At 43.0% G+C, this 501,585-nt stretch overlaps 10 protein-coding genes and 2 long non-coding RNA genes across 26 annotated transcripts; 1 reads left to right on the forward strand and 11 right to left on the reverse strand.

Annotated features, from left to right (window-relative positions):
- Window positions 1-6,920: 6,920 nt before the first annotated feature.
- On the reverse strand, window positions 6,921-30,841 carry EHD4 (EH domain containing 4). The gene is made up of 6 exons (XM_081890388.1): window positions 30,148-30,841; window positions 20,949-21,125; window positions 16,012-16,109; window positions 12,366-12,778; window positions 9,692-9,856; window positions 6,921-7,847 (listed from the first exon to the last, which is right to left on the reverse strand). Exons 1-6 carry the CDS (start codon window positions 30,378-30,380, stop codon window positions 7,311-7,313), a joined length of 1,623 nt encoding a protein of 540 aa, XP_081746514.1. The 5' UTR covers window positions 30,381-30,841; the 3' UTR covers window positions 6,921-7,310.
- A 7,948-nt stretch (window positions 30,842-38,789) lies between these two features.
- On the forward strand, window positions 38,790-360,844 carry LOC309358136. The gene is made up of 3 exons (XR_014163349.1): window positions 38,790-40,789; window positions 358,666-359,055; window positions 359,120-360,844. It is a non-coding gene; the product is annotated as an uncharacterized lncRNA (long non-coding RNA).
- LOC309357594 (cytosolic phospholipase A2 epsilon-like) lies at window positions 41,787-83,862 on the reverse strand. Its single transcript, XM_081889874.1, has 21 exons — window positions 83,731-83,862; window positions 81,931-82,017; window positions 80,345-80,417; window positions 67,844-67,980; window positions 67,093-67,221; window positions 64,330-64,370; window positions 62,510-62,552; window positions 60,904-60,979; window positions 59,157-59,326; window positions 58,939-59,037; window positions 56,827-56,864; window positions 55,061-55,196; window positions 54,294-54,430; window positions 51,886-52,111; window positions 49,460-49,574; window positions 49,195-49,332; window positions 47,814-47,921; window positions 45,238-45,423; window positions 44,748-44,914; window positions 43,369-43,549; window positions 41,787-42,510 (listed from the first exon to the last, which is right to left on the reverse strand). Exons 1-21 carry the CDS (start codon window positions 83,755-83,757, stop codon window positions 42,299-42,301), a joined length of 2,526 nt encoding a protein of 841 aa, XP_081746000.1. The 5' UTR covers window positions 83,758-83,862; the 3' UTR covers window positions 41,787-42,298.
- Window positions 97,475-101,549, reverse strand: LOC309365380. The gene is made up of 3 exons (XR_014166078.1): window positions 101,424-101,549; window positions 99,284-100,898; window positions 97,475-98,017 (listed from the first exon to the last, which is right to left on the reverse strand). It is a non-coding gene; the product is annotated as an uncharacterized lncRNA (long non-coding RNA).
- LOC309377918 (cytosolic phospholipase A2 epsilon-like) lies at window positions 101,596-131,881 on the reverse strand (the record flags this gene model as incomplete). Its single annotated transcript, XM_081925599.1, has 18 exons — window positions 101,596-102,526; window positions 102,999-103,182; window positions 104,184-104,353; window positions 105,646-105,837; window positions 106,227-106,334; window positions 110,884-111,021; window positions 113,749-113,863; window positions 115,032-115,254; window positions 116,739-116,875; window positions 119,947-120,082; window positions 120,600-120,637; window positions 122,759-122,845; window positions 124,002-124,144; window positions 125,047-125,104; window positions 126,889-127,002; window positions 129,028-129,180; window positions 130,329-130,465; window positions 131,803-131,881. The coding sequence occupies 18 exons, from the start codon at window positions 131,879-131,881 to the stop codon at window positions 102,309-102,311; spliced, it is 2,430 nt and encodes an 809-aa protein (XP_081781725.1). The 3' UTR covers window positions 101,596-102,308.
- On the reverse strand, window positions 154,259-193,406 carry LOC309357576 (cytosolic phospholipase A2 epsilon-like). Its single transcript, XM_081889816.1, has 21 exons — window positions 193,264-193,406; window positions 191,016-191,105; window positions 185,586-185,658; window positions 179,967-180,103; window positions 178,010-178,141; window positions 177,390-177,430; window positions 175,970-176,012; window positions 174,808-174,865; window positions 172,555-172,721; window positions 172,136-172,222; window positions 169,824-169,861; window positions 168,480-168,627; window positions 167,014-167,150; window positions 166,118-166,340; window positions 164,466-164,580; window positions 163,499-163,636; window positions 160,219-160,326; window positions 158,929-159,120; window positions 157,491-157,657; window positions 155,850-156,036; window positions 154,259-154,665 (listed from the first exon to the last, which is right to left on the reverse strand). The coding sequence occupies exons 1-21, from the start codon at window positions 193,399-193,401 to the stop codon at window positions 154,460-154,462; spliced, it is 2,625 nt and encodes an 874-aa protein (XP_081745942.1). The 5' UTR covers window positions 193,402-193,406; the 3' UTR covers window positions 154,259-154,459.
- On the reverse strand, window positions 203,666-268,159 carry LOC309357633 (cytosolic phospholipase A2 epsilon-like). Of its 7 annotated transcripts, none has more exons than XM_081889968.1 (20): window positions 268,132-268,159; window positions 251,503-251,575; window positions 241,273-241,409; window positions 239,960-240,091; window positions 239,284-239,324; window positions 238,931-238,973; window positions 235,854-235,920; window positions 233,145-233,299; window positions 232,876-232,971; window positions 230,254-230,291; window positions 229,718-229,853; window positions 222,367-222,503; window positions 218,973-219,195; window positions 217,808-217,922; window positions 216,002-216,139; window positions 214,463-214,573; window positions 210,688-210,879; window positions 209,351-209,517; window positions 205,736-205,922; window positions 203,666-205,266 (listed from the first exon to the last, which is right to left on the reverse strand). In XM_081889968.1, the coding sequence occupies exons 2-20, from the start codon at window positions 251,573-251,575 to the stop codon at window positions 205,058-205,060; spliced, it is 2,397 nt and encodes a 798-aa protein (XP_081746094.1). In that variant the 5' UTR covers window positions 268,132-268,159; the 3' UTR covers window positions 203,666-205,057. The 7 variants fall into 7 exon arrangements, with proteins under 7 accessions (XP_081746094.1, XP_081746092.1, XP_081746093.1 ...); XM_081889966.1 differs by lacking the exon at window positions 268,132-268,159 and adding an exon at window positions 264,856-264,979; XM_081889967.1 differs by lacking the exon at window positions 268,132-268,159 and adding an exon at window positions 255,363-255,604.
- LOC309357626 (cytosolic phospholipase A2 epsilon-like) lies at window positions 283,341-323,942 on the reverse strand. The gene is made up of 20 exons (XM_081889954.1): window positions 323,802-323,942; window positions 317,839-317,911; window positions 308,974-309,110; window positions 307,578-307,709; window positions 305,833-305,873; window positions 303,893-303,935; window positions 301,855-301,909; window positions 300,527-300,684; window positions 299,745-299,822; window positions 299,215-299,252; window positions 297,586-297,745; window positions 296,437-296,573; window positions 295,061-295,283; window positions 293,328-293,442; window positions 291,560-291,697; window positions 290,252-290,359; window positions 289,232-289,423; window positions 286,731-286,897; window positions 285,791-285,977; window positions 283,341-284,337 (listed from the first exon to the last, which is right to left on the reverse strand). The coding sequence occupies exons 1-20, from the start codon at window positions 323,826-323,828 to the stop codon at window positions 284,114-284,116; spliced, it is 2,433 nt and encodes an 810-aa protein (XP_081746080.1). The 5' UTR covers window positions 323,829-323,942; the 3' UTR covers window positions 283,341-284,113.
- On the reverse strand, window positions 329,382-384,454 carry LOC309357609 (cytosolic phospholipase A2 epsilon-like). Its single transcript, XM_081889920.1, has 21 exons — window positions 384,348-384,454; window positions 383,984-384,016; window positions 369,518-369,593; window positions 364,355-364,491; window positions 363,207-363,338; window positions 361,526-361,566; window positions 349,706-349,748; window positions 348,661-348,724; window positions 345,829-345,995; window positions 344,726-344,818; window positions 343,545-343,582; window positions 342,413-342,548; window positions 341,526-341,662; window positions 338,311-338,533; window positions 336,523-336,637; window positions 336,016-336,153; window positions 333,881-333,988; window positions 332,750-332,938; window positions 332,005-332,174; window positions 331,418-331,604; window positions 329,382-329,997 (listed from the first exon to the last, which is right to left on the reverse strand). Exons 1-21 carry the CDS (start codon window positions 384,372-384,374, stop codon window positions 329,789-329,791), a joined length of 2,463 nt encoding a protein of 820 aa, XP_081746046.1. The 5' UTR covers window positions 384,375-384,454; the 3' UTR covers window positions 329,382-329,788.
- An 8,637-nt stretch (window positions 384,455-393,091) lies between these two features.
- Window positions 393,092-428,606, reverse strand: LOC309377922 (cytosolic phospholipase A2 epsilon-like). The gene is made up of 22 exons (XM_081925612.1): window positions 428,514-428,606; window positions 428,048-428,149; window positions 420,706-420,795; window positions 418,258-418,330; window positions 415,862-415,998; window positions 414,040-414,171; window positions 412,472-412,509; window positions 412,170-412,212; window positions 411,205-411,268; window positions 409,942-410,105; window positions 408,960-409,040; window positions 407,839-407,876; window positions 407,094-407,229; window positions 404,762-404,898; window positions 402,795-403,017; window positions 402,028-402,142; window positions 401,023-401,160; window positions 400,028-400,135; window positions 398,283-398,480; window positions 396,440-396,606; window positions 395,612-395,798; window positions 393,092-394,426 (listed from the first exon to the last, which is right to left on the reverse strand). Exons 1-22 carry the CDS (start codon window positions 428,538-428,540, stop codon window positions 394,206-394,208), a joined length of 2,619 nt encoding a protein of 872 aa, XP_081781738.1. The 5' UTR covers window positions 428,541-428,606; the 3' UTR covers window positions 393,092-394,205.
- A 9,831-nt stretch (window positions 428,607-438,437) lies between these two features.
- Window positions 438,438-459,175, reverse strand: LOC309357782 (cytosolic phospholipase A2 delta-like). Of its 6 annotated transcripts, none has more exons than XM_081890211.1 (17): window positions 459,090-459,175; window positions 457,354-457,394; window positions 454,555-454,597; window positions 454,262-454,325; window positions 453,091-453,227; window positions 451,648-451,761; window positions 449,608-449,645; window positions 447,723-447,858; window positions 446,834-446,970; window positions 445,828-446,050; window positions 444,908-445,025; window positions 443,470-443,607; window positions 442,911-443,018; window positions 442,037-442,228; window positions 440,599-440,765; window positions 438,844-439,030; window positions 438,438-438,680 (listed from the first exon to the last, which is right to left on the reverse strand). In XM_081890211.1, exons 2-17 carry the CDS (start codon window positions 457,362-457,364, stop codon window positions 438,448-438,450), a joined length of 2,046 nt encoding a protein of 681 aa, XP_081746337.1. In that variant the 5' UTR covers window positions 457,365-457,394; window positions 459,090-459,175; the 3' UTR covers window positions 438,438-438,447. The 6 variants fall into 6 exon arrangements, with proteins under 6 accessions (XP_081746337.1, XP_081746336.1, XP_081746338.1 ...); XM_081890210.1 differs by lacking the exon at window positions 459,090-459,175 and adding an exon at window positions 458,185-458,207; XM_081890212.1 differs by lacking the exon at window positions 459,090-459,175 and adding an exon at window positions 457,033-457,069 and having other exon boundaries at window positions 454,252-454,325; window positions 457,354-457,813.
- Window positions 459,176-468,344: 9,169 nt separating this feature from the next.
- On the reverse strand, window positions 468,345-496,623 carry PLA2G4F (phospholipase A2 group IVF). 4 transcript variants are annotated; one of them, XM_081889835.1, is made up of 20 exons: window positions 496,524-496,623; window positions 495,100-495,172; window positions 491,348-491,484; window positions 489,566-489,691; window positions 489,262-489,302; window positions 487,182-487,224; window positions 486,739-486,805; window positions 484,920-485,089; window positions 484,584-484,697; window positions 482,813-482,850; window positions 482,059-482,194; window positions 479,286-479,422; window positions 478,296-478,518; window positions 477,376-477,490; window positions 474,881-475,018; window positions 473,664-473,771; window positions 471,473-471,667; window positions 471,062-471,228; window positions 470,669-470,855; window positions 468,345-469,229 (listed from the first exon to the last, which is right to left on the reverse strand). In XM_081889835.1, exons 3-20 carry the CDS (start codon window positions 491,450-491,452, stop codon window positions 469,006-469,008), a joined length of 2,334 nt encoding a protein of 777 aa, XP_081745961.1. In that variant the 5' UTR covers window positions 491,453-491,484; window positions 495,100-495,172; window positions 496,524-496,623; the 3' UTR covers window positions 468,345-469,005. The 4 variants fall into 4 exon arrangements, with proteins under 4 accessions (XP_081745961.1, XP_081745962.1, XP_081745960.1 ...); XM_081889836.1 differs by having other exon boundaries at window positions 489,566-489,713; window positions 496,524-496,542; XM_081889834.1 differs by lacking the exon at window positions 496,524-496,623 and adding an exon at window positions 496,240-496,454 and having other exon boundaries at window positions 484,920-484,978.
- Window positions 496,624-501,585: the final 4,962 nt, after the last annotated feature.

Raw genomic sequence — 501,585 nt, forward strand, 5'->3', positions numbered from 1 at the left:
ATTCCATAAAGTATAACAATAAATGCCAAGTGTTGGAATTAGAAAGTCTTCATTTCATAAATTAATTTACAATATTGAGCCATTGGCTGCAGCTAGCCTGCCAAAAGTTTATTCCATATAATATGACCCTTTGGGCTGATGTGAATAAAATAAGACATCACACACACCCACCCACACACAACCACCCTCCTTTTTCCCTGACAAAGACTCAAGGCACCTTACAGATAAATATAAGAACTGTTTTTCTATATAAAAACACAGAAAAATCAATCATATAAAAAGAACCAAAGAAATTTGAGCATTCCTTCAGGTTCATCAAACTTTGTGCTAAGGCAACTGATTTTCAGTAGTAATGGAGCACAGCAGGACCTGAGAGTAATGATCAAAAGAAAACAAGCTATCCGAATTATCCTGGGGACCCCTAATTTTCACCACATGCAACAGGCTTACGTTCTTCAAAGAAATGGCTGCCCTTCCAATTTCCAATAAGTGGAATGATGTTCTGCTCTTTTGTACCTGAACTATGTTAGGAAATCTGTTTACAGTTCCATAATTAAAGCAATAATTGTGACTCAGTACTTAAGGCAAAGGGACACGGGTGGCGCTTTGGGTTAAACCACAGAGCCTAGGAATTGCCAATCAGAAGGTCGGCGGTTTGAATCCCCGCGACGGTGTGAGCTCCCGTTGCTCGGTCCCTGCTCCTGCCAACTTAGCAGTTCAAAAGCACGTCAAAGTGCAAGTAGATAAATAGGTACCGCTCCGGCGGGAAGGTAAATAGCGTTTCCGTGCGCTGCTCTGGTTCGCCAGAAGTGGCTTAGTCATGCTGGCCACATGACCCGGAAGCTGTCTGCGGACAAACGCCGGCTCCCTCAGCCTATAAAGCAAGATGAGCGCCACAATCCCAGAGTCGGTCATAACTGGACCTAATGGTCAGGAGTCCCTTTACCTTTACCTTTACTTCAGGCAAAAGCCACAAGATTTGACACGTTTATTGCCTCCTGTGAAATACCAATTGGTAACCTTGCGTTGTGAATCAGGCAGCCATGTTTTATAGTTTCCATAATACATCTGATTTAATCATTTTCTAAATGGCTTGTTCACATAACTGATTGTCTCATTAGCTCCTTTCTGCTCTTATAAGCCAGAGAGTATACTTCTCCACCCCCACAAAGATTATACAATAAGTGAATGGCAGTGGGCCACTGGGAAGAGATAGCATTTCACTTTCCTTTCTGGTTTCTTCTTGCATGCAGCCACAAGCAAAATGTGATGATGCTAGCAAGGGCGTAGCAAGGTGGGGGGTGCAGTAGGTGTGGCTCGCCCCGGGTGTCCCCACTGAGGGGGGTGACAAAATGGCGGGCAGCGCTCCCTGCAGGGCCTGCAGCGCACCCAATCCATGTGTCTCAGGCACCCACAGGCTCCACGTTGTCCACCTGCTGCCTCCCCCCCCAGCTGTAGGGCAGCTGAGGCCTAACGGCATGCCCCGTCCCTGTGGGTGCCCCACGCCCTGCCCCGCCCCTATGGGCAGCTTGTCCTGCCCCTGGGCACACCGCCCCAGGTGCCCAAGAATCTTCCTCCACTGCTGGATGCTAGGAATAAAAGAGCTTTGCTTTTGAGACATAGCTTTGCAAACTGTATACTAAATTCTAGGTAACCCTCTGGTTCCTCAATGAGAAGTAACTATCATGGGCTGGTTGAGCTGGGACAGTGAAGATGGGTGGTTTGCTGAGGGCTTCAGAAGGATGGGGAGTCACTGCAAAAGGGTTCTTGTCCTGCTTTTCTCACTCAAGGGCAAGCAGCCTGAGCACGAGATGCTGGCCAACGGAAATGGAGCATGAGATGGCAATTGCTGGTGGAGGAGTCGCCTAGCATTTTGAATTTATGGTGCCCTTCAGGGCCACCTTGAGTGTGAGGTTGATGTTAGAGGCTGCTACCAATCCCAACTGTTGAGGTTGTGCAGTACCACTGCATGTTGATTATGCAGCTGGGAGTAAGTGGACAGAAGTAGGTTCATATCCATATGAAAATGATGTACCGTGGGTATTTGACACCTAGTAACATTTTGAAAATGTTTAGAACCAGTTCAAATGTGTGCTGGGAATGTAAAAGGAAGGAGGGTACGTTGTATCATATGTGGGGGTCATGTGGGGTGGTAAAAGCTTTCTAAGAAATGATATATAATGAGCTGGAAAAAAATGTTTAAGATAACTCTTGTTTAAAAACCAGAGGCATTTTTTGGTTAGGCATTACAGGTGCGGAACTACCAAAAGAAAATAAAAGACTGTTTATGTATGCAATGACAGCAGCAAGGATGCTTCTTGCCCAGAGATGGAAAGAAGTAGTACCGACCAGAGAAGAGTGGCAGACCAAGCTGATGGAATATGCAGAAATGGCTAGACTGACGGGAAAGATCAGAAATCAGGAAGACCAAGTATTCTTAAAAGACTGGAATAATTTTCTAACATATCTGAGAGACTACTGTAAACAGTTGAAATCATTGTTCCAGTTACAGATAGGTAGCCGTGTTGGTCTGCCATAGTCAAAACAAAAAAAATTCCTTCCAGTAGCACCTTAAAGACCAACTAAGTTAGTTCTTGGTATGAGCTTTCGTGTGCATGCACACTGTGTATCTGAAGAAGTGTGCATGCACACGAAAGGTCATACCAAGAACTAACTTAGTTGGTCTTTAAGGTGCAACTGGAAGGAATTTTTTTTGAGTTGAAATCATTGGCAGGAATACAATGACACTTGTAATGTAACATGGATTTTGGATACTTACGATTATATAATAGATTACAGGAAAAGATGCAGGGGAAAAAATAGAATTGGAACCCATGGAGGGGAGAGGAGGAGGTCTCAAGGTTTGAAAGAAGCACTTTTTTAAGGTTTGAAAATGTTATGTTTATGGTGTAAAATTTTGAAATCTTCCAATTTCCTGTCTATAATTTGGCAATAATATTTTTGAAACTTAAATCCAGAAAAGGTACAATGCAATAATACCAAATTCAGTAGTGAGTTTGTATCAGCTCTAGAACTTTTATATAGGAAGTCCAGCTCCAGCTCTAGAACTTTTATATAGGAAGTCCAGCTCCTGCAATACTTCCTTCTAACCACTGGAGAGCAGCCCTCCACAGGAATAGACAAATGAATAAACCAACCACAAGCATGCAAGTAACTTTATTAAACAGCAAATTTTATTTCCCAGAACTGTTACACACAAAAAGGAGACATCTTAAAAACATGTACAAAAATATATTACAGCGTCTGTAATGATTCGTGCAGATAATCAAAGTGCAACACCAATGAATTTAAGCTCTTGGGGAGAAAATTAATATTTCTACCAAGAGTTTTGTTATTTGAACCTTAGCAAACAAAAAGCAATAATATATATTCTCTTGATGACACTTGAAATATTTCACAGTAATATAAGGATTGGTCAATCATTGTTATTTATTTTTTAAGTGACCTGATCTTGGATCTATAAATATGTAACAATAATGGTATAGAAACTCTGATTAAATAAAGTGGTTCATATCCTTGAAGATGTTTAGAACTATTAGACTATGGAAAGAAAACTAATTACAAACAGGTTTAACGAAGATGACAATATTTGAGTGATAATGAAAAGGAGTTGAAGAAAGAAAGCACGAACGATTCTTTTCTAAATCCAGATTTTACATCTTTTCAAAACTTCCAGGCCACATATATCCTGGAAACATGCGGAAACATGTCATTTGTGAGTAGCTAGTTTCCAATTCAGTATCAAGTTTTATGTTTCTGAAATACCCCAGCACAAAGAAAAACCCCAGATGCATGTCATCATTTATTTTCAGAAAGGCGGAGTTTTGCTGGATGGGATTTCACAGAACCATTTTTCTAGGGATCAGCTCTCCCTTGCTGGGTGCAGTGGCTGGTCCACAATCAGCTGCAGATGTTCCACATCTGGATGTCCTGCACCTAGCTCTACATAGCATACAAGGCCCCTTCCAACAATTATTGTATTGTATTCCTTCTAGTGTAAGTAGAAGCGCTCTCTCTTTGAGGCTGTGGCCTCTATGGATCCAATAGCCAATTTAGCAATCCTTTACACTGAATCATAGCTCAGAAAAACACACTCACCCATAAAGGGTTCTGTTAATGGCCATGGTGTGCTGCCCAACTAGCCTAGCTTTGGAAACTAAGCATTAGGCTGCATTACATTGCAGTGTATGTTATCAATGTAGGATGCAGCTTGCCACAAGGGAGATATACATAAGGGCAACTCACAAAAGACTCTAGAAGCATGAAAAAAGATGTCCAAATCAGTCATGTTTTATATTCCACTGATTCTTACACCAAGCATGAAGCCGCATGAAGAGGCTCATAGATCAAAACTTCGGGTTCTTGAAATAATAAGGATCATAGCCAAAACAAGCAAACAAGTTTCATTACTTGTGTGCCTTTACCTAAAACCGCAACTCTACCATGTTTAAAAGTCATTCAAAAATTCTGACACTGTACTTGACAAAAAGATGGTTGTTTCGACTTAGCCGACTGAAATTGCAGCACATTTCAGTTACAAAAACCTCTAAAATCACTGCAGGATAATAAATAACAGGAAAAATGATTTCATGGTGGGGAGAAACAAAGATCTGAGGAAATTGCACAAGAAAAGCAGATGCTTAGATAAATACTAACAACTGTTCTAGAGAAAGATAGTGCAGCAAGAGAGAGACACTTTTCTCCAGAACGTGAGGTCAATTAAATAGGAGTGAAATTGGATTTCTGAGCTGCAACAGAAAAAATATATTCTGCCTACATGTGATGTGACAGATAAAATCTGATCTTGCAGTATCCTATCTGCTAGCATCCAGTGACTTCAGTTTTCTTTTGAAAAGGTAATAAAGCATTGTCAAAGAAATAAACACACAGGAGCAAGTAAAGACTCAAGGTGCAACAAGAACATGAACAAACTTCATCCTGAAGTCTGGCCTCTTCACTCATTCGTCTTCTTTCCTCCCCACCCCCCATAACCCTCCCCATTCTTTCCCCTATCCAATCACAATCCTGGCCAATAAAATAAAAGAAAATCAACTATTTTGAAAACCATAAGCCCCAGAAAGCAAGAACACTACTAAGTTAGCCTATGCTACTTATCCCGAGTGATGTCTGTGCCTGTAAACAAATACACACAAACCTAGTAACAGTAGAAACAGAGCTGTTAGTTTGCTAATCGATTTCTCACTGAACTATAGCATTAAAAGGATGCACTAAGATGATGCTGCATCAGTCTTAAGTTTCTCAGCTACTATATAGGGATAGGCTGATCTCCACACAACACATAAACTGTGAAGGGGCCTTCTGCTTTTCAAGCAGGTCCAAAGTTTAATCCTTGACAACTCAGTTTATAAAGAGCTGAAGTTACTAGTTTGGGAAAGACCCTGCCCCAGACCCTGGAGTGCCAGAATAGATAACAGTAGATAATACTAAGACAGATGGACCAGTAATATGTATAAGGCAGTTTCATATAAAGTGTGGAGATTTCTGGGTGACATCATTTGTTGCTCAGACTGAGACTTAAGTGATTAAGTCAATTAATAGTACTTTGCTGATGCAACAGGAGAAACTGACTCATTTGCTCTGTCTTTCATGAAAGGACACCTACAGGCCTTTTGGCTAGACTGCTGTAGCCCTCCCATGATGCATTCACTGTACAGGTTTCATGCCACGAGGCAGTCATAATCTAGTGGCGGTCCATAAATGAAAGAAGTGAAAATAACACTTTGTAGGTTAGAATATACAGGAAGGTTTCCTGTGGATGTTCAAAATAAAGCCTTAGAATTAGTAGATCAAACTACTTTAACCTGTGCAAACTATAATCAACTAATTTACGTCACCTCACTCTCCACTGACACAAGCATATATATATATTCTGCAAAGTAGCTCTGTCACATATGTAGGTGTGTTTTCAGCAAAGTCGTACTTTGGGATTAAGCCCTCCAAATGGACTTTTGCAAATCATCATTGCAGTGAACAGAGGTGTCAATATTTGTATATAATGCACATTATTCTTTTTCTTAAAAAAACAACCAACCAACTACCAGGGGCTTCACAGTATTACAACAAAAATAAACTTATGGAATTCACTTCCACAAGATGTGGCAAAGGCCTCTGTATTTGATAGCTTAAAAAATGCCTAAGATAAATAGAGACTAGTTCTATCTAGTAGGCATGATGCTAAAAAATAATCTCCATGTTTAGGAACAGCACACCTCCAACTAGCAGATGTGAAGGTAAACAATGCGGAGACTATTGCCTTCATGTCCTGACACTGGGTTCCACTGTTGGACCCTTGGCCTGATCCAGCAGGGCTCTTCATATATATTCTACTTATACAGAGACAACAGTGATAACCTCTACAGTAGCTAAAGAGCTGTAAGATTTTTAAAATGTCAATTTAAATATATATAACTTTCAAATATAGTAATTCGTTGATTTTCTAAATACAATTACATATTCTTATGAAAGCTCTTTCCATGCATACGTTCCCCTTTTCTCCTTCCCCAAACAAATACAACTTTGTAAAGAAGCCTAGTCCAAGACAGGCCTTTAATTTTTGGCTAAAACAAAAACAAAAAAAACCTGAACTGAAGCGCATTTTTACAATCTCTAAATGGAATTGCAGAAGGTGGATTTTCTTTTCAAGTATCATTAGTGAACAAATTCCTGCCTCCTTGGAAGTGTAAAATGTTAGATTTCCTTTTGAAGAATAAAGGTAGTTTTGCATTGTGTTATCAAAGTATTGTTTAGTATATAGTTGCAACTATTTTTACATCTGCTCAATCCCAGTTTAGTATTTTGATTGTAAACACAGTGGAAAAAAATGTCAAAAACCTTACCCACAAAAAACAGAAGGTAATTTTCAAAGGCACTTGGAAGAATCTTCAGATCTATTAACATAGGTTTATCCCTGTGCTATGTTGCTAGTTCCTGTAATGTGCACGGAATGCAGCATCTAAGTGAGGGCCACTTCAAATGACAGAAAGCATATGGAGCCGGTCATGACACATGCCATGACTATACCTGTGTTTATTTTACAAGATATACATGTCGCCCAAATGCACATACCAGAAAACTGCCACTAAGCATCGCTCCCCAGTGCATGAGGTACATGATAGCTTCTGTGCTTTTTTGTGTGCAAGTGGTACCCATATAGGACAGATTCAGTGTTTGAAGTGGCCCTAAAATGCTTGACAAGAACCCTACCTTCAAGTGTGTTATACAATCTTTAACTGTAACAGGTACTGAACTTTAATTTTAGAATGCGTTTATCACTGTGCCCCACGCAAAGGTTTTCTATGCGATGGAGGTACCAGATGGATAGGCAAGCTACTGGGGAGTTCATAACCCTCCAGTTTTATCTTGATAAGATGCTTTGCTAATGCAAATTCCTCCTCATCCAACATGCCATCGTTATCACAGTCAGCAAGCTTCCAGATTTTTCCCAGGACACTGTTGGGCAGTTTGGAGGTCAACATTTCCTTCTTTGCATTGGCCCCAGAGACTCTACCATTGACTGGCGAGAGAGTGTAAAAGATTTCATCATATATAGGTTTATCTTTGGCAACAATCCACTCCTCCTCGCCGGCTCCTTCCTTGGCACCTTCCCCATAGCCCTGGTCAAATGGTCCTACTGTGGTGCCATCAAATGCCCCACCTTGAACCTTCTGCGCAGGCGTGTTACGCTCTTCCTGGCTCACCAGAGTCATGAGGTAGGCAACTTTGTTTGCCAGCATATTATCTACAGCTTCAATCAGCTTTGGCTTTAGAGAATGGAATTTGGTGAAGTCGTATCTCTCCAACTGCTCCTGTGAAATGGAAAAACAGTGATTGCAAGAAAGAACACTGTTCAACAATTCCTTGATAAAATTCTTGGCATCTGCCAAGTGCGAATAAGGATGAGTCCAGAATGAATGCTGCATGAAAGAAGCCTTCAATTTAGGAATCTGTGTCCATGTTTATAGTTACCCAGGCTGCACCATAGAAAAACAACACAAAAATATAGTTCTGTGAAATGCTTTAGATAGAAGGAAGCCAAGGTACTTGAAGAGAAACAATGGAGTGTTGACAGTAAGACTGTGTACTTACAAACCTTTACCCTGTACCAGCAAAGACACAGCTATAACACTTCTTCACATAGTGCACAGTTAAACTATGGAATTTGCTTGTGCAAGATGTGGAGATGGCAACAAACTTGGGAAGCTTTAAAAGGGGACTAGATAAATTCACAAAGGCTCAGGTTATCAATGGCTACTAGTCATGATGGCCATCCATGGACTACTCGCAGAACCAAGACAAGATGCCTCTAAATTGTCCTGGGGATCATAAGCAGATAGTGCTATTATACTCACGCCTTCCTTGTAGGCTTCCCATAGGCAGTTGCTTGATTACTGTGAGCACAGGAAATTTGGGCTAAATGGACCTTTGGTCTGATCCAGCAGGGCTGTTCTTATATTGCACCCCTACTTATCTATTTACTTTACAAAAGTGGCTCTCTTAGGGCTGTTCTTGCATAACAAAATCACCCTAAATTGATGTTTCCAGGCAGTTCTGGCACAGTGGAATCATCTAGTGTAAGTCACAGCTTGTCATAACACACATTTCAAATGGCTTCCAGTTTGTGGCCTAATTATGGTCTAAAGAGGTGCCTGCATGTGAATCCAGAGAGAATCTTGCCACTCTGGGATAGCCTGCAAAAAAATCAGCTTACCACAATACAGCCACAACAATGGCTGTGTAGTCAGCCTTAATTACTGTATGATATTCTTAAAGATACACCTTTTTGTGCTTGTTCATGGAGTGACAGTTTCAGTTAGCAACTCATTTCTCAATTGTCTCAGCTGTTCTCTGTTTCAGAAGGGTATTGAGCAACTTGAAAAGAAACAGAGACATGACTAACTTTCTGGTGACATTCTCATAATCTACATACCTTTCAACGCCAAACTTGGAAGTTCTGCCATAAGCCCCAACACCACCAAATGCAGCTGCAGAGGCTACAATATCAAGTAGAAGACCAGTATGGGGAATGGTGCTTTTGACCTCTTACCCTTTCAGTAGCTCTCTCCCCCAAAGTCCCCCAGGGAGGGGGTACTGGTATCTGCACCTACAGGGTTTTGATTTTCCCCACTACCTCTTGAGATCCCAGGGGGGAAAAAACTGGAGATAGGAGCTTTTAAAGCCTTCCTCCTCTTCCCTCTGCACAGAACTTCTGTTTCACATAAAGATACCACCACCCCAAGATCGATTTGTAAAGTAAAAAAATCCCACTTCAAGGTAAAAAACTATATGCAATGCAGCATCATGTGTCACTTGGCTCATGTGTAGTCCAGGCTTATGAAACCTGAAACAGCCATTTTTGAGCAATGCCTTATTAGTAATCCCACTGATGTGCCTTCTACATGGTCCTAATTTCGAGCCAGATTCAACTACGAGGTTACCTATTATCTGTGAGGATTAAAAAAAGGAGTGGGGGATAACTATGCATGACACCTTGAAAGGCAGGAAATAAATGTACTGAATAAACAAATTAAGTGTCTGATTTCCTTATATAATAGATAAAGCTGTTGTTGTTTTTTGGTAGAGTTTTTCATGATAAAGCTGTGATTGAAATAATTAGAGGTAAACATACTATGCATCTGTTGAGGTACAGTACCTGCATTTTCTTGACTTCAGGGAAGTCCCCTGGTGAGATCTGGTACTGTTGCTGCAACTGAACATAAATCTCAGGTAGCTTGTTGATCAGTTCTTTCTTCTTATTTTCTTTTCCAAATACCGAAGGCATTTCCTTCTTCAGGTGACTAATGATATAAGCATGTACCTAAAACAGAACAGCAGGCGATTCAAGTTAGCAGTGATTTTCATGCCTCCTACCTCACAACAGATGTGAACAAGAAAAACCCTCAAGAGACACCAGTTTCATGTTTCTTGTATTGTACAAAATACACAAATACTAAACATTCCATATAATTGACACACTCATTTTAGCTTTGCAAAAACTGCTCCCCATCTCCAAAAGAAAAAATAAAAGGGATTATAACATTCTGTCTCTTGAAGAAAGAGAGAAAAAAGTGGTAGCCAGGAAAACTACTGAGATGTCACTTTGCAGCTTAGTGCAAATACAGGTGGCTGAGATGGCAGATAATGACTATGTTAAAGAAAGGTAGGGCCTCCTTAAGGGAAAGCATATTATTTGCTCATAAACTTTTATGAATTTAGCCTATGTGGTTGTCATCCCCCCTCCAAAAAAAATTACAAACCTATCAGTTAAAATGTCCGGTTTTGACATCAGTTTTAAACCATAGTTAAACTGTGCATGGGGCTAAAGCCACGCACCTTTCACTCCTCCCCTGCTGCTAGACTGCCAGGAAACAAACAGATTTAGTGTTACCCCCAAAGCTGGGCTTGTGATTTGTCTTTCTCCAAACAAACCACAACCAAGTGTAACCAAGGTTTGTTCTTAGTTTTCTGCTTATGGTTTGTTTGCCCAGGTTCAGCTGTACTGCTAAGCCAGACCATAGCTTACTTAAGTTTAACTATGGTTTAAAGTGGCATGTGAGCAAGGCCAATGATATGCATTGAATGTAACCAAAATAGAAGTGTGTGTTATATATTTGCTGCCTCTGTATTTAAAGACAACCACAAAGAGATGACATGAGGAAAGCAGAGCAGTTCCTGTCTATGAAAAATTAAGCTACTATTTATGTATCATACAGTAAACTGTATGAACAGTAAACTGATTGAAATGAATCACTTTAAAAGTTTATTGAATATTCACTTTAGCAAGAACAAACCCTACAACCCTTCTTCCTATCCATCACTTAATCACCCATCTAATACAATGTGAAGCAGAAACATCAAGCACTTAACTACATAGACAGACAAATACAGACATAAGGAACATAGAGAAGAACCAAGCAAAGATTAGAGAAAGCAAATAAGCAAGAGTGAGCGAGCTACTGTAACAGAATGAAGGTGAGGATTCAGTTAGGATGTATTGATCAAGTGTGTGCAAATGAGCTTAAAACATGGTATCTGTCTATTATTTTTATGCAAATTATGACACTGATCCAGCAAGTTTCTACATTCTTACTGAATGTGATCCATGACAGAATGACAAGATTTTGATGCAAGGAGTATGGGAAGTCAAATGCTGAATGCCTTCAGTCGTATTTCCCCCTGTCTCATTTAACCAATTACATTTCTTCAAAGCCCCCATTGTGCTTTTACAGATGAAGTTTTCAGCCTTCAAAGCATTTAAATATGACCTATCACACTGCACACAAGGAATACCAGAGCGGCTGATAAGACCCTGAAGTTGATAGGGAGCTGACAACTGACTTACTCAATTATTCTAACATGATAGGAATTTCAAGAGTATGCTTAGGAGGCAAAGGCAACATCAAAATGAGAACCTACATAGTGCTTTTGCTTTTCTATAAAAGAAAACAAACACCGACAAAAAGAAAGAAAGAACGTGGTGCTCTAAAAGAACCGCTGTATTGATTGGGATCCATTTAAAGTCATTTCAAACTTCCTTTTCAACTCTGTTTGTCACTTAGACAATTAACAGTTTGGCTTAGATTCTATGTTAAGCTAAGAAAGTTCAAGGAAGCAAAGTTTCACCTAGTTTCAGCTACAACACCCCCTCAAGCCCCACGAGACTGGGTGGGGAGCATTGTCCAAAACTGGACTTTGATCCTAAGATAAGGATGTTTATAAAAGGAATGTTTCCCATGCCCTCACCACCACCCCATCCCAGATAGTTCAGGATGGCCACAGACTCTCTGGATGAGCTTTTGAGGGGCTGATGGTGATTGGAGGAAGGAGGATGGGTTGAGAAACTGTCCTTTCCTTTCACAGTTGTTGCACACTAGGTCAGAAGTTTCACTGGGTGTCCTGCTAAACCACTACCAGTTCAGACTCCACATATGGTTAGGATTTTTTGCCCCAATGTGCATAACTTTATAGCTGCTTACACTGAAACGGCATTTGCCATTTTAATGTTCATTCACCCAATTTGGAGAGATCTTTTGGAGTTCCCTTTTTGAATCCCAACCGGAAAAAATTGTTGTCATCAGCAATCTTTTTCTGTCCATCCCTAACTCCAAGTCATTTATGAACAAGTTAAGGACCACAGGTCCCTCTTGGTCTGGAAAGTTTCCTTTCCTCCCATAAAAGTTAAACAATAATCACCTTGATTTAATACTGTCAGCTCAACTCACTTTACAGAGACTGTCCACTGCTGCACAGAAAGCAGAGAAGATAACAAAAAAGGCACTTCACCAAGAAGTGCTCAAGGAAAGTCAAGCTTTATCCCACAATTTTACCTTTGCAAGTCGCGATCTCTTGATAAGGTCATTCAGTTTTCTCACTGTTGCCTTTTGTGGTAGGTTTTGGATGTCCTGGAACAGATCTTGTGCTTCCACCTCAAACAGCTTTCGGTTCTCTGAGTTTTGCAGGGGCTGAGACCAAAAAGAGCCAATGTAGACACGCAACACCTCTGGAGTGTTAATCACTTTCCCCAAAGACCACATGAGTGCTCCATAGACTCTCATTAACTGCTGGGTGTCTACTTGGTCAGCCTTATTCAACACAACCCGGATCTTGTCATCCTGACCCCGGAACGCTTTGATTGCTTCTGAGAACTCGTCAGAAATATCAAGTTTGTGGGCATCAAATAAGAGGATGATACGATCAACACGCTCAGCAAACCACTGCAGAACCTGACAGAAGTCATAGCCTGGAAGAGAAAGGGGAGAAAGAGAGGGGAGAGTATAAAATCTGACATTGCTTAGAATTATTTAGAAGTAATTTTAATTTTCTAACACAGGTACTTTGAGAAGAGTCTGGACATAATTTTAAAATGCTTGGGAAAACAGCAAGTTCAGATGTTGTATTGGGGGCAAACTCAAGATACCTTAGATACATTCAGTGAGACTACTTGCAGGTTCATGCTAGCTTTGATGATGCAAAGGGCAAAGGGTATTTTAAATCACAAAATGTAGAACTTTTATCTGACAGAAATTCTGCCATCAGTTATTACAGAATTTCAAAGTAATATTTAATCATGAACCTAGTTCTATTGAATTTTTTTAAAAAAAATTGTCATTAATTTTGGCTGGGTCACTTCCAACGTACCGTATTTTTCGCTCTATAGGACGCACTTTTTCCCCTTCAAAAATGAAGGGGAAATGTGTGTGCGTCCTATGGAGCGAAGACACCATAGCCCCTCGCGACCCTCTCCCGGCTGGAGAGGCGACGCGCGGCTCTGGCAGGAGCCTCCATAGCCGCGCGTCACCTCTCCAGCCGGGAGAGCGCGCGCGGAGCTAAAGCAGCCCCCCGCGACCCTCTCCGGGCTGGAGAGGTGACGCGCGGCTATGGCAGGAGCCTCCATAGCCGCGCGTCACCTCTCCAGCCCGGAGAGCGCGCGCGGAGCTAAAGCAGCCCCTCGCGACCCTCTCCCGGCTGGAGAGGTGACGCGCGGCTATGGCAGGAGCCTCCATAACCGCGCGTCACCTCTCCAGCCCGGAGAGCGCGCGCGGAGCTAAAGCAGCCCCCCGCGACCCTCTCCCGGCTGGAGAGGCGACGCGCGGCTATGGCAGGAGCCTCCATAACCGCGCGTCACCTCTCCAGCCCGGAGAGCGCGCGCGGAGCTAAAGCAGCCCCTCGCGACCCTCTCCCGGCTGGAGAGGTGACGCGCGGCTATGGCAGGAGCCTCCATAACCGCGCGTCACCTCTCCAGCCCGGAGAGCGCGCGCGGAGCTAAAGCAGCCCCCCGCGACCCTCTCCCGGCTGGAGAGGCGACGCGCGGCTATGGCAGGAGCCTCCATAACCGCGCGTCACCTCTCCAGCCCGGAGAGCGCGCGCGGAGCTAAAGCAGCCCCCCGCGACCCTCTCCCGGCTGGAGAGGCGACGCGCGGCTATGGCAGGAGCCTCCATAACCGCGCGTCACCTCTCCAGCCCGGAGAGCGCGCGCGGAGCTAAAGCAGCCCCTCGCGACCCTCTCCCGGCTGGAGAGGTGACGCGCGGCTATGGCAGGAGCCTCCATAACCGCGCGTCACCTCTCCAGCCCGGAGAGCGCGCGCGGAGCTAAAGCAGCCCCCCGCGACCCTCTCCCGGCTGGAGAGGTGACGCGCGGCTATGGCAGGAGCCTCCATAACCGCGCGTCACCTCTCCAGCCCGGAGAGCGCGCGCGGAGCTAAAGCAGCCCCCCGCGACCCTCTCCCGGCTGGAGAGGTGACGCGCGGCTATGGCAGGAGCCTCAATAGCCGTGCGTCACCTCTCCAGCCGGGAGAGCGCGGACGGGGATAAAGAAGCCATAGCCCCGCGACCCTCTCCCAGCTGGAGAAGTGACGCGTGACTATGGCAGCAGCCTCTCCGCTGCGCCTTTCCGCTGCTCCCAGACCTGCTCTTTGGGGCTGGTGGTGGGCTTCCCCCCGCCAGCCCCAAAGAGCAGGTCGAAAGGAACCTGAAGCCAGGAGAGCGAGAGGGGTCGGTGCGCACTGACCCCTCTAGCTCTCCAGGCTTCCAAGGTAGCCACCTGAACGCACCTTAAATGGCACCTTGTTTTAGAGCGGGAAAACAAGAGGGGGGAAATTCTCCCACTCTCTGCGCAGTGCTTCCTGCCGCTTTGCTGAAGGGGCACTGGTCAGAGAGCGGAAGAATTTTTTTCCCTTGTTCTCCCCCCTCTAAAACAAGGTGCGTCCTATTGTCCGGTGCGTCCTATGGTGCGAAAAATACGGTAGTCACTGTTTTGAAGTTAAATAAGAAACAGACCTTCTAAAACACACACACACACACACACACACACACAGAGAGAGAGAGAGAACCCTAGATTAGGAGATTTCCTGACAGATGGAGATGTTATATGATATCACTGGCAAATCAGATATCAGCCAAGAAGAGGAAATGGTAGGAAGAAGATAACTATGTAATTGCTCAAGAAAGCAGCTGGGTGGTATCTGAAATAAATATTTTCATTTTGGAAAGCAAAATAAGGCTTCTCTCTCTCTCTCTCTCTTAGTGTGTGTGTGTGTGTGTGTGTGTGTGTGTGTGAGAGAGAGAGAGAGAGAGAGAGAGAGAGAGAGAGAGAGGGAGAGAGAGAAAGAGAGAGACTGATCCAACAAGTAAAATAGTGAACTTCCACACAGAGCTGACATCTGAGAGCTCCCTTGCATTTAACAATCCAACAGATTCTGCTTCAGTTTTGAAATTAATATTATCCTCCAGCCTGGCATTGGGCAAAAATGCAAGGGGAACAGAAACTTCAAGTTTTATCTTGTGCTTCTCCAAAACAGAATAAACCATGGGTGTGGTTTGTTGGGTCAGGATGATAAAAATGAACCATGAACTCACATTCAGACATCACAACAAGCCAGAGTCTGGCTTGATTCCCAGCAGCCGTAGAAGTTGGGGAAGAGTAGCACTGCACATTAAACCACAGCTTGTTTTGAACTGTGGTTTAATGTGACATGTGAACTGGATCATTGAATAAGCCTCCATGAGGAGGAACTATGATAACAGGGAGGTCAAGCATTGAAACAGACCTTTATCCTGCTACCAGTATATATTCTGTTGTCTCTTTGAAAAAATGAACTCTAGTTGTATAAAGATGAGGGCTGTGAGTTTTCACTTTATAGAAAGCAATATCAACCCATGCACAACAGAATGCAAAACATGGATTTAATAAAACCTGGTCCCTATCCATTCAGCAGGCATTAATTTAAAACAAGGCACCAGAGACTTCCAGGAATGTTACTGGACCATGCTGTCGCCAAGCTGATAGAGCAAGCACTCAAGAGATTAGCTGGATTAGCCTGTACAGCAAAACAGGTCACTAGTCCCTGCAATTATTTTTCTGCACTACTTATTTAATTAAGAACCTGATGTTGTTTTGTTTGTTGTAAGTACTCTGGGATGGGGAAAGGGTGGGACATACATTTTACTATAGATAAAACAAAGCAACAAGCTCACCTCTGCGTATTCGCTGTTTCTCTCCTGAAAGAATGCCGGGGCTGTCTATGATGCTAATGCTCTTCAGAACCTGATTGGGCAACTGAGCACACATGAACCTACAGAGAAAAACAAAAGGGCCCAGTTATTTTAATATTAGTTTTCAGACCTCTAGGAAAAGCAAGAAAATCCTTTTCTGTATCTGAACAACAAATGAGGGACCCCCTAAGTATATCAGATAATATTTCTGTTAGACTAAGTTATATACTTATATATATATATGCCTGCTTCTTGGGAGAAAAGCAATGACAAACCTAGACAGCATCTTAAAAAGCAGAGACATCACCTTGCCGACAAAGGTCCGTATAGTTAAAGCTATGGTTTTCCCAGTAGTGATGCATGGAAGTGAGAGCTTGACCATAAAGAAGATTGATCGCCGAAGAATTGATGCTTTTGAATTATGGTGCTGGAGGAGACTCTTGAGAGTCCCATGGACTGCAAGAAGATCAAACCTCTCCATTCTTAAGGAAATCAGCCCTGAGTGCTCACTGGAAGGACAGATCCTGAAGCTGAGGCTCCAATATTTTGGCCACCTCATGGGAAGAAAAGACTCCCTGGAAAAGACCCTGATGTTGGGAAAGATGGAGGGCACAAGGAGTAGGGGATGGCAGAGGACGAGATGGTTGGACAGTGTTCTTGAAGCTACCAGCATGAGTTTGACCAAACTGCGGGAGGCAGTGGAAGACAGGAGTGCCTTGCGTGCTCTGGTCCACGGGGTCACAAAGAGTTTGACACGACTAAACAACAACAAGAAGTTATATATGTTTATGGATATATGCAGAGAAAGAAACCACTATGAAAATTAAAGGAATGCAAGAGGCACCTCCCCTTCAGCTATACATGTGAGAAAGGGTTCTTTCATGTAGGGTTGCCATATTTCTAAAAGTAAAATTCCAAGAGTGAATATCCTGAGATCCCCCCTCACAAGGAAAAGCTCTACAATGCATACATTGGGAAATGCAGGGGGCACTTTTCATGCTCATTGAATGCATGGCTGGATGTAACCCTTCTTACCATCCTTGCAACATGTGAGGGGTGTTATCCTGAACTACCTTCCTGCCATACAAAAAGAAGAAAAGCCTTGCTGTATTACAGACATTGTCTTCTCTGTGATCAAGTACAAATGATCAGTTGTCAAGACGGACTTGTTTCTTTCCTGAAAACATTATCTCAATGCATACAGGGTTTCCCATCAAAGCATCCTTGTAAAAAAGCAAAACTTATTAAATTTTAGGAAGAGCCATGCCACATAGAGAATAATCATTGGTTACAGTTGTGACTTGGATATGCTGAATTAATGTTACAATAAATATGAGATGGGCTAAGGGAAAGGGGTGGGGTGGAAACGACAGATCAGTTCATGATGGAGCAGGCATCTGGACCCCAATTTCTCACATACCAACCACAGCAAGTAGTGAAGGAGAAGCAAGAGTAAGATTTCTTCCTCATTCTTGAAAGGGAAAAAAGTGACCAAAAACTATAAAACACACATGGCTATTGACAAATTCTAACCCATATCCTAGTTAAGAGAGTCTTTTCACACTGGTGCACAAGTTAAGAAAACACAGCAAGCAAAACATACCAGGTGGAGTAACGTATGCTGTTTAGTTTCATCCACTTTTAATACTGCTTTCCCTGTTTTGAAAAATAATTCCTAGGGTGCAATCCTATTGGTTGTCCTTGTGCTGTTGCTCAAACAGAGATATTTGCTAACAGAAGAGAAGAGAAGAGGCGGCAGTTTTTGCAAATCCTTCTCCTCTTTGCAGCTCTCAATGATACTCACCCCACAAATCTGTTTTGGGGGATTGGCTGACCCTTAAGAACAGATTTTGCAGCATGCTCCAGGCTGCAGCAGGAGGAAGACATGGCAAAAATCTCTCACCCTCCTGTTAGCATGCACCTCTCACTGCATCTAAAGTTGGATGCAATCACCGATGTTTTGTATGGTGTGGGCTGCAGATTTTAAAAAACCAGATTGTTTAAAAAAGAGCTTTAAAACCAGATTTAAGATTGAACTGCGAAAAAAAAATGTTTTACAACGTATTCTAGAGAATGTGATTTTCCTCCTCCTGAGCTATCATATTTTCTGCAAAATCCTTTTGACTTCAGCTGAGTATTACTGGAAGCTAAAGAAGCCAGTATTAGGAGAAGACTGAGCTCTTTTATTCCAGCTAAACAATGACACAATGTTTAAAATTTTCCGGAAGCCAAGCAATGAAGAAGTAGGAGCAAGTTTTACAAGAAAAACAAGAACTGCAGTGATATAAGGAGATAGCACTGTGCAATACAGCTAAGCTATTTATAGGAAAGGGGATAAGGGCAGCAAAAAAGTAAAAAGTGGGAAAGACATTATACAGCAGTATAAATGCAAGGTGTCTGAAGTTTTAATATAGACTTATTAAAATTAGCATTCTACAAACCTTTTGCAAGTGAGAAGCAGCCCTGTGTAACAATATGTTTAACAGCATCTATCTGATTAGAAAGAGCTAGGCAAGTTTGTTTCTATGTGCATTGGGAGAGAGGAAGAAACCCCACAGAGAATGACGGAAAACAACCAAAGCCGAAGAGGGGTGTGAGTACACTTGGAGAACAGGATGCACCCCACCCTTGTCTTCCCTTTCCCATTGCTCATGCCACAAAAGCAGAACCAGAGTTTAGAAACTGGTTCCACATATTGGGGGTGGGGGTGCAATTGCGTGGGCCTGGGGAGGGGGTGAAGCGAAGCTAACAAAACTTAGCAGCGGTGCTTTGCTCCTGCCAGGGTAGCAGAATTGGAGCTTGTAGCTCTAACTCTGTTTCCATGTCAAGAGTGAGGGAGGTATGGAAAGCATCTGCCTCACAGTAATTTGTTTAGTCGTTTAGTCGTGTCCGACTCTTCGTGACCCCATGGATCAGAGCACACCAGGCACTCCTCTGTCTTCCACTGCTTCCCGCAGTTTGGTCAAACTCATGCTGGTTGCTTTGAGAACACTGTCCAGCCATCTCGTTCTCTGTTGTCCCCTTCTCCTTGTGCTCTCAATCTTTCCCAACACCAGGGTCTTTTCCAGGGAGTCTTCTCTTCTCATGAGGTGGCCAAAGTATTGGAGCCTCAGCTTCAGGATCTGTCCTTCCAGTAATACTTCATCATAAAGCTCTCTCAGTCTCTTACTTATGCTGCCAGAAACACACACACACACACACACACACACACACACACACACACACACAATGGTGACCAATTAATCCCTTTAGGGCTCTCCTTGATCAATGGGAGGTGGTGGAAACCAGAAGAACATTATGAACCCATTGGCATGTTGTACCTGCTGATGACTACAGGCAAAACAGAGTAACATGGTACTAAAAATGTAGCTTATCAATCAAAACACCAATGCCCGCAGAGAGCAGCCAACGTTTAGCAGATTAATGGCAGTAAAGTGAGATACAGAGCTTAAATTTATGCATTTAGACATTCAAACTTCCAGGGTGTCTTATCTGGAGCAGCTCTGGAATTTGGCAAGCTAGAAAGCAAATACCTACAAACCATGCGAAGCCTGAGTCATTGCTAGGGGAGTTGGTCTAATATTTTTGCAGCTCTTTCCATAGTGTGAGGCTCACCCACAGCCAAGAGAGAAGTAGTTTATGGCTCCCAACCCCAAATAATATTCTTCTTGGCTCATTTATTCATTTTTCAAAGGCTTTCATTTACTATTTGGAAAGTTTTGAGTCATCATCCTTGAAGGTCTTCCAAACTCTTCCAGAAATCACTACTCGGAAGCTGTTTCAACCACTTAAATAGGTGCATTCAGAACGTACAAGGGGTACTGCGAATACAGCAGAGTAACAACAGAATGACAACTACTAATACGGTACAGATATAATGTGGAGCAGTCTTGCCCCAGTTACATCCGAGGAGTGCCCATTAAAGAAACCTAAGCACTAATATAGTTTGCATTTGGTCCCCCTTAAATATTGTACTTTAAAGTACTACATGGGGCTAGATAAAACTTCAATTCTTATTTACACTTAGAAGTCTCATTGTTTTCTGAAAAACCCACACATTAATTTCAGCATGCACCCAAACTTTGTGTTGGTATTTACTCAGTGCTTTAAGGCAGTGCTGGAGTACCCCCAGCCAGCAGGCCTAATCAGGTCTGAGATGGGTCCCAATCTGGCCTTGTGAAGCCTTTTGCCACAGCTATGTCTGCCTGCCCCACCCCTGACATCCTATGCTGGTCCCACCCACCTGTCAAAAGCTGGCCCATAGGTGGGCAGGAAGGCATTAGGGATTCAGACTGTCATATGGATCCAATTCTCCACCCCTGCTCCACAAGGACATTCATTTTCTGAGCTTTTGCTTTAAAAGCATTAATATTAGATGTGCATCACAGCAATTCTAATAATGCAATTTAGTCTAACAGAAATAAGTTTTATTTTTAAAACACACACAACTATTCTGATCACTTATTTTTCTACATTTCCCATGGGGATAGGAGACAAATGAAAAGAAAAATGGTGAATGAATGAATGAATGAATAAATAAATAAATATACAATATGCAGCCACATCTCCACCACTGACACACACCTGCCATTATTTTAAGCAAAACTAAGGAATGTAGACACATTCTACTCCCAAGATAGCAAACAGCAGGGACAATCTGATCAATGGAAGAGGGCTGGGTACATATTTAAGATCATGCCCAACAATTTGTAATTTCTGGATTTTCTTGTTTTTAAAAACATTGAATTCAATACTTTGAGGGAGGAGAAAGCTTCATAGCTGCAGCCAACAAGCAACTCATACAATGAATTCTTATAGTACTCCATCTTGGGAGTATTCATTGAGTGCAATTCAACCCCAAGAACAAAACAAGTCTGCACACAGCATCAAGAATTGTTCTCCCACCTACCATTACTTACCTATTCAAGAATGCATTTCCAAAACGGCTGAGTTTGCGAAACGGCTTTTTAGGGTCTACTACAAGAGCATTCCCTGGAACACTCCCTTCAGTGTCTCCATACATGACAGCAATGAAGGAATCTGTAGTTGGTTCTGGACCAATCCTCATTCCTGGAAAATCCTGCTCCAACAGATACCTGTGGAATGGGAAATAAGAATACTAAAATTGAAACAGTCAACAAACTGAGACACAAAACATGAAGGGCAACCCTTCTAACAGTAAGTAGGGAGATCAGTAGCCAACTCTCCCTGAACGGGGATTTCTACAACTGTCACCATCACTGAGTCACCCACTATATTTCTACTTCTGTCTGCTGCAAGCTTGTAAGTTCACCATTATCTGCAAATAAAATCTAAGGAAGTGTACAGAAGAAAAAAAAGATTAGGCCCTACGGCTAGATGAAAGAGATTTGGTTAGTTAGCTGTATGATCAGATTTATGTAAAAGAATGGTTATGTATAAGAACAAAAAATCAATCAGGTTTGAAAGATAGGCTGATTACAGAAACAAGTTAATTAACTATTACTGTTATGGAACTATTCATTCATTGTGTGAATGAAACTTAAAAGTAAAGGTAAAGGGACCCCTGACCATTAGGTCCAGTCGTGGCCAACTCTGGAGTTGTGGCGCTCATCTCGTTTTATTGGCCGAGGGAGCCGGCGTACAGCTTCCGGGTCATGTGGCCAGCATGACTAAGCTGCTTCTGGCGAACCAGATACAATCATGCAATAGAAATTCCTTTCCTACCCTCACATGCCATGCACACACCCCATCTGTTCTGGGGGCACCCACAACCCTCTGGAGAAGATTTGGAGTGTGGAGGGAGGAGGAGTTCCTTTGCTCAAGTAAAAGTTTGTTTTTCCTTTTATCCCAAAGTTGTTCCACCCTCCCAATAACTAAATTGGACTCAACTCTATGATATTCTTCTATCTCGTATAAATGCTATGCAATATTTCTGTAAATGTAAGCAATTTACTGAGCAAGTTCTTCTCTTGGATTTTATCCTGAAACAGCAAGAATCAGGCAATTGTGCCAAGCAGGTTGTGGATCAAATCTTCAAACACCAGCAGATTAAACTGATTTTTAACCTCCATGCAAGTCAGTCAATATACCCTTCTTCCTGTTCACCTGATTACTAGACCAAGTCTTAATCTCCTATGGTCTTTTCTAATCTTAAATTGTGCAGTATATAATAACAAACTTTTTTTAAAAAGAAGTGGAGATATTTATTTTCTATTCAGCTATGTTTGCCCTTGAGTGCTGCACAGTTAGGTGACAAACCACTCTTTCTTCTGCCTTTGCTAAGAAGTGACACTACTGTATAGTGAAATGTTTAAAGTTCGGCTGTCACCCACATAGCAACATTTTTGCCTTATGGAGCATGGCCAACTAATAGGCAGACAAATAGCAATATTGGACTAGTCAGTTGCCTAGGTTGCCAGTCCTAAAGAGAAAACATGTAAAAATCACTATGTTTGTTCAGTGTTTCCATGAATGATATAATTCACTTATTTTAGTAACATAAATGAAAAATTAACAGACTTTGACAGCCACAATAAAAGCTAGATGAATTCAATTATAACTGGCGTGCCAAGTAGCATTATTTCCAATCTGCTCTCAAATAAACCATGTGACAATTATTTTTCCACTACCCACATCCATAAACGATTACCTAGCAACATTTTATTGGGTTATCCATTTCCTGCTTTACACAGGGGGGAAATAAAGGCAGGATAGAAGATACGAGGAATTCTTTATTGTTGCAGGACAGAAATTCTGTATTTCTGATGCACACTGTCAATAAAATAAAAGCTTCAGCTCCTTGTAATTGTGCTCTATTAACTTTGTTCTTGTTTTTAAAAAGCAGCCCACCCTCCCTGCTACATTTAGGCAACCATACTGCAACCAGTTTCACATGCTATCTGTGCTAATAGGCAATTCACTAAGACGTCAGCTTTGGGTGCTATAGCAACAAGCCAAATTCAAATATTGGGAAAGGGAATGAATATTTAATTTCATGTATCATGGCGCATCGTAGTGCAGCCATATTTAAAACACTGTGAAGAGTTCTGGTCAACAAATTTCTAAGAGACATGGTAGAGAAAAAGGCAACTAAAACGATTTAGGGGTTGGAGCCTGTGTTGTGTAATGCTCAGTGTTCTATTCTACAATATGTCAGGCTAGGTAGGGCCTGGGAGACCAGGGTTCAAATCCTCATTCAGCCATGAACGTCACTGGGTGACCTTGGGTCAGTCACTGTCTCTTAGCCTACCTCACAGGTTTGCTGTGAGAATAATATGGGGTGGGAGGGAGAACTATTTATGCCATTTTGAGGTCCTGGGAAGAAATGTGGGATATAATAAATAAATAAATAAATAAATAAATAAATAAATAATAATAATAATAATAATAATAATAATAATAATAATAATATAATCTTCCCTGTGGAAGAAGACTGAGCAAGACAGGTCTTTTTTCATTTAGAAAACTATATAAATATAGATAAAATATAGATAAATATGTACATGGTTAGGAATGATATATTTGGAATGGATACAGAATATGAAACATTTCCTTCATTACACCTCATGTAAGTACTTTATGGGATTAATTAACTACCATATGGCATGATAAACATTAGTCCCCCCCCACATTTTTTAAAAATTAAAAGTTTTAGGATAAACCAAGGGATACCGAACAAAAACATCATGGACTCAAAACAGTTGATCTCTCACTCGTAATGTGTGAACAGTTCTGCCACCTGTGTACTTCCCAAGGTATATGGCTAACCAATGTTGGAGAGAGAATGCTAGACAAGATAGACCTGTGCTCTGATGCAGCATTTCAGGCTGCAATCCTAAACACATTTAATAGCATTTAACTCACCAGGACTTACTTCCAAGTAAATATGCACAGGACTAACTTGAACTAAATTGCTCCATGTCAGAGGTTTGCGAACCTAGTGCCTTATGAAGTAGACACACACACATATTACCATCTTCCTTCTCAACTTGCAAATTGCTCATAAAAAATAGAGGCAGAGTACAATAAAAGCAGACAAAAGTGAATTTTCCCCACTCCACTCTGTTATATTATTAACACAGGAAAAGCAAGGATTTATGTGGCCAGTAGGTATCAGGGGAGCAAAAGTTCAAAGGCATAGAGTGATATACAGGAAGGCTATTTTAAGATAGTCTGCAAAATGTAGAGTAGTTCACACAACAGACATCCTGAGGATATCTGAAGATTGATTCTTTGTGTTCTGGTCACATTTCATTCCCACCTCATCCTCTTTCAGCTCAATGGAGTCAATTTTTTTCCTGAAGCCCAGTTCAATTTGAGCTTCAAACCAGAGCAGTGCTAAGAGTTATCCTTGAGTCCCTGCTGTGGTAATCACAGAAGTCCTTTTCAAACTCCACTCCAGGGAATGTTGGGGTAAGTTCATCAGGGAATCCACAGTGGGAAGAATCTGTAATGCCAGACAAGCCTTCCTGCACTTGCTCAGTCGCAGCAGAGGGTATGGTGTGTTCCAGGTGGAATGTTAGTTCACACAGGACAATGATGAGGCCCAGTTAAGCCCAACCAGTGCTCCACATAAGTCAACCATGGAATGCTAGGAAGTCATAAAAGGGCAAGTGAAAGGACTGCTGTAAAAGAGGAAGGGAGGGAAGGGGGGTGGGGGAAAGATGTGGGGATGGGGGGTAACTTGGTGACAATTAGGAGGAGAAGGAGAAACTGAAGACAGAACCTTAGGAATAAAAAAGAAAGACAGCTGAAAAGGCATCAGGAAGCAGAGGAAGAGCTGATTCAAGCTATCATATTTTGTGTCATAAGCTTGTTTGAATGTGGTCAATATGGGCAAGAGAGCCAATAGACCGAAATGAACTTCTTATGGGTAGTTACAAACAACTTAATGTAACAAAAGGGCTTGAGTACTTTGGTTTATCTAATTGTTAAATTATTGTTTGTGCTAACTTTTTTAAGCTATAAGAATTATTGCTCATACCCATTACACTCTAGAGAGGTTGCTAACCAGTCATCTTCCTATTCATAATTAAAAGCTGCATAATGAAAACATTTCTAATACACAGAGGTTCCATCACAGACAGGCAGGCAGAGGTTCTCAGCCCACTATGGAAAGGTTATCCTGAAGGGAAAATATTTGAACACAACCAGTCTGAAGCATACTTGCTTCAGCAATATGGAAATGCTTCACTTGCACTGCTGGGGTTCTAGGATGAGGTGAGTTGAATCCATAAATTGTTCTGATGGGCAGTGCAGAGCAACGGGGCTGATCTCTTTCCTCTGTTATGAGCACTCCACCCTGAATTACCAGGCTAAAAACAATTTTTTACTTACAAGCAAAAAAGAAAGAAAAGAAAAGGCCAGTCCTGTGGTACTAGATTTGCTGAAGAGTAGAAATCCTGTTTGCAATAAAACACATGGCATTTGAAACCAGTAAGGAGGAATAGAAAGTGAGGAGGTTAAGGAGCGCATGAAATCTCAGCAGTACAGCGAAATATGTGCACTCTCTGTTCTGCCTCACAATCAGACTAAAAAGGTCAAAGAGAGAAAACAGTTTCATACTCATTTCTCCACATTTTATGTACATGAAATCACGGAGGAGAAATACCATAAACTGGAAAGTGCATGCAACAAACCAGAAAATATTTATGTGATTATGCCTTCTGGTAGAAGCATAGCCACAATCAACCCACACATGTACTGTCTGTTTCACAAACTAACCTTTCTCTGTACAATCAGGGAGTGAGGAGAGAAGAGGTGAGCAACTACAAGGGATATGGTATTTCTGGTGGTGGCATATCAGATTCTTAATCTCAGTTACCTGGCGCATAACCCAATGACCTTCAGGTGCCAGGTTAGAACAATTTTGTTTCTCCAGGCTTCTAATTGGCCATTAAATAGTTTGCTGCTTCTGAACAATGCTTTTTTTGTTTGTGTTTTGAAGGCTGACTGGTTATTCAATGCCCCACCTACATACAAATCATCTAAGTCATCTTCAGAAACAACAGATGTGTATCATTCCCCTGAGCTGACCATGAAAAAGTGAACAAATAAGAATGGTCAAAATTCCCCAAAAGCAGTTTTAGAAGAGAATAGAGTGGAGTGTCTAGATTTTCCAGATATTCACATATATCCTGTGGCATTTGTATAGCTTTACAATAAAGACAAATTACATTGCACTTTTGTTTGATGTGAATATCTGTCAAAAAGAAAACACTTTATGAAAGAAATGTCTACTTGTTTGCAACCTAGTAAGGAAAATTGGCATTCTATATAATTCAAAAATGTCTTACAAACAAATTGTTAATAAAAGTACCGTATTTTTTGCACCGTAACACTCACTTTTTTCCTCCTAGAAAGTAAGGGGAAATGTCTGTGCGTGTTATGGAGCGGAATGCCTGCGGGTGGCGGGGGGGGGGGATCTGCTGCAGTCGTGAGCAGAGGATGCATGGTTCCCCTTCCTTCCCTCCTCCGTGGTTACAAAGCATGGATCCACATGGATCCTCAGGATTTTTGCATTGGGCTACTCCAAACTCACTGTCAGATCACATGTCTGTGGCCACAGCATGAACCACAAAAATCATATATCCACTATTTCGTTTAGAATATTTTTTTCTTGTTTTCCTCCTCTAAAAACTACGTGTGTGTTATGGTCTGGTGCATGTTATAGAGCGAAAAATACTGTAATTGGTCAAAATCTTACTCCATTAATGCCTACAGTTACCTTTGCAATAATTTAAAGTGAACATTTCAAACAAGTTACAAGTCTGAGCAGTGTGTTGATAAATGAAAGAAGAATGCAACTAAGTAATGTATAGTATAATGCATATACAATGTAATGTGTAACATATACAAATTGTTCAGTTGTGTTTTTCCTGTACAAGGAAAAGCAAAAAGAAAGGAAGGGAATTTCTTAGAAATAAAATTATTTGTTCTACATGAATTTTAAGTTCCGTCTGTAAAATAACCTAGTTATTAGGATTTTGAATTAAAATTTGATATTTGTTTCGAAGCTGTCTAGGCAAACACTGAGGAAGAAAACACAGCTATAGTAGAAAAACACAATGGCAGAATCATCTTTGTGGTCTGAAGTCAGGAAAGCTGTTACTGCAAGTGTACTGTACAGCTTTGGAATGTAAAGAAATTAAAAAATGTGGTTTAAAGGACATTTTAAAAAAATCCCATGTTACATAATTTCAGTCATCAATATTGTACACTTTTCTGCACAGCCGTAGGCATTCCTTATTGTATCCATCACAACAGCACCTACAACCTCAAGGTCATTGTTCTGCTTAACCACCTCACTTTCCTTCAACATCTTTACATCTAATTGCCCTTTGGTGTTAAAAGCAAAATTGAAGGGTTTTGTGGTACCTTAAAGCCTAACTAATTTATAATGGCATGACTAAAGTCCATGTCATTTGTTAGTAATGCATGTGATATTGTCACAAGACAAAATACTAACACATCTTCTCCTCTAGAAGACATTTGCAAGTGGAAATTTTTTTTTTTTTTTTGCAAGTTAAGGCCTATTAAGAAAACTTCCTGGGATATTTACCTATGGGGTGTAGCACTGACTTTGTGAAGGTAAATATTAAAGCTCAGGATAACTGGACAATGAGATGTCAGAAAGGTAAAATGCTGAAAGGGCTACACTCTGACGTAACAACCAAGGGATGAGACGCCTCAAGCATGGGAACCAAATGTGACCTTCCAGGTCTCTTTCTCTGGCCTCTGAGATTCTCCCTCACTGACCCTGTTTCACACCCTTCTTGAGTGTATTTACCTGGCTAGAATATGTCATTGAACTATGACAATGTATCTTGCATTAATTAGTATACACATTGGGGCTCTTTTTCAGCCAATGGGGCACAATCCCTTCTGTGCAACCTTCCAGAGCTTGTAAGCTGTTGGTGGGCAGGGCCAGAAGCAAAGCTGGAAGAGAAAATGCATCTGAATTTTACTTTTATGCAGTAGATTAGTTTCCATGCACATGCACTGAAAAAGAGCCCTCACATGTGTACTAACCAATGAGCTATGCGGGACTAAAGAAGAGGGAATGTGTGCAGTGAATATTCACCACAGCAAGGGAGAGCACTAACAGGATTAATATCTAGGAAAATTAGAGATCACACAGCATCAGCTGTTATGGAATATTTGGTATGCAAGCATCTGTGAAGAGGGACTAGTTTGGCTCCAGAATCCCTACCTGTCATGACAAAAAGAAAGGTACACCCCTGCTATGCAAACTGAATCAAAGTAGAGATCCAGTTAAGCATAATACGGAAAAAAACACCACAATACATAATAGATGGCAAGGGAAGATGCCCAATTTGTGAGGAGGCACTGCCATTGTTTAGCAATAAGAGCTAGTACAGCGCATATACTCTCAACCTGAACTTCTAGTCTGCAGAATGGGAACATTATCTTACAGATTATTTGGGAAGATGAATAATACTTGGATTACAAAGCATTAAAAATATTAGTGTGCTGGCCTGTGCTGTTCACTCAGACAGATAGAATATGGTAGTTACCCAGCAAGACCCTAACAATAGAACAGACAGAACACTGAAGCTTATCCTAGTTCAACACACTGCCCAAAAAGAGAGGCATATCCACACAGATACAATCGTCAACACATTCACAACAAGGCAGTGATGACGGGAGCGGAATGCCTCTCAAGTTCACTTATGTGCCCAGTTATGCTGGCTGGGACAAACAAGAGAACCCATCACCATTCGCTACTACAGACCCTTCTTTTGAAATTCACCAAACCTCCACATCTTATGGCCAGTTCAAGTATTTGCTATCATAGTTAACAGCATACATAAAAGGTAAAGGTAAAGGGACCCCTGACCATTAGGTCCAGTCATGACCGACTCTGGGGTTGCGGCGCTCATCTCGCTTTACTGGCCGAGGGAGCCAGCATACAGCTTCTGGGTCATGTGGGCAGCATGACTAAGCCGCTTCTGGCAAACCAGAGAAGCACAGAAACACCGTTTACTTTCCTGCCAGAGCGGTACCTATTTATCTACTTGCACTTTGACGTGCTTTCAAACTGCTAGGTTGGCAGGAGCAGGGACCGAGCAACGGGAGCTCACCCAGTCGCGGGGATTTGAACCGCTGACCTTCTGATCGGCAAGTCCTAGGCTCTGTGGTTTAACCCACAGCGCCACCCACGTCCCTCAACAACATACATACATTGGGGCTTATAACCCCATGCCTTCCAAATCATGACTGATCCAAGGATGTTATCATTGTTTACTGAGTTTTCATCCTGCCCTTCCTTCCAAAGGAGCTCAGCAACCACTGAAGAGATTAAAAATACCGCTACAAAACAAAAACGTATTTAAACATTTCCAAAATGTGGCAATATACATACAAGCACCATTCACAGGGTGCTTACTTTATTTCTCCCCACTTTTATGACAGGGATGGATAACAGTAATCAAGTGGACCACACAGCAAAGGAACAAACAAACAAACCCCTACAACCCAAACTTGCTAATCATTTTTGGAACTAATAGGAAGGTGCAATGGTTCAACTGGGCCCAGGTTTAACTTCCCACTTGACCACGAAATCCTCTTGAGTTTCCTTGGGCAAGTCACCTCCTTTCGCCATAACCTACTTTACAGGGTTGTTGTGAGGACAGCTGGCGAAGGCCACCTTGAGCTCATTGGAGGAAAGAGAGGCTATAAATATAAAGGGCAATATAACAAACTTTGGCAGGTGTCACTTTTTCAAACGACTGTGGGGCAATGACCTGGAAGTTAGTCATATTTGAGTTACTTGCTCAGAAATGACAAGAGGGTTGCCTCACCCCTCCTGCACTTCCAAAGGCAGGTCAAGGAGACACCGAGCAGCTGAAAGATTTCCCCCTTGTGTTTGCAGGCACAGGAGCCCAGCCAAGGCATGTGGCGGACCTTATAAGAAGACCTCCATGTACATATTAGACTAATAACAAGGAGGAGGAGGAGGAGGAGGAAGAGCCTGGTGCTTCACAGAGGGAGAGATGGGCCAGTTTGGGCCAGAAGGGAGACGTGCGCGCCTGAGCTGACGCGCCCTTCGCCGCCTGGCGAGGCCGGGAGGCGTTTCCCCCAGGCGGCGAGCGCGCGCGCGCGCGCCGGACCTACCGGATGAAAGTGGTCTTGCCGGTGCTGTACTGGCCCACGAGGAGCACCATGGGCTTGTTCTCGAAGTCGGCGGGCTCCAGCGCGGGCGAGTGGAACTCGTGGAAGTGGTAGTGCTCCTCCAGCGGCAGCAGCTTCTTCGCGTAAAGCTCCTTCAGGCCGCCCGTCACCGTCTCCACCACGTCCTCGCCTTCCCCGGGCCGGTGGCGCCCGCCTTGCTTCAGCCAGCTGAACATCTCGACCGCCTCTCGCAGCAGCAGTAGTAATAATAGTAATAAGACGCAGCCGCCGTCCACCCACCTCGCTCGCCTCGCCGCTGCCCGCACTGGAAGGCCGAGCCGGCAGACGGCGAGCCCCGCCCTTCCTCCCCGCTTCCGTGCCTTCCGCCCTCGCTCTGCGCCGGCCTCTCTCGGGCGGCGGGGCGGAGGCTGGAAGCACCTCAGACTCAGTTTTCTCTCGGTCACCCAACAGAGCTGCTTTCGAGGGGCGGGGCCTGGCTCCACGTTATGGTGCGGTTACTATAGGGATCTTGCTCTCCTCCATGAGCAGTTCCCCCTTGTGCTGACTGGAAAGGAGAGGCGAGCAAGCCAAGGGGCTCCCAGTACGTTTCCGAGCACAATTCAAAGTGTTGGTGCTGACCTTTAAAGCCCTAAATGGCCTCGGTCCAGTATATCTGAAGGAGCGTATCCACCCCCATCATTCTGCCCGGAGGCTAAGGTCCAGCGCCGAGGGCCTTCTGGCGGTTCCCTCGCTTCGAGAAGCCAAGTCACAGGGAACCAGGCAGAGGGCCTTCTCGGTAGTGGCACCCGCCCTGTGGAATGCCCTCCCATCAGATGTCAAAGAGATAAACAACTACCAGACTTTTAGAAGACATTTGAAGGCAGCCCTGTTTAGGGAAGCTTTTAATGTTTCATAGGTTATTGTATTTTAATATTGTGTTGGAAGCTGCCCAGAGTGGCTGGGGAAACTGCCAGATGGGCAGGGTATAAATATTTAATAATAATAATTGTTGCTGCTACAGGGAGCAGGCTCCTCCGGCGCTCGCTTTCTGGATGGCATAGCAATCGGGGAGGGGATCAAGGTGCCGTGCATGGCTCCCCCCCTCCTTATTTAATCTCCACAACAACCCTGTGAGGTAGGTTAAGCTGAGAGGCAGGGACTGGCCCCCAAGGTCAACCAGTGAGCTTCATGATTGACTAGGGATTTGAACCTTGGTCTCTGGCAATTCTCAGTGATGGTGACAAGGGGCAACTACTACTGCTTGCCTGTCTTCTCCGTACAGTACTTTGCTGCGCTGGAAGGCTTTACTTCCTTGCTGTCTGCTTCTCAAGGTGGAGGGGACAATTGGGCTCCCTATGCTCAGCTCCCACCATTATGCCACCCAAAGGGAAGTGCACAGGTGAGTGAGAGGTGGCAGCAGCTGCAATTTGCATGAGCAGCTGTCTTTGCCCACCTGGATGCCTGTGTGCAGTGCTGGATTTACGGATAAGCTAAACAAGCTATAGCTTAGGGCCCCACTCTCTTGGGGGCTCCCCAATAAATTAAAGGGGAAAAACCGATGTACATTTCCAAAATATAAGATAAAAAAACAAATAAAACCTACATACAGCAACAGTGTTTTGTGTTGTGTAGGCTCCTGTGATGTAAGTAATGGGCCCTGCCTGCTAGCCTGCTCCCTAAAATATCATTGGTCTGTTCATTTCTATATATAGGGTGCTTACATTCTGCATGGACTGGTTGCATGTCTTTAGATACCTGTTATGTCCATAAATTACTATATAGCATATATTCAACAGACAAAAAAACAGTGACAGTTTGTTGTTGACATATAAAGGGCCCCATTAACTTCAGTAGCTTAAATCCAGCCCTGCCTGTGTGCTCCCTATAGGCTATGAAAATCAGGGGGTGGGGAGAAGTCTGTTTACAGTCCCATTAAGGAGCAGGGCCTTCTTCGTGGCTACATCTGTGGAACATATTCCGTAGTCGAAATTGGTGGTTCTCCCAGATGGACATAATTAAACATGTAATTTGTTTTACCAGGATAGGACAAATTGGACAGGAGCCTAGCAGTTTGATTTTTCATTGTGTTATGTTTTAATTATTCATAATATATTTTACTGATAGCGTAACTATTGCTTTTATCGTGTTTGTATTTTGTGGTGGTTAGCCATCCTGGGGCCCTGTGGAGGGAAGAGAGGAATACAGGAATGAACAATAAATAATTATCTCGATTGAGCTACCAAGAGAGAAAAGTAAACACAGAGGGCTACTTTCGATAAGGAGCCATTGCTGCCTCCTTGTGCTGGTCCCAGGGGGGATGAGGTATTATTACCGTAGGCCAAGATCAACAGGGAGCCGGGCAGGTCAGCAGGAACGGAGGTAGGGCAGAAGCAGGAATCCAGGCGGGGAAGCAGGAACACTGGTAAGGCAGAAGCAGGAATCCAGGCGAGGAATAGGCACACTGGGAGTGCCAAACAAGGACTGGGTAAAGCAGATACTTCACAACGACGTTGCTCCCGCAACCTGAGACCGGGCTGCCTGACCTTTATCTTCTTCTAAGGCCGGGGGCGGTCCCGGCCCCCAGAAGCCCCGCCTCTCTTGGCCTTAAGGCGAGCACTCCTCCTGGGAGACACCAGTTCCCTTCGCCTCTCTGCTCTAAGCCTCTGCAGATCAGGAGAGGCCGAAGGGTTACTGGGTCCTGGAGGAGGCTCACCTGTAGCCACTGAGTCTTCCAGCACCTCTGGGGCCTGAATGATTTCACCTGGTGCCTGCTCTTGAGTTTCCTCAGCAACTAGGCCTTGCCCCAGTTCAGCCGGCCCTGGAGGCGGGGACTCCTGTGCCGGCTGGGGTTCCTCCGGATCGCTCTCAGACTCGGAATCCCAGGCCATCACACCATCCCCCCTCCCAGGCCTCCCCCTCACTTGAGGGCCCGGACCCGGCTTGCTGGGGTACGCTGCATGAAACTCCCGGATGCAGGCAGGTGCGTGGACGTTGACCGCTGGTTCCCAGGAGCGGTCCTCTGGCCCATACCCCTTCCAGTCAATGAGATACTGCAGCCTTCCCCTGCGGTATCGGGAGTCCAGAATGCGTTCCACCTCGTACTCTGGCTCTCCCTGCACCAAAACTGGCTGCGGTCGGGGACGGTCTGGGTGGAACTCGTCGGGTGGGGCCACCGGACTCAGAAGGGACCTGTGGAATACCGGGTGAACCTTCAGGTTTGCTGGCAACTGGAGACGGAATGCCACAGGCGAGACCTGGTCCACAATAGGGAACGGGCCGGTGAACCGGGCGTCCAGCTTCCGCGAAGGTCGAGAAGGGTGGAGGTGGCGAGTGGAAAGCCATACCAAGTCACCGACGTGAAGTTCCGGCCCCACCTGGCGGTGGCGGTCGGCCTGGACCTTGTACGCCTCCTTGGCCTGGCGCAGCTGCTCCATCAACAGCTGTTGCTGGGACTGGAGCTCCTGAAGCCACTCTGTCACCGCAGGGACCGCAGATGCCGGCAGCACATCCGGAAACAACCGTGGGTGAAGGCCATAACTGGCTTGGAACGGGGTCTGCTGGGTGGACGCATTCACCGCGTTGTTATAAGCGAACTCCGCCAATGCTAGGTGGTCGACCCAGTCGTCCTGCTGGTAGCTGCAGTAACACCGGAGGTACTGTTCCAGTACCGCGTTCGCCCGTTCTGTCTGGCCATCAGTCTGTGGGTGGTAAGCAGATGAGAGACAGACCTCTGTTCCGAGGGCCTGGTGCAAAGCACGCCAAAACCGGGACGTGAACTGAACGCCGCGGTCGGATACTACACGCTCAGGTAGGCCATGCAGGTGGAAGACATGCTGAAGGTACAGCTGCGCGGTTTCCTTAGCTGAGGGTATGGATGGGCAGGGGGCACAGTGCACCATCTTCGTGAAGTGGTCGGAGAAAACTAGAAGGCAGGTGCAGCCACGAGACGGGGGTAACTCCACTACAAAGTCCAGAGAAACTGTGTGCCAAGGACGTGGTGGAACCGGCAACGGCTGAAGAAGGCCGGGGGGTCGCCCAGTAGGCCCCTTGGCCCGCCTGCAGACATCACAACCAGCGACGTAGCGAGCCACGTCAGCCTTCAAGCGGGGCCACCAAAACTCACGGCTTACCAGATGGGTGGTCCGATACCGCCCAAAGTGCCCCGCCGCTGGAGCGTCATGGGTCATCCGGAGAACCTCAGCCCGCAGCGGCCCTGGTGGGATGTACAGACGCCCGTGGTGCAGCAGAAGACCCTGATGCGAAACCAGCCCTGGATACTGAGGGCATGAACCTTCGGCCAGTTCCCGGAGTCGTTCCTGGGCCCAAGCGTCGACCCGTTGCTGTTCCCGCACCCGAGCCTGCAGTGGCTCAACCTCCTGGGTGGCCAGGAATGCAGCTGGTGGTAGGATCGTGGTGGGTGCTGCTTGCTGAACCGTGTCTGCGTTGTCTTCAGGTTTCCGGGACAGGGCATCCGCCTTCTGGTTTTGGGAGCTAGGGATGTAGCGGATCCGGAACTGGAACCGGGAAAAGAACAACGCCCACCGGATCTGCCTTTGGTTCAGCTTGCGGGTGGTCTGGAGGTATTCCAGGTTCCGGTGGTCGGTTCTCACCTCCACCGGGTGTCTTGCTCCTTCAAGATGGTGGCGCCAAACCTCAAAGGCCACCTTGATGGCCAGCAGTTCCCGCTCCCACACAGTATAGTTACGCTCCGCTGGAAGGAGCTGGCGGGAATAGAAGGCGCAGGGTAGGAGTGGCGCTTCCGGTTCGTGCTGCTGAGACAAGACGGCACCGAGAGCCGTACTGGAGGCGTCAGTCTCTACCACAAAGGGTCGAGAAGGATCCGGATGCTGCAAGATTGGCGCTCTCTGGAAACAGGCCTTCAACCCTTGAAATGCCTCCTCCGCCTCCTTGTCCCAGGAAAACGGCGTCTTGGGGCGCAGAAGCCGGGTCAGCGGGGTGGTGCGGTGAGCATAATCCGCAATGAAGGTCCGGTAATAGTTGGCGAACCCCAGGAAACGCTGTAGGTCCTTGCGGTTCCGAGGTGCCGCCCATTCTCGAACCGCTGCCACCTTCCCAGGATCCATCTGCACCCCACCTGGTGAGAGTCGATGACCCAGGAAGTCCACTGACTGCTGATGGAACTCGCACTTGCTGAGCTTTGCATACAGCCGATGCTCGCGCAAGCGCTGCAGCACGGTCCGGACATGGCCCTCGTGGCACGCCGGGTCACGAGAGTAAACCAGAATGTCATCCAAGTACACCACCACGTACTTGTCTAGCAAGTCCTGAAATACGTGGTTGATGTACCGTTGAAACACAGCAGGCGCGTTGCACAAACCAAAGGGCATAACCAGGTATTCAAACTGTCCGTACCGGGTCCCGAATGCTGTCTTCCACTCATCCCCGGCGCGGATCCGAATCAAATTGTAGGCTCCCCGGAGGTCTAGCTTGGTGAACACCTGCGCCCCTTGCACCCGCTCCAGTAACTCCGAAATAAGGGGCAAGGGGTACCGGTCCGGGATGGTAATCTTGTTCAGGGCCCGGTAATCATGGCAAAGGCGGAGCTCCCCACATTTCTTTTTAACAAAGAGCACTGGCGCAGCAGTGGGCGAGGTAGAAGGTCTAATGAACCCTCGCTCCAGGTTCTTGCGCAAGAAGTCCTGCAAAGCCTCGCGCTCTGGCTCTGTTAACGAGTATAAGCGACTCACCGGTAGAGGCGCTCCGGGCTGGAGGTCTATGCCGCAGTCAAAGGACCGATGCGGCGGCAGCTGGTCTGCCCCCCGTTCCTCGAACACGTCGTGATAGTCCCGGTACTCCGCGGGGAGCGTTGCAGCAGCCTCCTCAGTGGGCGCAGCTGCTAGCATCTCAGTCTCAGCAGACGAACTGGGGTCTGGGAAGTGTACAGTCCGTTTGACCCAATCAATCTGCACATTGTGATCCTCTAGCCAGTCCATCCCAAGCACCAGGGGGAACCGGGGCATGGAGGCAATATCCAGAGTTCGCATCTCACGGTGCTGCTGGAGGCACAGGACCAGGGGCTGGGTCTCTCGAGTGACGGCGCCCGAACGCAGTAGCCGTCCGTCGATTGCCTCCACCTGTACCGGTTCTGGCTTGTTCCGAAGTGGCACCCGATGCTGGGCAGCAAAAGCAGCGTCCATATAAGAGCGGGTTGCCCCTGAATCCACCAGGGCATGGGTAAGAATCCAAGGCCCTCCTGGAGGGTATAGATGTACCGGAACCATAAGGTGTTGTAATTCGATTGGTGCGGTCCCATTCTGTGCTGTTTGGGACCCCAGGGAGCCAGGGCCATCAGCTACTGGGGTTGGCGGTTTCTCAGGACAGGATCGTGCATAGTGTCCGCTTCCGCCACAATAGAGACATAGATTCCCCTCCCGACGCCGCGACTTCTCTGCGGAGGAGAGGCGTGGCCGCACTGCCCCAAGCTGCATGGGTTCCTCCAATGACTCAGCTGGGCCTGTGGGGCTGCTGGTGGACCCCGGGGCCGAGAACTGGAGGTGCTGGCGGCCCCGAGCCTGACGCCGGTCCTCTAGCCGATCGTCTATCTGTAGACTCCGCTGAATAAGAGCGTCTAGCGTGGTGGGGCGTTCCATTGTGGCCAGCTGGTCCAGTATCTCATCTGAAAGCCCCTCGAGATACTGGTCCCGAAGAGCAGAGTCGTTCCAGGTCAAGTCCTGTGCCAGCAGCCGGAATTCTGTGGTGTATGCGGCCACCTTGGACTTGCCCTGTCTCAACCGCCGAATCGCCCGGTTGGCTTGACTCCCCTTCAAAGGGTTGCCGAACGCGGCCTCCAACAGATTGCAAAACCCCCCGTAGTCTGCCAGCAAGGGGGAGTCTTGCCTGAGCAGCGGCAACGCCCACTTGGCCGCCTGGTCCTTTAACAAACTAATCAAAAAATGCACCTTGGTGCGGTCGTCGGGGAAGTTCCGGGCGCGCCCCTGAATATACAGCTTGGCCTGGGCAAGGAACATGGGAAAGCTGGCCGGAGCCCCATCAAACTTCTCAGGCAAGGCCACTGGGTACTTGCCAGAAGCCGGGGCGTCGGCCCCAGGAGCCGGTAGGGCGTCCAAACGCTGCTGTAGTGCCGCAACCACGTTACTGAGCTGCTGCACGGTGTGCGTCAAGGCCTGGTTCTCCTGGGCTATTGCCAACAATGTAGCCGCTTGGTCAGCCATGGCCTCTGAATCTTCCCGAACGCACCCCAACAAAGAGGGAGTGCGGGTGTGGCGGGAGCAAACTGTGCTGGTCCCAGGGGGGATGAGGTATTATTACCGTAGGCCAAGATCAACAGGGAGCCGGGCAGGTCAGCAGGAACGGAGGTAGGGCAGAAGCAGGAATCCAGGCGGGGAAGCAGGAACACTGGTAAGGCAGAAGCAGGAATCCAGGCGAGGAATAGGCACACTGGGAGTGCCAAACAAGGACTGGGTAAAGCAGATACTTCACAACGACGTTGCTCCCGCAACCTGAGACCGGGCTGCCTGACCTTTATCTTCTTCTAAGGCCGGGGGCGGTCCCGGCCCCCAGAAGCCCCGCCTCTCTTGGCCTTAAGGCGAGCACTCCTCCTGGGAGACACCAGTTCCCTTCGCCTCTCTGCTCTAAGCCTCTGCAGATCAGGAGAGGCCGAAGGGTTACTGGGTCCTGGAGGAGGCTCACCTGTAGCCACTGAGTCTTCCAGCACCTCTGGGGCCTGAATGATTTCACCTGGTGCCTGCTCTTGAGTTTCCTCAGCAACTAGGCCTTGCCCCAGTTCAGCCGGCCCTGGAGGCGGGGACTCCTGTGCCGGCTGGGGTTCCTCCGGATCGCTCTCAGACTCGGAATCCCAGGCCATCACACTCCTCTGTTTTTGCCTGTTTTTTTGGACAGGTTTACTAGTCCAAATCCAGAAGCCTTTTTCTTGTGCTCCTTTTTCTTGTGCATTCATTATTTCTCTATCTGTCACCAACCAAGACGGTAGAACAGAGTGGTTATCCTTGATCCCACTCTCAGTACTGTTTGCACCTGCAAAGATTTTGGCGCAGACCTACTGCTTCATTCTGGAGCATGCACCACAGCTTTCTGCTGAAGTCCTGTAACTTTTCATACCACAAATGCTGCTGGTTTTGTTTTCCCAGACTTTGTTGCGCCATCGAGCAAGAGTGACCTTCTGGGTAGCAATAGTGTGTCGTCATTTGGGAAGCATCACATAACTTAGTAAAGCAGAATCGTGTGGATGGTCAACTATAAATCTGCTAATGGCTTATTATTGCATCAGTAACATGTTGCAGAATACACCTGGGCGGGGGAACCCCACCAGTCTGGAGATGCCCCAGGTATCCAGAATAATATTTGTTTTTAATTTAAAACGAAACAACCTCCTGAGGACTGAGTTTTCTGGAGTGTTGAGGGTTCAGGGAGATGGGGAGTGGAGGGAGAGGGAAAAACAGCATGGGCTGGAACATAATCAGCCTGATCAAGCGAGTGACGGTTTATCGTGCCCTGGAAAAGGGTATTAGGTTAGCAAATGTATACCATAAGGTTTTCACCCCTTCTCTTAGTTCACAATAGGCATTGGCCACATTGAAGTAAAAAATAATTCTGGGTAAGAGAAATTAATTAGCATTGGAAGAAAAGCAATTCCTAGTTGCTTAATTAATACAGTGGTGCCCCGCAAGACGAATGCCTCGCAAGACGAAAAACCCGCTAGACGAAAGGGTTTTCCGTTTTGGAGGTGCTTCGCAAGACGAATTTCCCTATGGGCTTGCTTCGCAAGACGAAAATGTCTTGCGAGTTTTTCCGACCCCCCCCCTTTCCCCCTTTTTCTAAGCCGCTTATCTGCTAAGCCGCTAAAAGCCGCTAAGCCGCTAATAGCGCTAAGCCGCTAATGGGCTTGCTTCGCAAGACGAAAAAACCGCTAGACGAAGAGACTCACGGAACGGATTCTTTTCGTCTTGCGAGGCACCACTGTAACTCCTCCAAGGGTTCCAAAGACCCTAGTAGCTTCTTGAATTATCCTGGAAGGCTTGGTGAACTTACGGTAAGTTTGGGGATGCACACCAAAGCTTCCTGCTCAGTTTACCCCAAATCTCTGCAGTCAGTGCTTTACAGTAATTGGATTGCAATGCTGAGATTCTCAGGTTTGGTGTTGGGTCTATCTAGACCCTAGAACTTAGCAGAATCTCATACTATTGCACAATGGGCAACTTAAATCATGCCCTTCCCTGCAATTCCTGTTAAGTCCTCAGCTTGTCATAGTACATTCACCAACTGCAACCATTCAGTGATAGGAATTGGTGACTAAGAGACTGAGCTACACACAAGGATGTTCCTAGTTTAAATCTTCCCTCTACCCTGAATTAACTAGGTGGCCTTTTCAAGTCAATCTCAATCTCAAACCTCCCCCCTTATTTATTCATGTTATTAAAATATTTTTATATACCACTATTCATAAAAAAAACCCCATCAGGGTGATTTAAAACAGTTATAAAGAAAACCATATGAAAAATTTAAAATCAGATCTGATTATTATGGAAAGATGTGTTGTTAATTGCCTGCGTAAGCCTGACAGAATAGAAAAGTTTTCAGCAAAGTTGAAATAGAGGGCCCCTGCTGAATCCCTGTTGGCAAAGGGTTCCACAAGACACAGCTGATGGTGCTAAAGGATCTTTTAATAATGGTGTCACGTGTCAGGTTGCCTTCTGCAGCCCCGCACTGAACACCTTGCAGTAATCCAGCCTCAAGGTTTCCAGTGCATGGACTACACTGGAAAAGAACATCTGTAGCTGGTAAACCAGACAAAGCTGGTAAAAGGCACTCCTAGCCTCAGAGAGCATGGGTCTCTAATGAAATACCCAAGCTACACACCTTCAATGTGGGATAACAATAATAATTGACCTTACAGCAGGGGCAACTGTAGTTGTTGAGATGCTGGACTGTAATTTCCATTATCCCTGACCATTGATTATGCCGGCTGACCGTTGTAGTCCAATAACAGCTGGAAGGCCACTAAGTTCCCCTTCCCTGCATTTCTTGCAAGGCTTGTAGCTAGATGCATTAGGACTGAATATGAAAGTTTCCCACAACAGCTTGCAATTATGGTGGCATCTCAGAATCTGTATTCATTTTGAATACCAGTTCCTTACATCTCATAAATGTAACACTGCAGCATATCCCCAAAATTATTGATTTGGCAGGTGAAATGTTAGGCATCTTGCTCTGGTACTGAATCTAAAAATGTTAATATTAATGCTTAATAATTTGATAGTGTAAAAGAGATCCTTGTTACCTAAGATTTTTATGCCCTGCCATCCTATCTTAGATCTATTACTTGCGAGAACCCAGACATCTTCCCACAATGGAAGAGCTGATGTATCTTCCTGCAACAAAAACCATAAAAGTTTGTTGTTGGTACAGTACAATTCCCATCCCTATCCAGTATGGACTGGCAATATGAATGCTGAATAATAGTAGAAGAAGAAAAGGAGTTTGGATTTGATATCCCGCCTTTCACTCCCTTTAAGGAGTCTCAGAGAAGTGTCACTAGCCCAAAGTCACCCAGCAGCTGCATGTGGAGGAGCGGAGACGCGAACCCGGTTCCCCAGATTACGAGACTACCGCTCTTAACCACTACACCACACTGGCTCTCTGAATAGTGATTTAGTCTGTTTCTGAAGATGGGCACAAGGCATCCCATGTAGAATTAAATCTACTTTTCTTTTATTTGAAATCTTGTGCATTCTGAAAACTACTAGTGCACCAGCTGGTAAGATCTTCAGTTAATGAAATGTGCTTGCAGCTTTTGTACATGCAGAAAATGATTACCTGAAGGCGCAAAACGAAACCCTTTATGTTATAAATTTTAGCCATGCAATCTCTGCATTAAACCCGGGACTAGTTCTCTTAAATAAAAATCATTCATCTTTCTTTTTTCTCAGTCTCTGTGTGTAGATACAGACTTTTTGTGGGGGTTGTCTGTTGCGCTGGGTGCTATATAAAGAATGAGGATGGGATAGGGATGCAGGTGGTGCTGTGGTCTAAACCATTGAGACTCTTGGGCTTGCTGATCAGAAGGTTGGCAGTTCAAATCCCCGTGATGGAGTGAGCTCCAGTTGCTCTGTCCCAGTACCTACCAAGCTAGCAGTTCAAAAGCACACCAGTGCAAGTAGATAAATAGGTATCGCTGTGGCGGGAAGGTAAATGGTGTTTCCATGTGCTCTGGTTTCCATCATGGTGTCCTGTTGCACCAGAAGCGGTTTAGTCATGCTGGCCACATGACCCGGAAAGCTGTCTGCTGACAAACGCTGGCTCCCTCGGCCTGAAAGCCAGACGAGTGCTGTAACCCCATAGTCTCCTTTGACTGGACTTAACCATCCAGGGGTCCTTTACCTTTATATGAAGAAATCACCCTTATTCCAGTAGCTAGGAATCTTTGCCCCATCATCCTGTTGTGTAAACACTGATGTGTAAGGATTCACCACCACCACCCCAGCATCAAAACATGATCAGCACCATGTTCTTTGACAGTTTTGAACAGCTTTCCCTCCTTCCCTATCAAATCATAGGACCAATCAGATCCATCCAATGAAGATTCTTACATAGAACAGTATGAGTACTGCCTGTTCCTACACATGGAGACTTTTCCAGAGTGATACTGTTGCATAGGTACCAGAAACTGGTTTTTTTTGTTTTAATAAAAATCATTTAGCACTACTCATATTTCAGCAAAACAATTTTATGCAAAACACTTGTTCTTACATAATTTGTACAGAAACCATGAAACAATACATAAAACACCTCAAATGCATTGGGAAAGGGAGGGATATGTAGAGCATAAATAGCACTGTAAGAAAGAAGTTTTACAGTGTATTTCTACAATAATTTGTTCAGAGCACTTAAAAGTAGCTTCCAAGATGATAATGTAATGTACGGCCACAGAACTGTCTATGAAGAACAAAAGTAGAATGACTTACAGTATTCATTAATAATTTCTAATATCCAGTATTTCCTCCCGAAGGGGTTGAACAGCGACTTTAATATTTGTTTGATTGAGTTCTTTGTTTTTCCTTCTGGAATGAAATGCCGATTACTCCCTAGTACTGAACAATGTCAGAGGTTTGAGGCTCTCTTTCCGCTAAAAGGCTCGCCATGGATTTTGAAATTGTTAACTCTTCTTCTTCTGCTTCTTCCGTTCCACAGCTATACGCAAAGTTTTGAAAATCAAATCTATGTTATTTTGGATGTTGTACTCACAAAGTTTTACTAGCTTTTGGAAGTCCTTTTCTGAATACCGCAAAGAATATATATTATATGGGCCAAAGGAACTGGTAGGATCAATTTCACCATCTTCCATCTCCTCAGGGCTTCGTTTCACACCTAAGATTTAAAAACAATATATAAGTAGGTAGTTTTATTTCAGAGAGATAGCCTGGTTTTTGTTGCAGCAAACACCACAGAGAGTCTTGTGGTATCATAAAGACTAACAGATTTAATTCAGCATAAACTTTTGTGGGCAGGAGTCCACTTCTTCAGATATATAAATTGTTAATTCTCATGCATGAGGTATATGTACATGGGAAATAACCCGGAAAGAAATAAAGATATCATCTTGGTGAGGGAAATAGGGAAGGCTTATTATTGTCTTCAATAATTTGTACAGCAAAATGCATTACAGACTTTAAAGCGTCTCTTTTGGAAAATCATTCTGTTGGAGTGTAATTATTCTTTCCTTTATTTCAGTTTCTCCTCAGTACAGAAGCAGTGTGCCCAAATCTTCTTTCGAAATGTGTGGCTGAGACCGGACTCAATTAAAACTGGGTCTTTAGGTCTGAGTGCAATACTTCAGCCAGCTGACTGTGCTATCTCAAAAATCAATGTTTTGGTCCAAATGCTGGCATAGAAGACCTATGACATCTCCCAAGTACAACTGCAGAAAAAAAAACTCGATAGCTTTTTGGGGTGGCAGTATTTTTAGAAGAGCACATGAATCCACATGTAATCTGGGACATGCACAGCCCAGTGTCACCTCTGATGTTACAAAGAATATGACTGGTGGGGAAAGGGGGTGGTGGTATCCTGAATTGTGTACTGCTTCTGTTTAGTAGTAAGCATGTCTTACCCCTGCTTCTTCATTTTCCTTTTGAAACAACTCTCTTAGATTTTCAACTTAGTCAAAGAACAGAATTGATCATAATGTAATGAAAAGCAAAAATTATCAGACTTGTACAGACTTACCAGGCGCTTTATACTCTTTGAATGTGTCACACACTAAGGGGAAAAGAAGCACGATTGGAATTTCAGGGCCCTCTTGATCTCCCACCAAGTAGCATTCCTTCAGATCACCATCTTCCTTTGGTATAATTTGAGGGAATGGGACTCCTTGTTCTGATAAATACTTTGCGGCTTTTTCCAGAGGCTATGTAAGGGGGATAAAATTCAAGCATGATTTTAATAGTGGGGCCATTACTTGATAGACTGGAAGTGCATTCGCACACGCCTAATTCGTAGACTTTTTTTTTAAATCTCTGGTTTCCCCAATCCCAGCAACATGGAACACTGCAGAGTTTGCACTTCACCTGTGACCAGAAGGTCATCTTAAATTCTCCATTAAAGGGCTTTGAGATTCTATCTCAGCTGTGCGAAAGGCAAATTATGCTGCAGAACGAACTAATTATATTGTTAACCATCTCTTTTTAGGGAGAAGGGTGCCCTTAGTTGCCCAAACTTAACTATGTGAACAGCTTGTAGGGTGATTGGAAACCTTAAAGAACCCCACCCATTAATATCAATTTTGTTCAACCTTGCTCAACTCCCAGAACTTCCATCTCTGTTCTGAGTAAATAAGAGGAAGAGTTGGAGAAAGGAGTGCTGAGGGCAAGAGAAGAAACCCCCTCCCAAGCCCTTGAGAAAGTAAGTCTTCAAGGGGATTAATTGCTTTGGGACCTTTCATTTGGTAAAAAGTGCTATAAAAAATCTTATAACATAAATCAATCCACAGTTGTCCCAGTGATAGCAGCAGTATCAAAGCAAAAGGCCTTTTCTTTGCAACTGAAAGAAAGAAAGAATGGGAAAGAAGTTTTTCTCAGTGAGGTCTGGAAACTTGGCTGGAAACTGTTCTTGCAAACAGGACTGAGAACATACATCCTGTGCATAGGCTTTTAACAGCTCACACACAAAAGTCACCTCCTTACTAGTGTATTCAGAACTGACCTCCAAATACATGTCTTGTGTACATGCAAACAAAAAGCAGCAGAACTTGTCTAGAAGAGAAAAAACTGATTTGGTGGACCTAACTGCTTTCACAGAAGCAGTGTTGCAATGTGAATAAAGCTAGCAGAATATTTATCTTATCTCTCTTCCATCTGACAGGGAAGACGTGTGAAAGACAGCATTTGTCAGTTTCCCCTTCTCACAGCCCTGGTATTGCTGGTGGCAGAGGAGGAAACAGCTGCAAGAAGATGATTTCAACAGAAGAGAAGGCACAGAGTACAGACCATCAACTTCCTCTTTGTATGATAGGGACAGAAATGAGTAACCGACTGTCAAAAGCAAATAAGTTATGCACACTCCCATTATTTGTGTTGTGGGGGAAAGCTGTGCTCAAGATTGCTTACCATTATTTGTGATCCTTCGCTGTAATTTAAGTGTATTATGAGATCCACATTTCTTCCCTGCCTCATGAGTGGCGGGTAGCTGCTTTCAAGGGCAAATGCATTATCTACCAGATACAGGTAATCTTCAGCTCCTGTCAGCTGGTTCGGAAAGGTATCAAGATCACAGTCTGAAAGAAATGAATTTGTGGTCAGAAACGGGCAGTGCTGCTCCTACGGGGAACATAAAGAAACAGAAAATGCACTCAAAATATAGTTCTCCCCACTTATGACATTTCAAGAGACTGTCCATTTCCAGTCTCTGAACTTCTGTCTTTCAGTAACTGGGTAGAGCACACAGTTTCTGTTGCCTACCCAGGAAGTCCTTCCCCTCTGGAAGAAGAGGAAATGCTCAGTCCTTAAAGACTCCCCAGTTACCATATGAAGGCTTTAGGTATTGGCCAAGCAAGCTAACCCAAGGGAACTTTCATTTAAAAAAGAGCTCTTGCTATACCTTTCCACTTTGAAAATTTGCTCTCTAGGTATTCGTTGTGCATTGGGCAGCCTCTCAGAAAATTAGGGACCACCGAAACTGCTGGTCGCCACATAATAACATTTTGAAAAGCATTGGCAAGGCTGTCCAGAGGATACTGCATACGGGTAGGGAGTTTATCTGTTGACGGATACCAAGGACATTCCTCTGTAGAAGGAACAACATATTAAACACATTTTTTTCCATGTTAGAAAATAGTAACCATGCTATGAGATGCTTGAAATTTACAGTGCTTCATTTCCCCATACCATCTTGGCTTTCTACAAGTTTGTTTTTGTATCAAATCTACCTAAAACTCCAAATTACAGTTCCAAAGCTGGTCTGCTTATATATGGTCTGCTTCATATATGGTTTCTTAATGTGATTATGTGCAACATTTCATCTGCCTGCATCATGTAGGTAGATAGCCGTTACACCAGCTCTGTTCTGCACCAACATATGTCATAGGTGTCATCTATTGTTGATATAACCTGCACTGCTGTGTAGGGCCAGCATTTACTAGCCATTTGGACTAGCAGTGATAGTCATGAGATCCAGCCCAAACCCTATCTGATTTGCAGGAGTTAAGCTCAAAAGTGTTATCACTGCTGCAGGAAGCAAACATTGGGAAACACCTTTGTTGGTAGTATTCCACTCTAAGCTCATCCAGTCAGTATAATACCCACTTGTGCCCCCACCCTTGTGCTAATTGTCAGTGTTGGGTACCAATAGGGTAAACTGTTTTTTAAATGAGGTTTTGAGTCCTTAGGTCCTTTTACTTAGAAAATCAAAGTCATACTTTACCACTGTCATACTTTATTTTAAAAAAGAAAAGCTATTTTGTTTAAAGTGTACCTGATTAAAAAAACATGTCTTTGGTAACACAGGCACCATACAGGGTTTACACTTTGTTGCAAACTTGTGTTTTGGAACCACCACAATAAAAACAGAATAACACCACTAAAATATTTAAAATGCTATCATAACAACAAGCACCAGTGATACAAGATGCAACAAAAAGCTGTGATCCCAGGGAACAGAGTATTAATCTAAATCAAACTGAATCATAAGCAGAATGCATACAAAAAGCTAAAAAGGAGGGAGCCAGATGAGCCTTTTGAGGAAGCTCATGGCCTGCATATCTCAGATGCTGGTGGCACACAGAACAAACTTTTCACAACAGATCTTAAATCAAAAGCAGAATTCTGGGATTCCGGACCTGAAGCACTTGAACTTTTAAAGGTGGTCTGAACCAGTGGTCCGGAAACACACCAGGAGCCACTGCAGATCAAATAGCAATGGTTATATGCTTTGAATAGCAAGACTCTGGCAGCAGCATTCTGCACCAGTTTCCATTTCCTTAGTTTTCAAAAGCAACCTACTATAGAGAGCTTTGCATTACAGTAGTTGATAACCAAAATGTGCCCAGGGAAGTGAAACTGGCCAGATCTGTCTTTTCTAGAAAATGTGTAAGTAGCACTCCTGCTGAAGCTATGCACTGAAGTTCCTGGCCACAGACATCCATTGCTCCTCTAAGAGCATGGGTGGTCCGGTAGCATTTCCATGCAATGCACCTGATTGTTCACACAGTGCTATCCCATCAGATTGTGTATTACCAATCCCAGGCTAGCTCTCTTGTGGCCATTTGTATCTCCATTTTATCTGGATTAAGCCTTAGTTTCTTTGTCCAAATCCAGTCCAGAACAGATCCCAAACACTGGTTTAGAACCCCTATTACTTCTCTGGAATCTGCTAGAACAAGGAGATGGAGTTATGGGGGACAGTAAGTACTCCAAAACTCTGGATGGCTGCTCCCATTGGGTTAATGTAGGTGATGAACAGCACAAGGATAACAAGATGGACCCATGACAAGATGGAGTCCCTCAGAGGCACTTTCTGGAATCAGGCTCCAGATAGGGCTGGAATCGTCACAATACAGTGCCATCTCAGCCCCAGCCTAGCTAGCCAATCCAGAGAGATCCTGCGGTCAATGATACTGGAAAATTCCCAGAAGAACAGCAGAACAAACAGGCACACACCATCCTGTTTCTTTTCCGGTAAGGGTCACCTAGCAGGGCAACAAAGTCAGTCCCAGGGCCAAAACCAGGCCAAAGTAAGCTTGTGATTATTTTGTATATGGCACTAATAATTACTAGTGTGTTTTGTAGCATTGCTTAAAGAATTGTAAAATACATCACTGAAATACAAAAGGCCCACTGATGTGCACATGTAGGGCATAGTCATGTTCGTACTTTTTGCCCTGTCCTGACATCAGGTCTCTCTCTTCTGATAACCACAGGTTGCCTACAGTTGTCCGTGAAGTCACCCCAAAAAGCAAGCTCCTGCTTGTGTGCATGATCTGAACACCTGTAGAGGCAGAAGCCTGTGTGTTAAGAGCTGCTTTATGGGCAACTGTGATGGTTACTGAAAAGAGAGAGGCAAGGCTAAAAGCACTACTCCCAAGTAAACACAGCTATAACATACACACAAATAGCACATAAATAGGACTACAGAAGGAAAGTACATAAATGCAGAAACAAAATGGAACAGTAACTTACCAAGCTCAGTTATTCTATTTCGTGTCCACATCTGCCAAAAATCTTCCGTACTAACACTCATAAACCAGACATCCATCAAATTTATAGAAAATACACTACTCCAGATTCCTGTGATAGGGAAGAAATTGGGAAATTGGGATTTATTTGTGCAGTTTTCATGTTTGAGATGCCTATGTTACATAGTGCCTAAAAGTGGGTGAGCTGTGAGTCTATTTCTTGGTTCAAATCTCACCTCAGTCATGAACCTTTTGGAAGAGCCTCTACTCAGCCTTCTGTTTATGCTAATATATTAATACTGGTATACATTACAAGACTGATAGGGTACACTGAGATAATGTATATAAGAGACTTTGAACAAGAATTGAGCCAAAACTTCTCCGAAGATCACCCAAGACTGCTAAGGAACAAAGCTAGGCTGGGGACATTGGCCAGGCTGCCAACATAGTTGCCACTGTAAGCAGAAGCAAAAAAAAAAAAAGGATATAAATGCTGGGAGCGGAGAGAGAGAAGAAGCAATGTTGATGCCACACTTCCTAGAAACTGGATAATTTCTCATCCCTCCAGAGAATAATTGACAAAACGGCACCCATTTTTGCTGCCTATGGGTGAAAAATACGGTGAAAAAATCCAGGAAGTTGTTTTTGCTCTGTTCTAGTTATGAACACATAACATGTTTTAAGATTGCTACGTCATTATAATTTATAGTTTCTTCGTATAAGCACACAGAGCCACCTACTGGTAAATTAGAACAGAGCACATGGTGGGATTTGAAATTATTGGCTAACAAGAACATCTAAGTAAGTAGCTCATTAGTAGCAACACTCCAAACGCTGCAATTATGGAACTATCATAATTTATTTTGCGTCTTTGGTGCAATCATCAAATGCATTCCCACCCTCTTGCTAATTGCATATAGGATGTGGAAGTGCCTATTTGCCAGCAACAAGGTATAGTAAATGTTTTGTGCATGCTCTTCTAATACATATTGGTCACAGTATATGATAATTAAGCACACACTTAATTTAAATGTGCTTTATAACAAGATAGACATGTCCCAAATATGTTTAGTCTTTCAGTGTTTTATGCCAACATAGGAAAATTCTAAATAGAGTAGGTTTTATGTGCTCATAGCAGTGGCAAATAGATTGTTTATCAAAAGAACCTTACTGTACACAGAACTATTTATAATCTGCTAGAGCTCTGTGCTAAAGACTCAAATACTCCTAAAAATAAAAGTATTTTACTATTATTGGCTACAATCCTGTGCCAATTAATCTGAACTAGATGGGCCATTGGTCTGATTCAGCCAGATCTTCTTATGTTCTTAACTCAATGGGACTTACAGCTGAATAGGTGTCTATAGGACTGCCCTATTAATTACCTTCCAAGAAGCAGATCCGTGATTCTGGGATTTTCTTCATCAAATGACCCATAAAGAATTCACTGCCAAAATGTTCAGCACGAATGTAGGCTCCATATTTTTGAAATCCCACTTCATATGGGGTGAACTCCAACCATTCTAAAAAGGAAGCCACAGAAGAGTATCTTTTAGTATTCCTAAATTACATGAATCAGCCTTTCTAGTCCTCAGTTCTACTGTTTGAGAATTAAATGCAAGCATATATTTATTAAATATTTGCAATTACCTCTAAATCCCCGATTACTTAGTTTTTCCTTTACATTGATACAAAGATACACAGGCAGAGGGTTCTGGCCATTAGTCAACGCCCGCTGCTGATCTGTGAGTTTTTTCTGATCTACCTGTTTGTGAAAGGCAGAAAGAAGCAGTTAATGTAGCTGAAAAGGGTGTAAGAGGCTGTTCTAGAATTTATACTCTAGTGATGGCATCTTACTCTAAACTGAAGCCCAAACTATTGTGCTAAGTTAGTGTGTTAGCCTACTTTGATTCAGTTGTTCTTTCTAAACAAAAAGGGATAGGCGCTATTAAATTCTGCCCAACCCCATTCAAAATGAACATTAATGAAAGGTTTTTGAAAGAGCTTGAGGCTTCCTGCATTGAAAACTCTTTTCTTAATGAAAGGTACAGATACTCAAACAATGGACACAGTTGTGAAGAGCATATTGCTAAAATTTTCTGTACAAACAAATGTTTCTTTGAGAAGCCTCCCTAGGAAGCTGCCTTATAACAGGGTTGCCATACGTTCGGGATCCAAACGGGAATTTCAAAAAATTGACAAAATGTCAGGGTTTTTGCCAGAACAGAACCAGGAAGTGTGTGCTTTTTACTTCTTGCAATATGGCCACCCTACCTTATAATGAGCCAGACAACTGGTCCATTTAGCTCAGTACTGATTACACTGAGTGGCAGTGACTGTCCAGGGTTTCAGGCAGGGTTTTCTACCTGGAGATGCCAAGAATTCCCGCCCCCCCCCGGAGATGCTGTTACCACTGAGCGATATCCCTTCCGCCAATATCATTTGATGGGAGTGATTAGAGGAGGCTCATAAGCCCCCATTCACACTTCATTCCATGCAAAGGGACTCCACATAATTAAAGGGTAGCATGGCTGTCCCACAATCCTTATTCCTGAAGTTGTGCCTGGTCCAGTTTCATCCTTGGCCTCTGTACATTTAAAGTGTGAACTGGCTAGACTTGTGATTGGGAGCAGTGTGGCCCCATGACCCTTGCACCATATGGAGTTTCTTCGTGTGGGATAACATGTGAAAGCTGAGGGATTCCTATATGCATTGAATGTATGATAAACACCCAACTATTTGCAGTGCACGTATATCCTTTTCTGACTTCAGACACCAAACATCACAGTGTACAATGAGGATTGATATAGATGTTCCATCAACACCTCCACAATATGGCGCTCAGGCAAAATTTACAGTGCTCCCACCTCAGCACCTACCGGTAGGTGTCAACTCCCTGGGGCCCTGGGGGCCCAAGCACCCACAAAATTCCCCATGAAGGGGCTGGGCACCCACAAATCTTGGTGCCAGGGCCATGCATGCTGGATGGCACCCACAGCCCCAGGGCCAAGCTGACACTCCTATCTGACATTATATTTTGGTATGTTAAGAAGCATGGTTGGGATTGTGTTCAATGAAGCACTAAGCAGCTCATTCCATCAGCACAATGATCATCACAATCCTTGCAAAATGTAATGTTCCCTCCACTCCTCTGTCTGCCCACTCCCTAAATCTGTTCGTGTGTGTGTGTGTGTGTGTGTGTGTGTTCCCACAATCTCTAGAGCAGATTAAGGGATGGAGGGAAGTCCTATTCCACTACCAGTAATTCTTGCACTTCTGCGATTATTTAATTGAATACCATCCATTACCTAGCACTTTTCTGTGTGGAGAAAAAACAAAATGGATTTTACTAGTAATTTAGGATTGCTGTCTTTGGGTAATTTATTCTTATGGAATCAAGCACTTCTGTGATATACGCTACTATTTTGTAACTAAAAAAAAAATTATCCTGCCCAGATGCCTCACTTCATCTTACTGGGATGCAGTGTTAGAAACTGAGATATGAAAGCTAGCAGCTAAATGGCACCTTAAACCTTGGTTGTGGGCACAACAACAGAATGTCTAGGCATGCTTTTTTATAGCAAGATTACAAAGCTGAAAACGAATGAACTACAGCTAAAATATTATGTTCATTTTTCACATGGTCTAGTCCTTCCCCTGCCCACCCCCACCCCTCACTAATATTCTTAAGAGGGTCTCTTCTCCAGTCTTCAGGCAGTAGCTGGAAGTGGGAAAGCAGAAAAGGGTCCTCTTTTCCTTCCACTCTGCAAATCTTTTAATCTGAAATCTTAGGCGCAGTACTGAGCCCAGAGCTCAGAAATTGCTCATGCTAATGAAATTGCCTGTCACAAAATGTGCCTAGAACAATGAGAATTTTGAACACTGTTGGTATGTATTTGACTTAATCAGAGTAAAGCTGTTGAAACTATTAAGCATTTCACAACTAATTTAAGTTCATTGATTTCAGTGGGTCTACTCTGAGTATGATGGAACTTGAAATGCTTCATTTCTGCTAGATTGTACCCCTAATCAAAACTAGGCATTAGCTGGTGTTTTTAGAGTAAAGTATATAATACCGTATCGTGTAGCATGGCTTCAATGATAAGTCCCCAAAGATCTGTAAAAGAGATATGATGCCCTTCTTGATAACGCTGCCACAGCTCTTTTGAATAGTATGCTAGACGTTCTGGGGAAAAACTGGCAAGGAACTTGTTTTTTTTCAGTTGTTTTTGGACTTCAATGAGTGGCTCTTCTAAATTTTTATGTGACCAATTAGGATCATCATACAAATTTGCCATTGTCCTGGAAAGAAACACAGTAAATACAGATTTGGGTTCAGAAGGGGAAAAACATGAAATGTAGGTGTTTGACACTTTGTGGCCATGTCTTTACTTGAGTTCTAGGTTTGGGGGATCCATGTGAACTGTATTGAGAGCAGCAATTATTGGAGCATTCCCAGTAAAAGATTGGCCATTTATGCTAGCCAAAGATGATAACTCAGCTTTCACTACTTTGAGAGCCAGTGTGGTGTAGTGGTTAAGAATGGTGGACTTGTAATCTGGTGAACCAGGTTTGATTCCCTTCTCCTCCACATGCAGCTGCTGGGTGACCTTGAGCTAGTCACGCTTCTCTGAAGTCTCTCAGCCCCACTCACCTCACAGAGTGTTTGTTGTGAGGGAGGAAGGGAAAGGAGAATGTTAGCCACTTTGAGACTCCTTCGGGTAGTGATAAAACGGGATATCAAATCCAACTCTTCTTCACTAATGACCACAATCAAGATTTGGATATGGAATAATAGACAAAGCTTTACCTAATGATTTCTGCTTCTTATGCAGTTGTTAAAAGCCCAGCACTTCCATTTTAAAAAGTGGGATGGGTAACCAAAACTACATAAAAAAAGCTACAGAATTAATAGCATGAGATGATTCAAGCAACATTGACCATTCTACAGTAGGAAGGAAGGAAGTGGATTTCTGATCCCAAACTTGGTGATCAGTCAGATTTGAAAAAGAATCAAAATCCATCCACCTAGACTGCTGTAATTCACTCTACCTGGAGCTGCGTCTGAAGATAGCCCAGATGTTTCAGCTGGTTTTGGCTAGAACCAAATTAATTAGATAACATTACAGCGATCTTGTACCATGTATACTGATTGCCAATTTGTTCAAAAGCTCAATTCCAGCTGCTAGTTTTGAGCTTTAAAAGCCTACATATGGTGTGGGACACCTGTGGCCTTCCAGATATTATTGGAGCCCTTTCCACCAGCACCAGCTAGCTTAGCAAATGGATGGGGATGGTGGAAATTACAGTCCTTCAACATCTAGAGGATCTCTGGTTCTCCATCTCTGCCCTAAAATTGTTTGTAACCAGAATATCATAAGCATTGGCATCTGCTTTTTCCTCCTACCTTCAGAGCTATGCCAGTGGATACTCACAAGTACTTTTTTCAGTTGTGACCAAGATTTGGAAAAACCCTCCTGAGAAGCATCCACTTAATGCCATTCTGGCATTCTTTTAAATGAGCAGCAATAACGTGTTTGTTGTTTTTTTTTAAACCAAATCAGTGAGATTTTGCAGAATTTGCTCTCAATCTTTTTTTATGTTGCCACTGTCTTTCAAGCTGCTTTTAATCCATTGTATTGAATGGGTTTAAATTGTTCTTGTTTTTAATACTGTGTTTTATTTCTCCAGACTTAATTATACTACGGAAAGACAGGGTATTAGTTTCAAAAACAAACAAGTTTCTCCAAAGGAACCAATATTTACTGAAAGTTGACTCTAGCTACCACTTCCCCATCATGCAGAGGTTAATAATAATAATAATAATAATAATTTATTTGTATCCCGCCCTCCCCAGCCGAAGCCAGGCTCAGGGCGGCTAACAACAATAAAATAGTACAACAGTACACTCTAAAATCATTCCTTATAAAATTAATTCAAATTAAACCACTGGCAACTATTGGGCCAGAGCTCCGCGAAGCTTGCCGAGGGAGGGAGTCAGGCTGTGCCCTTGCCAAAGGCCTGGTGGAACAGCTCTGTCTTGCAGGCCCTGCAGAAGGATGTCAAGTCCCGCAGGGCCCTAGTCTCTTGTGGCAGAGTGTTCCACCAGATCGGAGCCACAGCCGAAAAAGCCCTGGCTCTAGTTGAGGCCAGCCTAACCTCTCTGTGGCCTGGGACCTTCAAGATGTTTTTATTTGAAGACCGTAAGTTTCTCTGTGGGGCATACCAGGAGAGGCGGTCCCGTAGGTACAAGGGTCCTAGGCTGTATAGGGCTTTAAAGGTTAAAACCAGCACCTTAAACCTGATCCTGTACTCCACCGGGAGCCAGTGCAGCTGGTATAGCACTGGGTGAATGTGATCTCGCAGCGAGGACCCTGTAAGGAGTCTCGCTGCAGCATAAGGAACATCTTGTTATATTAATTCATTTCATTGCATCATGGACATAAATATGGGTTACTTAACTCTTTTGCTCACATTTCCTTACCATGTTGTGCCAGATAAGCCAGTAAAATATGAAACACAGTCCAAAAGATCATACTTTTGGAGAGTCAACAGGTGGGAATATAATGCTGTAAGTGCTCTCATCCCCCCTCCTGTCGTCATAATTGCCACCACTGGCACCTGTTTTGATATAGAAAAAAGCAGAACATTCATTAGGATGGCTTATAAAGGGAAGGGGTCTTATAATTATATCAAGGATAGAAGCTGCTACAAAATATAGATACAGCTGGTACTTCAATATCTGGAGAGCTACAGCTATAACATTTCAAAAAGAACTCTGTGCAAGTCACTGCTCCCTGGAGCCATTCCCAGGTTCTTGGCAGAGCCCTTACATGCAGGCAAGCCAGTAGGGCAGGTATAGAATAGATTTGTGGAGCTTCAAACAGCGTGTCAATGGGAGCAGCAGAAAGGAATGCAAACGTAAAAGCCTTCCAGGTCTTGTTCCTGGAATCCAGGTCACAAGGAATTTAGCTGAATTGGGGAAACAGCACTAGCCCAGCTAATTTGCCCAGCAGTGACCTCAGGGGAAAGATGGGATATGAGAGTACACATTGAGGTAATATTCACTGCTGGCATAAATTGTAAACTTTGTTAGAAAAAGATTGATGACTTTTTTTTTCTCCAAAGAACCAAAGCAGGTCATGGGATGAGTCCAGATTTTTAGAGCACACAGGTAGGTATGTGTGTGCAGAACTGCTACACCTGTTTGTTTGCCAGCTAATCTGCTTGTAAAATGTGCACCCCCCTTACCTCATCTTCACACAGATCTTCCTCAAGCTGTAGCGCCCTTTTAAAGGCAGCAGCAGCAACCTTTTTCCTTTTCTGCAGGAATTCCAGTTCCTCTGGACAGAGATCAAACCCCAAGCGAACATCTAAGCCCGATGTGCTGTAACACAGGTGAAAATGTATCATACAACAGAACTTTCAGAATACACAAGAAGAGCCCTGATAGATCAGACCAAAGGTCCAACTGGTCCAGGGCATTTTGCTCTCTCAGTGGCCAATCAGATACTTGTGCGAAGCAGTATTGAAAATGGACAGGTCTGCATCCAGTGCATTGATCCTCAAAAATGTAAACCACTTTGCATAATGTGTGATGCTGGGCTGTGGCCAAACTGATGGATGATGCTATCTTAATTTAACTCCAACCAGAAAACCTCAAATCCAATTCACGACAGTGCAGAAATTTTTAAAGTACCTTTTTTAGTTGCAAAAAACTCTTCCTCCACTTCTATAATGGTGAGCAGAGCACATTGCGTGTTCAGACCCAGAGACCTCCCCCCTAAATAAACACACATTTGACTCAAATTTTAGTTTTGGTTTTGGGCAGAATTTAGGCCACAACTTTATTGGTTACAGAAGAGTGGTTGCATAGGCTCTGGTTCGACTAGCTCCCTGCACCCTTGCAGGCAGCGCTGACGCAGGGCACCGGAATAGGTCAGCCAAGGGTGAACACCTGAGGTAGGTGAAAAGCTCAGGAACAGACTATGTTCACTCCCCAGATGCTCCCCTGGACTCAGGCACAGGCACAACCCCCTCTCAGGGGTTGACCAAACCAAGTTGAGTCCCTGGATTCCTTTAATGGAATACCCTTCACATAGGGATGACGAGACCGTTCTCCCATCCCTATCACATGAACCAGAGCTTATTCGTAACCTTACAAGTTGTGACGATTTGCTACGTGGCAGGCGAAACCCAAATGGCAACAGCCAATCAGCCAAGTGGGGAAAATTCCTGCCGTGCCCCTGTCCCAACGACAGACGACACACGACAGCATAGGAAGGCCAATTGCAAAAATGCCCTAAAAGTAGGGAGAGGTGGGCGGGTGTTCCGATGCACAAGCCGAAAGAGGAAGCTCTGGGTCACGTGCATAGGTATATATAGGTCCCTTGATCTGTTTAGATGCACCCCATTGGCCAGATTAAGCCCAGCAACAAGGGACCTACCAATTGGGTGTTGTGGCTATCCAATATATCCACCCACAACCAGGAGGTCAGTCTCCAGGTCTTTTAGGGAGGACACGCTTTATTGGAAGAGGACTATAATTCTGAATGTAATGACTCTCAAACAGTAAAGATACTCTGAAGAAGTGTCCATGCACACGAAAGCTCATACCAAGAACTAACTTAGTTGGTCTTTAAGGTGCTACTGGAAGGAATTTTTTTTGTTTTGACTATGGCAGACCACCACGGCTACCTATCTGTATCTCAAACAGTAGTAAAGGGGTTTGAGAAGTACAATTTCAAAGTCATAGTGTTAGTGATAAACATATTCATTATGATCCTAAATTTACTTTTGGCATATGTTAAGATTTTCCAGTTTTCAAGTCAAAACTATATACAAATATTTGAGAGGAGATTTCTCAACTTGAAATTGAAGGCACAAAATTTGGTTCCTTGAATCAAAGCTTCACAAAGCTAAGTTGTGCAGGGGGGGGGGGAATTGGTCACATCTTTTAAAAATGGATAAAGCGGAAGAGCCAAAAACCACATTATTTTATTTCGACTGAATCTTACCAGGTCTTTGCTTTGAAGTGTAAATTAACTTCTTTGTCCTAAAAGTTAAGAATTTAAATACAATCAATTATGTCACATCATAAAAGCCTTCCCAAATTCCCAAAATAGACAAAATATATTTCCTGTTCTGTGCCAGGTTTGCATATGCTGTTGTGAATGTCAAAATTCGGAGATGGTTTCTGTGTGCTGTTTTTACACTCTTTCTAATGATTGTTGACAATCTCTAAAATTTGAAATTCACAACATCATAGAATCATAGAGTTGGAAGAGACCACAAGGGCCATCGAGTCCAACCCCCTGCCAAGCAGGAAACACCATCAGAGCACTCCTGACATATGGTTGTCAAGCCTCTGCTTAAAGACCTCCAAAGAAGGAGATTCCACCACACTCCTTGGCAGCAAATTCCACTGTTGAACAGCTCTTACTGTCAGGAAGTTCTTCCTAATGTTTAGGTGGAATCTTCTTTCTTGTAGTTTGTAATCATGTACATAATTTTGCTTTCATTCTGAAGTCGGTGATTCTAGTACCTATACTGACTTATAAAGTGACTTCGACATAGCCTGGAAAATGCAACTGCAGTTTATATATTGTGCTAATACTTAGGAAGGATGTGGGCAGGGCATCTCCCATGTATTTCAGGTTGCAGTTATTCCACAGGACCATCCATTTCTCTAACTAGTCCCACACACTATAGTGGTTTTGTTTCATGCAGCCAATGAAGACACCAGCCCCATGTCAAGCTTTCCTCCTGTTCCCATTGGGCAGTATTCAACTACTGCACCCCATCACCCAATGTTTGTGCAACCCAACTGTTTGTGCAACACTTCTCCTCCTGCATGCACCATGCTTCTCCCCAAATCTGCTCCAGAGGTTTGGGGGAACTCCTAGAATAGATTTATGGGGCACATGGGTTGTGGGGGAAAAGAGAAGGAGAAAATTCTGTGGTGCAATAATAAATCCTTGCTCTGACAGGGAAAAAAAAAAGCTAAACAGTCGTACCTTGGTTCTCAAACGGAATCCATTCTGGAAGTCCGTTCGACTTCCAAAAATGTTCAAAAACCAAAGTGCGGCTTCTGGTTGGCTGCAGGAGCTTCCTGCACTCAACAAGAAGTCACGGAAGCCACAGAAGCCATGTCGGACGTTCAGCATCCAAAAATAGTTTGCAAATCAGAACTGTCACTTCTGGGTTTGCGGCATTCGGGAGCCAAAACGTCAGAGTAACAAGGCGTTCGAGAACCAAGGTACGACTGTATTGGATTCCACCCATTATGGTACCCTTATGGTACTTTCAACGCTTGCTCCACTTGGGGGAAATGTAATGTGATGACATCACAACACTGGCCTGGGACCCAAGTATCTGAAAGAATATTTGGCCAGTGTGATATATAGCAATTCATTCAAATACAATATATCAATTAACATAAAAATCATAAAGCCAGTAAATAACATCAGCAAGGTGGTAATGCCACAGCAAAGGAAGCCTAGAAGCAATGAATGTGAGGGACAACCAGATCTCTAACAGAAGCAAGTTCTAAATGTGGGTTGCTTCAGTTCTTTTGTACGTTTTGCCTCTGGTCCTACTGGCATGTGGCTCTCAAAAAGATGTTCAGAAGGGAAATGTTTCCCATTCCTAGTCTAAATGTAATGCTATTTGAGCATGTACTTCTATAGTCAGCCTATTGTGGACCAAGAAGGGCCATAGCTGGACTAGGAATAGCCTCTCATAGCCACTGAGGCCAGCTGGGTCTCCAGTGACAATGATGGCTAAAGGTGCACCTTCAAGCTATGCCCCTGTTCTGTCAGGAGGAATGCAATTCCATCTGGAACAGGCCCTCTATATAGCTCCTGGATCCAGGAAAAGCCTCCATCTTCAGTCTCAATTTACTGGTCCTCATCCAGCTTGCTGCTACCTCTAGACAGTTCAGCATCTGCACAGATGCTCCTGCTTCAGATGGAATGGAGACAGAGCTGGGTGCCATTCACATACTGATGAACACCTGACTTCAAATAATTGGATGATGGCTCTCAGCGGCTTCCTATAGATGTCCAAAAGCATGGGAGAATGTTGAACCCTGCAGAATAAGTACAGAGTGGCCGAGGAGGAGTACTTACTTCTTTGATTATATCTTGATCAGTGGGAAGTGCATTCAGAGGCAGAGTCAGGTTCCTGTTTTTGTAAGCATTGGCTCCACATGAATTGCAACAACAACACTGAAAATAAAGAGATTGCCTCTTTAAAAACAGAATTGCTTTTTTAATACACCTCTCCCAATAAAAGGCGCGACTACCTAAAATTATCCAGGTTACTACCATGCTCAGCTATGACATACAAAGGTGGGAAGTGACCTCTTCTTTGGGAGTAGAACATCCAGTTCTGCTTGCTTAAACCTGGCATAGTGGAAAAGGGAAGGATCAGTGAAATGCAAGTTGGAGACACAGCCTAATGAAATGTTTTGAGTTCCTTCAAAGGATCCTTTCAATGTACATCTGACATCTTGTTCTAAAAAAAGAAAAGAAAAAGAGGACAATGTTGAAAAAAGAAAGCAGAGCAGTTTAAAAAAGCAAACAAAAAAACCCAAACATCAGAAATAATAAAAGGTAAGGTAAAGGACCCCTGGACGGTTAAGTCCAATCAAAGGCGACTTTGGGGTTGCGGCGCTCATCTGGCTTTCAGGCCAAGGGAGCCGGCATTTGTTCACAGACAGTTTTCCGGGTCATGTGGCCAGCAGGACTAAACCACTGCTGGTGCAATGGGACACAGTGACAGAAGCCAGAGCGCACAGAAATGCCATTTGATGTGCTTTCGAACTGCAAAGTTGGCAGGAGCTGGGACAAAACAACAGGAGCTCACTCCATTGCAGGTATTCAAACTGCCGACCTTCCAATCAGCAAGCCCAAGAGGCTCAGTGGTTTAGACCACAGCACCACTTGCAACCATATCAGAAATAATATCAACCTCCATGCCACTGAGATCTCTTCATGTGGATTGAGACATGCATTTCATGAAAGTTTTTTATCCTGTTTTGTTCTTTATAGTGAAAAATGTTACAGAGGTTTATGAATAAAGACAGTGCAAGCCTATACATATTTACTTACAAGTAAACTACACTGTGTTCAGTGGGTCTTAGCTCCAATTAACTCTGTTTAGCATTTTGTTCTACATCCTGATCCCAGAAAAGTAAATGGAATGTATCTACAGCTAAGACTTTAATCTTATGCACACTTGCCTATGGGTAAGGTCCATTTAACTCAATGGGGATTACTTTTGAGAAGACACATGAGACCGCACTGTAAGTATGCTTAGAAACATAACCTTACAAACCATTTAATGGAGCCTAACAGTTCATCTCTACATCAAAATCTGCCTTGTCCCAATCTGGGGAAATGGGCATTTCAAGAACAGGTGGCACTCTGGAGTTTAATAAATGTGACAGACTCTTACAAATGCTGCTATAGTCCAAAAAGTTTGGACTATAGCACTTTCAGAAAAATTGATCCAGGAAGTTAAAGCCGTAATAGGAAGGAGAGACAACAGTGATTTTATAGAGACATGGTACCAGAGCTGGCTCAGCCATTAAGGAGGGTGAGGCTGCTGCCTCAGGCGGCAGAAGTTCCTGAGGCACCACCGCCATGGGCTCCCCCCTGCCCTGCCACCTCAACCGCTTTCCCCATCTGGTGGCAAGTCAAGAACAAACCTTGGTTGCCACTTAATGGTTTTTGAGAGAGAAACACACCACAGGCTCAGGCTCAGATTTGTTTCATAGGTGTGCCATGGAAGCTGCTTACTCACATTAAACCATAGTTTGTTTTACACCATGGTGTAATGTGGTGTGCTCACCAGGGCAGAGGTTGATGACATTAAACTTGACTCTTTCAGTCTGGGCTGTTGACATTTCAGAGTATACTATAGTACCATCTAAGGTGGAAGCCACGTCAGCAAAATGCCTGAGTGTGTTTGCTAGCAATTTTACCCATTCCAGACTGGACCTAGCACCTGAACTCCAAACCTGAGGCCCCTATCATCTAGTCTAATGGGTGTTAGTGTGGAAAAGCATTTAATGAAGGAATAGCCCTCACGTTTAAAATACGTATTCTTTTTTTTCTTCCGTTTCCTTCGATCCGCCTGAACCTCTAAACAGCAAAGTTCACGACACTGCAACAGAAGCAACCCACAAAGTAGTGAATAACATTTTTCATCTCACAGTTTGTGCCATGAATGTTATGCAACCACAAACTTAATTTATTTGGCCAAATGCCATATATTCAGTGCTTTTTTTCTTAACAAAATGAAAAAAATGATTAGGGGTACTCTCATTTTGACTCAAGAAAATCACCATTTTTTAGTTTAAACCAGGGAAAATAAATACAGTAAATGGACAAAAGTACAAAGATTCACAAAATGTTTAGGGGTATGTGTACCCCTGCGTCCCCCCAGAAAGAAAGCACTATATATTCATGTTCTCACATGATGCTTTTAATTGATTGAATTAAACTTATGAGCTCTGGAGATTCATCAACTTAGCAACTGTTCTAGAAAATGTGAACCACGCCCCACCCCCAAGCAGATATTACTTGAAAGCAGTAGTTGCATGATGCAGGGCCTGCTTTGTGAGGAGAAAAACATGGCTTTTTCCTAAACTAAATTCTCAGATGTGTGAAGGCCCACTTTCACAATTACCTAATTATAAGTGGGCTTTTTTGTGATGCAGCCACTACGAATATTGCCCAAAACCTGAAGGCAATTTTATTGCTAGATAGTATAATGTGATACCCTCCAGATGTTACTGAACTCAACTCTCATCAGGTCCAGCTAGAATGGCTAATAATCTTCAGACATATGATGGGAATTGTTGTCTAACAACACCTAGAGGGTCCCATGTTAATTACCTCTCCATAACTTACTATATAAAGAAGAGTTAACAAATGTACACAGACAGATCCCAGAGTTCTTGTGCCTAGTCACTGACTGCTTTTCAAAGTGAGATCTCAAAGAGTACTTTTGGCATTTAGAAATGACACTTTTAAAAGTAGCTCTAAAAAACCCCTGGATATTTTTGTGTGTGTGTGTGTGTGTGTACTTCTTTGAAACCTAGTGATGGCATTGGAAGGAAAAGATGATGGGCGACATTTGCAATGACTTGTTCATCATATTTCATGTCATGAAGATTTTAGTCCATTGCAGCTACTTGGCTTTGCTGTTTCATGGTGTCCTAATACTGAGATTCATTCATTTCACTATTCCATACATCAAGGTTCTTTTGACACAGTTTGTGCATTTATCTGTATGGGCCAAAGCATACATTCCATTTCTGGTATATAACCTGATGTGAGCACTTATCACATGATTGAGTCAACTCACGTGGGAAGCCAATTCAAATATTACTGTAGCCAAGTTGAGATCTGACCACCCAAAATTTATTTTTCTGATTTGGTAACATCTGATTTGGCCCCCATGGTATGCATATCATAAGAGGGAATGAAAAAAAAAGGGGGGGAAAGCTGCAGTTTCTCCTATACACTGTGTGATGCTTGCATTTCAGTATTCAATATTCCACCATACCCATGTCTAAGATTTCTCTTTCACACTTACACTCAGTTCAGTTAATATTAAGTAGAGGTAGCTTACAGAGTTCCTGCAACCCAGAGATATTGCACAGTAAATACATGAAGAAATGGAAATTACCACTATTGTTCCATTTGTAACGATGGTTTCAGCTGGACCACATCTAGGAAATAAATATTCATATATATACATGATGTTACAACTTGAATGATTTAAGACACAATTGTTCAACATAACTTAGAACTGAACAGTCAATTTATGTCTTAGAATTTAACTTTGCCCTTTTCCTTTTGCTGTTTACCAGCCCCAGGACTAGCCAGCCCTGCTGCTTTTCCAACAGAGACATTGCTTTTGCTCACCAGAATGGTGTGGAGGTGGGAGAGCAGTGAGGTCAAGATGCATGTGAGTGCAGATGGGATTGGCTCTTCCAGTCCTGACCCCCTCCACTGCCCTGCTCCCCCCTAGTTTTGTTAAGTAGCATCAACAACACTATCAGGAGTCTGGTGGCATGGCATTACTCCTAGGTGGAATCTACACACACACAAAAAAAAATATTGTTGTGATAATGCTTTTTTAAAAAAATGTTTTGGAAAATAAATTGAATTTGCCATAGCTCGCCATTGCCATCTAGTGTCACCTTTGTATAATGCACTTTACAACACACTTAAAATGTTTCATTTGCAGCTGTATAGCTGAGTCCCTGGTCACTCCGAGAAACGAGTTCCTAAATTCTGACTGCTTAGCAGGAAAGGTTTGGTTTCAGCCAGAGGGCAAGGCTGTGCAGCAACGATGGCAATCATCATATTAAGCAGATTTTAGGCATGCTCTACTGATGAGGATTTCAAAATACAAAAGTCAAGTGACCGGGTTAATCAGGTCAGTGTTCTAATTCATAGATCCTTCAGATCATCTTACTGCCACATCACCACAATCTAGTCCGTTTTGTCATCACCACGTTTCTTTGCCTATGACTCTAGCATGACACACTACTTATTCTTGCAAAATTCCCAGGACAAGGAAATTCAGAACCTTGTAGCAATATGATCCATCCCTAACTTTTGTCTTGCATCGACAGCTTAGTTCTTGTAGGAGACAACAGGCAATTATTTCAAAATAATACTGCTCTATATTTTTTAAATTGTTTCCAGTACAATCCTATGCATGCCTACTCAGAGGTTAAGTATGGCGGCTTGAATACTCTTCTTAGTAGTAACCCAATAGTAACCCAAGGGGAAGAGTCTGATGAAATGGTACAAATCCCTGATGTCATTTTTATCCAGCAATCATAGTGCTTTTGAGCTAAAGCAATACATTATTGTATTTGTATGCCAACCACCTGCAAACTAGACATCTGAGGGAATCAGTCCTGATGGAAGAAATTCTGGCCTCTGCTACTCCAGATGCACAGGAAGGATTAGTGTAAGGAGAAGAGGAAGCATTATGTTAATCAGAGTTCTTATGAGGAAGTCGTCTTTTGCTCTCCAGTTTATGGAAATAATCACAGGCAAAGTTGACATCTGAAGGCACGCTAAGGTGCGTTTTATTTGCTACGTAGGCACATGTGTTGAAAGAAAGGAAAACCTCTCCCCATTAACAAGTTCCTCACTTATACCAAGGAAGGGAGATGGATAGCTAATTTGAATTGCATCGCCTTGAATTTTTATAAATAGCAAGTTTAAACAATTGGGCTCATTCTACGGCCATTAGCTGCTGATGGTAACTTTTAGATTTAAAACATTTCTGTCCCACTCTCCAACATACAAGATGATCCCACGCTGGGCTACAAATGATTGTCAATGAAATACCCAGCGAACATTCAAACACCAAGTAACACAAGAGACTTTATTCTTAATAAAATAAAATAAAAACAAGAGAATACAATTCATCACAGCAGACAGGCTTCTATAGTAATTGGTTTCTACAGTACTTGGGTTACTTACATATTCTCCAGTGCAAATTCAACCTCCAATTGTTCATGCGTCTGAAAATTAGAATGCAGCATAAATCGCACAAATTTTGCAAATAATTGTTCCATAGACATTGAGTTTGTAATTCCTTTAAGAATTTGCCTTTCCTGGCATGGAATGGGACGTATCAAAGATCAATCCCCCCCCCAATCTTATTGCAGAAATTAAAACTGAATATTGAAAATTGAACTTGAGAAAGAAAAAGAACTTGGTGAAAAGCACTCCTCTCTCACACACCCTTTTTTCTTTCATAGAATCATAGAACTGTAGAATTGGAAGGCACCCAAGGGTCATCTAGTCCAAGCCCTTGCGGTGCAGGAATCCTGCCCCCAGCCTCCCTGGGTGGGCTCAAACCACCAACCTTCTGGTTAATAGCTGGATGCACTGACCCATTGCGCCACACCATAGGGCAGTTGAAAAAACATGCAGAACTGCTGCTTTCAGGTCTGTTTTCACCTTTTTGTCTATGATGCCCAATCCCAATTTGCAAGGCTTAACAATCCCATGTTTGTTTAAATTCAGAACTTTAAAATCCCATGTTTGTATGTTCGGATGTGCACAATAAGGTCAGGTTTGTTGCTGCTGTTAAACTATGAGTCCTATATATTAGCTTTACGGATTCCTCTTTTCATATTTGTTTGCTGTCTAGGTCATCAGCAACAGTGAATATCCCAAATTCTTCACACTCAGAGCAGCTAACCTGTGGTCCTCCATACGTTGCTGAACTACAACTCCCATCACCCCTGGCCATTGACCATGCAGGCAAGGGATGATGGGAGTTGTAGTTCAGCAGTATCTGGTGGTCCACAGGTAACTCACCTCTGGTTTATGCAATTTTTTTTTCATAGTGTGCACATTTTCTTTTTTTAAAAGATGGAATTTTCAAATAAAGTGTTTGGATTTAAGGATTCAGATGGATTTCTTTGTCAAAGCTGAAAGGCTAAGTATATGATAAAGGTTAGAAAAGGAAGCATATGTCACTATACATCTTCTCAGCATGGGACTGTATATAGCTACATAGAACTAAATTGCGGATGATGAGAATAACAGGGTCTCCTGATGTGAATTAAGTCCATGTGGTAATCTCACATTGATATGTACTACCACTCTCAGCAGCAAAGGAAGCTGTTCAGGCACCTGGGGCGGCGTGCCCAGGGGTGGGGTGAGCCACCCATAGGGGCAGGGCGCACCATGGAGCCTCCGAAGTCTGCCTGCCTCCTCCCACTCAGCTGCCCTACAGCTGGGGTGGAGGCAGAGAGCAGACCGTTTGGGTATCATGGAGCCTGCACACGTCCAAGCCACCGCATCTCTGCAGCCTTGCAGTGAGTGCCGCCTGGCATTTTGTCACCCCCCTCAGTGGTGACATCCGTGGTGGCCCACACCTACCCCACCCCCTTCCTCTTCCTCTGCCACTGACCACTCTTCACCACTATCAGCAGACGTAGTAGGCTGAATGGCCATTGAGCAGACATGTCCCACATACTGTGATACCTTGGTATCTCTTGTTGGTTTTTGTATCTAAGAACCATATTGAGTAGGAAGCTATAATTGTTAGAGGGTGCCAATTTCATGAGGGAGGCTAATCACATATGAGGGTGTTAGGTTGCATGGCAAAGATGGTTTGGAGAAGAGAGCAGTTCTGGGAATATAGGTTCATCATCCTTGGTCTAGAAGTATCTGAAGAAGTGTGCATGCACACAAAAGCTTATACCCAGAACATACTTAGTTAGTCTCTAAGGTGCTACTGGATAATTTTTTAATTTTGACTATGTCAGACCAACACGGATACGTACCTGTACAGTGGTACCTCGGGTTAAGAACTTAATTCGTTCTGGAGGTCTGTTCTTAACCTGAAACTGTTCTTAACCTGAGGTACCACTTTAGGTAATTGGGCCTCCCACTGCCCCGCCGCCGCATGTGATTTCTGTTCTCATTCTGAAGCAAAGTTCTTAACCTGAGGTACTATTTCTGGGTTAGCAGAGTCTGTAACCTGAAGCATCTGTAAACTGAGGTACCACTGTACCGGAGTGTCTCTTATTGGCAACTTCTGCGTTCCTGTGGACTACTTTCGGCTGAAAAAACCTAATAAAAAATTTCCTGGAAACCTTGTCACTGAAGAAGCCCGATGGGCAAAACAATGGTGTATCCTGAGAATTGGTCTATCATCAGCTGCCTTGTTGTTACTAAGTACAGTGGTACCTCGGGTTACATACGCTTCAGGTTAAGAACTTTGCTTCAGGATGACAACAGAAATCGTGCTCCGGCAGTGAGGCAGCAGCAGGAGGCCCCATTAGCTAAAGTGGTGCTTCAGGTTAAGAACAGTTTCAGGTTAAGTACGGACCTCCGGAATGAATTAAGTACTTAACCCGAGGTACCACTGTAGTTCCATTTGTTACACTCTCAAGACATAGGACGATGCAGAAGGAAGATATCAGTATGAAATGGCATTGCCAACAGGAACTGTACGTTGTAATCATGGACTTGACAATCTTTGGATTTTACGACAATAATACATATAGAAGGTTAATAGTAATATGATATGTTATTGCCATCAGGAACTGTGCTTTGCATTTTTTTGATATGACGATTAAATTACAGTTTTATTACATATAATGTTATGTTACTTTACAGCCAGTTATGTGTGCTGTAGTGTTCTAAACCTACCTGTACCTGGTAGGACAATATGTGAGAAATGCAAAAAAACTCAGTTAAGGATTGATCTCTATGCATGCTCACCTGGGGATTCAATTCAAATTTCATAAAAACTGATTCTCCAAAGGGGACTTTAGCTATGTCAAATAAAATGACACGGTAGTCATCATCTCGAATAACATCTTCGTCCCATACAGTCAATTCTAAAACATTCTGTAATCAGTAATTAAAACGTATTATGAATGAATAATGGAAACACAAAGCAGAGAGAGACAGAGAGAAGGCTATTTTAGTCCAACTGTGGGCTACAAAGGAGAAACAGAAGTGTGCTACGTATACCTGTGGGAAGGCTCTATCAAACAGGAGTACTCGCTTACATGAGAAAGGGTCCCAAATTGAATCATAGGGCACCTCTAGTTAAAATAATAATAATAATAAAAATCTCAGGTACTAAAACTGAAAAGACCCCTAGAGAGTTACTTGCTGCCGGACACTGTAGGTGATATTGTGTTAGATAGGCCACTGGTCTGACTCCTGTGTAGAACAACTAATAGTGTGGAGATCTGTATTGCATTGCATTGCATTATATAATGACCGTACAGTATGTGTATCTGAATAGCAGATACTTTTCAAAATGGTGGCAGCAAAAGAAAGGAAGCTGCGATAAAGGAGAAGCCAAGATCCTAGCCTAGGTTTATTTAGAAGGGACTCTTTAGTACATAGTTTAAAATCAATGAAACAAAGAAGTGGTCACAGATACAGAAGATCAATAACTAGGGCAACATGGAGATGATTCTCCTAGAGGAACCTATGCATATACCATCTTTTATCCTACCTTAACTTGGCTCTGGATCCTGAAGTAGAATGTTTCATTCCATATTGGATCTTTGCAATTTGCCACTGTTTTGGTCCGAACTTTCTCACATGAAGCCGTAGGCAGCCACAAGGTCACATAGCAATCTGTTTCACTTACTGTAGGGGAGAATATGGAGTAATTCATAGTTTTAATTATGGCCAAAATGAGATTAGCATACTGGATTAGACTGAAGATTTAGTTCAATCTTGTGGGGGTAGCAGATTCAATGTTTTCAAGGTGTACCACGTGTCTCTTAACTATTGCAAGAGGAGAGCTTGATCTTTGGGAGCAGTGTCCCAGTTCGTAAATCATGGTTAATGACTTACAACATAGCCTCAAACATTTCTGCAATGAAAATAGGGATCTCCTATTCCATCATCATCATCATCACCATCATAATTTTACTGTTTATACCCTTCCCATCTGACTGGGTTGTCCCAGCCACCTATATAAAAACATAATAAAACATTAAACATTTCAAAACTTCCCTGTACAGGGCTGCCTTTAGATGTCTTCTAAAGGTTGTATAGTTACTTACAGTGGTGCCTCGCAAGACGAAAAGAATCCGTTCCGCGAGTCTCTTCGTCTTGCGTTTTTTTCGTCTTGCGAAGCAAGCCCATTAGCGGCTTAGCGGATCAGCGGATCAGCTGATAAGCGGCTTAGCGGCTTAGCGGATCAGCTGTTAAGCGGCTTAGCGGATCAGCTGTTAAGCGGCTTAGCGGCTTAGAGGATCAGCTGTTAAGCGGCTTAGCGGCTTGGGAAAAAGGAAAAAAAAGGGGGGAAACCCCCCGCAGGAACTCACAAGACATTTTCGTCTTGTGAAGCAAGCCCATAGGAAATTTGTTTTGCGAAGCACCTCCAAAACGGAAAACCCTTTCTTCTAGCGGGTTTTCCGTCTTGCGAGGCATTCATCTTGCGGGGCACCACTGTATTTCCTTGGCTCAGGGATTGCATAACTCCATACCCTTCAACATTTCTCTGATGAAAATAGGGCTGTCCTAAGGAAAAGCGGGACATTCCGGGACCAAAACAGAAACTGGGATGGCTTCTGTGAATACAGGACTGACTCTAGTTGCTCTTGCTTACAATGCCTAGATGCTCTTCCTTTGCTGTTTCCCAGTCATGAGCATGAGAAGCAAGCTCTGAAAACGATGCAGACACATTTTAATTCTTAAAAATGTATGGCAAATTAAAAGAGAGAAAGGCTGTGCGGGGAGCAATGTTTACTTCTACAAATCTCATTGAATAAGTCATTATTTCTATTTTGTCCAGCAGGAGACAGACAAACTCTCATTCTATACTTACATAAAAGGCAAGTGAACAACTTACCCTCTCACATCAAATATAAAATCAAACAGTACAAATACTGTAATATCCTTAGAGCAACATTCCACTGCATGTTCCCATCTAATTAAACATGAACCTCAGTTTTATTTCCACTCAAAATCCTCTCCCACTCCACAAATATATGCACAAAAAGAAGGAGATAGACTTTCTTCCATGTTAAGAGTAGGGTCTGTCTGTCTATCCCAATGGTGTAAAATTTGGAAACAAGGCTTTGGATCCAAAATTAAGAACCTAATTTCTTCAGCTGCATTTTTAAATGTATAGACAAGAGCCATACTCAAAGTGCCAGCCCTCAAATTCCCATCTCAGTGGTTCTATATTGAGGGACAGCCATGATGAAAGGCAATGTGGACAAATTAAGAAGAGGAGAGGAAGAAAGCCAGAGACACATCTATTGGAGATCCTGCTTTGAAAAAATGTATTCATTTTTCCTCATTGCTATAATTCTCTCACTTCCACAAGTCCTGCAGCCCTTGGCAAGATTTGACACTATTCTCAGCCCTCACACTGCCTTCCCAAAGCTGAGTAAGCCAGGCGCTGGGCTTTGGTAGAGGCAGGAGGGCTCTGACAAGGTCCTAGAGTCCTCCCTGCTCCTTCCCAAAGCCTAGTTAGTGCTTTCCCAACTTTGGCCAGAGCCTCGTGGCTCCTTCCCAAACCTCAGTGCCTTGCTTAGCCAGCTTTGGGAAGGCAGCGCAAGGACTGAGGGGGGTGGGCATCAAATTTTGGCCTCTCTTTCCCCCCACATGCGCAACAAGGCAGTGTGTGGCCCACAGGTTCCATGTCAAATAATAATAATAATAATAATTTATTATTTGTACCCCACCCATCTGGCTGGGTTTCCCCAGCCACTCTGGGCGGCTTCCACAGAAACCAAAAATACAGTAAAATCACACATTAAAAACTTCCCTGAACAGGGCTGCCTTAAGATGTCTTCTGAATGTCACGTAGTTGTTTATCGCTTTGACATCTGATGGGAGGGCGTTCCACAGGGCGGGCGCCACTACCGAGAAGGCCCTCTGCCTGGTTCCCTGTAGCTTTGCTTCTCGCAATGAGGGAACCGCCAGAAGGCCCTTGGTGCTAGATCTCAGCATCTGGGCAGAATGATGGGGGTGGAAACGCTCCTTCAGGTATACTGGGCCGAGGCCGTTTAGGGCTTTAAAGGTCAACACCATCACTTTGAATTGTGCTCGGAAACGTACCGGGAGCCAGTGTAGGTCTTTCAAGACCGGTGTTATGTGGTCTCGGCGGCCGCTCCCAATCACCAGTCTAGCTGCCACATTCTGGATTAGTTGTAGTTTCTGGGTCACCTTCAAAGGTAGCCCCACGTAGAGTGCATTGCAGTAGTCCAAGTGGGAGATAACTGGAGCATGCACCACTCTGGCGAGACAGTCCGCGGGCAGGTAGGGTCTCAGCCTGCGTACCAGGTGGAGTTGGTAGACAGCTGCCCTGGATACAGAATTGACCTGCGCTTCCATGGACAGCTGTGAGTCCAAAATGACTCCCAGGCTGCGCATCTGGTCCTTCAGGGGCACAGTTACCCCATTCAGGACCAGGGAGTCCTCCACACCAGCTCTCCCCCAAAAACAGTACTTCTGTCTTGTCAGGATTCAACCACAATCCATTAGCCGCCATCCATCCTCCAACCGCCTCCAGGCACTCACACAGGACCTTCACCGCCTTCACTCGTTCTGATTTGAAAGAGAGGTAGAGCTGGGTATCATCTGCATATTGATGGACACCCAGTCCAAACCCCCTGATGATCTCTCCCAGCGCTTCATATAGATGTTAAAAAGCATGTCAAAGTACACTTGCGGCCCACTTGGTATGAAGAGTTGGACCACTTTGTTCTAGGTTTACAGCCTAAGTCATTCAAATGTGCTGTAGCCCAACACTGTCTGTGTTTACTTGCTTTCAATTTTAATTTGCTCTATTTATATGCTTCTGATTAAGCGAGCCCCCAAAAACTTACGCCATAGTATGTTTTCATGTTTTTAAGGTACCACAATACTCTTGGATTGTCCTATTTTTGCCACAAGAGACAAACACAGTTACCCCACTGGAAATATAGGAGATGAGATTATCTCTTGGCTAACTAAAGAAACAGCTGTTGCTCTTTCTAAATTCCTGTGTGGGTTAAGAAGCAGCAGGTTCAATTAGGCGCTTTCCCTGCCTATTTGCATCCATCCTGCTGAGGATTCTCTCCTCCTTTGAACAAAGGATTGTGGTTGCACATTTGGCATTGTCAGACATTGCCAACCAGGAAATGTGCTCTGTTTTGTGCCTCACCTGCATCTTATCAAGATGCAGCTGCAACTTGGCTGTGGTCACTCTTTTGACCTCCTTAGTGCCTTCCTGGCCAAATAAGCTTCTGAATGAATGACCTATTTGGTGCCCATTTATGACCTTTGTGAAAAGAAGTTGGGGACCATGCAGAGCCATAGCTATGTAGGGTGGGTCTAGCCAGGAATTTTGCCCCAGGGGAAGCCGCTAGAGGGGGACCATTGAGGCTCTCAGCCTGTGTGTGTACGCAAATGTGTGTAGAGAGGGATTGCCAAATTGGGTCTTTGACCCAGGTGAAATAAAGCCAGGGCAGCTGTTTACCAGCTCCATCTGGTACGTAGGCTGAGACCCTATCTGCCTGCGGACTGTCTTGCCAGAGTGGTACATGCTCTGGTTATCTCCCGCTTGGACTACTGCAATGCGCTCTACGTGGGGCTACCTTTGAAGGTGACCCGGAAACTACAACTAATCCAGAATGCGGCAGCTAGACTGGTGACTGGGAGTGGCCGCCGAGACCATATAACACCGGTCTTGAAAGACCTACATTGGCTCCCAGTACGTTTCCGAGCACAATTCAAAGTGTTGGTGCTGACCTTTAAAGCCCTAAATGGCCTCGGTCCAGTATATCTGAAGGAGCGTCTCCTCCCCCATCGTTGTGCCCGGACACTGAGGTCCAGCTCCGAGGGCCTTCTGGCGGTTCCCTCCCTGCGAGAGGCCAAGTTGCAGGGAACCAGGCTGAGGGCCTTCTCGGTGGTGGCGCCCGCCCTGTGGAATGCCCTCCCACCGGATGTCAAGGCGATGGACAATTACCTGACATTCAGAAGACATCTGAAGGCAGCCCTGTTCAGGGAAGTTTTTAATATGTGACATTTTAGTGTATTTTTCATTTCTGTTGGAAGCCGCCCAGAGTGGCTGGGGAAACCCAGCCAGATGGGCGGGGTACAAATAATAAATTATTATTATTATTATTATTAGTTTCATCCCTGGGTTTAGGGAGGCTTCCCTCTTTCTATGTTTGTGCACTAAACACACAGATTGGCTCCTTTCCAGCACATTATTAGGTGAAAATCAGAATCAGTTTAGAGTTTAACAAAGTTATACTCTGATGTGTAACAAAGAAGAGTCTTGTGGCACCTTAAAGACTAACACATTTATCATGGCATAGGTTTTTGTGGACTATAGTCTACTTCATCAGATGAATGAAGTGTATGGTTTGGTGAGAGACCAGGGGTCAAATTCCCCACTCAGCCATGAAGGCCACAGGCTGAAATTGGGTCAATCACTGCATCTCAGCCTAACCTTTTGTGTTGTGAGGCTCAATGGACAGGGGGAGAAGTGTGAAAAACACCTTGAGTTCCTTGGAGAGAAAAAACCTGAGATACAGATATAATATAATAAGTTTGCAGACATTTTGTGTTTGCATGCATGCACATCTCCACACAAAAGAACATATATTGCATACACACACAAACATACCTCCCAATTTAGCATAACACTCCATGCATCTGATAAAAGTGGTCTCTAGTTCTGGGTCCCTCCAGATTTTTGGACCACAACTCCCATCAGCCCCACCAGCATAGCCTGGAGCTGATGGGAAATGTAGTCCAAAAACATCCGGAGGTTACCAGGTTGACGAAAGCTGGATTGTGTCCTAATAAATTTGCATTTAAGAGGCATAAAGAATCTATATTCTTTATGCTGCAACAGAATAACATGGCTATTCCTCTGGAAGTTCTGAAGCAATAACAGGGATTAGGCAAGAGGTCTGTGTTTCTGGCACTCTGGAGCAGGGTGTGTGGGATGAAGAGAGGCCTCCAAATGACAGGGCAGCAGAGGAGGGGCAGCCATGTTTCAATAAGGGCAGGCAGTTGGAAGAAGAATGTCTTCCCTGTTATTGCTTTAGAAGCTTTCAAAAGCCATTATTTAGGCCTCTACTCTCTGTTGCTGTGGGATGTTGTTCCCCATTCCTCCATTCCACCTTCTTATGTATCTTATAAACCTCAGCTTGCCTTCTTTGTTTCTAACTTGTTGACCTCAGGTGGGAGAGAGAGACAGAGAGATAGAGAAGATTCTGGGTGCACTGAAATAATGTTGCTGAGCCCAACCTGTTTCAAAAAAGCATCTTCAGGGATGCAGATGTGTTTAATAATACATTTTCCAACCCCCAACCTCTTTGCATCTGTAGGCATGATAAATTTGTGCCCTTGGCGTCTAACTTTGGCTTGCTGCTTTCTTTTGTAATTTCTACTCATTCTCTCAGGCTGCTAAATGAGGATGAAGGAAACCAAAAGGCTCACTTTACATTCATGCTGTCCTTCCTTCTCTGTCATTTATGTGGCCAAACAACATTACACCACCCTGATCCACACCCCTGCTAACAATCCTCTGGAGCCTCTTCCTTATCTTTGCTGCTCCAGTAACACCTACCTCTCCTGTGCCAGGAACTCATCACCTTAACTTATAAAACTGATACCATGTTCCACAATATTTCTACCCCTCTATTCAATGACCCTCCTCCATCTCCCTAACTTCTTTGCTATCCCCCCAGTAAAAAAGGTAAAGGTAAATGACCCTGGAAGTCAAAGGTGATTATGGGGTTGCATCACTCATCTTGCTTTTCAGGCCAAGGGAGCTGGCATTAGTCCCCAGACAACTTTCCAGGTCATGTGGCCTGCATGACTACACCACTTCTGGTGCAACGGAACACTGTGACAAGTGCCAGAGTGCATGGAAATGCCGTTTACCTTCCTGCCTTAGTGGTACCTATTTATCTACTTGCGCTGGTGTGCTTTTGAACTGCTAGGCTGGCAGAAGCTGGGATGGAGCAATGGGAGCTAACCACCATCGCACGGATTCGAACCGCCAACCTGATCAGCAAGCCCAAGAGGCTCAGTTGTTTAGACCATAGCGCCACCCACGTCCCCTTTTACCCCAGTATCTCATGATGAGAGACTCACTCTGCTGTCCTCACCTGAACTGCCACCCGATCTTTATCCTATTATCTGCTGTCTCTTCCAGAGTATCACCCACCCACATCACCCAACTGTTTCTCTTCTCTGACTCTTTCCCTACCTTGTTCATCTTTGTCACTGTTTCTTCAACACCTCTTTTCCCAAAAGCCTTACCCATCCTCATCATCTCACTGCCAGCTGAGCTTCTTTCCCATTGCATCTTAATTCACACCTGCTGTCTTGATTTTCTCTCTTCCAATCAGTCTTGAACCCACTCCAATCTGGTTTACCCTCTGCGCACTACTGAAGTTGTCCTTGCTAACCAGAGATCATCTCTTCACTGCCATTTCTAAAGGACCACTGAAATTACTACAGTTTTGGTGGCTCACTGCATGCAGTAACAACCTTACTAGCCAGCAGTGAGCTTGTGTTTATTATCTAATGCTAAAAAGAAGAGCAGTGCATCCTATACATGTCTACTAAAGATAAATCCCATTGAATTAAGTGGACCTTATTCTCAGGTAAGTGGATATATTGATTGCAGCCTGGTATTATATTTCCGTTTACCTGAGATTAAGCCACACAGAACTCAACAGGACTTAACTTGGAGTAGTCTTGCTTCAAAACTCTACAACATAACTTGAACTGTTGAGACTTTTCAATCCTATCCTGTCCCATTTAACTCAATGGGGCTCACTTCTGAGGTGACATGCATAGGATTGCACTCTTAAACTAGTAGCCTTGTCCTGATTTAGATGAAGATGCAGAAATGTGCTTGGTGGCAGTTGTTTTTATTACCTGCATATATGGAAATCCAGTTGTGCAAGATGGGAATATCTAAAGCATCTGAAAACCCATACAGTTTTAAGTAAGAGGGCACATTTTGCAATACTTGCTGCCTCACCCAGCTGGAAAGAACCATGAAACCACAAGAATATACTCTGTAAATGCAGTGGCGCTTTTATAGAGATTTTGTCTTGCCTTAAATGATTGAACTACCAAGAATTCTTTACCCTAGTTGATAGCATCCAGCTGATCTAGTCATAAGAGAAGCACTGCTTCCTTTATATTGTCAGATAGCTGTACTAGGGTGAATCTGTCATTTTGGGGTTTTCTCATTCTCTCATTTTTTCCATTCTTAAGTTCAATTCTCCACACTTCACATCAGTTTCTGGGTTGTTCTTTCTTTCTTTCTTTCTTTCTTTCTTTCTTTCTTTCTTTCTTTCTTTCTTTCTTTCATGACAATTCATCAGCATTTTTGCAAAAATGTCTCCCAATATTTGGGCAAAGCAAATTTGCCTGCTAATTTACATATTACTGCAAGTTACTTTCACTGTTATACATTTTTATGCATACTTTGCCACACAGTAAGCATTTTTTAACACATTAGTTGGCTTGCAAACTGCAGTGCAGAATTTGGAAAAGTGAAAATGCTGAAGGATGGCTGGGCTTCGATTTACATATTGTTTCAGAAAGCCTAATCTGACTTGGCTCAACATCTATTCACCCAGGCTGGGACTATTGCACAATGAAGTAGCTCAGACTGGGAGTTTATATAGGAGCCGTAGACTCCATCCCTCCCCAGTTCTCAGTCAGGCACTGATCCAGGCAGGTGTTTCTGTGCACTTCCCCCTCCTCACATACAGCTAGCCTTGCACTTTCGCAGTGGCTCTGAAACTTCTGCCTGGCTCACTGTCTTGCTCCTGTGGCCCTGGGGTGGATAAAGGAGGGCATGAGAAACAGCCAGGAATCTTAGCAGCTCATATAGGAACGTCCAGTCCTGTGGCAGGGATCACTAAAGTGCAGGAGTTCTGTTTGGCAGGGAGTCCTCCTCCTGCTCCTCCACTGAGGAGATCTCAGGTCAGAGGTCTCGGCGAGGTTGAACCCAGACAATCAAAAAGAAACTGTTCCAAATGAACTACAAGATAGTACCTTAACTGCTGAAGGACTGCCTCTTTCCATCTGAACCAACCCAGACCTTGCAATCACCATCTGAGGACCTTGTGTGCCTCCTGTGTGGAAGGTCCAGAGGATGGCAACACGAGAAGGGCCTTTTCTGTGATGGCTCCCCATTTCTGGAATGCTCTTCCCAGGGAGGCCTTCATTACATATCTCTAGGTGCCAGACGAAAATTTTTCTCTTCAGCCAGGTTGGTTAGCATTCCATGGCCTTTTAAATGTGTTTGTGGGAATGGAGTCATTGGTTTGTTTTCGTTTTGTATTCTGTGATCTCATTTTGTATTCTCATGTTGTGAGCCACCCTGTGATCTTCTGATGAAGGGTGACAAACAAATGTAATAGATAAATAAATAAATAAAAAGACCACCACTGCTTCTATGAGAGGAAATTGAAATTATGCACTGCTGTCACAATTCTGCTGCTGTGAGTGCTGGAAGGAAGACCGCTCCCTGCTATAAGGCCCATCTCTACCTGGCCTAGGAGGCGGAGCCCAGACTCACCTTAAACAGCTAAAAGAGGCTCCCGGGAGGCCGCTGGGACATTGCTGGAACAACTCTTGGGTTGGAGCAACTGGCAAAAATGTTTTTAAATGTTTTAAATGGTTCTAATTTTGTTTCCTCTAGTTTGTTTTTGTCAGGTTGGTGTTGGTTAAATGCTTAGTTGGGGTTGTCCATTATTTTAATTTGAGTATACTGTTTATTATTGTTATTGTTATTATTGGTTTCTACAGTGTTACCTTGGTTCTCGAACTTAATCCATTCTGGGAGTCATTTGAATTCTGAAACCGTTCGAAAACCAAGGTGCAACTTCTGATTGGCTGCAAGAGCTTCCATCACTCAAGTGGAAGCTGTTGTCGTACGTTCGGCTTCCGAAAAACATTCACAAACTGAAACATTTACTTCTGGGTTTGCGGCATTCAGGAGCCGATTTGTTTGGCAACTAAGCCGTTCAAGAACCAAGGGACGACTGTATTGATTTATTGCTTTGTTTGTTGCTTTTATATGATATTTCATTTTTTAATGTTTGATCTTTTGTTGTGTTTTTATATATGTTAAGAGTGGTAGTCTCATAATCTGGTGAACCGGGTTCGGGTCTCCGCTCCTCCACATGCAGCTGCTGGGTGACCTTAGGCTAGTCACACTTCTCTGAAGTCTCTCAGCCCCACTCACCTCACAGAGTGTTTGTTGTGGGGGAAAAAGGGAAAGGAGATTGTTAGCCGCTTTGAGACTCCTTAGGGTAGTGATAAAGCGGGATATCAAATCCAAACTCCTCTTCTTCTTCCCAGAGTGGCTGGGGAAACCCAGCCAGATGGATGGGATATAAATTTGTAAAAATAGTATTTTATTATGTTCTTGTATTAAAAAAAATTCTTTAAGTTGGTTCCTTTCAGAAGGGAGACCAATTCAGCAGCAACCACAATGTTGGCTCAGTTCAGACATCATGCCAGTGAAGTTTACAATAGTTCAGTATGATGTCTGAATTAGCAAATTGTCCATGAAATCAGAATTAGAAACTGAGGGGGTTTGAAAGGGTTTTCCAACCTATCGTTCGAGACAATCATAGTTTGTCAGGATTACATGTGAACTGAGAGACCATAGTTATAGCCATGGCTCTGCCTCCTAGAGAAGGGGCCGTAGCTCAGTGGTAAACATCTCTGTTGAATGCAAAAGTTCCTAGAATCAATCCCTGACACTTTCAGGTAGGGCTAGAAAGGCCTATAACTTTGCACAGCCATTCAGCCAGCTGCCAGCTAGATGGACCAATTGACTCGGTAAAGGACAATTTCCTATGTTCCTTCACAGATATCAAGACAGAATACACTGCCTCAGTGAGCACTTAGAATATGAAAGCAGACAAGTAGTTTTAAGCCATGACTATCTAAGGAAGCTCAAACCACAATTTGATGTTCTTACTTGACTAGTTAAGATAGAACTTTAGGCTATTGATAAAATAGATGCTAAACAGTAGTATTTATTTTGGGTACATCCACCACACATGAATTATAAATGCCTTTCAAAAGCTTTAGTTAGGGACACTTTTGTAGCCATGTCCCTATGTTGTCCTTTATTAGAGATGTAATTAACATTCTTTGTCTCGATTGTTGGGAAGATCAGATGCAATAATACTCCCACAGGTGAAAACTGAATTAATAGCTACATCTGATAGCTACAGCTTACTTTGTAGTTTTTCAAAGGCTATGTTCACATGTCGAAGTTTACCATAATTACTTCCCACATAGTATGTAAGCACATCACATATGCACTTCTAAGTAGAAAAACAAAATCATTTTTACCCCTGGTTCATAAAAAGTTTCCCTGAAGTTATATATCCACTTTTCCCTTTTCATGTGTACAACAATAAGGTTAATGTCAGTTGAAGAACCTATTATTCCTGAGTTAACTTTTGCAATAACAATTCTTAGAATTAATATAGTGCTTTAGTATGATCAGAGTATTACTGATATTACCCACATATTACTCAAACGAAGAAGTCAACCGTGTGATTCAGCTGGCATTATTGTCCCCATAATATAGATCAGAAATTGAGGTTGAGAGATGGTGGCTTGTAAGGCCACCTAGGACTCGGCTAGATTGGTAAAGAAAAAGTGTTTTATATGTGTTGTATATGCAATATAACACTGTGATACCAGATGGTGCTGTGGAGTCCCAACTTTCCCAACCAAATTTCCCTGCATGAGTTTACAACACGTTTAAGTGAAATGCTTCTTTGATGTGTTGGGATATGAGTACTACGCAGCTGAGAACAAGCAGTTTGATGTTTGCATCACATGATGGCCCTGACCGTGGGACAGGAAGTTCCAGGGATTTCTCAGGCATTTTTTCTTTGTGTAACATGAGACCTTCCTGTTGCTTGTGTGAAGGAAGTCTCAGTGAGTTGCTCGGAGAAGACTGAGCGAGCAGACATGTTTTTGTACAGTTGTACAGTCAGAAATAAACTAGAGATGTAATAGACTTTCTGCTGGTATGCAAGAGCAAAGGGGGTGTGCACCTTTCACGCAGGGAGGTGTCACCTATCAAGATCTTCCTGGACTGCCGGGATGCCAGCCAGGGTAGATCACCGGCAAACAAGCCCCTGGAGCCTGGGAGAGGGGCCAGCCTCTCCCAAGGGGGCTAGTTTTTCAACATGATGTGTTGAATCCAGCCCTAGTGGATTGCATAGGATGGGTGAGATTGGAAACAAGGACCCTTTAAATTTATGCTCCCCCCCCCGCTCTATATTTATTGCTGAATTGGCTTCATAAAATCTGGTATTAGCAGTCTGGAAGATATTTGAACAATATTTTGTTATCCACTATTGGTAATAATGATTCATTTCCTAAAAAATATCACCTATACACAGTGGCGGAGTTTCATGCTCCGGCACCGGAGGGTGGAGAGCAGGCGGGGCTGGGGCTGGCGCATGTCCTGGGGGTGGGGTGCGGGCGGGGGGGCGCAGCTGCAGTGGCACCCTGCCGGGATCACGCTGCCGGGGGCGGTGCGCTTCCCCGCACTCTTCTTTCTCCACCAGTGCCTATACAGTGGAACCTCGTGTTACATACCCATGCCCCTTGTGAACGCTGCGGGTTACGAGCTCCCCTAACCTGGAAGTAGATGCTCCCAGTTGCAACCTTTGCCCCGGGATATGAGCGGAAGTCGTATGCCAGCAGTGTGGCAGCAGCGGGAGGTGCCATTAGAGAAAGCATGCCTCATGTTATGAGCGGTTTTGGGTTGAGGACAGATCTCCGGGATGAATTAAGTTCATAACTGGAGGTACCAATATATAGATTATTTTTTCAGAAAACCGCATAAAAGTTCAGAAATACTAATTTCACCCATAAAATGGCATTAGCAAAGTTATGTAAAACTTTGGTTAACATTATTGCTCAAGCATGCTCAATATTTTGGAATAACAAGGAGCCATAGTAAAAGAATTAAAATACTTACAATAATCTTCTCGGCGGACATTCCACATCCGTATGATTCTTACTGTGAGCAGATAGCATGGTGATTCTGTACTCTGCAGAACAAGACAAAATATACAAATGAACCTTTCAAGTGTTGAGTGTACTTCTTGTGATTCATAAGCTTTCTGGTCATACAACGCCCATCTCAAAGAAAGTGAACGTTATGAGGTTCCAAATTTCTCTCCATTTCAGATTAAAATCCACACTAGATAAGAATTCCTAGTTTACCCTTCTATCCATGCAGCCAACAGACATACACACATTGCCCTTCCTTTTCCCATTTAAACCATACTTATTCACAGTGGTATCAACAGCAGTGGCAACAATGTCTGTGGAGAGAGGGGAAGAAGCAAGGTCTCCCTCCCAACTCTGGTCACCACATCGAAATAGTACACTGAGTAGACCTTAAGAGCCTTTTAAAACTATTTCCAAATGGATCACAGAGTGCATGTGCTGAAAATCAACAACCGCAGGTTCAATTTGTAATTTATGAGTATTTGTATAAGTATTCTATGTGTACCACTTTCTAGGCCCAAATCCTCCTGTAGCTCCTAAACAAGAATAATTGAATAAACATATAACAGAGCAGTAGAAAATCTAAATGCCAGATAAAATGAAAGACACTAAAAGGTCTGGGAAAATAAAAATAAATTCTTAACTTGGTGCCAAAAGGATATCAGACTCAGTGACTTTCCCTAGCATTCCAAAATTGGTAGTGCCACAACCAAGAAGGCCCAGTCATGGATTGTTGTGACCAACTGCCAATTGTCACCTTAAAATTGCTACATGAACTGAAAAAAAAAATCATTGTTCCTGATGTAGATTGTTATTCCCTCCTTGTTCCTGATATAAATCCTCTCTCACCCCTTTCTCCCCTGGCAAGGAGGAAGAACCATTTTGTGATTCGCTTCAGGTGCCAAAATGTCTTGGACTCGATAGATAGCAAAAGTGAAGAATGTGAAGAAAAACATTTGGAGATGGTTTGTTGTTTTTCTGCCTTAGTGTTCAATATTTGGTCAGAATTGTCACACCCCCCCCAGTACAGTTGCAGCACTCCAAGCACCATGAGGACAGAGATGGAACAGAGGAGGAAAAGACAGAAACCTCCCCCCTCTCTTCTGCTGCCACCAAAGCAGATGTCACCAGGTAAAGGAGGTGTAAGGGTTAGGAGACTTCTTCTCCTGTAATGTGCATCCTAGTATTGAAGGTGGATATTTTGTAACTGAGCTTCATATTCCAAGTCAAGGAATTACAAACATTGCTGACATCACTAATTTGTGGAAATAAGCCGGACTGATTTCCAACGAAAGATGTATAGGCTGCAATCTTAAGCAGCCAGAAACTCCAGGAAGCAAATGAAACCTGTTTCCAAACAGATGCATTATGAAACCATTTAAAAAGAAAAGAAAGTAATCAAGGTGTGAATGCTCAGGGAATTTGGCCAATAAAATTGCTCCACACTTCCAGCTGCAGAGACCTTGCAAGTAGTGTGCTCAAATACCTCAAAATAAAAGCAAACCCTCAATTAAGTCACACTCTTTTGTGTTCTTCTCCATGCAACAGTACCTGGCATTCAGCATCCTGTTGGACAGTATTCTGGTGCATCCACTGAACAGCTACAGTTCCCGAGGTTTTTGTTTTGCTACTTAGAATCTGTCCAAAAAGAAGAGAAAGAACAATGTTGGGTGGGAGGGGTGATAAAGTTTCCCTCCGTTTCTCATAATTCCCATTCTTGAAGGGTGCTTTTTTCGGGGGGTGGGGTACGCATACGCCTAAACATTTTGTGAATCCAAGTTTGGCATCATTGAGGGGCAGTATTTCAATATGAGTAGGAAAAGGAGAACACCCCGAAACATTTTTTTTTTTTAGGGAAAAAGGCACTGCAAATACCCATCTATTATGCAATGGTGTGAGGGCCCCGCTGTGCCTGCTACATTTGAACACCTTCCTTGTAAACGTCAGCTTTGTGTGGATACCTGTCTGGCATTTGGAGGACTTATATCAATTCATATGTTTAAATTAAGGTGAATGTATTGGTGGTCACTGTATTTTTAGGGTGAGCTGATGGATTCCCCCTTCCCATTCTTCTCTCTTTCTTTGTTACATTTGCAATTTTTTTTTAAAAAAAATACTTAGGGTGGCTACATATTCATCACTAAATAGATAACAAAAAAGGACACAGAGTTGCATAAAATGTAGACATATTGACGCAATTTTAGAAATTGTGGCTATAATTTAAATAGAAATACAACACTATGTGCTAGTGGTTAGTGAGCACTTTAGCTAGCCTGTTCTACCTTCTCAGGGTTATTTATCTTTTAAATGGACTTGGATTCAGCCACCCTTCAAATAGAAGACTGTCCTCTGTAAAGCAGGACAAATTGCCACCCTGTGTTTACTGAATCACAGAAGTCTCTGTGATGGAGAGTACAAGTGACTGCTTCTCCCAAGATCACATCAGTTGACTCATGAAAAACATTTGACCCCATTAGAAAACAAGCAGCCAGACATATGCCTAAAGAACCCTATTGACAAGGTTCCGCCAACTGCCATTATAAGATTCTTCAGAGACAAAGAAATAAAATAACGTATTTTTCCATCTATAAGACACCCCCATTCAAGAAAATGGGGGTAAGAGATGCATCCATGTATAAGATGCCCCCTATTTTTTTACATTATTTTTAAAGGAAAAAACCTAGTCTTATACATGGAAAAAATACAGTAATAATAATTCTGCAGTTATGCGTCAGTTGTATATACAGTAGTCTGGATGTTAAGTCTCACTGAACCCAATGAGGATTGCATTCTATATTACAATGTTTAAAATGTGGCTTCTTTCCCCATCAGATCTGAAAACAATAATTTCACTTAACATGCATGAGACAACAAAAAAATCTTAACCTGTCCCTTAAAAGCCAACAAGTTAGGTACCAGATCAACTTCCTAAGGGATGGAAACTGAATAATCAAAACACTAGTAATGAAAAGCCCGACCTTGTTGTCTCCTGCTTAATTTCAGATGCTAATGGCATTCTGAGAGGGTGACCCTGAAGATATGTGCCCTGCTTGTTTTACTCGTTTCACCTTGCTGTATAAAGAGCACAGTATTACATTTGAGTTTTGCATTTGCAAAAGCTCTCCTTTACACTCTGCCCTTTTTGTATCTCTCAGGCCACAGTTACTAATAATGTGGAAATAGCCAGTCTATTAATGAAAGGCTGCCCCCTTGCAAAGGCTTGTGTGATAAGGAAGAAGCACCGGCTTTGTATCAACAATCCAGATAAGAACAAAAGGAAATAGCATGCATACATGTAAATGCAGCACATTCAGAGCCCCTATAGCAGCCACTTGGTTTTATTATGCCTACCTGAGGGAAAACAGCAGGCGATCCCATTGTAGAAACCACTGAATTCCTGCCACATGCTATTAAGAGTACTTCTGGTATGCAGCAGTGAAAGATATTTACAGACCTCGGAATGGGTAAAAGCTGTACAGCAGGTGCTATAAACACTGAGTCAGAGCCCCACCTCTTTTGGGATTTCAGAAGCAGAAAGAATCCCCACCCACTTAGCTTGCACCCTGCACAAGTCTGTTGCAAGAAAGGAGTGTTTGTGTGTGTGTGGTGTCAGCAGACCTAGAACAAGGGAAACCCATGTTCCATAGATTCCACAACTGCAGGTCACTGGTTTTTGCTCATGAATAAGTATTTTAAGAATGGCATTCATTGGTGGCACCATGCTAAGGGCCCCCAAAGTCTGGTTGTTGTTGTTGTTGTTAATTAAATTTTATTCCACTATATACCCACAGGTCTTAGGGTGGTTACAACATAAAATCACAAACTACATAATAAAAACAAAATAACCCAATAGCTTATGCATTACCAAGGAAGAGTAAACATAGAGGACACAGATTTGCATTTTCTAATTTTTCTGCATAGCGGTAAAGGTAGAATTTGAATAGAAATAAAATACATCTCATGGACTGCAAGAAGATCAAACCTCTCAATTCTTAAGGAAATCAGCCCTGAGTGCTCAGTGGAAGGACAGATTGTGAAGCTGAGGCTCCAATACTGGAAGGCTGAGGCTCCTTCACTGGAAGGACAGATCGTGAAGCTGAGGCTCCAATACTTTGGCCACCTCATGAGAAGAGAAGACTCCCTGGAAAAGACCCTGATGTTGGGAAAGATGGAGGGCACAAGGAGAAGGGGACGACAGAGGACGAGATGGTTGGACAGTGTTCTCGAAGCTACCAGCATGAGTTTGACCAAACTGTGGGAGGCAGTGGAAGACAGAAGTGCGACTAAACAACAACAACAACTTTGTGGTGCTTGCTCTCCCTTCTTAAGGTTCTTGATCTATAAACAGGACTTGGGTAGACTAGCCTGCCAAATAGAAGACTCCTTCAAAGGAAGGGCTCTCCATTGCCAGCCTTTCAAATGGGGGAGTGTCCTCTGTAAAGTAGGACACACTCCCACCCTATCTCTTACAGTTCGGATCACACCTTCCCATAAAGATGTGCTGACCACAGGACCCACTCAGCCTCACATACCCCCAGTTGGTTTCATTTGTGATAGAATTTCTTAAAAATTGTGTTTGAATGTGCATTTGGCCTTCTTAAACCTACACAAATGATTAGGTGTGCCTATGTGGCCAGATTTTGCTTATAGTTTCACCAATTGGGTTTCTTTATAGTGGTGCAAACACAACATTATTTCCCATAATGTTATTGTGGGGTTAAAGGCGATTACAATTATCGCCTTTATTTTGTATTTATTAGAAAATAAATAATATTTATTTATATCCCACTTTTCCCCCAGATGAAGCCTCAAGGTGGCTTACATGAATTAGAACAACACAGATAAAATACAAAAAGCTAAAACCTATTAAAGAGAAAAGTTAAGAAGTAATTAAACACTGATAGAATTAAAACCATATTTTAAAACTATTAACAAACAGATAGTTAACAACAACAACAACAACAACAACAATTTTATTATTTATACCATGCCCATCTGGCTGGGTTTTCCCAGCCACTCTGGGCAGTTCCCAACAGAGCACTACAAACAGAATAAAACTTCAGACATCAAAAACTTCCCTCAACAGAGCTGCCATCAGATGTCTTCTAAAAGTCTGATAGTTGTTTATTTCCTTGACATCGTATGGGAGGGTGTTCCACAGGGCAGGCGCCACTCCTGAAAAGGCCCTCTGCCTGGTTCCCTTGTAAACTCACTTCTCGCAGTGAGGGAACCTCCAGAAGGCCCTTGGCGCTGGACCTCAGTGTCTGGGCTGAATGATGGTACAGCACTATTAAAAGCCCTTTCCTAAACAATCAGCTCTCAAATGCCTGTCAGAATAAAAATCTTTTTTTAAAAAAAATAATACTGTTTTTATTTTCATGCTACAGAAGATAAATTTCGAGAAAACAATTGTTACAACACTAAACAACTGATCTTCATCTGCTGATAGAAGGGCAACCAGAAGGGAGCCAGTTTAGATTACAAAAAATGATTTTATATGAAATATTGTGGGAATAAAGATCTTATGAGATGATAGGACTTGGGGAATTTGAGGCTTTTCAGATGCGTCAGGGTCAGAAAACATCTGAAGGGCCTTGCTATAGAATGCTTGTTGCACTGACACTGAAATCAATAAAGGTCTTTCTGATTGGCTATTTCAAAACAGTTGGTAGATGTACTCCGCTTCACTGTTTGTAATTGAACGACATCTGCCAACTCTTTTGAAACGCAATTCCGCAATTGTGTTGATGTTCATACTATTTGCTAACTTTTTCAAAGTAATAGTCATCCTGAAACCATTTTTTTCCAGGTTAATTAAATTGAGCAATTGATTTCAGTAATTCAGCTCTGTTAATTACTCACTTGCCTTTAATATTTTGCTTACAGGGCTGAAGTAATAATAGTGAGAAAGAAAGCACAGACACTTCTTTTACACTGCTTAAATGATTAGCTAATTGCTTTCAAAGGAGAAGCTCCAGTTGCTGCAATTCTCCACACCACTTCAAATGCCAGATGTGGCTGTTTACTCATAAATATGGTAACAATGCCTGGGTTAGTCACATGTAACAATCCCTTCAGGTCATAAACGGGGGAGGGGGAGATATTTTAATACTACATATTCTGAAATTACCTGGGAAGCAAAGCCCCAGCATACCTCAGCTACCACACAATTATCTGTTATATTCTGTTTATGATCTTCAAGGGAGAATGCCGACACTTATCTATGTAGTGACAACAACAGCACTCAGGTACAAGAGGCAAGGGTGCCAGTTCCTGGGGACGTAGCTGTTTGGGACCCCCAGGAACCGGCACCCCTGCCTTTTGTACCTGAGTGCTGTGGGAGAGGGAAATCCAAAAACCAGGGGGAGTGAAAATGGAATGGAATATCCTGGAAAGGGGCTCGCAGGCTCCATGAAAAGGAGCACTCTACACTGCAACATTTCCCTTTTTTACAGCTCCAACTTGTTACTCTGATTTTCAAAGCCACTCGCAGGATCAATTTAATGCTGGGCCCATAAGATAGTTGGCACTATTGTTAGCTATTGCAGTTCGTCTTAAACTTTGGTTGGCAATTCTTTGTGGCCAGGAAACAAAATGTATTCTTTTGCCATCGCTCCCATGTTATCACAGCCACATTACAATAATGTTTATTATTTTAGCCTGTCACAGTATTGTGAAGCACATAAATGTAACAACAGGAGATTGGCTGTAACTCAGTGGTGGATCATATGTTAGATTTACCACTCCTCACCCAACTGACCCTCCTCAACCCTTGCCCCCATTTTGAGTCCTGTTCCCCCACCCCCCACAAAGCATTTCCTTTCAAACGAAGGGCGAGTGTCGCCACCACCACGCCAACAAGTCACAGCATACATGCCTGAGAAAACCCCTTAAATCCTATTTTATATTATTTTATTTATTTTATTTTTCATTCTCTCTCTCGTGTGTGTGTAACCAATACAAATGCATGCAGAAATAGAAAAAAGAAAAAGAAAATAGAAACATTTTTATTCTTTGGGATTTACAGAAAGAACACATACCAATACAGTGGTATCTCAGGTTAAGAACTTAATTCGTTCTGGAGGTCTGTTAACCTGAAACTGTTCTTAACCTGAGGTACCACTTTAGCTAATGGGGCATCCTGCTGCCGCCGCGCAATTTCTGTTCTCATCCTGAGGTAAAGTTCTTAACCCGAGGCACTATTTCTGGGTTAGTGGAGTCTGTAACCTGAAGCGTCTGTAACCTGAGGTACCACTGTAAATAAATTTTAGAAAGGGGCAAGATTAGATGTGGACAGACAAAGCGTTTCCCAAAATAATCAAGATTCCTTATGCTCTGCTCCCTCTTTCTTCTGGCCCTCTGCCTGCCCCTCAGAGCCTGCGTGGCAGCCTCTCCTCCTCCTTGCCTGCTTTCTAGCAGCTGCCACAAGCTGCCCAAAGGAGGAGGCCAGCAGCAGCAGCCATGAAGAGGCAACAGGATGCTTCCACGGCTGCTGCCACTACCACCACTTGGGACAAATGCCAAGCTCATCCTCCTTCCTGAACTCGGCGGTGGCAGCACTGTTGGGGTAAATAGAGTCATTCCGGGATCCAATCAGAAGCCAGGATGGCTTTCGTAATTATGGGACTGTCCCTGGGAAATAGGGACAATTGGATGGTATGCAAGTAGAGTTGGGTAAGGCTCCTGATTATAACCATGAATACTTGCTGCAAGTCAGTGTAGACAATCCTGATGTAGACTGACCAATGATCTGGCATTAATATTAACATTAAAATATTAATGTTAATGTTAGGCAGGCACCTTCCCGGTTCTGCATTGCTTTTGGTGCCTGGTAAACACGTTTTTGCTTAGGCAAATCTACCCAGACATGTAATTTCGTTCTGGAGGTCCATTCTTAACTTGAAACTGTTCTTAACCTGGAGCACCATTTTAGCTAATGGGGCCTCCTGCTGCCGCTGCGCTGCTGGAGCACAATTTCTGTTCTCATCCTGAAGCAAAGTTCTTAACCTGAGGTAATATTTCTGGGTTAGCAGAGTGTGTAACCAGAAGCGTATGCAACCTGAAGCGTATGTAACCCGAGGTATCACTGTACATGAAATTTAATCAGTCTCATCTTTTCTAAGCACTTACTATTTGTTTGAGTTTCTGTTGCTTCATATTTTAGGGTTGCCATATGACCGGAATTTCCCAGCCATACCTGGGAGAATCCAGATGCATGGCAACAACTTTGGGCAACCCCCCCCAAAAAACTAAAAACCTCAAGACTTTCTGTCCAGATTTTCACTGTTTGAAATACGGCAACCCTATCACATTTGTCATCATCATGTTTATCACAGATTTCTAAGAACTGATGGTTTGCCTGGATTGAAACAAGTTTGTCTACCCTTTCACAAGCAAAGAAGGCACTTCCTTGGATCAGGCCCTTCACCTGATCTAGCAGGCCTCTTCTTGTGTTCTTACATGAATGCTGCTTTCTTTCCTTTGCTAACCACTGCATATTCACAGCCATCCTTGCCCCAGGAAAAGAAGACAAAGTCAGCTGCCCGGTCTCTGTTGTTGTTCCTGGTGAGGCAATATTTCTACCCTCCCATTTGCTAGGGGAGACTGGCTGCCCTGCAGCAGACACCTCCTTCCTTGAAACATAATAGCTGTTCTGGCATGATACAGCGGCAGAGCAAGCCGACCGGGTGCCTGTGGGGGCAGGAAACTCCATGAGGCCTCCGAGGAGTCTGCCTGCCTCCTCCCACTCAGCCGCCCTACAGCTGAGGGGGAGGTGGCGGGCGGACTGTTTGAGGCAGCACAGAGGCGGCGGGTGCTCAAGCCACCGCCTCACTCCCAGGAGAGACATGTGGCTTGGGCGCTATGCAGGCCCAGCGGTGAGTGCCGCCCGGCATTTTGTCACCCCTCTCAGTGTTGACACCCGGGGCGGCCCGTGCTGGGAATTTCATTCCTCCGTGCTGCAGATGTGTGATTGTTGTTGTCATGCATCTGTGTTTACTTTCCGCAGTGTTGGGTGTCAGGGGAACGGAAGTTCAGATATGCTGTTCTGTTCTGTATTACAACTTTTGCTTTTCCCTTCTCTCTGAGGAAGAAAGGGAGAGAGGAGCCATGTTTTCTTTGTTTTGTTACGTTTGATTTTGTGCATAATAAATTAGGCCTAGATGTCACACCTCAAGGCTCAGCTTCTGTTTGGACTCTGCTAGCCTTGTGATCATGTCCTTGGATATGGGTCACATCAGCATGACAGGACACAGGAGTGATGAATCATCCCAGGCATCCTGGTTTCACAGAGGCCAACCAGAGGAAATTGCAGAGGAAATTTCTCCATGCCCATTTATAAACATCTACCATGTCACCTCTTACTTAACTATTCTCTAAAACAAAAAGTCCCAACCATTTCACATCGGAGAGTTACTCCATTCTCTAGATCAGTGGTTCCCAAACATTTTGAGTCGCGAAGCCAAAGGCAAGTATTTATTTTTATTTCCATTCTCTACACGGAGCACTTGGAGATGCTTTGTGGAGCACCAAGTGCTCTGTGGAGCACTGATTGGAAACTGCTGCTCTAGATCATTATGGTTGCCTTTTACTGAACTACAGTGTTACCTTGGTTGACAAACTTAATCTGTTCCAGGGGGTCTGTTCAACTCCTGGAACTCTTCGAAAAACAAGGCGCGGCTTCTGATTGGTTGCAGAAGCTTCCAAAAAACGTTCATAAACTGGAACACTTACTTCCGAGTTTGCAGCATTTGGGAGTCGATTTGTTCAGGAGCCAAGCCATTTGACATCCAAGGTACCACTGTATTTCCAACTCTACAATATCCTTTTTGAGGTGAGGCTACCGGAACATGACACAGTATTTCAAATGTGGTTGCATAATATATTTCTATAACAGCTTTATGTTATCAGCAGTGCACTACAAAGGTGCACTCTTTCCCCAGGAATATTAGGGTAATTTTTTTGAAGAGCTTAGATTTATTAGTTTTATGAGGGGATGTGGGTGGCGCTGTGGTCTAAACCACTGAGTCTCTTGGGCTTGCCGATCAGAAGGTTGGCAGTTCGAATCTCTGTGATGGAGTGAGCTCCCATTGCTCTGTCCCAGCTCCTGCCAACCTAGCAGTTCGAAAGCACACCAGTGTAAGTAGATAAATAGGCACCGCTGCTGCAGGAAGGTAAACGGTGTTTCCATGCGCACTGGTTTCCATCACGGTTTTCTGTTATGCCAGAAGCGGTTTAGTCATGCTGGCCACATGACCCGGAAAGCTGTCTGGACAAACGCCGGCTCCCTCGGCCTGAAAGTGAGATGAATGCCACAAACCCATAGTCTCCTTTGACTAGACTTAACAGTCCAGGGATTCTTTACCTTTTACCTTTACCTATTAGATTTATATGTTGCTTCCCACTAAGAAAGTCCCAAAATGAGTTACGATCAATTATTTTTTTTTTTAAAATCACCTCAACATTATTAAAAGCGGATTTAAGAGTACAACCATATCATTGGTGCTGCCCAAATCTCTGTGAAAGCACAAACAAACAAACAAACAAACAAACCAAAAAGGGTGGGGGGCTGGTGCCAAAACAATGCCAAGGTTGGTGTCAGGGAAAATTCATTTTCATTCCCCCAAATAGTGTGATTTATCAAACGTTGACAGTGAACAAAGCCATCCAATATGCCACATAAAGGGAAATTCTATTCGGCTAATTTTACATACCACCCAATCTTGTACCCTTTGGTCATAACAGAGTTCCTCAGAGTACATGTGCATGCAATATTGAAGGGGGATCCTGCTCATTTCAGTGGGCTGCATTTAATGCCATGCCAATATATTGTGCTCCAAATGGCTGAACCACAACATTCAGATCTTTGAGATCTGAAATGCACTTCTCCAATAAAGCATAATTAAAAGCTTCAGCGAGAGAGACAGCTCTAGAACACCTGGTGACTATATTAAAAAAAGAGAGAGTTTAATTTGTTCCTCTCTCCACCCAGAAATAATTCTCCTAACCCAGCATCTTAGGCACAGCCTGTAACATCTCCTCCCTTCTGTAAGTTACTTATCAAAGGCATCATCGGGCGAAAGAGGGAGAGAGATTTTATGTGTTACCTAGATAAAGTAAGGACATAGGGCCTCCCTTGCCCCACAACTCCCATCATCCTTGACCACTAGCCCTGCTGGGAGTCGGAGTCCAACAACATCTGGAGTTCCACAGGTTCCTCATCCCTGCATTAGAATACACTAGTGCAACTTTCTGTATACTGTGGGGATTCTGGTGTTATTAAGTGCCTCTTGCCCGTGGGATCTCCTGTCCTCTAGTGGAACAACATTTATTCCACTTCCTTCAGCCATTTGTAGAGACATGAGGTGTCTTAAGGCAAGGGTAGGCACACCTTAAGCTTGCAGGATCAACTTTGTTTTTTTACTCTAGATTGAAGTCTAGTGCAAAAGTAATACATTAAAAAAAACAAAACAATCCTGAGCCCAAGGGTTGGTTTTGAGTACCAAAACTGAATGGATCTCACAGTCCGTCTGCATGAGAATCCACCCCTGGTCCCCCCCCCCAGCTTTCTTAATTTCAGCATTATATTCTTTATTGTTGCTGCTGTTGCTAAATAAATAAGAGCCAGGGGCCCTTGCCAATCTATTGAAAACAACCCAGAGATCTACTCTGGTAGATTCCAATTTACCTTCTGGCTCTTCCAGCTAAATGATTGTCTGTTCTTTCTTTTCATATATTCTTTATTGAGTTTCATTATTTATACAGTTAATCCATACGTTATTGAAGACATAATAAGCTACACACCATGAATCCAAAATAATTCAACATCAGATAATACTGCTACATTAAGTCTTAGTCTTTAGTATCGACTTCCCTCCACTTCATTGCTGCTCCATGCTTCTTCCTTATCTTTTTTTACTGAGTCCTTTTTTTCTTTCAATACATTGGCTTTTCATAATATGCATTATCTATCTGTTATCTACTTTGTGTAAATTAGTCAAGGCATATTAAGGATTTCTCTTGGGAACAATGTTTTTTCCAAATACACTGTAACAATCCCATTCATTTTTGAATTTTTGGTTTGATTGTTCCTGATTGCCTCTGTCATTTTTGCTAGTTCTAGGTATTCACATAATTTAATTTGCCATTCTTCCTTTGTAGAGGTTTTCTCTCCTTTCCAGTTTTTAGCAATTGGCATTCTTGCTGCTGTTGTTGCATATAAGAAAACCCTCCTATTATCATTTGGTACGCCTAGCTAGAAGAAAGGCTTCCTGCTTTTTCACAAATGTTTGTTTAAACATTTTTTCTAACTCATCATAAACAGTAAAGGTAAAGCTAAAAGGACCCCTGATGATTAGGTCCAGTCGTGACCAACTCTGGGGTCACGGCGCTTATCTTGCTTTATTGGCCGAGGGAGCCGGCATACAGCTTCCGGGTCATATAGCCAGCATGACTAAGGCGCTTCTGGCGAAACCAGAGCAGCGCACGGAAATGCCGTTTACCTTCCTGCCGGAGTGGTACCTATTTATCTACTTGCACTTTGATGTGCTTTTGAACTGCTAGGTTGGCAGGAGCAGGGACCGAGCAACGGGAGCTCACCCCGTCGCGGGGATTCAAACCGCCAACCTTCTGATCGGCAAGTCCTAGGCTCTGTGGTTTAACCCACAGCGCCTCCCATGTCATAAACGGTATCCCATTATTATTATTTTAACAACCCCGTCACATGTGGTACATTGTTCCCTCCATTAGCTTATACCTCCTGCATATGTTTGAGTTTGTTTTATATATTTTGGCAAGTTGCTGGGGGTCATGTACCATCTATAGAGAATTTTCATTAAAAAAATTATTTAATGTGTACCAAGCCGTAAATTTTAAATCTCTTTTCCATAAATTTTCCCAATCGTCCATCTGAATGGAGTATCCAAAATCCTTTGCCCTTTTAATCATTACATCCTTCACTTCCTCCTTAGTCTCCCAATCCAGTAGTAGTCTGTACATTTTTGATAGGATTTTCTTCTTGTTCTGTAATATATCTTTTTCCAACCTCGATACCTCTGTTGCAATGCTTGTCAGTTCTAATCACACTGACATTAGCACCATTGACAATTCTATCCCTTGTACTTTCTCTGCTGCTAAAGATCCCATGATCTTTGCAGTTATTTGCCTCCTTGATATAACTTCTTCACTTTTCAATTCTGATTTTAAAAAAACAACAGGCTGCAGTTTGGAGGAGAAGGAACAGTAGCAAGATGATGAGAGGCATGCAGGCAGGAGAAAAATGAGGGAAAAGGCAGTACAGAACGCTTTCTCCAACACAAAGCATAATTTTATGCACTCTTTCATGCCCCCGTTACTTGCATTTTTCTAAGCTAAGAAGTCCCAAATGTTGTGACTCTCAACTCCTTTGAGGCCAGACATTCAGAACTCTATGCAGTATTCCAAGTGTGTTTACGTCATAGAACTGTATTAGAAAATTGCAATGCTGCCGGTTTTAGTTTTGATTCATTTCCTATTGTTCCCTAACATGGAATGTGCCTCCCATTCATTTTGCCTTTCTGAGAAAACATGTGCAGGATTAGGGTGTTCCATACAAAACTGCCTGCAAAGTTATGAAATGTTTATTCAGGAGCAGTTTACACAACATATATAGCAATCGCAATATTGCAGATGAACAACTAAATAACCCTAAGGATGGGCTGACATTTGACCGATATTCATCATTGCCTGAACACCTCTGCCAACATGTAAAACACTTTACTCCATGCTGATTAGTCGGGGGTGGGGTCGTGACAATAACTCAGAGAGATGACACATTTATAGGCATGCACAAGTCAGAGAAATGGCAGTGACTCTTCATCTTTCAGACAACAAGCCAGAGCCAGTCATATATTTCAGGCAAAAGGGAAATTACTTGCTGAAATAACTTGGGACCAATGAAACATTTCCTAGTGGGTGGGAGGGCTGTCTCCTCAGAGGATGCATATTCTCCAACCATCTTGTTATTATCAACTGTGGCGTTTGCCCTCCTATGTGTGTGACATCATACTGGGTTCATGGGGAAAGGGTTAACTAATTGTAAAATGACTAATCAATGGGAACCCAGGGGGCTGAGTTAACTGTGTATAAGGTTTAAGCACAGAGGTTTTTTTTAGTTAGAGTTGTTGAGAAGACAGTCTGGAGTTAGAAGAGACAGAGATGATAAGTCTATGGGTTGGGCTAGTCTGGTGTGAGAGAGTGATAGAATTTGTTAAGAGGAGTCAGTCAAACAGTAGGTATTAGCAAGGTACTGTATAGGCCCGTAAAGAAACTAAAGTTAAGATACTGACAGGAATATTATCTGAGAAACCATAAACTTGTTAATGTTTGTAAAATAAACTAGTTTTTTTGGGTTCACTTTTAACAACTGACTGGACTCAGTGTTTTACCAGAGAGTAACTGATTGGTGGCAGAGGGGAAGCGAGCACAGTGGTGGCACAGGGATCAATAGACATCCGGGGGCCCTGTGTGATCGCCACACCAACACACTCTTTCGACAAAAATAAATAAATTTAAAGCATCATGGAAGCCAGTGGTGTGTGGTCATTGGACTAAGGGGACTAGGCTAGTCCCCTAAATGTTCCCCTGGTGTCTCCTTCAAAAATCCCAGGAAGCATCTGCCCGGCTTAGGGAGGGACATGCGAGGCTCCGATGGGTCCAAGAACCATCCTGTCATCTTCTCAAAGCCTATCCGGTGTTGAAGCAATGATGTCGGTGTCAAAGATCATCAGTGTTGAAGCAATGATTCTTCAACATCAGCTTCGTTGGACTGGCCATGTTGTTTGGATGCCTGATTATCAATTACTCGGCTATGAGTGATTGCCAAAAAAGAAGAAGAAGAAGATTCTCTGAGTCTTCCCCACAGGCAACTACTTAGACCAAGACTAGCCAATGCCATGCCCACCAGCTGCTTTCCATACAACTCCCATAATCTCTGACCATCAGCTGTGAGCTGATTGGAGTTGTAGTCCTGAACACCTGGGTGCCATCATGCCTTTCTGCCCCCTTTCCAATCCCCCCCCAATTTTGTTCTGAATGTTAAATGCAAGTTAAATGTGCTTAAGTAGCACGCTTACTCTATTGAGGGAAACATGTCCCAAAATTCATATGAATTTTCCTGCACCTTTTTTTTAAAAAAAAAAAATTCCACAAACTGATGCAGATATGTGGCAAAGTGAACTTAAGGTTGGAAAAATGAGAAACTGAAATGGATGGATTTGCCCATTTCTAAAAAGGAATCACCGTAAAGCTGGGCCTGATGTCCTTCTACACCTTTCTTAAAGGATTCTGGAATGGGACTTGGAGGACAAGCGCCACATCACAGTCCACTTTAGGTCCCAGGCTGACAGGAAGCAACTGTTGGGTCAGTCCCTTCCCTTCAACCACCCACATGCCCAGCTTTGCTCAGCCAACGGCTCAAATCTACACTGCTCTGCTCTGCGGCAGAAAATTTTCCTTTGTGGGGAAGTGTCCTGCACAAAAGCAACCTATGGGCAGCGCAAACTTGTTCTGGGACAATATGAGAGGTGCATTAATCTAACTAGCTTTTAAACTAGCTTTTATCCTCTCTTTCTCTCCCCCATCTTCACCCCCAGGACAGAGGATATCCAGTACACCATAATTCAAAGCAGTTATAATGTAAGCCACACTCCTCTCCTCTCTAACCAAGCTAGACCTGGTAGAAAACAATGGAAGATTCTCCATTTATTTGTTTTTGCAAAACATGGAAGTGGCACCTTTGGGGGGGCATTCCCTACCCAAGGCATCTCAGGATGTCATAACACAATGAATACTTGTCAATGGTAAAGTTGTTTGAGTAAAGGCATGCTCTGCCTTGAACATTTCCCTATGTTCTCTGAGTCTCTGAAGCATTTTACACATACCACTTTCCTAACATGGGGAGTGAAAAGGTCACATATTCTTCTGCAGATAGCTGCTGGTTTATTCCTATGCTTGTGCAGGCAAATTTGCCCCTGTGAAGTTTCAGCTGCAGAATAAATTGTCGTGACTAATATCCCCAGCATTCTCAACAGAAAGAAAAAGGTGCATCAAAGGGGAAAGAGGAGGGATTGATGTAGAAGGAGTATTATAGGCAATAAACTGGCATTTGCATTGTCACTTGGTTTGCCCATATGCCTTGCTCAAAAAACAAATAGAACACACCAGTGACAAAATCAAAGGACCAGATAGACACAGCAGTTAGACGTGATGGTGTTATGTTATGGTATATTTATATACTTTTTTCAGCCCAGAGGCAAACAGCATATGAATACACAAGGAAAAGACAACAAAAGCACAGTAAATACAGTCAATCAATTAAAGAAATGCAAAATATAAAGGTCACCAAATACTCACCAGTCACACTGGTCTGCATGAGTTTGCGAGCTGCATTCGTGTTCTCACCAGAGATCTAAGAGAGTCATGCTACCTTTTAGCAAATTCTATTAGTTTTCTCAATACAAATCTGAATGTTCATTTGAGTTTGGGCTTTTTTCTTGACCTCAAATTTCTCAGCTGTGATGGGCAGCTCTTGTATTTTATCAGGACCAAAACCTCTGCTGTGCCACAAATAGGCTTCTTAACAAGTTATGTCTCTCTGACACCTTCCCTATCATTGCATCAACATGATGTGTACATCTATTACTGCAGCAAAGTGAATCTAAGAGATCCATATGATAATGGATTCTGTATGTCAGTTGCTGTAGTTCCCTTTGACATTATTGCATTATTTGTAACCCACTCCACCCACTGTGGGCTGTGTAACCCCACATAAACACAACAACATGCAATTTTGTGCATGGAATGTTATCACCGACTTCAAGGAACAGCAATCTTAAGTTTTTCCAAAACAAAAAAAATTCCTTCCAGTAGCACCTTAAAGACCAACTAAGTTAGTTCTTGGTATGAGCTTTCGTGTGCATGCACACTTCTTCAGATACACTGAAACAGAAGTTTCCAGACCCTTCTATATAGTGTGAAGGTGGGGAGGGGTATTACTTAGAAGGGTGGTGGGAATGGGTGATTGGCAGATAGCTGTGATGAGCCTGTTGACGAGTTTTTCCAACACATTCAAGCTGTGGCTAGAATCATATGATGGCTACAGCAGCTGCCAGAATTACTGGACAACAGTCTAAAGTAAAATAACCATTGATGTTATTATGAGTTTGTGGGTGCCAGACACTTAATCAAATTCTGAAAGCCAAATAAGTCAGGCCAGCTTCCTTATGAGGTAATCACCTTGGATGATGAGCCATTAAGAAAACAGAAGGGAAGATGATGGCCTGTGAAGAAAGCTAAAGGGAGGCTGCTTTGGATGGGGCCACTCCTCCAGCTTAGAGTTAAAGCAGGGGTTTAGAGTTGGCTGGGATGTGACCTGGAGGAAAAAGGGACTCAGCTATACAGCTACAAATAAATTGTTTTGTATTGCAAAGTGCATTATACAAATTTGACACCAGATGGCGATGGTGAGCTATGGCAAATTCAATACATTTTTCAAAACATTTTTTTTATAAAGCATTTTCACAATATTTTTTATGTGTCTAGATTCCACCAAGTGTGGTAGTGTGGTAAAGGTGGCAAGCTGGAGAGATGGTAAGAGCCATGGCTGATTTCTGCTGATATCCAAGGCTGTGGATATGGGAGAAACAAGACCCTATTGGGGTGTAAATCCTGTGTACCCCTCCATCCTAGGCTCAGGTTGTATATATGTGTAAATAAACCATATATCATAAAGACACCACAGTCTCCACTGTGCTTCACTTCCAAAAGGATATGCGAACCCTGAGTGAGTGCCTGGAATCTCTGGAATCTCACACTGATAGGAGTTTGGGGTGGCATGCAACAATAGCATTCCCTTCCTGAAATATAGATTAATTGGCTACAAAGACAATTAAATGGGACACACCAGTTATTTCCAAAGGGAACATCACAATAGTCCTTTCTCTGGGCTATACCTCTCTGGTCCACATCTGCAGCCTCCTTGAGGCTGAAACAGGTCCTTGAAACTTTGATGATGCCTCTTGCTTGGATGGAGGATGGAGAGTGTGTGCAGATGGCTTTCTGGTGGCTGCAATGTCGCTTATTGTAGTCTCATAGGAAGCTCCACCCACCAAACATTGTTGCCCACCAACCACTTGCAGGATGCAACCCTCAGAAGTTTGCACAAGCCCACTCACCCTTTGCGGGCTGTGGCTTTGCGGGATGGAGGAGGCTGTGCCCTTCCTGATAGGGGAGGGGGCATGAGCCCTCTCTGCCTATCAGGAACCGGATTCTAGCCGGAACCCTGCTTTGGCAAATGGGGATGCAGGCTGGGACTTGGGCTGTGCCGGGGGCGGAGCCAATGGAGCTGATTGTGGGCCTCCCTCGGATCTGCCCCTTGCCCGTTTAAGCAACCAGCACCTGGGGCTCCACCTGTTTGTTCCTCCCCCAGATGGCAGTCCCTGCGGGGGTCACCCTATTGGATGTAAGTCTTAGGAACCACCGCCTGGATTGACCACACATCACTTTCGGCAGGCGGGCTGGAAGTATTTCGATTGCCCCATGCCCAAGCCAAACCTCTTTCATCTGTATTCAATGAAGTTGTGGCTTGTTTTGACCCCAAACCAGTCTTATTGGTCTCTTATTATACAGGCTGGGGTATAGGAAGTCCAATGCAAGAAGAAATCTCAGGCCCTCAGGCTAAAAACGTTTTTTCTCACCAATGAAGGGTTGCCATATCTTGAAGAGCAAAATAGAGCCTGAGCCACTGCCCATCCAAGAAGGGAATAGAGGCGTGTGGGGCTGTTGTCACGCCTGTGTGCCTCTTTCCCGGCTCGGTCCGGCCACGGCATGTAGAGCAGCCCAAGCCCAATCTGCTTACACCTGAGGCAACCCCTTCCAAAATAAAAAGACCCCAAACCAGGACATTGCCTTTAAAATGTAAACAAAAACCCTGATGGACATGTTGGCCCCTCAAAAGAGGACATGAGGACATGTCTGGGATTTCTCGGACACATGGCAACCCTACTCCAACATAACCTTTGTAGAAGCAATCATATGCATTGCTAGGTTCAGTGCTAATAGTCTTTTCAAAATCAAAGAAATGCAACCCCCAGATTTAATTAGCAGATAGTGGGTGATGGACATCTGCCAAATTTAATTAGGAAAAGTTGAGTGAATGAGTAGACATTTGTGCTGGGTAGAAAGACTGAGGTGATACTGATGGATGAACATGAGACAGAAGCATGATTCTGTTGCACAACAGGACATGTTGTCCTGAGAATAATTAAGCATTCTTAATGGGAAACATAGCTGCATCCAAGAGATTTTATTGACTTCCATTTTATTTGGCAGTAGTTATGTGATACTCAGAGTACTGAGTCAGCTTTCAGGTTGCTCTGTTATTGCAATTGAATACTTGAAGAAAGCTGCTAGAAATGTACTGCTCATAAGAACATAAGAAAAGCCCTCTTAATTCAGGCCAGTGGCCCATTTAGCTTAGCAACCTGTTTTCCCAGATGTTCATGAGAAGCCCAAAAGCAGGAAGAGCATTTCTCAAGTCAGAAACTAGATGCGCTCCATTACGTTCATCATTATTATCAAACTGAACCAACAGGTTTTATTTTTCTAATCTTACAAATAATAACTTGAGCCAACAAGCGTGTTTTCTTTAATATTGATGAATTAACCACAAAAGCCAAACAGAGCAGCAGCAGAAGCACAAGCCACACTGCTGAGTTCAGGCTGCTATCAATAAATTAAGTATTAAAATAAACTAGTCGCGTTGACTTTGGAAATGCCATTTGCTACTTATAGATACAGAATCGTGTGTACAGTGTCAAGCCTTCCATTTTTCAATTATGTGTTTCTAAATCATTACCAGAATTCACAGGATGTTCCAACGTTACAAACAAATTAGTTTTGTAAGATTGCCACCTTTGTTCTGGCAAAATACAGGATAGGGCAGGGCAGGACAGTTGGCGGCAATTCCCCCCCCCCCCAACCTGGTGCTGAAGAGACTCAAAAGCAATCCATTACAATCTATTGCAGCCAAAGTGGATGACCCCTCTGGAATTTAACACAAACGCACACATGTATGCACGCACATGCCCGCGCACACACACACACAAATTTGTAAATCTGTCTGTGCTTGGCTACCCAGAGGTTAAATGCATGTCCTTTCCCACACCCATTCAAACACATGCATTTGGAGAGGATCCCTAACTTGGCAGAGAGAGACAGAGACAGAAACAGAGAGGGAGACACACACACACACACACACACAGAGAGAGAGAGAGAGAGAGAGAGAGAGAGAGAGAGAGAGAGAAGACCTGAAATACAGGACAAAACTGTATCAATGCAGGACACAGCATTTTACATTGAAATACAGGAAACATCCTGTATTATACAGGATAGGTGGCAACTCTAATGGTGCCAAGCACTGTGCATTCCCATGCAAAACACTGCTTTTCATGTGGCACAGTCTGAACCTGCCACTTAAAAGCCTCCTACAAACAGGGGCGCCGACTTATAAAAAATATTGGGGGGCGGGGGCCCATACCGACTTATAAAAAATATTGGGGGGGCCCAAGACCTCCAAACCGCTGCTGCTGGGGGAACGAAAGGGGCGAGCCCCGGGCTGCCCCGACCTTAAGTGAACCTGTGAGGGCCCGCCCTTTGCGGCAGCCGATTGGCTGCCGCCGTGGGCGGTGAATATTAATGAGCTAGGGGGAATCCCCGCTTCTCGTGGGGCTGACGCCAGCCCCGCGAGATTGTTAATGGGTCGAGAGCCCGCAACCCCACCCCCTCTCTAGATCGGGAGTGGCTTTGTTTTAACTCATTACTGAATGTATTTTAAAAGGTAACTATCGTCAAACAAGGAAAATAAAAAATACCAACATAATTTTGTGATTTTACAAAGCATAATATAACTAATAATTTTCTTAAATTATTGGGGGGGGGGCGGAGCCCCCCCGAACGAATTTTTGAGGGGGCTCGGGCCCCCTCAGGCCCCATGGAGTTGGCGCCTATGCCTACAAAGCAGCTGCAGCCTCACATTGGCACCCAATTCCTTTTGTTATTGGACCATCTCAGAATAGGCAGGTTAAATAAACGCCACATCTATAGCAGTTGTCAAGGACAGGGTGGATGAGGAGGAGGGCTCTAAAGATGATACCTTAGAGTCTCGAGCCTGGTGGTGGGATGAGCTGGGAGCTGCTAGAAACAGGAGACTTGAGTCATCAAGGGACCTCAGGAGAAGGAGGGCCCTCCAGGACAGGATTAGAAGCTGAGAGTCACAGCATGCACACAGACAGTCCCAGTCTGCTTTCTTGGTATGGCACAAGTGGAAGTGTGGATAAGCTCCTACGCTGGAGTAAACACACACAAGGATGTGCTGGGAGATCACTGAAGGTTGCTTTCAAATGTCAGCACCTCCCCTGTCCAATAGTAAATGCAAAATGAAATGAAATGTAAGAGATGATACCTGTTACATAAGGGATCTGGAGCTATATTATAAGTTTTGCATGACAATTGGTTTGTTCCTGAGATAAGAACATAATAGTAGCCCTGCTGGATCAGAGCCAAAGTCCATCCAAGTCTGCCACCCTGTTCTCATCTTGGCTAACCAGATGTCCATGGGAAGTCCATGGACAGGATACGAACACAATAATCCTTAATCCTGCTAAGTACAGATAGATTCACAGCAACCAACTTGGGAGAATCAGCACAGCTGATGCTGAGTTTTCAAATAAGTGACATGCTGATTTAGAATTTCAGTCACTCAAAAGAGCACAAGCAGTCTTGGGAAAAGATAACATCCTGAATTGCTTGGCTTATCCCGTAGGGCCCCTTGGTCCAAACCAAAGTTCAGTGAGATTTATGAGTGCTCAGAGAGCTTGGGTCCATATTTCAGCATCTCATTTTGTACATTTCTTCAGTTTTTTTCTCTGTTCCACTGCCATATGCAAAGCTTCCAGGATCATACGTTGGTTATTCAGAATATTGTATTCACTCAGTTTCACTAGCTGATCATACTCTTCGTCAGTGAATGTCAGGGAGTAAGTAGAGTAAGGGGTGCAGTTACTAGAGACATCGACTTTGCCTTCTTTCATTTCTGATGGAGAACGTTTAACACCTATGAAAAAATTGCAGAAAGGTAGTGCTGTAAGAATGGCAACCCACGCTACGCCGCTGTGGGAAGGATTAGCTTTTAGGAGGTAGGTCCATTCGACTTCAAAAAGCCAGTTTAAGCTCAGCCAATGTCAGCTAGGCTTGCCATGGTAAGGCTGGCACTGGCAGTACTTTCTTTGAAGCTAGACTTCCTTAGCTGTGCTAAAGAAGATGCACAGTTGTGGGTCCTCATAAGATATATAACTGAGTCCAAATTTGCAGATTTTGTGATTTCTGAGGACAGACGCTTGACTCTAGTGGTTTTTAGAGGAATTTATTTGCTTCCAAAATGGGGGGGGGGGATGGGTTTTCTGTGTGTCTCCCTTTCCTCTGTTACCCTCTTTCTCCTCATCTGTAAACATGTAGATAATAAACCACTAAACACAGAACTTTATAAGTCTAATGTACTAATAATAATAATAATAATAATGGCATACCGGGTGCTTTGTAGTAACGAAAGCTATCATTCACTTGTGGGAAAAATACTAATATTGGTGCTTCTGGATTCTCTGCATTGTCAAACAAATAGCATTCCTTCAAGTGTTTGTCATCTTCATGTATCACAGCTTTGGGAAATGGGATTCCTTGTTCTGCACAATACTTGCATGACTTTTCCAGGGGCTAGGTGGAAAAAAGAAGTAGATGTAATAACTATTATTACTTATACTCCACCCATCTGACTGGGTCACTCCAGCCACTCTGGGTGGTTAGTAATACAATAATATGCTAAATGTGGAAAGGCTTATTTTAAATTCAGTACTCCTCATTTCTCTGTACGATTTCCTTCCAAGAGCCGACACCTACCAGAACTCTCTTTGAAACTCCCCCGGGGAAATACTAGCTACTAAGAGGTAACACAAAGGACTCATATGTAGGTGAGGGATCAGGGGAAATTATTTCATCTTGTCTCTGTACAGCCTGTCCTACAAGAAACAATGTGATCCTTGTGTCCTTAGGCTCTGTGTTAGTAGTTTCTCCTGAACATTCTGTGACATCATAGCAATTCAGATGTCAGGGCAGGATGATTCACAGTCAGAGACATTTACAGTAACCCCAGCCTCCAACTTATTCAAGGGTTTTCTCCTAGTCTTTTCTTACTCCTACAGCTTGTTTCCTGAATCAGTCTTGCTCTCGTCTCTCAGCTTCCTCCCTACCTTCTTTTCTAGACCTCCTCTTCCCAGTACCTTTCCTCTTCTCTCTCCTCCCCCCACAACTGAAACTTGCCTTAGATATGTCCAAAGGAAGATAGGAGTTGGAGGGAAAGGATACAGGGCCCTTGGACTGTGATATAGGGACTGTGATATAGGGTACCTTGGAAGTCAAACAGAATCCATTCTGGAAGTCTGTTCAACTTCCAAAACATTTGGAAACCAAAGCGTGGCTTCTGATTGGCTGCAGGAAGCTCCTACAGCCAATCAGAAGCCATGGAAGCTGCGCCAGATATTCAGCTTCTGAAAATCATTTGAAAATTGGAACACTCACTTCCAGGTTTCAATCATTCAGGAGCCAATTTGTTTGGGAGCCAAGGCATTCGGGATCCAAGTATGACTGTACTTAGCTATAGCCATCATTTATGATACTCATAAAGAGATGGGCAGAAATGGGAAAGATGCATTTCTCACCAACTTCTGTGATCCTGCACTGTAATTTAGATGTATGATAATGTCTGCCTTCCGCTCTTTTCTCAGCATAGGTGCAACGCTTGTATTGATGAAGAATCCGGTATCTACTAGTGACAAGTACTCTTCTGTTTGAGTCAGCTGATTGGGTGAAGAAGCATCGAGTATAGTACCTAAAACAGAATCAGTTTTAAGTGGAACAGAGTAAGCTCGAGTTTTCATTGCCACAGAGGCAGTCTTCTCCAACCTGGAGTTTTCTTTGTTCCTACTCAACTTTAAAGAAGAGCCGTACTTAGAAATTTTCTCCTACAACTTCTCTTCTTCAGTTTCAGATGTTGAGTACTTTACAAATATTGTCTAAAGTTTCAGTTTGCTTTAATAGACACAGGCCCCCAAACTAGAGCTGTCCAGTAATGACTCCTAAAAATTCGCCACCTATTTTGGGGCAAAGAACTTCTCCAATGATTTCTTGGGTGTGGGGGCTAACCATTGGCAATTGCAATAGCACAGCTTCTGTCTTTTTTCCTAAGATTTTTTGCTCTTGCTGTAGATAGCAGTGGCAGCAATTGCATGGCAGCCTGGCCACCATTTTGCATCCTACAAAATGCCCTGGACCTAGCATCATTCCAGAGAATTGGGGTAGAAGGGAGATGGAGACTATTCAGAGAAAATTCTGCAAAGTGGCTATCCATTTCTAGAAGAAGAAGAAGAAGAAGAAGAAGAAGAAGAAGAAGAAGAAGAAGAGGAGGAGGAGTTTGGATTTGATATCCCGCCTTTCACTCCCCTTCAGGAGTCTCAAAGCGGCTAACAATCTCCTTTCCCTTCCTCCCCCACAACAAACACTCTGTGAGGTGAGTGGGGCTGAGAGACTTCAAAGAAGTGTGACTGGCCCAAGGTCACCCAGCAGCTGCATGTGGAGGAGCGGAGACGCGAACCCGGTTCCCTAGATTATGAGACTACCACTCTTAACCACTACACCACACTGGCTGTGGTGGTGGCGGTGGAGGGGGATCTCATTTATTTTTCAGAATATTTATATGATAATTACAGCTCTGCTCTTCTTTAAAGGAAGCACTATCAGGTATGTGGCAATTAAACAAATAATCAAAGAGGAACCACTAACAGCAGGGATAGCCAATGTAGTGCCCTCCAGATATCATTGGACTACAGCTCCCATCATCCTTGACCCTTGACCTCTCTGCCTGGGGCTCATGGGAGGGGCACAATAACTAGGCAAAGACCCATTGAAGCTCAGTTAGCACACAGCCACTGCCACCTAATGCATTCAAGCCCATAGCATGATCTAGCATGTGCACAAACAATAACACGACATACCCATGGACTGGACATTCGGGTGGAATGTTGAGTGAGGAGCCTTGGCAAGCAGTGTGCTTATTCTAATTTCAGACTGAGCTCAGGCAGCATGTTTTTTACATTAGAATATATATATCCCAAATGATAATACCTTTCCATCTACGGAAACTGTCATTCTCAAGGTAGCCATTGTCCAGTTGGAGACCTCTGAGAAAATTGTGGTACTGGGCAACTGATAGGCGATCAGTAAGCACATCTCTAAATGCACTGGATAGCGGTCCAGCAGGCGTGTACAGATGTGTCTTTTGCTCATGTAGTCGAGGGGGTAGATGAGGCTCTGTATCTACCAAGGAAAAGCAGCAACGATGAATTTATAAAATTTATAAATTTCTGAAACTGCAATCCTTTCCAAACCACAATCCTTTCCAAAAGAGAAATATTTTGTGGAAGTGTCTGCTCAATCAGCAAAAGCAGAAAATCATTTTGAGCCCTCATTCAAAATCATCGTTTAACATTAAACACACACACAATTTAGAGCTTCAGTTGTCTAATACAAGGATGACTAAATCTGAAAACATTTAGACAAATCTGAAAACATTAAGACAAATGTGCTTACATGGAGCCAACACTAATAATATACAGGCAGCAAAGTTCCAAAATATTTCTTCATTGCTCACAGATCAGGTTAGAACACAATCAATAGGTCAAAAGCCACTTGGGGAAATAACTAACCAATGTCAGCTATTTGGTCTTGTGTCCACTTGTGCCAGAAGTCCTCTGGGCTTTGAGAATCATTCCAGAAATACAGCAGATTCAGGGAAAAGATACTGCTCCACATGCCTGTACAGTGAGGGATAATCGACAACAATTTAGCATTATTCTACTGAAAAAAATACTATTTATTTTTTGCAGTAAATTGCACTGTTTAATCAGAGCACACATTTGCAATCTCCATGTTCAAACAGAAACTATGATGAAGGCAGAACGGTCCTTGCTTTTAGGAATTCCATTTGTGCCATTGTAGCTCATGCCCCAGAGCAGGCAGTCTGGAAGGCCCCCGGCAGGGCCCTCTGTCCAACTTTAGCCCCCCAAGAGCTGAGGCAAGTGTGCACCTGGCTACCCCCCACTCTCCGCAGGCGTGCCCTAGAGAACTGGGGCACAGCAGGAATCCTCTACTACCATGTGGTCAGAAGAAGAGATTGGCTGTGGGCTGCAAACTATTTGCCAAGGGTCCTGGAGGGCTTCCATACACTCTGCCATATGGGCTGTATCTTCTATGCACTGTGCTCAGTCTTCTCTTTGCATCACACAGCCACCCCTGTAGTAACCTCAGGCTAGGGAGGGGAGGCAGTTCTTCCTCCTCCGCCCTTCCAGTACTGCAGTCTTGCTCAACTCTGGGCATCTCCTTCCTGTCCGCAGCCTCATTGGCCTTAAATAGGCTACCACCGGCTGCACATGCTCCATGTCTTGAGACACCCAAGTCTTCTGATGCCTGGCATTGTGCTGACAATGTATCAATTGGCCTGCCGCCATTTGCCTCTGCTGTACCTACCCTTGTGTCAGCAGATTATTTGTGGCGGCTTGCCCATTCTGCTTTAATGGGTTGGCTAAGGCAACTACAGGGTGTATTCTTTCAGTTGTGTGGGTGTGTAAACTCAGAACATGTTTGCCTTTCTTTCCACTAATCAGGGGACTCTGTGAGCGCTACTGTGATTATGAATCAGAGCCACACACCCACACAATTCACTGGTAGCTTTGGACAAATCATTATCCCTTCACAGATTATAAGCATTGTTTCAACCCTTACTTCATCTACATTACCTTAGCATTTGTTACAATGGAAGGGATCCTGACATAACATATGCAAAGTTATTTTAACACTGAACAAATAATGCCAGACATCAGAGTGGTGGCCCAGAGTAGCTCCTGGTATAGGCCTCTGTCATGCACAAATACTCAGTGACTGAAGCTATGGGAGATTCTCTAGCCATCAAAAGCACGAGGCTTGCATCTCTTCTTTCTGCTGTGATATCATTGCATTGTGAATTTCCCTGCCTCCAGAAATGCCAGCCAATGAAGTTAGGTAGGGATAGAGAAATTCACCTGACCATATCTTGTTGGGCTACAAGGCAAAAAAGAGGAGCAGATTCAAGGCTGCTGTTTTCAGTGGCGGAGAACTTACTAACTAGTTTCTGCTTCGGTCTAATGAGGTCAATAGGGTTAAAGGCAGCACAGCAATCTTAGCGAAGTAGTCAGAAGCAAGAAAGATGCATGTGCTATAGTGAGCTAATGCCCCTCTCTCATTGCTTGTGAGCTATGAATTACAAAGCTCCTGGCTCTAATATCAGTTCTCCTATGAACTCACTAGGTAGTCACTGTTCCTCAGTTCCCAGTCCCATAGGAGGACAGTAGTATTGGCCCACCCTACAATGTTGTTGAATTACTGAGATAATCTCTGTGTAGCATCCTGAGTGTTCTAAGGTGCTCTTAAGGATTAATAATAATAATAATAATAATAATAATAATAATAATAATAATAATTTATTTGTACCCCGCCCATCTAGCTGGGTTTCCTCAGCCACTCTGGGCGGCTTCCAACAAAGACTAAAAATACTTAAAAATGTCACACATTAAAAACTTCCCTAAACAGGGCTGCCTTCAGATGTCTTCTAAATGTCAGGTAGTTGTTTATCTCTTTGACATCTGATGGGAGGGCGTTCCACAGGGCGGGCGCCACTACCGAGAAGGCCCTCTGCCTGGTACCCTGTAGCTTTGCTTCTCGCAATGAGGGAACCGCCAGAAGGCCCTCAGCGCTGGACCTGAGTGTCCAGGCTGAGCGATGGGGTGGAGACGCTCCTTCAGGTATACTGGGCCGAGGCCGTACAATTGGGGTACAATTGTATAGAGGTACCTGAACTATAGAAGATGGAGAAGCTGCATACAGTCAGCGAAAACAAGACCTGGAGCTGACTGTGGCTCAGATCATCAGCTTCTTATAGCAAAATTCAAGCTTAAACTGAAGAAAGTAGGAAAAACAACTGCGCCGGTAAGATACAATCTAAGTCAAATCCCTTATGAATACACAGTGGAAGTGAGGAACAGGTTTAAGCATTTAGATTTGGTGGACAGAGTGCCTGAAGAACTATGGATGGAGGCCTGTAACATTATACAGGAGGCAGCAAATAAAACCATCCCAATGAAAAGGAAACGCAAGAAAGCAAAGTGGCTGTCCAACGAGGCCTTACAAATAGCGGGAGAGAGAAGGCAAGCAAAATGTGAGGGAGATAGTGAAAGATACAGGAAACTGAATGCAGATTTCCAAAAAAATAGCAAGGAGAGACAAGAAGGCCTTCTTAAACGAGCAATGCAAAGAAATAGAGGAAAACAATAGAATGGGAAAAACCAGAGATCTGTTCAAGAAAATTGGAGATATGAAAGGTACATTTCGTACAAGATTACCATAATAAAAGACAAAAGTAGAAAGGACCTAACAGAAGCAGAAGACATCAAGAAGAGGTGGCAAGAATACACAGAGGAATTATACCAGAAAGAAATGGATGTCTTGTACACCCCAGGTAGTGTGGTTGCTGACCTTGAGCCAGACATCCTAGAGAGTGAAGTCAAATGGGGCTTAGAAAGCACTGCTAATAACAAGGCCAGTGGAAGTGATGATATTCCAGCTGAACTATTTGAAATTTTAAAAGATGATGCTGTTAAGGTGCTACACTCAGTATGCCAGCAAATTTGGAAAACTCAGCAGTGGCCAGAGGATTGGAGAAGATCGGTCTACATCCCAATCCCAAAGAAGGGCAGTGCCAAAGAATGCTCCAACTACCGCAAAATTGCACTCATTTCACACATTAGCAAGGTTATGCTTAAAATTCTACAAGGCAGACTTAAGCAGTATGTGGACGAGAACTCCCAGAAGTGCAAGTTGGATTTTGAAGGGGCAGAGGAACCAGAGACCAAATTGCAAACATGCGCTGGATTATGGAGAAAGCTAGAGAGTTCCAGAAAGACATCTACTTCTGCTTCATTGACTATGCAAAAGCCACAAAGAATGGAATAAATTTATGACATACATGGAAACAGAGGTAAAAAAAATCTAAAAATCACAGTAGGTGTGACGTAACACTTGTGATGTAAAGAGTTTTTTGAGGAAAAGAAACTGCAGATAAAAAAATCATATAATATATTCTGAAACCGAGATGAAGGGAAGTCAATCAGTGTTGTGTGTTATTTAGTAAATGTAAGTTAATTTGTTGGTATCTTATGTTAGGAGATGTTTTTTCTTTTGTTTTCGTTATTATTATTTCTCTTTTTTATGTATTTCTTTTTTGTGTGTATGTGTGATGTATGTTTCTTTTGTTTGTTTTAATGTTTGATGTAGCAAAACGAATTAAAATCAATTAAAAAAAAAAAGACTATGCAAAAGCCTTTGACTGTGATGTATGGAAGTGAGAGGTGGACCATAAAGAAGGCTGATCGCCGAAGAATTGATGCTTTTGAATTATGGTGCTGGAGGAGACTCTTGAGAGTCCCATGGACTGCAAGAAGATCAAACGTATCCATTCTTAAGGAAATCCGCCCTGAGTGCTCACTGGAAGGACAGATCCTGAAGCTGAGGCTCCAATACTTTGGCCACCTCATGAGAAGAGAAGACTCCCTGGAAAAGACCCTGATGTTGGGAAAGATGGAGGGCACAAGGTGAAGGGGACGACAGAGGACGAGATGGTTGGACAGTGTTCTCGAAGCTACAAACATGAGTCTGACCAAACTGCGGGAGGCAGTAGAAGACAGGAGTGCCTGGCGTGCTCTGGTCCATGGGGTCACGAAGAGTTGGACACGACTAAACGACTAAACAACAACAACAACAACAACAACAACAACAACCTGAACTATTGTACAGAGATTGTTGAACTTAACATTAAAGATAACAGTCTGTTTTCCTTTCGTTTCACACTGTCTTGACTAGTTCTACCAATACTAAACAATGACTGTGGAACTGGTTGAGTGACAATTTGGGCTACAGTTGTAGCTTATTGATATTTCTAGTTTCTGAGAATCACAGTTGAGGAGAGTGCAGTTGTGCTCACGTCCTGGTTTCAGGTTTTCCACAGGCATCTGGTTGGCCACTGTGGGAACAGGCTGTCTCGTCCAGCAGGCCCTTCTTATGTTCCAGCTAGCATTTATGCCTTAAACTGACCTATTCATAGAAAAGGTAATTCATTACAGTTTTGGTGTGGGTTTCAGATACCCTACATGCTCATGTACATCAATATGATTTTAGACAGATCATACAGCTCTGTTACTACCCATACTACATGGACTTGATTGCTAAATCGGTTATATTATTGCTACTTCATTATTAAACAAAAATCATAAGAACCTTGTAGGTAACAGATCCGAGTCTCTGGAATCCTCTTCATCAGACGCCCCATAAAGAATTCACTTCCAAAATCTTCAGCACGGACAAAAGCTCCATATTTTAGTATCCCCACTTCATAGGGTGTGAACTCAACCCATTCTGCAGTTACAATCACATTTACAAGAACATGAGCAAAGTCTTCTCTCTCTCTCTCTCTCTCTCTCTCTCTCTCTCTCTCTCTCTCTCTCTCTCTCTCCATCTATGAATTAAGACACATTTTCTTCTATAGCTTAACTTATAGCTCACCCTGTCCAAAGAAATCGCAGTGTGCAGTAGAACACCTGTTGCTCACATTAAAGCATAGCTTGGTTAAACGTCATGTGCAAACTATATCACTGCATTATAAGGGCTTAGCCACAGTTACCTTTCTTTCCTCTGTGCTTTCTAGGCATAGTCTGTGCTTTAAAGCTCTATGTCCAAGCACTCTCTCTCTCTATTTTTTTGCTTTGGAGCTTTCCCTACAAAAACCACTCTTTACTGCTCTACTGGAGCAAATGGCAATCCACGGAAAGCCCAAATTGCCATTCATTGTGCTCCAGCTTTAAAGAGCAGGTTTTTGTGGGGAAAGTTCTGGTGCAAAAAAAGAGAGCACTCAGACATGGAGCTTTAAAGTGTGGACCTGTACCTGGAAAATATGGAGCAAAATGTAAGTGTGGAGAAGCCCCAGTTCTGAAGCAGACCTTAGGTGGAAACTGCAAGCCAGCTAGAGCATACCCTCCAACATTCCTCAGATGAAAAGAGGGACATTTTTCACTCCCCCCAACTGACCCTCCTCAACCCCCCATTTTTGTCATCCCCACCACCACCACACCAATGGAACACAGAACACATGCCCTCCACTGTCCTGAGACAACCCCTTAATTCCAGTTTTATTTTATTCTTTGGTAGATTTACAAAGTGTGTTCTCCCTCATGGGGAGCACAGGTTGCGGGTGGGGCTGACAAGACACCTCACTGTTACTAGGCAAATGGCTTGGCCATCCTTTAAGCAGGGGCGGGCTGTTACTGGGGAAATCTAGATGTTGCCATTTGCTGATTGACAGCCCTATTTGTTAAATACAATGCTCGCAGCCAATAACTTCCTCTTTTCGCTGCTTACTTCGGATCACCCGCCCTCCCTTCCCTAATTTTAGGCTGTTTGCTTGACCTTGCTATGCCTCCTGTCATGGGGTCGTCTGCTTTGGGGCAGGGGCCCGGTAGGAATTTTGTCCATTTGGCTGATTAGTGTGTGCCACTTGGTTTTTGCCTACTGCGTAGCAAATCGTCACAACTTGTAAGGTTTGTGGTTAGGCATTGGTCTTGGAATTGGTTAGTGGAGGGGTATGGATTTGGCTGTGCCTGCCCCTCCAAAATGCTGCTGCTGCTGCTGCTTCAATGGTTTTCTGTTAAAGGAACCCAGAGGCTCCCCATGCTTTAGTCCGAAACCCCCTGGCAAGGGGCTAGGGCCACGCAAGCCCCTGGGAGCGTTCTGGGGAGAGGTGAGGCATGGTTCCCAGTCCCGTCTCTCTCCCCAGGTGTCTTACCCTTGCTGATTTTGCGGGGGGTGCAAATGTCAGACCTGTCCCCGGGCGGGGTCAGTTAGTGCTACCAATGCCTAAGCAACCACTCACATTGCTGTAATTTGAATAAAGATGTGGCCAAAATTATGCCAAAAACCTTAAACAAAAATTAAGTGTCAGTTGTGTTTTTCTTTGGGGGGGCTGTCTTGGGGACCTCGACGCGCAAAAAGAAAAACACACACAAATAAATAAATTTAAGAAAGTGGCAAGATTAGATGCAGATGCACAAAGCATTATTATTATTATTATTATTATTATTATTATTATTATTATTAATCAAGACTCCTTGTGCTCCACTCCCCCTTTTTCCTGCCCAGGGCAGCCCTGCCCTCAGCCAGCCCCTCAGAGCCAGCACGTCACACGGGCCTGGGCCTTGCAGCAGCAGCAGCCTCTCCTCCTCCTCCTCCTCCTCATCTGCTCTCCAGCAGCCGCTACAAGCTGCCCATGGGAGGAAGTTGGCAGTAGCAGCCATGGAGAGACAAGAGGATGCTCCCCTCTGCCGTCACTTGGCAGGAGCTCTGGCTCATCCTCCTCTTTGGGCTCCGTTGCGGAGGAAATTCCGGGATCAGCAGTTGCGGAACATTCCGGGATCAGATCAGAAGCCGGGATGGCTTTTGTAATTCCAGGATTGTCCCTGGAAAATCAGGGCAGTTTGAGGGTATGCTAGAGTGATCTCTTTTATGTTTCTACACATCTGCAGGGACAGCATTTTCAGTGGGGTTATGATACCCACATTGCCTCTGGACTTCATGTATTTATTACATTTGTACCCAACTTTTGGGACGTGGGTGGCGCTGTGGGTTAAATCACAGAGCCTAGGACTTGCCAATCAGAAGGTTGGCGGTTTGAATCCCCGCGACGGGGTGAGTTCCCGTTGCTCAGTCCCTGCTCCTGCCAACCTAGCAGTTTGAAAGCACGTCAAAGTGCAAGTAGATAAATAGGTACCTCTCCAGTGGGAAGGTAAACGGCATTTCCGTGTGCTGCTCTGGTTCGCCAGAAGCAGCTTAGTCATGCTGGCCACATGACCCGGAAGCTGTACGCCGGCTCCCTCGGCCAATAAAGTGAGATGAGCGCCGCAACCCCAGAGTCGGCCACGACTGGACCTAATGGTCAGGGGTCCCTTTACCTTTACCCAACTTTTACATAGTTGGTTAAGGTGGCTTTCCAATCATGAGTCAATACCAAACTCCTACTCCCTCATTTTTCTCTCACAAAAAACAATTGGAGATGAGGATCTAGCGACAGATTAAAAAACAAAAATATCCTACCATTGAAATCCATAGTGCTGTACTTCTCTTTCACATTGATTGCAGTGTAGATTGGTAAAGGATTCTGGCCCTCATTAATTGCTTGCTGCTGATCAGACAGTTTATGGTTGTCTTTCTGTGTTGATTGAAAGAAATATAAGATTGGCTCAGGAAAAAGAAAGTGGTCTAATGCAGAGGTTTTCAAACTTTTTGAGTCCATGGCTCCCTTAACCAACTGCATTCTTTCTGCGGCACCCCTGTGGAGCTCAGGAGCCCAGTTAGGTCACTCCTTGCCTGCAGAGTTGGCAGCCCCTCACCCTTTTTCAAATACCCTCTTGGAGTGTTCCCTCAGCCTCATCTCCTCTCCCCTCTTTTTGGGAGTACTCCGGGCAGCCACTGCTGCCATCCCTGGTCTCTGAGCTCCCCACCCCAGCTACAGAGAGAGGTACTTCCTCACATTGCCCCACAATGTGTCTGTCTATTCCCAACAGCAAGGGCTGGCAGACTGGCTAGCTGGGCTCCCTCACCCACTTGCTTGCTTACTCCAAGGCCACCTCAGCTTCTGTCAATCAGGACCGACTGGCCAGCTCCAGAGGCACCACTCCCCTGAGGAGCTTGTAGGCAGGGCTGCTGCAACAAACAACTGTGCAAGCCTTGGGGAGGCAGAGATGTGAGAGGGCATCAGAGGAGGGAGGCTAGGACAGAAGGACAGAGGCCAGTGTTGTCTGTGGCACCCCTGGCCATCATTCAAGGCACCCCAGGGTGCCATGGAACACAGGTTGAAAACCACTGGTCCAATGTGATTCTGGCATCACATTGTGGGTGAAATAGAATGTTATACTGAGGAGCAACATCTCTGAGCATAATGAAGGTTTCATTTAAGCATCATATTAATTTGTTTATTTGTTGTTGTTTTTAATGCTGAGCCTGGAGGCAGATTATTTTTTGAGGCAGTTGAGTGCAAGGTGAAAGATGATTGTTCATGCCGTATGCACTCACCCTACTTTCGCCTCTGGCACAACAGGCTTTGTGGGTTTGTTGTTGTTGTTTTTATATTCTTTCAATTATCCACAAAACTTATTTGACCATACGGGGGCACGAGACAACAAAATTGTGAGTGTACTATGATGGCAGCAGTGACCCTCTCAAACTCAGTTCCTGTCAGCCTAGCTTTTCCACACTAGCATCTCTCCCAACTCAAAGGCCTAGATTTATAAATTTCTAAGTTATATCCAGTATGCCTGGATGAACTGTGCTATTTAACAGGCTAAAAATAAACTCAGGAAGTAACAAAAGTACTGTACCCCATCATGTAACAAATATTCAATAAGGAGCCCCCATAGGTCTATACAGGATGTCTTTTGTCCCTCTTCTTTCCGCTCACGCAGCTGCCTGTTGTAATATTTCAAACGCTCTATGGACAAGCCATCCAACTTGCACTTGGTCACATGTCTTTTCACCTCATTGATTTGCTCATCCAAATCTTTTTTTGACCAACAAGCATCTCTGTACAAGTTCCCCATGGTCCTGAGAAAGGAAAGACATGGAAGGACAGCGTGAGAACATAAGCTTATACAGTTGGGTACCTTTCAGTTGTTCTGCTTGGATGAGGGCTGCTATGTTGCTTGATCCTGGAATCCATTTGGATGTTGTCAGGGGCTCAGGAGCAGAGGCACAGGAGAGGGAGGAAATGGAGAGCGAGGGGGAGGAATCCGAGGGGAGCGTAGGCGATGACAGTGGTCCGAGGAATTCCCTGAGTCTCTCCAGCGAATCGGAAGATTCACAGAAGGGGGCGCTGATGGCCAGGGCAAGGGGGGTGCCAAGGGGGATACCCCAGAAGGAAGGGGCCAGCGGGACTCCCAGAGCAGCAGTTGGAAATCAGGACCAGCTTCCCCACCAGAGCGCAGTGGGGGGGAGGAGTCCCAGGTATCGGGACCAGTGTGCTCACCACCAGCGAGAGGAGATGAGTCAGGATTGACCACGCCTCCATCGGAGAGCGCGGAAACGGTTGAGAGGAAGGTTGGAGGCTGGGCGCGCGCGCCAAGTTCAAAAGTACAGGCGAGCGGCACAGCAGGTAGCCCAGATAGGGAACCAGGTCCTAAAGCCCGCCGGAAGGAGGGACAAGAGTCAGGGGGGTCAGCGTCAGAAGAGTCCAGGAAGGAGGAGACACCGGGGGGCAGACGGACCCAGAGGAGGAAAGAACAACGGAAGAGGTGGAGTAAGGCTAGAGTCTTAAACTGGTGTATAGGGGGCGGGGACTCAGACGGAGCTTCACCGGTCTAGGTTCTAAGACGTAGAGCTGCACGCTGCGGCTTGGAAATGGAAACCGAACTTCAATAAAGACTTTTGTACATTATCACAGACTAGCGTTGGTCCTCTGTGAGCTGGGACCTAGAGGCAGCTCTGACAGATGTTGTTCCTTTTAGCAACACATCCTGTTTCCAATAGTGGTGCCAGACAGATGCCTCTAGGAAGTCCACAAGTCAACGGCTCTCCTATTGTACTCTAATGGTATTCTAAAGGTATGCTCTCTCTCAACATGGGATTTCTATTTAGTGATCATAGCTGCTAGCTATTGATAAACAGTTATGGAAAGAGGAATTTCCTTTTGTCTATTCCAAACCTACAAATACATTTAGTTGGCAACTTCAGATTCTAGTCTTATTTGCATCACTACAGATTCTTGGGGAATTGATGGCTTTTAATGAAAGGGCTGGTGCCATGCTATTTTTTATCACATTTAACTTCTAACATTGATTTCAGTGGGTCTACTGCAAGTTCACTGCAAATAAGTCTAGATCCTGCCAAGTATGTAAATGACTCTACTGGCTCCTGTGTCTTCAAGTTAGAACAACACTGGAAAAGGTTCACAAACAATAGCAAGCCAGAGCTTTGATACTGATCTAGACCAGTGATTCCGTTTTATGTTCAGCCAAGCAGTTAAGTAACCTACAGATCAAACAAGGCTAACTTCTATAACTCCACATAGAACCCAATGTCTGTGTCCTTACCATGTTGTGCCAGACAAACCGGTTAAGTATGTAGCACAATCTAAGAGATTTAACTTCTGAAGACCTCGTAGGCTTCCATAGAATGCAGTGAGTGATCTTGTACTGCCCCCTGTCGTCATAATTGCAACTACTGGAACCTGCAATGCATAAACAAGCAAGCTAGAGCACACGAAGATGCAGGGACACTTCACATATGGACACCATTATGACCTCTGTGCAGATGGCGGCCCCATGAACCCATGAGGGGTCTGGCCTCCCTGCTGTGGTATGATGGGATCTGGCAAAGTAAGTCTGCAGCTAATCTATTTCTGGATTAGAAGAGACTGGCAGCAAGAAAGAAATGTGCTGTTAGGACCCATCATGCTTGATGATGCAAAAGTGGAAAATGATAATTCACTGTTAATATTTTCTACTCCACAGAGCCTTTATAAAGGTGGCAATTAATGAATTAAGCAATATAATCAATAATAGAGATAAATTACAAACTGCAAAGAATGAATCAGCTGTTCTTCATTATTATTCAGGCAGTTATTCTGCCAGTTTATGATATTAGTAAACAGTTGCCTCATACCCAGTTTCATAGCTAGCCTATTTTTCTTTTAGACATTGCATATCAGTTCAGAGCATTCCATAACCAGGCTAACTGAAAATACGATCTCTCTCACATCCCTCTCATTCATTTGTTTTGGTCAATGCATGTAATTTGCATGTAAGCAATATGTTACTTTAAAAAACAAACAAACTAGAGATGACTGTGGAAAAGCAGGCTAATGCACAAGAAACTGAAGTATTTTAATTATGGCTGTCAATCAATAAAATAAATTGCAGGATCTGCTTTCTAACCAGTGAACTGATTATTCTGTTTGAAGACATTTGCACATTACGAACACCTTAGTAGGGATGGGTTTTTTTTAGATCCTGAAGCAATCTAAACTTGGAATATAACTTGGAATTTTGGAAAACAACAGCTACCACTCCTGAATGGAAGGTCACTTTCAACAACTTCATTCTCTGCCCCACACCCCAATCTGGTCCAGAGAGTTTCGGGTGGGGAAAACAACCCAGAACAGATTTAAGGGAGGAGTGGGAGAAGGAGTGGGGAGAAACTTCCATTGCCCAAGTGTATATCCTTGTGCTGATGGGATGTTTAATTAGTGCTCCACTGGTTTCGAGCAGTCATGTGCGCTTAAACATCTCAACCCTAGTAATCATCACTGCTCCTTCCTGCACTGATTAAAATTCAAAGAGAACACAGTTGGCTAAGCAGTATAAAATTACAATGAATCAAATAAATAAATTTGCTCTCTGTGCCACAACTGATGAAAACTTTAGCTGACTACTGATTTAAACCCCTCATTTTTAATTAAGTCTTGCTGATTTCAATGGGAGAGTTTAGTGCATGCTTAAGCAATTACTTTAACAGTCGCTTTACTAATTGCATGCTTAACTCATTACTTGGGTCTGAAGCCTGGGAAACCTGATAGGTAATAACTATTATTAAACGTCATCACCACTGGTGTTGTCGAGATCAGCAGAACATGCAAAGGAAGGGGCAACAACAAGAAGCCAAAAAAGTCAAGGGAAAAATGGGAAGCCTCCAATTGATACTAAAAGTGGAAATGTTTATTGAAACATTCAGTATGCCCAATGTGTCAGGAATATCAAAACATATCAACCATTGGAGAGTCCCTGTCAGTCAGGGTAGAAAATACTGAACTCAATGGGCCCATGGTATCTCTCTCTGTGGTTTCAGACTGGGGACACTCCCAGTACTGTTTGTGGAATGCCCTTCCCAGAGAGGCTCGCCTGGAACCTGCATTGAATATTTCTCAGCGCCATGCAAAAATGTTTCTCATCAACCAGGCTTTCGGCTGAATAACACTCTGTGGCTTTTAAAATGCGTTTCTGGGAGGGAGGTTATTGTTTCGTTTTTATTATGTATTTTGAATTCTCATTATGTATTTTTCTGTTTTAAAAACACGATAAAATGTCACAAGGCAAAAAAGAGGAGAAAAAGAGGAGCAGATTCAAGGCTGCTGTTTTCAGTGGCGGAGAACTTACTAACTAGTTTCTTCTTCAGTCTAATGAGGTCAATAGGGTTAAAGGCAGCACAGCAATCTGAGCGAAGTAGTCAGATGCAAGAAAAATACATGTGCTATGGTGAGCTAATGCTCCTCTTTCCTTGCTTGTGATACTACTGAGAAGGCCCTCTGCCTCTGCCTGGTTCCCTGTAACCTCACTTCTCATTGGGAGGGAACCTCCAGAAGGCCCTTGGAGCTGGACCTCAGAGTCCGGTATGCAAATTTAATAAATAAATAATACCGTATTTTTCACTCTATAAAACACACTTTTTCCTCTCCAAAAATTAAGGGGAAATGTGTGTGCATCTTATGGAGCGAATACAGGTTCCATGGCTTCAGGGATAGCCACCAGAAGACTCCGGAGGCTTCGTGTTGCTTTCGCTGAAGCCAGGAGAGCAAAAGGGATCAGTGCGCACTGATCCCTCTTGCTCTCCTGGCTTCGCTTCGCTGGAGAGGCGCTGCAGTTTTCCCTCTCTGCGCAGCACCCCTTCAGCGAAGCGGGAGGAGAAATGGAAGGGGCTCCGTTCCTCCTGCCACTTTTCTGAAGGGGCGCTGCGCAGAGAGGGAGATAATTTTTTTTCTTGTTCTCCCCCTCTAAAACTAGGTGCTTCTTATGGTCTGGTGAGTCCTATAGAGCAAAAAATACGGTACTTGGAAATGCCAAGGACTGAACCTGGGAACTGCTGCATGCAAGAAGATGTTATGCTATTGAGCTACAGCCCTTTTAGCCTGCATTTTATTATGCTTGTTTTCATCTCACAGGATGAGAAAATAGAACGGGCGACTAAGCCAATTTCAGCAGGGCACATGAATGAATAATGGCATGAATGTGCTACCGCTTTGGGCAGTTGCTTGGAAAGTTCAGCGCTCACTCAAGCCTTGGAAAAGATGGCATTGTTGGTGAATTATTCCTCGTGTGCACAGTGACCAGTTCAGATGCAGCACTCTGACAACGTAACACTAAATCACTGCAGAGAACAGGAAAGCAACTTTGTATGGGAGGCTACCACAGTGGTGTGCTGACCATGACACACATTATTCTTGCTCCCCGACTCTCTCTGCAATTTCCGTTCCACATATTGTGATAATTCATACAGCAGCGATAGCCAGAGTTCTGCATCACGTACCTCATGATCCTGCAGATCCTTTTCTAGTTTGAGAACATTTTTCAACGCCCCAGCAACAATCTTCTGCCTTTTGCACAAGAAATCTTGCTCCTGTGTACAAAGGCCATATCCCAAGCGTACATCTAGATCAGTCTGGCTGGAATAGCCACACAGAAGGTGTTAGGGGGAACACAGGGATATTGTATCTCAGAATCTGTTTCAAAACTTTTAAAAGGTGCTACTCATCCAAGAGTCAAGCTTAGAGACTGCTTGCCAACATCCCTGAGCTGACCAATTAACAAAATGCATGGCAGGCGAAGCCTCACGGGGCATCAAGTCATTTGCTTTCACAAGGCAGCAAGGTTTATTTGGTGGTTTTTACATAGCAGTGATTTCGATTAAGAAGACTAAGCAGAACGACACCACAAAAGTGTGGCTTACTAGAACTCTAAAGCTATAGGGTACATCCACCCTCTCTGTATAAAATGTGACTCTTGTTATATAGATGTAAACTCTGTTTATTCAATAAATATTAGGTACAGTGCTCATACTGCATACAAATGACTAATATCCTGAACACATGGCTAATCTCCTGTAAGAATATTTCTCCAATAGACAGACAAGTAGAAAAATAGTTAAGATTATAGCTATCCAACACAGGAAGGATCTCTTACCAGACTTCTGTTTTCACATGCAATGCCATTTTTTTATTCTGAAAAAACAAAAACAGAATGCAAACACAAATTTCACTCCTAGGAATACATTGCCTCCCTTTGAAACAAGGTGCATAGATGCCCTGAGTCAGTTCTGAAGATGCATGCATGTAAACAGAATTCTTTTGGAAGATTCAAGAAAGACAAAAAATATACTTATTCAGTATGAAATTCACTCACACATGATGTAGTGATGGGCCACCATCAGTGCTATTCTTTTAGAAAAAGAGGCACCAGAATTCACCACCATCCTGTGTAGCTTTAAAAGAGGATTAGAGAATTCCTTGAGAATAAGCCTATCACTTGCTCTTAACCATGTTCCATCTTCAGTGTACCAGTTTCTGGGCATCACAAATGGGGACAATGTGGTTGCACTTAGGTCCTAAGAACATAAGAAGAGCCTGCTGGATTGAGCCAATGGCCTGTCTAATCCAGCATCCTGTTTTTACCATGACCAATCAGATGCCCGAAAGCAGCACCTGAGCACAACAGCACAGTCCCCACCTGTGAGTGGGCTTCCCATCAGAAACTGGTTGGCCACTGTGAGAACAGAATGCTGTATTAGATAGTTCTTTGGTTTGTCTCGGCAAGGGTTCTTAGGTTCACACATTCCACTTACTGGGTTGGAAACCTTGGGCATAAATCTTAACACAAATTCAGATAAATATTGAAAGGAGGATACAGGGGTGAGGAACTTTTTCCAGCCTCAGAGTCACATTGCCTCATGAACAACCTTCTATATGGCCTAGAAGCCAACAGCGGATACAGCAATTGACATGGCCTTTGTACAGTAGGCTACATTATGCAAAAGTGAGCCATTTACACCCACACACCCTTCTCTGTCCTTCATCTAGATAAGAGGCATTACCACAGTTACAGAACACATTTCGTACAAGAAGATACTTGAGGATAATAAGGCCTGTGAGGTGCGCAGCCTGGGGAGAGTCCCACAGGCTGAACAGAGAGACCTGGAGGGCTGTATTTGAGATTTCCCATCCCCCTTCTATACAGGCTATATTACTTTGAATGGGATACACATTCCAATGCAAATCCCCTTCTATGTTCTCAAGCAGCTAAGTAAATATTAACATCTTGATTATGCATGACTAGAGCTAGATAAAGGGTGAACAGAAATGCTATTATTTCTAACAATTATTTCAATTGGCTAGGCAACCCACTTTATGACATAACAGGGATGGATCAGTCTATTGCTGATCTGTGTTAGTATCCCATGTGGTTAGTCACAAATCCATTCCATCCCATTTCCACATTAAGATGCGATCCCCTCTTAAAATCTGCATGGAAATTAATATTTAAATATGCATTTTATCACAAAATACCTTTTTGCATACTCCCCCCCTGCCCCCAATGTACACATTTTAATACATGGAAGTGAGAAATCTGAAGGTTAATTATATTCTGATCAGTGCATTAATCCAGGAGGTGTAAATTGGTTTGGTTTCCTTAATATTGCAGACCAAATGAAACCGTACAACAGTGTCTATCAACCAATTAAGACTGTAACAATCAATAAACTGGCTTCTGGGTGACTCATGAATTAATTGATTAAATTTATATTCACCCGCATATTGAAACATGTCAATAAATTTGCCTTTCTGGGAATCATAAATAAAGGGGAAGTTCTTCCTTCTTTCTACAATTTCTACTCAGAATTTAGATATTATTATTTTTTTAAAAGGACTTTTATCATATTTGTTAGTTAAGCAATATGTTAAAAGATTTAAAACTGCCAGAGCAAAGATGCATAAATAGTTATAAATAGTTAGATCCTTCTACATTGTTTCATTATTCCTCAAAAGCAACAAAATAAGAAGCAAGTGATTCAGTAAGCCACAAATCAATAATTGATTCAGACTGAAGGATTTAGATAGCTTTGGAATTTTACTTTGGAATTGAAATCTTTTTTACTGCGTTGTACATATGGCCTTGTCCATGATGCAGAGGCCACAGTCTACCTAATCATTATATTAACAATTAACAATGACAACGATAAACTGGCCCCTTATGCTGTAGATTATGGAAGCAAGCAATGATGGCTATTTCTCTTCCAAAAGAATCAATTCAAAGCAATATTCAGGAGGACAGCAACTGATTCTCACCACTGCGAGCCCTATTTTCGTGCTGGTAGGAAGTGAATTTATATCCACTCTGAGGGATCTTTCTTTCCTGTTATAAGAGCTTGGCCCCTGGAAGAAGAAGAAAACCCACATGTTTCTATGAGAAAGAGTGCAAAGTTGCATGTCTAGGATTTTATCCAATGCTGTTTGCACCTGAGGAGAAAGAACTTCCACTTATGCAACAGGATTTCAGTTTCCACTTCTCCCTCCGGTAGGGTGGTCAATCAGTGTCTGGGTGAAAATCGGTAAAATGTCTGGGAAAGTCCATATGGCAGGCCATGTTGGCAGTGCTCCACAGCTTTTCTGTCTGGATTTTCACTTACAGATAGGTAGCCGTGTTGGTCTGCCATAGTCAAAACAAAACAAATTTCCTTCCAGTAGCACCTTAAAGACCAACTAAGTTATTTCTTGGTATGAGCTTTCGTGTGCATGCACACTTCTTCAGATACACTGGTAGTGTATCTGAAGAAGTGTATCTGAAGAAGTGTATCTGAAGAAGTGTATCTGAAGAAGTGTATCTGAAGAAGTGTATCTGAAGAAGCAGTGTATCTGAAGAAGTGTGCATGCACACAAAAGCTCATACCAAGAAATAACTTAGTTGGTCTTTAAGGTGCTACTGGAAGGAAATTTGTTTTGTTTGGATTTTCACTGTTTGAAATATGGCAACTCCACCCTGCAGCATCCTTCTGCACACCTTTATATTCTGCTCTGGAGGGTTGGGGGAAGTCCACTCACAATGTCTGCTCATTCGTATCTTTTTATTTTTAAAAAAACTGTATGCTTCTCCCTTTAGTATACACATGATATATATTCTCAGAGTGGCTTTCACAATTAATCCCCTGTCCTCCCCCCCTCCTGGAAATAAAACATCAATGAAAAAAAGAAACATTTTTATCATTAAGGTTTATGCACACTTACATTTCCTCCTTTCTTTCTAGGCATGGTCTGAGCTCCATGTCTGAGCACATCTCCCCCCCCCTTTTTTTTGCTCTGCAGCTTTCCCCATTAAAACCCACTCTTTAAAGCTCAATTGGAGCAAATGACAATCCATGCAAAATCTGAATGGATGTTTGCTCCAATTGAGCAGGTTATAATGGGGGAAAGCTCTAGGACAAAACAAACACAAAACCACTCAGACACAGAGATTTTAAGTGCAGGCCCAGAAAGAGTGGGACCAATTGGAAGTGTGTATAAGCCCTTAGTGTTCGGCTGATGAATAACGTACAAAGGTATAATCTAGATCCTTCTTCGGTAGTTTAACATCCATTGTCGGGTGCTTATATTTGGCATAGTGGAATGAGGACTGGCCTGAACTAAGCTCCTGGTATCCTTCATGGGATCCTTTCATCATAAGGGATAGTTCACGTTCTGAAAGAAAGAAGGGAAAATGTTCATGACAGGTCTGTTGCTTGCAATAACTTTTTGTGCTAAACTCAAAGTGGACCTCTGCAAAAATCAGATTTCTTAATGGCATCCACATCACTAATTTATATATTACTTGCTCTGTTAGTTAACTTGGCCTTGTTATTGCACCATGCTAAGACTCCGAAGAAAAGCTATACTTTTGAGGAAATCAAATATGAACAGTGAAATATCTATACAGTTCCTTATTGAACTTGTCTTGCTCATTGCATTCCCATCCATCATAAATATTCATCACCCAGCAGGTAAGCAATACTCTTTGAATGCAAAGGCACATTCACAGCACAATCCTCTCCCTGTATACTCAGAGGCAGTGCTCTTTTTCTAAGAAAAATATGTTTAGGGGTACTCTCATTTTCCTACGCATATTGAAATACTGCCCCTCAATGAGGCCAATCTTGGATTCACAAAATGTTTAGGGGTATGCGTACCACCATAAAAAAAAGCTCTGCTCAGAGGTGTCAATGAGTTCAGTGGGACTTGATCTCAAGTAAGTGTGCATAGGTTTGTAGTCTTAGAGGTGAATCTTCATTTGTGCACAGCCTGTATATACAAAGCTCCCTTGCTGGATCAAGAGAAATATGTATGGGATATATTAGCCTTGCAAAAGTTGGAGTGTGTGATGTGGCTAATCAAGGAGAAATGTAATGATCAGAATATATTGATGAAAGATACAGTATGAAGAAATATCAACTTAAGAGAACTAGGCTTTATATAAGATTAGGTAAGTTTTACTAAGCATTCTATATATTTAAAACAATGGTGTTAATTCATTTTAAACATTCTTCAAAATAATTATTACTGGTTGAAAACTAGAGAAACCATTATTACTATGATGAAAATCTTACTTGATTTCTGTCTTTTTTTCTTCTCTACTTCAAATTCCAAACAACAAACTTCACGAGCCTGTAGGCATACAAGAAGACAGAAGAACACTGAAAGTTTAGAATCTAGTTGAAACTTCCTTTTATTACTTTCTTCGCCATATAAAAGTTACATTTTGGGGAGGGGGATAATAATCAATCCCTTTCAAAATTGAATGACTGAATCATACAGAAAAAACAAGGATTCTGAAATAATTTTATATAGTGTTTGATTACAATTCAGACTTAAAGGTAAAAGTAAAAGTACCAGTCGCAGACGACTCTGAGGTTGCGGTGCTCATCTCGCTTTACAGGCCAAGGGAGCTGGCGTTTGTCCGCAGACAGCTTCCGGGTCATGTGGCCAGCATGACTAAGCCGCTTCTGGCGAAACCAGAGCAGCACACGGAAACGCCATTTACCTTCCCGCCCGGAGTGGTACCTATTTATCTACTTGCACTTTGATGTGCTTTTGAAGTGCTAGGTGAGCAGGAGTTGGGACCGAACAATGGGAGCTCACCCCATTGCGGTGATTCGAACCGCCAACCTTCCGATCGGCAAGCTCTAGACTCAGTGGTTTACACCACAGCGCCACTTAATTAAACCCATTTAAAAATTATTATTATTTATTAGATTTGTTAGTCGCTTCATCTTGCCCAAGGCAACCCAAAGCAATTTACAACCAAACTCATTGAAATTAATGAGCCTACACACCTACAACTTAGTTTGGATCCAATGTATTGATTTATTTATTTTTTTAACAAGAAGAGCTTTTTTTTAAAGGAAGCAAGTAAGAAAGTTGTGGCAATAGGCTTGCCACCTGGATCACAATTTTTATGGAAAGTTTAATTTCAGAACCTCAATCCATGAAGAACAGACAAATGTATTATGGATGGTATTTATATTTGCCCATATTTTAAATTCTCAAAGGAACAAAAACCCAATGTCTGTGGTTAAAGGAACAGGGAATACATCCATTAGGGCTAAGCTGAGTTCTGCTGGGACCTATTCAGTCAGGCTCAAATCCAAATGGACAGTAAATTTATCAGGAATGACAAATGACATATTACCCACACTTGACTGGATTAAAAATAATGATTGGATTTATCAATATATTGTCACATTTAGTAACCTGTTTCTTAGATTATATATTTTTACTAGGGCTGCAATAAACCTCTTTCAACTGGACTTATTCCAGAAATAAGTATCCATAGGGTTTCTCACATGCTTGGAAAGGCCATGATAACTTCAACTGAACCCTCAACTAATTAAGCATCCCATACAGGAGAAAATGCCTGATGTCTCAGTAGGAAAATTATGTTCAGTTTTATACTATTCATGTCTCAGAGAGTATATAATAATTCATTAACTTTGATATAATTTATAATCTCTTTGTTTCCCTTGCACTGTATATCTAAAGTACAAGAAAGCAGACAGAAAATAACAAAATTACCACAAGAGTTCCATTCGTAACAATGGTTTCAGGAACACTCAAACTGAAAAATAAACGGAATATAAATGAATATACATTCATGTAATAAAATGTTTATGTTCCTCTTGAAAATGGAACTATTGCTGAGGTGCTGTCAGTGTTCAACAGCAGAGAGAGCAAGAGGGGTCCTTGAAGGGTGTGAGGGCAAGTTTGCTGCCATACTTATTTTCCCTTCAGAAAATCTTTTTATTTTCACTGCTAGCAGAAGGAGAAAAAAAAATAAAGAAAAATACACTTTCCTGTCCTGTACTGTTGAAATGGCAACGAGACCACACTGGCCTATTTATTCTGTTTGTATTCTGAATGTTCCTATGTGATGCCAATAAAGGTTACTTGACTTGACTTGACTTTCCAGTCTGCTGGCATGAGCTCAGTAAGGCTTTGAATTTGACAACTTCTCTGCTTTTGATTTTCCTTCCCCATACCAGATACCATAGCTTTGCCGTTGTAGCCTGGGAAATTAAAAAATACAACATTTCTTATGGGGCTTTGTCAAAATGCTGGCCAGGCCTGGAGCATTAATACATGATTCTTTTGCTATCATTGGGAGAAATGTTGACAATGTTCCCTGAGTTCTAATAATTAACTCATTTTTATGGATTTACATTCTGGTTATCAGAAGGGTAAGGCATGTTGCTTTAAGTAATCTGTAGTATCTGAATTTACTCACCTGTTTCGTAACTTAAATTCCACCTGCAGCTCCTCTTGATCCTGAAATAAGAGGGTGGTCAGTGAATTAAACCCTTTTAATAACAGATTCTGCGCTGCTAGACTACAAAATACAGTGGTACCTTGGTTTTCAAACATCTTGGAAGTCGAACGTTTTGGTTTTCGAACACTGAAAACCTGGAAGTAAATGCTTCTGTTTTTGAACGCACCTCGGAAGTTGAACGGCTTCCACTGGGGGTCCCCCCCCCCAATTTTATCTATTAAATTTGCAGACCGCCCTTTCTGCCTTGGCTTTTGAACGTTTCAGAACTCGAACGGTCTTCCAGAACAGATTATGTGTGAAAACCAAGGTACCACTGTATGTAACGGCAGACTAGTGAGACCTGACATACACTGTCAGCAATTCCTCATAGCCACACGTATGACAGTTGTCATGGAAAATTAGAAGGGGGAATGATGAGGTTGGGAAAAGGCATGGGAATTATAATCATATTTTCCTCTTTTGATCACCATTTATTCTCTATATACCAAAATTCTTTAGTTTGACAATGTTTCCTTTCTCACCAACTTTTTAGGTGCAACCTAGTTCCATTAAAATCAGTTTAAATTTCCCATGGGTTACTTTGGCTAGTATGTTGTTGTTGTCGTCGTTTTATTAGATTTATTAAATTTTGATCTTCATCAAAAGATCTCAGTGTGGTTCACAAGATAAAAATACAAGATAAACCCCCCTCCCACAAACACATATTTTATTTAGTACTATGCACCCCTGAACTTCCCTGATCGCCAAGGCCCAAATCTATCTATCAGTTCTTGTTGGGGAAAGAGAGCTGTGGTGGATGAAGAACTGAATCCAGTTCTAATTTCCTCTCCTGAACAGCTGATAGCTGGAAATTTAGCTTCTTTAAAGGTATGCATGCATACAGCACAAGACTCTGGATTGAAGAAGAAACTGCATGTACCTCATCTTGCTTGACAAACTGTTTCTCATCCAGCTAGGAGAGCCAACTTCCTTGTGAATGGTACCAGAGCTGGATTGGGGCAATGGGTTTTGTGTGTGTGTGTGTTTTGCATTTGAATTGCAAAGAGAGCACTATAAAACCAAACTACATGTAGTACAGATATGGATGTACACCTGTTCATAAACATGAGAAACTCTTATGTTTACTTTGCCCCATTTCTGTATTATCCTGTGATTTTTCGTTGCTGAAAATTTGTCAGCGTTGAAATTTTTTCAGCATTTTGTATGATTTCTCCCATTATACATATTTATGTATGCAATTTTACCCAATATACTCATCTTTTTTTAAAATAATCTTTGTAAGCAATTTCCCCTAATACAACTCATTTTTGTACATTATTTTCACAAATATAGGCATTTTTAGGCCCCCTTTCCCTATATGCACATTTCTGCATCAATATCTTACTGGAGAACTGATTCACAAAATTCAGAGAAGTGTGAATTTGAAAGGATAGGTGCATTTTGGTTCAAGTATTGTTTCAGAAAGGGCCAGTTAGGTGGGTTCATACTAAAAGACGAACCAAATCAAAATCCCTTGTATCCCTAAATAATACACACATTACAGCTAAGTTATTTTACTTAATTACCTATCAAGATTGTGAATTCTGGAACTTAGACATTTCAGGCAACAAATACTATTCACATCACAGTACAATCTTAAACATGTTTACTCAGAAACAAGTTCCATTTAATAATAATACTTCCTTTCTCATTGGGCTAAACCTGCTTATTGGTGAGTATTTTTTTACTGAACTTCTGAGTGAACATGCATAGGATTGCCCTGTTAAACATTCTTTCTGCTTATACAGACCTTTGGATTGGTCTTAAAGGACAAGAGCACTTTTTCATTTAGTGGGAGTCTAGCTATATCAAAGCGAATCGTGAAAAGTTGTTCATCTTGGCAGACATCCTCATCGAAGACACTCAGCTCCAGCATGTTCTGATAGGAGAGAAAAGACCTATAAATAAATGCTAAAAGAACTGTACAGCTTTCCTACAGTTCTGTATACCCCAGACCGAAAAGGAAAACATTTTACAATGGCATGGAATTCCATGCAAGCAGAGACCAAACATGTTCAGTTTAGAAAAGAGTTGGATAATTGGGAATATAAATTAGGCATGGGGTACATTTACCTTCAATTCCCTGCCCTTTCAAAAATAGGCATGTATTCCATCAACAGCTTCATTGCTTCTGTGGTCTTTGGACCTTGGGAAACTGCTGACCCACGCCTTCCCCACTTGACCTATGGCTTATCTAAGGACTGTTCTAAATGAGGTGGCAATGATGTAAGGTGGAATCTCCCTGTGTAATCATGTAAGGTGGAATCTCACTGACTCATCCCATTCATATGCAACAGTCTTGCACTAATGATGTATGATGAAGTTGTGTAGTAGACATTTCATGCATGTAGCCAGTGCGTGGGATAAAGCATTTTAAATGTTAAACCAACTGTGTTCATAACCTGAATAAGTACTTTTGGGATCTTCTTTAGGGCCACTGGTAGAGGAGCATGATCCCGGTGGGGTGCCATCACGGCTGCCACCCCGCCCGCGCTGGGCGCCACGCCCCCAGGACACGCGCCGTGCCCCAGCGGTGGCGCGCCATGCCCCCGGGACGCATGCGAGCCCCGCCCCTGCCTGCTCTCCGCCCCCCAGTGCCGGAGCATGAAGCTCCGCCACTGTTTAGGGCTACTGTCAAATTTAAATCAGTCCTGGAAGCAAATTCAAATATTTATGTGAGCCTATGTGCGTGAGCAACTGCTCATCTGAAATCATCCATGCATCCAAATTTCCCTGCACATGGAAAACTCACACATTAGGGAGAAGACTGATGATTCTTTCAAAGAAGCAATCATTCACATACAATAGGATTTGTGAAGGACTGTATGCATATATTAGAATCGGCGCAAAGCCACAACAGGCATAGAAACACCAACTGCCCTATTGTGCCAAGTTGTGTCATGATACTAACGTTGGAACTCTACTGCTCAGTTCTGTGAGCTGGTGATCTTCTACAAATCAAGGCACGTTTCAAATTCACAAGAAATCACTTTCAGTGAGATTATGATATACCAAGAAGTTTCTGACCTTCACTTTGCTCTGGACCATGAAATGGAAAGTTTCGTTCCAGACTGGGTCTTTAGAATTTTGAACAGTCTTTGTCTGGAACCTTTCAGAAGAAGCCGTTGGCAGCCATAGGGTCAAATAGCAATCAGTAGGGCTTGCTGTTGGGAGAGAAAGTAGCACTTTAACTGTGTGATAGCTGATATAATACAGTGGTACCTCAGGTTACGTATTTAATTTGCTACGGAGGTCCATTCTTAACCTGAAACTGTTCTTAACCTGAAGCACCACTTTAGCTAATGGGGCCTCCTGCTGCCGCTGTGCCGCTGGAGCACGATTTCTGTTCTCATCCTGAAGCAAAGTTCTTAACCCGAGGTACTATTTCTGGGTTAGCGGAGTCTGTAACCTGAAGTGTATGTGTATGTAAACCAAGGTACCACTGTATACCTTGCAACTATTTTTTAAACAGGTGTGTGTGTGTGTATATATATATATATCTCACTTTGTGCATTGGGCTGATATCTGTACAGAATTAATTCATACCCAATGTTGGCAAATATCCTTTCAAAAAATTCTCTGTTTGAACACGGGTAGGGATTTTGTGGCCTTCCAGATGTCACTGTATTACAACTCCTTTTTATAGGTTTTTTAATTTATACTTTTCAAATTTATACATTTTATTTATTTTACAATTCATTTTACATTTCAAAATTTGACTTCCTTCCCCTTCTTTCTGCGATTCCTTAAATTTATTTTTTAATATCTTCTGCAGATCCAAATTCATTTAACTTGTTCATTTAATTATCTACTGTAAATATATACTCTTATAAAACTGCAGGTTATTACAATATGTAATCCTGCTAATGTTTTTATCTGTTTACAATTTATCTGCAAATATTCACTAAACCATTTCCATTCTTTTATAAAAAGTTTGTTATTTTGATTTCTTATTCTTCCAGTAGGTTCCACCATTTCTACATAGTCCATAAGTTTTTGTATCCATTCTTTGTTTACTGGGAATTCTGCTTCTTTCCATGTATTACAGCTCCTATTATCCCTGATTATTTAAAGTGCAGCATGCAGATTTAGTTAATCAGAATTTGTAGAAAATTCACAACATCATATTAAGTGAAATGTCCAGTATCAATATTCCCAACATAGCCATGGGTCAGGGTAATTGCCTTTTCCTTTTCAGTACAGTGGTACCTCTGGTTAAGAACTTAATTGGTTCCAGAGGTCCGTTCTTAACCTGAAACTGTTCTTAACCTGAAGTACCACTTTAGCTAATGGGGCCTCCTGCTGCCACGGCACGATTTCTGTTCTCATCCTGAAGCAAAGTTCTAAACCCGAGTTACTATTTCTGAGTTAGCGGAGTCTGTAACCTGAGGTGTCTGTAACCTGAGGTACCACTGTAAAGGACTGGCCTGTGAAAGCCTTACTGGGCACCATAGTCTCATTGCATTCCAGCCCGCCACAAAGGAATAGGAAAGCTACTTACGGGTATCTGCTCGCCGGAGATTCTTTGCTCTGATCACTCTTACACTAAGCAGACAACAAGGTGATGTTTCTACCTGCATGCAAATCGTGTACAAAAGTCAACATGAAAATGTGGATTGAAAGCAGGGAATCAAAGTGATGAGGAAAGAAGAACCGAGCAGGCGAAAACCATAGACGACTATTAAAGTGTGCTTAATGGCTATTGGGGGAGGCATACAACTGCCCCATCTCTGGCTAATTTTAGAATTCAATGGTATAAACATTAATGGTCTCATCCTCTGTATTCTGAGAGCAGGTATGTACACCAATGCAAGGAAGCGGGGCATTGGATGTGAGTTATCTTGAACAGCGAATGGTTTGGGCATAGTTTTGTCTACAACTCTGGGGGTGAATCATAGAGTCGAAGGGACCCTGGAAGTCCTCCAGGCTAATCCTCTCAATATTGGATCTCCTCCAGCTTCTAGCCATGTCCCCAGTCTGTTCCACTGCTGGACAGCTTTTACTGTTAAGAAGCCTCTTGTAATGTTAAGCTGAAATTGACTTTCTTGCAATACCTGACCGATCTTTCTAGTCCTGCCCTGGAGCAATAGAAGACAAATCTCACTCCACCTACTTAGTGGCTGACACCTTTTCAGATATTTGAAGGCAGCTATTGCACGCAACATGGTTCCCTTCTGATGTTGTTGGACTATAATTCCCATCATTCATTGGCCATGCTGGGTGTTTGAATCCAGGAACAGCTGGAGATCATGATGCAAGCTACCCCTGAGCTAGGCTGTAGAAATCTCACCCCTAGGAGACGAGAGCCCTGCTCTTGAGAGCAAATTTTCCTATACAACTGGGGATTACATGTAAGTAATTTTTTCCCCCTAGATTGTAATGCACAGAAGCCTGTACTACTGCAGAATGGGATTGAAGTGCCCGTAGTCTGAGGTCCTACCCACACTTACATTTTGCCCCATGCTTTTCTGGCACAGGTCTGTGCTGTAAAGCTCTTTTCTTTGCCCCAGAGCACTTATTGCAAAAACCCACGCAACAAATGGCAATTTGCGTTTTCTGGGGATTACTTTGATTCAGCACTAAAAAGAGCTCTCAAATAGGGAGCTTTAAAGCATGGACTGTGCCTGGGAAGCCTCCAGGAAAGGTAAGGGTGGATAAGCTCCAAGTCCCTGCTAAGAAGAAAGTGTATCCACTTGTTGCACTTAGGAACAACTAGTGCCTCAATTATGAAATAATTATAAAATTGCTAGCATTTAGAGTAAGACGCAGGAGTGGCAAGTGCAAATAAAATTTTACTCAACAGATCTTTGCTATTTGTTCCCATCGGCATAATTCAAAATAACGTTTTTGAAACATCTTTGACCAGGGCAAGCGCAACAACAAATGGTCCTTGGTTTGAAATTGTTGCCACTACGTTTCACTCATATATTTTCATCAATTAGGGTTGCCGTGTGTCCGTTTTTTCCTGGACATGTCCTCTTTTTCAGGGCTAAAATTTCTGTCCAGGTGGATTTTTTAAATTTGGCAGAATGGCCAGGGTTTTTTGGTTTTTTAACTTAAAGAGAAAGGCAGCACCCAAATTAAACATGGCCCCTTTCCCTCTTTCTCAACTAACCGTCCCACACAAGCACTCCCTTGTGACAAGGACACTACATGCATCTGAGCATCATGCCAGACACCCACTCATGGCTGCTGCGGGAAGCCAATCGGAGTCTGTGAGGTAGCAACGCTAGCACGGCCCCCTTTAGCGTGAGGGCCTCCTTGAACTTTGAAGCAAACAGATGCTGGGGATCCAGCCCTCCTCCATTCATCAGAGCAAATGGAGCTCACTCTTGTTCTTCCTCCTCACTCCTCACCCCTCTCTTCCTCCCAGACCTCCCTTTTACTGTTACCGTGAGTAACAGTACAGCACTGTTCGGCACGCACGCTAATCCTCTTGTGCGCGCCCCCTGCCTCGCCAGGTTCCATCCCCACCTCAGGGAAGAGCACCATGTGGAGCCACACTCTCTCACCCCGCCCCATGCCATCCTTCCTCAACGCTTCCCCCTCACCCGCCACTGCACACAGCACTGGACGATGTGGAGCCAGCGGGACAAACTCGCCACTGCTTTAGGATATTTCAGAGACAAAGGGGCTCTTAAATACGCAGGATCCCATTTCGTCAAGTAGCCGCCTGCCTGTCCGCCTGCCTCTCTGGAGGATCGTGGAGGGCCTGGCCAGGGAGTTTCGGTGCTGACCCTCCTGTCTTGCGTTGCGACAGGAAAGAGAAGCCTCACGAATGTTGCTGCTCTGCGATGGCCTCTCAAGACAAGAGAAGGGGCAGCAGCTAGCAGGTTCACATGCCCCAATGTGTAAACACATGGGTACAAATAATAATAATAATAATAATAATAATAATAATAATAATAATAATTTATTATTCATACCCTGCCCATCTGACTGAGTTTCCCCAGCCACTCTGGGCAGCTTCCAATCGAGTGTTAAAAACAATACAGCATTAAATAATAAAAACTTCCCTAAACAGGCCTGCTGCCGTCACAGGATTCTTTTCTTTTCTTTTGCAGGAGTGCTTTAAATGTATGTTGTGTCTGTAGTCTTTCTCCTCCCCACTCTTCTAAAATGTTCTAGAAAACAGCCTCTGAATTTTTCTTGTTTTTGATGTCATCTAGAAAAAAGATCTCAAAGCTAGAATGGTCTACACAGAGGAGATCACGCTTCTGGCATCCTAGGCTCAGACCATTTAGCAGTTTAAATGCCACACTCAAAGCCAATACTTTACGTACTTTCTATCCAAGGGGGGGGAACCCCATTCCCCACTATCCTAATTTATTTATGATTTGTATCCCACCCTTTCACACACAATGCCTAGACTGCTAATGACGTTAAAGATAACAAAATCGCAGAATCAAATGTTTGGAAGGGACCACGAGGGTCATCTACTTCAACCCCCGGGCAATACAGTAATCTTTTTGCCCATCAAAGGGCTCAAACCCACAAACCTGAGATTAAGAGTCTCGTGTCCTCCTGACTGAGCTGAGCAGCTGCCCCACTATCCAAAGAAAATACAATAAAAACTAAAAAGAGCAAAGACAAAAGAACCAAAGTAAAGACAAGCATCTTCACTGTGAAATACCTTGAGACTTAAAGCATGAATTGGTTGAACAATCATTTTCTGTCCCCAAGGAATATTGCAAACTGTAATCGGGGGGGGGGGCAGGGAAAGACTCATGGAACAGAATCCTCAGCCATAAGAAGAGCCCTGCTGAATCAGACCAAAGACCAGCATCCCATAATGAAACATGCCTATAGAACACCATGCAGGAGAATGTGAGCACAACAAGTCTCTCCTGCTGTCATTCCCTAGTTAATTGGTACAAAACCAATGTCATTTTGTAGTGTGTATATGCTAACAAACAACAACAAATGCACCACAATTTTATAATGAAATAAAAGAACATACACAATCTGCTTTTTGCTCCTCCTATCTGAACTGGAATACCCGTGACGCTTACCAGATGTGATAAACTTCCACATGCTTCCATTATTGTTTTCCGTGCAAGTTTGTGCAGGCTAAATGTTCTCGATGGAGCAAAGGATAATACTGTAAATATTCACACACATTTTTCAGGCTTTAAACCGGCAGAGGTGGATAAACGCCTGTTTCAAAAGTGATTCAGAGCCACACACCCTCTGGTTTCAGAAACAAAAAAATATTCCCTCCCACCTCCGTTGTTATGTTGCTATGCGGAACAAGATTCAGCGTGAAGTGTCTTTAAATGTGCTAGAGCTGGTGCAATGAAGTTGCTAAGAACAGGTGTTCCTTTTCCTTCTAAACTACACTATTGCATCTCCTTCCACCCTCCAGTTTTCTTTTGAAATACAATATGCATGTGTTTTCCTAACACAGATTTGGATCAGAAATGAATGTCCTCTCTCCCGGGTTAAACTGGCTGAAACTATGTCCTCAAGAGCTGTTCTTTTTATTTAAATATATTTGTTTATTATTGCATGTCTCTTATATGCCACATTTCCTCCAAGAAACTCAAGGCGGTCTAAGTGGCTCTCTCCATCTCCATATCACCCTTACAACCCTGTGAGGTAAGCTAGACTGAGAGTTGGCAAGTGGTTCAAGGCTCCCCAGTGAACTTCATGGTGGAGTGAGGATTTGAACCCTAGATCCTATTCTAACTCTCTAACCACTATGCCATACTGGCTCTGAGCAGCAGGGTCTGGAAGGATGAGCAGTGTTAGTCATGTAAAAAGGTAAAGGTAAAGGGACCCCTGACCATTAGGTCCAGTCACGGACGACTCTGGGATTGCGGCGCTCATCTCACTTCATTGGCCGAGGGAGCCGGCGTACAGTTTCTGGGTCATGTGGCCAGCATGACTAAGCTGCTTCTGGTGAACAAGAACAGTGCACGGAAACGCCATTTACCTTCCCTCTGGAGCGGTACCTATTTATCTACTTGCACTTTGACGTGCTTTTGAACTACTAGGTTGGCAGGAGCAGGGACCGAGCAACGGGAGCTCACCCCGTCATGGGGATTCGAACCACTGACCTTCTGATCAGCAAGTCCTAGGCTCTGTGGTTTTACCCACAGCGCCACCAGATGTTATAAATGCACACCTCCCCAGGCTCTATGCATGGATCTCCCTTGCTGGATGGTCATCTTTCCATGCCAAAGTATCTGTATGCATGTGCTAGGCAGGAGGAGGGAATCTCTTAATTCCAGTCTTATAATAATAATTTATTATTTATACCCTTCCCATTCGGCTGGGTTTCCCCAGTCATTCTGAGTGGCTCCCAACAGAATATTAAAAACACAACAAAACAGCAAACATTAAAAACTTCTCTAAACAGGGTTACCTTCAGATGTATTCTAAAAGTCAGATAGTTGTTTATTTCCTTGACTTCTGATGGGAGGGTGTTCCACAGAGCGGGGGCCACTACTGAGAAGGCCCTCTGCCTGGTTCCCTGTAACCTCACTTCTCACAGTAAGGGAACCACCAGAAGGCCCTCGGAGACTTCTAAAATATGTTGTTCAGAACCCATTGTGAGTTCTGGGCAGCGGGCATGGTGGGAGAAGTGATATCCCCCCTTTTCCCTATAGCCTCCCCCCCCCCATCCCTGTAGGTTGGAGATCCTTCCAGTATAGCTGGTGGTATCAAAGGATGCAAGGGGAAGGTTAGACTGGGAAGAATAGCCTTTCCCACTTCCGCTGGAAGGAATCTCCACTAGATAAGAGGCGATGGTTTTGTCATAGAAGAATGTATTGTTGAAACAAGTTGATTGAGTTTTGAAGATTTTTGTTCCTGTTCTATTCTGCATTTTATGTTACAGAAATTCTAGCAGGATAATATGCATTACTGGCAAGAATAGTTGCGTGTTGAGGTCCTCAAGCCACTCCTCAAATAACTCACACATGATTTTTGTTTAAGGTTTTTGGCATAATTTTGGCCACAACTTTATTAAAATACATATCTGTGAGTGGTTGCTTAGGCATTGGTTAAGAATATCTGTCCGCCCCCCCCCCCGCCTGGGGACAGAACTGACCTCCAAACTCCCTCAGAAGCCAGTAAAGGAAAACAATATTGGGGAGCAATGGAGCTGAGTCACAGGCCCTCAGCACTCACCCGCATGCTTCCCGGGGCTAGCCCCATTCCAGGGATTCGGACGAAATCGTGGCAAGCCCCTGGATTCCTTTAATGGAATTCCATTCCGCAGCAGCATTGGAGGGGCAGGCCCAGCCAATCCTTACCCCTCCTCCAACCAATTTGATAACCAATGCCTAACCACAACCTTACAAGTTGTGACGATTTGCTACGCAGTAGGCAAAAACCAAATGGCCCAGCCAATCGGCCAGATGGACAAAATTCCTACCAGGCCCTGCCCCAATGGCAGATGACCCCATGACAGGCATAGCAGGGTCAAAGCAAAACCCTCAAGACACAGGGCAGGTGCACGGGTGATCTGGTTCACACGGCGAAAGAGAAAGCACCAAGCTGCGCGCCCAGAATTTGAAAGGTTCAATCCCTTCCACCAAAATTGCAACAAGTAAATTTCCCCGGCAATCCAGCCAACCAATCAATTGCCAGGGGTCAGTTTGGGCCACCCTGCCTGGCAACAGAGGGGTGACTCAGCGGACCCCACCGCAACACGTGCTCTCCTTTCAGGGAGAACATGCTATGTAATTAACTGAAACACACCTACGTCCTGGTTGACTAGGAGCTACTAAAGTGAGGAGGACATAGGAACAAATAGGTGTACGTTAGGAGAGTGGGCAGTTGGCAAATTCTACATGAAACTAGAGAAGTGGGGTTTGTTAATCATTCAGATCACAAGGCCAAAGAACTGAGTGTGTGGAAGATGATGTACCAATCTGAGTTTGAGTTCTGCATGCACAATAACTTCAAAATTAGAAGAATCACCTGCTTCAGATTCATCTGATAATACCTGTATAACAGGTTTTGGGCACCTCAAATACCACAATAGAGACATAATGTTAGTGTGTTCTCTAGAAATGCAAGCAATTGCAATTGCAGCTTACTTTTAAAAGCTAATTTGAAAAGAGTGGCTATAACAAAGTCATCCCGGGTCACAGGAATTGGAAAGGGGAGTTTAGACACATGATGGAGAAGGCAGAGAAGGCTCAGGCCAGCATGTGCCCAACAGAGCCATCTCTCTATATGAATGGATGGTTCTGATGCTAGAATTGCCTTAATTTTCACAATCTGTTTTTCCTTCAGCCTTTGGAGTAATATCACAGCAAAATTATCTATGTATGGAAGCGCATCACAGGTTGTGACTTTGAAACACAAAACCTGGTTAAAATCACATCACTTGTTTTATTCTCAGTTGTGCCTGAGCCACAGTACCAGTAGGCATACCTGGAGATTTCTAAAATCAGACTTAGCATAACTTCTTTTTGACTCAGGGTGCTTCTGTTTATTCATCCTGATTCCCCCCCCCCCAAAAGCAGCTGGACAATGCTGCATCAGTGTTTTGTCACACTTTCCACTGCATTTCCCAGCTGATTACCTTTATTTCAAAAAGGCAAATATTAGGGGGAATTGAATTTGCTGCACAAGACCTCCCCGTAAACTTTAACTGTACAACCTAAGTTTACCAGTATGTGATTGACTCCCACCCATAGGAGCCAACTCTTAGGGGAGATGGAGGTTTCGGCCCCCACAATAAAATATTTGAGGGGGCCAGGCCCCCACATAGTTAATGGGTATTCCCATTCAAATGATGTGTGTGCACTGCATCATGTGAACGATTATGTGGGGCGGGCCTTACCTGGGCCCCCACAATATTTTGTTCAAGCTGGCACCCCTGCTCCCACCCCAAAATAGAGAGAGTCTGGAAAGTACCCTAAGGGGTACTTAGAGGTAATTACTATAGGAAAATCAGAATGATGCAGGCTGAACGGTAGTCCTTGCTCCATAAGGTCCACAGGATCATTAGAGCCCCAGGTTTTCTCTTCTTATCTTTTTTTAAAAAATCATTTTTATTAAATTTTCCACTTTAACAATCCAATCAATCCAAATTAAATATTCCAAATTATACATATACCTATCAAATAATCCAAATATTCTTCCAAATTATAAATTTTTTAATGGGACTTCCCATGCTTCAAGTTTGGAGGGTTCTGATCATCTCATATCTTTACTGCTTTCCATAGTCATTTCCGATGGTTCCTCTAATTCTTCCTGTTGTTAACCTTCCTTATTTCACGGCCTCTGAGTTGTTCCCACAAGCAAGTTGAAACAAACAATGATGTATTTCTGTGTGGATTTTATGTCTATGATTCCCCTCTAGACGTTTGCAGCATCTCCTCACACTCTGGTGTTTCTGCTGAATCAATCCAAAAGTCTTTTCGCTGCTGGCAGCCGCCATCTTCACTCAGTTCTTTTTTTTTTTTTTAATAAATCTGTTTATTAAGCTTTTACAAAATACATTAGACAAAAAACAGAAAAACAACAACAACAACGACACACATTTTAAAAGACAAAGGCAAAGTAAAGAAGAAGAAAGAAATATTCAGAAAAAGGAAAGAAAGAAAAAACAAAGAAAACAAAAAGACAAAATCAGATTACCACATTTCGCACAAATTTACAGATACTTGACCTCCATCCAACCCGGTTTAGGTTAGATATTCTTATAATCTTTCTGCAGTTGTATAATACTGATTCTATATTCTATACATCGCAGGTGTTAAATTCCGTCCACTGTGACTTTGGTAATTCCCAAATTAGTTTCAATATAACTTAAATATTTATTCCAATCATTTTTTAATTTAACATTATTTTGATGCCTAATTCTTTGTGTCAGTCTCACTAGCTCTATGTATTGAAACAATCTCATTTGCCATTCTCTGACCGTGGGGGTATTCACTCAGTTCTGATGAAATCAAGTCTAGGCATCTGCTCATTAATTTTCCAGACTGGTTGCATCAAACATTAGGCTTTCCAAAGGAGGTTTACCAAATCAAACTGGAAATACAAATATAATGTCATATTAAAGGCTCATCTCCCCCTATGGCTATTTATAATTCTGCAGTTCGGTCTTGACTTCCATCATGGCAGATTTCCAAATTAAAAATGCGACACAGCTCCCACACAATTCTAGGGAACCATCCAACCGGACGAACTGGCAGGAATCTTTATGAAGATTTTTAACCAGTCTATGGCCCAAGCCACTGTTCCACCCTGTCTGAAATCCACTACCATTATACCCCTGCCAAAAATATCGAAGATAGACAGTCTGAATGATTTTCGTCCTGTGGCGTTGACACCCATTATAATGAAATGTTTCGAAAAACTGGTGAGGAACCGCATCTTATCTTGTCTGCCAGTGGGACTTGACCCTTAACAGTTTGCGTACAAGGCAAAGAGATCCACAGAGGATGCTGTGGCAATGGCTTTACATGCTGTCCTGACTCATTTGGAGAAGCAAGGGAACTAGGCGAGACTGTTATTTGTAGACTTTAGTTCTGCATTTAATGCTATTCTTCCAAATAGATTGGTGCCCAAATTATTAGACCTGGGACTTCCACCATGTTTGTGCAGGTGGATACTAGATTTTCTATCAAATCGTTCCCAAAGGGTCAGGTTGGGTTCCCACGTCTCTGCGGATCTCATCACGAATATGGGGACGCCGCAGGGGTGTGTGTTGAGCCCGCTTTTATATACACTCTATACAGCTGACTGTGCCCCCAAATACCCCAGTAATAAGATCATTAAGTTCACAGATGATACAATGGTGGTTGGTTTAATCACGGCTGGAGAGGGGGAGGCGGCCTATAGGAAGGAAGTTGAGCAGTTGGGGGAGTGGTGCAGGAAAAACAACTTACTCCTTAACTTAAAGAAAACAAAAGAGATCATTGTGGACTTTAGGAAATGTAAATTGAATATTCAGCCACTTATTATTGAGGGGAAGTGCGTGGAACAGGTCTCAGTGTTTCGATTTCTGGGAATGGAGTTGAGAGACGACCTAACCTGAGGAGAAAACAGCAAAGACCTGGTGAAGAGAGCACAGCAGAGGTTATATTTTCTGAGAATCCTCTGGAAAAACAATCTCTCCAAGGACCTGTTGATGGCATTTTACCATTGCACTGTGGAGAGCGTATTAACTTATGGTCTGTGTGTGTGGTTTGGGAGCTGCACAGTCAGGGAAAAAACAATGCTATCCAGGGTTGTAAAGACTGCAGAGAGAATAATTGGGTGCACTCTTCCCACCTTAGATCAAATCTATGCTGCCAGGTGCCATAAGAAAGCAGCAGAGATAGCGCAGGTTAGTATGTACCCTGGAAATTATCTCTTTCAGCTTCTGCCTTCTGGAAGAAGGTATAGGGTTATAAAGGCCAGGACTAGCTGCCTGAGAAACAGTTTCTATGCAAATGCAATTCTGGTTCTAAACGCAACATAAGGGGTCTCTATAGTATAGTGTATTTTAAAATGGGGTTTTTAGGGGTTTTTGAATGTTTTATGTAGTTTTTATGTAGTTTTATGTAGTTTTCAATTTCATTGTTCTGCATGGTACAATGACAATAAAGATATCGTATATCATATTGTATATCGTAAAGTTTTTTAACATCTCCCCCACGGCTAATGAGATCCTGCTTGCTATAGATAATATAAATGGTTCTTCAGGGTGGGGGTGGTTTGCTGAATATTATTAAGAAGCAAAGTACAATAGTAGGAGAGGCTTCCCCCCCCCTTTCCATTCCATTCCAACATACCAACTTAGATGTTAAGCCTTCTTCCACTCAGTCTTTTTTTTTTTTTTTTGGCACCTCAGTGGCTGGCTTAATTGGCAGAGTAATTTCTCCCTCCTCGCTCGAAGCATTTCCAAAACTTAAATCCAATTTTTCATCTTAAGAAATGGAACTTGATGCGCTCGCAGAGACAGCGTCCAGGAGAGCCAGACTCTCGAGGGCTTCCATCCAGTTCCCCTAGCCTCTTCTTCCTTACAAAATTGAGACTGGTTTATTGGGCATCCGCGGATCAGACTGTGTCTTCCCATACCCCGGGAAGATTTTGGGAGGCTGATTACTCCCATCTCAGCCTCTAATTACCCCGTGGGAGCCGGAGCGATGGAATTTTCAGCCATCTTCCGTGGTGCCTCAAGTGGAAGTTCAGGTTGTCTCATCTTCACCAGTTGGGATTAGGTACCCTTTTCATCACAGGAAGCTGCAAGCTACCCTCTTTTCCATCTTGTAGCTCTTTCCATCCACAGCCCATACGGTGCATAGTGGTTTTCTCCCACCACCACCCATGCTTCTCCTTCACTCTCTCCTAACTTGTTTCCTTACCTTTCACCTTTAACATTATATCACCTTGCAATCTGACGTTTTCTCCCCAAGTTTCTTTGTTTCTGTTGCCTTGCTCTGTAGCCTTTCTGTGGTCTATAAATCCTTCAAATATCTTTCTGTTCTCTGTCTCAGAGTCCGGCCCTGGATTTCAGCACCCTGCCTTTCGTGTCACCGCTGTGGGTATCTGTATAATGCTTGACAGCCACTGCCATCCTTTCACATCGTGTCCAGCTCACCTGTATCTTCATTTGAGCTATCAGGGATATTGCTCAGCTGGGATAGCTCAGCTGTTAGAGCATGAGACTCTTAATCTCAGGATTGTAAGTTCGAGCCACACGCTGAGCAAAAGATTCCTTCATGGCAGGGGTTTGGACTAGATGACACTCATGGTCCCAACTCTCCAATTCTACGATTCTATGAACGATTCTATGAAAGGTAACACTAACTCCTGTATCCGTCTGAAGATCCCATTTGGGACTTTCTATTAAATTATCACAAGCCATGATCACCTATGACATCACTTTGCGCCGGAATATAAATCCAATTGCCTACTACTCTGGGGAATGATGGTTGATACTGCATGTTGATTCAGGACCTTAAACTGAGCTTTATGCTTACAGTTGCCTACTTCTCAACCTGGGTTAATTCCAGAGTCATGTGCCTATGTACTTTGCAATAGTGGACAGGTATTATTTCATCCATCCTGAAGAAGTTCCAGTTCCAGAAATTATTAATGATGCAGCATTAACTCATCCCTAGGCTGGTTTAGCAGCCTTGGCTGAAACGTATCCCAGCATTGCCTTACTAGTGACTGTTCTGAAGTAATACTGCAATCAAAGTACATGAGACACTGTCTAAAAATATTCCAAAGTCATCTTGAAAATTCCATTTCCAAGTCTATATAATTGCAGTCAAGGGCACAGCTAAGAGCAGGGCTTCTTATTATACTGTGTTGTATGGCGAGGAATGAGAGAACATTGTTTTGCACCATTTTCTTCCCTAACATTTTTCAACACTTTGCCAGCAGGGGGAGTCTCTAGGTAGTTTTTAAAATGTACTGTACTAGCCATTGACCATGACAAATCTGAATAAAAAATAAATACACATAAAGAGATGCCATGCCATGAATAATAGTCTCTATTTAGATCTCTCCCTTACAGTTCAATGCTATATTGTCCAGGGTTTTCTTTCTGATCTTTCTGGCCACCAGAGCAAAAAGGGTGACTTTGTGAGTCACTGAAATGTTAATATCGCTAAGAAGCCATAGGACCTTCTCTGCCAGGGAGAGACATTTTTCTTGTACTGGCTGTCGGGTGAGAAATGGTCTCTTGGGTCCAAAGTATAGTGAAGCCTCTAGGTGAAAAATCCAAAATCAGACAAGGATAGCGAAATTAACCTCTGAGCAACAATTGATAGTCATCCCTAGGCAGACATTAGGAAGAACTTCCTGACAGTAAGAGCTGTTCAACAGTGGAATTTGCTGCCAAGGAGTGTGGTGGAGTCTCCTTCTTTGGAGGTCTTTAAGCAGAGGCTTGACAACCATATGTCAGGAGTGCTCTGATGGTGTTTCCTCCTTTGCAGGGGGTTGGACTTGATGGCCCTTGTGGTCTCTTCCAACTCTATGATTCTATGATTCTATTCTATGATTCTATGACACAGTAGAATCACTATTTAAAATGGGGACTTGGAAATAATTGGAGTTGTTGAGAATGAGAAAATAACTTTTATACTTTCGCTTTTACAGTGGTACCTCTGGTTACGAACTTAATTCATTCCGGAAGTCCGTTCTTAACCTGAAACCATTCTCAACCTGAGGTACCACTTTAGCTAATGGGGCCTCCTGCCACCGGCGTGCAATTTCTGTTCTCATCCTGAGGTAAAATCCCACCTGAGGTACTATTTCTGGGTTAGCAGAGTCTGTAACCTGAAGTGTTTATAACCTGAGGTGTTTGTAACCCGAGTTACCACTGTATTTAGATCGGAGAGGTGGAGAGAACACAACCTGGGAAGTTGTGTCAGGTTCATACTGAGAAGTATGTCCTCTGTTGCCTGTTTTACCACAGCAAATGTCTTATATGATACATTATATAAAGATATTTCCAAAACCTTCCCAAATTTACTTCCTGAAACACTAATTATATTGCAACATGATTCTGAAAAGCTGTGTATCACTTTATTATGCAATCATGTTGTGAGTGTGCTGCAGTAGTGGCATGATGATATTTGTGTTGCAGATACATTGTGAAATCACTGCTGTTAGGGGAACAGATTTGTCCCCAATGCTATGCACAAGGTGAATCCTTTTCTGGATGCAGCAGAGACCTGCATAGGGTCAATAAACTGAGGCTGAACCCTGCTAAGACAGAGATGCTGGGGGGCGGGGCGGTAAGTGAGTCCCAGGTTCAAGAACTGGGGTTTTTGCTTCTTCTAGATGGGGTTGCACTCCCTCTGAAGGAATAGGCATGTAATTTTGCATTGCTCTTGAAACCTTCTTTGTCCTTGAAGGACTTGGTGGTCTCCAGAGCCAAGAGAGCCTATTACCAGTTTCAGCCGGCAAATCGACTACACCCTTTCTGGACAGAGATAGTTTTGCCACTGTGACACATGCACTGGTAACTGCAGCTGGTGTAAGAATGCTGTGCTCTATATGCAGAGTGGTACATCAAGTTCAGTAAATGGAGCCTCATTAGTTTCGCAAAAACCTAACAATCATTGGCACAGGGATGGGTCTCTTTGCTGGCAGCGCTGGCATTATGGGATGCACTTCCTGCTTGGCATTCTGCCAGCTTTTGAAGACACACCTGTCTACATAGAAATTCCCTTCATCTCTTGACCAGAGTCACCTCTTTTAATTACTGTGTTCTTTTAATGGGACTGTTTTATTGCATGTTTGTGTACTTTAATTATGGTTGTCTATATTTCAGTGCTTCTGCAATTTGTTTTTTATAATTGTAAATTGCTTATTTTGGCATTAAGCAGTGCATGCATTAATAAATAACATCAAGATTTATAGGGCCACAAATTATGTGGTAACACGTTAGGAAGAATTCAGTGTCCTTTTCTACTAATTATTCCATCAGTGTAAGCTTGCCAAATGGAACGATGTTCCCCTCTCTTTTCCATGTGCACTATTCTAGGGGTTCTCCTGACCCCTCAAGCCAATTATGGGCTGCATGGGAGAGGAGAAAGGGGGAGCCCCATTGCACAAGCCGAAGTCTTTGTGCAGGCCTTCTGCTGACAACACTCACTTGATGAATCCCACCCATTGTTTATTGTGCTATGATTTACATAGCCCTTATATAGTAGCATAAGCCAGTGACTCCCAACCTCCCCCCCCCGCACCATGGACCACTTAAAAATTGCTGAGGGTCTTGGTAGACCCTCTATGTAACACACTATGCTAGATGATGTTTGGTTTTTAAATATATATATTTTTCTGATGTGCTGTTGACCACCTGAAATGAAGTTCATCCGCAGACCACAATTTGGGGACCCCTGACCTAAGCAAAAGGCAGATATTTGTCCCAGGTCTAAACTAACACTGAGGGAGGGGAGGAAGGCAAGGGTGAGTAAACCCATTTACCTAGGCTTTCTTTCAGTTTTAGATGAAGATGAATGCATTAAGCCAATAGCTTCATAGAAGCAGATCCCCCCCCCCCGCATTTGGGCTGGTGTTTGAAGTAAAAGGGGTGGTATCCTGTAGGTGTTCCTCTTCTTTCTGAAAATTTTTTTTTTTATAAATATTTTATTAGGTTTTTAATAAACAAATTTCCACTTTCAAATACATACTTCCATGAATCCAATGGACTTCCCCCATCTCCCGACCACTGCATTCCCTGTGTAACCAAAACCTCAGCAATTTGTTGACTTGTTTTATACATAACAATATATCTTCCATTTTATCGTGTTATCTGATGTAAACGTTTCGATACAATTGCATTAATTTTTAATTTCCACACAATAAAAATATTTCGTTACCTCACTTCTGTCTTATAGTGTCTTATTTATCAATTCAGAAATTTGCCGATACTGAAGGTATACCTTCCTAGAAAGGAGCATTTTTTAACATTCATACAACTTATAATGCTTTTTCAAATAGTCCTTAAAATTTTTCCAAACTTCCTCCGTTTCTTCTTCTCCCGAGTCTCGAATTCTGCCAGTCATTTCAGCCAACTCCATATAGTCCATCAGCTGCGTCTGCCATTCTTCCAATGTGGGTAGATTTTGTGTCTTCCAGTGCTTTGCCAACAGAATCCTCGCTGCTGTAGTAGCGTACATAAAGAAAGTTCTATCTTTCTTGACCATCCTCTGGTCTACCATGCCCAGAAGGAAGGCCTCCGGTTTCTTAGGTAAGGTGAATCTCAGCACCTTTTTTAGTTCATTATGTATCATTTCCCAGAAGGCCTTCACTTTCGGGCAGGTCCACCAGAGGTGTAAAAATGTCCCTTCCTCTTCCTTACATTTCCAACATTTATTATCGGACAGGTGATATATCTTTGCAAGCTTGACTGGGGTCATGTACCACCGGTATATCATTTTCATAATGTTTTCCTTCAAGGCAGTACATGCCGTGAATTTCATTCCGGTGTTCCATAACCTTTCCCAGTCTTCAAACATAATGTTATGCCCCAAGTCCTGTGCCCACTTTATCATAGAGGATTTGACAATCTCATCCTGTGTGTTCCATTTAAGCAGCAAGTTATACATTCTCGAAATTAGCTTGGATTTTGGCTCAAGCAACTCTGTTTCTAGTTTCGATTTTTCCTCCTGAAAACCCACTTTTTTGTCTGCTTTAAAAACTTCCTGGATTTGAGCATAATGCAACCAATCTCGCACCTTGTTTTTTAACTTTTCCATACTCTGTAACCTCCATTTATCTCCAATTTTTTCAATTATTTCCCAATATTTAGGCCAGTGGGCCTCCATATTGAGTCTTTTACGTGCTTTGGCCTCCATCGGTGAGAGCCACCTCGGAGTTTTACTCTCCAATAAGTCTTTGTATTTTGACCAGACCATGAAAATTGCCCTTCTGACAATATGGTTTTTGAACAATTTATGAACTTTAACCTTGTCATACCACAAATATGCATGCCACCCAAAAGCATTATCAAATCCCTCCAGGTCAAGGACGTCGGTGTTCTCCAATAGGATCCAATCCTTCAACCAGCAGAGGGCTGCAGCTTCGTAATATAACCTCAAGTCCGGCAGGGCAAACCCCCCTCTTTCTTTCGCATCTGTTAGTATTTTAAACTTTATTCGGGGCTTTTTGCCCTGCCAGACAAATTTAGATAAATCCCTCTGCCATTTTCCAAAACATTCCACCTTATCCACGATCTGGAGGGACTGAAACAAAAATAGCATTTTCGGCAATACATTCATCTTTATAGCAGCTATTCTGCCCAACAAGGAAAGTTTTAATCTTGACCATGTTTCCAGATCTCTTTTTATCTCTGACCAACATTTCTCATAGTTGTCCTTAAATAAATTCAAATTTTTGGAGGTCAAGTGCACCCCTAGGTACTTTACTTTTTTAACCACATTTAGTTCTGTTTCTTTTCTGAACTCCTCTATTTCAGTAGTTGTCAAGTTTTTTGCTAAAACTTTAGTTTTTTGTTTATTCAGCTTGAATCCCGCCACCCGACCAAAATCAGAAATTAATTCTAACGCTCTTTTAGTACTAGAGGCTGGCTCCTGTAGTGTTAATACCAAGTCGTCTGCGAAAGCTTTCAGTTTATATTGTTTCTCTCCGACCACAATTCCCTGTGTCAACCGGTCATTTCTAATCATGTTCAGTAGCACCTCCAGGACTGAAATAAACAACAGAGGAGATAGAGGGCACCCCTGTCGTGTCCCTTTTTCAATTTTAAACTCCTCTGTCACCACGTTGTTTACTATCAATTTGGCCTTTTGTTCTGAATAAATTGCTTCTATTCCATTTTCAAACCCCCGCCCTACTCCCATCCTTTCCAAATTTTTCTTCATAAACAGCCAAGAAATGTTGTCAAAGGCCTTCTCCGCATCAATAAAAATCAACACCGCTCTTGTGTTTGAATTAATCTGTAAAAACTCCAAAATGTCAATGATGTTTCTTGTGTTGTCAAATAAATGCCTACCAGGGAGAAAGCCTGCTTGGTCCTTATGAATCACTTCATTTAAGACTTTCTTAAACCTACTTGCCAAAATGTCTGCAAAAATTTTATAATCCACATTTAGGAGTGAGATAGGACGGTAGTTTTTAAGTTGAGTTTTTTCAGATTCTAGTTTTGGGATCAACGTGATGAAGGCTTCTTTCCACGTTTCCGGTGCCTTCCTCCCCTCCATAATCTGGTTGCAAACTTCCAGCAATGGTTGTGTCAATGAGTCCTTCAGTACCTTATAATATTTGGAAGTAAGCCCATCAGGTCCCGGAGATTTGCCCAGTTGGAGGTTCTGAATGGCGCATTCAATTTCTTGGGTTGTAATATTACAGTTCAGGGTTGCTCTCATTTCCTGGGGTATTTTTTGTAATCCATTAGTTATAACAAATTGGTCCACCTCTGAGCTTTTTTGTGGCCTTTGAGAATAGAGTTCTTTGAAATATCTCTGGAAGGACCTTCTAATTTCATCGGGTTTCTGAACCATTCTCCCTTCAATCTCTAGATTTGTAACTGTGTTAAGTTTTTGTCTCTTTTTCAGCTGCCAGGCTAACAATTTTCCACATTTGTTTGCAGATTCAAAGGATCTTTGTTTCATTTGTTTAATTTTCCATTCCACCTCTTGATTTATCAGTTTCGAATATTGTGCCTGGAAAAACTTCACTTCTCTCAATACTTCCTTTGATTTAGGCCTGGATCTCAGTTTTCTCTCTCCTGCTCTTATTTTCTCCAAGATCTTCTCCTTCTTTTCATTCCAGAGTCTTTTTTTAATCGTGTTCTGTTGTATTAGAAACCCTCTTATCACTGCTTTGCTTGCGTCCCAGATTATTCTTTTTTCCACATTTGTCTTTAAGTTTATTTCGAAATAGTCCTTTAAAACTTTTTGGGCCTTCTTAACAATCTCCTGATCTCTTAACAAGGCGTCATTCATTCTCCATCTGAACGATCCGGTTGTATTTAGTCTCAATTCCATTCTCAAGGCGTTGTGGTCGGAGCAGGTTTTTGGGCAGATTTCCACTTTTCTGGTCTTAGGTGCCATCCCTCTAGTTATCCATATTTGGTCGATTCGCGTCCATGTCATATGGGCCTCAGAAAAGAAAGTTCCTTCTTTCCCTAGAGGGTTCTTGATCCTCCATATGTCGATCAAATCCAAATTGTCAGTCATTTCAAAAAAGGTTTTTGGAAGTCTGCCATCTTTCGTTATATTAGCACTTTGTGACTTATCCATATTCACTGAGGCGACACCGTTCATATCTCCCAACATGATAATGTTGTTATAGTCCAAATAGTCCAGCATAATCTCGTGCAGCTTCTTAAAAAATTCCGATTTTCCATCATTTGGGGCGTAGATTCCTAGAATTAAAAACTTTTCTCCTTGTGTCTGGATTTCAATTGCCAAAATTCTGCCCTGTTCGTCTTTGAATACAAATTTTGGGGACAAGTTCTCCTTTGCATAAATCACCACTCCTCTTTTCTTAACTTTATCCGATGAAATAAATTCTTGGCCTAACCTTTTATTGATTAGCACTTTTCTATGGAGTCTTGTCACATGTGTTTCTTGCAGGCAAATAATGTCCAATTGTTCTTTTTTCAAAATATGAAATACTTTTCTGCGTTTTTCTGGAGAATTCCCGCCATTTATATTCCAACTAAGAAGCTGTAGAGACATCCCGGTCTACTTCTTGGGTATCACAGTTGGGTATCTAATTTGTCGTCCTTTTCCGGAAGCTGTGGTGCCGGGCCGCCTCCAGATGGTATGGATCCTGGTGGTAATCCCGGTGGTGGAGGCCAAGAATCTACGGCTCTCTTTTGGAGGTCCTCCTCGTTGTCGTGTAGGAACTTCTGGTGGTCTTCTGGTGTTTTAATTCTTACCTTCTTTCCTTTATAGGTGAATGACAGACCTTGAGGAAATTCCCACCTATAAGGGATTGCGTTGTATCTTAACAATTTGGCCAAGTCTGTGTATGTGGCTCTAAGGTCCAGCAAATATTTAGGAATGTCTCTATAAATTTCTGCCCTTTTACCTTCGACTTCCAGGGATTTTTTAAAGTGTTGGCCTAATATCTTGTCTCTTTCCTCTCTTGTTCTCAAACAAACCAAACAGTCTCTGGACTTATCTTTTTTAACCGATCTTCCCAGTCTGAAGGCCGTCACAATCTTGAAATCTTTATCTTCTTCAACCCCCCAAAATTTAGAAAACAGCTCCGTCAAGAATTTCTCTAGGTTGCCCTGTTCCAGCTCTGGGACAGCCCTCAGCCTAAGATTACATTCCTTACTTTTCAGTTCCACCATTGACAGGTAGGCTTGCTGTTCTCCTACCTGTCTTTTCAGAGGTCTTACTTCCCCTTTGATCTCTTCCACCTTCTTGCACGCTTGCTCAGCTTTTTGATTGGCTTCCGCAGCTAATTTGTAGTTCTCCGCCGTAGCTCCTTGCAGTTTCTCAATAGCCTGAGTGTGCTGCGAAACCTGATCTGTTAACTTGCTGATAGTAGATGTAGCTCTATCAATTTTAGATGACTGATCGTCCACCTTCTTATTCAAAAGTGCCAATTGTTCCAAAATTTGTTTCAAGACTGGATCAGTTCCTCCAGCTGCCATTTCTTCTGTAGCAGGCGTTTCAACTTCCTCCTCCTGCGCCGTCAACACAGTTGGCACCGAGGATCTACGATGATGAATCAAGGTTGTTTGGACAAGCTGTCCAGCTCTCTTGTCTTTTTTCTTTTCTTTAGCTTCCTCAGCTAAAGCTTCCTTAGCTTTAGCTGCTCTTGTTTTCGCTGGGCCACTCATTCCCCAGCTGCTGTTCAAGGTCAAATAGTCTTTCAATCCATGAGAAAGGCAAGTCCAGAGTATAAACAATTAAACCACAAAAAATCCCAATAAGATACAGTTCCCAGACCACTATGCCTCCGCAAATCCACTAGGGGGGGTTTTCAAAGGAAAGAAAGTTTCTTTTCCACCATCAAAGCTCCTACTTCAACTGAAATCCCCAAGTTCAGAAAGGAGGATTTCAGAAAGTTCTGTTTCAAATTAGTGCCACAAGGTAACGGAGAGGTTTCGATGACAGTATTAAAGCGATAGTGTATCCATCAATGCAACAGTTTATGTTAAGAGAAAAGTTTCAGCAGCCTGACAGTACTCATTTGCAACACTGGCAGTCCAATAACTCGGTTATCCCCTTCAATTCCACATCTCTTCACAATAGGAGGAAGATTCTCTAGCACACTGAACCAAAACATTTATTTCTTCACTCTTTTTCGATTTCTAGAAACACACAGTCTATTAATGCCCCTTCTTACTTCTTTCAAGATCTCTTTTTAACGCTTCAGCCCGCATCGGGTTCTTTGCTTTGCTCCGATTAGCAGGACCGGAAGGCGGACTTCCTGTTACTCGCCTCCCGTTTTCAGCCGAAATAGACAAATTTAAGTTAATCCTTAATCAGTTCTTTGGTACCCCTTACTCACGGGTAGATTGCAGCCAATCTCGATGTTTTTCAAGAAGAAAGGTCGGCGCTCATCAGCAACAGCAGCGCGGCTTCACTTCCGCGAAAAGAGCGATGAACTCACAGCGCCGCTCCCCCGTTCACGATCCGGAGCCTCTTACGAGGTCCCTTCCTCGCTTCTGGGGGGGCTTCTGGCACCCGCCGAGTCCCACGGCCACAGGCTCGCTCTGCCTGCGGTTTATCTGGATGGGTCTCCGCTTCGCCGTAGCGGAAGACCCTTTTTCGCGGAGCCCCTCTTCACTGAGTAAAGAGGACCGCCATTGCCGTTTTGCGCCGCCTCCGGAAGTGCTCTTCTTTCTGAAAATTGATACTGTCAACATCTCCACCTAATTACCACTTCTCACAGGGCTAAACAGCCACAAGTTCTATGATTCCATGAAGTTTCTTCACCTAACTAATAACTAATGTGTCCTTCTTGTCCCTTGATCTCTGCACATTCCTCCATGGGCTTTCTAACCTGGTTGGTACTCAGAGCTGAGGTCCAATGATTCAATCAGGGCACTGGCATAGCTGAGCCCTCCTACTAAGATGCTTGCAGGTAGGACTGAAGTGAACACAGTTATGTTTGAGGCTCATTGCAAGCAAAATAAGTAGGACTATGCTCCCTTGGATCCTATGGGCTCCTGCTGCTTCACCCCAAAGTGTGCATTTAGACGGGAAAAGGTGGAGGATGTTCCTAGGCCTTGGTAGAACAACTTTTCCTGCTGACTACAAGTCCCAGAAATCCCAATAGGATTTGCATGTTATTTTGAAGGAGAATTTCCAGTGTACAGTGGGAAAAGATACTCCACCGGGGCCTGGCTTGCAACTGCATGCAAGTAGTCCAAACTTCTGTACTCAGAAATATGCAGAACACCCCAGGAAAAATTCTCTAAGCTTATTGAAACTCTGCTTTCTTCTGTTTTGTCAGCTTTTTGCATGAGTAGGAGGAGCCCTCATGTCCACATTGAAATTTTGCCTAAATATTTTCCTCATTTTTACCTTAACACTGCTTGACATCTTATCTTCTCCTGCTCCAGGTTTACACTGTCATATATCCTGCTCAACTGTCCTGATTTAAGCAGAACATCCCAGAATTACAAAAACCATCCTGGCTACTGATTAAATCAGGCAAAGGCAAACTCCGGCCCTCCAGATGTTTGGGACTACAATTCCCATAATCCCTGGCCACTGGTCCTGTTAGCTAGGGATGATGGGAATTGTTGTCCCAAAACATCTGGAGGGCCGGAGTTTGCCTATGCCTGGATTAGATCCTGGGATGTCACATTTTGGGGGGCCATGTTCTTGAACAAGTCACTTGACTTGTTCAGGAGCATGGCCCCGAAAGACACATATCCCAGTTTTCCTCTGGGACATGTTGGAGGGTATGCAATTGTAGGACCGCATGAACCTCCAATGATTCATTTTGTCACAAATTGCTGCACATTTAAGGAGAGTGGAAAGTCAGCCTCTAGGATGCCCAGTGGCTTTGTGTTCTGCTTTACAGAGGGCAGTCCTCTGTTTGAAGTCCCAGTTCAAAGATTAAAAAAAACCATAAGAAGCAAGAGCAAGGATCTTGGAGCTGCCCATCAGTAGTTCACATCTGAACAGCAGAATAAGAAGCACACTGGTCAGCTTGTCACAGTTATCCCCAGTATGAGGAAATCTGTATACATTTCTGTATACATTATAGTAATTATTTCTAAATTTACACCTAGATATGCACATTGGCACATACTAATTTTATGCAAATCTGTGTATTCTTTTGCCCTCATTTTTAATGTGTAACTATATCCATAACATTACCCTCTCCCCCATTCTATATTTCGGTGTCTATCTCTCAGGAGCATTTATATCTCTGGCCAAACCAGAGGTTTTGGGAAAAAATATGTTGGTATTAAAACAACCCTTTCCCTTTGCTTTACAGATGTAGGTTTGTATGTGTGCAACAGATTGACCTGTGCTGATCATTCTGCCATAGAATTGTGTGTGCGTTCAGTAGGCAGAACATGCATTCTTAAAATACACTGCTTTTCCCCATTTTTTTATTAAATATATCCAGAAGTGGGCCTTTGTAGCTTGCCGTGCCCCTGCTGAAATATGAAACAGTCATCATAAGAGAGGAAATAAATTCCGCTGAAGCCTTCAGATTAATCAGTAATTGTAGCCAACCATTACTTGTTCTTCCGCCTTCCCCACAAGCTCCCCAGTCAATCTATACTGTCTCCATCAATGCCGCCTTTTCCGTTCTACAGCAGAACGCAAAGCCTGCAGAATCAGGTGCTCGTTATTCAAGATGTTGTATTCACTCAGGTTTACTAGCTTGTCAAAATCTTCATCGCTGTATGTGAGGAAGTAAGTATTATATGGTGTCTTCCAGGTGGAAACATCAACATCTCCTGCAGCCATCTCTGCTTCACCCTCGCGTTTCTCGCCTAGGATAAAGAAATGGTGAGTTATGAATGGTTAGATATTTGGCTTATTTCAGAAGCATAAAAAGGTACCCCTGCCCGTACGGGCCAGTCGTGTCCGACTCTAGGGTTGTGCGCCCATCTCACTTAAGAGGCCGGGGGCCAGCGCTGTCTGGAGACACTTCCGGGTCACGTGGCCAGCGTGACGAAGTTGCTCTGGCGAGCCAGCACCAGTGCAGCACACGGAAACGCCGTTTACCTTCCTGCTATAAAGCAGTACCTATTTATCTACTTGCACTTAAAGGTGCTTTCGAACTGTTAGGTGGGCAGGAGCTGGGACCGAAAGACGGGAGCTCACCCCGCCGCGGGGATTCGAACCGCCAACCATGCGATCGGCAAGCCCTAGGCACTGAGGTTTTACCCACAGCGCCACCCGCGTACCTTTTTTCAGAAGCATACATGTGTATTAATCCAATGAGAACGTTCTTAGAATGGTTCATTTACAATTTTGTTTTCATTGTTGTTTTTTTTAAAAAAATAAAAGTAGCACAATTTTAATGTCCTATTTTGATTTGATTTATCAAGCTTGGATATCTCTTTATACTTAAGAGGGCCTCAAAGTAGTTGAGTGTATATAATATAATGAAGTTAATAAAGCATATTAAATAATGCACAATATCATTGTAATTATAAGAACATACACTCAAGGCTGGATTAGTATTTGTTGGCACAACCTTATTCCGACCATGCTAAAGCATGAACAGAAGAAACAAAAGATTTAGTCATGCTTAGAGAGCTCTTATTTTAATCAATGAGACTTACATTAGTGACTAACTTAAGTATCATTGATTTCAGTGGGTCTACTCTTAAGCATGACTAAGTCTGGACCCTGGATCCATTCCAGTGCCTTAGAGCTTGTTGTAGTCAGTCAAGATTCAGAGGTTGAAACTTCAGGGTTGTCACCACAGAGATTTAGTATTTTATTTTAAATATTTTATTTTTAAGATTCATATGCTGCCTTTCAATCAAATGATTTGCACAATGGCTTACAACAGATTGTAACAATTCAGTTCAGAGGAATTAATTGATTTCTCAGTAGTGGGAAAGTCCAGCAAAAATCTCCCCACCTCCAGGAATTGTATTGCCTGACATCACTGGATATAACTGTCACTTAGGGTGGAGTTTATTAGGTATTGCCCATAACTTACCAGGTGCTTTGTAATAACGGAAGGTATCATTCACTAATGGGAAGAAAACCAGGATTGGACAACCAAGGACATCTGATTGATCAAAGTAGTAGCATTCCTTTAGATGTTTCTTGTCTTCTTCCGTAAGGACAACATGTGGAAATGGGATACCTTGCTGGATATAGTACTTGCAAGCTTGCTCTAGGGGCTTCATTCACATGAAAGTTAAAACAAGAGAAGGCAAGAAATGTATGTTAAAAAGCAATCATATGCCACTAAAAAAAATCTATGTGGAAAACAGAGATACCCAGGAAGCACAAGGTAGGAATTAATGAACAGTTCCTTGAATGGGGGAAGTAGAAAGCAGAGTCCCTGCTTTTTAACTTGTTCATAAACCATCTAGAGTTAGGAGTGAGCAGTGAGGCGGCCAGGTTTGCTGATGATACTAAGGTGTTCAGGTTCATGAAAAGTAAAAATCTGGCTAAATGACATCGTAGAAGGTATCGGGGATTGGTTGCAGGCGTGAGTGGTTTGGCAGTGAGCTGATTTCAGCTTGGGTGATGGTTAGGCATTGAGTAAGTTGCATGGAAGTGAGGTTGTAGCCCCTGCCTGCCCCTCCTTGGTAAAGAGTATCCAAAAGGATCCAGGAGGAATGGTTTCTGTCCAATGCCTAGGTGGGAACTAGAGCCATACCACTCCTCCAACAGAGACCACGGGTAGGGGGGACCCCTATTTGATGTAGGTCATAGGCACCCCTTCCAAGATGTGGTTTACACTTAAATGCACTTCCAGCAGAGATGTGCTGGAGTGGAATAGCAATGGCTTTACTCAAGGCCTATGCCAAACCATTCACTGCTGAAACCAATGAAGCTTTGGCGTTATTCAAACCCAAAACCCAATGTGCCAGTGTGGTTATTCGTTTCCCCCAGCTAGGTCACAGGGCCTTGGCACATGGATCCTATAAATGAATATTCTCTAAGCTTGGGAATTAATGACTTAAAGAGGAGGAGCAGACTAAAATTTATGTGAGATGAATTCCCAGGAATTGCCTTGGTAAGATTTTACTTCCATCAACATAATGTATTTTCTTTCATTGCATTAGTCATTGTTTTCTATCTAGCTACCTACTGGAGAATAAAATTTGCATTTAGGATTTTTTTTAAAAAAAAACCAAACCTGTGGTAATGTTTTAAACTTGCTGCAACTCAAAGGGGAAAAAACTGCTGCAGGTTGGTAGATGTGTGATCAGCCATATTTTTTATGCTATCATAAACCTTGTAGCAGTTTTATTACATTCAAGTGGTATGTATTTTTTGTTAAATAGGTAAATAAATATATTATTGTCTTATATAAGTTCTCACCAGAATGTGGTCAAGAAATTCAGATATTTTAGAGCAGGAGTTGCCAGGCTGGTACCCACCAGATGTTGGACTCCAACTTCCATCTGCTCCAACCAACATGGCCAATGGTTAGGGGCGATGGGCACTGTATTCCAACAACATTGGGAGGATACCCCTGATTTATAGTTAGGTGAGGAATCTGTGGCCTTCTGGCTACAGACAGTTAATTAGAGAGGTGACCTTGGGCAATATGTCGCAATGTTTCCACATAAACCTGAAATATATCGCTTAAACAAACAAACAACAACACAAAACCTATTACCAGTGTTTGTGAGCCTGCACTGTAACTCAGATGCACAATGACATCAACTTTCCTCTCTGGCCTTAAAAGTGGTGGGCAACTTGTATTGATGAAAAATCCAGCGTCCACCAGTCCTATAGAGTCTGCATGTTCTGTTAGTTGATTTGGGCGTCCGTCTAACACCGTAGCTGGAAAGGAAATATATTTTTTGCCATCAGAAAAGAATATTTCTGCCTAATGTGGAACCCAAATAAATTAAAATACATAGGGCATTTTTAGCTATGACACTATGGCTGCAGTCATATGCCGCTTACGTAGGAGTAAATTGCACTGGATTAAGGAGAATTCAAATATCACTTAGAGCAGAGTGTGTGGTCTGCTTTCCATAATGGTGGAGAATTGTAGTCCAACCAGGTTTCCTGTCCTATGGGCTTTGGAACCTGTCAGAACCATAGAACTTCACCAACCCTCTTTTGACCTCTCAAAATATTTGTGGGTAAAGCTTCCTAACACAGAAGACAGCCTGCTACCTTTGTCCTTTCTTACTAGGTATATGAATTTAGGATGCAAGCCTACACCAAGTTACCTGGGAATAAAATGAACTCAGTGGGACTTAGTTCTGAGTAATAATAATAATAATAATAATTTAGATCAACAAGATCGAGCCAAATGCTGATGGGGGTGGGAGTGGAATTGCTCCTTTTCTGGAATACTGGGGTATGTTATGAAATTAAACCGCACTGGGGTCAAACCATCTTTCTTGATCTGTCCAGGGGTCATCTGTAGTTTGTTTGTTAATCTCTCAAGAAGAACTGTTTCTCAAACTGTTTATTGTTGTGCCAGAAAAGAAATTCCAGTGTCTGGTTATGTTGCACCTCACTACTTGTAATAACTGGCTTATTAATTCTTTATTATGTAAATCCAGATGGGTGTCTTGAAATATGTTTAATAAAGCTAATTCTGGTTTGACTTCCAATTTTTTATTGTTATTTTATTAATTTCTTGTAATATCAAATTCCAGAAAGGTTGGATTTTGTACATTGCCACCTTCTGAGTATTAATAATAATAATAATAATAATAATAATAATAATAATAATAATAATAATAATTCCATTTATAGGCATCATAATAAAACTGTGAAATAGAACACTGTGAATATAACCAATAAAACAAAACACTAAGTCATTGGACAGTATAATCTAAAACATCTGGAGTCTGGACAAGTCTGGACTACAACTCCCATCAACCCCAGCCAGCATGGATGATGGTCAGGAAAAATGGAAATTGTAGTCCAAAACAGATGGAAGGCACCCAGTAGAGCTATCTAGTTTCATACTGTCAGCGTCAACTGTGTCTGGAAGTGTCTCTCCATGCTCAGGCAGAGGTCCTTGATTATGGAAAGCAAGTGTTCTAATACTGAACAGTGGCTTCAATAGACAACTATATAAACCTGTTTACCTTTCCATCTATTGAAATTTTCATTCTCCAAGTAGTAGTTATGCATCTGAAAACCCTTCAGAAAATTGTGATATTGGGCAACAGAAAAGCGATCAGTCAAGGCCCCTCGGAGCTTATTGGCAAGTTCTCCAGCTGGGACATACATACGGCTCCTTATTTCATATGGCCTTGTAGGTAAATAAGGGTCTTCCTCTGCAACAAGATACAAAAGGTGACAAAATAAGCAGTCACTAACTATGCTCTGATTTGCTGCTAAGCCGAATCTTAGGCAACTCAGTTACCAGCTATATAGGACAGCTATATAGTAGCAAACCCGCTGCAAGAACACTGTAAAAGACAACGTATGGCCCAATCCTAAGCATATTAACTTGGAAGTAAATCCCATTGAGTTTAATGAGATTTGCTTCCTAACAGAGCACTGTAACTTCATACATGTGTCCATATAGGTGCATAACAGTCTCCGACCTTCATCACTACTGACAGCATTGAACCAGATTGCTTTGATATTGTTTTGGCTTCACATTTTCGGCTGAAGTGTCAAAATGGTTAGGCAGTTCAGATACCATGCCAGCAATTCACCTGGCATGTAACCTCCCTTTAAGGGATACACTTGATACATTGTCAAGTTGTCTTCCGAGGTGGACCATGCTATGCGCCTCTGAGACAAATCAAAAGCGAAAGGCATTTTATCCAAAGGTATGGGCACACAACCTTTAACAGGTGGCATGGTAGGATGTTACTCGCCTGACCTCCTACTTACTTGGAGGTAGAAGGGGAGGCAGTTGCAATGCTGGCACAGTGCAAACACGCTAGCAGCAGCACAGCACCATGCCAAACTCTCTGCACCCCTCTATCTCCCAGTAAGCAGCAAGAACACGACTGGCCAGAGATCAGTTGAGGTAGCAGCACCCCACTGTACCCAGCTGCTATTGCATACAGCTATGAGGCTAGTGGCTTCCTTGTTTTCCAGTCTTGCTATATCAAATACATCGTGGCTCATCAGAGACAGGCACCGTCAGTATGCCTTATGTTTTGGCATGTCGCTATTCCACCCATTTAAAGAAGGCTTGCTGCGATGCGCGCGCACACACACACCCCGACTGTTCTTACAGTAAATTATTCAGAAGACCCACAGAGAATGAAAATTGTGCGTCCAAATTGACACCCAATGGTTGTTGTTTTTAAAGGAAAAATAACTCCCAACCTCCATCTCTTAAAGTAGCATATTGGGTCAACCAATTTAACAACAGAGAAATGGAGGAATCAGATGCATGAAGAGGAAAAGCTCACCAATATCTATTAACTTGTCTTGAGTCCATCTGTGCCAGAATTCCTCTGAATCATTAACTCTGTTCCAGATATACAACAAGTTTAAAGAAAATATGCTACTCCACATACCTACAAGGGGAGAGAGAGAGAGTTCACACGAATAAATTTAAGTAAGACCTCAAGGCAAACCAGTTGAGAATGACTCTTATTTTCAGCTTGCTTGGTTCTTCTCAGTCAACCATGAATGCATGAATATGAGCATATTTAACTCAAAACATAGTATAAACTTCTGTTTTTAATGCCCGGGAAGATATACATCAGGCAGATTAACATCTATAAACTGAGCAAATGAATCAAGCTGGGGGATACAGCACAGTCACAACTTTTACTGCTACACTCTCAATGGATGAAATTGTCAGGAGCTCGTCCTACACTCAAGTAGGACCCTGGGAGAGACACATGCCCAGCTGGCATGTTCTCTCCCTCCTGGTCGATCGTGTGGGCGCTTCAAAAGCTTTCTTCAGCTCGAACATCACAGCGACCGATGCCAACAGACATCGGCACACTAAGGGATCCACAGAGTCTTCACAGCTTGCGTGACAGACCTCAGCAACTCAGCATTTTGGCTAATCTAATTTATTTACATATAAACACACATGGAGCACTGCAACATGTCTCCGTCTCTCTCTAGCATCAGACAGCAAAGAGAAAAGGAACAAGGGACAATAGTCCCACTTCACGGAACACAGTAACACAAACATCCTGTCTCCATCACTTCCCACTCTGTGGAGTCAAAACATATACCGTCATGTGATAGACAACAATCCCATGACTGCAGTCATGGAGCAGGAATTCTAACAGAAATATCAGTCTGCACTTGCTTTTGGTTTGCAATCTCGAATGCTGAGTCTGATAAGATATACAAAGAGCAGCATAATTTGAGACTGCTCTTTATATGAAGCTGTGCAGAAATTAAGATGAGCTCACTGTTGGGCATGGGGGTGCTAGGAAACAGTAGACAGCGGGTTGACTCTGAATGCTCTTCAAGGCAGGAAAGAAGCTCCAGAGTTTATAAAGAATGACCATGAGTTATCTCTGTCAAGGTAGAAAGGAGGGTGCATTGTGGTTGGTCCTTCTCTTTCTGCCAGAAAGTAAAGAAAGCAGAAAGTAAAGAAGAAGGCAAAAAGTAAAGCAGAAAGAGCAGTTGTGTTTCCCTTGGATTGTCATTTGCTCCAATTTGGCAGTAAACAGCAGGTTTTCCTGGGGAAAGTGGCAGGACAAAAGGAAAATGCTCAGACATGGACTTGTGCCTATACAGTGTGGCATAAAAGGAAATGGGGGTGAGCCCCATTGCTGGATGTTTTGCTGGGCAAGCAGATCCAAGTTGCATGATGATATTATTATCTCAGTATGCAGCATGACAAAAGCAGTCATTTAAACATGCCCCAGGAAGATGTAGCCCTAAAGCTTGATATGCTCTTTTAAGATGGACCAGATTCTTGGCTGATTAGAGCATGTCCAGACGAGGTGCGGGCCCTCCTGGGGGATATCATCAATTTGTCCCTTGGCACAGGGACATTCCCAGGGGAACTGAAGGAGGCAGTGGTGCGCCCGCTCTTAAAGAAAACATCATTAGATCCTTTAGATCTATCCAATTACTGCCCGGTTTCGAATCTTCCGTTCCTGGGTAAGGTGATTGAGAGAGCGGTTGCTGAACAGCTTGGTGGGTTTCTGGATGAAACATCGGCTCTCGATCCATTCCAGTCCGGCTTCCATGCTGGTCATGGGACCGAGACAGCTCTGGTTGCCCTAACAGATGATCTTCGTAGACAGCTGGATCAAGGCGGGTTGGGGCTGCTGATTCTTTTAGATCTGTCAGCAGCTTTCGACATGGTCGATCACGAACTCCTGGACTACTGCCTTGCCAATGTGGGGAATCCAGGGCACAGTCCTTCAATGGCTGTGCTCGTTTCTCTTTGGTTGGGGACAGAGGGTGGCGCTTGAGGGGGAATTGTCATCACGCCACTCTTGGTGTGTGGAGTACCTCAGGGTGCGATACTCTCCCCAATGCTTTTCAACATCTTTATGCGCCCCCTCACCCAGCTTGTCCGGAGTTTTGGGCTGGGTTGCCATCAGTATGCTGATGACACCCAACTCTATCTGTTGATGGATGGCCATCCTGACTCGGCCCCAGACACAATGACCAGATGTTTGGAAGCTGTGGCTGGATGGTTACGTGGGAGCTGGTTGAAGCTAAATCCTTCGAAGACAGAGGTCCTGTGGCTGGGACGGGATGATATGGGATTGGGTGGGCAACTCCCATCTCTTGCGGGGGCACAATTAGTGCCAGCACCGTCCGTTAAGAGTTTGGGTGTAATCTTCGATACCTCCCTTTCCATGGAGGCCAGATTGCAGCTATAATAAAGGCGGCATTTTTCCATCTCCGCCAAGCTAAGCAGTTGGCTCCTTACCTCTCTCGCCCTGACCTAGCCACTGTGATCCACACGACAGTCACCTCCAGACTGGATTATTGTAACTCGCTCTACGTGGGGCTGCCCTTGAGACTGACCCAGAAACTCCAGCGGGTGCAGAATGCTGCAGCGAGACTCCTTAAGGGGTCTTCACTGCAAGATCACATTCACCCGGTGCTATACCAGCTGCACTGGCTCCCGGTGGAGTACAGGATCAGGTTTAAGGTGCTGGTTTTAACCTTTAAAGCCCTATACGGCCTAGGACCCTCGTACCTACGGGACCGCCTCTCCTGGTATGTCCCACAGAGAAACTTAGGGTCTTCAAATAAAAACATCTTGAAGGTTCAGGCCACAGAGAGGTTAGGCTGGCCTCAACTAGAGCCAGGGCTTTTTCGGCTGTGGCTCCGATCTGGTGAACACTCTGTCACAAGAGACTAGGGCCCTGCAGGACTTGATCTTTCCGCAGGGCCTGCAAGACAGAGCTGTTCCACCAGGCCTTTGGCCAGGGCACAGCCTGACTCCCTTCCTCGGCAATCTTCGCGGAGCTCTGGCCCAATGGTTGCCAGTGGCTTGATTTGAATTAATTTTATAATGAATGATTTTAGAGTGTTGTGTTGTGTTGTATTTTTGTACTGTTTTATTGTTGTTAGCCGCCCTGAGCCCGGCTTTGGCTGGGGAGGGTGGGATATAAATAAAATTTATTATTATTATTATTCAAACCTTTTTCCTTGGCTACAGAAGGGGAACAGAGATGCCACAACAGTAACTACTCCTGCTAATGAGGTTATCACAATACTTTGACGTTCCCATAAGACAGTTAAATACATTACCATGGAGATAGCATATTCGGCTTTCTGGAAGTTTCTTGATCATGCGGCCCATGAAGAATTCACTTCCAAAGTTTTCTGAAGGCACAAATGCTCCGTATTTCAGGAACCCCACCTCATAGGGAGTGAACTCCATCCATTCTACAATCAGAGGAAATGAAATACTGTAAGAGCAGAGAAGGTGACTTTCAAACATAATGAAACTAAGGGCTTACACCGCTTTTCCTAGGCATGGTCTGTACCTTAGAATGCTGTGTTCAAGCAACCCCCCTTTTTTGCCTTGTAAAAACCTGCTCTTTGAAGCTCAAGTGGAGCAAATGGCAATCCACAGACAACTAGAATTGATGCTTGCTCCGAATGAGCTCGAACATGAAGCTTTCAAGTATGGACTTGTGCCTGGAAAGAATGGTGCAAAAGGAAAGTGTGGATAAGCTCTAAATGGGCCTCTGCAGGTCATGTAAGACCAGCTTCCCATTCTCTGTGTTGTCCCAAGTGCATGATCTGCCTGTATGTGCAGCAGGAGGAGAGAAACATATCCCTGTTGAGCCCAGAGGGCATCACACAGGTGCTGCACCCACACTAGGTAAAAAAAAAACAACCTACCCCCTTGGTTTCTTTCTGATTCTTATTAACCAGGTATGATTTGTCAGAGAACTTCTTTTAAACCAAAAATTTCAATCAAATAGCTTCACACATAGAGGCTAGTCTATGTGAGAATACGTGGGATGTGGGTGGTGCTGTGGTCTAAACCACTGAGCGTCTTGGGCTTGCTGACCAGAAGGTCGGTGGTTCGAATCCCTGCGTCGGGGTGAGCTCCTGTTACTCTGTTCCAGTTCCTGCCAACCTAGCAGTTCGAAAGCATGCCAGTGCAAGTAGATAAATAGGTACCACTGAGGCGGGAAGGTAAATTGTGTTTCTGTGCACTCTGGCACAGAACAAGTTATTTGATTTCCTTACTCTTTCCCCTCACCTTTGAAATCTTGAGTGCTGTATTTATCCTTAATATTGATGGTCACATAGATGGGCAATGGATTCTGTCCATCTGTCAAAGATTCCCTCTGGTCCGAAAGCCTGTGGCAATCTTTCTAATTGTGAAGGGAGGGGGGAAAAGTTACTTACAAAGCCATGGAACAGACACATACAGTAACAACTAGCAAATCATCTTAATGTTTAAACCAATGCCTAATATAAACCTAAATCATAAAATATTAAAAGTTGAATGGGATTCCTGAGCTCATCTAGTCCAATTGCTGCTCTGGGTAGGAATCTTGTGACAACAGCATCCTTGGCAGATGGACAACTGAGATCTAGTTCTAGTCATGCTGTCTGGAGCAACAGATGAACAAACCCTGTCCTGTCTTCGACAGGACAGGACAGGATATTTGTGAACAATTATCCTATATCCACATAACCTTCTCCAGGCTAAGTATACCCAGCTTTTTCAAACTGTTCCTCACAGTATTTGGATTCCAGCTTCCTCATCATACTGGTTGCCATCCTCTAAATGCAATGCAGTTTTCAAAGTCTTTCTTAAAATGTGCTGCCCAGTATTCCAGATGCTCTGACCAGTATAGAACAGAGTGGGATGATTGCTTCTTGACGGCTGGACACCGTGCTTCTGTTAATGAAGACCAACATCTTAAGATCGCCTGATTACCCCCCCCCCCTGGCCATGGGTGGCTAAATCAGACACTTTATCCCAATAGAAGTGATGGTACAACAAGCCTTAGGCTGAAATTTGTTCAGAAATGAAACCTGGCTATATGCCTGTGCTACACCCCTCACTCTGACCTCAACACATTTATTGTAAATTCTGTTGAGATATTCCAGGAAATATATGGAGATCTGGGGCGCCAGTAGCAATCCTGAGTATATGCAAACATGTCACATTAATAAGGTTATTGGGACATAGATTTGAACCGCCCCCCCCCCCAGCATTTACATTACTGACATTCCACCCTGGAATGATCATCCTATAGATATTTTAAGTGCCTACCACCCTAATAATTTAACCTTAATATTTATTGCATTAGAGTCTCCTGGGGCAATTTTCAACTACCATGTCCTGTCAGTAGAAGGATTTCCATTTGCATAACAGGAATCTCCCCCCACAATAATAATAATAATCCCCATGTGTGCCCTTCCCAGATCTACTCCAGGGGGTTGGGAGAACTCCTAGAATAGATTTTGAAATGTGGAAGAACTCCTTGCAATGAAGGAACATTTAGAAGAGTTTGGATATGATATCCCGCTTTATCACTACCCTAAGGAAAGGTTACCCAAAGTGGCTAACAATCTCCTTTCCCTTCCTCTCCCCCACAACAAACACTCTGTGAGGTGAGTGGGGCTGAGAGACTTCAGAGAAGTGTGACTAGCCCAAGGTCACCCAGCAGCTGCATGTGGAGAAGAAGGGAATCGAACCTGGTTCACCAGCTTATGAGTCCACCGCTCTTAACCACTACACCACGCTGGCTTTAATTGATGTTACATTGGATTCCACCCCTGGTACCCCTGTACCATTTGCAGTTTCCTCCAGAATTCTCATAGCAATGTTGCCCTGCATTTTTTATAATGCAGGTATTGGCAATTGTTTATAACTAAAAGAAAGATTTGTTACTGTACCCCATCATTTATCAAATACTCTATGACAAGCCCCCAGAGATCTATAAATGTTGTATTGTATCCTTCTTGTTTCCGTTGACTCAGCTGTTGATAATAATATTTGATGCGCTCCATGGTAAACATCTCCATCTTGCTCTTGGTCACTTGTTTCTTAGCCGCATTTATTTTTTCATCAAGATCTTTCTGGGACCAATAAGCATCTCTGTACAGGTGTGTCATGGCCCTGGGGAAAAATAAAACAAAATGATGTACACTTTTTATGACCTAAGCTATTAATAATAGTCATACTGTTATTGATAATAATTATGAACAATAATATTATTTGATATTACAAGGCATTGATTTTTTGATATTATAAGGCATGGGTAGGCAAACTAAGGCCCAGAGGCCGGATCCGGCCCAATCGTCTTCTAAATCTGGCCCATGGACGGTCCGGGAATCAGTGTGTTTTTACATGAGTAGAATGTGTGCTTTTATTTAAAAAGCATCTCTGGGTTATTTGTGAGGCATAGGAATTTATTCATTTTTTCTTCTTCAAAATATAGTCCCCCTCCCCACAAGGTCTGAGGGACAGTGGACCAGCCCCCTGCTGAAAAAGTTTGCTGACCCCTGTTATAAGGCATTGATATGAAATTAAAAGCGGTGTGTTGTGGCCTAAACTTTCAAGGGCAAAAAAGAAAAAGTAAGCATGCAACCACACATATATGAAACACTATATTCCACAGGTCAAAAATACGAAGTCCAGGGCTAAGAGATCAATACGTGCTGCACTTGGGTTCACACCACAGATTTGTATAAAGGCACTATGGTATTGGCAGGTGTGATCAGTATGTCATTTCTTCATTCATTAACAGTTCTAATTGATTTAAAAGACTCCACATGACAGTTCCACTTACCACGAAGTGCCAGACAAGCCAGACATGTACGTTACACAGTCTAGAAGATTTAATTTTTTTAGGCCCCTTATGCAGCCATATGTTGTTGTGAATGACCTTGTCCCACCTCCTGTTGTCATGACTGCCACCACTGGAACCTGTATGGCACATAGGCATAAGAAATCAATATACAGCTACCACAAGATGAAACATTTAGGAGGATGGAAGTTAAAACACAGCGGCTTACAATACAGTTGTTGTATTAATGGCGTACCTTCTATAGAGGTGAGAAGATGAACGGTTGCAATTTAAGGCTGCATATCTATGCATGTTTATGTGGAAGAAGGTTCCACAGAAGCCATGTTTAATGAGTTTACTCTCAGGAAAATGTGCATAGGTTTATGGCCTTAGGAACTGTAGTGTTTAATTCACTATCACAAAGGGGTTTCAAAAGAGCTAAACCCTGGAAGAATAAAGTTGGCCTACTTGACGAAGATATCTGTAACTATTTTAGCTCAGTGGAGAAACGTGTTTAGGATTAAAGCCTAAGCCATAATGACAGGTCTTGGCTAGTGTTAGTCCTGGCAAACTGCCAATTGTTAGGGCTTGCATAGCTCAAGCCCTGAGGATCAGCTGATAGCTGGGACTTGCAGAGCTCAATGCGTGTTACTTTGCAAACCTAGATAACCAGCTTGTGCTTTTTAAACCCTGATGACAGGCTGATTGGCTGTGTGGGTACCAGGAGACTTAAATATCCACTTCCCGATCACTGGCTTAAGTGATTGTAGAATGTGGCCAATCCAATTTATTTAGTTAATGTGCTTTTATCTCCCTTCAAAAAAAATTAAAAACCCCACACATTTTTAGGGCAGTGATATATGGTACATACCATTCGGTAAGCCAAGAATTAGAATATTGCATTCACAGTTGGCAGTGGGTGGCATTACCCCGTTTAGAAATTCTAAGGTGGTGAAATGATGGCCAGAGATGCTGTATACAACATAGGCAGCTACTTGTGAGATATTCCAGTCAACTGCTGGAAACAATGAATGCACCAGTACACCAAAACACCAGCACTGGACAAAAATTGCGAAACACTTGCCGGCGAGTGCTCCAGTTGGAGAACAGCCTTTACCAAAGGTGTCATGGGCTTTGAAGACACTCAAACTCAGGACACAAGGGAAAAACATGCTAAGAGGAAGGCACGCTTGGCAAATCCACACCGTGATCAACTCCCGCCTGGGAACCAATGTTCCCACTGGAAGGACGTGTGGATCCAGAACTGGCCTCCACAGTCACTTATGGACTCATTGTTAAAACTGTGTTTATGGAAGACAATGTTACTCGGCTACGAGTGATCGCCAAAGAAGAAGAAGAACATAAAATACAATGGTCTCGCAATTACAAAGGTGGAATGTGGCAAGATAATAAATTCCACAAGATAATGAATTCACCCTTAGCATAAATCAGCATCCCATTTCACATACCTCATGATCTTGCAAGTCATAATTTAGTTGAAGAACCTGCTTCAGAGCCTGAGCAACATGTCTCCTCCGTTTGTGTAAGAACTCTTCTTCCTGTGGGCATATGTCATATCCCAAGCGCACATCGAGGTCTGATGGGCAGGAACAATGACTAGGACATACACAGGCATTATATATAGATATCTTATCCAAATATATGAGAAATCTTAGGATTTTATCAAGCAGAAATATAACAGAATAGATTACTGCTTGGGACCATTCAGCATCATTTTATGGGAAATAACCATAGACAATTCGGTTATTGTCCTGCCCCAACTGTACATTGTGTTATTTGATAGATTGGCCCCTGGTCTCCATATTTAAAACTGGTCTACTTCTCACATTGTTGAGAAACTGATTAAACCTTAGTATCTATTATCAGGCATTAATGCTGAATCCTAATCCTGTTTAGGTCAATTTCAGCAGAAGGTGGAGGGGGGAAAGAGCCCCCACTTAGCTTTGTTTACTGCCATTCCATAACATTTATTTTATCTTGCTCACATTCAAACTTCTATACAGCTAAGTATTTGATCACCTGCTTTTGTAAGTTGTTTGCTGTCCACGTTATTAATAAAGTTGGGTTATTTGAGTTTATCTGGTATAGATAGACACATAGCCTAATGTGTGTTGAGGCTATTTCACACAATATCATACTGAATGCCCAGAAAAGTTTTTTAGAATACTGTTTTATTGTTTATATAACTTTTTAAATTTATAAGGATATTTTTATTTTCTGATGACTGCACATCACACATGATTTACTTTTGTTTTATTTTTCTTTTTTTCTCTTTTGTATTTTATTCTGTGAACTGTCCTGAAATCTTTTGGGGTAGGAGGGTATATAAATTTAATAAATACGGTAAATAAACAAGGTAGCTTGCCATTAAAACCGCAAGTAAAACCACAGCTTCAGTCAAAGATAATAGACACAAGTATGGCAGATACCATTCTAAACAAATCTTAAAATGAAAGCATTATTTACTTGGCAGGAAGTGGGGTGTTAGGATTGCTCTAAAACATTACCCTGTTTTGCATGTTATATTCCCTGGATTCCCTTTATAGGGCTAATAAAATGAATACAATATTCTAATCATGTTCTGGCAACTGTCATAGATCAAATGTGGTGTTTAAATACCTTTCCCCCCCTCAAAAACCCACTTGTAACTGGTTTTGTAATGGCTTTTAGTCAAATGCAATAAATGATTGATTGATTGATTGGGGGGGGAACCACATAAGAGCATACAAAATTATGAGAGGCAACTTATTTCATATTGTCACTACAAAAAATTAAGCATTAAGGATGCTTACCAGTCATCTACTTGCACGTGCAAATTGTACTTTTTCTTCTGAAAAGCAGGAAGTAAATGTCACATAGGGCAATCATAATTTAATAATACTACACAGCTAAATGACTAAACAACAACAACAACTCTCATTCCAATTGTCTGAAGTGAAGGACTAGATGTAAAAACCCCACCCTCTCTCTCACACATAGAAGTTGACTGAAGTTGTGATTAAATATTACTTCAGCACTGAAGTAATTTTCACTGTTGTGGAGAAAACTGTCCTGATTATGTGGTGAGTCACTTCACATAAACAGGCTATCATATGATAATATGGTATTCATCACATGAAGAAAAAACTCTGGAAAATGGCTCCACATAGTGGCCACAGATTGCTTAGGAACTGAATTTCTGAGAACTCTACTGTGAATGAACTTGATCTGCACCTCCTAGACTAATGCGAAGATCAGAACATAATTATTCTCAATTGTCATAATTATGGTTCTCAGACACACACACACACTGGCCACATGACCCGGAAGCTGTCTGCGGACAAACGCCGGTTCCCTTGGCCTATAGAGCGAGATTAGCGTGCAATCCCAGAGTCGGTCACGACTGGCCCAGCGGTCAGGGGCACCTTTACCTTTACACACACACACACACACACACACACACACGTGTTAAAGTGTGCATTTTTGGATACAATATATTTAGAAATTCATACATTGAAATAAATACATATTTAAATTTGGATTTTAGTACAGTTTTTAAAAACAACAACAACAAACAAACCGCAAATTGCTGGAGAAATGGGGTGAATGCACACATGCAAAACTGACTAGAAATGGCTTTATTTTTTCAACCTGAATACGGTATGTAAGCTGCTCTCCTTTTCCTGCCTCACACTAGGACACGATGCGGCTTCAGGTCAATTTCAGCCCGCAACTTGCAGCCAATTTTGCATGAATATGGCTTAGATGTGCTTCCTTATGGGGAGCAGGGTATGGCTTTAGGTCAGTGGGACCATGCATACCTGCGGCATTTACTACTTGCAGCACACCACAATACTGTTTGCTGCTGGTTAATGTTAAAATGCACTTGTGAAATCACTTACATTTACTCAGAGACTTAATCAATATATTCAGATGGGATGGAGAAACAATTTTGGTTGCCCCTCCCCCCTTCCCAAGAGAGTGCGTGCTTACTTTTTGCTGCCTTGCAAATGTGACACATACTGAGTTAATATCCCAGTTGTTGTTGTTGTTTTTTTAAAAAAACTCTGGCCCAATGGTTTCCTTCCATAGATTTAAATTTTTGTTACCTATACAAAAAAGTGTATGTGCACACATCATTTTCTCTTGGGGAGGAGGAATGCACTTGTATTTTGTTTTGTGATGTAACTGATGCCCTCTATCCCAATTTGCTTTTCAATCCATCTCATAATTCTCAACTTCTCCTTATATATTCCAACTATGTAAGGGAGTGTGGGGACCTCTGTGTGAGAGATTGCACAGGGTAGGTTTATTTGCAGCTGTGGATTGCGATTGCCCCCACCCATTTCAATGTAACAGCACCCCACTTGCGATAGCTGAGACTTGTACACTTTAAAAAAAGTTGGAGGTTGTTAGCTTTTCCTAAAATAAAATAATCCAGAAAGTTCTTGTGTCAAAGCTCAAAGGAGAAAACAGGCAGAGCGCTTGATGACAAAAAGTACTTGAAACTTGTTGCTGTACAGAAAGGTGGATGTCATCTGCCATCTTACTGCAGCCCTGCCCTAAGCAGTTAAGCTGCAGCAATGCAGCTACAGAGTCCAGAGGGCACCTCCATGGTTCCTCCTTATCACAAAGACCACTACTGAAACTATACCTGGTCTCTGGGCCACAGTTAGTTTATTATCTGAAGCATTAATCTTTGGACTCAGCCCTGGTATGAACCAAGTCTTATAAAAGTTACTATTAAAAGGGACTTAAAGGGGATGGCAAGTTCAGAAGACCCTACATTTTAATACTTGGGAGTTTGTTCGTTCATACATTCCACAAGGTAGAACAATGGAAGTGCCCAGAATGTCTTATGCCATTCCCATGTGATTCCCTAGGATTTAGAGTGGACAGAAGCAAGCTTGCTTCAAGAAGAACAAGTCGTCTCTTCAATAGGAACCTATAAAGTGCTTTCCAGAATCCTCAAGTTCTGGGGAGGCAGGTAGAATTACCTCAGGGTTTGATTGTAATGAGCCATCCTTGTTTTCCACCATAGTTGTTGCCATATCAACTCAGTCTAGGAATTATTTGCTACTGGTTTAATACTTTCAGAATGCTACTACTGAAAAATGGCACTCACCTCCACTATTGGTACTTTCTCTCCCATGGGCAGGGAATTCAACATGACAGGTAGAACATTGGTTTTGGTGCTATAAGAACAGGTAATCTGAGGAAAAGGAGAAATATTGGGTGAAACTGAATACAGCACTAAATAGGGTATGCACATGGAATGGGGTCCAGTAGCACAACATGACTTCCTCAACTCTCCTTCTCCTGTATCCCACAAACCTATTCTTTGGTTCCCTCACCATCCAGAGCAGATTTAGGGCGTGGGGAGGGAGGCATGGAGGAAATGTCCCGTAGTGCCAGCAGACCTTTTTCTGTGCATGCAACAATTTAGCTCAATCCCACCTGATCATCCCAGTCAGAAAAGCCTTGTACTGTTTTCTTCCGAAGGGAAACTTTTAGGGTTTCAATTATTGAAGTCAGTTGACTTACAGGATTATAGTGTTTCTTCTTTGGTAGCATAATGTCCATTGCCGGATCCTTGTACTTGACATAGTGGAATGTAGTGGGGCATGGCGGTATAATGAGAGCATCCGAACCCATCTTAAAACAGTGAGTGCCTTCGCAGGAACCTTTCACTGAAAGCGCAAGGTCTTTCTCTAAAGACAGGGGACAAAGCATGAAGAGAAACTTGCCATTGCATTTGTTTCCATAAAGAACAATTTTGGATGAACACAATTAATTTTAAAAGAAACCACTTGGGAAAGGGAAAGCATTAGCTCTCAAACCACTCAGCACATCAGTGTAAACATTACCATTTTGAGGAAAGTACACTGTGAAGTTCTCCAACATGTGGACTAGGATTAGTCATTAAATCAAGGATGGGTAACCTGTGGCCCTCCAGATGCTGTTGGATCTCCCATTATCCCTGGCCATTAGCCATGCTGGCTTGGGCTGAGGAGAGTTGGAGTCCAACAACACTGGAAGGGCCCCAGTTCCCTATCCCTGCTTTAAATGGATCTGACAATGTGCATCTGTCTTCACGGCTACCATGGTATTCCCAGATATTATGCTGGAAAACTAATTTCAGTCTGGAGGAAAGTGTTGCATTGTGTTCATGAACACTTGCTTGGATTAAGTGTTCTACTGACCACCAAAAGAGAATAGAAAATTATAATACTGCAAGCCTCCTTGAGATTTGCTTTTGTCTATTGTTTTTGTCCAAGCAGATAGAATTCAAGTAGATCATCTTGCTCATTAGTTGAAGAAGGGGGCAGGAAAAAGGCAGGGCGCATACCTGAGGGCTATGTTCTACCTCCACACTTGAAGGAAGCATGCTTCTGAATACCAGTTAATGTAACTGCAGAAACAGAGAGTGCCGTCGCACTCAGGTCCTGCTTGCAGGCTTCCCATTGGCAGCTGGTTGACCACTGTGAGAACAGGTTGCAGTACTGGAAGGGCCACTGGCCCAATTCAGCGGACTCTTATTAGGTAAAGGTAAAGGTACCCCTGCCCGTAAGGGCCAGTCTTGACAGACTCTAGGGTTGTGCGCCCATCTCACTCAAGACGCCGGGGGCCAGCGCTGTCCGGAGACACTTCCAGGTCACGTGGCCAGCGTGACATCGCTGCTCTGGCGAGCCAGAGCCGCACACGGAAACGCAGTTTACCTTCCCGCTAGTAAGCGGTCCCTATTTATCTACTTGCACCCGGGGGTGCTTTCGAACTGCTAGGTTGGCAGGCGCTGGGACCAAGCAACGGGAGCGCACCCCGCTGCGGGGATTCGAACCGCCGACCTTTCGATCGGCAAGCCCTAGGTGCCGAGGCTTTTAACCACAGCGCCACCCGCGTCCCGACAGACTCTTATTACCCTCTTCTTATATCCACCCTCCACTTCACACTCCTCTTTGGCATAGCAAAAACATTCTGCTCATCCCCTGCCCACAACGCAGCCAGGTTCTGGACAACCTCCTTCAAGTCACTGTATCCCATCTTTAGTACACCTCCATTTTGGAACAGCAATAATTCACTGACCTGATTGGCTGTCAGCTTGCAAGATAATGGCCAGTAATGATAGGATCAGCGCCATAATGACTGGAAAGTACCTCATAAAGCAAGGACAACTTCCCAGACAATGCTGTCCTCATTTGTTCTCCTCTATAATGTTAGTGAAATGCCCACAAAGAGGCTGGAATATTGTAATGTGCTCATAAAGATGGGCTGTACCCACTATTGAGTGAGCAGTGGTCCAACTGCCCTTCTCATGTGACTTTGCCCCACTTTTCTCTCAGCTCCTCCTTACTATCTAGTGGGTGTCCCAGGCCTGCTAAATACGCCTAGCAGGCTGAATTGCTGTTTTGAAATCTGAAACCTGGGACAGTTTGGGAAGCTGGAGCATGACATTTTCAGGCAAAAGTCAATAGGGTAAAGGAAAATGATTGCTCTACTCTAGCTTGTAATACTATAGCAGCCATTCATTCTGAACTGCAAGATCCCCCCCCCACTTTTTTATTGCTGTTCCTATGGAAATGCAGCATTGCCCTCCAATGAAAGATCACAATTTTTTCAAGTGGGGTCTATTACTTTCTTCTTGTGTTTCTCAGCTTTCAGAAAGCACTTCCATGGTGGTGAAGAGATTGAGGAAAGCAGAATTTGCTAGACTTGCTTGCATTGGGTCTGGTTTAGTCTGTATATCAGTATCAGAGCTTAATAAATCCCCTACCTTTACCACAACACAAATAAACTCACTTGATTTACGGGGCTTCTTCTGGTCCACCTCTGCTTTCAATTCACAAACCTCACGACACTGTAGCAGAAATGAGCAACAAACAAAATTAACAGGGATCAGCTGGAATTGGCAGTTTTTGTTACACTGCATGTTATACTTGAGGTTCAGCTAATTTATATCCAAATATCACTCTTGCTTGAGTACGGTTAAAAGCCAATATAGGAACCTTCAATTACTATTGGGCATTATAATTTTACACTGATCATTGTAAATTTTTGCAAACCTGTACTTACTGAAGATGTTGGATTTTAACCGTCTCAAACAACATTTAGATATCAATTGGCTGAACTCTTAGAAGACGTTGTGTAAGAAAATAGGTTACTAAAGAAGGCTGCCAAGCTGAAATGTGTTTGGCATTGGCATTCCAAAAAATCTGACTGATGAACATTAGGAAGATCATATATTAGCATTTTAGTTATCTAAAGAGCAGCATTGAAGAAGCATAAGCACAACCCATGTACTGTATAGAGGGTGTTTCATTATATCCATATTATTGTATGGTTCTCCATATGTTGTGGAAATGTTATTTTGACTTATGGTATGTTTATAGATTTATCTGCTTTAGTTATTATGTTACAGAGTTCTTATATTCATTATTCAGATTTCTGGAATTTTGTATCCTCCCCCTCTATCTTTTTTACTAGAAGCAGGTGGTCCTTAAGAGTTGTTCAGAAGCAATCCCGCTTAATGGGATCTTGAAGGACTTGATTGTTGATTTTGCGCCTTCGTTTCCTTCCTTGAAGCCTGCGTTGAGGTATAATCTTGATAACCATCGTGGAGCATATTAGTCGGTGATCTGTCCAGCAGTGGTCAGCGCTCGTCATAACCAGTGTCCCCACTGTTGAAGGACGTGTGGGTCCAGAATTGGCCTCCCCAGTCACTTACGGACTCATTGTTAAAACCGTGCTTATGGGAGACGATCTTACTCGGCTACGAGTGATCGCCAAAGAGAGAAGAGAGATCTTTTTTACTGAAAGGTTCAGCTCCATTTTTAGGTAGTAAAATTTAACACATTTGAGGCTGATGTAGCAGAGCACTCTCAGCGGTTGAGCTAGGAACCAATAGTTTCTTAGATCACACAGGTATTATCAGCATTGATAAATTGCAGAAATAAAAAATTACCACTAGGACGCCATTTGTTATGATGGTTTCAGGTGGGCCAGGCCTAGGAAACAAATATAAGAGTATAGGTACAGGGCAAACAAAAGTTTCTTTCCAGTCTGATCCTAAATAATGGGCACCCTTCAAAGAAAATGCAACAGATTCATTTACCCTAGAGTTTTAACACTGCTTTAGCTTCCATGAACCTAAATTGTAACCCAATTCTTACTTTTAAGTTGCAATATGGTTGCTGCCTCTTGAGGGCTCCAGCATACACTAGTCTGGTAAATGTAGGCATGAACAGCAAAACAATACAGCAGAGGTGGATGGGCAATACTTGTGCTGCTTCCCATCCAGATTCCTTACATTTTCAGGATCAAGCCCTTCCCATATGGCTCCATTTCACATAAAGTCAATGACAGTCAATTATAACTTTTCTGGAGGTTTGATGTCTTAGAAATCTATTTTTATTAATCATGGAATTCTTAAAGGGTAAAATTGCCCAGATCAACTGAATTCTGACTTTGTGCCTGCACAGATAATTCTTAACCAATCTGACGGTCGGTGCTGATCACCTCTTTGGGAGGGAGAGAAAAGGTCATTTGGGTCCAGTATCCTTCAAGCAAGAGATCAGCACCAACCATCTGTTTATAGGAGATGGAAGTGAGGCATCCTTCCCCGTGTGAGAAAGAGGGGGGGGGCGGGGAAACGAAGGGAACATTTGCAAGCAATATTCATGTTGGTGATAATAATGTTGTGAGTAAAGCTGAAACCTACTAGCGACAACTATGTTTTCAACCAAACAGTTTTGCTCAGTTTGCTCACCAAATTTTCCATTTTTATCCAACTAATTCAGCAGCATTGTATACATTTATATCCCACCTTTCTTCCATCACACAACTCAAGGGGACATGTATCAGATTCTCAGGTAATGCTGACCAGACTCAAACCTTCTTAACTTCAATTATCATATTCTTCTAGATCTAATAAATCTGTGTTCTCCAATAATATCCAGTCACTCAGCCAGCAGAGGCAGGATGCCTCATAGTACAATTTCAAATCTGGCAGCGAGAATCCACCTCTTTCCTTTGTATATGTAAATAGTTTGTATTTAATTCTTGGTGTGCCCCCCCCCCCGTGTTAAACTTCAATAATGTTTTTTGCCAATCTTTGAATTCTCCCACCTCACTGTTAACTGGGATTGTTTGAAATAAAAACAACATTTTAGGTAGCACATTCATCTTTACAGCAGATATTCTTCCTGCTTCTTAACTTCAGTAAGGTCGTTCTATAGTATGCTTTTGAGTTAATACATAGAACACTTTTGTCCTAACATTTCTCAACAAAATTTATTTATTGTCTTTGAAATAAATGCACATTTTATTTTTTGTATTTTAAAAGCAAAAGCAATGTAGAAAATTTAAGCGTTTAACATACTTACGCAGGTTCCACCAAAAATTCAATTTCCAGCTCTTCTTGTTTCTATTTCCAAGAAGAAAGAAAAGGAAAAAGAAGAAATGGTTGCACACAATTCCTTTCTTTCTGAAATTAAAATTAACACATTGCAGAGTTGCTGGGGTAAACACATAGGAACATAGGGTGCTGCCTTATAGTGAGTCAGACCATTGGCTCATCCAGCTCAATATTGGCTATACTGTGATTTGCCGCCTCACATAGAATCCCTTGATCCTTTGTTCTTCTTAATGGCTCATCACCCAAGCCTATCACCTCAACACAGAAATATTAGCCTAGCTTAATTAGCTTTTAATTCTTGCTGATTCCAGGGGAGTAAAAGTGTCTAGCATATGTCCAATACACATGAGTCTGGCACAAAGTCTTAACACTCCAAGCATTGATTAAAATTGAACACTAGCTTGATCCAGACAGAATGATGGTGGTGATAATATTTATACTCTACCCATCTGGCTGTGTTTCGCCATCCACTCTGAGCAGCTTACAAAACATTTAAAAAACACATAGTAAAACATTATAGAGGTCTAGTGCCCACAAATTCACAACAGTATCTTGTTCTTACAAGCCATCTTGGTGTTCAGATCTCACCTGTGGTTCAGACTTAAAATACATGAGAACTCTTTCACCAAGTGGAAGCCGAGCAACATCAAAGGATATAGTGAAGAGGAGCTCATCTGGAGTGAAAAGATCTTCGTCAAAGACAGACATCTCTAACAAATTCTGTGAGAATCAGTTAAAATATATTAGATGCAGGATATAATCTGTGTCTATAAAAGCAGCCTGCATCTGCCCCACCTGCAAATAAACCATGTCTCTCCCACATCGTTCTGTACAGCGACATCAGGCACTATAACTACAATGGTAGGACTTCACCCCAAAGCTACAGTTTTCCGTTGTCTCCCAAGACAGATGCCAACCATAAGAGCAGTGAGGTGCTTGGAATCGTTTTCTAAGTCTGGAGTGGGAAACCTTTTTTCACTCTCAGGGTGTCATTCACTTCTGGGCAACCTTCCAAAGGATGGGCTAGTGATGGGCAGTGTCCGAGGCAACAGTGGACAAACCAATAAATGCAATATGTACTCTAGTTTCTCCACAAATATGTACTCTAGTTTCTCCACAAATTCCATCCTCCATTTAGGCAAAGAAGAAGCGTTATGGGCAGCAGTGTCCAGTTGTGTGGCAATGTAGATGAGACTTCATTGCTTCCCTGGCTTTTGAACACAGCACATGACTGGAGATTACTGGAGGAACAGGGGCAAGGCGAGAGAGAGCTCAGTTCTGTGCAACACAGCCAATCTTACACAATTAACCGTTATTGTCAGGGACTGGACATCGGAGGAATGGTGCACTTCCCAGAGAAGAGGGAGACAATCTAGATTTACAAGAGTGGTTTGCTGAAGGTCATAATTCAGAGGTTGCAGAGGGAAGAAGCTGGGAAATATTGGGAGAGAAGCAGGAAGAAGAAGAAGCACCATCAGGGAGAGACAGCTGACAGACTCAGTGTCTTTAGAAAGCATTCCAGATCCCCCCTCTCCCAGGACCCGGCGGGCATGGAAAGTAGGAGAACAGAAAGCTCAGAGGCAGAAAGCACAGATCAGCCGACGCAGGGATGATGTATAATAGGAGAGATGGAGGGGATAGGGATTTTACTCAGAGCAATGCCATTATCTAAGAGGCAACGTCCTGCATCTCTGTGAATATTGAATAAAGAGCTTCTTGGTTTTTCCCCCATTACTGGCAGCCTGCCCTGAGGGAGGAGGGTTGGATTCCCTGAAGCCTGTCATTATGTATCTGCACAGTGCTGAGTTCCCCACACCTTGCCCCATCCCTCCAGTGATGCCTTGCACAAACACAATAGCAGTCAGTAGGGTGCCATGGGTGGGGCTGCATTGCTCTCCCATCTTCCCAATGCCATGCCTGCTGCCAGTACCAAAGGGGGGGGGGGATGGCAAGACAACCAGGAGCTCAGGATGGTGCAGGCTGGGCAACGGAGCCAAGTGGAGGTTGTCAGTGTTGCACCCACAACATGCCAAGCTCCACTGCCCCTGCCCCTCCCAGTCCTGGCAGCAGCGTGTTGTGTTGGGGAGACAGGAGAGCAATGCAGCCTTGCTTGCATTGCCCTACTGATGGATACTGCACGTCCACATGTATGCAGATGTCTTGCAATCAAAAACAGGCAAAGGATCCTGTATACAGTGGTACCTTGGTTTACGAACTTAATCTGTTCTGGAAGTCCGTTCTTAAACCAAAGTGTTCTTAAACCAAGGCATGCTTTCCCATAGCAGCAGGGGACTCAATTTACAAATGGAACACTCAACAGGAAGCGAAACATGTTTTGCTTCCAAGGCAAAGTTCACAAACCAAAACACCACCTTCCGGGTTTGCAGCGTTCTTTAGCCAAGTTGTTCATAAACTAAGCTGTTCTTAAACCAAGGTACCACCGTATTAGGAGCAGGAGAAGAATGCACATGTGATGGTATTATCTTGTTGAAAAAGCCAGCTCAGAACAGTGCACAACTGAAAGGGAAATAGCTCAATTTCTCACCTTGACTTGGTTTTGAATCCTATAATAAAACGTTTCATTCCAAACAGGGTTCTTGCTATTATTAACAGTTTTGGTCCGCACTTTTTCACATGAAGATGTAGGTAACCAGAGGGTCACGTAACAGTCAGACTGGCTTACTGTGTAAAAGAAGGATAGCATAGTAAGTAGTGTTGTCAGCATTTGTTGTCCCTTTCAATGCACTTTGTTCTGGAGCCACTAGCACAGAAATCTGATTCTTTCCTCTCACAAGTTTCTATTTCTTCATTACAAACTGCAAAGCTTGCATTTTGTCCATATCCTCACTGCGTGGTAGTAACTCAGAAGTGACAGAGAAAAAGGGATTGGTTGAGACTCCTTTCCAATATTTGCCAAAACATGGTTTGGAAATCAGGGCGAATTCACCTTAAATGGTTTAGCTAAAGTGAGATCACTTTGGCACACATCTCAAACCCCACTCCTGTCATTGAATGAAACCATTCAACAATTTTCTAATTATGTTGCTGAAACTCATAGCTGCCTAGTTCAGAACACAAATTTGTGAGCTTATTAGATATAATATGAATTGAACTGCAGACAGCTACCCCAGATAACAATTTAAATAAATCTCTACACGGTGACCAATTGGTGTATGTTATTCCGTTTTCATTGGCCTTGACAATAAGAAAGTGTTACATTTTACAGTGTGCAGTCCTGGTTTATGTTGTTGGGTGGGTAATTCAAATAGAGGCAACACTGGCTACATTTGGATGTCATGGTAAACCATGGTTTCAGATTGGCTTGCCTCAAACAACATTATGATGTTTCAGATTCATTTACATCAACCCCCGTTAGTTGATTTGCAAATTAAAGGACAAACTGTGGTTAAACAAAAACAGAAACAAACGCTTCTAGACTTCTCCTTACAGCAATACTGAAGAAGACATGAGACAGAAGGACCACACAAGGCTCATGGCATCTCATCTCAGTTCAGTTATTATGATAATGTGGCCACATTATATAAAGCAATGTAGGAAGCTTTATGACAGTTTTGTTGTATCCACCCTAACATTAATGCCAAGCTACTTAAACCACCATCACAGAAACATAAACCATTAATTTGGGAACACCCAAAACAAAAAGGTATGCAAATAAACCAACTGCAACTCCTGTTCATATGACCATTTCCAATATATTGACAAATACATTTGTTGCAAATCTATTCAGAAGTTCCTAAACTGTATTTATGTGGGTGGCGGAGGGGGGGTGTTGCATGTCAGCCTTTCATATGGGAAAGTCTGAAGAGGGGTTGTAAGTAGGAATGTAAGGGAATTTTAATGAAAACAAACATTGGAAAACAGACTGCATATTTGTTTGCTTATTTGTCCCCTGTCCAGAACAGAAATAAATCCTACAGATACAATTGATATTTGCAGCTGCTGCTGTTTTCGGTCCACAAATGTAATTGGTTACAACCCCTTCCAATTTGCATTGTGTTTCCTTTGTGCTGAAATGAATGGGGTGGAATAAGATCCAACACACATTTAAAGCATTTGACTTCCCCCAAAGAATCTTGGGAACTGTAGCTTCCACTTCACAGAGCTATAGTTCCCAGTACCCTTGACAAACTATAGTGTGGATGATTTTGCCACAGAGGACAGTGAGACAAATAACAGAAGACAAACTGCAGCAGAATGGAAAACAGTGCTGCATGTTAAAGGGGTCTTGAGGGGAGGCATTGGCCATACACCAAGAGGTTATCATTGCTCTCCCCTCCAGAGACAGCCCAATCCCCACACATTCTGGATAACCCTGAAATCTCCCAGATCCCTGGCTGGGGACTGGGAAGGATAAATGCCCAATGCCTGAGCCAAGGTCTCCCTACATCTGAAACTTAATAAAGTTGTGGCCAATTTTAATCCCATAGCACATTGTCTTGAGTCATTATTCTGCTTGGGGGTCGCCTGGGGTTGGGGGGACTCCACCTGTCCAGGCAATTCCTGAATGTGACTTTGGTAATGTTCTCTAGCCAGTGGCATAGTGTGGGTTGTCAGCACCCGGGGCAAGGCAAGTAATTTGCGCCTCCTAACTGAGAGAGAGTGAGTGAGCCAGGTAGGGGCAGAGAGCTGCGAGTGCGAGCGCATCCCCCCCAGATGTTGCGCCCGATGCAGCCGCCCCCCCCCCCGCACCAACACGCTACGCCACTGTCTCTAGCTGGAACATTATTTCTATCGCCAGTCCACAAATAGCAAACTAGGTTCACTGGTATTCAACATGTGATTGTAGGCGCCATCAAGCCAGCAAATATGCCTTTGTGCTATCTCAATCCACCTGTGCAACCTGTTTGTATAACCTTTTTTATTTGTGGTTATATCATGCTGTCCTATGCACATTGTTCCCTGTGAACTACTATTTTATTTCAGAAACCTGAAGTAAATTATAAAGACAGTAGCAATGTTCAGATGTTTGCCTAATGCATGAAGAGTTTGTCGGAAATCAAGCCTTTATCAGGAGAAACTGGCAACTCTCCCAGGCACCCGGCATGATTCCCTGTTGACCTCCCTGGCTGCATTCCCCAGCAAGTTCCAGGCGAGGTCTCGATAGGCGATTCTTCTCAAACGTGAGAAGAACACACCCCTCCTCTTTCCTGCCCCCCCTGGCAGGGGAAAGAGATAGACAGAAACGTATTTACATGCCTTTATTTCTGTCTTTGCAGCATTACAAAAAACATGACTGCTCTCTTCAAGCTCCAGCAGTGTAGTGACAAACACTTCCTGCACTTCCTGGACAGGAACAAACGGAAGAGCTCATATTACACTCTGAGTTAATTCCGGTGCTTCGCACTGTGAATTGACTGTCCCTCTGTTTCCCACGGACAGTCCCAACATTCCCATTATGTTTTGCTTTCAAGCTAGCAGTTTGCAGCTGCATTGCTTCAATATCGTAACAGAGTTATGCTAGGGGTGGGGACAGAATTCACATGCAAGGTCCACCTCCGATGTATTGTGACACACTAACTGCTCTTTTGGATCTTCTGCGCAATTAGCTCAAATGTCTGAAAAGGGTTTTTCAATATGTTTGACTGAATTTGCTTGGAAATTCTCCCTGATAAGCCAGGGTTCTCACTTGTGTGTCCTTAAGCACATTCAACTCAAAACCGAGTGCTCACTAATGGTTCTTCCTCATCCTTAGAAAAATGTGACAAGTGGAGTGCCACAGGGTTTTGTCCTGGGCCTGCCGTTGTTTAACATCTTAATAAACAACATGGACAAAGGAATTGAGAGGACATCAAACTGGGAGGGGTAGCTAATGTTGCAGAAGATGGAACCAGAAGATTGGAGAACTGGGCCCAAACTAATAAAATGAATTTCAAAAGGGACAAATGCATGGTTCTAGATTTAGGCTGGAAGAACCAGCTGTACAAATATAAATGGGGGATACCTGACTTTCCAGTAATACATGTGAAAAGGACCTAGGGGTCTTAGTATACCACAAGCTTAACATGAGTCAACAGTGTGATGCAGCAGCAGCAACAAAACAAAGACAAAAAAACCCCAATGTTATCTGAGGCTGCATCAACAGAATGGCCCAATAAAAGGAATAGCACTGTTCTAGTCTGCTTTGGTCAGACCACACCTGGAGTACTGTATCCAGTTCTGGGTACCACAATTTAAGAAGGATGTTGACCAGCTGGAACATGTGCAGAGGACGGCAACCAAAATGATCAAGGGTCTGGAAATCAAGCTTTAGAAGGAGCACTTGAAGGAATTGGGTATGCTTAGCCTGGAAAAGAGGAGACTGAGAGGAGATATATAGCCATCTTCAAATATCTCAAGAGCTGTCACATGGAAGAGGGAACAAGCTTGTTTTCTCCTGCTCTGGAGGGTAGGACTTGAACTAATGGCTTCAAGTTATAAGAAAGGAGATTCCATCTAAACTTCAGGAAGAACTTTCTGTCATTAAGAGCTGTTTGACAGTGGAACAGTCTCCCACAGGAGGTGGTGGACTCTCCTTCCTTGGAGGTTTTTAAGCAGAGGTTGGATGGTCATTCACCATGCAGAAGATTTCTGCAAAGCAGCGAGTTGGGTTAGATGATTTTCAGGGTCCCTTCCAACTCCACGTTCTATGGGGCAGCATTCAACTAAATTATTCTACATGGGCATTGCCCTCACGCAAGTGATGTCACATTTATAAACTGGTACTCCATGCATAGAGTCCTCCTTTTGGTGTCAATGGCTCCCAGGGACATGCAGAACTGGATTGAATATCTCCATATGATTGGGCTGAACATTGTGTGATGCACTACCTCCTGGATGCAGGCTTCTGGTGACTTCTCCATAAGGGCAGGAGGAAACAAAGCCCATAATTACCACTTTAGGTTATTTGAGATTGACATCTCAGATATCCCTTAGATCTGTGGGTTATGTGACAGTTCACTACTCCATAAAGCAGGGCGGGCTTCAGGTCCACATTAGTACAGTGGTCAGTATTCATGCCTGTCATATAGGTGGCTAGAGATTGATTTATTCATGGAGAGCCCCTCTCTTGAGATAGAGGACATAGCCTAATGGCACTTGTGCTTTGCATGCACAATTCCTCAGGTTCAATTTGTAACATCTTCAGTTAAAAGAAAGATTAGGTTGCAGGTGATGGAAAAGGCCTTTGCTTAAGACACTGGTAAGGATGGAAGGATCTGCCAATACCTGTTATTTCAGTTTCTCGTTCTCCCAATCCTAAAACTTGACCTTCCCATTTCTGCTGCAATTTGCAGTTTTTAAAAAGATGCTTAGGAAAATTCTTTAGCATTTTAGTGTGAATTTCTCCTAATAAACATGTTTTTGTACACAGTTTTGACTAATGTAAGCATTTTGGCAAGCAATTTCTACTACTATAATGTTGTTTTGTCTGCCATTTTCACTAATGGCACAAAATAGATAAGTGTGAATTTTGAAGGCTGTTTGATAAATTCAGCTTTAAATCTGAATGGCATTGAATTTCTTCTCCATCCTTAGACTGGAGAACTGTTGCCAGTCAGATTAGATAATACTGGCCTGGACATGACCTGATATAAGTTCTCTGAGGAAAAGTGATTGTTAGAATATCTGAGGGCTCTTTCTCCTTTACTAAGGAACCTCCATATATTAAAGAGACCAATTTGGTGGACATTTCAAATAAACTTGGGGACTACTCAAATGCCTTTAGCATCACCATATGGCATCGACCTGTTTGTGATTAATGGTGCAATCCTATGCATGCCAACTCAGAAATAAGCCCCATTAAATTCAATGGGATTTACTCTTAGGCAAATGTGTAGAGGTTGCAGCCTACGCCAAAACAATCCCTACCACTCTGCTCCCCCCCCCCCCCGTTCCATATTTTCACCAGATCTTTTGCAAGGCAAACCAGGCAAACCAGTTTATTCTCCTGTTCTCCTTTCCACCCACAAACAGTGCAAATAGTTATCTTACCCAACTTAAGAGTTTATGAGCAAGCCATACATGGGCACTGATATAAATCCAGTTTCCTATGCAATTTATCTTGTCAGCTATGAACTCCTGCAGCGCATATGAAGCTAGATGTGCAAACTATCAAGAGTGAGTGAACTTTAAAAGCAACATGAAACAGGAAAGGAAGAACACTCACAGATATCAGCTTGGCGAAGATTTCTCATTCGTATGACTCTTACAGTAAGCAAGTTGCAAGGAAATTCTTCCAGCTGCTGAAAAACAGCAAAACAAAGGAAAGGATGAATATTAAATTGTGTTTGGATAACCAATGGTTATTAACCAATGGTTAATAATTCTGCAAAACAACATATAAGTAATTGTCTAGGCCAGGGGAAGTCAACCTTTTTATACCTACCGCCTACTAAAGCATCTTTCTTGATGGCAAAATTTCCTTATTGCCCACCAGCACTCAATGGAAGAAGGATTCAGCTTGTGCCCACCTAAATCGCCCACTAGTGGGCAGTAGGAACCAGGTTGACAACCTCTGGTCTAGGCTAAAGAATGAAGCACACATTCTCCATGTCCTTGGTGTGTTCAGATCACCAAGTGGCATCAGTTTTCAATAGCAAATAATAACGAAAGCTCTGAAAGATGGAATTAACCACCATTACTCCCAGGTTATTCGCTGATTTCCAAATAGCGAATTCTGTTTGGACCACTTTCTTCCATTATAACTGAACAAACACCATTTGACCCTAAAGCAAATACATAACAACAACAAGAAGAAGAAGCAAGAATGAATTCAACACTATGGAAGTATATTTTCTTTTGGGTATTAAATTCATTTTAATACCCCACCGTTTTGTTTTGTTTTGTTTCACTTTTAAATAACACCCAGCACTGATGCTTCAAGCAACTGGACAACTGAAGGATGCCTGCTTCAGCTGACATTTATTCCCTGTCTTCTGCTCTCAGAGGTTTAGGGACATTCTTTAGTTGATATCAGGGTGCATCCTATGAGAAGTCATGCAATTCCTTTATCTTTCCTGTTCACTCTAAATGTCACATGGAATTCAGCTGCAAGCTATGACGTAATTTCTCATGTGATATTACTTTTTTATTTAATGTCCATAAGAAAGTGCCTCCTACACCATTAAAGTGTATTTTTTAAAAAAATAAAATAAAATAATGCTGCAGATATCTAGCCATCCTAGATATGAAATGGCATTCATCATTTCCTGTAGGGAAGGTGTTTGATCATAATCCTCGTCATCAGAACTAAGCATTCCCAAGCACTTCTCCTAACTGTTCTTTCCTGTGGGTGGGGTTCTGAGTAAAGTTGATGGGCAGGTTGCTGCTGACATAATTGTTATTTATCACTTATATAGCACTTCAAATGGGGGAAATGATTTATAGTCCCTATCTGGTTTGTCTTCATAACATCTCTATGAGCTGGGCCACTAATCCTCTGCATATGAGGAATTGCAGTTGAAAGACAATACTTTGCCCGTATCTAATCTCTTCCATCTATGGCTCATCAGGCACATAGAACAAGGTGTTTCCAGTTCAAGTCCATTTCTGTGTCATTTGGACTCTCATGGTTTTCAGGTTGGACCTAATTTTTCATCAACGGGTACAAATCTGACACCAATGTAGTGAATTGCAACACAATAGAGTCACTGGCAGGATTTAAATAAACATTTGCAATTTTATTTGTAAAGAACAAAGAACATAATACAGTGGTATCTCAGGTTACATGCACTTCAGGTTACATACGCTTCAGGTTACAGACTCTGCTGGAAATATTACCTCGGGTTAGAAATATTACCTCGGGTTAAGAACTTTGCTTCAGGATGAGAACAGAAATCGTGCAGCAACGGCAGAGCAGCAGCAGGAGGCCCCATTAGCTAAAGTGGTGCTTCAGGTTAAGAACAGTTTCAGGTTAAGAACAGACCTCCAGAACGAATTAAGTTCTTAACCCAAGATACCACTGTAGTATGACAATATGGAAGTATATACAAACAGCAGATTGTAATAAACCAAGGACAGAAGTTGAGGGAAGTCAGTAGGGAAAGGGGGAAAGTGAAACTTGAATGTAATGTAATGATTGCAGATATTGTTATAAGAGAAAAAACTCAATAAAAATGATTTTAAAAAAGAGAGAATAGCAGCACATTAACTAATGGGGAGAAGTCTGATAAAAACAAATCCCTGGAATAATTATACTTATTTATTTTACTTAACAAGATGTATCTACCACTTGATTATAGTAAAACCTCTACAGTAATCAGTTTACAAGTACATTATAAATAAAACAGTTTGGAACAGTTAAAAACATTTGAACATCATTCAACTTAACAGTAAAAGAAATTAAAACACAACAAAATATATGTGTCTGGGTAGGTTTGCATAAATAAAAATGTTTTAAGCAGGTATCAGAAAACATACAGAGTCACTAGCCAGGGAGTTGTCTGAGAAACCAAAACAAATCTGGCATATATTGAATGTCAGTATGTATTAGGGTACTACAAATGGTTGTAATTCTGATTAGAGATGGAAAGGCCTGGGGGGGGGACAGAAAAATTGGGGTGGGGGTGTTGGTTTCCCTCCCCATTTTCTTCTCAAAGCCGTTTTTTTCTGGAAGAAATGAGGGGGGGGTGGAATATTCAAACCATATCAAACTGTTTTTTTTTCAATTTTTCTGAAAAAAAACAGCTTTGGGGAAAAAACAGGATAAAACAGGGGGAAACAGGGGAAATGGGGGGGGGAGCGGGGAGATGGGAAAAACGAGGAAAAAGAGGAATAAAATTGGTGTTCCCCCTCATTTTTCTGGTTCCCCCCCGGCCTTCCCATCTCTAATTCTGATCTTACTTTCATTTTTTTATTGTTTCTTTAATTTGTAATTGCTGAATGTGTAATTGTTGTCATAGGTTTTTGGGGGGGGTTTTTAAGGCAGGGAGTTCCAAAGTATGGTTGCTGCTAAACTAAAAAATGATTTCTTATAAATGCTGAATCGCATTATGTGGCACCTGTAGCAGTGCCAGTTCCACAGATCAAAGTTGGGGAGTGGGCACAAATGGAGCTGCAAAACTGATTCCATGCCCTAACTTTGGACATTTCTTGGCCAGAGTAGCAATAACAGTAGTTGCAAACTCCAGAACACACTGAGGTGCCAGTGGAAAGTATAGTGTACAGAATGATTCCTGTATCCTGAATGAGGGGAACAGAGGTAGCAATGTGTGGGTGAAAGTCTCATGGTTTCAGTTGTCTCTATACTAATGCAGAGTATGGGAAACAAGCAAGAAGAATTTGAGCTCTTAATCAAGCTTGCCAATATGGCCTAATAGGTATTACTGAAACCTCATGGGATGAGACTCGTGACTGGAATGTAGAAACTGAGGGGTATAACCTGTTCCGATGGAATAGACCAAACAGGAAAAGAGGAAGAGTACCATTGTATGCAAATGATATGTACACTTGCGAATAGATCAATGACTTGGTATATGGAAGGCAGATTGAGAGTAAAAAAAGGAGAAGATGGAAACAAGAGCCACCTTACTGCTATAGACCTCCAAGCCAAACTGAAGACTTGGATGATGCCTTCCAACAGCAGATTACCAAACATTAAAAAAGGAGAGTTGTGTGACTTGAACTACTGTGGTATATCTGTTGGAATGCAAACTCTACCAAGAATGTAAGGTCCAACAAATTCTTCAATTGCCTCACTGACAATTGCGCTTCCCAAGATGGGAGAAACAACAAGGGGGTCATCTCTCTTGGACTTGGTCCTCACTAACAGGGAGGAACTGACAAAGTGAAAGTACTGGGAACCTTAGGAGGAAGTGATCATGACCTCTATTGTTTAATTATACAAAGGCAAGGGAAAACTGAGTGCAGTTGGACTTGCACTCTGGACTTTAAGAAAGTTGATTTCAAAAAGGTTAAGGAACTACTGGGTGAGATCCCATGGTTAGAAATAGTCAAAGAGAAGGGAGTCCAAGAAGGGTGGGAGTTTCTTAAAGGTGAAATACCGAAGACACAAAGGCAGACAATTCCAGCAAGAAAAAAATGTAGGAACCACTGAAAGAAACCAGTGTGGATGCATAAGGAGCTTACAGATGAGCTGAGTTGTAAGAAGGGGAAGTGTAAGAAATTGAAGAAAGGAGAAATAAGAAAGGAAGAGTATACATAAGTAGCCAACAATTGCAGGGAGAAGGTCAGGCAGGCCAAAGCTCAGAATGAACTCAGGCTTGCAAGAGAAGTTAAAAATAATTTTAAAATGTTTATTTGGCTATGTTCGAAGCAAGAGGAAGAATAAGCAAGGAGTAGGTCTTCTGCATGGAAAAGATGGAGAAATGCTATTGGGTGTGACAGAGAGAAGGTGGAACACCCAACACCTACTTTGTCTCTGTCTTTACAGAGCGCCCAAAGTGGTGGTATCAGAATTGACAATGCAAGGATGGAACTGCAGCCCAAGATGGGAAAAGAGAGGATAAAGGATCACCTAGCTATTTTAAAGGAATTCAAATTTCCAGGGCCTGATGAACTGCACTCAAGAGTGGTAAAGGAGTTTGTGGATGTCATCTCAGAGACTCTGTCTATAATCTTTGAGAATTCTTGGAGATCAAGTGGGGTTCCTGCAGATGGGAAGTGAGCAAATGCTGTCCCCATGAAACACTTACCTACATTTCCACTATCTTGGCAGGATTGAAGCTCAGCTTATGCTCCACCCCCTACTGCATCCAGGCAGCAGCCCAGAGACCGCACAGCCTCTCCCAATGCTCCTGAACAACAACCACAATGGACTACAAGGTAGTCATATACTACTTTTAATTTGTTTAATATTTTGACTTTTGTATTTTCTAAAGTATTACTGTTAATTTTCCTTGATTTTCTTGTTTTATCTTTTTGTAAGCCACTTTGAGGGTGCTGCTGCTGCTGCTTACAATCAACCAGTGTATTTAATAAATACTTCCTCTCAGTTCCCCACAGCAGTATTAGTATTACTGGGCTACTTCACAAGGTTGGCATAACCCACACTTTCTTAACCACTATAACCCCACCCACCGCTATTGATCGATTTGTACTTGCAGGTTTTGTTTTCATACTATAAGAATGTCCAGAATTTATTTAACAGTTAGAGCATGAAATCCTTTCATCATTGCATCCTTTTTGCTTTTGAGTGAACACCTTACTACCAAGTCACATGAACACTAAAAACCTGGATTTCTCATTTGTTTTCTACTGGCAACAACCACATCTCAACTAGGGTAGGCAAAAGAAAGTTTTGAAGAAACTTCAGAATGAACCAGAAAGTCCTCTTGCATTATCTGAGAAAAGCTCACGTGAGGTCGCTTCCAGACAACCTGTTTATTGAGCACTCATCCCGATTTGCAGGGAAAATTGATGATGTTGACTATTTAACAAACTTTCATCCTGATTGTTTGAAAAGCAAGATTTGTTGTATCAAAGCAAGCATGATCCCACACTTTCCACTGCCTTTCCCCAACACTTTCCTTATTGCAGAAGCCTTATTGTTTAGGGAAGTGGGCTTGTTGCAAAGGACTTCCCAATCAACAATAACGTGAATTTGCCAGTATGTCCCAATTCTAAATGTCCACCATACCTTGTATTGAGAATTACAGTGCACTTCATTGCACAGGTTCATGGGCTCATTTCCCAGGCTTTCCATAGGATATGCATTTATACTAAAGTCCTGTGAGGGAGGCAAAGGGACAGAAAAGAGACAACGTTCAAAGAGATAAACTGTGTATGTAAACCAACAACTTTATCATGTTGCAATAGCATGCACTTCAAAAAGAAAGAAATGTTGAAATTCTGAAGTAGAGGTGTTGGTTATTAAATACCTGGTTTAGCAAGTAGTGAGAGCCAACACTAAAAAAAACTAATCAGTGGATGATTTGGGGCACATATTCTTGACTGGGAATGCTGAGTTGCAGGAAAAGGTCAAAAGAATGTAAATGGCACCCTTCCCTTGGGCATAATGCCATCTTTTCAATTTAAAGTGCAGTCACTTGTCTACTCAGAAGTAAATCCATGAAGCTTGCTTGCAGGTAAGTGCATAAAAGGTAAAAGGTAAAAGGTAAAGGTAAAGGACCCCTGGAGTGTTAAGTCCAGTCAAAGTCGACTATGGGGTGTGGCACTCATCTCCGCTTTCAGGCCGAGGGAGCTGGTGTTTGTCCACAGACATGGCCAGCTAGACTAATCCGCTTCTGGCGCAACAGAACACTGTGATGGAAGCCAGAGTGCATAGAAACACTGTTTACATCCCCATCGCAGCGGTACCTACTTGTGCTGGTATGCTTTCAAACTGTTAGGTTGGCAGGAGCTGGAACAAAGCAACAGGAGCTCACCCTATCATGTGGATTCAAACTGCCGACCTTATGATCAGCAAGTTCAAGAGGGTCAGTGGTTTAGACCACAGCGCCACCCACGTCTCAGGTAAGTGTGTATAGGCTTGCAGTCTAAGCCATCAAAGCATGAATGCTTGGGTTGTTGATTTGGAATAAATCTTTGCATTTAAAACTTTCCATCTGGATTCCCACCACTGTGGTACCTACTCACTCTCTCTATTTAAACTATGGGAGAAATGAATGAAACACAGTATGGAAGAACTGATGCATCTGTAGAGAAATGTTGCATTCCACTGAAGCCTTATGGTTCCCCTCCTGCTTCTCTGGCATGAAAGCCAAGCCAGGACCTAACGGGCTTACTTTCCTCCTAGTTCTCAAAGCCCCAATTGGCAAGTCTAAGGAATCTTGGTGTTCCCAAGCATTCAATAATGACTGTACAGTGGACCCTTGGGTTACGTAACTTTCAGGTTGCAAATGTGGCAAACCTAGAAGTTGGTTTGCTGCTCACGCTCACGCAGAAGTGCTCTGTGTGCCTCACACATGCGCAGAAGAGGCACCTCCAGTTACGAAGATTTCAGGATATGGCCAGGCCTCCGAAATGGATCCCGTTCATAACCGGAGGTACCACTGTATTTGTAACCTACTTTCCCAGGCAGTCTGGTTCAGAGAACCTCTATTACATCCTTTTGTATTCCATCTCTAATAACTGACTATCTTCCTCAAAGTACACAGTGCAACATAGTTAGGTGGAGACAACAACCTGTCTCTCTTTGCTGTTCTGGTTAGCGGGCAAAACAACAACAACCCTACTTCTTGATCCCTTGGGAACCAGGCTATTCCTGCAATGTCGTGTTTTGTAATGTACTATATTTTTCTGTGTATAAGATGCCCTCCTGTATAAGACAACCCCTATTTTTTTTTTAACCCAAAATTAAGAAATCAATATTTTCAGCATCACACAGAACAATGTTGGTATTTTATTAAATATTCAAAGCACCGGTATATTTAGTACCATATATTTAAACATCAGTGGCGGAATGGTTGGTGGAAGTGGTAAGCAGCAGAGCATGACCCTCTGGCACAGGGGGCGGACAAGCAGGCACCAGAGGGACACAACTTGAGTTGTTGAGCAACTCCACCCATGCCCGTGCCAGAGAGTGAACCCCAACCTCAACCTGAGATCAGGCCACCTGGGCCACCCGCCCCAGAGCCCATTCACCATTCACCCCTGTGCATTCACCATCCCCATATAAGATGACCTCCAATTTTTGACTTTTTTTTCTTTTTGCAAAAAATGTTGTCTTATACACGGGAAAATACAGGTTTATAAAACAGAGAGAACAATTATAACAAAGCAATGAAAAGGAAAATATTGAGAACAAAACCATAAAATCAGTTCTTGGGTGGCTCAAATAACAGAAAGTCAACCACCCTCAATAAAATATCCCAAGTTGGGTAGGGGGTAGACCCATATACTTTTTTCTTTTATAGAATGCCTACCTGACATGAACTGGAGCAGCATGTTGTTTTGGTCGGCACATTGAAGGCATGTTTAGCTGGGAAAGGCAGTTGAGCTGGAAGGTGCTCCTGAAACATCCTTACAGCCTGTTGTGCTGGCAACAGTAATTGAGGAGGCATCTAAAAACTAAACTCAAGGCCCGCCCTTTAGGAATGTAAATGCCAACCCATTTTCTCCTACTCAGGTAGAAGAGGAAGTTCATAAGATAGCTACAAAAGGAAGAGGCTCATTGTCTAGAGGAATGGAGTTGTGAAAGGTGCTTTCTTAATCTCCCTCCCTCCCATTTCTGTTTACAGTCAAGCAGTAGTTACTTGAGAACTCTTGATCTGTGCTGGATAAAGAATTTAACTTGAGCAACTTCTCTCAAGGCTGGAATACTCCCTCAGGTAGCAGCTGTTTTCTGAGCGATTTCAAAGCAGTATTTTCCCTAATTCTAGTGACCCAATTCAGATGAAGAGAAGGAGAAAAGAACACTAATGACGAAGGAGGCTCTGCCTAGAGATGTTTCTCCATCGCCATCTCACCTCCTTTCCCCCAATTTGTGCTAGATAACAATAGCATCAGGTGTTGTTTTCCTGTGAGATAATTTTTTGTGGTTTAATTTAAAACTTTTACCCCACAACATGCACAGACTCAAGACACCTTACAACAGTAATCTAAAAGAGGTGATGAAGCTATCCAATTATATGATAATTAGTAGGCTTACAGACAGATTGTGAATCATCGGAACCAACTCCTAGGGGCCGAGGTCCCTTCAGTCCCCTATAAAATATTAGAGGGCCGCCCCCCCCCGATGGGCATTGCCATTCAAATGGTGTGCGTGCACTGTGTCTTGTGATCAATTATGTGGGTGGGGCTTACCTGCCCCCCCCATATTTTATTGAAATTGGCACCCCTGTTGTGAATCAAAAATATTAAAAGCACAGACAAAAATTTTAAAATCAATGAGCAGACATAGATTTGTACTTGAGTCAATCATGCTCAGAAAAGACCCACTGAAATCAGTGAACTTAAGTTAGTCAAAACTGAAGTTGTGTACACATTACCAGCTTAAACTGCAGGAAGGTCATCCACCACCCACACCCTGCATCTCAAATAGCATTTGCATGTCATTGTAAGCATAGGTACTTTTGATGCATTTCCAAGTTGCCCACTGCCCACACCTGGGGTGGAGAGGGGGCATGGATGTCTACATATCATATCTAATCTTGGCTACAAATCTAATCTGTTGCGGGCAGGTGGAGAGAGACACATCAACATGTATTATTTCTTGGTAGACTACAGGATAGATGTGGATTGTGGCTAATATAATGCATACATGGCTTCACAAGGCAATGGTGGAAGCATGGTGGATGCAGAATAGATGGGAATGTGTACACAGTCCAAATATGCCTGGTCTAAAGCATCATTGTATCAACAATGCCAATACACAGATAATAGTTACACTTAAAATATCTTGCTGGTTCAGTTGAAAATTGTTCCAATTAGCCAATGTGTCAAAAGTTGGCTTATTTTGCTTTAACAAGGCTATCCAGAAGTTACTGAAAAGAGTTGCTACTTTCTTAACAGCACTAGCCAGGGCATGAGCTAAACTGTGTAACACTTTTGCAAAACTTGGATTATAAGTTTCAGTTATTTTGATATTATGTTTGTACATTTTATCATGGTTAATTGTTGCCGGAATTGTTGCCGGAATTGTTGCCGGAAATTGTCGGAAAACTAATACAATGCCATTTTAAATCTAGGGACACAATTACTTCATTCAAACCAGGGGTTGGCAAGGCTTACTGGGCAGGGGTTGGATCACTCCCGTAGAGATCCTCTGTGGGCCGAGCCAGTGCAGTGCTGGAAATCGCGTCTGCACATGTCCGCAGTGCCAGAAATCGCTTCTGTGCATGCCCAGATGCCAAAAATTGCACCTGTGGAGAAGCAATTTCCGTCATCTGGGCATGCGCAGAAACGATTTCTGGCACTGCGAACATGTGCAGATACGATTTCCAGCATCTGGGCATGCGCAGAAGCAATTTCCGGAGCCACAAAAGAGAGTCCCCGCACCACGCCATGCTGGTTTAGCGCAGTGGCGAGGACTTGCCAAGTGGGCGGCTCGGATTGGGGGCGGCTCATGGGTCGGTTAAGAGAACCTCATGGGCCACTTCTGGCCCATGGGCCTTAGGTTGCCAACCTCTGATTCAAACTAAGTAATTATGTCATTTGTTGGCTCGACTGCCAGGTTTTAATTAAGTTGGTTTTATTGATTTATGTTTAATTTTCCTTTATTTCTCACCACATTTGTTATATCATTTCGTCTGTTCTGTTTTATATTATGATGATTTATGGCAGTCGTTCCCATTTTTCTCTTCCGTGGACCTCTTGAAAATTGCTGGGGGGGTTGGCATACCTCTTACTGATTTTTAATTGCAATGTGCTGTGGTAGATGCAGCATGATTTTTAGTTGCATTTTTGCATTCATGCCACAGAACAGCTGAAAGTAGCTCATGGATTTGCATATCCTCTAGCTAGGATTATGTATTCAGTAGTTCACTTTAATTGCATGAAACGAGCTTGCCAGCATCCCTAGGGTTGCCAGGGATGCAGAACACTGCCTTACACCCAACCAGGCAGCTGGTTGGGTACTCAATTCAGTATTGGCTACATCTGACTTGTCCTTGGAAACTTCCCAGGACTTTCTTCATTTGAAAAATTAACAATGGAGGTGACACTTCTGGCATTATTGATCTCATAAGAATACTGAAATGGCACCCACAGAGGAGGGCCAGATGTGTTTTAGGTCACACTCTCAGTTTATACTGGGCTTCAGTGAGAATCCCCTGCATCAGGGCTGGAGGACCTGTCACCCTCCAGATGTTGTTGGCTGCCATCTCTCATCAGCAACAGTTGGGGATGATGAAGGTTGTTGTTGTCCAGAAGCATCTGGAGGGCCACAGGTTCACCATTCCTGCCCTGCTCTGAACCAAGGAAAAACCACAATTCTCTCCCAGAATCCTCTGGAATGTACAGGGATTCTGTAGTAAAAAGCACAGATGTTAAATATATATTTAGAAACAGTTCCATGACATGAACAAGTTTGAAAACCACAGTACAGTGGTACCTTGGTTCTCAAATGCCTTGGTACTCAAACAACTTGGAACCCAAACACTGCAAATCTGGAAGTAAGTGTTCTGGTTTGTGAACTTTTTTCAGAAGCCGAACGTGCTCCGTTTTGAGTGTGACACTTCCCATTTGAGTGCCACACTTCCGATTTGAGTATTACACTGAGGTCTGTCTGTTTTTGCTATTTATTTTGCGTTTTTGTTTTTGCGGCTCTTTTGTTTTTGTTTTTGTGACTGTGTGGAATCCAGTTCAGCTGCTGATTGATTGATTGATTGATTGATTGTGTGACTGCACTACATTGTTTATGGCTTTCATTTTCTGGATCAATGGTCTCATTAGATAGTTAAAATTCATGTTAAATTACTGTTTTAGGGGTTGTTTTTAAAAGCCTGGAATGGATTAATCCATTCTGCATTACTTTCTATGGGAAAGCGTGCCTTAGTTTTGGAACGCTTTGATTTTGGAATGGACGTCCGGAACAGATTATGTTTGAGAACCAAGGTACCACTGTATTAACACACTGACACAAGCTTCACCAGCTGAACATTATTTCATCAGAATGGGAGGGTGAAAATTAAAGTTATGTTAGCTTAAACAAAAAACATTTTTATTGAGTAAACAGTGGGTTTGTCCTGTTACATGGTTCATTAAATGAAAAAGTATGTAAAGCCACTTCTGTTTTACTACAAAAACTTCATGGCAGGTGATGATCACCTGTTGTTTTACATTTTACATTGGCTGATTATGATGATTAGGAGTCATTCCCGCCTGCTTTATGTGTAATAACTTTATCAGAGTTTGCAATGTTAATGTTGCAAATATATCTGAATCACTCTGCTGAGTTGATGGAGTAACTTCAAATGCAAGTGTTAACAAGCATACCATGAAAACCATACAACAATCTAATGAGACGGGATTTGCATCTTGGCCAGCATCCTACACTGTAGGGAGGTATCTCATATCTAAGCAATCTCATATCTAAACAAACCTGATGGATTAGCCCAAGATTACCCAGATGTTAGTATGTCACATGCATAAAGCAGGAAGTCTTGGCATGCACAAAATCAATGGGAAAATTAAATGTACTGCAGAACAAAATGACAAGTAAACGGTCACATTCTTATTCTTACAACAAATCCAGAAAAAATACATAGAATAGAGGAATGTGACCATACTTCATGGGAAAAGACTGGTGAATTTTGAGGAAAATAATAAGGTAAAAACAAAGTTTCATAGAACAACGTGACAAGGGCGGATGGGCCCTTTACTCATCGACATTGTCACAATATTACTTTGAAGATGCCTGTTACACTTTGAAGATTCCCTGGTACACTTTTTCATCAGAAACAGAGTTTTTGAGGTAGATTCTCATGAAAATATTCCTGCCAATCAAGTGTTTTCTCCTTGGTTTAAGTTTTAATGAGAGATCAGTATTTTCAACAGTATTTTCTAGACCTAGCTTTCGTTGCCTTAGAAAAGTTTTCACTGCCCTGTGTTTCCAGACAATGCCTTCAGCCTTTTTAGGGGATTCCTAATGCACAGCGAGCGTTTGTGTTATCAAGGAGGTGAAAGATGTCATACATTAGCGTTTGCACTGTCCCTTGTATAGAGATCTCAGAGTTCATTTTTTCCAGAGACCTTTTGAGAACAAGAGCTGACTGGACCCAGAATTGTAGGTAGATGGTCTTGCGTCCCTGGCAGAACTGTCCACCCCTGGCCCTGACTGGACCCTAACAGATATAACTTGTGATCTGTTGGCAGACCATAATAAAGCCATTACAAGCAAGATGGCAACCACTTTTGCAGTAGCAGCTCCAAAAATTTGCTTCTCTGGTGTTTGTCCTAGCAGGAATCTATATCTGCTGCTAATTTTTTGATTGTAGGTATCTGTACTATCCCTATGCTTTGCATAAGACACAAATAAAATCAATCTATCCATCTAAACTGTGGAATTCACTGTCACAAGTCAGTTACAGTTAAATACATTCTTCTGAACAATGATCTCGAGGTTGGCAGAAACAGCATTCTTCAGCCACCCAAGGCCTGGTTAAACAGGAATGTTTTACAAATTCATACTGAAAGTTAATAATGGTGCAAACAGGCACACTTCACCGGGGATGGCATCCCACAACTGGAGAACCACAACTGAAAAGACCCTGTCGTGGGGCAACGTCAGCCAGACAGTTCCCAGTGGTCACACCACTTTTGAGCTTGGGAGAAGGTGTTCTTTTGTATGCTGCTTCCAGGGTTAAGCAGCTGTTGTGGGAAAATAGGAGTGGTAGAGGGTTATTGTCTTCACATTTTGCTTGTGAGCAGACCAGAGGCATCTTGTAGGATGCTATGGGGAAAGGATGTTGAGTTAGATAGCCCTTTGGTTCTTAAATGACTAGCATACTTGTCCCACTAAGAATTATGCTCTGACTGTTATACTTTCCTTCCTATCATCTTAGGTGCCTCATAATTCTAAGTTCATGAATTCCAATGAGTCATTGGTATAAAGGGATATCCTGCACCCACATAGAGGCAATTTAGCGGAGGGAGAGGTTTGTGACACGAAACAAGATTTCAAACACATTAATTAGTTGCTACTTGCAATGTATGTCATGGCAATTAACTGTTCTTTTAAAAAAGATTTTTCAAAAAGGCAAATTAGACCTGCAACACTGTCAAAAGGAACAGCACACTCTCCTGCCTAACCTGGATTAGGTTATGATAGCAATTCATTACAATGAATTCAAATTGAATGCCATTGTTTTTCCCTGCTAGATAAGGAGAATTCTCCTGTGGTCCTATTGACACTATACATTTAAGGAAGTATCATACCAATTTAAACAGTCATTAATCCAAAGAATCCTGGGAACCTGGGAAAGATCAAGGGACACTTGTGGGTGAGTGGTTGCTGCTGGTATAAATACAGTGGTACCTCAGGTTACAGACACTTCAGGTTACAGACTCCGCTAACCTAGAAATAATACCTCGGATTAAGAACTTTGCTTCAGGATGAGAACAGAAATCACGTGGTGGCGGCGCAGCAGCAGCGGGAGGACCCATTAGCTGAAGTGGTACCTCAGGTTAAGAACAGTTTCAGGTTAAGAACGGACCTCCAGAACTAATTAAGTTCTTAACCCGAGGTACCACTGTACTTAAATGGTAAAGGTAAAAATAGGGACGTGGGTGGCACTGTGGTCTAAACCACTGAGCTTCTTGAGCTTGCCAATCAGAAGGTTGGTGGTTCAAATCCCCACAACGGGGTGAGCTCCCATTGCTCTGTCCCAGCTCCTGCCAACCTAGCAGTTTGAAAGCACGCCAGTGCAAGTAGATAAATAGGTACCACTGTGGTGGGAAGCATTTCTGTGCGCTCTGGCTTCTTTCCTGGTGTTCCATTGCACCAGAAGCGGTTAAGTCATGCTGGCCACATGACCTGGAAAGCTGTCTGTGGACAAACACCAGCTCCCTCGGCCTGAAAGTGAGATGAACACTGCAACCCCATAGTCGCCTTTGACTGGACTTAACTGTCCAGGGGTCCTTTACCTTTACCTTTTACCTTAAATACTAAAATGCCTATAAGCATGTCAAAGTCTCAGATCCTTTTTAGCTCAAAAAGAAAAAGATAACTGACATGTGTTGACAACATTGTTATAGTTAGGGCTTTTGTGTGTGATAATGGGTCAGTGTGTCTGGCTGTTAACTGGAAGTTTGGTGGTTTGAGGCCACCGAAGGACGGCTGTGGACAGGATTCCTACATTGCGAGAGGTTGAATTAGACAACTCTCAGGGTCCCTTGCAAGTCTATATCCTATTATTCTTTGATTCTGCAATGGACCAGTTGATCCTGAAAATAAAGTTGGTTCCGCCTTCAGTGATGAGGGTATTTCAGAACTGTGGCATTATCACTAAGAAAGCCTTCCAGGCAGCCACATCTCCTCTTCTGCATCCAGGGAATTATCCTTGTATACACCTGTCTTTTTCCTTCTCATACCAGCACTTCACATTAGACAACCTGCATGTATGTGTGACAGAAGAGCTAGCAGAAGTGCAGTTGGCACAGGGTGAGTGGGATGGAATATTGGATACGGTTAGAAGGAATGACTGCGTGTTGCTTGGGAAACGAGATCCATAGTGAGGAGAGTGGGGCTGTGGGAGACAGAGAGGCTGAGGGGATATGAGGCAAGAGGGATAATGAAAGCACCTGTGAGAGTTAAGATAGCTGTTATGAATATGAGAAGTGTGGAGGGAAAATAGATCTTATCCATGTGTGGGTAATTAACAAAAGAATCATCTGGGTGCCGAGATTCAAAGCGTGGGGCTTTGCACACTCTCCAGTGGGACAGAGCCCCAAGCAGTTAAAAACACACTCAAAATTAAGCAGCAATTCAGCATGGAATACTGGCTATTAGACCCTTTTCATATCGCAATTAATTTCTTACAGCGCTTGTCCTCCCTCTCTACCCCTCTTGCAATGAACAGATCACAAACTGTACAGTTTAAAATGTTTTATTTACTAAATCCAAAGGTCTGATTCATGCATTGTTCAATGCATCAGCAAGGAGAATACAGGTAGGATACTCTTGGGTGTAAACTGCAGAGCATAGTTTCAAACATGCGGTTCAAACATTGGAGCAAGTTCAGACGTATCTGTCCTGGTCAGTTACATGGTGTGGAGAGAAGTGTGAGAGGAAGAGAAGTAGCTTCACTTCCTCCCTCATGAAGGTATGGGGGTGTGACCTAGCTGAGTCTAGGAATAGACCTCTCTGGCCTTAACCCCTTCATGCACATATTCAAGCACATATTCATAGTTACGTTTGACTGCAATTTCTCACAAGTAGGGCAGTCAAGTATGTTATGTCGGAACACCAGAGCAACTCTCTATATAATGACTCAATGTTCTGGAAGTTTCTTAATTAAGAACAAGTTTGCGTTTTAACCATCGATGTTCTGGTCTGGCTGGATTCCTTTGGGTGGATTCCAAAGAAAATAATCTCACACCACTTATCTAATGTAGATGTAGGAATATAAAGGGAGAGTCCTACTGCTCTCTACATGGCAGTAGGTGGTTGCTGGCATCCATCTGTTTCAAGAGACAATGGAAGAGTGTGCTATCAGCAGTAAAGTCAAACTCTTTTCTTTTCTTTGCTGCCTAGTGCAGTAGACTGGTCCACTTGTCAAGTGCTTCTCTGAGTTCCAAGAACCCACTGAAGCAGGAAGACAGTGGCAGGTCAGCACCTTATTGATTGGGGTAGCTGACCAGTGAGGCACAATCATCTCTCCCATCATCAAAATCTACCGTACGCCAATCAGGTTGAGCTTGTAAATGTTGCTTCCCATGTTGTTTATACTGCATTACCAGCACTGAATGACCTCTCCTGGGGCCCAAGACTGGACAGTTTGCCACCTTAGGGACTCCACTCTGGATTTGTGCAGGGTTTAGTCAATGGCCTTTTCTTCTCCAGAAGATGTTCTGCAAGGCAGCAAAGAGAGATTATTCCTCAGGGTTTACTCCTGAAGCCTCTCTCATAGATAAGTATAGCCACTGGGCAGTGACTAGATTTTCCTAGATGGGTTATCTTCCCAGGTTGATGAGGCCCACCTGCCCCTCATTTCCGTCTACAGCACCTTAAGTTGTTAATTTCCCTCCTTGGTGTTATGTTGCTATAAATGCAGCACAGTCTACAAGCATTACCAGCACAGAAAGAAACTGCTTTTCTTCAGTATTATTTATTCAGTATCACAGTAAAAGTTCTACTGAATTATGAAATTATTTGTCTGCAAAATTTCAAACATTTAAACAGCAACAGACATTTTATTTCAGTTGTCTGCAGTAGGTCACTTGATGGTGCACTGACCTCTAGAGGCTATTCTACAGAATAGAAAAAGAGCAGGGAAACCCAACAGAGGATTTATGGGCTAAGCCTGTGTTGTGAGCTTTTAACCACCACTTTACTTACTTTCAAGCCTGGCAAGTTTCTAACAGCACACCGGCTATTCTCCATGTTTCCCCTCAACACCACCGGGTAAAAACTCAAGGTCACATCCTGCTTCCCTGATATTAGACCACTTTTTTCCAATTTCCCAAGAAAACAGAAAACTATTGACAGAGCAAGTCTGTCATGTTCTCTCTCTAAAAGTTTCAAACAGGGGGAAAATATATAATCATAAGAAGCTGTGATGGTAAAACCACCCAAAGAGCTCGGTGGTGTGGATGGTATACAAATGTAATAAATAATACAGTGGTACCTCAGGTTAAGTACTTAATTCATTCCGGAGGTCCGTTCTTAACCTGAAACTGTTCTTAACCTGAAGCACCACTTTAGCTAATGGGGCCTCCTGCTGCCGCCACGCCGCCAGAGCCTGATTTCTGTTCTTATCCTGAAGCAAAGTTCTTAACCTGAAGCACTATTTCTTGGTTAGCGGAGTGTGTAACCTGAAGCGTATGTAACCTGAAGCATATGTAACCTGAGGTACCACTGTATAGAACTAAACCATCAACAGAGTGTTATTAGTTTGTGCATGAGCTGCCAGTTGGTGAAAGCAGCTTGTGCAGTCCCTCCTTCTTGCCAGTCGAGGAAGCAAGGAAGCAGCAGAAAACTACAAATTGGCTTAGCAGTTCATCCAGATACAGCGGTGCCTCGCAAGACGAAATTAATCCATTCCGTGAGGCTCTTCGTATAGCGGTTTTTTCGTCTTGCGAAGCAAGCCCATTGACAGCTTAGCGGATTAGCGCTATTAGCGGTTTAGCGGCTTTTAGCGATCAGCTGTTAAGCGGCTTATCAGCAGATCAGCTGATAAGCGGCTTAGTGGTTTAGGGAAAGGGGGGAGGGGGAAAAACCGCAGGAACTCGCAAGACATTTTCGTCTTGCGAAGCAAGCCCATAGGGAAATTCGTATTGCGAAGCGCCTCCAAAACGGAAAGCCCTTTCATCTAGCGGGTTTTCCGTTTTGCGAGGCGTTCGTCTTGCGGGTCACCACTGTATTTTGAGGGAAATCTGGAACTCAGGAGAGTAGCTGAGGTATTGGCTCAGTACCGCCCAGATACAGGCTGTGGGGAATGTATTAGCATGTTTGCTCAGAAACATCTTGCAGTGTTTTCAATTGGGCATATCTAGTTAGTAAATTGCATTTGGCCTCTTGAAATCCGAGGTTAAGAACAGTTCTGTCTCATAATCTTTTGGCACCATACTCTTTCTGTTTACCCCTTCAGAGTTTCTAGATTGTGGCTGAACTGATTTTTTATCATGGCAGCCTTGCGTAAAAGAAAAAGAAAAACTCACACACCATTTTGAGGTTGTACGGCTGAGTAGCAGCCTGCAAGTTTAATTGTTAATAAATAATATGCTACCAGTTCCCTGAAGAATCCCTCCATATGTAAAACTACTGGAGGAAAAAGAGTAAACATAACTTATTGCCTTATATTGATAATTTACAGTTTGTTTCATAAAGACAAAAGTGTACTTGCTTCAAAAGAGGCACACAAATATTTAGCCAATGTTTATTCAGAATTTAAAACTTTAGCCAAATGAATTGTATGCTCATAGAGCTATAGTTATGACACATAAATTACTAAGATGCAATTAAAAACTATTATTTCATCAAAGCATTATTTTTAACTTCTAACTGTAGTTAGCATTTGAGAAATTCACATTTGATTTCAAATTCATTATTTGCTTTCCCTGGCCTATAAGATTGCCCCCTGCTTTATGTGTTTGAATCCCCTAAGTCCTGTTCAATTTGCTTTTATATTGATGTTATATTGGTTTTAGGCTGCATTTTTCTTAATGATGTTGGGTTTGAAAGAAAAAATGGGATGGGAGGGGTGAGGAATGCACTGCTGAGAGAGTTTGGATGGAATTCAATGCCGTGCTCTTCTAGTCATTCTGTCTGCACAAGTACTTCACCTCTCTAGACAGAATGATACCATCACCTCTCCTCTCCCCACAGATGTGCTGTTCTGGATGTTCTCCTGCCATCTTCTCCAAAATCAATTTGTGAGGGTTAAGGGCACAGGAAGGAGTGGGGGAGCCCATTTCTGCAAGCGAAAGTCCTTGTGCTGGGCTTCCACTGACAGGGATGCTTAGGTGACTCCCACCTGTTAAAAATATTCAGCAGGCTATAACTACTTCTAAATAAATACATACATTTTAAACCAGTGCTTGAGATTCTATAGTGCAATTACAGTGGTACCCCTGGTTATGAACTTAATTTGTTCCGGAGGTCCGTTCCTAACCCGAAACCGTTCTTAACCTGGGGCGTGCTTTCGCTAATGGGTCTCCCGCTGCCACCGCACTGCTAACGCGCGATTTCTGTTCTCATCCTGAGGTAAAGTTCTCAACCTGAGGTACTACTTCTGGGTTAGCGGAGTTTGTAACCCGAAGTGTTTGTAACCCGAGGTACCACTGTATATAACAGGGGGCACAGGGAAGTCCTGAGTAGCAGTTAAGTCAAATTCTTTTAGGTTTCCAGAGCAAATGGTTTGCAAACTACTGGGCTACATACATTTTCAAAGTGCAGTAAGATTATATTATTTTAAGCTGAGGTAGCCAGTGAAGATAAACTAATCTGTGGGAAACATAGCACATTATCTCATTCATATATACATATATATATGAGAATGATTAACTTAATGCAAAAGCTATGCATCTATCTTTTCTGGATAGGTTTCCCCATAATGCCTATTTTGTTTGGTGTCTTTTTCTCTCTACTGCTCTTCGCAAAGCGTGGAGGATCGAATCTTCATTATTCTGAATATTGTAGCTGGTCAATCCCACCAGTTTATCAAAATCCTCCTCTGTATATGTAAAGCTTTGGAGTCCATATGGAGAAAAAGGTCCAGTCACATCAACGTCACCCTGCTTCAGTTCAGAGGGGCTGCGTTCCACACCTGCAAAACAAAGGTCGTTATCACATGACTGACACTACTCTCTGCATGTGCTGCCTTCTTCTTTGCAAAAGCTGATCAGTGGCACTTTTGATACGAGATCCAATGCATATGCTATCTCTGCAGTGTGTGACTCACGGGAAAAGTACCCATTCAAAATGGGAAGGTATTTGCATGAACATGTACCCCAATGTTAATATGGTGGCATATTGGGGGCTGGGGTCCTTGTTTGGGTGAAAAGGTGGTGTAAATGAGAAATGGATGCCTTCCAAGATATCACTGCTAAACCCAGTACAAAGGTTCCCAAGGTGAAGGCGATGACTTTGGTATGACTTCCCCCGATTTTTGATGTGATGTGTCAAAACTCAGACATTACACTATCCATTAAAAAAAAAAACCCACAATATATTTTTACTTCTAAAAATTCCCAGGCAGCTCTGGGCACTCCCTGCTAGTAAACAAACAAACTTACCTGGTGCTTTATATTTTCTGAATGTGTCATTGATCAGAGGAAAGAAAACCACAATGGGTGCTTTCGGATTCTCGAGATCTTCAAAGACATAGCACTCCTTCAGATCCTTATCCTTAATATGACTCAGATCTACTTTGGGGAAAGGAATTCCTTGCTTTGCAAAGTATCTGGAGGCTTCTTGTAAAGGCTGGATTGACGTAAGACAAAAACTGAAATGAGACTTCATCCTTACTAAAATAATTTATTTTGGTTTTTTAGGTACAAAGATGCTTAGGTTTGAGACCTTCCCATACACCTCACTTCCTGCCATGATGTGCAGACTTCATGTGCACCTGTGTGTGTAGACAGATGGAGACAAACCTGACACCACTGAGCCTAAGGGGAATCCGTGAATGGGTGTTGCTCCTCTAGCGGAGCAGAGTGTGTCCTTTGGATTCATTTTGATCTCCTTAGAGTGATCAAACTGCTTTACACACATTACATAAATAAATCTTTCAAGAGTAAGCAAATGAGGATCTGGAGATGAGAGATTCCTGCTTTTTAATGGTTGTCTAAGCAAGTCCACCGCAGGTGGCGCTGTGGGTTAAAGCCTCAGCGCCTAGGACTTGCCGATCGAAAGGTCGGCGGTTCGAATCCCTGCGGCGGGGTGCGCTCCCGCTGCTCGGTCCCAGCGCCTGCCAACCTAGCAGTTCGAAAGCACCTCCGGGTGCAAGTAGATAAATAGGGACCGCTTACCAGCGGGAAGGTAAACGGCGTTTCCGTGTGCGGCTCTGGCTCGCCAGAGCAGCAATGTCACGCTGGCCACGTGACCCGGAAGTGTCTCCGGACAGCGCTGGCCCCTGGCCTCTTAAGTGAGATGGGCGCACAACCCCAGAGTCTGTCAAGACTGGCCCGTACGGGCAGGGGTACCTTTACCTTTACCTTTAAGCAAGTCCACAGTGAAAGATCAAACTTGAATTATGGACTTATTTACCGGTTCCCAACTCACTATCTTAGCATTAACTTGTACAGTGGTACCTCAGGTTAAGTACTTAATTCGTTCTGGAGGTCCATTCTTAACCTGAAACTGTTCTTAACCTGAAGCACCACTTTAGCTAATGGGGCCTCCCACTGCTGCCGCCCCGCCGGAGCACGATTTCTGTTCTCATCCTGAAGCAAAGTTCTTAACCCGAGGTACTATTTCTGGGTTAGCAGAGTCTGTAACCTGAAGTGTATGTAACCTGAAGCGTATGTAACCCGAGGTACCACTGTATATCAAAGTATTTTGATGGCACTATATCGGGAAGTGTACTCCGTTAAATCATAAAACACCATTTAAACAATAAAAATACAGATAATCATTAAGATGCCTGGCTAATTCTCGTCTGGTTGACAAGTGAGAGAAGAGCATGATTAACTTTTGATGAGAAGTAGGCTGAAGGCAAGAAGAACTAGCACTGGAGGTTAAAACAGGACAGAAGAGAAACCCTCCAATCCAATATAAACCTGTGCCACCAACTACAGCAGGGGGGAAGGCACTGTGGCCCTCCAGATGTTGCTGAACTACAACTCCCATCAGCCGCAGCCAGCATGACCAATGGTTGGGGTAATGAGAGTTGTAATTCAGAAACATCTGGAGGAGCACAGGTTCCCACCCCTGATCTAGAGTGTCTGGGATTCTGGAGCCCTGCTGGGGAATAACTGTATTTGGCTTTATCGCCAATCACATTTCCCACTTCAGTTCTTTCTTACAATATGCCAACTGGTCTGAACTGGGTAGTCCTCATGTAATGGAAATTCCAAAAGCATTATGAAGATGGAACAATTTGGTAAGCAGTTTCTGATTGGCTACCTGGAACATTTACATCAAAGGTGGTGCAAACTAAATTCTGTCTTATTACGGAGGCCAGCTTTCCCAGGTCTGAATTTTCAATAAAATTCTAGATCATTGTCCCAGTGTCTGGATTCCTTTGGAAACTACAAGATCTGAAATCCACAACACTACAGCTGCTTGAGCCACCTGCTGGATCACTGTATATTGCAATGTTCTCAGGGTTTGTTGGTTTGTTTGTTTTTGAGTTGGCAGTGTGAGACAGGGACTCCAATTCACTGACTGCATCATTGGGATAACTGTAAGTGAGGTCAATAGACATAGACTTTCAGGGACACATTTGACCTCAGTCAGAAGTGGGAAGTTTTGAACCTGGGGACATACTTGTGGATTTGTCTGTTGCTATATTCTTCTTGCTGGTGCCTTTTGTTAATGTGAATAAAATTATCTGGCTATATATCAGGTGTGTGTGTCCAGGGACAAGGGGAGGACATTTTCTCCGATATCCAAATTTGACTCCCAGATTTTCCTTGGGGTGGGATCTGAATCTAGAACTGAATTCTCAACCCGCAAAAAAATAACTCATAGCCTGCTGAACCCAACCCTAGTTACAACCCACATGTTTCACTAATGTCCCACTGTATGATCATCGTCATGGACTGACTTGTCCAATGAATCCCTAGAATCATGAAAAAGTCTAAATCCAGGCAGCAAAGCAAAATCACAAAAACTTAACTTATGTCCACAATTCAGAAGGCCACAGTGACAAAAAGCAAGCCAGGAGTAGGAAGGGAAGCAGGACTAAGACAAAGACTCAATGGTAGTGGGAAAGTAGCAAAGACCAAGGTGAAAAGCAGGAAACAGAGGGGCCATACCCCTGTAATAGTAGATCCTAATAACTAATGAGTAGTCTGCTCCAAGGACTATCTCGTTTTGCTGCCTATCACGAAGAATAAGATATTACAGAGAGAGGGAGAGAAAGGATAGAGAATCCATCTAGTCAATCAGACTGGTACTTGAATCTTGGAGGTTTTTAAGGAGAAGTTGGGTGGCCATCTGCCATAGATGCTTTAGCTGAGATTCCTGCATTGTAGGGGATTGGACTAAAAGACTCTTGGGGTCCCTTCCAACGCTACAATTCTATGATTCTATTATAGGTCCAGCAGGGCTGGCTTTGTCAAGCAGCCAGTTAAATGTTATCGTGTAGTAAAATGACCTGCAAAATGCTGAAGTTTTGATTTGTTTTATCAACTTCAGATTTAAATTTGGTCATTTTAAATATACTTACAATTGCCCTAATATCAATTTAGGGAATTTATCAGTGAAACCAACTATTGTGAAGACCAAGGGTGAGATGGTTAGAGTGACAGCTGAGTAAGGAAACTGGGGAGTTTGAAAATAAGGTCACACTTAACTGAAGTTGCTTCTTTTTTAAAGCCAACCAACTATGGACTTCAGAAGCTATGGCTTCCAACTGGAGGCAGTTCAGTAAAGGTTGTGTGTAGCAGCTGCTGCAGCATGTTCTGATCAGCCCATATAGAACAGCTTAGTATGTGTATGAGCTCATCATGTTTCTACTGGTAATGGTGTGAAACGGCTTCACAAAATGGGAGCAACCCGTGAGACAAAGCTACATTGCACTGTGACAGGGAGCCATTGCCATGCAGAGCAGAAGCTATTTTCAAGCAGCCTCCAAGTGGTGTTTATAACATAAGAACACATCAACTGATGCTTATCGTTTTCTCTAAGGCTCATAATCAATAGAAAACTAGAAAGCAATGATTCAAAAACTAAAAATGTCTCACAGATGTTTGTGATCCTGAAGAATAATTTAAATGTATAATGACATCCACTTTCCTCTCAGGCTTCAGGAGTGGTGGGTAGCTGATATCTATATATGCTGCAGTATCTGTGATAGACAGGTATTCTGATGTAGCTGTCAGCTGGTTGGGAAGAGTGTCTAGATCAGTATCTGAAAGGCAAATACCATGGTTAGCAATTAATAGTCTGCTGCTACTTTGATTAATATACACTTTCACAGTTTTCTGTATTTGTCTGCAGTTCTAAAAAGAGCTTTGCATTCCAAAGCTCAAGATCCTTTACTCCTTCCCCAACAATATCACAACTGGAAAGAGACCTGCTGGAATGTAATGTAAAAGTGCTGTCTAAAATGTATAAAATATTATTGGAATATTGGGATATTATTGGAATGGGAGACAAAGGATGAGCAAGTAAAATCCTCAATGATACAATGGGCAATAGATATTGGTCATCATATAGATATGGAAGCATGGGAAGGGTTGTGGAATGTGGATATAAAATTGACAGTATGTTATGATCTAAGAGAAAATTATATGGAAATGATATACTGATGGTATCTAAAACTGAGTAAATTGGCAAAAATGCATAAATCTAAATCAAATAAGTGTTGGAAATGTAAAGAGAAAGAAGGTTCTTTTTATCACATGTGGTGGTCTTGTAGTAAGGTTAAAGCTTACTGGGAAATGATATATACTGAATTGAAAAGGATGTTTAAAATAATGTTTGTAAAAAAATCCCATAAGCTTTTCTTTTGAAATTATAGGGACAGAACTACCAAAACTGTACAGAAACTTCTTCATGTACACTACTACAGCGGCAAGAATGTTACTTGCCCCAAAATGGAAAGAGGCAGAAGTCCCAGCAAAGGAAGAATGGATACAAAAACTTATGAAAAATGCAGTAATAGTGAAACTTCCCGGACGAATAAGAAATTAAGATAACAAACTTTTTTAAATAAAAGAATGTAAATGGTTTGTTGAATATTTACAGATAAATTGTAAACAGACAAGAACATTGGCAGGATTATTGTAATAACCTGAAGTTTGATAAGAGTATATATTTAAAGTAGATGAATAAATGAGCAAACTAAGTTAATTTGGATATGCAGAAGATATTAAAAATAAATTTAAAGAACCGCAGAAAGAGGGAGAAGGAAGTCAAGTTTTGAAATGTTAAAATGATTGTCAAATTAGTGAAATGTATAAACCTGAAAAGCATAAATAATTATTTTTTAAAAAATTCATCTCAAATATCATCAACCCAGTTAAAATTTAAAACTTGGAGATCAGTCAACTTGGTTAGTCAAGCCCTGACCACGTACCTTTCCATATGGCAAAGTTTTTATTATCTATATATCCATCATTTAATTGGAATTCTTTTATGAAATTGTAGAACTTTGAGGTTGTTATCCTTTGTGTTAAGACTTCACGAAGGGTCTTCATGAATTTATTGGCAGGGATAACCAAGTGAGTATTCAATTCATCTGCTTTTGGTGGCTGAGGTGGTCTTTCTTCTGCAAGTCAGAATAAATGGTAAATTTTATTTACTGAAGCAGTCATAAGGAACACATGCAATGATATGAACTGATGTATAGTGAAATAATCAGCGTTTCCCCCGATTATGTGACGGCTGTATATTTATCAAATATATACCATATTGAGGAAGCCATATTCAGGTACAGTGGTGCCCCGCAAGACGAATGCCTCGCAAGATGAAAAACCCGCTAGACGAAAGGGTTTTCCGTTTTTCGATGCGCTTCGCAAGACGAATTTCCCTATGGGCTTGCTTCGCAAGACGAAAACGTCTTGCGAGTCTTGCAATTTTTTTCGCTCACCCCCTTTTTCTAAGCCGCTAATAGCGCTAATCCGCTAATCCGCTAATAGGGTTGCTTCGCAAGACGAAAAAACCGCTAGACGAAGAGACTCGCGGAACGGATTATTTTCGTCTTGCGAGGCACCACTGTATCTGTTCATATAAAATGAATGCGTACAGAGGTAGTCTCTGCACATTCAGCTAAACCCTAATAAAAGTAGGTAGGTGAGGTGCAGAGTTCATTCCTTATGATGGGTGCAGGCCGTTCCTTACATACCTTATCATCAGGACTATCCCAAGATATTTTGCTGCCCAAGCTGAAGAACAAGATGATACCACCCTTCCAAGCCAACCAGACCGGCAAATAAATCTAAATTCAAGCTCAGGGAAAAGTGGAAGAGATCAGCTCTGCACTACAGGCAAATCCCCATTTACGTGTGTTCAATATGTGCACAACCACACACCTGCTGCCATGGGTTAATTTGTTATTGGCATAAAACTGCACTGCCTTCCTTTGAAAATACAGCAATGGAAGTTGCAAAATCTATCGCTATATTTGCTGCTGCTAGCTTAGACAGGAATTTTGTCAGTATATTGGTGCTAGATGAGGGCAAATAAACCAAAGCTTAATCCTGACAAGATGTTAAGTCCTGTGGGTTGGGTTGGTTCTTGTAGCTGAGGACTAGATAGTTAGTGTGTTCTAGATGGGGTTGTACTCCCTTGGAAAGAAGGAACATAGGTCCAGAGGTGGTAGAGTCCACATGGTCACTAGAAGACCAAAGTGACCTTAGTGACACATCAAGCCTTTTGCCAGTTCTAGCTGGTTCACCAGCTACAGCCATTCCTATAAAGCCAGGTGAAGTAGAAGTAGAAGTAGAAGTAGAAGTAGAAGTAGAAGAAGAAGAAGAAGAAGAAGAAGAAGAAGAAGAAGAAGAAGAAGAGTTTAGATTTGATATCCCGCTTTATCACTACCTGAAGGAGTCTCAAAGCGGCTAACATTCTTTCCCTTCCTCTCCCACAACAAACACTCTGTGAGGTGAGTGGGGCTGAGAGACTTTAGAGAAGTGCTACTAGCCCAAGGTCACCCAGCAGCTGCATGTGGAGGAGCGGAGACACGAACCCAGTTCCCCAGATTACAAGTCTACTGCTCTTAACTACTACACCATACTGGCCAATGCACTATTAATCTAAGGGCTGGATTACTGTAACATGCTGTGTGTGAGGCTGTCCTTAAAGATGATCCAGAAACCCTGCTTGTGCAGACTGTAGTGGCCAGGTTGCTTAGTGGCTTAACCTATTGGGACCATGTGACACTGATTCCGAAAGAGATGCACTGGGTGCCAACGCATTATACATTGTTTTCTAGTTCTGGGTGGTTCACTCACTATGGCTCCTTTTTGGAAAGAGATGACTTGGACATGGTACTAGTAATTTACTGATTGGATTATTGCAATGTGCTGTGCTAGGGAGTGCCATTGAAGGTGACTAGGAAACTATACATACACACAGACACACAGCTTTTCTGTTTCATCATATCATCAACACATTCTGTGTTATAGTCATATGCAGGATAATAAAAAGGAAAAAATAACATAAATATAAGACATATATAAATGAATATTAGCAGTAACATTACGTATCCCTCCAGTTTATTTGACTCTTGTAAATGTTATCTTTAATTCCCCTTACACTCTTTCCTTGGTTTCCTAACTGCTACCTTTTCAATTGTGTTTCCTTACTCTACTAAATTTTTTTCATTACCTTATATAATCCCACGTTATAACCGCTAGTACTGAGTTATTTTTTGTCAGTCTGTTCCCATGATTTTTTGTTACAATATTTTTCCATATAATCTATATATAATGCCCAGTCCTTTTTAAAATCCTTGTCATCTTTTGTTTCTTAATCTATTTCTCATGCTGGCAAGTTCTATATATTCTATTAATTTAAGATGCCTAGGAAAACTTCAAAATGTTCAAAATATGGAAAAGGAGGCACGATCTCTTAAAGTAAACAAATGAAACTTTAGCACAAGGCATGATAAAGTCTGTCATTTTATCAGGGCAAGTGACCTGTTTACTGTTGTCACAATTGTTTTTTCAAAATTTATCTTCTGTACCATGAAAATAAATAAAAACAGTATTTTATTTTAAAAATTCAGCAGATTATCGGCTGGTGATCACTTTAGAATTCACATATAGAATTTATATAACCCCTGCTTTAAAAATAGCTGCACTAGTTGCGAGTTTGTTTCTGAGGCCAATTCAAGGTGCTTACACTACTGTTTAGAACCCAGAACAATTTACACCCCAAGTATCTGTACCTTCCCTAAAGAACCTCTCAAGCGTTGAGATCTGCGGAGTTCCACCTCCCTCTGAGATTCATGGGAGATGACCTGGGAAAGGGACATTCCCTGTGGCAGCCCCTAAATTGTGGGATTCCTTTCTCACAGAGGTGTGCCTGGCACCTTCATTGTACAGCTTTTGTTGTATGTTGAAGACACACCTCTTAACCCTGGCCTGTGACACTTGTGATATGCAGTGCATTTTTTCTTTAAAAAAAATAGTTCAAAACAGGAAAAATAAATACAGTAAATGGACAAAAGTACAAAGAAAATGCATTACATCATATTACACAGCTGAGAGTTCACAGTAACTTCCACATTGGCATGATGTTGTGTGCACCAACATCTTCCTACTCACATTGAAATACTGCCAAACTTTCAATGAGGCCAAACTTTCATCAGCAAAACACCACACATTCACATTCCACACTGCTTCACACATTAAATGCTCGCTTCCATCTGAGACTCAGGAAACACCGTGACAAGAAATGAGGCCGCCATTGGGGGTAGCAACAGAACTGATGATTCACTGTGCTGGAGAAGAAACTAATTTTTAAAAAATTTTTAGTTTCTTCTCCTGTTAGATTCACAAAATGTTTAGGGATATGCATACCCCTGCATCCCCCCAGAAAAAAGCACTGGTGATATGTATATTTTTAGAACTCACTCTGGTGGTGATTGTAATTATTTTATGCTGCATATTATATCACCTGAGGCAAGTAATAATCAAATAACAATAATGTGCCAACTCAAGTTGCTAGTGTTGAAGTCAGCTTTCTACAATTTGGGACCCAGGCACTTTAAAAATGTGCAGCCCTGGGATTCCTTACCAGGAAGGATGGCCTAAAAATATATTAAGTACATAATTAGCATACAGGACAGGATGAAGAAGAATTTTAAATTTTATAACCAAATGTAAAACGAAACATGGATGACTAACCAATATCTTGTACTTTGTCCCTGGTAAGCAGGTACCACAGACCTTCTTCCGAAGAATCAAGTGCACGCCAGGAATCCAGTAGGTTATAAGAAAATACATTACTCCACACACCTAGAGAAAAGGAGGGAGAGATCAAGTAAGAAGTGCAAACATCATAAGGGGTGATCTGCATCCCAGTTTGTTGTGACTACTTTCTTTTTTCCCTCCGCTGTCACCACCAAAAGTAATGGGGTCTTGCAGGGGGGGCACCAAAAATTGCTTGGGGTTGGTCTCATTGGGTCTTCTGGCCAGGGATTAGCCACACCTATGTTAAGCTCCAGGTGAGCTACACCTTTTGAGGGACAAGGCATGACAGGAAAGCTAAAAGCAAAGCGAAAATAACCTAAAACACAATGTTTGAAAGCCCTCACACCAGATATTTGCAATAAAAAATAAAAAATCATTTTGCATCTTTCTTGGTTCCCTCGGAAAGGTGTGTGAGGACTAACTGAGGTTCAGTGTTTTAAAAGTGTTTCAAAGAAAGATGACATTTTACAATGTCCTTCACAACATTATCAGGGTTTGAATTGGGCACTCTAACTCAAAGAAGATAATTCTTCAGTTGAGTTTCCAACAACCTGCAACCTTCCTTTGACTCTGTCATTACTATTACTGAATACAATCCAGGAAAGAAAGTTAGTTCTCCTCTAGCCACTGACAGTAAACTTTGACTCTACTAGTCCTGTGAATATTCGAGGCAAAAGAGTAATTGACTCTACTAGTCCTGTGAATATTCGAGGCAAAACAATAATGGAGTTGTCTTAAGGAATGAATTAGTGTTGTGGAGGGATAGTTGCTATATAGGCTTCAGTTCACTAATTACTTAGATGTCACCGTGACAATGTGCCAAATTAATAGATGATACCAAATTTGGAAGAGTTGCTTTAGTAAACAGGCTAAACATTTAAAAATATTTTAACACAGCAGATAGTTGAGCAGATGGAAACAGAATAGAGGGCTTTAGGAACAAGTGTAAATTGAGGGAGACACACTGCATGCATATGAGATCAGACTCCTAGCAATATTACTTCCAAGATGCATGTAGGGTTAATGCCCATCTGTTTGTTTTATATTATTTATCTGTGCAGGGATAGTTTAATGTGAAATCAGGCTGGTTCTTGCTACACCACTCTGATTTTATCCAGAATGTACTGTTTTGCATACTGATTGGCAACTACATAAGTGTTGCTTACATGAAGAAAACAAGGGATGTAGAAATCACATTGTGTAAATTTTCCTCAGTGAATAAGCTGAACTGGGCAATTATTTGCCTCAGTAAAAGCTCAACTCTTTCACACTATCCTAAAGTCAGTGGAGCTTATTGCAAAGCAAGTATGTAGAGTAGAATAGCCTTTGTGATTTTTAGGCAGTAAACAAACCTTCATGCTACAGTCAGATTTTTTTTTTCTTCTAATGGGAATTGGAGGGATTTTTAACATTATAGTATCTTGAAAATGGTATCTGCAGCTCATGTTTGTAAAAGTAGAGAATTTAAGTCACCTTTCATGAAACAGATTCCAGATTCTGGAAGTTTCCTCATCAGCCGTCCCATGAAGAATTTACTTCCAAAGTCCTCAGCACGAACATAGGCCCCATATTTTATTATTCCAACCTCAAAAGGAGTGAATTCCATCCATTCTATAACAGGACAAAAGCAATTATAGGTTCAAATTAAAAGTTTGCTTTGGTGAAATCTGGGTTCGTGGTTGTTGCATTTTGAGTAACTTATTTATCATAGCAGATATATGACCTGACCTGAATGTCAGAAAAGAGAAAGAAAAGCAGAACCGTATACACAATGTTTTATTAGAACAGATACAAAAAATATTTTAAAAACTGAGGAAAAATTATTTTCAGTTCACAATGAGAGGAGAGTTGTGTTTTGTGGTCCCCATTCTCAGCTGGTGGGCACCATTTTACCTTCCTAGAAAGCTCAAAAGTGATGTCAGATAGCATTGACTTGACTCTCTTTGACTTCATGATGATGCTATGTGATGTTGTGACATTATCTTCCATCAGAATTAGGGCAAAGGTTCATGCCCACATTCTGGGGTTCAACAGAAGAAAAAAAGCACCCCAGATACTGGGAATTCCTGGGAATACTAGCGCTGCAAGTGATAAGTTTGTTGTACTCTTGATCCTCTTACAAGCCCTCCATAAATTGCCAAGATGCTTCCCCAACGTTATAGCATTCAGAAAGAGCAGTGAAGTTGGAGGACCCCGGTTTGGCTAAGTCTTAATTAAATGTATTACAAGATTGTCTTCAAATAATCTGAGATAATTATTCAACTCAGCTACAATTATTTAAAACGGTAGATGTAGGGAAGCTACCATAAATAGTGGGTTGGATCCTTTGTTTGCGGAACTCCTTTCTGCCACAGTAGGATCTGTTGCACAACAGCCTTTTCATTAAAAAGAAGCAAGAGCCCTCTTGTTCAGAAAAGTGAGGATATCCAAGACACCCCCTAGACTTTGTGGATATCCAAGGGCATGGGAAACAAAGCAGATTAATCCAGGGAAATAAAGGGGCAGTTGTCCAATCACTACCTGCAGCCGTCTGTGTTCCTTGTCACCAAGTGGTCACCACTATCTTTCTCTTATGGTGGGTTGGCTAATTTGACCTTACCAAATTGGAACTGCTATCTAAGCTCACTTTTGAACTTCACCTCCAAGAAGTGGGGATCAGGTAGCCTTCTGCTTCCATAGGTATCCAAGGCTAGAATCACCATTTTGGGTGCAAGTGCAAAAAATTCTGGATAGTCACATGACCTGCTCTGGAAATAAGGAATGCTCCTGGTGAAAGAAGGAGAAGATATTTCTGGCCTCCCCATCCCTGGCCTTACTGGTGCCATAACATGCAAAGCATAGGTCACACACAGCTCAGCTAGGCTCCCACCTCATGTCCCGTGAGCAGGTACTAGTTTTATCTCGCTCTAGCTGGAAGAGAGACCTTCTTTCTTAGGATGCTCAGCTGAAAGGATAGGTAAACACCTCTTCTCAAGACCAAGACCTATCAGGGTGTGACGTAAAGGCACAGAAGTGATATTCTGGTCCCCCTTTGCATTCTAAAGGTCTTCAATCGATGAAGGAGTGCTGTTTTTACAGATCCCTCAATACAAGAGGGATCTTTTGGAGCAGATTTTCATGCTTGCTTATGTAACTAGTTTATATGCCTATTGTGGCATTTAGTGGCATATAAATAAATACATTAAATAAGAAAAAGTGTTAATCATAAAGTCAATAGTAAGTCAAGTCACCGTGGGAGCTTTTTCAGTTTCAAATCAAATACAATATGGATAACATTACCTTTAAATTCTGCAAGGCTATAGTTGTCCTTGGTGTTGAGTACCATGTATATAGGTAGGGGGTTTTGACTGTGAGTCAAGGCACGCTTCTGCCCTGAGAGTGTGTCGCTGCATCTCTTTAAAAATAATGGGTTAAATAACAAGAAATTATTAAAACGGCAAGGAAATCCAATCCTATAGGCAGTAACAAATATTAGGAAGGGGTGGTGAGAAGACAAGCTTAATCCCTAGCCCTGATTTCATCCGCATATCTAAAAATGCTTCATCTCCACCATCTCTCAGGCCCTGTTCACATCTCAACAGGCCTCATCTGAAGTGAAAGATGGGTTGAAATTCCTCTAAGGAATTAGCTGAGAATGTGTTTTTGGGGGTCCTTTAAAATATTAAGAGAATTTCAGCCGCTGCCTGAAAAATATTTTGTGAAATCACACACACAGCTTTCTGCCAGCCAGTAGGACTGATGGAGAATTTCAGGAGCAGCCATAGATTCAACCCAATGGCAACTTCTGTTGGCTAGGCTCTGGTAAACTCTGAATTAGATTGCTGAAAAGCATCGTATGTGGAGCTGTCTTTGAAGGAAATTTGGAAACTGTTGTTGGTGCAGAATTCAGCAGGCCGGTTGCTCATCAAGACAAGATAGTCTGAGCACATTACACCGATCCTGGCATTATTGCACTGGCTGCCGCTTAGTTTCTGGGCTCAATTCCAAGTACAGGTTTTGGCCGATAAAGCCTTAAACAGCTCAGGACTGCAATATTTCAAGGACCGCCTCTCCCCATATGAACCAACCTGGACCCTGCAATCATAATCTGAGGCCCATCTTCATATGCCTCCGCCATGAGAGGTCTGGAAGGTGGCAACGAGGGAATAGGTATTTTCTATGGTAGCTCCCCTTTTGTGGAATGCTCTCCCCAGAGAGGCTTGCCTGGCTCCTTCATTAGTTATCTTTAGGGGCTAAATAAAAGCATTCCTTTTTAACCAGGCCAGTGACTGATTAACATTCCAGAGCCATTTAAATGGGGTTATTGGTTTGTGTTTGCTCTTGGTTCTTGTCTTTATTATGCATTTTGAGTTCTCATTTTGAAATTTTATGTTGTGAATCATCATCATCTCTCAGATTTAATTTCAGAAAATAGAAAATGAATAAAAACAGAAATATATATTACCCCGTTGCTCAATGCTTTGTCAATGAAAAGTCCCCAAAGATCAGTGACACATGTTTTGTAGCCTTCCTTTTGCCGATGTTCCAGTGCATCACTGTATTCCTTTAAGTTTTTTGGGGAAAACAAGTCCAGCTTGCATTTGGTGATACTCTTGCGAGCCTCTGAAATTGCTCCTGAAAGGTCTTGGTGTGACCAGTCAGCGTGTTCATAAAGATTGGATAAGGCCCTAGGGGAAATGAATTATTTATTTATTTTTTCAATTTTTTTTCATTTATATTCTGCCTTTCCTCCACAGAGCCAAGGTGGAGTATATGGCTCCCCCTGTCTCCATTTTGTTCCCATAACAAACTTGTGAAGCAGGTTAGGCTGAGAGATAGTGACTTCCTGAAAGTGTAAAATAATGGGAGTGTAAAATAAATTACTATGAGACATTCTGAATATTATCAGTAAAGCAAAACAAAAAAACAAAAACAAAAAAGCCAATTCTCTTTATGAAAAACCAGAAAAACATGCAAAAGTTGGCTAGGTTGTTGTTGTTGCTTGGAAAGAATTTGATACGCCCGTGGGATTTTTCAGTGCAAATAACGTCAAAGCCTAAGGAAAGAGCTCAGCAGTCAGCAAAAGGAAAAAGGAAGACTACACACACACACACACACACATACATATACATATACATATACATATACATACAGATATATATATCCATATATATCCCCCAAAAACTACAACCCCCCCTCCCAAAACTGGATAAAGGCTAAAGATAAACAAAGTGCAACTATAAGGGACTGAAAATAAAAGATTTCCGGGTTGGCTATGAAGCCAGTGGCATTAGATGGCGTATACTGTTGTACACTCCTGCAAGGAGCAGGGCAGCTCTGGTACTGACGCTCGCACCCGGGCGTGTCGGAAACCCATCATCTTAGGCATGCCAAGTGTAGGGACTGAGTAGGACTGAGTAAGCTGTCTGGGTATAGATTTGATTGCTGATTCAGGACCCTAAACTGTGTTTTATATAATCGACTTTTTATTTGGTTCTGTGTGCATCACAATGTTCTTTTGTTGCTATGGCCAATGGCTGACGCAAATAGAGTTTCATTCATTCACTCTGTCTGGGTATGGAACTGGGACTGGGAGAGTGTGCCACGGAGAAAGAGGAAGGCTGAAGAGATTGTGAAGACCAGAAACTTGCTCGAAATGAATAAGCTGTCCCTGTGTAGGTGCTGGGTTAAAAGTGTAAGTGTGTGTGTAAACTGAGCTAGAAGCAGGCAGAAGCCAGAGAGTGTGAGAGACTGACAGAATCCAATGCTGTGACTATGGGAGAAGAAAAGACCTTCTGAGGTGTTAATGCTGTGAGCCCCTCCATTGTAGGCTCAGGTTGCATATATATGTAAATAAACCATATATCATACAGGCACCCTTGTCTCAGAATAGTGCAAAATTACAGGGATTTCAGGCGCTTACGCAGAGTTCGGTTTCCTTGGAATGAGGGGCAGCAGAGACTGTGGTATATCTAGGATATATGTTCAAAGATCAGCTCACTCACAAACACTGGTTTTTGTCTTTCTCACTACCAGGCAGGTGAGGGAGGCAAGCTACTCATTTGCCCTCTGGTACAAGGCCACTTCCTTTGTCAGAATAATGGCCATGCTTAGGCAGTACTTTGTCTGGCTAATTCAACAATTGAGCTCTCCATTGCTGGATCCAGGAATTATAAGAAATTCAGGCACCATATAGTTAACCACCGCCTGCCCCCTCACAAAAACAAAAACCACAACAGTATTTATATCTGAATGATTTATATTTGAATCCCACCCTTTCTCTTACGAGCCTAGATCAGGGATTCAGCCTCACCTCCACCCTGTTTGGAGAAAAGATAAATGACATAAAAGATAAGAGAATGCCCAAGGACAACCAATTAGCTCCCTTGATGAACAAGAAATTCCCACATATTAACCAGCATGTCAGTTTATCACATCTAAACAAGGCTCATTTCCTAATCTAATACATTGCGCATGTTTTTTCTCCTCCTTAATCAGAGTTTTAGCATCATGGGTGAGTGTGCAGGAAGCAAATAGACCAGAAGTGGGGAACCAGTGGCCCAGAGGTGTTGCTAGATTGACACTGACTCCAATCCTGACAGCTGGCCAGAATGCCTGGGGCTTATGGGAGTTGGAGTCCAATAGCATCTTAAGGGTCACAGGTTCCCCATTCCTGAAACAGATAATATATATCAATAATTTCATTGCCTCTCATGACTAATAATTCATTTTGTGCTCTAGTAATGTATCAGCTTAGGGATGCGGGTGGCGCTGTGGGTTAAACCACAGAGACTAGGACATGTCAATCAGAGGTCGGCGGTTCAAATCCCCGCAATGGGGTGAGTTCCCGTTGCTCGGTCCTGCTCCTGCCAACCTAGCAGTTCGAAAGCACGTCAAAGTGCAAGTAGATAAATAGGTACCGCTCCAGCGGGAAGGTAAACGGTGTTTCCGTGCGCTGCTCTGGTTCGCCAGAAGCTGCTTAGTCATGCTGGCCACATGACCTGGAAGCTGTAGGCCGGCTCTCTCAGCCAATAAAGCGAGATGAGACCACAACCCCAGAGTCGGCCATGACGGGACCTAATGGTCAGGGGTCCCTTTACCTTTACCTTTAATGTATAAGCTTACCTCGCTTTCCCCCTCCACTCCCTCCCTCCATTCCCTACCCTGTCCAGCACTTTATTCTCTGAGTTTCTGAATGCCTGATATGTTCCTTATACAGCACGTTAAGTTGCTTATTTCCTTCCTTGGTGTTATGTTGATATAAATGCAGCACAATCTACAAGCATTACGAGCACAGGAAGAAACTGCCTTTCTTCAGTATTAGTTATTCAGTATCACAGTAAAAGTTCTACTGAATTATGAAATTATTTGTCTGCAAAATTTCAAACATTTTAACAGCAATGGACGTTTTATTTCAGTTGCCTGCAGTAGCTGGTTGGTCACCTGATGGTGCACTGCCCTCTAGAGCAGGCAAAGGCAAACTCAGCCCTCCAGATGTTTTGGGAATACAACTCCCATCATCCCTAGCTAGCAGGACCAGTGGTCAGGGATGATGGGAGTTGTAGTCCTAAAACATCTGGAGGGCTGAGTTTGCCTATGCCTGCTTTAGAAGCTATTCTACAGAAAAGAAAAAAGGGGGGACACCCAACAGAGGATTTATAGGCAAAGCCTGTGTTGTGAGCTTTTACCACCACTTTACTTACTTTCAAGTCTGGTAAGTTTCTAACAGCACACCGGCTATTCTCCATGTTCCCCTTCACAGAAAAGTTTCTGGGCAGCCATATATGGACCACTGTTTAGTCACTGAAGTATGGACCATAGAAATGTCAAAAGGGAACTTGTCATTGCACCATCCTTACCATGTGGAGCCAGATGATCCAGTGATGTATGAAATACAATCTAAGAGATTCAATTTTTGAAGACCATACAGGTTGCCATGTAAAGCTGTGAATGCCCTGGCACCTCCTCCTGTTGTCATGACAGCCACCACTGGCACCTGTTCAAACATGAAACATTTTTTAATAATCAAATGTAAGGGGGATGTCAGGGAACTGACATCGGAGCCAGGAGTGGAGGCAGGGCTCCCAAGCGATGCCGGAGAAGGGCCAAGCAGGGAGAGAGGGGACTCAGCAGCTGGGGAAGGAAATCAGCATAACACCAGGGATAAAGGGGGGCGGATGGGGGAATCGGAGAGAGGGCTCCAGGACTCTTCACTGGAGACCAGCGGGAAAGGCACAGGTCCTCCGCTACCCACACCCACCCTGCGCAGAAGACTTCCGCGCAGGGAAAGTAGACGTCAAAGAATCAAAAGAATTCCTTTTGGCATCAAAGAATTCCTTTGCTGGAAGAAATTCAAGAGATGCCCACTGACGGATTCTGCTAGCGACTGAACAGCCACGAAGTGAAGGGCTGGCCAGCCAGGAAAGGTTTAACCAGGCTACCTAGCCAGGAGTGGCGGCAACCTACGCACGAGCAACCCCATATAACCATTAGAACAATCCGTCAGTCCCTGACGTTGCTTGTGCACAGCGACAGGCAGGCAGCACCATGAGCCAAACCGGAGGAGCAGGCGCCACGGAGCAGGCAGCTGGAGTGCAAAATCTGGTGGAGAGGAACCGAGATTTAGAATAGCATGTGGCTCTGCTGACGGCGGGTAAACTGTATGCCATGTCTGACCGGGAAATGCAGGAGTTGCGGGAATTTATTGACAAGAACCTGAAAAGAGGTTTCATAAGAGAATCAAAGGCGGTGGCGGGCAGTCTCGTGTTTTTTGTGGACAAAAAGGATACTAATCAGCCTAGATTAGTCGTAGATTTCAGGGCCTTGAACCTTGTATCAGAACCCGTGACCTTCCCAATGCCCAGGATTGACGACATTTGAACACGGGTGAGGCAGGGGGGAATTTTTACCAAGCTGGACCTCAGGGGAGCATACAACCTGATTAGAATGAGGGAGGGGGATGAATGGAAAACCACCATGTTCACCCCCCTGGGGGCCTTTGAGTACTTAGTTATACCATTTGGATTACAGTCGGGCTCCGCCTGTTTTCAAGCTTTCATGCACCACGTGTTGGGGTCCCTACTGTACAATAACTGCGTAGCCTTTTTGGACGACGTCTTAATCTATTTGGACAATGAGAAGCAACATGTCAGAGACGTCAGAGAAGTGCTAAAGAGACTGCAGAAGACCAGTTGTGGGTCAAGCTGGAAAAATGCCAATTTCACGCCAGAGAAGTCGAGTTTCTGGGGTACAAGTTGTCAGACAGGGGCCTAGCTATGGACCCCAGCAAGGTGCAGGTGGTGCTGGAGTGGAAGACCCCCAAAACCCAGAAGGACGTGCAGAGGTTCCTAGGGTTCAGCAACTTCTACCAGAAGTTCATCAGGAACTTCGCCCACTTGACAGCGCCCATCACAGATTGTCTCAGTAGCAAAAAGAAGTTCGTCTGGACAGAAAGTGCCCAGCAATCCTTCGAAAGGCTGAAGAAGGCGTTCGCTTCGGAAGAGCAGCTCCTGCACGTGGATCTGCAGAAGCCATTGAGGCTGGAAACCGATGCATCAGACCGGGCCATCGGAGCAGTACTGTTGCAGCCGGGGCCCCAGCAGAGCTGGAGGCCATGCGCCTTTTTCTCGAGGAAGCTGAGCAAGTCGGAGCAAAACTACACGGTGTATGACCGCGAACTGCTTGCAATTTATGCAGCATTTCGACGATGGAGACATCTGCTAATAGGGGCGCAGCACAAGATCCAGGTGTGTACGGATCACAAGAACTTGGAATACTGGAGGACTGTGCGAGTACTCAACCAGAGACAGATTCGATGGGCACAGGAGTTCTCCAAGTTTTTCTTCGAGATCCGGTACGTGCAGGGGGAGGAGAACGTAAGAGCAGATGCTCTCTCCTGGAAGCCGGAGTACATGGAAGGAGAGGGACCGCCGGAAGTCAGACACGTGTTCCCCAAGAACCGATGGGTGTGTGGGGGAGTGTTGGTTGGGAAACGAGAACTAGCCGGGCTTACTAGAAACGACGAATTCGCTCAAACAAAAATCAGGGAACTCCAGAACGGAAGGGAAAACCAGGGAGGGTTTGAGGAAAAGGAAGGGGTACTGTACTACAAGGGAGTGCTGTACGTACCGGGGGAGACCTTGAGGGGAAGGGTACTCAAACAACTCCACGACAACCCAACAGCGGGACATTTTGGTCAACACAAAACCATGTTGCTTGTCACCAGGCAGTTCTGGTGGCCAAGGGTAAGGGAAGATGTACGGGAATATGTACGGGGGTGCGACCGCTGCCAGAGGGCAAAGGGCGAGAGGGCTGCGCCCGCAGGGTTACTGGAACCCTTACCCACGCCGGGAAGACCCTGGGAGGTGGTATCCATAGATTTTATGACAGATTTGCCCAAATCAAGGGGGAAGACAGCAGTCATGGTAGTAGTCGATCTGCTAACAAAAATGTGCCATTTCATAGCTTGCTCACATGTGGTAACGGCAGAGGAAACAGCCAGGTTGTTTGTAGATCACATCTTCAGGCTGCATGGGGCTCCCTCGAGGGTAATCTCGGATCGCCGGAAACAATTTACTTCCTGGTTCTGGAGGAAGCTCATGGGCTTGCTACAGGTCGAGGTTGGCTTCTCGACGGCAAGACACCCGGAAACCAACAGGCAAGCAGAAAGAGCGAACAGTATACTCCAGCAATACCTACGTTGCTACATCAGCGAGAGACAAAACGATTGGGTAGAGAAACTAGCGCTGGCCGAATTTGCGTACAATAACGCTGAACATGTGTCCACGGGAATGAGCCCATTCATGGCCAATTATGGGTGTCACCCCAGGGCCTTCCCGGGGAGGGGGGAGGAAGGGTGGAGCATACCTGCGGTAGAGCAGTTTGTGGAAGAAATGGAGGCCTTGCACCGGCAACTTAAGATGAACTTGGAATGGGCCAAGGAAATTTACAAGAGGCAGGCAGACAAGCACCGTCGGGAAGGGGAGACCATACGGGTGGGAGATCGGGTGTGGTTGTCAACCCAAGGGTTACCTTTTAAGGGAGGGGGTAAGAAGTTGCGGCCAGGGCGGCTGGGACCTTTTGAGGTAACACAGCAGGTGAACCCCGTGGCATTCAAGCTCAAGTTGCCTGACAGCATGAAAATACACCCGGTGTTCCATAGTTCCCTGCTCTCACCGTACAGGGAGGGGCGGGAATTCCCGGGGCGAGAGGGAGAAGTCACCACACACCCGCAGGTAGAGGAGAGGGAACACCACAACCAAGCCATGAAAATACTCGATTCAAGGTGGCGAGGGCGCCAGGTGGAGTACTTGGTAGCTTGGGAGGGAGAACCCGAGTCAGAAAACACGTGGGTTCCAGCGGAGGCTAGTGGAGGAGTTCCACAGCCTGTTCCCAGATAAACCTAAACCATTAGCAGGATTCTTGGAGGAGCAATTTGGAACCACAGATGATGAAGAGGATTTTGTGGGTTTTCCTGCCTCTGAAGAGGAGGGAGGAGAGGCGTCAGAGGAAGAGGAATCGGACTGGGAGGGCCACCCCGCGGGAAGGGATCGGAGCGGGTGGGAGGCGGAGTTTGAATCCTCAGGGGATGGCGACAGCTCCTTCCGGTGATTCCCCGCATCGTCGGCCGAGGAAAGGGACGAAGTTGGGTCAAAAGGTCGGGCCGGGGGTGGAGGGGGTCCTGGGGGGGAGGTGGATGTCAGGGAACTGACATCGGAGCCAGGAGTGGAGGCAGGGCTCCCAAGTGATGCCGGAGAAGGGCCAAGCAGGGAGAGAGGGGACTTTTCGGCTGGGGAAGGAAATCAACGTAACACCAGGGATAAAGGGGGGCGGATGGGGGAATCGGATAGAGGGCTCCAGGACTCTTCGCTGGAGACCAGCGGGGAGAGCACAGGTCCTCCGCTACCCACACCCACCCTGCGCAGAAGACTTCCGCGCAGGGAAAGTAGGCGTAGACTTGGTGTCAAAGAATTTCTTTGCTGGAAGAAATTCAAGAAACACCCACTGACGGATTCTGCTAGCGACTGAACAGCCACGAAGTGAAGGGCTGGCCAGCCAGGAAAGGTTTAACCAGGCTACCTAGCCAGGAGTGGCGGCAACTTACACACGAGCAACCCCATATAACCATTACAGGTGCATTAAGAAACCAATGATTAAAACTAATACATGGGGATAATATGATGAGGTCCTCACAGCCCCTGTTCTTCCTTTCTAAACAGAATGCTGAAGTCACTCTTAATATGATTTTGATATTGAAGTCAGTTCTACATCCTCTGAAGGAAGCAAGGTTCGGATCCGGGGAGGGCAGTGCAAGGAGGGTGCAACAATCATGCCACTCGGGCCTGGTGTCACTCCAGCGGCGGTAGGATCTGGGTGGGTGTGATGGGCTCCATTCATCCCCCGCTCCTCACTCCACCCCCAATGCAGGGCACAGACACACACAGGGCGGCATGGAGACATGCTCTGTCGCTGCCTGCTAGACCAACTTCCTCTCTGTTTCACAATAAGGATAGTAAGATTAATAAATAGAACCTTGGGAGAGTTCCGGCAAGGCAAGATAGCAAACGCCACAACCGCGTGGAGCTCCTGAGGACCGGCAGCTCCAATGGCACATCTTTAAAGCCTTTGATTGCTTAGAATGGAAATATCTTCCTTCCTTCCTTCCTTCCTTCCTTCCTTCCTTCCTTCCTTCCTTCCTTCCTTCCTTCCTTCCTTCCTTCCTTCCTATTGTTTAAACCATTTCATGAACCAATAACCTGTCAATTGACCACTAATAATAAAACATACATTGTAGATATTTTTTCCACATTTATTATGCTATTTTTGTGATATACAAATGACATGAGAAAACTTGGTATACTTGTTTGTATAACATTATTCTTGTTTATAAAACCCAATTTAAAAAAAAAAAGAATGGCAATATTTATTAGCAGTATTAACTAACATGAAATTTGGCCCCAACTTCCTACAAACCCTCAAACAAATTTATCCCCAAGCCTCAGCAAAATGCAGAATTAACAATATGGACTCCAATAGCACAGCAATCCAAAGAGGAACAAAACAAGGATGCCCACTGTCTCCCTTCCTATTCATCTTGGCCCTTGAACGTCTAGCAATCCAACTCTGAGCAGTCCCAGATATCGAGGGTATGGAAATAAAAGGTAAAACCTACAAACTAGGGCTCTTCACAGACCACCTGATGGTCACAACACCAGGCCCTATAAACACAACAACCACCCTAACTAAAGAACTCAACACATTCACAATGGTGTCAGGCCTACAAGTAAACTTTATAAAATCTGAGGCTATGTGCTTCAACACCCACATACCGCTGCATACCCAAAAGCGATTCACCAACACCACAAAGATAAAACTCTGCCGCACCAAATTCAGGTACCTAGCAGTTCAAATAACCAGAAACCTCAACAAACTATACCTCAACAATTATAAGTCCCTGTGATGACATATCAACAGAGGCTTGAGGAAATGGAACAACACCAAATTCACCCTCATAGACAAAATACCCATGATCAAAATGATCACGCTCCCAAATCTAACCTTAACCCTTATTCCAAACCCTCCCAATCTGGATTCCCCCAACCTAACTCCATAAGTGGCAGAATAAACTACACTAGGTCCTTGACCATCTTCAAAAACCTTCTCCTGACAGCAAAGGGACACAGCAAAGGGATACTATCCACAATATACAACATACTGCTCCAAAATCCCACAAACCCCTTTGATGCAATCAAAAAACAATAGGAGCATGACATAGGCTATGAAATAAACCCCACACTATGGACTAGAATGTGATCTAAACCTCCCTTTAAGTCCACATCAGCCAGAAGAAGGAAACTCACTCTGAAACTCACCTACGGGTGGTACTTAACACCATGGAAACTGGCACTGATACGACCAGGAAACTCACCAAGATGTTGGAGAGGCTGCACATCTATAGGTACATACCTCCACATGTGGTGGAAATGCCCTAAAACCCAACCCTTCTGGACAGCACTTCTACAAGAAATATGCAAAATAACTAAACAGGCATTAGAACTCACGCCAGAACTGGCCCTACTGAACATCTTCCAAGATCATAATGACCACTCACATTATACAGAGCTTATAACCCACCTACTCTCAGCAGCCAGAAACCTCATAGCCAGACACTGGAGAGACCTGTCAGGAGTAAACATGGACCAATGGTATCAAATTGTATGGGAAGCGGCCTTACTATAAAAGCTAACCAACTGAAACTGACACGGGGACAAACAGAAGAGGGTGTCTTCACCCCAGTATGGTTCCCCTTTATCACAAACATAGTCCAACAAGACAACAGCAACAATCCACTGGCAGCATATGAATCAATCTGGCTTATCTGATTCAACAAGCCCTCTCCCCTCGCAAATGCAAACAAACACCACTGCAGCCAACCACAGACAACCAACTACACCCTGCTCCTATATCTTCTGCTTGTCTCTCATGGGGAGGCATTATAGATCAGCGGTACATTTTGTTTGTTTGTTTAATTTGTATACCCTGCCCTATACCCGCAGGTCTGAGTTTTGCACACATTTGCATAAGGTCCACAATTCAATCCCAAGCATCTCCATTGGAGTGGGAGTTCATTGAGACCAACGTAATGCCAGGGACTTGGGAAAACCACTGTCACTCAAAGCAGACCGTACCAAGCTATGGGCAGACAAAGGGTTTCCCCAGTGGAACATGTCTACCTGAGGCGGTTTTAGGGTAGCACACCAGTTCAGCCACACTTGGTGCCACACTGCTGGGGCACCACAATGATACCCTGTGCAAGAGGCAGGGGGGTATGTGTGCCAAAGTCTGCCATTGTGTCTACTGATAGTGGGAGGAAAGTTTGACCAATTTCCCCTCTCACCTGCAGCTCCCAGTGCTCTCTGAAAATCTGTTTGGAGGAGCAACAGCATACAGAGCAGCAACCGGATTCCATCCTGTGTTCATACGTGTTCAAATACATCCCTTTATGGTGAATTCAGCCTTTACTGTATCCCGTAAATATGGATTTGCTGTATTTTATTTATTTATTTGTTTGTTTTATTTGCTGAAAACAGTCACACAAATTAAAAAAACACAGTCAAACTGTGCCTACGAAGCATCTTTTGGTAAAAAAAAGAGAGAGAGGCCAAATCCTTCATACCAAATATTTATTTAGCAAAATTTTGTCCTACGTACCTCATGATCTTGTAAGCCCTTCTTTAAGCCGAGAGCCCTTTCCAGGGCAGCTGCAACAAACTTCTTCCGTTTCTGTATAACTGTTTGTTCATCCATACATAGTTCATACCCCAAACGCACATCCAGGTTTTTCAGCCTTGCACGTAGGCCAGAGCAGAACAAAGAAAGCATCAGTGCACTGCATCCTCCCCACCCTCCATTTGTTATCATTTTCTTATGAAGAGCCACAGTCTCAACAAAAAAACATGTATCCAAAGCAAATGTTTCCATTTCAAGGAAAGCTTCCATTGACCCCTCTTAGAGGCCAATAGCAGCTTCAGGACCTTGGCAGAGGGAGAGTTAAACTTCATTCCCTATATTATCCCCCGCAGCTAGCATTTACTAGTTTCATGTAAATACTTCATGTACCAAATCTGGCCAAATCCTAGGAGCCCCCCTCAATGTACTATAATCCTCTAATTATTTAGATATATATTTCAGATAGTAAATAGAAGTCAAGTAGGCAGAGTTGGGTAAAATTAACACTATCGTGTTACCATTCTTTCACGTCCACACATAGATCAACTGTTTTGTCCTAGAGAGAGAGAAAAGATGGAATGCTGTCAGTAACCTGCCATAACATGACATACTGTTTGGTAGTATGACATACTGCCTGGTATCCCCAGAGGAAAGCAGGCAGCAGCCACACATCACACATACCTCCATTTAGGGCTAGCAAAATGGGGCCTTGTATTTGATCCTGGAATGTCCCGCTTTTCCTCAGAACATCCCTATTTTCATCAGAGAAATATTAGAGGGTATGGAGTTATGTGACCCCTAAGCCAAGGAGATAAGCAACTACACAACCTTTAGAAGACATCTGGAGACAGCCCAGTAAAGGGAAGTTTTTAATGTTTAATATCTTATTATGTTTTTATAAATGTTGGAAGTCACCCAGAGTGGCTGGGGCAACCCAGTCAAATAGGTGGAGTATGGATAGTAGTAGTAATAGAAATCGTGTCTGTGCATGTCTGTGGCGCCGGAAATTGTGCCTGTGCAGAAGCGATTTCTGGCATCTGGGCATGTGCAGAAGAGATTTCCGGAGCCGCGGAAGAGAGTCCCTGCACCTCACTGCGCCAGTTTAGCACAGCACACTGGGACTCGCTGAGCAGGCGGCTCAGTTCTGGGGTGGCTCGTGGGCCAGTTAAATGGCCTCCACAGGCCGCTTCTGGCTCATGGGCCGCACGTTGCCGACTCCTGATCTAGCCCTTTAGACAAAATACTGGTGAAGTCCATGAAGTAATACTAGGAGCTGCAGAACAATCCATGCAACTTTTAGAAATCACTAGTGTGTGTGAGTGTAAGAGAGAGAGAGAGAGAGGGGGGGGAGGGCGAGCGAGCTCCACCAGAATTTAATCCACAAGTAGCAACAACAACTGGACCTTTAATAGTTGTGTGAATGAGGTTACATAAACACATGTAGTCTGTCATCCAAATATGAGAAAAGGTTTTGCTCCTTGAAGCCCTTTGTTCTACACAACTCTTAAAGGAGCTAAGTTCTCCATTGACTGCAGTCAGCCTATTCACAAGCATGATAGGCAAAATGTATGAATCACTTCTTCAAGTTTGAAAAAGCAGGTGTCATTAGCTGAGAAACTCTTAAGTTGCTGGGCTCCAATTCCTATTTTTTTTCATGCTGGCGGATGTGAATTGGAGTCCAATTGAATTGAAGTGCCACAGGTTCTCCCTTGCACACTTACTGGTGGTGCTGTGTGAGCTGCTTCCCTTCATTTATTCCCATGGCTTTTTGGCAATGTGTGTGAAGGAATCATACAAATGCAGCAGTGGCACAGTTCCTTTCTGTATCATCATCATCATCATTATCCTGCCCACATAATTTCTAGCAGGACCATGTTGGGTGCAATTTCCCCATACCTAAATGTTGTACCTTCTGTGTCCCAGATTTTGTACTTCCAGACACTGAACAATCAACAAATTTGTCCTGCCCATTCCAGTTTCTCTACATTTTTGCATAGAATTATCCTTACCAAGTTGTTAAGATCAGAGGTACAGCAGGTACTTTGCACAGAAAAAGTCCCTGGCTCTCTAGGTAAGACTGGGAAAGATCCCAATTCTGGAGAGCTGCTGCCAGTCAATCAGCTTTCCTCACCCTGATGCTCTCCAGATGTTTTGTACTACAATTCCCATTCACCCTGCCTATTGGCCATGCTGGCTGGGGCTGAAGGGAGTTGTCCACAACATCTGGATGGGGCAACAGATTGGGGAATACTGGCATAGACGATGCTGAGCTAGACAGATCCATGGCTCTGGCATGGGATGAGGCAGCTTCCTGTGGTATCATGGAATTATAGATTCTATGGTCCTGCTACATTAACTGAAGCCCCTTAACACTGTGATGGATAGAGGGGGGTGAAACCCCCAAAAAGGATGTTACTTTTTTTCTGTATGCCACAGCAGCTGCGAGAAGATTATCAGGGAAGACTTGGAAGAAACAAGATGTACCAACTATCGAAGAATGGCAGATGAAGACGATAGACTATATGGAACTTGCCAAACTGACTGTGAGACTCCGGGACCAGAGAGAAGAAGATTGGAAGAAGTTTAAAGAATATTTGAAAAAATATGTTGACATTTAAATCTTATAATAGCTTTGGAAGTGGATATAGGCTGTAGGGTTAGAAGTAGAAGATAGTGCATTTTAGAATAGTATTATTTGCAAAGGATAATATGTGTAGATTTTAAGTAAGTGTGATTTAAAAAATGGTTAAAAATTATGATATATGTAAACTGCTAAAGATGAGGTAAAATGAAAATCAGACAGGGGGACTTGGGGAAGCTCACTTAACAATGTTTAGAAAAAATAAGGATAAGACAAGAATTTGTTTGTATTGTTTGTTTTTATAAAATTAATAAAAAAAATTGGGGGGGGGGACCACTGATGGATAGTACATAGTTGCTGGCTTACTAATCTTCTGCTATTCATCTTCTATTTGTAAATAGAAGAACCACTTGGAGGATTTTTTTTTTCACAATCAAGTGGTGTATGAATTTTGTTAATAAATAAATGAATATAGTGCTCGCTTTGGCAGCACATATACTAAAATAAATAAATATATTTCCTCCCCGATTTTCCTCTCCCACTATGAAACAATACTTACCTTGCCTATGGTCACTTCTTTTTCCATTCTAAGTGAATCAAGAGGCAAAGTGAAGCAAAGTCTTTTATTTGTATCATTGCTTTCACCAGGAGTACACTAAAAGAGAAAGAAGAAAAATTAAAATTATGCTCACACACTTTCTCCAGACCATATATATGTCTTGAGAAAGTGTAGCCTCCTCAGTATTTTGATGTAAAATGAAAGCATTTTATACAGTGGAGGTAGCTTTACATTGCTTTTTAAATTGAAGAGATGATTTAAAAACGTACAGAGCGTGGTTTCTTTGCTGGTTCAATATCCAGTGCAGAGTCCATATTCTTGATGCAGTGAAACACAAGAGGATCAGCAGGGCACAGCTCAGAGCCGAACGTAAAGTCCTGGCTCTCTTCATAGGATCCCTTCACAGTGAATGTGAAGTTTTGCTCTACAAAGGACATTAAGAACCCTGATGTAATTGTCACAACATAGCTTTATTCAGTTCATGAGCATGTATAAATTCCCCTAAAAAAAGCAAACAAAGATTCTAGCAAAAGGGTAGCCAACGTGCTGCCTTCAAAATGTTGCTGGACTACAACTCCCATCTCCTCTGACTGATGGCCATGCCGGATGAGTATTGACATGAGCTTCAATCCAACATCTGGAGAGCCCCATTTTGGTGACTCCTGGTCCAAACTAATCTTACTGGTGTCAGTGCCATTCTCAGGTGACCTCACTCTCCCTTCCAGATGTGTAGGTATGTAAAACGTGTTCTCCCCAGCAGAGAGCGCGTGTTGTGGTGGGGGATACAAGCCACCCCATTGTTGCTGGGCGGATTTGTGGAGGGACCCAGGCAGTGTATTGGTTAATCGGGTCGCTGGGGAGAATTGCTTGTTGCCAATTTTGAAGGAGGGGTCAGAGGTTTTAAATACTGGTCACCCAACTTTGAGCGTTCTCTTGGCTGCTTGAACCGGATCACCCGCCCACCCTCCCTGTATTGGGGGGGGGGGGTTGTTCGCTTGACCTTGCTATGCCTGTCATGGGGTCATCTGCTTTGAGGCAGGGGCCTGGTAGGAATTTGTCCATTTGGCTGATTGGCTGGTGCCATTTGGTTTTGCCTACTGCGTAGCAAATCGTCACAACTTGTAAGGTTGGAGGTTAGGCATTGGTTCAGATTGGTTGGTGGAGGGGTAAGTGCCTACCCCTCCAATGGTGGTGTGGAAAGGAAATTCCGTTAAAGGAATCCAGGGGCTTGCCATTCTTTTCGTCCTTGTCCCTGGCATTGGACTTGGGCCGTGCTAGCCACCAGGAGCATGAGGGTGAGAAGTGGGGGACTGAGGCCCAGCTTCATTTTCTCCCCAAAATTTGTTTCCTGCACTGGCTTCCACTGGAATCTGGAAGTCCAGTTCTGTCCCCTGGGCAAGGACAGATAGTCGGAACCAATGCCTAAGAAACCACTCACTTGGATGTATTTAAATAAAGTTGTGGCCAAAATCGTGCCAAAAACCCAAACCAAAATTGATGTGTGATGTGTGAGTTATTGGGGGGTGGCTTGGGGACCTCGACACGCAACTACCACTAGCCCACCTCCATTATAGGGCACTGCCCCTCTGACTGCAGTCTTGATTCCTCCAAGATCACCTGCCTACCTTCTGACAAAACTTTAAGAAGTTTAGATAAATCCATGAAAGAATAAAGAATGGGCTGCTATGGCTATATGTTGGAGGCAGTATGCTTCTGAATATCAGTTGCTGGGAATCACAGGAAGGTCTTGCTTGGAGGCTTCCCATAGGCATCTGGTTGGCCATTTTGAGAACTAGATGGGCCACTGGATTAGGGCAAATGGGGCATTGCCCTACCAACCTTAGTCTGCCTTCAGCCAGCCACTACTTGCCTGCCTTCTTACCTACAACTAGTTCAGAGGGTAACACTGCCTGCCAGCTTCTTCCTCAGTCTCAGTTTTACTCTTATAGAACTCAAGTGGGAGGAGGATGGGGACAAAAGTAAAATTAATGGGCTTCACCTGTCCTTGGCTCTGGCTCACCTCCTGTTGGCCTCTCTGCCTTCCGCCCTACCACTCCTAATGGCCACCAGCCAACCCTGCTCTAGTGGTAGGTTCACAGCTCTATAGTTTGCTGCCACATTTGCTCAGTTTTCTGAAGCTCAGTTCTTGACACTGGTGTGTGTGGGACAAGTGCCAGAACTCTGGGGATCAGGAGCCAAGCCGAGAAGATGTGCATGCCAACATCAATCAGAACATTCAATTCCACCGTTAATCTTTCGCACATATGCTGTTGGCAATGAAATTATGATTTCATAAGATAATTAATTCTGCTAAGGTGCCAATAAAGATTACTGATTTTTTTTTTAATCCCACCCTTCAGTAAACTTGGGCTGGGCCTGGAAATGTACTGGGAAATAGTGTGGCTGATATAGAACAGGCATAATAAGATGAAGTGCTAATTGCAACTGAGCAATATTGCCCAGATGTATTCCATGCTTTAGTTTAAATGCAGTTTTCAAAGGGAACACCACCTTAAATGCATTGAGACCTATAGATTATGATAATCATTCATTTACTTACTATGTAAAAGATACTACATCAATATGTCTTAGTATACACTTGATCATTTAAATCAGCTTTGATTTTTTCCCCCCATTCGGGCTTGCACTTACATTTGTGTTCAAAATAAGTATTATTTGATTAGACACTATAGTGGAAGCAAATTAGCACATCATATTAAAATAGTTTTGACCAAACTGTGGGAGGCAGTGGAAGACAGGAGTGCCTGGCATGCTCTGGTCCATGGGGTCACAAAGAGTCAGACATGTCTAAACGACTAAACAACAACAACATTAAAATAGCAAAATAACCAAAGTGTTTGTTTGCAAAGGTCCAGCAATGAGACTTTTAATGAGCAAGTAAAGGGTTTTAATGATAAAACCTTTGAAACCATTAACTGTAAATCTATTTAAAGCTATACATAAAGGTACATATTAACCTCCTTGTTTCTTCTTCATTGCTGTCCCTCCATTCACCTGTACACCCAAGCAGGAAATTTCACGAGACTATAAGAAGAGAAAGGGAAATAAAAGAGCATAAGGTAAAACCTTACTGGTCACGACGTAGCTGTGATGTAACAGGTCCTTTAGAACAAGCCTGGAATATGCCAATAAGTTATAGAATAGGGGTTGGCATATGGCCCTCAGTCCATTTCATGGGAGTATGGGAGAGCCCAAAATGGTGGGCAGAGGGGGAAGGGGGGGAGCTGAAACTAGGAGGCCCTGACGGATTACACACTACACGTTATTGTGTTGATGTAGGTGTGTCACACAAACGCTCCCCACGCTGCTCCCAGGGCTGGAAAGCGGTTCGTCACCCTTCGGTTTGCTAGTAAAACTGAATTACTGTGTTGAGAAATGATGCATGTCTAAAAAGTGTGTCACCAAGATGAAAAGTTTGGAAAGCTCTGGAGAAGGCAGCCCTCGACTGAAAAAAGGTTCATCATCCCTGTGATGGTGCCAGAGCTGTTTGCCAGTTGTAAATGCATGACATCAACATAAATGTGCATAAACATAGTGACTGCTAAGCCACAAGAGACATACATGATGAACTCATTCGATGGTATTTTGTTGTGAAATGGCTTAGTCCTCTTGCCCAAATGTGAAAAGAATTGACCAAGCTTCTAGAAATCATCTTAACCATAAATTACAGCTGCAGTCCTAAGCACGCTTACCCCTGAATACAGTGGGCCTTACTTTTGAGTAATTATCATAAGTGCATATTTCTTGGTACACATGCACAGAACCTGGCTGCATAATTTTGACCCAGAGACTCAACACACCAGGGATCCTTCTTCTGTCTCATATAGGCCCATGTCTCTCCTTCCTCTCCCCACAGTGACATCTGCTAATATAAAACAGGTAGCATGACATCATTATGGTGTTCTATCCACAACCCCAGTCAGTTTTATTAGCTACTACTTGTGTGGGCCAAGAGATCAGATATAATGTCATATGTTTTGTAGTAGAAGATGTTACCAGGAGGAGAGCATGCAGGTAAGTGTGCTTCGTAACATCTCATCCCTTTCAGCCAAAGTCTTATATATATGAGAGAGACTCTACTGGTCACTGACCATAATAAACAGATGCTTCAATATATGAATCTACTTTTAATCACCGTATTTAATAAAATTTAATGACTAGAATTTAATAAAATAGAATATCGGTGGTTTTATTACCTTCAAGTATATATTTGAAATGGTCACGGATATTTTATTATTATTTATTACCCATCCTTCACGCAAAGGTCCCAGGGTTCATCTGATAGTTAGGTACCCCTGACTGTTAGGTCCAGTAGTGAAGAACTCTGGGATTGCGGCACTCATCTCACTTTCCTGGCCAAGGGAGCCGGTGTTTGTCCACAGACAGCTTCCAGGTCATGTGGCCAGCATGACTAAGCCGCCTCTGGCAAACCAGAGCAGCGCACAGAAACGCCATTTACCTTCCCACCAGAGCAGTACCTATTTATCTACTTGCACTTTAACGTGCTTTCAAACTGCTAGGTTGACAGGAGCAGAGACCGAGCAACGGGAGCTCACCCTGTCGCAGGGATTCGAACCACCAACCTTCTGATCGGCAAACCGTAGGCTCTGTGATTTAACCCACAGCGCCACCCACATCCCACAATCTGATAGTTATAGGACTTAATTTTCAGATGAATCAGAGACTGGGTTTGCTTCATGAGCATGTACAGGACAGATTTTGAATCCTTTATTATATTTTAGGGTTTAATATGATCATATATTATTGTTTTTATTCATGATGATGTGTCATGGTTTCATGATGCTGTTTCCTATCTGCAGTAACCACATCTATTTCTTCCCACATGTCTAGCCACTTCCACCTTAGAAAGTTGTGTGGAGGAGGGAATTTCTGCAGGCGTAACTTGCATGCCTTTCTGAAATCTCCTCTTTCACACTTCTATTACCTATGTAGGAGCTCTATTCTCTTTTACAGGGCCAGATTTAGGTTTAATGAGGTCCTAAGCTACTGAAGGTAATGGGACCCTTTATATGTCCAGCTGTCCTTTGTCAACAACAAATTATCGCTGTTTTTTGTGTTGAATATATGCTATATGGTAATTTATGGACCTAATAAGTATCTAAAGCCATTTGCACATGTTGCCATGCAATCAGTCCATGCAGACTGTAGGCACCCTATATATACAAATCAGCAAACCAGTGATATTTTAGGGAGTGGGCTAGGAGGCAGGACCCATTATTTACATCATAGTGCCTACACAACACAAAACACTGTGTTGAATGTAGCTTTTATTTTATTTGTTCTTTATCTTATATTTTGGAAATGTACATCCAGTATTTTTTTCCTTTAATTTTTTTGGGGGCCCCCAAAAGAGTGGGGCCCTAATCTATAGCTTGTTTAGCTTGTACGTAAATCCGGCACTGCTCTTTTGCATCTGATTCCCTACTCACATCCCAAAGATTATTAGCTTCAGTGAAGGGTGAGTAATTAATCTAATCTTTATCATCACGCTGGCTGTGTTAAACTATTCATTCATTCTTTCATTCATTCATTTTCATATACCGCCCTTCATTGGAAGAACTTGGGGCAGTTCACTGAAGCTACATCTTTCGTAACTGTCCTGTGTTACATCAAACTCGGAGTTTCACTGAGAGGCGCATGCTTTAGACCTCGTTTAGAATTCATCCTGTGCGCCATGCACCCAACATATTGCTGGCCTTGCTAATTTCCCAGGCTGCTGATTGGACTATCTCCGTAGAAATAAGTGACCACATAGCTTGCAGGTTTCTAATGTGCCATGTTCACTGAATATTCTTTTAAAATAAAATCTCTGTAAGGAACACTTTGCCTCCCCACACTAGCCTTCTGACCCAGAAATCCCACCTCCACCCCACCCCGAAATGTGTGGCCGAATGATATTAGAAGCAAGAACTTTTGGAACTGCAGCGAGATACCACAATCATATACCCATAACAGATATGATTTAAATATCGCTTTTGTAAAAAGAGAAATCATTAAAAAAAAATAAGATTACCACTAATACGCCATTAGTAACAATATGCTCATCAGGAACTGGGCTGCAAAACAAAATAAATATATTTGACATGTCATATCTGGTCTTTGGTAATGGAAATTTACGTTTCTAGTTGCTAGTTTGACATTCCATGTTAATGTAATTGACTCAACATAGCCCAAATCATGTAATCTAATTACAAGAAGACTAGAAAAAAATACATTTATCTGATAGTTACCCTTTGGCAATGTTTTGCCAGATCACAAGAAACTTGAGCTCCAGGTCCATCTGATTTGATATGCAACACAGTTCCGAAGTTTATTTTCTAGTGTTATATATTCTTAAATATATTGCATTGTTTGGGATGTACTTACATGCTCTCCCGGCTAAACTCTACCTTCAGTGTTTCTGGAATCTGTAAAAGGATAATTACATTGTTTTGGTTTGAGATAATGTTTTCCTCAACTGTTAACTGAAAGAAACGGTCCATATGTAAGTATGATAAATCCCATTGCTGAATGGATCAATTGGGAAGGGTGGACAAACCTCTCCATTTCAGTTTCTCTCTGTTTCACATTTCAGTTCATCTCATTTCCATATCAGTTTCCATATCATACACATTTGTTTGCATTTCTCCTGATATACACATTTTTGCAAGCAATTTCCCATAACATAGTGCCTTTTTTTCTTTGTTAAATATTCTCGTATGCCCTTTCCCCTACTATACTATACAGTGGTACCTCGGGTTATATACGCTTCAGGTTACATACGCTTCAGGTAACAGACTCCATTAACCCAGAAATAGTGCTTCAGGTTAAGAACTTTGCTTCAGGATGAGAACAGAAATTATGCTCTGGCGGCGCGGCAGCAGCAGGAGGCCCCATTAGCTAAAGTGGTGCTTCAGGTTAAGAACAGTTTCAGGTTAAGAACGGACCTCCGGAATGAATTAAGTACTTAACCCGAGGTACCACTGTATGGTATGTTTTTTATTCAAGGTGATTCCACCTGTTAATAATGCCCTCCCAGCAGCCTTTGGTTCTACCTTCTTACTTTTGGATCCAATGGAAATGTGAGGCAAACTCTTTCTCCAAGCTGGATCTTGGAAACATCAAAGAGAACAGTGCAGAGATTCTTATCCATGAGGCAGTGGTCTTCATCGTGAACCATCATCTCCAAAACATTCTGAGAAGGGAAGCAAAGTTAGTCATATTCAGGGATAGAACTCAAGAGGGTGAGATGGAGGAGGAGGCTGGTGGGGAACACACACACCCTTCTCCTGACACTGCAGAAGAAGAGGGAGGCAGCCTTGATTTACAGCAGAGCTTTGAGGAGTCTGAGGAAGGTCACAGTGCGGAGATAGACAAACAAAGGAGTTGGAAGATGTTAGAAGAAGAGGGGGGAATTGTGACAGGGCAGCCAGCTGACCCATTGTCACTGGAGAGTATTTCTGACCCCTCTTCTCCCAGAACTCGGTGTTCATTAAGGGTGTAGGAACAACAGAATCAGAGACTTTTGGCTACAAACAGCTACCGTAAGGGGGGCTGTTGTTGTTGTTAGAAATGTGGGAGGAGGAGCCCAGTTTGGAGCAATGCCATGTTAAGACGTGTTGTATTCTTTTGTCTCTTAGGATTGAATAAAAAGGGACTCTCCTTGTTTTCTATGCTCTTGCTGCAGTCAGGAGAGTAGAGCTTTCCCAGAGCCTTGACAGTCATCAAGGCTTGCTTCTGGACCACAAAGCCCAAACAACTAGAAAAAAGAATGGATCAGCCCATTCTTTCCATACATTAGAAAGGAAGACAGAAAAGGCACCGGAAGGTATGTCGACATGAAACAGAGAAAAGTGGCATAAACTATCTTCTAAATCTGAGTCAGTTAGTTATTCTTACTCAAACAATGGCTTACATCTTGAAGTAACATATAGCTGCAGTAGTACCCAGTGTATACTAACATAGCAACAGTTGAAGCAACAGTGTGTCTTGTGGCAACTTGAAAGTCTAAGAGCACAGTCCTAATCCTAGATCTGCTGGGATGTGGTGAATTTCCAGCTCAGGGAACAGGTTCCTGGCTCTGCCAGAAATATGCTGGCATAAGGGCCCAACCCTGGCTCAGCTAGGGTAGGTTATGTGAGGTAAGGTGCCAGCATACACCCTGAAAAAAAGAGCATTTGGGACATTCTATTCCACCTGTCATGACTAATAGCTGCTAATAGATTTAAGGTTAATAACTAACAACCATCTCATCCTCTGTACCCAAATAAGCAATGATTTTGGTGGGTCCTTTGTAGGTAACAACTTAGCAAAACAGTATTCTAAATATGGCTGAGGAGCTCAGACAAATTATTAATCGTTGACTTTGTGCCTTACTTTGACCCGTGTCTGTATCCTGAAGTGGAAGGTTTCATTCCATACTGGATCCTTACAGTCCTTAACAGTCTTGGTCCGAGGTCTTTCAAATGAAGCTGTTGGCAGGTACAAGCTCACATAGCAATCAGACTGGCTAACTGTTTTAAAAAGAGTCAATGTAAGATGCATTATTAGGCCACATTAAATCCTTAACTTTAATGTTTACCATTGTCATGATCACACAGTGTTTACAAGAGAATACATGGAAACCAAGTCACTTCTTCATTGTATCCCTTCTCTGTGCTCCTCCATTTTAATTTTTATATCATAAAAATCTATTATATTGCATAAGCACTGTGAAAGAATTGGACTTCATTGTCCCTGGTTACTTGTATGCACTGTTGCATATTATATGTGGAAATACATATTTCACTTGTATCGGTGGTTGTATATCATAGGGTCATGCATATTTTTTCTGGCTTACATATCTTTCTTGTTGTCCATTGGGGGTTATAGAGTTATCCTGGAAGCCTAGCAAATAACCTGTGGCTCAAAAGTCAAGGCAGTTAAACTCCATTGTAGATGTGGGAAAGGTCATGTCTCCTGTTTGAAGGATTCCATGACTTCCTGTAGCCTTTTAGGTGGAGGCTCTGACTAGCAAAAAGAGGAGGAAAAAGAGTCACAGCAGCCTGTGGTTCGCTGCAGTTCATCCTTGCATTGCTAAATCATGGTTTGACATTACATGCTAATCAGCTGGACCAATAAGCTGGATGTAGCCTTTAGGATTCAGTATATGTGAGTTGTCTCTGTTTTTTACCCACCCATTGTCACATGGCAAAGTTATATAACACTTATTTCATCTACAAACAGTGGAAGCTTTAGGAGTAGCAAAAAGGATCCCACAGTAATATTTTCAGTCAATTTGGTATGTCAGTGGCACAAAGCCATAGATACACAGCACCCAAAAAGCTTATTTGCTAGTGCTGTGGCAGATTTCTAAGCTTTGAGGAGCTTAGAAAACAGGCAAGAAGTGAAGAGTTATTTTGTAGTTAATTAGTAAATTATTCCTAAATAATCACTTGCCACTTTTCAAAGTGCCTGAAGAAAATAATATAGTTATTATAGGACAGCGTGGCTCTGTTGTTGTTGTTGTTGTGCCACCCATCTGACAAAGTCTAATGAATGGACAATCTACAACATTCCTTCCTGATAGCGTTTTTTCCCCTTGCTGCTTTTGACCTCACAAGTCAGAGCTAAGTCAGTAGGACATATATAGGATATAAAAACCATGTTTTGTTCCTGTTGTCCTATTTCTCTCAGAGGCAGGTGAAATTCATATTAAGAAGAAATGATGACTAAGCACAATATGTTTGTTTCCTTATGATGGAACATGTTTTGTTTTGTTTTGTTTTAGAAAGCTATCATAAATCACCCATTTAACAGTTCTCCACAGGCTTAAACTAATTAAGCATTTCAGGCCAAACCACATTATATTTAATAATATGTTATTATTAAAGGAATCAACACATTATTATCATTAGATGTTGCCCCTTAGCACAAGAGTAATAGTGCTTGAAGATAGAAAAAATGAATTCCCTTTGTACAGGAAAGCAGTTTTTTTAAGAGATCAAAGAAGCCTCTTAAGCACCCTGGCACCTTCATTATAAACCTTGTGGCGTAGGGCAAAAACATTCCTCTTTAACCAAGCCTTTGGTGAATTGCCCTTTTAATATATGATGGATATATGATGGATGCAAACAATGCATCAGTTAATCAATTAATATATGATGGATGCAAACATCAATTAATATATGAGGAGGAGAAGAAATAACGGACATTGCAAACTTATCATTCGGACTCCCCTCAATACCAACAGAGGAAGAACAAAAACTTGGAGCAGTCGGAGGAATAGGTACTTAAGATCAAAATGTCTCTGCAACTTCTGAGCTGGAACTGCAACGGTTTGAACCTTCCCCGAAAAAGACGCCAAGTTTTCCATATTTTAAAGAAAGAACAATTAGATATAATATGTCTGCAAGAAACACACATCGCCAGGATACACAGGAAACTTTTGATAAATAAAAGATTGAGACAGGAATTTATCTCATCAGACAAAGTTAAAAAAAGAGGTGTGGTGATTTATGCAAAAGAAAAACTAGATCCAAAAATGATATTTAAGGATGAACAAGGAAGGTACCTGGCAATTGAAATTCAAATTCAAGGAGAAAAAGTTTTGATAGTAGGAATTTATGCACCAAATGAAGGGAAGGCTGAATTTTTCAAGAAGTTGCATGAGACTTTAATGGATTTTCTCGACTATAAAATTGTAATGATGGGAGATATGAATGGAGTTGTTTCTACAAATATGGACAAAGCGCAGAGACAGGTGATTTCTAAAGAAGGGAGATTACCAAAGACATTTTTTGAAATGACTGAAACTATGGACCTGATTGACATTTGGAGAACAAGGAACCCTCTTGAGAGAGAGGGAACTTTTTTCTCTGAAGCAAAAATGACATGGACAAGAATTGACCAAATTTGGGTAACTAGTAGCCTGGCGCCAAGAGTGAAAAAAACAGAAATCTGCCCAAAAACCTGCTCCGACCATAATGCGGTAAAGATGGAGATGAAACTAACAACAACTGGATCCTTTAGATGGAAAATGAATGACACCCTATTTAGAGATGAAGAGATTTATAAGAAGGCCCAAAAAACATTAAAAGATTACTTTGAGATAAACCTGAGAACAGATGTGGAGAAAAGAACAATTTGGGACGCTAGCAAGGCCGTGATGCGGGGTTTCCTAATTCAGCAGAATTCCATAAAGAGGAAAAAACAAAATGAGAAGAAAGAAAAATTTTTTGAGAAAATGAAAGAAGGAGAAAAGAAACTGAGATCTAAACCAAAGTCCCAAGAAATTTTGAGAGAAATAAAATACTATCAGATGCAATATATGGAACTGATGAATCAAGAGATAGAGTGGAAAATAAAGCAAATGAGACAAAAGACCTTTGAGTCAGCAGACAAATGTGGGAAACTTCTGTCATGGCAATTAAAAAAGAGACAAAAACTGAACACTGTGACATGCCTGGAAGTAGATGGGAAAATCATCCACAAGCCAAATGAGATAAGTAATTGTTTTCAAAGCTTCTTTAGGAAACTCTACGCACAAGGGCCTGTAAATGAACAAGAAATAGATGAATTTATCAAAAAACATGGACTACCAAAAATTTCAGAGCAAAGTAAAATGATCCTGAATGAGAAAATTACAGTACAGGAAATAGAGGGTGCCATTCAGAACATGCAATTGGGGAAATCTCCAGGACCAGATGGTTTGACTGCAAGATACTACAAAGTGTTGAAGGAATGGTTAATACAACCATTGAAAGAAGTATGCAATGAAATTATGGAGGGGAAAAAGGCTCCCGAATCGTGGGAAGAGGCATTTATCTCACTTATACCGAAAACAGAGACTGAAAAGAACCAGGTCAGGAACTACCGCCCTATATCTTTACTGAACGTGGATTATAAAATTTTTGCAGACATTCTGGCAAAAAGACTTAAAAGAGTGCTGTTAGAGGAGATTCACAAGGACCAGACAGGCTTTCTTCCTGGGAGACAGATGTCAGAAAATGTGAGGAACATTATAGACATTTTGGAGTTATTAGAGGTGGATATTAATAGGAAAGCTGTTTTGATTTTTGTGGACGTGGAGAAAGCCTTTGACAATATTTGCTGGAGTTTTATGAAGAAGAATCTCCAAGGGATGGGGGTAGGCCAAGGTTTTGAAAACGGTATAGGTGCAATATATTCTAAACAAAAAGCTAAGCTAATAGTTAACAACGTGGTTACGGAAGAAATACCAATAGAAAAAGGGACACGACAGGGATGCCCAATATCCCCTTTGCTTTTTATATCAGTCCTGGAGGTTTTGTTAAATATGATTAGAAGGGACCAGTTGGTTAAAGGTATTCAGGTCGGAGTTAAAAATTACAAGTTAAGGGCATTTGCAGATGACCTAGTCTTAACTTTGCAACAGCCAGATACTAGTACCAAAAGAGTATTAGAACTAATTGAGACATTTGGTCAAGTAGCAGGATTTAAACTGAATAAACAGAAAACGAAAGTGCTGGAAAAAAACTTAACAATGGAAGAAAGAGAGAGATTTCAGAGTGAAACAGGTTTGGAGATAACAAAAAAAGTGAAATATCTGGGGGTGAACTTAACATCTAAGAATGTGAATCTATTTAAAGACAATTATGAAAAATGTTGGACAGAAGTAAAGAAAGATTTAGAAATATGGTCAAGATTGAGACTTTCCTTGTTAGGTCGAATTGCTGTTATTAAGATGAATGTATTGCCTAGAATGTTATTTTTGTTTCAGACGTTACAGATCTTAGACAAGATGGACTGCTTCAAGAAGTGGCAGAAAGACATATCCAAATTTGTCTGGCAGGGCAAAAAGCCCAGAATAAAATTTAAGATTTTAACTGATGCAAAAGATAGAGGGGGCTTTGCCCTGCCGGACTTAAGACTCTATTATGAATCAGCAGCTTTTTGCTGGTTGAAACATTGGCTGCTTCTTGAAGATACAGACATTTTGGATCTGGAAGGGTATGATAATAACTTCGGTTGGCATGCATATTTATGGTATGACAAGGCAAAGGTGTACAAAAGTTTTAAAAACCATATTGTTAGGAAAGCACTATACAACGTTTGGATTCGATATAAAGACTTGTTGGAAAGTAAAACCCCCAGGTGGTTGTCACCAATGGAAGCTAAGGCGGTGAAAAAACTTAATATGGATTCTAAATGGCCAAAATACTGTGAAATCCTAGAACAAGATGGTGAGAAGTTTAAACTTCAGAGTTTTGAGAGACTAAAGTCCAAAGTTCGAGATTGGTTACATTACCGTCAGATAAATGAGACATTTAAGCAGGACAGGAAAATAGGATTTCAGAAGGAGAGGTCAAAGTTAGAAACAGAACTGTTAGAACCCAATACTAAGAACCTGTCTAGAATGTATAATTTGCTGTTGAAATGGAACACACAGGATGAAACGGTGAAATCAGCTATGATTAAATGGGCACAGGATATCGGTCATGACATTATGTTTGCTGACTGGGAACAGTTATGGACCACCGGTGTTAAATTCACGGCATGTAATGCCTTAAAAGAGAACATAATGAAAATGATTTACAGGTGGTACATGACCCCAGTCAAGCTTGCAAAAATTTACCATTTGCCCAATAACAAATGTTGGAAATGTAATGAGACTGAAGGTACCTTCTACCACCTTTGGTGGACCTGCCCAAAGATTAAAGCCTTTTGGGAAATGATCTATAATGAAATTAAGAAGGTCCTTAAATGGACTTTTCCTAAGAAACCTGAGGCTTTTCTCCTGGGCATGGTTGGCCAATTGGTGTCAAAGAAGGACAAAACCTTTTTTATGTATGCTACCACAGCAGCAAGAATTCTTCTGGCAAAGTATTGGAAGATGCAAGAACTACCTACTCTGGAAGAATGGCAGACGAAGGTGATAGACTTCATGGGACTAGCAGAGATGACCGGCAGAATCCGAGATCAGGGGAAAGAGACAGTGGAAGAGGACTGGAAGAAATTCAAATTATATCTTAAAAACTGTTGTAAAATTGAGGAATGTTGAGATGTCAAGGGGTAAGAAGTAGAGAAATACAACTGTAAATATTAAGTTTAAAGAAATTTAATGAAAGGGAACTAATAGATAAACTGATTAAAGGGTTGCTAAAGAATTTTGGAACAAGGATGCAGCGAAAGGGAGGTATGGGGAAGTCAGTATATGTTTAATGTGGTGTATGTCTTTGTTTTGTAACGTGTTTGTTCTTTATTATGTGTTGGAAAAATTAATAAAAATTTTTTTTAAAAAAAGCATCAATTAATATATGATGGATGCAAACAATGATCAAACATGCAAGGCAATATAGAAACACCTGCTCTCAGCTAATTGCACATAGCAGCGGTAACTAACAGGTGTCCCTTCTGATGTTGTTGTTGTTTTGTTGTTTAGTCGTTTAGTCGTGTCCGACTCTTCAGGACCCCATGGACCAGAGCACGCCAGGCACTCCTGTCTTCCACTGCCTCCCGCAGTTTGGTCAAACTCATGCTGATAGCTTCGAGAACACTATCCAACCATCTCATCCTCTGTCGTCCCCTTCTCCTTGTGCCCTCCATCTTTCCCAACATCAGGGTCTTTTCCAGGGAGTCTTCTCTTCTCATGAGGTGGCCAAAGTATTGGAGCCTCAGCTTCATGATCTGTCCTTCCAGTGAGCATTCAGGGCTGATTTCCTTAAGAATCGATCTTCTTGCAGTCCATGGGACTCTCAAGAGTCTCCTCCAGCACCATAATTCAAAAGCATCAATTCTTCGGCGATCAGCCTTCTTTATGGTCCAGCTCTCCCTTCCATACATCACTACTGGGAAAACCATAGCTTTAACTATAAGGACCTTTGCTAGCAAGGTGATGTCTCTGCTTTTTAAGATGCTGTCTAGGTTGCTGAACTACAACTCCTATAATCCATGATTATTGGCCATGCTGACGGATGCTGATGGGAATTGTAGACCAGCAACAACCAGCGGGGGTTGGGGGGCGGGGGGTGGAGGTTAGCCACCCCTGCCATATAGTCTCTTGGTCTATATATAGTAGAGTTTACCAGTGGCACAGAAAGGAGAACCGTCCTTTTCAGACATTCCATGAACATTTAAGGAGGAAGAGAGTGGGATTTCATGCATATGCAAACTGCTCCTGTGCATACAAATGTATGCATAGTGGCATGTTAGTCCATTTGATGGTCATGTAGAAGTGTAGCACAAGGTATTTGACGTGGAAGTCAAGTCTTGCTCCAGAACTGCCAGCTCCTGCTCCTTCCCAAAGCCTAATTAGAGCTTTTCCAGCTTTGGGAAGGAGAAAGAAGAGCTCTAGGACTCTGCCATAGCATTGTGTCTCCTTCTCAAAGCTTGACACCTTGTTTATGCAGCTTTGGGAAGCAGCATGAGGGTTGGGGGGGGACGGCATCCAATTTTGGCCTTGCTCTCCACCCCACCCCCACCCCAGCCACAAGGCAGTATGCGGACCATGAGTTCCATGTCTAAATACTCCTATGATCCACTTAATATGAAAAGTTGGGCTGCCCTGAATCTATTTGGCTGCATCAGCATCTGGAGAGAGGTATAGATTTAGAATAATCTAGCAAGGGACAAGGAACAAGAGGGAATTCCCAGTTGACGTGATGTGTCAGCCCCAGCGACAAAGTGTCAGGCTAATGTAACAAGGAAGTTAAGCAGCCAAGCGAGTTCATCAGCAGGGCTAGGAGACCAGAGGCTTCCCATTTTGTGACCTAACGACATAACTGTTATTATTTATTAGATTTATATATACCACCCTTAATCATATGATCTCAGGGTGGTTCACAGTATAAAACGCAGGATAAATAATTCAGAGAGATAGGGGATGCAAGTGGTGCTGTGGCCACATGTATAGGTGTTTCTGTGCTAATGCTAGAAGCCAAATGGACAGGGTAGAGTTCCTGGTCTTAGAGATTGCATAATATAAGCCTTATGGGATGGAGAGAACCAGTGGGACACTGATATGTTCGCAAACAGGACATACTGAAGACATTGGCAGAGGAAGAGGAGTGCGGGGGGAGCACACCGCCCCCGGCAGCATGATCCCATGGTGCCATCACAGCTGCCCCGCCCCCAGGACGTGCACCAGCCCCACCCCTGCCTGCTCTCCACCCCTGGTGCCGGAGCATGAAGCTCCGCCACTGACAGAAGATGGTGTTGCTCTGTACATGGTCTGGAGAAAGCAGAGGGAGAGAGGTTTTTCTCCCTCTCTCATACATTGAAAGATTCAAGACAAAAAAAGTAAGAAATGCACACAGCAATGCACACGGCACATTGTTGACCTATGAAATTTGTCCCATAAAATGTAGTGGTGGCCCCAGTTTTGAAAGAGAATTAGAGAAATTCATGGAGGATAAAGCTATCCACTGTTACCAGGCACGATGGCTACATTCCCTCTCCCTGGTCGGAGGCAGAATGCCTCTGAAAACCAGCTGGTGGGAAACACAAGTGGGGAGAGCACAGTTGCATTCAGGGCCTTTTTATGGTCCCCAAGGCACCTGCTTAGCCACTGTGAGAAGAAGATGCCAGACTAGATGGGCCTTTGTATGTTTATAGAAAAACAAACAGAAGCCTATATTATGGATTGGCTCTGTAATAGAATTAGAGCAGGGTAGCTAGCATGCTTGCTTTTTTCCCAGCTGAAACTCGCCGGAACCTCACGGTTCCAACACCTCATGGTTGGGCGCCATTGCCATTCTAAGAGAATGAGGGGAGTGTTCATGGTGAGTTCCAGCACCTCTTTTTCTAGAAAAATAGCACTGGTCTTCAACTCCCGTCAGCTGAAACTAGTTTGGCCAATGTTTAGGAACGATGGGAGCTAGCATCATGTTCATGTCTGAACTTCTTCATGGTAACCATTGCTCCTGTGCCAGAGTCATGTACAGTATATATTGTTGTTTCTGGCTCTCCTCCTTTATTGGGCGAGTGGTGTCCCAGCACTCCCCATGAATGAGCGCAATTGGCAGAAGTTCAATCTGATCTACAGTTTTGCTATAAACTCCTCCCACGTCCTTTCCCAACTTCCATAATTCACGTAACCTTTATCGCAGTCTGTGTTGTGCCTTCTTTATATCTGATATGTAACTGAGATGCTCCTCAAATCACTGTCCTCCTGACAGCCTTCATATTCAAATTACAGGATAGCTATCATAGCTCATGCAAGATGTAATCAAGTTTTCTGCCTCTGTAAGCTACTGCTCTTTTAAATTCAAAATTATACAATTATAATTAATAGAAACTGCCTAAGTATGTTACAGTTTGTTCTCGATAATTAGGTTTAGTACTTACATCAGAGGACACACACCCAGCACAAATGCCTACTTTTCTGTCAGTTATCATAGCAATCCTGACATGTTGTACTGAACACATATTACAGTAAATGAAAAAAGAAGCACCATAGTACACACAGTTCAGCAGTAAAGCAATAATTAACTTTTTACAATGTGAGACAAAATTCCTTTGAATTTCAGCTGGGTTTGCAACTAACCATGTGTCATTTTGAGTAAGCCTCACTCCCAACCTGTTTTTCAAAGCTTACCTTTCAGCTGCAGTGAGAGTGTGGTGTGTTAAAGCAAAGGATTGCTCCTCTAGCCTTCATTCAGCCTCAAACCAGACCTCCAAGTGTCCCTATTTTTCAGGGACAGTCCCAGATTTACAGAAACCATCCTGGTTTCTGATTTGATCCCAGAATGCCCTGCTTTTCCTTAGGACGTCCCTAATTTCATCTGAGAAATGTTGGAGGATATTGAGTTATCCAACCGCCAAACCATCTGACATCCCCTCCAACATTTCTCCGATGAAAATAAGGACGTCCCATTCCATAATGATAATTATACGATATATACCCCATACATCTTATTGGGTTGCCCCAACCACTCTGGCCAGCTTCCAACATATATAAAAACATAATAAAACATTAAACATATTTTTTAAAAAATTCCCTATACAGGATTGCCTTCAGACAGCTTGGGAGTTGAATAACTCCATACCCTCCAACATTTCTCCAATGAAAATAGAGACAGCCTAAGGAAAAGTGGGACATTCCAGGATCAAATCAGAAACCGGGACGGCTTCTCTAAATCAGGGACATCAGACATGGAGGGTCTGATCTGAGGGCAGCCCTGCATAGGAAAGTTTTTTTTAATATGTTTAATGTTTTATTATTTTTTTATATACGTTAGAAGCTGCCCAGAGGGGCAACCCAATCAAATGGGTGGGGTATAAATAGAACAATAGTAGTAGTAATAGGAGTAGGAGTAGGAGTAATAATGGAGGAGGATGTCCCTATTTTCATCAGAGAGATGTTGGAGGGGTTTCAAAGCCTTAACAGCATGTTGAATGCAAGACATTCTGGGATTTAAAGTTTGTGCACTTTGGGGCACACAGAGGAACACAATTTATCCTTTGAAATAATTAATCAAATAAACAAAAGAAATGAATTATATAATCTTAGCATCTTTTCCTTGCTTATCTGCTTTCGCGCAACGGCAGCAGTTTTGCTATGTTACCGCCATGTCAAAATTATCATGTGAAGGCACCCTGTTAGAAGTCAACATTACCACAGATTTGTGGAAGCAAGGGGGTACTCACATAAATCTGCCTTTCGTAGATTTTTTATTTGTACGATTTTCACACACAACAAATGGCAAGGTGACACCTCCATCTGCAGAACAATGACAAACAAAAAGTTAGTGAACTGTGCAGATATCTGTACAAGGGTTCATTTGGTGAAGTAGACATGAAAAACTTATGCTATAAATAATTTGTTAGTCCTTAAGACGCCACAGGAATCTTGGCTGGTTTCAAGGGCGCCAGCTCCAGGGGGCCGAGCCCTTTTCAGCTCCCTCAATATTTGGGGGATAAAGGCCAGGACCCCCAATGTCACATAAGCACAGAGGTGAAACGTGGAGCCCAGCATGGTACGACTCCGACTCCGACTCCTCCTGCTATGGAGGGAAGGAGGGTTCAAGCAGTCTCCCACTGGTGGCAATGCCAGGATAGAGAAGCTGCAGGCTATTGAAACTATGCAGCCCCTAGCTCCTACAGATGTCAAGACGTCATGCACTGGATGTCAAGATGTCACATGCGTGTCACATCACATGCACAACGTTACCCCCCCTCACAAGTTGGCACCTCTGGTTGGTTTTGTTGCAATTGTCAGCTACCCCTCTGTAAAATAAACTATGTGCTGGACAGAAATAAAATGTACAGATTTCTTTCTGCGGGTTCACAGTTACATAGCCAGTGGTTTGCAATCTTTTGAAGATCCAGTTCTTAAGGTTTTTTTAACCACAAATTTGGATGGCGCCAGAGCTGCTGTTGCGATCCACCTTAGGCCACTCCACCCATAATAGGTCTAATTGCTTCTTGGTGGAATATGTCACCATCAAGAAGTATGATGCTCTTATCTACATTGAGAGTTTAGTTTATCCAGCTCATTGGCCCTTATATAGCCCATTAATTCAAGACAGCTGTTAGGAATGCCTCCAAGTGCTCCTGGAGACACGGAAAGGAAAGATAAAGACACACGTCACCTGCATACTGATGATATTTTGCTCCTGTTTTTAGATCTCCCCCAGCCATCTCACATGAAACAGGGCTGGGGAACCTACAGCTCTCCAGATGTTGTTAGACTCCAACTCCCCTCAGCTCCTCAGCCAGTGTGGCAGCTATGAAGAGCTGGCAGACTGCCAGGCTTGAGGGATCCTCTCCCTCTCCTAAATGGCACCAAGAGGCAGGAAGGAAACCAGAAAGTTCTTACATATTACAGTGGTACCTAGGGGTACAGACGCTTCAGGTTCAATTTACAGACTCCGAAAACCCAGAAATAGTACCTCAGGTTAAGAACTTTGCTTCAGGATGAGAACAGAAATTGTGTGGCGGTAGCGCGGCAGCGGCGGGAGGCCCCATTAGCTAAAGTGGCACCTCAGGTTAAGAACAGTTTCAGGTTACAAACAGACCTCCAGTTGGCTCTGGAACTCTTAGCAATCCGAATCTGAGCGGCCACAGACATAAAAGGCAGAACCTATAAATGAGGGCTCTTTGCAGATCACCTAATGGTCACAACAGCAGACCCCATAAGCACAGCAACCTCCCTAATCAGAGAACTCAACACATTTGCAATGGTGTCGGGCCTACTATGTGCTTCAACACCCCTCCTCACACCCAAAAAGACTTCACTAATGTCACCAAGATAAAACTTCGCCACAACAAGTTCAGATACCTAGGGGTACAAATAACCAGAAACCTCAATAAATTGTACCTCCACAACTACAAGCCCCTGTGGCGACAAATTAACAAAGACCTAAAGAGATGGAACAACATGAATTTCACTCTCTCAGACAAGTTACAGATAGGTAGCCATGTTGGTCTGCCATAGTCAAAACAAAAAAATTTCCTTCCAGTAGCACCTTAAAGACCAACTAAGTTAGTTCTTGGTATGAGCTTTCGTGTGCATGCACACTTCTTCAGATACACTGTGTATCGGCTGCCACTGTGGCCTTTGCATCTGCCTAGGACTGCACCATCAGCCGGGTGCTCAACTGGGTGTGGAAACAAAGACCACCACAGCCAATCATAAACAAACAACCATACTCTAGGCCAATCCCAACCTCCATCACCAACAAAGAAACACAAGTGAATAGCAGAGAACCTGCACAAGCGATGCTTACGCAAAGCCCCAAATATATTACCCACATATATTAAGGAAAATAGAAACATTACCACCTGACCCCACCCCCACTCACTTCCCCCCCTCCACCTCTTTCCCCCCTTTTCTTCCCAATGTCTCAGCAAATGAAACTGATCTGTAAAAAATGTTACCTGAAGAAAAAGAGAGAGATTGCACATACTTTTGTAAACCAAGAAAATCTTTAATAAAAATACATAAAAAGAAAGAAAGAACGGAGCTCCAGAACAAATTAAATTCTTAACCCAAGGTACCACTGTATTTATTCAGTCATCACGGTAAAGGACAAAGAATTCTGGTGTGATGGCCTGGGAATCCGATTCAGAGGCTGAACCGGAGGAATCCCAGCCTGCTGAGCTGGGGCAGGGCCTTGATTCTGAAGCACCTGCACCTGTGCCGGATCCTCAGGAGCAGGCACCAGGTAAATCCACTCTGGCACCAGAGGCGATTGAGGACGCATTGCCTACAGGTGCACCTCTCCCAGCCCTGTCAGGGGAAAGTGAGTCTCCCCCTGGGTCCAGTAACCCACCGGCCTCTCCTGAGCTGCAGAGGCTCAGGGCAGAGAGGCGGAGGGAACTGGTTTCTCCCAGGAGGAGTGCTCGCCTTAAGGGCAGGAGAGGCGGGTCTCCTGGGGGCCGGGACCGCCCCTGGCCTCAGAGAAGATAAAGGGCAGTCAGCCCGGTCCCAGGTTGTGGGAGCAACATCGTTGAAGACCTGTTTCGGCCAGCACCCAGTCCTGTCCCTCAGAGTTCCTGTCCTTGCCCAGCTCCTCGCTGTGGACCCTGCTTTGCCCATGGAGGACTGTCTGCCGACCCTCGACTCAGGTCCTGGGCCTCGCCCCACAGTAACCTCCCCCCCCCTGGACCAGCACATCTGGTCATTCCTCCATAATGAAGTTGCTCGCACTGAGCTCCTCCCCCTTTCCCCCTGCTTCTATGGCATCTGTCCATGGACAATGGTCTCTGTGCTCTTTGTTCTTGCACCTGTAATGAATGCCGCATTTTGGGAGAAGGGGGGTTGGTTATGCTATCCAGAGACATGCTCTGCCTGCTCTCCCCCTTCTCCTAAGACCGCATAACTCTGCTGCTCGCCTGTCTCTGAGCTGTTATCTTCCTCAAAGCCGTGCTGTAAATCGAGACTGCCTTCCTCCTCTGGGGAAACTACAGGAGAAAGGGAGAGAGAGAGAGAGAGAGAGAGAGAGAGAGAGAGAGAGAGAGAGAGAGAGACCTCCACCATTCCTTCTCCTCTTCAGTCCAGTCCCTGACACAGACACAGCTATTGGACGAGAAAGTTATCACAAACCTTTTCTTTGATTGTTGCATAATGATCTGCTGCGACAACCTGAAAACTGCAGGGTGCATGGGTGCACCTTGCCCCCATGATTGAGGGGGCCTGGGGCCATATGACATCATCACACCGTGCGCACATACCCCACGGCATGCTGACATAACTCACGCACACCGCCGGACAGGATGACATGCCGGGCGGACGTCCCGCAGCTTGTGCGCATGATACAAGCATGTGTGTGGCCAAACTGCTGGAGGGGTGGCCCCTTCACTGAAATTTTGGGAGGACCTCTGCCCCATGCTCCCCCCCTCACTCAGCACCGGTGATGAGTTTTGAAGGGGGACTCCTTCCTTTATCTCTGCACCTGAGGAACTGGCCTGGCTGTCCATACTGCTTGTGCCAGGATAGAGCCAAAAAATGCCTGCTAATTGACCTCACTCATCCAAACGCACAAAGACCGGGAGTGGTAACTCACCAGATCCAGGTAGGGACCACTTGCAGCGCTCGGGAGTAACAGAAGCCACTTTACTTTGGTCAGGAGCCTGGCAGGAAAGGACTTACAGAGTTCAATGGTGGTGTAAGGCCACAGAAAGGCCTTTGCGAAAAGAGTGGGGGAGAAAATAGTATTCCCTCTGCAAAGTGATTCCTCCTTCTCACATGCCTTTATCTGTCCTCTCTAGGAACTGGGTCATCTCTAGTTTTATGGGGGTGTGGACAGTTTTTGGTCTGTGGCGGGGAGGGTTTATTGACATTTGCCTCCCCTGCAATTAAAACAGAATGATTACGGAAGATATATTAAATTTCTTTTTTATTTTTTGGGTGTGGGGCGTGGGAGTGTTGGTGAAATAATTCTAACCTGCATCTTCTGGAGGCTTCCCCTGGGCAAAAATCCTGGCTAAATGCCCTCAGTTTCAACACTGTCAAAATCATCTTCAGGGCTGCTCCACATAAATAGTTATAATAATAAATGTAGGTCGCTGTAGAGTTTGTCCTTCCTCTATATTCATTTAATTGAGCTGGATGAACAGCATATTGTAGGGTGTGAACAGCCAACCAACTTTGCCCTGCTTCAGGACTTTATGAGAACTTATTTTATCTTCTTTGAGTCACTCCATACTCTGTCTTCTTCAATCTGGCTCCCAAGCTGCTCTGTACATAACAGGCCCCTGAAACGCTTTTATGGAAAATATAGAAACAGCTGTAACATTTTCCTCTTTAGGTAGAAGGAGAATAAATGTGCAGGCACAAAAGCCTCTCCAGATTGCAGACAAATTGGTCTAAGAGCTTTTGTTGGAGTATTTCACACCCTGCAACATGTCCCAGGGGAGAACTGGGACATACATATATTACGCGATAGTGCGGCCCTGCCAAAACCGAATGTCCCTATTAAATAGGGACAGTTGAGGGGTATGGTATTACTTCAGCTTTCATGGATTACCAAGAATGATGATCAGCATCTGATGATGTGTACTTTAGCTGCTCTGCAGCTTACGCCATAATAAAATTGTTAGTCTTTAAACTGCCAGTACTGTTCTTTTGGTTGTTTTTCTAAATTGCATGATCATATACCTGATGGAGTTGTTGCAAGGATAAAAAGACTGCAAAACACTTTGGAGAATTTGAAATGCTTTTACTAAAAGAAGGTGTGCAGAGCCTATAAGTAGTATGGGAGCATGGATTGCACCCTGGCTGCCCCAGCAGACAGCCACACATTGGATTTGCCAAGGATCAACATGTAAAATCCAGTGGTTATAAGCTTGATGACCTGGTTGTGTCTCAGAGTTTTTTCCTTTGATATTTAGGGTTTCTTTTTCATGTTTAAAAACCTGCACATCCCCCTACCTCCCCCATTTAAAAGAAGGGGTGGGCAAGCTGGAGAGAGACTTTTTTATTTTGAGTATTCCTTATTTATCAGTATTATGTTTATATCCATTCTACCATTTCTCCAAGGAGCTCAGGGTGGAATTCATGAGTCACCATGTTATCCGCTCAACAAACCTGTGGGTTAGGCTGAGATACAGCGATTAGTTTCATGGCTGTGTTGTGCCTTTAACCCTGGTCTCCCAGCCATGCCCATGTAATATCCTACCACATTATTCCAAATTCTGGTTAAGACATAGAAGTGAATAAGCTGGGGGCAGGGAATAGTGTTTTCTAATAGATCTTGGAATTTTATGGGAGCCCTGTGTTGAAGACTAACTAATTCAGGCTGAAATCCTGTATATACTTATCAGGGAGCAATCTCCATGGAATTCAATGGGGCTTACTTTGAAGAGTAATGTAGTTATTGTGCTATGAACCCACGGTAGAAATTGTGACAGAAGGGGTTCTTTCTGAACCAAGGTAATACTAGGAATGTAAAAAGTTGTTGATTTCATCCTGATGTGTAGTAGAGAATCATCTTTCTTCTATTTCATTGTTCTTGCATTCCACATAGCAAAAACACAATTTGATCCAGGGTTCCCCCCCCCCCACGTCAGGTCTTTATATAAACAATGCTACCATTGTGCAAGTTATGTTAATTTGCGATAGATATTTGCAGGTTGAAATTAAGTGTCAACAACTGCCACTTTGCAGGAAGTCAATCTGGTCCTTACAGTGAGGGAATATGCAAACAGAAGCCATTTCCACACCCATTACTGTTTTGACTGGCATTCTCACTTGGGCTGTTGTTGGCATCTGTCTGTCTTTGTCAGGAGTCCAGGTTGGTTGTTGGCGTCTGTCTGTCTTTGTCAGGAGTCCAGGTTGGTTGTTGGCGTCTGTCTGTCTTTGTCAGGAGTCCAGGTTCCCAGCTTGATAAGCGTAGATCATTAAAAGGAGGATTTATTGCAAAAACAAACAGATAACTCCAGACAGCTCGAACAAAGCCTCTGACATCATTACTCAAGATGACCCTTCTAAAGACTCCTTCCGGGATCTACAGAAGATATTGAACTTACGACTCTTACATCTTTTGTTTTGCTTCCTGTCTAACAACCCTCCCATATGCCAACCCTTAGGACTTAGTGGGTCAGCCCCACCTTCTTCCTGGTCTAAGAGGCTGACTCTGAGACTCTTTGTGCCTTTTTGTGCTAGCGAGCTTCGGCTGTGTTCTAGCCTGCACTCCATTACTGCCTTGTCAGCTTGCTCATCAAAGTCAAGAAGAGCCGAAGATGTTCCTGTCTCACATCTAACTCTCCCTGTTCCTGGCTGTTTTTTGCAGTTGGCTGCAAGCCTTCACTTAGAGCTGGATCATTCCTGACAGTCTTTGACATATCCGGACTCTCCCTGAAGCTCTGCTTGCTTTTCGCCCCCACCAGTGCTTTGGAGGGCAATGTGGGGGCATCTTTGAGAGGTGTCTTCTTCTCTTCCACATGAATTACTTGCAGCTGCCCTGCCAGGCTTCCTGCCTTTCCACTACTCCTCAGAGATGATGAGGCTCTTCCAACACCTTTAGGTTGGGGGTTCAAAGTTTTCCAGTTCACTGGCTTTTTGAGAGATCCTTCTTCACTTTTTGTGACCTTCCGTCACCACCCCTTGTAGTGGCAGAATTACTTGCTCAGGACTCATTTCTTACACTTTGTCCTTCTTTTAACTTTTAATAAATGTATACAGCATTTTATTTCCCCACAGACAGGTGATCATTTTTCCGTTTCCATTCCTTTTTCTTGCTGTGACTCCTTCATACTCCTAGAGCATCAGGGGTGGGGAGGTGGGAATCACTCATGTGAACAAGTGCCCACAGTGTTGTTTGAGTAACTGTTAATGAAAGTTGTTGAACTTTCGGGGGTGGGCATTTTTGAATAGTTTCAATTGTTGTGGGAAAGATGTTTGCTGTGGCAGAAGGCAGCTGCAGGTACTCTTTTTGTATATTATTAACGGGGGGGTGGAGAGAAGTTTTTCACTCCCTATGCAGGCAGCAGACTAATAATTTGATTTATTTGAATTTTATATAACTGTATTCTTTATCAGGTTACTTCCAGAAGACACAGACTATTTGTTGAGAATTTGTTTCCAGAGAGATTAGATGACGTCGCATTAAGCAAGTGCTACCCCACACTTTCTAGGGTATTTTTTTCATCACTTTCCTGGTTGCAAAATGCCCAGTCTTTTGGAGAAGCGGGTTTGTTGTGCAGGAAATTCAAATCCACATTAATTGTGCAACCTGAATATGCTGGCATGTGACTGAATCCCTGAAAATAGTGACAATGGGGGGACGACCCTCAAATCTATTTCCAATACAATAAAGCAATAAAAAAACTACAGTTGAAGTTATAAGATAGCTCAGTTGGTTTGAGCATCTTCTTCTTCTTCTTTGGCAATCACTCATAGCCAATAATAATAATAATAATAATAATAATAATAATAATAATAATAATAAATAATTTATTATTTTATTTATATCCTGCCCTCCCCAGCCAAAGCCGGGCTCAGAGCAGCTAACAACAGTAAAAATAGCACAGTTTACATAAAATCACAGTCAAGTAATTGAAATACATTCTAAAATCAATTCAGAATCAAATTAATGGCAACCATTGGGCTAGAGTTCTATGAGGATTACAGAAGGAGAGAGGGGGTTAGACTGTACCTTGGCCAAAGGCCTGGTGGAACAGCTCTGTCTTGCAGGCCTTGCGGAAAGATGTCAAGTCCCGCAGGGCCCTAGTCTCTTGTGACAGAGCATTCCACCTGATCATTGCCACGACCAAAAAAGCACTGGCTCTGGTTGAGGCCAGCCTAACCTCCCTGTGGCCCGGGATCTCCAAGATGTTTTTATTTGAAGACCATAAGGTTCTCCGTGGGACATACCAAGAGAGGCGGTCCCATAGGTACGAGGGTCCTAGGCTGTATAGGGCTTTAAAGGTTAAAACCAGCACCTTAAACCTGATCCTGTACTCCACCGGGGGCCAGTGCAGCTGGTATAGCACCGGGTGAATGTGATCCCACAGCGAGGACCCCGTAAGGAGTCTCGCCACGGCATTCTGCACCCACTGGAGTTTCTGAGTCAGTCTCAAGGGCAGCCCCACATAGAGTGAGTTACAATAATCAAGCCTGGAGGTGACCGTCACGTGGATCACAGTGACTAGGTCAGGGCAAGAGCAGTAAGGAGCCAACTGCTTACCTTGGTGGAGATGAAAAAATGCCACCTGTGTTATAGCTGCAATCTGCAACTCCATAGAAAGGGAGGTGTCGAAGATTACACCGAAACTCTTAATGGACGGTGCTGGCACAAATTGCGCCCCCGTAAGAGATGGGAGTTGCCCCCCCCATCCCATATCGTCCTGACCCAGCCAAAGGACCTCTGTCTTCAAAGGATTTAGCTTCAACCGGCTCCCACGTAACCATCCAGCCACAGCTTCCAAACATCTGATCAGTGTGTCTGGGGCCAAGTCAGGATGGCCATCCATCAACAGATAGAGCCGGGTTTCATTAGCATACTGATGGCAGCCCAAACCAAAACTCCGGACAAGCTGGGTGAGGGGGCGCATACAAATGTTGAAAATAATCAGTGAGAGTATCGCACCCTGCGGCACTCCACACACCAAGGAGTGGCGTGATGACAGTTCCCCCCAAGCGCCACCCTCTGTCCCCAACCAGGGAGAAACAAGCGCAGTCATTGAAGGACTGTGCCCTGGATCCCCACGTTGTCGAGGTGGTGGTCCAGAAGTTCATGATCGACCATGTGGAAGGCTTCTAACAGGTCTAATAGATATAAGTGGCCCCAACCCGCCTTGATCCAGCTGCCTGTGGAGATCATCTGTTAGGGCGACCAGGGCCGTCTTGGTCCCATGACCAGAGTGGAAGCCGGATTGGAATGGATCCAGAGCCGATGCTTCATGCAGAAACCCACCAAGTTGTTCAGCAACCCAAGTAAGATTGTCTTCCATAAGTGATTGTGGAGGCCAATTTTGGATCCACATGTCCTTCTACAGGACATAGGTTTCTGAGCGGGAATTGATCATGGTGAGGGTTTGCCAAGTTTGCCTTCCTCTTAGTGCATTTATCCCTTTCGTCCTGAGTTTGAGTGTCTTCAGAACCCATGAAACCTTTGCTAAAGGCTGTTCTCCAATCAGAGGGCTCACAGGCCAGTGTTTCCCAGTTGTCGGTGTTTATACTACATTTTTAAAGATTTGCCTTGAGAGAGTAGTGGTTAAGAGCGGTGGACTCGTAATCTGGTGAACCGGGTTTGCGTCTCCGCTCCTCCACATGCAGCTGCTGGGTGACCTTGGGCTAGTCACACTTCTTTGAAGTCTCTCAGCCCCACTCACCTCACAGAGTGTTTATTGTGGGGGAGGAAGGGAAAGGAGAATGTTAGCCGCTTTGAGACTCCTTCGGGTAGTGATAAAGCAGGATATCAAATCCAAACTACTACTCTTCTTCTTCTTCTTCTTCTTCTTCTTCTTCTTCTTCTTCTTCTTCTTCTTCTTCTTCTTCTTCTGTTGACCACCAGCATTACACTTACCATTTTTAAGTTCGGAACAGGGTTCGAGCATAATGTTGATAACACCAGCATTGCAGGTTCAATCCCTGTACGGGGCAGCTGTATATTCCTGCATTGCAGGGGGTTAGACTAGATGGTCGTCAAGGTCCCTTCCAACTCTACAATTCTATGAACATAATATTATAACGACAAATGTAAAACAAACAAACAAAAACTGAACAAACAAAACAAAACGCACCCGCACTTGGACTGAGTAACTGTAGCAACTTTCTTGGAAGCTCTCCGAGTACTTGGAGTAATAAAAATTGTTTAACTGGTGCCAAAATGATAAGGAAGGTTAGTGCCAGGTGTGGTTGCCTGAAGAGAGGATTTAAAAAACAGGGTTTTCCCAGTTACTATTTTCAGTTTGGCTACCATCCTCACCCTCTCTGCATGCCTTTGAAAGAATGCTACATTATGTTATTCAAAAAATTCCACACACTTGATCCTACAAATTAACAAACCCCCCCTTCAAATGTACCACATACTAACGGAGTGACAATTTTGTGGGACTAATTTGATCAGCCCTAGTTCTGATAGAGAGGTAAGCACTTTGTTACTTAAAATTGGACCGGTAACCAACGAGTGGGCGGGGGGACGGGACAGAATAATAATAAAAACGTTTGATTTCACAGGTAGTGCTGTGTAACTAAATGTCAAGTCAATTTGACTTACGTAAACTTTTGACTGAAAAGAAGTTGATTGTCCAAATGCAGCCTAATAAGTTGTTTGTGTGTGTGTGTGCATGTGCACACACAACTACTTCACCAATCCCGTCACACAAGTAACAAACAAGCCTGGAAGCTGCTGTAAACAACTAGTATTGAGACACCTTCAAAGCAAGTCACGGTATGAAATCATCATATCCTTCTGCTTAATATGGAAATTTTAGTTTGCTTGGAATCCTATCCATTGTTTCCTGGTTTTGACACAATGGGAAGTTACGGTTTGCTGCAACTACCTCTACTCATGTGGAGCAATGAAGCAGCACACCCAACTCCCAACAGACTGTGATCTACTCCCAGTATAAAAGAACTGGCAGTGATCTACCCATTATCATTGGAGGGAGGAGGAGCATGCGTGGGGTGGGGTGGGTGGGTTTAAGGGGAGAACTGACCAGGGTTGTTGAGCTTTTTTGGGGGGGGGATGGCATAAACAACAACAAACGCACACAGAGCTAAAGCCAATCATCCTATCACCTATCACCATCAGCTAATGCCAAAGGACCACCTACTTGACGCGGAGGAACACAGCGAGGGGGGCGGGGATGGAGACATTCAGGCCCCCGTTTTTTATCATCATCATCATTTATTATTTGTACCCCGCCCATCTGGCTGGGTTTCCCCAGCCACTCTGGGCGGCTTCCAACAAAGACAAAAAATACACTAAAATGTCACACATTAAAAACTTCCCTGAACAGGGCTGCCTTCAGATGTCTTCTGAATGTCAGGTAATTGTTTATCTCTTTGACATCTGATGGGAGGGCGTTTCACCAGGCAGGTGCCACTACCGAGAAGGCCCTCTGCCTGGTTCCCTGTAACCTCACTTCTCGCAATGAGGGAACCCCCAGAAGGCCCTCGGCGCTGGACCTCAGTGTCTGGGCAGAACAATGGGGGTGGAGACGCTCCTTCTGGTATACTGGACCGAGGCCGTTTATATTATATTATATGTTATTCATTTAATCAGAAGGAATTTCAGAAACCAAGAAGTCGTATTGGCATATCAGGTAGAAGGGCTGTAGCCTAGCTTTCTCCCAGACATGCTACTTTCCTCTGTGTGGGGAAAACCTCTGCGAGGAGGCGCAGTCAGTCTTGTGAGCTCCCACCCGCACAATCGACCAGGATCCTGTGATCATGGTTGGCCAGTTGAACACGTCTGATATAAGAGACAAAAGCTTGTGAGCAGAGCAAGAATGTCTGACTAAGCAATTCTCACACAGCCATAAATCTGAGCAAGCAGTTTTAACAGGGATTGTAATGCTCTATAAAATAACTCGTTTGGGGTGTGGGTGAGGCTTTGTGTTCTTCTCCTGGCAGCAGACTTCAGACCCTGATGAATGAAGCAAAAAATTCAGCCAAGCCCTCCTGAAATGGTACTGCAGCATGATAACAATGCAAAATAAATATACAAATCAGCCAACTCACTCCTTGTTTATATTTGCTAGCTGCTACAGGCTTCTTAAGAGTATTCTAAATTGCTGTTTTGAGCTTTTGTAAAGAAAATTGCCCAGTGCTATTTTTCTAGAAAAAGAGGTGCCAGAACTCACCATAAATGCCTCCCTTGTTCTCTTATAATGACAATGGCATCCACCTGAGAGGTGCCAGAACTGAGTTCAGGTGAGTTCCAGCTGGAAAAAAAAAAGCCCTGGCATTGTCCATATTCCCTTATCCATCCCTCCTCCTCAAAACGGAATGGAATGTACTAAAACTGAAATTTTGTAGAAAATTGCACCAAGTCTCTGGCAATTTATCTTAATGCTTATTAAGATGGTGAAAGAAGATGGTGAAAGAAGATGGTGAAATCATATTATAAAGAAATCACAGTCAAGGATTTTCACAAAATCTATAATGCAGTCATTACAGAGTATAGGTAAGTGTTGGCTATATTTTTCAGAACCTATAGACAAGATTATGGCCCTTTAAATTAATCCTGAATAGCAACCACCTCCTGCTGTCTCCTCTTCTAATCAGTAAACATTACCTACAAAACATACATTGAAAGTATCACAATTTAATCACCCTTATTCTGACAAGCTACATGAGCAGCAGAATTCTATACACGTCCTATCCAAAGGGAGCCACATTCAGTTCAAGTAAGTAAGTAAGTAAGTAAGTAAGTAAAGGATTCCAGTCAGAGTATTAAGGCATTGCTTATGAAAGAAAACAAAGCTTGAAGGATGCACTCTATGACTTTATTTCCTTCTAGAGTTAGATAGATTACTTATAAAGTTATATTATTACCATTGCAGGCATGCAGAAATAATAATACTTTATTATCTCATTCCAATAATGATTACCAGCCCAGAATATTAAAGTCCTCAGTAAAGGGGAGCAAATTATAAAAGAAATAAACAGAAACAAAGCACAAGTATATTCCATTATATTAAAAAATCAGAAACTAGTCTCTCCTACACTTTCAGTCATAAACACATAAACTAGTCTTTCCTACACTTTCCGTCAGCCCTGAAATGGAAAATACTACATACATATTTTTGTCTAAATACAGTGGTACCTCAGGTTACAGACTCTTCAGGTTATAGACTCCACTAACCCAGAAATAGTACCTCAGGTTAAGGACTTTGCTTCAGGATGAGAACAGAAATTGCACGGTGGCAGCGAGAAGCCCCATTAGCTAAAGTGGTACCTCAGGTTAAGAACAGTTTCAGGTTAAAAACGGAGCTCCGGAACGAATTAAGTTCTTAACCAGAGGTACCACTGTAACTGGATATCTAAATGACTAAATAAGTGAAACACAACATTAATCTCTTTAAAGTTTAGACATCTTTTCTTACCTCCTTTGCATTAGAAAAGGATGCTAACATCATTTCAGTTGCATGTGGTCTGGAGCACAAATCGACAATTGAATGTTAGCTCCTGGCAGCATTACCTCTTATATGAATATTTCAAACTAGCAAGTACTCAGTGTGTTTAATTATGACTGTCAGAGCCTCGCCCTTTTCACATTTCAGTAATATGAGGCTACAGGAATGAGCAAATGGCGAACTAATTGGATACAAGTTTCATCACATACTTCAGTGTTGCTGGCTGTTTTTTGTTTAACAAACACCTGGAACTGCGAATGAGAGCTAGATCAGGTCTGCGGCATGGAGGGGGTGGGGGCACACACCACTAATTGGAATCACCTTCCTTGCTGCACCTGATATGTCAATTCAAGTCAAGTCACCTTTATTGGCATCCCATAAGAACATTCAGAATACATTCAGAATAGATAGGCCAGTGCAATCTCGTTGCCACCCCAACGGTACAGTCACCCTCCAAAGGGCAGAAGAGGTGAGCAATCATCTCTTTGGGTTTCCAGCAAGGGCAGGATCCTGTAGCATACTTTGGTGACAAAAAAACAAATAGAAGAAGAAGAGGAGGAGTTTGGATTTGATATCCCGCTTTATCACTACCCGAAGGAGTCTCAAAGTGGCTAACATTCTCCTTTCCCTTCCTCCCCCACAACAAACACTCTGTGGGGTGAGTGAGGCTGAGAGACTTCAGAGAAGTGTGACTGGCCCAAGGTCACCCAGCAGCTGCATGTGGAGGAGCGGAGACGCGAACCTGGATCACCAGATTATGAGTCCACTGCTCTTAACCACTACACCACACTTGTCAGTTTTCAGATCGATGGGTACAGGTATGTGACCTTACGCTAAACCCCTTTAAAGTTTCTTTGAGAGAGAATGATTTATCTCACATTTTGCCTTTGTCCTCTAAAAAGCTGCCTTCAGGCAGAGGTAGATTTAGGGCAGCGTGAATGGTTCCACTGCAATGGGTGCCAAGCCAAAAGGATGCTGGAGGGTGTCACAATTGTGAAGGAGTGAACTGAGGAGAACGGAAGGCAAGGGAACAAATTTTGGCCCCACACAGGGCGTCACTGAAATTTGAAAAAACAAAGTCAACCCTTGCCTGGGGCAGCATGAGTTTTGTCAGTCTGTTGAAATTTGAAAGGATTCGCTAATGTAGTGCTTGCACACAAGGCATGGCGAGGCCCTGGAAATAAACACATGAACACATGTATATTGGGTTAATGGGATAAATAAGGCCACAACTTTATTGGTTACAGATGTGAGCGGTTTGGCAATTGGGTGAAGCAAGACTAACCTGACTCCTGCCCGTCTCTTTAAGGGTCAACCACCGGAAGGGGGAGCCCTATGGTGTACATCAAATGACACCCCCCCCCGGTCACCGTTGGGGTTGTGCCATGACCCTAGCCTACACCCAGGCTTCAGATAGGGACCACACACCCCGGATCCCTTTAACGGGATACCCTTAACGTGGAGGGGTAGGCGGAGGCAACAACCTCCCCTCCCATAATAAGGCTTACCCAATGCCTAACCTTATAAAGTTGTGACAATTCCTCTTAGGTAGACGAAAACCAAATGGCTAGTGCCAATTACACCAAGTGGAAAAATTCCTACCTGGCCCCTAGAACCAGGCGACCAACATAAGTCGTAGCAAGGCCATAGTCGAACCACACAAGAAAAGAGGGTGGGTGGGCTGGGAGATCCCACAGCTGGAAGTAGAAGGAGGCTGCTTCCCTGGCCACACCGATATTCAAACGAGCGTAGCCACGCCCCAGGCAAGCCCTGATTGGCCGGACAGAATATGATGTGGCCGGAGATCCTGCTAATGAGGGCGGTTTACCTCCACCCACTCCAGGGTTGCTGTGGGGACCCTGCCCGCAAAGCAGCCCCTCCTAAAAGGGGGAGCTGTCCCATAAAACTGGGGAGGGGGTGACAGAATCACAGCTAACATATATGCACACAACAAAGAACACAGTCATAGGGTCAAACAGATTGCAGTGCTACTCACACACCTGCAAACAACAACAACAACAATGCAGCTACTGCTAGGGCCAGAAGAGGATAGGGTGGTGGTGAGTGAAACTAAGGCTGTGTACTATTCTGGCTCCAGGTGTTTGTATCTGTGTACACATGGCATTGGCCATAAAAGAGAATGAGCTGGCAAAGAACAATGGGAAATGGACAGAGTTCAGATACATTGTTTCATATATATTTTTAAAGATATTTATTAAAGTTTTACCAATAACAAGAGTACAAAAATACATGAAAAAGAAAGAAAAATAAAAATACAACATACAAAAGACAAAAAGAAAATAGGAAAAAATTTAAAAACAAATCTGTTTTTCAAAACTTTAAGCTCATTTGCTTGTTTCTTTGACCTCTTCACACCTCCCCTTCTTGTATTCCCATTTACATAATCGAATCAGCAAATCCTTGCCCTCTTTCACTTATCTTAACTCTATATCTTAACCTATTACAACTCTATATTTCCATCTGTTTATCAATTCATTTTTGCATATTCTTAATAGCTTTGTTGCTAATACCACTTATTTTCAATCCAACATCATTTTAACATTCATTGATTTTATAGTGTTTCTGCAAATAGTCTTTAAATTTCTTCCAGTCCTCTTCCACCAACTCTTCTCCCAGGTCTCGGATTCTGCCAGTCATTTCCGCCAATTCCATATAGTCCATCACCTTCATCTGCCACTCTTCCAAGGTGGGTAGATCTTGTGTCTTCCAATACTTTGCGATGAGTATTCTTGCTGCTGTTGTTGCATACCAGATACATTGCTTCAGTGCATAGCTGTCAACGTTTCCCTTTTTAAAGGGAAATTCCCTTATTCCGAATAGGATTCCTCACAAGAAAAGGGAAAAATTGACAGCTATGCTTCAGTGTTACTCCCCAAAGCAGGGTGAGTGAAGAGAGAACGTCATTTCCTCATTGGAAGCTACAGCTATCAGTCTCAAAACCACACCCCTTTCTCTCCCTCCTCTATGCCTAGCATTGTTCATTTTACAGAGGTTGTTGCAAGGGGTCTGTGTCGCTCCAAATACCTGTAGCTTCATAAGCGGATCATTTTGCATCTGTCTGCTTCAGAGACGCACCACTACACTATGGGCAAGGTCCAAATCTACCCAATTTTATTTGCCTGAAGTGAATTCACACCCCTAGTCATTTTACTTCTGCCAAACCAGCATGAATATGGGTGTGAATTCACACGTATGGAGTCAATGGAAGCTTCACAAATCACTTACCTGAGAGATAGTTGGCAGGAATCAGCAGATAGTTGGCAGGAATCAGCAGAGAGATAGTTGGCAGGAATTGTTAAAAATAATTTCCCTTTCTTGCCTTCTCCCGTTTACTGAGCATCACCCAGCTGATTTATTCTTAGTCACAGATCTCCAAAGATGTGCAATATTCAGAGCAGAGGGGAGAAGCGTTTACACGCAACTCTGGAAAAGAAACTCAAGAAGGGCAGTCAACTGTGAGTAAGGTGGAAGGAGGAGACCAAACTTTTCATGCCACCATGTGACTCCTGTACTCAGGGAAAGGAGCAACAGCAAAACAACCATGGGAAAACATCAGATATTGCATGAGTCCCACCAAGCCCTTGCAGCTGCAACTGGAGGAATCCTCCCAAACTGAAGTCAAGGTAAATTACTTGGAGTAACAACTCAGAACTACTTAAGACAGGAAAGATCTCAGAACCTGAACATCATCCTATAACACAATTATTGTGTAATATTATTGTGTAATATCTTCTCCAGGGGCCGTTTGTCTCACCTGCACTCCATCACATCAAATTTCTTCATTTCAAACATCTTTATGCTGACTTTCATCAGATAAGATTTCAGGGTGGTATACAACCAGGGTGTCAGGTGGCAGAGGAAACAGCTTCCACAGCAGGTTGCCAGGGACAGATAAGACAAGAAAAAGTCCTTACAACCTGCTTTTTATTCAGTATGTACAGAGAGAGGCTTAGAACGCAGCCTCTTGGAATAATGGTGCTGTCTCGAGTGAATCTCCACCCCACCCCCGTCTCTTCCACTTTCTCATTCGTCAAGCTCAACTTCTCTACTACGGGTGCTGAAAAGTGCCCTCTGTCTTTGAGCTCTTTGCTCTCCTACTTTCAAGGCTCGCTGGGTTCTTGGAGGGGGGGTCTGGAATGCTTTCTAAAGACAGTGTCCATCAGCTGTCACCTCCCTGGTGCTTCTCCTCCTCCTCCTCTCCCATTAATTCCCAACTTTACCCCTCTGCCTCTGAACTGTGAGCTCCCTCAAACCCCTGTTGTAATTCTAAACTGTCTCCCTCTTCTCTGGAAGGGTCATGTCAGGGAACTGCCATCAGCTCAGAGGCGAGAGGTGGAAGGGCATGTGTTATAGGGAACCTCCGAAGACCTTGCGAAGCAGTTCCTCCTCTGGCGAGGAAGAAAGCCCCGTCTCCAGTGGGGAGGAGGTGCAGGGACCAGGAGATGCTAGGGAGAGCCTCAACATGGAGACTGAGCAAAGCGGAGGGGGAGGGAAGTACCCCTTTGGCAGTGCCCACTCTGCACAGTAGGTTTTGGCGCAGAGAGGGGAGGAGAAGGATGGGGGTCACACGGTTGTTATGCTGGGAGAGGTACAAGGACTGGCCACGCCCAGATTCTGCTAGCTACTGAACCAGACATGAACTAGCGACACTCCTCACTGTAAATAGTTTGCACTAATAATAAAGCTGGAAAAGACAGGTCAGAGTCTTGCCTGTTTACTCTCGAGCAACCACACCACCACCTGACAGGTCAGGCTGGGGAGGCAGTCTCCACCATTCCTCCTCTGCCCAGTCCCTGACACAGGGTGAATCATAGTACATATTGACTACCATCTGGGCTGTGATGCATGTGTCATAGCAGCAGTCAGCATCTAAGAAGATGGAGGAGGTGGAGAGGACAGAGAGTGAAGAAATAGCTTTGAGCGAAGGTGCACACCATCTCCGTGGGTGAAGACATGAGGAATAAAGGGTGGAATGAACTAGACCCAACAACTTTCTGGGATTAAAAATTGGCCACAATTTTTTTGATTACTGATGTAGATAAGCTTAGGCATTGGATGTGTATCCATTAATAGCCTCCTGGGGGAAGGCTGAGGTTAGGTCAGGGTCAAGCCTGGGTTATGTGCAGTGGTGAACCTACATTTCTGGGGTCCTGAAGCTTGAGGGGCCCTTCGCAACCAGCAATGAAGTCTGGGTAACCACTGTTATCTTCTTCCATGGGGTTGCATACAACAACCATTACAACATCTGTGCTACTGACTCTCAAACTTTGGGACTGTTGAAATATATTCAGCAAACTGGGAGGCGTAGGTAATACCGCAGAAGACAGAATCAGAATTCAAAATGACCTTAACGGATTGGAGAACTGGGTGCAAGCTAACAAAATGAATTTCATTAGGGACAAAGGTGAGATTCTGAACTTAGACAGGAAGAACCAGATGCACAAATATAGGATGGGGGACACCTGGCTTGTACATGTGAAAAGGATCTAGGGGTCTTGGTGGACCACAGCGTGATGCAGCAGCAAAAAAAGGCTAATGCTATTCTAGGCTGCATCAACAGAAATATGGTGTCAAGGTCAAGGGAATTAGTAGCACCACGCTATTCTGCCTTTGTCAGAGCACACTTGGAATACTGTGTCCAATTCTGGGCACCACAATTTAAGAAGGATGTTGACAAGCTGGAATGTGTGCAGAGGAGGGCAACCAAGATGATCAAGGGTCTGGAAACAGACTTATGAGGCGCTCTTGAAGGAGCTGGGTATGTTTAGCCTGGAAAAATGAGGCTGAGAGGAGATATGACAGACATCTTAAAATATCTTAAGGGCTGACACATGGAAGAGGGAGCATGCTTGTTTTCTCCTGCTCTGGAGGCTAGGACTCAAACCAATGGCTTCAAGTTGCAGGAAAGGAGAGTCTGACTAAACATTCGGAAAAAACTTTCTGACAGTAAGAGCTGTTCAGCAATGGAACTGATTCCCATGAGAGGTGGTGGACTCTTTTTCCTTGGAGGTTTTTTAAACAGAGGTTGGATGGCCATCGGCCATGGATGCTTTAGCTTAGATTCCTGCATTGCAGGGGGTTCGATTAGATGACCCTTGGGGTCCCTTCCAACTCTAAGATTCTATGATTCAGCAAAATAATAATAATAATTTGAGTTGTGTAAAAGAAAGAACTGTGAGTAGAAGGGGGACCATCTGTACCAGAAACTGGGTGTGGATAGTGCAGCTGAAAGGGGCACAGCTGTGGACAGCCTGAGAAAGTAGCATCTAACAGGGGCCTGCCTATAAAAATCAAATCTAGAGTGAGAGATTAGGGTGATGTCCACTGCTTCTAGGAACTCTTAGGATACTTTTGTGGGTGAGCTGAGATTTGGGACCTTGGGTGAGAACTGGGAGAGTGCGTCAGAAGCAAAATGAACTGATATTGATTTATATATATTAGTAGCTTTGTATTAATGTAACATTTTTATATGTAACTGTAGCTTTGCATGGTATTGTTTTAGTTGTATTGTTGCATCAGGTTTCTGTAAGCCGCTTAGATATATTTTAAATATTTTAAGCAGTATGGAATGTAAATAATCATCAATTTCCCCATCAGATTTTCCCAACTTGGTGCCCTCCAAAGATTTTGAACAATATATCCCATTCGTTTCAGCTATAATAGCCGATGGTGGGGCATGATAGGAGTTTTGATTTTAAACTTCTAGAAAGTGCTATGCTGAGGAAGACTGAAATAAAACAGCAGTATCAACACCATAGTGAAACAGGTATAGCCACAACATATGCCAAGGCATTACAGTCATACCTTGGTTTTCTAACAACTTAGTTCTTGAATGTTTTGGCTCCTGAATGCCGCAAACGTGTAAGTGACTGTTCTGGTTTGTGAACTATTTTTGGAAGCCAAACATCTGATGGGGCTTCCGCGGTTTCCGATTGGCTGCAGGAACTTCCTTTTTTTAAAAAAAGTAATGTTTATTAGAGTTTCAAATAATACAAAAAGCAAAAAATAATAAAAAGACAAAAAATCAACTTTTACAGTCCATATTTTCAATAACTTTTTTCCGGAACTTCCCCTCGCCTCCCCTTCTTGTATTCCATGTCCAAATATTTGTTCAACAAGTTCTTATCCCTAAATTTTTAACCTTAATTTGTTATTATATTTAATTCAATTTATATATCAACTTTTAACTTATATACATCAATCATTTATGCTTATACACTTTTTCTAAGGTCGACCCAGTTTCCCTTCCACGAATTCCCCATTTTTATACTAATGACAACACAAAAATAAAAAAAGAGTAGAAAGAATCAGACACCCTTCGGATTTCCAAACCCCCACCCTCCCTTCCCCGGTTTCGATCCCCGGGCCATTGTCCATTACTCCATCTACTATCAGCCTGGCAGCCTCACGTCTGAGGCCCTTAAATCTCTCTCAGTCTCTCTCTGCCGGTTTCTTTGGAAGTCCTTTATATTTAACACCAAGTCTCGGAGGGGCACTATCCCTATAATGTCCATGTTCCTTCCAGCCAGACCTCCATGGTTAAAGCTGGAGCTCAAATCTTGTATCTTCTTTTAAGTCCAAATAACCCAAAAGCTCCAACTTCCACCTTGATCAAATTTATAGTCCATAGATCTTCAGATCCCCACAAAAGGATATCTTTCCATTCCTCATTTTTAAATTCAAACCAAATTTCCCTCATCCAGTCCTTATTTTCTTTTATATCCATCTTGACAGGGCTCCGGCTCTCCTTTGCCTTCTGCAGCATTGCAGCCCCTCCTTCCTGCTCCTCCTGTTCAGCGTATAGCCCTTCTTCCACTTCCTCCATTTTCTCAAGTTTCTTTTCTTGTTCAGCTGCCTGGGTTTTGTACATCAAGTTCTTTTCCAACTCAGTAGATTCATTTGCTGTTGGCTTCGAAGTTATGGCACTTGTAGACAAAACATGACCTTGCTCTTGCAACTTACACAACTTTCCCAAGAGAAAAGCAGCCTCGTCCAGGTCAGCTAGTATTTTCCGACCTATTTCCACTCTTGTAATGTCCCTGAACCCCTTCTAGAGGGATTCTGGTTGTTCAATATTCCTTTCACTTCCAACCCAAAAGTCAAGTTAATTTGTTTCAGTTCTTCTTTATTTTCAACAACTTATAACTATAATGTATCTAATGTAACCGGCAAGAACATCAGAAACAAAGTTGTCTATTTTTTCCGACTTTGACAGCTAATTTGACAGCTGTCAAAATCTTCTATGTCTCCTCAGCAGGCTCCTCTCGCGGATCACTCCCGGTCCCGGGATGGGTGGCACTTTAACTCAAAAAATTAGCTCTTATCCTCCAGCACAATTACTTATGCTATCAATCCGTGCAATTAATAACTTTTATCCAATAAAGAAAAGGCTCTTCTCTCGACCTTAGTTGTCAAATCCTTGCTTTAAATTGTATACAATGGGGGGGAGACGGATTTCCTTTTTGCACCTCCCCCGCTCGTACCGAATCCAACAAAATTTTTAGTCCAATTTCCAAATTACTCACAGGTTGTTGTTTTTAGATTTTAGTCCAAATTTTCAGAAGAAGAAGTCAGCGCTCTCCGTCGAATGGCATGCGGCTTCGCTTGGCAGGGGAAGCAGAAGACTCAGCCCCGCGCCGCTCCCCGTCCCCCACTCCGTAGCCTTTAAAAAGGCTCCTTCGCGGGTCGGGGGCGCAAACGGTGCCCGCCGAGTCACCAGGTCCACGGCCTTCCGCGCCCGTGGTTTTTGAGGGTCCCCACGTCGCCGGCGCGGCAGGACCCGACCACTGTCGAGCAGATTCCCTCTGGAGCTCGGAGGGAATCCGCCATTCGGCTATGGTGCCAACCCGGAAGTCCCTGCAGCTAATCAGAAGCCGAACTTCCTGCAGCTAATCAGAAGCCGCACTTTGGTTTCCACACATTTTGGAAGTCAAATGGACTTCCAGAATGGATTCCATTCGACTTCCAAGCTACGACTGTATCTATCTTAAAATGTCTGTGTTCAAAATATTGTTTTGACTTGCTGATAAAAGTTTGTCACGTAGGTTCTGGGTACACCTCTTTAGGTGTACTGAAATTTTTTTCCACCGCTGAAAAATGAACAAGAAAAAGGGCCCACCCTTGTAGTTACAGCATTTAAAATCTAACAGGTTGCCATGCTCAAATACAGGGTCCAAAAGTAAACCAGTGTCAATAGGTAAAGCTTTTGCCATAATTGTATTTCTATGTATGGCCCAAACATCTTTAAAAACTGCCTCTTCGCTACAGATTCTCTTGGGTCTTAAGTTCAGTGGAGGGACCTTCTTGGTGGTTTCACTGCCCTCATCAGTTCAGGTGGTGGAGGCCCAAGAGAGGGCCTTCTCTGCAGCAGCCCCTAAATTATGGCATTCTCTCCTTACAGAGTTGTGTCAGGTACCTTCATTTTGCAGCTTTTATCATGTATTGAAGACACACCTCTTTAGCCTAGACTTTGACGCTTGATCCTCATAGCTATCAGTATTTATTTAGGAACCACTTCAATTGTGATTGTAATTTGTTTTAAACTGTTTTTAATATTGTGTTTTAGATTGCTGGTTTACTCAGGCATTTAAATCCATTGAATTAAGCATGTACAGTATAAACCATTGAATTAAGCATGTACAGTATAAACTCTCTCCCCAAATCCCATGATTACTAGGACTCGAGTTCCCGGTTTGATAGCACAGTGAGCGTAGTTAATTAAAAAGGACGATTTATTGTCAAAACAAACAGATAGCTCTGGACGGCTTTACACAGTCTCCACCATCATCAATCAAGATGACCCTTCTGAAGACTGCTTCCGGTGAGACCAGAAGCAACTGAACTTTCGCTCCATACATCTTTTGTTTTGCTTCCTATCTTGCAGCCCTCCCATTCGTCAAGACCTCAGACTGAGTGGGTCAGCTCCCTCCTCTTCTCCATTCTCAGAGAGGATGTCTCTTAGCTCTTTCCCACCTGTTTGTACTTCTGGCAAGCTTTGACTGAGATCTGGCTTGCTCTCCACCATTCCCTTATCAGCCAGCATTCCAAGGGGCGGGAGAGTTGGCACTAACCGATGCTCATCCTGCATGGCAGTTAACCTTCTCTGTTCCTGGCTGCTTCCTTCAGTTGGCAGCAACTGGAAGCTGGCTGATTCCTGACACTAGGTGAAGTTGCCAAATTGTGATTAGATAGTATTGCACAAAACGGCATGGTGGTGTTGGGTGTAGTGAAGGGTTACCTTCTGTGTCTCGTGCTTGAGGGGGGGAAAGGGCTTACAAGGGAAGTAAGCCAGGACATTACGTCAACAGAGTGCTTTCGATTTCAGATCAGTCGCTGCACTGAGAGAGAAAGGAGTCAGAGAAGATGCAGCTAGACACTGGTGGCTGTTATGGATTGTAAATACACTGTTTTGTTTCCAATAAAGTGCTTCTAGAATAGAAGCAACGCCTGGACTGATTTATTGCCCTTTCCTCGCACAGACGCTGTGCTATCTGCTTATTTTGCTTTCTCCTGAAGCTCCAAAGCTACGCTGGAAAAACAGAAGCTGCAGATGCCATTAGCAGAGATTTGCAGAGGAGCGTGGCTGGACGCCAGGCAATAAAGCAATAAATCTTCCAATCTTCCTGGCTGCTTCCTTCAGTTGGCAGCAACTGGAAGCTGGCTGATTCCTGACACTAGGTGAAGTTGCCAAATTGTGATTAGATAGTATTGCACAAAACGGCGTGGGGGTGATTAACAAATTTAGAGTGCTGCATACTTCACTTGGGTGGATTTTAAATGTAGCAGTCTTGCAGTGCTGAGTATGGGGAGATTTGCACATTTTTAGCAGAATTCATGCATGGTAGTGGTTCAACCTGTGTCCTAGCTTTCTGCAAAGAATGCTAATGAGCATAATACAGTGGTACCTTGGGTCACATTCGGGTTACATACGCTTCAGGTTACATACGCTTCAGGTTAAAGACTCCGCTAACCCAAAAATATTACCTCAGGTTAAGAACTTTGCTTCAGGATGAGAACAGAAATCACACAGCAGCGGCGTGGTGGTAGCAGGCGGCCCCATTAGCTAAAGTGGTGCTTCAGGTTAAGAACAGTTTCAGGTTAAGAATGGACCTCCGGAACGAATTAAGTTCTTAACCCAAGGAACCACTGTAAAAGAATAACCTAGGATGCAGCAGGGTCCGATGATGGGGGTCAGATTAAATATGGAGGAAACCAATTGTCTAATCCCCATACTCTTGCTTTCCATTTCACCAACAAGTTCTGAATTGTGAAGAAAGGCAAGTCTTTTTTTAGAGTGAACAAAAGCAGGTTACTTAAATGTTTCTTTCCAGATTTGTTTTATTTAAATTTTTATTTTGTCCCATTATGAAAGTCTGGGCTGAAAAGCTATAGCAAAGATCTGCAGAACAGGTTTTTAGCCCACCTTGGTTGATTTTGCCCTAATTCAGAAAGGCACAAACAAAAATTTCTTCCAAAATTGAGGAAACATTGTTGGAGTAATTAAGCATGAGAAGGGGTTAATTTCCATCATGAGAGTGTAACTGGGGTCATGGATGAGCTAAACACAGGTGCAATGTTAATAAAGCCAGTTACTAGCTTGTGATTAATGCATGCCAGCTCAGTGTGTCAATCTGTGGTTAGTCTATCTGTCTCTTAGTCAGTTAGCCAATCAGTATTAATTGTCCAGTGTTATGTCTTGAATTGCTGAACTCATTTAGAGCAACAGATATTCTTTGTACTTGTATGTATCAATATATATATGTATCTGAAAAAGCCTACAAGCTGTGTCCAGAACTGTATTACTGAGTCTTATCTTCTGCAATAGTAAACTATCTGACACTTTATCAGATTTTGTGTGGTGACTGGTACTGGGAGCAACCAGTACTATGTTGGTATCTCACCTAGGATCCTCAACAGGTATCAGCTGAAGGGAGTTCCCTTCAAAAATAAAATCTATTCATATTTTCCTTGCCTGGGGTGTAACATTGGCTACTGATTTTGATAAAGCCAGACCTGCAACTGCTCTTAATATTACAGTGATAACTATCTTGGGTGGAGAGCCAGTTGCTCCTGTTTTATCCCACTTGTTCAAAGCATAGCAGTGATTCCATGTGGCTGACTGGCAATGAAGAGTTTCTATTTCAGGCTGAATTACTGTCGTAGAATAGTATTATTAAATATGAGCAAAGATTCTGCACTGGGGAAGCAGGTGCTAACTAGCTATTGCGAAAAACCAGCTAGCCATGGCTTACAGCAGAAACAAAACAATAGTCCAGTTGCATTTTTAAGGCTAAGAAACACATTATTGAATAAGCTTTCATGAATTATAAATAATGATCTGGTAAAGTGGAATCCAGTGCAAAATAACTTATGCCATAATAAAACTGTTTGCACCCTGGTATCTGACAAATGATCCAGACATGTTTAGTTGGATTAAGCTAGGGGCACTTTGTCAAATTTAAACCAGATAAACAAGGAAATACCTGCAGACGGAAAACTCTTATAGGTATGGAAATCAACTGACATCAAGCCAAACCTGCAGGTAGTTGGGCAACCCAGCCCTGTCTGTGGAAAAAGAGGATATGGCCTAAGTGTCTACCCCTTATTCCAGACCCTCCAAGTGTCCCTATTTTCCAGGGACATCCCTGATTTAGAGAAGCCATCCTGGTTTCTGATTTGATCCCAGAATGTCCTGCTTTTCCATCAGATGTCCCTGTTTTCATTGGAGAAATGTTGGAGGGTATGGAGTTATCCAGCCTCTGAGCTGTCTGAAGGCAATCCTGTCTAGGGATATTTGTTTAAATGTTTAGTGTTTTGTTACGTTGGAAGCTGCCCAAAATGTTGGGGCAACCCAATAAGATGTGTGGGGTATAAATAGTATAATTATCATTATGGATGGGACGTCCCTATTTTCATTGTAGAAATGTTGGAGGGTATGTTATTCTAAGCCTCAACTTCAAGGTGAGTAGAAAGGCTTTCATGCCCTCCAACATTCCTCAGATGAAACTAGGGACATTTCTTACTCCCCCCCCAAAAAAATCTGACTCCATTCAACCCACCCCCCATTTTTTGGTTGTCACCCCACCCCTGCAGAGCATTTCATATCAGAAGGGTGAGTGCGACCACCATTACACCAATAGGACTCAGTGCATACACCCTCCATGTCCTGAGAAAACCCTTCTCTTCTCTTCTCTTCTCTTCTCTTCTCTTCTCTTCTCTTCTCTTTTCTTCTCTATCGTCTCTTCTCTTGTAGATTTACCAAAAGCATAGCATACACCAATAATATTTTTTTGGAAAGTGGTAAGATTAGATGCAGACACACAAGGTTAGAGACGTGGGTGGCGCTGTGGGTTAAACCACTGAGCCTAAGACTTGCTGATCAGAAGGTTGGCGATTTGAATACGCACAATGGGGTGAGCTCCCGTTGCTCGATCCCTGCTCCTGCCAACCTAGCAGTTCGAAAGCACATCAAAGTGCAAGTAGATAAATAGGTACCACTGCGATGGGAAGGTAAACAGCGTTTCTGTGCGCTGCTCTGGTCAGCTGGCCACATGACCTGGAAGCTGTATGCCGGCTCCCTCGGCCAAATAAAGTGAGATGAGCGCCACAACCCCAGAGTTGGCCATGACTGGACCTAATGGTCAGGGGTCCCTTTACCTTTTTAAGATCAGATGCAGACACACAAAGTTGTTGTGGGTTTTTTTAAAAAAAGACTCCTTGCACTCAACCCCACTCCTCCTTTCTTCCCGTCCAGAGTGGCCCTGCCCTCTCCCCACCCCTCAGAGCCAGTGCGTCATGTGGGGCTGGGCCTTGGTGATGGCAGCTTCTCCTCCTCCTCACCCACTCTCCAGCAGCTGCTATGAGCTGCCCAAGGGAAGAAGCTGGCAGCAGCCTCCATGGAAAGACAACAGGGTGCTACCGGCTCATCCTTTCCCCTGATCTAAGCAGCGGCAGCACTGGTGGGGGAAATAGGGACATTCCAGGATCAATGAGCAATTCCTGTCTTTCCCCCACAGTTCCTGCCTATTTCTCACCTTGCCCATGCTAGCGTGAAAAGGACTGGAAACTGGCCATCTTGTTTGCTTAACAAAAGGGTGAAAGACTTGAGAGAGCAGACCTGGCTCTCTCTTTCTTTTTTCTGCCTTCCAGTATCCTTAGCATTGTGTAGATGGCTCCCATTGAGGAGTTGAGTATCCTCAAATCAGAAACAGGGACAGCTTCTGTAAATCCAGGATTGCCCCTGGAAAACAGGGACACTTGGAGGATCTGCAATTTAATATCCTAAAAGTAAATGCGTGTTGTGTGTGTGTGTGAGAGAGAGAGAGAGGGGGGGGGGACAAGGGCCAATCTCAACATGATAGGGTAGCTGCTTAATGTGTTGCCTGCCCTGTTTGCATGTAACATGGGGTCAAGCAGTCTATTATTTTCTCTTTTTTGAAGCTATGTTTGTAAAGGATAAGGGTAGTAAGCTGCTAGATTTTAAAGTATTACAATTTGATCATGTTTAAACTGTAGTTGCTGCATCACAACAGCAGCAAAGGCAAACTCCACCTCCCCCTTTCCAGGGTCTTGTTCTGACCCTTCCTCATATTGTGCTGTGTGCCATTGCTTTCCTGTAGCAGCAGCAGCAGCAGCAGCAGCAAAGAGCTGCCTTTAGAGCAGCAAATTACTGCGGGCAGGACTGATTTCGTACCCTGCTCGGTGAGGATACACAAATCATGTGCCCTTCTTGTTATGCCACGTACAACAATGGTCTATGTGTCCAGGGAACAATAACACAAAAGAAGATGTATTCCCTAGTAGTAATGAAACCCCCTTCAGTTTTAAGCATATTACTTTTGTATTTATATTCAGCCAGAATTAGTTCTACCTACTGTTCTGATGGAGCTGCAAAATGCCATGGGTTCTATGTTTTTAATTACTGCAATAAATCCATCAATAAAAAGATGTTTGCTTGGTGTTATTCTCTTGCTTTTCCTGTCCTTCCACTAGTAGACAAGTGACATGATATCCTCGTCCCATTTACTGGGTGGCATAGTTTTGTTGTGAGCAAATAGCTGTACATTTCTGAACACAATTCAAAGTGTTGGCGCTGACCTTTAAAGCCCTAAATGGCCGTGGCCCTGTATACCTGAAGGAGCATCTTAACCCCCATTGTTCAGCCCAGACACTGAGGTCCAGCTCTGAGGGCCTTCTGGTGGTTCCCTCACTGCAAGAAGTTACAGGGAACTAGGCAGAGGGTCTTACTGAAAGTGCACCAGTCCTGTGGATCACCCTCCAGTCAGATGTCAAGGAGATAAGTAACTATACAACTTTTAGAAGAAATCTGAAGGCAGCCCTATAAGTTCTTAATGTGTGATGTTTTATTATGCTTTTATATTTGCTGGAAGCCGTCCTGATGGGAAGGGTACAAATAATAATAATAAATATATTATTATTATTATTATTATTATTATTATTATTATTATTATTATTATTATTATTACAGTCTGTCACTTTCACATGTGTTCACCTGTTAATCCATTCTGCATTAATCTGAAAAAAAGTTTTAAAATCCTTTTCTTTTCTTTTTACAAAAGAATTTGAGTGGTTAGGAAATTGATGGGGTAATACATTGAAAAATCCGCTCCACTTCCCAGTGGGGAGGAGTTGCGGTGGACCACATGGCCACCCACTCCCCTCCGGGGGCGGGGGCAGAGTCCTGCATCACCCGGAGGTCCCTGGCATGCCATAGTTCCAGCCAGCCAATCCGCTGGCTGGAGGGCATGACCAGGACCCATTTAAACCAAGGTGTGAGCCAGGGAACTTCCTTCTGGCTCACTTCCTCGATCTTCCGCCCGCTCTCCCTAATTTCAGGTTTTGACATTCGCCTTGCTATGGACCTCGGTTGGTCGCCGTTGAGGGGTCTGGTAGGAATTTTTCCTCTTGGCAAATTGGCTTGGGCCATTTGGTTTTCGCCAACCTCGTACCAATTGTCACAACTTTGTAAGGTTTGGTGGTTAGGCATTGGTCTTATGATGGAGGAGGGGAGGTGTGGCCATCACCTGCCCCTCCAAGCTTAAGTGTATTCCGTTAAAGGAATCCGGGGGGGGGTGATCTTGTCCGAAGTCTGGGGCAGGGCTAGGGCCTTGCCACAACCCTGTCGGGAACCCAGGAGGTACTCGAGTTGCTTTACATCGGCGGGACTCCCCCTTCCAGTGGTTGACCCCTACAGGACTCCCTGTGTGACGGGCAGGAGTCAGATATAGCCAGGTGAATTCCAATGCCTAAGCCAATACCACTCACATTCTGTAACCGATAAAGTTGTGGCCTAAATTTGCCCAATAACCATTAACTTAATATCCGTGTCCTTGTGTCCTATTCATCAACGCAGAGGTGGCCTCGGGGTCTCGACACGCAAATGTGAAATGAAAGAATGATTAAAGGGATGGCATATAAACACCCTGCAAGCAAATCAGGATGCTCATTGTTATATAACTTGTCCTGCAAACAAATCAGAGCAAATACCCAATAAAGGAGAGGCGTAGTCTAACCCCTATGAAAGCTTTGTGCAATAGAATCATAGAATCATAGAGTTGGAAGAGACCACAAGGGCCATCGAGTCCAACCCCCTGCTAAGCAGGAAACACCATCAGAGCACTCCTGACATATGGTTGTCAAGCCTCTGCTTAAAGACCTCCAAAGAAGGAGACTCCACCACACTCCTTGGCAGCAAATTCCACTGTCGAACAGCTCTTACTGTCAGGAAGTTCTTCCTAATGTTTAGGTGGAATCTTCTTTCTTGTAGTTTGGATCCATTGCTCCGTGTCCGCTTCATAAATCAGATTGAATGCTCAATAAACAGGCTATATGGAGGAGCCATTTGCCACAAAATAGATATTTCAGTTTGTGGGATGAGGTACATTTGCAGTGGAAATACCACCATACATGTGTTTCATACCCTTGGAAACCACAGAAAGCCTTACTCAGTGCTGGGAACCACAGAATGACACAGTACCATTGTGCCCATGTCCTGCTTGCAGATTTCTCACAGGCATCTGGTTGGTCACTGAGAACAGGATGCTGGACTAGATGGTCCATTGGCCTAATACAGTCATACCTTAGGTCCCAAACGCCTTGCAAGTCTAACGTTTCGGCTCCCAAACACCGAACGTTCGGTTTGCAAACGTTCTTTGAAATCCAAACGATTGATGTGGCTTACACAGCTTCTGATTAACTGCATAAGTTTCCTTCAGCCAATCGGAAACCGCGCCTTGGTTTCTGAACGTTTTAGAAGACGAACAGACTTCCAGAACAGATTCCATTCGACTTCCGAGGTACCACTGCATTCTGCAGTATATAGGAACTGGGACTTTGGTGTGGTGGCACCTGCTGTTTGGAATTATCCCCTGTTTAATATTAGGAACCACGACTATAAGCCTTTTGGTGCTTCTTAAAGTCATCCCTCTTCCAACAAACTTTTTTAGTAGCAATCTGAGTCAGCTTCTGTATTTTAACTATTTTAAACTCTTTTTGTATATAGACTTTTTAAATGGTTGTAGTATGTTTTTATATTTGAAATTGTTTTACATTGTTTTATGCAAGGAACTGTTTTTTAAATTGTTGTGGTTTTTTTACACTTTTCTCGTTTCATGGTTGTAAATATTTTGTAGTTGGGTATATTTTTTACTGTAACCCACACTGCGACCTTGCAGTGAATAGCTGATCTCATAAAATAAACACTTAAGCATTTTTTAGTGAAGTTGAGTGCCTCTTGAGGTGACAGACAGATTATAAATGAAAAAGTACACAATATATTAATTATGTGTGTGTGGCTCCAAAGCTAAAAAAAGCCAGGCACTTTTTGCTACACCCTTCATAATTAAAGAGTTCAAACCAGGCCATGCATCCAAGCAGGAAAAGCAAAACTCATGAACAGAAAAAATAATGAAGTGACTAGGTGGCGAAATTTTATTGTTGTTTGTTCATGCTTTTGATTTTAGCATTTCTTCACATGAAAGCAGTTACCTAACCATAAACTTTTCAACTGACTATATACATCTATCATCATACAGGAAACCAGTTCTTAAAACAAAATACATGTAGCCTATTAACACACACACACACAAAAAGATTAAATACGGTAGCTGTAACTTTGTGCCTGCAACAATGAATTAGTATTAGGTAAGAGAACAGATCTGACAGTGCAATCCTGCATGTTTCCTCAGAGTCAGCAAGAAGCTCCACTGAATTCAATGGGACTTACTCCCAGATAAGAGCATATAGGTTGCAGCCTGCGAGATAAACAACCCTCTAGGGTGTAACTCAATTGTTCAACCATGATTTCAAACTGGCATTTATATAAGTGTGTTATGGGCTTAACAGTATCTAGATGAAAGATTAACCACCCTTTTCAAATGAGTTAGAGAAAATACTGTGAGAAAACTACCTTTAAAAAGAATAGTAAAGAATCAATATTTATGCCTACAGGGAAACATTTGAATAATAAGGGATCTGAAAATATGGAAGGAATTGCAATGGTCTGTATGCCATGATCCAAACTTTTGTGGGCTCAAGTGCACAGATGGAACTCCACCTCCCACCCTGCCAATTACATACTAGAACCATTGCAATAATAGTAAACCTTGGCTAGGTGAGGTCTCCCATGTTGAAAAAACCCCAAGAAAGTCAGTTTTGAATTATCTGAGTTCCTTTAAAACCAACTACCATTTTGATCAGCTATTAGATCTCTTCCCCACTTACAAGTTTTCTTCTTAAGCTGGCAAGGAAGTTGGGATGGGCAAATCTCTCAATTTCAGTTTCTCATTGTTTCAGTCTTAAGTTGATTTATCCACCTTCCACATCAGTTTGCATTTTTTTTTAAAGCACTCATGAAAATTCAACAGCATTTTAGTGCAAATTTCTTCTAAGACACAATTTTGTACATTTTTGCCTAACATACACTTTTTGCAAAGCACTTTCCCCATATGTAATACACTTTTGTATGTATTGCTTCACTATTATATGCACTTAATGCATAATTTATCCTAGCATATGAATTTTGTACACATTACTTGACTGCAGAACTGCATTGCAAAATTCAGAGAAGTGCGAATTTTGAAGCCTTGCTGTGTTTTGGTTTGCATATACTTTTGGAAAGTGCAAACTGGCACCTTTCAATGGTAACTGAACTGAATTTCTCCCCCCCATCCCTACAAGAAAGGTGTATTCATGAGGCAGCCTGAGATGACCAGGCCTGTTTTTTCTGGTCTACTACTTTGTGCAAAACATGAAGGATTGTGCTTGCATTATTCTGGACATTGTAGTTAGTTAGATTCAGCAGCTTGTTGAAATCCTCGTCTTGCAGCGAAACCTGTCTTGTGGAATATGGAGAAAAGGCACTAGAGATATCAACATTGCCCAGTGACATTTCAGCAGTGCTACGTTCCACACCTACAGAAGAAAAAAAGAAAAGGGAGTCAAGTCCTTAGACAGATCATCTCCAAAGCTTAGCCAGTGGAATCAGAAGGCATGCCAGGAAGGGCAGCAACCCTGTCTCTATCTAAATTTCTTTTGGGGGGGGTCCTTACTGACCCAGTGGGAGTGTGGTTCAAATACTAGACTGTTGGCTTGGATGTGGGGCACTCAGGCTCAGATTTTTAAATGTGAAGCTTTGTGGGTGGACTTAGGCCAAATCCAACTCATTCTGAGCCTTTCTCAACTCAAATCCAACTCAAATCCAAGCCATTCTGAGCTTCAAGAGGAAGGGAAAATCACAAGAGTGTCAAATCAGTAAATTAATGAATGTTTCAAAAGGAAGCATTCAGAAGATTACTGTGTAATCCTGAGTCAGGAGCATAAGCAATTTGCACTTTAGATTCCATAGAACAGGGGTAGGCAAACTAAGGCCCGGGGGCCAGATCCAGCCCAATTGCCTTCTCAATCTGGCCTGCAGACAGTCCAGGAATCAGCGTGTTTTTACATGAGTAGAATGTGTCCTTTTATTTAAAATGCATCTCTGGTTTATTTGTGGGGCCTGCCTGGCGTTTTTACATGAGTAGAATGTGTGCTTTTATTTAAAATGCACCTCTGGGTTATTTGTGGGGCATCAGAATTTGTTCATTATTTTTTAAAAAATATAGTCCGGCCCACCACATGGTCTGAGGGACGGTGGACCGGCCCACGGCTGAAAAAGGTTGCTGACCCCTGCCATAGAACAATTCCAAACAGGAAAATAGTTCTTCTGTATGATCAGAAAATGTTCAAATAGTTTGTTATGTTTAATAGTGTGATTGATTTTATTGATGAAATACAGCTAAGGCAGAAAGGTGGAATACAGCAATAATATAGCAATTTTCATATAATTTTAATAAAATGTGGGGATGTGGAAAGCTTTTTTGGGTTGTAAATTGCTTTGAGTTATCTTGAGCAAGAGAAAGGGACTAACATATTTATTATTATTATTAGTTCTGATTGGAAAACAAATGTCCAAAATTTACACTTCTGGTGTATAATATTCCTCCCCAGTCCCAGATTATGATTTCAGTACTCATGGAGTTGCCCTACAAAAATAAATATTCCAAGCCTACCTAACTTCACCTCACTATAAAAATATGGTCTAAGATCTTAATTGAGAAAAATCCACCCTAATCATTGTGCAACAATTTAAATGAAGTATCAGATTGTAAGATAAAGCATGCTAGCTAGGAAATCATTGGACTCTATCAGACTTGCTTTTGAATATGATTAAGATTGAGCTGTAAGTTCACAAACCAAAACACATTTCAACTTCATTAAAACCAGTAGGCCTTTCTCAAAGAAAATGTGAGATTGTGTAAAATCTGTTTTGGATGAAGTACTTGATATAAATGTTATTTCTGTTATATATTGGCTGCCATTAACTCACCGGGTGCAAGATATCTTTGGAAGGTGTCATTCACTAGTGGGAAATAAATCACTGTGGGAGCATCTGAGTTGTGTGTATCTTCAAACACGTAGCACTCCTTTAGATTTTTCTTTTCTTCATCATTCAGCAAAGTGTTGGGAAATGGAATTCCTTGCTCCGTGAAGTATGTAGAGGCCCGCTCCAAAGGCTATGGTTGCAAAATGAAGCATTTTTAAGCAGGGGCCAAAGAAGAAACCAACCATGGAGTCCTTGACGAGCAGTAATTTCATTTGAAAACATAATGGAATCACAATGGGATGCAAAACAAGATACAGAAAACTGTCCATGCTGTCAAAACAGGCATTTAATCTGTCATGAGAGGGAACCACTAGAGCCGAAAGGAAACTTTGAAATTGACTTTGAAATTCAGCAAGATTGATTTTTTTTTAAAAAAAATAACTTTTTTCTAAATCTTAAACAGACTTAAGAAAAACACAATTTAACCTAAAGGCGTGTTTATTAACTTTAAAGCACTTAAATTCAATACCAATTTGCCTCTCCTATACTTTTATACCTTTTTAATTAAAAAAATCAAACCAACAGCATCAATAAGAATCATGAAAAATGTGAACAGTAAACATTTAAATTTTTGCAACCAAATTTAGGCTAGGAGCATATGAATTTTTTCTGAAATAAATTGCACTTTTCTTGACTACAGAAATAGCTGACTCCAACCTTGGAAAGTTGAGATCTTTTTGATAATGAATTAAAAGACCATTTTAATCCTAATGTGGCAGACCTCCTTTGGTTTTGAACTATGATATTAACTGGATTGTTTAGAACTTTAATAACAACAACAATAATAATAGTTATTAATTTCTGGATATTGTTTTCAATACATACATTTGGATTATCTTTCAAAAAGATTTAATAATAGTAAAAATTAATATACCCATCTAACCTTAGCTTGTGATCCTCCAGTGTAATTGAAGTGCAGAATGACATCAACTTTCCTCTCTGGTCTCAGAAGTGGAGGGCAACTGGTGTCAAAGAAAAATGCTGTATCCACCAGTTCCAGGTGATCTGCTGAATCTCTCAACTGATTAGGGGATTCATCAAGCACAGTATCTACAAAACAAGGCATTGACTTTAAAATGAAAAGAACCAACAAAATCCAGAAGTAATCGCCTTTCTGCTCCCCTTCAGAAAAATAATTTTATCACAAAACTAGCACCAATAAGTCAACAGATGTGGCAAAGAAGAACAAATCGCATTTGCTGGTCTTCCTCCACATAATAATTTTATTATTTGTACCCCACTCAACTGACTGGGTTGCCCCAGCCACTCTGGGTGGCTCTGAACAGATGTAAGAACACAATCAAACATCAAACATTAAAAACTTCCCTATACAGGGCATAGCTATCAATGTTACCCTTTTTTAAAGGGAAATTCCCTTATTCCGAATAGGATTCCTCGCAAGAAAAGGGAAAAGTTGACAGCTATGATACAGAGTTGCCTTCAGATGTCTTTGACCTCTATATGTTCTTCTACACTGAGCCTGTGGTATACAAGTATTACATACACATACAGTCTGCATCCTGTATTTATGTACACATACATTTTGTACAGGTTGGAAGTGAGTGATTGATTAGGCCCAGGAACAGTGTGCCCACAACCAGGGAGCAAGGTTGGGAAGCTGCAATAATCACAAGACAAGCATCCTGTGATGCTTAAACAGGCCACATCCTTATTGACCCCAGATGTTAGTAGGTTTTGGCTTAGGCAATGGGTGTGTATTCCAAATCATCCAACCTGTCTGCTGATTGTTTGGCACAGTTAATCCTGGGTCAAGAATGGGATACATCAAATCGGGGTGATCTCTCCACGGAAGGGGGGTGCTGTGGCTCATCGGCCCCATCTGGGCATCTGGATAGAAGCACCTCCCCCTGGACCCCTTTGATGGGGTACCCCAATTCTTTGGAGCCAGAGGGTAGACTTGCAAACCCTGCCTTCTGCCTTGACTAAGGATCCAACCCAATGCCTTATCCGCCAACAAGTTGTGACAACGGCTATGAGGCAGGCAAAAACCCTAGACATGCCCAATTTCTCTGGAGGAAAATTCCTTTCTAGGCCTCTTTTTAAGCCTAGGGATAATAGCATATGGAAGACAGGGGTGTGAACAGGACTTCCCTGTTGTATGCTCTCCAAGCCATGTCTCCTGGCTTGTTTGTGATTGGCCAAAACACTGGGGCAGCCCACACAGCCGGTGGAGGAGGAAGCGACAGTCTCCATTGGCCACTCAGGGACAAGAAGACCGCCATGGATCAGCTGCAGCTAAGCTGGACCTCAATCACTGCTCCCCACCTTGCAGTAAGCCATCCTTTTCCCCAGAATCTGCACATGAGTCTTGTATTGTGGCCTTCCAAACACATAAGGGTAAAGGTACCCCTGACCATTAGGTCCAGTTGCGGCCGACTCTGGGGTTGTGGTGCTCATCTCGCTTTATTGGCCGAGGGAGCCGGCGTACAGCTTCTGGGTCATGTGGCCAGCATGACTAAGCCAATTCTGGTGAACGAGAGCAGCACACGGAAACATCGTTTACCTTCCCGCCAGAGTGGTACCTATTTATCTACTTGCACTTTGACGTACGTGCTTTCAAACTGCTAGGTCGGCAGGAGCAGGGACTGAGCAACGCGAGCTCACCCTGTCGCGGGGATTCAAACTGCCGACCTTCTGATCGGCAAGTCCTAGGCTCTGTGGTTTGACCCACAGCGCCACCCGCGTCCCTCTTCTAAACACATAACAGTCCCTTAATGGCTCACACATTTCAGGCCTCGTTAAAGAAACAACTTAGCATTCAGCTACACCTGTAGAAAGCAACTTGCAACTATCACATGAAGCCTGCTAAAAATGACTTGAAGTTTACATTGTAAGTGTAGTAATAGTAATAAACATCTGGAGGCCAGTGGAGATCCAAAAGTCATACTGGGCAATTTGGGATCACCCCTCTGCAGGATGCAGGGAAACAGTGTTTTCAACATAGCACAGCACGACACAGGTCACCTGCCCAGGGTCAGGCACACTCCACAGAGTACTGACACAAAAGGACTACTCCCTTTGTGCAAGCGCTGATAGCTGGCTTCAGTTATGTAGAGTGGTGCGGGCAGCAGCTGCTGCCATATGCAATGATGTGCCAGAGGTGAGGAACCATTGCAGAGATGCCGATGAACACAAGGAAAGAGTCTTTTCACCTAGTAGGTGTAAGTGCAGTTTCCACTATCCCCTTACATTCCACCCTGGCCCATTCATTCTCTCTCTCAAAGCACAACAGTTGGAGCAGTGATGCAGTGATACAGTAATAATGACAGTAGTGAATTCTCTTCGATGAGAAAAAATGTAATTGATTTAGCCTATACTATGCAAATTGTTTATTTCCAAATGAAATTTATGCTACGGGTATACCTTTCCACTTAGAAAACTGTAGATCCTGTGCATACTCATTGTGCAGTTGGAACCCTTTTAAAAAATTATGGTACTTTGACACCGCTGGACGGTCTGTCAAAATATCCCGTAGAGTATTGGAAAGGCTGCCTGCTGGAGTGAACATGCGAGTCGGCATCTCGTGAGGTCTCTCCGGTAAGTCAGGTACTTCATCTGAAGAACAACAAAGTTAATTAAGGTAAACAGGTACATGAAAAGGGATGAGGAACAACCTGTTTTAAAAACCAGGTTCTTTATCTAAAAAAAGATAAAATTAATTAAACTAAACAGATACATGGATAGGGATGGTATACAATATGCTTGTTTTAAAATGATTCAGCTGAGCTAATTAAAAGGTGGGTGAATTTTAGGATCAGACCTTTACTCTTGGGGTAAATATAGATACCATTATCTATAGTCACCTTGGCCTAGTAGATAAACAATTACTCACACACAGTGGAGAGAGAGAGAGAGTATGGCTGTACTTCCTCTGAACCACTAAATGTGCACATGGGAATAAAAATTTTCAATAGGTCTGTTGAAATATTACATCCACACATATACCAAAAATCAAATACCCATAAGACCCAAACTGCATGCTTGATTTCTGGATTTTATTTGGGCCAACATAGCCATGCTAGCTGGGATTGATGGAACACGTAGTCCAAGCCGTCCTGAAGGCACCAGGCTAGCAAAGTTTGCACTATATCCATGAATGGCCAGTGACCACAGAGGCGGGAGAGGTGTGCAAGGTGGGTGAAAATGAAAGGCACATTCAGGCTGCCAAACATGTATGGGAGTATGCTCAGACATGAGTATCGACCATTCTGGGAAAAGGTAATATTATGATGAACTGAATCTGGGTGTTGAAGTTGCACCTAAACAAACCACTTGCATTGCAAAGTTCAGAACGAGTTATTTCCACGCAGCAAGATGCCAGCCCCCAAACCAATCTGTATATGGTTACATCAAAAATCACATGGAGCGTGGACTATAATTTACCAATTTCAGTGATATTATCTTGGGTCCACCTGTTCCAGAAGTCCTCTGAATTGTCAGCTGCATGCCAGGCATCCAACAGATTCTTGGAAAATATGCTACTCCACATTCCTGTGAAAGAAAGAGACAAATGAAGTAGAAGCATTCTCCCCTCAAAACTTCCTGAACTGGAAGATGGTCCAGCAAATTATCTACCTCGACCCTCTTATTCTGGGGCAAAACAGTGGCACAATTTAAACTAGTATACAAATGTACTTGTTGTTCCAGATTTCAAATTACATTTCATTTGAATTTATATATATTCCTGTTGCGACTTGTTTCAGGTTTTTCCTGGCCAGGACCAGCTGGCTTGTTTACTGCTGCATTTGAAACAATTCCTGTAGTCTTCCTAACCCAGCATCTTCCAGATATTTTGAACTACCACCAGCCCCCAAAGCAGCAGTTCTCAACCTGTGGGTCCCCAGATGTTGTTGGACTACAACTCCCATCATCCCTGAGACCCGGCCCTGCTAGCTAGGGGTGATGGGAGCTGTAGTTCAACAACATCTGGGGACCCAAGGTTGAGAAAGACTGTCCCAAAGGCTACATTGATGTGATACTTAGCTATGTATATGGATCAGGATAGGACTACACAGAATGAGGAACACTGACATTTTCAAGGAAGGAAGGAAGGAAGGAAGGAAGGAAGGAAGGAAGGAAGGAAGGAAGGAAGGAAGGAAGGAAGGAAGGAAGGAAGGAGGTAAACTGCAAGTAGTATCAACATTAGTCTGCTGCACCAGACTAATGGGCCATCAATGGTTACTAGATGTAATGTCTGTATAGAACCTCCATCTTCAGAGGCAATATGCCACTAAATGAAATTTGCTGGTAGCAGGTTTTTTGTTGGTCACTCTTAGAAACAGGATGCTGGATTAGATGAGCGTGTGATATGATCCACCATTGCTCCTTTTATGCTATGGGGTGACTGGAACTGTATTTTGAAGTGTGGCTAGACTATAAATTTGTAAAAGGTCACTGGCATACTGGCATATGATTCTGTCCCCCTTCCATATAATCCCTAGCATGGAATTTGCCTTTTTTGTCATTTAACCATAATATATAGAATTTAAAGTTTGCTTCCACCCCTGGGAGTCATAATGCAATGAAAACAAAAGACACAGTGAGTGTGGAAATGTAACAGAAACCTGATATGCATCAGCGTTCCACATTTTTTCTCAAGTAGTGCAGGCTGTACCCGCATTACCAAATGCATCATCGCCTGTCAAGGTATGTCCTCCCTCCCACACACCCACCCCAGATATAAAGAGTCACCTTGCATAAAGCAGATCCTTGATTCTGGGAGCTTCTTCATCAGGTGCCCCATGAAAAACTCGCTTCCAAAATCTTCAGCACGAACAAACGCCCCATATTTCAGGAAGCCCGCCTCATATGGTGTGAACTCCACCCACTCTGCAAGGAAGCCAACATTCAACACATTTGCTATACTATGAAAAGAGAATGGCAAGCTTTCTCAGTTGAAAGTAATCACACGAGGGGATTATGCTTATTTTCAAGCTCATAATTAACCCAGCAATTTGTGTTCCTCAAAAAGGATTAGGTATTTAAACAACAACTTCCGCAACTCATTTCTGCTTTTTAACACCTACAGGAAATACAAAAGATACACAAGGAAGTGTTTAGAGACACAAGGAAGTGTTTTATTCAGCCCGACACATTCCAAGCCAATGTCTTCCTCATGGGCCATACACAATATTTAAAAAGTATAAAACAATGGTTGACTGCCTTCTGTTTCCCCAACCTTATGCATGCATCAGCAGCAGCATGTGAAAGGGACAGAGCAGTAAGGGTGCCCTCTTGATTGTGGCTCTGCACATTCCAGGACGAGGAGGCTGTGAGATCAGGGGAACTCCAGGTTGGGGTGGCCCATAGCTCCCCTGCCCTCACTGCTGCCTCCCCCTGCCTAGTCCCCAATTCCAGCAAGCAGCAGTGGCAGCATGAAAAGGAAGAGGATGTCACTGCTACATTCTACTGTAGATACACCAAGGAGTGTATATATGGGATCACTGCCTGTCCTACAGTGCACATAGAGGACAGCCGTTGAATTATGCTACATCAAGGGTTCAGTGCTATAGCAGAACGGATTTTATCACAATGTGTGTGTTGACTGGCTTACCAATCCCAGGATGTTTGTATTATCAGCTACCGTTTTACTGTGAATGGTCACTGTCAATAAAGTAATTATCACAGTCAACACTTCTCTGCATTTTTACACCCCACTCCCTAAAATATACACGCCACATATATTTGCCACTCAGAATAATGCTGTATACATCTGATAAAGTGGACAATGGTCCATGAAAGCTTATGCCATAATAAAGTGTCTCAGCGTTCAAGGGTGCCTCAGGACAGATGGACTAACATGGCTGCCCTTCCAGAAACGGTGACAATGGAAAGTCCCTTTAAATCTACACATTTGGTTAAGAAAATATGAAGATCCCTGTTGGATTGGGTCAAAGGACCACCTAATCCAGTATCCTGTTTCAACAGGTGGCCATTCTAGATCTAATAAATGACTTGTAGGGTAAAGTTAAGATGGTGTCACCCGTTCTCCTTCATCACAATCTAGAAGGGTGCTGGCACAGTTGTATCATGTAGTGGGAACTTTGGGTCCTCCAGTTGTGACTGAGCGACAGTTTCCATCAATTCTAGAAAACTAGGCCAATGGCCAGGTATGATGCACGCCCAGAGCTATTTTTCTAGAAAAAGAGGTGCCAGAATTCACTATGAACACCTCCCTTGTTCTCTTATAATGGCAATGGTCCCATCAGAGAGGTGCCGGAACTTAGTTCTGGCGAGTTCCGGTTGAAAAAAGCCCTGGTTCCACCATATCTGGAAGGCCAAAGGTTCCCTATACCTGGTGTGGAGGAAAGGATCAGAATAATGCTGCTGCCCATGTGCTTGAGCTCAGCTTGAGTCCAGGAGATGAATTTTCCCTTTTTGTTGGTTCTGATATGTGCATACCTGACCATGTAATTTGCCATACAAACTTAAAATATGAAAAATGTTGGGAAAACATTACCTCTAAAATCTCTTGTGGTAACATTGTCCTTAACGTTCAAAGCCAGGTAGATTGGAAGAGGGTTCTGGCCTTTGCTCAATGCTCGTCGTTGATCTGAGAGTTTATGGTGGTTGTTCTGGGTTTGTGTAGGGAAAATAAATACACATTATATATTTGATTATCTGGGGGAAATAGGAATTTGCAAGGCTGACCCCCAAATATTTTGCTGCCTCAGATGAACAGCAAATGGTATCATCCAGCCCTCAAATCGAGGTGCACAGTACCCAAAGCTGTCTGGGTTGTTTTGAAACCTGAGGTAAAACATTTCACAAGCACCTTTCCCCCTCTCTGGCAGTAAAAATACAATAATATGAAATAGCTAACAGTTTTCAGCCTTTAAGGGGGGATTTCAATCATGATACAGGTTAAAGAAGAAAAGGCTATGTTTCCTCCCTACACAGGAGTGGCCCAAGCCATTTTGCTGCCTGAGGCAAAGGACAAGATGGTGCATTTCCTATTTTGTGCACAAAATCTGACTAGACAGTTAATTGAATCACTAGTGATGGGCCAGAGTCCTCCACCTCACTCTAGGACAGCAAGCTAGCTAGCTTAGGGGCTGCAGGGCAGACCACACAGAAACATTCCTATCTACCAGTACTTTCCACCCCTCAGAATTTGCTGCCTGAGGCAGCTGCCTCCCTGTGAATCATCCAAGGGCTGGCCTTGTCCCTACAGGTTGCAATCGCAACAAAAATCCCTCCTAGGTATTGCATATTTTTAAAGGATCCAGCATAAATTCAAAGCACAGCATGAAAAATAGCCATGAAAGGACAGTATAGAGCAGCCTGTCCCAACTTGCTGCCCTTCATTTGCTCTGAGCTACTACCGCCATCATCCCTGACTTGCAGACATGCTGACTTGTGTTGATGGAAGTTGCCATCCACAGTGTCTGGATGGCAACAGATTGGGGAAGGCCGATACAGAGGGTACCAAAGTTTGCAGCGATTTCACCTCTGTACTAGACACATATGGTTGCTTAGACTGCACTTTCCAAAGGCAACATCCTCCATACCCCATCTTATTCCATCTACAGTATATCAGGGGAATATGGTATAGCCTTTATTTTATTTTATTAGCATGAGGGGAAAGTAAGAAAAGAAGAGCAGGGGGCTCATCCAAAGGAAAGAATTTTGTTGCTGAAGTCAATGTGGGAATAGACTTTGGCTGTCGGACCAACTGCAAATTGCACGGAGCTAAAATGATTAATAATAAAGTGAACCATCAGAAATATCCTGACTGTCCAGCACCTGAGAGCCAACCCTGGCATTCAGCTGCAATCAGTGGTCATCACCAGAAAACCTGTAAAGCAACAGGGGCAGGGAGTAGTTTTTCACCCAAGCGTTTGGCAGAGCTGTAGCTACCGGGGGGGAGGGGGCGGGACTAGCCAGGTGTTTTGCCCTGGGCGAAGCCTCCAGAGGGGCGCCATTGAGGGTCCCAGTCTATGTGTGTGTGCATGCAAATGTGCATAGGGGGTGCCAAACTGGGTCTTTGACCCAGGTGAAATAAAGCCTCATTTTGCCCCTGCTTTTGAGAATGGTAAGTGAGATTTAGCAACGGTATATTTTGATGACATTATGCATCAATTTGGCAAAGTATTGATTCTATTCTCCTCTGCCCTGAGATCTTCAGATGATACAAATAATTCTGAAGGAAGAAACAGATAATATTTCTGAAAACAAAAACATATAGAATACCCCATCATTCAGCATAGCTTCGATCATGAGTCCCCAAAGGTCTATGAAGGATGTCTTATATCCTGCTATGGTCCTCTGGCATAGCTCCTTATGGTAAGCTTTTAGGCTTTCCAGGGAAAAGGCACTCATTTTAGATTTGGCTGCTTGAATTCGAGCTTTCTTGATGATCTCCCCAAGATCTTTCTTTGACCAATCAGCATCTTCATACAAATCTGACATCGTCCTGGAAAAGAAAGGAAAGGAGATATGATTTGTTTTTATTCCAGACTGTATAATACAGGTTAAGTAAACAAGTAGTGTTGTGCAGAACCTTTTGCAATACATTTTTTTTTTCAACCATTCACTAGTAAAGGGTGGGTGGAATTTCGAAAGAAATGGGCTCTCACTCCCGCCACCGCCACACTTTCTCACTTTTGTAGGCAGGTGTTATCTTTGAAAGTTAAACATATTGTCTTTGAATGCTTGAACTGAGACAAACTTTGGAAAAACAATTCAGTCACCCTATCATCTAAAATATGCTATTTAATTTTAGTTTAGCTTAAATGTCCTTTTAAAAGAAAACACAGATCAGCAGCCCATCAACTATCAACAAATCACCAGTCTTCCCGCTCTTCACCACTCTTCTTCACCTGAGAATAAGTCCCCTTTAACTCAATGGGGCCTAATCCTGAGCAGGCATATGTAGTGTTGTATTAGACTGTTAGAAAATTTGGCTCAGTTCACTGTGTTCTTTGAAACCAATAAACTCACTCAGGTATTGAGGTGGGGGGGGGGATTTGCATATGTTTTCATTTCTCCACTCCCAGGTAATAAATTATTAGTCCTGCCTTGTGACCTGACCAAACAACTGACTCACGGAGCAACTGAGGAAAAATTATTCTGCATAGACTCACAATACCAAGGGCATTCTGGAGTTTCACATAATTTAAGCATTTCCTTGCTGGTGTGGAAAGCCAAAGGAGAAACTATGTACACCTACTTAATTGTGACAGTATGCTACGAAATCAACTAATAATTGCCTCTGATTTCACTGGTAGTCAAATAATGACGCAATATTGGAAGAAGGGTTTCAGCACAAGTAGCTCACACAAATCACAATTTACAAAAGAAGAAGAAGAAGAGTTTGGATTTGATATCCCACCTTTCACCCCCTTTAAGGAGTCTCAAAGCGGCTAACATTCTTCTTTCCCTTCCTCCCCCACAACAAACACTCTGTGAGGTGAGTGGGGCTGAGAGACTTCAAAAAAGTGTGACTGGCCCAAGGTCACCCAGCAGCTGCATGTGGAGGAGCGGAGACGCGAACTCGGTTCCCAGATTACGAGACTACCGCTCTTAACCACTACACCACACTGGCTCTCGGTGTTCTCATCCCTTACCATGTTGTCCCTGATGAGCCTGCTATATACGAAACACAGTCCAAAAGCTTCAGTCTCTGGAGACCCCAAAGGGTGCCATACATAGCGGTTAATGCTCTCATTCCACCTCCTGTAGTTGTCACAGCAATCACAGGCACCTGTTAAGTGCAAGAAAATAAGCAGTTTTTTATTGGTTATTATTTTATTTATTAAATTTGTGTACTGCTCTTCATCTGCAGATCTCAGGCCAGTTTCCTATGGCCACTTCCCAAGAAATACAGGATTGCAGAGCTAACTTTTTTTTTAAACTTCTGTATAATGTTACTGTATTGCTTTGCTGACACATAAACTGCCTTGGCAGCATCATTTAATCTTAAAGGCATGTTAAAACTCCATTTAATAAATAAGTCCAGGGCCTCATTAGCAGGATAAACAGAAGGTTCTAATATGCAGCAAGGCTGGGTCACAACATTTTGTAGTAGTAAAGAAATACACAGGACTAACACCACAGAGCCAATTTCCCATCATAAAACCAGAGTCTAAAAATGCTTAAGTGCAGCACTAGATACCAAGATCTGTAGAGAGAAAATGGCACTTTTGTGATCTACCGTATTTTTCGCTCTATAGGACGCACTTTTCCCCCTCCAAAAATGAAGGGGAAATGTGTGTGCGCCCTATGGAGCAAGTGCAGGCTTTCACTGAAGCCTGGAGAGCGAGAGGGGTCAGTGCGCACCGAACCCTCTCGCTCTCCAGGCTTCAGGCAGCTATCCGCAAGCCTTCGGAGTGCGGCGGGAGTTCCCGCTGGGCTCCGAAGGCTTGCGGATAGCAGGCTGCAGCCTGAAGCCCGGGGAGCGCAGCGCCAACTCCCACTGCACCCGCCGGGCTTCAGGCAGCTATCCGCAAGCCTTCCGAACACAGCAGGAACTCCCGCTGCGCTCAGAAGGCTTGCGGATAGCTGCCTGTTCTGGGGGCTGGGGTTGGGGGAAGCTCGGGCTTCCCCTGTCCCTAGCCCCGCAAGCTCCGGGAGTGGCGGCGAGATTGCGCGCAATCTTGCTGCCGCTCCTGGACCGGGGGGGGGATATATTTTTTTTTCTTTATTCCCCTCCCCCTAAAAACTAGGTGCGCCCTATGGTCCGGTGCACCCTATGGAGCGAAAAATACGGTACTTACTTCATGGTCTTTCAGGTCTTGGTCTAAATGAAGAAGACTTTTCAGAGTAGCAGCAACCACTTTCTTCCGTTTCTGTAGGAAATTCTTTTCATCTGAGCACAGATCATATCCTAGACGCACATCAAGACTTTTCGGCCTTTTAAAAAGTAGGCCCTGAGTCCTAAGGCCAAGAGAAATTTATGCAGACAGTTTTAAAGGCTGCTACATCTGATGGCTGCAATCTATCAAAGAAACATTTGCTCGAGTGTGCACATGTGTGTGCACAATGTTGTTTTTTTCCTAACCATCCGGGTAGAATGAGCAGTAGCAGTCTTGCCCCTACCCCACACTGAACCACAAGCTGATTTTTAAACAAATTGAATAGGTTGCTGTCAGGGGTGGCTGCTGTCCAACGGAGATGACAAAATAGAAAGAAAACAGGAACCACAGCCAGTGGCAGGCGGAGCTAACTAACGCCATACCTTTAAAAGGTAAAGGGACCCCTAACCATTAGGTCCAGGTTGCGGCGCTCATCTTGCTTTACTGGCTGAGGGAGCCGGAGTACAGCTTCCGGGTCATGTGGCCAGCATGACTAAGCCGCTTCTGGCGAACCAGAGCAGCGCACAGAAACGCCGTTTACCTTCCCACCGGAGTGGTACCTATTTATCTACATGAACTTTGAAGTGCTTTCGAACTGCTAGGTTGGCAGGAGCAGGGACCAAGCAACCGGAGCTCACCCCGTCACAGGGATTCATACCACAGACCTTCTGCTCGGCAAGTCCTAGGCTCTGTGGTTTAATCCACAGCGCCACCCGCGTCCCCATACCATACCTTTACAACACATCAAATGTACATTTAAGGCACATGACTCCCTGTAAAGAATCCTGGGAACCATAGTTTCCCCCTCATAAAACTACAACCCCCACAGTTCCCTTAAACTACAGTTCCCAAGATTCTTTGGGATAAATCATGTGCTTTGAGTGTGTGCTGGATGAGCCTTAAATTTATGCTGTGGCTCTACCCAAGTTACGTCTCCACCCTCTTCCCCGATGGGTTAGTTTTACAACAGCAACACTGAGACAAAGGAAGAAGAATCTGACAGCAGTGCCACCTCCTGGACCAGGTGCGTGTTGCTGGCTGTATAAGCAGGATGTACGGTAAATAAAAAGGCAGGGAAGTGGAGGCTCAAGCTCAAGGTTTCTATGGAAAAAATAAAGGGGAGGGAAGACTGAGCATATGATTCCGGGGAGCAATGCCCATAATGTGGTTTTGTTAAAATCTGAACACACTTAAATGCAATGGACAGAATCCAGAAGGTAAATAAGTGTGCTTAAATGTATAGAAATCATAGTGCATAACAGTCGGATTGTGTCTCACTTGGTCCACGTAATTGCTAAACATCTTAAGAACTGTTTCTCAAGGCAGATCACCTGGACAACAAACGGTTTTAAAAAAACTTGGTACCAAATTGCTTTGATGGTGCATGTATTTCTTACATTCACACATTATGGTTTTCTGTGTTAATTCACCTCAAGCCAGACATTCAAAACCTCGTAGGTTTGTGAGATTCCACATAAAAGCAAAGTAGATCAGGAGTGAGGGGAAATACATGTGACTGGGGAGGCTCAGGTTTAGAAGAGGTTTTCTTACCAATCTTTTGACTTCACACTCAAATCAAATGTTTTGTTCTGGAAAAAAAAATACATACATGAGGGATGAACTGAATGTTTACATTTGAAAAGAGATGCTTGGTGGTGGAGGCCAAAGTTTGGGTCAACATTTGTTTTTGAAAACGTACACTTTAATGAGAGATAAAAAGTATGTTTTCAAATCAAGCAAATTAAATAAATATGAACTGTCCTGGTTTGAGTGATAATGAAAGTATGAATTAGTTTACACCGTAATTTATGGCAGGCAGGAAATTGTGAAACTGTCTTATCCATGTGCCCTGTATTTGGTGCTGAAATGTGCCAAAAGCATTAACATAATTCAGACTCAAGCTAAATATAAATCAGACAATGTGGGCCACGTTCATAGGAAAGCTTTACCTCAAATGAATGACAAGAGTTAACATGGGGTGGTTTTTCTTGGTGTGAATGCACTCAATGTTGACCCATTATTTGAAAAAAGTGTTAATGCAGGGGGGAGGGTTATCCCTAGGAGTCAATAGGAAGTCTCACCGGTGGTATTGTCACTTGTTCTTTGATAGGAAGAGTGTTCAAGGGAACAGTTGCTGACTCATTCGTGTCTGAGGAGGCCTGCATATAAAATGAAATTTATCACTAGGAGAAAATCATCTAAAGCAGTTGATATTTTCTTTCAGGGGCTCCTGAGGCTAAAACTAGGAACCAGCTGCTCGGTGGTAAACCATGAGGGTAAAGTGTCTCCCTGGCCACTTGAAGCAGTGGAAGGGGGCAGGGGGGCGGTGTGCCCCGGGTGCCAGCCTGGGGGGGACATTGCCATGGGTGGGCACCTCCTCCTTGGGACACTCGCTCAGGCGGGCGCCACCCCATTGGCATGACTGGCAAGCACCTCCCCCTTGGGATGCTCACTTGGGCATATGCCGCCCCCTTGGGACACTTGCACGGGCGACGTGCCATCCCCCCCATGTGTGACATGCCATGCCCCCACAGGCGATGTACCACACCCCACCACCCTGGGTACTGAAACACCTTCCTCCGCAACTGACCTGAAGAGTTCCCAATTACTGTGCTGAAATGTCCTGGCCCACCCAAGACTGGCCACTGGCTCTCTTCACCAGGAAAGGCTTCTCTGTAAAGGTTTCCTATACAGGCTGGCCAGGATAGTCTTGCCCAGCCCTGACTTATTTTGCCACTTGGTGTGTCCTCTGGCTTCACTGCCTCAGCTCTCACCCCTGGTGTCTCCTGGCTCCTACCTGACGAATGTCTGTGGCTCAGCCTCCCCTCAGCCTTATTACGGAGACAAAAAAACAACAACATACCGTAAGAAGCTGTCTCCTCGGCAGTTCAATATCCAATTCTGATTGGTTATATTTGATGTAGTGAAATTTAGCAGGAGCAGCACGGCAAAGCCAGGTGCGCAACGTGAGGTTTTGAGCTTCTTCATGGGAACCTCCCACGGAAAGAGTGAATTTTCTTTCTACAGAAAGGTGGTAGTGGGGAAGCAATACAGAGATCTATATATTAATAATCCCTCCCAAAAAACTGATTTAAAATGGCTTTCATAAATAGTCTATAGATGCTGGAAGCAGCCTGGGACCCACTGTACCCTTTTGCGAATGGAAGGTCACCTCCTGTTTGCAGAAGTGATGGCGCTGCAATAGAGGAGAACCCTCACAAGAGGGGGAAAGGAGACAGAACTCAGATTTCCTCCAACCCACTGCAGCAGATTTTGAAGGAATCAGGGGAAAGGAATTGAAAGCTATTTCCTGCCAGGGCCAGCAGAAAGCCAGTGTGGTGTAGTGGTTAAGAGCGGTGGACTCGTAATCTGGTGAACCGGGTTCGCGTCTCCGCTCCTCCACATGCAGCTGCTGGGTGACCTTGGGCCAGTCACACTTCTCTGAAGTCTCTCAGCCCCACTCACCTCACAGAGTGTTTGTTGTGGGGGAGGAAGGGAAAGGAGAATGTTAGCCACTTTGAGACTCCTTCGGGTAGTGATAAAGCGGGATATCGTATCCAAATTCTTCTTCCCTATCATGTAGAGCCATGTTTTCCAAACTTGGGTCTCCAACTTTTTCTGGACTATAACTTCCACCATCCACAGATAGCAGGACCAGTGGTCAGGGATGATGGGAACTGTAGTCCAAAAAAAAAAGCTGGAGACCCAAGTTTGGGAAACACTGATATAGAGGGTTCTACTCATGTTAAGTGAAATCCCCTTGCAGACTTTCTCTGCTCGATACAGGGAAGCATGGGGTTTGCCTCTTACTAGTGTGGAGAATTTGTGTTCAGGCATAATGCCTGAATAGGACTACAGTTAAAATGGTCATGAATGTTCTATGACTTCACAGCAATTCAATAAAGACTAGGCATGGAGGAAACACCAGCTAGCTTGCAAAGAGGCTGACAAAACACCAGCTAGTTCTTATTTTGTTATATTACATATACACATGGAAAGCTGTCATATACAAAGTCACACCATTGGTCCATCTAGCTCTTTATTGTTCATACCGGCTGGCAGCAGTTCTTTGGGGCTTCAGACAGGAGATTATCCCAACAATAACTTGGGATGCCGGGGACTGAACTGGGTGTACCACTGCCCTCCCACTGAACTAAGGCACTCCCCCAACCCCAATTAAAAATTGCCTACCTGTTTTCCTTCTTCCCCCATCTATTTGAACTTCCAAACAGGCAACTTCACGCGCCTGTAAAGGATAAAAATTAGAATCAAAGAGTGAATGTAGAACACATTTTTATGCCGCAGCCTGGTTTTGCTATGTAAGGTGCTATTATGAAATCTAACTGGTGCAAATGTAATAAACTTGGGCTTAATTTTAGCCACAGCCAGTCCCCACACTAAAACCTTCCAGGTCAAAGGTTATGTGTTCAGATGATTTAACTCTGGCTTCTCTGAGTACTACAGTCATACCTTATGTTACGTTTGCTTCATGTTATGATCTTTCAGATTACATCCCGCGGCAACCTGGAAGTACTGGAAAGGGTTACTTCCGGGTTTCGCCGCTTGTGCAGAAGCGCAAAATGACGCCACGCGAATGTGCAGAAGAGGCGAGTCGCAACCCACGCGTGCGCAGACGCACCGCTGCAGGTTGCGCTCTTTTCATATTGCGAACTGGCGTCTGGAACGGATCACATTCGCAACCAGAGGTACCACTGTATATGCAATGCAGCATTACATAAAATGTAATCTCTCTTATAAATTTAATGAATTATTTGCTCATCCACAATGAGCCAAGTAAATAGGATGCAACTGAAAAGACTGTTAGGAAAGGAACAAAATTCAGGGTAAGTCAGAATTTATTGGTGGACGTTCACACCTATGGAAAAATATTACCACAACACTTGGGGACTTTATTACCGTGGAAACAAATCCTGCCCCCTGCCTTCTAGATGGCCCAACCCCCAAAGAAAGGAATTCTAGTCTGCCTTGCAGTATACGGACTCTGTCTCCACTACCACAGAAATGGTTTTGGAATCTAGAATAGAAAGAAAGCAGATACAGTATCTGCCCATCATAGTGATGAGCATTTTGCCAATGAAGGAACAAACAAAAACCTCTGGATTGCTTTAGTGACAAACTTGTCGCCACCTTCTGGTGAGCAATGGGCCATGCCTATGCCAACTTTGAACCTACAGAGGTGGTTTATGATCAGCCCTACAGCTGTCCAGTGATCCCACTTTCTAAGTTAAGAGAAAGGCTGGGGGTTGTTTCCAAGGCAACTGGAGTGCCTCAGCCACACAAGACCAAACCTGTGCGAGCAGGAAAGGCCAGAATGGTGGGATTTGCTTGAATGCCTCTGGGGAAAGGCATCTTGCACTCCTTTGCTTAGTAGCCCTTGGGCAAGAAGACTCTCACCCACCCACTCTTTTCTAGGGAAAGACTGGGGCAGGGTGGGTATCTTAGAGACTGCTACTTGAAGGCACCTTGAACACCTTCAAGCAACAGTGTCTAAGCTCATCATTAGGGAGGTGATAGTAGGAAACCTGTTGGGAGAAATGAGGGGTTGCCGAGCACAATATTTTGCTTGACTAGTAAAGTAGCCCAAAATGTAGGTTCCTTTGCAAGGATTTCTCTTCTGTCAGTCTACTGGCAATAACCATTAGGGCAGGAATGGGGGGAGCTGTTGATATCTAGCTCCCATAAGCCCCTGCCAGTATGGCTAATTGCCAGGGATGATGGGAGTTGTAGTCCAACAACGCCCCACAGCTCAGCAGTTCCTCACCCCTGACCAACCATGTAACACGGTTTTATAGTTATGAATATTCTGCCAGGACATGTTGGAGTCTGTTAAATTCGCTAGGCAGTGCAGGGGGGAAAGTTAGGCACAGAGAAGCTTAAATCAATTATCATGTCCCAATCTCAGTGTTTTAGGAAGCTTCAATATGAAGGTGGCAGGTATAGTATGCTTTGATTTTTGCCACTTGGTGGCACTCATCTGATGGTGGAATGCGAGGTGGAGTGTGGCAACTGTAACCAAGCTTCTCTGTTCCACTCTGAGCTTCCTCACCTTGGGGGAATTGAGTGGGAGAGCTAAGTAGCACAAATTCCAGTTCCAGCTTGTCATGTACAGGAAAGTTGTGTTTAGGTATGCAGAATTTGAGTACCTGCACTTTATAGACCTTAAGCTCTACTAGCTAGTCAGATAAAGAAACAGAATTCATAAACTTACCACCAAAACTCCATTAGTAAATATCTTCTCTGGGACATCTGGGCTGAAAGGGAAAGGAAAAGAAAATTATACCAGTAACTGTAAGGATGGCATTTTATTTGTATTTTGTTTTCTCATTTGTCAGCAGCTGTGTCTTTTGCGGCTTCCTAGTGGCTCCACAACTTGTTTGGCACAGCCAAATATTCACAAAACCAGGCCAAGAAGGGACATGCCACCCCCAGCATGGGCAGCATCCTGACTCAGCCTGGGAGTTCTTCAGGTACATTGGAAGCTGCCTGATACTGAGTATTGCCTGTACTGACTGGCAGCAGCTCCCCAGGTTTCAGACAGGGGGCATTCCCAGTCCTACTAGGAGACGCTGGGGATTGAACTTGAGACCTTCTGCATGCCAAGCATATGCTCTACCACTGAGCTGCAGCCCTTCCCCAAGAATGGTGTCCTTTCCAGTGCGGAGGCTGGAGGGCTATGAGCTCAGGAGGACACCCAAGACAGTGAACAACAGGAGAGGGGGAGATGCCAGGAATTGGGGAGCCTCTCTGAAATGCTCATTCCAAAGGACACATCAGTGTGAGGGGCCTAAAGGAAAGCTGGAAAAGCAATTAAACAAGCAGACTTCCAAGCAACGTGGAACTTCTGGCTAAACCAATTGCATCAAGTTCTGGAGTAACAAAAACTCAGAACAAGCATATCACATATGCTAAACATGCTAATCATCTGCATACTCTCCCTTGCTTTTTCCTGTAAACCTAATTGTAGTCGTTAACAGTCATCAACAGGTTTACCATACCTATTGAGTCAATCACCCATCTCCTGCTACCCTCCTGAGAAAAACCCCACCCCACCCTCCCACTATATATAAGGGTCTGGTGACTTCTGTTTCAGTGTATCTGAAGAAGTGTGCATGCACACGAAAGCTCATACCCAGAACAAACTTACTTGGTCTCTAAAGTGCTACTGGACAATTTGTTTTTATTTATATATATATATTGACTGCGTCAGACCAACACGGCTACCTACCTGAATCAGGACAAGCAGATTATGGGACGAATCTCCATTCCTGGGAACAACCATATAGTGGACGAGACTTGAGCACATCGCTGGCATATGCTACAAATTGGAGCTGTGCGCTCTGAGGCAACCCCTGGGCCACCTGTCTCTCACTGGCATCTCTCCACACCATACTTACACATATGACACCTCCAGTGCCCACACAGAGCTTCCCCACCCACAAGAGCAGCTTTTCCATTCATTTAGATAAAAAGCAGAAGCTGTATGCAGAAGAATGATGCACAGAGTTGTCTCTCCATGGAAGTGAACAGAGAAGACTGGCTGTACAGGAGCCCTATAAAATGCTTTCAGACTACAATTCCCATCATCTCTGACCATTGGTCTTGCTAGCTAGGGATGATGGGAGGTGTAGTCCCAAACTGCTGGAGACCCAAAGTTGGGAAACACTGCTGTAGAACATGCAAGGCTCTGGATCAGGAATATCATGGCACATGCTGTGCAGGATCTCTTCTCCCTGATCTCTAGTTTTCTGTAATCAAGGAGTTTTATATGGAGCATCCAGTCACAAGGTTTCTCCATCTGTCGACTGAGATGAAGCAGTGAAGCAGTAGTTCTATCATGCAATCTCCTTGATGAAATATTCCTGGCCTTCAATAGCCTCTCTATAAATAGCCAGTGCTGAAGCCCTTTAGCAAATGCTACAATATCCCCATCAATATGTTAGCCCCTGCTATGCCACATCGATCCTTCAGTGACCATTATTGCCCCAATAACAGAATATGAATACACACCATCAGCAATACCTAGTTAGATATATATTAAAGGTTTTGTACCAAGAGAGATACAAGGCAAGCTTTTTATCAATGCTGCATTTTATTTTATTTTTTGCATGTCATTTTGTTAATGGCATGTGCAACAACAGTTGTTCTTACCTGCTCTCCATTGTGAATTCAACTTCTAGTTCCTCCTTACCCTGAAAGTTTAAAAAGCAAAAACAGTGACGGCATGTTCACACATTCCCTTGAATAATAAGCCCACTTCACACATTAGTTAAGTGAAGGGAGTCCATGCCCTGAGTTGTGGGCATTCATGCTATGGAAGACTAGGAGCATAATATTCCATAGGAGCTAGAATCCTGTCCAACCAGGGTTACAACTTGCTTCTGCAACTCAGAAGTCCACCCTCAATGAGTGGAAGTCAGGGGGCAGGACTGAGAAGCCAAGTCACCTCAGAGGCAGCTAGGGATGGAAGGACCTGACCATTTTGGTTTTCTCAGTTTCTCATCTTTCCAGTCATCAATCCGGTTCTCCACATTTCTGCAGAAACTTGTGATTATTATTTTTTAATCCTCTTGGAAATTTGTCAGCATCTTAGTGTGGATTTCTGCTAATAAACACATTTTTTTACATGCAGTTTTGACTAATATACACATCTTTGCAAGCAGTTTCCCCTAAAAATGAGCATTTTGGTAAAGATTATTCAGCTGTCCCTAGGCTATACCTCTCAGGTCCGCTGTGGGGCCATTGACCAGGGGGTGGGCGAGAGCCTACTAACAAAAGGCTGTGCTGATGTGCCTTGCCCGATAATGTCCCAAGACAGCCAGCTCTCCATACCACATGGAGGCACTGGTGATGCCCAAGCAGCTTTGGCTGCAGTCCCAGTGGGGGGGGGGGGGGAATAGAACTCAAATCCCTTTAATTTCAGTCAAAAACAATTAGCCACATTTAATTCAATGGGACTTGAGTGTGACTAGCACTCTTTGGGTTTGGGTCCTAGTGTACATTGCCTTGTCTGGACTGGACTCAGATGTTTAAAGAAACACACATACTGTTCATACTTTACATGTTTGATATGGGAATCACTGGTGTATTCAGTATCAAAATGTTTATTTCTACAGTGGTACCTCAATTTAAGAACTTGTTTACGAACGATTTGGTTTACGAACTCTGCAAAACTGGAAGCAGCGTTCCAGTTTGTGAACTTTACCTCCGTCTAAAAAAGAAACCAAATGGTGGAAGGGCACCAGCGGTGAGAGGCCTCATTAGGGAAAGCGTGCCTCAGTTTAAGAACAGATTTGGTTTAAGAACGGACTTCAGAAACGGATTAAGTTCGTAAACCAAGGTACCACTGTATTCAATTAGGTCAATTAGTAATCCTCTATAGGTGGATGATTTGTTTATCAACAGCCACTGCTGTGAAGGGTCACCGAGCTCGTTTTGAATACATTTAAGATTCCCTATATTTCCACAGCTAAGTAATGCTAAAATAACTAACCATAGTTGTTGTGAAGGGTAGGTTTGCATAATTTTAAACTAACTGAATTATCAGGCTATGCTTTTTTCCATTTCATTGCCATTTAACTTTAACCTTTAGATTCTTCTTCTTCTTTTATACCCAAGTACATATGTTTTTGTACACACACACACACACACACACACACACACACACACTTCATGCATCTAATGAAGCGCACTCTAGTTCACAAACGCTTATGCTATGATAAAATTTGTCAGTCTTTAAGGTGCCACAAAACTCTTTTGTTGTTGTCTGTGTATTCAAAGCAAGTGTAATTCTTTTATATGGTGCCATTGCTTAATAGCTGAAAGGGAACTTCATTGAAAATTGAGAGAAATGTGGATTTGTTTTCCACAGCCTGTTTTTTACTTGCAGTACTCACTTTTGGATTCAGCTGAAAGCTCAGGCGGGTTGTTTCACCAAGTTGGATTTTGGAAACATCAAAGAAAACAGTGAGGAGATGGTCATCTGCAGTATGCTTATCTTCATCAGTAACTTTAAGCTCCAGAATGTTCTAGAGAAATCCAGAGAAGAACTTTAGAACTTCTCATAGACTAGCCCCTCTTTCTAGGGGCACCTCATCCAAGGAAGAGGAGTGGGACTCCAGGAGCACCAAAGACCCCAAAGAGCTCACAACTGAGCAGTCTGATGTCCCCCACCCCAGACCTGAACTCAGGGCTGGCCCTACCAATAGTCAGAGTGAGGCAGTACTTCAGGTGGCAAATAATGGTGGACAGGAAGCAATAGAAAGGTGTCAACGGACTGAGCTGTATGCACACCACATGGCTTGCCCTGCAACTCCTAAGCCAGACTGCTGCCCTCAGCTGTAGTGAATAAAATTCTCCCACCACTAGTGCTGAAGGATTCAGTGCCAATCCACTGTTCTTCAGCTTCAAATGGGTCTTTGGCCTCAGGCATCAGAATGTATTGCGCTGCCCCTTTCTGGACCTTCTTCCCCTCGGTCCAAACCCTCCCTCTTTACTCCTAACCCCTCAAAATCAGATAGTCCAGCAAGACACCCACAGTCAGTGGAAGGGTGCTTATCCAACAGCCGTAGGGTTTCAATAACAGGGTTTTTTCTCAGCTAGGAGGGAGAAGCCAAAGGAGGATAAATTGTGATCCAGAAGATGACCAGGAAAACAGAGGAGCTGCCTAAGAGGATATAAACCTTCCAATCTTTCCTGGGCCCTTGCTGGGATAACTTCAATTTATCTTAGTGCCAGCTGTGAACTTAACCTTCATCCAGCTCGGATTTGCCCTGCTCCCAAGTATGAGGAACTGTTGACAGACCCAACCAAGGCCCTGACTGGTATAACCATCCTCACTACGCTGAAGATGTTTGTTACAGTAACACATGCCTCACCCCAGAGGTGAGGATGGGAAATCAGTGACCCTTCAGATATTGTTGGTCTCCAACTCCCATCAGCCACAGCCAATATGGTCAATGGTCAAAGATTATGGGAGTTGTAGTCCAACAACATCTGAAGGGCTATGGGTTCCTCATCCCCATCCAAGGAGGTCAATCCAGGGGTAATTCCTGATCTAAACTTTTAATATTATGTATGTGTCATCTTCCAGAAAGTAGAACAGCCCTGTTTGAATTTGTATGATGTTAACACTTGGGAAGAGGAGTAAATATTGGGAGTATCTCCATAGTGATATCTCATTAGTTATGGCCCTGCTTTTAAGTGACACCTGTGCAGTTCCCAGTCCTCTGCTTCTGTGACTGCCTAAATAAGTAGCAATTCCCGTTTAAGAGCGTTGGCACAGCTCCTTACCTTTACTTCATTCTGAATCCTAAAGTGAAATGTTTCATTCCACACCGGGTCTTTGTTGTCCTTCACGGTCTGGGTCCTAGTCTTTTTCACTGAAGCAGTAGGCATCCACAAGGTCACGTAGCAATCAGACTGGGTTACTATTGCAAAAGATGTGATTTTTTAGCAATAAAATAGCAATATGCAACTCATAAGTATTTACAGCACAAGTCTAAGCATGTTAAATTTTGGAATGACTCCAAATGAGTTCAGTGAGTCTTCCTTCTGAGTAAATATGCTTAGGATTTAACTATCAGTGCAGTGTTTATTATATATAAATTCAGATATTCATGTCAGGTTGAATACAGGGTTTTTCTGGCAGAAATAACCAGTACTATGAACACAATCCAATTGGGACCTTAGCACAGGGTGGAATTTTAGCACTTGGCACCCCCCCTCCCCCCAAAAAATCCTGATATGGATGATTTGCATTTCAGGAGTGGTGCCCCCAGTCTGAATTGGGTTCATGGTGAGGGATTAAAAAGCTCATGTCCCTATATTTTCCACGCCAAAATCCCAATCTGGATTAGGAATTGAGCGGGCGGGGGGGGGGGGGTAGAGCATTCTGGCGATTTTTGTAAGGAAAATTCTGCAAACAGCATTATCAACGTCCCACGTAATCGGTCCCTTAGATCACTCTTAGACAATGCACTCAGTGCAGAGCAGAGCAGCTTATATTTTATGGCATCACAGACACTGCCAAAGCTAGTAAACGAGATACTAATTATTCCTTATACAAGCAGGGCTGGAGCTTTATTGTGGTGCATTCCCGGAAAGCAACCACATCTTAGTTCTAGATTAAGGAATGTTTGTCCTACACAGCACTTCAGACAATAGCAAGGAATTCATTACAAGAGATCACACATGTCAGGAGCCCTATATTTTTTTCCACCTGCATATCAAAAAAATGATACTTAATGCAACAAACAAAATTAATTAACACAAACCCTGATGCCAAAGCTGTTGCTTTGAATTAACAAAAAGAACTGGAGTAGAGCAGATCACCAAGTCCAACATTCTGGTGGAGTTTGTGCTAATTAAAAAAAGCATTTGGGGGCACTTTCCATGCCCATTCAATCCCTTTTAGTAGCAGAGTCCTCAGCATGGAAATCATACTTGTCCAAAGCTATATGGAAAGCCATATTTGGAGGGATGGAAGGGGTTAGCTCCATGCTGTAGCAAAACTTCTAACACTATCACAAGAAACCCTTTCATTCATAGCATCTATGGGCTTAAAATAGTATTTTCAAAGAGCATCCGTGGACTGGAAATTTCACTTTGAGGGATATTTTGCTAAATTTGTTTTTTCCTCATTCTTTGCTTAACTGAAAAACAATAATAAATTATTTTTTTAAAAGGAAATTGGAATCTACTCTTGCCATTTAACTTTGCAGCATCTTCTGTACTTTGTCTCTTACTTCTGTAATGAGTTTTATAAGATTTCATGAGATTAATCACTTTATCTGCAGCTGCTGCTAAATTAGTTTGCAGTCTGATCTTTCTGCATCTATGAGGCACTTTATCTTCCCACTGCTAAACTGAAATGTGTTTAGTTTTGTTTTATCTGGCTTTTGACACATTGCACTCTCTTGGCTCTAGGCTTTTGGATTTGTGCTCAGTTGTTTCACTAGATGCTTCTGCAATTTTAAGTTGCATCATCTCAGAAGGAAGAAAAGCACCCAACTGAAGTTATTACAGGCAAGGGCAGATTCAGTAAAGGGAGGACTGACAAGCTGGTTAAGAGTGAATGGGAAGTTGAAGGCTATTCCTTCTTCTGCCCCTTCCCCATCTGGTTATGGGAATTGGTTTATCAATACCTTTTGATGTGAATATGTGGTTCCATTCATTTTTTTAAAAAAAGCATTCCGAGGACCTCGAGGTTAGGCAACAACTAGCTGGTCACAAACATACCTTTCTTGGGTGATTGCCCTGAAACTCCAGATATTTTTGGATATCATCAATTATCTGGATCCATTTAAATCTGGTTTCAGGCCTGGGTCCTTCATGCACTGATGAATGACATGCTGAGGAAAGGTTCAGGCGAGTGTGACTGAGCAAATTCTCAATTAACTCTTGGTGGCTGTGGATAGCATGGACTGTGGTATCCTTCTGGACTCACTGTCTAGGATGAAAAATGGGGACTGTCTAGGATGAAGATCCATGACCAGCAGATGTTGTGGAGACTAGAGATAAGGATGAATAAACTCAAAGGGGAGCTGGTAAGCCAGCCAAGGTCCAAGGGAGATTGAGCTCCTATATAGCCATTGCCAGCTCTTCTTCTGGCCAGACTTCTGTTGGGTCATCTCCCCATTCCCAGTTAGACCCTGATTGGATCTTTAGCGAGCCAAAAGCCCACATGACTGCAGAATGTCATCCATGCTCACTGAATTTAGTATGGTTTTGTTGGAATTCTGTACTCCCAAAATCTGCATGTGGGCAGAGGGCAGCCTTGCTTTCTCTCCTGCCAACTAGGCTTCAGTGCCCTGCTATATATCCATGACGTTTGAATAGGCCATACACCTGTGAAATCCAATGCATGCCTACCTAAACAATGTGCCTGATATCCTAGATAAAATCCAGGGATGAACCACACAGTTGGTGTCTACATGTGTTGGATTTTAAGAGCACATACAGCATATTCAAATGTGACACCCACAAATCAACAACTAGTGCCTTCAGAAGTGTGGCAGATGCACTGAATGGATGGGGAAGGAAGAGATTGGAGAGAAATAGCAAGCTTATATCACTAGCATACGTCTAGATGGGCCAAGGTGTACCATATTACCAAAAAGGCCTGTAAGAATAAGTCTAGGTTTCAGAGGCAGACACTTGTGACTGGAACTAAACAGGTTTTGCAGCATGCAGCCTCATAGACATGTGGGTGGAAAGAAAGCTCAGTGATTTTCCCAGCTGACTTGGGACAACATTCCTTCCCAGTTCTCAGGTATGTTGATGATCAATCTGATTGCAATCATGCAAGCAATACCTTGTCCATCCATCCACCCCCATGGCTCCCTGTAGAATAGCATCTCTTCCTGTTTTCCAATTCCTAATTCTTTTGCGTGTCACTAGTCAAGACTCAATAGGTGGGGTTCTTCTTCCTCGTCTCCACCCAGACTTAGACCTTGGGCACTGAGTACAGCATTCAGACCAACAATTAGTGGAATCTCAATCAGCCGCTAACATCAGAGCTCAGTAGTCCTCAGGGATCCTTTCAGGCATATCAGAGCTCCGAGACATAACTGTGGCAGTTGCTGTCATTTTTGCCAACAGCAGTGACAGACCCTGGGGTCTCAAATTTTAGAGGTTCCCTGTGTGTCACCAAAATTGGGGGGGCAGCCTCTCATGCTTCATTCTAAAGCATAGTTCGCTCAGTGCGAACTGGTCACACACCCCTAAATCTGCCTCTGCCAACAGTATAAGGTCAGATGACCAGGAGGCCAGATATTTCAGAATAATTGATGTTAATGTTATAAATTACAACCAGGGCTTAGGCAAAAGTGCACACACAAAAAGTTAAATGCACTTGGCAATTCTTCCTGTGCCATTTTTTAAAAACAGAGCTTCTTCATGTTGATTGCATTATCCCACATAATGGGGATCATCACACAGCATGATAACTTTATGAGCATGATACCATTATGATGCTACAGTGATGCCATGAAATGCAGCTAATTTGTAGCTGCATGGTGAGTGTGTCACTAAGCCATCTCAACAAGAGCAACCCTTCCTGCTTTTGTTCTCTGTCAGTGGATGGATACTTTTGCCGCTATCAACACAACACCCTCAACATTGCTTACAAGTGATCGGCACTTTCCGGCCAATTAAACATAGTAACATAAGTGCACAAGAATAGCCTGCTGGATCAAGCCAATGGCCCATCTAGTCTAGCATTCCTGTTCTCAGTGACTAACTAGATGCCTGCAGGAAACCAAGGAGCAGAACACGAGCACGAGAGCACTCTTCTGTCCTGTGGTTTCCTGCAACTGACATGCCTCTTACCATGGAAGCAGAGCATCAACATCATAGTCATCGATGGCCTTCTCCTCCATGAATTTGCCTCTTTTAAAGCCATTTTAATTGGTGGCCATCACTGTCTCCTGGGGGAGCGAGCGCCATAGTTTGATTATGTGCTGTGCGAAGAATAACTTTATGTGTCCTAAATCTTTCAAGGGACGCGGTTGGCACTGTGGTCTAAACCACTGACCCACTCTTGGGCTTGCCAATCAGGAGGTCAGCGGTTCGAATCCCCGTGACGGAGTGAGCTCCCATTGCTCGGTCCCTGCTCCTGTCAACCTAGCATTTCGAAAGCACGTCAAAGTGCAAGTAGATAAATAGGTACCGCTCCGGCAGGAAGGTAAACAGAGTTTCCATGTGCTGCTCTGGTTCGCCAGAAGCAGCTTAGGCATGCTGGCCACATGACCCAGAAGCTGTACGCTGGCTCCCTCGACCAATAAAGTGAGATGAGCACCACAACCCCAGAGTCGGTCACGACTGGACCTAATGGTCAGGGGTCCCTTTACCTTTTAAATCTTTCAACATTCTGCTTCTTTGGATGTCTGCAAGTTCTACTGTTATGAGAGAGGGAGAAAAACTCCTCTCTATCTACTTTCTCAATGCCATGCATGATTTTATGAACTTCTATCGTGTCACCGCTTACTCACCTTTTCTCTTAACTAAAAAGTCCTAAATGCTGCACCTATTCTTCATCAAGGAGCTGCTCCATCCCTGTTATTTTGGTTGCCCTGTTCTGAACCTTTTCCAATATCCTTTTTGAGGTGAGGTGAGGCAACCAGAGCAGGACTTCAAATGTGGTCACACCATAGATTTGTATAATGGCATTTTGATATTGGCAGCTTTATTTTCAATTCCTTTCCTAATTATCTCTAGCGTGGAATCTGCCTTTCTAATGGCTGCCGCCCACTGGGTTGACATCTTCACTGAGCTATCTACTGTGACCCCAAGGTCTCATTCCTGTTCTGTCACCTCCATTTCAGACCCCACAAGCATGTATGTGAAATTAAGATATATATATTTTGCTCCAGCATATATTACTTTACACTTGTTCATATAGAATTTCATTTGCCATTTTACTGTTAGAGTTGTACAACAAATACCCCTGATCTGGACCTTGTGTAGAATTCAATTCACTCCACCACAAGAAAGAATTTTAAAACTTTACCTCAGAACAGTTTTAAACACTTCGTTCTTTTGTAACATTTATATTTTGTAACTTAAATTATACATTGCAAAAATAAGCAATGATTTTCAGTTCCTATATCTGCTCCCAAAGTGAGATATTAAGCATCTTTAGTAAAATGAAGTTTCTCTGTACAGGAGTGCCAACTTGAATAAAATATTGTGGGGGCCCAAATAAGCCCCACACTGCATAATCAGTCTCATGATTGAATGGGAATGTCAACTTTGTGGGGGCCCAGCCCCTCAAATATTTTATTGTGGGGGCCAAAGCCTCCACGGCCCCTAGGAATTGGCTCCTAAGTCTCTATATATCTAAAAAAAAATTGCGCTGTATCTGACTGATTGCTTCTGCCTGTTGCAAGCAACCTCCAGGTAAATAGACTTCCACAGGTTCTCTTTAGTTGTGTCTTGTGATGGGTCATGAGATGAGCCACAAGATGTTTGGCTCATTCACAATGGGAAAACCCTACCTCTGTGCCTAAGGCAAAAAAAACCTGCCTTCCCATACAGCATTTCTAAATACAATACTCTTAAACACATTAAACGTATAACTAACATTTACTGCCCATTCACCCAGTTTGGAGAGATCCTTTTCGAGCTCTCCACAATCTCATTTTGTTTTTGTTTTTTTAAAAAAACCTGAACAATTTAGTGTCATAAGTAAACTTGGCCACCACAAAGCCAACCACTACCTTTTCACCTCCTCCCTAACCACTATTAAGATCAAGGCTAGAAGTACATATGTGTCATCCATCAAATGGTTGTGGAAATAAAAGGATATGTTATGCTCTACTCAATTAAATTTAATAATTCTAAATGTCAGATGTCCAGGGACAAGCAGGTTGGTCCAGCAAAGGCAGAGCTCTCTGGGAGGCAATCTGAGGGCTTTGCTGTTGAATTGTGGAACAGTGAGTTTCCAGCAGCCTATTTCTGTTCTGCCTGACAGAGACTGACAAGAGGATGGAGCAAATAAAGCTAAAGGAACCCAGTGAGTTACACTTCCAAGTGCAGCAGGTGGTGTGTATGGCTATAGCTTCACATCTACCTTGCAATTCATCAATAAATTTTCATTTTCAGCTATTGGGTCAGCCTCAGTTAGCAAGAATACAGTTCCAGTCCTAAATTGTCCCAGTCCTAAATATTATTTAGTATTCCAGGCCATGAGATTATTCGTTTAATATTGTATAATTTAATTTTTTCTCATAATCCTGTGAATCAGCAATGTCTTTCAATTTAGCTTTGGACTCAGATGCCAGCACCTTGCTATATCAGCCAACCAAATGTTGCAAAAAAACAAGCTTAATAATTTTCCATTTTAAAACATTCTGCACTAGATGTTATTTCAACTGTTTACATGAATAAAGTCTTCTGCTTTCTTCTGGTTCTTTTCACCTCACACTTTTTTCCCATTTAGAGCTTTCTGCATTTAAAAAATAAAATAAAATACTAAGGCCAGGGCACATCCTTTCCAACCTTTTTACTGGCACATTTTACTGGCACAATTTGTTTGCGTAACACCTTCCTATTATTCATGATGCTAATCTGGCTTCACATAAAATGAGGCTTGGAGATGTTGCTGATCACAAGCTTCCAGTAGCGACATACAAGAGACAACTTGCCAGTTACTGTAATCGACGGTCATACTCTTTGTTACTATAGTCTCCCTGAAATCCCACAGACATCAGAGACTATGCCACCATTATTTGGAGGGAAATGGTTTACAGGCAGCAGCTGAAATATCACCAAGTATGGTGGTATCTAACTAGTGACAGATGCCCACAGAGGCATTTTCATACACTCTCCCAAGGCTGGGTATTTGTTAGAACTCCTGGAATAAAAATAAACAGAAACAAGTAGAACCTGCAGCAAAACGTTGCCATGTGGAACATTCCACTTTCAGCTGGCCAATCATGCCCTTTTCCAGGAAACTCCATTCTATTTCCACTACCCCTAGTTTCCTTCCACTAAGAGAGGACTCTCTGGAAAAGACCCTGATGTTGGGAAAGATTGAGGGCACAAGGAGAAGGGGACGACAGAGGACGAGATGGTTGGACAGTGTTCTCGAAGCTACCAACATGAGTCTGACCAATCTGCGGGAGGCAGAAGAAGACAGGAGTGCCTGGCGTGCTCTGGTCCTTGGGGTCACGAAGAGTCAGACACGACTAAACGACTAAACAACAATCCCCCATCAGTCAGAATCCTGTGATGCTGAGTATGCTCAGTTCTCACTGAGCTGTTGGGGGAGCTTTCCCATTAGGTTTCCCCCCACAAGCCTAAGATATTTGTTTTTCTGCCAACGTTGGGGTTCACGCATTGCTATTGCATGTGGTTGGTGCTCTTTTGGTAAATAAAAGATCTATGCTCAAAGATGCACTTATGTGTGATCAATTCTTGCTTCATCGAGTCATCATCTCATGTTAAGTAGTAAAGATACAGTGGTACCTCGGTTTACGAACTTAATCCATTCTGGAAGTCCATTCTTAAACTGAAATCATTCTTAAACTGAGGCACGCTTTCCCTAATGAGGCCTGCAGCCGCAACCCCCTTGGTTGAATAAAGACACATGACTCAAGTATTTAAGGTTAACAGGCTAAAAAAGGCCACAACTTTATTGGTTACAGATGATGAGTGGTATTGGCTTAGGCATTGGATCTAACCAACTATATCTGACTCCAGCCCATCTGCAGGGAGTCCGAGAAGGGTTTACCACCAGTAGGGGGAGTCCTGCTGATGCACATCAACTAGGAGCTCCCCCGGGGGTCACTGATAGGGGTCGTGCCTTAGGCCCTAACCTCCCTAGGCTTTGGACAGGACCACGTCCCCCGGAATCCTTTAACGGAATACCCTTCAATATGTGGGGCAGCTGATGGCACTACCTCCCCTCTTCTCCAGAAATATTCCAATGCCTAACCACCAAATCTTAAAAAGTTGTGACAATTTGCTATAAGGTAGGCGAAAACCAAGTGGCTGGTGCCAATTTGTCAAGTGGAAAAATTCCCACCAGGCCCCTCAACGGTTACCAACTGAAGTCCATATCAAGGTCAAAAGAGATGAAAACCTTAAAGGGCGGGAGGGTGGGAAAGCCGGAAAGAGAGAGATCTCCCGTCCTGCCTTTATCAGATAGGCCACACCCCCAGACCAACCAGATTGGTCGGCCTGGCCAGTGACCCAGCTGGGAATCCCCCAGTCACACGGGGTTGGACACCCACCCCTTGAGCACGTGGAGGGGTCGTGAGAGCCCACAACACCACCTCCTCCTTAAGGCGGAAGTGGCCTTCTTAGACCAAGGTAAACTTCTCAAGCCAGGACACTATTTTCGGTTTTGCCGAGTTCATAAACTGAATCATTCTTAAACAGTACTGTTCTTAAACCAAGGTACCAGTGTACTTTCAAATTGTATTTGCATAGGGCTGGGTGTAGTTTAGATCCTGCATACAACTTTTTCCTTCTATATGGTAATGTTTGAGCTAAGTTGGTTCTGCAAATGTAATTCTCTACTTGCACTGAATATAAATGCTGACTTGTGAGGCATGCATATAAAGATCATTCAGTGATGAGTATATTTGTATGGTTATGACTCTAGGCTTCTTATAATGACAAGGAAGCTCTCAGAACAACCAAAATACTCACGCAGGTCTGCCTTCCGGAGATTTTTCATTTTTATGACCTTTACGGTGAGAAGGCTGCAAGGAGCAGGTTCCGTCTGCAGAACAAAATCAAACATGAAGGATGGGTTAACATTTAGCTTATTGTAAAGATGGCATCTAGCTGACTTTTGACATACCACAGGATGCAGAATCGCCCCCTCCCCCAGCCTGGCATAGGAAAGGAGGAAGAAAAGCAAAATTGCAAGCCCATCCCAGCAAAAACTCACAGATGCCTTGCTGCAATGAGGCATTAGGTCGCACTGATGTAGCTAGAGCAACCCAAGCAAGGGAAATCTGTTCCGCCATATTGTCTGAAGTCTACTTACAATAATATACGCTAGCCTATGAGTGCATCTGTCTGTGCTGCTGCGGATGGGTCTAGGATGGCACATGTTGGTTAGCTTCTCTCCTCTACTCCCATCCTCCTCCTTAACCCTTTTGTATCCTTTTCCATCACTTCAGCCCGGTGTACCATGTGGCGCACTGCATAGGTTTACAGCCCCTGGCACCTTCTACTCTAGTTATGAAATAGTGAAAACGCAGATTTTTTTGCTGCCTGAGGCAAAGCACAATATTGTGTTTCCTCTCATTCCACATATGGAAGCCAACTGAACTAGGAATTGAATCTTACTTTAACAGCAGAGTTCACCACAAGTGAGGATAGAAGGCCAACATCTATTCATCCATCCACCCATTCATTCAATTTATATCCTGACTTTCCTCTCAAAGAAGCCCAGATTGACAACTTAGGAGGCACAAAGCAGGCTGCATGCCACAAACAGCTCCATCCTTCAGCATTTGCAGTCTGAGGCAGCCTCCTCACTCTGTCTAATAGTAGGACAGGCCCTGGTAACACAAAGGTCTTTGTGTTCTTAACCACTTTTTTTTTAGTGGCATAGTAACCAAAAGGCCTTTGGTCTTTATCTTACACCTTTCTGTCCAATTAATTTTTTAACACAGTACAAAGACGCTTGACGATTATTGGTGAAATAAGCAGTCAATTTCTGGGCTTCTTAAATAACTTTTCTTCACAACATTCCTGCACAGACACGGGCAAAGCCAGACTAGTTCATGACTGAGGTGAATCTGATCCTTGCTCCAGAAATATGCAAAAGCCTAATGAGGCATTCCCCTCCTCTTATATTTATTCTTCAGTTCCATTGAAACGACTACAAATACTTAGCTGAAGCCTCAAATGTATCTAAAGCACTGCAGTACAGGGGAAAAGCTTTGGCAGCCTAGGACTGTGAAGGAAAATAAGGACATTTTCCATTTAATCAATTATTTTTCTATATCATGCCATTTCTAGACAGTCATCATTTTCCAGAGTAACAAACCAAAATGGCACATCCAGGTCCCTGTCCCAAGGAACTTCCAATGTAAAAGACAATGCAGAAGAGAAAACAATTGAAGGGGAAGAAGATGGATTAGGGAATGATGTGTGCTTGGTTCAGTGCTTAGGCTTAGTTTCAGTAGGGCAAGGGTGAGGAACCTAAAGACCTCCAGATATTGCTGGACTAGGGCTTCCATCATTGCTGACAATTGACCAAGCTGGTTGTGGTGATGGGAGCTGGAGTGTGTGCAGATTACCATCTTAAAATGCAGCTAGCTTGATCTTTTTCTCAATTCAGACTGAAGCTGGTTTACAGGGGAATGCATCAAAGTGCAGTATTTCCTATGCAATGACTGAAATAAATGAATATTCTGGCTATTCTGAATATTCTGTGTGTACAATGCTTCCCAAACCAGCAGTGAGAGTGCACTGTATGCAGAGTAAACAGGAGTATGTACACAGCCTTTGAGTCCAACACGATAGAGGGCCTCTGCAATAGGGGACAGAGGTTCTAGGTATATGGGGCTCCAGCTCCCTCAATATTTTGAAGCAGGGGGCCCAGCCCACCCAATATTGAGGGGGCCAACATCCCCTGCCAACACCAGGCACTCTCTGTGTGCCACAGCCCCTGCCTGGGAGCCCAGGAGCTGGGAGGGGGCTGGGACAAATGAGGGCAAAGATCGTCCTCCGTGCGTCTGGCCCCTGCTCTGCACATGCAGGGAGGAGGCCAAGAACGGAGCCCAGCAGCTGCATTCTGCCTCCTCCTGGCACATCGCGGCAGCAGGGACAGGATGTCCGCGTGGCCTGGTGGGGGTGGGCTGGAGGTGGGATGTATCACATGACGCATCACGTGATGTGCCCTCCCCAAATGTGGGGGGTAAGGCGGCGCCCCTGATAGGGGATGTGAGGTAAAGGGCCAGAGTGGAGTACAGGGTCAGGTTTAAGGTGCTGGTTTTGACCTTTAAAGCACCTTCCGGCCTAGGACCCACGTACCTACGGGGTCGCCTCTTGCGGTATGCCCCGCGGAGGACCTTAATGACAACATTTTGGAGGTCCTGGGTCGCAAGGTGGTTAAATTGGTCACAACTAGGGCCAGGGCCTTTTCAGTACTGGCCCCTACTTGGTGAAACGCTCTGTCACAAGAAACTAGGACCCTGTGGGACTTGACCTTTCTGCAGGGTCTGCAAGACAGAGCTGCTCTGCCTGGCCTTTGGTTTGGACTCAGTCTGAGCCTTATGTTTCCCTCCCCTTATGGTTTTGATGAGGCTGCATTTTAATTTGCATTTTAACCTGTATTTTAAATTGGTTTCCGTCCCACCCCCCCATTATGGTTTTACTGTAATTTTACTGTTGTTAGCCGCCCTGAGCCCGGCTCTGGCCGGGGAGGGCAGGTTATAAATAAAATTTATTTTTATTATTATTATCCGAGGAGGAGAGACAGTTACTAGAAGTGACCTTTCAGCTGATTATTATTGTCTTCTCACTGAACAACCTAGGCCCAAATGCATATCACAGCAGATGTCATTTGCCACTGCCTTTTAGCAGCTGCTCAAATGAGCAGTTTTGGCTAGCAGACAATTTACTAACACAGCTGAGTTGGTCACACCTCGTCATGCTCTGGAGGGAGGAGTTTTCATTTCAGCAAATAGCATCCAAGTTCTTTGGCTATCAGGCCGTGTGCTAAAAAGAACACTTTCCTTGGAATTTCTACAAATGTGTCACCAGAACAAGACCCTTGAAATATATCTTTAACTCCACTTGTGAGGAAATGCAGTTAGAATTGTGGAAACTCTCCTGATCAGATAATAAACACTGATTTCTCTCCAAAATCACCATATCATGATGCATATTTCCCTCCCCCACCCAAACAAAGCACACACCTTGCCCAGAATTCTACCTTAGGCAATATTAGTCAGATGTGCGAACTCCACCCGGAGAATTTCAACTTTCCTTAGATTCTCTGTAGATATTTTATTTTGAACCTTGAATTTCATTTTAATGAACGCTGAGGAACCTCTGGACTGTGGGTCTAATTAGGGTCACTAGTCCTCTGCATTTGAGGAGGCCATTTTGGCTAAACAATCAAACCTCCTGCTCTATATGTTGGGCAGGTAAAGATGTAGGTGGGCCAAACAGGGTTAACACATGAAGATAGGCAAGCCCCAAGCTGATTTAACTTCAAAGAGAACTTTACACTTTTCACGTGATTATGTCTGGCAAGGTTTCCAGGACAAGACTAGGTCTCCCCGTGACTCAAAATGCAATCAGTTGAAAATATGTTATGTATGCACAGATCAATGCCTTTGCACCATGATCCACCTGATACAGTGACTGTTGCCAGATAACTAAGAGCATTTGCAACATCCTGTGTGACTTTGTCACATGTCATTCTTTCTGCCAGTTGTGGCACAACCTGGGCTGTTCCAGCAAAGTTAGTTTTCCTGGCAAGGGATAGAGCCAGACACCTCCTATTTTCTGGCAGACAATGTATCTCATAGTAGCTGTTGATGCGGAAGTTATTGAGGATGATATGACAACTACTGGAGTTTGGTATGAATGATGAGGCTGTTAATGATACCCAAGAAAGGTCAGGCAAATATTTCATTGTTATTTTATGAGGGTTATTGAGTTTGGTGGGTTGCCAGCATGGTATAAAATATCCATTCTTGGCTCTTAGATCAGCCCAAAATCTGAGAAGGGTTTGTGCTCAGAGAAATGCGTATTCACTTCATATTACCTAAAGCTCTGGTTAGCCCACCAAACCGTTTGCCCTTGCCTATAACTATTGCAATAAAAGTGCTTCCCATCCATGTTCATATAGGCCACAGAAGCACTACCCCTTCCTCGATGTCCTCTCCAGTGATGCTCTAAAAACTTCTGAGGTCCTTCAGACTTTTCCAAGAACCTTTCACTAAGCATGTATAATTGGTTCATAGTTGAACCAATGACCAATTCCTTTTTTTTCTGCCAGCTCTATCTCTGATGCCTTTTACAGCTGCTCTATTCAGTTCTTAGTGGCCTACATAGTGACTGGAGAGGCTGAGTTATCATATTGATAAAACCACAATGCATTGCTATGCAGCCACTTACCAACTTTCACCATTAGCCTAATCAATGGAGGCTAACCTACAGAATACAGAAGATGTCATGGATGTCATCCAGAAGGGTGATTGATCTCATTTTGTTTCTGAATAAGGTGAATTTGGATCCCCACCAGTACTCCATCAAATATACATATTTTGTAGAATTAGCAGGTGGGCCACAGCTATTCTTTTGATATAACTTGCCACTCATCATACTATTATTTTATATGGCCAAAGCTTATCTGAGATATTATCCAATAGCATGGGGTGGGAGTGATGGAAATATACATATAATGGTTTGTTATTAATGATCCTTTCAACCCTTAAAAGTTCTGAGAAGTGCTCTGCTCCAGGTGATTCCTGGTGGAGATACTTATAGATAAATCTAGAGAACTCTTAAAATGCCAACTTTGTGCACTCTAAGCAGTTTGGGAATAACTGAATCAGGAAAATGCATGGACTATGCTTTGAAGTGGTGGCCAGAAAGTGAAAGAAAAAGAAAAATAAATCAATTAAAAGAGGATAAACACGGCTGTCAACAGAGCATCAAGCCCCTGGGCATAACTTGTAATTATTTTGCTTTATAGTGCAACACCTCCACCACCACCCATGTCAAACATAAGTACTTCCCTTGCTAATCTAAAAGTAACCTTTCTCACCATGCTGAAAATTCAGTTCCTGTGTGTTATTGGTAGATTTCTACATGTTTTTTAAACAGAAACACAAAAGAAAGCTAAGAATTCTACAGCATGAACATCTACTATTTTAATATAACTTCAGCTTTGTATACACACAAAATCTGGAACTGCTGTTCTACATGGGGCTTTCCTCTGGAAAAGAAATGTGACTTTTCCCTCAGTCAGAGGCAAACTCTGCACTGCTCCCACGCTGACAGCTTCAGATTATACTGTTCTGGAGGGATAGAATGCATCATCAAGTATACCTGGCCCACAAACACGAGCTCTGTGAATGTTTCATGATTGCTACATAAACTGTGCTCTAGCTGACAAGAGCTCATCACTGCCTCAAGAGCTTTAACCCTTCTCACAATTTAAGCCCAGCCACAGTCTGAGTGGATGTTTACGAATTAAACCTTTCATGGGAATCTGACCGTTTTCTTAGCCAGCACTTATTGATCAAGATAAAGGTATAGCCATAGTTATCAAGCATCCCTTATTTGGCAGGAAAGTCCCTTATCCCAGCGCCATGTCCCGCTGCTGTCCCTTATTGATGAGGCTTCGTTTGGCTGTTGGCTGAGCTTTCTGCCTTTGGCTCGGAAGGGCTCAGAAGTTGAACATACCTGTGCCCAGAAAAATCACTTATTTTGGCTGCTGATCCCTTATTTTCAAATCTGTAAGTTGACAGCTATGGGTATAGCCCACAAATGCCTAAGAAGAAATGTTTTACAAAGCTGGAGATAGCAGAGAAAAAGCACACTAAAGAATCTTTGCAAAGACAAATCCCTACTTACAGTGCCCAAACAGCTAATCAGATAAAATGGATCTGAGTTGGTATTCTCCAACTCCTTACCTGTTGTTTGCTTGAAAATGCCCCCATTGTGGCCCTGGTCTGCTAGATTCCACAACAGTTTCCCAGCAGGCAGCAATGGCTAAAGCAAGTTTACAGCCTTTAAACTCAGGAGTTGTTGAGCAGGTGTTTTACGATCTAACTCACAGCTCCACCCCTGCTTAATTTCTCTCAATGTGTTGCAATCTCTTTCATTAAACTAATGTGCTAAGAGCAATGATCAAATGCAGTAGAAGTCTACTTGCAGCTTTAATGAATACAAGACTGAGGAAATTTGAGGCAAATCCCTTAGCATCGGACCAATAGCAAAAAAATCAACTAACTTTTTAAATTTGGGAAAGGGAGGAAAGGAGCCAGAAAGGATGTGAAGAGGGCATGCTAGATTGAGATATTTAGGAATTTTATGTCACATCACCCTTGATTCTGTGAGGTCATCTGTGTGGCAAGTTCTACAACCCCCCTAGTGAAACATTTCAAAGTTCTTAGGTGGTGTGCACCCATCCTGAGGTAAAATCCAAACCCCCATTTCTCTGGTGCTTCATGAAGTGGGGGCAGAAATACTCTCACAATTGGTAATGGTTTCCCATAAAAGCTGTATTTTGGCAGCAGTGGTAGCAACTGAGCCACCATTGCCCAAAGCCACTTTTTCAAACCAAAAGGGCTGGATAATATTGCTGCTGCTGCTCACTTCTATGGGGAAAAAAACACCAGGCTCCCCACTTCCCCAAATCGGTTTGCCAATTTTGGACCTCCCCTAATTTTTTGACATTGTGAAGGCTGATAGAACAGTTCAACCCAAAGCAAGGAGGCAACATTCCTTTCCCCCAGTAACATAGGATTATAATTGACTAAAGGGGGCTGATGATGAGGAGCTGTCTAAGGTAGTGGATACATTTCCCAGGTGAGCCCCCTCCCTCTCTCAGCAGCATACAGACTCTTAGCATCAGTGTAGAAGGAGTGTCAAAAACCTTTCACAGTGGAGGAAAACACTTTTATTTTGTTAAGATGGCCCAAACATTGATCTTGGGAGCTTCAGAAGCTGTGTCCTATCTTTGGCTTCCAGAATGAAAGCTGCTCCATTCTTCCATGAACACAGTTTGTTGTTTGGGTATCCGTTGTTCTTTGTTGGTTTGTGGTAGGCGAACTGCATATTGGGATTTGTAGTGAAAGACATGAAAAGGATCTGTGGAAATAGGAAAGGTAGCGTAAGGCTGGAGTGTTTGGAGAAGAGCAAATTTTAGCTTTAGATTCCATTTTGTGTGAGTTGCAGGGTTCAAAAAAAAAGCTCCTAATAAACTTGAGTCACTTCTGGATGACTTGCACAAAGTTTGTGGGGAGATAATATGGCATCAGTTATTTAATGAGCATTCATTATGATTTGTTTATGGAAAAGTTATACAATGCCATGTCAACTGTTCATTATCCCTCACTTTCCAGCACATTTTCTCATTGCTTTTCTTTTTTAAAAAAATAAATAAAAGCATATATTAAAAACCACCAGCAATTTCAAGATTTTGATGTCTTTTACTGAAGCATGTTGAGTGGTCCCCAAAGCCCCTGAGGTTTGGGCAGACTTTACCAAGACCCAGCCCATTTGTGTGCCAGGTTCTATCCTGTGGAACTCCTTGCAATAGAAATTCAGAAGGAATTCTGCTTTCTTTCATCCACCTATTAAAAGCTGTGTTGGTCAGACAAGTATTTTGAACGGCAATTTTTTTACCAGCCCATTTTTACTGATATATTATTGATGCTTTTACTGCTTTTATCATAGTATTTCATTTTTATGTTGTACATTGTATTGTTATACTTTATAGGAAAGTGGGTTTTATGAATATTTAAATGTTATTAAATTAAATACATTGGAACAAAATATAGTGCCTGTCCTTACATAATTTGAAATATCACTAGGAAACATAATTTAGATATCCAAATACTGGCACATGACCAAATACTGGCACATGACCAAGATAACTATTAAGATTAAGCTAACAAATATCATGGCAATAAACCTTTCCAAAATGACTTCTGGTACTCAGGCAGAATTAATTCACTTCCTTGCCTGGTAATAAATGTCATGAAGGCCCCCCACATTGCCATAAAGTTATCACATTTTGCAATTCCTCTGGGCTATGGAAGCTTCTCAGCCAACCCAATAAATCACACTTTAAATCACACTTTGGGCCACCAGCCTTGCGTTGTAAATGATGACGAGTTGACGTTAGTCATGGGCTATAACACTGCTATAACACATGGGCTATAACATTTGACAGGACCTAGGATAGCTCCACCTCCACCACCAATTGTTCCATTATATCTGATATTTCCTGAAAAACCCTTTCACCAAACACTCGGCCCAGTATACCTGAAGGAGTGTCTCCACCCCCATCGTTCCGCCTGGATACTGAGGTCCAGCTCTGAGGGCCTTATGGCAGTTCCCTCACTGTAAGAAGTGAGGTTACAGAGAACCAGGCAGAGGGCCTTCTCAGTAGATGCGCCTGCCCTGTGGAACGCCCTCTCATGAGATGTCAAGGAAATAAGCAACTATCTGACTTTTAGAAGACATCTGAAGGCAGCTCTGTTTAGGAAAGTTTTTAGAGTTTTATCATGTTTTTAATATTCTGTTGGGAGCTGCCTAGAGTGGTTGGGGAAACCCAGTAAGATGGGTGGGGTATAAATAATAAATTATGTATTTACTACTACTACTACTACTACTACTTTGGGACAGCTCTATCACATGTGGTAGTCCATGTGCAGGGAATCACACTTTATCCAAAACAATGAAGCCAAATCCTTATTGATATACCTCAGTTCTACTGGGGTATAATCCCACTGGCATCCCACCATGTAGGACCCCACCCCCCTTTTGAAGAGGTTTTGTGGCACAAGAGACCAAATCTGTTTCAGTTGCACAAACCAAATTTGCCCCTAAATTAACCACATCTGTGAAATAGTGACTGACTGAAAGCACCCTCCGAATCCCTGATTTAAGATCACCAGTCTCTTTTCCAGTTTTAGAGACAGATTAACATCCCAGAACTCATTGTTAGCAGAGGGGGGAAAACAGGCTACTTTCTCATTCGATGGTGATGTTGTGGCTGTTGTTTCCCCTCTCCCCACATCATTCCAGTCGCATAAGAATGTAGAACTGCATAGCGGAGCCAGGATCAAACAGGAAGACCATGCAAGGGTCAGAGGCCAGATAGGAACCAAGGCCTTCATCTAATTCTTCTCATATGATCCCCTCACACATCCTTTGTACATGGGTTTCAGGTCATTTGGCTTCAAAATATCAAGACAAAGCACTATATTAAAAAAAAAAGTTTTTTTTAAGTATCACACATACTTGTCCATGCAAGTTGTGGGAATATGTTAATAAAGGTGCAAAACAGCTATCTAATTGCAGCTTTGAGACTAGAAACCTGGAACTTTAGTTAAGCAACCGCGCTTAAGAAATCAGCCTGAAGGATAAAAGTAGAGTTGAGAGAAGTATCAAGAAATACAACAAAGACTGGGAGGTGTCCAGCATCCATGGGTTTGTCTTGTTGTTTTTGTAGGCTACACACAGAGGAAAGCTTTTTCAGAGATTTGAAGATGGAACAGTAAAGACCTTATTGCCACGGTGTAAATACGCATCCCATTATCTTCATTGTCTTCATAAACGTTGCCGATTTTGAAGTGCTTCAAAAACCTGCCCGGCCAGCTTGATGAGACAGGACAGTGGGACAAAAATAATGACACAGCTAGTAGCATTAGATGGAATCCCTGTTGTAGCTCCCAGCACCCTCAAAAAATCAATTCCAGAGATTTGGGGGTCTCCCCAGAACAGGGTAGAAGGTGGGCTTTCGGGGGGAAAGGGGAATTGCCTCGTCTTCTGTTCCATTAGCACACATATCTGCTGTTTCAAAAGCCCTTCTGTGACCACAAAAATCCCACTGGGTTCCATGCATTATAATCTTATGGTCTAGTCTGGCATTCAGCAACCCGGTGCCCCTCCAAATGTTTTGGACAACTCCAGTCAGCCCCAGCCAGCTGAGGTATCTACTGATGGAAGAAGAAGCACATGCTAGTGGGGGCTAAGAGGAGTTTGTTCAAAATACATAGCAGGCACCTGCTTGGCAAAGGCTAGAAGGCACATGACTTGGGGCTCATCAACACTTCATCTTATGCCATGCCGAGAAAGCATGAGTCAGAGCAGTTTCCTGCTTGCCATGCTCCTTTCCCAGGGAAAACCTGCTCTAGCTTTAAATCAGAACATGGAAAACCGACAGCAGGACAGCAGGACAAGAGGAAGTGTGGATAAGCCCTTAGTTGTACCTGGGTGGAGTTACAAGCTTCCTGTTGCCGATCTTGATGGAGAAAGACATTAAAGTTCTTTACTAGCTTCCTGTCCTCTAAACCTGGACATGCCTCACAGAATTCCAGGCTATGCTTTGAGAGCCGAGATTTAAAAATAGAACGTGGCAGTCTCTGCATCAGAATTAGAAAAATGTTTACTAGGAAACAGATTGCTAGGTATTAACAGAAGTAAGTAGGTAATGGGATAATTGTACGGTTGGGTGATCACCGTATTTTTCGCTCCATAAGACGCACCTGACCATAAGACGCACCTAGTTTTTAGAGGAGGAAAGGAGGAAAGCCCCGTTTTTGGGAGGGGATCAGCTCACAGTTGTGCAGCTTCTTTTGCAAAGGGGGAAAGCCCCTTTTTTGAAGATCAGCTCAAAGTTGTTGACCTTACTTTGCAAAGGGAAAAAATCCTGTTTTTATGGGGTTCAACTCACAGTTCTGCAGCTTCTTTAGGAAAGAAAAGGGAGCCATTTCTACAGTTTCCAAACAGATGATCTAATCAGCCAGTCACATGTCGCTGGGGAAACAGCCTCCTCAGAACATTCAACAATGGAGGCCTGGGCAAGGGGGCAGGGCCAGAAAGGGAGCCAGCGATCGACCACACATTCGCTCCATAAGACGCACAGACATTTCCCCTTACTTTGTAGGAGGAAAAAAGTGCATCTTATGAAGCAAAAAATACGGTGACTATAGAAATGCACTGAGATTTAAAAGAGCTTGAGAGCATTGAGTGCATGGTTTATCTGGTTTTCTCACATGAAAGTGAAGACAGCACCTCTTCTGCTGTACAGTGGTACCTTGGGTTATAGACGCTTCAGGTTACAGACACTTCAGGTTACAGACTCTGCTAGCCCAGAAATAGTACCTCAGGTTAAGAACTTTGCTCCAGGATGAGAACAGAAATTGTGCTCTGGCGGTGTGGCAGCAGCGGGAGGCCCCATTAGCTAAAGTGGTGCTTCAGGTTAAGAACAGTTTCAGGTTAAGAACAGACCTCCAGAACGAATTAAGTTCTTAACCCGAGGTACCACTGTATCTCTCAAACAGCTAAGGATTGTTTTCCTTTTATTCTAACGTGCTTGCTTCTCTAAGTAATATACATTTTTCTCTTGGGGTGTATGAATCATTTGTTCGTGTGTATGCGCAACTGTAATGACTGCCCTGTTTTCTTTCTTTTTAAAATGAGTTTATTGAGTTTTCCATTTAAAAAAGACATGCATATATACTGTACCATGACAACAACAAACATGAGTAACATCAAATGAATGAGAAAATCAAGCAGGAGGATTTAAGATTACAATGTATAAGATTACAATGTATAATTGCGCAGACAGATAATTAATTTCATTCTTTCTCAGAGTTTCTGGTCCATCTGAGAATAGATTCCCCAAAATAATCTATTGTAAAAGGAGGGCTGTGTATCCCTGTATTGCAATTATACTATGATGCAGCTTACCTAAAAGAATGTGTTCCCAATATTACAAGGAAACATGGCTATCTCGTTTTCAATAAACAAATATCTTGCAGTAGGTGCTCATGGCACAACTGTTCTCTTCATGTAGATTTACAACATGAATTTGAGTAGTAGCAAAAATGACGTGGACATCTATCTGCTTAGGATTGCAGCCTATGGACCTCCACAGTGGTACTCATAATTTTCGCTTTTTTCTCCACTCCACAGCTACACGCAAGGCTTCGACAATCTTGTTCTCATTGTTCAGGATGTTGTATTCAGTCAGTTTCACCAATCTGTCAAAATTCTCCTCTGAAAAGGTCACCTCTCTTGTAGCAAATGGGGAATGTAAGCTAGAGACATCCACAGTGCCTTCTTCCATATCTGTGGGGCTGCGTTCCACACCTGTAGAAAGAACACCACCAAGAGTTTCACCAGTAAGGTTTTCATCTCTAGGCCAAAACAGCAGAGTTCATCCATTCACGTTAATCTAAGAAGGGTAATATTATTGTCCTTGCTTAAATGCTACATCTTCCTATAATGTACGAATACTCTAAAGACATATAAAACTCAGCATGAAATCACACCAGAGCTTGCCCAAAATAAATATGACAGCTCCAGCTGTCAGCTTGATGGGCCATTTGTTGAGAACCAGAGGCTGGCAATGAACTCACTCAAGTAAAATCACCTAAGTGGCCATTTTATGATCAGAGTCTTCCACCTACACAGCTCCCTGTGTCTCCTTCCCACTTTCCAGAGAGTCAAGGGGATGGGAAACAGTGTAGACTATATTATTTGAGCGGATGGCGCTGTAATCTAAACTACTGAGCTTCTTGGGCTTGCCGAACGGAAGGTTGGCGGTTCGAATCTGCACAACAGGATGAGCTGCTGTTGCTCTGTCCCAGCTTCTGCCAACCTAGCAGTTTGAAAGCACACCAGTGCAAGTAGATAAATAGGTACTGCTGCGGCAGAAAGGTAAACGGCAGTTACATGCACTCTGGCACTCGTCACAGTGTCCCATTGTGCCAGAAGCAGTTTAGTCATGCTGGCCACATGACCTGGAAAACTCCCTGGGCCTGAAGTGAGATGAGCGCTGTACCCCATAGTCAACTTTGACTGGACTTAACTGTCCAGGGGTCCTTTAACTTTACCTACAAGGCTATTGAGCCTTGAACTAGTGCCAGCACTTTACCAGTATACAATTTTGCACATCCACCATTTGTAAGATAAGCTGGTAGAGCATGAGACTCTTAATCCCAGGGTCATGGGTTCAAGCCCAGCATTAGGCAAAAGATCCCCTGACTCTCATGGCCCCTTCCAACTCGACAATTCTATGATGTTGATGGATAGATATAGAGACAACCCTAATTACAGGAAGCTTATCAACCACAAAATGGCCACCTTGGGGAAAATGGGTGGAATATGTGCTAAAATAGAGACCTTTGTTTGACCCTTCTTTGACATTGTTGTATCATTGGTAAGTCGGCATTGTTGTATCATTGCTCCACCATTCTCCTAAGTTCTTGCTTTATAACACATGCAGACAATTCAGTGCACCATGACAAAGGCATCTGCACGTTGGTCATTATAAAATTAAGACCTGGCTGTAGAGCAAAGACACTTTACCATGTGCTCAAAACTAGGCCAGATACAATCAACCTGTAAAGTTGTGGTTCAGTGCACTTCTACTTATAGGATTTGGTGCTCAAGGAAAGACTAACAATTTGACCAAAGGAATACTTGAGTGTCTAGTCAGCGAAGAGCATTATTGGAGTGTGACTAGTCATTGTGATGTTGGGAAGCTCAGTGGCTTTTCTCAACTTACCAGGTTCTTTGTATTTTCTGAAAGTATCATTTGTCAGTGGGAAAAAGAGCACGATAGGAGCTGCTGCGTTATCTGTATCTTCAAACCAATAGCACTCCTTCAGGTTCTTCTTGTCTTCCTCACTGAGCTCCATGTTGGGAAATGGGATTCCGAGCTTAGCAATATAAGTGGAAAACTGGTCTAAATTCTAGGTGAGAAATCACAAAGAAATGGGCTGTGAAAATCAAATACAACACAAAACTAATGCTGCACCAACAAAGTCTGTTTCAGCCTAGAGTGGCATCTAAGTAACTCGCTCCATCTGTATAAGGGTTTCCACTTATGTAATGGCATTTTCCCTCCTCTTCTTTCCACGTGTGCTCCGGAGAGCTGGCGGAAACCTCCAAACATGTGGGGAGGTGGGAGAGATTTCAAATGAGAAAGCAGAAAGCATTGTGCTGCAAGAACATTGTTGTATATCTTTGTTCAAATCCTGCATGACTTATGTAGGATTTGAAAGATGGCCAGTCCACAGTGTGCGCCTGTTGCATTTTAATCTTTGCATAGGAGCTTATAGAAGAAAGACAGGAACAATCAAAAGATCTCACCAAGGTCTGTGAGCCCCCAGTGTAATTTAAATGCAGTATAAGGTCCACTTTTCTCTCAGGTCTCAGAAGGGGTGGGTAGCTGGTATTGATGAAAAATCCAGTATCCACCAGAGACAGAGCATGCTCTGCTGTTTCCATTAGCTGGTTAGGGTAATCATCCACCACAGTATCTGAAAAGCAAATTTGCAGGTCAACTTTGTGCAAAAACAACAAAAGCTCCCAAGGCAAAAAATAAAGGAATGTCCTCTAATTTCATCCAAACTTTGTGTATTAGTGCTTTTTAATTACCATTTTAACCTCTGCTGCTCCCCAGTGGGATTTTTTAGGGGGAGGGAGAGCTGTTAAATAGTATTGTGAATGTTACTTTATTGTCCTTAGTTATTTCGGAGGGGTTTTTTGAAGGAAACATGAGGAATTTCCTTTTTAAAAATAGGCAAACCTGCTGAAATGTGGCGTACTGAAAAGGCTGGGAAATGAGAAACCAAATTGGGGAGAGTCTCCCATTCCCAGCAAACACTGCTATTCACCCCTGAAAATGTTGGAAGAAGTTATACAGGACACAAAGAGTGAGAAATGTATGTAACTGAAAATGTGAACTTTTTTCTAGGGTTAACTATGAAATGTAAGGCAATTTAATTAACACAAAACTAGATTACTCGTTTTCCTGAGTCAAATGTTCTTGTATATTGAGTGACAACTTAGAAGCCAACAAGATATCACCACAAATGTAGGTTTATTACTGTGCCTTTCCACGCAGAAAAGTGCTCATTCTTCAAGTATTCCTCATGAAACTGGAAGCCTTTCAGGAAATTGGGATATTCTGCTATTGTTGGGCGCCCTGTTAAGACATCTCGGAGAGCATAAGAAAGCTGGCCCTGGGGGGTGATTTTGTGGGTTTCCAGATCTCGTGGTCCTGAGGGTGAAAGAGAAGCATCTGCAAAAGACATAAGGGATGTTTAATGTCCCTTGATAACAATGACATTTTGCTCACAGAGGCTTGAGGAAGATCAATAACATAGTGAAAAAGCACCTCTTTTGTCTGCAGAAGGTCACAGGTTCAGCTCTTTCAGTAAAAGGATTTAAGGATATCTTGCCCAAGATTTCAAAAGACCACTGCCAGTCCAAACAGAAAAGAAAAACTAGGCTCGATGGACCAATGGTCAGAAGCGATAAAGTGCTAGGAATAAAACCTAAGATAGTTTTGGACCGCAAGTACTGCCACAAATAATATTCTGTGGTGGCAACACTTCTGGAATAGCTATCACTTTGTGGTGTGCCATGCTCCAACACTGTTTTGTTTCATTTCAGACAAGGATACACCTCTTTGTCTAGGCTCTTGAGGATCAAGAATTGCTATATTTTGCCTCACATTGATTGAACATTTTTTTGGTGATTTTTCTGTGAGTCTTACTAATGTTGCTGATGATTAATTAATTATACACTGCTAATGATGCTTTCATTGTTGAGGTATGTACCACCATCAAGTGAAGGGTGGATTAAAAATACCTCCAATTAATAAATAAAGCATCTTAAATACACATATTCATGAGCTGTTATTGCACATAGCCTGAACATGCCGGAAAGGTAAAAACCCTCCATAGACTAGGTTTTAAGTAGATTTGGTCTCTCACACTAGTTGTCAAGGGAACTGGGAGAATTTGGGCCTGGTTTTTTGTCTGGATCAATGTCTTCTCCTGTGTCTGATTACTTTCTTGGGTGGGCATTTTTTGTTTTAATGGAATCAAACAATAATGTTTCCTGTCTCCTTTTACTGGAACAAGTAATTAGTCTACGCAAATCTGTTATCAAACAGGAGTGTGTCAACAATCATTTTACACAACATAAAATTCTAAAAGAAGCAAGGATGTCACATTACCAATGTCTTCTACTTTGTCTTTTGTCCATCTGCTCCAAAAGTCTTCAGAGTTATGAGCCAAATTCCAGAAATACATGAAATCCATGGAAAATATGCTGCTCCACATCCCTGTGAAATGGAAGAGATTTCAAAATACTAAACAGGTGAAGCTTTGGAAGGAAACGGGTATTTTGCCTTACACTGGAGCTCACTAATTGTATAAAGGCACCCTGAGTTGTGAAATATGGTTTCAGCCTGAAAAACTGTTTTGTAATTCTCTTTGGGAAATGGATTCCTGCAAGGGCTATGGATCTCAGCCCTGTAGTGTGGATGAAATGGGGCCATTGCTTGAAAATGTTCATATGGTTATTGTTTCCCATCCTGTCCAAAACATCATCTTGTTCATGTGTATATCTGTTTTGAGAGGGGGGAGGGCAATGACCAGGGAACAATACCCAAAGCCAGGGTAGGCAAATGTGATACCATCTGGGTGTTGTTGGGCTACCACTCCCATGGGGGCCCAACAACATCTAGAGGGCACCTTGTTGGTTACCCATGCATCTGGGCAGCAGCAGCATATTTGCTCCATATATTCTCTCAGAAAACAAACACACATGCCCAAATGCTCACTAAGAAAGCTTAGTGGATTCTAAATTGAGCTAAGGAAATTGTGCTAGTTTCTAATTGTGCAGCAGAGAGAACTGCAACACATGATGAGCTCCACCTGCTAACATGTCTTTGTGCCCTCAATTATTTAATGTATAGTTCTGACCTCCTTTGCTTCTCATCACCCTAGTCAAGATTCACATACCACTGGTTTGGAATACACTATTGATCATCACTGTCCCTTGCTTTTCTTCAAAAAACCAAGTAACACTGAAGTGGGATAGAAATAATAAACCAAACTAAACCTGAAACTAGGGAGAAATATTTGCTTTCCAGAATAACTCACAATAATCTGAACAATTATCAGTGTAAACCTTCACACTGCATTTAAATGTGTTGTGTAAAATATTACTGCATTGTGTTGCCTACATAACTCAGTGCACCAACTTTCCCTGAAGTAGCTTTGCCAGTGAAGCCAAAACAAAAAACAAAACTGATTTAGACATTTGGGAACTACAATAAGAAATGATTGGGTGCTAGGTCAAGTGAATTGAACCAGTGAAGGCGGTGAAGGTCCTGTGTGAGTGCCTGGAGGCGGTTGGAGGTTGGATGGCGGCTAACAGATTGAGGTTGAATCCTGACAAGACAGAAGTACTGTTTCGGGGGGACAGGAGGCGGGCAGGTGTGGAGGATTCCCTGGTCCTGAATGGGGTAACTGTGCCCCTGAAGGACCAGGTGCGCAGCCTGGGAGTCATTTTGGACTCACAGCTGTCCATGGAGGTGCAGGTTAACTCTGTGTCCAGGGCAGCTGTCTACCAGCTCCACCTGGTACGCAGGCTAAGACCCTACCTCCCCGTGGACTGTCTCGCCAGAGTGGTGCATGCTCTAGTTATCTCACGCTTGGACTACTGCAACGCGCTCTACGTGGGGCTACCTTTGAAGGTGACCCGGAAACTGCAATTAATCCAGAATGCGGCAGCTAGACTGGTGACTGGGAGTGGACGCCGGGACCACATAACACCGGTTCTGAGAGATCTGCACTGGCTCCCAGTACGTTTCCGAGCACGATTCAAAGTGTTGGTGCTGACCTTTAAAGCCCTAAACGGCCTCGGTCCTGTATACCTGAAGGAGCGTCTCCACCCCCATCGTTCAGCCCGGACACTGAGATCCAGCGCCAAGGGCCTTCTGGCAGTTCCCTCATTGCGAGAAGTGAGGCTACAGGGAACCAGACAGAGGGCCTTCTCGGTAGTGGCGCCCGCCCTGTGGAACGCCCTCCCATCAGATGTCAAAGAGATAAAGAATTACCTGACATTCAGAAGACATCTTAAGGCAGCCCTGTTCAGGGAAGTTTTTAATATGTAATGCTGTACTGTTTTTAACACGGATTGGGAGCCGCCCAGAGTGGCTGGGGAAACTCAGCCAGATGGGCGGGGTATAAATAAATTATTATTATTATTATTATTATTATTATTATTATTATTATTATTACTAGCTCTACTTTGCCTAAACTACTATTTTCTTTCTAATTGATCCTCCCCCGCCCTCAGCACCTTGCATGAAGCAGATTCGACTTTCTGGAAGCTTCTTCATCAGTCGTCCCATGAAGTACTCACTACCAAAATCTTCTGAATGGGTGTAGGCTCCATATTTGAAGTTCCCCACTTCATAAGGTGTGAACTCCAGCCACTCTGTGAAAACAACAAAATGGAGTTCGATTTCCCCTACTGATGTGGGGAAAGAGACTTGCACAGCCAAATCTTTTTACTCGCTAGCAGCAACAAGTGATCCCCAAGAATTCTCTAAAAGCAGAGTTTTATTTATTGCCGAAGCAGGAAAGGTTACAGCAAGCAATTTGGAAAGTGTTAAGAGGATAGAACTCCAATCTCTGTTTACACACAATTATGGTTAGAGTACAGTCACTCTAACCACAAAGGCAGGTGTTTCCATACTTGAGCTGGCCAGGCATTTTTCCTGGGCTGCCACTGCCTTCCCTGAGCTTCTGAGGTTGGTAGAACAACAAAGAGGACCCCCTCATTGATTTATAATAGCAACATTACCTTTGTAATCTTGAGCACTGTACTGGTCTTTAAGATTGACAGTCAAATAAATGGGCAAGGGATTCTGACCCTCATTCACAGCCATTCGCTGACCTGAGATTGTACTATTGTCTTTCTGCAAATGAGAGAGAAGAACAATGGTGATCAAAATTATAGATTCATTAGTTTAAAACTGAGCTGGAATCTAAGATCTGAATACGTGTCTGCATGCATGTTCCCAGATTTTTATATTGTTATATTATATTTGTTTGAAACAATTCCGTACTGGCTTCCATGTCAAGTCTCAAGGCAGCGTCCAATATTAAAAAACATATCAAAACACTGAAATGTAGAAGGAAATGCAGCTGAAAACTAGGGCAACATTAAAAGCATAAATGTGTTCTACACAGGAGTATGAAATACAGTGCCCTCTATGAAATACAGTGACCTGTGGTCCTCAGGAAACACCTGATGAGCCCCTCACTGTGAGTTTGGGTGCTCTTGTCATCATTGGATCCTGTCCCATCAAGAACATTTCCTGTGGTGTAGTGGCTCTGCCTGCACCTCGTAATACTCTCACTCCACCACTGGGGTTAATAGCCCCCAGACCTTCCCCTATTATTCTCTTTGCCTTCCTCCTCTGTTGAAAGGTTTCTCCTTTCTGTTCCTTCCCTTTCTCTTCTCTCCTACTGTCACCTTGTGTTTCCCTCATCCAGGTCTCTGCCATTTGCCTCCCCCACTCAGGCTTTTTTTGTTCTTAAGTCTCTCATTCTCTGTCCACTTTCTTTGTTCCCCTGAACTCCCAATCACCCTACTCAGGACTTCCTCATGACATACACACAGCTGCTGCTTTATTCTCCAGCTGAGCATGAACTCAAACCAATGGCTTCAACTTACAAGAAAGGAGATCCTGACTAAACACAGTGGAACAGACTCCCTTGGGAGTTTGTAGACTCTCCTTCACTGAATAATTTTAAGCAGAGGTGGTATGGCAGTCTGTCATGGATGCCTTAGTTGTGATTCCTGCATTGCAGGGGGTTGGACGAGATAACCCTTGGGGTTCTGTCCAACTCTGCAATTCTATGATTCTATGCCTTGAGGTTTCTTCAGCTCCATTGTCCTGGTTCCCAATCTCCAGCACATCAGACTCACCTTCCAGGAGGAACAGAACACAGACTGTCACTGTCTCCCAACACAGGGTTTGACTTGATAGAATCCTCTAAATATCAGTTTATGGATGTGCATATACCTGATGCTTGGATGACAAGGCCTATGCTGTCACTTGGGGTGCAGATGGATAAGATTTGGCAGAGGGGGTGCAGAATCAACGAGGTACGTAGGCTGTGATGTGGGAGGAGTTCTGTTCTAAGAACATTAGAAAAGCCCAGCTCTATAATCCCAATTCTCCATGAATTTTTCTAAACCCCTTTTAAAGCCATCTCGGCTTGTGGCAATCACCACATATTAAATAGGGTTGCCATATCTCAAAAAAGTGAAAATCCGGACACAAACGTTATTGAGCAATTTTTGCAATCCATCCAAAGAAGATTTTTTTTTTTTTAGGAAATTTGTATGGGCTGCCATTTTTGGCAGACGAATCCTGGCTATGTCTGGCAAATTCCGGACATATGGCAGCCCTATCTTAAAGTAGCTGAATTTCATACCTTATTTATACACTGTGTGAAAGCATACTTTCCTTTCAAACCACTGTATTTCAAGCAACTTGGCCCTATGTGTATAAACCTCCATTTTCCCTTGATTAACCGCCATGTTTCAAAATGGAGGGGAGGTGGGGAATACAACAATTACCTCATCATGTAACATGGATTCAATGACAAGCCCCCAGAGGTCTATGAATGAAGTGTTGTGTCCTTCTTCACTTCTTTGTTTCAGTTCATTATAATAATACTTCAGTTTATCCATGGAAAAGGAGTTAAGCTTGGACTTAGTCACTTGCTTCCGGGCTTTGAGAATGGCTTCCTCCAGGTATTTCTGGGACCAATCAGCATCTTCATACAAATTTCCCATAGTCCTGAGTTTTGAAAGATACTATCAGACTGATATGCAACTAATAGCATAGAAACCTCAAGTTCAGAGAGAGACAAACTCTAGTTTTTCATAAGAGCTGCAAGCCAAATAATGTTTTTTTTAAAAAAAAATCATTTCAAATGTGCTTTTAGTTTATTACTCTATAAATTAAATCTGCATAGATCTGCATATGAATAAAAACAATTTTTCAGAAACAATAAGTGTACTTAGATCAAAAGTGGGTAATCTTTTTCAGTGCTTGAACGCCACAAACCTCCATGAGCCATCTCCCAGGGACTAGGTCCAGCAATGGGCATGGGCAGAGGTAAAAGTGGGAGGATCAATGGTTATAGCTCTTACCTTTGTCCAGTAGGCTACACTTCAGTCACAAAAACGTCAGAGATTTCTACACACACACAAACACACACACCTTCATCCTGGCAGGCAAAAGGCTTAGATGATTCACACATGTATTTTTTTTATTTAGATCAGGCACACATGTCTTATTTAACATTATTTTATTAATTTAGTTCATGAGTCACCTATTTTATTTTATTTTTTGGCTAAGCAACATACACAGTGAAACAATGACTTTAAAAAAAATACAGCAATTCAATCATACTACCCTAAATCAATGAACCAATCCAGTAATAGTACAACAATACTTTTTTATTGATGTTGATTTATTTAGAATAATTTAAAAACTGCTTAATAAAAAGCCCCTCTAACAATATAAAACAATAATCAATAAACTACAGATAAAAGCAGCAAATATTAAAAACAAGTATCCATAACTAAATTATGTGTCCAGATAAGTGTGCTGTGTCAATAGACACAGGTAAATCAAATCCAGCAATCCAAAGAACAACAACTCAGCCCAACTATTGCAGACCCTCCAAGTGTCCCTATTTTCCAGGGACATCCCTGATTCAGAGAAGCCATCCCAGTTTCTGATTTGATCCCAGAACCTCCCACTTTTCCTTAAAGGTAAAGGTAAAGGTACCCCTGCCCGTACGGGCCAGTCTTGACAGACTCTGGGGTTGTGCCCCCATCTCACTTAAGAGGCCAGGGGCCAGCGCTGTCCGGAGACACTTCCGGGTCACGTGGCCAGCGTGACAAAGCTGCATCTGGCGAGCCAGAGCCGCACACAGAAACGCCATTTACCTTCCCGCTGGTAAGCGGTCCCTATTTATCTACTTGCACCCGGAGGTACTTTCGAACTGCTAGGTTGGCAGGCGCTGGGACCGAGCAGCGGGAGTGCACCCCGCCGCAGGGATTCGAACCGCCGACCTTTCGATCGGCAAGTCCCAAGCACTGAGGCTTTAACCCACAGCGCCACCTGCGTCCGCACTTTTCCTTAGGACATCCCTATTTTCATTGGACAAATGTTGGAGGGTATTGAGTTATCTGACACCCCCCCCCCCACCGAGGCATCTGAAGGCAATTCTGTATATGGAAGGTTTTTTTAATGTTTAATGTTTTATTATGTTTTTATATATGTTGGAAGCTGCTCAGAGTAACTGGGACAACTCAGTAAGATGTGTGGGGTATAAAAAGTAAAATTATCATCACAGAATGTGGCGTCCCTATTTTCATCAGCGAAATGTTAGAAGTTTTGCTATTGTCATCATTCTGCAGATGCAGATTATTGGTGTTCAAAGATGCTAGAGATATTAAAAGGGCTAATGAAAGAGAGAGAAAAACTTTGCCTGGCATCAAAAAGATATAAAGTAGGCACCAGCTAAGCCTCTCAGAGTAGGGTATTCGATAGAAGGAGGGTCACTGCCGGACAGACTCTTGTAGTGAAAGGGGCTTTTCTCCTCCTCTTCTAAGCTGTGTGATAATGGCCTATTTAGAGATGGTGCCTGCCATCTGCAGTTTTTATGAGCACTTACTTAAAAAATCCTAATCAGCTGCATTTTTGTGAATTAAAAAGTTTCAAGCCGAATGATCTAGCTGATTAATGAAAAGACGGCTTATCATATCAGCAGCAGCAGCAACTGCAAACTGGCACAGCTGCAAGGAAGCCAGGGGTTGACCACCGGTTGTGTTATTCAGCCTCAGCTGGTCACAGGGTCTTCTGAGACTTCCCACCAGAATTTCAAATGCAAAATGGCCGACCATTGCCAATCTAGGGGGTGCGGTTGTGGAGATGGACCTGAGGGAGCCTATCTCCACTCAGGTCTGCCTCCACACGTTACATTCTGGCTGCGCCAGGAGTGGGCAGAGCAGTTGGCAATGAAGATCCCATCTGCCCACCTGGGATATCTTGGCCCTACACAAAGGTAAGCTAACAGAGCACATGTTTGACCTTGTTGTGGAATTAATCAGATGCTGTATTTAGGACCAGGAAGGAATTTGCCTGTCTGGAGATTTTGCCTACCTCATAGCACCTGTCACAACCTTCTGGCAGAAAAGGCATTAGGTTGGATCCTTAGTCTAAACTGGAACTAATGTTTATGGTACTCTGGTAAAGAAGTCTATGGGGAAAGTTTTGTCCAAAGGCCCAGACAGGGGCTAATAGGCCAAAAGGCTTCCCATGTGGTGGCCTGCCAGTTCACCCCATTTGATCTGGGAGGGTTGCTTTAACCTAGGATTGACCCTAAAGGAGCAATGAGTCAGCAATCAGGATAGACTGATTCAGGATACATATCCAATGCTTATACCAAAGCCTGCTTATCTCTGTATTCAATAAAGTTGGGGCCATTTCAGTCCCAAGCTGTTGCCATGTCATTATTGGTTCTTATGCCCCCTGCCCCCAGTGAATCTGGGTTTGCTGCGCCTGCAAAGCCTTATAGCCCTATATTTTTCATAAAGCGCAAGGTAACTATCAGTCATAACACAGTTATTTAAAAGGGAATTTTCTCCTGTGACCTAGGTAGTACTGGTAGCATGGAAAGCTTTATGCGTTGTCTTGAATACTGGGCAACCACATAAAACAGCAAACTGAATTAGGCATACAAAATGTAGTAAGTTTGAAGAAAAGCCCTCCTTACCATGTTGTGCCAGACAAGCCTGTGAGATACGTAATGCAGTCTAAGAAATTCAGTTTCTGCAGACCCAGAAGGCTTCCATACATTGCTGCAAATGACCTGGTCCCACCACCTGTTGTCATGATTGCCACCACAGGCAACTGTTTAACACACAGAAGCAGAGAATGAACAGTAAGCTGCTGGACCTTATTCCAAAAGTACCATGTTTGTGAAAGAAAAGAGCAGATGATCTGCAACATCGGTACTGTCATGTGCACTTAGCATTGACAGAGTTTTATAGACATTACCTAACATATTAAGCATAATATTAGCAGTCCGGAATATTAAGTGCATTGAGTAAGGTGAAGCAAACAGCATATTTTTTCCCTCTTGTTCTTCCACTGCCCGTACAGGATACAACTGCATCAGAAGAAGCTTTGGGTGGAACTGGGCATCTTTGCATCAATGTGTGTTCCACCCTATGAACCACAAGCCTTGATAAACCATTATAATTAAATATCTGGCATGTGATCCTTTTAAGAGAAATGGCTATGACCCAGGAGGCCAGCTTCTGGAGAGCTGACTCAGAGGTGTGGCATGGCTAGAGAAGTTAGTTTCTGATCTGTGCAGGCTCCTAGGCAACATCAGGAATAAAGTTTAATTGACCACTAACACAGCTTGTAGTGTCTTCATTCTTAAACAGCAGAAGGCAGTAGGAATGGACAAATCTATCCACTCTACTTTTCTCATTTTGTCCAATCTCAAATGCAAAAAACCCCTGAATTTTTCCTCTATTCCTAGGTTGCAGCCTGCCCCAAGATATCTAGCACTAGTTCATGAATGATGGAGCTAGCTGGCTACTCTAACCTTCTTGGGGAAAGAGGGAAATGAGAAGATCCTGTGTCACCTACCTCATCATCCTGCAGCTTTTCCTTTAATTGGAGAATCTTCTTCACAGCTGTAGCAACATATTTCCTTCTCTTGGTAAGGAAATTTTGTTCTTCTGCACACAAGTCATAGGCCAGACGCACATCTAAATCCTTTGACCTGCAATACATTGCTTTGGCATTGCTTCCAAAATCGCAATTCAGATGATTTGCATAGTTGACCTAGTTGAATAACATGCGCAGTAGTGGACCTTGGAGTATCAACTTTCAGTGGCAGCCCTGTGTGACACCAAAATTTGGCTCACACACCTCTCTCCTTCCATTCTACATCATAGTGGTGGCATCTCCAAGGCGCCCTCAAGGCTCCGCGCCCAATGCAACCAAACTGGTCGCATTCCCCTAAATCCATGAGGATGCCACCTCCAACAAGAATGTCACTATGGCTCTTGCCAAGGGTACAACAATGATGAGACTGCAGGTAAAATGGAGCAGCCAGTTGTGTGATACAAAAGGGGGGAAGGTTCCCCCCCTTCTGTGCCTGCACCAAAATCATCTATACTATATTTTCCTAGTCTAATCTGACTTTTGCACCTATAGTGCAGTTTATGGTACATCAGCAGCGGCGGTCTTAGTGGCCCTGAGTACTGAAACAATTTTGGTGCCCTCCATATGTAATTCAAAATCAAAACAACACCAAAACAAAAAATACAATTATATTTTTCAAAATGACACGTAACTTACTTGTAAGGCCCTCGTGCCTCCTTCCCAAAGCCAGATGCCTTCTTGCCCACCTTTCAGAAGGCAGCATGAGTAGGGGGCGGGATTTTGGCATTACACAGGGTGCCACAGTGCCCAGGCCCACCACTGCTTTCTTATGTTACCAAAACATTCCTGAAACATACCGTTTCTGCTCAGTCACAGTTATGACTCCCCTTGCCCTGTTAATTTCATATGTGTTTAAGCGTTATAATGTTGCCTTTTTATAGATTGGAGCAAGAGAAACTCACTCTAGATTCAGAAAGGGCAACCAAGTGTGTGAATTAGCTCCTGAATGCATAAAAACACTTATGAGATTCAAAATCATAGTTTCTTGAGAAACAAAGAAACAAAACTGCATGAGCTTAGATGAAATGGGCAAAGAAAAACAATGTTTTACCAGTCTTTTGCCTTCACACGCAGATCAAACGTTGTGTCCTGAAAATCAAGAGAATGGGTAAAACCTCAGGCATATCATATTCTGCCCTTTTAAGAGCACAGCAGGACAAACAAAGCAGTCCTGTTGTGGATCAGCTGGACTGCTACTGCAAATCCAGGTGTTTGTGCTGAGATAGATAAAACAGCAACCAAGATTATGTTGGATCAATCCATCACCCTCTGTTGGATGATTTAGAAGGACTGGGTCCGGCATCATTTTCGCTGTGTGTTTGCCAGCACATCTAAATCCTTTGACCTGCAATAAATTGCTTTAGCATCACTTCCAAAACACAGCAGGGGGATAGCTCAGAGCCCGTTTAAGCCAGCTGTACTCAGCTTCTCTGAAGGAATAACCCAAACATCATGAACCTTCTGCTTGTTTCGGTTATTGCTTCAGAGAAGCTGAGTACAGCAGGCTTAACCTTTTTGGTAATTGGTACTATTTACTTAATACCCAGGGACGCGGGTGGCGCTGTGGTCTAAACCACAGAACTTAGAGCTTGCAGATCAGAAGGTCGGCAGTTCGAATCCCTGCGACGGGGTGAGCTCCCGTTGCTCGGTCCCAGCTCCTGCCAACCTAGCAGTTCGAAAGCACATCAAAGTGCAAGTAGATAAATAGGTACCGCTCTGGCAGGAAGGTAAACGGCGTTTCCACACGCTGCTCTGGTTCGCCGGAAGTGGCTTAGTCATGCTGGCCACATGACAGGAAGCTGTACGCCGGCTCCCTCGGCCAATAAAGCGAGATGAGCGCTGCAACCCCAGAGTCGTCCACGACTGGACCTAGTGGTCAGGGGTCTCTTTACCTTTTACTCAATACCTACCTGCTTAACAGATTAGCAACTGAATTACATGTTCTTTGGGCCTCACTTGCCACAAATTTATTCATCTTTCTGATAGGAAAAAGCAGAGTGATGCTCCTGAATTGGGCAAAAGTGCTTTATTTTCTGGATAAATATTAGGAACAGAGGAAGTTGCCTCACACTGAAGCAGATCACCGATCCATCTTGCTTACAGTGCAGTTATACGCATGTTTATGCAGAAGTTCTATTGAGTTAAAAGAGGCTTTGCAAACTGAGCTATAGCATTCCCACACTCACTGATAATTATTTAAATTCAATATTTTCGTAAAGATAAAGCACTTACCTTTCTTAATGTTATTGTCCTTTCTATGGGAAGCTCATCCAAAGGTAAAACCACAGAGATATTACTTTCTGAGTTTCCTTTAAATGAAGCCAGCTAAAAATACACCAACAAAAATTAAAAGAAGGTATAGAAATTTAACACAAAATTTCTACATTACCCCAAGGTACAGTAACATTGACATATTTATCACAAGCTGATGTGCACCACTTCTGAAAGCTAAATGAAATTTGTGAATCCAGCCCTTGTTTTTGTTTCTCAAACCTCTAAATCCAGCTGTATACATTAAATACAATGTACACACATTTTTAAAATAGAGCTTTTCCACGTTTGAGATAAAAGAATTTGGTGACGAATCTCACCCACCCACCTTTATTTGTTTCAGTTAAACCACATTAATTATTATTATTACTTATTTATTTATACCCCGCACATCTGGCTGGGTTTGCCCAACCACTCTGGGCGGCTTCCAACAAAATATTAAAATACAGTAGTCCATCAAACATTAAAAGCTTCCCTAAACAGGGCTGCCTTCAGATGTCTTCTAAAAGTCTGGTAGTTGTTGTTCTCTTTGACATCTGGTGGGAGGGTGTTCCACAGGCCGGGTGCCACTACAAAGAAGGCCCCCTGCCTGGTTCCCTGTAACCTGGCTTCTCACAGTGAAGGAACTGCCAGAAGGCCCTCGGCACTGGACCTCAGTGTCCGGGCAGAACAATGAAGGTGGAGACACTCCTTCAGGTATACTGGACCGAGGCTGTTTAGGGCTTTAAAGGTCAGCACCAACACTTTGAATTGTGCTCAGAAACGTACTGGGAGCCAAGGTAGGTATTTCAAGACCGGTGTTATGCGGTCCCGGCAGCCACTCCCAGTCACCAGTCTAGCTGCTGCATTCTGGATTAATTGTAGTTTCCAGGTCACCTTCAAAGGCAGCCCCACATAGAGCGCATTGCAGTAGTCCAAGTGAGAGATAACTAAAGCAGGCACCACTCTGGCAAGACAGTCCACTGGCAGGTAGGGTCTCAGCCTGTGTACCAGATGGAGCTGGTAAACAGCTGCCCTGGCCTCCATGGACTAATAATTATGCATTATTATCAAAGGAAACATACCTTTGACCACTGCATCTTTTTAGGTAGTATGATCTCCAAATTTGACTGATGATTCTTGATACAGTGGAACTGAATGACAGTTCTGTTACTAAGTCTGGTGTCAGGTGCCAGTGGAATCTTCTGTGTTTCCTCATAGGAGCCCTTTATTGTTAATGTCAGATCACCTTCTAAACAGAAAAAAGTGAAACACAAATAGTTCATTTGCTTCAAAAAAGGTTTTGTCCAAAAATCAATCTTGTCTATGATCCAGTTATTCAGAATCCTGGAAATTAAGAGGAGACCCATGCACAGCAGGTAAAATGGGGTGTTGAAAATGGCAACTCGTGATAATTCACATTTGAGAAGAATTCTCTAGCCAATTCCTACAGCTCTCCTCCAATTCACTCGGACTGGTGACAGTGGCAACAAATGCAGGAATGGTGGCAGTGGATGAGAAATCTGGAGGCCTTGAGACACCACCTCTCTCGCACTTTGAACATTAGCATCCAAGATGCGAGGTATCCTAATGTTTCAGGTACAAAAAAGGAATGATGCCTCTCAGACTCTAGATTTCCGTTTCTGACACACACACCCCGGGTGACACTGAGGACTTACAGGGAGCAAAAGCTTGTGGGAAAGCATTCAGGAACCCCATTGCATTCCTGAATATGTTACCAGGATTGTGTGGGGCTTCAAAATTCAGAATTCAGCTTAAAGAAAGTAAAACACAAGCTCTTTTAGGAGGGAAATAGCTCAGTTAACCTAGTCAAATCCTAAATCAAGCCCTAAAAGATTTACCCATCACTAGTCCCCAGTGGCGCAATGGGTCAGTGTGTCTAACAGTTAATCAAAAGTTTGGTGGTTTGAGCCCCCACCCCCTGTGGAGGCCTGTGGACAGGATTCCTGCATTGCAGAGGGCTGGACTAGATGAGCCTCAGGGTCCCTTCCAACCTACAATTCTATTATTCAGTAATTCTATACTCACTATATTTTATTCCCATCACCTTTAACTGTGCATTAGTCTTTACAAATTTCAGAAATCCGAGCTCAAAAAAATGACATATAACCAACAAAGCAGTGTTGATCAACAACCAAGGGAATATCATTCAGAGCAGCAATATTCAGCAGGCAATTCAGAGGGGGGGGGGTTTCAGAAGCAGCCCAGGGATAAGGTAAGATGCCCCCCCCATGGCACATCTAGACTGCCTTTTTCTCTACTCAGTCTGGAGCTAGAACACTCAGTCAGGTGTAAGAAAAACTGTGGAAGGATGTGAAACAACTGTAACTTGTGTGAACGGCAAGCATCAATCCTCCTACTACAACTCCTAATGTTTTCATTTGTTACCCATCTTTCACCCTAACATCTCAGGGCAAATCACAACAATTAAAGCACAAAGATAAAAACAGTTTTAAAAGAACTTATAAATCACAAAGAGATGGGCCAAAAAATTTACATCTCAGGTATCCAAGTCAGGATAAAGAGAAGCATCTTCAGCTAAAATCTGCATAATGAAGGTGGCAAACACACCTCTGTGCAGAGGGTGTCCTAGAACTTAGGGACTGCCATAACGAATGCCCTCTCCTGGGCCATCACCACCAAGTGAACCACCAAGAGAGCTCTACTGATCTTAACACCCAAGGGGGCCTTGTTTGGAAGGAGAAAGCCTTTCAGGCATTTGAGACCTATTTAGGGCTCTAAACATGTGAGCACCTTGAACTGGGAATGGAAATGAACTGGCAACCAATGCAGCTGTTGCATAACAGGGGTTATGTGAGATCTCAACAGAGCTCCAGCCAGTTACCAGAGCATGGAGCACGGTGGCCAAATCATCTCTGTCCCAAAGAGGCAGTAGTTGGTGACTCTTTTGGACAGAGATGATTTGGCTGCTGTACTCCATGCTCTGGAAAAAGGCATTCCTAGCCACTGAGATTTATCCAGGAGCACCCCCAATCTGTGGACCTGCTCCTTCCAGCAAAGTGCAAACCCATCCAAAAGAGGTCGTCTCTGCCTTTCTCAGATGTGAGAACTCAGGACACATAACACCTCTGTCTTCTCAGGATTCAGCTTCAGTTTATTGACCTACAACCTACCTATCACTATCTCAAAGCCCTGGTCTAACACCTCAATCTCCTCTCCCAATTCAGATGGTGTCATCTGTACATTGATGGCACTTGACTCTAACTCTCTTGATAGAACCTTCAGTGGCTTCATATTGATATTAAATGCCATGGGGAACAAGATGGACCCTGCAGAACACCACAAGGCAACTCCCACGGTGCCAAACAGTAGCCTCCCATAAATTCTTTCTGGAGGTACTTCTGTTATATGGACTACATGTTCTTGTACATTCTGCATTCACCACCAATAGGATGAATGGGATGAGCAAGGAACCAGTACATGAAGCAAAGGATGTGTGTGGAATTTAAATGCCGGATATTCATTTGGAAGATATTCATTACCCTTCAAAACTGCCATGTGGACACATCACTAAACTGGATAAATCCCAAATACTGAGTCATAAAGACATTGTGAAATGGGTTAGTGCTATTTGGGACTGTCCACTCAAAGTACTTGAGTTTATTGAACAGTGCCACAAAAACACAACCTTCAAAGTGGCGTCAGCTGCAAATGTTTTTTACTCAGGTAGGGACACCTAACCACAAAATAAATGAACACATTATCACGTGTGAAAGGCATGAGCTTATCAAATTCTTCTTTTATCCCTTGAAACCCAAAACAAGTAAAGGGTCAAGAAAATGTAATAGATGTGATTATTATATATCTTCCAGTGTTTGTAAACTATTGATTTAAAGCAACAAATATATAACGAGTTAAAGATCCAATGACCTCACCTGTGTATTGTTCCTTCAGCTTCTCAATATCGACTGTAACTTCTAAACATGAAACTTCTCGTGACTGCAGGAACAATGGGGAAATAAAGAGCAAAATGATCAATGGAACCAAATAATTGCAAACCTGCAGCATGAGATCTGACTGGTTATTCCAAATTAGTATACAAAATCCAGCATTCTGCCCCAACCTCCTTGGTCCCTCCAAGCTCCCAGTCTTGCTGTCTTCCCAACCTTCATTCTACTCTGCCCTTCCTTCCTATGACACACATCCCTGTTCCAAACCTTTTTATTGACAACTCAACTCTTCACCTTCTTTGTTTCTCTCTCCTTCAATCTGCCAAGTAGAGATGCATCTGGCTCGATAAGGAGGGAAACACAGAAAACCCACCTAAACCATCCATTGTGGGGGCTGACATGCCAAGGACTGAAGCTAAGGCTTTCTGCATGCAGAGCATGTGATGTATTAATGTGCTACAGTCCCTCTCTGGGACAATGGCTACTCCATAGCTGGAGGGAGAGCTCTGGACCATTACATTGTCACCCAACTGGTTGGTCATATCCAGACAGCTCTCTGATGACTGTTATTAGTCCTGCTTGATTAATGTTAACAAATTACCCTACTTTCCGTGTAACCATAAATGCCCAAAGAGGGTGTGATCCAGGTGGTTAAATGGCCTACATAGTTCTCATCGGGCTAGTAATTTCTAATCAACAACAAGAAGAAAAACATATGTAATTGCAAACCTCTGCAAAAAAAGAAAATATATATTTTAAGGGCTGATACATTCAAGTTGTGGGGTAGGAGATAGGGTTCAAGTGAATAACAACAACAACAAAACCACTGGAAGGAATAGCAACTTGGTTGAAACCATTTTAACAAACAGATGTCATCTGCATTAGCTGAGTTGAAATACGCAGAAGGAAGCAACTTAAACTCAGTACAGAAGCAGCACAGAGTGTTCCTTGCTTACTGCAAGACAATACAGGTGAAGGTTTGCATACAGCAGCCATTTCATAGAAAAGGACTCTGAAAATGAATAATTACCACCAAAGTTCCATTTGTAATGATGTTTTCAGGATCATCTGGGCTGAAAAACAAAATGGCAGATAAAATATTACGGTCCATTAATATTTTCTATGGGAGCTTTAAGGCACAAAATACATTGTATTTAGTTAGGTATTATACCTTAATACCTTACTACCTATACCCTTCTTGTTGCATAGGTTTTTATAGCCAACAGGCTCTTTTACAGATGGGAAACTGAGATGTAAAGATATATCCATTATGGACGGAAGTAAACGCTGTTGGAAAAGACATTTAACTTCTAGAGCAGGGCTGGAGAACCTAGAGTCCTCCGGTTGTAGCTGAACAACCATCATCCTGATCAATTGCCATGCTGGGTGGGCCTGATGGGAGTTGGAGTCCAACAACATTTGGAGAATCACAGCTTCCCACGCCTCTTCTAGAGCTCTGGATGTTAAGCTACAGAACGAGGAGATGCGCTGCTAGTCCTCCTATAGTTCTTCCACTAGCCTCATATATGTTATAGATTAGTGCCTCAATGGACCCCAGAATCAGATTCACTTCAGTGTAGTAGACTTCTGAAGCAAGTCATTCCATGTGAATCCACACTGCTTCATGTGATTGGAGCTCCATGTTCCCTTGCATTATGGACGAGAGAATTTCCAAGGCATTTGGCGGGTGGGTGGAATGGCAGGTCTCCTGACCCATTAAGACATCATACCCTAATAATCAAAATGACCCCTAGCCTCCACCTTCAGCTGGGAGGAGGGGTGGATTCTTGCAACAGCCACTACCGGAAAGCCTTTCTTTCAGTGCCACTTAGCTCTCAGCCCCCGGATCCCCAAAGGTGCTGTCCTTCCTCCCACCCACAGCACAAATGGAGCTTAGAAACTCTCTTGATGTCAGTGTTCAATTGCTCTGCTGATCTTATATCCAGTCATTCCATCTCTGACACTGGCAGTCCCAACTGGCAGGGCCGTCTTTAGCAGATGCAGCGCCGGGGTGCAAATATGTGCCCAGAGCCCCCAACTTACCACGGATAGTGTGGGTGGCCGTAGCTGCACACTACCAACCATCGGGGGGCGCAACTCTCCCCCATGCCGCTGCGGGAGAGCAATCCCCGCAGAGGCTTGGGAGGGAAGCTGCGCACTCACTAGCCATGTGGTTGGCGGGGCACAGCTTCTATCCTAAGCCTCTGCGGGGATCGCTCTCCTCCCGAGGAGGCCTGGGAGGGAAGCTGCATGGCCGCCAGCCTTATGATTGGCGGGGCACAGCTGGCATGCGTGCAGGGAAAGGGGAGGCCGCCAGCAAAGCCACGCAGCTCTCCCACTTGGTGGGGTGCCCCTGAGAGGCCAGTGTCCTGGCGCGATGCACCACTAAGCCCTATGGAAAAGACGGCTCTGCCAACTGGCTCCTTTGGTGCTCTGTGGTTTATACTATCTTCCCTTCTAATTAATACAAAGCTGCCATGAGCTGCTCCTGATTGTGAGCCCTACAGCCCAGCATGAGGAGGTTTCACGAGTTGTAGGGAAGGAGAAAATGTCCCTTTCTCTTTCCCACCTCCTAAAAGGACTCCACTCCTAAAAGGACCCCGAGGATTGCTACAGGCAATTCTTAGGTGGCAGGGAGATCAGGGCCAGTCCAAGACAGTTTGCTGCCTGAAGCAGAAGACAAGATGGCACACTCCTACATGCATGTAGTTCCACAAAGAGAAGTGACTGGACTGGCAGCAGACCCTTACATCAAGAGGAATGCCCCCAGCATTTGTCACCTTAAGCAATTGCCGCACTCTGCCTAACGGTAGGGCCAGAGAATCAGAAGAATCTATTTGCAACAGCCACAAGCCATAGCAATAAAATAAAATACAACGGACTGGAGACAGAGGTAAAAACTTAACAATACAAAATACATTCTAGAGGTTTACATCTATAATCAAATAATAGATCTTATTCTAATTGCCCCTGCTAAAAGAAATTGCCATTTTTGCTGTCACCTGGTTATCTTGATTTGCTAGAAGGAAGGACACAGTAGCAATGGTTGAGTAGCAGAGGAGTATGTACTACAATAGAAACATCGGCAGCTTTCTTACACCCAGTGAGACCACTACTCCAGCTTACTCAGAATTATCAAAACTGACAGGCTACAGCTCTCTGGGGAAGGCTCTCTCCCACACTTACCTGGAAGTGTCAGGGATTTAACCTTGCTTGGGCCTACTCCATGCTCTGAGTTACTAGTCTTTGTTGTGGATCCCTATTTGTAGCAACTGAAGACTTTCCAAGAATTTTTGCTTCAGGGCCTGCTAGTAAGCCAAGTCCTGACATTGCAATGTTGGCAGGTCTGTTTATTGGATTTTTTTATTTATTTATTTTTTGGTCTTTTTAGTAGTCAAATGTCATTTTAGATAGCATGTGGAGTCTCATATGCAGCCATGAATCAACTGTCTTCAGCCAAATGAAGCAAGAGCAGCCGGTGGAGTATTTCAAACAAAGAATATTGAGGTTCATAATGTGTTCTGGCAAAATGAAATTTACACCCTTCATTACACCCCAATACTTCCAAAGTAGTGTGTAAAAGAATAGAGGAGAGGGAGAGTCCCTTGAAAGAACATCATAACGTAACCTAGGACTCAGCTAGATTGGTAAAGAAAAAGTGATTTATATGCATTGAATATGCGATATAATGTACCACCAGATGGCATTATGGAGTCCCGTTTTTCTCTATCTGGTTGCCCTGTTTAAATTTACTGTACAGCATTTAACTGAAACACTTCTTTGGTGTGTCTAGATCCAGCCCAAGTGTTAATGTTATATAGTAGCAAATTTAGCTTCTGCTAAAATTTTAAAAAAGGAGGGGGCACGGGTGGCGCTGTGGGTTAAACCACAGAGCCTAGGACTTGCTGATCAGAAGGTTGGCAGTTCGAATCCGTGCAACGGGGTGAGCTCCTGCCAACCTAGCAGTTTGAAAGCACGTCAAAGTGCAAGTAGATAAATAGGTACCGCTCTGGCGGGAAGGTAAATGGCGTTTCCATGCGCTGCTCTGATTCGCCAGAAGCGGCTTAGTCAAGCTGTACACCGGCTCCCTCAGCCAATAAAGCGAGATGAGCACCGCAACCCCAGAGCCGGTCATGACTGGACCTAATGGTCAGGGGTCCCTTTACCTTTACCTTTAAAACTAAAAAAAAAGGAGAAACTAATGTTGAGTGTGAATGTGTGCAACAGAAGAAAAGATGGAATCAAACTCTGATAATACATCTAAAATGTAAGAAGTACTGTATATGTTCTGGGAAAATAACTGGAAGTTAAATGATAAAAGGGAACGATGGTGGCACTGTTATTCTAAAGCAGCAATGCAGCAGCAAGCAAAGGCTATAGCAGCCAAGTCTGCTGCTTGTGGCTTGAAAGCCAAACAGAAAGTTTGTGACTGTTGCTATGGGAACAAAGGGGCAGTCCATTCTGTACTGAGCACCGGATGTTAGCTCAGTGGGTTTGATATATGACCTGTACTGGAAGTACATGGGAGGAGTTTATTCTAACTGCTGATGAGTGCAGACATGTTTTCTCTGTACTGAAGTAAAAGACAGGAATAAAAGATGTAAATAGATTTCTGTCTGCTTCTTTCCCCTCCCTGGGGACACCAAAGGGGAGAGAGGAAGAACGGTGTGTTTTTCTCACAGTCTGAGAAGAATCGCCGAGACCTCGGCTGCTTATCAGCAGAGTGGCGCAGCCGGGAGGTCACATGGAATATCTGCCGGTGCCTGGAAGACTGGCACATCCCTCTGACCGGGCAGAATTCTAACAGGCACATCATGTGTATGGTGTGTGAAATCTCCTAGCACCATTATCAGCAGCAATTGCACAAAAAATTCCCATCTGGCTACAACCCATAAGCACTGTTCTGACAAATGTTCCCCACCCCCCAAAAAAAGAAAAGTTGCCCCAAACGCTCCAGGCATTTGCCTTACTGAACACTTCTTTCTTTCATGGCTCGCCAAATGCCAGGATTATTCATTAATCCCTGACTAAAACAATCCCATAAGGATTCAACTCAGTCAATATCTCCAATGGCACAGATATGAAACATTTCTACCAAAATGAAATGTACACATAAGTTGGTGTGAAGTTTGGTCTAAAGGGCTGTCTTTTCTCCCGAAAAACACTTGGATGGGTTCACAAAATAATTCACCTTCCTTTTTTTCTTTTTTTTAAATATTTTTATTAAAGTTTCAACAAATTTTTATCGTAACAACACAAAACAACACAATAACAGACAGAACACAATATAAAACATACAAAAACAGAAAAAGGTATATAAGTTCAAATCTTAATTTCTTGTAGCTTACTTTCCCGACTTCCTCACACCTCCCCTTTCCGTATTCCAGTTTCTAATTTGTTTTCAGCAAATCCTTCCACTATTTTGATTAATTTTAATATTGCTTATTTTCTTTTAAATTAACCATTCCGCTACTGACCACTTATCTTCTAATCCCCCATCATTTTAACGTTGGTTAATATTGCTATATTTCTTTACTTATAGCTCATCAAACATCTTTACATATTCCTTTCAACTATGTCACTAATGCCGCACTATCTTTATATCGTGCATCACTTTAACATTCAAATAATTTGCAATGTTTTTGCAGATAGTCTTTAAATTTCTTCCAATCTTCTTCCGTTTGTTCTTCTTCCGTATCTCGGATTCTGCCAGTCATTTCTGCCAATTCCATGTAGTCAATCAATTGCATCTGCCATTCTTCCAGGGTGGGCAAATCTTGTGTCTTCCAGTACTTTGCGATGAGTATTCTTGCTGCTGTTGTTGCATACATAAAGAAAGTTCTGTCCTTCTTTAACACCCTCTGGCCGACAATGCCCAAGAGAAAGGCCTCTGGTTTCTTTTTTTATATATATATATAAATATTTATTAAGGTTTTTAGAAAGAAAGTACAATAATAATAAACATTATTGCTTTGTTTTAACAAAGTTTCATAATATTCTTGAGCTTCCTCACGTCTCCCGCTCCCATTTACATCTTTAATAAATTTTGTCAAGCAAATTATCATCTTATTTCCAAATCTATAACCACATAAATACCGTAAAATAATTCTCCTACTAATTGTTTCTCTTAATCTCTCTTATCCTCAATTCTTAATCTATTTTAATGATGGCCAATTATTTATAACCAAGCATCCTTCTTAACATTCCACTAAGTCACAATGTTTCTGCAGGTAGATCTTGAATTTCTTCCAATCTTCTTCAATCCTTTCTTCTCCCAGGTCTCGGATTCTGCCAGTCATCTCCGCCAGTTGCATATAGTCCATCAGTTGCATCTGCCATTCTTCCAGTGTGGGTAGATCTTGAGTTTTCCAGTTCTTAGCGAGTAGTATCCTTGCTGCTGTTGTTGCGTACATGAAAAATGTTCTATCTTTCTTTAACACCTTCTGGTCGACAATGCCCAGAAGAAAGGCCTCTGGTTTCTTGGTAAAGGTATACTTAAACACCTTTTTCAACTCATTATACATCATTTCCCAGAAGGCCTTCACTTTAGGGCAAGTCCACCAGAGGTGGAAGAATGTTCCTTCATTTTCTTTACATTTCCAACATTTGTTATCAGACGAATGGTATATTTTGGCAAGTTTAACTGGGGTCATGTACCATCTGTATATCATTTTCATTACATTTTCTTTCAAAGCATTACATGCAGTGAAATTCAACCCAGTGGTCCACAACCTTTCCCAGTCCTCAAACATAATGTTATGCCCAATGTCCTGTGCCCATTTTATCATAGCCGACTTAACCATTTCGTCTTGCGTATTCCATTTCAGCAGCAAATTATACATTCTTGAAAGTACCTTAGTCTTAGGTTCTAACAGCTCTGTTTCCAATTTCGATTTCTCCACCTGGAATCCTAACTTTTTGTCACTTTTAAAAATTTCCTTAATCTGAGCGTAATGTAACCAGTCTCGCACTTTATCCTTCATTTTCTCCATACTCTGCAATTTCCAGTTGTCCCCAGAAAGGCCTCTGGTTTCTTAAGGAAGGTATACTTAAATACCTTTTTCAGTTCATTATAGATCATTTCCCAGAAAGCCTTAACCTTTGGGCACGTCCACCAGAGGTGAAAGAATGTTCCCTCAGTTTCCTTACATTTCCAACATTTATTGTCAGGCAAATGGTATATTTTTGCAAGCTTGACTGGTGTCATGTACCACCTATAAATCATTTTCATAATATTTTCTTTCAAGGCATTACATGCCGTGAATTTCACACCAGTGGTCCATAACCATTCCCAGTCAGCAAACATAATGTTATAACCGATGTCTTGTGCCCACTTAATCATAGCTGATTTGACCGTTTCATCCTGAGTATTCCACTTTAACAGCAAGTTGTACATTCTTGAAAGTACCTTGGTCTTAGGTTCTAACAATTCCGTTTCTAATTTTGATTTTTCCATCTGGAAACCTATTTTTTTATCCATATTAAAAACCTCTCTAATTTGGTAATAGTGTAGCCAGTCTCGCACTTTATCTTTTAATTTCTCAAAACTCTGCAATCTCCATGTGTCTCCATTTTGTTCTAGTATCTCCCAATATTTCGGCCATTTGGCCTCCATATTGAGTCTTTTCAGAGCCTTAGCTTCCATAGGCGACAACCACCTTGGGGTCTTATTTTCCAACAAATCTTTGTATCTTGTCCAGACATTAAAAACTGCTTTCCTGACAATATGGTTCTTGAATGCTTTATCACAAAATAATTCACCTTCATCTCGCTGTGAGAATGTAAATATTGTAGGGGACAAACCAGTGCAGTGTAGTGGCCAAAGAACAGGACAAAGACTAGGAAAATTCAGGTTTAGATCTCTTGGGTCAGTTATGCTCTCCCAGCAAAACCTACCACACAGGGGTGTTGTTAAGATTCAATAGGGTGGAGCATGAAGAAACTTGTTAGCCATTCCGAACTCCTTAGAGGGAGGGTGATTTAAAAATGCAATAAAATAAATTATAAAAACAGTGCCAGCACTAAAACAAATATTTAAAAAACATAGACGAATACTTTACTAAAAAGAAAAAAGCATACAAGTTTGATTTTTCTTCATAGTCAATGTTTTAATAAATATCTTATACATTTTATACATTTATTTACATTTTTCTTTAGTTTTTTTTCTTTGTGGTTTTCACGTAAGCTTCTTGCTGTTCCAGGAATACATAATTGTGCTCAGTTTCAAATCTGCTGGAAAGAGAGAAAAGTTAAATTAACCACCCATAGGCAGCATGTCCACAAAGATCAATGTTTAGGAATCAAACTCCCTCCTATGAGCCCAAATCCATGAGTAGGGCTTTCATGGTTTCCTCATCCATCTCCACAGCAAGAAGACGCCACAGAAGGGCTGGTGGGAACCACAATATTCACATAATACAAGGTGAGAAGTTTGTCTTCCATGCCTTGTTACATACTCTTTAACCTTCTTCTCTCAGTCAAATGCCCCAAAGTGGGGAAAGGATGCCTTCTGGTATAGACATGCCCTATAAATTACATTTAGGAATGTGAACCGCTATTTGCTTCTTCGAGAACTACAAAGAGTTTATTAACCTCGAATCCTGTGCTCCGTTAGAAGCCAGGAGGCCTAGGGATATCGATACTGCGAATCCACCGGATCCAGCGTGTTCCCGTCGCTATAAGGCCTCCTTCATTATCACCACCACGAGGAACAGGAGGAGGAGCAGTAGTACGTGCAGCAGCAGCAACTCGGGGCTGTCTTTGGACCCTATGAACAAACAAGAGGAAAAAATGTTGTCACTTGTGAAACACGACAAAGCAATACAGGAAAACAAAAACACACCAATGGAGTAACTTAAGAAGAGGAAGAACTTACCTCCTCAGTCCCTGCCTACTGGGGCATCAGTTGCCTCCTTTAGGCAAATCTGGCCTCCATGTGGAGACTCAGTGGAGGATGGCCAAAGCATTCCATGACTCACCCCTGTGTAAAAAGGTAAAGGACCCCTGGACGGTTAAGTCCAGTCAAAGGTGACCTTGGGGTTGTGGCGCTCATCTCACTTTCAGGCCGAGGGAGCCGACGTTTGTCCACAGACAGCTTTCCGGGTCATGTGGCCAGCATGACTAAACCACTTCTGGTGCAACAGAACACCGTGACAGAAGCCAGAGCACACAGAAACACCGTTTACCTTCCCACCACAGTGGTACCTATTTATCTGTTTGCACTGGTGTGCCTTCAAACTGCTAGGTTGGCAGGAGCTGGGACAGAGCAACGGGAGCTCATTGTGTTGCGTGGATTCGAACCGCCGACGTTCTGATCGGCAAACTCAAGAGGCTCTGTGGTTTAGACCACAGCGCCACCCCCTGTGTACAGCTGCTCCAAGTGGTCAGAGGAATCATGGCATCTGGCTCAAGCATGAAGTTCATACATACCTGCTTCATAACATGATGCTCCCCAGCTTGAAGCACTCAGCTTGTGAACTGAGCACTTTGTCCCCCAAAGTTCTTCTCTGGTTCAGTAAACTTCTGGAGAAGTGTGCCACAACAATAACTACTCAATAGAGATATCAGGAGTCTGAGATGCCACTGAACATGCTCACAATAGAAATGCAAGTGCCTTGGGCCTTGTGGTTTCCACGGCTCCTGGACATGCCTACTGAATCCCTGCTGCTGCCATTTCAGTGTCCCAGGCATCAGAAAGGAATGGTCATTGCTCCCATTGCAGCAAGGTCGGTGAAGGGAAAGGGGCAGAATTCAGGAATTTACAGGTGTGGGGAAAGGAGATGGGAGGAGGAAATGGCATTTTGACCCATTCACACTCCCCATGATGTTATCAGAACTGCAGCACAACTTCCACATATTGGTACTGAGCCCAGAAAAATGAGATGTGTTGAAATATACAAATTGAGCTGAAGAGAGTTCACCCATCACTAATTTTGTTCATGGACCACGTAACACCCAAAGCAAATACTGATGTCTCGTAATAACAGAAAGAAGCGCAGCTGCAATGCTGTAATGTACACAAACACACCGACAACTGTTGTTAAATTCAAAATTTCACCATTTTTTGGTGCCAGCAATTCTCCCCAGGCATTTCATGTTGACCTGCGATTTTAGTAGGTGTCAATGTTTTTAAATGACTCATTTTATTTGTTATATTTTATTTTTGTGTATCTTGTTTTTAATGTTTGTTTCTTATTGGTACTGTCTTGTAAAGCACTTAGAGGCATTTTGTTCGAGTAAGTGATATACAGTACGTATTTTGTTAAGTAAAATAAATAAATAATGCTAACTATTGAATCAATTGATTTTTTTATGGTTGTGATGGCATATAATACCAAATGTAAAGGTAATTTCCAATGCCAGGTATGTAGTGATGGGAGAGTGGAGAGAGAGGGAGAGGGAGAGGGAGAGGGAGAGGGAGAGGGAGAGGGAGGGAGGGAGGGAGGGAGGGAGGGAGGGAGGGAGGGAGGGAGGGAGGGAGGGAGGGAGGACTGGCTGTACTTGGAACAAGAAGTTCCCCTTTACAAATCCACACATAAAATTCCCAGAAAAATGGCATGGCATACAAACTGAAAGTTGTTCCAATAGAAATTATTAAACCAAAGTTAAAATAACACCTGCTTAAGAGTTAGTGATTCCTTCCAACTATGATTCTGTGATGAGATGTTTCAAGTGATGTTTAGTGCTCATGAACCACACTGAGCTACAGTGGTACCTCGGGTTACAGACACTTAAGGTTACAGACTCCGCTAACCCAGAAATAGTATCTTGGGTTAAGAACTTTACCTCAGGATGAGAACAGAAATCACACGGTGGCAGCACGGCTGCAGCAGGAGGCCCCATTAGCTGAAGTGGTACCTCAGGTTAAGAACAGTTTCAGGTTAAGAACAGACCTCTGGAATGAATTAAGTTCTTAACCCGAGATACCACTGTACTTGTCTTCAGTGGCAGATAAGCAAGGGCAGCAGAACGAACTCCCCCTGCCCTGTCTGCCTGAGGCTGCACTGCCCAAGCTGACAAAATGAGCACACCCCAGACCAGTTGCTGCCACACCATTCAAACTCCTACTGCTGGCAGCAACTGCCTGCCTGAGCCCTCTGTGGCCAGGCCAATGCCTTGCTGAGATGTGAAGCACCAGTGTCACCCCACCTGAGTCCCCCACTGACACCTCCTTGATTTATCTTCCCCATCTAAAATGGTCAGGCCTCCTTGCATTTTGAAAACATGTATAAAGACACGGTCAGAAAAAAATCTGAAATCACACGCCCTTGTCCTTTCAGAAGGACCAGTGTCAAATCTTAGAGCCACTTCAAACATGATGGATCACTATTACATGCAAGGGGAAATGGAAAACTATTGGCAATTGCTGCTCACCTGACTACTTCGTTCACTACATGGTGTACAAGTGAGGTTAATGATTCACATTTTCCCAACCCATATAGGTAGTGAAGCAGATCCAGGAGAGGTACACATAGTGTGCTGCACTCCGCTTGCACACTTCTCCCACATTATTTGAACATATTTGGAGCATCTCTTAGACGCATGCACTCCATCTCCCAAAGCTCCTGGGACTAAGGTCATTTGCAGTTAGTGCCATTTTTAATAAACAAAGACACACAATTTAAAATATTTCCAGGTGAGTTCCCTTCCAGGCATTTTTAAGACACAAAGAGTAAACCATAAGCAGAGTATAAATGGGTTCAGGTTTTATGTGTTTCATCCGTTTCTGGGATAAAAATGATATAAGGAAATAAGACGCCACTATGCAGCCAGTGTTTCAGCCTGAAGAATGATACCTGATAGTGAATATACTAATCCAAACAGGGTTGGAACACAAAGAGGACCAAAGACTGAGGCCACCACAGAACCAATGTACAGTTTCGCAGCCACTCTTTCAGTGGATAACATTCTCTGAATTTTAGTATAAAAAATAAAAATCTCGGGACCAGATTCAACTAAGCTATTCTGCTAACAGAAGCCAGTGCAAAGCTCCTGCAGGTGCAAGAGGGCTTCTCCCACACACCTCCCCTCAAAGTGCTACCACATCATTACACCAGATTTCATTAGCATGGAAGAAATGCTTTTGAATTTGCATTTTTGAAACCTGCCATATTTTGAATTGGCTAGACTTTTTTTTTTTGCTTTGCTTTGTATTTTGTATCCTATTGTATGCTCATAGGTAAAGGTAAAGGTAAAGGTACCCCTGCCCGTACGGGCCAGTCTTGACAGACTCTGGGGTTGTGCGTCCATCTCACTTAAGAGGCCAGGGGCCAGCGCTGTCCGGAGACACTTTCGGGTCACATGGCCAGTGTGACATCGCTGCTCTGGCGAGCCAGAGCTGCACACGGAAACACCATTTACCTTCCCGCTGGTAAGCGGTCCCTATTTATCTACTTGCACCCGGAGGTGCTTTCGAACTGCTAGGTTGGCAGGCGCTGGGACCGAGCAGCGGGAGCGCACCCCGCAGCAGGGATTCGAACCGCCGACCTTTCGATCAGCAAGTCCTAGGCGCTGAGGCTTTAACCCACAGCGCCACCTGTGTCCCGTTTGTATGCTCATAATTCAGCTCAAATGCTGATGGTAAAAAAAATGAGCCTCTTTTTGGTTTCATTGACTAATCTCAGCACAGCTAATTTCTCTCACCAAGGCAAACACACCAGCAAATAACAGATTCCTAAGCCACGCAAGAAATGTGTTTGCAGCAGCCCTGCTAATCGACCATTACATCCACAGTCTCCCCAACATCTGTGTTACACACAAACACACAAATTATAATTTCCTCTTATAGCCGCACTGATGTGATTCTGCACATAAATTATAGAGTCTTTGCAATATTAAGAGTTGTACTCACATGGGCTGTAATGTGAACTCTACCTCCAACTCTTCCTGTGTCTAAAAAAAAAAATAGAAAAAAGAATGACTCCTCCCTATACAAAATCTCCTTTTCTACATATCCATTGATAATATTTTATTTTTGGCACTTTAACCTTCTCACAACTTGCAGAGTAGAAAGTAAAGTATGCCTCATTATCATAAGTATCATTTTAAGTGTTTACAGTCTTTTAATATCAATGTAGACACTATTTGGATGCTACAACCTTAGTTCCTTCCTAAATAGTCCCACTATTTCTCCTCTCCTTTCATACCCATGGGGAGACAGGAAGCTTCCATTTCCAATTTTGAACAATCCAGTATTCCCCATGACATTCAGACTTGGGGGACTTTGATTTGTTTAAATTATGGTTAGTGAAATTAAACCAGGATTTGACTGTTCTCAAGCCATGGTTTAAACAATCCACAGTTCCCAGAGTTCAGATGTCACAAGGAATACTGACTTCTTCTAAATCGGGAACAATGTCTTCCAATCTCCTCTGGTACACAAAACAAGTTGAGAGGGGGATTGAATAGATGTATAAACATAGCAGTAAACCATGGCTTTCCCTTACGTATGAACTGAGCTAATGCAAGTTTACATCTGGGAAGTCACACTTGTGTATCTGAACATAATTCAATTATTCCTTCAGGTCCAGAAAATGTGTTGTTGCAAAAGTTACTTCTAAAAGCAGCGAAGTAAAGTAGCAAGTACATATCTTGTTTGTAACAATATGAAACACAATATTATTTTGTCATACTCACTCTAAAGGATTCTAATACTGTACAATTAAGCTTTAATGACTTATTTTATAGTTCCATATTTAATAATAAAAATAAATTAACTAGACAACCCTGAATATATTGGATTTTCATTTTTCCCCACTGACAAGCTCCATGATTTTCAAAGTTAAAAGGCAAAAACTTCGATGTTATATTCAGCCCAATTGTAATCTAAACTTTGAAGAGAGCTTAATTTTGAAAAAGCATTTAAGCGATAATTTGGCTATCAACATTATACATGAGCAAAATCAGTAAACAGGTTTACTCTTTAAAATGCACACAAATGACCAAATGTTGACAAAACTCAGTTTCTGCGTACCAAAATTGCTGAGATGTTCACACTTTTGGTCATTATCATATCAGCCTATGTGCCCCGGAAATGTTATTTAAAAATCCACACATTAATCGAAATGCAATAAAGTGAGTATCTAATGCAGGGTAAAGTCCAATAATGCAATGAGCTGGTTCACATGTACTGCTAAGTCATGCTTAGCATAAATGCATGTAAGCATCCAGGCTCCCAGATAGGAAAATCCATCTGCTTTGCTCTCTCATCTGGTCCTGCTGCTTCTGCCATGCAGAGACCTAAACCATGGTTGGCATAGCACATCATCTGAACCCAGGATTATGGCTTGACTCACTCCAGACAAACCACAAAGTTTGTTAGAGGGCTACATCCTTTGGTTTGTCTTGAGGAGATAAACCATGAGCCATGGCTTAGCTCACTGCAACTGCAGAACTAGAAAACTGAGCAAAGCAAGAGTAATGTCATTTAAGCAACAATTTAACTTAGTGCTCCATGGAAATTGAGCCAATATGTCACAGGCATGCAGTTGTTTCACTGTACGTATATTTCTCAGTGTAACTTCACCACTCACCGCTGGATTCAAGTTGAAGTTCACACGACTAGTTCGCCCAGTTTGCAGTTTACCGACATCAAAGAGAACTGTGAAAAGGTGGTCATCTTTGGTGAATGTATCTTCATCACAGACTTTTAGCTCCAGAATATTCTAGTAATAGAAACACATTGTGATAATAATTCTTTTTAGAAACCTGTATTTTGAGTTTCAAAGAAATGACAAATGAACTATGCAGGCTAGCGTATGCAAGTTCTGTTTCTTTAGGTCCATGAGGGATATGTAAATAAAACAGCCTATCTTTCTGGTTCCTCACTCCTAAAACTTATAGGCCTCTCCCCCAGAAGCTGTGTTTTCAGATGTCAACTGTTCTTTGCTGTTCTCTTTTCAGAAGCAGGTAAAGAGATTTTGGAGACTGCTATTTTTCTATTGTTTTATATAATTTTAAGCTGTGCTTTTATATTGTTTGAACAATGTGTTTGCTTTTATTTCACTCTGTAAACTGCCTTGTGAAGATTGCTATTGTAAGAGAGTCTGTAAGCTTATTTTAGTTTTGTTTAACAGCGTTTGTAAATGTAAACTTGAAAAAATGAATGAAATTCTTAATTTTAATCAACAGTGTTGCACACTTTGGGAGTTCATCTTATGTGGGGGGGATTACTAAAGGGGGATTACCACATTTTGCCTGCATACTGCTTAAATTATTATTTTGAATGCTTTGGGTCACTATGCTCATTCAGGGTGGAATCCATTTGGTTCCCTTGTAAGATGTTGCAGTGTGGACTGCTCCTGCTCAGGCTTCCAGCCAGCCTTCCGTCCAGGATATTCTATTCCATTACCCCTCTACCCCAATTTTCTCAAACCCCCTCCTCACCTAAAAGTTGGTATTCCATGTCTGCTGAGCATGATCAGTCTTTACTACACTGTTTTGTGGTGGGTGCCCTGTCCGTCTGCCCCCCCCCCCACACACACACACAGGTTTTTTCACTAAATATATTTTAGGGTTTCTGCAACCCTTTGAGTTCCTCCAAACCCACTGCCACTTCCCTCTTGCATGCAGATGTCGTCCCAGACTCAGAGAATGAGTTTGGGAATAGTATATAAGATTCATTTGTTAAGAGAACCTAATTAGAATGAGCAACGTGGAAAAAAAATACACATGGCCTCACCTTTACACGGCTGTCAATCCTGTAGCAAAAGGATTGATTCCACACTGGATTTTTACTGTTGGAAACAGTTATGGTCCGGACTTTTTCACTTGTAGCAGTTGGCAAGGACAGACACACGTAGCAATCAGATTCAGTAACTGTAGAATAAGAGGATAAATTATATGGGGGTCCTTCAATGCTGAAACAGATAGAGTATTACTGAGGCCTTGTCTGCATTATAAATTTACAGCAGTATCATACCACTTTAACCAGTCATGGTTCCCCCCCCAAAAAAAAGTAGAGTTTGTTAAGAGACCCATATTCCCCTCCCAGAGCTACAGTACAGTTTCCTGGGAGGAGGGTAAAGGTAAAGGTAAAGGTACCCCTGCCCGTACGGGCCAGTCTTGACAGACTCTGGGGTTGTGCGCCCATCTCACTTAAGAGGCCAGGGGCCAGCGCTGTCCGAAGACACTTCCGGGTCACATGGCCAGTGTGACATCGCTGCTCTGGTGAGCCAGAGCTGCACACGGAAACGCCGTTTATCTTCCCGCTGGTAAGCGGTCCCTATTTATCTACTTGCACCCGGAGGTGGTTTCGAACTGCTAGGTTGGCAGGCGCTGGGACCGAGCAGCGAGAGCGCACCCCGCAGCAGGGATTCGAACCGCCGACCTTTCGATCAGCAAGTCCTAGGCGCTGAGGCTTTAACCCACAGCGCCACCTGTGTCCCCCGGGAGGAGGGACTGTCTGTTAAACCACTTAGGGAATTGTAGGTCTGTGAGGGCAATAGGGAAGGGTGCTGGAGTCTGACTCAGGGGATGGGGGGTAGTGTTTGGTGGGGACCGGTACCAGCCAGGAGGCAAGAATCAGAGGCAGGAGGCAAGCTTCAGAGCTAGAGGAAGAGGAGGAAAAGGCAGGCCAGGCAAGTGAAGGGCTGGGTGCTTCCCCACCCTCCCCTGCACCACTGTCTCCCAGAATTAAGAAGGAACTGAAAAGGGATGTGCAAAGGAAATTTCCAAGCAGGCACCATCATGGGCTGCATGCACACAGCCCATTGGCAGGGAGGTACACAAACTGGTGGGGAGGGCTGGCCCTGTTTCCACAACTGCTCCATAGAGCACAGACCTGGAAATAGCTGCCTAGCCATTCAGTAGCATAGCGTGGGTTGCCAGTGTCCAGGGCTGCACAGAGGAGAGGGTAGGAGGGAGGGAAATGGAGGAGGTTAGCATGCACATTCAACTGTCTAACAGCATCCACATCACCCGGGAGAGAGCAGCAACAGAGATAAGAAAATAAGAGTCATTCCATTGACTGGAAAGGCCACTTCCTGGTTCACATGGAGAAGCAGCTTTTAACAGAGCCCAGCATTGGAAGTGCACAGCTGTATTGAGGCAGCACTGGGTGTTGAAATTTTGTGGCCCTAATAATTTTGAGCCTGAGACAACTGCCCTTGTGCCATCCCCATGCTACACCACTGTAGCTCTGAGCCCAGCTTTGGCTGGGGAGGGCGGGATATAAATAATTTATTATTATTATTATTATTATTATTATTATTATTATTATTATTACTACTACTACTACTGCTACTACTACTACTACTACTATTGGTGTGTGTAGATGTCCAGAGCTGTAGAAGTGACTGTGTTATCTTTGACAACAGATATTTAACTATCTGCCTTATGTATTCCTCTGGCTGAGAAGCACCCCTGACAGAGAGAATCAAGGCCTTCTGGGGTATTAAGGCTGTGAGCCCCTCCATCATAGGTTCAGGTTGTATATATGTGTAAATAAACCATCTATCATAAAGACACCACAGTCACCGCTGTCCATCTCACACCACACAGAGATTGGGGTGGCATGCAACAATAATGTCCAAACTAGCCAAAATTCCAGTGTCCTTAAATCGTATTATATACAGTAAATAATATATACTGTTTATATAGATATTATATGCAATCTGTATTATATACTTTTTGCCAAAGGTTTAAAAATACCTCTTCATAAAGGGCTTGAAAGAATCCACCTGTACCATTTGTCTCAATCTTTAGGTCTCTCTCTTACATAATTGCAGCTTCCGATTACATCACCTCTTTCCTAATAAGCATATCATTTTGTCATCACTACCCGGCACTTAAGAGCTTTGCATTTTTACATGTACAAGAAAAGACATTTTGCAGAGTGTTGAACTCGTATGTGTCCAGTGACTGGTAATTAATTGCCATGTAGCAATGTGAGTCAACAATAATGAATCACTTGGCGGCTGCAATCTTCAGAGGAGTCACACTCATTTAGCATTGTCTTGAATATGTAATACCTTGGGTGTTAATTAAAACAGCCACATCCCCACCCTTCTATCCCACTTAATGCTCATCAGCATGGATCCAAAAACAAGAAAGTTCAGAGAAGGAAATAATACTCTTCCCTCCACCTGCCTTACCCCATGGCCAGCTGTGCCCCTAAAATCCTCTGGTGGGTTGTGGGCCTTCATAAACAGTGCAGGCTGGAGCACAAGAAGCTGATTGTGGGAGGGAAGGAGGAAAGGGATGGGAAACTTTCCTTCCATGAACTTCCTTATGTTAACTGGAGGGCGCCAGGCTGTGAAAGGCTGCCATAAGACAATAACAAATTGGCTTATTGGGAAAGGAGAGGGGGCATTCAGATGTGAGGAAACAGGAAGCCAAGCTTATTTGTGGTTTCCTAATTTGTTTCTCCCATTCATTCCTGGTGAGCAGCAAAATGGGAATGATCACGGAGCATGTAGCAGCACACTGCTGACACACAAGAAGAACCACAATGAACCAGAAAACTGGGCTTGGCCATTATGACATGTGAGGATGACCATTGAAGTCCAAAAGTGGGGTGGGGGATAGAAGGCTTTATCCCATGAAGCAAGGAGGAGCAGGAATGTGGGAATAGTGGATGAAAACTCAAAGTTCCTACTTGAACATAGAGAAACCATTGGTCAAATCAGATCACATTCTCCTTGTCCCTGTGGGTGGCAGGATTAGGAAATCAAACCTTGCCTTTGGATCCTGTGTTGCTGCCAAATGACACAACAGCCGTCCCCGTGTAACAATATATGAAACAGCAATGTTAAGATGTTTCATGTTTCTGTAATGTCACAGAGTGGCAATTGACTCATTATTACAATTAATAAGTCATTACTTTAAGCTATAAGCAGGAAACAAAGTGTGGTGGAGTCACTGGGGCACATACTGTATCATGTTCCTAATAGCTATGAAGTATTCTGCCTGTTGGACAACATATCTGTCTGCCCCAGGTGTCTAAAATGAAAGGAAGTCACAGAGATAACTGGGGCCAAACATTTGCAGCGTAACCAGAAATAACTTGTTTTCTACATATAACCCAAGAAGACAACCTTTTCCATAAGGAACCATCTTTTGAGAATGGGGGGAGGGAGCCATTAAAATTAAGGATGCTTTTTCCATGGAGCTTCATAAATTTAGGGGTTTTTTTGTTTTAATGGAGTTGTTTTTAAAGGACTCCCTTGACAATCAAACATTATTCAGAAAGGCTGGATGAGAATAGTCATTTGAAGGTTCATGGAATCTGGTGGACAGTGTGGATTTCCTTTGCAACATGATTACTGTGGTATGGAACTGGGGTGTGCACCAACCACAAGATTCAGTTCACAGCCTGATTTCGTACATCAGAAAACAGCTTGATTTGTTCTGAAGCACTTTGGTGTCAAATACAAATCCTGGTTTTGGAAGAAGAAGAAAATGAAGCATCACGGCCTTCCTAGTCACTAAATTCCAACCCACTGCTCCATTGGTGGAGTAGGAGTAGAGGCAGCAGCAGCTTCTGGCGGGATCTCACCAAAATCTCATGAGACCTCACGGAATGCACAAAATTTCATAAGATTTTGGTGAGAAGCTGCCACTGTGCAAGCTTTGTAAGGGAAGTGGCAGTGTGGGCAGAATGCTACCCCTGTGTAAGGTCAAGTAGAAAGTATCTTTCAGATGACCCTGGTGGTCTACCTTGACTCTGTCCATGTTCATCCTTCATCATATAGATGCCAGCAGGATCCTGAGGGATCATGACAAGTCTTCTCTTGCCGATAGACCCACTCCAGAAATAAGGGAACCCTTTGCAGACATTGCATGAAGACTGAATGCTCAATTTACCAAAGCAGTAGCAACTTCAACAATAGTGTTATACATTTTGGGGACCCCAAAAACCCTAGAAATTAATAAACGGTAAAATTTTCATTATCTGAAGCAAAGATTGCAGGCCAGTGGAAAAATACAAGCTAAGCTTCCTTTCCAAACCTCACCTGGGATAGAGGCATTAACATGACAAAAGGTTTTTAATCTGTTGGGAGCCACCCAGAGTGGCTGGGGAAACCCAGCCAGATGGGCGGGGTATAAATAAATAATAATTTGCCCATCTAAGAGGAATCTTGGGCCTGGGCAGACAGAAGATTGCCAGGGTAACTGGGTGTGAGATGACAAGAAAAAGGTGTCTTTAGAAAGATGTGCTGGGAAGAAGGGGGGGGAGAGAGAGATCCATCTTGGGCAGGATGGCTGAAGGCTGGCGGGCTGGGAGAGATGCTTTTGACTCCTGTTCAAGCCCTACTTGAAATGACCATGCTGTAAGATCTGGACTCTCTCCATGCAGACTGATCTTGTAAATATGTCAATAAACCATATTTCTTAAAGCTATGACAGTCTCTGCCACAACTTCAATTCTGCTGGAGTGGATTTTTCTGTGAAAAGGCTTGAGAGCTCAACTGTGCTACTAAACACAAATTTCCAGTTTGATCATGTGCACAAAGGCATCCTGTTCCTTAATTCTTAGCATATGGCTAAGTGGGACACATTTCTGTTTACTCTGCATACAGTGCGCTCCCACCACTGGTTTGGGAAGCAGGGTGCACACAACATTAGCCCCAATCCATACATATCCTGTATCTATCCTGGCATTTCTTATGCAGTGTTGTATTTTGATGCATTTCCCCCCCAAAACCAGCTTCAATCTGGACTGAGAAAAAGAAAAGCCTCATTGCATGTTAAGCTGGTAAGGTTGGCTGCCCAGCTGAGCCACAATTTTGTACCTGGCTGTGGTTGATCAACCTCAGGGTTCTAGCAAAAACAAAGTAGATCTGCAAGTCTGCCCACCCAGCTCTAGGAGGAGGGAATATTTGGCAGCAACAGAGATACTCACAAATATCTGCCTTCTGGATATTCCTGGCTCTCAGTATTCTTATTGTGAGGAGTCTGAAAGGAGTTTCTTCTTTGTGCTGATATAAAAAAGCAACAATAAATGAATGGACATGGGGATTTGAGGGTGCCATTAACATGCATATATACAAATAGGATGGGAAATGAATGATATAGCATAAAATGGGGAAAAGTTTTGCTTCTGCAATTTGGTGATTTCTCACTGATGCAATGCAGTACTTCACAAAACACCTGCCCTGTTTGTATTGCATATTTTAGAAAAAGTGTTAAAGAGTTAGAGAAACGAATAAGCAGAAATTTATTAGAGTCAAGCCTCACAACCCCAAGCAGGAAACATTTCTCTGAGTGTAATTTCTAGCCAAATAGAGTCCTTATGAGACCTCTCCTCTTTGATAGTGAGCCCTCTGCATCACTTCCCAAAGTAGGGATCTCCCCCCCACACACACACACACTTGGGGAAGGTAGAGAAGGGAGGACCTGTTGCAAACAATGACTCAGCATAAGAGCAGGTAGAGAAGGAGCTGGATATATGAGTCTCCGACTCCTCTTTGCTTTTGCAGGGTTAATAGCTCCTCACTGAGCTCACTGGGCTTCCGGCTCCAGAAATCTTCCTGACTCAGCTACTGCTACGGCCCTGACTCTGGCTCCAGCCTCCTGGACTCATTAAAAGTAAAACAAGTCTATCAGTGACAACAAGCGAAACAGCTTGTTCCTTGCTGCACAAGTTCAGATCTGTGCATCTGGCAGCTTCACTGCTACAATTGTTTTAACTCTGTGTGGTTTTTTAAAAAAAAATATGTGGGGTTTTGTTACTGTTGTTTATTCTTGAGGGGAGATGTGCCTGGGAAGAGAGGAGATGGGAAGACCAGGGGCACAATTCTAATTTTGACCAATACAGTGCTGATTTTGACCTATACAGTGGTACCTCGGATGCAAACGGGATCCATTCCGGAGCCCCATTCACATCCTGAACAGAACGTGCACGGGTCACGTTTTGCCGCTTCCGCGCATGCGCGTGATTTTGACTGTCTGCACATGCGTGAGTGGCAAAACCCGGAAGTAACGCGCTCTGTTACTTCCAGGTCGCCATGGAGCGCAACCAGAAAATACTTATCCTGAAGCGTATTTATCCCGAGGTATGAGTGTAAAGCCTTAAATGGCTCAGGACCGCAATACCTCAACAACCACGTCTCTCCTTATGAAATTACCCAGACCCTGCAATCATCATCTGAGGCTCTTCTTCCCTCCTCTATGAGAGGTCTGGAGGGTGGCAAAACAAGAAGTATTGTTTAGGAAGGATCGCCTAGCACCTTCGTGCCATATCTTTAGTAAAGGTAAAGGGACCCCTGACCATTAGGTCCAGTCGTGAACAACTCTGGGGTTGAGCGCTCATTTCGCTCTATAGGCCGAGGGAGCCGGCGTTTGTCCGCAGGCAGCTTCCGGGTCATGTGGCCAGCATGACTAAGCCACTTCTGGCGAACCAGAGCAGCACACGGAAACACCGTTTACCTTCCCGTTGGAGCGGTACCTATTTATCTACTTGCACTTTGATGTGCTTTCGAACTGCTAGGTTAGCAGGAGCAGGGACCGAACAATGGGAGCTCACCCCGTCACGGGGATTCAAACCACCAACCTTCTGATCGGCAAGCCCTAGGCTCTGTGGTTTAACCCACAGCACTACCCACATCCCTATCTTTAGGCACCAAGCAGAAACATTCATCTTCTTCCAGGCCTTTGGGTAATTAAACAATCTATGGCCTTTTAAACTGTGGGAAGGGTTATAGTTTTTGTTTGTTATTATGTTAGGTATATTGTAAACCACCTTGTGATCCTCAGATGAAAGGAGGTACAGCAAATTAATAAATAATAACATAAATAAACAATGATGTAATCTGTTGTGGCAAACTACGTTTCCCCAGGCTCATGCTAAAACACAATGGCGACAGACCAAAGAAACATGAGCACACACAGCCTGACTGATTTGCTCAGAAGTCTCTACTGGATGAATCACAAAGGAATTCTCCGCCTCCTTCAATTGCCCAATTTCATTATGTTGTTCTGCCTCTGTGGTCTGAATTTTACGGTAATTTGGTGAACTTCCCACACAATAATCAATGTGGTGCAGTGCTTTGTAGCACAATGCTGGAATTAGTCTAGTGCTTCACAACATACTGCTGGAATTGTTTGGAAACTGTGACGAGGCAAGATATGATGGGATTTCAAACCCTGTGGCGTCATGCTGACATCACAAGACGGAATTACTGCACCATGTCCAACCTGATGGAAAGAGCTATCCATTTGGAAATCACCATGTGAATCAGCCATGATTGTCACGTTCTGTTGCACTGTTTGCCAGTGACTATTACTAATAGTGACTATTACTATTACTAATATGAAATGTGAGGAAAAGGTAAGGGACTACCAGTGCAAGTTTAGCCAATCAAACATAAAGCTGAAAAAGTTAAAGAAGACTGCATGCTGTGCATTGAAAGAAAACTATATGAAAATGATATATTGTTGGTATTTAACACCAAGCAAACTGGCAAAGATTTCGAATCCCCGCGGCGGGGTGCGCTCCCGCTGCTCGGTCCCAGCGCCTGCCAACCTAGCAGTTCGAAAGCACCCTCGGGTGCAAGTAGATAAATAGGGACCGCTTACCAGCGGGAAGGTAAACGGCGTTTCCGTGTGCAGCTCTGGCTCGCCAGAGCAGCGATGTCACGCTGGCCACGTGACCCAGAAGTGTCTTCGGACAGCGCTGGCCCCTGGCCTCTTGAGTGAGATGGGCGCACAACCCCAGAGTCTGGCAAGACTGGCCCGTACGGGCAGGGGTACCTTTACCTTTACCTTTAAACTGGCAAAGATGTATAAAACTAGTTCAAATGTTTCTGGAAATGTAAAAAGAAGGAACTTCTTTTTACTCTTTTCTATATGTGGTGGTTATGTGATAAAGTAAAGGTGTTCTGGGAAATGATCTATAATGAGTTAAAGAAAATGTTTAAATATACATCTGTTAAGAAACCAGAAGCCTTTTTGTTAGGTATAATAGGAGAAGAGCTACCAAGAAAAGATAAACAATTATTTATATATGCAACAACAGCAGCAAGAGTATTACCAGCCCAGAAATGGAAGCAAGAAGAACTACCATCAAAAGAAGATTGGCAAATTAAGCTAATGGACTATGCAGAAATGGCAAGACTGACAGGAAAGATCAGAAACCAAGGAGATCAATTATTTGAAAAAGAATGGAGTAAATATTTGAATTATTTAAAAGACCATTGTAAGCACTTAAAATTATTGGCAGAATTTTGAAGAGCTTGTATTGTGAATGTTTATTATAGGATTATTTTTTTTACATATTTGATTAAGAATTGGTATATTAATAACATGCAGTTAATTGGGAATTATTTTAGAAACCCATGGAGGGAAGGGAGGAGGTCTGAAGGTTAAATTGAAGTTGTAAAAAAAAGATATAAAATATGGATGTTATGGAAAATGTGAAAACAATAAAAATATTTATATTAAAAAAAAACATAAAGCTGAAGGTAAAATTCACTAAGGTGACAGAACACATGAGTTCTCGGGAGATTTTGGTGAGCTCTTGTGAGCGCTCATTGGAAGCCGGCGCTTAATGGGCACTTCATTCAGGTAAGAAATTTGTGGCACTGGGGGCAGGGGGGCAGGAGGGGCGTGTGGCATGGTCTCATTTTGCCTCAACCTGCAAAACAGAACACACCACCTCTGCGTCCCCTCTCCTCTCCCCATGCGCTGTCCTGGGGGTTCTGGGAATTTGATGGTGCACTGAGGTGGGGAGAAAGGGAAAGCTCTGCTGAATCAGCAGAACATTTGCCAAAGTTTGTTCCAGCAGCTAGCCATCAACTTTACCCTTTTGAATCAGGCTACTCGGTTTCTCAATATATATTTTTTAGCTAGGAAAGAGTTCGTTGTATTTTAATCCTTAAACCTAAACCAAATTTGTGGATTTCTCTGGCAAGCCCCAGCTGTCATAGTCAATGGTCAGGGATGATGCTGTGAGCCGCCCTGAGATCTTTGGATGAAGGGCGGTATACAAATTTAATAAATAAAAAGGAAATAATAAATACTGATGGGACCTGTTGTCCAGCAACATCTGGAAGGCCACAGGTTCCCCAGCCCTGTCCTTGTGAATAATAATGAATAGTCTCTGATTTCTCCCTTGAACAGCCTCTGCACATTGCTGTGATGCCATAAAAACTTCTCTTTTATGGAATTTTACCATTTCATGTACTATTTTGTATTTTAAAAAAGGCAAAGCAATGAGAGGGGGGAACAAACTAAAGCCCCCTTCCTTAAAAAGAGAAAATGGCATTAGGACAGTTTCAAGAGGCTATTCAAGATGCTAAGCAGTGGTATCCAAACGTTTTTCAAAGAGGGCCAGATCTGATGAAGTAAAGGGCCAAGGGAGCCGACCAAAGAGCCAACCAAAGCTTAAAGCATTCGCAGATGACCTAGTTTTGACCCTACAGGAGCCAGAGTCTAGTACGAAAAGGGCATTACAACTGATTCAGGAGTTTGGTCGGGTGGCGGGATTTAAACTAAACAAGCATAAAACTAAGGTGTTGGGGGAAAACTTGACAGTTACAGAGTCAGAAAGGTTTCAGAAAGAGACAGAGCTAAATGTGGTTTAAAAAGTAAAATACCTAGGGGTAAACATAACAGCAAAAAACCTGAGTTTGATTAAGGATAACTATGAGAAATGTTGGTTAGAAATTAAGAGAGATCTAGAAAGCTGGACAAGACTGAAACTTTCCTTGTTAGGCCGAATCGCCGCTATAAAGATGAATGTACTGCCAAAAATGTTGTTTTTGTTTCAAACTTTACAGATTGTGGACAAAATGGAGTGTTTTCGGAAGTGGCAGAGAGATATTTCCAAATTTGTCTGGCAGGGCAAAAAGCCCAGAATTAAGTTTAAAATACTAACTGATGCGAAAGAAAGAGGGGGCTTTGCCCTGCCAGACTTAAGGCTGTACTATGAAGCAGCAGCTTTCTGCTGCCTTAAAGACTGGCTGCTTCTTGAGGACACTGATGTATTAGATTTGGAAGGTTTTGACAATGTTTTTGGTTGGCATGCATATTTATGGTATGACAAGGTTAAAATTAACAAGATCTTTAAGAACCATATTGTCAGAAAAGCACTGTTTAATGTCTGGACAAAATACAAAGACTTATTGGAAAATAAAACTCCAAGGTGGCTTTCACCATTGGAAGCCAAGGCCCAGTAAAGACTTAATATGGAGGCCAAGTGGCCGAAATACTGGGAAATATTAGAAAAAGATGGAGATAATTGGAAATTGCAGAGTCAGGAGAAAGTGAAGGACAAAGTGCGGGATTGGTTACACTATGCTCAGATTAGAGAAGTTTTTAAACATGACAAAAAGCTAGGATTCCAGGTGGAAAAATCGAAGCTAGAAACGGAATTACTAGAACCAAAGACCAAGGTATTATCAAGAATGTATAACTTGCTGTTAAAATGGAATACACAAGATGAAACGGTTAAATCGGCTATGATAAAGTGGGCACAGGATATTGGATATAACATCATGTTTGAGGACTGGGAGGGGTTGTGGACAACTGGGTTGAATTTTACTGCATGTAATGCTTTGAAAGAAAATGTTATGAAAATGATATATAGATGGTATATGACCCCAGTCAAACTTGCAAAAATGTACCACTTGCCTGATAATAAATGTTGGAAATGTAAGGAGGGAGAAGGAACATTCTTTCACCTCTGGTGGACTTGCCCTAGAGTGAAGGCTTTCTGGGAAATGATATATAATGAGCTGAAAAAGGTATTTAAGTATACCTTCCCTAAGAAACCAGAGGCCTTTCTGCTGGGCATTGTCGACCAGAAGGTGCTAAGGAAGGATCGAACCCTCTTTATGTATGCAACAACAGCAGCAAGGATACTTGTAGCCAAGCATTGGAAAACTCAAGATCTACCCACACTGGAAGAATGGCAGACGCAACTGATAGACTACATGGAACTGGCGGAGATGACTGGCAGAATCCGAGACCTGGGAGAGGAGACGATAGAAGAAGACTGGAGGAAATTCAAGATCTATTTACAAAAATATTGTAAACTGTATGAATGTTAAGAAGGATGCTAGAGTATAAACAACTGGGCACCATTAAGCTAGAGGAAGTGAATTATGAAGATAAGTTAAACTTTAAGAAAATATTAATATTTGGAAGTTCTAAGTTATATTCAATGTGTTAAGATTTGAGCCAAAAGATATTTAAAATTTGAGATATAACATTGGAAAATTAGTTAATAAGAATAGAAACAAGGGGATAAATTTGCTGGACAAAGTTTCATAGACAAGAACGCAGGAGCGGGAGGTGTGAGGGAGTCCAAAGAAGTTAAGAAAATTAAGTTAAGAGATGTGATATTGTGATATTGTTTTGTTTTTTGGCACTGTAATTAAAGAAAACCGCTAATAAATATATATTTTTAAAAAAAACAAAGAGCCAACCAAAGTTGTTGAGCTTTCTTTAGGATTGAAGTTTTTGAGCCATTTTTAGGAGTTGTTGAGGGTTTTTTAGGATTTTACCCCAGGAAATAAACTGCCACAGGGGCCGGATTAAACCAACTGGTGTGCCGGATTAGGCCCCCGAAACGGACTTTGGACGTGCCTGGGCTTATGAGAGGCTTCTCATCAGCAGTCCCCCAACCTGGTGCAACAGGCAGAGATACACTGGACTGAACTTGCAAGGAATAAATGTTTTAATTTCAAGGCATTGGAGTCCTGGACTTGGATGGACTACAGTGGACAGGATGCTGCTACAGTTGTGTTTTTAGTACCATTTATTTAATTATTTAAATATAAAGGTAAAGGTAAAGGGACCCCTGACCATTAGGTCCAGTCGTGGCCGACTCTGGGGTTGCGGCACTCATCTCGCTTTATTGGCCGAGGGAGCCGGCGTGCAGCTTCCGGGTCATGTGGCCAGCATGACTAAGCCGCTTCTGGAGAACCAGAGCAGCGCACGGAAATGCTGTTTACCTTCCCGCCGGAGCGGTACCTATTTATCTACTTGCACTTTGACATGCTTTCGAACTGCTAGGTTGGCAGGAGGAGGGACCGAGCAACGGGAGTTCACCCCGTCACGGGGATTCAAACTGCTGATCTTCTGATCGGCAAGTCCTAGGCTCTGTGATATAACCCACAGCGCCACCCACGTCTCTATTTAAATATACTGAACCACAAATTAGGTCCAAAAGAAACTGGAAGCATCACACAGAAAACGTTATTCAAAGTTTAATCACTAAAAACTACTTTATAATTGAACTTGGCAAGATAGCAGCATATGCAAAAAAAAAAGTAAGTAAAATGAAGATGACTATGATGACCCATTTAGGCCATTCATACCCACAAAGAAGTGCTTACATGTGTGCACATGAGCACTGGGCATGCTCCAGTCAAAATAATGCACATGCGCAATGGTTATCTCAAATGTACAAGCCGTAATTTAAATGCAAAATGAATGTGACTTAAGTTGCCAAATTAGATGGAAGCTGGCTTGAGGGAAAGCACATCAAACCATAGTATCTCTCAAGCAGCTATGGGATAGATATGGATTGTGGCCAATTTCATTTGTACACGACTTCAGGCATTAGCATTGAGAGAACACTGGAGCCAAAGTGAACAATAATGTTTACCAGTCTTAAAGGAAGCATGCAACATCTGTGTAGGAGATTGCATTGCACTTTATATTGTCATAATGTAAATTATTATAATCACAATATACCGTGCCTTGTGAAAACACAGACTGAAAATGCAATTTAATAGATCATTTCAAAGAGCTTCCATTTCTAAACCAGTAACTGCATTAGTCTCTTCAGTAAAAACAAGAAGGATTCTATCTAATGTAGCACTAAATTAAAGTCACTTTGCACTATTCTTCTTCCACTGGCAAAATATTGTTGTGCAAGAGAAGGTGAAACATGGCATAATGAGTTCCTGCTAGTGCAAGTGTTGCATTCAATCCCTCTGCTGTGCAACATTAAAACTCACCCATCTGCTTGTGCAAGTACTTTTGCTGTACTGGATAAGAAATATTGGATATAGCTCAGAGTCTTGTGGTACTCTGAAGGATTTTGATCTTATCTTTTGTAGTCTAGAGCCCAGTTAATCAGAGTTTCAGGTGTGTATACACACAGAGAGAGAGACATATGGTTTAGAGAGGAGGGGTGTAAAAAGTGAGGTCAGAGGAAAATTAAGTACAGTGGACACTCAGCTTGCGAACGTGATCCATACAGGATGCACGTTTGCAACCCACAGCGTTCACTACCTGCAGCGATGCATCTGCGCACGCGTGGGTTGCGATTCAATGCTTCTGCGCATAACCTGTTCCGGTACTTCCGGGTTTAGCGACCTGAAGCGTCTGTAACCCAAGGTATGACTGTATGATGATAAATTGCATTACTAACAATGGCCATTCAGAAAACAGTTGTTGGTGATAACACAGCCAATCATCATCAACAAAAACGACAACAACAGCATTGTAGAATTAGATTAAGAATAAGAGTAAAAATAATAAGAAGAATTTTTAGACAAACTGTTCAAGCCTCTTGTTGAATTGCCATTGTTAACTGTGAATTACCACTGCTAATAACTTAATCATCACCATCTATGCCTTCTGCATTTCATTTTCCTTTGACCTCACTGTTTTCAGCCTCCCAGCAGCCATACATAACATGTACACAACACTTTGTGTCAGTTGTAACTTTGCTGAGGAATAGGCAGTGGTATCATTTGCACTTACTACACAGGCTTGCATTCCTTTAACCAAGTGCCCTCCAGATGTTTTGGTCTACAACTCCCATCAATCCCACCCCACATGGCTATATAGAGTGACATCTTGTCAAGTCAAATGAAAAGTTATGAGAGAGAGAGAGAGAGTCCTGAAGTTCTTTCCCCAAGGCTTTTGAGAAGCCGGAAACACTAGTCATTCTTATAAAACCCTAGCCGTACAACAGCCCTCAATTATAACCAGACACCTATTTCTGGTTATAATCAAAAAATAAAACAGCACATAAGTAAGATTCTGAAGCTCAGAATTTTGACATTTGGGAACTCATAACGTTCACCTCAACAACAACAACAACAACAACAACAACAAAAGGTGGGTGGCAGGACCCCCAGAAAATTTCTTTGGATTTGATTTGAGCTAATTCAAATTCTAAGTCATTCTCAGTTTTTTAAGAAGCAGCTTGGTTTATTTTCCAGCCACTCCAAAGCGATATAGACAATCCAACAAATGGTCTTAAAACTAAACCTTCTTGTTTAGTTTAATCTTGAATTTATCCAAAAGCACTCCTCCCCCCACAACACTTAATGGTGCCTTGATACCATATTTAGTTTAAAGTAACATGCTTCCATCTCTGTGCAAATTGGTACACCAGGAAGAAACAAGCCCACAAAACCATACATTATGTCTTCCTCAATTTATGGTAGGCCTGCACAACTTGTGAAACATCAAGCAAATGCAATCTATCAGATATTTATAGCAATGCTGTAGATGCCCAGTAAACATTCTAAAGTCTGCAAAGAACACAAATCAGGTGATTTGCAGGCTCGCTACAAGAGACTGAATTGGACCTTTAATGCCCAACATTGTTGAATCCCTGAGTTACCTTAGGCAATGTCTTTCCCTGTGTGATCCCACAAGGCTTTTAAGATCTACCAATGAGGCCCTGCATGCTGAAAACATTGGTATGAATGGAGATGACAATTGTTTAATTTGGGAGGCCCATTCCAGCATCTTCAGAATTTAAAGTGCCATGGTTAGACTTGCAGCTAGGCAAGATTCACATAGAGGCATCCTTTGCATAAAGCAGCGGTGAGAAACCTGCAGTTCTCCATTCTCCAGTCCCAAAACATCTGGAGGGCCGAGTTTGCCTATGCCTGAGTTAGGCTATCCATGTCCAGATAGGGACAATGCTGGGCCACCAGCTGAAACTGATGGAAGGCACTCAGGGTACCTTGCAGCTTTGAGATCACATCACAGCACATCTTGAGGAGTTTGCATGTGGGCTGGCATCTAATGCAGAGTAGGCTTAGACTTGATTGGATTCAATATTTTTCTACCCTTACCAAAAACCTATTTCAGTTCCATCTCCTAGGAAACATTCATATATGAAGCAGGCTGGTCCCAAAGAAACCGCATTACTACTACTATACAGTGGTACCTCGGGTTAAGTACATAATTCGTTCCGGAGGTCCATTCTTAACCTGAAACTGTTCTTAACCTGAAGCACCACTTTAGCTAATGGGTCCTCCTTCTCCCGCCGCGCCACTAGAGCACGATTTCTGTTCTTATCCTGAAGCAAAGTTCTTAACCTGAAGCACTATTTCTGGGTTAGTGGAGTGTGTAACCTGAAGCGTATGTAACCTGAAGCGTATGTAACCTGAGGTACCACTGTATTATGATATTAGTTAGGGGTGTGCATCGGTTCTGTGTGAGTGTTAAATAAAACAAATTGGGGGGATTGACGTGGAAGCATGGTGTCAACAGCCCTCCTACACTGGGGCCAAACAAAGTCTCATGACACCTTGTTTCTGAAATTTTTCATACCTTGTATCTATGTGTCCCTATAAATTGCTATGTTTCTCTGAGGTCATGAGCTATTCAAGACTGAGGTTGTCCAAAATGTTGCCTACAGAGCACTGTAGAGCTCTGGATTTGTTTGTTTGTTTGTTTGTTTGTTTGTTTTTAAAGCACAGCAGCAGAGGATATTTTTAAAAGTTACAAGTTTAATTTAATTTTAGAAAAATCTACATTCTACATCAGGGATCAGCAAACCTTTTCAGCAGGGGGCCAGTCCACTGTCCCTCTGACCTTGTGGGGGGCCGGACTATAATCTGAAGGGGGGAAATGAACAAATTCTTGTGCCCCACAAATAACCCAGAGATGCATTTGAAATAAAAGGACACATTCAACTCATGTAAAAACATGCTGATTCCCAGACCATCCGTGGGCCAGACTTAGAAGGCGATTGGGCCAGATCCGGCCCACAGGCCTTAATTTGCCTACCCATGTTCTACATTAATAAACAAACAAACCCAACGTTCTTCAAAACTCTGCAGGAAGCATTCTCAACAGCCTCACACTAAAATGCATATCAGAGGCCCGTAAAGGTCTAGGCATGTAAGGCCTATTGAAGGACATAAATAACCACCAGAAAAAGGCTGGTGTGAAGATGCAAAGTTTAAACAAATGTACAAGCAAGAATGCACACCACTCAGCATCCTCCTATTAGCTATGAAGTAAGAAAGAGACCACTATCTGCTCCCCCCCCCCAATAAAACATGATGGGGGAAAGTAATATTTTACTTTCCCCACAAAAAGTCACAGAACCTATCTGTCTGCAATTTTGCTGGATTAATGCACTCTGAAGCTAATCCTGTGCCAGTAAATTTCATCCACTTTTACCAAAAGAGGAAAAAGTTATAGCTGTTTTTAGATTCCCCGTTATAGTGAATGGAGAATCACAGAACTTCGTTTTGTACAAATCAGCTTGAAAACTGCAACACAGATCAAAACAGAGAGCTCAAAGCAATTCAGAAATTGATTGGATTAAAAAACAACAACCCTGAAACAAATACATGGTGAATCTTGGAGTCTATGAACACCCTTAATATTAATTTGGCAATCTGTCTATGCCTATATGTTCCATTATGGTGTACTTTCTGTCAATCCCCCTGCCCCCTATGATTACAAGGGGGAAAGCAGTTATAAGCCTAATGACCCCCAATACTCTCACAAGTCCCCATTGCTATTTTTGCAGGCCCCTCTTTTAGAATTGGGTTCTAAATCACATGGGGACCCTTTCTGAGTAGAGTAGGTTCACCAATGGAGATGTTCAGTCCCCAATACTTGGGGAGCTGCAAGAATGACGCTGTCCAGGGAGGCACGTCCACCAACTCATGCCTGCTCTCCCTCCTGTGAGATGGTCATGGGAGGGCAGAGGAGAACACAATAGGCCTCATATCAGTAATAATCCCATTCTTGCTGAATATTGTGATATTTCCATCACTACAGAGGACTTCAATATGGCCAGAATCATCAGGGATTTACAACAGCTGTTCAGGCAAACAGAAGTGGTACAGAATGGCCGCTTACCATCCTCCCAGTGCATGGTGGTTGTGGCCTGACGTGGTGTCTCCTTTTTCCCCAGACACGCCACGCTACCTTAGCTGTTTTTCCCTGTCCTCCTTGACCGCAGCGGATGCTCACGGGTTCCCGCCAAACCCATCCATTCAAAGGGGCCAATCTGCCCCGGGGGTGGGATGGGGAGTGGACCTGAGGGAGGCAAGATTCCCTTGGGTCCATCCTCCATCTATTTGCCCAGCCAACCCCTCAGCACAGCATCCAATCAGCCAGGAGCATCACCCACCCTTTCTTTAATAGTTTATTACTGCTCTAAAATTTTGCTTTTCAGCTAGGAGGGCTTTGCTGTGGTCTTTTGACAGTTGCTGTATTCGGAGCCGGGAATGAATTTTCCCTGCTTTGCAGGTTTTGCCTTCCCCTTAGCGCTAGTCACAACTTTGGCGGTTTAGGACTTGGGCGGAATCCTATAGTCTCTCATCCAATTCGGGTGCAGTGAAATGGTGACTCACCCAGCCCCTGTTCTCTGTGGCAGTGATAACAGGGTACCCTGTTAGAAGGGTCTGGTGGAGAGTCTCTGTCCCAAGAGCCACTTAGTAGGGCTAGCGGGCCATAGAGCTTCCCTCAGCATTTGGAGGCCATCTGCATAAACCTGCATTTTGTGATGGATTCACCCCCAAATAGACCCTGTCATGCCTCAGCCCCCCAGCAGGGGTGGGGTTGAGGGATATGTGCCCAATACCTATGCCAAGGCTTCCTACATCTGAAATCAATAAAGTTGTAGCCATTTTGAATCTCAGACAGTTGTCGTGTCCATTCATTTCCCACTCAGTAGTTAGGCACGCCGGGTGGGGGACTCTGCGGCTGGGCACACAAATAATTCTGAATTTTGTCCATCTTCACTGTAATAACTAAAGCAGGTGTGTTGCAACCTACACAAGGCATTATCACCACACTCTTGAGTCTCTGATACAGGGATGGAGAACCTGCAGCCTTCTAGATATTGCTGGACTACAACTCACATCATCATTAACCATGCTGGCTGGGGATGATGGGACCTAGAGTCCAATATCTGGAGGACTCAGTGCTTTTTTTTTTCAGGGGGTACTCAAGGGTACGCAATACCGCCACCTCTTTTTTTGTTGTTAAAAAGTGTGGCACTTACTATAACAGCCTCATGGTGAGGACCGGCACCTATTTTTCTAGAAAAAAAACACTGAGGACCAAAGATTAGCCACCACTATTAGAGCATCTCCCAATTCTCAGAGAAAGAGGGGTAGCTCAGTTGTTTTCAACACTGGTAGCCATTCATCAGTGCAAAAACATACATGTTCAAAGAAATAATAGGAAGTAACACGCCAATTAATGTACAGTGGTGCCCCGCAAGACGAATGCCTCGCAAGACGGAAAACTCGCTAGACGAAAGAGTTTTTCCGTTTTGGAGGTGCTTCGCAAAACGAATTTCCTATGGGCTTGCTTTGCAAGACGAAAATGTCTTGCGAGTTCCTGCGAGGTTTTTTCCTTTCCCCCCCCTTTTTCTAAGCCGCTAAGCCACTTATCCGCTAAGCCGCTAAAAGCCGCTAATAGCGCTAATCCGCTAAGCCGTCAATGGGCTTGCTTCGCAAGACGAAAAAACCACTAGACGAAGAGACTCGCAGAACGGATTCTTTTCGTCTTGCGAGGCACCACTGTATCCCATATTGCTATTCTTTATTGCTATTATTGCAATTCTTTATTGATTTTATTCTTGCAACTTTGATACAGCACTGGGGAGGATTATTGGGGGGGATGGGATTCAGTACATCTCCCAATATAAAAAGATAAGTTCTGAAAGGCCTTTTCCATATAATTTTTACAGTCGCACTATAGCCTGCTTTTCATGTGTAAAACCCGCTGAATGAAAAGCTGCTCTCATTTGAGACAAACTATCTGGCATCCTTGGAGTTCCGAATTTTTTTTAATCTAATATTCTCAGGATAAATCCTGAATGCCCCTAAACAGAAAACATTGTATAGAACCTTATATACTAACATACAACCGTATTTCCATGAATCAAATTGAGAAAGGAACAAAGAGGAGGAGGAATAAATCTGTAATGAGAGACATTTTGAAAATGGAACAGTTCCCAAGAACAAAGTAAGAATCTGAGTGTGCTGGTACAGGATGATGAAAATTATAAGATCTGGTGAACCACCACAACAATCAGCATTTATCCATGTATACACTGTATTTGCGATTGAAATTATGGCACATTTTCATCCTAACATCCACTCCCCTGACACACATCATAACATTTCATACATACCGGTCTTGCCAAATTTCGATTATTTGCTAAGCCCTAAAGAAAGAAAGAAAAATAGATTAAAAATAGCCACTCGGTGTTGTTACAAGTTCCACCTACATGCATAAATACTTCACAGCTCTCCTACCAGAGTGGTTTGCTTAATTGTTTGTAAGGTGTCTCAGTCGCTCTCAGGCTATATGTACCAAAGGGAATCAAACCAAAAGGGCAGAGATGAAAGGCAACTCTTTCAATCAAGTACAGCACCTGTGGATTTGTCAAGTTGCTCAAACATGTTCTACCTACATTTGAAAGTACTCATAACGAGCTTCAGAACGGGCTTCCTACAAGCCCAGGCTGTTTGGCTTGATTTGCAAAGTTTTCTTACCTCATGTGAACTTGAATTAGCCCCCATCGTGGTATCTGCTGCATATGATCCAGTTGCTCGAAGTGGTGCTTGAGTGATAAAGTTCACAGCTGACAGTGCCTCCTGTGTGAAGTAGATGAGCAGGTGACTCATGACCCCACCCCTTTCTGAATTCCAAGGAATGAAAATAGCTCCCTCCCTATTTCCTTCAGTATCTTGAAGCCAGTCATTTGAGTTAATTGATGCTGAAGGTCCCCGTGTTGTGGTGGAGGTGACTTAAGTGGCTATAGGTCATTGTGGCCATACAACTTAGTTGATGAGAACATCCATTTAACTATTCAGCCTGAGTAATGAGCTCTCAAAGTCTAGGAAAGTTACGCTGTTTAAATGAAGCTATGTGAATCTACCTGGAGATGAAGCAGCTTGAGGTGAAGGACCTTTTTGTGGGAACCCATTACAAAGATGGTGGTTGTATCCCTGTATCTTTTCCCCTGGACGTCTCAGCATCTGGAGAATGGGGAACCCTTAAATGTGCAAATAAATGTTTGGAAAATTATTTAAGTAAAGGCAAAGAGGAAAGATTGTTGATGGCCACTCTATGATCTTCCTCCACTGAAAAATGCAGGTGTTTGACTGACGTAGCCATTAATCTGCATAACAAGACTTAACCAATAAAGATTTTATAGAAGATTGAGAAAGAGAATACTCCCATATTTGGGGGTGTTGATGAAAATATGATGAGGACATAGACAAGGCTTGGAGTTGGGCAACACAATCATCTACTTCCCCACTACAGAGATTCAAAGCTTGCCCAAAGTCTTAATGGCCAAAATATGAGGCCTTTTGGGTTGAAGAGTGTGTATAAAATATCAGTAAGCGTTTAGCCAACATGTACATAGACCTAGTCAGCTGAAATTAATACAGCTCTAGAATCACTTATCTTGTTCTGAATTGTGTCCAGTTTGTGGCACACCAGTCTGGTCTACAAAAACGTTCATATTGCAGGAAACCATATAATAGCACCATGATGAACCAGGGAACATCATTCCCCTCCAGGTATAAAATGATGGTCATGTTTGTTCCAGTGGACTTTTCCAGCTGATGGAATGGATCTCTTCTGAAACGGATTATGTTTGAAAACCAAGGTACCACTGTATATCCTAGGAGCACCTCCATCATACAGTTATACCAGGATGGGACTGAAGTACAGCACCTGCATGTTTAGGAAACCTCAAAAATTGTTGAACTTTTTAAAGGAAAACCCAAAAGTTGTTGATCTTTTTCAGTAAAAGCTACAAGAATTTTTGAGCTTTTTGGGACATTTGCTGGATTCTAAAAAAATAATAATCCAGGACGCCATTTTTGGAAGTGAATTCCAGGAAAATCAGGATGTATGGCCATCATCCCTGAGCATTGGCCATGCTGGCTATGGAAGTTGTAGTCTGAATATCTGAATGGCACCATGTTGGCTATTCCTGAAATATATTACCCAGGAAGGATAGCTCCTTCTTTCTATTTATGCACTACCAAGCTTTTGCAACACAGTTAAAAGTGAGAATTACTTCATAGCAGCTAGAAGCAGCTTAACATATGCAAATAATTGCTTGAGGCCACCTTAGGCTCATGTGTCAACTTGTTTTATTTCAGTTGAATTTCTGTGCCTTGCCCATTTGTTCCCTGAACACAGCAACTAATAATAAACGTACTTACATGGAAGGAAATCCCATTGACTATAGTGTACCAGTCTCAAGTTGGAAAGTTGGAAATTTTCCATTATTAATCCAGAATCTTCCACTATTAATACAGAATCTTCATTTTAGTTTCTTTTTATAGATAAGATCAACCACCAAATAAGAATCTCACCATACTCTAAATAGCAAGCAACCTCAAAGCACGAGAAATTTATTCTGATCTTCAAATAACTGGAGGGGGTGTTGAGATTCTGAGGTCCCCAGAGGGGTGCCCCAAAACACTCATTTTCAGACACTTCCCTATGCTAGGGAAGATTTCAAACCTATTCTAGGGAGGGGGAGGCAGAGCATGAAATTAACCTGTAAATTTTTGGTACTAAAAAGAAGTAAAACTGGATTTTTTTTAAGTATACAAAGCTTAGAAGTACAGTGGTACCTCGGATTAAGTACATAATTTGTTCCGGAGGTCCATTCTTAACCTGAAACTATTCTTAAACTGAAGCAACACTTTAACTAAAGGGGCCTCCCGCTGCTGCCGCGCCACCAGAGCACAATTTCTGTTCTCATCCTGAAGCAAAGTTCTTAATCTGAGGTAATATTTCTGGGTTAGCGGAGTCTGTAACCTGAAGCATATATAACCTGAAGCGTATGTAACCCGAGGTACTACTGTACACAGAGATAAAGAGGTAAGAGCCAGGAAACTATCAAATTAGATAATAAGGCAGGGTTAGCTTGCCCTTCACAAGGAAGAACCAGTTCCTGGTTGGTACAGGCAAGGCTAGCCTTACTATGAGCCACAATGAGCTTCATGGCTCTGATGGCAGATTGGGAGAGGTGTCAGTTTGTTGGTCCCTATCAGCCATATGTCACCATGGCTACATCTTCACAGCTGCTGCTGCTTTTGTCAAGTGGAGCCCTTGCCCCATGTCTCACTGCGGGGAAGAGGCTCTTCCTTACAGCGAGGCATTGTGGGTCCCAAAGACCCCATTGCTGTATGTTGTGCATAGTTGTCTGTGGAAAAATGCAAATGCACGGGAACCTACTCACATGTAGAGGCTCTGTGTTATCAGGATACCCATGCAACCTCACCTCTCAGGCATGTAGAAGGCCTACCTGTGAGTAGTGCTCAGGAGTTCAAATACCACTGCTGACAACCACACATGGCATGTAGTTGTTGCAGAAAGAAGAATCTGGTGGCAGAGCTGGGGCTAAAAGCACAGATCTGCTCCACGGTCAACAAAGATATGCTCTAGCTGAGAGTAAGGCATGACTAGGGCTAGAGAATTCTCAATACCACCACCAAGCCACAGCTCTCAGCATTATCTGGAGGAAGCCATGACAGTTAAACTGGTAAAATACAATATGCATTAGTGTAGCTATCAACTATCTGGCTCACATGGATTGCAATCCAACATGTTTATTCATAGATGCTCAAGCACTGTGTGTGCTGCTGAGCCTGTACTTTTCCTTCCCTGACTAAAGGTCTCTTTCGCCCAAGTAAAACATCCACATGCACAGTTGGGAACATTAGTTTGTTATAATGGTAGTAAGGGGAAAGGTAAAGGACCCCTGGATGGTTACATGCAGTCAAATGGGGTTGTGGCAGTCATCTTGCTTCAGGCCAAGGGAGCCAGTGTTTGTCTATAGACAGCTTTCCAGGTTATGTGGCCAGCATGACTAAACCGCTTCTGGCTCAATGGAAACATAGTGACAGAAACCAGAGCACATGGAAATGCCATCTACCTTCGCGCCACAGTGGTAACTATTTATCTACTCATGCTGGTATGCTTTCGAACTGCTAGGTTGGGAGGAGCTGGGACAGAGCAATGGGAGCTCACCCCATTGCATGGATTCAAACCGCTGACCTTCTGATCGGCAAGCCCAAGAGCCTCTGTGGTTTAGACCACAGCACTACCCGTATCCCCCTAATGGTAGTAGGAACTGTAGGTCTGTGAGGAGGAAACTACATTGCCCATGGTCTTTAGCAAAGAGTTGGATCTTAGATTTGTTATCATATATAGTTAAACTAGCACAATAAATGCCAAAAGCTAGTAAGTGATTCTGGTATATTCTGAAGCATGAAAGCAATCCAGCATAATGGCCCTACCGTGGTAAAGAAAGTATTGCAGAGGACAATTTAAGGGAGTGGGACTCTATAACATAGCAGTCAGAAGCCAGGCTGCTTTTTTAAAAAAAATGGACCAAAGATTATAAAGACTGAAATATAGCCCTGTCTGGTTTTAAAGATACAAAGCAAAAGCATGCCTTTAAAAAACTATTGTTACAGTGGTTCCTCGGGTTACAGATGCTTCAGGTTACAGACGCTTCAGGTTACAGACTCCGCTAACCCAGAAATAGTACCTCGGGTTAAGAACTTTGCTTCAGAATGTGAACAGAAATCGTGCGGCGGTGGCACAGCAGCAGAGGGAGGCCTCATTAGCTAAAGTGGTACCTCAGGTTAAGAACAGTTTCAGGTTAAGAACGGACCTCCAGAACGAATTAAGTTCTTAACCCGAGGTACCACTGTACTGTTGTTAGTAGCATCAGTAGTTGCACATCAGGTGTGGTATGACCAAAGTGTAGATTCCTATAAAATGTGTATAATTTTGGGGGGGAATAGACTGGGGTGGGGGGCTCAATAAAATGCTACTGCTATCACCTTTTGAGGGCAAAACAATGGTGACAGCACCGCACATACACCTAGCATAAGAGGGAGAAAAAAGAAAAGGCATTTTTAATGGGAGGAGGACAATTTTTAATTTAAAAATATATTAAAGGTAAGGTAAGTGTGTGTGTGTTACACACACACATGCACTGACTCTTCCCAAAAAAATCTGAAGCACACACACACACACGGATTTTGCCATTCTTGAATAGGGCGGCAAAACTAGGATGACCATTTCCTTTTACATTCAGTTTCTTACATGTGCATGTACATCATTTTATTACTCAGTGCTTGATGACTTTACCTGAAAGTGTGTACTGACAACTGAAAAGCATTGTGGGTTACGTGATGTGACTGTTTTACCTGTTGTGTTAAGTTTGTTATGGCTCATTCACAAATGCAACCAGTTGCTCAATTAGGACACATTTGCAACATACATTTAACACATATTTAAACCACGTGGCTTCCCCCAAGGAATCCTGGGAACAATAGTTTAACCCTAACAGGCACACCTCCCAGCACCCATAGCAAACTCAGTTCCCCAGGATTCCCAGGATTATTTGGGAGAAACCATGTGGTTTAAATATATGGTAAGGCTGTGTACTATACAGTGGTACCTCAGGTTAAGAACTTAATTCATTCTGGAGGTCTGTACTTAACCTGAAACTGTTCTTAACCTGAAGCACCACTTTAGCTAATGGTGCCTCCCCCTGCCGCTGTGCCGCCACCACACAATTTCTGTTCTCATCATGAAGCAAAGTTCTTAACCTGAAGCACTATTTCGGGGTTAGCGGAGTCTGTAACCTGAAGCGTCTGTAACCCGAGGTACCACTGCAGTTTGTTCCTATGCCCACCTTCTGGCAAAAAGGACCCACAAAGCTTAACACAGATACAAAACGGCAAGCAAAAAAATTAAATTGTAAAAAGTTTAAGGGGAAAATACTCTTATCTTATCAACAACTGAAAGCCAAATATTTGATTCCTTCTGCCAAGTCAAAGGTCAGTTCCCACGCACGCACCCTGCAAATGTCAGGAAGCTATAGTAAATCCTCCAACAGCAGCTCCTCCTTATAAGAGGGGTGAGTGGGAAAGCTTGTTCCTTTGTCATGGACAGGCTGGATACAGAGGAGTGGAAGAAAGCCAAAGCTGGGGAACCCCCAAGGGAGGGCAGCTCAGATCCAGGGGTTTGGTGGCGGGACAACAATCTATGGTCAGAGGGAGCAGACTGGGAGGAAGAGGGGGAAGAAACTGAAAAGGCAACAGGCTTTGTGGTGTCAGAAGCAGCAGCAGGGTTTAGTGCAGGGCTTGGCAACCTAAAGCCCACGGGCCACAAGCAACCCACGGGGGTCATTTAACCGGCCCATGAGCCTCCACTGAACCAAGCCACCTGCGTGGTGAGTTCCCACATGCTGCACTAAACCAACACAGGGACTTGCTTCCGTGGCGCTGGAAATCAAGTCTGCGCAGACCATGTTGGTAGCTTCAAGAACCCTGGGTACTTATGCAGTAATGGTAAGATGAAGCTAGTATGAATGTCTCTGTAATACAGGCACTATAGAAGCACATGCTCTGTTGTTTCTATTTGACCAGAGTCACAGGGGCATTGTCTCTCCGGGTAAGCAATCTCCCTGTATCGGCCAAGGACAGCCGAGGGGAGGGCATGACATAGAGCCAAGGTAAAGGCCCTCCGGTGCTTAGGGACTTCAAGTTTAGCTAGATATGCCATAGGGTAGGCAGAGTACCTGGAGGACTCATTGGCAATAAAAGTTGGAGTCCAGGCTAGATCCAATTGGCGCTCAGTGTCTACTACATGTTGTTTTATGAGAGCTTTGGCTTGGTCGTATAAAGAGAGAGTTTGGATTTGATATCCCGCCTTTCACTCCCTTTAAGGAGTCTCAAAGCGGCTAACATTCTCCTTTCCCTTCCTCCCCCACAACAAACACTCTGTGAGGTGAGTGGGGCTGAGACTTCAGAGAAGTGTGACTGGCCCAAGGTCACCCAGCAGCTGCATGTGGAGGAGCGGAGACGCGAACCCGGTTCCCCAGATTACGAGACTACCGCTCTTAACCACTACACCACACTGTATCCCATATTGAGTAGAAAGCCTTGAATAAAGAGCTAACTTCATTGACATTTAGTGCTTTCTTTTATTGCTGATCTACGCATGACTCCGGCTGCTGACAGCCTTGGTGAATCAAACATAGTATCTCCACTGCAGCAAGTGGGAGATATGCGAGTGTGAATCAGCTGTGAAAAGGCACGTGAGAGCACACTTCAGATACATCATGGATGTCCTTTGGATGGAGAGCTAAAACACAGCACAGTAGGAACAGTCAAGGCTAGTGATGGGCAGTTCTGTTAATTTCAGTTCTCTCAACTTCTCATTTATCCAATTTTAAATTCAGTTCCCCACCTTTCTGCAGCAATTTGTGATTAAAAACAAACAAACTTCATGAAAATCTCTGTGTTTTAGTGTGAATTTCTCCTAATGCACATGTTCATGCAGCTCTGAAACCACATTTTTGCAAGCAATATCCCCTAATATGTGCATGTTTGTAAACTTTCTTTAGTTGCAGAAATGCACCCCAAAATTCAGAGAAGTGCAAAATTCAAAAGATAGCTGTGTTTTGGTTCTCACACTGTTTTAGAAAGTGTGAATTTGATAAATTCACCTTTATATATGACCTGAATTGAAATTCTCTCCCATCACTAGACAAGACACTATCAGAGGCTCTGTTATCAATAGCATTGCATGGGAAGTGCAGGAGCAGTATCTAGTGGAGAAGGTAGGAGGAACAGCGTACACCACTGTTACTCATACTATAAAGAGTTGCTGTGCTATATGTGCTGACCTCACTAGTCCAGCTGAATGAGAAATCAACATGAGAACAAGCACAACCCTTGGATGGGTTTATATGTGACCCTGACCCTGCCTGCACTTCACCATGCTCAAAATTCATGGGGTGGTGGCCAATAGACTGCTGAAATTACTACCACGGCAAGTAGACAGGGGCTGATCCAAAATATGTGTGACAGAAACTGCAAATGGACAGCGCAAAAGCAATCAGATGTCTAATTAACAAGGCAACATTGAATAAAAGGTGTGTTGCCTGTCCCAACTGGGAAGCTGAACAATGTCTTGGTGGCCATTGGTCCCGGATTTGCAAGCCAACACCTACACCATTTGCCATGTGGTATATTCCGTATTGTTTTTCACCTGAAATGATAATACAGGAATGACCAATAGCCGGTGGCATGGTGGGGCAGCCGCAGTGCTCACCTGACCTCCAGGCATGTTGCTGCTGCTTACTAGGTAAGGTTAAAAAAAAAGGTAAAGGACACCTGGATGGTTAAGTCCAATCAAAGGTGACTATGGGGTTGCGGCGCTCATCTCGCTTTCAGGCTGAGGGAGCTGGCATCTGTCCACAGACAGCTTTCTGTGTCATGTGTCCAGCATGACTAAACCGCTTCTGGCGCAATGGAACACCATGGCAGAAACCAGACTGCCCAGAAATGCTGTTTACCTTTCTGCCACAATGGTACCTATTTATCTACTTGCACTGGCGTGCTTTCAGACTGCTAGGTTGACAGGAGCTGGGACAGAGGAACAGGAGCTCACCCTGTCATGGGGATTCAAACCTCTGACCTTCTAATCAGCAAGCAAAAGGGGCTCAGTGGTTTAGACCACAGAGCCAGAGGAGAGGGGCAAGGGGTGGCAAGGCAGCCAATGCACCAATGGGAGCACCAAATTGGCTCCACTGATGTGTTTGCACCATGCCATCCTCAGTAAGCAGCAGTGACACAACCAACCAGGGGTTGGCTGAATGCCATGTCACCACCACCCCATCCACTGCTGAGGTCAACCAACAAAAGAAAATGTGTGTTTTTGGTGAGAATGCATCCTGGCTTTGTAATATGAACTTGGTAGCTTCTCCCCCATCTCCTGATTTCTCCCAGTCATATAGCTGTTCAAGATGCATGATCCTTTGGGGGTTATATGTCTAGTGGTCTTAGGCATCACACAGACAGTGAGGCCCAAGGCCAGCCTTAAGGCTCATCTTATCTTATTTTGTGGTAAGAGAATTAACACAGGTCTCCAGGTAGCTGTGCATATTGAAGCTAAGATCATGTGGATGACCCTTTTTTATTTGTTGTAATCTTTTTGGTGATCATGACAATATATGAGGAAATTATGAGGAGAGGAGTTTACCATTCTTGTATTTCTTTTCTTTGTTACAAGTTTATATGACTTATTTGAATTACAACTTTGTAAACATAATACTTTAATATATATGTATATGGTTGCATGTCACCCCAATCTCTGAGCTGTGCAAGATTTCAGGGGTTCCAAACACTTACCCAGAGTTCGTGTTTCCTTTTGGGAATGAGGCACAGCAGAGACAGTGGTGTCTTTGAGATATATGGTTTATTTACACACATATAAAACCTGAGCCTGCAATGGAGGGATTCATAGAATTAACACCCCCAAAAGGGTCTTGCTTCTCCCATAGCTACAGTCTTTGATTCAAACACTGTGCTTTGTGTTTTTTTCCCCTTTCTAGCTTGCAACTTTACCTCTAGGTGACATTACACACACTTCACTTTAAACTCTGACTTTTGTCTTTTTAACTATCTAAAAGCTTGAGCATGGAGCCCCACCCATTCAACCCCTCTCTTTTACTTTCTTAATGGCCCGTCACATTTCCCTTTGTTCTCATTTAATGGCCCTTCGCCCAGGCAATTACCTGAAAACAGGAAGCTAGCCTGGCCTGATTAGCTTTTAGCACTTACTGGATTCAGGAATTTAGAGGTCTGGCACCGCCAAACTCATAACAGTATTTCTCAATCTGAATTTTCACATAGGGAAGGCTGATTCACATATGAACACTCCATTGCTTCATGATAGTTCATAGTATTGAAACCAAGATCAATCATATCTCTAGAAGATGCTGAGAACAAATTCACATTATATGTACATCACTTGATATCATATTGGTCTCATTTAATGAGCTCATGCTGAACATGCAAACTTTCTCCATTTCAAGGTATTGTATCTGGGTTAATATTAAGTGAGAGGGGAGTTCTGTTCTGGTTTGTTTGATTGGTAATGGCTGCTTCATATTGCCATCATCAACTGACAATCATGCATTTATGAACAAGACCTGAAGCTTAGAGGCCTATTATAGATATTCGTATTTTGTCAATGGCTTTTGTCATTAAGCTTCGGTTGCTGAGGCATTATAACTCAGGTCTATATTTTAGCAAAGCCTCTGTAGTGCTGGACTCGAGCCTAAGACGGCCATGTTCCAGCCCCTCATTGGTGACCAATTGCGAGTAGATATCTCTCAGTCATTATCTCCCAATTTGTTTCCTACCATATTTGTATGCAAACAAAATAACAAAGCACCTTGGTACACTTGGGGCACATAAATCACAAATAATAATTAGCAAGTTCCCATTTCTGTAATACTGGCAAGTGGCAGAAAATGCAGAAAATACATTTGGAGAGGGTTAAGAAGAGAGTCATAGTGACTGTTGCTTCTGCTGCTTCTTTCGTTGTACTGCTGTACGCAGAGCCTGAAAAATCATATGTTGATTATTGAGGATATTGTAGTTGGTCAAATTTAACAGCTTGTTGAAATTAGCCTCTGAATACTGCAGCGCGCCAGTAGCAAATGAGGTAAATACAGTGCTGCTGACATCAACTTGGCCTTCCTCCATCTCGCTAGGACTGCGTTCTACACCTATGGAAACAAGATGGAAGGAAATAATGTGTGTTATAATCCATATGATATGCAATTATCTTTTTGCCATTTTAGTAGAATCACTTCGCATCAAGATCAAGGAGAAAGATTTGGGGGGGGGGAATGTGTGTGGATAAGCTCAACATCAGGATTTTCAGAAAATGCCGCCCCTAAATAAACCAGAGCTGGGGAACCTCTGGCGCCCTAGATGCTGTTGAGCTATAACTCTTACTATTCTGACCACTGACCATGTTGGATGGGGCTTGTGGGTCCAACAATATATGGAGAGCCACAAGACCCCCCTCCCCATCACTGGTCAATAACTTCTAATTTCATTAGAACATTGAAATAAGTTGTGGGGGGGGTGTAATGCATCGCAAGAGCAGCCAAGCTTCGCATTCTTATCAAGGAGTCAGAGAGGAGAGTATGAGCATATTCACCACTGCTTGTTAATTGCTCAGCCACTTCAGTTTCCTGTGAAAAACTGGCAAGAAATCTCTGCCCATTTATTACTAGGCTATTTGACACAACCTCATCTTGGTAAAACACGCTGTCAGAATGGATGAGATGAGGAAAATCTTGAAGGTAACTGAAACCAGTTTGAGGCTGTGATGGTTGGGCATTTGTGTTTATGGTCTATATTTGTATATATTTATAATAAAGGGGAGAAGATCTCCATCTGCCACATTCTTCTCGGTTTTTAATGCAGCAGTGCAACAAGTGCTGAGTGAATGGGTTGAAGACTAGAAGTTGAAGGCTAGAAGCTAGAAGGAAGATTGGAAAAAGTAGACTGGGTTGGGGGTAAAAGATGATGAGTCAGTGGAACAAAATAAGACAGATTGAAGTGAGGATGCTACATAGAACCCAGGGTCCATGATCCAAAGAGCCACCATGCAGATGGAGGACAGCACCTCACACACCCAGAGCTGCTCTTCTGTTTCCACTGCAGCACTTGCTACTGCCAAAGTGACAACACACTTTTCAAATTGAGCAGTGGCTTTTTACTTGGGCAGCATAGAGTGCTATTGTCAAAAAGGGAAAGTCTGGGTATGCATAGAGCTTTTTTTGCTCTCTCCTGCATATGTCCTCTCTTTTGATCCCAGCCTATGTGTGTGTGTGTCATGAAAATAAGCAGATAAGAAAGTCATGTTGTCTTCAGGAAGACTATTGCTCTTCTTTACTCACCAGGAGCTTTGTATTTTTGGAAGGTATCGCATACCAGGGGAAAATACAGCAATATGGGAGCCTTTGGACTCTCTGCTTTGTCGAAGAGGTAGCATTCCTTGAGATGCTTCCTGTCTTCATCTGTCAGCACAACCTTGGGAAATGGAATGCCCTGCTCCGCATAGTATTTTGTAGCTAGATCCAATGGCTAGAGCATTAAACATGAACAACATCAGAACCCAAAGAGATATGGTTACAGCTTTCCTTTCTCAAAAGCTAGTAGTTGCACTAGAAGGATGATATGGCACTTATCAGGGATATTTGGGGTATGGGTACTCTTGTCTTGGCATAGGTACGTGGATCAGATTTTCTAGCACTATGAGTACCGTATATAAAATGGTGATGATGAAGGAGGAGGACACAATAATAATTGTCCAAGGTCAATTGTCTGGGATGTCCACTGTCCTCTCCCAGGGGCTGTTTCTCTTTTGCTTGTTCTCTCTTTCCATGAAAATACTGAGGATCAGAAAGCAAAGCCATCTTTCTCTGCATTACTTCCCTTGTAAGAAGACTATGTAAAAAGCTGAAGCTAGCTCTTTGGTGGTAGGGAGAAATGGGGACCACCTGCCTGCCCCCCAGAATTACTGCATATCTCAGTCGTCCTTGGAAGAAGAAGAAAATAATCCATTTTTTATATCAAATGTGAAGCTACACCAAATAACTATATGGCATAGCACAAGTACTTTTTCAAGCTCTTCCAGTCTTCTGTTAATATTTGAAGTAAAAAATTAATGAAAAGATGAATGGTTATGATCAAGTTGCTACAGATAATAAAAAGAATCTTCTCACCAATGTCTGTGATCCTCCACTATAATTTAAATGCAAAATAAGGTCCACTTTCCTCTCTGGCCTCAGAAGCGGTGGGCAGCTGGTATTGATGAAAAAAGCTGTGTCTGTCAGTTCCAAATATTCTGGTGTTTCATTCAACTTGTTGGGGAAATTATCTAGTACAGTATCTGAAAGGCAAATTCGTTAGCATTATATGCAATGTTGCAAAGAAAACTCAATTAATTATGTATCATTAACAGGTTAATGATGCTACAGTGCAGCCTTAATTTACTTATTCATTGTTTAGATGCCTCTTTTGATAGATGCCTCTTTTGATAGATGCCTCTTTTGATAACAAGTACCTTTTATACTTTCATTTTTTCCTTCAACTTTTGAAATTTCAGTTGATCCAACAAAGCAATGATAGACCTATCAAGAAAGAAGCTATGTGCCCGAGACCCCAAATTATTTATCTTAGTTTGCCTTTACAGTGGTACCTGGGTTAAGAACTTAATTTGTTCTGGAGGTCCGTCCTTAACCTGAAACTGTTCTTAACCTGAGGTACCACTTTAGCTAATGGGGCCTCCTGCTGCCGCCACACGATTTCTGTTCTCATCCTGAAGCAAAGTTCTTAACTGAGGTACTATTTCTGGGTTAGCGGAGTCTGTAACCTGAAGAGTCTGTAACCGAGGTACCACTGTATAGTTCATACTAAATCCTAGCAGATTAAATTCAGAGAAACCAGAATGCATCCTGCTGTAGGGTTAGTGGAGAGGAGAGATAAAGATTTTAAATTGTGCTTATTAGTACAGCAATGTTATCAACAGCAATTCTTTCCCCCATGCCTTATGATTGTTTTTCTGTTAATACATTTACAAAATATTTGTTTTGAAATGCTTAATAATTTCTTTTTAAAGAATCATTGCATTTACTGTATATCTCACCTTTCCTCCAGGGAACTCAAGGTGGGGTACATAGCTTGCTGCCTCCCCAGTTAATTCCCACAACAAGAGGTTAGGTTGAGAGTGAGTGTCCAGCCCAAGACCACCCAGTCAACTTCATGGCTGAATAGGGATTTGAACCCTGGTCTCCCAGGTCCTAGTCCAATATTCTAACCTCTACACCACTCCCTAGGTTCATCTTTTAAATAACCAAAAAGGACCCCAGGTCACCATGACTAAAACAACGTAGTTGTAATGCCATTCCTTCAAACCTCCTTTACGTTTCTTCTTTTGCTACTCCAGTTCTCGGAAACAGACAAGCATGAAGTGTTTCTGGAAAGCCTGAACCTCAGAATAATTGTTAATGTAATGTAATGTATCTGCATAATGTATTCTGGGTGTACAAGGAACAAGAAGGGAGAACAGTCAAGGAAGAAATGAAGAATGACTGGCTGCACATGTTCCAAACATGCTCTGTTTTAGCATTCCCAGTCTAATCTCACTTCTGTTGTATCTGTTTTCAACAAATACTCTCCCTGTAATTATGAGAATTTCATTTCCCAGAAAGTGGAAGAAGCAACAAAGGAATCATCTATCTTTTACCTGGTTTTCACCAACAGGAAGGAACTACTGCATATGCCCAGCACCATCTTGAGGCTATTTCTGCCCTGCCACCACTACTGGGCAAAGAGGCTGATGAACTGAGATGTGGATGGAAAAAGAAGTGGAGGCTAACTTGGGAGCTGGCAACTGTTGACCAAGGAGGCAGAGGATTAGCTGTTTCTCCTCAGCTGAGAAACATGTAACATCCAGGTGTATGGTGTGCACAGGCTTCTATGGGGAGAGGATCATAAGACATATCCAATACAAAAGAAAAGAGAGAGGGGAGAAGGAATCTGAGTAAATGAGTACAAGGGAATTACCTTTCCACATTGAAAACCTGTCATTCTCCAAGTATTTATTGTTGACTTGGAGGCCCCTCATGAAATTGCCATATTCTGCAACAATTGGCCGCATTGTTACAACATCTCTAAGCACATCTGTGAGGCTTCCGCTGGGGGTGAAGAGGCGTGTTGGTGGCACATCTGGCCGGCGAAGCTTGCTGGTCAGAGTACCATCTTCTGTGGAACACATGACAATTTTGTTTAGATCCCTTACTCAAAATGCACCTTGATAGTACCAATACAGCTACTGCTGCTACGAGGGGAAGCAGGTGGCACTGTGGTCTAAACCACTGAGCCTCTTGGGATTGCTGATCAGAAGGTTGGCGGTTCGAATCCCCACAATGGGGTGAGCCCCCATTGCTCTGTCCCAGCTTCTGCCAACCTAGCAGTTCAAAAGCACGCCAGTGCAAATAGATAAATAGGTACCACTGCGACAGGAAGGTAAATGGTGTTTCTGTGCGCTCCCTCTGTCTGAAAGCAAGATGAGCGCTGCAACCCCATAGCTGCCTTTGACCGGACTTAACCATCCAGGGGTCCTTTACCTTTACCTTTTTACTGCTGCTACTATTAACAGTAACAAATGCTTAAGGTTTTAAAAGGCATGTTTTTGCTGTGTGTCTTTAAAATCAGATAGGGCTATATTTTAGCCTGTTTACTCTTCAATCCATTTTTAAGCAACCTCTATGTCATACAGTCCCACTCCCCTAAATTATTCTCTACCTTCATGATCCAAAATAGGCCAAAATAATTTGCTAGCTTTGGGCATTTAACTATAAATCATGGCATTTAACTATAAATTATAGCAAATCTAAGATCCAACTGTTTGCTAAAGACCACGGGAAATGTAGTTTCCTCCTCACAGACCGACCATTCCCAGTACCCTTAACAAACTACTGTTCCCAGGGGTGCCAACATGAATAAAATATTGCAAGGGGAGGGTAAGCCCCACCCTGCATAATCGATCACATGACTGGGCTCACCTGTACCATTTGAAGGGCAATGCCCATTAACTTTGCAGGGGCTCGGTCCCCTCAAATATTTTATTGGGGAGGGCGAAGGGATCTTGGCGCCTAGGAGTTGCCTGCTATCACAGTCCCCAAGATTCCTTGAGAGGAAATTGTGCACTTTAAATGTGCATTGCATGCACCTTAAATGTATAATGTGGATCTTCCCAGAGTGTCTTACTTGGAAGAAAGATATCTTTATTTAAGCAGGTAAAAGCACAGGCTCAGCAGTAGACACAGTGCTCAAGAGTCACAATTCTGGTGTTCAGAAACAGGTGTCCCAATGAACTTTCCCACCCCCTCCAAGCTTTTAAAAGGAGGTATGGAGTGGTCATTTGAGACTCTCTAGCCTTGTGGGGTGGTTGTATCTGCTCCCATCTGTGAAGGTGGCGCCCGGATATAGGCAACAAGACTGCAGCCTCCTGTTCAGGCTCCTGCCATAGCTGATCAAAGTCTTCCCCAGTCTCCACTAAGGCTTTCTGCTCTGCAGGAAGGTCAGAGAGGGGAAGCTAGCATCCTGCTCTCCCTTCCAAAGTGACTGAAGTGGAAAGGAGAGATTCGCCCCGCCTCCTCCAACCCATGTTCCACAAATTGAGCTCTTTCCCTGTTTCTTCCTCCTCCATCAGAGCCGGCCAACCCAAGCTTGATCCCAACAGTGCTGTGTGGCTCATGATAGAGCCCAAGGTACATTAACCAAAGAAGAAATGATGTTCTACTGACCAATATCCACCACTCTGTCTCTTGTCCACCTGTGCCAGAAGTCTTCTGAACAGTCAGCTAAATACAATGCATCCAGCAAACTTTGGGAATATATATTACTCAACATGCCTGAGAAGCATAGAAAATGCAAAAGTAAAATAAAAACCATTTGATATCAGAGGCCAGATACATTTTTAATTAGCTCTGATGTAATTTCCAGGTGATGGTAAAGAGGGTGTTGCATTTGTTTCTTTCATTTATTGTTTTGAAATGGATATCATGTTCACTAATATTTTACTAATTACTGTGTTTACTATTTCCTGTCGTCAGTGCTATTTTTCTAGGGGGGAAAGGTGCCAGAACTCACCACAAATGCCTCCCTTATTCTTTATTAATGGCAATGGTGCCCATCTGAGAGGTGCCAGAACTAAAAAAAAAGAGCCTGTAGTGCAGTTCTCATTCCCATCAGTAATGTGTGAAAGATGAGTATATAGTTAAAAAAAAAACCTGTGTGAGTGGTAAGGAGTCAATTTCAAAATACAGGCAACTAAAACAATATAGATTTTGTTGGTATCTCTGTTCAGGTCTTCAAAGACCACCTCTCTCCATATGACTCTGTGTTCAGCATCTGAGGCCCTTCTTTGTGTGCCTCCTCCACAAAAGGTCCAGGAGGTGGCAACACAAGAACAGGCCTTCTCTGCCGTGGCTCCCCATCTGTGGAATGCTCTCCCCAGGGAGGTTCAGCTGGCACCTTCATTATACACCTTTAGGTGCCAGGCGAAAATGTTCCTCTTTAACCAGGCCTTTGGCTGATTAACATTTTATACCTCTATTAAATGTATTTGTGGGAGAGGGGTTATTTCTTTGTGTGTTTTTTTGTTCTTGTTTTTATCTTGTGCTTTTATACTGCATATTGTATTTTGTGCTTTTATATTGTATTTTTATGTTGTGAACCACCCTGAGATCTGCAGATGAAGGGCGGTATTCAAATTTCATAAATAATAATAATAAGTCACCTTGCATGTAACAGAGCTCAGATTCCGGCAGCTTCTTTGTCAAGTGGCCCATGTAGAACTGACTTCCAAAATGTTCCACATTAATGAAAGCTCCATATTTCAAGAAGCCTACTTCATAGGGAGTAAATTCCACCCACTCTGCAAACAACCATATAAAAATATTTGTTAAGTACAGTGTAATTATTGTGAAAGACAGGTAAGAAATCTAATAAATGAATGATGTAATAATTACACTGTAGGGAACACTGCAATAAAATCTGCATTCTACCTCTCTGTGATAATCATAATTAACCGTTTCAATGGATTTGGAAATCACAACTCCCCATCCCTCTTACAGAAACTCTACACCTATCAGCCAATCACCCATTCCCACCACCCTTCTGAGTAATACCCCTCCCCACCCTCTCACTATAAGGGTCTGGTGACTTCTGTTTCAGTGTATCTGAAGAAGTGTGCATGCACACGAAAGCTCATACCCAGAACAAACTTAGTTGGTCTCTGAGGTGCTACTGGACAATTTTTTAATATACTTTTTTATATCTCTCTAACAGCATTCATGCAGCAACTGCTCCACATGGCAGCCATAATGTGTTACTACACCCTCCTAAATGGGTCTCCTTCATCTGTAGCTGACAGTGAAGTGGAAACTCTCTGTGCAACAAGAGTAATTTACAAAGGAAGCCAGTACTCGGAGCTATCACTGTATGGGAGCACTTTCCATGCGATTATTGTTTCAAGTATAGAGCAGGCCTAAAAGGAGGGCGAATGAGTACTCAAGAGCACTCAATGTGGTATCAAAGACTGACAGGACTTAATTGCTCAAGATCCAAGAATTCTCTTAGTATTTTGAAACAAAGGTATAATTCTGTAAAAAAATGTACACAACTCACAATCTGTGCTGCACCACCGCCAGGAGATTTAGTATCTATTAGTGGGAAAGTGTCAACAAATAGTCTTCACCTGGCCCCCCGCTTTCGAAGCAAGCTCAAATAAATTTGTCCCTACCTTTAAAATCTAGAGTGCTGTATCTTTCTTTGACATTGAGAGCAAGGTAGATGGGAAGTGGGTTCTGACCCAGATTCACAGCCTGTCGTTGATCTGAGAGCTTGTGATGATTGGGCTGTTTGGGAAAAACAGCAGTCAGCAGAAGAGACATTGGCACAAATAAATTTCACAAAGAACCTGTCATAATACATCTTGGCATCCTCATCTTGGGTCAGACCCAGACTTTGCTCCTTACCTATGAGAGGCAACGTTTGCCAATTCCTCCTTCCCAGTGCAGTTGCACAATACTCCAGAGTGCTGGAGATCTTGTTATGGATGCTTTAGCTGAGATGCCTGTATTGCAGGGGATTGGACTAGATGACTCTTGGGTTCCCTACAACTTTACAATTCTATGATTTCCTGACCTCTCCTCTCCAAGCATACCCCATAAATCTGTTCTGGGTCCCCCACAACCTTCCAGATCAAATGTATGGGGCACACAGGAGACACACAGAGAGAGGACAGAAAAACTCCATTGCCCTGCTAAATCTCCTTGTGATGGTGCTAACGGTTCAGTGGATACTGCCCAATATTTTAACATATTTAGATGCAAGCTTGTGTTGTTGTTTCCATCCCAACTCTTCACAACAGGTGTGCTGTCAATGTAAATTAAAGAAATAATAGCAAACACCCTTTCCCCTTTCTGTGCTCAATTTGTTTCATATTTCCCCCATATGCCAGCCCACATTATGCTTCCCACCCACCCCCAAAAAGTATTAATACAATACCTCATCATTAAACATGGATTCAATAATGAGCCCCCAGAGATCTATAAAAGAGAGCTTATATCCATCTCGGTGCCTCTGACAGATTTCCTTTTCATAGTATGTTAAGCGCCTCCGAGAAAAACAGGAAAGCTTGTTTTTCATGACATGTTTCCGAGCATCATTGATATGTGCTTCCAAATCTTTTTGCGACCAGTTGGCATCTTCATATAAATTTATCATGGTCCTAAGGAAAATAAATTTAAAAAGGAGAAGCTAAAATTGTAACTGGCCACAGACTTTGGGCAAATACAAATGGCCATTTATCAACTAGCAGCTAATCGTGTTACGGGTGCTCAAGGAATTTTTTGCATCCATGTTCTAAGGCAAACTCACCTGATCTGCACTCCATGGACTATTGTGCAGATCAGAATGTAGCCTTCCTTAGAAAGCTAATTGCTTGAGGTGGTCTGGGGGTGCTTTTTTAAAAAGGCACAACTTTTGAAAAAGATAATAATAGCTGCTCCAAGCAGTTGGAAAGCACAGCATCTGCCACTGTGCACATTGAAAACGAGACTGTAAATGCCCCTAGAGCAATGGGACACAAGGACATCCCATTTCTCTCAAGGACCCATATTGGTCCCAGAGACATTTGCTCTCAGGAGTATTTGCAGCCCCATTTTCAATCCACTCAGAGGAAGCCATGCTATCACCTGTTTTAAAAAGAAGAAAATAAATGTCAAAAGGCAGGCCTAGGGCCACCCCACAACTGTCTGTCTGTATGTCTTTTTTCTGGGTTAGAATGTTCTTCAGAGTTCTTATGGGGGCAGAAATGCAAATTAAAACAGGAATGGAACAGAACAGAATTAAAATGAATACATATGAAAGTGAATTAGACTGAACTGTCTATCCCAAACTCGGCCCTCCAGATGTTTTGGGACTACAAATCCCATCATCCCTGACTACTGGTCATGTTAGCTAGGGATGATGGGAGTTGTAGTCCCAAAACATCTGGAGGGCCAAATTTGGGGGTGCCTGGTCTATCCCTAGTTGATGTGACTATTCAATGAGCAACTCATCTAGAACATCCTGCCAATCAGTTAGCAGCATTTTATCACACATCTGCACCCAATCAACAATCCAGGGAAGCAAAGGACCAGTTAAATTATCCTCACCAATTTTCATAATAAGTTTCCACATCACTTTCATATATAAAACAAGTTTTCACTGAAATACTGTTAGGTTCCAAGGATTTTGCAAATCTGATGCAAACAGCAATGAAGGTCATGTTACCCACCCTCTCCTCAAAATAATAATAATAATAATAATCTGACTCTTAACTGATTTGGAAGTTGCTAAAGATTCCTAAACAATATAAGTTGTTGTTGCTTAGGTCGGAAGCTTTTCAAAAGGGTTGCCTATGGTCATATCAAGACTAGGAAACTGATTGTATTGTGTTGCATTGCAGTTTGGTCTCAGCATCTGACAATGTTTGAAATGCATATATACAGTACTTCATTTCCCTAGAACTATAGACTCAGTTTTTTATTTCTGTTTTTCTAATCACACTGAGTATATTTTCCATTAATTAATAAATCTGAAAAATGGGGAGGTAGTTGTGGTGACAAGGCTTGGTTCCATTGAATCGGGACCATGAAGTCACCAGGCTTATTTTGTGATTTTAAAAAAAAATCCTTGGTAAAATTGCACAAATTCAGCATAAATAATTTTTTTATTGTTTGATTTTATACAGTGACTGTTTTGCTAAACAAAGGAGGAATGGCAGGGACTATCCAGGAGAGGTACAGAAAGGCTTGTTTCTATTTCATGTGGTACAAAGTTTTCCATGGATGTTGAACGCTAAAGAACAACTGAAGGGATACACATAAAATGTGCCGTCACCTCATGTGATTACCCCATGGCAGAAGGTTGTAAGGAAATTCTGCAGGTCTGGATACATCCCTAATAGTTTTGCTCCATGTTCTCCTTACCATGTTGTGCCAGATAAACCAGCGGTGTATGAAATACAGTCTAAGAGATTCAGCTTCTGGAGAGCTAATAGGCTGCCGTACATCGCAGTCATGGATCTTACGCCACCTGCTGTTGTCATCACAGCCACAATGGGAACCTGAATAAATTTGAGAGCAGTTATTCACAAATTTGCAAAAGTGGGAAGATTGAAGGACTGAGCAGAATCACACACCCTTTTTTTTTTTACAAAAAAGCTTAATCACATATCCCAAAAGCTCATCAGGGATGAAAGATTCTATCAATTTCAGTTTCTCTCACTTAAATTGAGTTCACTACATTTCCATTTATCTATATATTTAAATAAAATGTTCTCACAATATTCGCCAGCATTTTAGTACACATCTTGATATGCAATTTTGCCAAAGATACACAGTTTTTGTTGAAGAACTGCATCACAAAATGAGGAGAAATGTGGATCTTGGTTTTGGTTCTGGTACCTCGGCTATGGAATGCCCTCCCCATTTCCATTTGCTGAGCACCATGCTTCATTTTGGCCTTTAGTGAGGGGGCATCAAAATGGAAGGTGCAGGAACTGCTGCTGCTGCTGCTTGGGCTGCCTCCTAAGTTGTCTGTTTCCCAGCTTGCTCACATGAAAGCACAGGTGAGTTGGGGGAGATGGCAACAGCTGTGGAGCATTACACAGATGCTGACAGCATCCCCAAAACGCAGGGCACTGAAGTGTTGAAGTGAGGGTCCTAGGAAATTAATGAGTGAACAGAAGCTGAAGGAGTAAATAGGACAAGCCAATACTCTTGCGGAAGGAAGGAGAGAGAGAAAAAGTGAAGGCAGAAGGATAAGTGGGTCGGCTGCAAGCACAGCCAGAGCAAAGAATGATTAAGAGCAATTCTGGGTTGTTCAGAGTTATGCCAAACCAGGAAGCAAACACTGTACAATACCATAGGCTGGTGAAGAGAACTGATACACTACAGGAGGGAAACCACATGGTGTAGGTAGGCAGGAAAGCTCTACATTATGGGATATGAGATAGAAAATGTGTCCTGTGGTGAAAAGGGATTTCCAAGAGCTAGTGGTACAAGTCCCCCCTGGTAGTCCTGGGACTCTCAGGATCCTTGGGACCTAAAGAAGATTATTTCTGACAATGGTGAATACAGGCAAGTGTATAATAATGCACACTAGGGCAAACAAATCTTAACAGAATCATTTCTGCTCACACAATCTAGGCTTCTCACTCTTTTTCTGTCTCCATACACCTCCCCACAGTGTGGGGAGCTTTAGACTTCCAGAGCTCTCCCTTCAGGGCCCAACTCTCCACACATCCTCCACAATTATTTTATGTTACAATAGTATACATGAATGTGTAAGATATTATGCATGAATTAGGCCATATGAAATAGACCTTCTTGGTAGTGGCGCCCGCCCTGTGGAACGCCCTCCCATCAGATGTTGAGGAAATAAAAACTATCTTGACATTTAGAAGACATCTGAAGGCAGCCCTGTTTAGGGAAGTTTTTAATGACTAATAATAATGATAATAATAATAATAATAATAATAATAATAATAATAATAATAATAATTTATTATTTGTACCCCGCCCATCTGGCTGGGTTTCCCCAGCCACTCTGGGCGGCTTCCATAGAAACCAGAAAACACTAAAATATCATACATTAAAAACTTCCCTGAACAGGGCTGCCTTAAGATGTCTTCTGAATGTCAAGTAGTTGTTTATCGTTTTGACATCTGATGGGAGGGCGTTCCACAGGGCGGGCGCCACTACCGAAAAGGCCCTCTGCCTGGTTCCCTGTAGCTTTGCTTCTCGCAATGAGGGAACCGCCAGAAGGCCCTCGGCACTGGACCTCAGCGTCCGGGCAGAACGATGGGGGTGGAGACGCTCCTTCAGGTATACTGGGCCGAGGCCGTTTAGGGCTTTAAAGGTCAACACCAACACTTTGAATTGTGCTCGGAAACGTACTGGGAGCCAATGTAGGTCTTTCAAGACCGGTGTTATGTGGTCTCGGCGGCCGCCCCCAGTCACCAGTCTAGCTGCCGCATTCTGGATTAGCTGTAGTTTCCGAGTCACCTTCAAAGGTAGCCCCACGTAGAGCACATTGCAGTAGTCCAAGCGGTTTTAATGTACTTTTAATCTTTGTTGGAAGCTGCCCAGAGTGGCTGGGAAAACCCAGCCAGATGGGAAAAATATAAATAAATTATTATTATTATTATTATTATTATTATTATTATTATTATGCATGGATGAACATGTGGCATGGACATATATGAATCCCTTTGCCACCGTTTTCTCTGCTCATCTTACATTGTGGTGGACATTATACCTCATCATCCTGCAGATCATCTTGAAGATTAAGAGCATTTTTCAAAGCAGCAGCAACGTATTTCTTGCGCTTAAAAATGAAGTCCTGCTCCTCTGGGCATACATCAAATCCCAAGCGCATGTCTAGGTTGTTCTGGCTAAATGATACAAACTCATATCATAAACCTGAGCAGCTAAATACACATAATATATGCATTATGATTTGAAGAAATTCCAGCACTCCAATGTTTGCCGTCAACAATTTGTATTTGGTACTATTTGACATGTAAAGTATTTAACAGCAATTGATAAAGAACTTGGAACAGTATTGCACATTTGATTGGTGAGTTTATAAAATTTCATATTTGGAAACTGTCAAAGTTGAAAACAATGAAGAGCTGCCAACCAGTTTAAAGAATCTAGAAGGTGGAAGTAAAAATCCTAGATTCAAATCTGAGTTTATTTTTGTTTATTTTAAAAAATCTGTTCAAAATCCAAATGAAAAAAAGAAATTGTGTCAAATTTTGAAAAATTGTCACTGCTCTAGCTTGAAACATCAGAAGTTGAACCCATGCCTTCCCCCATTCCTACACAAAGTGCTTTAGCACTACATGCATACCTATAAAAGCCAAGTAGAGAAGGATGTTCAGAAGGGAAGGTTACTTTTAAAGCAATTTCAGAAAGCTGCAAATTCTGTTAAATTTTAGACACACACACACAAGGCAAAGATTGAACTGCAAAGTCACTGCAAGGAGAAAAATGCTTACCAGCTTTCTGCTGTCACAAATACATTATATGCTTTGTCCTATAATAAAAATAAAAAAGTTATGATAATCTTCAAAAGAATTTTGTTTGTTCTCCTCCTTTATTAGTCCAACCTGATGATCATAATAAATAATAAGTTGAACCATCCTAACGTGATGTCTTGCAATTCATTGCTCTCAGACTCCATCAGTTCAGTTTACACAAGGGAAGTATGCTTTACAAAATGCATATACAGTGGTACCTCGGGTTACATACGCTTCAGGTTACATACCCTTCAGGTTACAGACTCTGCTAACCCAGAAATAGTGCTTCAGGTTAAGAACTTTGCTTCAGGATGAGAACAGAAATTGTGCTCCGGCGGCGCGGCAGCAGCAGGAGGCCCCATTAGCTAAAGTGGTGCTTCAGGTTAAGAACAGTTTCAGGTTAAGAACGAACCTCCGGAACGAATTAAGTACTTAACCCGAGGTACCACTGTAACAGTAACTTACAACATTCATGCAACAGACCATTCAGGGAGTTATTCATTCAGGTTATGAAGAATAAGTCCACAGATGCAGGTTCAGTGCTTATCAATTCTCTGACCTGTTTCAGATTTCAAACCTGTAACACCCACAATGTCCATCTCTGTGTATCTGCTGCACCTTTGTACACTGCATTTTGCCCCTACCTCAGAACTACTTTCAAGCTTACACTGGCTCCCTGCAAGCAAAATGGCTGCTTCATTCATTTCAACAGAAGGCCAAATCTGCATGCAAATTATTTCAGACCAATGGATCAACTCTCTCTATTAAAAATAATGGGTAGTCCTATGCATACAAAAGGTTTGAGCACATACAGATCCCACCACTGGAAGAATCAACGGTCAGCTACAATCCAGACAAGCAAATTACTAAACCACATTTTCTCCATTTACAGGTAGGTAGCTGTGTTGGTCTGCCGTAGTAAGAACAAAATAAAAAAAAATCCCTCCAGTAGCACCTTAGAGACCAACTAAGTTTGTTATTGGTATGGCCTTTCGTGTGCATGCACATTTCTTCAACCTTCCTGACCAGGTGCTCTCCAGATGTTCTGGACTACAACCCACATAGAAAACAAAATAAAATTGTTTGCAATCAGGACTCACGTTTGATATTTCCACTCTCTCTCCTATGCGAAGCTGATTCAAGGGCAAAGTTAGGGAGTTCGTGTGCCCTTTATCTGAACACTGAAGGAGGAAAAACAAATGGTCACAACACAATATGTTTTTAAAACCAAAAGGCATATTGCTTACCTAAATGTTGCCTGTCTCCTACTGCAATGACTAGAGAGCAGAATTACTAGTAGTGGATATATTGTGTAAACAGCACAAATTAAATTACATAATTCTGTGCAGAATTCCCCCCTTTGCATCATTTTTTCCTATTATTATTCTTATTAGAATACCTTTTTATTGGATTTCATAAACAAGAATCATAGGAATAATGAATGACACAAATAAATAGACCAGGTTTTCGCATGTCATTTGTGTATCACAAGAATAGCATATTAAATTTGCAGTAATATCTACAGCAAATGGTTCATTATTAGTGCTCAATGTATAAGCTCTAAGTTCTGGTTCGCCAGAAGCGGCTTAGTCATGCTGGCCACATGACCCAGAAGCTGTATGCCGGCTCCCTCAGCCAATAAAGTGAGATGAGCGCTGCAACCCCAGAGTCGGTCACAACTGGACCTAATGATCAGGGGTCCCTTTACCTTTTTAACCTGGAGGTCACATTTTTGCCAGATACAGAGCTGGGCATTGCAGGATAGGGTGCAGCTTCCATGTTTGGTGGGGCATTCACTATTGTGCCCACCTCCCTTTCTATTTCCCATAGCTTCTGTTGCCTCTCTCCTAATTTCAGTTTTTGGTTTCTAATGTCATTCATAACTTCCCCATGCCCCTAGTCCTTGTAAAAAAAAATTCCACATTCCTTAGAAAAACCAAATTGTAAGAGCAGAACTCAATTGTGAAACAAGCAAAGAGCATGCAATTTGCTTGACTTGTGCTAAGTATTTTGCCCAGCGCAGCCTGAAGATTTTATTGATGGTGTTCAACTTGGCATTTGAAATGGGTGACCACTACTTACACAAATGCAGCATTTCTTTGGGAATTCCACTTCCAGGTGTGGGTTACAGTACTTGACATAGTGGAACACTGTGGAGTTTGGTGGGGCAGATCTAGAACCATCGCCCAGTAAAATGCTCTGAGTATCTTCAAGGGATCCTTTCACTGTAAATGTGAATTCTTCTCCTGAGAGCAGAGAACACAAAAGAACTTCAGTATTAAAGTACACAGAAGCAGTGCTTTTTCTCTTTAAAAAAAATGCTTAGGGGTACTCTCATTTTCCTACTCATATTGAAATACTGCCCCTCAATGAGGCCAAACTTAGATTCACAAAATATTGAGGGGTATTTGTACCTCTGCGTACCCCCAGAAAAAAGCACTGCACAGAAGTACATCTTTATTTATAATATTTGTAATCCCTCCCACCAAGACCAGGGCAGCATACCTGTGCCTATTCTAGTTTCTCATTACAACAGAGCTAAGCCAAGTCAAGAGATAGCAACTTGCTCAAAGACACCCAGCCTGCCAAGAAGCAGCTGAAGAGATAGGATGGGGGTGGGGATTTCATGGGGAGAAAGCTGCACAATGATGACCATAATACCTTCTTCCCCATTGCAACTGCAGGGGGGCTGCAGTTTGGCAGGCTGTGATGGGGGAATACAATTCCCCACATGCAGAAGCAGCAAAATTTTGCAGCAAAAAAAAGGTGGATTTTGGTAGTGTCAGGAGAGAGGGTGGAAAGCAACAGTGGCGTAGCGTGGGTTGTCAGCACCCGGGGCAAGGCAAGTAATTTGCGCCCCCTAACCCGTGGATTTTAGTAGGGGCAGAGAGCCGCGAGTGCGAGTGCGCCCCCCCCAGATGTTGCGCCCGGTGCGGCCAGCCCCCCCTGCACCCCCCACGCTACGCCACTGGAAAGCAATCATGCACACAGGAAGCATATTTTTAGTTGGAGCAAGAGCAGGATCTGTCTGCAGAGCTAATGGGAAAATGAGAGACATTTACATGTCGTCTTATGCTTCCAGACTTTCTGCGGCAAATGCCAGGAATCAAGGGTACCGCCACCTGTTCAGTGCTAAGTAAGGAAAGGAGGAGAGTTAGTTTGATGAAACGTGTTCAACATGCACATTATCAGCCCATGATATGGAGATGGGAGTTTAAAGCTGGATCCAAGTATACTGAGTCCTTATTCAACGAACCTGATACTAATTTCAATCCTGGCTGCACTGAAGTCCTCTGAGGACTGTGTGCTTGATAGCTAGCGAGGTAAAATAATTAATAATCTTACTTCTAGCTTTTTTCTTATTTTCTCTTCCATACACCTCTACTTTTAGACAGCCAAGTTCCCGAGACTGCAAGGTAAAAGACAACAAAAATAGGGTAACATTTGTCAGCATACACCTACTCACACCAGATGCCCTGGCAGTGTCCTTTATTACAAACTGTTGAAGGCTCTTAGCTCTTTACAGGTGTTATAATTATGGCAATATCGTTCCTTTCCAAGTCCTGGAAAACTACAGTTTGAAGTGGAGAGATTGTTCTATCCTCGGAGGCTCCTCACTGTCATGACCCCAGAGTCCAGCAGTAAGGAAGACACCAAGTCTGGGGCAACCCAGTCAAATGGGCCAGGTACAAATGATAAAATTATCATTATTATTAATACTGAGTCACCATACTAGGTTCCTGACTCTGAGTCTGGTGCTAGTGATCAGATGACTACTGAACTGGCAAACGGGAGCCCCCTAAAGCAGCTCCCACAGCACTGAGGCCCATAGGGTCAGAGCCAGGATGCTACAGAACAGGGTTGGGGAACTTCCAGCCCACAGGTCGATCTTGGCCCACACGGCAATTTTCCTTAAACCACATCCACCCACTCATTACATCAGTTAATTGTTGAGAGTACAGGCTTCAAGAGACATCTCCCCCAGGCAGCTAATATTTCCAAAAGGCACCCTTTCCCTCCCTTCGCTTCCCATCAGGTGATCAGGAACAGAGGAAAATTGTCTTTTGGATGAATTGTCTGTGTATGGAACTCAAACAGCTGTCTGAGAGCAAAAGGGAGGTCATCACACAGGTCAGCAAATGTGTTGCCCTCGCACGACATCCAAAATTGGTGCCCACTTCACTCTGCCTAGTGGTAGGATTGGTCGTCCTGGGCAAGGAGCTATTTGCTTATTTATTTCAAACACCCACCTTTCCATATAAAACTTCAGAAATAAGAGGTATAATAGGTATGAATACAAAAGAACGTACCACCAGTACTCCATTTGTAGCAAGGCTTTCAGGCAAATCTGGCCTGATTAAAAGAAAGAAAAGTTTGGATCCATTATTTGGCAATAGAACTGCATTGTAAGATTTGGAAAATTTTGAAGTACAGCTGTGCTTCAGCTCATGTATTGTTTCATAAAGTGTGAATTTGGTAGACTTGCCTTTAAATGCAAACTGAGCCAAATACCCACCCTTTTCCCCTACTAGGGTAAAGTGCCCATTACGATGCATGTATTAATTTCATCTACACTTCATAAATTAAACTGGTCATCTCAGGTGTTACTCACATCTGTTCCAAAGTGAACTCCACTTCCAGCACCTCATCCTTCAGACATTGGAAAAGGAAACGTAAAGAAAGGAAAGGAAAGGTTCAAAATAATAACATTGAAAAATATACTTCTGAACTCATGCTGTTCTACTTGGCTGGGAGCTCCTTCACAAGCAACTCTTTCCTCTAAGATATTCCTTCCCCTTTGAAAATTGTATGTGTATCCTGTTACATTGGCAACAAATATCTATTTCAATGTGCTTAGGTATGTTCCTGCCGCTGAGAGCCTTGCCTGCCTCCTTCCATCTGGGCTCCGTTTTTGTTTTTGTTTTTTAAATTGCTTTTATTTTTTATCTGTCATTTTAAATTGTAATTGATATTAATGCTGCATTCTTAGTTTTAGATTTTATGATTTATGTGGAAATTGTTTTCCATTTGGTTGTGTACTTTTTGATGTGTTTTATTTATTGCTTATGACTTTTGTTACGTTGGTAATTATGTAAATCTTATCATGTTGTCAGCCGCCTTGAGCATTGTTTTATCTATGGAAAGGCGGCATACAAATAAAATGATGATGGTGGTGGTGATGTTCCATTCATGCAGCAAAGCAGAATCCTGTATTCCTCTATAATGCACCAGAACATATTTTGTACACAACAGGTAAGGTGAGTAAATGTGCCACTCCAGGGATGTTCTAGCTGGCTCCCTTACATAATTCATATGGGAAAACACAAGAATCCTAAACCCCAATAAACTCAATAGTCCAAAAATTGAGGCATATGATAAAGACATAAGAAATTCAATCACATTTTACATATGTTTAAATAATTTCCATATATACTTTTTTGTTGAATAATTCCAAGAAGCTACATGAAGGCGTGACCTCATACATATGCAAATTTGTCAAACTGGCATGCCTAGTTGGTTTCGAATTGAAAATTTCTATGAGTAACTGATATATTTGCCTATACAGTGGTACCTCAGGTTACATACGCTTCAGGTTACATACTCCGCTAACCCAGAAATAGTGCTTCGGGTTAAGAACTTTGCTTCAGGTTGAGAACAGAAATCGTGCTCCGGCGGCGCAGCAGCAGCAGGAGGCCCCATTAGGTAAAGTGGTGCTTCAGGTTAAGAACAGTTTCAGGTTAAGAACGGACCTCCAGAATGAATTAAGTTCTTAACCCGAGGTACCACTGTATGCATTGCTGTGAACCCAAAGTTGGGTTTTCCAACCAATCTCTAAAACAAGGCACAAAACTACTTTAAAAAGCCTTTAAGATAATGATGCCCACAATAAGCCATTTTTAAACCACTCTGACAAATATCACAGAATGAATTACAGAGGAGAACAGAAACAACAGACATGTGTAAACTATACAAACTATAGACATGTACAATATATATAATGAAAAGATAAAAAGTCTGGAAAATTACTCTGCATGGCAGGTGTTAAATGGGAACACTGAAAGAATGAGAAACAATAGTATACACTGAACTAATTAACTATAAATTACAGGATATTTTAAAGAAGCCCATATTAGTCTGCATCCTATCCTCCCAAACTGTACATGTAATTTTGTCTCTCACCTGTTGATTCAGTTCAAAATGCCTGCAGACTGTTTCACCATGCTGGAGCTGAGCTATATCAAAAAGAACTGTGCAAAGCTGGTCATCCCTGAAGGGAGTATCTTCATCGCATACTTTCAGTTCTAGTACATTCTAGGGAATAGGGAAAATTAGAGAGAGGGAGTAAAAGAGAGGGAGTAAAATAATTGGTTGCTTTAGGCACAGGAGGAACATTTAATGGTAACATGACTCACAACCCTGCTAAAACATACGACAGATACTCAACCATCACTTAACTACTTTAAAAAGCTCACTGTGTCCCTGTGTAGGAGGAATCTTCCCAAATCCATTCCAAGAGAGCAGCACCTAGATCTTCAAAACAAAACCTTAGACTGAATATCTTTTGCTTCATGTTTACATTGATTAAACTAATTAGAACTCTGCTCCAGCTGAAAGTGATACTGGAAACGTCAGAAATTACACATCACTGTTGTAATTATTATTGCTATATATTTATTTATACCCCGCCTTTTTCCATGACAGGAATTCAAGACAGCTTACAGATGAAATAGAAACAGCTAAAAACATAGGGGAGGGAAACAATAATTTAAGAACAATTAAAAATTTATATAATTTAAACTATATATAAGTATAAAAGATCCAGTGCTTTTTTTTTCTTTAAAAAATGTTTAGGGGTACTCTCATTTTCCTATTCATATTGAAATACTGCCTCTCAATGAGGCCAAACGTAAATTCACAAAATGTTTAGGGGTATGCATACCCCTACATCCCCCAGAAAAAAAGCACAGAAAAGATCTATTCAAAAATATGCAGATAATTACAATAAAAACATCACAGCACGAACCCTTTCATTAAAAGCAGTCAATTCCCAAAAAGCCTGCAGGAAGTCAACAAGGAGGGAACCAGTCTAAATTTTTCTAAGGAGGGATCTCCAAAATCTGGGAGCAGCCACCAAGAAGGCCCTCTCTCACATAATAATAAAAAATAATAATTTTATTATTTATACCCTGCCCATCCTGCTAGGTTTCCCCAGCCACTCTGGGTGGCTTACAGCATATATAAAACATAATAAAATATCAAACATTAAAAACTTCCCTAAACAGGGCTGCCTTCAGATGTTTTCTAAAAGTTATATAGTTCTTTATTTCCTTGACATCTAAAGAGTGGGCATTCCACAGGGAGCATGTCTGTGAGGGTTACAGGACCAAGAGAAGGGCTTGCCCCGAAGATCACATAACCCAGGCAGGTTCATATGACGGAATATGGTGTTTCAAATAGCTGGGACCCAAGCCGTATAGAGCTTTATAGGTCATAACCATCACTTCAAATTGTGCCTGGAACGAACTGGTACCCAGTGGAGCTATTGTGAAAAATGAGTTGTATGCTCCCTGTAATTAGACTTTAGAGCTGTCCCAGGAGATTATATAGAAATCTGATCTAAGAGAGACTAATGAAAATTATGAAACTTGTTTAGATCTGTGGTGACTTTTTCACTATATACTTCGAACCACACTCAGGCCTCCTTCATATGCAGACCATATGTGGGAGCTGTTCCCACATGACACATCGCTGCAGTTAACAAGATAACTTAGGTAAGGACAGTCACTGGGTACCATATGTTAATCTAATAGATACAAACATGATTTTATTGTGATACTCTTTCATAAGTCCTCCAGCCCTTCTGGCTTAGCTGACTTAGTGATAACAGAATTAACCCTCTAGTTACATACTAAATGATTTCTGCTGTTGTACTTATCAACATGGTAGGTGTTTTTTTTTTCTTTTTACTAAAATCAATAAAAACAACCAGTGAAAACCTCACCTTCACCATATTCTGGATTCTAAAATAGAAGGTTTCATTCCAGACTGGATCGCTACTATTTGAGATGGCTTTCGTCCGGGTATTACCATAGGAAGCTGTCGGTAACCTCAAACTTATGTAACAATCACTTGGACTTACTGCATGTTTTAAAAACAACAACAACAACCAGTTAAAACCAATTACAATGTATTCTCACCTCACCTTCACCATACTCTAGATTCTAAAAGAGAAGGTTTCATTCCAGGCTGGATTACTGCTATTTGAGATGTTTTTCATCTGGCCATTAGCAAATGATGTTAGGAAAACATTCTTTACGAAACAGATAAAAGTTCCTGGAAGCTTTAAAGAGGGTTCCAGAACTTTTCTTTAGTGTGTAGGAATGGCACTCTAGGCTTGATTGGTGTCAGCTGGAGGTGCAAATAAAGGGAGGAAATTGCAGGCTGCAATTTCCGCACAAGGAAAGCACATACACACACTGTCAGGACGCAGACTGACAAAAAGTTTAGAAGTAAGACAATGTGTGCTGCTGATACTGTGAGTTTTGCTGTGTCAGCATTGTTAATTACTAGACTGAGATTATACCATGATGGAGAGATAAACAAAGAATGTAGATAGGTTGTATATAATAGTAACAGAAATGCTTGTGCAACCAGTCAAGCAATAAAGAAGCTCTTGACTGAATTGAGTACAGTGGTACCTCGGGATGCGAACGGGATCCGTTCCGGAGCCGCGTTCGCATCCTGAACGCAACGTAAGCTGCAACAGTGCGTCTGCGTGTGCACGTGCACAGGTCGCGTTTTACCGCTTCCGCACATGCGTGTGACGTCATTTTGAGCGCATGCACAAGCGGCAAAACCTGGAAGTAACGCGCTCCCTGTTGCCGCGGAGCGCAACTCAAACGCGTTCAACCTGAAGCACATTCAACCCGAGGTATGACTGTACTTACATAACAACCAATTTGTCTTTCTATGTATTTGTTTTGGGGGGTTTTCAAGTCATTTAGTCTCAAAAAGACAGATACGCTCTTATTTTACAAAGTGCTATATCTAGAAATATAGTGTCCTCTATCAATTAAAACATGGTTGGTGTACCTGTGTCCTCCACCCCAGATGTTAAAAGGCAGAGGAAGAACGCCAGGCAGGCCACAATTTATCCCACCCCCCGGGAGCGGGTCCAAGTGCTGCTCATTGCTCAGTTGGGCCCACTCCCCAGGGAACAACTGTCCTAAGACTGATGGCATTGGCCAATTGCCAGCAGGGCAATCCATCCAGCCATTGGTTGGATCACTGTGGTCTGGCCGCAACACCGCCCACCATAGAAGGTGAGTGGATTCATTGAACTCCAACTCCCATCAGCCCCAGCCAGCATGCTCAGTGGTCAGGAATGGTGGGAGTTAAGCCCTAGCTAGATCTAGAGGGCCACACCCTAGCCACCTGTGAATTAAAAGAAGGTTGTTGTCCTAACATACACCTTGTAATTTGGATCTTGTAATTTGGATCTTGTAATCTCATGTTCACGGTATTAGGATCAAGATATCAAATAAGTCAGTCCTATTAATCATTTTCCTATCTAAATCCTGTTGAATAACAGGCTGCTCTTCTGGCAAATAATTAATTACAGGATTATGTTCTTTTGAAATGATACTATGACTACAGATAACATGGGAAACCATGTTATCTGTGTATCTGAAGAAGTGTGCATGCACACGAAAGCTCATACCAAGAACTAACTTAGTTGGTCTTTAAGGTGCTACTGGAAGGATTTTTTTTTTTTTTTTTTTTGACTATGGGAAACCTTGTTAGTGGCTATTGCAATTGGTGTTCTAAATGCTATATTTCATAATGCAAAGAGTAGCATCTGCCTTTTCCTTCTCAACAGACAGCATAGGCAGGCAAGGAATTTTGGGAGGAATTCCACGTTGTTGTGCTGTGTTATGGCAGCACAAGTATTTCTGCTTCCCACACAAAGCAATCTCCTCTCTTCTCCCCCTGCACACTGTTTAGGGGTTCTTCTGACCTTTCAGAGCCAATTTTGGGGGGCCTGGGGGGTGCATGGTGGAAGGAGATGGGGGAAAGCCCTGTTGTGCAAAGGTGACTTATTGCACTGTCTCCTGCTAGCACATCTGTCTAACTGAATTTGGCCAAGCAACACCAACATGTCAACAGAGCTTACAGTGCTAATGACTACTGTGGCTTCCATTAAACAGTAACAACATAAAATGAATGAAAATATTCATTAAATGTTTTTCACTAAATAAATTTATTTAAATATCATTACATACATAAACATTTAAAGTCAATATTTAAAAAGGATCTTAATATTAAATCAATCCATATTTATATGCCAGCATTTTGTGAGACAGATTTATAGCTACTTAGGATCTGCCAGATACTCACACACATCTGCTCGCTGGAGATTTCTAATTCTTATAACACGTACAGAGAGCAAACAAAAGGGAGGTACCTGTACCTGAAAGGCAAAGTGGAGAAAGGAGAAATATATAAGGAACACTTAAAGTGAATCCTTTATCTGGGCAACGCTCAAGACAGTTCACCATGAAGAAGAAGAAAAAGTAATAGATATCACAAGAGCACAGTAGTAAAAGATAAAATAGGTAAAGGTAAAGGACCCCCGACAGTTAAGTCCAGTCGCAGACGACTCTGAGGTTGCAGCGCTCATCTCGCTTTACTGGCTGAGGGAGCCGACATTTGTCCACAGACAATTTTTCCGGGTCATGTGGCCAGCATGACTAAGCGGCTTCTGGTGAAACCAGAGCAGTGCACAGAAACACCGTTTACCTTCCCACCAGAGCGGTACCTATTCATCTACTTGCACTTGACATGCTTAAAGAGGACACATATTGAGGTGAGACCTGGAAAACCGACCCCCTGTGTTGTGGGTGGGTATGATTGGTAAGCCACAACACCCGATTGGTAGGTCCCTCGAAACTGGGTGCAATCTGGCCAATGGGACGCAGTCCAAACGGTTCAAGGGACCTATTTATGCCCATGCACGTGACCCAGAGCTTCCTCTTTTGGCGCGTGCATTCGGAACACCTGCCCACCTCTCCCTACTTTTAGGGGTTTTTACTTGACCTTGCTATGCCGTCGTGTGTTGTCTGTCATTGGAACAGGGGCATGGCAGGAATTTTCCCCACTTGGCTGATTGGCTGTTGCCATTTCGGTTTCGCCTGCTGCATAGCAAATTGTCACAACTTGTAAGGTTGCGGATAGGCTCTGGTTCAGGTGATAGGGATGGGAGAACACTCTCGCCATCCCTATGTATTCCGTTAAAGGAATCCAGGGACTCAATGGTTTGGTCAACCCCTGAGAGGGGGTTGTGCCCGTGCCTGAGTCCAGAGGGACATTTGGGTGGTGGAGTTAGCCTGTTCCCGGCTTTCCGCTTATCCAGGTGTTCACCCTTGGCTGACCTATGCTGGAACCTTGGGTCAGCGCTACCTGCATGGCAGGGAGCTAGTCGAACCAGAGCCTATGCAACCAGTCACTTTCTGTAATCAATAAAGTTGTGGCCTAAATTATGCCAAAAAACCAAACCAAAATTTTGAGTCATGTGTGAATTTATTTAGGGGAAAGGTTTCTGGGTCTGAACACGCAAATGCAACGAAACAAAAACACAGCACACTGTGGGTTTTGTGGTGTTTTTTTAAACCAACTCATTGCCATTTGCGTTGTACCTATCCTTTGTTCATAAGAACAATTCTAATAATTGCCAAAGATAGCCTCTATTTGTTTTAACCTTTATTGATAACCTCCAGCTGTATTCCAGCCTTGTGTACAGGTCCTGTTCCCCCCCCCCCCACCATAAGTGCCATGACACACCTGCCAAGTGTCCCGTTGTAAGTGGGATGGCCCCACTTTTTAGAAGGCACCCTGGGTTCTGCTTTCATCTTGGGGTGCCCCGGTTTCATGCAGCAGGCAAGGGGGCAAGGGTGAGTGGGGCATATGGCAGGCAGAGATGGCAAGCAGTGAGGGTGAGGGGGTGGGGTGGGGAGGGCTGGTTGAAAGGGCAAGGCTGGGAGGCAGCGAGTGGGTGGGAAATGTCCTGGGTTTTTGTTAGGGAAAAATGGGAGGGTATGCCATGATACTAGCCCCAGCAGGAAACCATTAATTAAAATTTTAAAAGAAAAAATTAGAGAACATAAATCTCACCCATTTCCTCCCAAGTGGGCATTAATGTAACATAACGCAGGGTTCATCAATTAAAATGTTTCATCAATTAAAATGAAAACTCCTATACATTTTCAGCATGGAATAACTGAGATCACTGGTCTCTACATACAATAGAAGGAACCCGAATGGATATCTTTTACTAAGTTTTTCTGCTTCCTGAGCTTAGTCACGTAGCAGGTGAAGCAAACTGCATAGTGCTCAGATTCCAATGTTTTTAAACCAGTGACTTCACTCTTGCATTTGTTAAGGCTTCCCAGCCTTGTGCAATGTAAAATGTTACCACAGGCATCATTTGCATAATTGTTTTGTATGCATCAGATACATCTTTCATTCAACACCACACACAAAGGATTCCTACAAGTAGCTGATTGATTATGTTCTACAACTTCCTGCTTAAAAGTTACAACCTTTCCTACCCAACCCACATGCAATATTCATGATATGATCAATCTACAGAGCATGCATATGCCTGTTTTAATTGTCCTTCCCAAGCTGTTTTCCCTCTAAGAAAATTAACATGTGTTTTCCCTTACAGTGTTTATAACTACAATGCAAAGAGAAGGAGCACAGGGAAGAAATCTGGGACTGAAAATTATAGTAGTTATAATTCTACCCAAAAATCCACACCCGGATCCACTCAAGAATTACACTGACGTTCATTGAAGCTGCATCACAAACATGGCTCACCATCTTGTTGGGTTCAGCAAAGATGCCATATTTGCTCTCATCTTCCATGATTGTGACCTGAAAAGTTCCCAAGCAATGCAAAAAAAGAGAGTGTCATTTTGTTGTTCTTTGAATGCTGAACTACATATGTTTTTATTACTCCCACTTCTTGAAGTCGTTCAGCTTGTCCAGGGCCAGCCTTGGTGTCAATTTATAATTGGATGCCAGTTTAATCAACAGGTGATCATGTACCTAATGAAAGAACTGCCCTTAAGCTTGGTCAACACAACTTGCAAGTCACAAAGCTGTACACATCCCATCAGCTAGTATGATGTTCCACTGGAGCCACAACCAACACCCTGTTTTTACTGTCTGTCTGGCATTTACATTAATAAATTTATTTATTTATATCACTACAGTTACTCCCCATCCTGTTGCCTACATCTGCACATTAGCAGAATCATATCCCATCATATTTTCCTCAGCTTTATTAGCCACATCCATTCCCCAATGCTTAAATCTATGCTGGACGGAGTCCCACATCTTTTCACTAGTCGTTCTTTTCGAAATGCTACCCTGTCGCTCAGAATTTTTTTAAAAAAATAATATTTATTAACAGTTTAAAGATTACAAAAAGAAGAAAAAAAATTAAACAAGACAATACGATACATTACAAAAGCAAAAACACTACATAGAACATTGAATTAACAAAACAAAACAAAACAATTAAAAACACATCCAATAATTTCAATATCTTATCTTTCATTCACTTGTTTCAGCGACCTCCTCACACCTCCCTTTTTGTATTGCACTTCAGTTAACTGTTTCAGCAATTCCTTTCCATCTTCCTCTGTTTTCTGTCCTGTAATTTATCTTAACATATTCTAACCTTATTTTTCCCTTTAATGCTTTAACAATCTATTTGTACTTAGTTCCTTATAACATTTCTGCTAAAGCCATATAACTTCATTCCAATATTTTTCTAACATTCATTGATTTTACAGTATTTCTGTAAATAGTCTTTAAACTTTTTCCAGTCTTCTTCCACCAAATCTTCTCCCTGGTCTCGGATTCTGCCAGTCATTTCCGCCAGTTCCATATAGTCCATCAACTTCATCTGCCATTCTTCCCGGGTGGGTAAATCTTGTGTCTTCCAATACTTCGCAATGAGTATTCTTGCTGCTGTTGTTGCATACATAAAAAAAGTTCTGTCCTTCTTTGGCACCAATTGGCCGACCATGCCCAGGAGAAAGGCCTCTGGTTTCTTCAGGAAGGTATATTTGAATACCTTTTTCATTTCATTATAAATCATCTCCCAGAATGTCTTAATCCTTGGGCATTTCCACCAAAGGTGAAAGAATGTACCTTCAGTCTCACCTATAAATCATTTTCATTAAATTCTCTCTTAGGGCATTACATGCCGTAAATTTCATACCTGTGGTCCATAACTGTTCCCAGTCAGCCATCATAATGTTATGGCCAACATCTTGTGCCCATTTAATCATAGCAGATTTCACCGTTTCATCCTGAGTGTTCCATTTCAACAGCAAGTTATACATTATTGACAAATTCTTAATTTTGGGATCTAACAATTCTGCTTCAAATTTTGATTTTTCCACCTGGAAGCCAACTTTTTTGTCCAAGTTATATACCTCCATTATTTGGTAGTAATGGAGCCAATCTCGCACTCTATTTTTTAATTTTTCAAAACTCTGCAGTTTTATGCTGTCTCCATCTTGTTCCAGAATTTCCCAATAATTCGGCCATTTGGCCTCCATATTGAGTTTTTTCTGTGCCTTCGCTTCCATTGGTGACAACCATCTTGGGGTTTTCTTTTCTAACAAATCCTTATATCTTATCCAAACATTAAACAGTGCCTGTCGCTCAGAAATTTGAGCCCCCATCTCTTTAAAACTCATTAACTTGAACACAGGCACTTGCTCTTCCTTCTGAAATTGCAGGTTCTGAGCTTGTGTCCATTGCCTGTTTAAAAGGAACATGCAGTCCACACTTTGGGAATGGTTCTTGGCTGTATAAGGTACTCACTCAGCAGGGATCATGAATTGATCTGCGTCTTTGAAGAGTACAATATGTTGGTCTTTATTACTTAAGCTGTTCGTATTATGAATAGCTGGACATTAGTAACCATTTAAGTGTGAACTTATTTGTCAGGGAACTGCCATCGGAACGAGAGGAGGAGGCGAGGCTCCCCGACGATGCTGGAGAGGGGCCAAGCAGGGAGGGAGGCAGGTCTCCTGTTGGGGAGGGAAATCAGCGCAACACCAGGGATGGAGGGGGGCCAACGGGGGAAGCAGAGAACAGGCTCAGAGACTCTTCACTGGACACCAGTGGGGAGAGCACAGGTCCTCCGCTACCCACTCCCTCCCTGCGCAGAAGACTTCCGCGCAGGGAGAGTAGGGGGAGACTGGGCGTCAAACAACTTTTATGTTGGAAAAGGTTTAAGAAACGCCCACTGTCGGATTCTGCCAGCGACTGAATAGCCACGAAGTGAAGGGCTGTCCAGCCAGGAAAGGTTTAACCAGGCCACCTAGCCAGGAGTGGTGGCAACTTACGCACGAGCAACCCCATATAACCATTACATTATTGTACTACATAATTACATTGTGAAGGTAATTTTGATTTGTACTTGTCCTAGGCTGGGTTCTTACATTATGTTTTACATTATTTTTATTCATTAAAAAGCTCCAAAGTTGAAAATGCTTGAAACAAGCAAAACAAAATCCATTCCATTTTCTGGAATGCTTTTTCAGCACCTAGAAACATTATTGACTACTTTCGAAGCTGGTTAGCAACATTCACAATCCTTATTACTTTCTTCTCATGTAGCTTTTCTGATGTCAAGCAACTTGTGTGACTTCCTTATTAAGTTCCTTGGTGGTAAGTATCCTATAACTGTTTTTCAGTAAAGAAATGAAAAGGGAGGTACTTTTGCAATTAAATAAGAAGTCTAAAAACCATATTTTCTGCGAAAATGAGACAAGGTCTGGCTTGCTGTGTCATCCGAACCAGGGCTCATGATTTGTTTTCCCAGAGAGCCAGAGTGGTGTAGTGGTTAAGAGCAGTGGACTCGTAATCTAGGGAACCGGGTTCAATTCCCTGCTCCTCCACACGCAGCTGCTGGGTGACCTTGGGCTAGTCATACTTCTCTGAAGTCTCTCAGCCCCACTCACCCCACAGAGTGTTTGTTGTGGGGGAGGAAGGGAAAAGGAGAATGTTAGCTGCTTTGAAACTCCTTTGGGTAATGATAAAGCGGAGTATCAAATCCAAACTCTTCTTCTTCCCCAGACAAACCACAAACGGAAAGACAATAACAAACATTAGTTTCCCCTTGTGGTTTGTGTGGTGAGAAACAAACTACGACCCTGAGCTAGGACAACAGAACAAGCCAAACCATGCCAAGTGCCCTGGCACTGCAGCAACAGCAGGAGCAGAATGAAGCTCCTACAATTTCAGTGGCATACAGTACATGCAGCACATTGACATTGCACCATAGGTTATTTGAAAAAGGTGGTGAGTACTGTCAAAACTTATTAAACCAACCCTTATTACACCAATAAAAGCCCTATCTGTCACTAAACAGCACTTGCAATTCCAGATTCTGGTGGTTTTACACTTGTAAGATCACATCCAGCAAGAGGAAGAATCTACACACAGATATCCAGATATGTGTATAAATCTTGCAGAAGCAATAAATGAATCAAAAACTCATATAAGCATGGAACTAGGGATGGGAAAATATGTCCATTTCACTTTTTCAGCTTTTCCAATCTTCAGAGCTTCACATTTCCACATCAGTTTGAGGGGGTTTTTAAGTCCCCTCTAAGATTCTTTCCCATTCTAGTGCTAATTTCTCCTAATATACACAGTTTATACGCAATTTTGTACACATTTTTGCATATATTTCCTCCTAATATAACGCCTTTTTGCATGTTGCTTTTACAGATATATGCATTATTATGTATACTTTTATCTTAGCAAATGCATTTTTTACATATTGCTTGGGTGAAGAAATGCATTGCAAAATTCAGATTACTGTGAATTTCGAAGGTTGGCACTGTTAGGTTTCTGTTTGTGCCACTGGTGCAGTGCTTGGAGTCACAGAACTCTGTTTACATTCCAGGGATTCCAGACTGTTGGAAGTCTCACAGGAGACGGGAGACGGATGTTTATATTACTGGTTTCCTGCTCCTTTGTTCCGGTTGCCTCTCTGCTTTCACAGAGAGAGGATGTTTTTTTCTTTTCTGTCTGCATAGTTAGAAATAAAACTCTTTGCAATGTAGCTCATATTTCTCATCCTTCCCTGCATGCTGGATACTCTGCGTAATGGGGGAACATGCCTGGAGCCTCATCAAAGGCTCAGGTCGTTAATCACGTCGGAGGACTCGACCGGAGGAGGAGCTCGGTCGAACGCACGAACACGGTCATGTTACGCTTAACAAAAGTTCCCTGATATCTCTCTTCTCCCATTCTTTTCATCTAAAGATACCCCAAGCTATGACAAAGTATTTATTTCTCTCTAAACCATTTTATTATGCTCTTTGTATGCTGAATTACATGTGTTTTATTAACCCCAGTTCATTAAGTCATTCAGCTTGTTCTGCCTATTTTCCCAGTCCTCTGTGTCAATTTACAGTTGGCTATCAGCTTATTCAACACTCCGTCTGTTCCCCAGGTAACTAATAAAAAAAAAACTGCTCTTAAGCTGAGTTAACACAACCTGCAGGCCACAAAGTTGGATACAACCCACCAGATAGATCTAATGGCCCACTAGGGTTACAGTTAATGCCCTGTCTAGCAATTACACTGCTATGGTTACTCCCCAGTCCATTGTCACCCTAACGTATTGCCTACATTATTATTATTATTATTATTATTATTATTATTATTATTATTATTAACAATAATAATAATAATTTCATTTCTATACTGCTTTATATTTTTAATTTTAAAAAATCTTAAAGCAGTTTACAACCTATGTTAAAACATCAAATAAAACAATCTGGGATAAAACATCACTGAAGAAAGTCCAGCATACATTTGAAGCAACATGATTAACAGGAAGCTAAAATACCATTTCAAAATATTTCAGAATGAAACATTACAGAAGAGGTCAACTAAAGAATGTTGTTAACACAGCAGAGTTAACAACAACCACTTTATCTTAAACATCTCAAAAGAAAAGAGCTTAGTTAGCTGCATTCATTATTCAGTGCTTAAACCTATGCTGTGTCGTGCCCTGCATCTTTTCCTGCTCATTCCTTTTGAAGTGCTATCCTATCACTCACAATGTTGGGCCCATCTCTTTAAAACACAAGTCCCTATTTGGACAATATGTGGCTGCCACGTACAATGATTCAACTTTTTTTAAAATCTATGAACAGTTTTTGTTCATGTTTTCTTAAACAAAGATTTGTCATGTCTTCATTCCTACTGTACTCAGGTATCATGGGTGATATCTACCCAAGGAGTATCCAGTTTGCATTTTGATGTTAACTCCCAGCCATAATTAGCAGTCCCATACCAAATCCTATGCCACAAACACATTATCTGGGCTCAGTAATGGAGATACCATCTAAGTATGCAAAGATGCCAGCAAACAACATTAGTCTAAAGTGTACACTTGTATCGAGTAACTGCTGTAACAGAAATCGTATGGAAACGTTGTGAAGAAAATTGGTCATGAAAGTAATTTTGGCACGAGCATTTCTACATGGGCTGAATTCTTTCTGCAGTTACCATGTGACCCAAATTTTAGCCTTTGTTTGATGTTCAAACAAGTTGACATAGTTGGCATCCATCTGTCTTAAGAGACAATGGAGTGCGCTTCTGGGGGTGAAGTCAAAGCACTATGTTAGCAGGATAGAACCTTTGGTGCGGGACATGTCATGCTCCTTCTGGGATAGTTTGTCCACCTTTTGTCCGCACCCTGCACTCAGCTGTCACCTATGGCTCCTAGAATCTGTCACCAAGTGACAGTGGCCACACCCCAGGAAAAAAACAGGTCAGCTGCATTACAGCAACATAATTTGAAAGAGGAATTGCTGTACAGCTGTTTCCCCCATTCAGTGATTTTGGCAAAGAAAAGATCAGAGCATTAGGCCTACCAAGAGGGTTTTTGCATATGACCTGAAACTAATTTCAGAGCAAAGTCTGGTGAAGCCCTAACAAAGTTTCATATCAGTAAGAATTCTAGAGCACCTTCTAGACCATTCAAAACTGTAATATTGAACCCACCAGTGTGCGGTGAATTGTTTCATAGGAAAACAGTTAGGGGCAGAGGTGCCAGCTTGTGAGGGCAATGGGCGGTGACATCACGATGTCCCTGACGTTGTGCGTGTGAGCATCACAGCTCCCTAAGCCAGACAGAAGCTTCCTGGACACTGGAAAGGAGATGTCAGGGCTCTGACAGGATGCTGGAGCCCTGCTGCCTCCTTCCTAAAGCCAGGTGGGTTTTGGGAAGGTGGCAGGAGGGCTCTTGGACCATTTAGGCGATTAGCCTAGTCCCCCTAGTCAACTGACTGCACACCACTGACACCCACTGCCCCTATCTCCCCAACTTCCATACACTGAGTGGGCCTGCAGACACCACCAATCCCACACATGTACAACTTGTATGCTGATAGCTCTCTCTTCATGAGAGAGGACCTAACTTTTTGCAAGGTTCCCAAGCACACAGACGTATGAAGGTACTTTATACCAAATTAAATAATTGGTCCATCTAGTTCATTATCATCCGCACTAACAGACACCAGCTTTCACTTTAAAAAAAAAAACATAAAAACAAACCTTTTTAAAAGGTTTGAAAAGCACTTAGCAATAAGTCTCAAGGAGAAATTGGAAATGTTGAGGATAAAAATGGCTTACAGCTTCTCTGCACTTTGCCTTGACTACAGATCTTCTATTAAGTTCCCTTTCGGCAATATGAGCCACTAGTTTTACAGTCACAGAGGGTAGAGGTCATGGGAGCACTGTGTAGCTTTGCCATCAGTGGTATCACAGGCATGTTCCACTATGAGTTTGTGTAACACACACAGCATTTATTCCATAGGTGGTCCCGCTAGAAAGGGAGGAGATCATACTTCTTACAACAATATACTTATGATATGTAGGTAGAAACTAGATTCCTCAAAACAATGGGCAACACGCCAAATTACTTGCACTATAATATTCCTGAGGGATATTAGGTAATATATTGTTAGCTGAAGTACTGACCCCTCAAAACTGTATGTTATACTCACATATAATGATTATATGAAAAGATTCAATCAGGTATAATGACAAAGTTAGGGCATGCAATAAAAACACATACATTGTCTGATACCTGACTTTCAGCCCCATATGAATTTTCAGTTCCAAAAAACTTCCTCTTTGCTTCTCCATTTCCATATGTATTTGTTTTAGTGTTTGGGTCCTAGGAGGCAAAACAGAATCTCAATGGATCTAAGTTACAAACACATTATTTTTAGTTACACTATATTACATACGTGTGGCAGAACCAACATAGAAAGATTTGTAACGTAGGCACAGCAATTCTACAGTGATTCTGCACTGAGATGCCTGCCTGCCAGATACCATCCTTGTTTGCAGTATGTAGGTTCTGACATATTTGAAAAAGAATACCCTTCAAGCATGAAATCTGTTGGTTACCAGTCTGTGAGATGCAAAATTGATAAAAGTATACAATTAGGTATACTTTGCTTACTGAGTTTGCAGTCACAATAATTATTATTTTGTTTGTCTCAACCAAGACAATAAAGCTAATGTTGAAGACTTACCAGAAGAATATTGGCTGGTGAACCCATATAAATCTCGGATGTGTACACTGCAGGTGGTGCTTTGACCTCAGAGTCCAAAACTGAGAAGGATCCTTGAAGAGACTTTGAGCCAGTTAAGGAAGATGAACAAGTGTATAAAAAGTGACTCAGAGCTACACCCCTCTCTTCCTTAACAAATTTCAGGAAGTCTCCTCCTACATTCCACTCTCTATCCAGGCAAATCTGTCAGGTTATTTGCTTATGGAACAATTACCCTGTACAATCCTTAGCATGCCTCCTCCAGACTGCCAGTTCTTTCCAGGAGGGATTTATGTGCACATCAGAATTTTAGATTTGCACAATTAAAGTGAGTGAAAGTGCCCTGTCACCCCAGCACACCAGATCCACTTTAAACAAAACAAAAAAACAACCTGCTGTTTTGCTGTATGGAAAGTGAGGGGAAAATAATTTTTCAGGTTTTGAGACTTTGCTACAATGCATAAACTCTGTTATTAATTAGGTGAGTTTTATCCTGTTTTGGAATGTGAAAGTAGGGGATGTTATAAAGCCATACTCCACACACACAAAGTATTTTTCTTTGTAATAATATTTTTTAAAAAGAAAAAGAAAGTGAGGGGGGAATCGACTGAAAAGTGTGGAATAAATATATGATTAACAAGAAGACATGTAAAATACACCATAAGCAAATCAGAATGAATGCTTGTTGTCATATAGCCAACCACCCTGTGAAATAATCAGAACAGATGCTCAATAAAACCCAGACATTAGTCACCATGTAAACTTTGTACAAGCAAATTGGAATTACCTCTAAAAAGGTCTAAACAGGCCATCTAGAAAAGTCCTTAGATAATCAAGGATATCATGCTCAAAACTTGCACATTTTCAAAAAAGAAAAACCTGAATATTTGATGACTTGGAGATGAACCATGATAGCATGAAACAAATCTGTTTCCTGTTAAAATTCTGATTTGTGAAACAGCCCCAGGGTTACCACCAACCTTATTGGACAGGGCTCTTAATCCAGTAAAATTTGCAAGCATGAATAAGGCATGTAGAGGAGAGATATGCAACCAGCTGGGCTTTCGGTTAGAAGCAGAAAGGAAGAGAGTATTAGCGGGGCTGGGAGTGAAAATTCCTTCAGCCATAGCCCTCACTGGGTCGAATCTCTCCTATCTACAACTCAGTTATGGATAAGGTTGATCTGGCATATATAACCAAGACCTCGGTGGGTGAGCAGCAAGGAGTTAGTATTCCTCAGCTGGTACGCTAAGGTACTTGGTCCAGCATCAAGAAAGATTTGAAAGCCTTGCCATGGACCATAGGAATTTGATCTCTCTCTCCCCCCCCCCCTTGCTTCCTGTCCAGATGGGTACGTGTCTAGAGTGTTTGCACCTTGTGCTGAGCCAATGGATTCTGTTGTCATACCATCCTTCCCTTTGTCCAACATCCCGAGCATACGGAGCTGGTCTTGGACATGATATTGAGCACCCCCAGGCTATCGATACTGGGGGACGTTGATGTTCACACTATAAGGCCATTAATTCTGGGGCAGATCAGAACATTATGGCTACTATTACAACTACAGGGATGTCTCAACATGTCATCGGTCCAACACGTGTAGCATGGACATGCATTAGGACCTTGTTTTCTCATCGGGACAGGAAATGGGTGATCTAAGAATGTACAAGTGGGAGCTTAGACACACCCCTTTGTTCTGACCTTTGACATCTGACATGTGTGTTGCCAGGGCTCACCCTTTTGCTGTGAGTTTAACCTGTTTTCACTGTTTTAGATTGCTGGGACCTGCCAGTAAAAGGTGGGTAATAAATAAAATGAAATAACAACCACAACCACTTGAGCTCCTGTTTGTCCTTTGGCAAGCTGGGTTCACTGACAGCATTCTCCACTGGAATTGGCTTCACTAAGGAGTTCACCACTGAGAAATCCCAATGCAGCCAAGAGGGCCTGCTGCCAGGGCAGATCAGTTAAAAAAAACTCCACTATTGCTCATCTGTTACCACCAGGCAGGTGATAAACCAAAGAGGGTGGGGTGAAAAGTCAGTCAAGTGGACCATCTGCGGGTGAATTTCTAAGCATGGCAGCACTCATATCCATTTCAAAATAGATACTATACTATTATTCAATCATTCACCTCTAATGCAATTTAGATGCTCTTTGATTAAGCCATTGGGTGTGACTAATTCGGGGAATTCTTGCCTGGATATGTGTGTGCGCTACTAATTCTGCAGTGACATGAATAACTGGTGTGCCAAGTCTAGTATCACAAAAGAGGATGCATCGTATAGCTCTGGTTTCCATTGTTGCTTCATTAAGAACACGAAAGCACCGCTCATATACGGTGTGTTTGAGGTATCCTACATTCCTGGATTCCTAAGCATTCGTGAATCACCACGGCAATTAAGGGTATCTAAAAAGAAATCAGTATGTTGCCCGTAGCGCTCTTCTGAACTTGGACCACAGAAACTGGATTCCTACCAGCTCTTGACTTGTCTGAATAAAATATACAAATTCTAAATGTTGAAATCACGAGGGCATGTGTTTCTTTAAAATTTGTGAAGGTACAAAGAGTCTCCTTTTTATGACACCACTAGGAATCAATGGTGGGAAGATCATTTGGAGAGATTGCACTTCTTCTGATTCAAACAGGTTTTAAATAAATTAATACGAGCATGCATACAATCAGTAGTTGTTGCTTTTTACTGAACAGCATGGAAATTGGGGTGGAGTTTTTTTATGAATGAAAGGAATATCCCAGGGAGTCTAGAATTAATATATTTTATTCACACTGACAGCCAGAATTGTTCCTCTGCTGTATTTTCCTACAGGGGAAAAAAACAATTTTTAATAAATGCACTGCTGCATACAATTAATTAGCAATACAATGAGTAGTTGCAATACTAGCCAAAGTGTGAACTTTGTAAATTGTTATCACTTGATTTATTTTTATTTTTAAGGCAACTGTTCCTAGGAAGTATGCATGCATGTATAACTGATATACCTACGGGACCGCCTCTCCTGGTATGCCCCACGGAGGACCTTAAGGTCCATATATAGCAACACCCTAGAAGTCCCGGGCCCTAAGGAAGTTAGATTAGCCTCAACCAGTGCCAGGGCATTTTCAACTCTGGCTCCGGCCTGGTGGAATGCTCTGCCTCATGAGACCAGGGCCTTGCGGGATCTGATTTATTTCCGCAGGGGCTGTAAGACAGAGTTGTTCCACCTGGCCTTTGGCTTAGAATCAGTTTGATTCGCTCCCCCTCTTTCTTTTTCCTTTCTCCTCCTGTGAAGAGGCTGCATCCTAATGTTTTAATATTGTATCTTAATCTTTTAAATTGTATTTTAATCAACTTGTTTTTATTATTGGTTGTTAGCCGCCCTGAGCCCGGTCTTGGCTGGGGAGGGTGGGGTATAAATAATTTATTATTATTATTATTAAGACATAGCTTTCACAGCCTTCTGAAATAAGCTATCCATTGCCCTTTTGTTTTATTTAAATAATGTTAGAAAGTTTGTGCTTTATTATACAGTGGTGCCCCGCAAGACGAACGCCTCGCAAGACGAAAAACCCGCTAGACAAAAGGGTTTTCCGTTTTGGAGGCGCTTCGCAAAACGAATTTCCCTATGGGCTTGCTTCGCAAGAAGAAAGCCCATAGGGAAATCTCTGGGGACCTCTTTTAAATGCTAGCGGTGGGGAGCAAAGCCTTCCCCCCCCCCCTCCGGCCTTCAGAAGAGGTCCAGGAAGGCCGGCGGGGGCCGAAAGGCTTTGCTCCCCACCGCCAGCATTTTAAAAGCAGTCCGGGATAGCAGGGAAGCGCTTCCCCCCTGCCTGCCTTTTTTGTCCCCCCTGCCTGCCTTCCCGGGGGCTTTTAAATCGCCCCGGGACTGTCCCGGGGCGATTTAAAAGCCTTCGGACGGCTTTTGAAGGCAGGCGGGGGGGAGCAAAGACTTTTGCCCCCCACCAGCCTTCAGAAGAGGTCCAAGACATCTTCCGAAGGCGGGCGGGGGGCAAAAGTCTTTGTCCCCCCTGCCTGCCTTCCTGGGGGCTTTTAAATCGCCCCGGGACTGTCCCGGGGCGATTTAAAAGCCTCCGGACGGCTTTTGAAGGCTTTTGAGGAGCAAAGACTTTTGCCCCCCGCCCGCCTTCAGAAGAGGTCCTGGACCTCTTCTAAAGGCTGGCGGGGGGCAAAAGTCTTTGCTCCCCCCTGCCTGCCTTCCGGGAGAGCGGAGAAACGCAGTGCTGCGTTTCTCTGCTCTCCCGGGAAGGCAGGCGGGGGGGAAGCAAAGACTTTCGCCCCCTGCCGGCCTTCAGAAGAGGTCGGAGGACAGACTGTCCCCGGACCTGGTCTGAAGGCGGTTTCCATAGGAACGCATTAATTGATTTTTAATGCATTCCTATGGGAAACCGTGCTTCGCAAGACGAAAAACTCGCAAGACGAAAAGACTTGCGGAACGAATTAATTTCGTCTTGCGAGGCACCACTATACAGTATTTACAAACACCCTGATAAAAATAATTTCCAACTAAATCTTTGACTCTGCTTCATTAGAACATCTAAACTGCACTAAGTGTACTTTGTAGATTTTCTTTTCCTATTCAAATATTTTAAATGGAATATTTTTTGCAATCGGGGAAAACACCGAGATATTTATACAACTCATAAAATTCACCCAGTGTATGTTTTAGTTTTAATTATTCAATTATGTTAAGCAAACATACTCAATCAGAATCAAGCTGATATGCTGTATCGGAATATTTGCTGGCAAGACATTCTAGAAAACCCATCTCAATATTTCATGAAGGATTGTTGTTGTTGTTGTTGTTTAGTCGTTTAGTCGTGTCTGACTTTTTGTGACCCCATGGACCAGAGCACGCCAGGCACTCCTGTCTTCCACTGCCTCCCACAGTTTAGTCAAACGTCATGAATGATATCATGGTCAATGGTATCAAAAGCCGCTAAGAGATCCAGCAGAACCAGGAAACAGCTTTCACCTCTGTCCCTAGCCTGCTGGAGATTGCCAACTAGTGCAACCAAGGCAGTTTCAGTCCCAGTGATACCTGAGTGTCATTACCTGGGACCCAGGTGAATGTCATGACCTAAGACCCACTAGAGTCAACACAGCAGGCAGGCATTTCTGAGCATACATTGCTCTCATACATTGCTTTCACAGCACTAATGTTTCTGTTTTGAGTCAGTCTCTACTGAGACTTACAGTCCAAGTGGCTAGCAGGACACCAAGCAGAGGTTGTGCTGATTAGGGATGCAAGAAATCTGACAAGTTCCTTCAGGCTAGCTAGAAGGTGAGGTACAAAATAACCCTATACTGACATGCTCTCACCCTCTGTCACAGAGCATGTTTCTAATGCACAAGTGACCTCAGCCTGCTAAGTGCAGAGCCTGCAGAAACATGTTCCCAGGCACCACCACAATGTATCTGTGCCATTGCCTAGATAAGCAGAGATTTTTCATGCACCTCAACCTGTCTTTTTGCTAATAAGCAGGGCCTCGCCTATCAGCTTCACATACCAGAATGGCGAAGTGGCATTGAAGAGACTAGAAGCTCCAAACTGACCGCTTCCTGTAACAGACTACCAAAACGTAGCATTTTGCACAAGATAGAAGAATAGCGAATTTATAAAGTTTGTTGCCATGGTACAGCTGGTAGACAGGAGTGTGTGTTTTGTAAACCAATTAGAAGTGAACATGAGGAGTCCACGAACTGTCCATGTGTTGTTATCCAATCATGTTGCTGAAAGGGATCGTTCACGAGTTAACCATGTAAAGAGAATGTTCTAAAAGCGTCTTGAGTTTTGTATTTCGAGTCCAGAATTGGGAGAATTCCTCTGGATCGTTTATTCTTGCTGCAGTCGGCAATAAATATGAACTCTTTCCACAATGCTACTGTCTTTATTTGGCTAAGAGGACCGACGTATTTCCAGACCCCCTTTGTAGGGTAACACCATGATGTTATTTTCACTAATGTATTGCACTGATATGCAAACTTTACCCCAGTATGTGTATTCACATGGTCAGAGAGCTGCATCAAAATACTTGTTTGCGTCTCAAGGCCCCAAGACCCACCCCCAAAATAAATACACACGGACACTTACATTAGTTTAAGTTTTGGAGCAAATTTTGGCCATAAGGGAGCAAGGTCAATGAGGACCAACCTAAGCTCACCTCGGGGTTCCTGTGGTCCTAGCATGGCCCTAGCCCCTCAAGCGGACTTCGGACGAAATCCAGGACCCCCAGATTCCTTTAACAGAATACTCAGTTCCTGGAGGGGCAGGTGATGGCTGCACCATTTTTAAAGCCCCTGGGATCATGCCACCTACTGGCTATTGGCTAAAACCACCTGGCGTGATCCCAGGGGAATGGCCAGGACTTCCTCTCCTTTCCCCACCACCACCACCATTTTAACCCTGCCAGGTGAGCTCTTGGGTCCCGAGCACCACCAGGACCCTCTGTTATGAGGATCCCATATCTCACAGCGAAGAAAATAACCAAGTTAACAGAAGATTGTATTCTACTGAAGCAATGATTGCACTTAAGGGCATAATCCTCTGAGAAGCAATGTTTATTACCCTGCTGAAATGAATGGGTGTTATGTAAAAATAACACAGTGCATGCAGTGGATTTCAATGATGTTTGTCTACAGGACTTCCCAGTGTCTTTAGGTTTAACACAGTTGTTATGAATATATGATTCGGGATAAGGTGGTTGGGCATTTCTGTTTACACAAAGTTGCTCCAATCTAGAAATCTACAAACTCAGCAGAATATATGGGGTGACAAGCCACAAAAAAAAGATCAAAGAGAGATGACAGAGAGTGGCAGGACTGAGTGTTCCACACACAACATTTCAGGATGAGGGTCCCCTGCATTTGGCTGCTGCATTTGGAATATTCCCATGCAACAGTTTATTGGGTGTTGTTACAAGTTATTGAGGACGGAGTCAGTCTGGATGCATCCCTTCCAAATTTTTCGTCCCTTCCAAATCTGATTTTGTGTATGTGAAGTTAGAATCTATGAGGGGAAATATGCCAAACTGGTCAGACTAGTCTCTTTGAAGAGAAGAAAAGGAGGAGTTTGGATTTGATATCCCACTTTATCACTACCCTAAGGAGTCTCAAAGCGACTAACATTCTCCTTTCCCTTCCTCCCTCACAACAAACACTCTGTGAGGTGAGTGGGGCTGAGAGACTTCATAGAAGTGTGACTAGCCCAAGGTCACCCAGCAGCTGCAGGTGGAGGAGTGGAGACGCGAATCCTGTTCACCAGATTACGAGTCTACCGCTCTTAACCACTACACCACACTGGCTCTCTTTGTAAGGTAATGGACATAGCTGGCAAGTTAAGTGCTCTCATCAGCACCACAAAGACTGAGCTAGGTTGCCATAGTGGCAACTAAGTGATGGTGCTTTTCAGGAAGAGGGTATGCATTCTCTAAGCCCCCCTCACCCAGCTGGAGGCCACATCATCCTAAAATAGGGAACAGTAGGCCAAGGGGGAATTTGTGTGGCAGAGTTTTGGCTGATGCTGGAAGCTGGAGACACATAGGCTTGCATGCCTCTGTGCTGAACTCAAAATGGTGGCATGGGACTCTCCTGGAAAACTAATGGTATATATGTGTAAATAAAACCATGTACCCTAAAGACCCCATCGTCCCCATTGACCTTCATTCCAAGAAAACCGAACCCTGGGAAAGCATAGGAGTCTCTTCCCACTCGGAAATTGGGGTGTGCAAAACAATATGTAGCCGGCTGAATCCCCATGCAGAAAACCACTATCCTGCTACTGTTTGAAGGTGTGACTACTGCCAGAAACCAGGCCGAGAGCCATCTCAGTAGTGGCACCCACCCTTTAGAACACCCTCCCAACTAATTTCAAACAGATGAACAACTACACAACTTTCAGAAGATATCTGAAGGCAGCCCTGTATCAGGAATTTTAAATGTTTGATGTGTTGCTGCCGTTTTATTATGTTGGAAGCCACTCACGAGTAGCTAGGGCAACCGAGTTTCATGGGCAGGATATAAGTATATAATAATAATAATAATAATAATAATAATAATAATAATAATAATAATAATAATATTTCCAGCCCTATTACTTCAGGCCACTCTAATGTTGCAAGAAGTTTAGGAACAAACCTATTTTACAGGGCTTTCCCCCATTAGAATGTCTGTGGTGGTCACACCAATTACATGAGCTAGAGAGAATAGTGACCTGGTTGCATGGATACTCCTTTCTCATGTAGAAACCATCACAGATCAGCTTCACACACAATCTCAACCTGAATAAGACTCCCACAGGAAACAGGATAACAGCAGGTGTGTTTCTTTAACTGTGGTACATCTGTACATGACAGATTGCAGAAACCCCATTCTTCCCACAGCGTAGGCAATCCGAGGGTGTTGGGGAAGGATTTGAGTGTTCCATTTCCTTTGAAGATCAGGGCCAAAAAAGACATGACATTCATTATGCCATTTGCCATTTATTGAAAGATTTTTCTTATCAAAGAAGATAGAGTGACCCCCTCCCAATCATGGCAGGGCTCCTGGGGTGGTTAGGGGGTGTGGGTGTGAGTGTTTAGACTTTTGTTCATCATCGTTGTCCCAATCTGGATCAGTGGGTAGAGGGGCATTCCCAAAATTTGCTTGGAGAAAAAGCCCCCATTAACTCCAATGGGATTTTTTTATCCCGTGTAAATTAAAGTTGTCAGGGTGGGGAGGGAGGGGGTATGATCCAGATTGGGACCATAGTAGGAGGCAAAGGACTAAAGCACCCTCTCCTTGCTAAGGGGCCATTCCTGATAGGGACCCACACTTACAACTTCTGCAAGTAGAATCCTGCACTCAGAGGCATATCACTTCATTAACAGCCCATGTTGTTTGGCCCTCAGATCATATATTCTGCTTTGTATGTGACAACAGTAAATATTCCTTTAAAGAGGCAGGGCTCCCACTATCAAGTTTGGCTTGGCTTCAAGGAGTGTGGCTGCCACACCCAGAAAGCGTTGAGAATTGGTCCTAACTTACCAGTGCAAGGCTAGCGTCTCGGTTGTTGGTTTTTGATGGACACATTTCAACTATATCACACACTTTAAATTTCCCCTCAAGTCAAAGCTCATGTCACATATAGCTTATGACAACAATCATCATTACCGTAGTACCTCGGGTTAAGAACTTAATTCGTTCTGGAGGTACGTTCTTAACCTGAAACTGTTCTTAACCTGAAGCACCACTTTAGCTAATGGGGCCTCCCGCTGCCACAGTGCCGCTGCTGCGCAATTTCTGTTCTCACCCTGAAGCAAAGTTCTTAACCCGAGGTACTATTTCTGGGTTAGTCTGTAACCTGAAGCGTCTGTAACCTGAGGTACCACTGTACTCAATTTGTTAAGCAAAGAAGTAACCCCAAGTTCTGACACTGGGTGTCTGACTCTACAATATTCCTGATTTTGGCATTTGCTAGTATCTTTTATCCTGGTCTCTCTTCTCCCATCCCTTTCAAATGTCAGGGATGGGGAGCCTGCAAATATCCTGATGTTGCGAGACTAAGACTCCCATAGTCCTTTGCATATGTCCTGCTGGCTGTGGCTGGTGGGAGTCAATCTACATCTCGAGGTCCACAGCCTCCATATACCTGATTTAAGTGCTTGAAGGACAAGTAAAGATAAGAAGCAAGGCATCGCTATTTTTAGATTTCTTACAGTGAAAGTCCTAAGGATGTTAGCTCAGAAGTGAGGCCTGCTGAGTTTAATATGACTTGCTCTCTCTAATAAATGTGTACAGGATAGTAACCTTCTTCTGTTTGGGGGCTGAACTCCATTGACCTGCCAATCCTCCTCCTCTGCAAAGCAAAAGGCTTAATGATCTACTAGAAGGAAGCCATACAAGGAAGCAGGCAAGGGATCCTAAGAAGAGTCACATGGCTGGGCACATTTCCGGCCCCATTTTTTCCATTCTATGGCGATGGAGAGAGCCTGAAGAATAAAGTCTCTGCTATTCTGGATGTTATAGTCAGTCAGTTTCAGGAGTTTGTCAAAGTCTTTCTTAGTGTATGTAAAGTTCATCAGCTGGTATGGTGAGCAACAGCCAGATAGCGGGACTCTGCCTTCTGCCATCTCGGTTTGCCTACGTTCCACACCTGAAAATAAAACAAACAAACAAATATGCCCCTGGTTAAATCATTTAGGAGATCTGGGAACATGTTCAGACCTCATTCAATCATTTGCTCATCCCTCCCCTACTGTTACCTTGCCTTTGTTTTGTTTTGAGACAAAATATTGCACGTTGAAATTGAAATGTACCTGGTTCTTTAAATTTCTGGAATGTATCGTTCACAAGCGGGAAATGAAGCACAATGGGGGATTTGTTATGCTCCTCATCCACAAATAAGTAACATTCTCTTGGATTTTTCTTGTCTTCCTCACTCAATGAAATCCTGGGAAAAGGAATTCCCTGCTCCAAGCAGTATTCGCTGGTTTGTTCTATAGACTGTAGCACAAGAAATTAGGGTAACTTTAATGGCTGTCCTTTAAATCAGCAGGCATTAAATTACATAGCCATAATTAGAGCTGGGGGAGGATTTCAATTCACTCCACCATTTGGAGCTAAGCTCTCCAGTCCGCATTCCAATGGATCATGCTCAGATCATAATGTAGACGTGTGGATTTGACTACATGTCTATGAACCTTTCTGAATATGTTTCACTTTCTTTAAAAAAACAACACCAAGATAGATGCAGGGCTTTCTTACCTCTACATTTCTGTTTTTAAATTATTTCTAGCTGATTGGAGCAGCTACTCTTGCTGTGCTCATTGAAATGTTTTGAGTAAAATGTCCCTGCTGTGACCCTGTGTAATTGCACCAAGGAAAAGATGGTTGCCCCAATGTACTTATGGGGGCAGCCATCTTTTTTCTGTACAATGTCCCAATGAGGCTTCAAGCAGCTAGAAAATATTTTTTTAAAGAAAAAGGAGCCAGAAACCTTTCAGACCACATCATAAGTGTGTGGGTCAATAACATTTTTAAAGAGTGCAGATTTTGCCTTTAAAAAAAAACCCATGCAGATATTCATTGGAGACACAAACTGGATTCAGCCCATTTTGACCATCCCTTGCCACAATTCTAAGGGTATGTTTGAACGATGATGCTGATAAACAACATTTAAAATAAAACCCCCCACAAGTGCCTACTCACAGAAAAAGAAAGAGTGTGGGAGCTGAGCAACAATAAAGAAAAAATACCTGGCTACTTTTTTTAATACTCCATCTAGAGGGTTGTTTAAGACTAATTTCTGCCCTACATTCTACAGAGAATTCTTTTTGAAGCACCTGATATAAGAACTGTTTTCTGCTGAAAATCCACAATTGTAGCTTTGTTCACAAGTCAAAAAGCAGACACACTTTTGTTCAGTTTAATGTTGTTAAGTTTCTCCTCATTTGATTGAAACTCAAGTGCCCATTGCTTGGAGTGACTGGAATGAGCTTTACTTTTAATAGCTGTGTAGAATGGAAAATTTTGGCAAGCACGAGAGAAACAGTACCCATTGAAATTACATCTTCTGTGACATGCCTTGCCCTCCTTTCTTTCTAGGTCCTTAGCCATTACTACATTGGTTCATAGGCAGGTATTTTGTCTGATGCAATGCACATATTATTTAGTGTATGATAGGCTTTGATTATGTTTGTTGCAGTCGGATGATGGTGATGATGGATATAAAATGGTACCATTTCCTATCTATCTATTTATCTATCTATTGATTGAATTTATATACAGCCCTATACCCAGGGATCTCAGGGTGGTTTACAGAATCAAAACCTTCGAGATTTTATGTAATCAACACCCCACTCCCGCAAAGTGCCTATTACAACATAATGTGTATTAACAGCTGCAAATCAAAGCATCAGCAAAATACTAAACTGCACTTTTTTCACAATGGCAAGGATTTTGGGGGGAGGGGGGAGGAATCTGTATTGGGACCCTGGCATGGAGGGTAGGAGAGAGTTCCTCTTTCCTCTACTGTGAGCAAACTGTTTGCAGAAGAATACCTTAACACTGACCTGGAAAGGGTTGTCCAGAGAGTAATCAAACGATAAGATGACATCTACTTTCCGCTCCTTTCTCAAGAGCGGGGGACAGCTAGTATTGATGAAATAGGCAGCATCGACCAGGCAGATACCTTCTTCTGATGGTGTCAGTTGATTAGGAAACTGGTCCAGTCGGCTGTCTGAAATGCAAATTATACAATAAAAATCAATCTAGTAATCTAATCTGATTTTTATCATCCATTGTCTTTCACAAAATGTTTCAGATGTGGGACACAAATCAATGGCTTCAAGATACAAGAAAGGAGATTCCGACTAAACATCAGGAAGAACTTTCCAACAGTAAGAGCTGTTCAACTGTAGAATGGACTCCTTCAGAAGGTGGTAGACTCTTCTTCATCAGAGGTTTCTAAGCAGAGGTTTGGTGGCTATCTGTCATGGGACTGGTCTAGGTGGCTCTTAGGGTCCCTTACAACTCTACATTTCCATGATTCTATAGTTTTATTTGAAGCCAGTCTTCTGCCTGAGCCTGGAACTTTCAAGGAGTCAGTCTATGGCTCCAAACACCATTCAGAATTCAGGGCTCTGCCACACATTACATGGCAGCCCACTTGTGTTTATCAGAACGTACATTCAAGTTGGTGTTCCAGCCAATCTCATCTTGCTGATAAAGTTTGCTTTCTGACACATATGTTGGTGAACACACTTTTATCATGTTCACATTTTACATATTTAGGTATATATTCAGAACATTGCATGTGTCCATTTAAAAAGAAGAAAAGTGTATAAAATGAAATGTGTTCTTGAAACAGCACTCCTGGTCTAAGGAAGGCAAGATAACTCGACAAAAGAGAGACAGTGATAAATGAGCTCTGTTCAACACTTGCATATGTTTACAAGTAAAATCAAAGTCACTATGTTCACAGTAAACACACATTTACTCCTATTGTCCAGTATCCCAGGCCCAGTTATGGGAAGATATAAGTTTGTAGGTTCTAAAGAGGAATTTAATAGTTAGTGTGTCAGAAATGTCCTTTCAGATGAAGCGTGGAATAGCAATTTTATTAACTTAGTAAATAAATTATCAGCACTAAAAAGCCCTAGGGTATGATAATTATTTTTGGTGGGGTTGTTTTCCTTTATTTTTTTGGTAACTAGAACTGTAATCCTAATCCATTAGTTTGGAGAAAGCCCCACTGAATTCAATAGGTCATACAGTGGTACCTCTGGTTAAGAACTTAATTCATTCCGGAGGTCCATTCTTAACCTGAAACTGTTCTTAACCTGAGGTACCACTTTAGCTAATGGTGTCTCCCACTGCCGTCACGTGATTTCTGTTCTAATCCTGAAGCAAAGTTCTTAACCCGAGGTACTATTTCTGGGTTAGCGGAGTCTGTAACCTGAAGCTTCTGTAACCCAAGGTACCACTGTACTTCTAAGTAGACATAGTTACCTTTCCACGTAGAGAACTGACTCTCCTGGTAATAGTCTTTATGCATATGGAAACCATTGAGGAAGTTATGGATGTGATGGTGCAATGGACGATCAGTTAAAATATTTCTTATAATCTGAAAGAGCTTCCCATCAGGACACATCCAAGAGGTCCCCAAGTAAGTAGAGCTTTCTGGTGGAATATGATTTCTCTCTGAATAAGGGAAAGGAAGAGGAGGGGATTGGAGGGAGAGGAAGCAGTCCGTGTTGCTACTTTATGCCACTATAGCGTTACAGCAAATGTCTATGAAAAGGCTTATTCAAAAATCATATGATTGTCTTCCTCTGCACAATTTAAAGTAGATATATGGCATTGTTTATGAATAATGACACACTGTCAAATACATATGCCTGGAACAGATACAGGTAACCCCATTTAGATACCAAAAAAGTGGGAAATTCCCTTAATGTTCCTTTAACAGGGATTTTTAATCTACATTCGCTAACACCTAGATATCGCTCACTTTTAGTGAAAGCAACAAATAATATTGTGGCACCTTGAAAACTAACCAATTTGTTACAGTGTAAGCTTTCATGGACCATTTCATAACTTTCCACAGGTGGCCTTCCACACCACCCCAGCATGTGTGTTCATGCAAGTGTGTGCACACGCCCAAATACGTGCTGTCTTATCTCTTCGCCACAGTGCTTTGTGTTAGTGTAGATAATAGCACTGTGCTGCCTTAAATCTCTTCCAGTTTCTGAACTGCACACTAGCCATCACTATGTTCATGCGAATGGAGGCAAACCATCTAGGCTACATCTGCAGGGCTTATTTACGAGAATATGTGTGCTGTTATGTACACATTATTTTAAGCTAACAACAAAATTCCTACCAATGTTTCTTATTTTGCTTCTGATAAGTTTCTGCCAAGATTCATCTGTACTGCTCAACTTATTCCAGACATCAAGCAGATTCACAGCAAGAATATTGCTCCACAACGCTGTAAAGTCAAGCATATTTAGGGAAAGATCAATTCTTCTTTGCATAATCCATCCTTTCTCATTCAGCTGTTTATCATTAATCAAAACTTCAATAGTAATTAATTACTCCTCCTGCCTTATTTAGGTCTTTTGAAATATTAGGACTTCATTGCTACTAGATAATGGTTGTACTATTTGCTCATAAACACACATTTGTTTATTCATACGTATTGCAACAGAAAAGCGTTTTATATTTAAAGTGAGGTGGCCTCCTCAGGCAGCTGATGTTGGGTGTGATAAAATTGCAGCATCAGGCACATAATTGTCTTGGGCTAGCCTACACCTCAAAATTCCCAAAAATTATGATAGTTAACCTACAAATCTGGTTGATGATCTTAGTAATTGCAAATCCAGTTCACAACAGCTTTCAAGAGAGTAACATGCCACTTTACAGGAAATTAATACAATTACCTTCTAAATAACAGATCCGGGACTCTAGGTTTTTCTTCATTAGCCGTCCCATGAAGAATTCACTTCCAAAATCTTCTGAATGGATGAATGCACTGTATTTCAGAAAACCAACTTCATAGGGGGAGAATTCACACCATTCTGTGTACAGACAATCAACAAGCATACTTGCTATCTTATTGCTGATGGAAGCATGGTAACATAATAATTCTGCATCTAAAACCTCCTATGAGAATATACTAATTTGTGTATGCATTGTGTTTATCATTCTACCTTTCCTCCAAGGAGCATGGAGGGGGAAATGCATTGTGTAATATTGATAAATGATCTATGGGATACAATTATTTCCGTATCTCATTCATTTTCACAAGAAATGACAAGTGAGGTCACTTTTACTTTCATTTTATTGATGGGGAAGTGAAGCTGAAAGAGGAGAGTTACTTCACCAAAGCCATCAAACAAGCACATGGCTCAATGGTCCAAGACCATCATTCAACCCAGACGCTGAGGTCCAGCTCCAAGGGCCTTCTGGTGGTTCCCTCACTGCGAGAAGGGAGATTACAGGGAACCAGGCAGAGGGCCTGCTTGGTGGTGGCACCCGCCTTGTGGAATGCCCTCCCTTCAGATGTGAGGGAAATAAACAACTATCTGGCTTTTAGAAGACATCTGAAGGCAGCCCTGTTTAGGGAAGTTTTAAATTTCTTGTGTTTTACCATTTTTAATTTGTGCAGTAAGCCGCCCAGACTGGCCGGGCAGTTTACAGCACATACAAAATTAATTGTCATCACCATCATCTAAATGAGTCATTTATACCTATGTAAAGAAACTACACTAACAGCCCAATTTATTTGCTGTGCTTACAACAATCAATAAAACAAATTACTGTGCAGTTTTAAAGGGATCATTTCATATTTGCAGCAATGAAACCTACAAGGAATCTCCAGTTCTGCACACATACTTACTAACACTTAGGATGCTTCCAGGCTGGTTTTTTGTAGCATCTACATAATGTTGTTGGCATCAAAATGCCAGCAAATATTCCCCATCCCCTGCAATTTAATCTGGATTTTCCCTTCCTGGGGAAGAGATGACCACTTAAAAAACAACAACAACCTGTTGCCATTAAGCTATTTGAAATATCTCAGGGACCCATTAGCAATATTAAGCCGCTGTCTATAAGCTCCTTTAGTGACCTTGAGCAGGCCCCAAACCTGGCACATACATGCTAATCTCTGTTTCAGTTACTGTCATACAGACCTGTATTATTAATATGCAAGGTAAATTACCGACAGATCAAATAATCCCCAAGGATGTTCTGAATTTTCCCTTCTGGCACATTATTGCTACATAGTAAAGCTTACACAGGAGAATAGGCTAAGAAAAATTGCTGCCATTTGCACCTGCCATTTCTCTACTGCAATTACAATTTTATAAGAATTACCTTTGAATTCAAAAGTAGAAATATGGTTTTCTTTCACATTAAGGGCTAAATAGAGGGGTAGGGGATTCTGCCCTTGATTCACAGCCTGTTGCTGATCAGATAGTTTAAAATCATTCACCTAATAAGGAGGAAAAACAGAAAGCAAGCAAAGGACTTGAGCTCAGAAGAGTGTGCCATGTACTGCAACAAATCAGATATGGTTTTGCAAAACAAATCTCTGAAAATTGTGTGAATATACACTTAAGTGCTTCATACTTGCACTTTGTTACCCCTGACAGTTAAGTCCAGTCGCGAACAACTCTGGGGTTGCGGCGCTCATCTCACTTTACTGGCCGAGGGAGCTGACGTTTGTCCACAGAAAGTTTTTCCAGGTCATGTGGCCAGCATGACTAAGCCGCTTCTGGCGAAACCAGAAATGGTGTTTACCTTCCCGCCGGAGCGGTACCTATTTATCTACTTGCACTCTGATGTGCTTTCGAACTGCTAGGTTGGCAGGAGCTGGGGCAGAGCAACAGGAGCTCACCCCGTTGTGGGGATTCAAACAGCCGACCTTCCGATCGGCAAGCCCAAGGCTCAGTGGTTTACACCACAGAGCCACCCATGTCCCTTTTGCTACCCTTACAATATCACTAGTTTAATGTAATCAGTTATAAACTTTATGAATGAGATGGATGAATGAATATATGGAATAAAGGGGGTCCTGCAGGCCAGGGCAGCAGGGCAAGCACCCCGCAGGGTGCCACCTTGTCACCCACCTGGATGTGGAACTTGGGGCGCACTGCCCACCCCCCACCCTGACACCACTGCATGCCAGAGAGATGAAACAACCAACAGAGGCTTTGGGAGATAATTGGCTCTCCATTAATCATTTCTGTATTTGGACACTGATCGTTAGGAGATGCCTAACGCTGTTTACATACCCCATCATGCAAGATATTCTCCAGAGCTACGGCCCACAGGTCATTAAAAGAAGTAGAGATGCCCTCTTTGGCCCTCTGCCTCAGCTCCTCTTGATAATAAATCAGATGCTCCAGAGAAAAGGTGCTTATCTTATTCTTTCCCATATGCTTCTTGGCTTCAAGGATTGGCCTCTCCAGATCCTTTTGGGACCAGTTGGAATCTTCATACAAATTTGACATGGTCCTAAAGAAACAGTTGTAATAAAATAATTAGGATAAATACATGGACAATAAAACACACACGTAAAGAAGCCACCTTGGTTTTCCTGAAGACTGGTATAAATGTTACACAGAAGCAGAGGAAATGGAAGGACAGGCGAGATGAGCCCTGCTTCACTTTTCCACTCTTGCACACTGAAGTCTGAAGCGGCACATCTCAAGCGCAACCATAAGTCCCAGGACTGTCCCTATTGGAAAAACCTATTTGGTGTTTCGCAACTTTCTGACTAGTTGCAGGACCTTAGCCAGACCTAGCAGAGTACACGCAGAATCCACGGAAGCAATTGGCGACTTGGCTGCAGACAGGATAGACGAAGCAGGAACCAGGAACTTGTAGTTAGGTGTTTATTATATACAGTGGACTATTTACAGGAACAGAACACGGATCTTTTGCTAGCTCTCTCTGACATGACTCACAACTCCCACACTGACACAGAACTCTGAACACGAACACTGAACTAACCGTTAGTAGGCCATTAATTATCACTCCTCTGAGAGAGCTTGACCAATCAGGGAGCGGTCTCCATGTCTCCATTATCACTAGGCAGACCTACTCCTTCAGATTGCCTTCTGGCTGTCAGCCAAACCTTAATTGACTCTGTGACTTCATTGCTGGTATGGCTTGGCTCAGGGAAAGCGGATTGCATACAAATAATGTTCAGATACTATGCACTTCTTAATACCTTTCCTTGGTTTCAGCTCCAAAATTCCACAATCCCCTCCCCCAGTTTCATGCTGACAGTCTCACCAAGTTGAGCCTGAGGTACCGCTGATATATGTTATGCAGTCCAGCATGCCAAGCTTCTGAAGTCCTGAGAGCTGCCCATAAAGAGACGTCATTGCTCTGCATCCACCTCCTGTGGCCATGACTGCAACTACTGGCACCTGTTTAAAATGCACAGATATCTATATATATATATATATTTATATTAATATCTGGCCTGTACATTAGCACACAATTAACAATGTCCTCTGGGTAGTTCACAGACTTAAAATATGAGTATTAGCATTTTCGAAGGGCATAATATCAGCTAGGATAATAATAATAATAATAATAATAATAATAATAATAATAATAATAATATATTTATACCCCATCCATCTGGCTGGGTTTCCCCCGCCACTCTGGGTGGCTCCCAACAGAAAATAAAAACACAATAAAACATCAAACATAAAAAACTTCCCTAAACAGGACTGCCTTCAGATGTCTTCAAAAAGTAAGATAGTTGTTTATTTCCTTCACAACTGATAGGAGGACGTTCCACAGGGAGGGTGCCACCACCAAGAAGGCCCTCTGCCTGGCATATGCCAACCATGCCAGATATCAGTTGCTTTGCTAACACCGTTGCCTCCCAAAACATTTATTTTATTCATTTAATAAATGCGCCACTTAATTGTGAAGCCTCCAAGCGGTTTATGTAAACAAATAAAATACATTAAAAATATCAGTAAAATACAACATTGAAAACAAGGTGAGCTAAGAACAATTCCAAGCATGAAGTTCAACTTCCCACAACCTGCACGTTACACCAGCAGAAAATGAAAGGAGTCTTTTTTTTAAGGGATGTGTCAAATATAAATTGTTATTTTCCTTTTAAAATATGCATTCTTTTCCTTCAGTTCCAGATCCAGCATACCTCATGATCCAACAGATCCTCTTCTAGCTGGAGGACACTTTTCAAACCAGCTGCAACCACTTTCTTCCGCTTATGTAGAAAAGTCTTTTCCTCTCCGCATAGGTCAAACCTCAAACGCACATCAAGGTGCTCTGAGCTGAAACAAAATTAAGGACGTAGGTAGGGGAAGCAAACAGTAGTACATCATCCACTAACTACAGGATCAACAATCCACATTTAGAGATAGCCTGTTCCTCTAAATCAGGGGTGGGGAATCTGAGATGCTCAATATATTGTGGGGCTCTCATTTAAACTTGCCTAATTTCAGCTTTACGCAGCCAGCTGAAATCGCACAAATTAAATGCACAGAAAGCAGGGAATCATAGAATCATAGAGTTGGAAGAGACCACAAGGGCCATCGAGTCCAACCCCCTACCAAGCAGGAAACACCATCAGAGCACTCCTGGCATATGGTTGTCAAGCCTCTGCTTAAAGACCTCCAAAGGAGGAGACTCCACCACACTCCTTGGCAGCAAATTCCACTGTCGAAAAGCTCTTACTGTCAGGAAGTTCTTCCTAATGTTTAGGTGGAATCTTCTTTCTTGTAGTTTGGAACCATTGCTCCGTGTCCGCTTCTCTGGAGCAGCAGAAAACAACCTTTCTCCCTCCTCTATGTGACATCCTTTTATATATTTGAACATGGCTATCATATCACCCCTTAACCTCCTCTTCTCCAGGCTAAACATGCCCAGCTCCCTTAGCTGTTCCTCATAAGGCATCGTTTCCAGGCCTTTGACCATTTTGGTTGCCCTCCTCTGGACACGTTCCAGTTTGTCAGTGTCCTTCTTGAACTGTGGTGCCCAGAACTGGACACAGTACTCCGGGTGAGGTCTGACCAGAGCAGAATACAGTAGCACTATTACTTCCCTTGATCTAGATGCTATACTCCTATTGATGCAACCCAGAGCTTAAAGGTTCTTTTGGCACGGGGTTCCGCAGGACAAAAATAGCTAACTATTATTAGGCATTCAAATCCAAACCAAACTGAATTTCTCCCCCATCGCAAATACTTAAGGTGAATATAAAATGACTGCAGCTAACACAAAGGAGAGAATTACCGTCATTACTTTGGACCCACATACATTAGTTAAGAAAAAGTGTTTTATATGCATTATAACACTGTGACACCAGATGGCGCGGTGGAGTTCCGTCTTTCGCCAATGTGATTTCCCACACTGAGGTTTACAACATGTTTTCCTGAAATGCTTTTTTGATGTGTCTAAATCCAGCCCTAAACTCCTGACAGCAACTGTTTGAATTTCCCGACTACACACACACACACACACACACACACACACACACATACCCCACTGAAAACACTGGATGGGAGAAAAGAATAGGGGACTTTGCACTTGGGCGCACAATTCATGGCTTGAATCAAGAATCCTTTCTTTTTAAAAAAATCACACGTGTTAATTAGCTGGCCAAAGCCAGGATGTGGGTTGTCCCCAATATTGCCATGTTAATTGGACACTATAGCTATAGTCATCATTCTCTCTTCTTTTCTTCTCTGATCTCAGACCCTTATGTCCCATCCCATGTACATCCCATCCTATGTGTATATATGCTTGCCAGTTAAAGAATACATGACACATCAGATGAAGTGGATTGTACATCACCAAAGTTTATGTCATATTAAAACTGTTAGCCAGTGCCAGAAGACTTGTTGTTTTTCTTACAACAGACTATCAACATGCCTATTCTTCTGGAGATTGACATCAGACTCCTCTAGCTAACCCAAACAGTTGCAAAGAGGACAATACAGAAAAACAAGAAATAGACGGTGTTACCTAAAAGTCTACTCAAGATTTTTTTTGGGGGGGGTGTCAGAAAAGTAATACATTACCAAGTCTGTGTACGCAATTTAACTTCCAAATTAGTATCCTGAAATGAAGAATAATGAAGAACAATATTTTAAGTCACATGCATAATCCACAGAACTCAGCATTCTTAGATTCTATTCACATAATAATTACCGTATTTTTCGCTCTATAAGACGCACCAGACCATAAGACACATCTAGTTTTTGGAGGAGGAAAACAAGAAAAAGAATATTCTGAATCTCAGAAGCCAGAACAACAAGAGGGATCGCTGCGCAGTGAAAGCAGCGATCCCTCTTGCTGTTTTGGCTTCTGGGATAGCTGCGCAGCCTGCATTCGCTCCATAAGACGCACACACATTTCCCCTTACTTTTTAGGAGGGAAAAAGTGAGTCTTATAGAGCAAAAAATACGGTACTTGCTGGAATATACCACAAAATGGAAAAAAATAAAATCCTGGTAGTTTTTCTACATGTTTCTGCTCTCTGTTACCAAGTGAAGCAAATCCTATGACACTCTTACTCTGAAAAATAATGCATTTTCTGTGGCTGCGTCTCTGGATCATAAAGTATAGGCACATTTATAAAAATGAAATGCCTGAGAACCGCAGAACATTTTTATTTCTCGTGATATTCCTTGGTTTAAATAAATATACACACACACTTATCCTAAATATGCATAACAATAGAGGTTGTGTGAGTTACATCCAGGCCTGTGATCAGCAGAGTTCCACTTGTGCCACAAAAAGAAGGGAAGACAATTTCTCATCCATTCCTCCTCCTTCCTGCACCCCTTATCCCTTGCATAAGAGGTAGCGCAGCAGCTACACGGTGTAGGGGGGGAAATTACCTATCCTCACCCTACCGGATCTCAAACCTTTCTGTGAATCAGACTGAAAGCTGAGCAATACTAAAACACTGAAACAAAGCTAAAAATTCCATACAAAAAGGCCCATGGTAAAGGGTCCAATCTTATGGAACAGGGGAAACTGTGCAAAGAGATATATCTTTACAAGATGCAAAAAACTGAAGAAACTTTCCCTGCGGTAGAGGGAAAGGCATTCCAAAACGTAAGAGCAATGGGGGAAATGCCCGTTTTCGAGTTCACCACCCTACAATATTCTGTTGGATATGGTGATGACACAAATAAAATCCCCACCCCCATGATGTAAGACTTGGATTCTAAGTGATTGTTCAGATCTATACATTGGCAGGCAGTCCTTCAGGTAACCTGGTCCCACGTTGTTCAAGTCTTTATGTGGCAGGATCCACCACCACAATCTGGGACAGCTCCTTTCATGTGCAATTCCTAGGCACAAACTTATTACCGTACTTTTCTGTGTATAAGACTAGGTTTTTATCCTTAAAAATACAGTGGTACCTCTGGTTACAGACACTTCAGGTTACAGACGCTTCAGGTTACAGACTCCGCTAACCCAGAAATAGTACCTCAGGTTAAGAACTTTGCTTCAGGATAAGAACAGCTGGAGGCCCCATTAGCTAAAGTGGTACCTCAGGTTAAGAACAGTTTCAGGTTAAGAACAGACCTCCAGAACAAATTAAGTTCTTAACCTGAGGTACCACTGAAATGCTAAAAAGTGGGCGTCGTCTTATACATGGGTAGTGCATAGGGTGGACGTTTGATTGGTTGCTGCCTTAGCTATTGTGTGTGTTGTTGGTTGCTGCATCAATAGTAGGTTTTTAATGGCTGACGCTGCGGCAATTGGGTAGGCAATTCGCTGCTTATGCCGGCAATGGGACAGATGGAGGTGAATTTTGCGACACGTACGGGTGAGCGATTTCGGCATTCCCTCTCCCCCCATTTTCTTAAATTTGAGTCCTCAAAAACAGGGGGCTTCTTATACATGGGGCCACCTTATACACGGAAAGGTACGGTATATTTCAGCTATCACATCCAATTATGTGGAAGCACTCAGAGAGCTTTTCCAGATAGCTTGATATTGTTTGCATCATTAAAGGCCACTTTTCCAAGATCAGCCATTGTATAAAAAGCTGGGACAGTTAATTGCCTTAAGTTTAGGAACCTATCTAAGAGTGAAGTGCTTACCTCTGATGCAGTAAGAATTACTTTCACCTCCTGCCCCACAGAAAGTGATTTCAGAGGCATAGTCAGGGTTGCAGATGAATTCTGTTTGTCTTGCTCCCCATTACTTGAGCAATGCTAGATGGAGGTGGAGAGAGTTATGTTGTTAAATCATCAGAAAATACTATGTTTAAAGATTATTTTGATTTTTCAAAAAAACGTTATATTTCAACCAGAGTAGGATGACAGTCTAAAGAACCCTAGGGTTGAATCCTGCAGTTTTTGCATATAACTTATCAGTTAACTGAAACTCTAAAACAATATGTATATTATCAGTTTAATTAATGTTTATCAAGGTTATTACATTAGATGGGCAAACTTTTGGACTGAAAGCATGAATATAATGAGTGTTACCAAATGGAGCTAACACTTTTACCTCACTGCTGTTTTTGGTTTTGGGGGAGTAGTTGAGGGAGAGTCTGGGTGCAAAAGCACACGCCTAAAAATATCTACTGGGAAGCAAGTCCCATTTAAATTTACTCTGAAGTCGGTGATCATTGGTGAATGAGGTATTTCAGGCCAGGGTTCCTGGAAGCCAGGTCCCAGTACCTGACCTCTTGCACCACCAGAATAGCATGTCTACCAAAGACGTCATGGTCTGGATTATATCTACACAGAGGTGCCAACTAAACAGCATTTCGAAACACACCAGCTGATTCAGCATCTAGTTAGATGAAGTTTCAGATCCAGGGCCTGCTTTTCAGTCTATATAACTGAGGAATGAGAATATCCCATCAGACCTAGCTTCTGCTCCCCACACTCTGCCTCTCAATCTGATCCTTTGCTAACTTGGACTACACCAGAGATAGTCAACATGATGCCCTCCAGATTATACCACCTTCTGAAGATGCCCCATTCTTCCTTTCAGAGTTCCTTCCTTTCTGCCAATATATTCCCCTTTCTTGCCCATTCAGATCATGTGCATGTAGAACACTAAAATAAAAAAGGGGTTACTTTCACTCGCTTTCCAGAACAGCAGCTGCACTGGTCCACAGCACAAAAGAAAAAGAAAAGATATCACTCTACTATAGTTTCCCATTATGTTCAAATACAGGAAACTGTGGTTTGATCAAATCACAGTTAGAGATAACAAAACAGAATTAAACTGTGTTTTCATATTCTGGTTTTAGACAACCACTGTTTCCCATATGAGGACACAATAGGAAACTATAGTTTGTGCAACACTGCAAATCGAAACTTTTAACTTCCTCCCCTCAAGTTCTAAGGAAGAAGAAAGTGGATTGTTGCATGGGAATCTGAGGCTCACTGTGGCACATTATTATAATAGAAACAGAAAACCATGATTTCCTGGGTCAGTATTTTATAATACTCTGAGAGGGGGTACATTATTCTATTCCTATTGTATTTTTAGGTGTGGTGCATTATTTCCAGTGAAAGTATGGTCACCTGCAGGTGGGCGTTTAATTGTGGTTCCCAATACATCGGGTAGTGAAAATAAAAGCATTCTACCGATCCAGATTCCAAAACAGTTTTCCATGTATCTTCATATGATCCCTTCATTCTCAGTTCAAGATCACCTTCTTCTACAAAGAGAAGCCCAAACAGATTACAGTATCAACTTGAGCGTAAAAAACATATTTTACCTACAAACTGCCCTTTATAGCTACAGTGGTACCTTGGTTCCCAAACACCAAAAACCCAGAAGTAAGGTTTGCAAACATTTTTCAGAAGCCGAACATCCAATCTGGCTGTCGGCTATTGTTTCTGGGGCACCTGCACCAATCAGAAGCTGAGCCTTGGTTTTTGAACATTTTGGAAGTCAAACGGACTTCCAGAACGGATTAAGTTTGATGCTTTTGTTTTTGCATTTTTGTTTTTGAGGCTTTTTCGGTTAATTTGTTTTTGGGACTGTGTGGAACCCAGTTCAGCGATTGATTGATTGATTGTGTGACTGTGGAAATGGATAAAAGCCCCCCAACCAAGCAATGACTATCATCAGTGCAGGTAAGAAGAAAAAATATTTTTTATTTTTATCATCTACAATGCTGTCTTATTTATTTTATAGTACAGTACATTGATTATTGCTTTCATTTTATAGATCAATGGTCTTGCTAGATAGTAAAATTCATGTTAAATTGCTGTTTTAGGGGATGTTTTTAAAAGTCTGGAACAGATTACTCTGTTTTGCATTACTTTCCATGAGAAAGTACGCCTTGATTTTGGAAAACTTTGGTTTTGGAACGGACTTCCAGAACGGATTAAGTTTGAGAACAAAGGTACCACTATACTATCTGGATTTAATAGAAATGTCCCCCCCCCCAAAAAAAAAATCCAGCACCTAATAGTTGCTTAACAGCTACAAGGAAACACCACCCAAAATATTTGCACCAGTAAAATGATTGCTTTTCCAAACAGCAGTTATATATTTAATAACTTGTTGGTATTTGTTTCTAATTTATTATCCAATATGGAACAGAATCAAAAGCTGTTGCTTAACAAAACAGCAGCAGCAGCAAGATAAAGAAAAAATATTTATATCTGCATCAATTTTCTTGATTCCCAGAAAAGAGAAAGTTAATTGTTGCTGAGGTGGGGTAGGATCTCTACCTGGAATTACCTTTGAAATACTTTGCACTTTTCTCCTTGGAAACACAAACATTCAAACAAGAAACTGGACGGGCCTGTGAAAAATGAACAATAATCCAAGTAATAAAGCTTCAAATTTATTGAAATGGTCAAGCATTCATGAAGAGCTGCTTCTAAAGGCAGTTCTTTAACATTTGTCTCCCATAGTCCTCCTCCACCCCACAGCCTTTAGTTCCTTTTGTGTATATATTAAATTATAATTCACCTAAAACTACATTCCAGAAACAATGAAAGGATGCACAAAATCTAAAGGATTAAGATTACCACTATGATGTTGTTTGTGAGGAGAGTCTCAAGACGATCCAAACTAGAAGGGGGGAAATGCAAGTTTTAAAAAACAATTGCACTGAATTCATCTTTCTTAGCAACCAATCTTGCCTTACAAATTTAGCGAACTGAGGCCTAGCAAAGCAGGATTACAGGAAGGAGTGTGAGCCACAGGCAACAAAGAAAAGCAGACCCTCCAAGTCTCCCTATTTTCCAGCAACAGTCCTGGGTTTACAGAAGCCATCCTGGTTTCTGATTTGATCCCAGAACGTCCCACTTTTCCTTAGGTAAAGGTAAAGGTACCCCTGCCCTTACGGGCCAGTCGTGTCCGACTCTAGGGTTGTGCGCCCATCTCACTTAAGAAGCCGGGGGCTAGCGCTGTCCGGAGACACTTCCGGGTCACGTGGCCAGTGTGACGAAGCTGCTCTGGCGAGCCAGCACCAGCGCAGCACACAGAAACGCCGTTTACCTTCCCGCTATAAAGCGGTACCTATTTATCTACTTGCACTTAGGGGTGCTTTCGAACAGCTAGGTGGGCAGGAGCTGGGACCGAAAGACGGGAGCTCACCCCGCCACGGGGATTCGAACCGCCAACCATGCGATCGGCAAGTCGTAGGCACTGAGGTTTTACCCCCAGGGCCACCCGCGTCCCTCACTTTTCCTTAGGATGTTGCAATTTTCATCGGAGAAATGTTGGAGAGTATAGTAGGACATTCCCATTCCACTGAAAAAGTTTTGGAGGATATGGAATAGGACATCCCCAGGGCTTTTTTTTTTCAACAGGAACTCATTTCCAGCCCCTCTCAGGTGGGTACCATTGCCATTATAAGAGAACAGGAAGGCGTTCATCGTGAGTTCTGGCACCTCTTTTTCTAGGAAAATGGCACTAGGCATCCCTATTTTCAATGGAGAAATGTTGGAGGACATGCAAAAGGAATCCCACCCTCACTCACATCCAGTCTAGACAACCACAAACTCTAGACACCAACTAAAGCACTTACTCAGAGCAAGCCAATACACCCTAACTTTTAGGAGACTGCAGCCTGAAGTTCCTTCAACTTCAGTTGGGGGAGAATATCTATGTGATTCATTTTAGCACCCACTTAAAAGTGCTTAATGGTAATCAAATTGGGCCTGCTACAGATGTACACATTAGTTTCTTCTGTGTGTATCGCCATCCTTTGCTGGATATAATAAAATTTTACTTTGCTTTTCTATTTGTGCAAGACAACCCTGATTCTATGATCCCTGGATCCAAGCCTACATGTTTTAATAATCACTCACTATATGCTTTTACGAAAAAGTTCCAAAAATCCTTCCATTGGAACTATTACGGTACTTTATAAAAATTGATAGTATTTAGGAACACTCCCAAATTGTGGTGTGATACATTATGGGTTCTTCAGGGGTTACAGGGGTGTCCAAACTTTTTTCAAAGAGGGCCAGATTTGATGAAGTGAAGGGCCGTGAGGGCCGACCAAAGTTGTTAACCTTTTTTTCGGGTTGAAGTTGTTGAACTTTTTTTCAGATTGAAGTTGTTGAGGTTTTTTTAGGACACACACACACACCCCAGGAAACAAACTGCCACAGGGGGCTGGATTAAACCAACTGGTGGGCTGGATTAGGCCCCCGAAACGGACTTTGGACATACCTGGGTTAAATGAGCAGGAAAGAGAGGTGGAGTTCAATAAAGGATCAGCTATCTCCTGAGGGAAAGGCACTTCAGTCTCTACTTCAACATGCCTGCTAGTCTTTTTTTCCCCATAACATTGTTATGTACTGAGTTGAATAGGATCCAAACTGCGGCAGTCTGATTGGTCCTAGAACAATAGGATCCAAAACGCAGCAGTCTGATTGGTCCTAAAACAATAGGATTCAGAATGCAGCAGTCTGATTGGTCCTAGAACAATGCAGCAGTATGATTGGTTGGCAGGAACCACCCAATCATTCTCCAGATAGAAGCGAATCCACAACCTGATTGGCTTACAGTAGAATTCCGGAATTAGCCAATCATGTGCAGCCCACTGTGTAAATTATGTATATAAAGCAGATACTTTGAGGGGACATTCATTCATTCCTCCTCACTACTATGAGCTGAATAAAGAGCATGAAATCACTTTGCGACTCTGAGTATATTTCAACATAGAGATATTTTTCTTTGTTAGATGATACTTCCCCAACAGTTTGAATGTACAACATTTAAAGCAATAGCAATGCAGTTTGTTTTTTATGTGATATGAAAGAAAATACTTTGCTTTTACTATGTATACTACTTGAATTATAGAGAACAACCACATCTCTCCAGTAGAAAAAATGGCAAGTGTGAAACAGCCCCTGAAATCTATCTGTAATGGTTTGAATTCCACATTATGGATCAGCAAACACCCTGCATCACATTTTGTACGGCATGCTCCCAGAATGGAGGAAAGGCATAAAGCAGGCTTTATTTAATTAAATTAAGAAGAGCATGCTTACTTCAGGAAGACTAGAACTTTTGGTGAAAGGTAATTAACTGAAAAACAGAAGAAGCAACCACATCAATTGTTTGATTTATTATGCACAATTAAATTCATGCCTAGACAAGCTAAAGTCTATCATCCTGAATGCTCAAAGTGACAGCATATGTAATTAGTTGTGCTATCTTGATGACTCCTGCTCATTAAATTCACAGCTTCTTATAAACAAAGACATCTATAAATGCACTAACTTAAACCCGTATTTTTTTTTAAAAAAACACACAACCTGACACCACATTTTATAAAGAATCCAGAATACTTCCCTATTATTACTACATACTTTTCCTTCATTGTGAACTCTATGTCCAGTTCTTCCTTACTCTGGAAAGAAAAAGATGGCTGGGATCAGCAACAAAATAATAAAAGAATCTGCTTAAAAAACAAAAAAAGGTAAAGAGATGCTTTTCATATTAACTGAATATGAATGGCAAGTGAAGCAAAACATTGCAGGATTTCAGCCATAAGAAGAGTCCTGCTGGAATAGCCCAAAGTCCTACGTGTTCCTCCATTCAGTCCTTATCCTGATAATCAGCTGCGGATTGCCTTAACCTACAACATGCATGTCCAACTTCAAGTAGCTTGTGATCTGCAATCCAATATCATAAACTGGCAGTGATCTACCAGCCAGGGATAGGTGCAGGGTGGGCAGGCAGGCGCTGGCTGCTTCCCCTGAGGGAGCAGGGACATGTAGGGAAAGGTGTAGGGTTGGCGGCAGGATGGGTGCAGGGTGGGCGGGTACAGCCCAGCCCTTTCTCTCTCCCCCCAAGCCAGCTCTTTCTCCCCCGCATCCCAAGCAACTGTCTCTCTCTCTCTCCCTTCAAATCAGCTGGGCTGCGGAGCTCTGCTGCACAACGCTTCTCCTCCCGCCCACCCTCAAACCAGAGCACTATCTCTCTCCCCCACCCCCCCGTCAAAGGGAGCCACGCAGCTGATGTGGATCCCAATACAGCAGTGCCTGCCCTCCCTTCCTCCCTCCTGCCCTCCCTGCCAAAGGGAGCCTCCCCACGTGGCTCCTCCTCGCGCCTCCCTCCATCTACGGCAGCCTTCCCCTTTCCCAGTCGGGAAAGCCCTGCTAAGCCCGCCTCCGCTCTTCCAGCAGCATCCCACAGACCTCTCCCCGGCAACCTCGCGCCTCTGCTCAGCCTTGCATCGCTGCTGCATCATCTGAGAAAGGCCCTGCGATCGATCGACCAGAAACCACCCCACGATCGACTGGGGGCTCACGATCGACATGCTGTACATGCCTGTGCTACGTGAATTTGTCTTTTGCTGAATTACAATTCCTCTCGGTGCCAGACTCACACCTCCTTTAATTTTTTTCTAAATTGGCAGCCATCACTACACCTTGGGCTAGTGATTCCACAGTTCAGCTGTGTGAAGATCTACTTCCTTCTGTTTGTCCTCCATTCGGTTTCATTGGATGATTACCGGTTCTAGTATTAAGTGGGGTGCGGAAGAATGTCCCTATTCACCTTTTCTACACTGTGCATAATTGTATGCATTTTATGCATACAATTGTCCATCGTTCCCACAGCTCCACCAACATTCAGCATCCTCAACCCTCATTAGCCTACTTTGGCAACCCCCCAAAAAGGGGGATTTGGGGGGTACTTCTACAAACCTTATGGGTCCCTCCTGCTTGCTGACACCTCTCCCCCTTATGTGTGAACAGTGTCGCTTCAGTTAAATAAAGGATCCACACAATGCAAGTACGTTTGCCAGTTACAGGTGGGCTAGAGATGCTTACCTGACCTCTCAGCAACTGAGTGCCTGCTCTTACCAGGAGACGGAGTGCAGCGCAGCCAATCCGGTGCTCTTGCCAGAGCATTTGCACCACACTTGCTCTCCCTGCCACCTTGCCCTCCTGATAAGCAGCAGCGACTCACCTCAGGAAGTCAGGTAAGCGTCATTCAGGGCTTCTTCAAACATGGCATATGATGTCAGATAATATAGTTCCATAATCAAAATGTTCACGAGACACACACATAAATATGAGCAAGGTATTTTGTTCTGCACCTCTGAATTCAGTATGAAGGTTGTGTGGAATCTCTCTCCAGGGCTGACTTCAGCTACATCAAAAAGGACAGTGAAGAGAAGGTCATCTGTGGTGAGCAGGTCTTCATCGTAAATCTTCAGTTCCAGGATGTTCTGAAAATTAAGGAAGCACCTTTAAAAAATTGTATGTGCTTGTGTTAAACGTTAGGACCTCAAATCTATCTGAACAAAAACTTGCCCATCTTAAGCTACTAGAGAAATTCTAGAATGCAGATTCTCTGAGACTAATGCCATAAACTCCATTTCCTTACCTTCACCTGATTCTGTACTGTGAAATAGAAGGTTTCGTTCCACACAGGTGCACTTGAATTCAGGACTGTTTGAGTCCTTGCTTCCTCCTGCGAAGCTGTTGGCAGCCATAGTGTTACATAGCAGTCAGCTCCACTCACTGAAGCAGGGAGAAAAAATTGCTTAGTAAGAATCTAAAGCCAAGCACTAAAATCACAACGCTGATAACCTTTGTGACTCTATTGTATTAAGTTTGGCACCTTTCAGATAAAGAAATTAGGTAGGTTTGGACCGAACTTCTGCAGGGATAAAGAGCCAGTTTAGCCCCAGGTACACTCCTTTTTTCCTACCATATAAATGAACACCCTTAATAATTCACTTCTGTGAGGGAAAGTAAAGCCCTGCACTAGATGACACCTTTTAACAAAGGGAGGGAGAAATTGTCCATCATCCACACCCGCTGACTGGCCTGACATGACATGACAGACATTTAGCACAGAAGGATGGAGGTAAACAACACATCTCTGAGCTGTCTGCAAACCTCTCCATACCAACTACACATACCAAACTTATCAAAACAGTAGGGGTGTTAGTCAACTAAGTGTTACTCAGAGTAGACCCACTGTAATCAGTTGTCATAATTGAGTCATGTTGGTTAATTTCAATGGGTCTACTCTGAGTAACACTTAGTTGACTACCACCCTTGGCATATTACTAATCACATATAAAGGGCTGCATTACATATTTAATCTACATGGCAGTACATAGAAGACTGTCTTGTACCAAGGGTCAAACTATCTGTCCATCTAGCCTAATATTATCCACTCTGACTGGCAGAAGCTTTTCAAACAAGCAGAAGTCTTTCCCGTTACCTGCTACCTCAGGCTTCCTCAACCTCGGCCCTCCAGATGTTTTGAGACTACAATTCCCATCATCCCTGACTGCTGGTCCTGCTAACTAGGGATCATGGGAGTTGTAGGCCAAAAACATCTGGAGGACCAAGGATGAGGAAGCCTGTGCTACCTAATTCTTATTTTAACTGGAAATTTTCAGTTATTTCCAGGGATTGAACCTGGAACCTTTTGCATGGAAAACATGTGCTCTACCCTCTGAGTTATGGCTCCTCCCCACTGAAATGTGTAGTGATCCTGCTTTTCACACCAATGACCAGGACAGCTTCTGTGTAGCGTTTTACATGTAGACCAGTTTTCACTTACATATGATATTTATACCTAAAACGTAGCTACCTCTGAGTCCTAAACTAATAAGGTGGTACTCTGTGTTGTGTAATATTTAGAAAGGGATTATTTTTTAAGCATCAAATGGCATGACTGTGAGCTGTATCCAAATAAGGGCTACTTAGAGTAGACCTACTGAAATCATTGCTCATGACTGACTCATGCTTATTGAATTCAGTGAGACTTCTCATAGGCTGGATCCAAACAGATATTAAATATGCTATTAAAATACTATTAAAAATTGCAATAAAATATATATGCAATTTGCCATTGAGCTCTACAGAGCCATCTGGTGTCACAGTCTTATAACACACTTATAATGTTAGAATTGCAGCTGTGTAACTGAGTCCTCAGGAGGAGTAGGACTTAGTTAGAAACAAACCTATGTGTCCCACCAAGTTTGTTCTCAGGCCAAAGAGTCTTTATACATATAAAAGGGTAGGATTGTGGTTCAGAGAGCCAGTGTGGTGTAGTGGTTAAGAGCGGTAGTCTCGTAATCTGGTGAACCGGGTTCGCGTCTCCGCTCCTCCACATGCAGCTGCTGGGTGACCTTGGCCCAGTCACACTTCTCTGAAGTCTCTCAGCCCCACTCACCCCACAGAGTGTTTGTTGTGGGGGAGGAAGGGAAAGGAGATTGTTAGCCGATTTGAGACTCCTTTGGGTAGTGATAAAGCAGGATATCAAATCCAAACTCTCCTCTTCTTCTTCTTCCTTCTAAAACCTACCAAAGCATTCCACGTTTGCCAAACATTGTTGATCCCTAGTTAAAACCTGAATTTAGAATTCCACTCTCACCATCTGTTGAAAATGTTTCATGTTTTGTTTTTCTGGTTACCAGTCCTTTTAATTTCATGGAAGAGAGGCAACCAAAAATGTGAAGGAAATAGAGTACTCACGTGGGTCGGCTACAGTGATATTTCTAGCTTGCAAGATTTTCACAGTGAGTTGAGAAGTGGGGGAGGTTTGGATCTGCAAAGCAAATATATGATTTGTTGAAGTCACAAAACTGAATTTAACTACACACACTTACCAGCAAAAGGAAACAGAATAGATAATCTCATAATTGTAGAATGATAAGACACAATCATATCTGAGAGGTACTTTAACCCAGAACATGAACAGTAATTTGAAGGTAAGGTTCAAAACAGATGAGGAGGTGATATTTAAAAGAACCCTTCTATGAGTTACAATCTCATAGAATCTCATACAATGCTTTACCTACTTAATCTCAAGACCTTGTACTCAGTTACACAGTTGCAAATAAAACATTTTAAATGTGTTGTAAAGTGCAGTACAAATGTGCAGTGCTTTTCTTCTTTAAAAAATGTTTAGGGGTACTCTCAAGAAAATCACCATTTTATAGTTCAAATCAGGAAAAATAATTACAGTAAGTGGGCAAAAGTACAAAGATTCACAAAATGTTTGGGGGTATACGTACCCCTGCATACCCCCAGAAAAAAGCACCACAGATGTGACACTAGATAGCAGCAATGAACTATGCAAAATTCAATGTATTCTCCAAAACGGTTTTTTAAAAAGCATTTTCACAGCGTTTTTATATATGTACAGATTCCAACCCTCACATGCTAATCTTGTTGAAATGCCCTCAAGTGTCTTGACCCTGTAGTGCATGTACTGCATATGTACACACACACCAAAAAGAAAAAGAAAAACCACACAGAATAGCCCAAAATGTGTTCCTCCGTTTGCCCCCTCCCCTTCCAGGTGATACGTTGCATAAAAAAAAACAAATTATTGAATAGCTGTACTTTTAAATTTACCTCCGGTAAACTGGTAGTTGGATCCTCAGACATCCTGTACTCCCAAGCCTCATGCAGTCAGATGAGAAAAATGTCAGGTTGTGCTTGAGGGAACTGGTTCCTTGACTGAAAGGGACTAGTCCTGGTTGTATCTGCCTTTAAAGTGACAGAACTTGGAATCGTTGTAATATAAGCAGAAACACAACCCCACCCTGAGTGATTAAAAACGAATACTTTAAGAGTGCTCCGTGCGCATATAAATAGAAAATTATTATTTTTAACAAGTTTGCACTGTATTTTTATGGTGTGGCCAACTGAGTTATGCACATCACTAGCTGACAAAATTTCAGAGTTCCTTCCCTGGTATCCATTACCAAATGTGACCTCAGAGCTTCTCCAGATGCTAAACCAAGTCATGCCCAGATTATTAAATCATGCAGTGTAGCCATCAGTTTTTACCTAGTATAATAGCCAGTACCCAGATTAGCTGTACTGCGGGGGGCTGAAGATTGCAGTACTGCCAGGAGTTTATTGTGGTTCAGGGTGGTAAAATTAAGCAGAGTACTAAAAGGCAATATGGGACACGGGTGGCGCTGTGGGTTAAACCACAGAGCCTAGGGCTTGCCGATCAGAAGGTCGGCAGTTCGAATCCCTGCAATGGGGTGAGCTCCCGTTGCTTGGTCCCTGCTCCTGCCAACCTAACCGAAAGCACGTCAAAGTGCAAGTAGATAAATAGGTACCGCTCCAGTGGGAAGGTAAACAGAGTTTCCGTGCACTGCTCTGGTTCGCCAGAAGCGGCTTAGTCATGCTGGCCACATGACCCAGAAGCTGTACACCGGCTCCCTCGGCCAATAAAGCGAGATGAGCACCGCAACCACAGAGTCGGTCACGACTGGACCTAATGGTCAGGGGCACCTTTACCTTTACCTTTAAAAGGCAATATAGATTGCAAGGGGCTCCAAAAGGATCTCTCCAAACTGGGCAAATGCACAGTAAAAAGGCAAATGTGATTCAGTGTAAGCAGATGCGATGTGATGTGATGCACATAGAGGCTAATTAGTTAAACAAATAAATCCCATCTTCACATATAAACTGATAAGGACTGAACTAGTGGTGACCAACCAGGAAAGAGTTATTTGGACTGTGGGGAATAGTTCAATGAAAGTGAAGATGTAGTTTGCAACAGCTTTGAAAAAGGTGGATTCTAAGTTAGGGATCATTGGGAAAGGAATAAAAAAATAAAACTGCCAATATAAGAATGCCCTTATATTTGGTGCAACTACACTTGGAATACTGTGTACAGCGGAACCTTGGTTTTTGAACGTAATCCATTCTGGAAGCCTGTTCAACTTCTGAAATGTTCGAAAATCAGCAAGTTCAATGGGGGAAATTGAGAAATGCGCCTCAGAAGCCGTTCGACTTCCGAGGCGTGTTCAAAAATGGAAGCATTCACTTCTGGGTTTTCGGCATTCGGCTTCCAAAACATTTGGCAGCCAAGATGTACAAAAACTGAGGTTTGACTGTGCTAGGTGAGTCTCGGGGTACCTTCCATCTCTATAGTACTATGATCTGAGGCATTTTAGCTTCCCTAGTGCTATAAAATGAGTGCATGCTATTTTCTTATTATTTAAAAAAGGTCTCACATTATGTTCATGTGTCTCACAAAGGGGGACCTGAAACTCTTACCTGCTGTATGTACAATTGCTACAATAGCTTGCAAAGTTTTCTTCCCTTTCTGGAAGGCATGAAAGTGCAGGTTTAGACACATAAGGGCTTATAATACAAGATAGTAACCAACATCTACAGCTGTTAAGTAGATGCAAATACAGTTTTCTCACACTAAATAGCTTTTCATTTGAAGAACAAGCCACCTCTGCTCAAAAAGCCTTAGAAATATTGCATATATTTGTATACAAACATCAAATCTGGTTGCTGTTGCATACATTAGGGCAGGGGTCAGCAAATTTTTTCAGCCGTGGGCCGGTCCACCGCCCCTCAGACCATGTGGTGGGCCGGACTATATTTTGAAAAAAAAATATGAACAAATTCCTGTGCACCACAAATAATCCAGAGATGCATTTTAAATAAAAGGACACATTCCACTCATGTAAAAACATGCTGATTCCTGGACCGTCCGCAGGCTGGATTGAGGTGATTGGGCCGCATCCAGCCCACAGGCCTTAGGTTGCCTACCCCTGCATTAGGACATTGCCTACTTGCAGGTGGCCTAACAGAATACCCCACTATGAGGCTGTTTCCTCACTATACCAAACCACATAGGTATCATTACACATCCGATCTGCAGAATGGCAAGGACAAATTGTGCCCCAATTACTGTCCCTGACACTGGTGGCTGATTCTACGAATTGGTGCTGTCAGCGACTGAGAGATGTCACGAGCTCCCAGCCCATGGGTGCCTGGGTGTAGGCTAAGCAAAATTCCTCACAAAGGAGGTGTCACAGTTTGACCTTAACATTTCAGGTTGTTTCTCTCACACTTATAATTGGCATGTGAAGCAAGGTCCATTTCAAAACCCAGCGTGCACTAAAGGTTTGCTTAATGTCTACTTGTTGATACAGGAAATAAACATAGCGACATGAGAAAAGCCTTAGGATAACCATTCATCCTCTTGATTCATTGCGTTGGCATCGCCAATATAAATACATGTAACCACTTCATTTAGCAATACAAAATTGTAATATTAGATCACTGCACTACTCCATCATTGTCAATCACAGCATCATACTCACATTCAGCTGTACAAAAAACACGTTTTCCTGTATAGTTTTACAAATAATTTTAACAACAAGTCACTAGAACATAATCCATATATCACCTTTAGTAACAGCGTCCAGGTCATATGATCTAGACTGTTTTGTCTGACTATTATTATTGTTAATTTCATCTGAAGATCACAGGGCAGTTTACAATATAGAAACACAAAAATAAATACCCTGAGAACACACAAAAGCAACAATGCCCCACTCATATTGTTGTTTAGTCGTTTAGTCATGTCCGACTCTTCGTGACCCCGTGGACCAGAGCACGCCAGGCAATTCTGTCTTCCACTGCCTCCCGCACTTTGGTCAAACTCATGCTGGTAGCTTCGAGAACACTATCCAACCATCTCATCCTCTGTCGTCCCCTTCTCCTTGTGCCCTCCATCTTTCCCAACATCAGGGTCTTTTCCAGGGAGTCTTCTCTTCTCATGAGGTGGCCAAAGTATTGGAACCTCAGCTTCAGGATCTGTCCTTCCAGTGAGCATTCAGGGCTGATTTCCTTCAGAATAGATAGGTTTGATCTTCTTGCAGTCCATGGGACTCTCAAGAGTCTCCCCCAGCACCATAATTCAAAAGCATCAATTCTTCGGCGATCAGCCTTCTTTATGGTCCAGCTCTTACTTCCATACATCACTACTGGGAAAACCATAGCTTTAACTATACGGACCTTTGTTGGCAAGGTGATTTCTCTGCTTTTTAAGATGCTGTCTAGGTTTGTCATCGCCTTTCTCCCAAGGAGCAGGCGTCTTTTAATTTCATGACTGCTGTCACCATCTGCAGTGATCATGGAGCCCAAGAAAGTAAAATCTCTCACTGCCTCCATTTCTTCCCCTTCTATTTGCCAGGAGGTGATGGGCCCAGTGGCCATGATCTTCGTTTTTTTGATGTTGAGCTTCAGACCATATTTTGCACTCTCCTCTTTCACCCTCAATAAAAGTTCTTTAATTCCTCCTCAGTTTCTGCCATCAAGGTTGTGCCCCACTCATAAAACAACAAAATTATTCATCTTTTAATTAAAACATATGTAATATTTAAATTTTCTAGATTCATTAAAACTTTGCCCATGCAAAAGAGCTCCTCTGGGCAGCTACTTCAGTAAGCGAAGGATGAACTGGGCCTTTTGCCGCTTCTGCTCTGGCCAGGTTCTGCAGTGCCCAGTCAGGCACAACTGTTGTCAATAGCCCTCCTCTTCTCTGTGTTCCACACTGTGGTAAGAACCTTAAGAGGATTGCTGACTTCCCACCACATATCCTCAGTGGTCCTCATGCTGTGTATAAAAGTGAATTTACAGTTCATGGTCTTTCTGCTAAGAACTCTTCACCTTTGTTTCCAATCTACTCTTCTGCTACAGCAAGTATCAACCCCCCCCCTCTCCTTTTCCAAATTATTTTTATTCAGTATCACCTATCTCAAATTATCCCACCCACCATTTTGCTGCAGAAATGATTAACTATAGGTGTAAAAATGGGTGGAGAACTATCCTCAGTTATGAATTTCCTGTTTGGTGTGATATTTAAATTATTTGTGCATTGGATGTTCCTTTTCAATGTTCGTGCATTAAAAAAAACGGAATTGGTTGAAAGGTTCACAGATTGAAAAATATACACTTCTTTTGACAAGGACCTTAAAGAGCCAAACCTGCCTCCCATGCATAAACAAGCCGCTCCGCAAGCTTAATATAAGCAAGTTGTTTGCCTTATTAGACCACTAAGAAGTACAAAAGCAGCTTTTGATACAGGACACTCAAGCTACGTCTCTGTTGCGCAGTTCAAGTTCAGTTCACGGATTGTCATGACCACTAACTATATTTCATTAAAAAAGAAACTCTTTTGGTTTAACATGTTAAGGACTTAGCATTCTCATCCAGGCGCCAAAATGTCAATACCGTTGTACCTCGGGTTACATACGCTTCAGGTTACATAAGCTTCAGGTTACAGACTCCACTAACCCAGAAATAGTGCTTCAGGTTATGAACTTTGCTTCAGTATAAGAACAGAAATCATGTTCCGGCAGTGCGGCGGCAGCAGGAGGCCCCATTAGCTAAAGTGGTGCTTCAGGTTAAGAACAGTTTCAGGTTAAGAACGAGTAGTTTGGATTTGATATCCCGCCTTTCACTCCCCTTCAGGAGTCTCAAAGCGGCTAACATTCTCCTTTCCCTTCCTCCCCCACAACAAACACTCTGTGAGGTGAGTGGGGCTGAGAGACTTCAGAGAAGTGTGACTGGCCCAAAGTCACCCAGCAGCTGCATGTGGAGGAGAGGAGACGCGAACCTGGTTCACCAGATTACGAGACTACCGCTCTTAACCACTACACCACACTGGCTCTCTTTCACTTTAACATTTCATATTTCAATCATAATGTAAATCAATAACAACAACAAAATATTTCATAGTCACCTTGGCTTAGAACTCAAAGTACAACAGCTCTTAGTGGCTAGTGGTATTGGGATGATCCAGATCTTGTTAACTGAATCCTAGAGACACTGGGCAGTAAATTCTAAAAGAACTTTTACCAAAGGTTGTATTCTAGCTGTCATTGTTCAAATGTCAAAGATAATATTAAAGATATGTAACCACTTGAAAGAACTATTTAGGCCTAGGATTAAATTAGGATTAAATAAATAAATAGGAAAATGTACGATAAGAAAACTTAAGAAATTTGATTATGACTATAATACAGTTTTATGAAATAATGATATTGGAAACTGCTACATTTAATTACAAGGAAATTCAGATGGAAGAGATTAGAAGAAGTCAAGTAATATGTTTATAAAGATAGATTTTAATTAATTAATTAAGTTTTAGTTTATGTGGTGATGTATGGGAAAATTGAAGTGTTTTATGTTTCATATTCTTTCTTTTTCTTTTTCTTATTCTTTTTCTCTTATTATTGTTTATTCTTTTTGTTATGCTTTTGTATGAAAAATAATAAATATTATTTTTTTAAAAAATCAAATGTCAAAGGTGAAACATTGCTTATTTTCACAGAGAAGGACTTTGTTCATGAATATATGACACAAGGCCATATAGTGGCTGGGTATAAATAAATTATTATTATTATTATTATTATTATTATTATTATTATTATTAAGCAATTGAAGTCCAGCATTACGTTAGCCCAGTGGACCCTATATACCTGGGTATATAAATTCAATCAATCAATCAATCAATCAATCAATGCACATGTATCAAATGCTCAGAATGACAGGGAGACTAGAAAAATATTTTTTATTTATAAAAGTTCTGTTGTGCTTCATTATCAAAATAAAGATTAACAAAAGTTTTGTAAAAAAAAAAAATCACTTCCTTGTGAATTTCAGTGATACGAAGACTCCTGTCCTCATTATTCAAACACACGGTGATTTCTTAAAATAAATAACATTCTTTGTGCACTGGTATAGAATGCCAGTCACTCAAGATGAGGGTTAAATTTGACGGTATCAGTGTTTCTTCTTCAAAGGTATTCTTTCAAAGTGTAGTAATTGCATCCCTTTACCCAGCAGAACATGTAACATTAATTTCATAATCTTTGATTAAGACTATTTACAATATGATTACAATAAAAATAAATATAAAACAGTTCTCAGATTTCCCCACCCCGATATCAGATGAAATATATACCCCAGTGGACATTCAGAAATGGACTTCTTAAATATTGGACCTGTAGCACTGGAAACCTACTGCCAAGTTTTATCCACTGAACAGAAAAAGGAAAGAACAGCTTTCTTTGTATGTAAACTTAAGTTTCCAGTGCAATCAGAAGAGAATTTCACAGTGCAACATCCATTCACATAAAAAGGACGCCACAAAGATTCATTTATTTCTACTGGGATCTTTCATAAAAGCACTGCAATCCATTCACTTCCCAGTTTTCAAATAAACCCTAATCCTCTTTTCTTCTTTCGTCTGCTTAAAGCCATACTTAATGCTTTAAAAACAGCTTCCTTGTTATTCAGTACATTATAGCGACTCAATTCTAGCAGTTTGTCAAAGTCTTCCGGTTCATAGGTGAAGTTTAGTGTCCAGTATGGCGAGTCTATTCCTCCAATCACAAAATCACCCAAGGATTTCTCCTCTTCTGATTCACGTTCTATTCCTGCAGCCAGAGGAGAGGGAAAAGATACATTGCATGAATACCTTCCTTCAAACTTGTTCTGAGGCAGGAATGAGGGGTCTGTAGTCAAACAACATCTGGAGGGCCACAACTCCCATTCTTCCTGACAACTGAGCATGTTGACTGGGGCTAATTGGAGTATGAACATGACTGCATTTTACTATATACTGCATTTTACTATACAGTGGTACCTCGCAGTGGCGTAGCGTGGGGGGTGCAGGGGGGGCGGGCCGCACCGGGCACAACATCTGGGGGTTAGGGTTAGGGGGCGCAAATCCACAGGTTAGGGGGCACAAATTACTTGCCTTGCCCCGGGTGCTGACAACCCATGCTACGCCACTGGTACCTCGGGTTACATATGCTTCAGGTTACAGACTCCACTAACCCAGAAATAGTGCTTCAGGTTAAGAACTTTGCTTCAGGATGAGAACAGAAATCGTGCTCCAGCGGCACAGCAGCAGCAGGAGGCCCCATTAGCTAAAGTGGTACTTCAGGTTAAGAACAGTTTCAGGTTAAGAACAGACCTCCGAACGAATTAAGTACTTAACCTGAGGTACCACTGTACCACATTACAAACAAGCATAATAGTTGGCTAACCATGACAATTAAATTAACTGCTCCCCGTTCTCCCAAATTTCCAAGAAAGTGTGTCTTGCGTTATAAAAAACAACATTCATGTTTCATACAAACTGCGAGACAAGGACAACTGTGATTTCAAGGCGGAATGGGAACTTTATACAAATTATTTAAAAATACAACAAAATGAACTGGACTCCTTGGCAGGTTTTGAATAAACGCATACAAATTTATTGTTGATAACATGATGGACAGGTATGTAAGGATATATACAGTTTTATAATATGCAGAGAAAATATGTGCAGCGAAATCAGGAAGAGGAGCTGAGGGAAATCCTGGGGGGGAATAAAAAATGGGGGAGATTATGTAGGTGATTATATGGCTTGATAATTTGTTATGTGGAAACTGAGCAATAAAAAAATATTTTAAAAAACCAACAACAACAACATTCATGTTTAAGATGTGTGTGTTTTTATTGGAAGTCCCAAGCAAAAATGATGATCCAAGTTCTTCATAATATTTCAGTATTGATGCTATCCCACTAGCTAATTATAAACCACTGAAATATTAAACCAGATCACCAGCATACGTGACAGAACTGGTTGGTAGGGTAGAGCCTTATTCATAAAGGAATTAGTAATTTTCTATTTAGATTTTCAAGTTCTACTCCTTAAAATAGACTGTTCTGAGGACACCCAGTTCATTTCCTCACCTTTTGCCGTTTTCCAAAACAGCTTAATGACCACACCAAAATCATGTTCAAAATGTTCAGTCAGTTCAACATTCTACTTGGGAATAACAGCTAGATACTTTGAAATGCAGGCTATGTAAGCTCACATGCTTACCTGGTGCTTTGTATTTGTGGAAGGTGTCATTAACGAGAGGGAAGTGAAGGACTATGGGAACCTTAGGATTCTCAGCATCCATAAACATATAACATTCCTTGGGATTTTCTTTATCTTCCTTGGTGAAGATGATTTCTGGGAAAGGAATGTCCCGTTCTTTGCAGTACCTCTGAGTCAATTCTAAGACCTGAAGTATGAGAGAGAGATAAAAAACGGTCAGGCAATTATTAGCACCTTTTTCCTATGCTCATTGGCTTGAACTGGAACCATACTGGAAAAAACTTCAGCTAAACCTGAACTAGTACCAAGCCAAGAAAAGCCAAGAAAACTTAACAAGCCAAAAAAAACCAACAATCTCAAGTTGACTTGGCAGGCTACAATGATTTGTCTCACCTCAAATGGCGCTTCCCAAGAATAATTGAATGATAGGATGACATCAACATCTCTCTCTGGTTGCAGTACCAAAGGGAAGGGAGAATTGATGGAAAAGCCACCATCCACAAGGTACAGACTTTCTTCCATTGGAGTCAACTTATTAGGGAAAGCGTCTAAATGAGTACCTGAAAAAAAGCAACACTATGCTAAAAATGGTGAAACAGAACCGCCAATACCTTCAATGGAAATTCAGCTTATAACTGAATGTTTTATACTAAGAGAGGAAAAGCCATGTCTGTATTTGGCACCTGACTGGATTTTAGTGGAGATCTGACACTATTAACAGAGGATTTTCACACTATGCAGGTTTCATTTGCTAATCTATAAACTTTAGGGAAGGTCGGTTTTTATTCCAAAAATAAATTTTACCTTTCCCGAGCACAAATTTATTGACCCTGATGTAATCCTTGTGCAGGTACAATCCTTGCATGAAATTAAAAGTTTCCCCAGCTGTAACACGAGACTTGAAGAAGTCCTGGAAAATCTGTATCAAGGGTCCGCCAGGTATAACCAGACGAGTCTTCAGCCTCATAGGATCCCGGAGATGGGATCGTCGACAGTCATCTACAATCATGAATCATGCGGTGTTTTTAATATATATTTATCTCCAATCTAGCCTGTGTCATCTTTAGGTTTTGAGAAAACAGATACTTCAATTAGCATGAACACTCTTTACACTTTGTGATCCCTTGTAACAATGCGCACAAGATTTGGGTATTTCACTTTGCCGTATATCTGCTGTTGAAATATTCATTTATATGAATATATAAATGCCTCTTTGTGCTGCCTCAATAAATAAAAACACAATAAATAAAATTATTTTAAATAACCAGCATTAACAAAGGAAGCAGCGTTAACAGTTACTAAGAAGGCCAGGTAAAACTGATACCAAGACTAAAAGAGTTAAGTTTGCTCCACCACATGTAAAATAATTTAAGGGTAAAGTTCAGATTTGGAGTTTAAGTGTACCTCTCATTGTTTCACCACTTGTGAATAAGACAGCCATTTCTGACTTTCATATGTGTAAATACTATGCTACCATGTGATCTGCAACTGATAGCTCTTTATATACCATTCTCACCATTGACCAGTAAACCTTCCTACAGTATTACCAATGCTAATTGATAAGAAAAGTCACAGACACTGTGACCATGTGAAACTTACTGTTATGAGTTCAAACCTGTTGGCTTTAAGTACAGCACTCATCTGTAGAGGCATCTTTCTGGGCAGAGGCAGCCAATGTGGTGTCTCCCAGATGATGTTGGACTGCAGTTCCCATCATTCCTGACCATTGGCCACAATGGCTGGGGCTGATGGAAGTTGGAGTTCAATGACATCTGGAGTGCAGCACATTGCGTAGGCAAACAATGTGCCAAGCTGTTATGAGCCACAGGAAGACAATGCACACCTATCCAAATTTGCCCCTCTTATCGGCTCAAACTTACATTCCGGGATCAAATGGAGAAGGTAGGGCTGGCTGTGAATATGGGAGGCATCCACAGACCTCCTATCACTGTAACGGCTTGGTGCACTGACTGACTCAGATGTGCACAAGGAGTAGACAGAAATAAGCTTCTGTAATACTGTCTTGGGATCCCTTCAGCAGTACATGGGAGCTACAACTGAGTTGGACGGGATCAAGCTGGTCATTAACCAGCAACAATCCCATATTTTCCCCAAGAATGATATACCGTATTTTTCGCTCTATAAGACGCACCAGACCACAAGATGCACCTAGTTTTTGGAGGAGGAAAACAAGAAAAATAATATTCTGAATCTCAGAAGCCAGAACAGCAAGAGGGATCGCTGCGCAGTGAAAGCAGCAACGGCTCTTGCTGTTCTGGCTTCTGGGATAGCTGCGCAGCCTGCGTTCTCTCCATAAGACGCACACACATTTCTCCTTACTTTTTAGGAGGGAAAAAGTGAGTCTTATAGAGCAAAAAATATGGTACATGGATTTACCTTCCCCTCTCTCCCCTGCCCCAAACATTTTATCCTCAAACAAACAACTGTATGTTAAGTTGAGTTATGATGATTGGCCCAAAGTCACACAACCCTCATTGCGGAACTTAAGATGCTCTGAATTCAAGTCGAAAACTCTATTACAGAAATATAACATGTGTTAGAATGAAGAGAGATGACTAAAAATAACATATCAGGAAAACAATCTTAAGATATGGGCCTGACTTCTAATGCTGCCAAGGAACTCCTGGTTGGCCCTGGCAGGGTCACACATTCTTCTCAACAGCTTTGTTTCAATTGCAGTTTTGTCAAACGCTTCCCTGCCTTGTAAGAAATTTTGCAATCAATTAAGCAGCTCCTCCACTTTTCTCAGGAACAAAGTTGGAATAAATCATCCCATTAGCAGATGAGAAAAATTTTGCTGGTCTTCATAGAACAAAAAGTTCAACTACCCTTTAAATTTATGCCTCTTCTGTTGACTGGCTATTGTTTGAAAGTTTCAACATTATGTTAACAAGAAGGTACATAGTCTGCCAAACCAAATTCTCAAGCAAAGGTATTATTGTGCAAAATAATGCAGAGCAACTTCGTTCCTTACCAATAACTTTGACAACATCACCAAGAGATTCTAGAAAGCTCAGTCCTGAACCAACCACCTTCAAAAACACATCATCCAGACTAGCAGCAAAGGCACTGCCCCACATTCCTGTAGAGTAATTAGGAAATTATTTTAAATCAAATTTAAAGGCTCTCCCCACTTTGGCAAACAAAAATATACACATGATCAAGGTACAGGCTACAACCTTATCTTGTGTTAGCTAATATTAAACCACAGATTCTCCACATGAAGAGGTAGGTCTGAATTCTTTGTGTGTGCTTCCTCTAGTGGTGTTTCAAATAAGATTATTTCAAAAGAGTGCACAGGACATTAGCAACACAAAGGCTGCAACTGTTTCCAGCTTAAAGCTATATGCTGGGACATTATTGCTAACTTTTGCAAAGTTGCCGCAGGTGCAACTGTTACTGCATATTTTAATTATGATTTCATGGTTGTACATTGCTCAGAATGCATTTTGGCATATAAGCCAAAGGATATGGTAGCAAGTACTTTTAAAGGCTGCGACTCATGAATAGTTTGAGATTAGATAGTTGGAAGGGGCCAGAGGACTGTCCTAAGATGCAAAATAGCAGGCCTACGAACCCACTGAAACTCCAACAGATCTACCTACAACCATCAGTGTAGCTTGTACTGTAAATGTAAAGCAGAGTGTTGTCAGGAAATGGTTTGTTATGACTCCAAGACAAATACAATAGAAGGCAAATCCTCATCCACAGATGTGCCAGCTTGTAAGGGTAGGGGGGGTGCAATATCAGGATGTCAGGGGGAGCCGGGGGCGGAACTGAATACGGTGACCCCATTGGCTGGCGGCTCCTCCTGGAACTGCCACTGGTGGGAGGCTAGCTCGATTCTCCTTCCAGAAGGAGGAGGAGGAGGAGAAGGAGGAACTAGCCATGCCACACTTGGCTCTGCGTTTTGCCTCCACGCTTTTGGGACATCACGGGGGGCGGGGGGAGCGGCTCCTACTCCAAAAATATTGAGAGGCCTGAAATGGGATCAGCCCTCAGGAGATGGCAGCCCTGCTCACCCACATCTCTACTAATGTGACCCGCAAAGACATTCCTTCTCAACTTGAAATAACAGACCATGACAAAACCCACCCAACAAAAGGCCTGTAGGCCATAACTGAGGAATCATACACATTATGCTTCATGAGGTAATTGTCTCTGCCTTACAATCAGTACAAAAGTTCATACCCTGCAGGTAGCAGATCCTGGGCTCAGAATGTTTCTTAATCAGTCGCCCCATGAAGAACTCGCTGTCAAAATCTTCTGTTCGGACAAAAGCACCATACTTGCGAAATCCAACCTCATAGGGCGTGAACTCACACCATTCTAACAGGGAAAATACCAGCACCACATCAGAAACAGGAAAGCAAACAAGGCTGCTGTACACCCCCCCCCCCAGTCAAAGCAATAAGGCTAGTTTATATGTTGCTCACATGTTTAGCATTCACATGTTCACTACAATAATGAAACTGTGCTGTCAAATCATGACATATGAAAAAAAGGGAGAGCAAAATACCGTATTTTTCGCTCTATAGGACGCACTTTTTCCCCTCCAAAAATGAAGGGGAAATGTGTGTGCGTCCTATGGAGCGAATGCAGGCTCCCTGGCTTCAGCGATAGCAAGGCAAAGCCTCCGAAGCCTGCGCTACAGAGGCTTCCCGTTGCTTCCGCTGAAGCCAGGAGAGTCTGCTCTTTGAGGCTGGCGGTGGGGAAAGCAGCGCTTCCCCCATCGCCAGCCCCAGAGGATGGGGGGCAGCAGGAAGGCGCGCGACGCCTTCCCGCTACTCTCCAACCCGGCTTTGAGGCTGGCGGGGGGGAAAGCAGCGCTTCCCCCATCGCCAGCCCCAGAGGATGGGGGGCAGCAGGAAGGCGCGCGACGCCTTCCCGCTACTCTCCAACCCGGCTTTGAGGCTGGCGGGGGGGAAAGCAGCGCTTCCCCCATCGCCAGCCCCAGAGGATGGGGGGCAGCAGGAAGGCGCGCGACGCCTTCCCGCTACTCTCCAACCCGGCTTTGAGGCTGGCGGGGGGGAAAGCAGCGCTTCCCCCATCGCCAGCCCCAGAGGATGGGGGGCAGCAGGAAGGCGCGTGACGCCTTCCCGCTACTCTCCAACCCGGCTTTGAGGCTGGCGGGGGGGAAAGCAGCGCTTCCCCCATCGCCAGCCCCAGAGGATGGGGGCAGCAGGAAGGCGCGCGACGCCTTCCCGCTACTCTCCAACCCTCCTGCGGGCTTTTGCGGGAGATGGGGGAATTCCCCCACCTCCCGCAAAAGCAGGCAAAAGCCGTGTGCTCTTTAAAGAGGCTCCGTGGCTTCTGCAGGCTTTTCTAGGAGGTGGGGGAATTCCCCCACCTCCTAGAAAAGCCCGCAGGAGCCGCGCACCCTTTAAAGAGCGCACGGCTCTTGGGGGCTTTTCCCCAAGGACGGAGAAGGGACTGACTGGCCGAGTCAGTCCCTTCTCCCTCCTGCGGGCTTTTGCGGGAGATGGGGGAATTCCCCCACCTCCCGCAAAAGCAGGCAAAAGCCGTGCGCTCTTTAAAGGTGCTGCACGGCTTTGCTGGCTTTTCCAGGAGGTGGGGGAATTTCCCCACCTCCTAGAAAAGCCCGCAGGAGCCGCGCACCCTTTAAAGAGCGCACGGCTCTTGGGGGCTTTTCCCCAAGGACGGAGAAGGGACTGACTGGCCGAGTCAGTCCCTTCTCCCTCCTGCGGGCTTTTGCGGGAGATGGGGGAATTCCCCCACCTCCCGCAAAAGCAGGCAAAAGCCGTGCGCTCTTTAAAGGAGCTGCACGGCTTTGCTGGCTTTTCCAGGAGGTGGGGGAATTCCCCCACCTCGCAGAAAAGCCTGCAAGAGCCGCGCAGCCTTTAAAGAGCGCGCAGCTCTTTGCGGGTTTTGCCCAAGGAGGGAGAAGGGACTGACTGGCCGTTTCAGTCCCTTCTCCCTCCTGGTCGAAAAGCCCGCAGGAGTCAAGCGGGGCTCCTGTGGGCTTTTGCGGGAGGTGGGGGAATTCCGCCACCTCCCGCAAAAGCAGGGAGAAGGTCTTGGAGTAGCGCACAGGCTGCGTGCAACCTGTCCACTGCTCCCAGAGCTGCGGGGGGGGGGAATCATATTTTTTCCTTGATTTCCCCCCCTGAAAACTAGGTGCGTCCTATGGTCCGGTGCGTCCAATCGTGCGAAAAATACGGTACTATGAGAGGAGTTAAGGCTTACGCAAAGTATTTCCTGACCCATCGAAATTAATCACCCACTTTTCTATCCTTACTATTTCTCTTCCATCACCAGCTACCACCCCCATCCTTTCACTTCACACTCTGTTAAGTTGTGGGTGAACATATCAGACGACACAGCGATTCTTCAAACAGCTCTTGTTTATTCACAGGCCAGAACAGAACTGAACTGAAGGGTTCAGCCAACCTGCTTATATAGAGCTCCACTAGAACGCAACAGTAACCATTTTCTGTAACTATCCAATCACTGAACGTCACTTTCGATCCCTTATTTGCATATGTGGACCTGAACTATCTACAGTATCCCCCTGCTGGCCCAGGGTGAGAACTTCAGTACATAACACCCTCCTTAATGGGCAGAGAAATAATCAACTGTGCAATGGCAGGTAAATGGCCTATGCTAGAGAGAAAAAACACTACTTACAGATTTTATGAGAAAGAAATACACCTGCCTTACTATACCTGCAAAGTCACCACCACTAACATTGGGCCTCACATTAACGGATGCATAGATTGGGTAGGGATTCTGCCCCCGTTTCACAGCTTCTTGCTGGTCAGACAGCTTTGACTGGTCTTCCTGAATAGAGGAGAGGCAATAAGGGTTTCAAATTGAGAATTTACTTGCAATGCATATATATTACATATACAGTCGTACCTGGGATCCTGAACGCCTTGCAAGTCAAACGTTTTGGCTCCCAAACGCCGCAAACCTGGAAGTGACTGTTCTGGTTTGTAAACTATTTTTGGAAGCTGAAGGTCCGACGGGGCTTCCACGGCTTCTGATTGGCTGCAGGAGCTTCCTGCAGCCAATCAGAAGCCGTGCTTTGGTTTCCGAACATTTTGGAAGTCAAACGGACTTCCGGAACGGATTCCATTCGACTTCCAAGGTACGACTGTATGTGCATTTCCTGATTTGATTATGGCGGTGGTGATGATTTATTAAAGTTGTATACAGTGGTGCCTCACTAGACGAAAAGAATCCGTTCCGCGATTCTCTTCGTCTAGCGGTTTTTTCATCTTGCAAAGCAAGCCCATTGACAGCTTAGCGGATTAGCGCTACAGCTGTCAAGCGGCTTCCAGCGATCAGCTGTTAAGCGGCTTATCAGCGGAACAGCTGATAAGCGGCTTAAGAAAAGGGCGGAAAAAGCGGAAAAAACCCGCGGGGGGATGCAAGAATTTTTTTGTCTTACGAAGCAACCCCATAGGGGAATTCGTTTTGCGAAGCGCCTCCAAAACGGAAAACCCTTTCGTCTAGCGGGTTTTTCATCTTGCGAGGCGTTCGTCTTGCGGGGCACCACTGTACAACCCTATATCCGAAGATCACAGGGCAGCTCACAACATAAAAATAAAAACACAAAGTGCATAATAAAAGAAAAACACACCTTCTGCTGTAGGAAAAACTCTACAATAAGTCCCCACAGGTCTGTGAAAGACACTTTCCGTCCAGCATTCTCCATTGCAACCAGTTCTTGAAAGTAATACTTCAGCTGCTCGGAAGAAAAAGCTCCTACTTTACTGCTTGACATTTTATCACGGGCAGTGCTGATAAAGTCTCCGGGATCTTTACTGGACCACTCAGAATCTTTATACAGCATTGACATGCACCTGCAAAGATAAAATATTAAATTTCTGCATCAAATCTAATCTTTATATACTATCCACTACTTTTTCTAAAGTAAGACTATTTTAGAAGTCACTGTCTGCTTAAGAAGACTAAGGACTCGTCCCGTGCCTAGAAAGCAAGGGTCTGAGTGGTTTTCTGTTTGTCCATGCTTTCTAAGCACAGGTCCAACTAGTTTTGCCTTTGCCACGCTGGTTTTCCTGGGGGGAAGCAGTGGGCCAAATGGAAGTGTGGATGAGCTCTAAATAAACTTGAGAAGAAAGTGTTCTCTTCCGTTGTGGCTACAGCACAAAGAAGCTGTAAGGGAGACTTTTTAGCTTAGAAAGGGAATGATAAGCTGTAGGAGACATGTGAACAGGACAAGACAGAGTTCCTGATATGATTTTTAAGCACTCTAAGAAACAAACCCAAAGTTGAAGAAGCATATTTTGTACAGAAATACATGGTTTTATTTAAGGGCTACAGATGCATCCATTCTATTTGTATGTGTATTTGTATGAATGTGAGTGTGACAGAGTGTGGGGGGGGTGGCTGCTGGGAAATCAACTGACTGTCCTATTTTTAAAAAAAACTTATTGAAAAATGTGGAGTTTCACTTTTAAGCTTACTGAAAGGTTTTGTAGGCAATTATTTACTTCATCAGATGCTAGAATGAAACACTATTTTAATCAATACTCCAAAAAGCACAAGAAGAAATGTTATTCCCTCCTCTGGTTCAAGGTAAGAAATAAGAATTTTCATGCTCACATACCATGTAGAACCTGAGATCCCAGAGAGATATGTGACAGAGTCAAGAAGATTTAGTTGCTGAAGCCCAAACAGGCTGCCATAAAATGATGTCAGTGCTCTGATGCCTCCACCAGATCCTAGGACTGCTATAACAGGTACCTTAAAAGCGGGGGGTGGGGATGGAGAGAGAAAGCAGGTGAACAAAATTGTGCATTGTATATGTTACAGAGTATTCCTATTATTCCACTATTTGTCTGACAGAATCATTTTTAAATATTTTTAGTGGGTAGGTTGAGTTGAGCTGGAGCTAATTAAGGCTTTTTCCAAGACTTTCTCTAAGACTTTTAACAAGCTTTTACCTCAAGCTTTGTGAATATAATAGTTGAGGAAAAGCTGCCAAATGATAGAGATAAAATACTGAGGTTGATAAAAACTAATAAAAGACTGATAAAACTAATAAAAACTGATGCGGAGCTCAACTTAATGCTACCACTAACAATCCCATCTTGAAGACCTGTTGGGTTTCTGGACCGTAATAAAGATTGATTGATAAATATATACAGTGGTGCCTCGCAAGACGAAATTAATTCGTTCCGCAAGTCTCTTCGTCTTGCGAGTTTTTCGTCTTGCGATGCACGGTTTTCCATAGGAATGCATTGAAAATCAATTAATGCGTTCCTATGGAAACCGCCTTCCCCCGACCTCTTCTGGCGGGCGGCATTTTAAAATCGCCCGGGACAGCGGAGGACTTCTCCGCTGTCCGGGGCGATTTAAAAGCCCCTGGGAAGGCAGGCAGGGGGGACAAAGGCTTTCCCGCCCCGCCGCTGGGCTTCGGGACATCGTTCCGATGCCGGGCGGCGGGGGGAGGCTTTCCCGCCCCGCCGCCGGGCTTCGGGACATCGTTCTGAAGCCGGGCGGCGGGGGGAGGCTTTCCCGCCCAGCCGCCCGGCTTCGGGACATCGTTCCGATGCCGGGCGGCGGGGGGAGGCGTTCCTGCCCCACCGCCCGGCATCGGAACGATGCCCCGAAGCCGGGCGGCTGGGGGAGGCTTTCCCGCCCGGCCGCCCGGCATCGGGACGATGCCCTGAAGCCGGGCGGCGGGGGGAGGCGTTCCTGCACCACCGCCCGGCATCGGGACGATGCCCCGAAGCCGGGCGGCTGGGGGAGGCGTTCCTACCCCACCGCCCGGCATCGGGACGATGCCCCGAAGCCGGGCGGCTGGGGGAGGCGTTCCTGCCCCACCGCCCGGCATCGGGACGATGCCCCGAAGCCGGGCGGCTGGGGGAGGCGTTCCTGCCCCACCGCCCGGCATCGGGACGATGCCCCGAAGCCGGGCGGCGGGGGGAGGCGTTCCTGCCCCGAAGCCGGGCGGCGGGGGGAGGCTTTCCCGCCCGGCCGCCCGGCTTCGGGACATTGTTCCGATGCCGGGCGGCGGGGGGAGGCGTTCCTGCCCCACCGCCCGGCATCGGGACGATGCCCCGAAGCCGGGTGGCTGGGGGAGGCGTTCCTGCCCCACCGCCCGGCATCGGGACGATGCCCTGAAGCCGGGCGGCTGGGGGAGGCGTTCCTGCCCCACCACCCGGCATCGGGACGATGCCCTGAAGCCGGGCGGCTGGGGGAGGCGTTCCTGCCCCACCGCCCGGCATCGGGACGATGCCCTGAAGCCGGGCGGCTGGGGGAGGCGTTCCTGCCCCACCGCCCGGCATCGGGACGATGCCCTGAAGCCGGGCGGCTGGGGGAGGTGTTCCTGCCCCACCGCCCGGCATCGGGACGATGCCCTGAAGCCGGGCGGCTGGGGTAGGCGTTCCTGCCCCACCGCCTGGCATCGGGACGATGCCCCGAAGCCGGGCGGCGGGGGGAGGCTTTCCCGCCCGGCCGCCCGGCTTCGGGACATCGTTCCGAAGCCGGGCGGCTGGGGGAGGCGTTCCTGCCCCGCCGCCCGGCATCGGGACGATGCCCCGAAGCCGGGCGGCGGGGGGAGGCTTCAAAAGCCGTCCGGGGGCTTTTAAATCGCCCCGGACAGTCCCGGGGCGATTTAAAAGCCCCCGGTTAGGCAGGCAGGGGGGGCAAAAGTCTCTGCCCCCCCTGCCTGCCTTCAAAAGCCGTCCGGGATAGCGGGAAGCGCTTCCCTGCTATCCCGGACCGCTTTTAAAATGCTGGCGGTGGGGAGCAAAGCCTTTCGCCCCCGCCGGCCTTCCTGGACCTCTTCTGAAGTCCGGAGGGGGGGGAAAGGCTTTGCTCCCCACCGCCAGCATTTAAAAAAAGGTCCCCGAGATTTCCCTATGGGCTTTCGTCTTGCGATGCAAGCCCATAGGGAAAATCGTCTAGCGAAGCGTCGCAAAAACCGAAAAACCCTTTCGTCTTGCGGGTTTTTCGTCTTGCGAGGCATTCGTCTTGCGGGGCACCACTGTATATATTTTTAGGAAAACCAAGGCACCTAATTAAATATGTAATATGGGATATATAATAACCAGTGTGGTGCAGTGGTTTGAGTAATGGACTAGGACCTGGGAGACTAGTGTTTGAATCCCTACACAGCCATGAAGCTCACTGGGTGACCCTGGACCACTCACTGCCTCTCAGCCTAAGCTACCTCACAGGGCTGTTGTGAGGATTAAAATGAGGAGAGAGATCCATGTATACCAGCTTGAGGTCCTTGGAGGGGGGGAAGGTGGGACATAAATGCAATAAAAGAAATTAAATGAATAAACTCCTGAACAACAAGATGCCCTATTTTATTATGAGCTGTAGCCAATTATGAACGGCTCTGCATATCATATTGACAAGTTTCATACCTCTTCTTTATCAAGGTCCTCTCTCAATTGCAGCGTCTTCTTTAGCGCCTTAGATACTATTTCTTTCCTCTGGTCCAGAAACTGTTTCTCTTCTTTACAAAGATCAAAACCCAGACGTACATCAAGATCCTTTGTCCTAGTATGGAAAACAGTGTTAAAGGAGAAAATATGGTGGGTATATACAGTATAAAGGGCCTGGCAACCTTTTTGGCCAAGATGTGGGGTGAGAAATGCATGTCATGTGTGGGACAAGATCCAATATCCCTCTCTCCTCCTCTTAAATACATATACCCCCCCACACACACACACATACAGTTTTCCCCTACCTTAAAAAAATAATGGAAAGGTGTATTAAGTGTTTCAGTATTCTGAAAAAGTTCATCTCAAAAATCAAATCAGGCTTGGGTAATTTCAAGACAACAGGCTTAAAAAACAAACAAAAATAATTAAGCTAAGTCATGGCTGAAAAAGAAGGAAGTCAAAAGTGCTTGAGAATCCAACATACACTGCATTGGAAATACATGTGTCTTTTTCCCTGCAGCTCTAACACCCAAAAAGGCAAATAGCTTTTGAAACTAAGCAATGCCTCTTCTGCACTGGGAAGTTTTTCCAGGAAAAGGTTCAAAGAGCACGCCAACTCGTTGCACAGCATCCTCACCCATTTGCACCTGTGTTTTCTTTGGCTGGCAATCACAAATCCAGAAAAGCAAATTAAAATTATGCCCCTAAAACAGCTCCTGGGTGCAAGACTCACATTTTTTCAGCCTTCACGTGTAGATCCACACTTAAATCCTAAGATGAAAGACAGCACACAATTAAAGAGGTTGCGGGGGAAATTTTCCAATTAATTAACCCATGCTCTTCTTGTTAACCAGTTAGTGAAATGTTATCTTCCTTTTGGTCCCTTAACCCCATGCTACTTTGACCCCAAAGACCTTACAGTAGTGCCTCGCAAGACGAAATTAATTCGTTCCGCAAGTTTTTTCTTCTTGCGAGTTTTTCGTCTTGCGAAGCACAGTTTCCCATAGGAATGCATTGAAAATCAATCAATGCGTTCCTATGGAAACCGCCTTCAGACCAGGTCCGGGGACAGTCTGTCCCCCGACCTCTTCTGAAGGCTGGGGGGGGGGACAAGGGCTTTTCTTCCCACCCCCAGCATTTTAAAAAACCCCGGTACAGCGGAGGACTTCTCCGCTGTCCCGGGGCGATCTTAAAATGCTGGCGGGCGGCAGCGAACCCTTCGCTGCCGCCCGCCAGCATTTTAAAAAACCCCGGGGGACTTCTCCGTTGTCCGGGGCAGCGCTGCCGCCCGCCCGCATTTTAAAAGCCCCCGGGAAGGCAGGCAGGACCTCTTCTGAAGGCCGGCGGGGGGCGAAAGTCTTTGCTCCCCCCGCCTGCCTTCAAAAGCCGTCCGGGATAGCGGGAAGCGCTTCCCTGCTATCCCGGACTGCTTTTAAAATGCTGGCGGTGGGGAGCAAAGCCTTTCGGCCCCCGCCGGCCTTCCTGGACCTCTTCTGAAGGCCGGAGGGGGGGAAAGGCTTTGCTCCCCACTGCCAGCATTTAAAAGAGGTCCCCGGAGATTTCCCTATGGGCTTTCTTCTTGCGAAGCAAGCCCATAGGGAAATTCGTCTTGCGAAGCAACTCGCAAACGGAAAACCCTTTCGTCTTGCGGGTTTTCCGTCTTGCGAGGCATTCGTCTTGCGGGGCACCACTGTACTTTAATAATAATAATAATAATAATAATAATTTATTATTTATACCCCGCCCATCTGGCTGGGCCTCCCCAGCCACTCTGGGTGGCTTCCATAAAAACCAAAAATATAGTAAAATTTCACACGTTAAAAACTTCCCTGAACAGGGCTGCCTTAAGATGTCTTCTGAATGTCAGGTAGTTGTTTATCGCTTTGACATCTGCTGGAAGGGCATTCCACAGGGCGGGCGCCACTACCGAGAAGGCCCTCTGCCTGGTTCCCTGTAGCTTTGCTTCTCACAATGAGGGAACCGCCAGAAGGCCCTCGGCGCTGGACCTCATCATCCGGGCAAAATGATGGGGGTGGATTACTTTGGGTCAGTTTTGCAGGACCTTACCCACAGAGCAAAATAAACACAGAACACACCTTTTCAGGCAATCCCAGCACCATCTCATGTGCCTAACTGAATGAAACCTTAAAACCAAGCCAACAGATTGGCCTAGTGAATATCTCTGTGTGTTTGGGCACAAACATGTGGTACTTTTTGGTGGCAGGGGACTTGAAAGAAAACACAATACATTTATACTTTAAATCAGGCCTGCATAACTTGTGACATACTAAACCAAATACCAAAAGGCTAATGATAATAATAAACCTTCCCTTAAATGACAAATTTCCAGGGGGGAGGGTGGGTCTTGGGGGCCAGATGTGCTTAGCTGCCTACACATTAGCCACCCCAATCTACACCTGAAAGACATTGCAAGAGGAGTTTCCGCAACAACCCAACCCAAAATTGCTAAAATGAAGTTAAAAATAAATAAATCATAGTGTTACCTTTCCTAGTGAAACAGCCATATCAACTTCCTTTCCCAGAGGAAGGGACTGCAATGGAACAATCCCTGATCCAAGAATTGTGCTATGCTCTTCAAAGTCTGGGCTCACTCCATCCTGAGAATAAATAAAGACATTTCATAAGGAAAACAAGTTTGTAAGCATTCTCTAATGCAGTGTTTCCCAACCTTGTGCCTCCAGCTGTTTTTGGACTACAATTCCCATCATCCCTTGCCACTGGTCTTGCTAGTCAGGAATGATGGGAGTTGTAGTTCAAAAACAGCTGGAGGCACAAGGTTGGGAAACACTGCTCTAATGGGATGTGTGGTGATTTCTCACCTGAAGGATGGTAATGGTTCGCTCTAACTCCACATCCAGTTCTGAACACATCCCTTGGCCTACATGAAAGACAAATGAGTTTCCACAACTCTGATCCGAGTCCGATTTGCAAGGAATGGACAACTGCTTCTCATAGGCACCTGGAAGCGAGAGCTTGAACAGTCTGCTTCCTAAAAACGACAGTGAGACATTTAGGACATGCATTCCTAAGAGAAATACTATACAATATGTAAGTAGAGACTACTGTTAGAGATGGCAGAGCAACCAAAGTATCAATAACAAAATGCCAAGCTCCTACATCATGGATAAGATATTAAAAATTCTCTTTGTTACTAATATTAATGGATTGAAATTTGGTTAAATTAATGGAAAATCTGGATTCTGAAAGCAATGAAGCCTACTGCCTCCTCCATGTATATACCACACTTAGGTATTAATGGTTATGAAATAAAGAAGAAGAAGCTGACTAAGTAGACTTCAAATTGTTGTACCCGATTTTTTGTATCATTTTGAAAACTTGTAGGCATTAACACTTTCGTCCGAAAAGGCAAAAAAGCAGGGTGGAAAGACTAAGGACTCTGCTAAATTCATCACAATAATACGCTTTGGATGCGTTATAAACATCCAACACTAGATGGGGACAGAGAGCAAAAAGGAGTTTATATGGATTTTTACATAGGCTTCCCCCCCCCCCCTTTTGTTGTAATGATTTAATTTCTGACTTATTTATAGAGTTTTTAACCTGTGTCTAGATCCACCCTATCACCCACGTTCTTTCCTAACAAATGTACACTTTAAGCAAGCCGCTTTAGGGGTTCTCTACTTTCCTTATTTCATAACACAGTCTTTTCAAGGAAGCATACTGGCCTGGGAGACAGAGAGCCAAGAAGGAAGTGGTGACACAAAAAGACAGCTTACTCAACGTGTAGAGACAAGACCATGCAAACTTACTGGCCCCCTGAGAAGAACCTGCAGCTGCTTTGCAGCTCCCCAGTCATTTTTGTGCTACACCACACTAAGCCAACTTTTAACTTAGCATATCATCCAATCCAAGAATTGTGGTTAAGCTCTCTACCCTTGTTAACCATAAGCTGTAGCCGAGAACTTGTACAGTGGTAAAGGTAAAGGTAAAGGTACCCCTGCCCGTACAGGCCAGTCGTGTCCGACTCTGGAGTTGTGCGCCCATCTCGCTTAAGAGGCCGGGGGCCAGCGCTGTCCGGAGACACTTCCGGGTCACGTGGCCAGCGTGATGAAGCTGCTCTGGCGAGCCGGCACCAGCACAGCACACGGAAATGCCGTTTACCTTCCCGCTATAAAGCGGTACCTATTTATCTACTTGCACTTAAGAGTGCTTTCGAACTGCTAGGTGGGCAGGAGCTGGGACCGAAAGACAGGAGCTCACCCCGCCGTGGGGATTCGAACCGCCGACCATGCGATCGGCAAGCCCTAGGCACTGAGGTTTTACCCGCGTGGCGGGTACAGTGGTACCTCGAGTAAGTACTTAATTCGTTCCAGAGGTCCGTTCTTAACCTGAAACTGTTCTTAACCTGAAGCACCACTTTAGCTAATGGGGCCTCCTGCTGCTGCTGTGCCACCGGAGCATGATTTCTGTTCTCATTCTGAAGCAAAGTTCTTAACCCGAGGTACTATTTCTGGGTTAGCAGAGTTTGTAACCTGAAGCGTATGTAACCCGAGGTACTACTTTATAGACTTTCTTGCTTCAACTAACGCATGAAACATCCAAATTAAAGCATACCTAGTTTATCTACTTTGAAATTTGGGCAGAGCAGGAGAGGAACAAAACCAAAATTGGACTTACCCTGCTCTCTCAGAGGTGGCTTTTCATCTTTGTTAATAACCCCTTGCACACAAAGGCAAGGGTACGCCTACATCGAACAAAACAAAATTTTAAAATACTGGTTTTGAAATATGGTGCTTTGCATGGGAAATGTTTTGGTTCCACCACCACCACCACCACCACCCCGCACTGCAGTTTCCAAAGCTTTCCCAGCAGACAACCAAAGGGGAACAGATAGAGATGATCACACCAGCGAAAAGGAAGTGTTGTCTGTCACTGCTGTGCTCCCATCTCTTCCTCACTTTTCATCTTGAATATCCTCTACCCGTACACACAAAGGCAAAACTAATTGGCTCTAAGTATTTCCAAGAGAGGAAAAATGCTTTGATTTTGAAAGGGCTCTCCTGCTAAGTGTGCACACCGCAAAACACAATTCCCAAACATCTGGCTCTCTGAAAACTCACCACAAGGACACCATTTGTGATAACTTCACCAGGAGCATCCGTGCTGTAAAGGCAAAATACTGCCATAAACAAACATAAAAATATGTTTACACGTGCCATTAAAAAAGAGGGAAAATAAAAAGACCCCCAGGTGCTTTAAGGCAGGGATTCACATTATTTTATATTGATTTCTTCCCAACTTCACCATGCTAGGTTGCAGCCATTTAAAAAGAAAATAGCCAAATCAGCTTAAAACAAATTGCAGTCAAGAGAATAGGGTGGGTCCTAAAACGTATTTAAAATGCAGCAGTGACTTAGGAATAGTTTCTCACGAGGCAGAATTCCCATGAATCAAATATTAAATTTACTATCTGTGAAAGGAGCCTGTGACATACAGTACTTATCACCACATCTACCCTTCGCTTTCTACTTCCTACTTTTAAAAAAGAAGCCTGTTGGGACAGGAATTACGCATTGTTTATATTTCATAGAAATCTGCTTAGTCAGCTACAATAATGAGAATTAACACAGGAGGCAAAAAGAAAGAATGCATTAACTTTGTATATTATTATAATTATTATCATCATCAGTAGTAGTAGTAGTAGTATTTTACACAGCCTTTACCCTTACTTCCTAGGGTGGGTGACAACTATTTAAAATACAACATTAAAAACAGTTTTTAAAACTTACCATTACAAAATATGTAATCACAAAAATAGGGTGGGCCCTGAAACTATACATCTCAGATGTCAAAGGCAAGGGGAAAGGCCATTGTGCGTATGAATGTGCAATGATCCAGGAAGGAAATGAAAGGAGGGAAAATCATGCCTATATACACCTAAATCATTTCTGTCACCCCTAGAATAACTCAATAAAGCCAAGGCCCAAGATACCAATAAAACTGCATATGGCTGCAATGCCAGTGATACGAGACAAAGACTTAGAACCAAAGAGAAGCAAGCAAGATTCCACTGGGGCAATGGGACCTTCCCCCTTCCTCACTGCAGTACACGTCAAAAAGCCACCCCAAGAGCTCAGAAACCTTCTAGGATCAGATTAAAAGTAAGCCACACTGAATACAATGACTTCTGTCATTGCTTGAATGTTTAGAACTGCAACCACTACAGCGACGGAGTGTATGGCCATGCAGGGTGCGCCCTCAAGGGGTGTGTGTCAGGAGTTCAGCCTACACTCGAGTAGGACCCTGGCAGAGACACATGCCCGACTAGCATGTTCTCTCCCTCCTGGTCGTTCGTTTGGGAGCTTCAAAAGCTTTCTTCTGCCCGAACATCACAGCGACCGATGCCAAGGACTGCAGAGGGATCCGCAGAGTTTGCGCATCATGCGTAACAGAGCTCAGCAACTCAGCATTTTGGCTAATCTACCTTATTTACATATAAACACACACGGAGCACTGCAATATGGCTCCCTCTCTCTCTAGCATCAGACAGGAAAGAGAAAAAGAACAAAAGACAATAGCCCCACTTCATGGAACACAGGAACACAAACATCCTGTCTCCGTCACTTCCCACTCTGTGGAGTCAAAACATATACCGTCATGTGAAAGACAAAAATCCCATGACTGCAATCATGGAGCAGGAATTCTAGTAGGGTGCGCCACAGAGGGTGCCTTCCCGGGCGCCGCAGTCCAGGGGAGGAGAGGGGAAGCTATCTCTCCCCCCATTCTCCACCACTGGGTCATACCTGACCCGGTGGCAAAGCTGCTGCAGCTGGGTGTGAGGTGTGCCGCGGCCAAGGAAGGTGGGTGGCTTCATTGTCACCCACTCTCCTGCTCTTTGCCACTGGGTCAGGTGTGACCTGGTGGCAGAGCTGCTGCAGACGGGCGCAAGCTGCGCCATGGCCGAGGACGGTGGGCAACAACAATCTGCCCATTCTCCTGCCCTCCTCCCCCAGGTCTGACCCAGGGGCAGCGATGTGGCCAGGCATGAGTGCCAGAGCCAAGGCTCCAATGCAGGAGCCTGCTGTTGGGACGCCTGTTTGCATCCGCTCACAAAATTGTGCCTGAGGCCATGGTCCCCACGCCCCTCCCCCCACTACGCCTCTGAGCCACCATGACAAGGGAAAATTTAGCAGCTCTCACCTTTCCTCCAGAAGAAACTCTACATCCAGCTCTTCTTTGTCCTACAAATAAGTAAATATATTAACATACAGACTTCTTACATCAGCACAGGGCTGGACTGTATTGCATTTGAGGTCTCTTCCAATTTTTGTGACTCTAAGATATGTTAGCAGCAGGAACAAGCTAAAAAATAGCTCAGGATACAAGTAACTGGTGAAGTCCTGGCCAAACCTACCTAGATATCAAGGAGCAAAGTTAGGTTCAAGAACATTCCTGAGAACCTGATTCCACCCCCACCCCCCATTCAATAAACAAAAGAACTAACCTCTTTTAGTTTAAATGTTTGTTTCAGAGGGCGACCTGTCTTCATCGCTGTCACATCATACACGAGAGAAGTAAGTTCATCACTTAAGAGAACATCTTTATCAAAGAGTGTCAACTCAAGCGTGTTCTGAAACAACAGAAGTCCAGAACTGAAACAGTAGGGAAAGAAAATGTGCATTAAATATCATATTTCAGGTGAAAGCTGAGCTGTTTGGAGATAAAAAGAAAAAGTTCAGGGCTGATCCACTGCCCACCACTGTGAGCAGCAAGATCTGATGATGACATCAGGGGAAGCCATGTTTTTTTCCATATAATTCCCCCTGAGAGCAAAATAACATGATTAAATCCTGCTCCCAGGGGGGCTTGCTGTATGTGTATTAAGAGCCCCATATTCTGCCTGCTCCAGGCTTTGGCAGCGGAATGCCCTATTTTCAATTGTTTTACCACATTTATAGAGAGAAGGGGGGGAGATGGTGGCAGTATACAACCCTTGGATAACCTTGTTAAGAACTGTGCCAGACTGTGGGTTCTGAAGTGGTCCCCTAAACCTATCTGAGTCATCATTCAGATCAAATCAGGTGAGTCCACTTGGGACTCAGCTGTGGACAGATTCCTTCTTCCCCATCCCTAGCATTACTTATCTGTATTCGCCCATAGACAGCCACCACACCATTTAAAATCTCTCATTTGTGTAAATTAGGGGTGGGCAAACTTTTCCCTCAGGGATAATCTGTTGTGGGACTGGCAGTGGGCAGGACAAGAGTCAAAGGTGGGCGAAGCTACCTCTTTCCTATTTCTCTCCACGGCCCCATCTCTCACACTAACCAGTGGACTGCCATATTGTTCTTACCAAAAGTCTAACTGATCTCGTGTAGAGGGCTTCCACCCCCTTCTCACTCCTCCTATCTGCTTCAGCTCTCTCTCCTTCAAACCCACTTCATCCCACTTTCTGTGCCTCCAGGCTTTCCTCATCCATATGAAATTAGGCCTTAAATCAAAGGTCTCCCATCCCATCCCCACCCCAAAGTGTAATCCATACATTGGAGAGGCTTTTTCTGTTCCTGACTTATCAGATGTCAGGGTTGCCTGCCTCAGAAAGTTGAGGTTTGCTTAATTATTCTGTTCTATTGTGCTAGGGTTGTCATATTTCAAAAAGTGAAAATCCGGACACAAAGGTTGTTGAGCTTTCTTTGGGTCTATGGTCCCAAACCATTAAGAATTCAAACCTAAGATTTTGTTAGACAATGACTGAACATATTCTTTACTTAAAGTTTGTTTTGTTTTGTTTTTTAAAAAAGTACAGTACATTGTGATTCCCCACTCCACTATTTAGCTCTGGATTGCTCTGCTAATATAAAATCTGGGATTATGGATCACAGAGAGATGTCAAGGCAATGCATTCTGTGAGAGATTAGATCAGCCATCCATTTAGCTACCTGTCTGGAGTTAGCAGCCAACTGGAACATTTCCCTCCCTGCCGTTTCTCAGGCTTAAGAGAACAGCAAACAGCACAGGGCTTTCAAGGCTGCCTATCTCAGTTGTAAGATCAGTGACAGGTGACAAGAATAATATTTGAGGAGTAAGGCAAGGGTGGGTGGAAGAGATTTACAAGGCACTGGGGTTCCGATAAAGATTTAAGACTGAATTAGATTACTCCCCAACCCTTAATATTAATGTATTTGGTTCTGTGGGAGAAATCAAACCATTTCCCCTCCTTCCTAAATCAAGGAATGTTACCTAATATAGCAATTGTTCTGAATCAAGAAGTATTGATCTTTTTTACCTTGACAGCGTTGTGAATTCTATAGTGGAAAGTTTCATTCCATTCTGGATCACTGGAGTTGTCAATAACTCGCGTTCGGTAAGTGAGTGGAGATGCAGTCGGCATACGCAGTTCTACATAGCAATCTGCCTCGGACACTAGAGGGGGAAAGGGCAGAAATGTGACCAGGAAAGGGGCTCTCTCTCCAAAAGACAAACAAACAAAAAACTAACAGCAGACTAAGAGAATGAGAAGGTGCTTTTCAAAGCAGTCCAAAGTAGCAGCTTAATAAATACTAAAGCAAAGAACAGGAGTGGTATTAACTCATGAAATCTACCAGTGGGTTTTAGATGTAGAACAAATGTAACTAAAGAGAATAATGTGCTAATATGTTCTTTTCTAATATACAGGATTATCTGTTTTCAAGCTTGATTAAGTCAGTAAAGCAGAGATGGGGAGCATGTGATCCTTCAGATGTTCCTGCTCTCACTCCACCCCATTCAGCCTAGCTGACTGTGGGAGCTGGAATGTAAAAAGTCTATGTGGGACACAGGCTCCTCACCCCTGCTGTACACAGATTTCTTAAAAGACTGATAATTTGGCAAAATAATTTCATGGTTTCCCAAATCTTCAACCACCATTCTGAAGGTTAAGAATCGTCTTCCCTGTATGCCAATTTAGCCATGGTTGATAAATACAATGCAGCTTCCTAGTTCACTATTAGCATAGTATGTTATACTCTTAAACCATGTAGTCATGTTGGGTTAAAATGGTACCATAACTTTCAGGCACCCCTACCAAATGTGAATAAAATCTCCTTTGGAATTGTGACCAAAGTCAAGTATCTGTGATTACTGAAGGCATTGATTGTCACAGAAAAATTCTTTCTTTCTTTCTTTCTTTCTTTCTTTCTTTCTTTCTTTCTTTCTTTCTTTCTCTGCTGTTCTATAATAATTCAGCATTCACTGCAAACAGTCCAGATTCCACTCAAAGGAAGTTATGCAAGAGATATTTATTGGGGTCTCCCCCTATTTAACATTCATTACCTCAACTATTTTTGCAATAGTCCTGCCTGCATGTTTCAAGCAAGATGGGTAACAGAGGCAAGGTCTCTAGATAGGATATCAGTTAGTATATCAGCCTATATAGGTAAAAAGCACTATTAGTTACTGCTGCCACCTGAGCTTGCCTAGTTAGCATGAAGTCCAGTTGTTGTTGTTTAGTCGTTTAGTCGTGTCTGACTCTTCGTGACCCCATGGACCAGAGCACGCCAGGCACTCTTGTCTTCCACTGCCTCCCACAATTTGATCAAACTCATGTTGGTAGCTTCGAGAACACTATCCAACCATCTCGTCCTCTGTCGTCCCCTTCTCCTTGTGCCCTCAATCTTTCCCAACATCAGGGTCTTTTCCAGGGAGTCTTCTCTTTTCATGAGGTGGCCAAAGTATTGGAGCCTCAGCTTCAGGATCTGTCCTTCCAGTGAGCACTCAGGGCTGATTTCCTTAAGAATGGATAGATTTGATCTTCTTGCAGTACATGAGACTCTCAAGAGTCTCCTCCAGCACCATAATTCAAAAGCATGAATTCTTCGGCGATCAGCCTTCTTTATGGTCCAGCTCTACTACTACCAAACATATACTTGGTATATGTCTATATACTTGGAAGCCCAGTACTACTTCCAAACATATACTTGGTACTTCAGAGGGAGTGGAACCACATCTAAGATGGCTTGCATATCTCCATCTGGAGTAGCCAATTTCCACAGTATTTCTGTCCTATCTGTAAAAAAGTTTCAATTTGTTCATCCCTATTCAGCCCAAAATTGTCTTGAGACTTTGGTTTAATGGTTTGACAGTTAGGATGAATAGAGGGAAATGAGAGTTAGAGCTGACGGTCATTAATGGACAGTTAAGTGCAAGTTAAGTGGATGTCTTCTCTACATCAACGTGAAGCTATATGGGGAAGTCCCATCCCCTGCCCCAGATTCAGAAAACCATCTGGATTCATCAGCCTCCAGGGTCATAACAACAAATTTGGTTCACTACTTTTGCAGATGTTATTTATAGGTGGCCTGAAGGTCAATGCTGTGACACTGAGGACTGCTGCACAGCTGGTGTCTGGGACAACCTATTGATAAGATGTCGCACTGCCATTGAAAACGCTGCACTGGCTGCGAATTTGCTATTGGTCTACCTTCAATTTTTTACTACTAGCGTATAAATCCCTAACAGTTCAGGATCAGGTTATCCAAGAAACCATCTCTTCCCCTACATCCACACCCTAACCCAGTCACTTAGTTCTGTGGATGATGGTGACACATGCTGCTACTTGAGCACATTAACACTGTTGTGGCACCAGCTCTCTGGAATTCTCTTCCTCTAGAAGTGAAGCAATTCTCTTTCTTTAGAAACAAAGCAAGCATGTCCCAACATTGTTAAGTTTTCAACATTTTGTGAAAACGTTTCTTTTCTCTCAAGCTTTCTCAAAATAGCCTAGTTTAATTTACACGTTTCATTTATTATTGGTTGAATTTATATATTGCCCATCATCTGAGGATCCCAGGGCAGTTTAAAGTATAAAGCCACAAAAATACATAACATAATAACAAACAAAACAATAACCACCCTCATCCCCACCCCCGGTGCACACATTAATTCTTGTTGTTTTTCAAAGGTTTTTGTGACCTGCTTTAGGTTTTATAGTCTATTAATGGACTCCACCCTTTATGCTTTTTGCTTGTTTGTTCAGGGTATTTTATATTTTATTGTCAGGTGGAGTTGGTTTTTATTGCAGACTATAAACTGCTTTGTGCAGGAAGCAGAGCATAATTTTTTAAATAAACAAAATAAAGCAACAAAACCGAAATGGGCTTCCCACACCCACAGATCATTTTCCCCTATCTATTCCACACAAACCCCAATTCCTAAATGTGTGCTGCCTCATATTTTGGCTCAGATAGAATTTGAGGCAAACCCATGGCTGCCACAGAAGTCATGAAATCATGAGCCACTTTTGACAAGTTAGACTCAGCATGAATGGTTATGATCCACTCCATCAGATCAGTCAGGGAAACTAAATTAAACATGGCCAAACCCACAGCAAGGAAAACCTGTATGAAACACTGGAGAGACACTCCCAGACAGCATAGACCAGAGGTAACCAATATGGTGCCATTCAGATGCTCTCAACTTCCATATAGTGGCTACGCTTTCTATAGCTGATAGGAGTTGTAGTCTGACATGTGGCTACTACTGGTGTATACAAGAAGAAGTTGGATGGGCTCTCTAGGTGTCCGAATCATCACTGTGGGAGTCAGGATTGTGAATTAAAGGGACTCTTAGCTCTTCTTATGTCCATTATTAGAAATACGTTGCTTTTTGCTTTTTTCAATAATTATCACAACAGCACAGCAAATCAATCTGTTGAAGAGACTGTCTTAATCATGGGTAAGCAAACTAAGGCCCGGGGGCTGGATGCGGCCCAATCGCCTTCTAATTCCGGCCCACGGACGGTCCAGGAATCAGCGTGTTTTTATATGAGTAGAATGTGTCCTTTTATTTAAAATGCATCTCTGGGTTATTTGTGGGGCATAGGAATTTGTTCATTTCCCCCAAAAAAATATAGTCCGCCGCCCCCCCACACACACACACAAGGTCTGAGGGACAGTGGACCGGCCCCCTGCTGAAAAAGTTTGCTGACCCCTGGTTAACAATAATAAGACATGTGGAGGATCAGTTCAGAGGATAAGCAAAATAAAGTCTCCAGACACTCACAAAGATCTGTTCCTTTAATGTTTCTGGCTCGGAGGATTTTCACTGTGAGGTTATAGTAAGGGTGCTTCTCCCGCTGCAATGATAGTAAGTTGAATTACATTGAACATTAACTATGCCTAGCAAACATGCAAAAAGATAACATTCCACCCAGCAGCTAGACTTGTACTAACAGATCCATTGTAAACGAAAAGTGAGACTGCAGTACCCAGAATTCTTTGAGCGGGGAAACATGCTTCAAATGTGCTTTCAAGGTACATGCGCACACAGCCCATATTAGCCTATATTTCTGACTGGGATTTGACATTGTCACTAATCAGTCATTTTTTTATTTGTTAAAAAAACAGTTTCACTGGATGGCTGAGCAACACTCTTTCCACCCCCCACACCGCCTTCAAATTCGGGGGACAGAAGGCACAGAAAAGCACATGCTTCGTGCCTGCCTGAAACTCCGGACAGCCCCTGCCAGTCTGAGTCACCAGCAAATGGACTGGCAATCTATGTTCTGAGGCAGTTTCTTAAATTCCTAAAAACAAATACAGCACTCAGTGATTATAGACCGAACAATTTGGTTCATTCTACTACACAGATGATATTGCAAACACTCTTCTGACTAGGCTCTTCTGTCCCAGAAGTAAACTTGACTTTGCACTATTTCCTGCGGTATCTACTAACAGCAGCGTCCCTAACAACACATCCCTAAGCATTTTCTGCTTAGAAGTCCCACTAAATTGCAGGGGGCTTTCTCCCAAAGCAAGCGTGCAGCTTAAAATTCTCACTTTGGATCAAGTCTCCACTGGAGATAAATAGAGGAAGACGAGAAACGACAGAACCGCTGGGGTCGCTGAAGCTTCCTTTGCAAAGTTAAGAAAAGCTTGCAGGGCTGAAATTTCAGAGGCGCTACCAACCACTAAGGTTCCCGGACGCCGTTCCTTCTTCGCCCCTGCTCACCCTGGAAAGCGTTAAAATTAAAACAGAGGCAGATAAATCAAGCCCCTTCCTCCCGCAGATGTCCCAATAAACTGTATTTGTTTTGTTCCGCCTTCGCCCCCTAACACGAGAAACTAAAATTGCTCCAGCTTATGCTCGCGGAGGTTTCCTCGAAGAAGCAGGCGGCACTTTCCCCCCCAAGCCTCACATTACCCTCCAGTGATAGAAGCCCGTCTCTTTCCTCCCCTTCCGCTCCAGCAGAACGGCAGCCATGAGGGGCAGCATGTGGGGCGACAAGCGGCCCCGCAGCACCTGCCGGAACATGAGGAGCCTTTTTCTGAGCGCGGCCACAGCCAGCCAAGAGCGGGAGAAGAGCGGGGAATCCTCCGCGCAGGCTGGGCCGAGTCGTCCTGGCGCTCGCCGCGGTCACGGAGCTCGGCCCTGGCGCGCGGGGCGGGGGCGGGGCTTAGAGTGCCTCAGGTGTGCAGCTTGCCTACCTGGCAGGGCTCGCTTCAGACGGAAGAGCAGGGAGGGCAAAGAGGGTGACTGGTCTGGAAGCACTTCTGGAAAAGGCAGGGCACCCTGGACGGAAAAGGCCAGGCTTTCAAAGAGTTAGGTAGGTGTGCTTTCTCTCTCTTTCTCTCTGCCAGGTCAGAACTCCAACGTTTCGCAGCTGAAAAACATTCAGTTCCCAGAAAATCTTTGGTTCCCCTCACACAATTGTAATGTTTTACAATTTTATATATGCTGTAAGCCGCCCTGAGTAGCTGGGGAAACCCAGCCAGATGGGTGGGGTATAAATGATAAAATTATTATTATTATTACACAGCAGCAGTTCTCTCTTTTTTTAAAAAAAAAATATTTATTAAAGTTTCCAATAGTAATACAATAAAAATCAAAAAGAAAAAAAGAAAAAGTAACATACATACAAAAATAAAAATGATTAAAAACACATAAAAATTTCCGTTACTTATTTTTCATTAACTTATTTCCCAGAACTCCTCCTACCTCCCTTTTTTGTATTCTGATTCAAATTGTTGGTTCAGCAAATCCTTATCCAATTCCTTTCTCAAACATCTTATCAACAAAATATTTTTTTAAAAAAACCACTTTTTTACTTTATCCAAACTTAACTCTCATCCAAACCTATATACCGGTACTTGTTCTTTAAACATGTCCCTAAGGTCGAAAGAAAATTCCCTTCCACGAATTTCCAAATCTCCTAAATGTAAGAAAAAATAAAATAAAACAAAAAAGCAACTTATATTATGTACACTTTAAATTCCCATTTTTCGTTCCACCACAGCAGCAGTTCTCAGAGTGGTTTAACAATCAATCCCTCATCCCTAGGGAACTCTGAACTGTGAGCTTATACATTTATTTCTTCTGCTTTGTGGGGTATTTTTCGGGGGGGGGGGATTAAGTTACTGAACAAATGAATTCAGTTACACAGTATACACCTGAGCTTTAATCACCAAGACAGGTTTGGTGCAGAGTTCTTACTCTTAGGGGGTGAGGTCCCTTTAGCCCCCCCCCCTAAAATATTTGAGGGGGCCAGGCCTGCCCAAAGTTAATGGGTATTGCCATTCAAATAGTGTGTGTGTACTGCATCTTGTGATCAATTATGTGGGGGGGGGGTCTTACCTGCTCCCTCCCAATATTTTATTCAAGTTGGTACCCCTGTTGCCACTATAAATTCTTTTTTCCCAGTGTGCTCACTCAAGCCAGTAAGGAAGTATTGGGAAATAGCATGATGATAGAAGTCCTTATTCTTATCTCGCAGTACCAATGGGGAACTTGAAGGACGGTGGTGGGGATGAATAGTATATTAAAGTAATTAAATCTGAGCACATAGTAGCCCAGCTTGGTAAATGACACCAGGAAGGTGCAATTAGGCAGCTGAATGGCTTAAGACCGGGGGGTACTTTTTGGGGGGTGCAATAGGAAAATAAGAAAGAGGAACATCTGCACAATATGTTCACCATCCACTGGGCTATGAGTCAAGGAACGTTGCCACATCTGGAATATAGGAACACCCTGAGGATAATAATAATAATAATAATAATAATAATAATAATAATAATACCCCACCCATCTGGCTGGGCTTCCCCAGCCACTCTGGGCGGCTTCCAAAAAAATATTAAAATACTGTAAAACATCAAACATTAAAAGCTTCCCTAAACAGGGCTGCCTTCAGATGTCTTCTGAAAGTCTGGTAGTTGTTGTTCTCTTTGACTTCTGGTGGGAGGGTGCCACTACCGAGAAGGCCCTCTGCCTGGTTCCCTGTTGGTTCCCTGTAATGTGTCTTCTCGCAATGAGGGAACCGCCAGAAGGTAGAACGATGTGGGTGGAGACGCTCCTTCAGATATACTGGACCAAGGTCGTATAGGGCTTTAAAGGTCAGCACCAACACTTGAATTGTGCTCGGAAACGTACTGGGAGCCAATGTACTGCATTTGAAACAAAAAGAAAGGGGAAGTGCTGTTCTTTTTTTATATACATAAACAATTTTTATTCATTTTCCAATACAAATCTTCATTATTCACAAATCAGATCAGTCATATCAAATCATATACATTATTGTAAATTATATATTCTAAATTCAATTCAATTAATTTCCAGGGACTCCTCATGTTCTGGTTTCTAGAGGTAAAGTATTTTATTTATGTTCTGCTTTCTTGCTTATCGGTTCCAATTTCAAAATTCTAATTGTCCATCTTCATCTTATCAATCTGTCAGTCTCTGGGATGTGACTCAAAATCTTGTTTTAACAGGTCTTTATATCTAATTAGCATGCAGGGGGCTTTTATTCCACATTTCCTTATTAGCTTATTTCCATATTAGCTTATTTGAAAAACATTCTCTCTCGGTGACCTCTCCTCCCGCTGAAAGTCCTGGGCTGAAAGTCCAAAATTAAGATTAACGGTGCGGTTTCCTCTTTCATCTGTCTTAATTAGCTAATATTTCAAATGCATCCAATAATTGCAATTCGGTGGGCTGTTCTCCATGAACAATAAGTTATTAAAATTATTTAAAGCATAACCATTTTAGCTGTTAGCATGCAGGAGAAGAGTTGTTTCTGTGTTGTTACCCAGCAATGATTTTCTAGCGCTAGTCCTCCTTTCATTCCCCTCATTCCTTCATCTTGTTTCTTGGCTTTGAGCTGTTTTCCAACTTTCCTTCAGTACAACGATTAATGACGTAGCAAGCTCTCAGAGTATTAGAGAAGCTATTACCGAGTTCTTCCGTAGAAAATCAAAAATGCTGTAGGGAAAGTTTCACAAAGCAATCTTTTGGTGATCTTTCAATTTCCTCATAATCCAAAACTTGCCCCCCCCCCCAGTACCTTAGAGGGGCAGCCAGGACCTGAAATTCAACTTCTTTTTCACCTCTTATAACTGTAATCCATGCAAAGAAATGTACTGTATGATGTGAAATTTCCCATGTTATAATCCACCAGATATCTTCCGCCCCCCGCCTGAGGGGGAAAGTTCATTTCTATTTCATCTGTGTCACAATCGCCATTCTCTCAGTCCAAGCCTCCTTCATCTTTTGCCAAGTCTGATTAAAACTTCTGCCAGTGGCTACACTGCTAAGTCACAATTAAAAGTTGGAAATCCACCTGCATTCTTTTTAGATTAAACCATATATAAATATAATCCCTGCAAGCAAGCACATTTTTATGTAGAACACACCCTTTTGTAATCCAAAGATATTTCCGGCCTCCTCAAAACAAGATTTGTTCTTTTTGTACGCAACAGCAACTGCCACCATCTTGCACCCTCCTCCGTCCCAGATGCCTCCAGGTCTGATCCTATTTTATCAATTCTAATTGAGACTCTCCCGTCAAGAACTGTACAACTGTACTTCCAAATAATTTTTACCCCTCCTGCGTATCCTTTAAGTAATTACTTTTTCCTTGGTGAGGTTCGCCAAATCATGAGGTGGCAAATTGCAAACAAACAAAGGAACAACAGCCGCTCACCTCTTTTAATCCAAACGTCAAGATTTGAGTCTCTTTGAAGTCAAGAGCTTGGCATCCAGTGACTGTATAATTCAGCAGATTGTTTCTTTTACCTCTATCAGTCCAGAACATTCCTGTTCTTTGGTCAAATCTTATTAATTTTTAAGGAGCAGGTGTCCTTGCATGTAGAAGTGGCTCTGGAGAGTGCCAGCTGTGCCGTGCTCTTAGACCCCTGCAAACCTTGATGCTAGCCGACAGATCATGGGCGATCCGCGGGTCTGTGAGACAGTCCTCCCCCACCCTGGGGAGTCTGCCAGGGCTAATTACCCCTATATCAGCCCTGAATTACTGGCACAGCTGGGGTCCGTTCATGTGGGAGGCAGCCATTCCCCACAGCAGGAAAGCCAGAAGTGGAAGGAAGTGCTGTTCTCTAGGAACTACCAACCCATCACTTTAAATAAAGACTGCAGCACAACCCTATACTTATCTACCTCTGTGCACTCAGAGGCAATTCCCTAGCAGTTCAAAAGTATCCCAGTGCAAGTAGATAAATAGATACTGCTGTGGCGGGAAGGTAAATGACGTTTCCGTGTGCTCTGGCTTCCGTCACGGTGTTCCGTTGCGCCAGAAGCAGTTTAGTCATTACTGGCCACATGACCCAGAAAGCTGTCTGTGGACAAACTCTGGCTCCCTCAGCCTGAAGTGAGATGAGCGCCACACCCCATAGTCGCCTTTGACTGGACTTAACTGTCCAGGGGTCATTCACCCTTTTACCTTTTTACTTCCAGGTTATCCATGTGGGTCATCAGGCTCCTTCAAATTTTGGCTATGACTGCAGGGCAGGAGTTCATTGTTGGGGTGGCCTACTTCTTTCCCAATTGTTCTTTTTCCTTGCCAACAACTAAAATAATAGCACTCACTTTTTCTTCATTGAGTACTTCCAGGAAGAACTTCATTGAGTACTTCCAGGAAGAGGAAGTACTTCCAGGAAGTACTTCATTGAGTACTTCCAGGAAGAGGAATGGCAACCTCTTCACCCGCAAAACCCTTTCCATGACAAAAGTAAAATCAGCCAGCATGATGCCCTCTGGACCTATTTGTCCAAACGCTAACAGGTTTCTTATGTAGGGGCACTCATGCATGTTTTTCAAACTAAGGGAGGGAATGTGATTGCTATTTCTCACCCAGTTTGAAGTCTGCCGTTGTAGGATCAATACGGCTAATTTGACCCAACAGCTATCACCCACTCACTCACAAAAACAAAACTCACTGCAATCAACCCAATGCAACCAACCATACTCTCGGCTCCCAATCTTCAGCATCGCCAACAGAAATAAATGAATGAATGGATAAAGGACCTATCCACATGATGCTGACACAAAACCTCCCACATGCACTATGCAAAAGAAGGAAAAAACACTACCCACCTTCTCCCCCACACCTCTCTCTCCCCATATGTCTCCCCCAAGCTCACAATGCAGATAGCAGTGTCTCACATCAAATGTAACTGACCTGTAGAAGACTATGAACTGAAAACAGACACTATTTGTATTTTTGTTATCCGTGAAAACCTTTAAATAAAAGCAATTTTAAAA

Source organism: Podarcis melisellensis (assembly GCF_964234715.1).
Source record: "Podarcis melisellensis genome assembly, chromosome: 1".
Classification (NCBI taxonomy): domain Eukaryota; kingdom Metazoa; phylum Chordata; class Lepidosauria; order Squamata; family Lacertidae; genus Podarcis; species Podarcis melisellensis.

What these genes read in the sequence shown, in the direction of transcription:
- EHD4 (XM_081890388.1), bottom strand. Translation starts at nt 30,380, where the DNA reads ATGTTCAGCTGGCTGAAGCAAGGCGGGCGCCACCGGCCCGGGGAAGGC. An exon ending in GGCAAGACCACTTTCATCCG is followed by an intron (nt 21,126 to 30,147) that starts GTAGGTCCGGCG and finishes CCCATTCCACAG; the next exon opens with GTATCTGTTGGAGCAGGATT. An exon ending in AGAGATCGCGACTTGCAAAG is followed by an intron (nt 9,857 to 12,365) that starts GTAAAATTGTGG and finishes GTTCTGTTTTAG; the next exon opens with GTACATGCTTATATCATTAG.
- LOC309357594 (XM_081889874.1), bottom strand. Translation starts at nt 83,757, where the DNA reads ATGGGATCGCCTGCTGTTTTCCCTCAG. An exon ending in CGCCTGCTGTTTTCCCTCAG is followed by an intron (nt 82,018 to 83,730) that starts GTAGGCATAATA and finishes CTTTTTGGACAG; the next exon opens with ATTCTAAGTAGCAAAACAAA. An exon ending in CAAATTTTCAAAGTGGAAAG is followed by an intron (nt 44,915 to 45,237) that starts GTATAGCAAGAG and finishes CATTTCTTTCAG; the next exon opens with ACTGTGATCTTGATACCTTT.
- LOC309357576 (XM_081889816.1), bottom strand. Translation starts at nt 193,401, where the DNA reads ATGCCTCCTCAATTACTGTTGCCAGCACAACAGGCTGTAAGGATGTTT. An exon ending in GCTGCTCCAGTTCATGTCAG is followed by an intron (nt 191,106 to 193,263) that starts GTAGGCATTCTA and finishes CCTCCCTCACAG; the next exon opens with GACTTTAGTATAAATGCATA. An exon ending in GGCTTGTCTGGCACTTCGTG is followed by an intron (nt 166,341 to 167,013) that starts GTAAGTGGAACT and finishes ATTTTTCCCCAG; the next exon opens with GGCCATGACACACCTGTACA.
- LOC309357633 (XM_081889966.1), bottom strand. Translation starts at nt 264,888, where the DNA reads ATGATGTTAGCATCCTTTTCTAATGCAAAGGAG. An exon ending in TTACTAATGGCGTATTAGTG is followed by an intron (nt 235,921 to 238,930) that starts GTAATCTTATTT and finishes CTCTTCTTATAG; the next exon opens with TCTCGTGAAATTTCCTGCTT. An exon ending in CAGAAAATATAAAGCACCAG is followed by an intron (nt 205,267 to 205,735) that starts GTAAGTTTGTTT and finishes TTTGTTTTGCAG; the next exon opens with GTGTGGAACGCAGCCCCTCT.
- LOC309357626 (XM_081889954.1), bottom strand. Translation starts at nt 323,828, where the DNA reads ATGGGGGCATTTTCAAGCAAACAACAG. An exon ending in CGAGGAGACAGCTTCTTACG is followed by an intron (nt 299,823 to 300,526) that starts GTATGTTGTTGT and finishes TTTTATATGCAG; the next exon opens with GCCTCCTCAGACACGAATGA. An exon ending in AACAAGTGACAATACCACCG is followed by an intron (nt 299,253 to 299,744) that starts GTGAGACTTCCT and finishes TTTTTTTTCCAG; the next exon opens with AACAAAACATTTGATTTGAG.
- LOC309357609 (XM_081889920.1), bottom strand. Translation starts at nt 384,374, where the DNA reads ATGGGGGCTAATTCAAGTTCACATGAG. An exon ending in GGCTTGTCTGGCACAACATG is followed by an intron (nt 338,534 to 341,525) that starts GTAAGGAGGGCT and finishes TTCAAAACTCAG; the next exon opens with GACTATGGGAAATTTGTATG. An exon ending in AGACAAAGTAGAAGACATTG is followed by an intron (nt 332,939 to 333,880) that starts GTAATGTGACAT and finishes TGTCTTTTGCAG; the next exon opens with ATGCTTCTCTTTCACCCTCA.
- LOC309377922 (XM_081925612.1), bottom strand. Translation starts at nt 428,540, where the DNA reads ATGGGTTCACCAGCCAATATTCTTCTG. An exon ending in GAGTTCACTTTGGAACAGAT is followed by an intron (nt 412,213 to 412,471) that starts GTGAGTAACACC and finishes TCTTTTAATCAG; the next exon opens with GCCAGATTTGCCTGAAAGCC. An exon ending in CAAAGAAATGCTGCATTTGT is followed by an intron (nt 409,041 to 409,941) that starts GTAAGTAGTGGT and finishes TTCCTCCTTCAG; the next exon opens with TGTTCAGATAAAGGGCACAC.
- LOC309357782 (XM_081890211.1), bottom strand. An exon ending in TTCTACTTTTGAATTCAAAG is followed by an intron (nt 443,608 to 444,907) that starts GTAATTCTTATA and finishes GTCTGTACACAG; the next exon opens with AATGGTGTGAATTCTCCCCC. An exon ending in CCAGAAATTTAAAGAACCAG is followed by an intron (nt 438,681 to 438,843) that starts GTACATTTCAAT and finishes TTTTATTTTCAG; the next exon opens with GTGTGGAACGTAGGCAAACC.
- PLA2G4F (XM_081889833.1), bottom strand. Translation starts at nt 496,350, where the DNA reads ATGTTCCGGCAGGTGCTGCGGGGCCGCTTGTCGCCCCACATGCTGCCC. An exon ending in TGGCTGTTTCACTAGGAAAG is followed by an intron (nt 482,851 to 484,583) that starts GTAACACTATGA and finishes CTTTCATCTTAG; the next exon opens with GATTTAAGTGTGGATCTACA. An exon ending in GGGATCTCAGGTTCTACATG is followed by an intron (nt 478,519 to 479,285) that starts GTATGTGAGCAT and finishes TTATCTTTGCAG; the next exon opens with GTGCATGTCAATGCTGTATA.